This window comes from Eurosta solidaginis, chromosome 3, assembly GCF_040869045.1.
Source record: "Eurosta solidaginis isolate ZX-2024a chromosome 3, ASM4086904v1, whole genome shotgun sequence".
Lineage (NCBI taxonomy): Eukaryota > Metazoa > Arthropoda > Insecta > Diptera > Tephritidae > Eurosta > Eurosta solidaginis.
In genome coordinates, this window is record NC_090321.1 from 281,169,451 (window position 1) to 281,625,875 (window position 456,425).

Genomic DNA, 456,425 nt, shown 5'->3' on the forward strand with positions numbered 1-456,425 from the left:
ACCTCTCTGCCGAATTTTGTTACGATAGGTTTAACGATTTTTGATTTATGATTAATATTTGTAAAATTGATTCTATCACAAGTAGGCGGTGCCACGCCCATTTAATTCAAGAAAATCAAATTTCAACATTCTAGGTGTATTATTTACTAAATAATCAGGTTTTCTTGTGTTTTCCAAAATGTTATATATATAAAAAGTGGGTGTGGTTATCATCCGATTTCGCTCATTTTCAATACCAATCTATTATGGGTCCAGATAAGCTCGTGTACCAAATTTGGTGAAGATATCTCAATATTTACTCAAAATATCGTGTTAACGGACAGAAGGACGGACGGACATGGGTCAATAAAATTTTTTTTTCGATACTGATGATTTTGATATATGGAAGTCTATATCTATCTCGATTCCTTTATACCTGTACAACCAACCGTTATCCAATCAAAGTTATAATACCCTGTGTACAAGTACAGCTGGGTATAAAAATTGACGACGTGGAGTTTTCCGTTTACTTACATATTTAAAGGTAACGGTGTCACGAAAAGGAACTAACTATAATTAAACTATGTAAAAATAAACCATTAACAAAATAGTTGCTCAATCAGCCAGATCAAACATGTAGTTTTGTTTGTGCAGGCATTAGAATGACAGCCATTCAAACATGTGGTCAAAAATTTGAGTGACTGTAGTTGTCGTTTGAGTGAAAGTTCGCAGTCACTGATCGTAAAATGTGATAGGGGCCCTGATTTGAGTAATCTGTCTTTGTTTAATGATAATGCAAATGCAAACTAGCTCAATTTGATTTAAAACATACTTAATGGTAGTGCAACAACAACAACATGCAAAACGCCCATCTATGATTATTATTGGATTTTACAATTCTATTAATTTAACAATAACCTACCAATGTTTTCATTAAAGCACTGAGCTCTTTTGTGACTACGGAAAACTTAAGAAATGCTGCACCAATATCCGGCTCATCTTGGTCAATAACCTTGCCGCCTAAACGCTCCAATGCACGAACCAGAAACATTTCATTGTCTACATGCGCTGCAACGAATTAAAAATATTTGTGTATGACAATTATTGCACTGCAGAACAAATTAAATAATATGTTTGGATAAAAAAATGTGAGGCGTCGCGGGACGCCTGGCAGATGTAAAACATCGACATTATTTTGTAAAAGTAATATGCAGAAAAGAACAGATTGAGATAGTTAATAAATAGGGCATAGTTATAAAACAAAACATTAAAATTGTTTCCAGAAAATTATGACTGTTTATTTAAAATCTATTTTCACTAAATACAAACATTTAAGAATTTATTTCAAATCGTGACAACTTAGAGTTCGTTTAATTAGCGACTTTGGTATAGAGGACCCGAAGTGAGTCCCTAAAATTATTACGAAATTACTCCCAAATTACCCCAGTAAGATCCGTAGGGAGTCCCCAAAATTATGCCGGAATGACCCAGAAACCGCACCGAAGTGATCCCCAAATTACCCCGCCGAAATTATCTCCAAATGACCCTAGCTGGACGATGGATCGAGTGGGCAGAGAATCGCACATTCGATTGGGCATGGCGACGCGTCGCTACACCGTACACACTACTGCATACATAAATACATACATATATATAAAAGGCCGGCGATAAAAAGTGAATAAGAGCGAAACTTATAAAAATATCCGTAGAAGTGCGCTAAAAAAATAAAACGGAGTAAAAATTGGACTAATCTTTTTTTCCCTTAAAACATGGACTGATCGTTTTTTTCATAAGAAGCACACATACCGGATCATTCAATTCGGAACAATTTTAGGATCACTTCGGGATCATTTTAGGTATCTTTTCGGAAAAACTTCAAAATAATTTCGAGACTGTTTCGGAACAATTTTGGGGCAGTTGAAGCATCCTTTCGGCTACACTTCGGGCAGTTTTTGGAATATTTCGTTACTATTTCGAGACTAATTCGGAATAAATTCAAGACAGTTACAGGATAAAAAAATAATCCCAAAACTATCTTGAAATGGTTCCCAATCGGTCCCAAAGCAGTCTCGAAATGATTCTGAAGTTATCCTGTAACTGTATTATTCAATTATATTCTCTCCGATTCGAACTCGAGTCCTCAAAAATTAATTAAAAATACCAAGGAAAGAAAAAAACAAAACCGATACAGCCCAGCCAGCATTTTTTGAAAATTTTTATCAAAAAATATTTAAATATCATACCCCAAGATGATTAACAACGTTCAAATTTAAAAGCACTTTCTGTTCGAAAATTAATGTATCGTCGGAAGAAAAATGTACTTTAAATATGATTATTCTTGAATAATCATTTATGATTCCTATTTCGAAACACTTTTTATTCATATTTGATATCATTGTAAAATTGAGCATATTCGTGAACATATTTCAATCGTTTTGGTTGAGATTTTAGAATCATTTTTGAATGCGATTATTTTACATTTATTCTTCATATCTCATTCAAAATAAGATACTACATAATAATATTATTTCGACAGGGGAAGAAAGCATGCGAAAGTGAGCTATTTGAACCACAGGTCACTCGCAAACAAACTTGACCGATATACACCTGCGACTACAACATCCAACATCAGCTATGATCGTCAATATTAAAATACGATACGGTACGGGATGTTGAAGACATATCCAGGTACATAAGTATGTCAAGAGGATTTCACTTACCTGTGGTTCAAATACATAGCTCACAACCTTTGTATCGTCCAACTGTTATGTATTTTATGGGAAGCCGAAGGTGGAGAAATGGTTTGGGGAAATCTTCGGTCACGAGCAGCATTTGCATTATATTGTCTTGAAGAATATCTTAATAATAAAATTTTTATATATGTACATATTTTTTCTGAACTTCATGATTGAAAAAAATAAGATTTTCAATTAAATGTAAAATTTTAATAAGTATAAAATTCATTATTAAGTCAACAAATATAGTCAGAAAAGATTCAGAAAGCTGAATTAAAAATGATTAAAAAATTTGTATCACCTAAAGCAGGGATCGCCACAAGCTTCTTATGGAAGCGTGACCACACCTACTTTGAAATCCAAAAATAAAAAAATGGCGACGGAGCTAGTAAAAAGTACACTGTAAAAACTTCGAAAATTCTTAAAATGATATTATTTTAGAAAGAAAATTATACATTTTGTAATCCTGATAGAAGGTAAATTCATTAGATTTTTTTATTCTTAATTTTTTATAGTTTTTTTAAATTTTTTTTATATTTTTAAGGCTTTTTATTTTGTTTTTTTTTTTTTGTTTTGTTTTTTAGAAGCAAAATAATATAAATAATAATAATTTTGTAATTCTGATAAGAGAAAACTTCATTCATTTATTTTATTTCATCTTTTATATTTTTTTGTTTTTATTTTTTGTATATTTTTTTAATTTCTTTTGTTTTGTTTTTAAATATTAACCTACTGTAAATTGTCCGCAACTAATTTTTCTATATCTATTTTGATGTTTGTGGTTGATAATTTCAGAAGCGCTTCTAAATGCTGATTTGTAACTCTATTTCTGTTATTTGTTTATATTTGCTTAAGGAATGAAAAGGAGCTTTCACAAATGTACGTACTACCAAACATTGAATAAAATTTTTAAATTTCTTGACGCAGTAAGGGATATTTCTCCTTGCTTAAAACTTTCCAAAAATCAATGCGTTTTAAATCTAGTAACTGTAGTTCAGAGTTGCATTGTAAGTCGCATAGCTCCATTTGGAGTTCTGGGCTCTGCTCAATTGCATCGCATGTCATGGGTATGAAAAAAAATAGTAGCATTTTCCTGATAACTTCAAAGTCTTGGAATCTTTTAGAAAAGTTATTTTTCAAGTCAGCGAGACAAGTTATAAAAAAAGAGAAATTGTAAGTTGAAATATTATACTCATTTAGAACCAACTTTAATGAAGGAAAGTGATAAAGTTTTTCTATGTTCAGATCAGCTAAAAGCACTCCAATTTTTTTAACAAACCCTTCAATTGAGTTCACCATTTCAAAAATCGTTTTATTAAATCCTTGCATTGAAATATTTAAATGATTTAAATATTTTGTCAAATCTGTCAAAAAAGCAAGATTTATATTAAATTCTTGTAACTTAATTTCTCTTAAAATATCATCAAAACCTTTCACTTCAGTTTCTATAAATACAGTAATTTCTTTCCTCAGTTCAAAAAATCGTTGCAGACATTTTCCCCTACTAAGCCATCTAACTTCCGTATACATTAACAAATCGCCGTATTCGTTTCCGATTTCATCCAAAAATATCTTAAATTGGCTATGTGTTAAAGAGTTGTGCCCTCCTCTGATTCTGTTAACGATTTTTACGACTACATTCATCGTATTAACATTTCCATTTTTCACACAGAGACTCCTGGTGTATTATGCAATGAAACGATGGAACCCGTATATCGTTTTTCAAGAGCTGGCCAATAAAGCCTTCTTTTTTCCAACCATTGCGGGTGCACCATCTGTACACACCGAAGAAAACTTTTCAATGTTAGCGCTTACATTTAACCTTTCGTTAACGGAATTAAAAATATCAGCTCCCCGAGTATTTTTTAATAAATGAATTAATGCGAAAATCTCCTCGGATATGCTAACATTTTCATCAACCATTCTTACTGCTAAAATGAGTTGACTTGTGTCGGAAATGTCGCAAGTTTCATCCAAGGCAATGGAAAAATAGCTACAGGAATTCAAATTTTCACCTAACGCTCCATCCAGAAAGGAATTTAAGTTTGCGATTCGGCGAGTCACAGATGAAGCGGAGAGAGAAACTTTATCTATTGTATTTGCCAACAATGCACCCTCATCTCCGAAACAATGCAGCATTTCTTGGCAAACTTTTTTTAAAAAACTCCCTCTGTGAAGGGTTTGCAATTTTTTGCACTGCTTAAGCTTGCAATATATGAAGCTCTTAAGGGAACATGTCTGTGAGTGCTTTGATACGGGGTATTTTTCGTACCCCTGGGTGGCTAGGGTCTCGAGATATAGGCCAAAACGTGGACGCGGGTACCCCTAGAATGTGTTTATAGAATATGGATAGCAAATGAAAGCTGTTGATGAGTGCTTTAGTACAGGGTAATTTTCATATCTATTTGTGACTAGGGTTTCAAGATATAGGCCAAAACGTGGACCAGGGTAACCCTAGGATGAGTTTTTACATTATTGGTATCAAATTGAAGCTGTTGATGTGTGCTTTAGTACAGAGTAATTTATACCGCTGGGTGACTAGGGTCTCGAGATATAGGGCAAAACGTAGACCCGGACACCCCTAGAATGTGTGTGTAATATGATATCAAATGAAAGCTGTTGCTGAGAGCTTTAAAGTAATTTTCATTGTGATATTCGATTTAGTCGCATCAACCCGGCAAAACTGATACATATGCATGCAAAGCCGATATAAAGACTTGAATTAATAATACCCATATACCTATTTACATACGTCCTATTCAATTTGCCTGAAATTTGGTATATACATTTGCCTATATTAGTATTTACAATACTTTTTTCCGTGAAGTAGACCAGGGAGGCCTGGGAATGGGATTAGGACTAGGACTGGGACTGAGACGCGGAGTGGTACTGGCACTGGGACTCGGAAAGGGACTGGAACAAAATACATACCACCCTCTGGGACTGGCAATAATGGATGAAGAGGAATGGAGAACTTGAACTTGAGAGATGAGAAAAGAGAGAAGGAGACTGAGAAGAGATAGAATGAGGCGAAGAATAGAGATATATGAAGCGAAAAAGACGAAGAAAGGAGTGGATAAAATGATTAGGAAACAGTGAAGAGGGGGAGAGAGTAAGACGGAAAAAGCTTATTAGAATGTATGCAGATAGACTAAATTTAGGGCAGAACAACGTCTGCCGGGTTTGCTAGTTTTTTAATAAAATTTTATTTATATTTTAAATTAAATACATTAACATTTTAAAAATTGTTTAAAATAACTGCCAATAAAATGTTCATTTTGAAATAACAAAATAATATAATATAATAAAGTAAAATAATTCAAAAATAATTTACAAAAATAAAGTAGGTATTTATATTTAACTCAAGTAGATAACCCTACAGCAATAATAAGAAAAAAATCGCCGCCAGGTGGCGCAAGGACCAAAATATTAAAAAAATGGTATATGTGTTGCCGCCAAAAAGGGCTCCTAGGCATTATCTAAGTGGGGAATTAAATAAGCCAAATCAGACAACATATACGAGTTTTTTGAATATCTCGATCGTTGCGCTACCTAGCGGGAGTTTTTTTCACAACGCGATTTCTATTCCCGTATGTAATATGTGTTCCAAATATCAGTCAAATCGGACCACAAATACGCTTTTTTAAATATTTCGATCCATGCGCCACTTATCGGGAATTTTTTTCTTATTATTGCATTGCCATCGTGTTCAGGCTTTTAGCTTATAGGGAAGTTACTTAAATTTCGATTAAAAAATTCTGTTCGCTACATAGAGTCCAGCTAAATAAAACCGTTTAAAAAAAACACGGCTACTATTTATTATATTCTATTAGATAAATGAGTGATAATCTCAAATTATCTTTTTACTTCAAATTTTTCACTAATATGTATATTCCATATTCAATTTTAAGTCAATTGAGCCGAAATAAATTTTTGTCAGTGCACTTATATTCATCATTTTGGTTTTCTAAAAAAATAGCAACAACCAATCAGTGCACGTCTATTCTTCATTTTTTTTTCTAAAAAAATAGCTACAACCATTCAGCGAGCAGAAAAGGCGCTGGCACGTATACAAACCCAGTCGGACTTGGTAGCTTTCAAAATTAACGTATTGCATTGTTGTCTAGAATGCATTTAAAAATACTTCTGCATGCGATCAATTCAAATTTAATTTAATTTAAATTTTAATTATTAAATAAATCAGACAAAGCTTCATTGTTTTCGTACAGGTGAAACAAAAATATACCCAACAAGTAAGGAAGGCTAAGTTCGGGTGTAACCGAACATTACATACTCAGTTGAGAGCTATGGAGACAAAATAAGGGAAAATCACCATGTAGGAAAATGAACCTAGGGTAACCCTGGAATGTGTTGTTTGTACGATATGAGTATCAAATGAAAGGTGTTAATGAATATTTTAAAAGGCCGTGGGCCTTAGTTCTATATGTGTACGCCTTTTCGAGATATGGTGGACCAGGGGTGACTCTAGAATTTGTTTGTACCATATGGGTATCCAAAGAAAGGTGTTAATGAGTTTTTTAAAACGGCGTTGGCCTCAGTTCTATAGGTGGACACCTTTTCGAGATATCGCCATAAAGGTGGACCAGGGGTGACTCTAGAATTTGTTTGTACGATATGAGTATCAAATGAAAGGTGTTAATGAGAATTTTAAAAGGGAGTGGGCCTTAGTTCTATAGGTGGACGCCTTTTCGAGATATCGCCATAAAGGTGGACCAGGGGTCACTCTAGAATTTGTTTGTACGATATGGGTATCAAATGAAAGGTGTTAATGAGAATTTTAAAAGGGAGTGGGCCTTAGTTCTATAGGTGGACGGCTTTTCGAGATATCGCCATAAAGGTGAACCAGGGGTGACTCTAGAATTTGTTTGTACGATATGGGTATCAAAAGAAAGACGTTAATGAGAATTTTAAAAGGGAGTGGGCCTTAGTTCTATAGGTGGACGCCTTTTCGAGATATCGCCATAAAGGTGGACCAGGGGTCACTCTAGAATTTGTTTGTACGATATGGGTATCAAATGAAAGGTGTTAATGAGTTTTTTAAAAGGGCGTTGGCCTCATTTCTATAGGTGGACGCCTTTTCGAGATATCGCCATAAAGGTGGACCAGGGGTGACTCTAGAATTTGTTTGTACGATATGGGTATCAAATAAAAGGTGTTAACGAGAATTTTAAAAGGGAGTGGGCCTTGGTTCTATAGGTGGACGCCTTTTCGAGATATCGCCATAAAGGTGGACCAGGGGTCACTCTAGAATTTGTTTGTACGATATGGGTATCAAATGAAAGGTGTTAATGAGTATTTGAAAAGGGAGTGGGCCTTAGTTCTATGGGTGGACGCCTTTTCGAGATATCGCCATAAAGGTGGACCAGGGGTGACTCTAGAATTTGTTTGTACGATATGGGTATCAAATGAAAGGTGTTAATGAGTATTTTAAAAGGGAGTGGGCCTTAGTTCTATGGGTGGACGCCTTTTCGAGATATCGCCATAAAGGTGGACCAGGGGTCACTCTAGAATTTGTTTGTACGATATAGGTATCAAATGAAAGGTGTTAATGAGAATTTTAAAAGGGAGTGGGCCTTAGTTCTATAGATGGAAGCCTTTTCGAGATATCGCTATAAAGGTGGACCAGGGGTCACTCTAGAATTTGTTTGTACGATATGGGTATCAAATGAAAGGTGTTAATGAGTATTTTAAAAGGGAGTGGGCCTTAGTTCTATAGGTGGACGCCTTTTCGAGATATCGCCATAAAGGTGGACCAGGGGTGACTCTAGAATTAGTTTGTACGATATGGGTATCAAATGAAAGGTGTTAATGAGTATTTTAAAAGGGAGTGGGCCTTAGCTCTATAGGTGGACGCCTTTTCGGGATATCGTTATAAAGGTGGACCAGGGGTGACTCTAGAATGCGTTTGTACAATATGGGTGTCAAACGAAAGGTGTTAATGATTGTTTTAAAAGGGAGTGGGCCTTAGTTCTATGGGTGGACGCCTTGTCGAAATATCGATATAAAGGTGGACCAGGGGTGACTCTAGAATTTGTTTGTACGATATGGGTATCAAATGAAAGGTGTTAATGAGTATTTTAAAAGGGAGTGGGCCTTGGTTCTATAGGTGGACGCCTTTTCGAGATATCGCCATAAAGGTGGACCAGGGGTGACTTTAGAATTTGTTTACGATATGGGTATCAAATGAAAGGTGTTAATGAGTATTTTAAAAAGGAGTGGGCCTTAGTTCTATAGGTGGACGCCTTTTCGGGATATCGTTATAATGGTGGACCAGGGTTGACTCTAGAATGCGTTTGTACATTATGGGTATCAAACGAAAGGTGATAATGAGTATTTTAAAAGGGAGTGGGCCTTAGTTCTATAGGTGGACGCCTTTTCGATATATCGCCATCAAGGTGGACCAGGGGTGACTATAATATGTTTGTACAATATAGGTGTCAATTTAAAGGTATTAATAAGAATTTTAAAAGGGAGTGGTGGTAGTTGTATATGTGAAGGCGTTTTCGAGATTTCGACCAGGGTGACCCAGAACATCATCTGTCGGGTACCGCTAATTTATTTATATATGTAATACCTCGAACAGTATTCCTGCGATGATTCCAAGGGCTTTTGATTTCGCCCTGCAGAACTTTTTCATTTACTTAATATGGTAGGTGTCACACCCATTTTACAAAGTTTTTTTCTAAAGTTATATTTTGCGTCAATAAACCAATCCAATTACCATGTTTCATCCCTTTTTTCGTATTTGGTATAGAATTATGGCATTTTTTTAATTTTTCGTAATTTTCGATATCGAAAAAGTGGGCGTGGTCATAGTGATTTCGGCCATTTTTTATACCAATACAAAGTGAGTTCAGATAATTATGTGAACTGAGTTTAGTAAAGATATATCGATTTTTGCTCAAGTTATCGTGTTAACGGTCGAGCGGAAGGACAGACGATCGACTGTGTATAAAAACTGGGCGTGGCTTCAACCGATTTCGCCCTTTTTCACAGAAAACAGTTATCGTCCTAGAATCTAAGCGCCTACCAAATTTCACAAGGATTGGTAAATTTTTGTTCGACTTATGGCATTAAATGTATCCTAGACAAATCAAATGAAAAAGGGCGGTGCCACGCTCATTTTGAAATTTTCTTTTGTTTTTGTATTTTGTTGCCCCATATCATTACTGCAGTTGAATGTTGACATAATTTACTTATATACTGTAAAGATATTAAATTTTTTGTAAAAATTTCACTTTAAAAAAATTTTTTTTTTTAAGTGGGCGTGGTCGTTCTCCGATTTTGCTAATTTTTATTAAGCATACATATAGTAATAGAAGTAACATTCCTGCCAAATTTCATCATGATATCTTCAACGACTGCCAAATTACAGCTTGCAAAACTTCCAAATTACCTTCTTTTAAAAGTGGGCGGTGCCACGCCCATTGTCCAAAATTTTACTTATTTTCTATTCGGCGTCATAAGTTCAACCCACCTCCAAGTTTCATCGCTTTATCCGTCTTTGGTAATGAATTATCGCACTTTTTCGATTTTTAGAATTTTCGATATCGAAAAAGTGGGCGTGGTTATAGTCCGATATCGTTCATTTTAAATAGCGATCTGAGATGAGTGCCCAGGAACCTACATACCAAATTTCGTCAAGATACCTCAAAATTTACTCAAGTTATCGTGTTAACGGACGGACGGACGGACATGGCTCAATCAAATTTTTTTTCGATACTGATAATTTTGATATATGGAAGTCTATATCTATCTCGATTCCTTTATACCTGTACAACTAACCGTTATCCAATCAAAGTTAATATACTCTGTGAGCTCTGCTCAACTGAGTATAAAAATATTACTTCAAAAGTAATTTTACACGAAATTATAGCAGTTTAGTTCCTAATGGGTACAGCAGAATACATTCGGTTATTGGCGAGAGGATAGAATGCGTGCGCGCGGGGATGTGTGGCGCGCTTGCCTATGCGGTGCGCTTGCCGGGGCGTTTTACAAAAACAATTGCGTGAAAGCGCCTATTGACGACCCCTGACCTAAAGTAAAAACACATTTGAATCAAATATGATTGCAAAATGTGATTGAAAAACTATATTCAGTTTTTGATCATCAAACGTAAGCATATTTGATTATTCTTTTTGTTGGTTTTTATGAAATATTAAAATTTAATCATCAAAGGACTTCAAAAATGATTTCACAAAGTGATCGAAGAATGCCTTTCAGTTTTTGATCATCGAAAGTATTCGTATTTGATTATTTCTTTTGTTCAATTATATGATAACTCATTATTTAGTCAGAAAAAGTAATCAAATTGTATTTATATGTAGGGAAATTCAAAATTTAATCATCTAAATGCTGAGTGGGAGTTTGCTTTTGTTATTGCTGTTATTTGTTAGAGAAGCATAGGTGACCATAGCCTACAAAATTTGCCATAGAGTCCAGTGCAATTTCCTCTGCAGGAATTATTTCTCGAACTGGTTTTCGAAAAGTGGCAGGCGAACTTCACATGAAATTGGCGGTGCACCATAAAAAAGAAATATGAAATTTTTTTTCGCTTATCTACGGCAAATTCACGTGCAAGAATTATTTTTGTTTTCTGAGCGTGGCACGCTAACTTCACATGAAGTTGACGTGCCACTCGATATTTTCTAAAATATAGTCCCGGGAAATATTTTTGTTTCACGGATAAATTACCGCAAATTCACGGCAATTTACCAAATAGTTAATTTTTTTTCCACGCAAAAGTTGTCTACCCAACTTCAGACAGGTAAAAATAACAACCCTTTAAGTTAAGACAATATACATTTAGCTTACATACCAATATGCTTAATTGCAGGGAACCTTATGATCTCAGTAACCAGGTACCCTAACCAAAAATGGTTTATAAATTTATTTGTAAACTATGATAATAAACTTATTATATGCGAAAAAAAATACTTTCTGAAACGGTCTAGTGTAGACTATACTTACTGTTTCCAGAATTATGTATCGCTTTTACGGCTTTCTTCAACTTTGTCAATCCTTCACGATCAAATTCAAGGCGCTGGAAAAAAAAATCACATACATAATTTATAACAGCAAGTAAAAAATTTATGAACAAATTTAGTGGTATGGAATGATTTCTCAAGGGTCTAACTAAGCGACATCTACAAAGTAAGTGATTTAACCTCGTGAGTTGATCGTGACCCATAATGCAATAAAAGCAGATAGGTAAATTCAGTAGTACAGCAACAAAGTGTTCACCGTCCTCATAATCCGGTCATGCATTTTATTATTCGTTCCTCATGTAACTAGGAGTGGGGTGCGGGATGGCCTAGAAGGTTTAATGTGGTCATATTAATCGTTCCCGAATGGTGCTTTGTTACCGGAACGTACCGGATCTATATCCGGCAAAGGACCATCAACATCGATAACACACCCCAAAACCTTCGGGGAGTGTCTTTATCGTTAATATAACAATAGAGTTTTCGGCATTGCAAACTCAAGATCTACTAGCTCTTGGTAAATTTTATTAAACTCATTTACAGCTCTATTAATAGGGGCAAAATAATGGTAATTAGATCTAACAGAAACCGCATGAAAAGGGTAATAAAAACGAAGCATTCTATTAGGGACATGAAAGCGTATTCGCTTAGCAAAACTGGACAGTCAATTTAACCATTTATATTGTCAGAGATGGACATTAGAGACTGAATTGTAGGCGAGAGATTTCAAATTTATGAGAAAACATCGGGCATCAAAGGGTGGAAAAGGTTCAGTAAAGTGAAGATGTAGGAGAGCAAAGCGAATGAAACTACTGCACCTGCCAGAATTGGAAGTATAAAAAGGCCAGAGATAAAGGAAGCGTATTCCAGCTTCAACCGGACAAGACAATTATAGAAAAATTCCTTTTTATGGGGGTCTTTAAAATCTTTTGCATATCGCTTTAAAAAAGCTAAATTATCGTATGTCTTAGGGATAACACAACTAAAATGATCAACAAACGTGAAGCCAGAGTCAAAAAGAACCCCTTGATCAGAGAATACCTCGCTGTAGACAATTGATTGTTAAGAATGGAGTAACTTGAACAAATTCAACTTTGAGTTTTCGACAGGGTCATATGAAAGCATTTATCAATATTGACTAACAGTTTATTTCTGATACTCCACTCAGATAGATTGGAGAGGTTATTTTGTAGACGACGAACGTCAGTCAGGCATTTAATTCTGTTAAACAATTTCAAGTCGTCGACAAAGAGCAGGACTTGAGAATGTTCAAAACATGTGCTAATATAGTTGACAAAAAAAACAAATAAGAGAGGACAAGAATGCTGCCTTGAGGCATTCCGGAAATGACGACAAATGAATAAAATTTTGTGGTTCCTATTTCTACAAACGACCTTCTATTAGTGAGATATGAGTTCGACCATGAAAGAAAAACTGAATGGAATCCTAAATGTTCAAGTTTGTGCAGTAAGATATTGTGGGAGACTATCAAAAGCTTTAGAGAAATCGGTGTTGTGTCCACTTGACACCCACTCTTAAAAGCTGATATACAGTACACAGACAATTTTGCAAGGTTTCAATTATTTCTCTAACTGAGAAAAGTACTTTATCTTTCACAATTTTCTCGAATAGTTTTCAAAACGTGCTAAGTTTAGGGATTGGGGTAGTTTCTAACGTAATTTTTGTTACCAGATTTGTGAATAGGCGCAATTTGACCCAAGGTTGATTATGCAGGTTAAATGTTCTTAATTAAATGTTCTACATTTCTTAAGGAAGGAAGAGGAGAGACCATCAAGGTCAATTTTATATGACAAACTCAAAGCAGAAATACCCTTAAGCATATCTACAATTATTATAGGGTGTTATATCAAGCTCATTCATTAATTTATAAATCTCAAGTACTTTCCTATGAAAGTTTTATTTATTTTATTTATTTATATTATTGTTGTTATATATTGGTTATATTATTAGTTGTAGCAAAACGGCAAAGCTCAAAGTTAATTTAAACAAGTATGTGTCTAAGTTCGGGTGTAACCTCGAACTTGAGCTTCAATTGCACATTTCATTTCAGATAAATTACTTTTCTACATAACACGTGTCACCGCCCGTTTAAAAAAAATGTCTCCCCATTTCCTCTTACAATAAAACTTGATAAGTGAAATATCATTGATTCAAAACTATTTTTTGCTAAGTTATAGCTTATTATTCTAGTCTACGACCCTTTTAAACTTGTTTTATATCTGAGTTGCCGTGGTCTTTAACCGATCTCGTCCATTTTTACTAGAAATATTTTCTGCTATAAGGAAAATACGTGTACACAATTTCATTACGATCCGTTAATTTTTCTTCGAGTTATGGCTCCCGAAACATAGAAAATTGCTTAGTCGTAAAAGGGGCGGTGCCACACCCATTTTCTAAAATTTTAGTGTTTTCCAATTTAATGTTATATTCAATTTAGAAAGTAAAATTCTATTGATACAAAGCTCTTTTTCACTAAGATATATCTTATTATTTTCGTCTACGACCCTTTTAAAAATCTTTTATATAAATGTGGGCGTGGTCTTTAACCGATCTCGTCAATTTTTTCTAGAAATATTTCCTGCTATAGCGAAAATTTGTGTACCCAATTTTATTGCGATCCGTTAATTTTTCTTCGAGTTATGGCTTCCGAAACATAGAAAATTGCTTGGTCATAAAAGGGGCGGTGCCACGCCCATTTTTTTAAATTTGAAGTTTTTTCTATTTATTGTTGTAAATCCACCTGGGAAATGAAATACCATTGATATAAAGCTCTTTTTAGCAAAGATATAGCTTTTTTTATTCGTCCACGACCCTTTTAAAAATCTTTTATATAAAAGTGGGCGTGGTCCTTAACCGATTTCGTTAATTTTTCTTCAAAGCATTCCTGATAGTAAAGGCAACCTCTCTGCCGAATTTTGTTACGATAGGTTTAACCCTTTTTGATTTATGATTAATAATATTTGTAAAATTGATTTTATCACAAGTGGGCGGTGCCACGCCCATTTTAAACAATTTTTCCAAATTTTTATCGAGAGTCTCAATATCAGTCCACATGTCAAATTTCAACATGCTAGGTGTATTATTTACTAAATTATCCGGTTTTTTGTGTTTTCCAAAATTTTATATATATAAAAAGTGGGCGTAGTTATCATCCGAATTCGCTCATTTTCAATACCAATCTATTCTGGGTCCAGATAAGCTAGTGTACCAAATTTTGTGAAAATATCTGAATATTTTTTACTCAAGTTATCGTGTTAACGGACGGACGGTCGGACATGGCTCAATGAAATTTTTTTCGATACTGATAATTTTGATATATGGGAAGTCTATATCTATCTCGATTCCTTTATACCTGTACAATAGGGCGGGTCGATTTAAAAATCGCTCATTGCTCTGTGAAAATTGTATTCTAGGGATCAAAATAAGAAACTTTGCCGAAGGAACCATACCTCTAAAACGAATTCTGATGCCCACCCCCCCCCCCCCCCCCCCTTTGGGTCGAACTTTTGGGTAGGGGCAATTTCAATTCTACCTGCTGTGTCTTGTGGTGGCTTAAAAAAACAACAAGCAATTTTACGATCTGCAATTGTCACAGTGATACCTTCATTTTTTAAAACGGTTGAATAAAAAACCCACACAACTATGTTTACGACATGCAAATGCATCACAGTGATGCCTTGGTTTTAAAAGGGGGTTGTAAAAACGCTAATTTCTAATAATTTTTTTAATTTCTTTTCTATTACTAAGTTAAATTCATTTTTTCATTTACATATGTTCTGACTAAATAAATTTCTAAAGAGAAAAATAAACTCCAAAAAGAAAAAACATAGGCATTTCAAAGTGGGATTTTTCAAAATTTGCCCCTACGACCCAAAGGGGGGGACATCAGAATTCGTTTTAGAGGTATGGTTCCTTCGGCAAAGTTTCTTATTTTGATCCCTAGAATATGATTTTCACAGAGCAATGGACGATTTTTTGCCTCCCCACAAATCGACCCGACCTACTGTACAACCAACCGTTATCCAATCAAAATTAATATACTCTGTGTGCAAAGCACGCTGAGTATAAACATTTTTCGAAAAATGTTGGAGTTTGGCGCCTCATGTCAAGTTAACTCTGAGTTAAAAAGATAACTTGCAGTTCTGCTAGTGGGCCTTAAAAAGTTTAAAATATTTATTTTTTCTTTGAGCAGGGGTCAGAAGGAGGTTACCATTTAAAACTTCGAAAATTTCTTCAAAAATACTTCATATATTTCTGAGACATCAAGGTACTAGCCCGACCATCTCGGGAACGATATGGTATGACCAGATGAAACCTTCAAGGCCATACCGCCCTCTCATTCCCTAGATCCATCAGGAGTTCGGGGTCGCCAGAGCTTCGGCTGTTAATGAAACAGTATTCGCCACGGGTAGGTGAGGTTGACAAAAGGGTTGGAGAAGTTATATATTGCCCTGGAAACCCCTTGAGGGTTGCGCTACACAACCCCTTGAATCAATTTGGTATTTTAGTCCCCTCTTACGACAGGCATACCTACCGCGGATATATTCTAAGCCACTAACCCGCTGGGCGTCAGTCATCTTATGATATTGTTCCAGATGTTTTAACCTAAAAATTATTTATATTTATTTATAAATTTTATTATATTTATGTTTAAATAGGACAGTTCTCTCAGTCTAGGAAAAGTAGAAAATCTTTCATGTCTTCTAGACAAAATATACAACACTCAGAGAACGCAAAACTTACATACTCTAGTAATGTCCTTTCGATCTAACTATGCATCTAACGCCAAAAGTAATATGTAAAATGTGAATTTTACGAATTAAAAAAGTTTACAAAACTGCAGCGCACAAAAACTTTTGGTTTTTAAACGATTTTATTTAGCTTGACTCTGTGTAGCCAACAGAATTTTGTAAATTGAAATTTAAGTATCTTCCCGATAAGCTACAAGCTTGAAACGTGGAATATAGTTCAGAACCCGATGACAATGCAATTATAGAGAAAAAAACTCCGATAGGTGGCGCATAGATCGAAATATTTCAAAAAATCGTATTTGTGGTCCGATTTGGTTCATATTTGGAACACATAATACATAGATGAATAGAAAGCGACCTATGAAAAAAATTGCCGCTAGGTGGTGCAAGGATCGAGATATTCAGATATCTATACTATAACAAATCTCTAGAAAATCGTGTCTGTACATCCAAGATTTCTAAAAAAAAAATGAGTGTACTTGACGTTTGGAATGTCGTAGACATCATTCATGCACCATTTTTTTCTGTTTGTCTGTTTGTCGGTTTGTCTGTTTGTCTGTATGATATCGATAATCTCGGGAACTAACGAATGGATTTTTATCAGACTTTCACAGATGGATAGCCTGTAATCCAGAAGGGAATCTAGAACTTATTTCATTAAAATCGCGTGAGAAACAAAAAAGATATAGTTGTTTAAGCTATAATTAAGCTACTTTTAAGGATTTTTTTTTTTTGAAAGACGAAGGAAAATGCACCTAGTTTCCAAACAAATATCAAAGAACGCCTTTGCAAAGTTTTTTTTCAATTTCATATAAATTAAAAATCAAATTCATGAATACAGTGGCATACCAAAAAAAAATATTCCACGCTGCCATATTACGATAATCGGTTAAAATGAGGTTACCTAAAACCTCTAAATATGCGTACAATATGGGCATCAAACAATAGAGGAAGGTCACAGGTTTCATTTGAATTTTGTGGTATTTCGATAAATAAATCGATAACTGAGTTATCGGTCAAAATGTATTTGCTCCAAAATCTATAAATTTACCTACAATATGAAATACTTTTAGCTAAGATTTTAAACCTTTTACACGCGTTAATCAGGGACTCAAACCTTTTGGAGCAATTCGATGTATCTATTCGCTGACAGGTGGCGCAAAGTTCTGTTGACAAGCGTTATTACCAGTTTTCATGAAAAAAATTTCATCAAAGTAGCTGTGATTTTCTTCTTTGATTTTTTGAGGTTTTATAAATTTTAGCTGGACATAAATTTTAGTTGTTTGAAGAAGTTCAGTTGTGCAGTTGTATTTTGTGTTGTGCAGTTGTATTGTTGTAAGTGAATTTTAAACTGGTGAGTACAAATTGTTTTTCCTTTAATTTTTATTGTTAATCAATTAATGTATTCGTTTAAATAAATAAATCTGTGGCAACAAATCATAACAACTTAAGTCGAGTTAAGAAATTAGACCAATCAGAATTTCTTCTGTCGGTTTTTAGTAACAAAAAAGCTTACTTTTGTAGAACTTTTCTCGGTTTTATATTATTTTGTTTCTAGACCATTAAATCTAATACGTTTGGCTAAGTTATGAAGCAGTTTTCTTTTAAAAAATCGCTGGAGGAAATTTCAACTGGTATAATTTCTTAACTCGACTTAAGTTGTTATGATTTGTTGCCACAGAAATAAATACGAGGTTTACACTATTATACGAGCTTTTCGAGGCATATACGACTTTAAACGAATGCCTTGAATATTTTTAATTACATATTGGTAAACTCATCCTATTGCTATTTGGGAGGTACATTCGGATGATGTAGTTCAATTTTGGTAGCCTCATCTGAAGAAACGTATTTTTGACGTAATTTTACCAGTAACTAATGGCTCAATTACATAAAACTTTGGAGTTGTCATTTCCATACAAAGTTCGTGGAACGTAAAGCAACTTTGTATGAAAGTGGATCCTTCGAAGTTTTACGTGTTATGGCCGAAATACATACAATTTTGTGCAACTTTGACAGATGAGCGCTTCGTTTTTTGCTCATGGCTCAAAATTTGTCTCAACCTTACGTTCCACAAACTTTTTTTGACAGGACCGTGTGATAGCAATGGGAGCGCAACTTCTGTCAAAGTTCTCAAAGTTGTATGTAATTGGGCTCTAAGGTATTGACATTACCAGCTGGTATTCAGGCGAGTTTTCCAATGCTTTCCGACATAACAGCATTACAGTAAAATCTTATCACGCCCTGTCTCGCGAATTAGAAACCTCCCCTGAGAGAGAAATTCGTTTAAGTACGCAGCAAGTTAGGACAAATTTAAATCGCTTTTTTGAAAATGAAGAAGAACAACTTATACGACTCAGCAATGACCGAGAGCGCCACATATTGTCTCGAGGTTCTGAACCTGTTGTCGAAAGGGAGCCCAGGTTAAATGAGCAGCGCATCCATTCAGCATGTCCAAGGTTATGCCAAACAAGTAATGAAAGGGTCGATATGTTGAACGCCGATTGTGAGCATAGGACATCCGAAACGTTTTCGCATCGTGAGGAACGTTTGATAAATGATCGACATCGCTATAACATTACTAGAATGCAGGAAAGTAGCAACCAACAACGCAGCAGTATAGTTATGACTGCAGAAAATTACGAACGCCTACGTGAAGATCAAGAAAAATACAGGGCCAACGAGAGGGAAAGAATACGCGGAATATGGCAGTTGGAGGCAGAGAAAAATCGCCAAGTTAGCCTGCATGTTCCGCGTGAGACATACGCTAAATAGGGAACAAAATGACTCTGAAGAGCTTCCACCAAATATTGATGTAGGTAACGGCTTACTCTCCTGGATTACTAAGACAAAAAGTGCTTTTGCATATAACCCTTTAGTAGATTATGCTAAATATTCATTGATTGGCGAAATGAATTTGAAATGCAGATTTTGTGAAAACTTTCCACAATTTAATCGTAGTCTGATACCTATTCTGCAAAATATGCTACATGATGTAAATCCATACATTCGCGATTTTAAAAATGCCCTTGATTTCGTTCCCGAAGAGCAAGATAATAATTATAAATTTGTAATATGTGCTGATAAAAGGCCCGCAACAGAACATCCAAGAAGGTACAATCCTTCTACTACAAATGAAGTTGCAGTTTTTTAGTTGACCAAGAGTGTGAAAGGCGCGATATTGTTTTGCGCACTCATGACGATCGTCTTCATCGTATATACGAGACACATCGATCATACGATGCGCTTCAATACCCATTAAATTTTTGTCACGGGGAAGATGGATATAACTTTGAATTACATCAAATTAACCCTACTACTAGATTGCCAAACCCACATAAAAATTTGTCGTCACAACAATTTTATGCATACATGCTACAGATAAGAGCAAACAATTTTGTATACTTGCAAAGATTTCGTGGACTATTTAATCAGTTTATCGTCGATATGTATGCTAAAATTGAAACCGAGGTTTACATACGGACTAATCAAAGACGGTTGCGTGCTGAGGAGTATGTGCACTTACGTGATGCTATGCAACAAGATGGAGGTACAGAAAATTTGGGCAGATTAGTAATACTTCCGTCCAGTTTTACGGGAGGTCCACGATACATGCACGAACGTACACAGGATGCTTTTTGCTACGTTAGAAAATATGGAAAGCCCGATCTCTTTATAACGATGACAACAAATCCGAAGTGGGCTGAAATTACACAGCAACTTTTGCCTAGTCAAAATGCATACGATCGGCACGACATAATAGCTATAGTGTTGCACTTAAAACTTAAAGCTCTAATACGCCTAATTACAAAGGAGAATCTGTTTGGGTCAGCTTTGTGCTTTATGTACAGCGTTGAGTGGCAAAAACGAGATCTACCACATGCACATGTACTTCTCTGGTTGGAAGACAAAATACGCCCTAACGATATTGATAATGTGATAATGTGAATTTCCAGACAGCAACACAGATGCCACACTATTTGACATAGTAAGAACACACATGGTGCATGGTCCTTGGGGAATATTAAATAGCAACTCTCTATGCATGCAAGACGGCCGATGCTCGAAAGATTATCCACGGGCACTTATAGAACACACCATAACGGGAGAGGATGGATATCCCTCTTATCGGCGACGGTCCCAGAAAAAGGTGGGTTTACTGCCACTTTAAGATTACGTGGTGAAGATATAATTTTGGACAATATATGGGTCGTACCATATTCACCTGTACTCTCCAAAACGTTTCAGGCCCACATCAACGTGGAAGTGTGCAGTAGTGTATCATCCATTAAATATATATGCAAGTATATAAATAAGGGCAGTGACCAGGCAACGTTTGCGTTAAGGAATGAGAATGACGAAATAACTAGATTTCAATCAGGGCGTTATATAAGCTCTTCAGAGGCCGTTTGGAGAATATTAAGCTTTCCCATTCATGAGCGATATCCCCCTGTAGTGCATTTGGAGGTTCATCTAGAAGGAGGGCAAAGGTTATACCTCAATTGCGAAAACGTGACAGATCGAGCAGAAAACCCGAGGCAAACCACTTTACTGGCATACTTTCGGCTTTGCGAAAGAGACAGGTTTGCGAGGACATTAATGTATGAGGAGGTTCCCTCTTATTACACGCATGATAAGCAAAGAGGTGTTTTTAACCGCAGGAAACGGGGCAGATCTGTAGATGGAGAGTCCAGCGTTTTTAAGGAACATGTCATTGGACGTGTATATATGGTTCATCCGAACAATGCCGAGTGTTTTTACTTGCGTTTGTTCTTGCATACAGTACGAGGACCTACTTCCTTTTCGGACCTTCGCACTTTTTTGGGAGTTGAATATCCCACTTTCCGCGATGCTTGCCGAGAACGCCACTTGCTTGACGATGACAAGCATTGGGATGATGCTATATCCGAAGCAAGCGTTAGTGATAGTCCAAGCCGGTTGCGATATTTGTTTTGCGTTTTAGTGGTATTTTGTTCTCTATCGAATCCTATGGCTCTGTGGGTAAAACACAAGTATAAGCTGTCAGAAGACTATCTCAGAAGCACGTGACGCCATATTGAAGGGGAAATTAACAACGTAATGCGGGACAGAGCAGTTAATCAATGCTTAATCGAACTTCAGAATACAGTTTTGTCAATGGGGGGAACTTACTATCCCAATACGTCTTACCCGAACCATCTATAGACGGTGAACGCATGAACAGGGAATACGCAAGCGAAATTTCGTATAATCCTACAGAACTTGCGGGCACTCTACGTAATGGCATTCAACGTTTAACGGATGAGCAAAGAGGAGTATTCGAACGCGTTTGTTATAGTGTCGATAATGAAGTAGGTGAGATTTTGTTTTTAGATGCCCTTGGTGGGACAGGAAAAACTTTCCTAACTAAAATTGTTTTGGCAAAGGTGCGAGCTCAAGGCAAAATAGCTCTGGCAGTGGCTTCATCTGGTATAGCTGCAACTTTTTTAGCTGGTGGTAAAACTGCCCATTCCATGTTCAAAATCCCCATACACTTAGATATCAATGAATATCCAATGTGCAATATAACAAGAAATTGCGAAAAAGCCAGCGTTATTCGTGACTGTGTGTTGGTAATATGTGATGAATGCACCATGGCGAGCCGTGGAAGCTGTGGACAGAACGCTGAGGGATATACGCCAAAATGACCAAGTTATGGGTGGTGTTACTTTTCTCTTTTGTGGAGATTTTCGGCAGATACTACCGGTCATACCACGCGGTACAAGAGCAGATGATATACGAGCGTGTTTGAAGAGCTCATATTTATGGTGTAACATGAAAAGAGTGAATTTATAATAAATGCGCAGAACTTCTCCGAAGCTTTGCTAAAGATTGGTAATGGTACATACTCCGAAGAAGAGGGCAAAATTACACTGCCCGATAATTTGTGCCGTACCGTAAATTCTTTGCAAGAACTAAGTTCTACTGTTTATAATGATCTAGGAGTCTGTCATGATAACTTTTGGCTTTGCGAGAGGGTGTCTTGACGCCACGAAATGACCAGGTTTTGAAAATCAATTCGTATATACTCAACGATATTCAGGGAGAGGAGGTCGAATACTTTTCAATCAACAGAGTTTTGGAGCAAGATGACTCAACAAATTTCCCTGTGGAGTTTTTAAATAGCCTTAGTGCACCTGGACTTCCATCCCATAAAATTATTTTGAAAATCAGCGCACCAATTATTCTGTTGCGTAACCTAAGCCCACCAAAATTGTACAATGGAACGAGGCTGAAAGTTGTCTCTCTAAAACAAAATATAATTTAAGCAGAAATTTTGACAGGCAGTGGCAAAGGAGAGAGAGTCTTTATACCACGTATCCCCCTTATACCAAACAACTTTCCCTTTAGATTTAAACGTGTTCAATTCCCGGTGAACCTTTGCTATGCTATGACAATCAACAAAGCACAAGGCCAGACGATGAGTGTTGTGGGCGTTGATCTGACTGTGAGTTGCTTTTCTCATGGCCAGCTTTACGTGGCGCTCCCACGTGTTAATGAAGCAGACAAATTAATTGTCTATGTTCCTAACACTTCCACATCAAACGTTGTTTATAAGGAAGCATTATAAAACAATTCTTTTTTTTAAATAAGCATTAAAAATGTTAAATTTTGTATTACAAGTTAACTCTCCACACATACACATACATTCACACTGAAGAGCTTGGAATAATTTTGTTTTATGTGTGATAAGTATGAAAGCATTCACTTTTATAACAATCATAATGCTATATATGCCTATGTATGCGCATAAGTTATTCTATAACAGTTTTATATAATTCGCCTTAATGTATGCAACAATTAAAAATTAGAAAGTCGTAAAAAGCTATCAAAATGAATTGTTTTAAAATTATTCACTCAACAAAAAAGTATTATTTTTTTCAACCTAATTTGTAAAAACTAACAATTTTAAAAATGTGTACGTAGTTTTTTTGTCAAACTCAACGATTTTGCAAGCGAAATAAACATGTATGTACCCATATATAAAAAAAAACTTTCTTTTATTCTCTGGTATATCAACAGGATCTGTAAGTATTTTCTGTTTTATATTTTGAATGTGTATATATATCCATATATGTATGTAAGTTACGGCTTACAACTTTTAACCGATTGAAGCAATATTCACTGATTTTATTTCATGCTTTAGCGGTAAGCTTAGACAAAAGAACTGAAAATAAGATATGGTAATAGAAATGTGGGGGAAGAGTGAAGAAAATACCGAAAATAGGTTGAGCGCGAGATAAGAAGAATGGGATCGCCAGAAAAAGGCACAGAGTAAAGTACGTGGGATGGACCAAGCAATAAAAGGGGAGGAGGGATAATGTGGGAAAATAAATATTGTTTTATATAAACGGAGCCTGCACACGGTTTCGTGGTTTAGGTTAGCAGAAATGTTTTAAAATTTGTTAAGTTAAAGACCCAAGATATCGATATTAAAAAAAAAATAAGGGCCACTTTAATATAAATACGCATCCCGAACAACGTCGGGTACCCTGCTAGTATTAAATAAAAGCGTTGACGCGTCAAATTTCTATTTATAGTCATAAGTGAGACAAACTGAACCTTATTCAGGTTATCCTAGGCCTCACATTTTTAGAAATTTCACGCGCCCAACGCTTTTATTTAATTTACTGATCAACGCCCTAGATTGATGAGGAGTGCGATGACTAGTTCCTAGGACGTACCCATTTATTTTCTAGCTTTTAGTATTATTAAAAGCGTTGGACGCGTCAAATTTCTATTCATAGTCATAAGTAAGACCAACTGAACCTTAATCAGGTTATGCTACGCCTCACATTTTTAGAAATTTCACGCGCCCAACGCTCTTATTTAATTGTCTTATCAATGCCCTAGCTTGGTAAGGAGTGTGATGACTAGTACCTAGGGTCTACCTAATTATTTTCTAGCTTTCAGTATTATTATTACTTCATGTAAGTATGGTTTTCAATAAAACCGTTTAACTAAACAAAATTTTTTAAATTATTTTATTTGAAATAACTTTTTAACAAAAGGTGGACAAACGAAAATTTTTCCTAGGCAACCGTTTTTTTAATTACTCGCACATGTTGTTGTTGTTGTAGCAGTGCTTCGCCCCATCCAATAGGTGTGACCGATCACAAATTGTCATCAGTACTCGCACATGTAGGTGCCAACTTCACAGAGCTCTATAGAACTATGGCCTTTTAAAATAATCTTTAATACCTTACATTTGATAGCCATGTCATAAAACACATTCCATGGTTACCCTAGGTTCATTTTCCTACATGGTGATTTTCCCTTTTATTTTTTCTCTATCTTTTATTTTCGCATTTGTAAAGTCAGCTGCGTGGTTATTTATTATTGCACATTGTGATAACGCTTTAGCTTGTCTTTTGTTTTCTTATACAGCTTCGTGTTCTGCTAGTCTAGTACATAAGGTTCGTTTGGTTGTTCCTAAATATATTTTGTTGCATTTTTCTTTGTTATTACCCTTGCATGCTATTTCATATACGACGCTACTTTGTTGTTGCTGGCCAATCGCACTTTTAATTTTAGTAAAGCACGTTCCTAACGTGCAATTAGATTTGTATGCCAGACATATATTAGGGTTTTTGATAATGCCATGAACGAAGTTTTCTGAGAGCCTGGGAACGTGTGTACCTTTGGGTTGGGAATGGTTCGCGATACTATTTATTTCTGTTAATTTTTGTTTTAATATATTGTATGCTAAGTGATCAGGGCAATTATTTTTCTTTACGGTTCTTTTAACTGTTTCAATATTTGTGCCATGAACTTTTGGATGGCTTAATGTTAATAATATGTGTATAAAATTTCTAGCCGTATTTACTTTATATTTAAATGGTTGTGAGGAAAGATAATTGATTAGGCGCTCAGAAGATGTTGGTTTCGAGTACCAGTTAAGTAATAATTTATTGCAGATTCTATGTATTCTGACGTCTAAAAATGGTATGTTTTAATTTTCCTCTATTTCCATAGTAAATTTTAGCCTTTCATGGTATTTGTTGAGTGTGCCTAAGATTAGTTTCGTGTTGTTGTAGCAGGACATTAGTTTCATGTCCTTTCTTTTAATAATTGCGAATATATCGTCCACGTACTTGTATGTGTACATTGTGTGTTGTTGCAGCTCTATCAATATTTTCCTCCATTACTAAGTCCACAATAGTTGGGGAGAGGGGATTTCCCAAGAGCTCTGTGTAGTTGGCACCTACATGTGCGAGTATGTAGGCACATATCTGTGGTCAAAAACAATAATTACCTTAGTCCTAGTCTTTTGCATGGGACTTATTCGATTTATGCTTATGACTACAAATATATTAACCAGGTGAGGCTTTGTCCTTCCCAACGACCCAAAGTGGTCAAGCAACGGTAGGGTGTGCTAATACTCTAACGTAGTGGGCAGACGCACTAGTCGGAAAACTGAAGCTACGTGATCATCTAAGTCAACTCTTAAATCATAATGCCGGGAAATTACAGTTTGGACTGAGCATATAACCATTAACATCTTTCAACTTAAAATCCGTCGAATTTGATTCTAAAATATCGTGTTGGTTTAACGCAGACTATTGAAATCAATGGGCATACGTTCTAAATACTTGCTCGTTTGACGCTATTATGAGATAGCCACCTATTACTACTGTAATTATGCAGCCTTCAAAAATTGCATAGACACAAAATCAGAAATGGTTATGTTCTCCTTTATCATAAAATATGCGAATTTTGATGTTTAAAATTGATAACGGATATCTAGATTGATATGGAAGTGCTTATCTAATTTTAAAAGAACTGTTTTCTGATGTGAAACATTTCGAAATTAAAAAAAGTGAGGAAAAATTTAAATATGCTGGACGTGGATGTCATGTCCATCATTGAGCTTTGGAACACATTTAAAAAAAATTTCGTCACAATTTAGAGAAAAGAATAGAAAAATGCAGAAAAAGTTCAACCCAAAAAATGGTTGATATAAACGAGGGTCCTTTCCTTTTCATTTATACGTACGTTTTTTAAACGGATTTATTTAGCTTGACTGTGTTGTAAACGAATTTTGTAATTAAAATTTAAGAAACTTCCCGCTAAGCTACAAGCTTGAAACTTGGAAGTACAAGTTCAGAACCCGATGACAATGCAATAATAAGAAGAAAACACTCCGATAGGTGGCGCATGGATCTAAATATTTCAAAAATCGTATTTGCGATCCGCTTTGGCTCACAGTTGGAACAAATATTCCATACAGTCCGGCAGAAGTGACATCAAAATATTTTGGAGTTCGAGGAGGGATAAGCATACGTGGCGCCGAGTAGAGTAATCTTTGGAAGGATTATGTATTGAGGACCTAGATTGTAACAAATTGTCAGGAAAGAGCCCTAGATTGATGAGGAGTGTGATGATTAGTACCTAGGACCTACCTATTTATTTATTTATTGTTACGGCATTTTAAGCCGTATTACTATTTATAAGTACATTTTAATAAAAATAGGATTTCTAAAATTTGGGCTGTCGGAATACATGATATTCCGATCAGCACGGGAACTTGCGGTCCCTACGGGCGAGTCCTGGAGTCATATTATTGGGAGGTTGGAAAGAACGTGTTCTCAATCCTGCCCTACTCCAAAACTTTTTTAGTATTATTATTACTTAATGTAAGTATTGTTTTCAATAAAAACGTTTAACCTAAAAATTTTTTTTATTATTTTATTTAACCGTAAAATAATCTAAATACCACAACCAAATTCTCCTTTTAGAAATAATAGAGGTTCAAAATATATTTTAGGAGGTACTGTTTTTACAGCTTATTGCAGAAGTTTCACGGGAATGTGGGTTGAAAAAACCGATATTGATAGCCAATTTGGAGTAAAGCAATAAACACAGAAATTTATTTATAAGTGAAAACTTAAAGATTTAGAAAATTGTCCAGAACCGAGAAAAGACACTTTGTGGATATCCACGTAACAATGTAATATTTCAGCCTTAAATCAAAGTTATGGCAAAGTATATTTTACCATTGATCTTTAGTGAAAGTTGTGTTGTGCTGCTAACTCCATTCAACAAAATTTTTAGGGTACATCAAAAAACTCAATTTTTTTTAAACTACACTCAAAGTTTTAAAATGTACATAAAATTTACGGTGTTATCAATTTTTATATCACAAAAGGTGGACAAACGAAATTTTTTCCTGGAAAAACGATGAGCAAACGACGGACATAGGATTTAGCTCAATAAAGCGAAAAAAAATTTTGGGGTTTTTCGAAAAAAAAAAAAAGTTATAACTGTTAAATCTTTCCTGGACAAACAAATGACATTTGGGTTTTTGTAAGGTAGAAAATGAAAATTTTTGCTGGACAAACATGGAAAAACGATGAGGAAACGACTGACGTACGATTTATCCCAATAAAGCGAAAAAAAATTGTGGGGTTTTTTAATCGAAAAAAAAAAATTTTTGTTGTAGCTTTTTAACAAAAGCTGGACAAACGGAAATTTGTCATGGCCAAACATGGACAAACGACGAACATACGATTTAGCGCAATAAAGCGAAAAAAAATGTTGGGGTTTTTCGAAAACAAAAAAAGTTATAACTGTTAAATCTTTCCTGGACAAACAAATGACATTTGGTTTTTTGTAAGGTGGAAAATGAAAATTTTTGCTGGACAAACATGGACAAACGATGAGCAAACGACTGACGTACGATTTAGCGCAATAAAGCGAAAAAAAATGTTTGGAGTTTTTTCGAAAAAAAAAAATATGTTTGTTATAACTTTTATAACAAGCATGGACAAACGAATGACATTTGGTTTTTTAATTACTCGCAAATGTAGGTACATAGGTGCCAACTTCGCAGAGCTTTTTGCTTGGCGAAATGAAGTTTCATGTGACAGTCAGACTGTCTAGATATTTTCGCACCTAAACATAATTACATGCAGATCGAACTTCGAAATGCATTACCCCCATCGTGGCATTTGTCATGATTTCAATAATCAGTGCAAAAACTTAGATGCCAGCGACCCGATTTTCAGAATTGAAAGTACCTGCTTACTACGTTAAATATGTAAGGTGTAACCCCCTATACCTCTGTGTGTGTTTTAGACTTTTTATATGAATGATTTAATAAGTATATAGTATATTTTTGTAATTAGTACTAATTAGTACTTGTATGTATTGTGTAATTTTTATTATATAATATTATTTTATTTTGTCTTGTTGTATTTGCTTATCTTGAGACAATTTAAGTAACTGTTAGGAGGTTAAAGTAGAGTTCGCTATAGGATAATATTGTGACGAATATTAGTATCACTAAGTGATACTCACATCACTAAGTGATACTCACATCACTAAGGTTATTAAATAAAGCCACAACAACAATAAAGCAAGTTGCCACTCCTATGTACGTAAACAAATCAATCATCATTTACTCACATACATACAAGGCAACGGAGAGATACACACAAACGCATGTAATCATCAGCCGAAATCGTACTCACATATACACACGCATATGGTTACAAACTACAAGTATACCTGTATATGGCTGGTAACCAAGCATGAAGTTCGAGAAATTACTAGACCTTAGTAGATAATATGCGAATAAAGCAACGAAGAGTGTAAAATCAGCTCAAACTGAGTAGTCGGTAATCAGTTTCGATTTAAGCTCGCTATTAGTTGCGAAGTGAAGTTTAGTTGTGAAGTACTCTCAAAGTAGTCTAATAAAGACCATTTTGTAATACAGAATATTATTATTACTATTATTTATTTATTATTACGGTGTTTTAAGCCTAAAACCTAGATTATTACGAATTATAAATACATTTACGGGAACTGGTGGCCCCAACGGGCAAATCTTGGAGTCATCTCATTGGGAGGTTGGAAGGACGTGTTCTCAATCCTGCCCTACTCCAAGACGTATTGTTACACAGTTTTATTATTTATGCTGTCGGAATGCATTTGATTCCGGTCAACCCAAAAGCTAGCAGCTCAGCAGAATGAGCCACTTATCGGACGGTTGGAAAGGACGTGTTTCCAATCCTCCCTGTACCAGCTTTTATGTAAACATAATTAATTATAATCAGACCAATTCTAAATATTCTCGCGGAATTTCGTTCTCGCGGATTTTTTTATTCCCGCGGAAAAATTCCTCCAATTCTTTTCTCCTAAGGATAATTGGGGAATAGGAATTTCGAATTTTCAAAGTCAGCTGTTTTGTCAATTGAAATTTCGTTGCGCATTTCTTATTTTGTTTAAAAAATTGTAAAGTTTAATTATTGTTACCAATTTTTTTGAAATTAAGAAATAAGGTATAAACAATGCACATTATTGCATTTCATCTGGTATTCACTGAAATGAGTAATGAATTGGTGCCGCAGCAACATCAACAGCGGAGCATAAGCAGAAGAGCGGCGGGATAACACAAATCCGCCAGAGTTGCCTGCATTCATTCTGCAAAGCAATTTTCTGGCGGCCAAGTCGAGTTCAGTTCGCCTTTCGCCATATGCCAAAATCTATTTAAGCCTTCTTAAAAAATCCTTGCGCAATTTCTGGATGGCTGCATCAAATATGCGAAGAGCTCTTCCGTTGCTTATGATATATTTTTCGACTTAAAGAATATTTTGGTTGTTGTATTAACAGTGAGAATATTATGGTAGAATGTAAATAGATATTTTAGCACAAATTTGTAGAAAGAAGTGTTCTTTCTTAAAATAACCTATTTCCTTTAACTGTTTTGATGCATTCCCTTTAATTTAACTAGTGAAAAAACTCCTATGAAATGGCAGAGATATCTCCCTCTCCCTCACATTCATAATACCTACTTTTCTCCCATAACCGGTTTCCGCTTTTTCGAACATTGTTCAGAATAGGAGGAAAGGGAGAAGTGAAAAAACTCACAAGGAATTTTTATTTAGAATACGAGGAATGAGAGAAGGGAAGAAACTCGCACGGAATTTTCGTTTAGAATTGGGCTGAATATATTATTTTTGTAGGAATATACGTGATTCACATAAACACTCCAACTGTTTGTCTGGGACGATATTTTCAGGAACTCTTTCCCAATTTGATTGCAAGCGATATATGTATTTGAACTGATGCATAAGGTTCCTCTGTGTCTATTTGGATTGTCATGTACGCTCAAGGATCAGTAACATGAAATACAGATATAAAATATTTTATCTTATTGGAAGGGTTTTGCAATATTCTAATAAACTTTTTTTGAAGGTGTTTAAGTTTTCACAATTTTCAACATGATTAGGTAGTTCATTAAAACATTTCAGGCCTTTGTAAAATATATTTTGCTGTCCATTTCTGTTTTGAAAAGAGGTAATCTAAAATTATTATTTTCCCTGATTATGTAAGAGTAGGTTTCATTCACATAAACAAGTTTTTCACTTAGGTAGGCTGGTAATTTACCATGCTTGATATAAAATACAAATTTCATACTATGGTAAAATATCAACTGTTTCACTCTCAACCAGTTTGGTGCATCAATCATACTCTTTATGGAAGTGTCGTTCTTCACGTTCAATATAAATCTCATAGCTTTGTTTTGCAAAATTTGTAACCTGTCTACTTGCGTTTCATTGGCAATAAAGAATATTGTAAGACAATATAAGAAGTGCGGTTCTATGATGGATCTATAAACTTTCAACTTATATTTCTTATTAATAAGTTTACATGATCTCTTCCAAAATCAAATTTTTTTGCCCATTTTGGCAACAATATAATCAATATGATCCGTAAACCTCAGTTTATTGTCAATCAGGATCCGTAAGTACTAAAATATTTTGACATTCCCAATGGTCGTATTCATTATTTTTAGATCTAAATTGAGTGATTCTTTATTGGTCGTCCTAGATAAAACCATGAACTTAATTTTGTTAACGTTAAGCTTGAGAATATTGGAGTGTTTTATTCAACAGTTTAGCGATACGAACGTTAGCAGAAGGTTGCAAATAAGCAGGACTTCCCCTATATATGTACATAAGAATTCCAACAGCTATTCTAACAGGACATTGTAGTTTCAAAAGCCATATGTAGAAATTGGGCAAACAATCGAACAACACACGTCGTTTTTATGATCGATCAGCTGAGACGGCGGAACATATCCTCTTGGAATGCGACGCAATCTCAAGATGTAGGGCTAAGTAATTTGGCTTACCATGACCAGAGCATTCTAACATTCAATCGCTCAAGCCAAGAGAACCACTAGGCTTCATCAAGGAAGTCGGTTTGGATGAGTTCATGTGAAGGAGCTGATGGCACAATAGCAAATTGTCGCAGTGCAATCCTCAATAAATTATCTATCTATCTCTTGTTGTAGTCACAAAGACACTATCCGATATTTACATATATATTATTATAAGTATACTAGGAGGTTTGCCACGCACGCTACGATCGCCAACCGCCACCCTTTTTCGACTTCTTCACCTTTCTCACCTTTACTCTTCGCCCTTACTGCAACGCTATTTCAGCCCTTTCCCTCATATTTCCTATTTCTCATTTATTTTTCTTTCACTCTTACTCTAACTGGCACTCTTATTTTTACTGTTACTCTTACTATTTACTATCTTACTCTTTTCCTTGCTCTTACCTTTACTCTTTCTCTTACCCTTCACCTTAGCCTATTATTCTTAGTCTTAGTCTTACTCTTACACTTATTCTTACTTTTACTCTTACTTAAAAAAAAAACAGTACATACTACAGCATAAATTCGTCATTTCGGGGACGTGGGAAAAACATGAAGCCTTTCTTGAAAGTTTTTTGGCAGAGTGAATCAGTCATAATATTGAAATTGAACTAATTAGTAAATGAAAATAAAATCAGCCAAAGTGCTATAACTGCATTCCGTATAAAATAAGTGCGTCAATCTGCGAACGCTAATTTAGAATACGTCGACATTGAAATGATAAATCTTTGTTAGTACACAAGTTGAGTAGTCATGGATGTAAACCTAATTGAAGAAAAAACCTGTTTTTTGCATTAATATGGCAAAACCGTCATTTCGGAAACGCGTCATTTCGAGAACGCTCCCGGAATGATGAGCTTCATAAAACAACGATTAAAAGGATTTCAGCATCTTTTGATTTCGAGGAGTGTTATCGATGTTGTGGTCCTTTTCCGGATATAGTTCGGTACGTTCCGTTAACAAGCACCATTAAGGTGCTAGCCGTACCAACTCGGGAACGATTTAATAAGACCACATATGCATATACAGAAGCTAAAATATTAAAAAAAATCGGATTCATATTTCGAACCTGTAAACATGTGAGCAAATATTATAAAGTAATGGTATATAGATCCATTATAGAACCTCACTTCATATATTGCCCTACAATTTTATTCACATTAGCGGATTCGAATATCTCAAAACTCCAGGTGAAGCAAAATAAAGCAATGCGGTTTATCCTTAAGAAACGTTACGATACACCAATACATGAAATGCTTGAGGGCCTAAATTGGCTAAGTGTTAAACAAATCATCGTATAATATACTTTAAAATTTATACATAACATTAAAATAGGAAATCAGCCGAAAAATCTAAACGACCGACTGATATACAACAACGAGGTTCACGATTACCAAACAAGAAACAGAAACAACTCTCGCCTGCCGGCAGTACGATCGGAGTTCGACAAGAAAAATATATACTACGAAGAACTGAGAGAATACAACGATCTTCCAGTTGAAATAAAACAACGCCAAAACATCAATAAATTTAAGAAATTATTGTATAATTATTGCAAAGAACTACCTTTTAGATAATGATCTCATAGTTATACAAATAAATTAGGTCTACAAGACTGTATAAAATTAAATAAATAAAATAAAATAAACATGAAGCTTCTAGGCCATCCCCCACCCCCTTCGAAAAAAAAGCAGATACCCACATTCTTTATTAGGGCGGCAGTATGGTATATTGTTGTTTTGTTTTTGAACACTTAGATTACTTAAATTAAACTCACTTACCTCTTCTAATATGCCAATGGTCTGACGACAGTCTGGCATTCTGGATGCAAATGTTGACGTCGTTGGAGAATTATAATCATCGCGAGTCTCCTCCACAAACTCAGCAATACCAATTAATGCTGCCGGCGGCATAATTATTCAATTCAGTTACTAGTTTATTCGAAACAAAATTTACAATTTATTTTTTCGAACTGGACGTAGGCAACTTTTTTTGTTAGTGTAGAAAATAGTTCTACATTCACACTCGTCTTCTAGTAGTAAAATTAAAACAATTTAAACAAAACACCGCACACATCACATATTAAAAATTCTTTTATATCAGTGTTTCGCTATCTTTTAATTGAACTTCAATGACACTAGCACTTTCAATCGGGTTGGATCATTGGTATGAGAGGCGTTACAACGAAAACAGAAAATTTTAGCACAAGAGCGGCCTGCTAATTCATGTATAAGTAGTTAGCAGGATTTCAAAAAAGTGTCATGAGAGACACCTAAATTGGAGCGCTTACACTCCTTATGAGCTTATTTAAGAGCCGGAAATGAGTGTATTTTCCTTCTTACAATGGTTTTTTGCGCTTTAGGCATTAGTAATAGGGTAGCAAATTGGGAGGCCTTGTTGGAAAGAACTTTATTTGGAATGGAACCACTTAAAGTGGGACATTTGGGTATTTAAGTCGCCTGTTACAAGCATCCCTGCCGCGGGTATATTCTAGACCCACTAACCCGCTGGAGTGTTACTATATGATCATATTTCTGGGGTTCAATTTATCACATATTTCGGACTCCTAGAATGTTTGAGGGATTAGAAAATGCATGTATTGAAGATATGTTATTTCGGTGTCTGTCAGATATAGAATCGGTCAAATCGAAAAACTAGAACTTTGAGGTATTAACTCCAATAGTAGATGTATTTTTTATTTATTTATTTATTTATTTATCAGTCTACAAATTAAACAATTATACAGACCAAATATACCGACACTTAAATCTCAGATGTAATACACGATATAAACAACATAAGCAGTCATCAATTTTAAAGTAATATTTAAACAGTATTGAATTAAACGCTTGACAATTTCAATTAAAAACTTAGAAGTAAGCAAAAGATAAAATGTTGAAAATGTGTTAAAATGTACTCATGAAGGAGCTAGTAAATAATAATTTATGAAATTGACAATAAAGCAAATTAATAGTAGATAAAATATATACAGAATAGAATTTATACAGAGTAAATTTGATTGCATACATAAAAAAAATAATGATCACAACGCTATTTTGCAAACAAGTTTCAAGTAACTGGTACTTCAAATTTGAAACAGAGGGTTGAACAGTATATCACGGTTTAGCGTTCTTTGCTTCATTTCGAATTACAAATTTAAAGTAGTTAAAAGATATTTTTTAATACCAAGAAACGAGTCGCAGACTTCTAAATTTTTACAGTGTTTATTAAAATCACGACATAAACAGTGAAGTGGTTCGTGCATTTCATAATTCGACCTGCATGTAGCACAAAAATTGATTGAAAATGTCTAGATGGCCTAATAGGAACGTTAAACTTAATTTCACCAAGCAAAAATGGACTATTTATTGACCCTCTTATTAATTTAACAATAAATAAGACACCCAGCATCTCCCTGCGGCTCTGCAATGTAGGTAGCTGTATTAGATTTAACCGGCTGCAATAGGGGGGAAGATTTTTAGAAGGATCCCATGGTGTTTTAAAGGGAAAAGCAAAAAATGTTTCTGGACCGATTCCAGCTTGTCAGAATGAACCTGATAACGCGGATTCCAAATTATTGAAGCATATTCCAAAGTAGGTCTGACCAATGTGGTAAAAAGAGTTTTTGTAACGTATGGGTCATTAAATTCTTTAGACCAACGTTTAACGAAAGCCAAAGTACCTTTCGCGCTATTCACGCAAGATTCAATATGAAGTTTAAAATCGAGTTTTGGGTCCATTGTAACGCCTAAATCAATAAAATTAGTAACTTGCTTGATTACATAGTCGCCAATAACATAATCATGGGATTGGAAGGACTTCCTTGTAAAACACATGAACTTACATTTAGGTAGGTTTAGTGACATGGCGTTTACATTACACCAGTCACCAAGACTATTCAGATCAGCCTGAAGACATGCCCTATCCACGGGTGAGCGGATAGGCATTACAAGTTTGACATCATCAGCGTACATCAACTGCTTACAGCTCTTCAAAACACTAGGAAGGTCATTAATGAACAACAGGAACAAAACCGGACCAAGATGGCTGCCTTGGGGAACACCAGAAGTTTTCTTTCCCTCACATAAGAAGAAACCCAAGATAGAAGCAAAGGAGGAAACCCTAACCGATCAAGTTTGAATAAAAGTATAGAATGAGAAATTTTATCAAATGCCTTACTAAAATCAGTATAAATAACATCAACTTCACAATTGTCTTAAAACTTTTGGATACAAAGGTTGTAAACTCGAGCAAGTTGGACACCGTTGATTTACCCTTGCAAAAGCCGTGTTCTGAAAAGTCAATTAATGAAGATACTCTAAAAGCAATCTGTTTTGTGATAATCAATTCAAATAGCTTAGGAATAGTGTTGAGTTGGCTATTCCTCTATAATTTATAACCCACGTTCTGCTTCCATTTTTATGCAGTGGTATAATGAATGATTCTTTCCACTTCTTGGGAAATACCCCTTGCTTCAGGGACGCATTAAACAAACAGGTTAGATGTCGATATAAATATCGAGCACAAGATTTCAGCACTACCGACGGAATATGATCCGGACCACTAGATTAAGAAATTTTTAGATTTTCCAGATGAGTTAAACATCATCAGTACATATATATGGGACTGCCTGGGAATCCAGCAAGTGATTACGTTGGTTACCTGCTTGAAACAATAGGCGTCGTGGGAAAAAGATAAAGGGTTTAAATTCTAAACATTCTGTTCATCCACAGTATTTACCATTACGTTCTGTATACAGAAATACAATTTTTAATTGTCACTTTCGGAATCGTGGGCATGTGCCCAAAGGGCGTCTTTTAACACCTCTCTTAAAAGACGCATTTCGGCCTTTAAGTTTAGAATCTTAAGACGTAGGTCAAAACGCTACTTTAAAGTTCTATAGACAGATTTTAATACAAATTAGGTAGTGCACCGTCATTTAAAACATTACCCTTTTTTCATTCCAAACTTATAATACAAACACCATTCAACAATTCGAAGTTTACATAAACCACAACTCATTTAGGGCAACCGAGTACATGTGTGACTATTTTGATAACATGTATTACCATTTCTGTATTAAAACAATTAAATATGTAGCACATAAATTAATATTGATTAAAGGTAGTAGTCCAGTTTACGGTACCCACCCTAAAGTTGGGCCAAGATTTTCGAGAGAGGTATCAAAAGACGCGTATTAATCTCGAGAACAATAATTCGAAGGCGGAAAAGAAAAATTTTATCTCTGTCCGGAGATATTTGCAGTTGAAGTTGCGACTTTCATGTGGTTGTTGTTGTTTTGTTTTTACCCACAAAAAAAGTGTGCATCACCGTGGCGGTAACCACGGTTGTACCACACACCCGGACTTGGCATGGCGTAACCCAGGGTTATTTTTTATAAGCGCGGCCGAAGGCCGCCAACGTAGAAAGGTTGTCTGCGTCTGGGTCTTTTTTCGGTTTTTCGTTATTATCTTTTGAGCGGGTAAAAAAAGTTAACTTTCGCTTAACGCTTTCGGATTCTTGATCTAGACGTGGGTAATAGTCTAGTTGAGGGGTCGACTGCTAATACGCTACCAAGAATATCGAGATAGGTGTCAAACGACGCGTCTTGACATCAGTATTAATAATCCGGAGGCGAAAAATAAAAATTTTAACACGTTCAAAAGATATTAACAAAAAACCGAAAAAAGACCAGCGGGTACCTCCGAAACCGGGGGTCGATAGTATTTTTGCGCAGAACACCTTTCTGCGTTGGCAGCCTTCGGCCGCGATTATAAAAAATAACCCTGGGCTACGCCATGCCAAGTCCGGGTGTGTGGTATAACCGTGGCACAATTTTTTTGGGGGTACAAACACAACAACAACCACAACAACAACCACATGGAAATCGCCAACTTCAAATGCAAATATCTCCGGACAGAGATAAAATTTTTCTTTTCCGCCATCGGATTATTCTTCTCGAGATTAATACGCGTCGTTTGACACCTCTCTCGATATTTTTGGTAGCGTATTAGCAGTCGACCCCTCAACTAGACTATTACCTAAACGTGAATACGCGTCTTTTGATACCTCACTCGAAAATTTTGGCCCAAATTTCGGTGGGTACCGTAAACTGCACTATTACCTTTTTCACTTTTTAAAATCATCCTTTCAGCACAAATTTGCCACACATAAAATGAAGAATAGAGAAAATCGAAGAGCGCCGCAGTAGTTAACACCCATTTTCACTCGTACTCCTTTTCCCAACAATTGATATACATTTGTACTTATATATAAAATAGACGAATGTTTTGCGTTTCAGAAATGTGAAGCGAATATGTACATATAGATATATATATTTTAGAAATATGGTTAATCTGGCGTCAGCACCACTCGAACCTTCAAAATTTTAATCATTTGCACCGTACCGTTTTTGTAATTTGTTTGCTAATTGCAAACTTTTGCACTTTAATTTCCTTTTATTTATCTGCTGCATTTGTAAACGTCGACAGACAAATTCTATGCACTTTTTAGTCCGCACGACTCTTGCGATGTGATTTAGGATCCAGATACTTTACCAGTGCCTGCACTGAAGTGTTTTCCATGACTAATATTTTCAAATATTCAAATAGTTAAACTTTTTCACTGTGTATACTTATTAAAAAATTCACTGTTTTCTTGATTTTCAAATGATATTTGCATAGTTTCCCCTGTAATTTTCGAGTTATTCAACCACTAATGAACGCAATAAAGCCAAATTATCATCAAAGAGGAATCTCCAACTAAGGATGTGTTCTTCAACGTCTAGTACTAACCGATAAGAAAAGCATTATTGCCAAGCCAGTTTATTTGTAAACAGTGTTAGAAGTGTGTTCTAAACTAAAAGTTCATGCACATTATATGACGCGACATGCAGCGACACGTTCCGACAAAATGTTCTTTGCATGTATTCTTATGGAACAATGCACATCTAGAGACATTCGTACGACACGACACGACCCGACACGACCCGCACGACCGTGTCGTGTCGTGTCGTTCCACTGTCGCTTGGTGTGGATTAACTCGCGGCACTTCTACGACATGTCAAACCATTTTCAAATAGTTTACAAACATGTCACTGATGCCCAAAATGGCCTGGACTTATTGAAATGGTATAAAATACCTTATAATTTAATTAAAATATTATTTTACAAATTTATTGAAACACGTGTTTACACAAAGAAAAAAATTATTTTTGTCGGAACGTGACGCATCACTGTCGCTTAGTGTGCATTGCCAAATTTTGTCGGAACGTGTCGTGCCGGTGTCGGTACATGTCGCGTCGTATAATGTGCATGAACCTTCAAGCATCGAGCTGTAACCTTGAAATACATACGTACGTAGCCCGGAACGTAGAAATCAAAACAAATTTGTTTTTTTCCGTAAGAACGTGTCAGCTGATCGCTCTCTCACTAGACAGAGTTGCCTAGTAAACTTTTGTGCGCTAATTTTTGACCGTTTGCAGTTTTATGCAAAAACATTTAATTATGGTTTGAAAAATTTTGGAAATAATTCGAAATAGTTATGTAAAAGTGCAGATTATATATATGTAATATATTTATACTTACTTGATATTAATTCCAGCCTTTATAACATCAAAAATTAAAATAGAAAGCATGCATTCAAACAGGTCGGTGGCAACATTTTTTTCGTTGCTACTACGGGCATAAATTTCGCTCAAATGTGTGTACGTACGGCATACGTATACGTACGTTACACACGTCGGTGGGTAACTACAGCTTAAATTTTAGATGCCGATTTTTTTTAAGAAAATATTCTACCTCTAGAGTGCAATCTCTAATTGAAAATACGAAACAAAAGGGAAACATGTAAATTTGACAGCTAGTGATCTACGGCTGAATTCTGTAATTCAGTCTCATCTCAAGTCTCTAAATTCGAGATTTTCCTTTAGAGACAATTTTTGTGACTTGAGATGATTTCGGTATTCAGTAAACGAAAGTCACAAAAACAATTCACCATATCAACGAAATTCACCAAACTGACAATTTACTCATACATTGAACGAATGATATAGCATTGCATTTTGTCAACATATCGTTGGGTGGTATTCTGGCTGAGCTTGCTAAACGCCGTTCACAATTTTTATAGAAAATCCCAAAGTGTGTAGGTTCGGATCTCAGCGGCGACACATAGAGTTCGATGTTTTTTTTAGGTATTTTCTTTTTTTTTAATTTCTTCTATGCTTATTTTAATTTGAGGAATAAAACAATATATTTAAAACGTTTTTCGCAAATAATTTGCATACTTTTTCTGAAATTTTCACGTTTGTGACCTGGCCCGGCCCAGCTCACAAATTAGTGATTGCTTTTGTGGGGCTGGAGACGCGAGACAGCTTACAGAATGGCAAATTGTCTCAAAAGTGATTTTCACCCCAAATAGTATCTAATAGTGACTAGAGACGGCTTACTGAATTCAGCTGCTAGTTCCTAGGCCACAAATCACACAAAAAGATTGCGCATGTAAACATTAGATCAGCTGTTTTTTATGGGGAATTCAGACGTCATTTTTTTTTTTTGTTGTTTTTTTCTCTCTTTCTTTCATTCGTTCAAGCAGTCAACTGTGACGTAGATGCGCAGAACGAAACAATTTTGAACTCGTGAATGCAATCTGGGTAGGTGATTTGTGTTCCTAGGGATGGTATATACGCGAACAGCTAGATTATCTATTATGGATTTAAGGTTCATGCACATTATACGACGCGACCTGTAGCGACACGTTCCGACAAAATATTCGCGGCATTTTTGCCTAAAGGTGCGTGCACACTAAGCGACGCGACACATAGCGACACGTTCCACAAAATATTCGCGGCATTTTTCTAATTGCCAACTTGGTCGTGTCGTGTCGTCCGACTGTCGCTTTTCAATTTTACATTGAAATATTTTTGACAGCGTACTCTACCGCTACGTAACGGCCGCTATTTAGCGGCACCGCTTTCGAGGAAACCAAACCTTAATACTCGCTGAAACGAAGTTATTCAGAAAAAATTGCATTGCAATGTTTTCCGAAATAACAAAAGTAATAAGTGGCTATACTCGCTACGTATTGGGTTTGACAGTCTCAGTGAATACGTAGTGACTACGTAAGAGGTCAAACGCTAATAGGTAAGAAGTTATAAAATACGAATTCTGGGTGAATGTGAATGTGAGCGAATGCGACGCAAACATTCACGGTGACATACATAATACGGGCCTAAAATTGATAAACAAACTTTCACTTCCACTTATAATTTTAATTCTTATTAGTGATGGAACGATATTTCGCTTTGGTGATTGCATCGCCGCAAATGAAAAATCGTTAATAGTGATGCTATTGCAATCCAAATATATCAGTGATTGGCGATTTTCTTTCATTCGATTCTTGTGAATGACAATCACCTCTGTCAGCATTTCGCCAATAGCGATATTTAAATTTATAAAACAAAATTTTGTAAAAATATTTTGTGGTACACATACAATGAAAAACTCAAAAAATTTAAAAGAAAGTACCTACGTTATCGTCCGCAAAAATTAGTTAATGAAACATGTTCCATATATTGTATAATGCATATTTTGCGTTTATATACCTAATTCTTTATGTATATGTTCTAGGGCACGAAGATGTTGATCATCAATGGGAGAATTTGAAACAAAAGAGGAGCTGCTGCGTAAAGAGCTGCGTTACCGAGGTAAAGCAGACTCTTTACGAATTTCCTAGGGAAGAAAATGAGCGGCATAGGTGGGCTCAGGCTTGCAAAGTCAATGCTTCTTTCGATGTAATGTATATATAACAGAGACATTTTAAACAGGAATATGTTAGTAGGAAAAAAATTCTTCCTAGGGGATTCCCTTGTCTTTGTTTAGATGACGATTCAAAAGTTCGCTCTCCTTGTGATGGCTCCGTTTTGGAGTTTCCCCCAGTCGAGAAGACTTATGAAGTCGTTACATTGAAGCTCTTTCTGATGATAGCGTTGATGACTCAGATCCCGCAGTTCGCGATAAGTGATATCATCCGAGCTTTTTTGGCATGAACTCGGAGGATAATAATATAGAAGAAAAAAACGGACAACATCGAGTTGCTCATGCTACTCGAATATTAATGAAAAAAGATAGGTTGCAAGAGCAAAAAATTAATATGCTTATTAAAAAAATTAGGGACCTTAAAAAAGAAAATAAAGAATTGCGACAACGGTCAATAGTTGCTAATCGAAAAGCCAGCAAAGAGGCTATTATTTTCGTCAAAATGATAGTCAATGCAGGGAAGAAAAAATACTTTGCCAAAACTTAAACTTGTTGTCTTCTAAAACTTTTAATTTCATGCGCGAAGATTTGGGTTTCGCTTTGCCATCAACAACGTCCCTTTTAAGATGGCAACCCATAAGATATGTTGCACCGGGCTTTAATGTGAACATCTGTGATAATTTGATAAACACAGTTAAAAACTTTAATGAAGTAGAACGCCTTTGTTGTATAAATTTTGATGAAATGACAATAAAACCAAATCTTGCATATAATAGGTCGCATGATTTAGTAGATGGCTTTGAAGATCTTGGAGAAGGCAATCGTGAATTGTGAATTGCAAACAAGTGTTCCTTATTCATGATAAAAGGAATCGCTTCAAATTGGAATTATATTTTGTCATACTATGTTGCGGAACGTACCATGCCTTACGAAAACTTCAAGACAATAGTATTGGAAAATATATCCAAATTGAAAGAAATCGGCCTTAAAGTCAAAGCAATGGTTTGTGATCAGGGCTCTGTAAATAGACGTGTGTATGATGATCTTGCGATTACTGAACACAAACATGCATGAAGGGGAAACAATTTACGGACTCTGGGACTATTTCCATCTACTTGGCAGCCAGTGTACATTATTCTGACATTCAAAACTCATACGCACTGTTGCAGAATGACTTTTTTGTTTTCATGGCGTTTGATGAATATTTTCTCACTGACATAAGACTTTTACATTCAGCGCTCATTCAGCAACACAATGTACACAATAATTTACAGAATCGCATGAAAATTTAAAGTGTAAATTGTGTGTGCAAATGAGTTTTCAATGAGTGTACATTTTTCAGTTTTTCACAGTTACGGAATTGACCCCCAGCTCTGGCTCTCGATCAAATCTCATTGGAACGAATGAATACATAACAAAGTATTATTCTTGTATAGTGAGAACGTTTATAACAGTGCTTGGCGAAATTTTTTATGCGAAATAAACTTCAATTGCGAAGTCTGAAGTTCCTTTATATTTTATATTTGGTTGATTGTGGCGATGTTACTGGAATGTATAAAGCTGAGTTATTCTTACACCTATAGACGTTTTAATGGTGCGTTAACCTAAAAATCGTGAAAATTTCATAAAAAAGATGAAAACGCAAAAAATTACAAACATATTCCACAAAAAATAAGTATCTTATTCATAACGTATCCAAAACAATGAAGAAAATATAAAAAAAGGTATTAAATTCACCAACTCAAATATTTTTAGGTTATGGATATGGCGAGAAACCAAAAATCAGTTGATTGTCTATGGTGTTAGCGTTATGGTATGGCACCATTAATCGATTACATTCCTTTCCATAAGGTAGGTTCGATCAGCTGATTTATCTGGTTATGGCTTTATGGTTATAAGTCACCATTAATTCGCCCTTTACGCTTAAACTTTATATGGGCTGCTAAGCGTTAACATTTAAATACACCTCTGAAATTGCTGCGCATAAAATTAGTACTACTAAATTTCAATACGCATTATACTCAGATGTAACTGAAATATGGGCCTATGTTTCACCTCTACACTAATTCTATATATCACCTCTTAAAATGGTGCGTGTCCACAATTCATCGCAACTGATTCAGCTATATGATATACACTATGACCCTCAGAGTGTTGTGTCTCCGCTTTTCGGTACACCCTGTGCTGTAGCAAGTTATTTAACCACTGCCGCTAGATGGGTCTAAGCGAGGATAAGAGTTTTTTGACGCGCAAACGTGAACGTATACGCGTATAAAAAAACACGGGTTAAGATTACGATGAATCCATCTATTTTAAGCTGCAGACATTGGTGTTTTATCGGTAACCGTATCGGTAACCTTATAACAGCTGATTCGACCAACCTTATGAGAATCAATGCAATCGATTATTGGTGCCGTTAAGGTCGTAACCGTATCGTAGCCAACCAATTGGTTTTCGGTTGACCGTCGTAACGATAAACATCAGATTACGTTAGGGATACGACTACAGCGATACTACAAACGGCACCAATGACTACAGAATTGTGAATGTAACAAAGTGTGATATCTTATCTGTCAACTGCCTGACAGGATGTTCTATATGGCTACTTTTTAGCGTTTTGACAGCGTGTTCAATATAGCGGCGCATATCTTCAGCGGGTGATAGAAAGAGATACAGAATGAGACAGCGATAGTCAATTACAAATTAGGTTATCCAATTACTTTGGAATTTTGACGTTTATGCAGAAGATATCACACTTAGTTTCATTCACAATGGACTACTGCTTTAAAAACTTCATTGTGGCTCGGCCATTTCCGATAATAACCATACTCGAGGAACTCAACGATATTGACAGTTTCCCACCACTATATTGTGACTGTCAAGCGGCTATCTTATTTTCACAATCCTTGGAGAAAAATTTATTTTTATTGTATATTAATTTATTTATAGTTTGTAGAAAATGTCTGCGAAAAGGCAAGCAACAACAAACTTAAACCATGAGAATTGGGACCAGGAAGAAGAACCTGAAGTGCGTGGAACTTTTCGAAAAGCGTCAGAGGATGAGCTTAAGAATCGTGTTATTAAAAAAGCGCGTAGAAAAGCTGCTGACAATACTAGTGCGGATGTTACTGAAGAAGGCGCTCCAAAAAGTGTGTTCAGTGGTTTTTCCGGTAAGGATATTCTCTATTAGAAACAAAATTAAAAAAAGTTTTATTATTAAACTAGGTTTCGATAAACCGGCAAGTTCAGCGCCGACGTCCTCGCCTTTTTCATTTTTATCAAAAATATCGGCGCCAGCGGATAGCAATAATGTAACAACCCCAGCAACATTTTCCTTTAGTTCCGCCAATAAAGATCCAGTGGATAGCAACAATACAAAAAACAACGCAACATTTTCTTTTAGGGGAGCAGCTAATGCTCCGGTGGATAGTAGTAATTCAAAAAATACTGCCAGCTTTTCCCTTGGTTCTGCCGCAAAAACTCCTGTAGACAACAATACTGCAACTTTTTCTTTCGGTGCTAAGGGAAAAGCAGCTATGGATGGCAATATTACAAATAATGCGGCAACCTTTTCCTTTGGCGACGGCAATAAAGCTCCTGTGTCATCTGAAATAAAGAACGTGTCCCCCGAAAAAGAAATATCTCCAAAAGTTGGTTCATTTGTGAGCGAAGCAAAATCAACAAGCTACCAAAGCAAAATAAAAAGTTTAAACCAAGCTGTAACAGAGTGGATTAAGACGCATGTTGATAAAAATCCATTATGTATTCTCTCCCCAATTTTCAAGGACTATGAAAAATATATAACTGAAATAGAAGAGGAAGAAATGAAGATAAAAAATGTACCCAATAATAATTTTTCGTATGATAACCAAATACCTTCTTCATCAGCGACTACATTTAAACTGTGGTCATCACCTAAACTTAATACCACCAGCACAAGCGGTGCTGCTCCAACTCTTTCATTTGGTTCAAAAACATCCCCCGCTGTGTCTGCTCCTTCCAATATGTTTACTAGTGGCTCTAAGCCGTCTACCGAAACAACAAAAACTAGCACATTTAATTTTGGGATTAAATCGACCGAAAACAACAATAGAGACAAAGACCAAAAAACGTCTCAAGGATTTAGTTTTGGACTCAAAAGCGATGGTAAGACTTCTTCAAGTATGTCCACATCTTTCACATTTGGTACACCGACAGCAACCAATGGGGAGCCCGCTGAGAAGACGACACCGTTTAGTTTCGCACCGGGATCTGCACCATTTTCTTTTGGTAATATCAAGCCACCAGCTCCTTCAACTACTGATAGTGTGGATGACGAGGAGGATCAGCCACCTAAAGTAGAGTTTAAACAGGTTCTTAATCCACAATTTCTCTGTAATATATTTAATTGAATTATTTTATCATAATAGGTAGTCGAGGATGATGCCGTATATTCGAAAAAATGCAAAGTATTTGTTAAGAAAGATGGGGCCTTTGCTGAACGGGGTGTTGGTACATTGTACTTAAAGCCTGTCAAAGACTCTGAAAAGATGCAGTTGTTAGTGCGTGCCGATACAAATTTGGGTAATATTTTGGTAAACTTAATTTTAAGTGAAGGTATACCAACACAACGAATGGGTAAAAACAACGTGATGATGGTGTGTCTACCAACTCCTGATGTGGAAAAGGTTGCTTCGATGTTATTGCGTGTAAAAACTGCTGAGGAAGCTGATGAACTTTTAGCGGAATTGGAAAAACATAAGAAATGACGGAACTAGTTTCATTACTTTTACATCATTAGAAAAACATTCTTGGTCTACTTTTAATCTGGCAATGCAACGTTATAGGGATTTTACCAATAAACAGATATGAAATATAAATAAAGTAGGTTGATGATTACTATACTACAAATTGTATAATCAGCAAGGAGAGAGTAGGATGCAATTACCCAGTTCGAATTTAACAACTAAAGGTATCAGCAAAAAACCTGACAGTAAAAATCTACTTTTAAACTCGCTGAAATACTTTTGAATACTTAACACAGCAAGCAGAAAATGAAAAATCCAAATCAAAGAAGAATAAATGAGCTGCCCTCAAAAGTGGAAGTTTAATATCTACATATCCGCACACCCTTTTCACGTAGCCTCCATAGCTTCCTACGTAGACGACTGCACAATAAAAGCATGGGCCCGGACTTTTCTATAGATGAGCTGTACTTCAAAATAAATAGTTAAATTTCTTGTTTCTCCAGTTTTTGTTGTTGTTGTACCAGTGCTTCGCCCCATTCAATAGGCGCGACCACTCACATATTGTCACCAATATCCTGTAACAGGAGTCAAGGAAACTTGCGGTTTCAACAGGGGTGGGCCAGAGTGAGGGGTCGTAGAGGCGTTGGTTCCACTTTACGTTTGAAAAGATGGTTGGTGTCATGTGGGGACACGTTGCAAGCAGGACATACATTGTGTATTCTGTTGTTGCTTAGTGATAGACACTCCTCGAAAGTTTTGGGGAGTGTTATCGAGGTTGATGGTCCTTTGCTCGTTATAGATCCGGTATATTCCGGTAACAAGCACCCCACCCCTCCAGTTGCATGGAACTTTGGTCGCCAGTGCATCGGCTGCTAAAGTAACAGGGTTTACCACGGGTAGGTGAGGTTGACAATCGGACTATACCTGGCTTAAATGTTCGACGAACGTTTTTGGATATCACTGAGGACCTTTTTGTGTTTTTCTTCTACATACGGCTGTGTTCTCAGGTGCCGCATTTCCTCGTAATGCTTGTGGAAATGACCTCTTTAACCCCTGGGAGGCGGACCTCTTCAATCAGATTAGATTAGATTATTTATTTATTACGGCCAGAAGCCTAATTCGTAAATTTGAAAATATTACAGTTTTTTATCTTATAGCTAAGGTTTTACAATATTCATATAATTTTGTTTTAAATACTGTTATTTGGTTGCAACTTTTTATATCCATAGGCAGTTCATTGTAACTTTTCAGACCCTTGTAGAAAATGTTCTGTTGATCAATTTCAGTTCTAAAAAACGGCAATTTGAAATTATGTTTGCTCCTCGTATTTATGTTGTGAGTTTGCTCAACTAATGCTATATTTTTATTTAAATACTCAGGTACATTTCCATGTTTAATATTAAATATGAATTTCATGGAGTGGAAAAAAATCTTTTGTTTCACACTTAACCAGTCTAAAGTCTTCAACATGTCAGCCGTTCGTGTATCTAGGTTTCTGAAGAATAAATCTCATGCATCTATTTTGAAGCTTTTGGAGCTTGTCTACTTCTTTATCCGATATTATGAATAGAATGGACGGGCAGTACACGAAGTGCGGTTCTATAACTGATTTATATAAGATTATTTTGTACTTTTTCTGAATGAATTTCGTTGTTCTCTGCATCACTCCTATTTTATTAGCAACTTTTTTAATTGTATAATTTATAGGATCTTCAAATTTGAGTTTATTATCAATTATTATTCCTAAGTATTTTATACTGTTAACTCTATGTATGATTTCATCATTTATTTTTAGCTCGGCTATATACTCCTCATTGATATTCCTCCTTGTTATTATCATATATTTAGTTTTATTTATGTTTAGTTTCAGTCTATTACCACACAACCATTTATACAAGTTATTTATTTCATGTTGCATTTTGGCGAGTCCAGTATTAATATTATTTTCACTTATCATAATTAATGCATCATCCGCAAAATGTCTAATTTCACAACCTTCGATAGTATTGACTATGTCATTTATGTATATAAGAAATAATATAGGTGCCAATGCTGAGCCTTGAGGTAACCCTATGGGTACCTCTAATTCATCCGACGTCACAGCATTTATAACTGTTTTCTGCTTTCTCTGCTTCAAATAGTTGCGGAACCATTTAAGTTCAATATCAGTTATGCCAATCCGCTGCATTTTTTTTTATTCATATCTCTCTATCCACCGTTTCAAAAGCTCTTTTGAGGTCAAGGAAAACTGAAACCACTACTTTTTTGTTGTTTAGCTCTTCTTTCCAATCAGATATCACCAAGTTCAGCGCTGTCTCACAGGAGTGTTTTTTCCTAAATCCTGACTGTTGGTAGACTAGTATGTTATTTACTTCAGGATGATTCACCAACTGATTCTTAACAACGACTTCGAGAATTTTAGCATCACTTGGCAGGGTATTTATGGGTCTAAGTTCTTCAGGTTGCATTGTCTTTTTAACTTTTTCCACAGGTATTATTGTTGACGTTTTCCACATTTCAGGTACTACACCATCTTCTAAGCTGTTATTAATTATTTGAGCATAGAAATATCCGGTATACGATATACAATCTTTTAGTACACCTTCGGATAGCAGTTTTCTTCCACCTATTTTATATTTAAAGTCTGTTAAGATATTAATAACATCATCGGTGGTAATTTCAGCAAACTTTAATTTTGAATGGACTTGTGTATCCTCTAGTGCTACTTGACAGGTTTCGATGTTATTATTAATTTTAATCACACTGTTTACAAAAAATCTATTTAGACCATTCGCCAGATCGGTTTCGTTTTCAACCAGTATGCCATCCAGTATCACCTTTTTTATCCCTTCGTTATCTTTAGATGCCCAGGGTATGGGATTCAAAGGGTTGATAAGCGCAATACAAAGCTTTATAGCTTCAAATCTTCGGCAACCCAATTGTCTTGTTACTAATATGAATGTATCATACACATATTTAGTAGGCGAGGCTCTGTCGTCCCCAAGTTCCTCAAGGACACAGGACGTGGGGAGGGCGGTATGGCCTAGAATGTGGTCATATTAATCGTTACCGAGATGGTCGAGCTAGTACCTTTATGGTAATTGTTACCTCAAGAAGAATTTCCGAGCTCTATGCCACACATATATATTAGTAATAAAAATGCAATTGATTATACCATATATGATGTATTTATTTATTTTGTCGATATTTCGATTTCAATTAGAAATCATCTTCAGGGCTGTAAAAATACATTTTTCTATAAAAACCATAAATGCACAAACATAATCTGACACTTACACTTGTGAATGCACCTTGTCGACTAATTTAAAATTTCAATGCAGAACACAGAATATCATAAACAGAAACAAAGATGTATACAAATAATAAACAGTAATAATAAACCAAATATCTGCTAACAACAACGTATATATTAACTTATTGGACACCCTCAGCATTATTGTTGCTAACTTCTCTTCATTACCAAATGTCTGTATGCGTGAGCGATGTTGTCGGTGTCGCTCTTAAAATTCATGCGTATGTCATTAGGTGTATTGATAATATGTAGCATTTCTAGAGTGTACCGCTTGGAATATTGTTTTTCTTCTTGCAATATTGTAACATTCTCTAAGTCCGGAGAGTGTCCCGTGGTCTTGCAATGTTGCGATAAAGCCGTTCTTTTGTCGTTAGAGTGGTCGCGATTTTTGATGTTCGATTTGTGAGCGGAAATCCTTGTCTTTAGTTTTGATTTAGTAGTACCCACATATACTTTGTTGCATACGTGGGACCCGTCACCATTACATTTAGGTTTGTATATTACGTCGGATTTCTCGTATTTTTCGATTTTGCTTTTTGTATTGCTGTATATTTGTTGTAGGGTATTTTTATACTGGAACGCGATTTGGAATTTTTCTTTGTCATACATGTTTGAATGTTTTATTCGGTTAGACAAACCAGGAACAAATACGGCAGTCTTATATATTTTCTTTATGTTTTGTTCTTTGTTTTTATTCGTAGCGTAAAATTGGTGGATATAACCATTGATAAGGTGGATCGGAAACTCGTTGTTTTGAAGCATTTTTTTGATGATGCTTATATTTTTCGGGTGATATATTTTATCGCTGATAGAGAGAACTCGCCTGATAAAATTTTTGGCCGTGTTTATTATTATACTCCTATCATGTTTCGAGTTAAAATTTATTAACCTCCCGGAAGCCGTAGGCTTTTTATACCAGTCAAAGGTTAGGTGGTTGTTATTTCTTATTACTACCGTGTCCGGACTTAGAGAATGTTACAATATTGCAAGAAGAAAAACAATATTCCAAGCGGTACACTCTCGAAATGCTACATATTATCAATACACCTAATGACATACGCATGAATTTTAAGAGCGACACCGACAACATCGCTCACGCATACAGACATTTGGTAATGAAGAGAAGTTAGCAACAATAATGCTGAGGGTGTCCAATAAGTTAATATATACGTTGTTGTTAGCAGATATTTAGTTTATTATTACTGTTTATTATTTGTATACATCTTTGGTTCTGTTTATGATATTCTGTGTTCTGCATTGAAATTCTAAATTAGTCGACAAGGTGCATTCACAAGTGTAAGTTTCAGATTATGTTTGTGCATTTATGGTTTTTATAGAAAAATGTATTTTTTACAGCCCTGAAGATGATTTCTAATTGAAATCGAAATATCGACAAAATAAATAAATACAACATACATATATGGTATAATCAATTGCATTTTTATTACTAATATATATGTGTGGCCTAGAGCTCGGAAATTCTTCTTGATATAACTTTTGAAAGGCCGAAAATAAAAATAAAAACAACATCAATTATGGAACGAAGAGCACACCGTAACAACAAAAACACAGTAAACATTTACAGACGTGGTAAAGATAAATACGACATAGAAACCAACAAGTGTACAAAACGTTATCGCCAAAATACACAACAACTCACAAAGCTGTCTCAATCCATAAAGTTTTTAGTGAGATGCAGAAAAAGTTGAGAGGCTCAAAGACAAACAAACCCAATTACTTAACATACAAAATGTACCCGAGTGGTTTCACAATACCACAAATATTAGTATACCGACGGATGTACAGTGGATTCTCTCCCTGGGACCGAAATACTCCATACCAACCACCAATAAAGAATTTCCCTTATTTAAGCTTATCGCAGACGGCGAAGACTTTATACAGACGATCAAAGACAAAGAGCAACAAGAGATTGAGAGGAACAATTTGACTACATTAATACGGGACCACCTCAATAGAACAAACATTAGCGTGCGTGATAAATATATTTTAGATACCTTACAAAAGACAAAGAAATTTTTCAAACAAAATAACCATCTCTTAGTTCTCAATGCAGACAAAGGAAACGTAACAGTTGTAATGGAAAAATCCGATTACGATAGAAAATTGCAAACATTAGTCAACGATATTTCCTCATACCGTGTTTTAAAACGTGATCCCACTAATAAATTGCAAGATAGGAATAACGAGATCGTAGAAAAACTGTTTAAAAACCAAATGATAGATGAAAAAGAAAAATATAAACTAATGAAGAGAACGGCCAATGCGCCCAGATTGTATGGACTACCAAAGATCCACAAAGAAGGAACTCCACTTAGACCTATATGTTCGTCCATTAGACACGATTGAGTTCAAGAATAAGATTAAAAATACATATATTTATGATGATGAGAGTCTGGTATCGTTTGATGTTATGTCCCTGTTTCCTAGTATCCCAGTAGACCATGCCATAGAGATCATATCGTCCAAATGGGACCAAATAAAACCCCATACAACCCTTAACCAAGAGCTATTTTTAGGTGTTGTACGCTGCTGTATAAAAGATAACAAATACTTTAAGTACAACAACAAAGTTTATGAACAACGATCGGGTATGCCTATGGGATCACCAGCATCACCGGTAATAGCCGATATAGTAATGGAGGAATTACTATTGAAATTTGAGGAAGAATCACGGCACAAACCTCGTCTGCTCACAAAGTACGTTGACGATTTATTCGCTATTGTGAAAACCGATTCCGTTGAAGAAATGCTGGGCCTCTTGAACTCATTTCATAACTCAATAAAATTCACATCTGAAATGGAAAATAATGGAATGTTGCCGTTTCTGGACACGGTAGTAATAAGAAATAACAACCACCTAACCTTTGACTGGTATAAAAAGCATACGGCTTCCGGGAGGTTAGTAAATTTTAACTCGAAACATGATAGGAGTATAATAATAAACGGCCAAAAATTTTATCAGGCGAGTTCTCTCTATCAGCGATAAAATATATCACCCGAAAAATATAAGCATCATCAAAAAAATGCTTCAAAACAATGAGTTTCCGATCCACCTTATCAATGGTTATATCCACCAATTTTACGCTACGAATAAAAACAAAGAACAAAACATAAAGAAAATATATAAGACTGCCGTATTTGTACCTGGTTTGTCTAACCGAATAAAACATTTAAACATGTATGACAAAGAAAAATTCCAAATCGCGTTCCAGTATAAAAATACCCTACAACAAATATACAGCAATACAAAAAGCAAAATCGAAAAATACGAGAAATCCGACGTAATATACAAAATTAAATGTAATGGTGACGGGTCCCACGTATGCAACAAAGTATATGTGGGTGCTACTAAATCAAAACTAAAGACAAGTATTTCCGCTCACAAATCGAACATCAAAAATCGCGACCACTCTAACGACAACAGAACGGCTTTATCGCAACATTGCAAGACCACGGGACACTCTCCGGACTTAGAGAATGTTACAATATTGCAAGAAGAAAAACAATATTCCAAGCGGTACACTCTCGAAATGCTACATATTATCAATACACCTAATGACATACGCATGCATTTTAAGAGCGACACGGACAACATCGCTCACGCATACAGACATTTGGTAATGAAGAGAAGTTAGCAACAATAATGCTGAGGGTGTCCAATAAGTTAATATATACGTTGTTGTTAGCAGATATTTGGTTTATTATTACTGTTTATTATTTGTATACATCTTTGTTTCTGTTTATGATATTCTGTGTTCTGCATTGAAATTTTAAATTAGTCGACAAGGTGCATTCACAAGTGTAAGTGTCAGATTATGTTTGTGTATTTATGGTTTTTATAGAAAAATGTATTTTTTACAGCCCTGAAGATGATTTCTAATTGAAATCGAAATATCGACAAAATAAATAAATACAACATATATGGTATAATCAATTGCATTTTTATTACTAATATATATGTGTGGCCTAGAACTCGGAAATTCTTCTTGATATAACTTTTGAAAGGCCGAAAATAAAAATAAAAACAACGGTAATTGTTACCGGAACGTACCGGATCTGCATACGGCAAAGGACCATCAACATCATTAAGTGTCTTTATAGTTAATACAACAATAACAGCATGCCCAGGGTATTGAACAGAAACTGTTTGTTCAGCCCTCCCTAATTGCGAGTACCACACAGAAATCATAAAAGATTTCGCAATGCGGATGTAAACAAAAGATCAGCTGTTTTGTTGACGTCTGAATTGACCCTTTACATTTACCCGCGCTTTGATATACGTATATTTTGTGTTATTTGTGAAAGTTTTAATTAAATAATTATATTGTTGTTGTTGTTGTAGCAATGATTCGCCCACCTAACAGCCGCGACCGATCACAAATTGTCATCAATATCCTCTAACGGGAGTTCAAGGAAACTTGCCGTTTCAACAGGGGTGGACCATAAGGAAAGGGGTGTTAGAGGCGTTGGTTCCACATTACAATTAAAGAGATGGTTGGTGTCATGTGGGGACACATTGCAAGCGGGCATACCTTTTGTATGTCGGGGTTGATTCTGGATAGGTAAGAGTTTAACCTGTTAAAGTATCCAGAACGAAGTTGAGCAAGAGTGACACGCGTTTCCCTGGGGAGTATGCGTTCCTCTTCCGCGAGTTTTGGATACTTTTCTTTAAGTACTGGATTCACCGGGCAATTCCCGGCATAAAGATCCGACGCCTATTTATGGAGTTCACCAAGGACCTGCTTGTGTTTTTTCGCTTCATACGGCTGGGTTCTCAGTTGCCGTATTTCCTCAAAATGCTTACGGAGATGACTCCTTAAGCCCCTAGGTGGTGCTGGTTCATCAATCAGATGTCTTTTGGGATGCTCAGGTTTCTGGGTATTCAACAGGAACTGTTTGGTCAGCATCTCATTTCTCTCCCTGATGGGGAGTATTCTCGCCTCATTATGCAGATGGTGTTCTGGGGACATAGGAAGACAGCCCGTGGAAATTCTGAGAGCAGTATTTGGTATTTGGGTAATTTTTAGGCTTGGCGACCATATGGGTGACGCGTAGCACGTTATCGGCTGGCTAATTGCTTTGTATGTAGTCATGAGCGTTTCTTTATATTTTCCCCAGGTACTGCCAGCGAGTGATTTGAGGATTTTGTTACGGCTCTGGATTCTTGGAACAATTGCGGCTGCGTGCTCACCAAAATGTAGATCCTGATCAAACGTCCACCCAAGATTTTGGGGTGTAGGACAGTCGGTAGCGTAGTGCCATCGACGTGGATGTTCAAAATGGTCGACATTTGGGACGTCCATGTTGTAAATAAGGTCGCGGAAGATTTAGTCGGTGATAATGCCAGGTTTCGCGAGGCGAAAAAACTGGAGAGATCAGGGAGATAGCCGTTTATTTTATGGCATAGCTCATCGATCTTTGGGCCTGGGCCTGTGGCCATTATTTTGCAGTCATCGGCGTAGGAAACGATTGTGACTCCTTCCGGTGGTGAAGGTAGCTTAGATATGTAGAAATTAAACAAAAGTGGGGATAGGAAACCACCCTGTGGCACCCCTTGTTTAATTCTCCTTGGTTTTGATGTTTCGTTTCTAAATTGCACCGATGCCTGCCGACCATCCAGATAATTTGCGGTCCACCTTTTAAGACATGGGGGGAAGGGTAGACCCTTCCAGGTCTTGCAGTAACGAGCCATGGTTGACCGTATCAAAAGCTTTTGATATGTCTAGCGCTACGAGTACTGTTCATGGTGGGGGTATTGATTTAAACCGCAATTTATCTGGGTGCTAATGGCATTTAGCGCGGTGGTAGTGCTATGGAGTTTTCTGAAACCATGCTGATGAGAGGGTAGCTGCAAATTTGCTTGGAAATAAGGGAGCAAAATGGCTTCAAGCGTCTTTGCTACTGGCGATAGGAGAGATATCGGACGATACGACTCTCCTATGTTAGCTGGTTTCCCAGGCTTTAGTAGCGGGACCACCTTGCCATTTTCCATTTCTCGGGTATGCCAAAGGTGGAAAGAGTGTTAGGGTCTGCTGCTACGGTCTACGGTTACGGTTCATTTAGGAGCGTGTTCGCGCGAGCACACCTAGTGATGGGGCGAAAGTTGCGATAAAAAGTATTGAAAAACAAGGAAAAAAAACAGACCGACCATCACTAGCGAAAATTGCCATGAGTTTTCCGAAAAAAAGAAAAAGAGCAAAGGTGGAAAATTGCGTGAGCGAAATTTTGGCGACCCTACAATTATACAAACGGGATATATAACATCTAGGGGCATAACTTCAGCAGCAAAGGCGCCAAGTTCCGCTAATATACTGCTTTAGTAACTTTATTGCTCACTTCGCATCCCCAACTATACTGCTTTGGTAACCTTATTGCTCACTGCGCATCCCCAACGATACTCAACTAATCACAAAACATCCTCACCGGCTGTGCGCGTAAGCAGGTGATTGTCCAGAAACTAGGAAAGAGTCGATAGCGCAAAGCACCGAAACCGTTCTTTCCGACAAATCTCGTTTCTACGCGTCTATTTTGGGTGGTAATAAACCTTGCACCTGTTGTGTTGCGTGGTCACAAGATCCAGTTGAAGTAGGTCGGCGTTCGCAGTCACACCTAGTGAGATAAACCCCTTCCTCTACGTTTACGAAGAACCCTACCATCTGCGGGAAAGCGTCCGACACCACCTCTGCCTCCAGGGCCAGCAGTACGCTGCCGCGTAATACAATCAACGTCAAAGAGCCAAGTCATCCGGCTCGTAAAGGGTAGCACGAAGCTTTATCGCCACCCGGTTACCTCGACCCAAAGCGCCAACCACCACCAACGGCGCCTACTATTATCACGGGCACCACCGACAACAATATTAGCCGCAACCTTATCAGCTACGACCATAACGGCTACAGCAATACTAGCCGCATCCTTATCAGCTACGACTATACCGGCTATGACAATGCTAGCGCAACCTTATCAGCTACGACTATATCGGCTATAACAATGCTAGCGCAACCCCATCAGCTACGACCATCACGGCTACAACTATACTAGCCGCATCCTTATCAGCTACGACTATACCGGCTACAACAATACTAGCCGCATCCTTATCAGCTACGACTATACCGGCTATGATAGCATTGTCATAGCAACCCTATCAGCTACGACCATAACGGCTACAACAATACTAGCCGCATCCTTATCAGCTACGACTATACCGGCTATGACAATGCTAGCGCAACCCTATCAGCTACGACCATAACGGCTACAACAATACTAGCCGCATCCTTATGAGCTACGACTATACCTGTTATAACAATGCTAGCGCAACCGTATCAGCTACGACCGTACGGGCTACAACAATACCAGCTACAATAACAACCACAGGGCAGCGAACATCGGCCTCCGGTTCACTCGGTTACCTCGACCCAAAGCGCCAACCACCACCAACGGCGCCTACTATTATCACGGGCACCACCGACAACAATATTAGCCGCAACGATATCAGCTACGACCATAACGGCTACAGCAATACTAGCCGCATCCTTATCAGCTACGACTATACCGGCTATAACAATGCTAGCGCAACCCTATCAGCTACGACCATAACGGCTACAACAATACTAGCCGCATCCTTATCAGCTACGACTATACCGGCTATAACAATGCTAGCGCAACCCCATCAGCTAGGACCATAACGGCTACAACAATACCAGCCGCATCCTTATCAGCTACGACTATACCGGCTATGACAATGCTAGCGCAACCCTATCAGCTACCACCATAACGGCTACAACAATACTAGCCGCATCCTTATCAGCTACGACTATACCGGCTATAACAATGCTAGCGCAACCGTATCAGCTACGACCGTACGGGCTACAATAACAACCACAGGGAAGCGAACATCGGCCTGCGGCTATCCCAATTGCGACAACGAATATCAGCGGTTAAAGCGGTGAGTTCGTTCCAATACTGAACTAAATATACGTATTTGTAGTCTCAACCTTGGTCTTTAATTTTTTTGACTCTGCAACAACATATATTGTTAATATACAGACATATTCAAATTCAAGGCTATCACCCTAGGATAGAATCTTAACACGTAATACATATGTTCATACATGCATATACCTAAGTTAAAGAGAGCAAGCTGCATCCACTTGTAGTAAAGTTAACTTATTATACCATGCAAAAAAAAAAGTAGACGTAACGTAAAGTTAAGTAGATAGGTTTAATTAACTTAGAAGCAAGAAAAAAAAAAAAAAAACAATACCAGCACTGACTGGTAAATGCAAAACAGTTTACGTTTTACCTGAACATGTAAAACGATTTCATTAATTTTACTATAAATTTAAACGTTCACATTTTGCCTGAACAGGTAAAACGATGTCGTTAGTCTTACTAAAAATTTAAAAGTTCACGTTTTACCTGAACATGTAAAACGATTTCGTTAATTTTACCATATATTTAAAAGTTCACGTTTTACCTGAACATGTAAACGATTTCGTTAATTTTTCTATGAATTTAAAAGTACCCGTTTTGCCTGAACATGTAAAACGATTCCGTTAATTTTCCTATAAATTTAAAAGTTATGTTTTACTTGAATATGTGAAACAATTTCTTCGAGGAGTATGATTTACCCCAAATTTAATCTTAATTGCGTTTATAACAAATTTTCTTAGTACATATTACATATTAGTGTCATTATACTATGCGTTATACCGAATTGATATTTTGTTAAACTCAAAAATAAGTTCTACTACAACAACATATTAATTTTGTAAGGGGCCCCAATTATCGGAATTTGTATCCAAACTGTATAGCCCTAGAATAGGTTTGTGAATGAAACGGAAACGGGCATTTAACTAAATTTTTACTTTGCATGTAATATATACATATACTATTCATAAGCACATTTATTTACATTTTTTTTTTCACACCAAGCGCTTATAACCCTTGTCAAGAAAAAAAGGGGGTGACATAAATATAGGTATAGCTTTAAATATTTCTTTTATAGCATACATACGTTAGTAAAAATGAAATTCGAATAAACTTGTAAATAATATGGGAATGCTGGCGTCGCCATTTATTTAGAAGGCACGTAGGTTTACTAGGTAAGGGGCCACCGGAATTTTAGGTGCGATGGTGGCCATGGTTTTTGAGGGTGGGATAAGCACCGGGCGTCGCAACACCATCCGCGGCGCCCCCTATATATATTCGGCCCTCTTTGTTTATCTTTCTTCTTTTTCATTACTTTTCAGCGTTTTTTTTAATTTTGATTTTCAGCGTTGGTAACCGGCCATGTCCGGTTCGGTAAATTTTTTTGCGGTTATTTTTTTTTTGAATTTAAATTTTTGAATGTTAACGGTCTGTCCGTGACATCCGGTTCGGCCGGATGTTGTTTTATTTTGTATTGATAAGCGTTTTGAGTCGGTCTCTGCGCTTCTGTCGGCTTTTTTTGAATTTGACAGCTGTTAGTTTTGATAGGCATGATAGGAATTTTTTTCTGATTATGGCGCAGGAACAGTAAGGTTGGCAAGGACCCGCCCCAGCCGACAATGACTAGCCACTGTGCACCACCACATCATGCCGACCGCCTTCCTTACTGCTTCCACCGAAAATGCGTTTCCATAACAGATGGCGCTCAACGTGGCGCCTGAGGCGCTGTTCGCGAGGGTCAGTCGGGTCAACCTGTGAAGTTGACCATCCCACCAGTCCGAGTGAGCAGCCACAGAAGCTGCCACCTACGTTGCGGTGGGATGGTTAGACGGATCAGGTTGTCCGGGCTGGTCATCGGGGACAGTAGCTGACGGAGCCATGTGACTTAACGTCAGTCTCCGGAATTTTTTTTATTTCACCCGATGAGGCAGTGCTGCACGCACTTGATTTTTTTTTGTAGATTTTGGGGATTTTATTTGCCGGAATGTTGTCCGTAGTCGGCGTTGGTAAATTTTGTCCGCTAATTGGTTTTTTTTTTATAACGTCTAATTTTTATAACTTTTTACCTGCCGAATTTGTGTTGTCTTGTGTGAGTGAGTGGGTGAATTGTAAGGACCCCAGCTCATCCCACGTCTCAGGTGGCAACACCTAGTGCCACCTGGATTGTGACGGGTTGAGCTGGGATTCAAAGTGGCACTCCTTCCTGACCCACCAGACTGGGGGAGCGGTTCCGAAACCGCTCCACCCATTGCGGCGGAGACAGGAGGGGTGTCCAGTAAGAATGGACGGGAGGCCTCAACACCCCCAACCAGTCCCAGGGGAAAGCCCCTGGAGACTGCCCCTGCGTTGCGGCTGGGCATGTTGAGACCAACCCGTGTGTGCCTGGAGTGACCCTAGTCGCCCCAACCAGTCTCGGAGGGGGACCTTAAGACCCCCTCGCATTGCGGTTGGGAGCACTAGGGACAAGTATGAATATATTTGTGATTTTTTGTTTTTGCCTGTGGCCCAAGTGCCTTCGGGAAGGGGATACCAGCATTCCCATTGATTATATAATTAATCATTTTTTCTTGCAGCTTGACTTTTTTTTGTACGGCTATCAATCGTAGTAATTATTATTTGCGAGCTTTTTGTATTTCCTCGCGCACCTGTAGATACATATATAAAATTTTTTTTTTTATCAATCATCGTTAGGTATACTAAGTGAAGGGGGTGGACTTTAACTTTTTTTTTTCTCATTCCAATCCCTAACTGCCTTACGTGGCAAAAGTTTTTTTTAATCTACGATTTGACCTTTTTTTTTTGAATATGTCGCGCGACCAGTCTTTCGGGCAACCGGCCCGTAATACTCCGTTCGGGAGTGCGGGGTTTTCCGGGGAAACCAGAACCGGGGCGGTAATAATAGAGGGGCTTTCTCCAAGCCCAGGCGTCCCTTGGTGGTGCACACCCCAGTAGGAGGACAATACGGAGATCCCACGGTAATGAACTTGGGCTCGGACCTGAATGACCCTCGCGATAAAATGGACAGACCTGTAAGCGCCAGTAACCTTAATGCGCCCTTATTAAACACGCATGATATTTCGGGGCTAATGACCAATGTGTCGACCTATGCACCGGATGGAGCTGGTGCCTTACCATTACACCAAGGAGTTGGAAACTCTGGAGAAGCTGCAGGGGATCGGGCGAATACCCTAGGAATGCAGGACGAAGCTACTCGTGGAGGCTCGTGGGTGGACGTGCTACACCAGCTGTTCCCGGCTTCGCAGGAGGAAATGCGGAGAGAGATGGGGTCAATCAGAACCAACATGGACCAGCTCAACGTCGCTCTCGAATCCGCGCAGCAATCAATTCATCAAAACCGGAACGCAAATAGGATGGACCGTAACCCACTTCCAACAGTAGTACCACCAATGTACCCGACTCCGAGCAGCATAGTTGTGAAACCGCAGGAGTGGAAAATCTCGTTCGACGGCACTGGGAGCGTAGCCGATTTCCTTTTTAAGCTGAACACCTTGTGTCAGCGCACTCAATGCACGGACGAACAAATCATGGCTAGTTTCCACCTGTTTATTTCCGGGCGGGGCGAAGAATGGTACTGGCTGTTCACAAAACAAAACCCTAATGCGACCTATGCCTGTTTATGCTACTCATTGAAAAGAGAGTTGTGCACCTTGAAAACTGACCACGAGATCATGATGGAGATCTCCATGCGAAAGCAGAAAGCAAGTAAGTGCTATGACGTGTTCCACACGGACATAATCTCCTTGAACGCACGCTTAAGAGAACCCATGTCGGAGCTTCTACTGATTTACATAATAAAAAGAAACGTCAACAGTAGCCTTAAGCTGATGCTTTTTAACGAAGATGTAAGGACCCTTCATTTTTCAAAATACGTTTGGCTAAAGCCCATGCAGAGAGCCACCACTGTAAACGTTATAAATTACTTCGCTTCAGAAATTTTTACGGTAGTAAGCCGAGCTGACAAGTTGACTAATATTCGTGAGCAGATCCGTAGAAATTTAGATCAGGCCAAGGATAGCGGAGTAACCACCTATAACAAGCGCTCTAGGCAAGTCAACTATAAGGAAGGTCAGGAAGTTTTTCGGAGAAACTTTGCCTTAAGTAACTTCAAACAGGGCATTAACGCCAAATTCCTACCAAAATACCTGAAGTGTCGCGTGCTTCGAAAAATAGGAAATGCACTGTATGATCTCGAAGACCTAAACGGGAAATTGATAGGTCGCTTTCACGCTTCGGACATTCGTCCGCAATGAACCAGAAAGAACGTTTCTTTGCCAAATTACAATTTGACTTTTTTATATATACCTATCAATTGGACCTTTTTTTTGTCTGGGCGTTTTGGCGGTCGGAGACATCTTGCCAAGTATTCTCCCCGAGCACTGACCTCATAGGATGTTCACACGCGTACTCACCGAGGACCGTGAACCCCCTGGAAGTCCACGCTTAGGTCGGACTAGCCTTTCGGAGTTTGGACGGGTTCTCCTTTACCAAAATGTCTACCCAAATATTTTTTTTTGGCCTTCTGTGGGGGCGATAACCACTAGCCTTTCGGAGTTTGGAAGAGTTCTCCATATCAAAATGTCTACACCTTTTTTTTTTTTTTGCATTCCGGTGGGAGCGATAACCACTAGAAATCATCTTTCGGAGTTTTGACGAGTTCTCCATAACAAATGTCTAATTGCCGCAAAGCCATTTTAAACTAGGAAACATAATTAATTCCCAACTTGACTTAGTTTTTTTTTTTTGACGGACCTATGTTGCCCGGCTAGCTTCGTAGCAGGACTTTGAGACTCTTATCTCAGGGGTGAGTCGTGCCCCACGTTGCTTGTCGTCGAAGACCCTGGCAGTGGCTTTCCACAGATGATCCGGTTTCCTGTTCGCTTCATCGTCAGGTCTTCAAAGCGAAGCAGGTTTGTTAGGGTCTGCTGCTACGGTCTACGGTTACGGTCCACTTAGGAGCGTGTTAGCGCGAGCACACCTAGTGATGGGCCGAAAGTTGCGATAAAAAGTATCGAAAAACAAGGAAAAAAACAGACCGACCATCACTAGCGAAAATTGCCATGAGTTTTCCGAAAAAAGAAAAAGAGGAAACGTGGAAAATTGCGTGAGCGAAATTTTGGCGACCCTACAATTATACAAACGGGATATATAACATCTAGGGGCATAACTTCAGCAGCAAAGGTGTCAAGTTCCGCTAATATACTGCTTTAGTAACCTTATTGCTCACTTCGCATCCCCAACGATACTCAACTATACTGCTTTGGTAACCTTATTGCTCACTGCGCATCCCCAACGATACTCAACTAATCACAAAACATCCTCGCCGGCTGTGCGCGTAAGCTGGTGATTGTCCAGAAACTAGGAAAGAGTCGATAGCGCAAAGCACCGAAACCGTTCTTTCCGACAAATCTCGTTTCTACGCGTCTATTTTGGGTGGTAATAAACCTTGCACCGGCTGTGTTGCGTGGTCACAAGATCCAGTTGAAGTAGGTCGATGTTCGCAGTCACACCTAGTGAGATAAACCCCTTCCTCTACGTTTACGAAGAACCCTACCATCTGCGGAAAAGCGTCCGACACCACCTCTGCCTCCAGGGCCAGCAGTACGCTGCCGCGTAATACAATCAACGTCAAAGAGCCAAGTCATCCGGCTCGTAAAGGGTAGCACAAAGCTTTATCGCCACCCGTTTCACTCGGTTACCTCGACCCAAAGCGCCAACCACCACCAACGGCGCCTACTATTATCACGGGCACCACCGACAACAATATTAGCCACAACCTTATCAGCTACGACCATAACGGCTACAGCAATACTAGCCGCATCCTTATCAGCTACGACTATACCGGCAATAACAATGCTAGCGCAACCCTATCAGCTACGACCATAACGGCTACAACAATACTAGCCGCATCCTTATCAGCTACGACTATACCGGCTATGACAATGCTAGCGCAACCCTATCAGCTACGACCATAACGGCTACAACAATACTATCCGCATCCTTATCAGCTAGGACTATACCGGCTATAACAATGCTAGCGCAACCGTATCAGCTACGACCGTACGGGCTACAACAATACCAGCTACAATAACAATCACAGGGCAGCGAACATCGGCCTGCGGCCATCCCAATTGCGACAACGAATATCAGCGGTTAAAGCGGTGAGTTCGTTCCAATACTGAACTAAATATACGTATTTGTAGTCTCAACCTTGTTCTTTAATTTTTTTTTGACTCTGAAACAACATATATTGTTAATATACAGACATATTCAAATTCAAGGCTATCACCCTAGGATAGAATCTTAACACGTAATACATACATACATGCATATACCTAAGTTAAAGAGAGCAAGCTGCATCCACTTGTAGTAAAGTTAAATTATTATACCATGCAAAAAAAAAAAAAGTGGACGTAACGTAAAGTTAAGTAGATAGGTTTAATTAACTTAGAAGCAAGAGAAAAAAAAACAAAACAATACCAAAACAGTATGTTTTACCTGAACATGTAAAACGATTTCATTAATTTTACTATAAATTTAAAAGTTCACATTTTGCCTGAACAGGTAAAACGATGTCGTTAGTCTTACTATAAATTTAAAAGTTCACGTTTTACCTGAACATGCAAAACGATTTCGTTAATTTTACCATAAATTTAAAAGTTCACGTTTTACCTGTACATGTAAACGATTTCGTTAATTTTTCTATGAATTTAAAAGTACCCGTTTTACCTGAACATGTAAAACGATTCCGTTAATTTTCCTATAAATTTAAAAGTTATGTTTTACTTGAATATGTGAAACAATTTCTTCGAGGAGTATGATTTACCCCAAATTTAATCTTAATTGCGTTTATAACAAATTTTCTTAGTACATATTACATATTAGTGTCATTATACTATGCGTTATACCGAATTGATATTTTGTTAAACTCAAAAATAAGTTCTACTACAACAACATATTAATTTTGTAAGGGGCCCCAATTATCGGAATTTGTATCCAAACTGTATAGCCCTAGAATAGGTTTGTGAACAAAACGAAAACGGGCATTTAACCAAATTTTTACTTTGCATGTAATATATCTACTATTCATAAGCACATTTATTTAAAATTTTTTTTTCACACCAAGCGCTTATAACCCTTGTCAAGAAAAAAAGGGGGTGACATAAATATAGGTATAGCTTTAAATATTTCTTTTATAGCATACATACGTTAGTAAAAATGAAATTCGAATAAACTTGTAAATAATATGGGAATGCTGGCGTCGCCATTTATTTAGAAGGCACGTAGGTTTACTAGGTAAGGGGCCACCGGAAGAAGGCCACCGGCTTAGGCGTAGACTACGGGAGGCCCTTGGGCATGAACAGCAAGGAGCCACAAAAGATTTATAAAAGTTACGTGGACGTCGGGTTTTGGAATCAAGCCCAGAACAACCTGTCCAATGCAACCATCCCTTACACGAGACACACTGAACAGAGTACGACCGTCCCACCCACCGTTTTCACGATTTTTAGGTTAAAGCACCATTAATCGATCACATTGGAGATGGATATGGATATGGGTATGGTTACGACTATGGCGTTAGGGTTAAGGAAGTTTAATTTGGCCTTTAACCCTAACGCCATAGTCGTAACCATACCCATATCCATAACCATCTCCAATGTCATCGATTAGTGGGCGAATTAATGGTGTCTTATAATCATAAAGCCATAACCAGATAAAACAGCTGATCGAACCTGCCTTAAGAAAATCAATGTAAGCGAGTTAGCGTTATGGTATGGCACCATTAATCGATTACATTGATTTCCATAAGGCAGGTTCGATCAGCTGTTTTATCTGGTTATGGCTTTATGGTTATAAGTCACCATTAATTCGCCCTTAATTTTAAAAAATTAAGCGTAAACGGATATACGCGTGTTAAAAAACACGGCTATTATTGCGGCTGTTTAGGCCTAAAACTTAAACTACTAAGTACAATTCATTATTATATTACTTATTTCTATTGAATATGCTGTTGGAATGCCATGTGATTCCGATCAGCATATTTACTGGCGTGACAAACGGACGAGTCTTGGAGCCAGTCTTTTAAGGAAGGTTGGAAAGGACGCGTTTCCAATCCTCCAGTGCTCCCAGCTTAAGGCAACAAAATTTGGAACTTATATTTTTCAATTATATTTGTATTTTAAGCTGTCGGAATGTATTGGTCTCCCATCAACACAGCTAAACATGTCATTGGATGTTGGAAATTGAAAATAACGTGTACCCAATCACCCCTCAACTTTGTTTAGTAAAGACGCTGTCGGAATGCATGAAGATTCCGATCAGCACAGCTCAAGATATAATGGGAGGTTGAAAAGGACGTGTTTCCAATCCACCCTGCTCCAACTTTTGTTTGACCTTATTTTGGTAACACATCATATTATTTTATTGTTATATTAATGCTGTCGGAATGCGAGTAATTCCGATCAGCAACAGTAAATATAGGCTGAAAATACCGAATTCCATAAATTAGTTGTTGGAACTGTCTGGAGTTATAGGTGGCGACTGATTTTCTTTTCCTTAGGGCCGGGTGCATTGTAGTTTGCTGCTACCAATACTACCATTCCCTTTTCGCGCTCCAGTATCGGTATATCATGTAAAAAAATAAAAGAAAACAAACTTTATCTTATCGGAAGGGTTTTACAATGTCCAATAAACTTTTTTTTTAAGTATTGAAGTTATTACTACTTTTTATGTGATTAGGAAGTTCATTGAAATATTTCAGGCGCTTATAAAATATATTTTGCTTGTCCACTTCTGTTTTGAAAAGAGGTAATCTAAAATTATTGTTTTCTCTGATTACGTATGAATTAGAGGTTTACGCCGATTACTTTATCGGCGGCGGCGGCGTAGACTTGGTGAAATATCGGCGGCGCCGGCGAAGTCGGCGCACCGGCTCACGCCGTCGTACTTGGTAAATAAATTTTGATCTCCACAAGTTTTTTGAATTACTCTCTGACCTTACAGAAATTTTGAAAAATTTATGGTTCTCAAATTTATATCCAGCAAATTTCTCCCAAATGCTTAGATTTAACACTTCCTGAATTTAAAGATTAAAATGAATATATTTATTAATGACGTTTTTATTCAGATACATCTTGTAAGAACAGCTATTTTATGTCTATATTTTAGGCCACTAAAAATATACTTCCAGTGTTCATATAAAAAATACCTATTTGAAAATTTCTTTGCAAGATCCATAGTTATTGTGAATAAAAATAATTTTGTTTACGTTGTGCGGGCTGAGCTGTGACCGTTTATTTGTAATAGTAAGGCCAGTAATAGAAAAAACCCGCTCACTGGGTGTACTCGTTGCCGGAATATACAAAACTTTTTGTGCCAACTTAGATAATAGTGGCATTGCAGCAGCCTTTTCCCTGCAGACATTTAAAACATTTTGGTTTGATGACAAACTCAACAGCAAACGGCATTCTGCTGATAAATTCATATTTTTTGAATTTGTGGAATACCTCTGCGCAAGCTTCAATATTTTAGAGGAAGGTGGAGAAATATCTTTATCATTATTACCTTCGGTATTTTTTGAGTCGCCAATAAGGGATTTATACATTTTAATTAAAAAATTTACTTTCGTAACATTTCTGTCGTTGCAGTAGTCCGTGACACAATCCAGTGTGCTGAAGCGCGGATCAAGCAGCGCTGCGCACACTAATATATCATTTATTGGAAATCTATAGTCTAGTTTGCTTCTTATATTATTTTTAATTTTTTGAATTAAATGCAACTGTGAAAAGTTTGCATTATTCTCATCCAAATCAATGTCGACGTTCTCAGATAATATTGTCACTATCTCCGTCCGAATAATTAATGCAAGAGAAATAGATGGATATGAATCGCCAGACAAAATGTTCACAGCATCTTTGAATTTTTGTAAAAAGTCCTTCAACTTGTACATAAGATGTGCTTCAGCTTCTAGTAAAATGAAGTCAGTTTTATTACAGTTTTTCAGCAATTTATATATTGCGGCTCTTTGAGACCCAAGACTATCAAGCATTGACAGAACGCTGTGCCATCTTGTTGCGACCGCGTTTTTTAGAGTGACATTTCTTTTGCCCATCAAACTACCATGTAAGTCATTAGGATTGTTGATGTGCTTATACGTTTCTAACGGAACATCGTCTAGTGGACCAAATCCGTCATCCTAGTCGACCCAACACAAGTCTTCGGAAGCAAGGAGTTCCTCCAAGTTGTCAATATTTGCTAAAATTTCGTTTTGTATTGTATCATCTTGGCATCTTAAAAACATCTGTTTTAAAACGAAGGGCCCTTGCAATACTTTTGCACTTCGCAATTAAGTTGCTTACTTCAGGGACGGAATTTTAGCCATCTATAGTAAGCAAATTATGTAGCCCATGCCCAAGGCAGAAATGGTTGTTGATGCACCCCAAATCAATGGCTTTTTTAATGTTACTACCTTGATCAGTGACAACAAAATTGGTTCCCAGCTTTAATTTGAAAAAATCTGTTACTTGTTCAAGTTCTGTTAAAATGTTATTGCCAGTGTGAGACTTTGAAATGTATTTTGTTTCCAAGGTGAGATTTTCCAACAGGAATATTTTGTCGAGATAATGAAAAGTAAATGTAATATAATTTCTTCTTCGAAAATTATCAGTCCACAAATCAAATGTTAGTGCAAAATGTTCCTGGCCAGAGATTTTTTGTCGAACTGTGTTTAAAACGCATTCATAAACATCATCTAACGCTGTTGTTGAAATGGTTTTGAAATGTGGTATATCACCATCAGCTAATACAACTTTGTATTTTTTTAGGAAGTCTTTTATTCCATTATTGGAAATTGTATGGAACGGTACTAAATCTCGTGCCATCCACAATGCCAAGTCTGTTCCCAATAGCCATTTGGAATTCGTTGAAGATTTTTTAGGACATTTTTTAAAAAAGTTTGATATGTTAGAACTACTTTCAGCGTCGAAATCACGAATATTGTGTTCAGTTTTTAAGTGCCTCGTTAGATTCCCTGTAGAAACGTTTTTGCTATATGACTGGATCTTGGAACTAAAATATTTGTTACTTGTGAAATAGAAAAAGTACTAGGCTCAAAACTTACCAAGAGAAAATTATGGATGAATCCTCATTTTTCTGTTTTGTTAGACAAAGGTTGCAAAAAACTTTTTCTTTTTTAAGTTTTTCCAACTTGAGCTTCTTCTAACGTTCCGAAAAATTGCCAAACACTGCTTTTACGTCGGCTACTTGCAATTTGTAGTTTGATTATGTAATCCTTCACTGCCTTTTCCATCTGTAAGTTACAGGCCGATAAAGCGGAACGAAAATGCATAAAATTTAAGAACAAATTATTTAGCTTTTATGCATTTTAACATAATAAACGCTTTCTTACATAACATATTTTTATTATAAGTCTTCATTAATTAAAGATGTTGGTACATCAAACAAAAGCTACTTGCACTATCTACTAATAATAAAATGGCTAATTCTATACGACAGCATGGCACTGCTAATACGCGTCCAACAATCACATTTACAACAATCACATGAAAATCGCCAACTTCAACTGCAAATATCTCCGGACAGAGATAAAATTTTTGGTAGTAGTGCAGTTTACGGTACCCACCCTAAAGTTGGGCAAAGATTTTCGAGTGAGGTATCAAAAGACGCGTATTAATCTCGAGAACAATAGTCCGAAGGCGGAAAGAAAAAAGTTATCTCTGTCCGGAGATATTTGCAATTGAAATTGGCGATTTTCATGTGGTTGTTGTTGTGTTCGTACCCACAAAAAAAATTGTACATCACCGTGGCGGTAGCCACGGTTATACCACACACCCGGACTTGGCATGGCGTAGCCCAGGTTTATTTTTTTAAGCGCGGCCGAAGGCCGCCAACGCAGAAAGGTGTTCTGCGCAAAAATACTATGGATCCCACCCCCGGTTTCGGAGGGACCGCGGGTCTTTTTTCGGTTTTTCGTTAATATCTTTTGAACGGGTAAAAAAAGTAAACTTCCGCTTTCGTCTTTTGATACCTCACTCGAAAATTTTGGCCCAAATTTCGGTGGGTACCGTAAACTGCACTATTACCAAATTTTTCTTTTTCGCCTTCGGATTATTGTTCTCGAGATTAATACGCGTCTTTTGACACTTCTCTCGATATTTTTGACGCGTATTAGCAGTCGACCCCTCAACAAGTCTCTTACCGAAAACTTACTTATATTCACACAACTGAACTGAAAATTATATGCGCAAGGGATTTACACTATTTGGATTTACAACCCTACAAGAAACGCTGATAGTTTTACTAATACACTCACACTTGTAATTGAAAATGCTGATCCTGCGATGACGTAAACATTGATACTCAAATTTATGTATGTTCCTTTGATCGCTCACGCATGTCCGCATGTTCCCAACGACAGCCTATAATCATGAAAAAGGACTCAAACTGGGAAAGCTTCGGACACCTGGTACAGAACAAAAAAACATACAGCAGATACCATTATGCATGTGAGGCAGATACATAATTCTCAACGGAATTTTATGTATGCGAGAACAGTTTATCCGATTTAATCATGTTGTCACTACTGACTGTCATATGACAATCAAATGATTATCACGGTTGTTTTGTTATTTTTTAAATTCCGCCATTTTCAACCGACGAAAACCATATAAAAAATAAGTTAAAAAAATGAAAAAGAGAGCATTTCAAAGCTTCATGCTAAAAGAAAATAATATTAAAAAATACCAAAAGCTGTCTGAATGTATGGGGCGCACTAAAAAAATTGATACGCGAAAAATAATAGTGGTTAGTGGTGATTCATTTTTAAATGTGTTTCCGCATGAGGAAAGCGCTCTTCTGTTGTTTTGTTATTTTCTGAATTTAAATTGAACATTCTGAACTCGAATTCTTATAAAACTATTTATTGTAAACAAATAAGAAACACGTATTCTTTTATCATGTACAAAATTAAAAACGTAATGAAATAAAGTAAATAAAAAGCAAAAAGCATTGTTTCATTTTTGGCGGAATATAACAATGGTCATTTATGATAGTATAACAGTCAAACCTGATATCTACAGTAAACTATCATTTATGACACTTTTTGATAGTTAGAGTGTCAGCACTGATCCAGGAAAAGGAATGAGAGTGAGCAGTACGGCTATATACTTAATCAGTAGGCGATGTTGGTGTATAAGAAAGAGACAAAAACTCACACGTACACAGTTGTTTACATCACATTTGCGCAAGTCCCCTTAAAGCTGGAGACATTGGTGCTTTATCGGTAACCGTATCGGTAACCGTTTAACAGCTGATTCGACCAACCTTATGAGAATCAATGCAATCGATTATTGGTGCCGCTAAGGTCGTAACCGTATCGTAGCCAACCAATTGGGTTTTGGTTTACCGTCGTAACGATAAACAGCTGATTACGTTAGGGATACGACTACAGCGATACGACATACGTCACCAATGACTCCGGCTTAAAGCTGGAGACATTGGTGCTTTATCGGTAACCGTATCGGTAACCTTATAACAGCTGATTCGACCAACCTTATGAGAATCAATGCAATCGATTATTGGTGCCACTAAGTTCGTAACCGTATCGTAGCCAACCAATTGGGTTTTGGTTTACCGTCGTAACGATAAACACCTGATTACGTTAGCGATACGGATACAGCGATACGACATACGGCACCAATTACTTCGGCTTTAGTTTGTGATAGAAAGTTTGTATGAGGCGCTGATCGTTAGGTTGACATTGCTGACAATCAGATGATAGTCATATGATAGTCAGTATTCTAGTAGGGAAGTTAAATTATATTTGTAGGGATGTGATAGCTCTCAGATAATCGATAAATCTCACTGAAATTTATGCCCCTATTACGGTATACAACTCAACTCTCATTGGGTTCAAATTTCGCAATTTGGTGTTACAGATGATTACAACTCACCTGTCAAAAAAAATGTCGGTTGAGTTGTCTACTCTAACAACTTTTTGTGGCATTACCGTTTACTTCCTTGTGTTGGTGTAGTTGTCAAAGGCATCAAAATCTGACAACTGATTAATGATTGTCTCAGAAAATTTTGAAGTTGTTTGGAAAGAATATTATAAAAAATGGAAAGCGGGTTTTTAGGCCTTATAAAATTAATTTAAACAAATTTTATAATCAGCAGTTCTGTGCACATTTTTAGTAAACACAAAGTTTCAACGAAAGATTGCATTGAAAATCTTATTGACCTTATGGAGCAACATCCCGAAGTCGGACGAGGCCAGCCGCAATTCGGATGCAGCCAAAATAAGTGAAATTATGCGAACGTGAGTCCCATCGATACAACCAACTACTCCTGGGAATCCTGTTTTAGAGGAAAACGCGATTTTTGAACCGCTTTGCTACTCTGCAGTCATTTGGGTTTTAATCCACTTCGCACAAATATGTTCCTCAATAATATCTGATACATCTTTAATAACTTTAGATGTTGTAGGTTGTGCCAGTCCAACACTAAAATCATTTCCACAGAATTTTTGATAGCTGCCGCCAGCAAGGAATCGGAGTGTAGTGCATAACACGATTGCAGAAATGGCCATTCATTTCGTTTAGTAAGGAGCAAAATGATTCCTTACTTAACCGAAAATAACTACATTAGAAGCTCATCAATTGCCATTTAAACGTTTTCTTACTTGGTACTTGGTAATTCCAAGGGATTGGAGTGATCACGTAAATTTTTTCTTAATCGCAACATATCACCAACATTTTCGTCACAAAATAATTCTATGCTAATATCCATTTTTCTATTAATAAAAAATCACTTGCAAATGCTTACATTTCAGCCACAAATTAATCAGCTGTTCATTTATCGGCAGCGATTTAGTTTAGCACCCCCCGAGTTCGGGGTTAAATTGGTTGGTATCAAATGAAAGAGGGAGTTCTCCCGATCACAAATATATATAACTTAAAGTGCGCAGACTTATAGTTTACGAGTTATTTGAGGCAGCGATTTAGTTTAGCACCCCCCGAGTTCGGGGTTAAACTTGGTATCAAATGAAAGAGGGAGTTTTCCCGATCACAAATATATATAACTTAAAGTGCGCAGACTTATAGTTTACGAGTTATTTGATGTTAAAGTTTGCAAATTTAGCAAATTTCTATAGCACTTTCAGTTACAATTTACACATCTTTCAAAACCTGTATGCACATAACTATCTATATAAATTGGCAACGATACACTTAAATTTCATTTTAGTATATTTCACATATAATTCTTGCATTGTTTTTACTTTATTTAAATGTTTTTATTAAATAAATCACGCTTTTGTAGCAACATTCACATTTATGTATGTATATATTTTATCGATGACATTACAAAGCTGTGCTGCCACATCAACAAAGAAAAAACAAATATAAATATTAACGTGCCACCTTTCAGTTAATAAAGAAAAAGGAAAATATATATTTTTACTACTATGCGGAAGGACATCACCGTGGCGGTAGCCACGGTTATACCACGCACCCGGACTTGGCATGGCGTAACCCAGGGTTATTTTAAATAAGCGCGGCCGAAGGCCGCCTACGCGAAAAGGTGTTCTACGCAGAATTACTGTGCATGGCGCACCCGGTGTTGGATCGGATAACATAACAATAAACATAAGAGTTATAAGGTAATATGCGGAAGGACATCACCGTGGCGGTAGCCACGGTTATACCACGCACCCGGACTTGGCATGGCGTAGCCCAGGGTTATTTTAAATAAGCGCGGCCGAAGGCCGCCTACGCGGAAAGGTGTTCTACGCAGAATTACTGTGCATGGCGCAGCCGGTGTTGGATCGGATAACATAACAATAAACATAAGAGTTATAAGGTAATATGCGGAAGGACATCACCGTGGCGGTAGCCACGGTTATACCACGCACCCGGACTTGGCATGGCGTAGCCCAGGGTTATTTTAAATAAGCGCGGCCGAAGGCCGCCTACGCGTAAAGGTGTTCTACGCAGAATTACTGTGCATGGCGCAGCCGGTGTTGGATCGGCTAACATAACAATAAACATAAGAGTTATAAGGTAATATGCGGAAGGACATCACCGTGGCGGTAGCCACGGTTATACCACACACCCGGACTTGGCATGGCGTAGCCCAGGGTTATTTTAAATAAGCGCGGCCGAAGGCCGCCTACGCGGAAAGGTGTTCTACGCAGAATTACTATGCTTGGCGCAGCCGTTGTTGGATCGGCTAACATAACAATAAACATAAGAGTTATAAGGTAATATCAGCTCGTTCACGAATGCAAAAAAGAGCTTTTTCAAATTTTTGGTAAATAAAGACTAGAAAAGTTAAAGATATATATACATCAGATGAAATATATTTTTATAAGTTATTTTTCGATTCTGCACTTGTTCCGTTTTTTAGATGTGGCAGCACAGCTTTGTAATGTCATCAATAAAATATATATATACATAAATGTGAATGTTGCTACAAAAGCGCGATTGATTTAATAAAAACTTTTATATTAAGTAAAAACAATGCAAGAATTATATGTGAAATATACTAAAATGAAATTTGAGTGTATCGTTGCCAATTTATATAGATATTTATGTGCATAAAGGTTTTGAAAGATGTGTAAATTGTAACTGAAAGTGCTATAGAAATTTGCTAAATTTGCAAACTTTAACATCAAATAACTCGTAAACTATAAGTCTGCGCACTTAAAGTTATATATATTTGTGATCGGGAGAACTCCCTCTTTCATTTGATACCAAGTTTAACCCCGAACTCGGGGGGTGCTATTCTAAAATTTTCCCCCTTTATGTTCATAAATATCTATATAAATTGGCAACGATACACTTAAATTTCATTTTAGTATATTTCACATATAATTCTTGCATTGTTTTTACTTAATTTAAATGTTTTTATTAAATAAATCGCGCTTTTGTAGCAACATTCACATTTATGTATGTATATATTTTATCGATGACATTACAAAGCTGTGCTGCCACATCAACAAAGAAAAAACAAATATAAATATTAACGTGCCACCTTTCAGTTAATAAAGAAAAAGGAAAATATATATTTTTACTACTATGCGGAAGGACATCACCGTGGCGGTACCCACGGTTATACCACGCACCCGGACTTGGCATGGCGTACCCCAGGGTTATTTTTTATAATCGCTACCGAAGGCTGCCAACGCAGAAAGGTGTTCTGCGCAAAAATACTATGGATCCCACCCCCGGTTTCGGAGGGACCGCGGGTCTTTTTTCGGTTTTTCGTTAATATCTTTTGAACGCGTTATAATTTTTATTTTCCGCCATCGGATTATTAATACTGATGTCAAGACGCGTCGTTTGACACCTTTCTCGATGTTTTTGGACGCGTATTAGCAGTGTTATGCTGTCGTAAAAAATTACCAATATTTGGTAGAGAAACCCTCCCAGATGACAAAATCAAATGCTTCACCTTCCGGATGCTTCTAGTTCTTGTAAAATGAAATTTTATTTATTTGGTAATGTCTAGAACAGCGGTTTACTCCTATCTCCTGACAGAGTTGAAGTTTTTCTTTTCCACCTTCGGATTGTTGTTGACGAGTTCAAGACGCGCAGTTTGACACCCCTCCCGATATTTTCGGACGCGATTTTGCAGTCGACCGCTGTTGAATACTTTTACCTTACCTTTAACAATTTACGTAAGTACTATAATAAAAAATGTAAGAAAGTGACAAGAAATTGTTCACTTACTTTTCCACTAAATTCCACTTAAAAGAGATCTTATATTTTAAATTTTTATTCAGACCTCTGGGGTTTGAAATGCATACCTAATATATGTTGTTTTTAGAAAATAACTTTAAGCCGATCTAAACAAATTTATTTTGGTATTAGTGTTCTTAATGCTGATAGCAACACGAGTCATTTGATACCTATTTTTATAACATCGAACCCATTTTCGATGTAGATAATCAGCATTAATTAGCCTAAAAGAAGTACAATTGGTTGGCTATGATATGGTTATGGCCTTAGCGTTATGGTATGGCACCATTAATCGATTACATTGATTTCCATAAGGAGGTTCGATCAGCTGTTTTATCTGGTTATGGATAAGTCAGCATTAATTGGCCCTTTATCAGTCAACTGCCTGACAGGATGTTCAATATGGCTACTTTTTAGCGTTTTGACAGGGTGTTCAATATTGCGGCGCATAGGGCCGGCTATTTTCTGCGGGTGATAGAAAGAGATATAAAATGAGACAGCGATAGTCAATTACAAAACAGGTGATCCATTCTCTTTGTAATTTTGCCGTCTATGCAGAAGTTATCACACTTGTCTTAAGGGCTAATTAAACTTCCTTAACCGTAACGCCATAGTCGTAACCATACCCATATCTATAACCATCTCCAATGTCATCGATTAACGGTGCCGTAACCTAAAAATCGTCAAAATTTTACGAAAATGAAGAAAACGCAAAAAATTGCAAAATTTAAGTCTCTTAGTCATAACGTATCCAAAACAATGAATTAAATCTACAAAAAGTTATTAAATTCAACAACTCAAATATTTTTGGTTCTGGATATGGCGAGAAACCAAAAAAACAAATAATGGTGTTATGGCGTTAGCGTTATGGTATGGCACCATTAATCAATTACATTGATTTCCATAAGGAAGGTTCTATCAGCTATTTGATCTGGTTATGGTTTTATAGTTATAAGTCACCATTAATTGGCCTTTTATCCACAATTTTAAAAACATCCGTTTTCACAATTTTGTTTTTTATTGGAGTACTTGGTGCTGTAAAAACATTTGCTATGCACAACTATGTCGGTATAGATTATTTTGCGTGGGTGCTCTGTGTAATGAATTTGCGTATCTTTAAACATCGAAATCTCTAGTAACACATCGATTTTTCGATGTATTGCTTGCATCCTTTCTTACAGCTGATTTTGAGATATTTGTTTTTTTTTGTACCATGCACTATTGTTTGTTTTTGGCTTACAAGGTACAAGTTTTGCCGTTTTGGTAGCAAAGAACAAAAACATCAACAATTAGTTTAAAATGGATAAACGTGACGATGTACTACGCGAGGTAAAATTTAATGAATATAATAATGTTCTAAATATTATACTTCAATTTTAATTCTGTTTAGGCACTTAAAAAGAACGACGAGGAAATAAGTAGATGGAAAAGATATCAGGAAGAGAACGATACGGCAGTCGAAAATCTCGACAAGTTTAGTAAAAATCTAACAGTTGATGTAATGGTGCCAATAGGGCAGAAAGCATATATGCCAGGTAAACTTATTCACACAAATGAAGTCCTTGTTGGCCATTATCAAGGTTACTTCTCTAAATGTACGTCTTATAAGGCAAAGGATATCTGTAAACATCGTATTAAAATGGCAACGGAAACGTTGGACAAACTAAAGGCTGAGTTGGATTTATGGCAGTAAGTACTTTTCATATGGACTATATATACATACATATATCGTTAGGCTAGGCTGAGCTAGCCGGTCCGTGGGGACCTCACATGGTCTGAATTAGTCCGTAATGGTACCGGAAGTTTTTTTAACGCCCAAACTGAAAGCGCCTATAAAAATCAGGACCTATGTTATAAACAAACCACGCCCACTTTGTAAATACTAGACGCTTTCTAGGACCCATGCCACTTGTTTCTATTTCTGATAACTGTATCACTCTTAATAGCTGCAGTCTTAGCTTAGCGCAGAGCACGATCCCTCGCTTCCCAAAGCAGCCGGTTCTATGTACCTGATTTTTCCCGACCAAGGGCTGTCGTTTCAGTGTTGCGATCATCCCACAAATTTATACTTGCAACGGGACTGCGCCATATTCTCCTGCTCCGGGAAGTTATCGTACCCAATCCGGGACCTGTACCTGATCCCGGTCCAGAGGTTAAAAGTTTTGCTGGTGCTCCGAAAATAATCTTTTTAGGACGGTCACACTCTTGTCAGTATGTCACGTGTAAGGGATGGTTACAACCTCACCTATCCGCGGGCAATCCTGTTTCACTAACAGACGAGGTTCTGGCGACCCCAAGCTCCACATGGAACTTGGGGATGGGTAGGGAGGGGATGGCCTGAAGGTTTAATGTGACCACAGAAATCGTTCCCGAGATGGTCGGGCTAGCACCTTAATGGTGCTGTGGTACCGGAGCGTACCGGATCTGTATCCGGCGAAGGACCATCATATCGATAACACTCCCCAAAGCCTTCGGGGAGTGTCCATATCGTTAATGCAACAACAACAACAGTCCCTGCCACTGTCTTTCCCCCTCTTTCCGGCACTAGCACACAAGTAGGTGACGGAGACAAACTCTTAGTTCCTACCACCTTGTGCACCGTTTGCCAACACAGAATATATATGTTTGCGACATTTACCCAATGCAGCTCCCGCCTTGGACGGTACCACTTCTAGATGTTCAGCTCTTAGCGACGGCAACCCTCTGGTGGGTTTCATCGCGCCATGCTGCCAAGCCGCAGACCCAACTACACCGGGTAGTCCAATGCTTGCCCAAGGGCGTCCAGTCCCAGGCCACAACATCACTTGCATCTTGGCCTCCCTCAACTCAGGCGTAGTCACCCGTCACCAACCCCCAGAGTACCGACATCTTCCCCGTTGTACTTCAGTTAAACTGTAATGGGTTAACTGCGAACATAACGGATATACCCGATTATATGAAGTGGGACAACATTCGCATTGTTGCGATCCAAAACACTAACCTCACTGCAATATCTGCTTTGCAGACCTGCTCTGGGAATAATGTCCACAGAAAGCAGTATTTGATCCCGAAATTGGCCGTAGGGACAGTGTCCTGGAACGTCAAGGCATATCTGTCCGATCAGGCGATGCTAATTTAGAAATCAACATCTACATCCCTCCTGTCACCTGTTGCCCCAGTGGATATTGCTCTGACATCAGCACAATACTCACTGGTGAAAATCGCATAATCCTAGGCGATTTCGTCACCCACCACGATCTATGGCATTGTTATTTACAGGCGGACAGCAGGGACGAGATGTTGGCGGACCAAATAGAAAAAAACGACGTTCTGCACGATAAACCAGGACGCCCCACACGTATGGTAGAAAGCTGTCACAGCTCGCTAGACATTTCCATCGTGAGTGCAGACTTGTTAACTGCATCAACTGGTAGCCGATGGTAACATTGGCATTCGACCACCTACCCATACTTCTTTACAAAAATCCGCGTAGGTTAGTTTCATTCCCGCCGGAAGAATCCATACTTCTTTATAAAAATCCGCGTCTGTTAGTTTCATACCCGGAAATCCGGCCATATTTGCCAGCGGAGGTAGCAGCTCCCCTGAAAAAATCCACTGGAGTACTCAATGGATTACTCTGATGTAATGCTGAGCTGGAGTATATGGTCCAGTCCTAGGACATCGCAATGTTAATTGGACTATATTTTTTGCATGAACTGTGGTTAATTTTGGAGCTTGTTCCATAGCAAGTACTCCATACATGCATGCATGGAGTACTCGCGATTTTTGCAGGGTCTAGCAAGAGAGCGTGACCTTATAAGATAGCACGACCACGGCGACCCAAAAAAGGGATATAAACCAACACATCAGATTGCTTGTGGATGAACCCAAGAGGGCGAAATGGGAGGACTACTTAAAGAATTGTAACCTCTCTTCGTCCAAGTCTTTATCAAACACCGACTAAGCACAATGACAAAATATTCATCGCCTTCGGCGTTAAAATGCTATCAGATGCGAAAAAATGTGTTAGCGCTTTCTGCCGACAATATGTAATGCATTCTACGGTTAACAAAGCTAGCTGGCGGGCCAACAGACGCGCACACAAGCATAAACACAGCGCGTCCCCAATTACCATCACCGCCAGAGAGGTTGAAGATGCCATCGTTCATAGATAGATAGATAGATGTTGTGAGGTTAAGCACTGCGACCTATTTGTCTATTGTGCCCTCATTCTCTTTACAACACTTCATCTAAGCCGAGTTCTCTGAGAAAATCCAGAATGGTTCTCGGCTTCAGAGAGTGTATGTGACTATTTTCTAATTTGGATGATCCTAGGATCCTAAGTCTTCGTCTCGCGACTGCATCACATTTCTTCAGGATGTGTTCTGCAGACTCATCTTCGACATCACAGAATGTTGTTGTTGTTGTTGTTGTTGTAGCGATAAGGTTGCTCCCCGAAGGCTTTGGGGAGTGTTAACGATGTGATGTCCTTTGCCGGATACAGATTCGGTACGCTCCGGTACCACAGCATCATTAAGGTGCTAGCGCTTCCCAAGGCAGTCGGTTCTATGTACCGGAGCGACTCGGGATTTTTCCCGACCAAGGACTGTCATTTCAGTGTGACCCCATCTAATTTGTTTCGTCCCTCCCACAGATTGTCATCCTCCCAGCAGCTCCTTGCAGCAGGACTGCTCCATATTCTCTTACTCCGGGAAGGCATCGAATCCAATCGGGGTCCATCTCCTGACCCCGGTCCTGAGAAATGGTTTTGCTGCATCTGCCGGAAAAGAATCTTTTTAGGACGGTCATACTCACGTAACTTTTATAAATCTTTTGTGGCTCCTTGCTGTTCACGCCCAAGGGCGTCCCGTAGTCTACGTCTAAGCGCCTCCCCCTCCCTAACTGGGAAGATTACGGAGATAGTCGATTTCATGAAGCGGCACAACATACGCATTGCTGCGATTCAAGAGACTAAACTCACAGCAAGATCTGCATTGCAGACCTGCTCTGGGTATAACGTCCACAGGAAAGACCGCGAGAGCGGAAATGGAGGCGGTCTCGCGTTTATCATACACCACTCTGTGCAATATTATATATTTGATCCTGGCATCGACCGCAGGGACAATGTCTTAGAACGTCAAGGCCTATCTGTCCGGTCAGGCGATGCAAACCTAGAAATCATCAACATCTACATTCCTCCTCAGTCATCGACTAAATCGCGTTGTGTACAGACGTCTAACAAAGTGCTTAGTTTAGTTATTGTACTATAACAGTAACGTGTTTACTATTTTTTCTTTTGCTCTACCGTTCGCATATATATCATTCGAATATTTCCACCAATCACAAGCGTAGGAAATTAAACAACAAAATGCCGCCTGATCCTCCGGACAGAGGCGCAAACAGATTTTCTATTCTAAGTGATCAAAGTGACTCCTTTGACTACACCACTTCCTTTCCCGACCTTACCCATAAGAAAACATCCCTTATCCATCCTAAATACCTAATCCTTTCCGCACCTGATAACAGTTTTTCAAAACTCAGCCCATTTATAATAAAAAAATGTATTGACGCAATATCAACACAAGTCGACAGCATCAAGCAACTGAGAGATGGTTCCCTGCTCGTCCTAGCCAGAAACGAAAGAGTCGCCGATAAATTCCTAAAAACCAAAACCTTAACTAACTCCTGTCCAGTTACAGTTAAACTGCATGAAACCCTCAACACCGTAAAAGGCACTGTGTATGCACCCTGCCTAATCAACGTGAAAGAAGAAGAGATCGTACAAGAACTCAAAAGCCAAGGAGTATCAAAAGTTTATAAATTCACCACCACACAAGATGGTAAAATTACACCCACGGGCAAAATGGTTCTCTCTTTTGACCTCTATCATCTCCCAAAAACCCTCGATGTCGTCTGGTACAAAGTCAAGATCAGACCATACTTCCCCAACCCAATGCGCTGTCGCAACTGTCAACGCTTAGGACACACAAAAACCCGCTGTTCCTTCGCCGCAACCTGCGATGGTTGCAACCTACCTCCACACCAACCGAGCAATTGCACTCGACATCTATGCGCCAACTGCGGAGAGGCTCACCCATCATCCGACAAAAACTGCCCGAGATACAAGCAAATGAAAGAAGTGCTACAAATTAAAACTATCCACAAATGCACACTAGGAGAAGCTTTCAAAAAATACAACCTAAATAATCCGTCCAATGACACATCCAAACGCTCATATGCAACTACAACAAAAGATTCCGAAAGAACAACCAACAACACCATGCAAAAAACAACAACGCCAATCAACGCTAACAAGGCAGCAACCGCCGCTGATCATCTAAAACGCCCAGCTTCGCCCTCTAAATCCAACTCAGACAAAATGGCAAAAACAACTACAATCAACAACTTTCAATCCTTCTCCAACAACAAAACTAATCACAGCACCGAAAACCTAAACAAAAACACAAATAAAACAAACCCAATCACATCCCCATTAACCAAAAGCACACAACATCTAATCTCAAATAACAGTTACTACATCCCAACAGCGGATAACAACTCAATGCATACAGAATCAGATAACTAGCTTATATTCCTAAACGCCAAGTTACGAATAATTAAGCTAATACAAAAAATACTTATTCTAAGTAAATTCAATATTTTGCAGTGGAACATGAACGGTTTCACTAACAACAGTATTGACCTTGAGCTTCTCAGAAACGAACATCAACCACAACTAATATCAATCCAAGAAACTCACTGCCGCACTGGCTTCACCCCTATACCTCCAAAGAACTACACAGCCTACTTCACCAACCACAACACAAACACTTATGCCAAGCAAGGAGTTGGGGTGCTAATTAAAAGCAACATTCCACACACACAAATCATCAACAAAACATATGTATAGAAATCCAACTAAACTTAAAATTCACAATAATATCAAAATATATACCGCCGGATCAAACATTCACCACCCAAGACATTGATGACTTATTCCAAAATATACACAGTCCGGCTATATTAGTTGGGGATGTAAACAGTTGGAACACTTTGTGGGGCTAACGAACGAATAACGCCAGAGGTCTCACCTTCGAAGCTGGAATATCAAGGCACAACCTATGTATACTCAATGACATGCAACCAACACATCTCTCCACACACGGATCGCTTACCCACGTCGACATTGCCTGCTGCTCCACAGCACTCCTCCCAATAACATCAAGCCTGACCCTAGACGATCTACACCATAGCGACCACTTCCCTATTAAAACCACATTAACACTCTGCAGTCAACATCAAGAAAAACCATTCATAGCTAAATTTAAACTACAGGAAGACGACTGGGAAAACTTCGCAAAAACCACAGAAGAAGAGCTTGGGAAAAGAACATTTACCACCCAAACAAATAGAGACGCTGCTTCGCTTATTAAATCTATCCGCATTGGTGCAAACAAACATATCCCCCAAACCTACCCTTATTGGGCAAAAAATCCATATTCTGGTGGAACACCCATCTTGCCGCGCTGCGTCTGGAGAAGGTGTCAAATTGGAAAGCATACAAACGAACCCCCACAACCGAAAACCTTATTCGTTTCAAAATATCTAACGCCAGATTCCGGAGGGATCTAAAGCTAAAGCCCAAAGCTTCCAACAATTTTCCAGCACGATCAACCGCGAAACCCCCATCGGCAAAATATGGAGCCAGATAAAAATCATTTACAACAGAAACACAGACACTTCAATCACTGCAATAAAAAATAACAATATAACCTTAATCGAGCCAAATAACATCGCAAACCACTTCGCCACACATTGGACAGAATTCTCCTCCGACAACAATTTTTCTTCAGCCTTCAAAGCAGCTAAGCACCGGGCAAGCCATACACCAGCAACAAATCCAGCAAATTTACAAGCAAAGATGCTAGAGACAGCTATCACCTTATCGGAACTCAAACAAGCAATCAACAGTGCAAAAGGGAACACTCCCGGGGCGGACCGTATTTCGTACAAAATGATAAAGTTTACTTCAGTTTTGACGCAACACAAAATACTCAACTTATACAACAATATATTTAGCACCGGAGTAATCCCACACCAATGGAAAACAGCAATCGTAGTTCCTATACTTAAACAATCCAACGACCCAACAAAAACCTCCAGTTATCGGCCTATTTCCTTACTACCGTGCCTTGCCAAAATTTTAGAAAAATTATCGCCAAAAGACTTTCATGGTTCCTAGAAACAAAAAAACTAATAGCACCAAACCAAGTCGCCTACAAAGCCAGGAGTGGGTGCACCGACGCACTTCTCCACATCGACATTTACGCTTACAAAGCTCTATCATCTAGGAATCACGTTTCCATTCTTTCAATCGACTTTGAAAAAGGATTCGATCGAATAGGTGCGCATGTCGTCATCGACACTCTAAAATCCTGGGGGATAGGGGGCAAAATATTAACATACATTACATCCTTTTTAACGAACCGTCGGTTCAAAGTCAAAGTCAACAACACATACTCTGATACCCAACCACTACACAATGGCATCCCTCAAGGCTCTCCACTATCCGTAACACTTTTCCAAATAGCCTTCAATCGCATTAGCACCATTATTCATAACTACAAGCTCTTAGATCACTGCATATACGCAGATGACTTATACATACTAGCAAAAAGAAATAATAACAGTGACAACAACACATTATTCAGCAACGTGGTAAATGAAATATGCAACTGGGCAAACACAGCGGGCGCAAACATCAACTTTTCCAAATGCGGAATTCTACACATCTGCCGAAAACACAACTGCCACCCAGCCGATGTGACAATTAACTCTCATTGCATACCATACGTCGAAAAACTAAAAATTCTTGGCATAATGTTTAGCAAAAACTACAAATGGATCAACCACTGCATATACCTAAAAAAGTCGCTCACAACTAAAATCAACCTAATTCGGTATCTAGCAGGTAGAAGCTTTACTCACATCAACACCCTAATATACTTAGTCAAAACACTCGTTTTGAGCAAAATAGACTACGGGCTATTCCTATACGGAAACAGCCCAAAAACTACCCTAAACATCATTAAACCACTATACCACCAAGCGGTTAGGAGCAGCATATACGCCTTCGTCACCACCCCTGTAAACAACATGCTAACCGAATCAGGGCTCCCATCACTAGAGGAAAGAAAAGCGGAAAACAGGCTCAGACTTCTCTCAAAAATACTTTTCGAACAACAATCTATACTTGACAGCGATACAAAAAAGCCATTGCATGTATAAACATCCCAAAAGTCCCATCGGCAATACTCAACATAATTCACGAAAATCAAAACATCATAAATCACACCTACAAACAGTATATCAAAAAGCATCCACCATGGCTTTTTAACACAAAGTCATGCAACACAGATCTTACAAAACATAAAAAAGAGAACACCAACACCGTATATGTACAACTATTCAAAGAAAAACTATCCCAATTTGAAACCCAACAATACGAAATTTTCTTCACAGATGCCTCAAAAGGAGAATACGAAATCGCCTACGCCATAGTAAACTCGAAAGTCCAACGATATCATACCACATAATGCAACCCACCGCATCGATATTTACGGCCGAGGCCGCTGGGATTCTCGAAGCCCTTGAAATGGCTCAAAACTACAAGAAAAAAGCCGTAATATTCAGCGATAGTCTTTCAGTCATAGAAGCTGTAAAAAACAACACCAACACCAACTGGAACACAATAAACGCCATCCGAGACATTCTGCACCAGTCTCCCCAAACCAAGCTCTTCTGGATACCAGGATACGTAGGCATAATTGGGAACGAAAAAGCAGACATCGCAGCGAGGTCTGCCTGCAAAACCCCAACAATTACAAGCACCATCGTGGAGAGATTGGACTTCTTGAGATTCAGTCTTAAACAACACCAAGCCAAACTTAACGAACAGAGGGCACTCATTCAACATTATCATTATTTTACCATAAACCCTAATAAAACACCAGCAATATATCCCACTAAATTAGAAAAGAATAAAATCGTCACATTTTCACGCCTACGCCTCGGCCACACAAACGCAACACACTCACACCTGCTTAACACACAAAGCAGCGGCAACTGTCTACACTGCAACACTCGCCTCACTGTCAGCCACCTACTACTGGAATGTCCAACCTACCAAAACCACCGATCTTCCTAAATAATCAAAACCCCATCAACCTAGAAATCTCCAACTACGGAAAACATCAACACTGTCTACAGCTACATCCGGGCCATCAACACAAAAATATAACCCTTTTTTACTTTACCGATACAGCCAATAGCCGTGGCAGCTAGCGCTTTAACTCAATTAAATTTTATAATTTATTATAAATTTAATTTAAAAAAATAAAATAAATAAATACATTCCTCCTGCCACCTGTTGCCCCAGTGGATACCGCCCTAATATCAGGGCCTTACTCACTGGCAACAATCGCATTATCGTAGGCGATTTCAATGCCCATCATGATCTATGGCATTCAAACCTGCGGGCGGACAGTAGGGGTGAGATGTTGGCGGATCAAATAGAAGAAACGACGTTCTGCACAATAAACAGAGACGCCCCCACACGTATGATAGGAAGCTGTCACAGCTCGCCAGATATCTCAATCGTGAGCGCAGAACTCGTAAACTGCGTCAACTGGCAGCCGATGGTAACATTGGCATCCGACCACCTGCCCATACTTATTTCGCTTGAGCGTAACGCCGACTTCATCGTCACTGAAAAACGCACTTTCATAAACTTCAAAAAAGGAAAGTGGGAAGAATATAAATCCTTTACAGACAGCCGCCTAGCTGCCCTCCCTATCCCGACTTATGCCCGCCAAGGGGAGCGTGCCTTCCGTAAGGTCATTAAATCCGCCTCGGCACATTTCATTCCCGCCGGGAGAATTCCCGAAATTCGGCCCCACTTCCCGGCGGAGGCCGCAAACTTAGCGAGAGAACGTGACCTTATAAGACAGCTTGATCCAGGCGACCCCCAAATAAGGGATATAAACCAACGCATCAGATTGCTTGTGGATGAACACAAGCGGGCGAAATGGGAGGAGCACCTAAGAGGTTGTAACCTCTCTACCGGTGTGGGTAAACTTTGGTCCACCGTAAAGTCCCTATCGAATCCGACTAAGCACAAAGACAAAGTTTCCATCGCCTTTGGCGACAAAGTTTCCATCGCCTTTGGCGACAAAGTGCTGTCGGACGCGAAAAAATGCGCGAGCGCTTTCTGCCGACAATATATAATGCATCCTACGGTCGACAAAGATAGACGGAGAGCCAAAAGACGCGCACATAAACACAAATTCAGCGCGTCACCAATCACCATCACCGCTAAAGAGGTTGAGGACGCCATTGGTCGTGCTAAACCATCCAAAGCAGTGTACCCAGACGGCATAGCCATGCCGATGCTTAAAAACCTAGGGAAAGAGGGGTTCAAATATTTAGCGCATGTCTTCAATCTGTCTCTTTCCACCTTTGTCATACCTGAGAAATGGAAAATGGCCAAGGTGGTCCCGCTACTTAAGCCTGGGAAACCAGCTAACATAGGTGAGTCGTATCGTCCGATATCTCTCCTATCGCCAGTGGCAAAGACGCTTGAAGCCATTTTGCTCCCTTATTTTCAAGAAAATTTGCAGCTAGCCCCCCATCAGCATGGCTTCAGAAAACTCCATAGTACTTCCACCGCGCTAAATGCCATTAGCACCCAGATAAATTGCGGTTTAAATCAATACCCCCACCATAGAACAGTAGTCGTAGCGCTAGACCTATCAAAAGCTTTTGATACGGTCAACCATGGCTCGTTACTGCAGGACCTGGAAGGGTCTACCCTTCACCCTTGTCTTAAAAGGTGGACCGCAAATTATCTGGGTGGTCGGCAGGCATCGGTGCAATTTAGAAACGAAACATCAAAACCAAGGAGAATTAAACAGGGGTGCCACAGGGTGGTGTCCTATCCCCACTTTTGTTTAATGTCTACATATCTAAGCTACCTTCACCACCGGAAGGAGTCACAATCGTTTCCTACGCCGATGACTGCACAATAATGGCCACAGGCCCAGGCCCAAAGATCGATGCGCTATGCAATAAAATAAACGCCTACCTCCCTGATCTCTCCAGTTTTTTCGCCTCGCGAAACCTGGCGTTATCACCGACTAAATCTTCCGTGACCTTATTTACAACATGGACGCCCCAAATGTGGACCATTTTGAACATCCACGTCGATGGCACTACGCTACCGACTGTCCTACACCCCAAAATCTTGGGTGTGACGTTTGATCAGGATCTACATTTTGGTGAGCACGCAGCCGCAATTGTTCCGAGAATTCAGAGCCGTAACAAAATCCTCAAATCCCTCGCTGGCAGTACTTGGGGAAAAGATAAATTAACGCTCATGACTACATACAAAGCAATTAGCCAGCCGATTACGTGCTACGCGTCACCCATATGGTCGCCAAGCCTAAAAATCACCCACTGGAAGAAACTACAGGCCTGCCAAAATACTGCTCTCAGAATCGCCACGGGCTGTCTTCTTATGTCCCCAGAACACCATCTGCATAATGAGGCGAGAATACTTCCCATCAGGGAGAGAAATGAGATGCTGACCAAACAGTTCCTGTTGAATACCCAGAAACCTGGGCATCCCAACAGACATCTGATTGATGAACCAGCACCGCCTAGGGGCTTAAGGAGTCATCTCCGTAAGCATTTTGAGGAAATACGGCACCTGAGAACCCAGCCGTATGAAGTGAAAAAACACAAGCAGGTCCTTGGTGAACTCCATAAACAGGCGTCGGACCTTTATGCCGGGAATTGCCCGGTGAATCCAGTACTTAACGAAAATTATCCAAAACTTGCGGAAGAGGAACGCATACTCCCCAGGGAAATCCGTGTCACTCTTGCTCAACTTCGTTCTGGATACTGTAACAGGTTAAACTCTTACCTATCCAGAATCAACCCCGACATACAAAATGTATGCCCCGCTTGCAATGTGTCCCCACATGACACCAACCATCTCTTCAATTGTAATGTGGAACCAACGCCTCTAACACCCCTTTCCTTATGGTACAACGAAAAGTTTCCTTGGACTCCCGTTAGAGGATATTGATGACAATTTGTGATCGGTCGCGGCTATTAGGTGGGGCGATCATTGCTACAACAACAACAACAACAACAACAAGGTGCTAGCCCGACCATCTCGGGAACGATTTATGTGGCCACATTAAACCTTCAGGCCATCCCCTCCCCACCCCCAAGTTCCATGAGGAGCTTGGGGTCGCCAGAGCCTCGTCTGTTAGTGAAATAGTATTCGCTGCGGATAGGTGAGGTTGACAATTGGGTTTGGAGAAGCTATATATTGGGCTGGCAACCTGAAGGGTTGCGCCACACACCCCTTGAATCTGGTATTTTAGTCGCCTGTTACGACAGGCATACCTACCGCGGGTATATTCTGACCCCCTTACCCGCTGGGGGCACATCACAGAATCGACCGAGGCTGCTAGCCGATATGCCCAATTTATGCATATGGCTCTTTAGCCTACAGTGACCTGTGAGTATACATGTTAAAATCCTAAGGCTACTTTTTGGGAGGTTTATCATAGCCTTGTATCGCTTTGAGTTGTACCCTCCTATTAGTGCCTTTGCCTGCCGAAGTCCTGGACTTTCGCGCCAGTGCTGTTCTCTGCAGCACGCCTCCTTTTGTCTAAATTCCTCCCTTATTGTATGTGACCCTATTGGGACCATATGCTCGGGTCCTATTGGCTTTCCGGCCGCTGCCAACCTGGCAAGCTCGTCCGCTCGCTCGTTACCATCTACTCTTCTGTGTCCAGGTACCCATGCTAGACGGATGGTGTTATTAACTCCTAGACTGTTTAACCTCTCTACGCACTCAAGTACTGTTGATGATTTAATCTCAACTGAAGTTAATGCCTTGAGTGCAGCTTGACTGTTGCTGAGTATAGCGATTTTCTCGTTGGTATATCCCCGCTGTAAATTTATCTCTGCACTCCGGCTTATGGATACAACTTCGGCTTGGAAGATGCTCGGATCTTTTCCGAGAGGTAGGGATATTTTGGTTCGGGGCCGAAGATCCCCGCTCCTATGCCCCCGGTGTCTTGGAGCCATCGGTGTACCATATTATAGTATGTTCCTGGTGAAGCTCTTCAATCCTGGAGGTGTCCCACGTACATTTGTCCACAGCTCTATTTTGAAGCGCTTTTCAAACTTAATTATCTTCCTCGTATCATCTCTGGGAAGTTGGATAAGTGGAATCTGCTCCTGCAGCTTCGCCATGCTCCGTGACTGTATCACTTTTCCTCTTCCACATCCCTGTTTAGCTATGTTTACTGAAGTACTCCTGGCTGCCTGCTCAATTATTATATGTAGAGGCGTTAGCTCAAGCAGCACCTCTATTGCTGCCGTCGGGCATGTTCGCATGGCTCCCGTTATGCAGACACACGCTAAACGTTGAAGATTCGTGAGTGATTTTTGTACGGTCACCATGGTTGTCCTTGATGCCCACGCAACTGCTCCGTACACTATCATAAGTCTCACTATCATAGTGTACATCCATCTTAGGATCTTTGGGATGCATCCCCAGGATCTTCCTGCAATACGTCTGCACACCATTATTGCTCGTGTGGCCTTTGATATGGTATTGTCGACGTGTTTCTTCCATAAGAGCTTAGAGTCAAACGTGACTCCCAAGTATTTAACCTCAGTCGTGTACTCCATCTGTACTCCATCCATTGTGATTTGCCTAATCCCTTCCAGTTTTCTTTTCCTGGTGAAGGGCACAATGGATGTCTTGTTAGTGTTGATACTTAACCCAACCTCAGTACACCATTCTTTCGTTAACCTCAATGCCCTTTGCATTATGTCGCAAAGGGTGCTCTCAAATTTGCCCCTTACATTGATAACAATATCATCCGCGTACCCTTGATATCGGATTCCGTTTTCTGAGATCCTCTGTAGAAGTTCATCTGCAACCAGGCTCCACAGCAGGGGTGACAGGACGCCCCCTTGTGGACATCCTTTCGTTGTTTTGATCTCTACTGTACCGTCCCCAAATGAAATTTCGGCAATCCTCGTACGTAATAAGGCGTTTATCCACATACGGATTGGACGTTGTATCTCTCTTCTCTCGAGTGCCCGATTCACACTTTCGTGTGTCGTGTTGTCGAAAGCCCCCTCTATGTCCAAAAATGCGCATAGCATTATCTCCCCGCACTCGAACGCACTTTGGATTTCTGTGGACAGTTGATACAATGCAGTTTCTGTCGACCTGCCTGTCCTATATGCATGCTGATCTCAATGTAGTGGCATTCTGTCGATAGCCTTTGATCTAATCTCGTGGTCTACAATTTTCTCCATTGCTTTCAGAACAAAGGATGTCAGGCTTATGGACCTAAAGGACTTTGGACCAGAGTAGTCATTTTCAGCCACTTTAGGTATAAAGACCACTTTTGCTCTTCTCCACACTTTTGGGATGTATGCCAGTTCGAGGCTATCCCTCATAATCCTGGCCAGGTGTGGGATCAATTCCCTGCTGGAGAAAGACTGGATATATGCCATCCACTCCCGGAGATTTGTAGCTCTGGAAAGATCTTACTGCCCACTTAACTGCGCTGTCGCTGAAGAGTCCTTTGGCGAGGTTCCAATCTGCGGGTGTCGGTCTTACCTCGCGGACCTCCTCCGGCGAGGTTTCCGAGGATGAGTCCGGGAAGTGCGCTGCGAGCAGGGCATGTGCTCTTTCCTCCTCTGTCCTTGTGTAGGTTCCATCAGGGAGTTTCATCAATAATCGCGTCTCCCTTTGGTCCTTGGCTAGGGCTTTGTGAAGCCTCGGTGCCTCTGGAACTTCTGTTATAGCCTCGCAAAGTTTCCTGAAGCTCTCTCTTTTGGCTTTCCTAATCTCTTTGTTATATGTTGTTAGACTAGCCGTGTACTGCTCCCAGTCTCCCGTGCGTCTCGCTTGGTTGACGAGTTTGCGCACGGTTTTCCTCATTTCCGAGAGCTTCCCCGACCACCAGGGGGTTTTATTCCCTGGGCCCTTTGATTCACGACAGCTAGAGTTATACGCTTCAATAATCACACTGTTGAAGTTATTAACCCAGGTCTCTAATTCCATATAACTTGTTCCTCTGTTCCTACTCTCTATAGTAGCAAGATTTTCCTGTATTGTATTTCTGAACATATCCCAGTTTGTGTTCCTGGGATTTCGCTTTGGTGGTCCTTCTAGAGGTATAGCTCCGATGACAAACTGGATAATAAGATGGTCCGACATGGAGAGTTCAGAGGAAACCCCCATCCAGAGACTAGTTCATCAGCCAGATCGTTACCCAGGGTTATATCCAGGACTTCCTCTCTAGACCTAGTTGTATATACTTAGGGCATTACTAATAATAAATTCAAGAACGGACTCACCCCTTGAATTGGTGTCTGTGCTGTTCCATACCTCGTGGTGCGCATTGGCGTCGCATCCCATGATTAACGGTAATTTTGCCCGTCTGCAATATTCCGTCAGTTTCTTCACACCCTCTGGAGGGGCCTCGTGGTTATCTCCCGCAAAATAGGCCGCTGCGAAGACGATGTTCCTTGACTCCCCCTGTATTTTCATCATCGCCTGAACTGCAACGAGATCTTGACTCATAAACTCTGAAATGCAAAAGTAGTTCATGGAATTGTTAAGCACTACACACGCTCTTGGTCTTTCCTGAGAAAGATCCCAAATTACCTTATTATTTCTCTCTTTTAAGCCTCTCACCTGACCCTTATACACCCAAGGTTCTTGGATGGGTGCTATGCCCAGATCTTCCGAGGCGAACCTGCGTGCTATTACTGCCGAAGCAGCTTTAGCATGGTGCAGGTTGATCTATGCAACCTTTGTGTGTGGGTCGGTGAGAGCTGAAACCTTAACGGCTCGTACTCACAGGACACCCGCAGAGTTTCCTCTCCTTTGTCCTCCAACCCTAGGTTTTCTAAATTCAGCGCTTCCAGTAGCTCCTATGTTGACGGAGCTTGCGTAGGCTCCTGACCGGTGATTAACCCGGATGTTGCGCCTGTGGCTGAGGGGACGCTGGCTGGGCACTGGGTGGATGTTGTTGCTGTCTCTGCGATTTGCTCCCCAGTGCTCTGCTCTTGTGAGTGGGTTTGTTCCACACTAGCTGGGAATTTTTGTTTCCAGGGTCTGACCGGGACAAAGCTAAACCCGTAGTTCACCTTGAAACCAGCTTCCTTTATTTTGATAAACGATGCCTCGTCGATTGCTACGTTTACCCGTAAGCCTCCCTCCTCGGCACTACTGGTGATTATACGCCATAACGCGACATTTAAGAATGTGTTGTGTGCCTTCAGCAATTTAAGTGCGAATTCCTGGTCATTGCTCCTGGGGAGATACATAGTGACGGTATGCGTCGGCGGTATATTATCCCCTTTCCTCGTAATAAGGGCAGGGCCATCCCAACCGTGTAGAGTTGGTGTGATATTGGTCAGCCATTCCGCTGTTTGACCATCCTTGCAGTCTACAAGGAGTAATCCTGGTCTAAAATATACACCACAGAAGGCTAGAGATTGCTTTCCCCAACCCTTCGATACCTCAATCATTATGGTATCCTGCAGCCGCGTCAGCTCTTCCTGGCTAAGGACCTCCACCGGATATTGCCTTGGAAGCACCGCCATTCGTATGCCCTTTAAGGCATCCGAGTAGCCTTGCATTCTTGGCCTCACTTGCGAAGTTGATGCACCAGGTGCTGGCGGCGGGGCATTCGCCCTCCTCGAGGTAGAAGCTGTGGGGTAAGCTCTGTCCCCTGTCCTCCCGTCTTGCTTGACCTCCTCTCAGGTTGTCAGCGGGAGCGCTCTGTTTCCTGTTACGACTTTGTTGGTGCCCGCGGTTATGTGATCCGCGGTGATGCGATGCATGCTCGCCCCTCGCCGTTTCTCGCTCGCCACGCCGTGATTTCCAGGCGGATGGATTTTTCTTGCTCGGCCTCATGTGCTGTAGTGCCTTCTCGCGTGCACTGTCCGGAGTCCTTCCCTGCTTTAGGATAATAGAAGATACCACTTTTTACCTGCTCCGCTTAGTCCGATTCTTCTAGGGTCGTCAAAGCCACCTGGCTCTCCCAGTTGGGGCCAGCTTGCACCATGATGCTGCTCTGTGCCAGATTCCTCGAACGACGATGACCTTGTTCTGGCATTTGAATTCATTCGGCGATCGTCTTTCATGTCACGTGTGTAACCTCTTCCTTCCTCTGTCTCGCTCGGCCTTGTCGTCCCTTGGATTGGATCGTCTTCGTTCTCCTGGGTACTCGCGGTCATATTCTTCACCCAGATGTCTTTTGGCCGCTGATTCTCTGCTGCTGTGTCGATGCCTCTCTCTTGAGGGTGAGCGTTTGCGACTCTCCCGCCGCTCTTCCATATCCCCTCGGGGTCTCCTTTGCCGGTTTTCGCAATGGCTGTAGCTGAGTGCGCTTTTTTCTTGGGTGGCTTTTCTTAACCTCTGCTCGGCTTGACCCACTGGTGGTGATTAACCCACCATGGTGTGGTTTGGCGCTGCTCTCTGGTTTCGTGGTGCTATGCCCACTGTGCTGTTGACTTTTGCTAGCCATATCATTCTTCACGGTGGTGGTTGACCCACCGTGGTATTTTTTGTCCTCGCTGACCTCTGCCCACTCTGGCGCTGGAATCTGGCTGCCGTGTCCTTCTTTACCTTTTTAACCGTCTCGCTCCCGGACGTTTGGTCATCGTCGTTCCTGGCATGCTCCTCGAAAAGGGCGAGTTCTTCCGCCGTCAGGTTTAGATGACTCAGGGAGTACATTGTCTCGCCCTGTTTCTCTCTTCGGCGTTTGTTGTTACCGCCGCTCTTAGCATTTAACCTCATTTCTTTCCCTTCAATCTGTTTTTGTTGTTGGCTTTTGTTGTTTGTGTTTGTATTCATCATCTTGTTCGTACGATCACATGCTTGACTTGGCAAGCGTAGTGATTTATTTTAATATATAGGGGAACTCGGTTCGTCCACCGCGGCAGAGCCCCTTGACGCGGTAAGGCCATAGTTACTCCCTAAGGCGACCCGGTGTCAGGGAGGCGCCGTTAAAATACAGCCGGTGTTGTAAGCCTCCTGGCTGCAAACCAGTCCAATGGGCACGGTGTTGCATAACACCCTGGATTAGGAGGTGACAGTTCCTGGTTACCGCTCGCATGCGCGACGAATCAGCCGGATGTTAGTAGCCAGGCTTCTCCTATCCGGCCGGCTCGCAACAACTTACGATCGGCGTAAGCCCCTGCACCACTACAAGGTGCCTGTTCTCGCAGGGGTCGTTCATGCTAAACCATCTAAAGCAGTAGGCCCAAACGGCATATCCATGCCGGTGCTTAGAAAACTTGGCAAAGAGGTTTTCTCCCGGGAGTGGGAGTCGAACTCGCACTCCTACGATAGTTGAAATGGTTACAAACGCATTCAGCTACGTCATGCCTTAGTTGTTGTAAAGTTTTTCCCAATTGCCTTCTTTCGCATATATTATCTTTCACACATCACATAATTCGTATGTAGTTATGTGTTGAGGTTATGCATGTTTGTAAGGCGGTTTCATAGAAACTTGGTATTTTGCTGTTTTTGTTCTGTTTATAGAACTACAACGAATTAACCAAATGTTGTCTCTTTATATAAATTAATCGGGGATTGCCCGCATTGCTTTAAATGTATGAACATTTATTTCAAGCAATTTTATAATTTATTTAATAATTTGGGAAAAATTTAAACAACGTGACATCAGGACGAACAAGGCGACAGCTGTTTCGATTATACCTTGTAAATCTCTTCAAAGCCTTTTCTCCCGGGAGTGGGGGTCAAACCCGCACTCCTACGATAGTTGAAATGGTTACAAACGCATTCAGCTACATCATGCCTTAGTTGTTGTCCCACTCCCGGGAGAAAAGGCTTTGAAGAGATTTACAAGGTATAATCGAAACAGCTGTCGCCTTGTCCGTCCTGATGTCACGTTGTTTAAATTTTTCCCAAAATATTAAATAAATTATAAAATTAAAAATTGCTTGAAATAAATGTTCATACATTTAAAGCAATACGGGCAATCCCCGATTAATTCATACAAAATTGGGAAAGAGGCTTGATGATTCAAACTTTTTGACTCCTGTTACTCAGCATGATTTCATTGGTTCGCTTATGGAATTGCCGCTAGTTCAGATTAATAACGTGGTGAACTCTAAAAATAAGTTGTTAGATTTAGTTTTTGGTGATAGTTCAATAGGTACTGGTCTCAGTCGAATCCCTGCCTTATCCCTGCCTGAAGATCCCTTGCACCCTACACTTGTGGTTACACTGGACAATCTACTGCCTACGATTAATTTCATGGAAGTGTTATGTCGTTCTCGTTCGAGATGTTTTAAAAAGGCTAACTTTGATTTGCTTAATCAACTGTTAGCTTCCCACGATTGGTCTGACCTTTATGCTTGTACTGATGTTGAGACTGCCACGTCTATTTTTTATAGTTACCTTAGTGACTTTATTAATCGTTGCGTTCCGGTTCATTTTGTTAAGGCTAAGAGTAGTAAACCACCTTGGTTCTCGAGGCAACTTGCTAACCTGAACTATATTAAATCGAGGCTCTATAAGCGTTTTAAAAGATCTGGTTCTTCTGAAGATTTTTCTAAATATTTAGTTGCCCGTTCCAATTTCCAACGCCTGAATCAAAACTGCTACAAGTCGTATTTAACAAGATGCAAAACTGAGTTTTTTAAAAATCCTAAAAAATTTTACGGGTTTGTTAATTCAAAGCGCAGATCTTCGGGATTTCCATCATCTTTGTCTTTGGGTGGCGAGAATGCTAGCCTTGACCATGATATTGCCGACTTATTCGCAGACTTTTTCAAATCGACCTATTCGTCAACCTGTACCCAAACCGGTAGTTATCCGTTCGAGATAGTTAGTTCTAACTGTATTCTCAATCCAGTCATTGATAGTGCCACTGTACTTCAGAGTTTTTTAGCTCTGAAACCGATTTTTTCTCCAGGGCCCGATGGTATTCCTGGCTGTATGCTTAAGTTCTGTGCTGTGAACTTAACAGAACCGATCGTAAAATTGTTCAATTTATCTTTGCAATCAGCGTCATTTCCATCAATTTGGAAACAGTCGTTTATCATACCTCTGCACAAGAAGGGTAGTAGATCTAATATTGAGAATTATAGGGGAATTGCTAAGCTTTCAGCTATTCCTAAAACCTTTGAACAAATAATTACCTGTCAGCTTCAACATTCGTGTACTTCCATATTGTCACCCTTTCAGCATGGGTTTGTGAGATGTAGGTCAACCACCACAAACCTACTTGAGTTTACCTCTTTAGTTCGGGATGGTTTTTTGGCTTGCAAGCAAACTGATGTGATTTATACGGATTTTAGTAAAGCTTTTGATTCAGTGAATCACGAACTTCTGATTCTGAAGCTTGATTTACTGGGCTTTCCGAAGAGTCTGACTTCATGGCTCTCAAGCTATCTTTCTAATAGAACCCAAAAGGTGCTTTATAAAAATATTATTTCAAAATCAATTCATGTTACCTCTGGTGTACCTCAGGGCAGTCATTTAGGCCCATTGCTTTTTACTCTTTTTATAAATGATCTGCCACAGATTTTGAATCATTCACGAGCTCTAATGTATGCCGATGATGTAAAAATTTGCTATACATGCTTGCCTTCGGAGTTAACTCGCTCAAATCTACTTCAGGTTGATTTGGACTCATTTCAACGCTGGTGTACAATTAATGCATTAGTTCTAAACTGTTCCAAATGTAAGTTCATGACATTTCATCGCGTGAAGCCTGTCCTGTCGTCTTATGCACTTTATGGCACTCTTATGGAGCGTATATCTTCGATTAACGATTTAGGGGTTCTGTTTGACTCGAAACTGAGCTTCAACTCACATATTTCAGCTATTACTAATAAAGCAATGGGTACCCTTGGTTTTGTGAAACGCTGGGCTAAGGAGTTCAAGGATCCGTATCTGACCAAAGTCCTCTACACTTCGCTGGTCCGCCCAATACTTGAGTATTGCTCGTGTGTTTGGTGTCCATTATATATTTCTCATATAAAGCGTATTGAGTCTGTGCAGAAACAATTTTTAATTTTTGCTCTACGGGCCTTTAACTGGGACTCAAATCTTCATCTTCCGTCTTATAGAAGTAGACTTCTTCTCATTAATTTGCCAACTCTGGAAAATCGTAGAATATTACTCGGGGTAATGTTCCTGCATAAGCTAATTCTAGGTGAGGTTGACTCCTCTGAGCTGCTAAGTCGATTGAGTTTTGCAGTTCCTGCTAGGACGTCCAGACACTACGTGCCCTTCCATTTACCCCTGTGTTGTAGAAATTTTGACAAAAATGATCCTATACGTGTTTGGTGCTCGTACTATAACGACTTGTATAATTGCATTAGTATCGAATGTTCGTTTGTTGCCTTACGCAATGGTATACTTTTCAGTCTCAACTGATATCTTAAAGTTTATTTGTTTAATTTGTAATGATAGTTTAATTTTAGTTCTTGTTCAATGTTAAAATAAATTGTAAATTTTTAATTTATTCCATTTTTAATTCTATACTTGTATATATTTTTACGCTATCTTTTTTTTATGTTACTTTCCTTTGTATTTTGTTAGTCGACCACTCTTGTTAGTTGACTTTAAATAATTAAATAAATAAAGAAAAATAAATAAAATATATCTAGCGCATGTCTTCAACCTGTCCCTATCCACCTTCGTCATCCCCGAAAAATGGAAAATGGCCAGTGTGATTCCGCTATTAAAGCTGATATCTCTCCTATCGCCAGTAACCAAGACACTTGAAGCCATTCTGCTTCCCTATTTCACTGCACATTTGCGTCTTGCCAATCATCAGCATGGCTTTCGGAAACTACATAGCACTACCACCACGCTAAATGCCATTAACATGTGGATTACATCAAAAACCCTACCCCAGAGCAGTATCGTTGCGGTAGACCTATCAAAAGGTTTTGTTCAGTCACCAACGGCAAGTTACTGCACGGCTTGGAAGGTTCTTTCTTGATACAGTCAATCACGGCACGTTACTGCGAGACTTGGAGAGTCCTCCCTTCCTCTCAAAAGATGGACGGCAAATTATCTGTCTGGTCGGCAAGCATCGCTGCAATTCAGGAACATAACATAAACCCAGCAGGATTAAACAAGGGTGGTGTCCTATCCCCGCTTTTGTTTAACTTCTACATATTGAAGCTACCTTAAATCATCGGCGACCTTATTTACAACATGGACACGGCAAATGGCGACCATATTGGACATCCACGTCAATGGCATTACGCTACGAATTGTCTTACACCCAAAAATATTAGGTGTGACGGCCGATCAGGATCTACATTTGGGCGGGCATGTAACCGCAATTGTAACTAAAATCCAGAGCCGTAATAAAATCCCCAAATCCCTTGCCAGCAGCACTTGGGGTAAAGGCAAAGAAACGCTCATTACCATTTACAAAGCAGTTGGCCAGCCGATTTTATGCTACGCGTCCTCGATTTAGTCTCTTAACGTAAAGGTTACTTACTGGAAGAAAATACAGGCCTGCCAAAACACTTCCCTCAGAACCGCTACCCCAGAACACCACCTACAAAATGAGGTGAGAGTATTCCCCATTAGGGAGGGAAATGAAATGCTGAACAAACAGTTTCTGTTGAATGCCCAGAAACCTGGACATCTGAACAGACATCTGCCATACCTTCTAAGGGGTTAAGAGATCATCTCTGTAAGCAATCTGAGGAAATACGACACCTGAAAATACAGCCGTATGAAGCCAAAAAAAAAAAACACAAACAGGTACTCAGTGATATCCACAAACAGGCGTCGGTCCTCTATGCCGGGAATTGCCCGGCGAATTCAGTTCTTAAAGAAAAATACCCAGAACTCGCAGAAGATGAACGCGCTTCGATCTCGGTACTGTAACACTTTAAACTAATATACTCCCCACATGACAGCAACCATCTCTTGCAATATGGAACCAATGCCTCTACGACCCCTCTCACTATGAACACTGTTGAAACTCCCAGTTTCCTTGTACTCCAGTTAGAGGATATTGATGACAAATTGTGATCGGTCGCGCCTATTGAATGGGCGAAGCACTGCTACAATAAAAATAACAAAAAAGTGTACTCGATCGTTTCCTCGTCCAACCCAAACTTCCTGTATCTGCTATCACTAACTAGGTCTAATTTGAAAGCATACGACGAGAACCAGTTTTCGACATGAGCCCACAATCCACTCTTTATAATGATAGTAGTAACAGTTAGTCTAAGGTTGTAAGACCTACATATTGTAACGAATTTACTGAAATTCCGCTTATTTGCAACCTTATACTAACGTTCGTATCGCTAAACTGTTGAATAAATAACTTCAATATTCAATAATGCAAAATAGTCTTTATTAGATTACTTTGAAAATACTTCACAATAACACTTATACTTCGCAACTGATAGCGTACTTAAATCAAACTGATCGCTCATGCCTCAGCTTGTGCTGCTTTTATACTCTTCGTTCGCATACTTCTAGGCGTTTCTTCTTCTAGAATTTACTACTTAGTTACAAGCTATAAAATTACCATCTATAAACTACAGATGCACGTTTATAGCTTCTCGCATAGCAATCCGCGCGTGTATATGTGAGTAATACTTCCACCGATGACTGCATACTTTTGTGAGTATCTCAGACATATGCATGTGTAAGTGGGAGAACTACTTTGTTGAGGATTGCATGCTTTTGTGAGTATCTCTCCGCTGCTGTATGTACATATGTGTAGACATAATGATTGATTTGTTTATGTAGATACAAGTGACTGCTTAGTATCGGCTTAGAGATGATAGTATCCCATAGTGTTGCTAATATTCGTCACACTACCCTCCACCTAAGTCTGGTCGTCCCGATCAGACACGTTCCCTGGTCTAAACGCCGCCAGCCTTTCCAGATGAACCACTTTCATTTTGGTTCGTGGTTTACCAATGGTTTGTATGCGGTACACTACATCGTTGATCCGTTTTACAACTTTGTATGGGCCTTCCCAGTTACACTGCAATTTCGGGGACAAACCTTTTTTCATATTTATTCATATTTAATATTTATTTATTTAAGTCTATGATTACAAAAATCTTACAGACTAGATTCCATATGGATATATGTATGTGTACATATGTATATGGATAGTACTAAACTATTTAGCTTAAAACAGAAAATAACATATTTTTAAAGCAAGTTCTAGATATAGAAAAGTCAATGCAATGATTGGAATTAATATATGTAGTTGATTACACTTAGAGCGCGTGTGATTGGAGCATTCATCGCATAATTAGATCTTAACTTTTCAATAGTAAACACATTATGTTGGCGTAAGTTACGTGGTGGCACATGAAAGTTCAATAATGCAAGAATTATTGGACAATCGATAATGCCATTAACGATATCATAAATGAATATAATAGAAGAAATTACCCTTCTACTCTCTAATGTATGCAGATAAATTAACTTACATCTGGATGTATATGAAGAGATCGGCAGGTCAAAATTTATGTCAGATAAGCAATATTTCATAAATACTTTTTGAACACGTTTAATCCTTTTACTGTGAACCTCATAATATGGACACCAGATTATAGAAGCATATTCCAGCCTTGATCTTACAAACGCATTAAACAATAACTTTTTAGTTATGGGTCTCTAAACTCTGAGCCATTTCTTTTTATAAATGCCAATAAAGAATACGCTTTAGGGATTATAAAATTTAAGTGTTCAATGAACATAAATGGTGAATCAAATACGATACTTAAGTCTCGAATTTTATAGACCCTTACCAAAGGTATATCAGAAACGTAATAAGTTGAAATCAAATTCTTATTTAATTTAGAATACGTAACACTGTAACATTTACTGACATTGAGAGCAAGCCTATTCCTGTTGCCCCAATCATTAAAAGCAACTAATTGTGTTTGAAGTGCAAGAACATCAGACTCATTTTTTATTTTGAAAAAGATTTTCAAGTCATCAGCGTAAATAAGATGGCCGCACTTTTTAAAGCAAGCACTGACATCATTAAAAAACATTATAAAGAAGAGCGGACCAAGGATGCTTCCTTGAGGCACACCCGAAGTAGCCACATATGACGCTGACTTTACATTATCGATAACAACAAAATTGATTCTATTGGATAAATATGAACTTATCCATTGTAAGAAGGTAGAATAAAACCCTCAATGCTGTAGCTTAGCCAATAATACTCGATGAGATACTCTATCAAAAGCTTTGGATAAGTCAGTATATATGCAGTCGACTTGGCAACCATCTGTGAACGCTGAAATGCAGTAATTGGAAAATACTGAGAGATTAGAAATTGTTGAACGTCCTGGAACAAATCCATGCTGATTTGGGGAGATATGCCGCTGAACTAACGACATTAACTTTCCCATAACCACTTTCTGAAACAGTTTCGATATAACGGGCAATTTAGAAATTGGTCGATAATTTGAAACATCACTCTTATTACCATTCTTGTGAACTGTTATATAATATATATAAGTAAATATAAAAATATAAGTAATTTTCCAATCATCCAAAAAATACCTGACTTTAGGGACAAATTAAAAATATACAACAAGGGTTCCGCAACCGAAACCATACATTTCTTTAGAAAAAAAGATGAAAATTGTTGATAGTCGCACTGCTTTGAGCTCTTGATAGTCTTAATACTTATAATAATATCATCTATTTCAAGAACTAGTGTTGGGAAGTTAAGACAAGACGATATGTTATTTAGCATACCACTATTGCCATTCGGAGCGTCACTAAAGTCGAAATTCGCTTTGAAAAACTCTGCGAACAAATTTTCCTAGTCATAAGATGATATTGAATTAATACCTTGGTAAGACACAGACCGCGGAATAGCTGAAGATGATCGCTTAGAACGAATAAAATTCCAAAACGACTTTGGATTGTATTTGATGTTATTCTCGAAGTTATTAATATCTGATTGTATAAGAATTTATCAAGGCAATTGAACTCCTTAACGTACTTTAAGTGTTCTTGCTTGTGTTGAAGGGAATCCGATTCCTTAAAAAGCTTATACTATTAATTACGTTGGTTTTTAAGTTTCTTTAGGTTCTTTGCATACCACGGTAACTTATAAACCCTTGTTGGAAGACGAGGAATATTATTTTCCACAAGACTGCGGTGATGAAAAAGAAGTTGCCAGTCAACATTGGAAATTAAATTATTTTAAAATCACACCGACTATAATTGAAACCACTCTCATTATTAAGTGCAACATTTGCATACTCATAAAACTCAAGCTCTAATATTAATGGTATATGATGCTTGTCAGTATTCGATAACGGAAAGCATATAACAGCACCAAATCTCCTTCCTGAAAACCTTCCGAATTAATTGCTTTATCGTATCTGGCTTTCATCTTGTCACTCATAATCTTTGTTCGTTGCCTTATCAGATCGTGTATTTCTCTCAGCTCTTCTTCCAAAACACCAGTGGATTTCTTAACATTTCTCTCCGCATCGGCATCTATCCCAAACTTCAAATCAGCTGACAGTCGAAGGTCATTGCCAAAAATTACTGCTGCCCCTATACAGGCTGCCCCTATCCGGCCGGCTCGCAACAACTTACGATCGGCGTAAGCCCCTGCACCACTACAAGGTGTCTGTCCTCGCAGGGGTCGTTCATGCTAAACCATCTAAAGCAGTAGGTCCAGACGGCATAGCAATGCCGGTGCTTAGAAAACTTGGCAAAGAGGTTTTATATATCTAGCGCACGTCTTCAACCTGTCCCTATCCACCTTCGTCATTCCCGAAAAATGGAAAATGGCCAGTGTGGTTCCGCTTTTAAAGCCGATATCTTTTTTTTTTTTTTTTTTTGCGGGGAGGCTGAAAAATGCCTAATGCACCATAATTGCTGCCGTCGCAGCAACCGTGTGTCCGTAGACTAAAAAAACAGCCCCGTTCTGGAACCGTCGCCCACCCCGGCACCACTTTCGCATTACTTCAGGGTGGCGTTCCATATTTCTCATTTTTTAAGAGCCTACTGTTGTCCCTGCGTCCAGGTTCCCGCTATTTGCTCTGAGTGTCCATTTAATCGCCACTGCTTCGCATGCGCATTTCTCTGCGCTCCCTGCATCCATCAGGCGTGTCATTACTATAAATGCCATTTTGCTCACTGCAGTCCAGCATTATTTCCTGCTGCACATATGTGAAACTAAATTTCTCGTGGTAGGTTCCTCCCCAAAGACTCCATGCAAGGTGAGTCTTTCTTCGTGGAAACGGGGGCAGTAGAACATGACGTGTTCTGCGTTTTCTAACTCTGTGGTACACATTGGGCAATGAGGATCTTCCTCTATCCTACGCTTCCATAAATACTCTTTGAAACCGCCATGTCCACTCATTATCTGCGTGAGATGGTAGTTCAGTTCGCCGTGCTTCCGCTCATTCCATTGAGCTACGTTCCAAACTAGTGTGAAAGTTCAACGCCCTTTACTCGAGGCCTCCCACCGTTCTTGCCACTTAGCTATTGTTTGTGTCCTTGCTCTTTTCTTGTCTTCTTCAGATGGTCGCTCGGTATTAGTGTTATACAGATCGGCCATTTCGCTTGCCAGTAAGTCCACTGGGATTTTCCGGGTTAGAACCAGGATCGGGTCGTCGGAAACCGTCCGATAAGTACTTGCTATTCTTAAAGAAGCAAGTCGGTACGCTGCTAATATATATTTTTGATGGGTCTGTTTAGATCCATACCACACTGGTGCTGCGTATAGTATTATTGAGCTGGTTACTGTGGACAATAGCTGACGTATAGCTTCGCTCGGACCACCAATGTTAGGCATTATTCGCATAAGTGATCCATTAACTTTGGTAATTTTCTCCCCCACCGCTCTGAAGTGCTCTTTGAAAGTTAACTTAGAGTCAATGTGCACTCCTAAGTATTTTAAGGAATCCTTTGAGGTGATTTGATGATCCACGACAGTTAAGACTAACTCGTCCGCCGACCGTTTGGAGCTTACTAATACCACTTCCGTCTTTTGGCTAGCCAACTCCAGTCCTGTATTGGTCAGCCATTCCTTTATTCTTGCTACGGCGTCATTACATAATGCTTGAAGCAGGTCCAGTTTCTTGGCCACTACTACCACTGCAATATCATCAGCATATCCCACAATTTGCGTGTTTTCTGGTAGATCAATCTTTAGCACCCCGTCATACATTACATTCCAAAGCGTTGGACCGAGAACAGATCCCTGTGGGACGCCTCCTGTGATTTTGTACTCTTTAGCTCCTTGATCCATGTCAAAAAGAAGTACTCTGTCTTTAAGATAGCTACCTATAATTCTGCGTAAGTAAGCTGGAGAGCCGAAGCTTTGCAGCGCTGCCATTATCTGCATCCAGTTCGCAGTGTTAAAAGCATTCTTGATATCCAACATAATCAGTGCACAGAACTTCCTTTTATTTTGGCCTTCAGAGATAGCTTCTCTAGCTATGTTGACGACTGTTTGTATTGCATCTACGGTGGATCTTGATTTGCGAAATCCATATTGACTATTCGATAAGCCACCTGGTCTTTCTAGAGTCAGCTGTAGGCGCTCACTAATTATACGCTCGAAAATCTTCCCTAGGGAATCCAGCATACAAAGTGGCCTATATGAGGATGGGGTGTCCGGCTGTTTACCACGTTTCAGCAATAGGACAAGTCTTTGTCGTTTCCACGGGCGAGGGAACACGCCTTCTTGCATACAGGCATTAAAAAGATCAGTAAATAATGTAGCCCTAGTTGTAATCGCGGCTTTAAGGGCTATGTTTGGTACTTCGTCGGGTCCTGGGGATTTGTTATCAGCAACTCTTTTTGCAGCGTCCATCACCTCTTGCTCTGTAATTTGCGGAATTTCCGTACTTTCTAGATCCTCGCTTGGATAAGTCCAGCGATCTTGCGCCGGGAAAAGTGTTTCAACAATAATATTCATCAGTATCGGGCACGTAGGTTGCTGTGATATCGGTCCTTTAACTTTGGCCATCACAGTTCTGTAGGCTGATCCCCAAGGATCTAGGTCGACATTATCCAGCAGTTCCCTAAAGCATAACTTCTTGCTCTTTTTTATGGCATTTTTAAGTGCCTTTCTTTGTGCGACATAGGTGCTGTGTAGCTCTGCATATCGTGGTGATGAGCGTGCCCTCTGCGCTATTCTTCGTGCTTTGTGGCATTTTCTACGCTCTTCCGCAATTTCGTCATTCCACCAATATACCGGAGTGCGCTGTGCTTTTCCGCGACTTCTGGGCATGGCAGCATCACATGCCATACATAGCAACTTAGTGATTTGAACCGACTGGTCTTCCGCATGCGATTCTCGTACTATGGCGTCCTTCCAGATAATGTCAAATATTTGTGGGTCCAAAAGGTGCTGTTTCCATTTCCTACTTTGTCGATGTCTTGCTGCTACCGTTCGTGGAGTTTCGAGCAGCTCTACGCTAATAGCTTTATGGTCGCTGTGTGTGTAGACGTTGCTTATGGACCATTTTGCTCGTCTTGCTATTTCGCTGCTAGCGAAGGTGAGATCTATAATCGATGGCCTGTATCGAAGGTATATATCCCTGGTTCATTTAGGAGTTCTAACCTCAAAGAAGTAAGACTTTCGAGGAGAACTCTCCCTCTTTCGTTGGTTCGTCTACTTCCCCACACAGATGACCATGCATTGAAGTCTCCACACACTAAAAGCGGGTGTTTACCTCGTGCTTCAATGGTGATCCCGTATATCATGTCTTCGAACTCGGCGATGGTCATGCTCGGAGGGGCATAGCAACTGAAGACGTATATACCGTTGATTTTTGCCCACGTGAATCCTGCTACCGTTGGCGTCATAATTTCTTGTGGGAGAAATTTCCCTGGTGCCCAAATTGAGGCTTTCCCTGCTGAATCTGAGAGCCAACCCTGCTCCTGGCGATTTTTATATTGTTCAGAGAGTACCACTATGTCATATCCTCCTTCATAGACTGTTTGGGATAATAGCTCTTGGGCTGCCTCGCAATGGTTTAAATTGAGCTGCAATACCCTCATGAGACAGTCATTTTGCTGCCCTCTCGTTGTGGGCATTTAAAACTGCCTGCTGAATGTTGTCCCCCACATAGCGCGCATTTCGGTGCATTTTCGCAACTTGCAGCCTTATGACCTTCCTGGCCGCATTTCCTGCATAGGCTAGACCTATCTACAGTCTCCTTACATTTCTGAGCTATATGCCCGTAGCCCCAGCACCTATAACAGCGTTTTTCTTGCTTGAGCTCTCTAATTCGGCAGGAAACCCATCCTACCCGGATTCTTTGCGTATTAAGAACCGCCTTGGCATCATCCGCTGTAAGGCTTATAAGTGCCGACTTCGTGCCACTGTACCCTGTGCGTATGCTTTTTATGGCAGCCATATCTGGAAGTTTGATGTTGCATTGCTGGTGGAGGGCGTTGCAAATCTCCTCGGGCGTAGTAATCTCATCGAGATCTCTGCACTGTAGCGTGACCATTTGGGACTTTGTTATAACTTTAGCCGAGTCCTTTAGTACCGCTTCAATTTCTGCTTGGTACGCGCTTGTTTTCCCATCTTGCGATTTGTTCAGCTCTAGTTACAGCTCTCCTTTCGTCGTTCTTCTAATCGTTTTGACGTCATCACCCAGGGATTTTAATTCGTCGCATCTTCTCACTTTACGCAATATGTCGGCGTACGTCGCATCCCCCGCCTTGGAAATGATGATTGCATCCGGCCTAGCCTTAAGTGATTTTTTCTTGCTCTTCTTTTTGGCTAACTGCCACTCTCCCGTCTTTTGGGCTGCAGTTTCCTCTTTCCGCTCCGTCTTCTCTTGCGTTTCTTGCCGTCGTTTGTGACCACCCACGTGCCCTGGTAAGACATCTTTTAGAGTAGTAGTGGGTTTTACCACGTTGTTCTCCTTGGTCGAGTACGAATTATTCCTCGGTCGCTTTCCTGGGGATGATGGACTTCTATCCTTGGCGCATTCGCTTGCACGCAATTTATGTTCTAAATTCTTTACCTCTAGGGCCGACTCGATGTACAGCACTTTTATTACGGAGGCGAAGCGCTTGATTTCCGCGTGTATATTATTACGCCCTATGAAGAACTGCATCAAGTCCTCAATCGCCTTGCCTAGCTTGGTCATCTTTTTTTCTCCAGGGGGGTTTTGCTGATTTAACGCAGCTGACGCCTGCTTAATTAGCTTACTTAATAATGGTGTGCCCGTTTGAGCCTTGCTGTCGGAGTTCTTTTTGCAAAGCTTCGGTGTAGCACCCGGCGACAACGCTCCTTGCTTGCTTTCGGCCTCCGCTCCTTTGGGTTTCGTTACCACTTGCGACGAAATGTTAAGGCCCCCAGCCAATGGGCCACGCCCTTATGGAGAGCGAGCTAGCTTCCTTCCTACAAATGGATTGAACGCCATTTCATTCTCCTGTGTTTGGTTTTTTATTTTAGTATTGTTGTTGCTCATCATTTATTTAATTGGGTCCCCACTTGAGGCTGCTATCTTGGTCCGAGTGTGCAGTTACCTATATAGATCCCGTGGTTGTCTATGCGAAAGCAGGGAGGCCACGTGAAGGTTGACGCAGTCCCTCATGAAGACTGCGTTCAGAGCCAGATCAGTATTAATCGGGAGGATCTCAACCGAACCTGCACCACCAACTTAATGATGACGGACTTTGAACGTACCCCAAGGCCTGCCAAGGTTTTAACGGGACGGAGACGAATGGAACATTAACCGGAAAGTCATTTCGACGGTGTGTCAAGCCGTGTACTGAGATTTCCGAATGCCACATTCGCCAGCCCTTAACAAACATATCCGAGTCGTTGATTCCAGTATACCTTAATTAAGACCTTACTGGGCTCAGTCTTAATGTGACAATCACCTTAAATTTACAAATAATTTACCTCTTTACCTTCCTGAGTGTGTATCCCACGTCGTATAGTTGCCTCCCTATCTTGGGTAGGTATTCCCTCGAAGCAACCCCGCACTAGGCTGTGGATGCTTAATTCAGGGCGGCATCTACTCGCCCTGTCACTGGAGGTTCTCAGGGTGCTTTAGGCCTTTTAAGCCAAACCCTCCTCACCAGCCGCTCTTGGTCGAGGGCTGCTTATTTGATATTCGCAGCTAACCTAATTAATAGGCCGTTCACTGTCCGCCAGCAGTGACCCCCTTGGCCTGAGCTCTCTGCTATCGCCAGTAGCCAATACACTTGAAGCCATTCTGCTTCCCTATTATTCGCTAACATCACTTTCATTCGATGAGTCACTTGTGGAATAGTCATGAGCATCAGCAACACTACTGTGAAAGCTTGAAACAACTGGGGTATTTTTTGACTCCTCAACATTATCGGGGGACAGTAAATTTAAGACTTCTGAAGTCAGACATTTAAATTTTTTCTTAGGTATCTCCCAAAAAATGTTAACTAAAAGATCCGATATTATAAGCAACATATTCATAAGATCTCTATTCGTGGCTTCACACGACTGCTTTTGTGTGTTACTGAATCGTCTCAAATCTTTGTTACGGGCTTCCTCAGAAAGTTGACCAATAGGTAAAATTGCTGATTTTATAATATCAGTACTATGCACTAAGATTTTATGAACTGTAACAGGCATATTAAACCATGGATAGAGATCTATATATAGTTTTTTAGTCTCGACCGCAAATTTTTCAAATCTTTGGATATTTATATTGTACGCAGATGCTAATGCGCGAAGGAGAGTGTCGAATCTTTTGATGAGCGTTACATCCAATCCCGCATTCTCAGCACTAGCCTCAGAATTTTCGAACACCCTACGAGCAGTGTTGCCGTCATCGGTATTGCCGAAACCTGGTTTTGGTTTATCTACTATCAATCCAAGTACACTTTTAAATTTATTCTGGATTTCGTTGGAACGTAGCTTTACACTCTCTTTATCTGCCTCATTCCTAAGCTGCCATTTTTTTACGTCGAGGCGATAACTTATGTGAAGCAAGCATTCAAAACATCTTATCCATGCATGGAGAGTAGAAAAACCAAAACCAAGATTATCTAGGTTAGGCGTAAAGTCCCGTAACTCATTCATATCTTTTGAAGTGGCACCACAAATATAACACTTTTGTGCCGAAGAAGTTTCAGTCAAAGCATTGCAAACTTTTCTGTCAATCATTGTAAGAAGCATATTGTGATTTACGGAAACTTTGTATTCTTCGAGCATGTACTTTGTTGGCAACAACGCACTTATCTCCTCTAAAACTTTGTTCGTTTCAAAAAGAATAAAATCTTTTGTTTCTTTAGAAAAAATAAATTTAATTTGTAGAAGAAGGTCGAGGATTCTGCCAAACAATTTTACCTTTTTCATCCTGTAATTGAAGAGGAACGAAAGAAAATATAAACAAAAACTCACCAGTGTCAGAACTGCATGTAAACTTTTGCTTATATGTGCTATGGCCAGAGCTTCCATCGCAACCCCACTTGCTGATTAAAGTATACGTCAAGTTTGTAGGTAATAAACTAACAAAAACTTCTTGATTTGCTAAAACTAAACGCTCAACAGTTTTATCTAATACGGACTGGACTTTAATTTCCGCACGTGTTTCACCCACATCAATTTCATTTGGATAGCATTCTGCCTTAGCTTTTCTTAGACTATAAAATGATGGATAAACCTTTTGGCCTGCCTTGATGCTCAACTTTCAAGTCGTTTTGTACCCATGAGTCGTCGACTTGCTATCTACGTAGTATGCTAAAGCTTCTACATTGCTCAATTATCTTTTTGCCGGATATTTGGGTGGTTTACTGTGATTTTTTTTATAATGTTAGCAACATTTCTGTTGCCGGACATACGCGTTGATACTTCTGCCGTATAAAGTAACTCACCAGGGCTTCTAGATTGCAAGAGGCCATCCACTCGACGCCGTTTGGTTTTTTCACTGCAGCTAACAAAGTCCTTCTTTCGTTTTCCGGGGTCGGGGTTACCTGAAGAAGTGGTTGGTTGGTCTGCTGGCAAATTTGAATCCACCGTTATTGTAAATGTGAAGTCTGGACTCGAAAGCCACTCCGAGTTTTTATTCAAAAATCGCCCCTTATGTCTTCCAGAAGTGTTCCACTTTTGATCCAGCTTCGACGAATATGCCGATAGTTGTAAGCTTAAACTTTTTATCGAATACTCGGCTGCTTAGCTTAAATCGTACTTAAGTACAACAAAACTCAATAATTCTTTATATCTGGTTTCCTTCGAATGTTGAACCAAATGTCAAAAACTCCGTTCTTGGTACGGTTATAACTAAACTGCTTTGTGTTGTTGGTTTTCCGTCAGGGTGAATAGCTGATGATTGTTGTGCTGCCATCTTAAGTGTCGTTGATCGTTCTGATTTGTTATCAGTTGTGCAGTATTTATATTACATTCAGGTATTGGCGTAGATGCTACCAAATTGGGTTGTTTTGTGTAGCGTTCCTGTGTGGTTATACCTGCATTAGGATTGTTTTGTATGTACCTGTTTTTATGCCTTGGTGACTGGTGCCGTAGGTTGTGGCAGGTTGAAGTCAGTGATCTTCGCCTTTTTGCTTTTGGTGTGCTCTGGTTGACCTTGCGCGTTTATTTTTGTGTGTTTTATGGCTACGTGTTTGTTCCCTGTACCTGTGAATTGGTTTTGCCGTTTGTAGATCAGCTTTAAAGGTTCAAATATCTCGTCGGAGCTCGTACGTACATACATCCTATTTTATATGTGGAGATAACAAAATCTACAAAAACAAAAAAATTAAAAATAGATGTGCTAAGAATTCGCAATGGTTTTTTCTTTCTACTATTAGAGAATACTTCCGACTACAAAATATGTAAAATTTAGCCCGGATGTCCGCGGATGTATGTAACTTTTTTGTCCCTAAAGTTAAAAATATATAGAAAAAAAACCTTTTCTTATTAATAACGGAATGTTAAATATATTGAAAATACTCTAATTGCGAAAGAATTACTATTAAACAATTTTACTTACCTTCGGGCTTAGAATGCATCAAAAAAATTATATAAAAGTGTTCACTTAAAAGAAATATGAAGCTTAATATTCCACAAGAATTTTGCAAATTAATCAATGCATTTTACGGTCACTCCTGCCTTCTTACTTCAATTACTCAATATATATGAGCAAAAATATCAAAAAAAAAAAGCAGAAATCCCGTTATTTTGTTTGTTTTCTTTCATTTCTCATTACACTTTTCTTGGAATAAGAACTTTGTTTTTGTCCTTCAGCTGTAGAACAAGCACACGAAACACTGTGCGATGATTGCATACTTTTGTGAGTATCTCAGATATATGCATGTGTAAGTGGGAGAACTACTTTGTTGGTGGTTGCATGCTTTTGTGAGTATCTCTCCACTGCTGTATGTACATATGTGTAGACATAATGATTGATTTGTTTATGTAGATACAAGTGACTGCTTAGTATCGGCTTAGAGATGATAGTATCCCATAGTGTCACACTACCCTACACCTAAGTCTGATCGTCCGGATCAGACAAGTTTCCTGATCTAAACGCCGCCAGCCTTTCCAGATGAACCACTTTCATTTTGGTTCATGGTTTACCACTGGTTTGTATGCGGTACACTACATCGTTTTATGGGCCTTCCCAGTTACACTGCAATTTCGGGGACAACTCTTTTTTCCGTTGTGGGTTGTATAACAGCACGAAATTTCCTTCCTGAAACCCTTCCGAATTAATGCTTTATCGTATCTGGCTTTTATCTTGTCACTCATAATCTTTGTTCGTTGCCTTATCAGATCGTGTATTTCTCTCAGCTCTTCTTCCAAAACACCAGTGGATTTCTTGACATTTCTCTCCGCATCGGCATCTATCCCAAACTTCAAATCAGCTGACAGTCGAATATCATTGCCAAAAATTACTTTTGCAGAGGTTTGGCCCGATGTCTCATGCACTGCTGATCGGTAAGCCATCAAGAATAATGGTATACGGGTATCCCACTCTTTATGGAACTTGTCCACTACTTTCCTTAAGTGCTCCTCCACTGTTCTATTGAATCGTTCCACCATACCATCGGACTGAGGATGCAATGCAGTTGTCCGTGTTTTTCGAATGCCCAATGATTTACACATTTCCTGGAACATGGCTGATTCGAAATTCCTGCCTCGGTCAGAATGTAGCTCCATTGGTATACTATACCTTGCAACCCAATTGTTTATAAACACTTCTGTTACTGTTTCCGCTTCTTGATTTGGGATTGGGTATACCTCTGGCCATTTGCTGAAATAATCCATAACCACCAGTACATATTTGTTTCCGTAGTTGCTAGTAGGAAATGGACCTGCGAAATCCATAGCGATCCTTTCAAATGCGGCACCTGAGTATATTGCTTCATCTGGCCATGACTTCGGGTTTTCGGCCCTTTCACTCTGCTGAAAACCTCGCAGTTCGCAATCCACTCAGTGACCGACTGACGGCAACCAACCCAATAGAATCTCTGTTTAATCTTCTCGAGCGTCTTCGTGATTCCCAGATGACCTCCGCTTGGACCATTATGCAGCTCGCGGAGCACCTCAGGAATCATTTTCCTGGGAACGACTATCAGTTTCTTCTTCCATTGACCATCCTCACTCTCCCATACTCTATGCAAGCAACCGGTTAGCAATTCTAAACTGTTCCACTGTGCCCAGTATGACTTCGCAATGAATCTCTGCTGACATCTCCTCTCTGTTTGGCCTTTCGTCTCGTTCGAGCCCTTGCATAACATGTGACAGATCTGTATCTTCTAGCTGACACTTCCTTAGTTGTTCCTTGCCCCATTCATCCGTACACGTTATAGTCATTAGCCGGACATCTATAATGTCTTCTTTAGCCTCGGCCTTTGAGCAGTGCTTGCATTCCAAACTACATGGTCTTCGTGACATTGCATCGGCATTCCCATGGCATCGGCATTCAAATCGCCAGTAATATGCACAGCCCAAGGAAACTTCTTAATTCATGCATATTCTTTGGTCTTAGCAATCCTTCACTGCTTCTACCTTTTCATTCGCAGTGCAGATTCCCTCCGTTGTTACTTTATGACCCAAGTAACTAACTTGCTTCTTGAACAGATAACACTCTTTTGAAAACCTCCTCCAAGTTCCTCAGATGATCTTCGAAGTTCTTTCTCAATACGATGATGTCGTCTAGGTACACTAAGCATGTTTTCCAATGTAGTCCTTTCAGTACCTGATCCATAAGTCTTTCAAAAGTAGCTGGTGCATTACATAGTCCAAAAGGCATCACTGTAAATTGCCAAAGACCATCACCGACACTGAAGGCTGTTTTCTCTTTGTCTTCCTCCTTCACTTCCACTTGCCAGTAGCCGCTTTTCAAGTCAAGTGTGGAAAACCATTTCGTACCAGATAGCGAGTCCAGAGTGTCGTCAATTCTTGGCAATGGGTAGCTATCCTTTTTCGTAACGTCATTAAACTTCCGGTAGTCCACACAAAACCTCATTTTTCCATCCTTCTTCTTTACAAGTACTACCGGTGAGCTCCATGGAGTAGCTGATGGTTCGATGACACCGCTGTCGCTCATTTCCTGTATGATTTGATTTACAACTTCCCGCTTCGCCAGTGGAACCCTACGTGGAGCTTGACGGATCGACCTCGCATCTCCAGTGTAAATTTGATGTTTCACAACGTTGGTGCGGCCTGGTTTGGAGCCATCTTGGTCAAATATGTTCGCGTACTTTAGGAGCAGTTGTTTTGCTTTACTCTGATAGTCTTCCTCTAGCCCCTCCGTCCATGCCGTGATGTCATTTGAATACAGAGTTCAGTATTACTAGTTGAAACGTGTTCCTGGAGCTGTTCACAGTTAATAACTACTTCAGCCTCTTGGCATCTTCCCAATATAGCTCCTTTGGTCGTTTGAGTGGTGATTTGAAGTCATTGAGTACTCTTACCGGAATACGTCCATCTTGCTTTGTCATAGCCAGGGTTTTTCCTACAAGTATGTCCGGTGCTGATTTGTTTGCTGCTTCGACAACCCACAATTTGTTTGTCCCACAATCTCCATCAACCTTTGCCCAGATGACTGCTTCTGATTTTGGTGGTATTTGCTGACTCTCTTCCACCAGCACTCGTTTACTGCTGTAGCCTCTCTCGTAGCCGAAATTAAGTGGCACATCCATGTTCTTATATCGCATCGTCTTGCTTTGCATGTCGATCTTGATGCCTGGTCGATTAAGAAATCCACTCCAATTATGCCACTATAAAATTGTGTACTACCGTGATGTTCCCAATTGCGGCTTCACATGCTACTTCTCCTAGAACCATGGTGTCTTCTCTAGTGGCTGTACGCAATCTTGCTCCATACAATGGTCTTATCTTCTTGTTGACTAAATCCGCTCGAATGATGGAATGAGATGCACCCGTATCTACAGCCAGTAAACATTCCTTTCCATCCACATGTCCTCCGACAGTAAGATTGTTTGACCTTCTTCCAATTTGTGAAATAGAGATTATGGGGCATTCAATTGAGGGAGCCAGCTGTCACCCCTTGCGGCTGACTCGCTTTAGTTTAACGATTGATTGATCTTGGATATTATTTGCTCATCTCCTTCAGATCTGCGTTTACGACCACCCACATTGTTGGAACTGTTAGGGTTGGTGTTGCAATAATGCGCAATGTGCCCTGGCTTTCCACACTTAAGGCATTTGACTGCATCATTATTCTTCTGCTGCGTACCCTTCAATGCTTCCAATGCCACTCTGGTCTTTCTACTTCCACACGATGAGCCTTATATGCTGGTTTACTCAATAGGGAGGCAGTTTCCTGAGTCAATGCATGTGATACCGTTTCTGCGAATGTGGGTTTTGGGTTTGCATATGTCGCTCGCTTCGTTTCCACGTCCCGTATGCCATTTATAAAACTCTGGATTTTTACCCTCTCGGTGTATTCCATGGGTGCGTCCGCATTTGCCAAATGAGCCAACCTTTCAACATCCGAAGCAAACTCTTGCAAAGTCTCATTAGCTTTTTCGTAACGGTTTTGCAACTCAATTTGGTATATCTGCTTCCTGTGTTCGCTTCCCTATCGCCTCTCTAGAGCGCTCATCAAAGTTTCGTAGTTGTTCTTCTCAGCAGCAGATCCTTTCAATACCACGAATAGTGCAGCAACTTTATCTTCAGTATTCCGGTTGTTTACTGTTGCGGTCTTATCAAACTGGAGCTTAAATACCTGGAAAGGAACAGAGCCGTCAAAAGATGGAGTTTTTACCTTCGTATTGCTTGCTGAAACAACTGGGCGATTTAGTTGCAGCTCCTGTATACGACCTTTTAAAACATCTACCTCAGCCTCGATTTTGTTCTCAAACTGTATTATTTTTTCGTCCATACGGGCTTCTAGTTGTGCAGAGATGTGCGATGATACCTGTGCTGAAATTTGTCCCGACATTTCGGATATACGTGCCTCCTGTGCTTCAATCCTAGATGCTATTTGTGACGACATTTCAGATATGCGTGCCTCCTGTGTTTCAATCCTGGATGTTATTTGTGACGACATTTCGAATATACGTGTCTCCTGTGATTCCATTTGGGATACCATATATGTCTTCTGTTCTGCCAGTTGAGATTCCATCTTTGTTGTTATACGGTTCTCCTGGGATTCCAGTTGAGATGCCATTGTCGATGTTTATGCAGATATTACAGCCAAAATCATGCTCAAGTCTGCGTTCGCCATAGTCTGCGGTGTTTCATTTTTCTCCTCCAATTTTGTTGTCTCATCGCCATCAAGACATACTCTTCTGCGTTAGTTCCTTCTCACTCCGTAGCGTCTCGTAGCCGTTCTTGAAGTTCGATCTTATTGCCGGTTGTATTCAATCTACGGGCTTCCAACTCCTTTTTCAGTTGCTGGATCCTTAATTCACTTAACTTCGCCATGTCCTTGTTGTGCGTGCTTAACCGTCCTCTTCATGAATAATTTTTCTTCTTAGTTGCATGGCTGGGTACACGGGTACCACAAGGCAGTTCATACGTGAGAACTATTGCAACGGCATGCATTATTGGCTAAATATTTTTGAAAATCGCTGGATTACAGATAAAACTAATTCAACCAATAGCGTAATGGATAACTACCCACCAATATAGGACAAATTGAGTACATTTTGGATTGAATTTGTGTGTTTGTTTTCCATATTTTCCGAAAGATTATTTTTACTTCTTTTGGGTAAATATTTGGGTATTTACCCATTTTTACCATATATAACCAATTTACCATTTGTATTTACCCCTTTCCCATCTCTAGCCATTTGTTACAATGACAATAGAATCCAAACACCTAGCAAAACCGTCTAGATTTTTCACTCACTGGCCATTCAATAAAGTAATATGAGATAATTAAGAATTAGATTATTGTTTGGAATATTGAGTTCAATAAGGGCTGTAGAAAACCTGACTAATTATTTCATTAAGTCTCTGTCTGAAATAGGCATACAAGTTTCAAACCGTTTGACAAAGCAGCTATAATACTCAAAATCAAATATTTGGCGCGATTTACCTCCGTGGAGATCTAGGCGGAGCTTCTCTTCAAATTTTCCTCGTGTTCCTTTTAATTCTCTCTACAAATTTTCGGGACGTGACCTACATGTTTTAAGCCGACTCCGAACGGCATCTGCAGATGAGGTTTCGCTGAGAAGTTATTCACGGTAGAAATACACTCGGAGTGTTTGCCCAATCACTGCCGAGGGGAGGTTAGTCAATTTTAATTCTGACTTTATTCTAAATTTTGATGTTACTTTAGGAGTCGAACCCAGGACCCTCGGTGTGGTAAGCGGAGCACACTACTACGGCGGCTGCAATACTATGTGGGGATAAAAATGTGGCACTGTCGCTAGTCCCTCCTGCGGTTCATTGTATTATTAATACTCCTGGTACCACTTTCACATTACTTCAGGGTGGCGTTCCACATTTCTCACTTTAAAGCCTACTGCTGCCCCTGCGTCCCGGTTCCCGCTATTTGCTCTGAGTGTCGATTTAAGCGCCACTTCTTCGCCTGCGTATTTCTCTGAGCTTCCTCTCAGCATGCATCCAGCGTGTCATGACTATAAATGTCATTGTGCTCACTGCAGTCCAACATTCCTTTCTGTTGCACATTTGTGATACTAAATTTCTCGTGGTAGGTTCCTCCCAAAAAACTCTATGCAAGGCGAGTCTTTCCTCGTGAAAAGGGGGCAGTGGAACATGACGTGTTCTGCGTTTTCTAACTACGTGGTACACCTTGGACAAAGAGGATCTTCCTCTACCCTACGCTTCCATAAATACTCTTTGAAATCACCATGTCCACTCAGTATCTGCGTGAGATAGTAGTTCAGTTCGCCGTGCTTCGGCTCATTCCATTGAGCTACGTCCCAAACTAACGTAAAGATCCAACGCCCTTTACTCGAGGCCTCACACCGTTCTTGCCACTTAGCTATTGTTTGTATACTTGCGCCTGCTTCGCGGCTTCAGATGGCCGTTCGATATTAGTGTTATAGATCGGCCATTTCGCTTGCCAGTAAGTACACTGGGATTTTCCGGGTTAGGACCAGGATAGCCGTCCGACAAGAACTTGCTATTCTTATAGCTGCAAGTCGGTATGCTGCTAATATATCTTTTTGATTGATCCTTTTGGATCCGTACCACACTGGTGCTGCGTACAGTATTATCGAGCTAGTTACTAGTTACAATAGCTGACGGGTAGCAACGCTCGGGACACCAATGTTAGGCATTACTCGCATAAGTGCTCCATTAACTTTGGTAATTTTCTCTCCCACCGCTCTGAAGTGCTCTTTGAAAGTTAAATTAGAGTCAACGTGCACTCCTAAGTATTTTAGAGAATCCTTTGAGGTGATTTGATGATCCCCAACAGTTAAGACTAACTCGTTCGCCGACCGTTTGAAGCTTACTAATACCACTTCTGTCTTTTGGCTAGCCAGATGCAGTCCAGTATTGGTCAGCCATTCGTTTATTTTTCCTACGGGTCGTTACATAATGCTTGAAGCAGGTCCATTTTCTTGGCCACTACTACCACTGCAATATGATCAGCATATCCCACAATTTGCGTGTTTTCTGGTAGATCAATCTGTAGCACCCCGTCATACATTGCATTCCAAAGTTTTGGACCGAGAACAGATCCCTGTGGGACGCCTCCAGTGATGTTGTACTCTTTTGCTTTTTGATCCGCGTCAAAAAGAAGTACTCTGTCTTTAAAATAGCTACATAATCTTCTGAGTAAGTAAGCTGGTGTGCCAAAGCTTCGCAGCGCTGCCATTATCTGCATCCAGTTTGCAGTGTTAAAAGCATTCTTGATATCCAGCGTAATCAGTGTACAAAACTTCCTTTTATTTTGGCCTCCAGAGATAGCTTCTCTACATACATTGACGACTGTTTGTATTGCATCTACGGTGGATATTGTTTTGCGAAATCCATCTTGATTATTAGACAAGCCACCTGCACTTTCTAGAGTCAGCTGTAGGCGCTCACTAATTATAAGCTCGAAAATCTTTCCCAGGGAATCCAGCATACAAAGTGTCCTGTATGAGGATGGTTGCTCCGGCTGTTTACCAGGTTTCAGCAAGAGCACAAGTCTTAATCGTTTCCACGGGCGAGGGAACACGCCTTCTTGCATGCAGGCATTAAAAAGATCAGTAAATAATGTGGTCCTAGTTCTTATCGCGGCTTTAAGGACTATGTTTGGTACTCCATTGGGTCCTGGGGTTTTGCTATCAGCACCTCTATTTGCAGCATCCAGCACCACTTGCTCTGTAATTTGCGAAATTTTCGTACTTTCGAGATCCTCGCTTTGATAAGTCCAGCAATCTTGCGCCGGGAAAAGTGTTTCAACAGTATTATTCAATGATTGGTGATGAGCGTGCCCTCTGCGCTAATCTTCGTGCTTTATGACATTTTCTACGCTCTTTCGAAATGTCGTCGTTCCACCAATATACCGGAGTTCCCTGGGCTTTTTCGCGACTTCTCGGCATGGCAGCATCCCATGCCAAACATATCGACTTAGTTAATTGAATCGACTGGTCTTCCGCATGCGATCCTCGTATTATGGCATCCTTCCAGATAATATCAAATATTTATGGATCGAAAAGGTTCTGTTTCCATTTCCTACTTTATAGGTGTATTGCTGCTACCGTTCGTGGAGTTTCGAGCAGCTCTAGGCTAATAGCTTTATAGTCGCTGTGAGCGTAGACGTTCTTTATGGACCATTTTGCTCGTCTTGCTATTCCACTGCTAGCGAAGGTGAGATCTATAATGGATCATCTGGTACCTGTATCGAAGGTATATATCCCTGATTCATTTAGGATTTCTAGCCTGAAAAAAGTAAGGACTCTCCCCCTTTCGTTGGCTCGTCTACTTCCCCACACAGATGACCACGCATTGAAGTCTCCACACACTAAAAGCGGGAGTTTACCTGGTGCTCCCATGGGGATCCCGTACATTATGTCTTCAAACTCGGCGGTGGTCATGCTCGGAGGGGCATAGCAACTTAAGACGTGTATACCGTTGATTTTTGCCCACGTAAATCCTGCTACCGTTGGCGTCATATTTTCCTGTGGAAGAAATTTCCCTGGTGCCCTAATTGAGGCTTTCCCTGCCGAGTCTGAGTTGCTTAATGTTGGTGCCTTGTATGCATATGTGCCGGGGTGTCCCAATTCGTTTGGGAGAAATTAAAAGAAGACAAAAGTTGCGTATGATCCATCAAGCAGAAGAAAGCGCAAGGCTGTTAGATTTCTAAGATCATGTACAAGTCCTATGACGTTAGACTCACAAAGTTGTTCATATCTCGAAAAAAATAACAAGACTTAAGGCTTACGATGGGCATACTTACTGGATACTGTGCCTTGTGGCGTCACATGCTCATAAGCTAAGCCTCGTCAGTAATAGCAGATGTAGGAAGTGCGAGCTACCGGAAGAAACGGTTGAGCACGTTCTGTGTTCGCGGGATCAAGGCTCCAGCTATTAGGTGTGGCAGAGTTGCCATATCTCGAGGTAGCAATTAAGCTGGGACCCATAAAACTTCTAGTATTTGCCAAGAGGACGGAATTATTTATTCTACAGCATACGCTCTGGTTCCTAATTGGCATTTTTCCGTTTGGTCGTCAAGCAAATTCTGGTAAAACTATAGACTAAGGCATCCTGAGATTTTCGGAACATCCAGAGACAGTTATCTTTGAATTTTGGTTAAAAAATATTTATGTAAAGTATACAAATATGAATAGTTTGACAAAAAACGTTTATTAGAAATACATATTGTATCGAATTTTGGGAAAATTCCGCTTAGTTGAAATCTTCTGGTAACGTTCGAATCGCTAAACTGTTGAATAAATTACTCCAATATTCTGTATTGCAAAATGGTCTTTATTAGACGACTTTGGAAGTAGTACAATTAGACTTCACAATTATACTTCACTTCGCAACTGATAGCGTGTTTAAATCAAACTGACTACTCAGCCTGCGCTGCTTTTATATTCTCCGTTGCTTCATTCGCATATTTCTACTAAAGTCTAGACATTTCGCCTTCTAGAATCTCTTGCTTGGTTACCAGCGATATACATGTAAACTTGTAGTTTATGCGTTTCTCATAGTCATATGCGTCTGTATGTGTGAGCACTATTTCGGCTGATGACCACAAGTGTGTGCGCGTAATATCTCTTCGTTGCCTTGTATGTACGTGTGTAAATGGATTATATTCATGTGTCCATGTACGAGTGTAATAGTGGCAGCTTGCTTTATTGTTGTTGTACCTTTATTCACTAACATATTAGTGATGCTAAAATTCGCCACAATATGTCTGTTTCCTTTGAAAACGGGCATTGAAATTTGTAAAGTCTAAAGAAGGCTGTACTTTAAATGGAAAAGAAGGTTTCTTGTCGTTTGAAATTGCAGCTTAAAAACCAATTAAAGACAAACCAATTAATGATATTAAAATTTGCAAATTCCTAATGAAATCCCGAAAATCCAGGATCTTTTTTAGATGTAATCCCGTGATGTCGAAATGGCTCCGGACTCCCGGGACTCGAAGCCCATTCGGTCTATGTGAGGTCTTTATTGACCGGTCAGTTCAACCTAACCTAATTTATTGCGTTCTTGTATGGAACTCCTCATTTCAGAAACGGGTTAATGTATTTAAAGCTTCTTGCATTTGCCTTTTTCTAAAATGCAGTTGGAAAAGGTGTAGTCTGTAATAATATATTTTTAAACTAAGAAACTATACCAAACTATAATTTAATAAATTCAATGGAATATGTATGTACATATTTATTTAAAGAAATAAATTGGAGAAACCATACACAGAAGGTGTTTTTCCAAGCATGCAAAATCATGAAATAATTGAAGATTATGACGAAGCCAAAGAAAGGATATGGAGGGAAAAACATAAACTTCTTGTTAAAAAAGCAAAATTGCGTGAAAAATCTGAAAGAGAACAAGATTTGAAATATGCAGATAGAACTAAACTTGAAACAAAAAATGAGTTTGAAATATTTCAGATGTTAGAAGAAGCGGAGCTAATGGAAGAATTAGAGAATGAATTGGAGAACTTACAGATTGATGAAGTTAGTAATGAAATGATTAGAAAATTAATGGGTGGTGAAATGAAATTACCGCCAAGTAAACCACGTGAAGCGGCCACTAAAATAAATTTTGATGGACCCCACAAATGGTATATTGAACAAAATGCTGACAAAGTATCAAATACGGATGGTTTGGGCATACAGGGTATTGTTAAAAAGTCTGATTTAGCTGTGAACGCTTTGAGAACGAATAACAATAACTTTCTGAATCCTGAGTTTCTACTAGCGAATAATAATATTGATGAAAGAAACGATTTTATTGAAGAATTACCTCAAGAAATAGAAATAATTAAGGAACAAGCTAAATATTTATCCGCATTGGATCAGATGGATTTTTACGAATTTCAAATAAAAATTATGCGCCAAAAACTGCTCACATTGCCTCTTAAGACGCAAGAGGACCTAAACCAAAAAGTGCATATCTTAAAAATATTAGAAACTTTGGAAGAGTTGTTAGAAATGGCTGAAGATTCTGCTGAAGCGCAGGAAGAAGAAGATAACATAAAAGAACATGAAATAATGCCGGCTGACGTAGAGAAGAATGAAATTAGCGTAAACCAGGGCCCCAAAAAAGAAAAACAACAGAAACGTCGTATCTCTTTTGCTTTGCAGGATGAAGCAATAGAGTTTCGCAGAAATGAGACTGTCTCGGAAATGTTACCAAAACCACAGCCACAAAAACTTGAAAAAGATATTATTAAGCTCGACGAAGAAGCGATAAGCCCACATCGAAACAAAACTCCTATCAAAGCCGTAGATCGAAAACAAAATATACTGAATAAAGTAGAGCAGAACTTGAAGTTCATTGAAGAAACTCAAAGCACTAGAGATTTCAAACTAGTAGATACAATTTTAGAACCGAATGTGGGTATATGTCATACGCTACATATACATTTCCAACATTCTGATGCGCCCGGAATGGAAGAGTCAAGAATGAATGAAAACTTTAAAAGTGACCATGTTCCTGGTTCACCAGCTGATTTCAATCAGTTGTATTTGAAAAGCATTAATAATCAAGCGGCCAAAAAGTACAATTCTATTGCAGACCAAGTAATTTATACAAATTCCTATGTTGGAGAGGATAAGGTTAAAGTACCGCTACTAAAGGAAACTGATCGATTAAAAGCGTATGAGGATAGACGCTTGGAGGTAATTGTTGACGGTTTCTTCTTTAGCACTCACTGTTATGATTTTCATAGTATTAAATATTAAATCACTTCTTTCAGTTTTGTAAGTCTCTTACAGAAACCAAATCTATTCTACGAAATAAGTCTTCACTCGAACGTGAGCAACATAATTTGGAACGGAAAAACATACCGGCAAGTGAGAAGAAATCAACGAAAAAGAATAATACGGTACAATTCAAAGAGGAGGATTACATGAGCGCTTATTACAAGGTAATTATTTATTCGTATCGCAAATCGGTATATTAATTTCCATATTTTGTTAATTTTTTTAATATTTATTTTTTTAACTGTTATTCTCCGTATGAAATTTTTTCTATCCTTCGTTCAATAGGCCTCGGAAACTTTGCCGATGGGTGTGCATGTGAGCATATTTACAGCACTCTACCAATGTCAATAGCTCTCTCTGGGTTATTATTATTAATAGGCCTGGAAGCACTGCGACCTTTGTGTAGATCTATTGTGCATGACCTGTCAGCATAATTTTGTATGTGAAGGCTTTTAATGTATCTAAGTACCTCTTCAGGCTTTTTAAGCCATATCACATGGGGATTAAGAGTCACACCACCTAGATGGGAGAGTATCTGCCTTGCCAGAGCGGCGCATTCGCAGAGAATGTGAACCGGCGTTTCATCCTCCAGCTCACAGAAACGACAAATTTGAGTATCGGAGAGATTTAACTTAACTAGGTGATATCGTTGACCACAGTGTCCCTGTTGTCGTTGTTGAGGCAGTGCTTCGCCCCATCCAATAGGTGCGACCGATCACAAATTGTCATCAATGTCCTCTAACAGGAGTACAAGGAAACTCGCTGTTTCAACAGGGGGAACCATAGAAGAGAGGGGTGTTAGACATTACAATTGAAGAGATGCTTGGTGTCATGTCATGTAAGGACAAATTGCAAGCATGACATACATTTTGTATGTCGGGGTTGATTCTGGATAGGTAAGAGTTTAACCTGTTACAGTACCCAGATCGAAGTTAAGCTAGAGTGACGCGCATTTCCTTTTCCGCTAGTTCTGGGTATTTTTCTTTAAGTACTGGATTCGCCGGACAATTCCTTGCATTCCTGTTTGTGGATATCACTGAGGACCTGCTTGTGATTTTTTCTTCATACGGCTGTGTTTTCAGGTGCCGTATTTCCTCATAGTGCTTACGGAGATGACCCCTTAAGCCCCTGGGAGGTGTAGCATCATCAATCAGTTGTCTGTTGGGATGCCCAGGTTTCTAGGTATTCAACAGAAACTGTTTGTTCAGCATTTCTTTTCTCTCCCTAATGGGAGAGTGACCCATATGTTACCCAGTGGGAGTTCGTAGGTCCTCCCTGCTTAGATTAATGAGTTTGTCTGATACTTTCGTTGCCGGAAGTATAAACAGTTTGGCATGACTTTGCCCTGGGCAGTCAAACCAGTGACGCCTGAATTGTTTTGTATCCCAGTTACTTATGGTTTTCCTAGTGTGTGCTTTTGTGAGTCCACAGAAGGGCTCTGGACCCTGCTTGGCTGGGTAATCTGCATGTTCATTACCTTCATGTCCCTAATGTCCAGGGACCCAGCCCATTTACATATGTCATAGAAGGTAGATGTACGAAAAGCAGCAGAACCTATGTAAATAGCGGAGCGTGTAACAACAGCGAAGACACTGAAATAGTATTTTTTTTTGCGAACTAAGACGGAAGCGATGGGAAAAAGCTATGGGGTTTTATTAAGAAATTCATCTCGCCTTTCAGAAAATAATTTTAAGAAAATTGATTTTATCAGCTGTCCGTCAGATCTGAGTATTAACAAACGTGCTCGGTTGTATCCAAGAGCTGTTTCCATTCTAATTGCACCGAGTCCTTCAAGTTGGGCAAAATTAAACAAAATACCATATATGCTTCCGATTTGGAAACTCAAACAGAAAGCCCTCTCGAAACCAGTTTTTGAAAGGAGAAAATATATAATATGGAGGTAAGGCTCGATAAGGGAAGCTCACTTGGACAACATGAAGGTCCGTTGTGATACCACATACAATAAAATAACGGTGACGTAGATATAACTACTTAGAGAATCGTTGGGTAGCAACACTAAAGTTCCGAATGATACCGATCTCAACATTGGATAAATCCTCGGGAGATCCAAGTGAGTCGCGACCGAAGTACTTTCGCATAGTTCTGGAAAAAGCTGGGCAATCAAGCATAAAGTGATTTGGTGATTCCACCTCATTATCCTCCATACAGCTGCAGAAGGATGGAGTTTGCAGTATATTGAGACATACCGCATGGATACCCATGGGACAGTGCCCTGCCAAAGCCCCAATGACCATTGATAGGTGAGCCTTAATGAACCCAATTAGTTCGGCAGACCTTCTGCCATCAACTTTCGGCCAGAAAGATCTTGCTACCCTGCAAGAGGTGGTGACCACCCAACGTTTTCTGAGCTGACTCGAGGCCCAGCTATGGAGTATGCCGGCTAAGAGATCCGCTTGACAGTTACCCGGGATATCACCATGGCCCTGAACCCAGATAATCTTAATTGTAAAGTAGTTAAATGCAATCGCAAGCGAGGTCAGGCACTCCCAGACCACCCTCGATCGCACTGTAGTTGAACTCAAGGCCTTGATAGCCGCTTGGCTATCAGAGTAGATGTTAAATTCCCTAACCGTAGTAGCACTGGATAGCATTTCATCCACCGCATCCTTAATCGCAGCAACTTCCGCTTGTGCAGTGATCAGCCAACCAGCTGGTTAGGGGGTTAGAATATACCTGCGGTAGGTATACCTGTCGTAAGAGGCGACTAAAATACCAGATTCAAAGGGTTTGTGTACCGCAACCTTTTCAGGTTGCCAGCGCAATATATAGCTTCTCAAAACCCAATTGTCAACCTCACCTTCGAGCGGCGAATGCCGTTTCACTAACAGACGAGGCTCTGGCGATCCCAAGCTCTTCATGGAACTTGGGAGTGGGGAGGGAGGGATGGCCTGAAGGTTTAATGTGGCCATATAAATCGCTCCCGAGATGGTCGGGCTAGCACCTTAATGGAGCTGTTACCGGCGTACCGGATCTGTATCCGGCAAAGGACCATCTCATCGATAACACTCCCCAAAGCCTTCGGGGAGCAACCTTATCGCTACAACAACAACAACATCAGCCAACTTAAACTTGCGGCTTACATTTAGCTCTTGACCGAAAGCCCCCCCCCCCCCCCCCCCCCCTCCAACCTTTTTGTCCAACGTCGACCCATCCGAGAACAAGTTAACCGGTCCCCTGCCCAAGGTTATTCCTTTTCCCCACTCCTCTCTCGGGGGAATGACTAGAGTGAAAGTTGTATAGGGAGCAGTTATCGGCATACAATAATACGTCCTGTTCGGGATAAAGTCGAAATTGGTAAGAAGGCTACAGTGTCCTATGTCGGAAAGCCCATAGCCCATATCACGAAGCCTGACTAACGACCGGGCCGGGATCATCTTTCCCGCAATATCTACTGGATGTATTTTCAGCATGACATTCATATAGATAATTATATTCAACTCACAATCATACTTTGTTAAATCCACTCTGGGCATGACCATGACGCAATAAAAACCCCACTAATTTCTCTCAAACCATCACCCATCAACATCCCTTTTACTCTCACTATCCCTCTTCCTCTTGGTCTCTTTACTCTTCCAACTTCCCCTATTTTTTCTTCCTATTGTCTCTGTTTTCTCATCACTTTTCTTTCATGCTCCCGTCTCCAATGTGTGAGATGTATCGAGTTTGACTCTTTTCCCCACATTACATTGCTAAAGTACTAAAAAAATACCAAAAGAGTACCAAAAGTTTTCCCTTCCTACTGTTTTAGAATTCATGACCGACGCATGTGTTTGGCGTAGTGTAAACCCGTGTGCTTAAAATCTAGCTAAGCGGCGAAATAATTAGAAATTTTATGCGAGATTTGAAATTTCGGGATTGTTTTTTTAAAGAAGCTTCCCGACGAGCTAGAGCACTTGCAATTCAACATGTGTGACAAAAAGTTGCAATTCTTTACTTTAGCTCACAACTGCTAAAACTCGTCTAAAAATATTGGGAGAGTTGTCAAAAGACGCGTTTTGGACCCAGGACGACGAATTCGAACGCGGAAATTAAAAATTTTTTTTCTGTCAAAGATATTTCCAAAAAACTGAGAAATGGCCCCGGAGCGCTCCGAAACCGTGGGTGGAATCCATAGTATTTTTGCGCAGAACACCTTTCTTCATTGGCGGCCTTCGTCCGCGATTATAAAAAATTACCCTGGGTGAGTCAAATACCGGTTTGGAGATCAAAACTAAACCTGCGTAAAACACTTTTACCCACAGTTTTTTTTTTATGGGTACAACAAAATAATCAAAACTACAACCACATGAATATTTTAAATTTTTGCAAATATCTTTGGAGGGAAATAAAATTTTCAATTTCCGCTTTCGGATTCGTGATCCTGCGTCCAAAGCGCGTCGCTGGACACCTACCTCGATAGTCTTAGTAGTTGTGAGTTAAAGTAGGGAAATACCGCAGAAAAATTCCGATAAGAGGCACTCTGTGCGAAATATTGGTACCTAACTTGGAATTTAGTGATCAAGTTTTAAGTAACTTCTCATTGAGCTACAAAATTGCAACCTCACACATATATAGTTCTAGGACCAAGACAATGCAACAAGAGGAGAAACTAAAGAGAAGATAAACAAATTTCAAGTACTTCAACAACCTGTTTGTTGAAGCTTTTTTTTAATAAAGATATGCTATTAAAAGCCGTCGCGGTATAAATATAGTGTGAGACCAAAGGTCTCAGTTTAAAGTCCCAAGACAAGTAACATCATAAATACTTTATTTTTGATAACCCGGACCTGTCCCTCTCCAACGGCTGGCAAGCCCTTTAGTGTTTCTCTCTGCCAACTGGCGCCAATTGGTCACACCAAGGCAGTTTCAATCGTTTTCCACCTGGTCCTTCCAGCGGAGTGGGGGCCGCCCTCTTCCTCTGCTTCCATAGGCGCGTTCCGATAGAAACACTTTCTTAGCCGAAGCGTCATCTTTCATTCGCATAACATGCCATAGCCAGTGCAGTCGTTGCGTTTTAATTCGCTGGGCTATGTTGATGTCTGCGTAAAGCTCGTAGAGCTCACAGTTAAATCTTCAGTACTCGCCATCGCCCACGCGTAGAGGTGCATAAATCTTCCGAAGAACTTTTCTCTCGAACACTGCCAGAGCGGCTTCGTCTGACGGTCATGGTCCGGCCTTATTCTGCTCACAGGTAATCGCGCCAAATTATAATATATTATTATATTATATATAATAGAGTTTAAACTGCAAATGTTAAGAACGCTTTATCTTGTGTGTAGGCTTGCATGGCACTAAAATAAAAATAAAAATTTACATGAATAAAAATTGAATAATATAGTGAAACGTTTTGTTGATTAATTTTTATGCAGTGGTGTGGTGGTAGCGTTCTCCGCCTATCACACCAAAGGTCCACGGCTCGAGTCCCTGGCAAAGCAACATACAAAATTTTGATAAACCTTTTTCGATTAGAAGAAAGTTTTTTAAAACTAGCACGATGCAAAATGAAACAGATACACGGCCAAATATCCTAAGTATTTATTTAAATTTAGTCTTAATTTATTGCAAATCAACAAATGTTTTAATACTTTAAATAGATTACTCGATCTCATATTTATTAGTGACGATGTTAATTGTGAAATCAGTAAATGTTCAAATGCAATCACTTACAAGGACAGGCATCACCTACCCTTGGTCCCTTGGTCATTAATTTTAGTTTTACAGCATACTTCTAAAAGCAGATTTACTTTTAATTTTAATTCGTTTGATTTTCCCAGTTATAATGGTTTTTTATCTGAAATAGACTGGGAAGTGATAGTTGAGGGACTTGATACTTCTAATAGTTTCCTAACTTTCAAATCTATTCTATTAAATCGCTGTCTGCATTAAATTCCTATGAGTAGAATAAGGCTTTACAAACTTCCGTGGTATACGAAAGAGTCGAAAAAATTTAAGAATCTCAGAAAGAAATATTTGCGTAAGTTTAAACATACGAAGAACCATTCACAGAGGAAATGAAATGTCGTAGAATGAGAGAGGATCCCACAGATGAATACCAAAAACAAATCAAAGTTGCAATAAAACATGCAACAAATATAGTAGATTCTAACATGGTACATAGATTGGTCCAAATAAACCTTTCGGCTCCTCCACTGATTGCGCTACCAACAATCCACTAGCCGGACACGCCAATGAGACTCATCATTAATTTTACATCGGCACCATGTTACAAACTGTCCACATATTTAAAAACGATATTGAAAGATACTCTAGAGCTAAGGAACGAATATGCAATAGCTAACACAACAGAACTAATAGGGAGACTTGAGACCGTAGAGCTAACAAAGAATAGCAAATTGGTATCTTTTGACATACAAGATCTATACCCATCAATACCACTATCGGAAATTTTGGACATAGTTAGCTCAACAATAGTTCATAATACAAAAAACAAAGTGAAAAGTATGCAAATCACAAATACGCTAGGAACCACTTTACGTCAAAACTATTCTCAATCCAACAATAAAATATATAAACAAACAAACGGTCTTGGAATGGGAAGCCCCACATCAGCAATTCTTATGGAAGTGTTCATGCAAAATCTGGAAGAAAAGTACATACAGGAGCTGAAGTCCAAATTAGGCGTGTAATTTTATGCTAGATACGTGGATAATATAATATGCGTTTTAACTACTAATAACGAAGAGCTTGTGCTGGAGTACCTCAACAAGCAGCACGGAAATATAAAACTTACAATGGAAACCGAAGAAGACGGAGGATTAGGCACTTGGTACATAGACTTGAAAGAACACCTCTTACACAAGAGGAATATAAGAGAGAACTTGAGGTCATATATAATATCGCTGCAAACAACGGATGTAAAAAAGCACTAGTAGATAAGCTCAGAAGGACAAATGGAGAACCAAAAAGAAATAATGAAAAGGGAAATAATAGCTGGACGACTATGACATATACTGGAAAAGCAACATATGAATTGGCAAACTTCTTTATAAAATACAACATTAACACAGCATTCAAAACATCGAAAAATCTAGGGCGAAAACTAAGAACTAACACTAACTCAGAGGATCCGTTTAGCAGCCACGGCGTATACAAGCTTACCTGCGGATGCCAGCATAGTTACATTGGATAAACAGGACGGCAAATAAGAACGAGGTTCAGAGAACATATTAGAGGTTACAACATAAAAATACGGAATCCAAACATTATACCTGAGTCTAACTTCGCGAATCCCAGCAAACATCAATGAAACAGTGAGGGTTCTTCACATACAAGCAAAAGGCCGACGTCTTAACGTACTCGAAAACATGGAAATCTACAAACAGAAAACATTCAACGGTAGAATAATAAACGAACAGATTAACACAATTTCTGACACAATATTCGAGCCTTTAATACTTGTTTATAAGAAACAAAGTAATCACACAGGTACAACAGACAAACACACAACAACAAACAAACACAAAACAATTAACACACCAAAAAAACAAACCCACAAAGAAGGTCAAGCGGCTAAAATTACGGATTATTACCTACCCCATTTAGCCACACAAAACGATTAGTAAATCACCCTCGGTTCTGAATGCACACAGCACATACACATAACTAAATATACACAAGCATACATTTTGACAATACCTGCTCATGTACCTACGAACTATAAATACAGGACAAACGACAACAACAGATCAGAACGAAAATCGACACTGATGATAGCACAACGCCGAAACCGGTTTGTCTCAAAACCTAATTTGACAAGGGATGACGGAAAATCGTTCCAATATACATCATTTATCCACCCTGTCGGAAAATCAACAAAACAAAATACGAAGAAACATTTGTTCTTCACTAAATACAAAGCAATATTTGAAGAAATTTAACAATTTGGATAAGCTTCTGCATACCAACAATATTCATACAATCGAGTCTAATATAAATTAAATCCGAAAATATTTTGAAGCTATATCAAGTCCAAAAAAGGTTGCTCCAGTATACCGTCTGGAGTCTTCCTTGATGGCCACTCAGCGCGAACACCATGTGATACAGCCAACTTATTTGTGGAGTTTTTTTAAGTCAAATTTTTCTGCCGACGCTCTAAACTTTGGTACCCTCTGTCTCTCTTCTTATGATATTAGTAATGCTATTCTCAAACTTAAATCTTCGTCTCAAAGAGACGTTGATGGGCTTTCTCCAGTCCTGTTATAAACTGCCCGACTCCAGTTTTTCCTTTAAGAATAATTTTTAATAAATATCTATCTTTCGGCACGTTCATTGACGAGTGGAAGCTCACCTCTATTACCCCCGTCTTTAAAAGTGTTAACAAAAATGATGTGCGTAATTACAGACCTATATCAAAGCTTTCTACCATTTCCAAAATTTTTGAGCATGCTGTTAATGCTAAGTTGAGTTTTGCGGTTAAGTCTTTAATATCTCCCTTCCAGCATGGCTTTGTCGCTGGTAGATCAACAGTTTCTAATCTTGCTGTTTTTAGTGAATATTGTGTTGAATCTTTTTCCGCAGGTTTTCAGGTTGATTGCATTTATACTGACTTTTCAAGAGCTTTTGATGGAATCCATCATAGTGTTTTAATTAAAAAATTAGGTTGCCTTGGTTTCCACTCTTCGTTTCTTTTATGAATAAAGTCTTATTTAAGTAACAGGCAGTGTGTTGTTTCCATAGATGAACATTCGTCTAGTCCGTTTGTAGCCACTTCTGGGGTTCCCCAAGGGAGTATATTAGGTCCACTTTTATTTATCTTATTTATTAATGACGTTAATAGTTGCTTTTCATTCGCGAAGTGTTTGCTATACGCCGATGACGTAAAGCTAGTTTCTGCCATTAAGACGCCAGATGATGTCTTAATGTTGCAAAATGATATTATTAAGTGGCACCAATGGTGCCTGAACTCTCGTATCTCTTTGAATCCGTCCAAATGCTTTCAAATGACCTACTCGGAGGCAATTAATCTTCTAACTACAAATTATATAGTATTTCTAATTGTGCGCTTCAATTTGTTAATGAGATTAAGGACCTTGGTGTTGTCTTTGACAATAAGTTTTCTTTTAGTAAGCACATAAATTTCATAACCTCTAAATCATAGTCTATGCTTTGCTTTGTGAAGCGCAATGCTGCCAAATTCTCTGATCCCTACACCTTTAAGCTACTTTACACGTCTTTTGTTAGGTCTCATCTGGAATATGGCGTATTTATTTGGAGACCAAGTAGTCACACTGCTATTCCCAGAATTGAAAGAATACAAAAATTTTTTCTCAAATTTGCCCTTCGTCCCTTAAACTTCTCAGACCCTACACCCGCCTACTCTGTGCGACTTCTGCTTTTAAGCCTTAAGTCTTTAGAAAATCGGAGATCAATACTCTGCTTGCCATTTACGTATGATATTGTAACGAATTTCAGGGAACTCCGCTTATTTGCAAACTTCTGCTTACGTTCGTATCGCTTAAGTGTTGAATAAAACACTCCAATATTCTGTATTACAAAATGGTCTTTTTTAGACTGCTTTGAAAGTACTTCACAATTAAACTTCACTTCGCAACTGATAGCGTGCCAAAAATTTGCTTACTCAGCTTTTGCTCCTTTTATACTCTCTGCTGTGTCGTTCGCATACTTCTAGGCGTTTCTTCTTCTAGAATTTAGTGGTGAGGTGCTTACAAGAGAGGGCAATAATTTGTGCAAGTATTACTCACGCGCATATGAGTAGCTATAAACGTAGTTGTGGCTGGTGATTTTGTAGCTGATAACTAACTAGTAAGTTCTGGAATGGAAAAGCCTAGAAGTATGCAACGAGGAAACCAGACAGTATAAAAGGTGACAACAGTAGAGGCGCGAGAATCAGTTTTGATTAAGCACGCATCTGTCGAGCAATAGAAGTGTTATTTTGAAAGTAGTCTAATAAAGACCATTTTGCATTATCGAATATTGAAGTTATTTATTCAACAGTTTAGTGATTCGAACCTTAGTAGAAGATTTGAAATAAGCGGAATTGCAGTAAATTCGTTACAATTGGTGTCAGAAGAGGAATGGTTGAATAAATTCCGAAGACTTCGAATACAACTTGGACATGGCAAAGTGGAGTGAATTGAAGATCCAGCAGCTGAAGAAGGAGTTGGAGAGCCGTGGATTGAATACAAGCGGCATTAAAATCGAACTTCAAGCACGACTACGAGAGGCAATGGAAGCAGAAGGAATTAACGTGGAAGAGTATGTCTTTCCTCTTGATGGCGAAGATACAACAAAAATTTGAGAGAAAAATGAAACATCGCAGATAGTTACGAGCACAGACTTGAACATGATATTGGCTGCAATATCTGCACAAACATCGACAGTGACATCAATGTCGTCGCAAATTGCATCTCAACTGGAATCGCAGGAGACACGCATAACGTCCAAGATGGAAGAACAGAAGACATATATGGCATCCAAGATGGAATCACAGGAGACACGTATTGCAGAAATGTCATCTGAAATAATAGCGAAGATTGAAGCACAAGAAGCACGAATATCCGAAATGTCGGCGCAAATTTCAGCACAGATATCATCGCAGATCTCTGCTCAACTGGAAGGGCAAGGACGTATTTCCTCTAAGTTGGAGGCGAAAGATACAAAAATTTTACAGTTTGAAGAAAAAATCGAGGCCGAGGTGGATGCCTTGAGAGGACGTATCGAGCAGTTGCAACTAAATCGCCCAGCAGTTTCAACGAGTAATCCAAAGGTAAAAAAAAACATCTTTTGACGGCTCTGTTCCTTTCCAGGTCTTTAAGCTACAGTTTGAAAAGACCGCAGCAGTAAACAACTGGAATGCCGAAGATAAAGTTGCTGCACTGTTCGTGGCATTCACCCTTATTGTCATTGTCGTCGTCGACATCGTCGTCGTATTTCAGTCGACGTCACATCGTATCGACGTCGTCGTCACTTCGACACCAAATCGGTATTGGCTAAGCTTGTTGAGACGACGACGACAATTTATCGATAAAACGAAAGGAAAATATACCATCTCTGCCATTTCTGGATCAGCTGTTAGATTTTTTTTTACTATTTCTGTATCTTTTTTCGCGATTTGAGATTTGTTTAAATATTTCATTTCAAGATTTTACAAAATTGTTTTATTATGAGCTCTAGTGACGAAAATAATAAAGAGGAGCTTAGACTGAATAGAAAAAAAAATCAGAAATAACTCCGATTTTTTCTAGCCCAGCTACAAGAACCTCGAATTATTGCGCCCTCGTTATTTTCATTTTGAATATCTAAAAAAAAACCATGCATATTACATATTTGTATATTTAATTAATTAAAAAAGAAATGTTTTACTTACAAATTTTCCTTCTGTCGTCTGTCAAAACAGCGTCGTTCAGTGACGACGACGACAATGACAATAAGGGTGAGTATAAAAGGTGGCAACAGTAGAGGCGCGAGAATCAGTTTTGATTAAGCACGCTATCTTTCGAGCAATAGAAGTGTTATTTTGAAAGTAGTCTAATAAAGAACATTTTGCATTATTCGAACCTTGGTAGAACATTTGAAATAAGCGGAATTGCAGTAAATTCGTTACAATAGCTTCTCGCATAGCAATATGCGCGATGGTTGCATACTTTTGTGAGTATCTCTCCGTTGCTGTATGTACATATGTGTAGACATAATGATTGATTTGTTTATGTAGATACAAGTGACTGCTTAGTATCGGCTTAGAGATGATAGTATGCCTTAGTGTTGCTAATATTGATCACAATATTATTAATGGGTCCGTTGACTGTCCATATTTATTGGATAGGATTCGATTTAATATTCCTCGGAGGTATCTTCGTAGCTTTTTTTTATTGTGACAATTTTAAAACCCACTATTCCAGCAATGCTCCCATTGCTCGTGCTCTCCGTGGGCTTAACCCTATCAGTACTGTTGTAACTCTGGACTTTTCTCCAAAAGCGAAACTGTTAAATATTTTAAAATCTGCTATCTAAGTACCATGTATTATTTTTCAAATAATTATCTTTTAATTTTAGTTTGTATCATAGTATGTAAGGATTGAAGTCCATTGACTTATTAAAATAAATAAAAAATTTTTGATAAATTTTTAGGTGATGAATGAAGTTGTCGAAAAGCCCTTATGCGAACCAGAACCTCTTCCAGATTGCAAATATATCGATGCCCACACTCCTAAAAAGCGTATCAGTCGATTTAAACAAGTTCGTGGTGGAACGGAAAATAAATAAATAAATAAATAAAAAAAAGTAATGCAACTCTGTCTTAATGTTTATTCTTTTAAAATTGCTTTCAATTTAGTTAGTAACATTTCATACTTACTTATGTATATATACGAATGCGCACATAGATTTTAAAAATCAGAAGCTTTTTAAGCGTACTGACTAAACATGTGCAAAAGTAGTATCAAATAAAAAACGCCTCAGGATTCATCAAGTGGGAAACTTGAAATAAATTATACTTAAATTTCACAAAATTTACACACACCAAAACTATAAACTAATCATCAAGCCCAAGAAATTCGCGTTCCAGCGCGGCACCCATCATATTCCATTCACCATCATCTTCACTGTCCTCATTACCACGGCTACCGTCTTCCGAATCGGAACCCATTTCTAAATCAGATGGTAATTTCTCACCTAAGGTAACCAAACATTTATTTCTATTTTATTGATTTATCGAAATAATAATAAAAGTTCATACCTCGTCGAAATTTTGTGCTTGGTGTTTCATCATCATCATCATCATCATTTTCTTCACCATCTGTACTCCTATCAACATCCTCGTTACTTGCTGTGCCCATAATTATATCTGATGCGCGCGTAAAAAATTCGCGTGTTCTATCTTGTTCCTTTTCTTCACGTCTTCGTTTACGTAATGTCTTGTCTACAGGCGGATTCTCTGCAAACAGGAAGATAAATATGCTAAGCGTTTATTTCGTTTTTTTTATTTCAATAATTTGTTACCAATATTTATGTGTTCATCCTCACTAGATGAATCGGATTCAAAAAACTGATCGAACTCTTTATTCATATCGGCCAAATCTGCATTTGAAAACGATAGCAGGGGATTAATTGTGTCGATGAACTTTTCGGGTGCTTTGGCTTGTTGTTGTTGTGCGCTGCTAGATGGTGATATCTCAGATTTGTCACTATAATTTACAACATGCTCTGGACTATGGCAATGCGCAGGTGGCTTTCGTTGTCTACTTTTCGTTTTGCGATCCAAAGGAAATAACCGCTCATCAACATGTTCCCAACGTTCAGCACATGTCCATAACCAATTTACGTTAACAACTTTAATTTTCGAATTCTTTTTGGCAGCATTCACTTTGAATGTACCAGAGTTTACGGCGACAAGATGTGTCGTTTCTAAAAATTAGAACAAAAAGAAAAATTAATACGATATTACCGTATCCCGGTGTTAGTAATACCCCCCTATGTTATACAAATAATATGAAGATATGTGAATTCAAGTAGGGCTGTGAACTGCACCCGGATTTTTCAACTATCCGGATAAACCGGATATTCGAATAACCGGATAGTTAGCAAAAAATTCGGCTATCCGGATATCCGGATTCATAAATGGGAAATCTGGATATTGTGATGTGTGCTATGTTTGAATCCTATGCAGGTTTAATAATTTTTACCTCCACTGTACATAAAAGGCATTCCTGTCATATAATTAGTTATATGTCATGGAAGGCGAACACATTTAGAGCATTACAGCAAAATAAGAACGAATTGCATACAATTTTAAAAGTGACGCCTGATTAACGTTTGCTTAGACTCGTCCATTTTGTTCGAAGTCGTGCCAAAGAACACATCTCAGTGTAAGAAGTTTCAATGAATAATATATTCTAAAGTGGAAAGTTTTTAAAGTGCACAAGTAAAATTTTTTTAAATTGTTTGCAAGCAAACAAACGCTATATATATTCCAAAAAGGAAGTACAAATAAGTTGGCGTTAAGTAATTTTCAGCCGAATATGGCCAACTCCCTTATGAGGGTGGTTCGCTGAAGAAGGTGCTCCAATTCAGCCAAATTTAGTGGCTTCACCTACCATATATGTACTTTTTCCTCACAATAACTCGTGTATTGTACAATACCTTCTTGGTACGTATATCTATATATTACTATATAAGGAACTCCCTGTGCAAAGTTCTAAATTGCGACCTATTTTCTCTATAGGATTATCTACAAGTTACCTCAGCTGAATACTTAGCTTTACAACTATACACATCTGCATCAGTTTAAACCATAGCAATACCTAACTTACAATACGGATTTCCAAAATTATTCACGTATTTATTTACAGCTATATTGACTACCAATTTACAACCAGACATACAACATAAATCTCCGGCATTTCATCATACTTATATTTCTATATTTCTTCATTTTTATAAAATTACGTACATAGTATCAACGTAGATACATATATGTACATGTATCTATTTCTGTAAGAATTAATCTTTCTAAAATAATTTTTTTTATGTTCGTAATGTAAAAACGCCTTTGCGTAATTTTTTTTGGAATAAGCTCAAACAAATTTCGAGTTCGGCTCTTTAGTCTTTTTTTTTTTTTTTTTTTTTTTTTTTTTATTTTAAATTCTTGAATATTTTTGCCTAAAAAGTACATAAGTATATTCACAATTGTCATGGTGTAAAGCGGGAATATAGCGTATACATAACAAAATTCCACCAAATTTCCAGTGAGGACCTGCTGTTTGCGCAAACAACGTGGGATCATCAAGGGTTAATAAAGGTACGTACATAAGGGTTATAAGACTGGTTGTGGTGTATGTGTGTTTTGCAAAATACAAAATCTCTTTGCTGAGTTTTCATTGCCTCTGTCGTATCGCTGTATATTTGGCGTGTTTGTTTTTGTTGTCGTTTGTTCCTTTTGGTAAGTGAACTGATTGATTTTGCACATCCATACATATACTTCAATAAAATTGTTCGAAAGTGTTATAAACGGTTTTATTCTCGCTTGCTCTTCGGTAATTTTCCTGTATTTAATTTGCATGTGTAAACTCGTTTACACATATGTGTTCGAGTTCGTTAAATGTTTGAATTCGTTTTGCTTAAGTGTTAGTGCATTGAGAGAGAATATTAAACGATTCCTCTCACTGCAAACAATATACTTTGTTATGTAACGATAATGAATTTTAATTAAAATGAATAAAGTGTAAGTGGTATAAAACTATGTGATCTCAGGCGCTGATTCTTATATTAGGTTGGGACGGGAGAGATGGTGTACTCTCGTAGAATGGTTGGGAAGGGAGAGAGCGGAGACTGAATAACATCTGAGTCTCCATGATGCAGTTCCATTCTTGTCGTTCTGTTGTCGTCTTGTTTCGCTACAATTTACGTTCCCCGTAGGAAACAATTTTCCATGCGTCCGTCCGCTTATCTGGTATTTTGTGTTGTCTGGGATTATTGTCCGATGTGTAATTTGCTGTTGTTTATATTAGGATTTTATATTAAAAGAAAATCAAGTGCATGAAAATTATGTTTATGTATGTATGCAGTGTGAATAGTTTATACAAGTATCCACCCCAGCCGAAGAGCTTAGACCAGGTCCAACTAGCATGCACGCCCGTATAACATTGCACTGCCGCTGTAACATCTGGCGATCCGACATGGTACATTACATAAAAATGGCGCCCAACTAGGGGCCCTCGCTTTCGCGGGTACCCGAATAAAATTTTATCTGTTTATCAGTGTCAGGGGTGACAGAGTGTTGGAATTAGGTTAAAATGCGGAGGCCGTTTTCTTAACCACATTCAGTCATATTTTGACGAACAATTTCTCACTGGGGTGATTGACCTCATTTGCTTTTCTTTTGGAATAGAGTTAAAGTAATATGTTTGTTACACTCTACCATTGAATTGCTTCTGAATTTCAATCTCCTCAAACTGTTATACTTTTGTAAACATATGGTCGGCTTTGGATAAGTTGAGTGTTTGCAAATAATAGCAGTTAGCAAAGATCTGGCACACAATTGTTTTATTTTCATTCGCGAAGCAGACGAGAAGAAGGGAACACGGCGGCCACTGGAAGTCAGCGTGGGATCACATAGAAATTACCGAGATTTTTTTATTTGGATTAAATTTTTGCTGAAAGAATTCATATTTAGCAGTAAAAGCACTTATATATAATTTTAACTACAAATTTTAACAAATACTTTATAAATCGAAAATAATAAAGATATTCATAATTTAATCGGATTGTAGTAACAATAATACTTCAAAGATTTAACAAGGAAATAATTTTCGGTGAATGTGAGCTTTGTCGAAGAATCTTCGGTATTTTTTTTTTATCTTTAGTTTGATTAACAATTTTTTTTGCGATTGTAACAAAATGCCTGTTCATCGCAGTGATGAAAATTTAGAAGTAGAGGATGCACAAGATTCATTGTGTACCATTTGCAATGAAACTTTGGTGGATTCTGACATGGTAATTACTCCTTGTCAGCACAGATTTCATGGAGAATGTATAGCAAGGTGGGTATATAGTAGCAATTCTTGTCCACTTTGTCGCAGACAAATTGATAGTAATTTTATGACCAATCACGGTGGACAAAATATATCTCTAGAACCCATATCAGAACCCATTTCTATGGGGGGACGAATCACTCATAGACGTTTAGCAGTGTCAGACACGGCTTCACTAGAACATGGTGAAGTAAATAACACAGGGGATTCGAGCATATCGCGTCGACAAAATCGTAATTCTCGCATTAACCGATTGAACCAAAATAGACTGACCCAACAGAATGATCTTGACCGTATAGAAGAAGTAGTAGAAACTGTAGTGCGTCGACAACAAGAATTAGTAACACGCGATATTCAAAATACCATTGAAAGGTTATTAACAAATTCTTTAGAAGGTAATTTTTCAGCGATGAACCTAAATCAGTCACGACCTCGCGATGATTTACCCAGTCAGGGCAGGACAGCTGTTAATTTACAAAATAGTAGGGTAGGACAATCTTCCGCTGATCCGACACCTTACTACACAGAAGCTACGCGTACGCGTTCTGCTCGATCGCAAAGCGCAGAAACGTTTTTATCAGCAGGTGGAATCGCTAAGATAATTTCAAATTGGAAATTAGTTTTTGATGGTTCTTCTCAGGGCATATCTGTTAGCGAATTTATTTATAGGGTGAACGCATTAACAACGTCATCATTACGTGGCGACTTTGATGCCCTTTGCCAAAACGCACATATTTTGTTTGAGGGTAAGGCCAAAAATTGGTTTTGGCGATACCATCGCGCTAATGGAGTATTTGAATGGTTTTCATTCTGTGATGCTCTGAAAAGAAACTTTAGGGATATTCGTACAGATTTTGACATTAAAGAAACTATTCGCAACAGGAAACAAAAACCGAATGAGCCTTTTGAAAAATTTCTAGAAGGTGTATTATGTCTGTGTGATTCACTAAGCACTCCGTTGTCTGAAAGAGAGCTCGTGGAAACTTTAATACAAAATCTCAAACCTGATGTGCGATTAGAATTATTACATTTCGACATTACATCTCTCAACGATTTACGTCGTGCTTGCCTAAGACGCGAAAATTTCTTTGACACTGTGCAAGGTGCACAAAAAGTTCCTTTTAAGCAATTTCGAGTTCCAGGCAGACAAATTTCGGAAGTCAAACACGTGGATATTAATGAGGAAGTTAACAACGCTTCCGATGAAATATCAGCAGTATCAGATTTAGCCAATAGGAAGTGTTGGAATTGTGACGAGGCGGGACACAATTACAAACAATGCATTAAGCCGCGGCGTGTGTTTTGTTATGGGTGCGGGTTAATAGCATTCTTTTTACCAACTTGTCCAAATTGCAACAAGTCGGGAAACGCGCTACGGGATGTTTGCAACGACAACCGCAAACATCCGAAACCTCTGCAAGCGCAGAGCCAGAATTAGTACAAGTTTTAAGACCACCAAATGTGACAAAGGATTTATTGGATTTACCACGAGTACATCCTATCAAACCTTTTCATGAACGTCTTAAGGAATATAAAACTAGGCGCGAACATATTTTTAAGCATACGCGTTCAGCACTTAGAGCTAAAGAATTTTGGAAAGAGATAGGTGTTAAACGTAACCAATTATTATCGAGCATCATTTGTAAGCCAGGAGATGTTAGACCATATGCAGCTATTCGTATTATGAACTTCGACATGCTTGGGTTATTAGACTCGGGGGCTTCAATAAGTTGTATAGGGGGAAAATTAGCTGAGGAAATAATAAATAAGAAATATGAATTGGCATTTAAACCACTGAAAACTTTTGCACGAACCGCAGACGGTACAAGGCAAAATGTAGAAGGTGTTGTTGAGTTAATGACTACTTACAAGCAAGATACAAAACCCGTAGAATTCTATATCATATCCAGTTTGTCACAAGACGTATACTTAGGAGTAAATTTTTGGCAAACGTTCCAGCTAGCTCCTCATATAATAAGCGAAACTTTATTACCAACTGTTAATGAAAACCATCACGATCTGACAGTTGAACAACAACGTAAACTCAATGCGGCCATTAGTTGCTTTCCATCCTACGAGGAGAATGGTTTAGGTAAGACTACATTGCTTGAACATGAGATAGACGTAGGAACTGCTAAGCCAATCAAGCAAAGACATTTTCCTGTCTCACCAGCCATTGAAAAATTGATGGGAGTAGAAATTGAGCGCATGTTAAAACTAGGAGTAATTGAAGAGTCAAGCAGTGCTTGGTCATCGCCGGTAGTGCTTGTGAGAAAACCAGGAAAGGTTAGATTATGCTTGGACAGTCGTAAAGTTAACGAAATAACACGTAAAGACGCGTATCCATTACCTCATATAGACGGTATTTTGAGCCGGTTACCTCGTGCGGAATTTATTACTAGCTTGGATCTAAAAGACGCATTCTGGCAGATTCCACTAGAGGCCAAGTCGCGCGAAATGACAGCTTTTACAGTTCCCAATCGTCCTCTTTATCAATTTAAAGTGATGCCGTTTGGGTTGTGCAACGCTCCTCAAACGATGTGTCGCTTGATGGATAAGGTAATTCCATACAACCTGAAAGAACGGGTATTTGTGTATTTGGACGATCTTCTAATAGTCTCAGAAGATTTTGCATCGCATGTTGAGTTACTACAAGAAGTTGCATTATTGATACGTAAGGCAGGGCTTACTATAAATGTCGGCAAGAGTAAATTTTGTTTAAAAGAAGTAAAATATCTGGGATACCTTGTGGGTAATGGAACACTTAAAGTAGACCCATCAAAAGTTTCGGCTATAGTAGATTTTCCACAACCTCAATCAGTGCGACAGCTACGCCGCTTCTTAGGAATGGCAGGCTGGTATCGACGCTTTATAGCAAACTTTGCAGACGTGACTCAACCGCTGACTGAACTGCTCAAAAAGAATAAATCCTTTGATTGGACCGTACAAGCACAAGAATCTTTTGACATACTGAAACAGCGACTAACGTCAGCACCGTTTCTAGCTAACCCTGATTTTACAAAACCGTTTATTATACAGTGCGACGCAAGCCAAAACGGAGTAGGAGCAGTACTCGCACAGTTAAATGAGAATGAAGACGAAGTTCCCATCGCTTATATGTCTCAAAAATTGAACAAGGCCCAGCGGAACTATTCTGTCACTGAGCAAGAATGTTTGGCAGCAGTTTTAGCTGTGAAGAAATTTCGGTCTTACGTGGAAGGACAAGAGTTCAAAATAATAACAGATCATGCGAGTTTACGATGGCTGATGAATCAATCAGATCTAAGCGGTCGTTTAGCACGATGGGCTCTCAAGCTGCAAGCGTTCAAGTTTAGGATTGAACACCGTAAAGGTACTAACAATGTAGTACCAGATGCTCTTTCGCGAGCGTTCGAAGTCAACATAGCCGATTTAAATGCAGACTATGTACCTATCATTGACCTTTCTTCCACAGCTTTTAGTGAGTCGAACTACGCAGATCTTCGGAACAAGATCTTGGTAAATAAAGATAAGTACCCTGATTTTGAAGTTCGGGAAAACTTCATATATCACCGTACGGAATACTACACAGGAGATGTAGAACAGCAAGAGTCGTCTTGGAAGCTCGTTGTACCTGAAAGCTTGAGAGATGATATTTTACGAGGTGCACACGACCACCCCACGAGCTCACATGGTGGCATAGCGAAGACCGTTGAGCGTGTTAGACGATTTTTCTTTTGGCCAGGGCTTTTGCGCTCTGTGCGTGATTACGTAGGAAAATGTGTCACGTGTAAGACTACAAAGCATCCGACAAAAACACTGAGACCTCTGATGGGAAAATTTGTATCGACGGAACGCATTTTCCAAAGACTTTTTATAGATTTGATCGGCCCTTTTCCGAGGTCCAAGAACGGAAATATAGGGATTTTGATAGTTCTTGACCAATTATCCAAATTTACTTTCCTTTGCCCCTTGAAAAAGTTCACAACGACACCTATTGTCAACTTTCTTAAGGAACATGTGTTTGACGTATTTGGCGTACCGGAAGTTCTGGTAAGCGATAATGGCAGCCAGTTCAAATCTGGTGAATTTGAAACCTTTTTGACAAAATGTGGCATTAAGCATGTGTGTACCGCTGCGTACTCTCCGCAAAGTAACAGTTCGAAGCGCGTCAATCGCTCCATAAATGCAGCACTTCGCGCCTACATCAAAGGTGATCAGCGTGAATGGGACCAGCACTTGAGTAGCATCAACTGCTCTTTGCGGAATTCCATTCATCAGTCGACATTAACAAACCCATATTTTGCTGTCTTTGGTCAACACATGATGACACACGGTAACAATTATGAGTTACTTCGTAATCTTGGTATGTTGGAAGAAGGCCGCGTACAAAGTATTGAACGAAGACATAATACCCTTTCATTAATTCGGGATACCGTGCGTACCAATATACAAAAATCTTACAAGACAAACGAGAGAATTTACAATTTACGGGCAAGACCAATTTCTTTCAAGGAGGGTCAGATGGTTTTGCGTAGAAACTTCTCACAGAGTAACCAAAGCAAGAACTTCAATAGCAAGTTAGCTCCTACGTTTCTCAAGGCGCGGGTTCGAAGTAAACAAGGTACGGCGTACTATGTATTGGAAGGCGAAGACGGAAAGTTACTCGGAACATTTCACTGTAAAGATATACAACCACTGTGAAACCACAGAATAAATCTTAACCTAGAAGTTCGTTGGGTTAGTTCGTACTATTACAGTTTTTTTTACATATATAGCACTCATATTTTCAAATTCCAAACGGTAGACAAGCTTTTGGTTAGAATTTGTGTTTGTGATGTGTGCTATGTTTGAATCCTATGCAGGTTTAATAATTTTTACCTCCACTGTACATAAAAGGCATTCCTGTCATATAATTAGTTATATGTCATGGAAGGCGAACACATTTAGAGCATTACAGCAAAATAAGAACGAATTGCATACAATTTTAAAAGTGACGCCTGATTAACGTTTGCTTAGACTCGTCCATTTTGTTCGAAGTCGTGCCAAAGAACACATCTCAGTGTAAGAAGTTTCAATGAATAATATATTCTAAAGTGGAAAGTTTTTAAAGTGCACAAGTAAAATTTTTTTAAATTGTTTGCAAGCAAACAAACGCTATATATATTCCAAAAAGGAAGTACAAATAAGTTGGCGTTAAGTAATTTTCAGCCGAATATGGCCAACTCCCTTATGAGGGTGGTTCGCTGAAGAAGGTGCTCCAATTCAGCCAAATTTAGTGGCTTCACCTACCATATATGTACTTTTTCCTCACAATAACTCGTGTATTGTACAATACCTTCTTGGTACGTATATCTATATATTACTATATAAGGAACTCCCTGTGCAAAGTTCTAAATTGCGACCTATTTTCTCTATAGGATTATCTACAAGTTACCTCAGCTGAATACTTAGCTTTACAACTATACACATCTGCATCAGTTTAAACCATAGCAATACCTAACTTACAATACGGATTTCCAAAATTATTCACGTATTTATTTACAGCTATATTGACTACCAATTTACAACCAGACATACAACATAAATCTCCGGCATTTCATCATACTTATATTTCTATATTTCTTCATTTTTATAAAATTACGTACATAGTATCAACGTAGATACATATATGTACATGTATCTATTTCTGTAAGAATTAATCTTTCTAAAATAATTTTTTTTATGTTCGTAATGTAAAAACGCCTTTGCGTAATTTTTTTTGGAATAAGCTCAAACAAATTTCGAGTTCGGCTCTTTAGTCTTTTTTTTTTTTTTTTTTTTTTTTTTTTATTTTAAATTCTTGAATATTTTTGCCTAAAAAGTACATAAGTATATTCACAATTGTCATGGTGTAAAGCGGGAATATAGCGTATACATAACAAAATTCCACCAAATTTCCAGTGAGGACCTGCTGTTTGCGCAAACAACGTGGGATCATCAAGGGTTAATAAAGGTACGTACATAAGGGTTATAAGACTGGTTGTGGTGTATGTGTGTTTTGCAAAATACAAAATCTCTTTGCTGAGTTTTCATTGCCTCTGTCGTATCGCTGTATATTTGGCGTGTTTGTTTTTGTTGTCGTTTGTTCCTTTTGGTAAGTGAACTGATTGATTTTGCACATCCATACATATACTTCAATAAAATTGTTCGAAAGTGTTATAAACGGTTTTATTCTCGCTTGCTCTTCGGTAATTTTCCTGTATTTAATTTGCATGTGTAAACTCGTTTACACATATGTGTTCGAGTTCGTTAAATGTTTGAATTCGTTTTGCTTAAGTGTTAGTGCATTGAGAGAGAATATTAAACGATTCCTCTCACTGCAAACAATATACTTTGTTATGTAACGATAATGAATTTTAATTAAAATGAATAAAGTGTAAGTGGTATAAAACTATGTGATCTCAGGCGCTGATTCTTATATTAGGTTGGGACGGGAGAGATGGTGTACTCTCGTAGAATGGTTGGGAAGGGAGAGAGCGGAGACTGAATAACATCTGAGTCTCCATGATGCAGTTCCATTCTTGTCGTTCTGTTGTCGTCTTGTTTCGCTACAATTTACGTTCCCCGTAGGAAACAATTTTCCATGCGTCCGTCCGCTTATCTGGTATTTTGTGTTGTCTGGGATTATTGTCCGATGTGTAATTTGCTGTTGTTTATATTAGGATTTTATATTAAAAGAAAATCAAGTGCATGAAAATTATGTTTATGTATGTATGCAGTGTGAATAGTTTATACAAGTATCCACCCCAGCCGAAGAGCTTAGACCAGGTCCAACTAGCATGCACGCCCGTATAACATTGCACTGCCGCTGTAACATCTGGCGATCCGACATGGTACATTACAATATCCGCTGTTCGGCTATCCGGATACGTAAACGGAAAATCCGGATATCCGTATGTCCGGATACTGGAATATAAAAGTTGAATATCTGCCTATCAGAATTGAACGAAGTAAACATCGAAAAATTATTTACAAAATATGTTTGTAGATTATTAAATTAACGTCAAAAATTAAAAAGCTACAATTTTACAAACAAGTGAAAATAAGAACAGTAGGGCTGATCACATTCAACACGGCGTCTACAGACCACAACCACAATAAAGCAAAGCTTGACGACAACCGTAGCCAAGCATTGACTTCTTGATTACTTTGAATGAAAAATTTAGAAAAAAATATTAGTTATGTTTAAAAAATGCGCAAAATGATGATTTTAGCTTTTATTATCTGTTATTTACTTCTATTTTAGTTTTTATTGACAAAATAAAAAGGACGCCACTCACTGTCGCTTCCCAAAAATAGAATTAGGTTTAATCTGGCTACAACAGCTTTCGTGATTGATTGTCGTGCTGCTCTGTCGCGCTGAAAATAACGACGCTAATAAGAATATGTGTAAAAATAATATGACAGATGTGGCGGCTACACCGCCGTCGTGAATGTGATCAGCCCTAGTGCCATTTGTTTATATTGTGAAAAAACGCTGTTAATTGATTTAAATGCCCCACGAATTTGTTGTTATTAATGTTAAATAAACATATATGGTATATCAATTTTTTGCTTTCACTGTATATCCAAAAATACGGTTATTAACCGGATCTTCATAAATCCGGATATCCGGATAGTTTCACAAACGAATATTAACCGGATATCCATGCCGTCCGGATTTTATCCGTGTCAACGGATATCCGTATATTCGAATATGCGCATAGTCCCAGCCCTAAATTCAAGTCAAAAAACCTTGAAAGTGCCAAATTGATTTTCTTAATGAAAGGATGAATATATTCAATTACTTTATCTATAACCTCTCAACTTTTCGAAATTTTTGGCAGTATTGTTGCTTGAAGGAGTCAAAGGTAGGATTGAGCAAGGGCCACAGAAGATTTAAAGACATGGTGGGGTCGATATGTATTGCCAGCTATCCCAGAACACCCCGTTCGATGCAGTTATCCTTGGCACGAAAAGCACCAGCAAGCGAGTGACCGTCTTAAACATATGTGTGTGTTCGAGCCACAGTTTTCACTGCAGTGTTGTGTTGTTGTTGAAGCACTGCTTCATCCACTTTGAATGCATTACTCCAAAATTCCCATCAGTATCCTCTAACGGGAGTCAAAGGAAAGTTGCAGTTTCAACATGGTTCGACCCAAGAGATATGGGTGTAAGAGGCGTTGGTTCCAATTGAAAGATGGTTGGTTTCGTATCGCGACACATGCAGGACATACATTGGGTGTGTGGGGGTTGATTCTGGAAAAGTAAGAGTTTAACCTATTAAAGTAGCCAGATCGAAGTTGTGCCGGAGTTGCACCCGTCTCCGTGGGAAGATTGTTTTCTTCAACTGAACTTTTGAAACTGGGAAGAAGGCTATACCCTTTAAGGTCTTGCAGTAAAGTGCTATGATTGATTTTGAGAAAAGCTTTTGATAAGTTTGGCGGTACGAGTACTGTTCTATGGTAAGATTCTAGGTTCAGTCCGCAATTTATTTGTGTTGATGGTATATAGGGCGGTGGCGGTGCTGTGTACTTTCCGAAAGCAGAGCAACAGGATTACAGTTTGTGAAAAGAACGCGACAAGTTTTTTTTTTTCAATTGGAAAAGTTTTTCTAAGTGGGGTCGCCTATCGGTAGTGATTTGGCCAACACTCCAAGTGTATTTCTGCCACGAAAAGCTTCTCAGTGAAAACCCATTTGCCTAGCAGATACCGTTCGGAGTCGGCATTAAACTCTCGTCCCACCAATTTTTAGGAAAAATTAAAAGCAGCACGACACAATGGGGAGAGAGCGCGCTTCCCTTCGCAAATGTATCACGCCTTGTATTTTTTTCTTTTACAATGTTGTTAGTCCGAAAAACCGAGTCACTTGGATGCCTATTGCTCTGTGATATAGTACTTACCAGCTAACTGAACTTGGGAAACAAATTTCGCTTCCAATATTCGTTGGAAAGGTTGTTGTTGTAGCGATAAGGACACTCCCCGAAGGCTTGGGGTAGTGTTATGGATATTGAAGGTCCTTTGCCGGATGCAGATCCGGCACGTTCCGGTACCAAGCCCGACCATCTCGGGAACGATTTGTTATGACCACAAGCGACCTTCTAAGCCATATCGCCCTCCCACTCCCGAGATCAATGAGGAGTTCGGGGTCGCCAGAGCCTCGGCTGTTAATGAAACAGGATTAGTGGGATAGGTGAGTTTGACTATGCGGTGGGAGAAGCTATATATCGCTTCCCAAGGCAGCCGGTTCTATGTACCGGAGCGACTCGAGATTTTTCCCGACCAAGGGCTGTAATTTCAGTGTAACCCCATTTAATTTGTTGTGTCCCTCCTACAAATTGTCATCCTCCCAGCTCCTGGCAGCAGGACTGCGCCATTCTCTCCTGCTCCGGGAAGATATCGAACCCAATCCGGGTTCCTCTCCTGACCCCGGTCCTGAGAAATAGTTTTGCTGCGTCTGCCGGAAAAGAATCTTTTTAGAACGGCCATACTCTTGTCAGTGCGACGCGTGCAAGGGATTGTTGCATCGGACAGGCTGTTCTGGGCTAGATCTCAAAACCCGACGTCCTCGTAACTTTTATAAATCTTTTGTGGCTCCTTGCTGTCCACGCCCAAGGGCGTCGCGTAGTCTACGCATCAGCGCCCCCCCCCCCCCCCCCCCCTACCTTCGGCAAGCCACAACAAGTACCCGCCGCAACCGCGCCCTCCGGTGCCACCAGCATACGACTGCTCCCACTCATTACTACAATCTCCGTAGTAAAGTCGGTAGCAAAGCCGAGCATCAGCCCCGCCCCCGCCTTTTTCTCCCCTATTTTCCGGCAGCAATCGTGTAGGGCAGACTCTCGGTCGCTACCACCTTTTGCACCGTTTGCCAGCACAGAATATATATGTTTGCGTCATCCGCCCAATGCAGCTCCTGCCTTGCGTCCTGGCCTCCCACAACTCAGACGTAGTCACCCGTCACTTACTCCTAGAGTGACGACGTCTCCCCCGTTGCACTGCAGTTAAACTGTAATGGATTAACTGGGAAGATCACGGAGATAGTCGATTTTAAGAAGCGCCACAACATCCGCATCGCTGCGATTCAAGAGACTATACTCACAGCAAGATCTGCTCTGCAGACCTGTTCTGGGTATAATGTCCACAGAAAAGATCGCGAGAGCGGGAATGGAGGCGGTCTACACCACTCAGTGCATTATTATATATTAGATGCCGACATCGGCCGCAGGGACAGTGCCTTAGAACGTCACGGCTTATCTGTCCGGTCAAGCGATGTAAACCTAGAAATCATCAACATCTACACTCCTGCCACCTGTTGTCCCAATGGATACCGCCCTAATATCAGAGCGCTACTCATGGGCGATAATCGCATTATCTTAGGCGATTTCAATGCGGACAGCAGGGGCGGCGACAGCAGGGTGAGATGTTGGCGGATCAAATAGAAGAAAGGACGTTCTGCACAATAAACGGAGACGAAGGAAGAAGCTACAGGCCTGCCAATATACTGTCCTCAGAACCGCCCCGGGTTGTCTTATGTCCCCAGAACACCATCTACATAATGAGGCGAGAATACTCCCCATTAGGGAGGTAAATGACCAGAAACCTGGGCATTCCAACAGACATCTGATTGATGAGCCAACACCGCCCAGGGGTTCAGGAGTTGTTGTTGTTGTTCAGGAGTCATCTCTGTAAGCATTATGAGGAAACACGGCACCTGAGAACTCAGCCGTATGAAGCCAAAAAACACAAGCAGGTCCTCAGTGAACTCCACAAACAGGCGTCGGACCTCTATGCCAGGAATTTCCCGGTCAATCCTGTACTCAAAGAACAATACCCAAAACTTGCAGAAGAGGAACGCACACTCCCTAGAGAAACGCGAGTCCTCAACTTCGATCTGGATACTGTAACAGGTTAAACTCTTACCTATCCAGAATCAACCCCGACAACCAAAACATATGTCCTGTTTGTAACGTGTCCCCATATGACACCAACCATCTCTTTAACTGTATTGTGGAATCAACGCGTCTTAATACCCCTCTCATTATGATGCACCCCTGTTGAAACAGCAAGTTTCCTTGGACTCCCGTTAGAGGATATTGATGACAATTTGTGATCGGGTAGGCATACCTACCACGGATATATTCTAACCCCCTAACCCGCTGTGGGATGTTGGAAAGGTTCGTATGTCATGCTTACCTGATCCAATACTTTGTGAGACATTAGCTCCCAAACTTTTTGCTATAAAATATGCACGACTCTGCTCTAATTGCATATTAGTTGGTACTAGTCCCGAAAACACTAAGGTCTTTCCACGTAACACCTCTGAACGTATTTTCGGTACAATTATTTTCAAATCGGGTATATCCTGCGTTTCATCGTAAATAGCATAAAATCGTGAATGTATGTTTCTTAAAATTTCTTCTAAATACAATAAATAATCATCAGGATCGTCGATTTCAATCTGTTGTTGGGGATCTGTAGGTAATTTTATTTTCGGCACTTGCTCACTTTCATTAAGCATTTGTAAATCATTTTCATCAGATTTATGCTCGTCAGAAGTATAAATGTTTTCTTCGTTTGAACCGGGTCTTTGCTCATTACTACTCTCTTTTAGATTGATTTCTAAATCATCCTTTGCTTTATTTAAAGACGCCTCCTCATCTGTCTCTTTAAGAATTTCCATATTTAATTTACAATCGTGTTTAACAACATCGATAATCGTTTCATCCCTTTTACATTCTGTGTCTGTTTCTGAACGCTCGGAAATACCATCGGATGACTCGGACTCGGCATTTTTTTCCTTGCTATCTCCCTCTATATTATCTAACGTGATCGTATCCGTTGTCAGGCTTTTCAAATCTGAATTTGTTGAAATTACTAGATATGGTTATAAATGGATTCAAGAATTTATCATACCTTTAAAGTCAAGCCCCTCTCCGTCCAGTTCATGTTTGGATAAACCTGGCGGTGCATTTATGTCGCCTGTGTGTTGAAAGAAATGATATGGTTTCACTTGAATCAAATTCGATGCCATATTCCATACATCTTCGCGGTCATCGATAATGCAAACCATAGAATCGCCATTGGGGAAAAGAGCTCTTCAAATAATAATACCAAACAGATTTTTAAACAATATAAACAGCATAAATAATTGTATAGCAATGCAACTTACTTCAAATTATCCGTTTTACTTGTAGCATTGAAACATTCATCGCGCGAAAGTATACGATGCGAAAAGTATTTTCCCTCCGGATCGAGTAATTGTGCAATCATATGTGCGTAATTACGCGCTCCAAAAGTGCATATATGCAGCTCATAGAATTTTGACATATGCTCAAGGAAAAGTGAAGTACCAGGACGTAAACGGGTGTGATACCATGGTGAGTGTTGCCCATATAATTGAAAGTGGTAAATACCCTTAATATTGTTCGGTACATTATCGTTGGTAGTGTGTATGACAGTTTGATCTAAATCGACTAGAAGTACAAGTTTTCGGTCATGAAGCAAACGACGTGTATCATCGTGACCCAATTTTTGTGCAAGCTTTTGAGTTACTTTCAGATCAGGAACGGAGTGTACCATTGGTACAGATGCTTCAGAGGTATTACCCTTTAATAAAAAATAAAGATATTAAGGCCCGGTTTTTCAGTACAAGCTCAAAGCAGTTTGTTAGTTAAACTACGCTTAAACTTGTTCTGCGGTTTTTCAGTCTATTTTAAGCGGCCGATCTGACATGGTTAAACTCTAGTTAACCTATCAGTTATTTGCGTTTGTTGGCAATGACGTCGAATATACCCAACACGCATTTGGGCTTAAGTACCACTACATCTCATGTTGATAACAAGACAAAAGTTTTTTCGAAACAGGACTGAACTTGAGAATCATAACGTTCTGAGCAAAAACGGAATTTTTTTATAAAGCAAAAATGCTATTACTTAAGTTAAAAAAAATATAGTTCCCAACTTGTATTTATGTGTGGTTCTCTCACTGGACTCAAATGTAAGATTACAGTGCTACAGTATTTTCAAGAAAATAAAATATGTATAACTTATTTTTAATTAATTTATAGATTCCAGAAGGAAAACAAATGGATTCCCAACGAACTTGGAATATGATGGCGCTATCTCTGACAATACTGTCCACTCATGCGACTTGTTTGCAAAATTTTTTCAGAAAGTTTATGAGAATCATAACATTCCTATATCGCCTACATATCATTCCACACTTGTACCTCCTATAACCTCCTTTTCAATCGCCGAAGAGGATGTACTATCCGCTATTTCATCGCTAAAGTCCGGTTCCAAACATGACTCCGAGGGATTTGCTGCTATACTTTAGCTAATCCCATATCCCAGCTTTTCCAGGATTGTATGAATAAGGGTACTTTTCTTGAACAGTGGAAGTTATGTCACATTGTTCCGGTCTTTAAGTCTGGTGATGGTTATGATGTTTGTAATTATAGGCCTATCGTTATACAAGGGACGCTGCCAAAATTGTTCGATTATATAATCCAGTCAAAGTTATTTGATCATGTTCGGGATTTGATCTCTAAACATCAACACGACTTCTTTCCTGGAGGATCATCCAGTTCGAACTTGACCCTATTAACGAATAGAATAGTGGGTGCATTCGGAAAGCAGGCACAACTTGATGTGATTTACACAGACTTTTCCAAAGCCTTCGATAAGGTCTGTCATACCATACTTTTGCAAAAGTTACGAAGTTACGGAGTTAGTGGTTATTAATTTCTTCGCTAGTTTTCTGTCAAACAGGAAACTATTTATTAAGTTAGGGAATACAACCTCAAGACTATATATCGACGCGTGGTCAGTTATACCTCAGGGTATTCACTGCGGACCACTGCTATTTCTTTTATTTATTAACGACCTACCGAATCGCTTTAAATTCGCAAAGTGCCTAATGTTCGCGGATGACGTCAAACGTTTTTGTACCGTTCGTGATGCAAGTGATAGTCATAAGTTACAAGTTGATCTCAATTCACTTAATCATTGGTGCACTTTGAATTGTCTCAAACTGAACATCAATAAATGCTGTGTTGTCACCTTCTCTAACAACATAATATTTAGTTACAATATAGACAATTGTGCTCTAACTAGAAATACCGAAATGAAAGATTTGGGTGTTATTTTCGACTCAAAGCTAACATTTTCTCAACACATTCACTTCATAGTATCAAAACTTTTTCTATGATAGGGTTCATAAGAAGAAATTCAATGGATCTTTACATATCTCTTGTTCGAAGCAGACTAGAGTATTGTTCTCTAATATGGTGCCCATACTATGAAACCCACTCAAACAAAGTCGAAAGAGTTCAAAAAGTTTTCACCAAATTTGCTCTAAGAAAGTTACCGTGGCAAGGTAATCTTCCTTCTTACATTGGTAGACGGAAACTAATGGGCTTACAGTCCCTATATGATAGAAGAATATACTTCTCAATACTTTTTATTTATAATGTCATTAATAATAACATACACTGTGAGGACTTATCTAATTTGGTCAATTTATATGACCCGCCTCGTAACTTAAGAAATAATCGCTTATTGGTAGACACATTCCACTCTACTAATTACGCCATGAACGAGCCGATTGCTAGGCGCGTTAGATTATGCAAGGCATCGCATGCACTACAATTTTTCAATTTCATATGTGACTCACTATTCTTGCTAGAAGCTGACGAAACAGCGCAGGCACTACATTTCTTTTTCTATTTCATATTGATTCACACATTTTGCTACGGATAATAAAACAACGCAGGCACTACCGTTTTCCAATTCTTGCGTGGTTCACTTATTTGGCTACAAGTTGGTAAAAGCATTTTGCAAAAGCTGCGCAAGGGTGACCGTACGCCTAAGATATTTTCGAGGATCACTTAAATAATTTTAATCGGCAACCTGGACCTGCGAACCGATTTTGATAAGAATTCGTACATTATATTGAGGCATTAGACCTATCAAGCTTCGTCCCCGTCGCGCCATGCCTGAAACCCAGACGCCCTAAATCTATACATCGCCAGGAAACAGTAGGTGTCAATTGGGATCTGGGGCGTAGAACCAACCCTCCCGTTCACTATCAAAATCAACGCGACGCAATCATTTTTGATAACGCACATACTTGCCATAACCACCAGCAACCACAACCATTTCAACGCGCCAACCACCACCAACCGCGCCCATTATTACCACGAGCATCACCATCGTCAGGACAACCACAACCATTTCAGCGCGCCAACCACCACCAACCGCGCCCATTATTACCACGAGCATCACCATCGTCAGGACAACCACAACCACCACCAACAGCGCCCATTATTACCACGAGCATCACCCTCGGTAGTACCTCCCCCAACCCCTTCAATAGCGCCAACCACGAGCGCGACAACCACCAGACGTACCACCACCACCAGCTGCAACGCACGTAGCAGGGCCGCTGAACATAGGCCTACGGCCACTAATGTTAACAGCAACAACAGGCGGTACCACCGACAACAATACTAGCCGCAACCATATCAACTACGACCATACCGGCTACAACAATACTAGCCGCAACCCTATCAGCTACGACCATACCGGCTACAACAATACTAGCCGCAACCATATCAGCTACGACCATACCGGCTACAACAATACTAGCCGCAACCATATCAGCAACGATCACATCGGCTACAACAATACTAGCCGCAACCATATCAGCTACGATCATACCGACTACAACAATCCCAGCGTAACAATACCAGCTACAACAACAACCGCAAGGCCGCGAGCATAGGCCTGCGGCCAACCCGATTACGACAACGAATATCTGCGGTTAAAGCGGTGAGTTCGTTCCGATACTGACTAAATATACGTATTTGTACTCTCAACCTTGTTCTTTCATTTTTTGACTCTGCAACAACGTATAGTATTAATATACAAACATATTCAAATTTAAGGCTACAACCCTAGTATAAAATCTTAACACGTAATACATACATACATATACCTAAGTTAAAGAGAGCAAGCAGCATCCACTTGTTGAAAAGTTAAAAATGTAGACGTAACGTAAAGTTAAGTTAAAGAAGTTTAATTAATTTAGAAGCAAGAAAAAAAAAAAACAATACCAGCACTGACTGTTAAATGCAAAACGATTTCGTTAATGAGTATGATTTACTATAAATTTAAAAGTTTACGTTTTACCTGAATATGTAAAACGATTTCGTTAATGAGTAGGATTTACTATAAATTTAAAAGTTTACGTTTTACTTGAATATGTAAAACGGTTTCGTTAATGAGTAGGATTTACTATAAATTTAAAAGTTTACGTTTTACTTGAATATGTAAAACGATTTCCTTAATGAGTATGATTTACTATACATTTAAAAGTTTACGTTTTACCTGAATAGGTAAAACAATTTCTTCAAGGAGTATGATTTACCACAAATTTAAAAGTTTAAGTTTTAATTGAATATATATTTACTAGGAATACACTAAAAGAAAATTGCAAAAAAAAAAAGAATTTATTTTCAAACTATACATTATGTGCGTTATAAACGTTAACTTGGTTATTAAGTTATCTAGAAAACCGCATAAGTAGGTCTACGCGATTGACGCACTGCCTACTACCTAGATAAGCATACATAGCTATTAGTCTAAATCACGGATGAATTGGTACTCTAGAGAAGAATGAATTTATAGGTGCATACAGGTTCTTACCGTTGCGAAATTTTGCTAAGTTAACATAAAAGCTTTTTTTGGATGAAAATATAAATTATTGAGAAGGAAATGTTTATAGCTGGGAAAAGGGAAAAAGGAGGGGGAAAATATGTTCAAATGAAAGTAATGGTAAAATCAAACAAAAATTAATATTAAATCAGGATAAAGTTACCTAACCTAAAACAAAGTAATTGAAGTAAAAGACTAAAGGAAATAACCTAACATAAATAAAATAAAGAAAAGAAATAAAACTCAAATAAAACAGAATAAAATAAAATAAACTACCGCAAAACAAACTAAAATAAAATACCACAATTTTTTTAGGTACCCCTCCCTTTCTTACTGGTTACATCTAGGGCCTTCCTCTAACCTAGCAACCAATAATTTTTTTTTACGGAGTAGGTATTTCGGCCAGGGCCTAGATAAGTGCAAAGGTCGAAAGCACCTACAGTGCGGTGCAGAACAATAGCAACACAGACATACAATGTAATAGTGATAAGTAAATTTGTATAGTAGGTGAGGAAATTATGAGTAGTCGGCCAATTGATGCAACTTTGATCAATGTTCTAGAAAGTTTTTTTTTGCTCCAACCAGTTAGCAACAAACTTCCCAAATCACATTGGCAGTAACCTTTAAACGCTTTTACACCAAGTTCAAAGGAAAAGGGAACCAAAGGAAGAATTGAGTTGATTTTGAAGTTGACCAATGTAGACCAATCGGGCTGCGATCGAAGCGACAGGATCCGGTGTTTCGACTTCAAGTCAACTGTTTTCAGACTATTATTTTAAAAACAAGGTTTCAAACTAACATGATCACAGTTGTATCAAGATGACCTCAGCTCTCGCTCTATCAACCTGAAATGTGAAATTGATGTATGCAACGTCTGAGTACCTAATTCTTTGAATTTATGTATCTAGGTTTTATGTCAGAACGTTTGCAAGGAATATTATCTTACAAAATCAACATCTAAACAGACTCAGTTTTCTTCTATTATCCTCATTAACAATCAAAACCAAATTCACTTTCGATGATAAGCAAGCCTACGTCACTTTTGATCGTGATTTTGGAAGATTTAACATTAGTTAGCCGTAATCTCTCGGATTTTGCCTAATATTAATTCAGTTTTCTTTTGGTCATATAATGAATTGTCAATAAAAACCTTGTGGTAATGGGAATGCTGGCGTTCTTTTCCTTTTAGAAGGCACGTAGGGTTTACAGGTAAGGGGCCACCGAAAACTAGGTGCGTCGGTGGCCATGGATTTGAGGGTGGGATAAGCACCGGGCGGCCCAACAACACCCGCGGCGCCCCCAAGATATATTCGCCCTTTTATTTGTATTTTTATTTTTCAGCCGTTTTTTTTCTGATTTTGATTTTGAACTTGTGGTAACCGGTCATTTCCGGTTCGGTAATTTTTTTTTAAATTTAAATTTTGAATGTTTTAACGGTCTGTCCGTGACATCCGGTTCGACCGGATGTTGTTTTAGGCCATTTGAGCGTTTTGAATTAGTTCTGCGCCTCTGTTAGGGTTTTTGATTTTGACAGCTTTCAGTTTTGATAGGCATGATAGGAACTTTTTTCTGATTATGGCGCAGGAACAGTAAGGTTGGCAAGGACCCGTCCCAGCCGACAATGACTAGCCAATGTGCACCACCACATCATGCCGACCGCCTTCCTTACTTCCATCGTAAATGCGAAACCATAACAACATTTTTGAGTAGGGTTGCCATTTCGGGTTCCCACCTATTCGAAATAAAAAAAAAATTGCTTGAGATATGCCGATATGGGTATCAAACGGAAGGGGTTGGTATCGAAATTCTGTATGTACAAAATTCTAAAAACAAAATTCTGCTTTTTAAAATTCTGTTTTTTTTTTTAATTCTGCTTTCAAAATTCTGTATTAAAATATAATGCTAACAATGTTAAAGAGGTCATGTAATTATTTTGAAAAAGTGCGCCATGCACAGTAATTCTGCGTAGAATACCTTTCTGCATAGGCGGCCTTCGGCCGCGCTTATAAAAAATAACCCTGGGCTACGCCATGCCAAGTCCGGGTGTGTGGTATAACCGTGGATACCGCCACGGTGATGTCCTTCTGCGTAGGCGGCCTTCTGCCGCACTTTATAAAAGTAACCCTTAGCCGATCCAACACCGGCTACGCTATGCCATGATTCCGGACTTTTGACTTCCAGAATTAAACATGCAGAATTTTGAAAAAGCAGAATTTTAGAAAGCAGAACTTAAAAAAAAGCTGAATTTTGTTCAAGCAGAATTTTTTTGCAATTTACAGAGTTTTGTAATACAGAATAATGACACGCTCCCAAACGGAAGGTATTTCACTCCGCATTACAATAGGGGAATTTTTGAGTAGGGTTGCTATTTAGGGTTGGGGTAGTTAGACGAAATAGTACTCTACTTACCCATATTCTATTAAAGCTTTAAAGGAGAACATTAAAGTTAAAACTCTTCGTAAAAAAATCTTACGCATGATTCGACTTAATTTTCTTAATTTCACACACACCGTGGCAAATTCTAGCAAAATATATTTAAATGCATATTTTTTGCAAATATGATATGAATAATTGCAATTTCTCACAGATTGCTATTAGAAATACTTCTCACCATTGCAAAAAGATATCTCACCATGGTAATTTGCTACCGCTGAACACTAGAGGCATATGTTCAATTTGAAAACGACATCCAACCATTTAACTACTTACCAACAGATGGTGTTTAGGGAAGTAAGTTTACATTTAATTAAACTAACTGATAGTTATCATAACTGATAGTTGTCATCCGTGAAATTTACAAGTTTTTGGAATGTAATAAAATTGTGAGACTTTCATAGTGTATAACTAAAATATGTTTGAAATTAATAATTCGGCGCATGAAGATACTCGACCTAAATACCTTAGTTCTCGATTTCACTAATTGTCATAACAATCCCTTATACTATAGGCTGGAATTACCCATTTCAAATTTTTCATTCCAGTTCATTTTGCGGTTAGTGTTTGATATGTTTTTGAAATCTATTTTTAAGTAAATCAAATATTGGTAAGTAAAAATATATAATATATGTACATATAAAAAAGTAGAGTTTGATTAATGATGACATGTAGAACAAAGTATGTTATGCGGCATACTCGAAGGGTCGCCCAGGTACTAAATAAATTAATTAATAGCGCTTCTTTGCTGCTATCAGCCAGGTGTTTATTTCTCACAATAAACAGCTGTTGGCTTTGGTGGTACCACCTCAGATTTTTTTCCAACCCACCTCAACTCGATATCCAAAGTAGGATATAAACTGGAGAAATGTATTGGATATGCATTTGAAAGCTGTGCATTTCACAAAATCTCAAAGGTTTGTTGGGTAAACAAAATCCAGCTGTTGCCGTATCTACAAATTATCCAGATAACAAAATAAAAGAGGGTTGCCATACAAAAACTACCCCCAAACGCGGCCTTAAACTGTGACTAAAAAACTGCTCAGTAGTTTAACTGGAGCTTAAATTTGACTAGAGTTTAAGCAAACTTAGTTTAAGCTTAGCTTAACCAACTACGGAAAAATCGGGCCTAAAAGTTGTTTTACATATGAAGCTGTGTATGGGTAAATGTTAAAACCCTTTCGTTATATGGAGCATTCCACGGTTGCTAATGCATAAATCGTAGGCATTTTAACAGCTTTCGCCGTTAAATAAACACAAGCCATACCCTTAGCCAAAGTATTTAATTCTTTACACAGTGCTACAAAAAAAAAAAAAAGTAAATACACTCATCAAGTGACCTAGCTAAGATTGTTTATCTAGTCAAGTGTAGCACGAAACGGTATTTGAAAAATCCGCTATACCCTCAAATTTTTTTTTATTGTTAAAAAGCCGTTATTCCATGCTTGTCGGCACATAAAAGTTCCTAGAGGGGCTATTTTGAACCGATTTCAATTTTTCCAACGGTTTCGGAAAGATAAATAATGGTATTCTTAATATATAAACAGCAGCTTGTTAGTTTATAAGGTATAAGAAGAAATTTTTCCACTTAAATCTGAAATTTTCGAGTTTGACGCCATTTTTTTGGTACAATTCGAAAACATGCTTTAATTACAACAAATATTATTGTTCTACTATTAATTCTGAGTAAAACTAGACCTTATTTATTGAAAAATGTTAAAAATTGACGAAGTTACAACGCTTTTTCGAAAACAAGAATTTCAACCTTTTTACCACCCACTGCATAGCAACGTATGGTTGACATGCTTGGTCAACCGGTCGACCGGCCAGCGGTAAAACTGCATGATATCACCTCATTATATTATTTTTATTGATTCCATTGTTCTTTGTATACAGAAACATTTAACTTTTTCAAAATAGATTCCAGTTAGAAATGTTTGCTTGATCTTTTTCGTTTAAGTGACGAATCATGTTGTTGTTGTTGTAGCGATTAGGTTACTCCCCGAAGGCTTTGGGGAGTGTTATCGATGTGATGGTCCTTTGTCGGATACAGATCCGATACGCTCCGGTAACACAGCACCATTAAGGTGCTGGCCCGACCATCTCGGGAACGATTTATATGGCCACATTAAACCTTCAGGCCATCCCTCCCTCCCCACCCCAAGTTCCATGAGGAGCTTGGGGTCGCCAGAGCCTCGTCTGTTAGTGAAACGGGATTCGCCGCTCGAAGGTAAGGTTGACAATTGGGTTGGAGAAGCTATATATTGCGCTACACAACCCCTTGAATCCCATGACGAATCATCAGTTTCACGTATAAGTGACCAGCAGTAATTAGCTAACTTCCTCAAACCGTTTTTCAATCGTCAATATCTCTTGATGAAAACGTTCTCCTTGTTCGTCGCTAAATTTACCTAGATTGTCTGGAAAAAATTCCAAATGGGAGTGCAAAAAATGAATTTTTATAGACATGTTGCATCCCATTTCTCCATACGCTTCCAAAAATTCATGGACCACCTCAACATAGTTAGCACTTCTTACGTTTCCAAGAAAGTTTTTACATAAAAAAATAAAAATAAGCCATGCTCTTTTCTCCACTTGACAAATTGTTTCGTATAGCCCAGTTTCAAATACAGTGGCGGTAAAATGATGTCGTCAGCCTTTACTAATGGAACGTTGAGAACGTTTTTCCTGCCTAGTTGGAAAAACTGTCTCGATGGCCAATCTTTACACATATAATGATTTTTGGCACGACTGTCCCATTCACAAAAGTAACATGGATTTTTGGTGTAGCCTCCTTGCATTCAGAATAGAATTGTCAGGACTTTAAGATCCGAAACAATCTGCCAGTGATACTTATTTTAATTAATTAATCGAAGAATCTTCTCCATTGTTTGGTATGTTTCTTTCATATCAGTGGCGTATGTTACGTGAACAGATGGTAGCTGATTGTTGTTGTGCAACAATACTGCTTTCAAGCCTATGATATTAGTGAATTGGGAATTAATTTTCGAATGATACTTGGATTTTGTTCTCTCACATACGCAAAATAATAGATACTCACTTTTGCAAGAACCGTCAAGAAACAATCGCCAATCTTGCGGGCAATGCTCGTGATCGAGCGCGGCGAACACCAGATTATTGTCGGTATCATCAGTATCGAAAACTCATTAGGTCTTTATCCCGGCCAAGTGTAACTTTGAAGTCATTTTCCACCAAATTCCACTGCTTCAATCGAGAGGCCAACTTCTCTGTTTGCCTTGTAGACAATTCCAAATCCCGCACAAGATCACAAAAGTCCTGATAGGTCACAAAATGACATTCCGTTCCTCTTGTCCCAGTTGGAATATACGGTTGGTCAATTCGGTCGTTGGAAAATTGAGGGCTGGATTCAGAAACACTTTCTGGTTTTCTGTTCCCAGTCGCCTCATCCGCTTTTTCTCTCAGGATTGGTTTTGAAACAGACAGTACATCAGCATATTTTATGCAGTGACGAGATTTATAGCGGTAACCATCGATATATGTTTGGCAGATGTAGCAATCATTGGGCTTGTGATATGTTTGGTAATAGGAGCCATGGGAGCCACAAATGGTAAACCCAGGTCATTATGTTTACCGGATTTCCATTTTTTGAGGTGCATAGAGCACGTCAAACATACAACCAAGCACTTTCCACGTAGGAGCATTTGAAAAAAAGGTTGAACGCTTCAATCACCCTTATTTTTTCTCAGCTCTAGGAGATGTTGTCTATCGACAAATAAACCGTAAGCATAACAAAAGTTGTTGCGTTTATCACACATCTTACCTTATTATGTAATGACTTATATTCAAACCTAGAACGTATTACACTTTACTAGATAAACAATGTCTGCTAGGTCGCTTGATACCTTACCTTTACACAAGTTAAGCTAGTCGTGTTGCTTATTAAGTATTACTTAAGTGAAACACTTAACTCTTTATTTTACTTAAAAACTTAATTTTTTTAAACTTTAAACTTAAGAATTGACTTTGTATCTGCTTAACATCCGAAAAAGAAGTAACCTTTAAAGTTCCGTTTAGGGCAATGATACCTTTGGCATCAATGGAATCACTTGTTGCTGTTGTTGTGCTAAAAATGTCGCTATCATGAGGTGATATCATGCAGTTTTACCGCTGGCCGGTCGACCAAGCATGTCAACCATACGTTGCTATGCAGTGGGTGGTAAAAAGGTTGAAATTCTTGTTTTCGAAAAAGCGTTGTAACTTCGTCAATTTTTAACATTTTTCAATAAATAAGGTCTAGTTTTACTCAGAATTAATAGTAGAATATTATTTGTTGTAATTAAAGCATGAATTGTACCAAAAGAATGGCGTCAAACTCGAAAAAACGAAAACATTTTACGAAAATTTCAGATTTAAGTGGAAAAATTTCTTCTTATACCTTATAAACTAACAAACTGCTGTTTATATATTAAGAATACCATTATTTAACTTTCCGAAACCGTTGGAAAAATTGAAATCGGTTCAAAATAGCCCCTCTAGGAACTTTTATGTGCCGACAAGCATGGAATAACGGTTTTTCAACAATAAAAAAAATTTGAGGGTATAGCTACATTTCTTATTGAAAATGGAAACTTGCTTTTGAATTATTTGTATATGTGTCTGAATAATCCAAATTAAGCGTGCATTCCGTACAAGGGAACATAAAAAGTTCACTGGAGTTATGTGATGCATTCTATAGTTGAAAATTATAGGCATTGAAAAAAGCGCGTCCCCTATGACCATCGACGCTTGCCTAACCATCCAAGGCAGTAGTCCCGGACTGGGCTTCCATGCCGATGCTTAAAACTTTTGTCTTCAACCTGTCTCTGTGGTGGTACAGCTACTAAAGCCTGGCAAGTCAGCTAACGTAGGAGCCTGATATCGTCTAATATCTTTTCTATCACCAGTAGCCAGGACACTTGAAGCCGTCCTGCTTACTTATTTCAACCCAAACCTGCGGATCATCAGCATGGCTTCACATAGCACCCCTAAAGGGACACAACACACTGATAATTTGTGGACTGAATCAAAAATCCCACCATAGAACAGTACTCGAGCGTTAGACTTATCAAAAGCCTTGATACAGTCACTCACAGCACATTACTGCAAGACTTGGAATGGTCTACCTTTACTCCCAGTCAAAAAATGTGGACTGCAAATTATCTGTTTGGTCGGCAGGCATCGATGCAGTTCAGGAACTAACATCAAAACTCAAAAGAATTAAACAGCTGGTGCCACAGGATGGAGTCCTACTTTTATGTCCACTTTTGTGTAGCTTTTACATATCGAAGCCTAGTAAGGATGCGATTAAGGGAATAATCTCATACAGTACTTTATCAAGAAGTGTTCTGGAATGCAAAGAAGCATTGGAAAAACTTCGCTCATTTTTACCGTGTTCCCGGTCATAAAGGGATAGAAGGTAACGAAAAGGCCGATGAGTTGGCAAAGGAGGGTGCAACACTTGCTGAGTCGACGATAGACGTCTCCGTTTGGGAGAAATCAAAAGGAGACGGATCATATGCAACTCCTGTCAAGAAGGAAAGGCGTGAACAAAAGCGCGGGGCTGCAAAATTCTAAGATCATGTGCAAAGAGAGAAGACTTAAGGCTCACGATGAGCATACTGACTGGACACAGCCTTCTGGCGTCACATGCTTATAAGTTAGTCCTCGTCAATAACAGCAAGTGTAGGAAGTGTGAGCTGCAGGGAGAATCGGTTGAGCATGTTCTGTGTTCGTGTCCTGCCCTCGCCAGGTCAAGGCTACAGCTATTAGGGGCGGTAGAGTTGCAGGATCTCAAGGCAACAATTAAGCTGCGTCCTGTAAAACTGCTAGTATTTGCCAATAGGACGGAGTTATTCTATAATATATGTCCTGGCACCAGATTAGGGTTCTTCCGTTTGGTCGACAAACAAATTCTGGTAACACTATGGACACATTCAGTCTATGTGAGGTCTTTATTTACCGGCCAGTTCAACCTAACCTAACCTAACATATGGAAGCCTCCTTCCCCACCAGAGGAAGCTTCCATTTCGTCCTTACGCTACCAAAAATACTGAGTGTGACTTTCGATGAGGATCTACATTGTATGCTACGTGTCCCCAATATGGTCGCATAAAAAAATACTGGACGAAACTGCAGGCCTGTCAAAACACCGCGCTTAGAACCGTCACGGGATGCCTTTTTATGTATCCAGAACATCATCTACACGGTGAGGCGAGAATACTTCCATAAAGGGGAGAAATGAAATGCTGAACAAAGAATTTCTGCTGAATACTCCGAAACCTGGGGATACCAACAGACATCTCATTGAAGAGGTCCCGCTTCCCAGGAACTTAGCGGGATGGCCAAGAAGGTCACATGTGCTCATAACAAATCGTTCCCGATATGGTCGGGCCTTCAGGGAGTGTCCTTATCGCTACAACAACATCCATTAAAAGGCGTCGGACTATTATGCCAAATATTGCTAGGTAAACACTTAAGACAAATAACCTAAACTCATATTTGAGAAAAGCAACGCGCGTCAGTCTAGTTCAAATTCGATCTGGATACTGTAATAGGGTAAAATCTTACTTTTCCAGAATCAACCCAAATACCCAAAGTATGTATGTCCCGCTTGAAATGTATTCCCACATGACACCAATAATCTTTTCAGTTGCAATGTGAAACTAACGCCTCTAACACCCTCACCACTCTGGTCCAACCCCTATGAAACTGCAAGTTTTCTCAAACTTCCGTTAGAGGATATTGGTGACAATTAGTGAGTGGTCGTACCTATTGGCTGGGGCGAAGCACTGCTATAAGAACAACAATTGGTTGTCAAGATACCGTGGGTTGAAAACTTAGTATTTCTCCCATACCTTTATATTGATCGATTTTTGCTTAAGTGTTTTCTGTAGCATTTTTTGGTAGTTTTCAATAAATTTCCCAGCCAACATTCGGAGTCAAAAAAGTGCCATAAAAGATGACTAAATCAGAGCGTTTATGCTCATTATGTGCTCGTTCAAGAGCCTGAAATGAGTGTATTTCCCTTCTTGCAATGGTCGTCCGATATGAGCCTTATTCTATATATGTGGTTAAATAGGAAATAGATCAGAACTCCAATTACGCTCACAAATAGCTCATAACTTGCTTGTTATATGACCCTTTTCGGAGTTATTTGTGTGCTTTATATTACGATTGGCCAAATCAGGACGAATATTGGACGCATTGCGTTAAAAATGGGGAAGAATATGCTTCATATTAGTTGGCAACCAGGAGTTTTGGATGAAATCCATGAAAGAAGGGCATATCGATGTCAGCTCCAATGAAAGACATGGGCTTACCAGTTTGTGGGTACAATGACAAAAGCCCAAAATACTTACATTGTTAAAATGCGAAGACGAATAGAGAGAAGCGGTCATGCCAATTTATGTAAATCGGAAACAGCAAGGCACATTTAAAACAATGATTTAATTTAAATTTATTATGAAAGAAATTTTTTTTTATAATAAAATATGAATATTTGTTCCAAAGTTCTTTTAATGAATCACTCTTGGCATATACATAGCTCATAATTTTCCTGTATGATCATATTTTTGAGGCTCATAGTTTTCGGAAAAAAAATTTTTTCATGGCGAAATTTCAAATGTAAAGTATTTTAAATAAACATCCCAATCAGAAAAAGTATCTTTTAAATATGCACGTAAGTATTCATTAAAAACTCTATGATTACGTTCAATCGTACCAACAGTTTCGTGATGGTATGCAGTTGAAAAATTATGTTCAATATTTAGAAGTTTAGTTAATTCTTCAAATAATTCATTTTTAAATTCAGTACCTAAATCTGATTTTATGGCATTCATTTTGCCGTAAGTTAAAATGAATCCTTCAAAAATTGCTGAAGCGATTGTTTTTGCCGATTTGTCTGGCACAGCGACTGTTACCAGGTATTTAGTCATGTCGCAAATCATGGTAAGTGCGAACTTGTTACCATATTTAACCTTGTTTAAAAGACAATCTTTACAATTTTTGATATATTTGGATATATCGCGGATCATATCTTTCCAATAAAACTTTGTTCGTAGTTTTGCGTAAAGTGTTTTCATTCTGCAATGTCCACCAGAAATTGGATCAGTATGGTAAATTTTCATTAGTTTTAATTTTGTATCTTCATCTGTTACTGTCTCCACTGGATCTGTTAAAATAATTTCTAATGATTTTAAAATTTTATTTCCAATATTTTTGAAATTTGTAATAGTATAATGTTCGAACAAAATATCATTTTTAGGCCATTCAATTTGCTTAATTTTGCGTTTGCCGGCTTCTGATTCAAGCCTCGAAAGTAATTTCTCTAAAGTCATTATTTCGTTAACAAGCTCAAAACTAAGTAACTCGAGTTTCTTATGTCGCCTCCCAAGGCAGTCGGTTCTATGTACCGGAGCGACTCGGGATTTTTCCCGACCAAGGACTGTCATTTCAGTGTGACCCCATTTAATTTGTTTCGTCTCTCCCACAAATTGTCATCCTCCCAGCAGCTCCTTGCAGCAGGACTGCTACATATTCTCTTACTCCGGGAAGGTATCGAACCCAATCCGGGTCCGTCTCCTGACCCCGGTCCTGAGAAATGGTTTTGCTGCATTTGCCAGAAAAGAATCTTTTTAGGACGGTCATACTCTGTTCAGTGTGTCTCGTGCAAGGGATGGTTGCATCGGACAGGTTGTTCTGGGCTTGATCCCAAAACCCGACGTCCACGTAACTTTTATAAATCTTTTGTGGCTCCTTGCTGCTCACGCCCAAGGGCGTCCCGTAGTCTACGCCTAAGCGCCCCCCCCCCCCCCCCCCACTACCTTCCAGCAGCCTCGCTGCTCAGCAAGCCACAACAAGTACCCGCTGCTGCTCGCGCCCCACGGCGCCAACAACTCAAACAGCTGATACCACTCATAACTACTACCTTCGTAGTAGAGCTGGTAGCAATGCTGAGCATCAGCCCTGCCCCCGTCTTCTTCTCCCCCCTCTTTTCTAGCAGCAATCGTGCAGGTCAGGGAAACAGACTCTTAGTCCCTACCTCTGTTTGCACCGTCTGCCAGCACAGAATATATAGGTTTGCGACATCCGCTCAATGCACCTCCTGCCTTGGGTGGTGCCACTTTCCTAGATGTTCTGGTCTCCGCGACGGCAACCCCTCGACGGGTTTCATCGCGCCATGTTGCCAGGCCGCAAACCCAAATCATCCGGGTACCCCAATGCTTGCCCAAGGGCGCAATTGCGTCCTGGCCTTCCACAACCTAGGCGTAGTCACCCGTCACTTACCCCTAGAGTGGCGGCGTCACCCCTCATGCACTTCAGAATTCTGCAGTTAAACTGTAATGGACTAACTGGGAGGATTACGGAGATAGTCGATTTCATGAAGCGGCACAACATCCGCATTGCTGCGATTCAAGAGACTAAACTCACAGCAAGATCTGCATTGCAGACCTGCTCTGGGTATAATGTCCACAGGAAAGACCGCGAGAGCGGAAATGGAGGCGGCCTCGCGTTTATTATACACCACTCTGTGCAATATTATATATTTGATCCTGGCATCGACCGCAGGGACAATGCCTTAGAACGTCAAGGCCTATCTGTTCGGTCAGGCGATGCAAATCTAGAAATCATCAACATCTACATCCCTCCTGTCACCTGTTGCCGCAGTGGATACCGCCCTAATATCGAGGCCTTACTCACTAGCAACAATCGCATTATCTTAGGCGATTACAATGCCCATCACGACCTATGGCATTCAAACTTGCGGGCGGACAGTAGGGGTGATATGTTGGCGGATCAAATAGAAGAAACGACGTTCTGCACAATAAACGGAGACGCCCCCACACGTATGGTAGGAAGCTGTCATAGCTCGCCAGATATCTCAATCGTGAGCGCAGAACTCGTTAACTGCGTCAACTGGCAGCCGATGGTAACATTGGCATCCGACCACCTGCCCATACTTATTTCGTTCGAGCGTACCGCCGACTTCATCGTCACCGAAAAATGCACTTTCATAAACTTCAAAAAAGGAAAGTGGGAAGAATATAAATCTGCAACAGACATCAGCTTTGCTGCCCTCCCTATCCCGACTGATGCCCGCCAAGGGGAGCGTGCCTTCCGTAAGGTCATTGAATCCGCCTCGGCACATTTCATTCCCGCCGGGAGAATTCCCGAAATCCGGCCCCACTTCCCGGCGGAGGCTGCGAGCTTAGCGAGGGAACGCGACCTTATAAGACAGCTTGATCCAGGCGACCCCCAAATAATTGATATAAACCAACGGATCAGATTGCTTGTGGACGAACACAAGCGGGCGAAATGGGAAGAGCACCTAAGAGGTTGTAACCTCTCTACCGGTGTAGGTAAACTTGGTCCACCGTAAAGTCCCTATCGAATCCGACTAAGCACAAAGACAAAGTTTCCATCGCCTTTGGCGATAAGGTGCTGTCGGATGCGAAAAAATGCGCGAGCGCTTTCTGCCGACAATATATAATGCATCCTACGGTTGACAAAGATAGACGGAGAGCCAATAGACACGCACATAAACACAAATTCAGCGCGTCACCAATCACCATCACCGCTAGAGAGGTTGAGGACGCCATTGGTCGCGCTAAACCATCCAAAGCAGTGGGCCTAGACGGCATAGCCATGCCGATGCTTAAAAACCTAGGGAAAGAGGGTTTCAAATATTTAGCGCATGTCTTCAACCTGTCTCTTTCCACCTTTGTCATACCCGAGAAATGGAAAATGGCCAAGGTGGTCCCGCTACTAAAACCTGGGAAACCAGCTAACATAAGTGAGTCATATCGTCCGATATCTCTCCTATCGCCAGTGGCAAAGACGCTTGAAGCCATTTTGCTCCCTTATTTCCAAGCACATTTGCAGCTAGCCCCTCATCAGCATGGCTTCAGAAAACTCCATAGCACTACCTCCGCGCTAAATGTCATTGGCACCCAGATAAATTGCGGTTTGAATCAATACCCCCACCATAGAACAGTACTCGTAGCGCTAGACCTATCAAAACCTTTGACACGGTCAACCATGGCTCGTTACTGCAAGACCTGGAAGGGTCTACCCTTCCCCCATGTCTTAAAAGGTGGACCGCAAATTATCTGGGTGGTCGGCAGGCATCGGTGCAATTCAGAAACGAAACATCAAAACCAAGGAGAATTAAACAAGGGGTGCCACAGGGTGGTGGCCTATCCCCACTTTTGTTTAATTTCTACATATCTAAGCTACCTTCACCACCGGAAGGAGTCACAATCGTTTCCTACGCCGATGACTGCACAATAATGGCCACAGGCTCAGGCCCAGAGATCGTGAGCTATGCAATAAAATAAACGGCTATATCCCTGATCTCTCCAGTTTTTTCGCCTCGCGAAACCTGGCATTGTCACCGACTAAATCTTCCGCGACCTTATTTACAACATGGACGCCCCAAATGTCGACCATATTGAACATCCACGTCGATGGCACTACGCTACCGACTGTCCTACACCCCAAAATCTTGGGTGTGACGTTTGATCAGGATCTACATTTTGGTGCGCACGCAACCGCAATTGTTCCGAGAATTCAGAGCCGTAATAAAATCCTCAAATCCCTTGCTGGCAGTACCTGGGGAAAAGATAAAGAAACGCTCATGACCACATACAAAGCAATTAGCCAGCCGATTACGTGCTACGCGTCACCCATATGGTCGCCAAGCCTAAAAACGACCCACTGGAAGAAACTACAGGCCTGCCAAAATACTGCTCTTAGAATCGCCACGGGCTGTTTTCTTATGTCCCCAGAACACCATCTGCATAATGAGGCGAGAATACTCCCCATCAGGGAGAGAAATGAGATGCTGACCAAACAGTTTCTGTTGAATACCCAGAAACCTGGGCATCCCAACAGACATCTGATTGACGAACCAGCACCGCCTAGGGGCCTAAGGAGTCATCTCCGTAAGCATTTTGAGGAAATACGGCACCTGAGAACCCAGCCGTATGAAGCGAAAAAACACAAGCAGGTCCTTGGTGAACTCCATAGACAGGCGTCGGACCTTTATGTCGGGAATTGCCCGGTGAATCCAGTACTTGAATAAAAATATCCAGAACTCGCGGAAGAGGAACGCATACTCCCCGGGGAAACGCGTGTCACTCTTGCTCAACTTCGTTCTGGATACTGTAACAGGTTAAACTCTTACCTATCCAGAATCAACCCCGACATACAAAATGTATGCCCCGCTTGCAATGTGTCCCCACATGACACCAACCATCTTTTTAATTGTAATGTGGAACCAACGCCTCTAACACCCCTTTCCTTATGGTCCACCCCAGTTGAAACGGCAAGTTTCCTTGGACTCCCGTTAGAGGATATTGATGACAATTTGTGATCGGTCGCGGCTATTAGGTGGGGCGAGCATTGCTACAACAACAACAACAACAGTTTCTTATGTTTAATATGCGCAAAAACTCTTAAATTTGTTGTTTTATTATTTTTATCGTACGTAATTGCAGATCTTATCCGTGGAACTTTTTTCCAAAAATTAAATGAAAATTTGTCGTAGACATGTACAGCAAGTTGTTTTTCGTCGTTTTTGTCTGTTTTTCTAGGAAGGTTGTTGTCGTTTTGTCATTGATCTTGTCTGAACTGCTAAAATTTGTTTGTTCGATTCCTTAATCTCATCGATTGTAATGCGCGATAGTGCATCTGCACTAACGTTTGATTTTCCCTTTATATATACAATAGTAAAGTTATATTCAGATAGTTCCAGTCTTATTCTTGAAAGTTTTTAAGATGGGTCTTTCATATTGAATAAGTATACTAGAGGTCTATGATCTGACTTTACAATAAAATGGGTGCCATAAACGTATGGTCGAAATTGCTTGATTGCTAAGTAAATAGCTAAAAGTTCTAATTCTATAATTGTTTTTTTCTGCTCTGCTTTATTAAATGCTTTAAAAGCGAAACAAATTGGTAAATCACTACCTTGCTGTTCTTGACTTAAAATAGCGCCACATCCAGTTGTGGAAGCATCAACAGTAATAATGAACTGTTTAGTAAAATCTGGATATTGAAGTAATTTTGGTGAAAGTAACGCTGCTTTCAAAGATAAAAATGCTCTTTCGCACTCAACATCCCATACGAATTCAACTCTTTTTCTGCTTAATCGATTTAGAGGCGCTGCCAGAGACGCAAAATTTGGTATAAACCGTCTGTAATAGTTTGCAAACGCGACTCGTCGTACCGCGTCTTTATCAGTCGGTTTTGTATACTTTTTAATTGGCTGAACATTTGTGACCTAAAAATGTAACTTCTGGTCGTAAAAAGTTGCATTTATTTGGGTTAAGTTTGAGATTGAAAGACCTACAAGTATTGAAAACTTTTGAAAGATTTTTAATGTGGTGTGCTTCACTACAACCTATGACGATAATATCGTCGACGTACAAAAATGCGACATTGGGTGGTATACCCGAAAAAGCTATTGTCATCATTCGTGAGAAGGAATTAGGTGCTATATTTAAACCGAATGGAAGCACTTTCCATCTAAATGCACCTCGGTCAGTGCTGAAAGACGTAATGTCACGTGAGTCAGGATGCAAGGGGATTTGATGAAAACCCGAGAAAAGATCTAATTTGGAAAAATACTTTGCTCTACCGAGATTATCTAACATATCGTCAACTCTAGCTAGTGGAAATTTATCAGCAATGAGTTTTTTGTTTACTGAGCGAAAATCATACGATAAGCTTTTTGACCATTAGTATCCTTCTTTGGGGCTACAATCAAAGATCTATTGTAATTCGAATAACTGGGTTCAATCAAATCGTTGTCTAACAATTTATTTACTTGGCGATTTATTTCTTCGCGTTGAGAGTATAGCAATCGATAGTTTTTAACATATACCGGCTCGTTGTCTGTCAATCTTAATTTTTGCTCGTAGAAGTTGTTTAAAGTCATTTTGTCCGTGTCAAGAGCGAAAATGTCGGCATAATCTATGCAAAGGTCAATTAATTTACTATGAACATGTTGAGGTATTTGATTTTTTAAAATTGAAATCAGTTTTTTCGTACGTTTGTCTTCTGTTTCTGTCTTGTTAATTGTATAAACATTGTAGTTTGAAAGTTTTTCTGTCCGAATACTTTTTCTTTTCACATACTTGACATCATCCGTGGTGTTAATGACTTTAATTATTGGGTTACTGGAATTAACAATGCATCTAGCTGTGAAAACACCTATTTCTATTTCCTGCGAGTCCACTAAAAGTGGCTCGGATGAATCTCCTAAATCAAAAAGTCTGAATATTTCACATCTGGGAGGAATGATACAACTGTCGCTTTCTGTTCCGTGCAGGATTGGTATCGCAACTTTTTCATTACCTACCCAAAAGGAAATACTATTTCTTTCATAATTAATAATGCATTTGTTAATTTTCAGAAAATCTTTAGCCAGTATGCATCGGATGGAATATTAAAGTCTTCATTTACTACATGTAAAGTATATTTAATAGAAAAGTTTGAAAAATTTAAATTTGCGGTAATTTTACCTAAAGTAGAAACTGAATTAGAAGTGACACCGGTAATGTTAATAATGTCGTTTGTATTTAAGGAAATGTTACTGTCTATACATGATATTTTTATTAAAGAAATGTCTGCTTCAGTGTCTACTAAGAAAGAACAAAATTTGTGTGACTCGCTAAGTTGTAATTCTATGAAATCTGAATAATTTAGGTTTAAACAATAGATGCCTATTGGTGAGGGAAATTCGCTTACTCGGTTAGTTCGTCCTCCCCCAGTGTTCGCTCCTGAGGGGCACTCGCGTTTAAAGCGCGAACGTTTGCGTTTCTACCTCTACCATTGGCTGATCTCGCATTGTTACCTCTATTGATACTATTGTTTGAATTAGGATTTGTATTTGAACGCGTATTATTATTGTTATTATTCTGGTATCTATTTCCGTTATAATTCCTATATCTTTGATTATTGTTGCCGTTATAGTTACTTTTGAATGAAAATGAACTATTATTATTTCTATAACCAGTATAGCCGCGGTTTGGGTAAAAACCTCGATAACTACCACGTGAATTTCTGAATGTACTGTTACCACGTGATCGAAAAGCTAGAACCTGACGTTCAGTTACTTCGTTGTTTTGTTCTACAATTAATTTCGCTACTACGTCTTTCGGATCAGTAAATGCCGTTGAGGCTAAAATGGTTTTGACTAAATTGGATTTTGCGTTTAAACGACACACGTTAATAGTTTGTTCGACTGCCATTTCATGAGCTTTCGCTTGAGTGATCCCTTCAATAATAAGAGACCGCTCAAGTGAATCAGCCAAATCTTCAACTTTTTGGGCAAAATCTGTATAATTGTTATTGTTAACGTGCAACGCTGCAATTCTCCCTGCTACAACTTTCGATTTGTCCGGTTTGATCCTACTACGTAGAGCTGTTTTAATTTCATTAACTGAATTTACTTGTCTTGGTATTGCTTCACGGGCTTTACCCTCTAGTTTTGATTTTAAAAACGCTGTAAAGGTATTAGTTAAATCTGCAGTAGCGAATTGTTCTAGTAATGCAATTTTGTCTATAAAAGAATCAAGTGCTAGGGGATCACCACTGTAGTTTTCTCTAATAGAATTAGCACATGTGTTAATGAAAATTCTCTTTTCCTCAGGTGTTGCCATGATTTGATCGTTAAGATCTGGAGCTTAATTAGCAGAAGGTGAGACTACGTTTGTACTATTTGGATCGTTAAGATCTGATTTTAAAGTAAAAGAAGTTGAAGTTAGTTTTGCACTATTTGAATCGTTAAGATTTGAATCTAAATTAGAAGTTGAATTTTTAATGGAAGAATTTTCGAAGCCTGGAAAATCTTTTTTCAAAGAAAATCTATTTTCCTGGTTTGTGACTTCTTCGGTCGAAGATGAAGCTAAACTTTCGTAGCTTGAGGCTGAATTATCGGAATGGCATTCTGAGTATGCATTTTTTTGAAGCTGAAATGTTGAGGAAAAAAAAGGAAATTTTGTATAAGAGAACTGATTCACTAAAGGAGTATTTAACAATTTATTTGAAGAATTAATGAAAATTGCATTATACTTGTATAGAAAAATCTTTAAGTAATTGAATTTAAACTTTGCACCGAAGTATATAGGTATTAATTGGTAAAAATTTCAAAATTGTTGTAACTTGTTCAAAAAATCCATTGTCTACTGAAGAAGGCATTGTAAATTGTCGGCAAAAGGCGCTCGCGCGTTTCTTCGAATTCGATACAGTTATGTCGCCGAAGGCTATGGATACTGTATCATTGTGTTTTGTTAGATTGGACAAGGATGTTACGGTTGATCACAATTTACTGACACCCGCAGAGAGGTTTCAGTTCTCATCCCGTTCGGCACGTTTGTATTCATTTACCAGCCGCATAATATCCAAGTTGAGACTCCTAATATGGGAGTCTCTAAGGTCGAGTTGTCCCGCCAGGTAACGTTCTCTTGCTAAGTTTGCAGCTTCAGCCGGGAAATGCAGTATGATATCAGGTATTCTACCGGCCGAAATAAAGCGCGCTGTGACAATTACCTGCAATTCTGGTTGGGGCATCGCCGTTTATAGTGCAGAGAGTCGTATTGTCTATTGCCTCTGCTGTCGATTGGCAAGCTGGAATGCCAGAGGTTATGGTGAGCGTTGAAATCGCCAAGAATAAGGCGGTTTTCGCCATATACTAGCGTACTGATATCAGGGCGATAGCCACATGAACAGCAGGTGGCAGGAAGGATATAGATGTTAATTATTTCTAGGTTAACATCGGCTGACGGGATGGTTTTATCTCTGCGACAGACGCACCGCTTTGTAAAAAAATTCGTATATTTTCACGGACGCACCGCTTTATATAAAAAAAATCTCACTTGGCTGTTCACGGGACCACCGTTTATATCAAAAAAATTTTAATTGGTTTTTAACGGAACCACCGCATGTATCAAAAAAAAAAAATTTAATTGGTTTTTAACGGAACCATTGCATATATCAAAAATCCAAAACTTACACGTTACAAACTGCTTATCAAGTTCAACAGTCTTATATGGTGAAAATTAATATTATGTTGGAAAATGGGCGTATCTATAAAAAAAAAAATTTTCCTTTTACCTGTAGTAAATAAAAATCTGAAAAATGGAAAATCCGAAATGTGAAATTTTAAATAGGTTTGTGAAACGAATTGCAAATTTGAAGAATGGAAGCTTGAAAATTTGTGAATTTGTACAATAAATTTAGAAATTTTTAAATTAAAAATTTGAAAATATGAAAAATTTGAAGAAAATGTAAATTTAAATGTAGATCTGGAAATATTTGAATTTATAAAATTTTAAAATTGTTGAAAATTGAGGTAGTTAAATTTAGAACGCACCACTTTATCATTTTAGTAAAAAAAATCCAAAATGTATATATATTGTAACGCACCGCATAAAAGAAATTTTCTGTTTTCTATACATACATATGCGTTATAAAAAATACCGTAGGCAAAAATTTGTTAAATACATATATATATATATTATACTTATGACTGCTGCTGCTCCAACCGTAAATGCTGCCGCTATCGTCGCCAATGCTGCTGATGCCGGAGTTGTTTCTGCTGGTCTTCGATGTTAATGCTGGTGGTGGTGGTGGTTAAAAAAAATGGCGATGAGATACCGTTGGCTAGTGGCATGGGTTTATATCCCGTTATTAATGGCATATCATACGACAATTTTATTTTGTTATTTAAAGTTTTTTTTTTTTTTTTTTGGATTATTTCTGTATAATTTAGTTGTAGTTTTTAAACAATTTTTATTATTTAGCGCTTTCTTTACTTTGGTTTAGTTCCTCCATTTAACGTAGGATTAGTTCTGTTGCATTAAAAAATTTCTTTTATTTCAATTTAAAATTGTGTGTTTTCACTGCCACTACCACTTAGAACTGCCTTTGAAAAAAAATTAACACCACCACCTACCTTCGTCACGGTCGCCATGTAAGGTTCCATTTTGGAACCTCCGAAGAGATTGTCCTTGTGCGCATATCCTAGTCGCACGCACACTCTACTCAAATTACAAACACGTATTATTTAAGTTTTAAGTCTTTAATTATGTTGGTTTTTATTTGTAGCACAATAAATGTGTGTGAAACTCGTTATTACAATATTTTAGTTTTATCTTTAGTTTGTGTAATTAAATTATTTTAGTTTTGCACACGCACTTTCTTCGTTTAGTCCAAAATTAATAATTTTCTTTTTCTGCCGAGCCGAATTGCTCTGTTTCCAAGTTGTTCCAACACCTGTTCTTCGTTCAAAGTAGACAATGGGTGTTGCAGCAATTTGGAAACAGGGTGACATTTTTATTATTTGTCAAGGCTGCTGTTACAAGGGTAATGGGTGGCACGTCGTGTTTGTGTTTATGTGCCCGTCTGTTTGCACGACGTCTGGCCTTGTCTAGTGAAGAATGCATTGTAAACTGTCGGCAAAAGGCGCTCGCGCGTTTCTTCGAATTCGATAAAGTTATGTCGCCGAAGGCTATGGATACTGTATCATTGTGTTTTGTTAGATTGGACAGGGATTTTACGGTTGATCACAATTTACTGACACCCGCAGAGAGGTTTCAGTTCTTTAGATGCTCATCCCGTTCGGCACGTTTGTATTCATTTACCAGCCGCATAATATCCAGGTTGAGACTCCTAATATAGGAGTCTCTAAGGTCGAGTTGTCCCGCCAGGTTACGTTCTCTTGCTAAGTTTACAGCTTCAGCCGGGAAATGCAGTATGATTTCAGGTATTCTACCGGCCGAAATAAAGCGCGATGTGACAATTACCTGCAATTCTGGTGGGGACATCGCCGTTTATAGTGCAGAGAGTCGTATTGTCTATTGCCTCTGCTGTCGATTGGCAAGCTGGAACGCCAGAGTATGGTGAGCGTTGAAATCGCCAAGAATAAGGCGGTTTTCGCCATATACTAGCGTACTGATATCAGAGCGATAGCGACATGAACAGCAGGTGGCAGGAGGGATGTAGATGTTAATTATTTCTAGGTTAACATCGGCTGACGGGATGGTTTTATCTTTGCGGCTGATGTTGGGTTTAAATAAACTGTATTACACGTTGTGATGGGTGATAAAGGCAAGGCCACAACCATTGCCCCTTGTGCAATCTTTCCTATGGATGTTGTAACCATCGAAAGCTCGGAGGTTGTTGCTGTTGTAGCAGTGCTTCGCCCCATCCAATAGGTGCGACCGATCACAAATTGTATTCAATGTCCTCTAACGGGAGTCCAAGGAAACTTGCCGTTTCAACAGGGGTGGACCATAAGGAAAGATGTGTTAGAGGCGTTGGTTCCACATTACAATTAAAGAGATGGTTGGTGTCATGTGGGGACACATTGCAAGCGGGGCATACATTTTGTATGTCGGGGTTGATTCTGGATAGGTAATAGTTTAACCTGTTACAGTATCCAGAACGAAGTTGAGCAAGACTGACACGCGTTTCCCTGGGGAGTATGCGTTCCTCTTCCGCGAGTTGTGGATACTTTTCTTTAAGTACTGGATTCACCGGGCAATTCCCGGCATAAAGGTCCGACGCCTGTATATGGAGTTCACCAAGGACCTGCTTGTGTTTTTTACTTCATACGGCTGGGTTCTTAGGTGCCGTATTTCCTCACAATGCTTACGGAGATGACTCCTTTGGCCCCTATGCGGTGCTGGTTCATCAATCAGATGCTCAGGTTTCTGGGTATTCAACAGGAACTGTTTGGTCAGCATCTCATTTCTCTCCCTGATGGGGAGTATGTATTTATTTATTTCTGAGAGCAGTATTTTGGCAGGCCTGTAGTTCTTCCAGTGGGTACTTTTTAGGCTTGGCGACCATATGGGTGACGCGTAGCACGTAATCGGCTGGCTAATTGCTTTGTATGTAGTCATGAGCGTTTCTTTATCTTTTCCCCAGGTACTGCCAGCGAGGGATTGAGGATTTTTTTACGGCTCTGAATTCTCGGAACAATTGCGGCTGCGTGCTCACCAAAATGTAGATCCTGATCAAACGTCACAACCAAGATTTTGGGATGTAGGACAGTCGGTAGCGTAGTGCCATCGACGTGGATGTTCAAAGTGGTCGACATTTGGGATGTCCATGTTGTAAATAAGTTCGCGGAAGATTTAGTCGGTGATAATGCCAGGTTTCGCGAGGCGAAAAAACTGGAGAGATCAGGGAGGTAGCCGTTTTATTGCATAGCGCATCGATCTTTGGGCCTGGGTCTGTGGCCATTATTGTGCAGTCATCGGCGTAGGAAACGATTGTGACTCCTTCCGGTGGTGAAGGTAGCTTAGATATGTAGAAATTAAACAAAAGTGGGGATAGGACACCACCCTGTGGCACCCCTTGTTTAATTCTCCTTGGTTTTGATGTTTCGTTTCTAAATTGCACCGATGCCTGCCGACCACCCAGATAATTTGCGGTCCACCTTTTAAGACATGGGGGAAGGGTAGACCCTTCCAGGTCTTGCAGTAACGAGCCATGGTTGACCGTATCAAAAGCTTTTGATAGGTCTAGTGCTACGAGTACTGTTCTATGGTGGGGGTATTGATTTAAACCGCAATTTATGTGGGTGCTAATGGCATTTAGCGCGGCGGTTGTGCTATGGAGTTTTCTGAAGCCATGCTGATGAGAGGGTAGCTGCAAATTTTCTTGAAATAAGGGAGCAAAATTGCTTCAAGCGTCTTTGCTACTGGCGATAGGAGAGATATCGGACGATACGACTCACCTATGTTAGCTGGTTTCCCAGGCATTAGTAGCGGGACCACCTTGGCCATTTTCCATTTCTCGGGTATGACAAAGGTGGAAAGAGACAGGTTGAAGACATGCGCTAAATATTTGAAACCCTCTTTCCCTAGGCTTTTAAGCATCGGCATGGCTATGCCGTCTGGGCCTGAGGGATAGAGCAGTACAGTTGGAAGCAGCTGCTCCGAAGATGACTATTTGTGGGAGGGATGGAACCAATTAAATGGAGTTATACTGTAATAACAGCGCTTCATCGGGAAAAAAATCTCGAGTCGCTCCGGTACATAGAACCGGCTTCCGTGGAAAGCGTGCGAAGTTATTACCAGACAAAAAATTATTCTCAATTTGAACCTAAGGTGCTCCTGTTTTTGAATAATGTTTTTAATACCTTTATATTAAGTCCTTTTCATGTTTGTCCCTTCATTTCCATACGAATTTTTGACCCATGGAAAAGTATTTTTCGGTAACTTCCCGTTAAGCTAGACACTTGATACTTAGAACATAATTCAGATCTAGGGGATTGTATTGTATTGTAACAAGTGAAAAACCCGATAGGTGGCGCACGGATCGAGATATACAGAAAATTAATTTTAAAACTGAAATTTTGCGATCGACTTTTAACTAACTTCTCGGTGATCCAGAGACTTGAAACTTAGCACATAGTTTGCGAGTCGATGGCACTACAATTCGTGGAAAACAAAATACCGCCAGGTGGCAGACGAATCGAGATAAACGAAAATCTCTGAAAAAAAGCAGGGAATCTTGCGATCGATCAGAATATACCCGCAGTAGGTATGCCTGTCGTAAGAGGCGACTAAAATACCAGATTCAAGGGGCTGTGTAGCGCAACCTTTCAGGTTGCCAGCGCAATATATAGCTTCTCCAAACCCAATTGTCAACCTCACCTATCCGCGGCGAATCCTGTTTCACTAACAGACGAGGCTCTGGCGACCCCAAGCTCCTCATGGAACTTGGGGGTAGGGAGGGAGGGAATGGCCTGAAGGTTTAATGTGGCCACATAAATCGTTCACGAGATGGTCGGGCTAGCACCTTAATGGTGCTATGATACCGGAGCGTACCAGATTTGTATCCGGCAAAGGACCATCACATCATTAACACTCCCCAAAGCCTTCGGGGAGCAACCTTATCGCTACAACAACAACAACAACATCGATTTTTAAGTAACTTCCCGGTCAGCTAGAGACTTGACACTGGGGCCGTGAGTCAGAATCCCGTGATAATGCAATATTTGATCAAAAAAATTTCGCTAGGTGGCGCATGGATCGAGATATTAAGAAAATTAATTTTGATTTGGAAATCTTTCCATCCATTTTTAACTAACTTCCCGGTGACCTAGAGACTTGAAACTTGGCACACAGTTCGAGGCTTGGTGACAATACAATTTACAGTAGACAAAATTCCGCTAGGTAGCGCGCTAATTGAGATAACTACAAATCCTTGAAAAACGAGGGGAATCTTGCAATCGATTTTTGAGTAACTTCCCGATGAGCTAGAGGTATGAAACTTGAGCCGTAAGTCAGAACCCGGTGGCAATGCAATATTTTATCAAAAAAATTCCGCTAGGCGCATGGATCGAGATATTAGGAAAATTAATTTTAATTTGGGAATCTTTCAATCCATTTTTAACTAACTTCCCGGTTACCTAGAGACTTGAAACTTAGCACATATGTAGTTCGAGACCCGGTGACAATACAATTTACAGAAACCAAATTCCGCTAGGTGGTGCGCTAAGTTAGATAACTACAAATCCTTAAAAAACGAGGGGAATCTTGCAATCGATTTTTGAGTAACTTCCCGATGAGCTAGACATGAAACTTCGGCCGTAAGTCAGAACCCGGTGACAATGCAATATTTTAACAAAAAAAAAAAATTCCGCTAGGTGGCGCATGGATCGAGATATTGTGAAAACTATTTTTAAATTGAGAATCTTGCAATCGATTTTTAACTAACTTCCTGGATATCTAGATACTTGAAACCTGAATATAGTTTAAAACTCGGTGACAGTGCAATGTTTGATCAAAAAATTTTAGCTACGTAACGCACAAGTCGAACTTTTTAGAAGATTAGGCCATACCTTCATGGCTAGCCTCCTGAGTGTTGCAGGCGTTGTGGAATTCCACCTCGTTGAAGGCCCAACTCAATGCACGTCCTTGCACACTTTTAGGCGTACGCGAATTTCACCTTTCTTTTAGACTTTCAGGCGTATGCGAATTTCACCATGATTTTCAACTGTGCAAATTAAGTACTTGACAAACGAGGTGGAATTCTGTTGTTTTCGCCAGTGTTGTCAGCGAAAATTCCACTAATTCTCTTAAATCTTGCAATTTTGAACAAATAAATAAAGATAAGAATTTTTACTTAGGAATTACTTAAATTACTAATCAAAGTTGCAATTGCCTTTTTGTAGGCAGTATTAAAAAATTTTAAATAAAAAGATGACAAAAAAATTTTAAGGACTACCTTTTTATAAATGGACCAAAAAATAGAAGGCAATTTTTCTTTTAATACAGACATATTCTTGTAGAATTTTGACTAAAAAACTTTAACAATAGCTCTTGTAAAACAATTTTGGGATTTAAAATTATAAAGGTAGATCGCGTGTTTAAATTAAAAATAGTCAATTAGTTAATCCCAATAAAACGATATTACAAAAAAGCAGTTAAAATAAAAAAGAAAACATTTATGGAAAACAAAATCTCAAGAAATACTAATAACCAAAAGTTAATGTGGAAATGTCTAAAATACGCCATAAATCTGAGTAGTGAGGTAGCACAAATTGAAAAAATTTCTGTAAATGGTGCTCTTATTGAAGATGATTATGAAATAGCAACTGAATTAAACCGTTACTTTAATGAGAGCATAATCAGAATCAGAGATAGCATTGCAATCGTCGAAGCAGGTGGAAATCAAATGGAGATAAACAGAAGCTTGTTTAAACTGAAGGAAATAGATGTTGAAGAACTTATGAGAGTTACAACGAAATTAAAAAACAAGTACGGAGGAAAAAAATTACGGAAGGTGTATTAAGACAGCATGCAGTACTTAGGCTATACCTACACATGTGTAATTAATGAAAGTTTCCAATTTGGTGTATTTCCAGACTGCTGGAAGACCTCAGTAATTGTACCTGTGGAAAAAGTAAAGGGAATAATTAAACCAGAGAAGATACGACCCATAAATACCTTAACTAGCGATGAGAAAATAATAGAAAATGTAGTTAAGAACTAATTGCTGGATTACTTAAATAAATACTAAATTATTATAAATGAGCAGTCAGGGTTTCGATCAAAACACTCGTGTGAAACTGCACTTGACCTGGTAATTGCAGAATGGAAAGAAAGTAGAACGAAGAAACAATTTACAATTTCAGTTTTCCTCGACATAAAAAGAGCACTCGAAACAGTAGACAGAGATATTCTTATAAAAATACTGAATAATATTGGCATTAGAAACTTAGCGTTTAACTGGTTCGAAAGTTACCTTAGTGGAAGAAAACAGAAAACTGTAATAAGCAAGATTTCCCCCGAAGTGGACATTGAAATAGGATTGCCACAGGGATCTGTGCTTACAGCAATTCTTTTTATAATTCACATAAATATTTTTGTTGTTTACGGCCTTTGAATTATAACTTTTTAATTATAGACGAGCTCTAGGCCAAGTACGGTGTTTATTAAGAATATACAAATATTTGGCCTAGAGCTCGTTTATAACTAAAAAGTTATAATTCATATAATGATATTAAAACTGTATCAAATACTGCAAAATAAGATTATTCGGTGATGATGCACTTTTGACTATAAGCTGTAACACGATTGATGAGGCAGCCTCAAAAATACAGTCGGACATACAGGCAATATATAAGTGGTTGTGCCAAAATATGCTTAAAATAAACATAGAAAAGACAAAATGGATGATAATGGGGTCTAGAGTGACTCAAGATGATAATGTGTCGCCAAAAATAGCAAATACCACTATAGAAAGAGTAAACCGAATAAAATACCTGGGAATAATTATAGATGACAAATTAAAATTTGATGAACATCTAAAATACATTGAAGGGAAAATTTCCAAAAAAAATAGGGTTCATGTTTCGATCATGCAAGCATATTAGTATGCAATACAAAATACTGGTCTATAGATCCATTATCGAGCCGCATTTCATTTACTGCCCTACAATCCTATTCGCATTAGTTGATTCGCAAATATCCAAGCTACAAATTAAGCAAAACAAAATTATGCGTTTCATATTAAGAAAACGGTATGATACCCCAATTAAAGATTTACTAGACAGCTTAAACTAGCTTAGTGTAAAACAGAACATGACTTACTACACATTGAAGTTTATACACAACATAAAGTTGGGAAACCTGCCGAATTACCTAAGTGAACGTGTCAGACTAAATAGCGAGGTCCATAGATATCAAACAAGACACAATAACAACTTCTACTTGCCGGTAGTGAGATCCGAATTCGATAAAAAAAAGTATATACTACGAAGGAATTAGAGAATATAATGATCTGCCAATTGATATTAAAAACTGTAATAATACCAAAAAATTTAAAAAATTATTATTCAGCTGCTGTAAAGCGCTACCTATCAAGTAGTTAAACATTTTTTAGTAAATAAATTATAGATTATTATATAATTGAAGTCAAAGAAATTCAATGAATTGAAACAAATATGTAAACATTAAAAATACTTTGTATCTTGTTAAATTATATAGATCTTCAAGATCGTAATAAATAAATAAATTAAATTAAGTACATGGTTTGCCTTAAATTGAAAGATTGCGCTCCACCTTTATAGTTTTAAATCCCAAATTTCTTTTACAAGAGCTATTGGTAAAATTTGTTAGTCAAAATTCAACAAGACTATGTTTCATTGCAGGCCTTGATGTGGCATGAAGGTATCACTTTTCTACATACATATATAGCTGCTTATTTAGCATTGTTAAATTTTTTGGATACGTATATCTATGTATATATATTATAGCTTTATAAATTTATATAGGCCGAGACATATGTTCAGAGGGCTGAAAACATAAATGCGTTTTTGTTGTTGCATCACCAGTGCTTCGCTTCCCACAGTAGCTGGTGACTTGCCCTTTTCCCGACTAAGGGCCGTCATTGCATATAAAAAACTCATATCCTTTCTTTATTTGTAGCAAACTAACCCCCCTTCCTGACTTGTTTATTATACCAAATAAATGAATGCAAATGTGTATAATTGTTTACTTACATTTTCGTTTTGGCGCAAATCTGCACCGCAATCGGCACACATGTCTTTTATCACTGTCGTGTGGGCGCACTCAGCCAGCTCCAAAATTGTAGCACTACAGAAGAGAATACATAATTATTGGACAATTTTATTACATCATTAAAAAAATATGTACATTGTAATGATTTAGGTATGTACAACTTATATTGCAGGTATAACTATATGGACCTGCGTAAACCTACCCTTTTGGCACCAATTGTCCCTCCTTGAACAGACGCTTTTTCACCACGCCTATTCGATTTGCTTTTAACTTGTGTAAAGTTTTATCTACTGTTATTACTGATGCCGCGGCTATTGTTTCTGTAGATGTTCCTTCTGGACCATTACCGATACTTGTGATTTCATACAATAATATTACTTGGGACGATGTAATTGGAAAACCTTCACGAACCCGCCATTTATTGATCCGAATTGGATGCTCCAATGGTGATGTTATTGTAATGCTGCCGGCACCGCCAATGCTACTTTCGGTGTTCAATTCACTGCTACCTTCCGCCATTATATTCATTGTTGCCTTTATTGCTATAGTTTTCAATTAAAAATTTTTTTTCCAGCGCATCGACCAACTATTTTCCTCCTTTTTCGTTCTTTCCTGTTTTTGTCCACTTCTATCGCTTTTCGCGTCTGTTGCTATCAGTGGTTACGCTATATTATCGTTATACTCCTTTTCACTTGTTTGTTATTTTGATTAGTGTTGGGAACTATCGATTGAAAACTATCGATTTATTCGGTAGTTAAATCATTTTCATTCATTCGATAGTCATTTGAAATTCGTCCATTACCAGCCCATCTAAATATCCCTCGGAATTTTGTTCTCCCGAATTTTTTTTATTCCCGCGGAAAAATTTCTCCAATTCTTTTCTCCTAGGGAGAACAATAATTGGGTCATAGGAATTTCGATGCTCATTTCTTTATTTGTTTAAAAAATAGAAAAGTTTAATTATTGTTGCGAATTTGTTTGAAATAAAGAAATAAAATATAAACAATGCACAGTTTTGCATTTCATATGGAATTCACTGAAATGAGTAATGAATTGGTGCCACAGCAACATCAACAAAAGGAGCATAGGAAGAAGAAAACGCGGAATAATAATGATTCCATTCAGCAAAGCAATTTTCTGGCGGCCAAGTCGAGTTGAGTTGTTGTTGTTGTTGAGTTCACCTTTCGTCATATGCCAAAATCTATTTAAGTCTTCTTAAAAAATTCTTGCGCAATTTCTGGATGGCTGCATCAAATATACCATGAGATCTTCCATTGGTTATGATATACTTTTCGACTTAAAATAAAGAATATTGTGGTTGTTGTTGTTGTTGTATTAACAGTGAGAATATTGTGGTAGAATGTACATACATATTTTAGAAAAAATTTGTACAAATAAGTGTTCTTTCTTAAAAAAAACCAATTTCCTTTAACTATTTTGATGCATTTCCTTTAATGTAACAAGTGAAAAAACTCCTATGAAATGGCGGAGAAATCTTCCTCGCATTCATAGATATCACATTCATAGATATATCTATATATAATTTCATTTCGCGCTTATAGTATTAAGGAGGTAGGTGATTTGTGGTGGAAGCGAGTCAAATTGAACATAATACTACCTAGTATTCCTTCAACTTTGCAAAAATTTTAAATTTTAACACATTTTTACGAACCTTATTTTTGTTCGTCAAGTCAAAGAACTACCACACTGTGTATACATGAATAAATTCATCGATAGTTCTTCCATTTCCATTCATAAAAAACAGCTGATCTAATGTGTACATGCGTATTCTTCGTGTGATTTGTGCAGCTCCATTTCGTGGCAGATAAACGCGGAACAAATAATTTTATAGTGTCAGAAATTGCTATTATATTGCTATAAAAGTAAACAATCACTTCGTTTTCTGACGTCGTCGCGTCAAGTTCGGTTTTCCCCACAACTCAACCGCGTGCTATCAAGGGGCTTTACTCACGCGGTTTGAGAATAAAATGGCGGATAGTGCGGGAGTCGAAAAGACAATATTAATTAAAAATACTTACAAATTGTGCGCTGTATTGTAAAAATATGCAAATTGTGCATATAAATAACAAATGAAATTGATAACCTGGCGTGGGCCACATAATACCAACTCGATTTACGTAAAACTGTCGTAACGGGAAAATCATTGAAGACACTTGGCAACAAGCCACTGAAAATTAATGTTTTTACATACATACAAATGGAAATAAAATTCTCGGAAATAAACGGGACAATTTAACGGAGTAACTAAAATGTACAGTCATGTACACATAACCTGAATAAATATAAAATATAATAACGGAAAAGACGAAAATTACCAAAATTGGACAAAAACAACAATGGAATGGACTGGGGAATCTGTATATATTAAATTAAAACTTACAAAATACACAAATTAAATAAACGAAAAATAATTACCAAAATTGGACAAAAACAACAATGGAATGGACTGGTGGAATCGAGATAAAACTTACCGGATTAGACAAATTGGATTTGAATCATACAACCAAAAAGTGATATTTAAACAAAGAAAGTGGACAAAAATACCAACTCAAACTGAAAATTAACAAAAATTGAAACTATTGTGATATGAAGATTTGGAAAATATCAACAAATTAAAGACCTTTACCAAATTAAATTGGACATAAACACAAATTTTATAAATAATCAAACATACATATAACTATAATTTGAAAATAACCTGGCGTGGTGCCATGAAAAAACCAGTTAACAAAGCACATAATTAAATACAAATAGCAAGCTACTACACATGGTTCTGGCCAGTTGGTATTACCATTGTGTATTAGTGGAGCCTAAATTACTTACATACTATGGAAAGTTAATCCAGAAATTAATCATTTTATGCATTGGACAATAACCTGGAACTGGGACTTTCAAATATAAGAAGGTCCTCCTCCATGCAATCAAATCCCAAAAAAAAAAAAAAAAAAAAAAGTAAACAACTAAAAAATGTCCGATAAGGATGATTGCGACCACGTTGATCCCAAAGATGACTTTGAAAGCGAAATTAATAAAAAGGAGGGTAGGAAAAGGTCTGCCTCGAATGACCATGAAGATTATGAGTCAGCGAATCCTTTAGAGGGCAATTATCAAAGCACAAATGTACCGAGTGTTCTAAACGAACGTGACACGGTACAAAACAACAATGAGGATGATGACTGGATTGGCCCTATGCCTGGAGAGCAATCGGCTGCATCTAAACCTAAAAAGCGGAGAGTGTTACCTTACGAAAAAGTATTTTTAGAAAATTTGCCAAATGCTGAAAGCTATGAAAGAAGTTACATGCATCGCGACATAATAACGCACGTAGTAAGCACTAAAACTGAATTCATAGTAACAGGAAGCTGTGATGGCCACATCAAGTTCTGGAAAAAAATGGAAGAGGGCATTGAATTCGTGAAACATTTTCGAAGTCATTTGAGTATGTACATATTTACGATATTGGAATTTAGAGAAAGTATTTTTATTTAAATCTGCCATCATTCATATTCGTACATTATTTTCTTGCAGTGCCGATTCATTCTTTAACTACAAACACAAACGGATCACTACTCTGTTCAGCCTCTGCAGATAAGTGTGCCAAAATATTTGATGTAGTCAATTTTGATATGATCAACATTATTAAATTGGGCTTTACACCGCTTTGTACTGAATGGATACATTCACCTGGCGATGCTGTTCATAGCTTGGCTGTGTAAGTCTTAAGATATAAAAATATGGGTTTTTCGAGGAATGAACCCGACTACTTACAATGTTTAAAATGTTCGGGTTTAAGTTTTGCAAACAAATGTGTTCAGTGATCAAATCCCCTAAATAGTTCTACAAAATATATGCAGCGCATATATACTATGATTCAAACAGCAAACCCAAACTAACCGCAGCGGGTTAGGGGGCTTAGAATATACCTGCGGCAGGCATGCCTGTCGTAAGAGGCTACTAAAATACCAAAATTATTCAGGGGGTTGTGTAGCGCAGCCATTTCAAGGGGTTGCCAGCGCCATTTATAACAAATTGTCAACCACACCTACCCGGGGCTCTGGGGACCCCAAGTTCCATGGAACTACGGGGTGGGAAAAGGAATAACCTAGAAGTTTCAATGTGGTCATATTAAATCGCTCCCGAGATGGTCGGGCTTTTACCTTAATGGTGCTTGCTACCGGAACTTACCGGATCAGAATCGATAAAATTCCCCAAAACCTTCGGGGGTTGTCTTTATCGCTACAACAACAGCATGTGTTTGTAATTTATACCGACCGCTAAAACACTTCCAAACACTTCTTTGAAAAAATTACATATTGGTAAATACGGAGTTTAGGCTTGCTGAAAACGTAGTACATGTTAAACTCCTAGGTTAAAGTTATGGGAGTCAATGAAGAGGCTAGCTTGGACCATCAAGTAGTTTGAGGCCAGCGAAAGAAAGTCGGTTTACGTATCATCGACGTTTCGTAAGACTATTTAAATCTTTCTACCCCTGCGTAGTGGGAGCCGCCCTGTTCATCTGCTTTCATTGGCGGTTCTGATATATATACTTTCATAGGCGGAGCATTATGTTTCATTCACATAATATAGCCTAGCCAGTGTACCCACTTTTATTTAATTCGCTGAACTATGTTGATGTGTGCGTCACATCAATCTAATGTAGTTAATGCCTTGGCCGATGCTACCTCCATAGACGTTCCGGGCTTAGCAATGACAACCGTCACATTGGTGCATTCGTTGCACCGTGCTGCCAAACACAAGTATCCGCCCAACAACACCAAATACTCCAGCAGCAGTCGGACAGCACACTCAACAAAGCATAAATACTTCAAGGCGTGTCCACCTATATTTAACCCCCAGAGTGACGACCACCCCACCACTCGCAGCACTTCCGTATTCTATATTTAAATAGTAACAGGTTAATCGGAAAGATCGCGGATATCTCTTTGAATGAATAAAAATAATATCCGTGAGTCAAGGTGATGTGTGTCCAGTTTTTTTTAGCATACTTAGTGAAAATCTTGCGTATAACAAAAATCTGGTGGACGGTAGATTTACTACGTCTGAAGCCGCACTGATAAGGTCCAATCAGCAGATTAACGGTGGGCCTCAATCTTTCACACAATACGCTTGACAGGATCTTATGTTCGATATTAAGAAGGCTGATTCCGTGATAGTTGGTCCAGTTTGCAGGATTCCCCTTCTTGTGGACTGGGCAAACTCTTACACTCCAATCGTCAGTCATGCACTCGTCCGACCATATTTTGCAAAAAAGCTGATGCCTTGCCAACTTCTCTCCGCCAGACTTAAATAGCTTCGTAAGGGGAAGGGGACAATAATTCCATCATCATGGATTGGGTTCATTACCCCTGGGCGGTGTTCCCTACATAATCTAAGTACTATCTGGACATCGGTTACAAGGTCGCCGTTTTCGTTCTTATGGCAGTTTGCCATAGACTTAAAACCTTCCGTCCGTCGCCGAATTTTTTGGTAAAATTTGCGGATGTTGTTTCTGGTGGCTAGCAGCTCAAGCTCCTCGCACTTACGCCTTTCTGTCTCTGCTTTTTTCTTCCAGTAAAGGCGTCTCGCTTCCCTTTTTTCCTCGGCGGCGGTACGAAGTGCTTTAGAGATATGCTTAAACTTCTCATGCATTCCATGTTGTTGTTGTTGTTGTTGTAGCAATGCTCGCCCCACCTAATAGCCGCGACCGATCACAAATTGTCATCAATATCCTCTAACGGGAGTTCATTACAATTAAAGAGATGGTTGGTGTCATGTGGGGACACATTGCAAGCGGGGCATACATTTTGTATGTCGGGGTTGATTCTGGATAGGTAAGAGTTTAACCTGTTACAGTATCCAGAACGAAGTTGAGCAAGAGTGATACGCGTTTCCCTGGGGAGTATGCGTTCCTCTTCCGCGAGTTCTGGATATTTTTCTTCAAGTACTGGATTCACCGGGCAATTCCCGACATAAAGGTCCGACGCCTGTCTATGGAGTTCACCAAGGACCTGCTTGTGTTTTTTCGCTTCATACGGCTGGGTTCTCAGGTGCCGTATTTCCTCAAAATGCTTACGGAGATGACTCCTTAGGCCCCTAGGCGGTGCTGGTTCGTCAATCAGATGTCTGTTGGGATGCCCAGGTTTCTGGGTATTCAACAGAAACTGTTTGGTCAGCATCTCATTTCTCTCCCTGATGGGGAGTATTCTCGCCTCATTATGCAGATGGTGTTCTGTGGACATAAGAAGACAGCCCGTGGCGATTCTGAGAGCAGTATTTTGGCAGGCCTGTAGTTTCTTCCAGTGGGTAGTTTTTAGGCTTGGCGACCATATGGGTGACGCGTAGCACGTAATCGTCTGGCTAATTGCTTTGTATGTGGTCATGAGCGTTTCTTTATCTTTTCCCCAGGTACTGCCAGCAAGGGATTTGGGGATTTTATTACGGCTCTGAATTCTCGGAACAATTGCGGTTGCGTGCGCACCAAAATGTAGATCCTGATCAAACGTCACACCCAAGATTTTGGGGTGTAGGACAGTCGGTAGCGTAGTGCCATCGACGTGGATGTTCAATATGGTCGACATTTGTGGCGTCCATGTTGTAAATAAGGTCGCGCAAGATTTAGTCGGTGACAATGCCAGGTTTCGCGAGGCGAAAAAACTGGAGAGATCAGGGAGATAGCCGTTTATTTTATTGCATAGCTCATCGATCTCTGGGCCTGGTCCTGTGGCCATTATTGTGCAGTCATCGGCGTAGGAAACGATTGTGACTCCTTCCGGTGGTGAAGGTAGCTTAGATATGTAGAAATTAAACAAAAGTGGGGATAGGACACCACCCTGTGGCACCCCTTGTTTAATTCTCCTTGGTTTTGATGTTTCGTTTCTGAATTGCACCGATGCCTGCCGACCACCCAGATAATTTTCGGTCCACCTTTTAAGACATGGGGGAAGGGTAAACCCTTCCAGGTCTTGCAGTAATGAGCCATGGTTGACCGTATCAAAGGCTTTTGATAGGTCTAGCGCTACGAGTACTGTTCTATGGTGGGGGTATTGATTCAAACCGCAATTTATCTGGGTGCTAATGACATTTAGCGCGGAGGTAGTGCTATAGAGTTTTCTGAAGCCATGCTGATGAGGGGCTAGCTGCAAATGTGCTTGGAAATAAGGGAGCAAAATGGCTTCAAGCGTCTTTGCCACTGGCGATAGGAGAGATATCGGACGATATGACTCACCTACGTTAGTTGGTATCCCAGGCTTTAGTAGCGGGACCACCTTGGCCATTTTCCATTTCTCGGGTATGGCAAAGGTGGAGAGAGACAGGTTGAAGACATGCGCTAAATATTTGAAGCCCTCTTTCCCTTTTTTAAGCATCGGCATGGCTATGCCGTCTGGGCCCACTGCTTTGGATGGTTTAGCGCGACCAATGGCGTCCTCAACCTCTCTAGCGGTGATGGTGATTGGTGACGCGCTGAATTTGTGTTTATGTGCGTGTCTATTGGCTCTCCGTCTATCTTTGTCGACCGTAGGATGCATTATATATTGTCGGCAGAAAGCGCTCGCGCATTTTTCCGCATCCGACAGCACCTTATCGCCAAAGGCGATGGAAACTTTGTCTTTGTGCTTAGGCGGATTCGATAGGGACTTTACGGTGGACCAAAGTTTACCTACACCGGTAGAGAGGTTACAACCTCTTAGGTGCTCTTCCCATTTCGCCCGCTTGTGTTCGTCCACAAGCAATCTGATGCGTTGGTTTATATCCCTTATTTGGGGGTCGCCTGGATCAAGCTGTCTTATAAGGTCGCGTTCCCTCGCTAAGCTCGCGGCCTCCGCCGGGAAGTGGGGCCGGATTTCGGGAATTCTCCCGGCGGGAATGAAATGTGCCGAGGCGGATTCAATGACCTTACGGAAGGCACGCTCCCCTTGGCGGGCATCAGTCGGGATAGGGAGGGCAGCAAAGCTGCTGTCTGTTGCAGATTTATATTCTTCCCACTTTCCTTTTTTGAAGTTTATGAAAGTGCGTTTTTCGGTGACGATGAAGTCGGCGGTACGCTCGAACGAAATAAGTATGGGCAGGTGGTCGGATGCCAATGTTACCATCGGCTGCCAGTTGACGCAGTTTACGAGCTCTGCGCTCACGATTGAGATATCTGGCGAGCTATGACAGCTTCCTACCATACGTGTGGGGGCGTCTCCGTTTATTGTGCAGAACGTCGTTTCTTCTATTTGATCCGCCAACATCTCACCCCTACTGTCCGCCCGCAAGTTTGAATGCCATAGGTCGTGATGGGCATTGAAATCGCGTAAGATAATGCGATTGTTGCCAGTGAGTAAGGCCTCGATTTTAGGGCGGTATCCATTGGGGCAACAGGTGACAGGAGGGATGTAGATGTTGATGATTTCTAGATTTGCATCGCCTGACCGGACAGATAGGCCTTGACGTTCTAAGACATTGTCCCTGCGGTCGATGCCAGGATCAAATATATGATATTGCACAGAGTGGTGTATAATAAACGCGAGGCCGCCTCCATTTCCGCTCTCGCGGTCCTACCTGTGGACATTATACCCAGAGCAGGTCTGCAATGCAGATCTTGCTGTGAGTTTAGTCTCTTGAATCGCAGCAATGCGGATTTTGTGCCGCTTCATGAAATCTACTATCTCCGTAATCTTCCCAGTTAGTCCATTACAGTTTAACTGCAGAATTCTGAAGTGCATGAGGGGTGACGCCGCCACTCTAGGGGTAAGTGACGGGTGACTACGCCTAGGTTGTGGAAGGCCGCAATTGCTGTTGTGACCTTGGGACTGGGCGCCCTTGGGCAAGCATTGGAGTACCCGGATGATTTGGGTTTGCGACCTGGCAACATGGCGCGATGAAACCCGTCGAGGGGTTGCCGTCGCGGAGACCAGAACATCTAGGAAAGTGGCACCACCCAAGGCAGGAGCTGCATTGAGCGGATGTCGCAAACCTATATATTCTGTGCTGGCAGACGGTGCAAACGGAGGTAGGGACTAAGAGTCTGTTTCCCTGACCTGCACGATTGCTGCCAGAAAAGAGGGGGGGGGGGGGGGGAGAAGAAGACGGGGGCAGGGGCTGATGCTCAGCATTGCTACCAGCTTACTACGAAGGTAGTAGTTATGAGTGGTATCAGCTGTTTGAGTTGTTGGCGCCGAGGGGCGCGAGCAGCAGCGGGTACTTGTTGTGGCTTGCTGAGCAGCAAGGCTGTTGGAAGGTAGTGGAGGGGCGCTTAGGCGTAGACTACGGGACGCCCTTGGGCGTGAGCAGCAAGGAGCCACAAAAGATTTATAAAAGTTACGTGGACGTCGGGTTTTGGGATCAAGCCCAGAACAACCTGTCCGATGCAACCATCCCTTGCACGAGACACACTGAACAGAGTATGACCGTCCTAAAAAGATTCTTTTCTGGCAAATGCAGCAAAACCATTTCTCAGGACCGGGGTCAGGAGACGGACCCGGATTGGGTTCGATACCTTCCCGGAGTAAGAGAATATGTAGCAGTCCTGCTGCAAGGAGCTGCTGGGAGGATGACAATTTGTGGGAGGGACGAAACAAATTAAATGGGGTCACACTGAGATGACAGTCCTTGGTCGGGAAAAATCCCGAGTCGCTCCGGTACATAAAACCGACTGCCTTGGGAAGCGTCATGCATTCCATCGGGTTGACTTGTACGCTCATAGAGCAGGTTTGAGAGTCTAGTTGAGAAATCTGTGTTGAAAAACTTGAGTTAAAGTGCCACCTCAACTGAAGGAACAGCAGTAAAATAAAATGTGAGATGCACGCCAGTACGGTCATAACTATACTTTACTATATCCATTGACTCCTTAAATCAATCGGTAGATGTTTTTACAAAATTGATACCGGTTTCTGCGTCTGAAACTGGCTCGATTTCAAATCAAAATATGGGATTTGGTTTTTCTGCTGCCCTAAACGTTAATAGTTCCGGTCCATTCCTTTTCTTTTGCCTAGTCTTACAAAGCAATATTTTTTGAAGCTCTGACAAGGATACCAACAAGATTTATATCTATGATGGTCAAGGCAACGGTGATGTATTACGCATCTTGGATAAATTACACTCAGCTCCAGTCGTAGCAATGTGCTACAGTTTAGCAATGGAAACTGTTATTTCAGTTGATAAAAATGGTATATTAGAGTATTGGCAAAACTCTAAACACGATTACAAGTTTCCACAAAAACTAGTGACGTTCGAATCAAAATTGGATACTAGTAAGTAAATTAATGCTTGGTTATAATTGTATGAAAATTTCAAAATTAATACCAATTTTTGTTTTAAATTTAGAGCTGTTTGAGTTCGTGAAGAACAAAACGCTAGTTACCAGTCTCGCCGTGTCGCCCGATGGTCGCCGATTTGCTGCTATATCGCATGACCGCAAAGTGCGAGTATTTCAGTTTAACACGGGCAAATTAACTCGAGTGTTTGATGAAGCTCTAACAACATATACACAAATGCAACATACTCCCCATGCTTTGCCAAATATGGAGTTTGGTAGAAGGTGAGACAAAACGTAATTCTTTTTCTCATTATTTGGCTGTACTGAAAGCAAAAAAAAGAAAATTTATCTTGACGTTAAATTTGAATATATTTGTGCAGATCGCGGGTACGAATCGATTTCAACTCAGGGCCTAACAATAATTTTTGTATCATTATTATTGTCGGAGCTGCTCAACCCCTATACACTTATAGCACTTTTGTTTTGCCCTGAATCATAGGCACAGATATAAATTTACACTTCAAATATAACAAAAAAGCACCCCTGTATATCCCCACATATAAATAAAATTCATACGAAATTTTTTATTTTCATATGTATGTAAGTGCAAAGCCAAAGCACTGCCATATGATGAACAAGCACTTCGGTATAATTGATTCATTAAGAAAGTTAAAATTACGCCAGCCATTCAAGGGTTCGACCTCGGAATTTGAGATAAGACTTGGAAACATGCATACGCCTTTATTTTGAAATTATGTTTATGGTATTTAAAGTCATGATAAGTCGCATGTGTGCGTCTAGCGATGATCTATACCGGGTAGAGGTTTACGCCAATCACTATATCGGCGGCGGCGGCGTGGGCGGCGCGCCGGTGTTCTTGCTTTAAAAAGCTTTTTTCTATTATAAAATAATATTTAGGAAAGGTTTTGTTTGTATGTATTTAAGGGAATCAACGTATTGGCGAGTTCGGAAAGATCCGGGGTTTTTGCCTCAAAGTCTCGCGGATCGTTCAAAAAATTTCAAGAGGAGCTCCTTGCGGAGGGACTGTTGTCCTTCATTCACTTACTCCAGGAGGCTTCGAACCTAGCCCCGGGCTAAGGGACTGGTACTGCTGCGTCTGTCGAAAAAATTTACTTAAAATGGTAACACTTTTGTCTATGTCTCGTACAAAGCGAAGTTTCACCGAAGGAGATGGTCTGGTCTCGTCTAACTTCTAATACTCGTTATCGACACGATTTATTTACATTACTTGTGACCCCTTGCTGGTCACGCACAAAGGCGACTTACGGTTGCTATTAATGATCTTTTAATACTCATGGCTCTCAAGGCACAGTTTTAACGATGAGCACCAACGCTGGCCTGTTGTTAGTCGCGCCAAAGGGGGCATCTAGTTTTTTCGGCTGTTTTAAGAGCTATAATTCCCGAAGTGCGAACAGTAGCAATCCTGTCCAAAACCAGTCGCTACCACGCCTCCTGACCCTCATACAACATGCCAGCACATAAGCTATAGGTCTGCGACTTTGAACTAATACCTTCGTGAACGTCACTAGAAGCTCTAGGTATAGCTCCGAAGACTTTCTAACGGATTTTTTTTGTTGCGCTATGCTGCCGAGCACTACCAGAGAAACACCTTGAAACGTTAGGGAGTAACTATTCGACCAAGGATGCCGCCCTCGAAATCATAAGCAGTGCAAGTGGATATTATTGCGTAACTCATGGGTGAAAATAGTATAATCCTCATAATTTAAATTTTACAAGGACCCTGGATAATTTTTTTTTAATGTAGAGCAAAATTTGCAGACGTTGATACCCCTTTCGACCATATCCGTCCAATTTTCGACATGAACAATAAATGGCCTAGACAGTCTTAAATGAGTAGAAGATATAGTACCGCGGCGGCGTGCAAAAAACGACGAAAATCGGCGCCTGCGGCGGCATTTATCGGCGGCGTATATCTCTAATACCGGGGGTCGCAAAACTTAGTATTTCCCAAATGTCTTGCTCGTTTTTCGCGCCCAGTTCGAAATTGAACATCACGAAATTCTCCACGTGATTTTAACCATTTCTGAGCTAATTCTCGAGCAGTTGCTGAATATTTGCTTCGACCTAGTTTACATATTAATGAAGCGAACTCGCTCAATTGTATTTGGACAATTATCTGGGTCGCTAGCAACATCGATTCAAAATTAAAAAAAGTGGGCGTGGCTCCGCCTTTTAAAGACTCATTTGGGTCGCCAGCAACATCGATAGGTCGGGTAATAACTCACGTATCGTGGAGATGATCTGAATGATATATTAATGACCGAGTGAAGTTGTTGTCCTAGATTTTTAGAGTTGAGTTTAATTGTTTTTGAGTATCGTGATGATAAGACGGCATTTTGTGCATTTTGAACATTCAAAAATTATGTTTGTATTTTTTAAATACGAAAAAAAAAGTGTCTATACAATTTTGTACATGTATTGTGGTTTGCACTTCAATTTAAGAGAAATATCCCACTCAGCATTTAGGTGATTCAATTTTGAATTTCCCTACATATCAATACAATTTGATTACTCTTTCTGACTAAATAATGTTATCATACAGTTGAACAAAAGAAATAATCAAATATGAATACTTTTGATGATGAAAAACTAAAAAGAATTTTTCGATCACTTTTTGGAATCATTTTTGAAGTCCTTTAATGAATAATTTTTAATATTTCACAAAAGCCAACAAAAAGAATAATCAAATATGCTTACCTTTATCATCAAAAACTGAATATAGTTTTTCAATCACATTTTGGAATCATATTTGAATCAAATGTGTTTACTTTAGGTGATCAAAAATTTATAATCATTTTTCATTCAGCTTTCTGAACCTTTTATGAATATATTTGTTGACTGAATAATGAATTTTATACTTGTTGAAATTTTACTTTTCATTAAAAATCTTATTTTTTTCACATACACATATATTTTCAATCATGAAGCTAAGAAAAAATATATAAAAATTTTATTATTATGCAAAAGATATTCTTCAAAACAAAAATAATGTAATGTTGCTCGTGAACGAAGATTTCCCCAACCATTTCTCCCCTTCAGCTTCCCAGAAAATACATAATGATTGGACAATACATAGGTTGTGAGCTATTTGAACCCCAGGTAAGTGAAACTATCTTGACATACCTGGATACGGCTTCAACATCTCGTATCGTATCCGTATTTTAAGATGCAGACGATAATGCTGATGTTGGATGTTGTAGTCGCAGGTGTATATCGGTCAAGTTTGTTTGCGAGTTAGCTGTGGTTCGAATAGCTCATTTTCGCATGCTTTCTTCCCCTGATGAAATAAGATAATTATGTAGTATCATATTTTGAATGAGATATGAAGAATAAATGCATTATAATGGCATTCAAAAATGATTCAAAAATCTCAACCAAAACGATTGAAATATATTCACGAATATGATCAGAAAATGACTGTGAAAAGCAGTCAAATATTACTCTAAAACTATTAAAGCTCAATTCTACAATGATATCAAATATGAATAAAAATCGTTTCGAAATAGGAATCATAAATGATTATTCAAGAATAATGACATGGTACATTTTTCTCCCGACGATACGTTAATTTTCGAACGGAAAATGGTTTTAAATTTGAACGTTTTTAATCATCTTGGGGTATGATATTTTTTGATCAAAATTTTAAAAAAATGCTGGCTGGGATAATATATGTATATATAAGAAAAAATTCATCATAACAATAATAATGATACAAAATTTATTATAAGCCTTGAGCTCGATTCGAACCCGCGATCTTACAGTAGGCCGATAAAACAACAAAAATTGTCATATTTGTGCAGGGCCCGTTAGACGATCCGTGATAAAAATCAATATTTTAACTCGTAATACCTCTATTCCGAAATCAGATTAAGGAAATATGTGAAACAGGGGCAAAATAGTTCCATAACTTATTTTAATTTTTAGGAATAGTTTAACAGATTCGTGTTTATAGTTTGAGTGTAATTGCTTTTCGATACGTGATCGTATAACATGATACACGGCAAAGGTTAAACAAATTTCTGAAAAATTAAACAATAATGGCCCTCTTGCCACTTTGGAGTATTTCGTTGTTTAAAAGCAAGTGGTCTATTGCTTACACAGTGTAATTGTTAAATAACAATTTCTCTTTTTATATATTCCTTTAAAACAAAAACGAAGAATGGCTGTGGAACGTGATTTGGATAAATCTGAATACAATACGTGCAACAATATACTTTTTGATGCGAGCGGGCATTTTATTATGTATCCAACCATGTTGGGTATTAAAGTAATTAATGTTGAAACAAATAGATGTGTTTCGATATTGGGTAAAACGGATAATATACGACCGCTACATATAGCTTTATTTCAGGTAATTTACATACATTAATTCATAGACAAAACTATAATTGAGTCGATACATATCAAAACTGCTCTCTAAGTTCATAGATGACATTTTTACCCAAATAATCTCAATAAGGTCGAAAAAGCAAATTTGATATTTGGGTTTTTTATTTTCAAAATTGACTAATCCCTCCTGTAATGTGTGCAGATCAAAATTGCTTCCCACAAACACCGTCGATAAATTTATGGTTCTGAAGTGACTATCCAACATCATTACCCAACCTTTGATACATTTTGAGAAATATGTAGCTTTAAAATCAATATCCAAAATATCTACATATGTACATATTTTTTTATTTTTTATTTATTTGGATTAAAGTCGACACAGACACAAAGCGGTCGACTACTAAGATAATATAAACATAAATTAATGTTACAATTAAAAATAATTAAATACAAATGTATATATTAAATTCAACCATACATATGAGAGAAAGTACAAAATATCAGGCCAGCCGTGAGAGTATTGAATTATGCAACGCGGTAAACGAACATTCAAAGCTGATGCAGTTATACAAGTTGTTGTAGTGCGAACACCAGTTACGCAGTGGATTAGTGCCTGGATGTTCTACCACGAACAGCAAAATTTAGTCGACTAACAAGATCATCTCGCCCGTAATGAGCTTATGAATGAACATTACCCCTAGTAAAGTTCCTCGATTTTCTAAAGTTGGCAGATAATAAGGAGAAGCCTATTTCTACATGGTGGCAAATGCACACTTGAATCCCAGTTAAGACCACGTAGTGCAAATATAATGAATTGCTTCTGTACCGACTCAATACTCTTTATAAAGTTTTGATACCCTGGGCACCAGACACACGAACAATACTCTAAGATTGGTCGTACCAACGATGTGTAGAGCATCTTAGTCAGATACGGATCATTAAACTCCTTAGCCCATCGCTTCACGAAACCGAGTATACCCGTTTCTTTGCTTACCATTAATGAAACATGCGTACTAAAATCAGTTTTGGATCAAAAAGAACGCCCAGATCACTTACAACAGATATACGTTCCAAAGGCGTGCTGTTTAACATATACGACGTCAAACTTGGCTTCACTCGGTGAAATGTCATTAGTTTGCACTTCGAGCAGTTCAAAACTAGTAAATTTACAATACAGCAGCATTGAAATGAGTCCAAGTCTGCCTGAAGAAACTCCACGCGGGAAGACTCCGAAGACAAGTATGACTAGCAAAGTTTAACATTATCCGCATACATAAGAGTTCGGGAATGTATACGAGTTTGTGGTAAGTCATTTATAAACAAGGTAAAAAGTAAAGGACCAAATGACTACCCTGAGGCACACCAGACGTTACATCAAACAACCTTGAAAGACTGTTTTTAGACAAAACTTGTTGAGTCCGATTCGCGAGGTAGCTTTCGACCCATACAATTAAATGCTTCGGAAAACCAAGTAAATCAAGTTTGTAAACTAAAAGATCATGATTGACAGAGTCAAACGGTTTACTGAAGTCGGTATATATCACATCCGTTTATCTATTGTTTAAAAATCCATCCATTACAAAAGAAGTGAACTCTAGGAAGTTGGTAGTGGTTGATCTACGCGGCACAAAACCATGCTGGCAGGGCGATAATATAGAGCTACACATGTGTTGAAGTGGACATGTAATTATTTGCTCAAATGTTTTGGGAATAGCTGAAAGCTTACCTATACCTATATAGTTCTCGATATTAGACCTACTACCTTTTTTGTGCAAAGGTATAACAAATGATTTCTTCCAAATCAAAGGAAAAGTGGCAGATTGCATAGATAACACAGGCATACAAGGTTTTTTTGTTACATATCAGGAAGTCATTTCTGACGTATTCCTGCGTGCTGAGTCCGAATCCGTCCTCAAATTTGGTCCAGCACGTCAGGTTTTTGAGATACTCTAACCTAAATGTGTGAAAAACGCTGTTTTTAGCATTTTTTGAGTGTATTTTAATAATAGGAAATTTTTTTGTGCAAATCTGCTTACAGTATCTTTGTGAACAACTCTTGCCCCACAAAACTCATTTTCGAACGCCTCGACTCGATTTTTTTTTTTCCCGAGATATGATCATTTCAAGTTGGGGTCTGTTGTCGAAGTCACATATCATTAGGTGGCCGTTGGTCGTTGCTACAGCTTCTGCTACTATTGATATAAGTGCTACTAAAAAAAACAAATCTTGGCGTTAGAAAATGGATTTTGTGGGGAAAGAGTTGTTCTAAAAGATACTGTAAGCAGATTTGCACAAAAAAATTTCCTATTATTAAAATATAAACTCAAAAAATTCTAAAAACAGCGTTTTTCGCACATTTAGGTTAGGATATCTCAAAATCCTGACGTGCTGGGACAAATATGTGGATGGATTCGGATTCAGCGCGCAAAAATACGTCGGAAATGACTTCCTGATCCAAAAAAAAAAAAAACAATTTTTGCAGGCCTGTGTAATCGGAATAATTTATATGTCGGCTCAGATAAATTAACTGCACAGTATTTGCGCAGACAACTAGGAACACCATCTGGGCCCGGAAAAAAAAATTGGTTTCAAACCTAGAAGGCTCTGAAGAACAGTATTCTTATCAATTACTGGATTAGGAATACAATTGAAACTTTCCAAGTTGTGCGAGTATTGACCGGGTTAAAAACTTAAGTACAACTTATAACATTGTTGGTTTAGACAATGAAAGTTAGAACGAGCAACTGAATATTTAGAAAAATCGGCAGAAGATCCTGATCTGTTGAAACGTTTATAAAGCCTAGATTTTATGTTATTGAGTCTTATAAGTTGTCTTGTGAACCAAGGTGGTTTACTTGTTCCAACACTAACACATCGAAGGTGAACACAGCTTTCAAAGAAGCCACCAAGAATATCGTAGAATAATGAAGTCGCTGAGTGGACGTCGTTACACGAGTAAAGATCCGACCAGTCATGAGTAGCAATCAATTCGTTGATAATCCACTTGAAAATAGAAATGTTGTCCAAGGTGGCACCTCAAATGCCAACAGCTGTTTATTGTGCAAAAATAGAGAATTGGTTATCAGCATTGACGATAATAATAAGCGAGTGGAGAGCACTAGTCATTGGGAACCTCCGAAACATAAAAAACCGATTAGATTGGCTCTCTTTTGTTCAAAAATCTGGGTCTCAAGGCAGCGTATTATCTTACCAAATGTCAATTATACATAGGAAAACTAATTTGAAACCGCTAATTATCAAACGGCTGGTCAATGTTATATTCGATCAAATGTCGATCATGCAGATATCTCTCCGAATTCGGCCCATTATTCGAACAGCTACGCACATTCACAAATCAATAGCTTTGGCAATGTTTATCCAAGTGATTATCGCCGAACATCAGCGATTTCTACAAAGCCGCTGGAAAATATTACAACTCCTCGCTGGTAACACTTGGCAAGAGTAAAGGAGCTACTAAAGCAGCCTATAAGGCATTCAATTAGCAAGCTTCAAGTCTGCCAACACTGTCCCCCCAACTTATTCCCTTAGACATATTTGGGTGCCGTCTGATATGCCTCCGAAGTTAAATATTAAGACTTGCTTGTAGGAAAAATTAAAAGGAGCACGACGCAAAGCTCGACCAAAAATTTCTTCGAAGATTATTGCGCCTTGCATTTATTTATTTATTTATTTCCTTATATTCTCTTTTTTATCTTTTACGATCTCTTTTTACCATAAGAATCTCCTAAACAAAGTACTGAACCTACTTTATGCTTCTAGTATAAACATTTTGTAAAAAAAATACCCAATTATAACTCTAAAATTACCCTCTCATGAAACACTTCAATCATGATTCAATCACAAGACAATTGCAGCCATTTTGCTCCCAAATCGAATTGACATCCGTTAACTGTGTTGTTTCTTTACAATTTTTCGAAAAATATTAGTTGTAGAAATAGGAAGCAATCATTTAGAAAAACCCGATAAGTACTGAACTGCATAATTCCTTAAAAATTTTTTTTTAATTTTATGATGAATTTGGTAACTATGCCATGATCTATTAGTGTAGCTGAACATAGGTAATTTTATGAAAAGTACGCACACCAAGGAATCGTGCACTTTCGTAAACCTAGGAACATACGAAACCTAAACCAATTCGAAATTCATCGCTCAACGTCCAAAACTCGACTAGTAAACCGATTCACGTAAAAATGTCATTAGTAAATAATGGGGATGCCATAACGAAATGTACTCATTGAGCATGTTAACTTAGTCATTCCGTATGTTCGGAACATTCATCTCCATTTAAGAATTCGTGGAATCGGTTTATTTTTGGAACATTATGTATATACTTATTTGATATATTCGGACCTCGTGAGGTAGTGTCAAACGAACGTGCTTCGAATATTCTAAATTAAAAAAATTCTGAACGGAAACGAGCTTTCCGAAATTTCAGAATAAAAAGGTGAATACCCCCTGTGTAGCAGGACCGCAGAAAAGCTTAACTTAAGGCCCGGGTTTTCAGTACGATTTCAGCTCAGTTTGTCAGTTAAACTACGCTTAAACTTATTCTGCAGTTTTTCAGTATATTTTAACTGAAGTTTAAGCTGAGCTTAAGCTGCCGATTTGGCTGCGTTAAACTCTAGTTAACCTAGCGGTGATTTCCGTTCATTCGAAACGGCGTCGAATATACCCAATAAGCTTTTGGACTTGAGTACCATTAGAGCTCATGTTGATAACTAGGCATACTTATAAAATCTCAAGATTTGTTTCGAAACAGTGGCTCAACGCGAGAATCATAGCGTACTCAGCAAAAGAGGGAATTTTTTATATAGCAATAAATGCTATTACTTAAGTTGAACAAATTTAATTAACAATTATTTAACTGGACTCAAATGTTACTACAGTTTTTTCACGAAAATGAAATGAAATATATATAATTTAAAAAATAAATAAATGTGTCACGCTAACCTCCGAAGAGATTTTAGGCAGAGCTTCTCTTCCAATTTGCGTCATGCTCCTTTCAATTTTTCGTACAAATTGGGCGGACGGGACCTACACAGAAAGAAATGGTGCTAGTAAAATCAACAAATCGGTTCTGTTGTTCTTGACTTAACGGAGATTTGGTGAAATTGATCGAATTATGGTTAATTCGACCGAGTTCTTTGTAAAGCGAACAAATTGGTGTAGTCATTTCAACAGAAGAGAAATTGTCGCTCTTAAGTTAACAAAATTCTGTAAAATTGACAGATTCCTAATCAATCTAACTGATTTTTTTGTTAACACAACTGGTCTCACTGGTCATTTCAACAACGATCAACAGTCAATACATGAGCAAGGTTAGGTTAGGTTGAACTGGCCGGTCTATGAGGACCTCACATAGACTGATTGAGTCCGTAGTGTTACCAAAATGTTACTGAAAAATCCTATCAAAAACCAGGACCTATGTTATAAAATAACTCCGTCCTCTTGGCAAATACTAGAAGCTTCCTAGGACTTAAGCCACTTGCTGCTTCTAGATCTGACAGCTGCATCACTCCTGATAGCTGGAGTCTTAGCCTGGCAAGTGCAGGGCACGAGCACAGAACGTGCTCGATCGTTTCCTCCTCCAACCCGCACTTCCTACATCTGCTATCACTGACCAAGCCTAATTTAAAGGCATGTGACGCCAGAAGGCTGTGCCCAGTCAGTATACCCGCCATGAGTCCTCTCTTTTTAATGATAGAAGCAACTTTGTTAGTCTAAGGTTGTACGACCTATACATAATCTTCGACACTTTACAGCCCCGCGCTTGAACCCACGCCTTTCCCGCTTGGTCGATCATGTGCACCTCTCGCCTTCGCTTAATCTCGCCCAATCTAATTGGGACGTCTACGGAGCAAGCTTCAAGGGATGCACCCTTTTTAGCTAGTTCGTCCGCTTTTTCATTCCCATCTATTCCCATATGCCCTGGGACCCAATATAGATATATGCTTCTCCCTGTCCCGATTCTCTCCAGAGACTGCTTACACTCTAACACGCATTTATGTAGATGTTGTGCTATGCGAGATTATTGCCTTAATTGCTGCTTGACTGTCAATATAAAAGTTAACACGGATGCATCTTAAGCTATTCTCTTCCAGGGTTTCTACTGCTTTGGTTCCGGCTAATATTTCCGCTTGAAAAACGCTACAGTAACCGGCAGCCTGTAGGATCTGCTTATTTCAGAATCAGCACAGTATACCGCAGACCCTACTCCTTCCACTACTTTGGAACCATCTGTGTACACATGTATCGCCTCGTTCGCCATTTGCGCACCTTTGCGCCAACCGTCCACCTCTATTGTGGCCTTAAGATCTCCCTCGAAGCGCAGATAGGGAATCAGGTAGTCTGTTCGTCTTGTGATTGATGACGCTATACTACTATGGCCATATGGTCGGCGCTCAAGCTGCCCCGAAGCACCGAGGCTGGTTGCAGTTGTTAATGCTATGTTCTTTGCTACCAGGTCTACAGGTGGAATGTGCAGAATGGCATGTTCATATGGCAGTGCAGCCGTCGGGGTTGTTTTCAGGGATCCCGTAATGCTAAGCATCGATAGTCTGCATACCCTCTCAAATCTTTTGAGGTATGTTGTTTTTTGTGTGGCTTTCCACCAAACAAGAACTCCGTAGTATAGAATAGGGCTTACATCGCTGTAAAAACCCAATGAGAAAGAGAGGGCGACAAGCCCCACGTACACCCCAGCATTTTTTTACATGCATAGAGTGCCGTTGAGACCTTCTTCACCCTCCCCTCCACGTTGAGCTTCCATGACAGCTTACTGTCTAGGATGATTCCTAGATATTTTGTGCAAGGTATCGCCTGTAAGGTCACCCCTCCTAATCCTGGTCCAATTTGTGACCTTGTACCTCTTTGTAAACAAGACCATATCCGTCTTTTCCGCATTGACTTTCAACCCGAAATTAGATGCCCAGGTATGAATATCCCGAGGCGCCCGATCTATTAAAGAACTAATCGTTGGACGGCACTTTCCACTTATGACAATTGCAACGCCATCTGCGTAAGCCGTAAGTTTTACGTGTCCCTCATCGAATCGCCTGAGCAGTTGGTTGATGACCAGCGTCCACAGCAGAGGCGATAGCATCCCTTCCTGCGGCGTGCCCCTGTCCACTGATTTCGTGGCCTCGTACAATCCCCATTGTGATGTGATCCTCTTGCAATTTAACATGCAGCCGATCCATCTGATTAAGGCGGGATGTACTTTAATGTAATTAAGACCATCCATAATCGCCCATTTAGAAACATTATTGAAAGCCCCGGCAATGTTCAAGAAGACTCCTAGAGCATACTCCTTTTATTCCAGGGATTTCTCTATGCTAATTACCACCCTATGCAATGCGGTGTCTACTGACTTGCCTTTGGTGTACGCATGCTGTGTTGTGGAGAGCAGCTTTTCATCCCCGTTGGACTTTATGTACACATCTATCAGCCTCTCAAAGGTTTTGAAGAGAAATGATGTTAAGCTAATGGGTCTATAGTCTTTGGGATACACGTGACCGATCTTCCCCGCCTTTGGTAGGAAAGCTACACGAGCAGTTCTCCAAGAGTGCGGTACATGATTCAGCCTTATGCACCCATCGAATATTATTTTAAGCCATTCCACGACCGCCATACTTGAAACTTGTAGCATGGCCGGGAATATACCGTCTGGGCCCGGCGATTTAAACTTAGAAAACGTTTTCACTGCCCATTCGATCTTGGTATCGGTCACCAAGCCCGGCACTACCCGCTCCGTGATCGAAGTGTGAGTGATGTCTGCTGGCTCTTCTGAACTGTCTCCCGATGGGAAATGTGTGTCGAGAAGCACCTCAAGGGATTCCTTACTATTACGTGACCATTCCCCGTTCTCTTTCTTTATTAGTCCCTGGACTATGTTTCCCCTTTTTTCATCCGTGCTGTTTCGATGGAGCACTCTATGTCTTCGCCCTGGAAATTTCACGCTTGTAGGTCCTCAGTAGATCCCTGTACTCGTCCCGACACGATTCGCTTTGCACGGTCTTTGCGAGCTTAAACATTTATTTTACCTGTCTTCTTAGAAGACTCAGCTCATTGCTCCACCATGGCGGCTTTGTTTTTCCTAATACATGAGCAAATTTCAAAGAGAATTTTACGCTCACTGCGCTCTCTACTTTGTACTTATGTATGCTGTGTACTATAGCTGTGTTTTTTTTTGATTCTTCTATATACTGTCACGGATATTAGCATCACTAAGCTATACCATCACTAAGGCGATGCTAAGGCCATGCCAAGCAGTATTTACGTCAATAATCAAATCATGTATACACATATATAAGGCAGCCGAAAGAGATGTCACACACAGATGCATTTACTTATACGCCTATGTGTGTGCGAGAGACTGTAAACTACAAACTCACATACATCTGAGAGACGCTGAAAAGTAGAAAATTGTAAACAAGTAGAAACTATATGAGAACTATAAACACTCGAAATAGTTGGTAAGTTCTGGAAATAGAAGAGCCTAGATGTATGCAGCGTAAACTATAAAAGCGGCACAAGCGAGTAAAAAGAATTCAGTTTGATTTGAGTTGTCAAGCAGTTTGATTAAGACGATATCTAGCGAGCAATAGCAGTGTTATTTTGAATATTAGAGTTTCATTGAGCTATCAATCAGTGTGGTTATTAAGCAAGCTATTCGTTGCACAGTTTGTTATTGTGAAGTACTTTAATAAAGGCCATTTTGCATTATTACAAATTGGAGCTATTTATTCAACAGTTTAGTGATTCGAACTTAGCAGAGGATTGCAAATAAGAGGATTTGCAGCAAATTCGTTACAATTGGTGTCAGAAGAGGAATTGTTGAATAAATTCCGAAGATTGGGAATACAACTTGGACATGGCAAAGTTCAGTGAATTGAAGATCCAGCAACTGAAAAAGAAGTTGGAGAACCGTGGATTAAATACAACCGACAATAAGATCGAACTTCAAGCACGGCTACGAGAGGTAATGGAGTCGCAAGGAATTGATGTGGACGAGTTTGTCTTTTATCCTGATGGGGACGAAACAACAACAAAAATTGAAGAGAAAAACGAAACATCGCAGACAGTTACGAGCACAGACTTGAACATGATATTGGCTGCAATAACCGCTCAAACATCGACAGTGGCATCTCAATTGGACACGAATAACATCGAAGATTGAAGCACAGGAAACACAAATTTCTACACAACTGGAAGAACAGAAAACATATATGTCATCACAGCTGGAATCGCAGGAGAACCGTATAACAGCGAAGATTGAAGCACAAGAGGCACGTATAACAGAAATGTCATCACAAATATCCACAAATATGTCATCACAGCTGGAAGAATAAAAGACATATATGGCAACCCAACTGAAAGAACAAGAGGCACGCATAACAGTACAACTAGAAGCACAAGAGGCGCGTATATCATCAAAACTCGAAGCGCGCATGGACGAAAAAATAATGCAGTTTGAAGAAAAATTCGAGGCAGAGGTGGATGCGTTGAGAGGTCGTATACAGGAATTGCAACTTAATCGGCCGGCTGCTTCAGCGAGTAATACGAAGGTAAAAACCCCATCTTTTGACGGTTCTGTTCCTTTCCAGGTCTTCAAGCTACAGTTTGAGAAGACCGCAGCAGTGAACAACTGGAATGCGGAAGATAAAGTTGCTGCATTGTTCGTAGCTTTAAAAGGACCAGCTGCGGAAATCTTACAGACCATCCCAGAGTACGAGCGGAACAACTACGAAACATTGATGAACGCTTTAGAGAGACGTTACGGAAGCGAGCATAGGAAACAGATATTCCAAATTGAGTTGCAAAACCGCTACCAAAAAGCAAATGAGACATTGCAGGAGTTTGCTTCAGATATTGAAAGTTTGGCTCATCTTGCAAATGCGGACGCACCCGTGGAATACACTGAAAGGGTAAAAATCCAGAGTTTCATAAATGGCATACGGGACGTGGAAACGAAGCGAGCTACATACGCAAACCCAAAGCTGACATTTGCTGAAACGGTATCACATGCATTGACTCAGGAAACGGCCTCACTATTGAGTAAACCAGCATACAAAGCTCATCGTGTGGAAGTAGAAAGGCCAGAGTGGGTAGATACAATTTTGGAAGCTCTGAAGAGATCACAACAGAAAAATGCCGGAGTTATTAAATGTTTCAAGTGCGGCAACCCAGGTCACATTGCACGTCATTGCGATCTTGGTCCTAATAGTTCCAACAATGTGGGTAGCCGTAAACGCAAAGCTGGCGTGTCGGATGTAAAGAACGAAAACTTGCCCCGGCTATTGAATGTCCTGTGATATCTGTGTCGCAGATTGGAAGGAAATCAAGCAGTCTTACCATCAGAGGGAATGTGAATGGTAAAGAGCGTGTACTGACTGTAGATACGGGGGCATCTCATTCTTTGATTCGATCTGATTTGGTCTACAGGAGAGTAAAGTCATTACCTGGAGCAAGATTGCGTACGATTACTGGCGAGTATAACCAAGTCCAGGGAGAAGTGGTATGTGAGGTCTTAATTGGGGAGGTCATGGTTCTACACAAATTCGTTGTGGCAGAAATCGTTGATGAAGTCATATTGGGAGTGGATTCCTAGTTGACTATGACATCAGGATCGACATGCAGAAAAGAATTATGCGCTATAAGAACCAGGACATACCACTTAACTTTAGTTTGGAAAAAGGGGTTCAGCAGTAATCGGGTACTGGTGGAAAAGACTCGACAAAGACCACGAAAGTCAAAGGCAAAAGTTGATAGATCGAATGGGCCAAATAAATCAAAATCAAAAGTACCTGCGAGAGAAACACTGGCATTGATAAAACCTAAAAGACGCAGGAAAACGAAGCAACGAATTTCCGAGAAAGAATGCGAGGGTAGTTTCAAGCCGGAGCACACTACTGTAGTGAAATGTGGGAACGATACCGATTATGCAAAGCAAATCCGTCCAGCGCAAGCTCTACGAAGTGGTTCATTGACCAAACAACAGAGTGTGAAGGAACGGCCCAGGGTAATGAGTAGTAAGATGAAACACTGGCATGACAAGAACTTTAATTCGGAAGGTTTCTTGGCGGGAGATTTGGTACTGTTAAACAACCCTCACCGGCGGAAAGGTGTTCCAGCCAAATTTCGGTGCAGTTGGGAAGGCCCGTACAAAGTTGTGAAGAAGATCAGTGATACCATCTACCGCATACAAACCACTGGGAAACCACGGATTAGAAGAGTGGTACATTTGGAGATGCTAGCGGCATTTAGATCGGGAGATTTGTCTGATCGGGACGATCAGACTTAGGTGGAGGGCATTGTCACGGATATTAGCATCACTAAGCTATACCATCACTAAGGCGATGCTAAGGCCATGCCAAGCAGTATTTACGTCAATAATCAAATCATGTATACACATATATAATGCAGCCGAAAGAGATGTCACACACAGATGCATTTACTTATACGACTATGTGTGTGCGAGAGACTGTAAACTACAAACTCACATACATCTGAGAGACGCTGAAAAGTAGAAAATTGTAAACAAGTAGAAACTATATGAGAACTATAAACACTCGAAATAGTTGGTAAGTTCTGGAAATAGAAGAGCCTAGATGTATGCAGCGTAAACTATAAAAGCGGCACAAGCGAGTAAAAAGAATTCAGTTTGATTTGAGTTGTCAAGCAGTTTGATTAAGACGATATCTAGCGAGCAATAGCAGTGTTATTTTGAATAGTAGAGTTTCATTGAGCTATCAATCAGTGTGGTTATTAAGCAAGCTATTTGTTGCACAGTTTGTTATTGTGAAGTACTTTAATAAAGGCCATTTTGCATTATTACAAATTGGAGCTATTTATTCAACAGTTTAGTGATTCGAACTTAGCAGAGGATTGCAAATAAGAGGATTTGCAGCAAATTCGTTACAATTGGTGTCAGAAGAGGAATTGTTGAATAAATTCCGAAGATTGGGAATACAACTTGGACATGGCAAAGTTCAGTGAATTGAAGATCCAGCAACTGAAAAAGGAGTTGGAGAACCGTGGATTAAATACAACCGACAATAAGATCGAACTTCAAGCACGGCTACGAGAGGTAATGGAGTCGCAAGGAATTGATGTGGACGAGTTTGTCTTTTATCCTGATGGGGACGAAACAACAAAAAAAATTGAAGAGAAAAACGAAACTGCGCAGACAGTTACGAGCACAGACTTGAACATGATATTGGGTGCAATAACTGCTCAAACATCGACAGTGGCATCTCAATTGGAATCGCAGGAAACACGCATAACATCGAAGATTGAAGCACAGGAAACACAAATTTCTACACAACTGGAAGAACAGAAAACATATATGTCATCACAGCTGGAATCGCAGGAGAACCGTATAACAGCGAAGATTGAATCACAAGAGGCACGTATAACAGAAATGTCATCACAAATATGTCATCACAGCTGGAAGAACAAAAGACATATATGGCAACCCAACTGAAAGAACAAGAGACACGCATAACAGTACAACTAGAAGCACAAGAGGCGCGTATATCATCAAAACTCGAAGCGCGCATGGACGAAAAAATAATGCAGTTTGAAGAAAAATTCGAGGCAGAGGTGGATGCGTTGAGAGGTCGTATACAGGAATTGCAACTTAATCGGCCGGCTGCTTCAGCGAGTAATACGAAGGTAAAAACCCCATCTTTTGGCGTTCTGTTCCTTTCCAGGTCTTCAAGCTACAGTTTGAGAAGACCGCAGCAGTGAACAACTGGAATACGGAAGATAAAGTTGCTGCATTGTTCGTAGCTTTAAAAGGACCAGCTGCGGAAATCTTACAGACAATCCCAGAGTACGAGCGGAACAACTACGAAACATTAATGAACGCTTTAGAGAGACGTTACGGAAGCGAGCATAGGAAACAGATATTCCAAATTGAGTTGCAAAACCGCTACGAAAAAACAAATGAGACATTGCAGGTGTTTGCTTCAGATATTGAAAGATTGGCTCATCTTGCAAATGCGGACGCACCCGTGTAATTCACTGAAAGGGTAAAAATCCAGAGTTTCATAAATGGCATACGGGACGTGGAAACGAAGCGAGCTACATACGCAAACCCAAAGCTGACATTTGCTGAAACGGTATCACATGCATTGACTCAGGAAACGGCCTCACTATTGAGTAAACCAGCATACAAAGCTCATCGTGTGGAAGTAGAAAGGCCAGAGTGGGTAGATACAATTTTGGAAGCTCTGAAGGGATCACAACAGAAAAATGCCGGAGTTATTAAATGTTTCAAGTGCGGCAACCCAGGTCACATTGCACGTCATTGCGATCTTGGTCCTAATAGTTCCAACAATGTGGGTAGCCGTAAACGCAAAGCTGGCGGAAATGAGCAAGAGCGTGTCGGATGTAAAGAACGAAAACTTGCCCCGGCTATTGAATGTCCTGTGATATCTGTGTCGCAGATTGGAAGGAAATCAAGCAGTCTTACCATCAGAGGGAATGTGAATGGTAAAGAGCGTGTACTGACTATAGATACGGGGGCATCTCATTCCTTGATTCGATCTGATTTGGTCTACAGGAGAGTAAAGTCATTACCTGGAGCAAGATTGCGTACGATTACTGGCGAGTATAACCAAGTCCAGGGAGAAGTGGTATGTGAGGTCTTAATTGGGGAGGTCATGGTTCTACACAAATTAGTTGTGGCAGAAATCGTTCATGAAGTCATATTGGGAGGGGATTCCTAGTTGACTATGACATCAGGATCGACATGCAGAAAAGAATTATGCGCTATAAGAACCAGGACATACCACTTAACTTTAGTTTGGAAAAAGGAGTTCAGCAGTAATCGGGTACTGGTGGAAAAGACTCGACAAAGACCACGAAAGTCAAAGGCAGAAGTTGATAGATCGAATGGGCCAAATAAATCAAAATCAAAAGTACCTGCGAGAGAAACACTGGCATTGACAAAACCTAAAAGACGCAGGAAAACGAAGCAACGAATTTCCGAGAAAGAATGCGAGGGTAGTTTCAAGCCGGAGCACACTACTGTTGTGAAATGTGGGAACGATACCGATTATGCAAAGCAAATCCGTCCAGCGCAAGCTCTACGAATTGGTTCATTGACCAAACAACAGAGTGTGAAGGAACGGCCCAGGGTAATGAGTAGTAAGATGAAACACTGGCATGACAAGAACTTTAATTCGGAAGGTTTCTTGGCGGGAGATTTGGTACTGTTAAACAACCCTCACCGGCGGAAAGGTGTTCCAGCCAAATTTCGGTGCAGTTGGGAAGGCCCGTACAAAGTTGTGAAGAAGATCAGTGATACCATCTACCGCATACAAACCACTGGGAAACCACGGATTAGAAGAGTGGTACATTTGGAGATGCTAGCGGCAGTTAGATCGGGAGATTTGTCTGATCGGGACGATCAGACTTAGGTGGAGGGCAGTGTCACGGATATTAGCATCACTAAGCTATACCATCACTAAGGCGATGCTAAGGCCATGCCAAGCAGTATTTACGTCAATAATCAAATCATGTATACACATATATAAGGCAGCCGAAAGAGATGTCACACACAGATGCATTTACTTATACGACTATGTGTGTGCGAGAGACTGTAAACTACAAACATCTGAGAGACGCTGAAAAGTAGAAAATTGTAAACAAGTAGAAACTATATGAGAACTATAAACACTCGAAATAGTTGGTAAGTTCTGGAAATAGAAGAGCCTAGATGTATGCAGCGTAAACTATAAAAGCGGCACAAGCGAGTAAAAAGAATTCAGTTTGATTTGAGTTGTCAAGCAGTTTGATTAAGACGATATCTAGCGAGCAATAGCAGTGTTATTTTGAATAGTAGAGTTTCATTGAGCTATCAATCAGTGTGGTTAATAAGCAAGCTATTCGTTGCACAGTTTGTTATTGTGAAGTACTTTAATAAAGGCCATTTTGCATTATTACAAATTGGAGCTATTTATTCAACAGTTTAGTGATTCGAGGCGGCCACCGTGGTGTGATGGTAGCGTGCTCCGCCTACCACACCGTATGCCCTGGGTTCGCACCCCGGGCAAAGCAACATCAAAATTTTAAAAATAAGGTTTTTAAATTAGAAGAAAATTTTTCTAAGCGGGGTCGCCCCTCGGCAGTGTTTGGCAAGCGCTCCGGGTGTATTTCTGCCATGAAAAGCTCTCAGTGAAAACTCATCTGCATTGCAGATGCCGTTCGGAGTCGGCATAAAACATGTAGGTCCGGTCCGGCCAATTTGTAGGGAAAATCAAGAGGAGCACGACGCAAATTAGAAGAGAAGCTCGGCCTTAGATCTCTTCGGAGGTTATCGCGCCTTACATTTATTTTTTTTTTTAGTGATTCGAACTTAGCAGAGGATTGCAAATAAGAGGATTTGCAGCAAATACGTTACAATACGTTTACGCTTAAACGTTATATGGACTGCTAAGCGACAAACTTTAAATACACCTCTGAAATTGCTGCGCATAAAATTTGTCCTACTAAATTTCAATACGCATTATACTCAGATGTAACTGAAATATGTGTCTCTGTTTCACCCTCTACACTAATTCTATGTATTCTATGCGTGTCACAATTCATCGCAATTGATTCAGCTATATGTTATACCCTATGGCCATCAGAGGGTTGTGTATCCGCTTTTCGGTACACCCTGTGATGTAGCTGGAGTTATTTAATCACTGCCGCTAGATGGGTCTCCTAAGCATGATCTAAGCGAGGATACGCGTTTTTTTTCACTCGCAAACGAAACGTATACGCGTGTAAAAAAACACGGCTTATATGTATGCACATATTTACGTATGTATATGGCGGCCGCTGTGGTGCGATGGTAGCGTGCTCCGCCTACCACACCGAAGACGCTGTGTTCACACCTCGGGCAAAGCAACATACAAATTTTAGAAATAAGGTTTTTCAATTAGAAGAAAATTTTCCTAAGCGGGGTCGACCCTCGGCACTGTTCAGCAAGCACTCCGAGTGTATTTCTGCCATGAAAAGATCTCAGTGAAAACTCATCTGCCTTGCAAATGCCGCAACATAGCTACTTTCGTACAAAGCTGTCGCAACAACTTTTTTTGTTCATTTGACTACTAAAACGGTCAATTACGAATCAACGATTTGTGCGCAGTTGATTCAACATCTTGTTGCGATGGATAAAAATTTACAGAAATTTCGGTTGAATTGACCCGTATTTCGGTTGATTTTACGAGTCTTTTTCTTTCAGTGTACTTGTTTTATGCCGACTCCGAACGGCATCTACAAGGCAGACGAGTTTTCACTGATAGCTTTTCATGGCAGAAATACAAACGCAATGCTTGCGAAACACTGCCGAGAGGCAGTCCCACGGCCACCTATATATTTTATTTTTGATTACTTACGTCTCATTACTGCTATCAATTAGGTGTTAATTTCTCACAATAAATAGCTATTTGCTTTGATGGTACCACCTTGGAGATTTTTTTTTCAACTTCACCTCAACTCTTTCTCAAATGAATATTCAACAAGTTTCTCCAGTTGATAATCCAACTCCAGTTGATAATCCAACATTTCTCAAGATCTCTCGAAATTAGGATTTTAATTGGAAAATATTAATGACGTTGGACATCAAGTCGAAAACTTTTAATTTTGGTTTATATGGTTTAAGAATTGTTAGATTTGTTTGAGCTAAAAGGCTTCACAGATGAATAAAGCTTATTATTTTTTTGTTTATATTCATTTATAATTTATTTGGTCGATATTTCGACTTCAATCTGAAGTCATCATCAGGGACATATGGCTATGTATGATCGACTCTTTTATTAAAAATGGTTTAAGAATAATTAAATAATGATGTTGGATATACTTCCGGAACTATATATATATAATTTCGCTGGAGAATTGTTTTTTCAGGTTTGTTGGGTAAACAAAATCCAGCTGTTGCCGTATCTACAAATTATCTAGATAATAAAAAAACCAATGTCAAGCGATTGCAAAATCTGTTGGTAACTGTATAACTTCAGAATGGAGAGAAGAGCGAGAGTGGGATGGGAAGGTATACAAAATGCCATATGGTAAAAATAATAAATGGGAAAAGAGATAGGAGTGGGAACTAGTGACGGAGAGAAATAGAATGGTGAAAAGAACCTAGAGAAAGGAGGGAGATGAGGAAAAATAGAAGAAGATTGAGAGAGAGGGATTAAGTGTGAGTAGAAAAATCGAGAAAGCGAAAGCAGTGTTGCCACTTCCAAAAGCAGATTATGTGTACCGATTTTTCCAACGTATTTTTTCTGTGTGATTTCCAATATAAACTCTTAGGCCCGGTTTTTCAGTAGTTTGTTAAGCTAAGCTTAAACTAAGTTTGCTTAGACTCTAGTCAAATTTAAACTCCAGTTAAACTACTGAGCAATTTTTCAGTCACAGTTTAAGGCCGCCTTTGGGGTAGGCTTTTTGTACGGCAACATTGGTTTTTATTATCTAGATATTTTGTAGATACGGCAACAGCTGGATTTTGTTTACCCAACAAACATGAAAAAAAATTTCTCCAGTGAAATATATCTAGTTTCGGAGGTGATATCCAACATCATTATTTAACTATTCTTAAATCATAGAGTTCTCTAGTTGATATCCAACTTCATTCTCCAATCACTATCCAACCTTTGAGAAATTTTGTAAAATGTATAGTCCTCGAATCTCCAACCTCGAAACTTTCCTTAAGACGTCATTCCTAATAAAATACTGTGGTTTGGAATCTTATATTCGAGTCCAGTTAGAGAACCACAAGTTGGGAATTTAATTTTTTCAACTTAAGTAATAGCATTTTTTGTTTTATAAAAAAATCCCTCTTTTGCTGAGTACGCTATGATTCTCGATTTGAGACACTGTTTCTAAACAACTCGTGAGATTTTAGAAGTAGGCCTTTTTATCAACATGAACTCTAATGGTACTCAAGCCCAAATCCTTGTTGGGTATATTCGACGCCATTTCGAACGAACGCAATTAACTGATACCCTTCAAAAACGCGAGTACTCCATAAATAATGTAAGGAATACTCCTTTGGGAGTATAGGAGTGTTCCAAAACTAATCTGTATTCATACAAAATATGTACTCCAATTAACATTGCGATGTCCTAGGAAATATGTTGGCAAATAAAATTGCGGTAGATCTACCATAATTGCGGTAAAGTTTGTATGCATGTGTGTACATACGAGTGGCTGCTTAGTATCGGCTTAGTGATGATAATATTCGTCACAGTACATTGTATATATGTTTACGTTTTTCAGGGTAAATCGAGAAAATCCAAGGCTGCTATCACACTTGAACAGGAAGCTAGCGACAATCCTAATTTGCAGTCCATGGTCAATGATCCGACCGTTTTTTGTGCTGCTTACAAGTAAATGATCAATTTCTCTCAATCCTTTTAAATTTATATTAATTTTGGCTTATTTTGGTTTTTAGAAAACCTAGATTTTATCTATATAGTCGTCGTCTTCCGTCTGATTTACAAGATGTTGATCGAGATGTATTTAACGAAAAACCATCAAAGGAAGATATTATTGCCGTACCGGAAGGACAAGGTAATATTTTTAAATATTTGTTTACTTATAGGATGACTAGAGAAGAACTAAGAACTATTGTTAAACAAAAAAGTCCTTGAAAATTTTTGGTGACTTTTATATTCATAACTTTATGCAGTGGTGGATCCACGGGGGGAAACTGGAAAAAAAAGTAAAAAATATTGAAAAATCAAATAATTCTCAGAAATTTCTTTGTGACAATTTTTTATTCCTTGATATTATTATTATTCATAATTAGCTTAAAAAAATTCAGAATATTTTCTTTTCTGTAAATAGACTATTGCCAATTTACACAGGGGCTTAATGAAATAATTAGTCAAGTTTTCTACATTAAAGCGCTAATTGAACTGAATCTTCCATACAAAATACAAATTCTTATTTATGTCGTTATTGCTTTATTGAATGCCTAACAAGCCAACCTAATAAAATCGCACTGCGTTTTTTTAGCGCACGCAAACAACCGGCGTTTTTTACCCTAACCCACCGATGGTTAAAACGGCTCGTATGAGCTTTTTGCTCATACGGGCACGCTTTGCACATTTAAGTGCTAGGTGAGGGACGATCAAGTGCAGGTATGTGTCGCGAAGAACACAGGAAGAGAATAATATACAAACACACATAAGATTGATAAAGAGAGAGTATTTGGCCTTATACATATGTGGAAAATAGAGCTGCCACCGCTCTTATTATGTTCAAATTATTAAGCGTTTTAGGATAAACTAGCCCTTATTTACCGGCGGCTTCGCTCGCACTAAAGGCCACAAATATGTAATGTCGCTTTTGTGTTTCACAACTCGAACTGAATTTTCAGTTGTAATTTCAAATTCAAATCATAAACAAAGCAAGTTTTAAAAATAGAAAAATGGTGGCCGTAAATTAAACACACATGCAACACATGCTCCAAGAATTTTTGCAGTGTGGCTTTAACGATATATGTATGTGAGCTGAAGGAATTTGAAAATTCCTCCATAATTTGAAATTTATAAATGAAAGCAGTTATGTTTATAATAAAACTGGTAAAATTAGTCGTTGTTTATGCGATTGGTACCTTTTTTTATTTGTAAACTGATACATTTCTTTCTAGGCTCACGGCAACACTGCCAACAAGTCTGAAAAGGGTTTCGTTTTCCCGCGATTGTATACGAAACGTGCATTAGTACGTTGTTCTACTACTACTTCCTCTAATGCAACTACTTTAAAAATACTTTTTTAAATACTTTTATGTATATATTGCAAAATGAATCGGCTTGCATATAATTAAATGTATGTGAAGGCGAAATGAATGTCAATAATGCGCTGCTTAACATAAAGTCGACTTCAGTCTATGGTTATTCCGTTATTCGTATTTCTTGCCAAAAAATGTATGTTTTTGTTTTCGTACAATTGCAACACAGTTTGAGAATTGGTTTTCGAGGTTGAGAGAGAATATTTTCATATCAATTTTTTAGTATTTCCGCAACCTTCGTGCCATAGATGAATGGATTTGCAACTCTTTGTTTCGAGAGAGCGCTGTCAAAATGCACATTTTTTATAACATTTATCAATGACGCCACTCCAAACAAAAATGTATAGATCTGAAAATGGGGATTTTTGACATACATTTCGGCGATTATAGTTTCAATCACTTAATAAAATGATAGTCGTAAAAAATTTATTTCCTTAAAGTTATTTTACAATAATACGACTAGTTAGAGTTAAATATAAACAAATCTAAGTAAAATTTACATTTCGATTAAATTAATTAGTCAAATATTGTAACGCATTTAACTCGCAATGAAAACCATATATTCTTTTGAAATTTCAGTAAATCGGACCTATGATATAATAGTTAACATTATTTAATGGATAGGGCTTATCCTGCATGTCTGGCGTTCCAGGTTCTGTGATCAGAATGGGCTGGTTGCATCGGGAGTTCATATTTACAAAACTTATTTTTAGCGATAACTATTGAATGGGAAATAATATTTACCCTACGCCTTCGAACTAATAATACTTACACTAAAACAAGTATTTTTATCCTTTTTCCCATAATTTTTGAACGCTATTCTACAGTTGTAGGTCAAACTAAAGTTTACCAAAATTTTTGGCACGTTTTTCGTTTTGGCTGGCACATTTTTTGTTCTGGCACCCGCTTCAGCTGCCGCGAGGGATTTATCTGTGATTGTTGCCAGCAACAACTAGAAGATAAATCCCTCGTGAGAGCGAAAATATGAGAGCGTAAGCAAAAGATTCGTATCAATCTAATCTATGCTTCGTGCGATGAATATCGTTTGAAGCGAAGCGTATGATATTTCCAATGTATTTTTTTACTCCCCTAACACCCCAAAACACACAAACGTCTCACCTAGCACTCGCTGGCACTGAAACTGATTTAGGAGCCGAAAATAGGCCCATCCGTGCCCCAACCCAAATAAGCATACGTTGGGACAATCTAAGAGCCTCCTGCGATTTACAACCAGATTGACTGAATTTTTGTATGTGTGCGTGTCGGGTATTTGACGCTTGCCCCGCGACTAACAAATAAAAAGCCATCAATCAACATTTGCATTGAGAAACCGTAGCGATCTGTCGTGAATAAGTCGTCTTCGGATAATGACCCTTTTTAATAAAAGCTTTACATTCCATAAAGCTGGTAAACATTGATAATTTTCAATAAATTTTAATATGAATTGCTGTTCTTCCGCGCACTTGTTCATTTTGAATGTCGACACAAAATAAATACAACACTGCTGTTTTGTCAATCACACCCCGCGACTATCAAATAAGCTAGCGTCAAATGAAAAAATCAAAAGTTTTTGATTTTCATCAACGTGTAGCCGACAACAAATGCGTGTGTCACGAAGCCACCCGACTGCACTAACACACACAAAATTCAGTCAATCTGGTTTTAAATCGCAGGAGGCTCTAAAGCTGGAGTCATTGGTGCCGTATGTCGTATCGCTGTATCCGTATCCCTAACGTAATCAGCTGTTTATCGTTACGATGGTAAACCATCGCTTTAAGCTGGAGACATTGGTGCTTTATCGGTAACCGTATCGGTAACCTTTTAACAGCTGATTCGACCAACCTTATGAGAATCAATGCAATCGATTATTGGTGCCGCTAAGGTCGTAACCGTATCGTAGCCAACCAATTGGGTTTTGGTTTACCGTCGTAACGATAAACAGCTGATTACGTTAGGGAAACGGATACAGCGATACGACATACGGCACCAATGACTCCAGCTTAAAGCATGTGTGCAAACGTCAAATCTAAATGTCACGCAGAACAAAAATTGGAAATCGAGTTAGGTTTTCACGCAGCAAATTAAATTTGGGTTGCTCTCATACAAGTTGTATGTGCATGAGACATTTTTGACAGAAAATGACTTGCGTGCGCTTATATTAGGTTGACTTGTAATCGAGTGAAAAATCCAGTCGGTTTTGCTTGTTTCTTCGAATTTTATTGTCAATGTAACAATTGACAATCAACAATAAATTATTTTCAATAATTTACGAAAAATAGAAAAACACGAAAAAATTAAAAATGTTATTTTCGCTTCATTTTCTGCAAAAGATAATATGGCTTTTTCGAAAAAAGGCAAATATTTGGTTAGGTGCAAATTTATGGGTAGTTGCGCATGCGTTTTATTTTGATTGTATTTATAATTAAGAAAGAAACGGCTGCTTTCCATTTTACCTATATGCATAATGAAGTAAAAGGCCCTGTATGAAAAGGGAAACTTAATTATTTCATTAAATAGAATTGTGGTTCGATTAAGTTTCTGTGTGAAAACGGTATAAGCCTGTATATGGAATATGTATGTGCATATAAGTAAACTGGAGTAAATTTTTTCAGAAGAGAATTTAGGACTAGCTTTTCTTCCAATTAACGTCGTGCTCTTTTTAATTTTCCCGACAATTGGCGGGACCTACATATTTGTGTGTGTTTACATTGTGTGTGTGTTTGTGCCTGTACAATAAATGATGGAAAATTCAATAACTTGATGAAAATTTGCTATTGTTTTTTGCAAATATCGCTAGAGAGAAGTAAAATGTTTATATTCCTATAATTTTCAAATTTGTGAGCAATATAATTAATAGTATGTTATTCTTTAATTAAAGGCTTGTTTTTCATTGTTGTTGTTGTTGTTGTTGCAGTGCTTCGCCCCATCCAATAGGTGCAACTACTCAAAAATTGTCATCAATATTCAATCCTCTAACGGGAGTCCAAGGAAACTTGCACTTTCAACAGGGGTGCACCAGAGAGAAAGGGCGTGTTAGAGGCGTTGGTTCTACATTGCAAGTGAAAAGATTTTTGGTGTCATGTGGGGTCTGGGGAAGTTGCTTTCCTCTACGGCTAGTTTAGGGTATTTGACTTTAAGATTTCCCCGGAAACCTTTTGTGTTCTTTTTCTTCATACGGCTGAGTTCTTAGGTGCCGTATTTCCTCATAATTCCTGCGGAGATGGCTTCTTAAGTCCCCGGGAGGCTAGGCTTTTTCAATCAGACGCCTGTTGGGATGCCCAGGATTCAGGGTATACAGCAGAATCTGTTTGTTCAGCATTTCATTTCTCCCCTTATGGGGAGTACTCTCACCTCACTGTGGAAATTGTGTTCTGAAGACATAACAAGACAGCCCGTAGTAGTTCTGAGAGCGGTGTTTTGACAGGTCTGTAGTTTCTTCTTTTATTTTTCTATTTTAGCTAAGCTTCTTTCGTTTCAATTGTGCGAGCTTTTGCTTTAGCACTTAGGCCATGGCGATCATTGGTATCCGGCTGCTGCTTGACATTTGTAGTGGTTTCATTTTTAAGTTGATTTTAGCCCTGTAGTAAGCGTTGTTGTTTTTGTTGTTGTAGTGATAAGGACACTACCCGAAGGCCTTGGGGAGTGTTATCGATGTTGATGGTCCTTTGCCAGATGCAGATCCGGTACGTTCCGGTACCATAAAGGTACTAGCCCGACAATCTCGGGAACGATTTGGTATAACCACATGAATCCTTCTAAGCCATACCACCCTCCCATCCCCTAGATCCATCAGGAGTTCGGTACAAAAAGCTTCAGAGATATGCTCCCACTGCTCCTGCATTCCGTCGAGTTGTCTTGTGCTCTCAGTCAGGCCGTCTGTTGCGATTACAACTTTTCGACGTCTAGATTTCCTTGTGTTTTAACACGCTTATATTAGCTTCACCGATTATGACGAAGTTAGAATAGCAATAACCAGATTGAAAAACAACAAGGCCGTGGGCGCTGATGAATTGCCTGCGGAGCTATTCAAGTACGGCGGCGAGGAGTTGGTAAGGCGCATGCAGCAGCTTCTTAGCAAAATATGGGCGGACGGGTGCATGCCCGACGGTTGGAATCTAAGTGTTCTTTGCCCAGTCCACAAGAAGGGGGATACTGCAAAATGCACCAACTATTGTGGAATCAGCCTTCTTAATATCGCATATAAGGTCCTTTCAAGTGTATTGTGCGAAAGATTGAAGCCCACCGTGAACCGGCTGATTGGACCTTATCAGTGCGGCTTCAGACCTGGTAAATCTACCATCGACCAGATTTTCACAATGCGCCAAATCTTGGAAAAAACCCGTGAAAAGAGAATCGACACATCACCTCTTCGTCGACTTTAAAGCCGCCTTCGACAGCACGAAAAGGAGCTGCCTATATGCCGCTATGTCTGAATTTGGCTTCCCCGCAAAACTTATACGGCTGTGCAAAATGACGATGAGCAACACCATCAGCTCAGTCAGAATTGGGAAGGACCTCTCCGAGCCGTTCGAAACTAAACGAGGTTTCAGACAGGGTGACCCCCTATCGTGCGATTTCTTTAATTTGATGCTGGAGAAAATTATACTAGCTGCAGAACTTAACCGCACTGGAACAATATACTATAAAAGCGTGCAATTACTGGCATATGCTGATGACATTGATATCATCGGCCTAAACACCCGCGCTGTTAGTTCTGCTTACTCCAAACTGGAAAAAGAAGCGGTAAAGATGGGTTTGATGGTGAATGAGGACAAAACGAAGTACCTGCTGTCATCCAGCAAAGAGCGCATACGCGCCTTGGCAACCACGCTACTGTTGGCAGCCATAATTTCGAAATAGTAAAAGACTTCGTTTATTTGGGAACCAGCATCAACACTAGCAACAACATCAGCACTGAAATCCAGCGAAGAATCAATCTTGCCAATAAATGCTACTTTGGACTAGGTAGGCAATTGAAAAGTAAAGTCCTCTCTCGGCGAACGAAAATCATACTCTACAAGTCACTTATCGTACCCGTCCTGCTATATGGGGCAGAAGCATGGACCATGACAACAGCAGATGAAGCGGCTTTGGGAGTGTTCGAGAGAAAAGTTCTTCGAAAGATTTATGGACCTCTACGCGTTGGCGATGGCGAGTACCGAAGAAGATTTAATGATGAGCTGTACGAGGTATACGCAGACATCAACATAGTGCAGCGAATAAAAACGCAGCGGCTGCGCTGGCTAGGCCATGTTATGCGAATGAATGATGATGCTCCGGCCAAGAAAGTGTTTCTATCGGAACCCGCCTATGGAAGCAGAGGTAGAGGGTGGTCCCCACTCCGTTGGAAGGACCAGGTGGAAAACGATTTAAACTCCCTTGGTGTGACCAATTGGCGCCGGTTGGCGGAGCGAAGGAGCGACTGGCCCGCCTTGTTGGACGGCCATAACCGTTTAGACGGTTAAGCGCCAATTAAGTAAGTAATATTAGCTTCACTTGTATGTATGTATGTTTGTAACTCTCTAGGCTAGGCACGCAAAGGAGAGTTACAAACAAATAAATATAGTTCAGAAGAACAAAAAGCACGGTTTTAAATAATATCGAACTAAAAAGTTTAACATAATTTGTATCTCCACTCCAACTGCAACAGAAAGCGCTTTCGAAACCAGTTTCCGAAAGTAAAAAATTTTAAACATAGAAGTGGATATGTATGTATATAAACTTAACAAGTAAGGAAGGCTAAGTTCGGGTGTAACCAAACATTACATACTCAGCTGCCAATTTACAGCTTGCAAAACTTTTAAATTACCTTCTTTTAAAACTGGGCGGTGCCACGCCCATTGTCCGAAATTTTACTAATTTTCTATTCTGCGTCAAGGTCAACCCACCTACCAAGTTTCATCGCTTTATCCGTCTTTGGTAATGAATTATCGCACTTTTTCCGTTTTTCGAAATTTTCGATATCGAAGAAGTGGGTGTGGTTATAGTCCGATTTCGTTCATTTTAAGTAGCGATCTGCAATGAGTGCCCAGGAACTTACATACCAAATTTCATTAAGATACCTCAAAATTTACTCAAGTTATCTTTACGGACAGACGGACGGACATGGCTAAATGAATTTCTTCTTTCGCCCAGATCATTTTGATATATAGAAGTCTATATCTATCTCGATTAGTTTATGTCGTTACGGGGTACCGTTGTGCGAACAAAATTAATATAATCTGTGAGCTCTGCTTAGCTGAGTATAAAAATCCTAACAAAAAGTAGCATTAGAAATTGTCAAACTGGCGGCACATTACCTTTTTGATGATTAGCAAAAAACGCGTTGTTTTCGTTGAGATTTCACAAAAAAGTATTTGAAAACGTTAGAAAAAAGTAGTTAAATTGTGGTTATAGTTTCAAAATAATGTTTTTCTAGCCTTGGAATTGAGGAATTTTATGCCACATTTCTCCAATGGTGAATTACTAATCCGCGATTTGATGGTTTTCTAATTCCCACTATTCGTTTTTTTGGCTGTTCTCTATTGTTACATGTTCTCTGTGTCAATCACACTTTGTTAAATTCGTTTTGCTTTTCTTTGTTACGGCGTTCCTACGATCCTTACAGCTATTTAACGAAACTTATTAGGTCTTGCATTGAAAATTGATAATTCCTTAGCTCATTGGGTGATATTTTAAGACGAGAAAGTGAGTAAGGCCCCGTTTTTCAGTACAAGTTCAACTCAGTTTGTCAGTTAAACTACGCTTAACCTTATTCTGCAGTTTTTCAGTATATTTTAACTGAAGTTTAAGCTGAGCTTAAGCGGCCGATCTGGCAGGGTTAAACTCTAGTTAACCTATCAGTTATTTGCGTTCATACGAAATGGCGTCGAATATACCCAACAAGCATTTTGGCTTGAGTACCATTAGAGCTCATGTTGATAACTGGCATACTTCTAAAATCTCAAGAGTTGTTTCGAAAAAGTGGCTCAACTCGAGAATCATAACGTACTCAGCAAAAGAGGGAACTTTTTATAAAGCGAAATATGCTATTACTTAAGTTGAAAAAATGTAATTAACAACTTTCGGTTCTCTAACTGGACTCAAATGTATGATTCAATGATGGTGATGTAGGATCTACGGTGTGGCAGGCCGAGCACGCTACCATCACACCACGGCGGCCGCCTATATAATTTATTCTTGATTAATTACGCTTCATTACTGCTATCAACCAGGTGTTTATTTCTCACAATAATATTTAATTAGCGAGCTTTGCTCATATATGCTTTATACAATGGTTTTTGTAATTGAATTAGAGAAAAATTGTAAGTTTTACAAACGGCGATGGTTACTAGGACATGTTTCTGAATTTCTCTTCTTCATCAGCTGCAACTCTTAGATACCAATTGTACAGCGAACAACGGGACATTCATATGGCTTAGCAGCTAAAGGCTTGCACTGATATGAATGTTGGAGATTCGAGTTCAACGCTCAGCTCCGGAAAAGCTAGCTTATGAAGAAGTGAAATTCAGAAACATGTCCTAGTAACCATCGCCGTTTGTAAAACTTACAATTTTTCTCTAATATCAATTAGATAATTTGTAGATACGGCAACAGCTGGATTTTGTTTTCCCAACAAACATGGAAAAAATATTTCTCCAGCGAAATATATATCTAATTCCGGAGGTGATATCCAACATCATTATTTAATTATCCAACCAGATAATTCTCGACTGGATCTCCAACGTTATTATCGTTATCAAATTATTATCCAACCTTTGAGAGATTTTGGGAAATGTACAGTTCTTAAATGAATATCCAACACATTTCTCCAGTTGATATCCTACATGGGATATCGAGTTGAGGTGGAGTTGAAAAAAAATCTCCAAGGTGGTACCACCAAAACCAGCAGCTGTTTATTATAAGAAATAAATACCTGGTTGATAGCAGTAATGAACCGTAATTAATCAAAAATAAATTATATATATTTTATTTATTTTCGTGAAAACACTGTAGTATGGAATCTTACATTTCAGTCCAGTTAGAGAACCACAAATTGGGAATTAAATTTATTCAACTTAAGTAATAGCATTTTTGGCTTTATAAAAAATTCCCTATTTTGCTGAGTACGCTATGATTCTCGAGTTGAGACACTGTTTCGAAACAACTCTTGAGATTTTAGAAGTATGTCTAGTTATCAACATGAGCTCTAATGGTACTCTAGCCCAAATGCTTATTGGGTATATTCGACGCCATTTCGAACGAACGGAAATAACTGATAGGTTAACTAGAGTTTAACCCTGCCAGATCGGCCGCTTAAGCTCAGCTTAAACTTCAGTTAAAATATACTGAAAAACTGCAGTATAAGGTTAAGCGTAGGTTAACTGACAAACTGAGTTGAACTTGTACTGAAAAACCGGGCCTAAACCAGAGAACTACAAAAAAACAAGTAAGGAAGGCTAAGTTCGGGTGCAACCGAACATTACATACTCAGTTGAAAGCTGTGGAGACAAAGTAAGGGAAAATCACCATGTTGTAAACAGAACCTAGGGTAACCCTGGAATGTGTTTGTATGACAGGTGTATCAAATGGAAGGTATTAAAGAGTATTTTAAGAGGAAGTGGGCCATAGTTCTATAGATGGACGCCATTAAGGGATATCGCCATAAAGGTGGACCAGGCCTGACTCTAGAATTTGTTTGTACAATATGGATATCAAATGAAATGTGTTAATAATAATTTTAAAAGGGAGTGGGCCTAAGTTCTATAGGTGGACGCCTTTTCGAGATATCGCCATAAAGGTGGACCAGGGGTGACTCTAGAATTGGTTTGACGATATGAGTATCAAGTGAAAGGTGTTAATGAGTATATATGGACACCTTTTCTAAGTTCTATATGTGGACACCTTTTCCAGATATCGCCATAAAGGTGCACCAGAGGTGACTCTAGAATTTGTTTGTACTATATGGGTATCAAATGAAACGTGTTAATGAGTATTTTAAAAGGGAGTGGGCCTTAGTTCTATAGGTGGACGCATTTTCGGAATATCGTTATAAAAGTGGACCAGGGTTGACTCTAGAATGCGCTTGTACAATATGGGTATCAAATGAAAGGTGTTAATAAGTGTTTTAAAAGGGACTGGGCCTTAGTTCTATGGGTGGACGCCTTTTCGGGATATCGCCATAAACGTGGACCAGGGGCGACTCTAGAATGCGTTTGTACAATATGGGTATCAAATGAAAGGTGGTAATGAGTATTTTAAAAGGGCTTGGGCCTTAGTTCTATAGGTGGACGCCCTTTCGAGATATCGCCATAAAGGTGGACCAGGGGTGACTCTAGAATTTGTTTGTACGATATGGGTATCAAGTGAAAGGTGTTATAGAGTATTTTAAAAGGGCGTGGGCCTTAGTTCTATAGGTGGACGCCTTTTCGAGATATCGCCATAAAGGTGGACCAGGGGTGACTCTAGAATTTGTTTGTACGATATGGGTATCAGATGAAAGGTGTTAATGAGTATTTTAAAAGGGAGTGGGCCTTAGTTCTATAGGTGGATGCCTTTTCGAGATATCGCCATAGAGGTGGGCCAGGGGTGACTCTAGAATTTTTTGTACGATATGGGTATCAAATGAAAGCTGTTAATGAGTATTTTAAAAGGGAGTGGGCCTTAGTTCTATATGTGGACGCCTTTTCGAGATATCACCATAAACGTGGACCAGGAGTGACTCTAGAATGTGTTTGTACGATATGGGTATCAAATTAAAGGTATTAATAAGGGTTTTAAAAGGGAGTGGCCCTTAGTTGTATATGCGAAGGCGTTTTCGAGATATCGACCAAAATGTGGACCAGGGTGATCCAGACCGTCATCGGTCGGGTACCGCTAATTTATTTATATATGTAATACCACGAACAGTATTCCTTCCAAGATTCCAAGGGCTTTTGATTTCGCCCTGCAAAACTTTTTCATTTTCTTCTACTTAATATGGTAGGTGTCACACTCATTTTACCAAGTTTTTTTCTAAAGTTATATTTTGCGTCAATAGACCAATACAATTACCATGTTTCATCCCTTTTTTCGTAGTTGGTATATAATTATGGAATTTTTTTCATTTTTCGTAATTTTCGATATCGAAAAAGTGGGCGTGGTCATAGTCGGATTTCGGCCATTTTTTACACCAATACAAAGTGAGTTGAGATAAGTACGTGAACTGAGTTTAGTAAAGATATGTATATTGATTTTTGCTCAAGTTTTCGTGTTAACGGCCGGGCGGAAGGACAAACGGTCGACTGTGTATAAAAACTGGGCGTGGCTTCAACCGATTTCGCCCTTTTTCACAGAAAACAGTTATCGTCCTAGAATCTAAGCCTCTACGAAATTTCACAAGGATTGGTAAATGTTTGTTCGACTTATGGCATTAAAAAGTATCCTAGACAAATTAAATGAAAAAGGGCGGAGCCACGCCCATTTTTAAATTTTCTTTTATTTTTGTATTTTGTTGCACCATGTCATTACTGGAGTTGAATGTTGCCATAATTTACTTACATACGGTAAAGATATTAACTTTTCTTTTAAAATTTGAATTAAAAAAATTTTTTTTAAAAAGTGGGCGTGGTCGTTCTCCGATTTTGCTAATTTTTATTAAGCAGACATATAGTAATAAGAGTAACGTTCCTGCCAAATTTCATCATGATATCTTCAACGACTGCCAAATTACAGCTTGCAAAACTTCTAAATTACCTTCTTTTAAAAGTGGGCGGTGCCACGCCCATTCTCCAGAATTTTACTAGTTTTCTATTCTGCGTCTTAAGTTCAACTCACCTACGAAGTTTCATCGCTTAAAACGTATTTGGTAATGAATTATCGCACTTTTTCGATTTTTCGAAATTTTTGATATCGAAAAAGTGGGCGTGGTTATTGTCCGATATCGTTCATTTTAAATAGCGATCTGAGATGAGTGCCCAGGAACCTACGTACGAAATTTCATCAAGATACCTCAAAATTTACTCAAGTTATCGTGTTAACGGACAGACGGACGGACGGACGGACGGACATGGCTCAATCGAATTTTTTTTCGATACTGATGATTTTGATATATGGAAGTCTATATCTATCTCGATTCCTTTATACCTGTACAACCAACCGTTATCCAATCAAAGTTAATATACTCTGTGAGCTCTGCTCAACTGAGTATAAAAACATGGAATACGTGTGTTTGTTTGTATGTATGTCACCCTGCCGCCATGCTGTCATTTGCTTATTTTCGTTTTTCACATTGAATGTACATTAGACTGACCCGATTTTGCATCATATCTTTATATTTTTGATGCTGAATGCTAAAAACTAAAGACATTTCCCAGAGTTTGGAGGCGAATCTCGAAAATTTACCCGATGCGAGTGTCCGTTTTTTACGACTCCATTTTCCTTGCAGAGAAGGAGGGGATAGTTGATGATAAAAATTGATTCGATAATAGGCTAACTATATGGTTTTGAGGTCGCTGAACACGCTGGTATTAGTTTTTCTCTACAACCAATATATCTCGTAAAAAACACGAAAAATGTACAAAAATAGGAAATTATCACTTTGAATGTCAAAATAAAATAGAACTGTTTTTTGTCCAATATATAATATTGCATAATGTAGGAAATTTGAAGAGCTTTGAGATGCAAAAAAGCCGGCTCAATTTTATTCAACTCGCTTCAAGATATAATACGAAAAATAGTAATATTACGTGTAATCGGATCAATGTCTTTGGGAATGGACTCTTGAGGTTAATTCTAAGTTTTTAAACTTTTAATTCGTTAATAATTCCGATTTATAAACGTCGAACATTCTAAAATCAAATAATCGAATTATTCGAATATTTCTACGAGCCCTAATAAATATCTTTTTAATTGTACGTATAATATGTATACTCTTACTAATACGGTTTTTTTTTTTTTCAAATTTCACGCTTAACTCTTGATGTTTCATATATGCAGACGAAGGTTCAATTTGATACTGTCTTTTTTCAATTGAATTTATTTAGCTCTAACCGTAAAAGGACTCAAGCAAAACCCTGTTTAATTTCCTGCTCTTAGCACAGAAAATACATCCTTTACCCCAACATCTAAAATATAACTTAACGGTGTTGTTCTTCTTTTCATAGAAAAATACTTCCCTAACAGTTTTGGAGTGTGCGGTTAGAAATTTGTAATAAGATTCATAAATCTTATAAGGAATGGGTTCTGGCGTTATTTTTTTTTAATGCATTGATAAATATATAAATAAATATATCTTATCAATGGACCCTCCTTAAGTGCAATGGGAAGCCTAAGTCAGGCGCTATTCTAACAAGGTGATGGGCGAATTCACCAGCGTCAATGTGCTTTTCTACCATACCGAAGATCCCATGTTCAAATCCTGGTACAGGTGACTAAAACAAAAAGAGATCGCCCTCGGCAATAGTTATTAAGCCCCAGGAGTGTACTTTTGGCTTAGCAAATGCATTTCGTGGTCGGCAGCAGCAGAGAAACTCGGCCTTCATCTCACAAAATTGTATAGTTGTTACTATGTGATGCGAAATCAGGGGAGCTACAAGAATAAAATAGTATTTCCATATATCGTTGAAAACATTTAGGAATATGTAGGGAAAAATTATTTATAACAGGCTGGTTATTGTAGAAAAGGAGACCTGGTGAAATTGAGTGATCCCCATCATCATCATTAGTTGGGCTTAACCGCCTTACAGATTTTGGCCGTCTCGTAAAAGTCATGCCAGCTATGCCTGCTTCGCGATAACAGACGCCAATTGAGAGCACCAAAGGAGGTCAAGTCTTCCTCCACCTGCCTATCTTAACCCAGGTCCTCTGTTTCCAAACTGCGTTGTCAACTGAAATACTTTCTCGGCCGGAGCGTATTTGTCCATTCGCTTAACATGCGCCGATCTTTTCCGCCTTTTGTAGGGTAAGCTGAACTAGCAGTTCTCCCATAGTGCGGTACATGATTCCGTCTTATGAACCGATCGAATATTATTTTAAACCACCCACGACTGCTCTACTTGAAATGTATAGCATGGCTGGGAATATACCATCTGGGCCCAGCGATTCAAACTTAGAGAAAGTGTTCACCGCCCATTCGATCCTGGTATTGGTCACCAAGCCCGGCACCACCCGTTGTGTGTAAGTTCTATCTGCTGGCTCTTCTGAATCATCTCCCAATGGGAAATGTGTTTAGAAAAGCACCACAAGGGACTCCTCACTATTACGTGACCATTCCCCGTTCTCTTTCTTTATTAGTCCCTTGACTGTGTTTCCCCTTGCTAGGACTTTCCTCAACCGTGCTGTTTCGCTGGAGCACTCGATGTCCGCACAGAAATTGTTCTATGAGACCCTCTTCGCATTAGAAATTTAAAGCTTGTAGATCCTCAACAGATCCCTATACTAGTCCCGGCACCCTTCGCTTTCCGCGGCTTTTGCCAGCTTAAGCATTTCTTTTACCTGTCTTCTAAGAAGATTGTGCTCATTGGCTTTGCTTTTCTTTGGGTTTCCTTACAGGGCAAGCTCTGTTATAAGCAGTCATAAGCGTCTTTGTTAGGACGTCGTTGGACTCTTCCAGTTCCTCCACATTGGCAACCTCTTTGCGTTGTCACAGTTTTGTTTGTACATGTTTCTAGAATTTCGTCCAGTTCGTTGACCTAGTTCTAAACCTTGATAAATCATGTTCAGAGCACAATGTAATATCAAGAACATTGATGAATGTTGGATCAACATGTAGGGACACTTCCCCTGTTGGCTATTTGCAAATTGGTTTGCAGGATTTGACAAAATAAAGATTCGCCTCTCTCATATACCCTCCTCCCCATGCACTGTAGTGCGAATTTGCATCCACGCCTTTTGCGCCCTTTCTCCTGTGCGAGGATAAATATCTGCTTAATCTTCTGCCCCATGACCACCACTGTGAGCTCCTCAGTAGTTTACTTAGGCAGCATATATGAACGCAGCTGTTTCCTTACCATGACTACATCTCGGACCCCTTCTTCCGTTTGCGCGTAGTAAACGCCAAATCCGCGTGGGCTGCTCAAGGGTTAGGGGGAGCTCACTCGATGCCACTTTAATGTGTTGGACGTTTATCTGTAAGACTCGCAACACCATTGCGCTGTTTGCCCTTCTTTTACACCTTAGTGGTGACGTCCGCGTCCTCCACCTGCCCCTTTGCGAAGGCTTTCGAGATCCTTTCGACTTGTTGTTGTAGCAGTGCTTCGCCCCACCTAACAGCCGCGACCGATCACAAATTGTCATCAATATCCTCTAACGGGAGTCCAAGGGAACTTGCTGTTTCAACAGGGGTGGACCATTATGAAGGGGTGTTAGAGGCGTTGGTTTCACATTGCAAGTAAAGAGATGTTTGGTGTCATGTGGGGACACATTGCAAGCGGGGCATACATTTTGTATGTCGGGGTTGATTCTGGATAGGTAAGAGTTCAACCTGTTACAGTATCCAGAACGAAGTTGAGCAAGAGTGACACGCGTTTCCCTGGGGAGTATGCGTTCCTCTTCCACAAGTTTTGGGTACTTTTCTTTGAGTACTGGATTCACCGGGCAATTCCTGACATAAAGGTCCGACGCCTGTTTGTGGAGTTCACCAAGGACCTGCTTGTGTTTTTTTGCTTCATACGGCTGGGTTCTCAGGTGCCGTATTTCCTCAAAATGCTTACGGAGATGACTCCTTAAGCCCTTAGGCGGTGTTGGCTCATCAATCAGATGTCTGTTTGGATGCCCAGGTTTCTAGGTATTTAACAGGAACTGTTTGGTTAGCATCACATTTCTCTACCTGATGGGGAGTATTCTCGCCTCATTATGTATATGGTGTTCTGGGGACATAAGAAGACAGCCCGTGGGGATTCTGAGAGCAGTATTTTGGCAGGCCTGTAGCTTCTTCCAGTGGGTAATTTTTAGGCTTGGCGACCATATGGGTGACGCGTAGCACGTAAACGGCTGGCCAATTGCTTTGTATGTAGTAATGAGCGTTTCTTTATATTTTCCCCAGGTACTGCCAGCAAGGGATTTGAGGATTTTATTACGGCTCTGGATTTTCGGAACAATTGCGGCTGCGTGCTCACCAAAATATAGATCCTGATCAAACGTCACACCCAAGATTTTGGGGTGTATGACAGTCGGTAGCGTAGTGACATCGACGTGGATGTTCAAAATGGTCGACATTTGGGACGTCCATGCTGTAAATAAGGTCGCGGAAGATTTAGTCGGTGATAATGCCAGGTTTCGTGAGGCGACTTCGCACACTTCTGTGTTAGGATTTTTATCGTTGGGACTTCTTTTCCTGAGTCGAATATACATTTTTCCTGTACACAAGTACATTTTACCAAGATGTGTGTACAATATATCCTCCTCCTGCTTGTTTATTTGGAAGATGTAGAACTGACCCTCCTCCGTAGGCCGAGATACGTAAGTACCTTACAATCCTGTGTCGGTATATTCGGATACTGACTCTGCAGAACTCGCAGCGTATCCTTTGACTTCATCACGCATGGTATCCATACTTTAACTTTTGGTACCGCGGGGATCTGCGCTATATCCACCACCTCAAACCGCGCGTTCATGTCTTGCCTTTGGAAGATTGGAACCACTTCCTCCAGCCATCGCAATCTCGATATGTTGTCGCACGCTATCATCTTCACACCATTGGACCAACTCGGGAACAGCCGGAACAGCTTTCCGAGGTTGTCGCTTTCGATGTAGCTACAGCTTTAGGCCTACTTGTCTCGTCTATGTGGCTGTCCTGCTGTCAATGCCCTGGAACTGAATCGTTTCTGCCTTTTGAAAGCATGGCTGTCGTCTTCCGCCGAACTTTGTTTCTTAATTATGCCACTCGAAGCTTCTTCCTCCTACAATCGATTGCAGTACCGAGGGTTTCTCGTATCAAACTTCTTGATCTCTCTTCGACTTTCTTCTACCTGGTCACGGGCCCATTGATAGCGCTCATTCTCAAGTTTTTTCGGGTCGACAACTGCTCCCAAACCCCTTACTGTGGTATGGCTATAAATACTTCCCGAGGGGGCTAGGTATGTGGAATGCTCCGTAATATATACAGAAATACAGCCGAATATATCGCCTGGCTGCAAATCGTCCTTTGCCTATTGGTCAGCCTAACTCCTTAGATTAGGGGGCCGCCCTCCAATGAGGCGACATGGCGTAGATGCCAGCAACTTAATATACAACGGCAATAATTGGACGTGGGTATCATATTGCTGTAGCTACATATAATAACAAAATATATGCGTTAAAAACATGATAGCAGGCGATTAAGTCGAAAACAAGCAAATCGCAGCCAAGAACTGTCTTACAAAGCTGTGGCGATATGCTTCAGAAAAGAAACAGATGGTACTCAAATTCGAGTGCGGTCAAATAACATTAAGCTAGTCTTAAGTGCGATTGAAAAGCCACCAAAGGTGCAGGCCTTTTTATCTATTATTCAGCTCTGTTATGCTTTGCGCAGCTCCATTTAAGCAGCAAGAACAATGGAGATAGCATCTGAGCAAAAAAAAAAAAAAAAAACGCGCTCCATTCAAATATAGCTCCATTACATGTTACCGAAGGAAAAGTTAAACTCACTGATCCGAAAGTAATATTTTTAGCAATCGCAGTTCTGAATATCGTTTTGGGCCGTCACGGATAAACACTGTGTGGCATTTTGACCAAAAATGTCTCTCTTTAATGCTTGAGGCCTTTTACGGGTTAGGTGTCGCTATGTATGTACTTTAATTATTAATAAACAATTAACAATTCCTACAAATTTTTAAAGGTACACAACGCGTTTATGAAAATGCTGTCCTTCATACGACAATGGGCGATATACATATGAAACTTTTCTTTAAGGAATGCCCCAAGACAGTTGAGAATTTTTGTGTTCATTCCAAAAATGGGTAAACTATTCTAAGGCCCGGTTTTTCAGAACAAGTTCAACTCAGTTTGTCAGTTAAACTACGCTTAAACGTATCCTGCACTTTTTCAGTCTACTTTACCTGAAGTTTAAGCTAAGTTTAAGCGGCCGATCTGCCAGGGTTAAACTCTAGTTAACCTATCAGTTATTTGCGTTCGTTCGAAATGGCGTCGAATATACCCAACCAGCATTTGGGCTTGAGTACCATTAGAGCTCATGTCTATAACTAGGCATACTTCTAAAATCACAAAAGTTGTTTCGAAACAGTGGCTCAACTTGAGAATCATAACGTACTCAGCAAAAGAGGGAACTTTTTATAAAGCAAAATATGCTATTACTTAAGTTGAAAAAAGGTAATTAACAACTTGTGGTTCTCTAACTGGACTCAAATGTATGATTCAATGATGTTGATGTAGGATCTTCGGTGTGGCAGGCCGAGCACGCTATCACACCACGCCAGTGTGACTAATTACACTTCATTACTGCTATCAACCAGGTGTTTATTTCTCACAATAAACAGCTGTTGGTTTTGGTGGTACCACCATGGAGATTTTTTTCAACTCCACCTCAACTCGATATGCAATGTACGATTACAACTGGAGAAATGTGTTGAATGTTCATTTGAGAACTGTACATTTCTCAAGATCTCTCGAAATTAGGATAATAATAGGAAAATATTAATGACGTTGGAGATCAACTGGAAAACTTTTAATTTTACAAAATTTCTCAAAGGTTGGATAGTGACTGGAGAATGAAATTGGCTATCAACTCGAGAACTCTCTGGTTTAAGAATAATTAAATAATAATGTTGGATATCACTTCCAGAACGAGATATATATTTCGCCGGAGAATTTTTTTCCATGTTTGTTGGGTAAACAAAATCCAGCTGTTGCCGTATCTATAAATTATCTAGATAATAAAAAAAAAAACAATGTTACCGCACAAAACAGCATACCCCAAAGGCGGCCTTAAACTGTGACTTAAAAACTGCTCAGTAGTTTAAATTTGACTAGAGTTTAAGCAAGCTTAGTTTAAGCTTAGCTTAACCAACCACTGATAAACCGGGCCTAAAGCTGCTAAATTTCATAGAGGAATTGCGTTTAAAAAAACATTCATTTTTTGTTTGCAGATATTACAATGGTCATATTTTTCATCGTGTCATAAAAGGGTTCATGATACAATCCGGTGATCCTACAGGAACTGGTACAGGTGGTAAATCAATTTGGGGACATGACTTTAAAGATGAGTTTGTGCCCAGTTTGAAGCATGATCGCCCATATACGATTAGCATGGCAAATGCTGGACCCAACACAAATGGCAGTCAGTTCTTCATTACAGTGCTACCCACGGTAATTGATTCAATCTATGTATGTATACAAACTTTCTGAGCGTAATTAATATTGCTTTTTCGTTTATTCTAGCCTTGGTTGGATAATAAGCATACAGTTTTTGGGCGTGTATTTCGTGGCATGGAGGTTGTACAAAATATATGCAATGCAAAAGCGAATCCTAAAACTGATAAACCTTATGATGATATAAAAATTATATCAATACGTTTAAGTAATTAAGTTAAGACAAAAAATGTATGATTAGTTGATTGTCTCACATTGTAAGCCTGCTAAATTGTTAAATACAAATTAAAAATTTTCATGAACCAAGTTTTCGATTAAAGCTACTCAGACCGAATCAAGGACAGGACTGTTCTATTTCTGTTGATTCATCACCCCATGAAGCGCGCATTGATCAACCAACTCTAACCATGAGATATATGGAAAGCCTCAATCCAAGAGAACACTTCCTGTCTTTCATCCCAAATTGTGGGCACACGGGTGAAAACATCGCAGATTCTTTACTTATGTTATTACAAAAACTAAGCTGCGATATCCATGACTGTCGTGGATTCAAGGGGTTGATAAGCGCAATTGACAACCACACCTTAGCGAGGCGAATCCTGATACGAACATAAATTTATCGTGCGCATATTTAGCAGGCGAGGCTCTGGCACCGCCAAGTATTTTCATGGAATTAGGGAGGGGAATTGGTGTCAAACACACAAGGCATCTAACTTCGTAGAACAGCGGCACAACGAAGGCTCCATGTACACGTTGTAACAGTGCTTCGACCCATCCAATAGGCGGAAACACTCACAAATTGTCATCAATATCCTCTAACGGGAGTCCGAGGAAACTTGCAGCTTTAACAGGGGTGGACCAGAGTGAGAGGGGTGTTAGGGGCGTTGGTTCCACATTACAATTGAAGAGATGGTTGGTGTCGTGTGGGGGGCACATTGAAAGCAGGACATACATTATGCATGTCGGGGTTGATTCTGTATCGATAAGAGTTTACCATGTTGTAAAGTATCCAGATCGAAGTTGAGCCAGAGTAACGCGCGTCTCCCTATGGAGAGTGCGTTCCTCTTCTGCGTGTTCAGGGCATTTATCTTTAAGAACTGCGTTCGCTTACATCTAAACCCAGAATAATTAAACAAGGGGTGCCACCCTGTTTATATGCCGTACGACGCAGAGGAACCTCCTCCGCAAAAGACGGTAAAGGATCTGGTGGCCGACTAAAGCAAAGACCATCTGCTAATCGGACAGACGCAAACGCCCACCACGTGCAGTTGGATAGTTCCGACATAAACACTCGTGGTGAGTCACTTTTTGATTACCTTTTAACAACTAACCTGGTAGTTTGCAATGTAGGTAATGAACCAACTTTTATTACTAAAAACCGTGAAGAGGTTATTGACCTCACTGTTTGTAGCGAAAGCGTTTTTGGGTGGGTTAAAAAGTGGCGTGTTCTTGAGGAACATTTCTTCTCAGACCACCGGTATATTGAAGTAATGTTAGAGTTCTTCGTCGATCAGCCCATTGCGAGACGTAACCCACGTAATACAAACTGGGAACTACATAATGAGCTGTTAGCAAGAGAACTACCAGCACTGCCCCCTCAAAGCCCCTCATCAACGGAGGAGCTAGAGGGTCTGGTAAAAACCTTCACATCGGCATTCTCAAATGCCTTAGAACAGGCTTGTCCAATGTCAAAACCACGCGGTAAGCGTAAACCTCACTGGTGGTCCCATGATCTGGACCTACTTCGTAAATCCTGTAGAGAACAGTTTAACAAAGCCAAATTCCTTGATAACGGGTCACAATGGCTAGAATACAAGGACAAACTAAGGACATACAAAAAAGTCCTGAGACAAGCGAAGTGAACTTCATGGAGAAATTTCTGCACTGGAGTCGAAAGTGTCGTTGACACATCAAGGCTACGGTGCGTGCTTTGTAAGACGCCAACAGCTATTGGCTTTCTGCGGAGACCGAATGGTACCTGGACCAGCACAGAAGGGCAAACCCTAGAGCTGCTCGTGGACACACATTTCCTGGGAAATATGACCAGCGCACCGGAAGTACCTGCAGCAAACCAAGCTGTGAATATACCCTTCACTGAGGAGAGGGTGAGGTGGGCAGTTAAAAGTTTTAAACCTTTTAAGGCTGCTGGACCAGACGGGATTATCCCCGATCAACTTATCTACTCTTTGGAGTTATCAGCCAACTGGCTGCGGCACATATATACAGCTTGTTTGGCTCTGAACTATATTCCGTGGGCATGAAGGAGCGCCACGGTCATATTCATTCCTAAGGCAGGCAAAGCCTCATTACGAGCCGAAGGACTACAGACCTATCAGTCTTTCATCCTTCGTAGTCAAGACCCTAGAGAGAAGAGTTAGCGATTTTCTCACTACAAACATTGATAGGAACCTCATTGATAGGAACCTCAACACGCGTACACCAAAGGTAAATCTGCGGAGACTGCGCTACACAGCCTAGTCTATACTATATAAACGTCCTTGTTCGAAAAGGATTATTGTCTTGTGGCTTTCCTAGACATTGAAGGAGCATTCAACAATATAAGTTCAGACGCCGTTAACAATGCTCTAACTGGTCTGGACGTAAATAGACCCCTAGTGGGACTGATTGATCAACTGCTCAGGGGAAGGAAAGTGCTTTCCTCACTGGGGAAGGTTAATATAACACGATTTGTCGCAAGGGGCATGCCCCAGGGTGGTGTCCTTTCGCCTCAACTATGGAACCTAACGGTAAACTCGCTATTAAGAGATACTAGTTGGGGGGAGCGGGAAGGTTGTGGCATATGCTGATGACCTAGCGATTGTCTACAGAGGCAAGTTCCCTTTATGCGACTTGATGCAGGTAGCATTGCGGGAGGTTTCCCTGTGGGCTTCCCGATGTGCTCAGCGTCAATTCCGATAAAGTTGAGCTTGTCTTATATACCAAACGATACAAAATACTATAGTTAAACCTACCAGAACTAAATGGGGTGCGCCTAAGCCTGGTAGATAAAGCCACATTTCTAGGCGTAGTTTTAGACGAAAAGCTGAACTGGAAGGACAACGTTATTCAGCGACAAAAGAAAGCGTACATTGCATTATATACGTGTAAACGAGCCATTGGCAAAAAATGGGGACTCACCCCCAACATATGCAGATTGATTTATACCGAGATTATCCGACCCATACTCCTGTATGGGGTAGTCGTATGGTGGCCAGCCTTGAGCAAGGCGTCAAACCTAAACTTGTTGGGTAAAGTCCACAGATCCAGCATGATAAGCATAAGCGGGGCTCTAAGAACAACGCCTAGCGAAGCTCTTCAGGCCATTCTTGACATCCTTCCATTGGATCTAGCTGGTCCTCGAGCAGCGGCAACGTCAGCCCTGCATCTAAGGGAGTTGTCGTGTTGGAACAACAAGACCACAGGACACTCAAGTATACTAAACAAATACAGTTTTCTCCCTCCTAGCACGGATCGCTTTGCGACCGCAACAGTTGCGGAAACCAACTTTATGATAAACATACCCAGCAGGGATGCCTGGACGGAGTCGGATAAGTGCCTTGCTATGGGCAGCAGCATTTCCATATACACGGACGGCTCCAAGCTAAACGGTAGAGTTGGAGGTGGAGTATACTCAAGGGACCTTGACCTCCAGCTCTCATTCAGACTACCCGACCACTGCAGTGTATTACAGGCAGAAGTTGCAGCTATATTGGAAGCCGCAGCTAGGATAGGGACATACAATGGCGGAAAAGAAATTTTTATCTTCAGCGACAGTAAGCTGCCATAAAATCTCTTCAGGAGATGGCTCAACAGAACCGTGCACACCTCACATGGGTCCCTGGACATAGGGATATCGAGGGAAACTGCATTGCAGATGAACTCGCTAGGCAGGGTACAACCAGGCAGGTTCTTCCTGGAGAAGAACGCTTAGGTATGCCTCTGTCCACATGCAAGCTAATGCTAAAAGAGCACATCTACCGTCAAGCCGACGAAAGATGGCTACAAACACCGGGGTGTCGAACATCGAAAGAAACCTGGCCTTAAAGGATCCTAAAAGATCCCCTCACGTGTACACCCTAAGAAGGGATACAATTTCCACACTTGTGGGGGCACTAACGGGTCATTGCCTCATAGGTAGGCATGCAGAAAGGTTAGGAGCGCCTTATCGTCGTTGCTGTAGGAGTTGTAAAGAGGATGAGGAGGAGGAAACGGTGGTTCACCTCATTTGTAACTAGCAACCAGCACTAAGCGGAGCACGGCAGCGCTTTCTAGGAGCTCCACTTCTTGATGATCTGATCCAGGTTGTGGAGCATGACGTCAAGGACCTGGTAGCTTCCATCAGCTCCTCAAAATGGTTCGAAGAGGAAAGGTAACGGTGTTTTTCGTGGTATCACAAAGGGCCTAATACTACTGGCTTAAGTGTGCCCTCGGGCAGCCACCCTAAACTAACCTAACCTACCATAGCGTGGTGTCCTAACCCCGCTTTTGTTTAACTTCTGTATATCGAATCTACCTTCGCAACCAGAAGGAGTCACCATTGAATCCTACGCCGATGACTGCACAATAATAGCCACAGGTCCAGGCCCACACATCTATAAGCTATGTAATAAAATAAACAGCTATCTCCCTGATCTTTCCAGTTGTTTCTCCACGCGAAGCCTGACACTGTCACCGACCAAATCATCGTTGACCTTATTTACAACATGGACACTGCAAATTTCGACCATATTGGACATACGGCAGCACTTGGGGTAAAGACAAGGAAGCGCTCATTACCACTTACAAAATAATTGGCCGGCCAATTGCATGCTACGCGTCCCCGATATGCACGTCAAGCCTAAAGGTTACTCATTGGAAGAAAAGTTCGCATAACGATACCCCGTAACGGCATAAAATAATCGAGATAGATATAGACTTCTATATAAAAAAAATGATCTGGGCGATAAAAATAAATTCATTTAGCTATGTCCGTCCGTCCGTCCGTCTGTCCGTAAACACGATAACTTGAGTAAATTTTGAGGTATTTTAATAAAATTTGGTATGTAAATTCCTGGGCACTCATCTCAGATCGCTTTTTAAAATGAACGAAATCGAAATATAACCATGCCCACTTTTTCGATATCGAACATTTCGAAAAACCGAAAAAGTGCAATAATTCATTACCAAAGACGGATAAAGCGATGAAACTTGGTAGGTGGGTTGACCTTATGACGCAGAATAATAAATTAATAAAATTTTTGACAATGGGCGTGGCACCGCCCACATTTAAAAGAAGGTAATTTAAAAGTTTTGCAAGCTGTAATTTGGCAGCTGAGTATGTAACGTTCGGTTATACCAGAACTTAACCTTCCTTACTTGTTTTCTTATATTTTGAATCATGGCTCAACTATATGGTTGGCTCATTTCTACAGCAACAACATACATTTGTCAAAGATTTTTATACTCAGCTGAACAGAGCTCACAGAGTATATTAACTTTGTTCGCATAACGGTAATCCGTAACGGGATAAACTAATGGGGATAGATATAGACTTATATATATCAAAATGATCTGGGCGAAAAAAGAAATTCATTTAGCCATGTCCGTCCGTCCGTAAACACGGATAACTTTAGCAAATTTTGAGGTATCTTGATGAAATTTGGTATGCAGGTTCGTGGGCGCTCATCTCAGATCGCTATTTAAAATGAACGAAATCGGACACAACCCCGCCCACTTTTTCGATATCGAAAATTTCGAAAAACCGAAAAGATGTGATGAAATTTGGCAGGCACGTTACTCCTATTACTATATGTGTGATAAATAAAAATTAGCGAAATCGGATGACAAACACGCCCACTTTTAAAAAAAAAATTTTTTTTTAAGTCAAATTTTAACAAAAAATTTAATATCTTTACAGTATAAAAGTAAATTATGTTAACATTCGACTCCAGTAATGATATGGTGCAACAAAATACAAAGATAAAAGAAAATTTCAAAATGGGCGTAACTTCGCCCTTTTTCATTTAATTCGTCTAGAATACTTTTAATGCCATAAGTCGAACAAAAATTGACCAATCCTTGTGAAATTTGGTAGGGGTATAGATTCTATGACGATAACTGTTTTCTGTGAAAATGGGCGAAATCGGTCGAAGCCACGTCCAGTTTTTATACACAGTCGACCGTCGGTCCTTCCGCTCGGCCGTTAGCACGATAACTTCAGCAAAAATCGATATATCATTACTAAACTTAGTTCACGTACTTATCTGAACTCTATTTATCTTGGTATAAAAAATGGCCGAAATCCGACTATGACCACGCCCACTTTTCCGATATCGCAAATTACGAAGCATGAAAAAAATTCCATAATTCTATACCAAATATGAAAAAAGAGATGAAACATGGTAATTGGATTGGTTTATTGACCCAAAATATAACTTTAGAAAAAACTTTGTAAAATGGGTGTGACACCTACCGTATTAAGTAGAAGAAAATGAAAAAGTTCTGCACGGCGAAATCAGAAGCCATTGGAATCTTGGCCGGAATACTGTTCGTGGTGTTACATATATAAATAAATTAGCGGTACCCGACAAATGATGTTCTGGGGCACCCTGGTCCACATTTTCATCGATATCTCGAAAACGCCTTCACATATACAACTAAGGGCCACTCCCTTTTAAAACCCTCATTAATACCTTTAATTTGATACCGATACCGTCCAGAGTCACCCCTGGTCCACCCTTATGACGATATCTCGAAAAGGCGTCCACCTAAAGAGCTAAAGCCCACTCGCTTTTAAAATACCCATTAACACCTTTCATTTGATACCCATATCGTACAAACACATTCTAGAGTAACCTCTGGTCCACCTATATGGCGATATCCCGAAATGGCGTCCACCTATAGAACTATGGCCCACTCTCTTTTAAAATACTCTTGAATACCTTCCATTTGAAATCCATGTCATACAAACACATTCCAGGGTTACCCTAGGTTCATTTTGCTAAATGGTGATTTTCCCTTATTTTGTCTCCAAAGCTCTCAGTTGAGTATGTAATGTTCGGTTACACCCGAACTTAGCCTTCCTTACTTGTTGAACATAAAGATGTTGCATGCGCGAACTTTTGTGTTTTGGTAAGGTTGCTTCACACTATTTTTCGCGCATGCAACATCTTTACAAAGATTTTTGAACATAAAGCAGAGACAATTTTAAACTAGAGATGTTGCATGCGCGAAAAATAGTGTGAAGCAACCTTCAACTCTAGTAGGTCACATTCACCACTCACCACAGCAGAATGTGTTAAACTACCACTGTCTGTATTTGTTATTTAACAATCATTTGTACATTTTTTATTCAGCTAATCTGTTCAGAATTTTAATTTTTACTCTCTAAAACTCCAATTTTATTTTGTGTGCTTAAATTATGTAAAAAAATTTTGTTAAAGTGTGTGTGTGGTGGAAGTGACCTACTAGAATTTTGTGAAGCTCCGCTGCTATCCACTGAAGTTCGCGCAAGCAACATCTTTATGCTCAAAAATCTTTGCTTTTAATTTAAGAAAAAATTTATCATAACAACAGTGATAATGATAAAATAATTATTGTTAGGCCTTGAGCTCGATTCGAACCAGCGATCTTACAAATCAGTACGGCGATATAACAACAAGAACTGTTACGTTTTTGGTAGTTTCGGTAGTATTGTCAGTTACTACAGCAACTCGAGAACTTTCATTTTCGACCTTGAAAAAAATCAAGAATTATTTGAGAAATAGGATAGGGCAAGGACGTCACAATGGTCTAGCTTCTTTTAATATCCATAACCATATTGATTTGACTGTAGACGAAATCCTTTCATGAATTTTTCCAAAAGCCTCGAAAATTTAAAAGCCATTAAGTATGGGATGAATGGTTTTTGGAACACAATTTAAATTGATCCGAGTTGAAAACCATTTTTTGGCCGCGACTTCAAAACGTTTGAAAACCACTGCTCCAGGTTATATAAACAAAAATAATTCTCCATAAAAAACTGGTATTTTAATTTGTATAAGCAAATGATATTTATTAGTGCTATTTAGTAGAATATATCAGTATATTGTGTATAAACTTAAATGTGCATAAGTACACAAACATATGTATATAGTACATATTAATAAATAGATATTTACATTACATTGTAATCTTACTGTTCTATATATAATTTTTTTTTAAGACAATAATTAAAATATATTTTTTTTACTGAATGCTGAAGCATTTTGTCCATATGTACATATGTATATTCATTTGAGTATAATATATATCGTGTTAGCTGCATTCATACAAAATTTATAATAAATATCGCAAAAAGCCAAGACCACTCCAATTTTGTTTACTAAAGTCGATTCGAATTTTTCCACATACTTTTCTACAGTGTTTCCTCTTCAAATAATATATTTTTTATATTATCACATTTTTTCTTATACAAACAATATTGCCAATTTTCCAACATTGGAATTTTTTATTTGTTCTAAGATTTATTAAAAATGTCTTTTATATGAAATTATAAAAAATTAAATTAAATACATGGTTTTATTATACTTTGAGCATTCAAGAATTTCTGAAGCCTTAAAGCCGAACGAAACTTGTTTTTTTCTCATATACGTAATACTCCTTTATTGCTAATAGAAAATGCTCGCAATGAGTTTTGAATTCGAAATCAAAACAAGATAGATGTGATTTTAGCAGCATAAGTGTGGAAAAAAAATTAAATTTAGGTACCTATGTATGTACCATGATTCAGTCACAAGAGGTTTGCTCGACGGACAAATTTTTTTAAATTGCAGCCATTTTGCTCCCAAATCGAATTGACATCCGTTAACTGTGTTGTTTCTTTGCAATTTTTCGAAAAATATTAGTTGTAGAAATAGGAAGCAATCAGTTTAGAAAAACCCGATAAGTACTGAACTGCATAATTCCTTAGAACATTTTTTTTTAATTTTATGATGAATTTGGAACTATGCCATGATTAGTGTAGCTGAACATAGGTCATTTTATGAAAAGTACACACACCAAGGAATCGTACACTTTCGTAAACCTATAAACATACGAAACCTAAACCAATTCAAAATTCATTGTTCAACGTCAAAAACTCGACAAGTAAATCGATTCACGTAAAATTGTTATTAGTAAATAATAGAGATGCCGAATGACTCCTTGAGCATGTTAACTTATTCATTCCGTATGTTCGGAACAGTTGTCTCCATTTAGGAATTTGTGGAATCGGTTTATTTTTGGAACATTATGTATATACTTATTTGTTATATTCGGACCTCTTGAGGTAGTATCAAAGGGACGTGTTCCATATATTCTAAATTAATGGTTTATCCGGAACCCTTCCATGAATACTTAACGGAAACGATATTTCAGAATATAATAAAGAGGTGAATACTCCCTGTGTAGCAGGACCGCACAAAAGCTTAACTCTTCTGTCAAAGTCAAGGCCGGCATATAAAGTTCTAAGGGCCGGCTTTTCAGTGCGAGTTTGAACTTCAGTTAAAGTTGAGTAGAGTTTAACCCTGCCACTTCGGCCGCTTAAGCTGAGATGAGCAGCAAAATTTGTTGTTATCCAACCAAAGTGGCAAGGTTAAACTCTAGTCAACTTTAACTGAAGTTTAAACTCACACTGAAAAGCCCAGCCTAAGACAATAAGCAATTTTCTTTTTTTTTTTGTCAGTTCACTGCGGTTGCTGAGTAGAGTATCACCCCATGTCGGCTGCCTGTTCAAAATCGTCTTATCTCAAAATATTTTTCCAAAATTTCCCATTTCAGGATTTGTCACAAAAACGCCCTAATTAGAATTAGATTGAAGAACGTCTTATCTCAGAATGCTTTTCATTAACTCCCTCTTATGTCAAAATACATTGAACTTGTGCTCATATAGGGAGTTTTTGAAATAAATTTTGAGATAGTGTATTTTTGAATGAAATTCTAACGTACGGCATTCTTCAAACAAATTCTGAAAGAATGACCAAGCTAACATAACTATTTATAAATTCACGAAATATTTAATAGAAAATGAATTATATCCCCTAAAACCTGTTGGTATTTACCATTTTATAATCACTTCTAATATACTACTAAAAGTACTTTTCTACTACAATTTTTGCTGAAGGGGATTAAATTATTCCCCGTTTTCCTTACATCGTAAAAGCAACCCGTCCAGATTTTTCAACTTGGGAGTGTCAAAGCTCTGTCATCATTGGAGAAGAAACCTCTAGTAATTGAATCATGCCTATGTACATTCGATTATTTAATACAAAAACAAAAACATTTAAACAGCAATATATCGGCACTCTGATGTTTGTGAGTTCACTTAGGCTGTAGCAGTAATATAGGAGTATTACATACATACATATACAATGTTTTTTCTAAAATTCTTTAAGTGTGTTATGCAATTGTGGAATAATGGTATAAGTCGAGTTACACCGTTTTTTCATAAAGAGCACGATTACATACATATACCAATATGATAACAGTGATATTTAAACAAAGATATTAGCTTCATTTATGGAAAAACGGTATAACTCTCTAATAAAATTTTGCAGTAGTGAAGCATCGAAATGGTATGAAAATATATTCAATGTCGTAGACCAGAAAGAACTGAAAAATAAAAGAATTGAAGTGGTTTCAAAAACGACTAAGCAGACAGAGAACTCCATTGTTAAAAATAGAAAAAAGGTTAACAATGATAAAAGTAGTAAAAAAAGATTTTTTTTTTTTTTTAAATAACAAAAGGAAATAACAAATAGTTATAAGCATTTCTCAATAATAGAATATAATGTATTTAGCAATGGTTATTAATGTATCTTATTTTGTTTAATAAAGTATCTCAATCAAAATATTTGATATTCGATCTATGGAATAACGGTATAACTCAAAAAAAAAAAAGAAATCATCCATTTTCTAATAAAATTATGTATATTTAAAATTTATTACTTTTTCTTATCAAAGAATCATACTATCTACAATCTTACCAAGTAGGATTATTAAAAATTTATTTTGACCTGTATTGTTAAGCTTTTTTCACTTTTCTCAAAAGGTTGATTTTTGAGTTATACCGTTATTCCACACAGCCCCTCAATTGTATTTTGTAATTTACAAAAATTTGTAAAAATGTATCGACTTATTAAAACAATTAATTTCCACATTATGCACCAATGGCGGCCACCGTGGTGTGATGGTAGCGTGCTCCGCCTACCACACCTTATGCCCTGGGTTCACACCCCGGGCAAAACATCAACACTTTAGAAATAAGGTTTTTCAATTAGAAGAAAATTTTTCTAAGCGGGGTCGCCCCTCGGCAGTGTTTGGCAAGCGCTCCGGGTGTAGTTCTGCAATGAAAAGCTGTCAGTGAAAACTCGTCTGCCTTGCAGATGCCGTTCGGAGTCGGCATAAAACATGTAGGTCCCGTCCGGCCAATTTGTAGGGGAAATCTAGAGGAGCACGACGCAAATTGGAAGAGAAGCTCGGCCTTATATCTCTTCGGAGGTTATCGCGCCTTACATTTATTTTTTTATTTTTTATGCACCAAACACAGCGTACATTTTGGTTACGCAGCGTTTTTTTTTAAACAAGTCCATACAACTTTTCAAAATTGGAATGCATAGTTTTAGTTGTTACATAATTCATTCAAATATTCGAAGTAACCGAATTAAATAAGAGAAGAAAAGAAATGAGGAATTCCAAAACAAAAAGGCAATAAGTGACTCAAAACAAGTTCCTATGAGGAAAAAGTGCCCAGTCTTAAATGGATGAATGTTTTCAAATTATTCTTATGTTAAACCACTTATGAAAAAACACACATATAACCAAACGACCACATTTATCAGGCAACTAGATTTGAAGTTAAGACACACATTTGAGCACATTGGTGTGAATAGTACTAACTACTTATAGAATAAAAGGTCTCTTGTCATTATATTAGCGATCCTAGAAAAAACTGTCGGATGATGTGTACCAATTTTGTCATATTAGTACTTCAATACAAAGTACATGACCCAGCTCCAGCTCTACTTGTGAGTAGTCCATTAATAATTTTCGGGTTTATTTTTTTTTTTTTTTGGAAAGTTCTCGCCCTTAGGTGTTACATAGAGTACTCTGAAGGATTCATCCGAGCAGAAACGAGTATACCAAGCTGAGGTAGGTGGCCCTGGCCTAAGACATCGCAATGGAAATTGGATAAAATTTTGAATACGTATGAGGATCAGTTGCGTCGTACTCGTATACTTCTTAAATACACCTAAAGTACTCCTTATATCATCCGTACCGACTACACCAGTACTTCAGAACCTATCCACATTCATATTAACACAAAACATTTTCAACTCAAAAAAAAATCAAAATTGTATGAAATTATTGCGTTTAGCTATGAAACGTATTTTTTGAAATGTTCCAGAATGGCGAAATTTACTGGTTCTTATTTCCCATAAAGATTATGACATAGGTTTTAGAAGGTGAAGTTAAATCCCCTTCAAAGAAAATTAGGGGTGCAATTATTGCGTTTTGGTTTGGAACTCCTCAAATGATAAAATTTGCTATTATATTTATTAAAGAGTTCTAATGATTAATAAAAGAAAAAATATATTCGCTTACCAAATTTCATACGGATATCCCAAACAAACCTTGTTGTTGTTGTTGCTGTGTTAACAGCGCTTCGAAACCTTGTTGTTGTTGTTGCTGGGTTAGCAGCGCTTCGCCCATTCAATAGGTGCGATCATACATACAGCACACACATTACGTATGTCGAGGTCGATTCTGGACAAGTAAAAGTTTAACCTGTTACAGTATCCAGAACAAAGTTGGGCCAGAGTGACTCGTGTCTCACTTGGAAGTCTGCTTTCTTCTTCTGCAAGGGTTGGATGGTGTATATTGATAACGGGGTTCACCGGGCGCGACCTAGCGATTATATGAGGAGTAGGCTTTGGCCTTCCTTATGCCTATCTGAATAACACGGCTGAGTGGGCAGGTGCCGTATCTTATCAAGCTTAGTGAGATGTTTCCTTATCCCTCTTGGAAGCGGGTTATAGTTTCTCTAACCCAATTTTCAACCTTATCTACCCGTTGCGAATGCTGTTTCTTTAGCATCCGAGGCTTTGACGACCCCAAATTTCATGGAACAAGGGGGTGGGCGGGATGCCCTAGAATGTTCATTGTAGTCATATTAAATCGTTCCCGAGGTGATCGGGATTTCACCTTTATGGTGCTTGTTACCGGAGCGTACCGGATCTGTATCCGGTGAAGGAACATCAACATCGATAACACGCCACAAAACTTTCGGGGAGTATCTTTATCGCTACAACAACAACAGCAACAACTGGAGAGATTTATTATTCATTTTAGAAATTAATTCGTGTACTGAAGGACCAGGTTCTCTGTGTTCATAAATGGAGAGAGCAATGAAACGCCGAGGGAAGATTATTGCCCCGAGCCCGCAATTGATGATGATGACGAAATCAGAATAGCAATAACCAGATTAAAAAAAACAACGAGGCATCGAGCGCTGATAGATTGCCTGTGGAGCTATGCAAATATGGTGGCGAGGAGTTGGTAAGGCGCGTGCATCAACTTCTATGCAAAATATACATAAGAATCGGACTATAATGTCAAAAAGAAAACAATCTTAACCCTTTCAGACAAATTTTCAAAGCTTTTGAATTTAAAATTAGTGAATAAGAACAGTAGGGCACATTTACACTTATAATATTTCGTAGCTTGCTAGCCCATGTTGTTGTTGTTTTTTTAGTGATAAAGACACTCCCCGAAGGTTTTGGGCTGTGTTATCGATGTTTATGGTCCTTTTCCGAACATAGATCCAGTACGGTCAAGTAACAAACACCATTAAGGTACAAGCCCGACCACTCGGAACGATTTAATATGACCGCATTGGAATTTCTAGGCAATTCCGCCACCCCCCGCTAGTTCAATGAGGAACTTGAGGTCACATTCATATTTGTAATAAGGGCGGAATTCTTGTTCTATGAAACGATGAAGTGAAAAAAATTCTTACATTTGAATAAATTTCTGTTTGAACAGGACAAGAATCCCACCCCAGTATTCCCCTCGAGTAGGTGAGGTTAACAATTTTCAAACACCAGCTTTCGAACAAGGACGGAAGCGATGGGAAGAATCTATGGAGCTGCGTTAAGAAATTTATATCGGCTTTCCGAAAATAATTTTGAGGAATCTGATTTTATCAGCTGTCTGCTAGATCTCAGTATGTACAAACGGGCTAGGTTGTATCCATGAGCTGTTCTCATTACAATTGAGTCGAGTCCTTCAATTTGGGCACAATTAAACAAAATACGATATATGTTTCCGATTTGGAAACTCAAACAGAAAGCCCTTTGAGACCAGTTTTCGAAAGGAGAAAATATGAAACATGAAAGTAAGCTCAAGGAGGCTAGCTGTAAACTTAAAAATCGTAACAAAAATTAGTTCTGGAAGTGCAAAGATAATAAATGCGGAAAAGCCTAAATCTTGGGCAATTAAATACAAAAAAATGGCTTAAAGGGTTTGAAAGAGATAAGTTTTATTTTTAACGAAATACTCTTTTAATATAATGTCATATAATCACATGTAACTTGAGTGTTTAGGTTTATTGAAATAAGTATACGGTCGGCTTTTGAAGTTCTCATATTATTTTCTAATAAGGCTGTCACACAACGTCACCTGGTTAAATGATTGTTGTATGTGAAAATTGGGCCAAACTGAGCTAATAATGCAGTTATACTAATCTTACCTAGATCTTTCTAATGCATTTATCAGTTTTTTAAAATCTCCTTTGGTTTTCGAGATATTCGGTAAAATTTTGTCGTATATGCCAGGTCACAAGCGCTTTAGTAGCATTTTGTCGTATAATTTTAAAGTTTCCGCACATGCGACAATTTTTCATAGAAATTGAATGAATATAATTCTTAATAAAAATTGTTGTATGCGCGAAGTCAGCTAACACATGCAACAAAGTTTGAATCTTGCTTAGTAAAAATATGTCGTATGTATTATTGAAAATGCATTGAGCGTAATAGTGTTAGTGTTAATCGCGATGTCGAGGCGTGCGGATGAATCTCCTGCACCTTATGTGCCGCAAGAAATTTACGAGTATTTCGTTTGAAATTAATAGTACCTATTAATTAAAAAAAAAATCAATCTAGCCTGGAAAACGAAATTCTTGGATCTTGCGATGGGACTGACTTTTCTTCATATGATTTAGAGAGTTCCAGAGTTATGTTCCAGAAAATAAATCCTCGTTAAAAAATTACTATGAAACGGCATGTAGCACATTTCTTTCTTCGCCCGAAAAAAATGGAAGTATGTTACGTAAGTTGCCATCGGATTATAGCAGCGGTTGTAAGTAATTTTGCGTTTAATTTTAGTTCCCGTTCTAAAGTTCTTACTTTTAAATTTCCAATTAAATACTTTCAACTAATTCCGCATCTCCTTTGCCTCGAAAAAGAAAACGAAATACTGAATTGTGGAAGCAAAATATACGAAAGAGCCTTCACGATCGTGGATTGCCTTTTGTTAACAGTAAAGGATTGGAAAGGCCAGGAAGACCCATTGGTTCCGGATGCGCTAAATCGTGCTTTTACATGTGTACAACTAAAATATCCTCAGATGAAAGGAAGAGTATTAATTCCCGTTTCTGGAGCTTAAACTCATCAGAGAAGCAAATATTTTATGGTAATTTTGTAAAGAAGACATCAGTTAAGCGCAGAAGAGCAAACTCCAAGAATCAGGATGAACCAAGAAAAAAAGTAGATTTCATTTTTATTTTAAACCAAACAACAAAACCGTGCAAGTGTGCAAAAAGTATTTCTTAAATACTCTAGGAATTTCTGATCGAGTTATTTATTATTTTTTTGCGAAGCATTATGAAGTTAATACTGTAGTCGCAATCGAAACTTAAAAATTGTGGAAAAAAACCTACAGAGGAAAGTCGAATTATAGGGGTGAAAAATCACATTTCAAGCTTCCCGACGGTCGACTCCCATTACTGCAGATCAAATACTTCAAGAAAATATTTGGAAGCCCATTTGAGCTTACAAAAAATGTATGACTTTTATAAAATCTCTATTAGTAACCCAGTTAGTATAGATGTCTATAGGAAAGTATTTAATACCAGCTTTAATTTATCTTTCTACGCCCCAAGAAAGGATATTTGTGATAAGTGTCACATTTTTAAAGTAAATGCGGGTAAAGTATCTGAAGCCGACATTCAACTACATCAAAATCATTTGGACGAAAAAATATTTACCACGCGATACCGATCTTCAAAATATTGATAAAAATTCCCCATTATTAATATATGATTTAGAAAATGTATTTACCCTTCCGAAAATGTTTGCGTCTAGTTTTTATTATAAACGTAAACTGTCCGTATACAATCTTACAGTGGAAATGATATTGCCAGTGCCTTAATTAAAATATTAAAAAAGGTTGTCGCTGACCATCCTAATTTGAACAGCATTACACTTTGGAGTGATTCATGCGTTCCACAAAATAGAAATCGTGTAACTTCAACTGCATTACTTCAATTTATTCATGACAATCCAGAGATAGAAGAAGTTAAGCAAAAATTTAGTGAGCCAGGGCATTCAAGCTTACAGGAAGTTGACTGCGTTCATAATGCCATTGAGAAGTATTTGCGGAACCTGGAAATTCCAAGCCAAATTTCTTTAATAAGACTGCTTAAGAACATGACTTTCCCAAATATAAAATTAAGCATATTACAAATGTCTGAATTAGACTTCAAATGTTATTCCATTAAATCAGAAAATTTGAATTTCAAAGACGTTAAATTTTTCAAATGCAAACCTTTGAGCTACTCAAAGTCTGACTTGTTTAAAATTGGTGTTAAGACCGTATTTAAGCAAGTAAACTATAGTACCGTAGATCTAAGAAAAAATAAAACTAGATACTCAAATATATTGAGTATGTGGAGCCAAGAACATAAGCGTGTTCCCAAAAAAGAACTTGATTTGAATAAAATTAAGGACTTAAAAAGTTGCATTCCATTTTTGGAAAGAGAAGAAGACAAATCTTTTTATAGAACCATATTAAAAATGTAATTAAAATGCGATCTCATCTATATGTACCTACTTTATATTATTTTTAACGTTAATTTGTTAAGTTTTTTTTTATACTGAAGCTAAATTGAATTCCTTTGTTTACTCGAATTGGATAAACTATTTTTTTATGTTTACTTTAATGTTGTTGTTATACGTATAAAATGTATTTTGATTTTAAATAAAGCTAAATAAAACGTCTTCATTCACGTAATTCTTACAAATGCTGGCAATAATTTGTCGCATGTGCATGGAACGACCACAACCATGTTGTGAAACGTAACATACGACAAAATGTGACTAAACAAAACCTGCAATAAATTTTTCATTGTTTGTGTAAAATTGGTTTCTGTTTTAAATTTTGGTATTTCCTTAAGCTAGAAATAACATATACAATTTTCAAGAAAATCTACCGTAGCGTTTTCGAGAAAACGCGTTTTAAACTTCAATCACGTTTTCCCAAAAGTCGTCAAATGTAACATACAACAATCATTTAACCAGGCGACGACAAGGTAAAGTGCAAAAAAAAAAAAAACAGAAGTGATATAATGCCACAAGCAGCACATAGGGTTAATGTTTTGTTTACATTTGTTTGACATAATAGTCCCTTACGAGAGAATTAAACTCAAATGTCAATCACACTTTGTTTTTTACGCGTGGCGGAACCAGGAATTAGGTTATGCCATGCTTTTACGTAAACTCATTTACAGCTCCCTCTCACTTTTGCTCATGTTAGTATAAAAATTTAAAGGCTTGTCCATAGCGTCAATCAGTTCAACCGAATAGGATAAACTTTACGAAAACTCTGAGCAACGTACGATAAAATTGGTAATGTGTATGGTAGAAACTGCGGCTAATTAACAATATATAAATTGATATATACATATATGTATATCAAAAAATGTTAACAAAAATATTTGATATCAACAAAAGGAAGCATTTTGATCTTTTTTTGCTTTTGACAAGGCGAATTCACTACCAGGTGTTGCTATCCCAACAAGGCGAATCTATGCCAGATGGTGGCAAAGCGAATTTAACCAATTCGCCGTGCAGAAGAATGTCAAGTCAAAAGAAAATTTTCATAGATTTCGATTAACTGATATATTATTGTACAAGGTATGGAAAATTATCAAGAAGAAGCAATGAGCTGTTGGGATAACAACACCTGGTACTGAATTCGCCTTGCTATCCCAAAAGATGATTTCTTCTTGATTATTTTTCGTACAATGCCTTGCACAACAATACGCCAGCTAATCGAAATCATTGAAATTTTTCTTTTTACTTGACATTCTTCTGCTCGGCAAATTGGTTAAATTCGCTTTGCCACCACCTGGTATAGATTCGCCTTGGCATTATAACAAAACAATAAACGATTGTCTATTCACGTCACCACGATTATCAATTTATTTGTTTCAAAAATATGTCTGTTCGTTGTTTTTGTTATATAATAAAAATTACCAGCACGTAGGCAGATGAACTGAAAACACGCCTACGTGAATACCTCAATTTTTTTTTTTTTAATAAATGAATTAAATTAACGGTATTGCACTTCCATGAATTAAACATAAGAAAAATCTCCGTTACACTACAATAAAACAATAATAATAATAAAAAAAGAATGTTAGAATGATTTTTGCATGACTCAACTACATATATGGTTGGCTCATCTCAACAGTTGAATTTATTTTTTTTTATTTCACTGTAGTTGGGAATGTCAAAACGTAAAATGCAGCCAACACATTTACAATTAATTCTTACAACACACAAGAATTGTAAGGTTTTATGTTTTCATTCCTCTCCGATCGCCTCACACCAACACGCAGATTTTGACAAACTGAGCAAAGGTATGTCGTTGCTGTAGAGATGAGCCAACCACCATATAGTTGAACCATGGATTTTGGTGAAAGTTCCTCGTATGCATGTACATAAGTACAGCAGCGTATATAATAATAGCAGTGTCTGTGAAGTCACTTCCTTTTGTAAAATAAAAAAAATCCTATATTTGTTAGAATTTAAATTGATAAAAATCATCCTATTCCGCTGAAGTATTTATTGAATCCGTGCATAAAATCACATCAAATTTTTTTGAAGCATTAGGCTTATGGCTATGCTAGGCGTGAAGCGATATTTGTCTTCATATATTTTACAAGCTTCAAACGTTGCTGGCACTCAGACTTTTAAATTTTTTCATAAAAAGTAATACAAATAGTTTTTCATATTTATTCTAATTTATGGTGCAGAGATTCTCGCTTTCACTCCGTCCTCAGCCTTAGGGAGGTAATTTTTTAAATGTAGATGTACACTGACGAAAGATATGGAAGTGTAAGGGAAGATGCACATGAGGCGCAGTTTGCTTCATGCGCGCATATTAGAGACAGCATACGAAACACTGAATTCAATGATGACATGATATGAAACTTCTCGCTCTCTGAGAGCGCGTGAAAATGTGCATTTTTTATAACATTGACCATAGATGCCATCATCCTCAAAATCAAATTTGGGCATTTCGGAATAACTTTGGGGTATTTTACATGGTAAAGGTTTAATTTATGATTTTCACCGAAAACTTACTCAAGATTGTCAAATGGGATATCAAAAAACTCGAATTTTTTCAGGATCACAAATACAAAAAAAAGCTTATTTTACCCGTTAAAAATTTTTCCGTGACAACACGTGAAATTTAATTTTTTGATAGCTAAGATAAAATGTACTTATCTCTTTTCGTGCGTTAATATAACATCTCATTTAATTTTGTTATTTCTTGTACCTTTTTTACAAATTTTTGATCCGCTTATGTAGTTGAATACACTTGAAATGAAAAATAATGAAAACGCACCGATTTTCTTGGATTTTTTTTTGCGCGGTTTACGCAACTCTGATCTTCAAGACCCATTCTTGGAAACGAATGAAGTTTGTTTACAATCGAATGAACCAATGTTTACAATTGAATGAACTTTAAGACCCATTCCTGGAAACGAATTGAGACAGAATGAATGTTTCGTATCATGTCATCATTGACTGAATTCCTGATATTTTTGATGACATGCTATGACACTTCTTGCTCTCTGAGATCGCGCGAAAAAGGTTCATTTTTATAGCATTGATCATAGATGCCATTATCCTTTGAAATCAAGTTTGGCCATTTTGAAATAATTTTGGGCGTTTTTACATGCTAATAATTAAATTTATGATTTTCACCGAAATTTACTAAAAGTGGTCAAATAGGGTATCAATAAACGCGAATTGATGTCAGGGTTACACATACGAACAAAAAAATAACTCTTTTCACCCGTTAAAAATGTATCCGTGACAACACGTTTCATCGATAGGCCGCAATCAAAACGGGTTTTGGTAGTAATTTTCGAATGGTGAAAAAATTGAATTTTTAATCGTTTTAATATGAGTGTTTCATTAACAGCTTTTTGCGGACGACAACGCAGATACTTGACCAAGTTTTATCTTTTTGCGTTCGTTAAAATAACAGTGGGTCTAATTTGTTAATTTCTTGAAAATTTGTTTCCTTTTTTATTACAAGCAGATATACATAAACGTAATGGTTGCTTCAAAGCGAAGAAAGCGGCTAGTTGTTTCATTGTTATCTTATGTCGGTGTCAAAGCTTCAAAGCAAAGCAATGCGATCGAAATATTTGGACCATTCAAAAGAGTGTTATATTACAGTAAAATTTTGATATTTTAGTTCTTTCTACGGTTTCCACTATGAAATTTTTTAATAATAATAATAAAAATAATACCCAACGGATTAATACCCTCCAAAGCCCGCCAAACCGACGCGAGGGGCCCATCGGCATGACGCGCGGATTTGTTTTTGCTTTTGCCGAGTTGTTGATAGGCGGAGGTTTGTTAAGCGTTGAGATTTAAAACTGCTCACCTACAGAATAAAAATCATCAGCTGAGTATTAGGGGGATTCATGATAGCATATAAACTTATAAGGAGTAAAATTATATCCATTTACACACGCGGTTATATGAACGCAACTAGTAATACTCTTGATAAACTTGATTGTTTTTCAGCTGTATTATTTCCAAAAAAATTTTTTTGATTGTTATACAAATTAAAAAATACCAAGATTAAGTGAAAAATCAAAACTAAAACGCCTTTACTTGCTGATGTTGGAGATTTTTGATGAAAATGCCGTCTGTAATGTCTGCAAGGTTGCATTCCTTTGAGTTTACCGCGTTTACACAATGAAATGTGCGCGTAAATTTATACAAATTGTGTAAATGATTTTTCATACAAAATTTGACAGCTGGTGCGTAAACTAGATAAATTTATACGTTTACACACTTTATAAGGCATTTATACGGTTACATGAGTCCCCCTATTATAAATAACAGTTAGAAATTATGCATATACTACATTGTTAAGTAAGTGAACTTTTTAGTACGTAAAATTTTTATTTTTTTTATTTATTTTTGTTACGAGTTAAGATAGTATAGGACAGTTTTCTTTATGGTAAAAAGTGAATCCGTTATATCAAATAAAACTAGAATGAGTGTTGAAATCAAGACACAAAACCTGAAAAGGTTCATTTAATTCGAAATTAGTTCTACACTGCCTCAAAAGAAGAGATTTGTAATGTCTTGACACTCGTGATGGGACGTTAAAGTTTACTTCGTTTAAGAGAATTGGGCTAGAAATCAATCCATTCAGTAGTTTAGCCATAAATATTACGCCTAGCATTTCTCTACGACTTGCAAGAGTTGGAAGATTGATAAGCTGCAACCGACTAGTATAAGGGACGCAGAGTCCCACTGAAAATTTCTTAAAGAGAAAAGTAGAAGTTGCTTTTGTACTGATTCAAGTCTATCTGCATGAACTCGATATTTAGGATTCCAGACTATTGATCCGTATTCTAATATTGGTCTAACTAAAGTGGTGAAAAGTGCTTTAGTTACATAAGGGTCACTAAATTCTTTGGACCACCGTTACACGAATGAAAGAACACCTCTAGCCTTATTGACAGTACCATTAATATGAAGGTTGAAACTAAGTTTAGTATCTATCGTGACAAGTCCACAAAATAGTTTACTGATAGAAGACAAAAATTATTAATTACATAAGACGCTGTTGGCAAAGATCTACGAGAGGGACATGAATTTACATTTATTGACGTTAAGGGGCATTGAATTCACGTTGCACAAGGTAACTAGGCAGTTTAAATCCGCTTGAAGCAAGGGACGTTCTTCGATAGACGCATAAGACCTAAAAAGTTTTACCATCATCGGCATACATTAGGATTTTGGAATATTTTATTGTGGTACAAATATCATTAATAAATAGCAAGGACAGAATTGGACCTAGATGACTGCCCTGTGGGACGCCAGAGGGAACATGAATGACATTACAAAGAGTATTTTTAAAAATAACTTTTTGCCTTTTTGATAGGTCTAATTTTATGCTTTGGTGATTATTTAGGGATTGATTTTTTTCTTCCGAGATTAAGAAAGAAATGCTATTTATAAAAGAAAATATTTTGGTAGCTCCAAAAAGCTTTCTAAACAACCTTTGAAATCTGCAAACGAAGGTGATCATACCAAGATACGGGAACTAAAATGGCATCATCGAGCGTTCGATATCGACTTGAAGCATCGAATCAACGAGTGTCGACTATCGAATTACGGAAGCCACCCCTAGTTAACAGAAATTTTAGGTTACGACCTTTCTATTAGGATACTACGTAGACAAACATGGTGCCAAAGCTGTGTTAATATGCTTTCATCAAAGCTAACCCTTAAAGGACACTGCTATTAATGTGAACACTGCGGTATCTTTGTAAATACATACACACATATATTCGCCGAACGCAATCAATCAGTTTAATAATTTATCTTTATGTGAATTAAAAAAAAATATACATTATAACGGTCTAAGTATCCACGCTATTTACACTACATTGTGAGCTCATATCAAAATCGGATACGCTATCTGAACCATAACCAGTAATACCGCAACCATTTGCTGTCGCACCATGATTATGCGTTGTTGTTGTTGTTGTAGATACAGTAGCACGCGGTCGTAGAACATCTGGTACATAAATTGGTACTGGACCAGCCATCTCTACAACGCTTGGACGTGGTAACGCTGCACAACGTTTTATTGGTGACATAAATGTAAATAATGTTAATGTTAAAACTAATGTTATGAGCAAGATAATAGAACGTGCATTGCCTCTTTCACGTAATACAGAAATCATTGCCATTACCAATAACAAAATAATAATTGATGCCTTTGTCATTGTAACAGCCGTTGAATGAATTTTTCCACCATTTCTCGATATCATATTTGATGGTCCATATGCAAAATATAAATTATGACGATCAACAAAATGCTTAAAACAAATATAAATCATTGCAAATGGCATTATAAGAGGACAGGAAACACTGTAAACAATTGATATAGTAAATACCAATACGGTCCATGCATAATGTATGCCAAATGGAAATTCTATCAGTATAGATTTGCGTATAAATGGTGTTTCTGCTTTTGATTTTGCCGTGCACAACATCCATATATATACAATTAGCTCTGGGAAACGTAACAACTCTAATGCTGTACCAATGAAAGCGGCTGTAATTACATAATTAACATAAAACGAACTACGATCGGGCATAAAAACGCAATGCCAACGTATAGTGTCATTACTAACTGACCATTCGATTAATTTTTGTGCTGACGTTAAACCCAATGACGGCAGTATGAGTATCATTAACAATAAATAACCAAAACATTTAATCATTATCGAATAGTTTTGTAATGAACGCGTATAATGTGCTAACCATTTGTCAGAGAAAGCAACAATTACAGGCATTAAAGCAGCAAGTGTCCACAAGAGCAATGTTGGTAAGAATTCTGATACCAATGGTGATATTGTATATATATTGCCTTTAGCTAATGCATAGGTATTCAGAAAATTTAATACAATAGCCGGTGTGGTTAGAAAAAATAATGTCAAAAAAAGGAAAAAATTAACAGCACCCCATTTGAGATACCAATTACTTTTGCTGACATTCAAATTCTCCCAAAATAAATCGTCTGGTGATGGCGCGAATGTTAAATTCCATTTCCTGTATGTGCCAGGTGTAAAATGGCTAACAATATTTTGTGCTTCATTTACAGTTGAAACAGTTATGAATGCAATTCCCAGTGGCTCATTGAGCGCCGCAGCTCGCAAACGTGCAACATCGCCGGCAAGCTTTTGTTCTTCACGTTGATAATAGACGAATGCATTTTCTTTGGCGCAGGAACACAAATTTGGTTGTACCTGTAAAGGAAAGCCATTTTAACATTAATTAAACAAACAAAAATATATAGAATAGCTAATAGGGATATTCCCTCTGTCCAGAAACCATAGAAAACGTAGAAAGAACCATAGGAAGCGTAGTAAACGTAGAAAATATTCCACGTTTGCTAAACCAAATATACAACACCCAGAGAACGCAACACTTACATAAGCAGCCAAATTCTAAATATTCCCTTGGAATTTTGTTCTCGTTGATTTTTTTATTCCCGCGAAAAAAATCCTCCAATTCTTTTCTCCTAGGGAGAACAATAATTGGGGAATAGGAATTTCGAATTTTCGAAGTTAGCTGTTTTGTCAATGGAAATTTCATTGCGCATTTGTTATTTTGTTCAAAAAATAGAAAAGTTTAATTATTGTTGCGAATTTGTTTGAAATTAAGAAATAAAATATGCACAGTATTGCATTTCATGTGGTATTCACTGAAATGAGTAATGAATTGGTGCCACAGCAACATCAACAGAGGAGCATAATAAGAAGAAAACGGCGGGATAACACAAATCCGCGGGAGTTGCCTGCTTCCATTCAGCAAAGCAATTTTCTGGCGGCCCAGTCGAGTTGAATTCGTCATACGCCAAAATCTATTTAAGCCTTCTTAAAAATCCTTGCGCAATTTCTGGATGGCCGCATCAAATATACCAAAAGCTCTTCCTCTTTTTAACACAAATTTGTACAAATAAGTGTTCTTTCTTAAAAGAACCAATTTCCTTTAACTATTTTGATGCATTCCCTTTAAAGTGAAAAAAACTCCTAAGAAATGGCAGAGAAATCTCCCTCTCACTCCATTCATAATACCTACTTTTTTCCCATAACTGGTTTCCGCTTTTTCGAACATTGTTCACAATAAGAGGCAACAACAACAACACCAATAAGAAAGAGAGAAGTGAAAAAACTCACAAGGAATTTTTATTTAGAATACGAGGAATGAGAGTAGGGAAAAAACTCACACGGAATTTTTTGTTTAGAATTGGGCTGAAGAAATATCCTTTGAGGATCAGCGTTTAGCGTCAAAAGATAAATTTAAAATACACTCATAAAAAAATATTATATGAATTTTTAAAGTTTAGAAAACAGCCACGTACAGACTTTTTTATTGTTTTAATTGAAAATTCAGTCGACATTTAGCCCAAACTTCAAGTCGCTGGCAGTCAAAGGTCATTGCCAAAAACTACCTTTGCAAGAGTTTGGCCCGTTTTCTCGTGTACTGCCGATCGCTAAGCCATTAAGAATCAGGAAATGGAACTTGTCCACTACTTTCCTTAAGAGCTCCTCCAAGGATCTATGGAATCGTTCCACCATACCATCGGACTGAGAATTCAAAGCAGTTGTCCGAGTTTTTCGAATGCCCAATGTCTTACACATTTCTTGGAACACATCTGATTCAAAGTTCCTGCCTTGATCAGAATGTAACTCCATTGGTATAACATACCTTGCGACCCAATTGTTTGTAAACACTTCTGCTTATTTTTGCGCTTTCTGATTTGGAATTGGGTATGTCTATGGCCATTTGCTGAAATAATCCATAACCACCAGTACGTATTTGTTTCCGCGTTTGCTAATAGGAAATGGAACTGTGATATCCATGCGATCCTCTCAAATGGTGCACCTGAAATATATTGCTTCATCTGGCCATGATTTCGTATTTTGGGCCCTTTCGCTCTGCTGCAGACCTCGTAGTTGGCAATCCACTCGGTGACCGACTGACGGCAACAAACCCAATAGAAACTCTGCTTAATTTTCTCGAGCGTCTTCGTGAATGACCTCCACGTGGGCCGTTATGTGGCTCACTGAGAACGTCAGGAATCCTTTTCCTTGGAACAACTATCAGTTTCCGCTTACATTGACCATCCTCACTCTCCCATATTCGATGCAGGCAACCGGATATCAATTGCAGACTGTTCCACTGTGCCCAATATCACTTCACAATAGGACTATCTGCTGACATCTCTCTATTTGGTCTTTCGTTTCCTCGAGCCCTTGCATAACATGTGACAGATCTGTGTTTTCGAGCTGACACCTCCTTAGTTGTTCCACGTTCCATTCATCCGTACATGTTATAGTCATAAGCTGAACATCTATGATGTCTTCCTTAGCCTCAGTTTACGAACAGTGCTTGCATTCCAAATTACATTGTCTTCGTAACATCAGCATGCAGAATTCAGCCCTTTGTAGAAGAAAGTCACAAAAATGGCGTCGGACCCCTATGCCAGAAGTTGCCCGGCGAACGCCGTTCATAAACTAAATACCCTGAACTCGCACTGCTACAACAACAAGCATTTTGAACCACATTTTGGCATATATGTCTGAAACGGATTAAGATATCTCAAAAATTTAAATATCAGCAGCCTTCATTTGATATCCGTTTTGTACAAATAAATAACCCGTGACACTAGAGATCTAGGGTTTTGAGATGTATCCTAAAATTTAAGTTATCCCTTGACTGATGCAACAGTGAAAGTTGCACTCAATTCTATGCAGTGGTTTCTGAGTGATGCACGTATAAACATACAGACAGACAGACGGACAGACAAAAATTGTAAAAACTGCTGATTTTCATACACTGCTGCCCAATAGGGACCCCTCGTATAAACTTTTCTGAAATATCTTCAACGTACAGACATTATCTGATATTATATCCGCCCGAACTTGGACTTCCCTACTTGTTCTTTCTTTGCCGTCTAGAATCTTCATAATAATATATTAATATACTAACCTGAATAGTATCTCGATCTCGATGTTGTTCACAATATACTCGAGCTTCTAATATTTTCTCGTATTCTGCACTTCTCACCGTCAATTTGGAGATATTGTAAGCAATTTGAACATCCTCAATATTTACGTCGGGAAATAATTCTTGTATATAGTGACGTATAACGGTTTTATTACGATCACTTGCCGAAATATTTGTTATCATAATTGTGCGTGTTGATGCCGTTTTGAATGCGTTGCGACCGGACGAGCGTCGCATTATTAAAACAATCAATGGCGCATAAATAATCGTAACAATAACGTGAACCCATTGCCACGCCGATTCATAAGGCACATTTTCCATAGTCGTATGACCGAATGCGTTAAGATCTGTTCTACCCTCGTATCCGGCACTAAATAAATTTACCGGTAAAATGACAATGAGAGAAACAAACGTAACTATTGACATTACTATCATGAGATGCTGTTGAAAGGATAGATAATGTACTGCATCCGGTCCTGTATGCAATAAGATTTGCTCTTTACGTAATTTCCATGTTATTTTAATCCATGCAAAAAATCCTTGATCGTAATCAATAGGTGATAGTGGTATTTCGTTCGAATTCGATGTAAGACTGCCACGTCCTTCTTCTACGCTATTTCGTGTTCGGTTAGTTGATGTTTGAGGATGTGCTATATCAGTAAAGCGAGTTGCTCGGCAATAAAAGACTTCCGTCCAACGTTTTTTACTGCCATTATTATTGACAAGCGCCAAGCGACCATAATCTCCAGCTTGATGCCTTAATACTGTAAATAATCCTATAAGCAATAGCCAAGAGATAACGTTCAGTACCAATGTTTCCGGAATACCGTTGAAATCAGTGGTAAAAATTGTAGTCTTATTTGAGACTGGTTCACATTTATCACTCCAGCCGCGTTCAGCAAACATATTGTTAAAAGCATCCATAGTCCCTTATACCTATTTTGAAGTAGTTGAAAGATATTTAATTAGATAGTGCGAAAACAGCATAGATAACAACAATGATAGAACAATTTAATTACAACAATACTAGCGATACCGATTGTTTCCCTTTTTGCAGATAGTTCTCGCTAATTTATGAATAAAACTCACAAAAAAAAATGTTTAATGCCCCACTGCTATTCAAAGTTAAAGCTATGCAGGGATGTATGCGAACCGTGCCTAAAAGATAATTTGCAGTCAGGTGGGTATATTCAGCTGTACTTCAACGGAGCCTTCCCGATACCGGGCCGCCTCGAGAACTAACGGTGGTCTTAGCACAATAAGGACCGCTGCTGTGGTAGGCCGTTTAGCTCATTTTCTAGGGAAAGCGATCAAGATTACTCAAAATATCGTCGGACTCGGGGAGCGAAAGAAGTGGAGAGTCAGCGAAATCTGTGATGGACCAGCAGGTGAGTCCGAACGTAGAAGTACAGTGGAGAACGGTACGAAGCAGGGAGAGAAAGAGTGTCCTCTTACATTAGCGTGCATTACTAAGAATTGTTCAACTCTTAGGAGCTGTGGCCGGCTTAACAGACCTGCAGAATGAAGGCATTTCAAGAGTTCTGCTGTGAAAACCCCAGGAACGCAGACGTTATGACCAAAGTTTTGTGGAGGACTAAAAGCCAAATGTTGCTGCGTATCTTACGTATGAACCTCCAACACAGCATATGAACCTCCGAAATAAAAATCAAGGACAACAATCCTAAAACACTAGAAGCGGGCGAGATTGGAAGAGGACATGTACTTGTTTAGAAGCAATTTATTTCCATTTTACAAGCAAACTTTTCATTTGACAAGCAAAAGTTTTCTTTCATAAAATTAACACACAAACATTACTAACGTCCATATTACGTAAATCTTTAAGAAAATTCAAGTTTAATTTTTAAATAGACATACGGCTGAATTCTGTAATTCAGTCTCATCTCAAGTCTTAAAGTTGAGATTTTCCTTTAGAGACAATTTTTGTGACTTGAGATGATTTCGGTATTCAGTAAACGAAAGTCACAAAAACAATTCTCCATATAGCTGCCGGGCAACGCACAAATTTGCTTGATGGTTACCATAGCAGGGGGTAGTTGTGTGCGATTCGGGCGATGTCGTGCTTATCGTATTTGTTGTCGGCTTCGCGTTGATGAAAATCAAAATTTTTAGATTTTTTCGCTTGACAGCTGGTCTATTTGATCGTGGCCGACGTGGTTGACAAGCATTAATGTTAGTTTTGTGAGAACGTGCAATCATTGTACAGGTCTACAAGTAGGATATGTAGCAGCACGCACATACACAGCCACGCTCACCTGATAAAATGCTTGTTCTTGTTCGTTTTTTTTGTGGATGCTATTTGGCACTGTTGTACTTCTTAGGACCAAACAAAGTTTAGTAGCTGCTATCGAAAACTGCTTTAATTTTTTTTTCTTATATTACAAAGAAATATACTAATTTACTTTCAAACGAGCACTTAATTACATCTCTCTTTAATAACCATATATTTTGGACAATTTTAATTAACAAATTGTGATACTATTTTACGGGGACGATTGCTAAAACACGCCCAAAACCGTCGGGGGAGGTATTAATAGACGCGTTTTTGCCTCGCTTCCAATAATTCGAATACTTTTTCTCTTCGGACTATTGACAACAGGACAAAACGCGTCTATTCATTTTTCTTTCCGCTTTTTTGGACGGGTTATTGCAGTCGACCTCGGTTTCAAACTGTTTTTCGCGGAGAACTTTTGAACGGGTAGAAAAACTTAACTCCCGTGTTTGTATTCTTAATACCGAAATAACTACGCGTCCTCAGATACCCCAATTGAAGACTTTTTTATAATTTTCTGAAGGACCCACATGGGTGCACTTAAAATTTCCTACTAAATTCGTTAAAAGAAATTTACCATCACAGCAACCCATATCTGATATTCCGATCCCTTTTTTGCTTCCCTGTGTCGCTTTCGACGAAGCAACCCCGGTAATTTTGACACTTCGTTCAGTGTCAAAACTCATGTTCCACGCAGGTTCCAGTGGGTTCCACGCTAGTTTGACACTGACCGAAGTGTCAAACTGCCGTGTGTTAGAAAGGGAAAGAAATTGTTTCCCTCTCATATATATCATACTTGTAAACCTGTACAATGCGTGCAATGAGCAACTTCGCGGAAGAAAAATATTTTACGTTGCGGTTTATTGAAACCTACGAATGCAAAGGTCGGATGGAAAAAAATCAGGTAATTTTCTTAGTGGCTTAAGATTAGCATCTTATTATATTAAAATTGAATAAGCTACAAAACTGCATACTCGAAAAAATTCTTAGAAGAAAGTTTAAAAATGTTTATGAAAATTCGCAAAATTTACAAGCAATAAAAAATCGTCATCCGATGACATGCTTACGTCTTCACGCTACGAACCATTGTAAATTTTACCAAGTAGCGCAACTAACAGGCGATCGGTGAAAATTCGCACATTCACACGCACAGTTCTCGACTCAGTTTCAAAAAAAACTTTAGATTATTTAATTCAAATTTTAAAGTGAGATAATCCTTATAAATTTATGTATACAGAATATATATGGCGTTTTTGTTGTTATTAAAACAGTAGTTTTATTTATATTAAAGCTTTTATCATTTTTTTTTTAACTTTGAAAAAACTCCGAACACCATTCCTTCATTATATGACGTTCGATTGCCTAGTCCACTGCCTTCCACTCTATTCGCAACATAACCTCTACTTAAGCTGCCAAACTATATAGTAAACAATGCTACGAACATAGTGTACAAGTACAAGTGTGTTGACTTATTTCTGACAGGCACTCGCTTAAGTGAGCATAACGGGAAAATCTGGGCTGCCATTGTTGTTTCGGTTAGGGTTCTGTGCAGAGACGTAAAAGATTGAAACAGGGTTTATGTAGCCACAAAAGTGTTGCTCCTGTTCCACAGCATTTTAATTTTATATCATGGCGAAAAGTGTTCAGTTCAGAGTTATTGATTTTCATTAAAAGTTTAATTTATTACGGAGGGTTACTCCGTTAACTATAAAAAGCAGAGAAAACGTAGAGTTTTCCAAATTATTGTGAAAAACTTTTTAATTTGAATTTCTGTACCCAAGTTCACTATATTTGTGTAACGCAAGAATCTGGAGGTCAATTCCTTAGCTATGAAAAACTGAAAAATGTACATTTATTGAAAACTCACTTGCACACACAATTTACACTTTGAATTTAGTTGTGTTTTATGCACAAAATATTGAATCTTAAAACAAAATTTTCATTTGTCACAAAAAATAAAGAAAAAGCGGCCTAATGTCAAAAACCCTATCGAAATACAAACTGGCTTGTTTATTTTTAATGAACTACGTTGTATTTTTCTTGTATTGCGTTAGTTTTTTTAAATATACATAGTTCACACACTTACACCAGTACTGAAACCTTATTGGCTCCCTCGACAAAAAATATAAGAGAAAATACAAGAAAAATACATAGAAAATAAAGTAGTGTCATATAGGAGTTTGATTTGTTTGCACTTACAGCACCATTTTATTTGCAGGGGACTTTCACAGCTACAAAAATTAAGGCGGATTTACGCAGACGCTTTGGTTGTGTTGCATTCATTAATTCATCTAACGGGCGAAGTATCGAAAAATTTACATAAATGCTTTGGTTGCGTGCCTACGCTTTGATAATGCCATACGAAAAACAATGAAACGCCGTACGTAATATTTTTAAGAAAGTGTCAGCTAGAAGATACAGATCTATCACAGAGAAGAGATGTTAGCAGAGAGTCCCGTTGCGAAGCCATATTGGGCACAGTGGAATAGTTTAGAATTGATATCCGGTTGCCTTCATCGAGTATGGGAGAGTGAGGATGGTCAATCAAGAAGAAACTGATAGTTGTTCCCAGAAAGAGGATTACTGACGTGCTCAGCGAGCTGCATAATGGTCCAAGTGGAGGTCATCTTGGAATCACAAAGACGCTCGAGAAAATTAAGGAGAGATTCTATTGGGTTGGTTGCCGTCAGTCGGTCACCGAGTGGATTGCCAACTGCGAGGTATGCAACAGAGCGAAAGGGCCCAAAACACGAAGTCATGGCCAGATGAAGCAGTATATTTCAGGTGCACCCTTTGAAATGATCGCTATGGATGTCGCAGGTCCATTTCCTACTAGCAACCGCGGAAACAAATACGTACTGGTGGTTATGGGTTATTTCAGTAAATGGCCAGAGGTATACCCAATCCCAAACCAAGAAGCAGAAACAGTAGCAGAAGTGGTTAAAAACGAATGGGTTGCAAGGTATGGTGTACCAATGGAGTTACATTCTGACCAAGGCAGGAATTTTGAATCAGCTGTGTTCCAAGAAATGTGTAAATCATTGGGCATTCGAAAAACAGGGACAACTGCATTGCATCCTCAGTCCGATGGTATGGTGGAACGTTTCAATAGAACCTTGGAGGAGCATTTAAGGAAAGTAGTAGACAAGTACCATAAGGAGTGGGATACCAGCATACCATTATTCTTGATGGCTTACCGATCAGCAGTGCATGAGACAACGGGCCAAACCCCTGCAAAAGTAATTTTTGGCAATGACCTTCGACTGCCAGCTGATTTGAAGTATGGGATAGGTGCCGATGCGGAGGGGAATGTCAAGAAATCCACTGGTGTCTTGGAAGAAGAGCTGAGAGAAATACACGATCTTGTAAGGCAACGAGCAAAGATTATGAGTGACAAGATGAAAGCGAGGTACGATAAAGCAATTAATTCGGAAGGGTTTCAGGAAGGAGATTTGGTGCTGCTATACAACCCACAACGAAAAAAAGGTTTGTCCCCGAAATTGCAGTGTAACTGAGAAGGCCCATACAAAGTTGTAAAACGGATCAACGATGTAGTGTAACCGCATACAAACCATTGGCAAACCACGAACCAAAATGAAAGTGGTCCATTTGGAAATGCTGACAACGTTTAGATCGGGAGATTTGTCTAATCGGGACGATCAGACTTAGGTGGAGGGCAGTGATACGAATATTAGCAAAACTAAGGAGTGCTGCCATCTCTAAGCCGATGCTAAGCAGTGACGTGAATTCACATCCATAGATCAATCATTATGTATCTACATAAACGAAACAATAATTGCGTCTACACATATGTACCATGTACGTATACGAGCAGCGGAGAGTCAATGCACAAACACATGCATATATCTGAGATACTCCTATAAGTATGCAATGAGAAAAACTATAAAATTGTGCAATTGTAGTTACAGCTGAGAAGTTTGAGAGCTGCTAGACTAGTAGATTCTGGAAGCGCCTAGAAGATGCGAAGGTTGAAATCAAAGAGTATAAAAGGCGGAAATTGTAGAGGCGCTGGAATTCAGTTTGATTTGAGTTGTCAAGCAGTTTCGACTAAGACGCTATCTAGCAAGAGCAGTATTATTTTGAATAGTAGAGTTTCATTTGAGCTATCAATCAGTTTGGTTATTAAGCAAGCTATTCGTTGCACAGTTTGAGTGTTATTGTGAAGTACTTTAATAACGGCCATTTTGTGTTATTACAAATTGGAGTTATTTATTCAACAGTTTAGTGATTCGAACTTAGCAGAGGATTGCAAATAAGAGGATTTGCAAGTAAATTCGTTACAATATATTTATTTTCAAAGTTCCCCAAAAACTTCTTGGCAACTTTTGTCATCATAAAATGCTTAAAGTTCTTCTGTAAGTAGAGTAAAGGTTTGGTGAATTTGCCCATATGACCTGCTGTCTTCGGACATATTATGTTAGTTAGAAATGCCCCGACTGAATAGCGTCAAGCGCATACTAAGCGACAATAAGTGCCAAGTAGAGTTACTAAGAGGCATCAAGTTATCCTTAAAAAAATGTTTTACTTCACTTGTTTTTGAAAACTCAGTGGGAGGTGGGGCGCTCCTTTTTTTCCTTTGCTACCAAAAACTAAAACTAAAACACCACACTACGACGTATCTAATGATGTAAGCTTCATAAATATAATTCAGTTCATATAATTTTCTAATTGTTTGGTTTTATAAATTACTTATATTCGATTTTTTTCTTTCTATACAGAAACTTATACCAAAGGTATGTAAAAAACTCCGCATATGTGAACATATAACGTTATGTAGATAAGAATGTAGCTAATAAACATAATGTTTTACGGAAGTTTGGTTTAAAATTGCTCCGTTCTTATACGCATGCCAGCTTCCCAAAGGGTAGACTTTAACGATATGAACGCATGCCGAAAAATTAATCAAACTGCTGAAAAAGGAGTCCGTGTATCTATTATCTCAACATTATTTCAACTCGTCATAAAATTTGGCATATAGGTTCTACAACACTAAAAAATAATTGATCTTTGCCCGACGGTCTGAGGTAATATTGTTTGGTTATTAAAAAAAAATAATAATTAAACAAACCTTATAGAAATAATTATGCAAGTGTTTTTATTGACCACTAACGCCCCGATTCTAGTGTGGTAACAACATTCTTCACCACGGTAACGAAATCATGTGGCAACTTTTACACCCTTTTGGTATTCTACCCGCGAAAGTAGCCGGATAATTTTTTACCCACAAAAGTAGGTGGTTACATCGAAATAACCACAAAACAGCTGTTGTTTAGAAAAAAGCAAAACTGAAAAATAAAGAATTGTAAGCGCAGACAAGTAAAGATAATATTAAAAAAATGTTGCCTCTTGCTATACATATTTGTTTACATTATGTACTTTCACAGAATAAATTACCTATGTACCTATGTAGAAACTTTTAATGCATAATATGCATATATAATTCGTCCCGTTTATTCGTTATCCACTTATCTACAAGTGAGACATTTTCGGTAAAGCGAACACGGTTGCCACACCATGTTTTCATTTGGAATCAAAATTCATCGAAAAAAGGACCAAATTTTTGTTTTAGTTTATTAGTATAAAATAAAAAATTTTATGATGTGTCCATATAAAATTTTACTAAACATAGTGAAGACTTTCTTTTAATTCAAGCTGAACAAAAAAATATATGTGTATGCAACCAAAAATGGTACTATATTTTGACATAGGACCAAACGTTGTGAACCTCGTTTTTGTCACAAAGCTCTTGCTTCTAGCATTATGTTGTTGATTGCAATGAAGAAAAATGTATAGTGCAGTTAGGTTTTAGTAAGCAGCGGTTCAAAATTTGCGTTCTGGTGTTGCCGAACTATGTATGTGGAAAACTCAGTAAATCATAAATGAAACTAGGCAATTTTGTTAGTGCTATTTTTATAGATGCTTACTTCTTCCCTTAACGTTTAAACTTCATATCAGAGCCTAGATTCAGTAAGTGTGAGTTTTGATCCCAGGCCTCAGGGGTTCTGCTAGCACCTACGGGAATATTTTTATACCAATCAAATCTCTTTAGCATTTGCTTCCTTCTGTCTTAGAGTTAAAATATTTCTTGTGCCATGATACTTAGTTTTAAATTACCTTGCGTGGCTTAACACCACAATAGTCCTGGAATTCCTTGAACTCATTGATCTGGGTGAGAAGGATTTAAATATCAACGTGCCAAATTTCATTGTATAAGTTTTGAAAGTGTTAGGCTCACGGCAGAGTGCTCGCTATAAGCTACGCTAGGCGAGAAGCAATTTTCATATATTTTACATAGTGTTGTATAACCGATCGAAATATGTAGCCGTTATTAATATTATTATAAAATAAGAGTTTTTTTTTTTTGATTAGTCGGTTATTTCATCAACAATTAACGACAATGTGTTTGCCAACACTTTCCTTTCTTATGCCTGGCATAAACTATATGCTAGGTGAAATATTATTGTTCTGGTACATTTTATTGATTAAGCAATTTTTTATGGTGAGATTTCCATTGAAATAAATTCAGAATTATATGGGGGCTAACGAAAGTGTGGCAAATTTTGGCAATATTGTGAAAAAGAAAGAAAAGTACCAATCGTGGCTACTGCCTAAAAAGGACCAAAATTGAAGAAAAGGGACCAGCGAACCAAGACCATTTTTGGTCCAAATGGACCAAAGTGGCAACCGTGAAAGCGAAGAAAACTACCCATCAAATTTCTCCACAGAAACTGGTGAGTTTTTCGGTGATGACAGCGTTACCACTTGGGCCAGAATCGCGGATAAAAGAACTGGTAACGATATTCGGTTACATAATTTTCTGGGTACTATTTTACCGGTAACGCTCAGAATCGGGGCGTAAAAGAAAAAGAACAAAAAAATTCACTTCGGCTTGTATAGAAACCGTTTAGAGAACACCAGAAAACGAGCAAAAGTTTGAGCCATGGTTCAACTATATACAGGTTGGCTCATCTGTAAAGCAACAAAATATGTCTGTTCAAATTGTCAAAATCTGTGTATTGGTGTTGGTGCGAATGGTATGGAATGGAAACATAAAACTTAGCAGTTTTTGTATGTGTAAGTAAAATGTTGCCAATGTGTTGGTTTCATTTTGAGTTTGCCATCTCCTTTTGACAATCCCTTCGACCATGCAATGACATAAATAAAATCAGCTGATGAGATGAGCCAACCTGTACATAATTGAACCATGGTTTGAGCATTAATCTCAAACTTTTTTTACTACACAAATGACCGGTGAAAAAAAAAATTGCGTTTAACTTGGTTTCAATTTTAAAGCAGATTATGCCCGAAAAATCACTCCAAAAATCACAAAAAAATCGGATCAAGTCGATGTTCTCTGGGTCAGAGTCCTGCGCTCTATGCGCTGGGCTATCACATCTATATAACAATACATACATATATATCATACTATATTATTATTAATACACCGCTTTGTTGGTATTGAATTAACAGAGATTCAGTAAATAGGTGACGCTACTGTTAATTAAACTGAATTTTTCGTCAAGATAATTTCAACAGAAAAAAAAATGTTGATCTGAAGTGAACAATAATCTGAAAACACGACAAATCCTCAACCAATCTAACTATTTTTCTGTTAGAAGAACTGGCCCCTGAAAACTATTTTCACTCAAGCGCTAACTATGCAACTGTCTAACGAATTCTAAAAACTAAAATAAGTTATGATCACCGGCCTAACAAAGTTGGTATCAATGGGCTAAAGTTGGGTTTTCAAGTCAACCAGCCTTGGAAAGGTCGGGGCCTATCTATACCTCGCTGTTCGATTTCTATGTAAATGACAATTGCAGTTGCTCCTCAACTCCACCGCGATTTAAGATGCATTGTTGTTGCTTCGATACTGTGTTTTTTTTTTTAATCTATAGACGTTTACGCTTAAACTTTATATGGACTGCTAAGCGTCAAACTTTATCTACTCTTCTGAAATTGCCGCGCATAAAATTAGTACTACTAAATTTCAATACGCATTATACTCAGATTCAACTGAAATACATATGTGTCTATGTTTCACCTCTGCACTAATTCTATATATCACCTCTTAAAATGGTGCGTGCCCACAATTCATCGAAACTGATTCAGCTATATGTTATACACTATGACCATCAGAGGGTTGTGTCTCCCTGTGCTGTAGCTAGTTATTTAACCGCTAGATGGCTCTCCTAAGAATTATCTAAGCGAGGATACGCCTTGCTAGACAGAGCTGACGGGAACTCCAACACATTAGCAGAATTTTTGACATCATAATACACTTGCATAAATTTTTCATTTTATTCGTATGGAAAACCGTGGTATGTATGTGTATGCATACACGTATACAGAATGTTTACATCAGGTTTGTCATGTCGCCTCTAACAACCTGATCGAAACTTTGCTTTACGCCCTGATGTAAATTTCCATCAGCCATATCTGTCAATTGATGCCTCAAATGACTGACAGCTGTCTAGCAGGGCGCGCTTTTTTACGGGCAAACGTAAACGTATACGCATGTAAAAAAAATACGGCTAATGCAACAAATTGTTTCGAAAATGAATGTATGACTTGTAACACTTTTCACAAAGGAAGTTTCTAGATTTTACTCAATATATTTAAACTCTTGGGTTTTGTTATTAAACCAGAAATGTACACCTCTTTTCATTTTTATTTTTAGATTTTTTAACATTTTTGTTTGGTTGCACAATTTTGAGATTTTGGACGTATTGTTGTTCAATTAAGTTTAAAATGTAAATTCAATAAAATTATATAAATAAATAAATGTAAGGCGCGATAACCTCCGAAGAGATTTTAGGCCGAGCTTCTCGTCCAATTTGCGTCGTGCTCCTTTAAATTTTTCCTACAAAATGGCGGGACGGGACCTACTTGTTTAATGCCGACTCTGAACGGCATCTGCAAGGTAGATGAGTTTTCACGTACAAGCTTTTCATGGCCGATATCCACTCGTATTGCTCGCCAAACACATAACAGAGTAGTTGAGATGTTTTGAATTTAGTAGGAAAACGTTTGAAAAATTGCTTAAAACGTTGAATGTTTTAAAATTCAAGCTCAATCCTTAAACCGTGCACCTCATTACTGACTCACATTCTTTCAAGACTTTGATGGAGCTGTTCTATCTGGGAAACCGGCAAAATCAACATAAACAGCTTAGAAATCAAACGAAGAATAGATCCTGCCAACAAACACTACGTTGAACCGAGTAGGCAATTGAAAAGTTAAGTTCTCTCACGAAACAAAAATCACGTTTAGTCGCTCAACATACCTGTCCTGATGTATGGCTCAGAATCATGGACGGAGCGGCAAGAAAATGCGATGACCCTTGGAGTCTTATTGAGATATGAAGAATAAAAGCCCTAAGGCTTCACTGGCTAGGTCATGTGTCCACACCCGTATTTGGATGGGGGAGACATCCACTCCAAAATATCTTAGGCCTTTATGCGCCAATTAATGATGATGATGATTAAATAATTGTGCAATGCCTGTCTTCAATAATATTTGCACGTCGCCCCTTTCAATAGATGCCTCTAGCAGTAGCCTCGGCTGTGAATGTAACAAGATTCGCCACGGGTAGGTGAGGTTGACAATTGGGTTGCGCTACACAACCCCTTGAAACAATTTGGTATTTTAATCGCCTCTTACGACAGACATACCTAACGCGGATATATTCTAAGCCCCTAACTCTGCTGGTCGGAGTCACTTGGCATATTCAATAGAATTATGTTATTAATTGTAATAACGAATTGTACTAATAATAAATTAATTAATTTAAATAATATATATTTACCGGGGCTAGATCAAACAGTTCTTTGCTATTATGTGCCGGCTTGGACAATTCACCAAAAACTGTCTGTACATTATTTATTTATTTATTTATAAACAAGTAAGGAAGGCTAACATACTCAGCTGAGAGCTTTGGAGACAAAATAAGGGAAAATCACCATTTAGGAAAATGAACCTAGGGTAACCCTGGAATGTGTTTGTATGGCATGGGTATCAAATGGAAGGTATTAATGAGGGTTTTACAAGGGAGTGGCCCTCAGTTGTATATGTGAAGGCGTTTTCGAGATATCGACCAAAATGTGGACCAGGGTGACCCAGAACACCATCTGTCGGGTATCGCTAATTTATTTATATATGTAATACCACGAACAGTATTCCTGCCATGATTACAGGGGCTTTTGATTTCGCCCTGCAGAACTTTTTCATTTTCTTCTACTTAATATGGTAGGTGTCACACCCATTTTACAAAGTTTTTTCTAAGGTTATATTTTGCATCAAAAACACAATCCAATTACCATGTTTCATCCCTTTTCTCGTATTTGGTATAAAATTATGGCATTTTTTTAATTTTTCGAAATTTTCGATATCGACAAAATGGGCGTGGTCATAGTCGGATTTCTTACTTACTTAATAGGCGCTTAACCGTCTAAACGGTTATGGCCGCTACATCTGCTGTTTTCATGGTCCATGCTTCTGCCCCATATAGCAGGAGGGGTACGATAAATGACTTGTAGAGTATGATTTTCGTTCGCCGAGAGAGCACTTTACTTTTCAATTGCCTACCTAGTCCAACGTAGCATTTATTGGCAAGATTGATTATTCGCTGGATTTCAGTGCTGATGTTGTTGCTAATGTTGATGCTGGTTCCCAAATAAACGAAGTCTTTTACTATTTCGAATTTATGGCTGCCAACAGTAGCGTGGTTGCCAAGGCGCGTATGCGCTGACTCTTTGCTCGATGGCAGCAGGTACTTCGTTTTGTCCTCATTAACCATCAAACACATCTTTACCGCTTCTTTTTCCAGTTTGGAGTAAGCAGAACTAACAGCGCGGGTGTTTAAGCCGATGATATCAATGTCATAAGCTTATGCCAGTAATTGCACGCTTTTATAGTATATTGTTCCAGTGCGGTTAAGTTCTGCAGCTAGTATAATTTTCTCCAGCATCAAATTAAAGAAATCGCACGATAGGAGGTCACCCTGTCTGAAACCTCGTTCAGTTTCGAACGGCTCGGAGAGGTCCTTCCCAATTCTGACTGAGCTGATGGTGTTGCTCAACGTCATTTTGCACAGCCGTATAAGTTTTGCGGGGAAACCAAATTCAGACATAGCGGCATATAGGCAGCTCCTTTTCGTGCTGTCGAAGGCGACTTTAAAGTCGACAAAAAGGTGATGTGTGTCGATTCTCTTTTCACGGGTTTTTTCCAAGATTTGGCTCATTGTGAAAATTTGGTCGATGGTAGATTTACCAGGTCTGAAGCCGCACTGATAAGGTCCAATCGTCCGGTTCACGGTGGGCTTCAATCTTTCGCACAATACACTTGAAATGACCTTATATGCGATATTAAGAAGGCTTATTCCACGATAGTTGGTGCATTTTGCAGTATCCCCCTTCATGTGGACTGGACAAAGAACCCTTAGATTCAAACCGTCGGGCATGCACTCTTCCGCCCATATTTTGCTAAGAAGCTGCTGCATGCGCCGTACCAACTCCTCGCCGCCGTACTTGAATAGCTCCGCAGGCAATCCATCAGCGCCCACGGCCTTGTTGTTTTTCAATCTGGTTATTGCTATTCTAACTTCGTCATAATCGGGCGGGGGGCATATATTCCATCATCATCGATTGCGGGATTGGGTTCTTCATCTCTGCGCGGTGAATTGCTGCCTTCATTTAGGAGAACAGAGAAGTGTTCCCTCCATAATCTAAGCACTCTCTGGACATCAGTTACAAGGTCGCGGTTTTCGTTCCTACAGGAGTCGTCGGATTTCGCCCATACCCCATAATACCAAGATAAAGTCAGTTCAGATAAGCACATGAACTAAGTTTAGTAAAGATATATCCATTTTTGCTCAAGTTATCGTGTTAACGGCCGAGTGGAAGGACAGACGGTCGACTGTTTATAAAAATTGGGCGTGGCTTCATCCGATTTCGGCCATTTTCACAGAAAACAGTTATCGTCCTAGAAGCTATGCCCTTACCAAATTTCACAAGGATTGGTAAATTTTTGTTCGACTTATGGCATTAAAAGTGTTATAGACAAATTAAATGAAAAAGGGCGGAACCACGCCCATTTTGAAATTTTCTTTTATTTTTGCATTTTGTTCCACCTTATCATTACTGGCGTTGAATGTTGACATAATTTACTTATATACTGTAAAGATATTCAGACTCTCTTAACATATTTTGAACACGTTCGGTATGACTTTTGTTCAATACTGCCCTCATACCTTTATTACAATTTTTTTTGCAACTTGTTTACTTGCCATCATCAATAGTATTGTATAACAATACTTTATATGAGGCACCAAAATCATTTTAAATAATGTAGTTTTTCCTGCTTTTGAAATATTTTTTCCCAATCTACGCAGGAAGTTGACTTTCTTTGCTATTTTGCCATTTATATATTCAACGTGTTCTTTGAAACTCAAACTATTATCTATAATTACTCCTAGATAAATGTATCTTTGGACCCATTCCAGCTGTGACCCTGAAAGTAAAACTGATCTCATTTCAGCTTCCTCCCTAAATCTAGGCTTTCCTAATACCATACATTTTGTTTTCTGCATATTAACACACAATTGGTTCATACACAACCATTCGTATACAGTAAGTAAACCTTCATTAATCTTTCCAAGCCCAACTTGCACATCATTTTCCCTTAAATAAATCAGTATGTGTATTTTGTAATACTCCTGGCAAATCATTAATATACATAATAACGCACCACTTAGAAGTCAACTTGATGAATAAATTCCTCCAAAAGTTAACAGAAAAAGCAAGCCTGCAAATGCTGCTACAGTGTACTAAAATGTATTTGCCTAAATATTAATAGCATAGTTTCGAATAAAAGTGAATTGGAAGTAATGGCACAATCATATTATGCTCTGAAACGTGTACAACAAAATATATTGAAGATAATGAACTAGAAATAGCAACTTTTAACATGATGTGATTCCCACAGTAGGCATACTGGCGGAGTACTGATATATGTACATTAGAGAAATAAATTTCAATATAATATATAATGGTAGTGTAAACATAAACTTGTGGGGCATCGTAATAAAATTGAAAAAACTTTGTAAAAAGTGGCAAATCGGGGTGCTCTATCACTCGCCCAGCACAAGAGATGCAGCTTTCTTAGACTATTTAAATGAAATATTAATTGATAAATATGAAAAGAGTAACCACAATACTCTAGTTGGTGACTTTAATAATAACATGAATCACATATCAACATACATATAGTACAAAACTGAATGAAATATTCTCTGTAATGGGTATGATTCAAAAAGTACATTTTAATACACGAATAACGGATACAACCTAATCTAAAATTGATATCATATATTCAAATTTAGAAGAAATAAAGTGCAAATCTCTGCATGCATATAAAATTTCCAATCATGAAACAATAATGTTTAATCTTCAAACATCTAAATCATATAAGATGAGAGTGCCTAAGAAAATAATTGCTTGGGATAAATATAGTAATGACAATTTATTAAACCTACTTAGGTCTTCTAATTTTAATTTCGATGAAAATATATCAATCGATGATAAAGTTGAACTGGTGAATCACATTTTAACGCAAGCGATGGAAAACTTAACCTATGGAAAAGAAGTACATATAAAACTAATGAATAAGTGGTACGATAGAGAACTTGCACAAATAAATAAACATAAATTTTCTTTGTATACATGTGCTATTTAGACAGGTCAGTGGGATGAATACAAAAATATTAATAAAATGTATAAAAACATAGTAAAAGTAAAGAAAATTAATCATAATGAACGAAGATGATGCCAAAGAAATGTGGATGTACCTTAAGTCTACAGTTTGCTTAGCGCGGGATAACGATGGTATTAATAAAGCGGTAATCGATGGTATTTTGATAGAAGATGAACTTGCCTTGGCAAATGGTCTTAACAAATATTTTATAAATAGTATGATAGAAATAAATAACAATATACAATACTTCGATATAACATTCAGTGGTAGTCATTCCAATTACGAATTTAAGTTTGCTAAAATAACGACCGATGAAGTTATAAAAATCCTACAAGATTTTAAATACAAAATAGGTGGCAGGAAAATTCTGTCCGACGGCGTAATAAAAGACTCTATTGTGTATACAGGGTATTTCTACGCCCGAATAATTAATAGCAGTTTGGAAGAAGGTATTGTACCAGAAAAGTGGAAAATGTCAACGGAGGTTCCAGTTGAAAAAATTAAAAAGACAATACAGCCAGAAGAGCTAAGACCTATAAATACCATACCAAGTGATGCTAAAATTCTTGAAGTTTATGTTAAGAATCAATTGGTATCAAGAAACTTCAACATATTGGTATTAAAAACATAGAACTTGAATGGTTCCGCAGTTATTTAAAACATATAAAACAGCGGCCAATTATAAAAACAGCGATATCTGATGAACTGGAAGTGCCCATAGGCTTACCACAAGGCTCGGTTCTAGCACCAATATTGTTTCTAATATATATAAATGATATAGTAAATGCAATACAAGACTGTGAGATCAAGCTATAATGCATTACTTATGATCAGTGATAATAATATTACTACTGCGGTATCAAAAATGCAAAATGATCTTAATAATTTGTACACTTGGCTATGCGTGAACAGGCTTAAGTTAAATATAAACAAAACGAAATATATGGTCATAATAAGAAAAAATATTAATGATGAGGACTTAAGTGGGCTAAAAATAAATAGTGAAAGCATACAAAAAGTTAATAGCATAAAATATAAACTACACAGTTGAGAAAGTCGCGAAAAATATTGGTGTTGTGCAGAGAATTGCCAAGTATATATAAGAAAAATATAAAATAATCATTTATAAATCTATTATCGAACCACACTTTGTGTATTGTCCATCAATATTATTCATAATAGCAGACAAAAAAATTGATAAAAAACTACAAAAGCTTCAAAGTAGATGTATGAGGTTTATTCTTTAGAAACGTAGATAGTAGCTGTCAACTTATCTAAGCCGATCCTTACATTATTTACACTATCTCTTGAATCTTCTGTATTCCCTTCAATTTTGAAGCAATCATTTATTATTCCCTTACATAAGAAAGGTAGTAGGTCCAATATCTAGAACTACAGGGGCATAGCTAAACTTTCGACTATTCCTAAAATGTTTGAAAAGATCATCACCTGCCAAATTCAATATATATGTACTTCTTTATTATCACCCAGCCAACATGGTTTTGTGCGTAGAAGATCAACCACAACCAACTTGTTTGAGTTCACCTCTCTAGTCATGTATGGATTTTTATCCAATAAGCAAACCGATGTTATTTATACCGACTTCAGCAAAGCATTTGATTCTGTTAATCATGAGCTTTTAACTCATAAACTTGACTTACTGGGTTTTCCGAAGAATTTATTACTTTGGTTTCGCAGCTATCTCTTAAATAGAACTCAGCGAGTTATGTTCAAAGGGATTCAAGGGGTTGTGTAGCGCAATATATAGCTTCTCCAACCCAATTGTCAACCTCACCTCGAGCGGGGAATCCCGTTTCACTAACAGACGAGGCTCTGGCGACCCCAAGCTCCTCATGGAACTTGCGGGTGGGGAGGGAGGGATGGCCTGAAGGTTTAATGTGGCCATATAAATCGTTCCCGAGATGGTCGGGCCAGCACCTTAATGGTGCTGTGTTACCGGAGCGTATCGGATCTGTATCCGACAAAGGACCGATGAGCCATGTAATAAAATAAACAGCTATCTCCCCGATCTCCCCATTTTTTTTTTGCCTCGTGAAACCTGATATTCTCATCGACCATTTGACGAACGCAGTTGTACCTTAAATCCAGAGCCCTAATAAATTCCTCAAATCTATTGCCGGCAGCACTTGGGGTAACGACAAGAGATGCTCAACATGTCCTTAGTGATATCCGCAAAAAGGCGTCAGACCTCTTAGATAAATACCCTGGGCTCTCAAAAGAGAAAACATTCTCCCAAGGGAGAGGCACGTCACACTAGCTCAACTTCGATCTGGATACTGTAACGGATTAAACTCTTACCTTTCCAGAACAACAATTTTAGATTACCTCTTTTCAAAACAGAAGTGGGCAAACAAAATATATTTTACAAAGGCCTGAAATATTTCAATGAACTTCCTTATCACATAAAAAGTAGTAATAACTTAAACATGTTTAAAAAGTTTACTGGAGCACTGTAAACCTCTTCAATAAGATAAACTTTTTTTCTTTTTATTTTGCATGACTTATCCATACGGGAGCGGGAAAAGGGAATGGTAATAGCGGAAGCATCAAAAAATACCATGCATCCGGTCCTAAGGAAAAGAAAATCGGCCGCCAACTGTATCCCCCAGACCGTTCCAACAACTAATATCGCTGGAATTCCGTACTTTCAGCCCATATATAATAAAATCAATAAAATTATATGATGTGTAACGAAAATAAGGCCAAACAAAAGTTGGAACAGGGGGGATTGGAAAACGGATACACGTTATTTCCAACATCCAAATACATGTTTAACTGTTGATCGGATACTAATACATTCCGACAGCTTAAAATGCCAATTTAAACAAAAAATATATGTTCCGAATTTTATTGCCTTATGCTGGGAGCACTGGAGGATTGGAAATGCGTCCTTTCCAATCTTCCTTAAAAGAGTGGCTCCGAGACTAGTCCGTTTGTCATGCTAGTAAATATGCTGATCGGAATCACATGGCATTCCGACAGCATATTCGATAGAACTAAGTGACTGTAATAATGAACTGCATTTAGTAGATTAAACTTTAGGCCTACAGCCGTAATAATAAATAAATTAAATTATTTTAAATCTCTTTAATTGCCATGTGGAACCAACGCCTCAAACACCCCTCTCACTCTGGTCCGCTCCTGTTTAAACTGCAAGTTTCCTTGGAATCCCTTGTAGGGATATTGATAACAATTTGTGAGTGGTCGCACTCTAATATCTTTGGGTGACTGACATTCAGTAGAGTGATACAATCGACGTGAATCCTCATATGTGAGTAATCTGATCCTTCCATGCCGTAAACAAAGTGACAAGTGATTTGGGTGTTAAAAGCACCAGGTCACCCGACGTGAGGAAACGCGTTAGAGGATATTGATGACAATTTGTGATCGGTCGGACCTATTAGGTGGGGCGAAGCACTGCTACAACAACAACAACGTGAGGAAACCAGAAAGTATGGGGAGATCTTTCTTTGTATAAATCGTTAAAATTTCAAATTCAAATTTCCCCCCAGCGTATTAGGGGGCTTAGAATATACCCGCGGCATATATGCCTGTCGTATGATGCGACTAAAATACCCAATTGATTCAAGGGCTGCCAGCGCAATTTATAGCTTCTCCAACCCAATTGTCAACCTCATAATTAATCGTTCCCAAGATTGTCTGGCTTGTACCTTAATGGTGTTTCTTACCGGAACGTATCGGATCTACATATATCCGGCAAAGGAACATCAAAATAGATAACACTCCCCAAAACCTACACAACAACTGGGGACATAGCTGTTTATTCCAGAAACTACTTCATAGATTCAGATGCCGGGGGTCTAGTGCCTAAAAGAGCTGGTACTTGAACGAAACGGCAATAATTCAATACAGGAAGGTCAAGGAAGTTTTTAAATTCTAGAAAAAATAACTAGCTACTTTTATTAAAACTACAAGTTCTGGCAGATGGTACCACCTACTTTTCAATTCAAAGGAATTTCACCTTTCCTTTTCAATTTCATCCCCTAAATGAGGCCAAATAATTCAAAGTAAATCTAAAACAACGCCAGCACTACAAAAGTTTAACATTAGAAAACTATTGCGAAGAGCAAACCGTCTAAAATGAATCATCTTTCTCATAAAATAAAAACAACTATTATCTTCTTATTTGCAAATCCTCTTACAATGAATGGCTTTTGAAAAATCAAGTACTAAAAAGATAGAACAGACATTCTAAAATGCATTGAACCATGCGATCAAATTGTACTCAGAAAGCAAACGCAACCATAGTGTACAAGTAGGTACACTATGAACGCAACCTGTAACCAAGATTACTGAGCTAGATAAACCCCAGATACCCAATCAACACTTAAAAGCCATATCCATATAAATAGGTACATGTGTATGTATATAGGAATAAAAAAATACATAATACGCATAAACTGCTTCCACTGACTTACTTGAACGTAAATCCTTAGATTTAACACAATCTCAAATGGTAAAACAATTCATTACTAATATATCGCTACAGTTTTCTTTAATTTAAAGTTTTTCGTCAATTACTTTATTGCCACGAATAAAGAGTAAAAATCTATTCCGCCTGGACAAAAAACAATAACATATGTGAGGCAATAGAAAGAAAAACAAGGTACGATATTTTGGCAGCCCGAAATTAGCCGTGGTTGACTAAAATTGTGTTTATTATATAAAACTAAAGGCAAGAAAACGTGTTTTGGGCCATCTAGGATAACTGTGGGTTGAGAAAAGAACATTTCGAAAGAAAATATGTAGAGATAGCACGGTTGTCAGTGCTGCCAGTATGAAGGGCTAATTAAACTTCCTTAACCCTAACGCCATAGTTGTTGCCATACCCATATCCATAATTATCTCCAATGTGATTGATTAATGGTGCCTTAACCTAAAAATCGTGAAAATTTCATAAAAATGAAGAAAACGCAAAAAATTACAAACATATTCCACAAAACATAAGTCTCTTGGTCATAACGTATCCAAAACAATGAATAAAATCTACAAAAAGTTATTAAATTCACCAACTTAAATGTTTTTAGGTTATGGATATGGCAAGAAACCAAAAAAGATTTGGTTGGCTATGATAGGGTTATGGCGTTAGCGTTATGGTATGGAACCATTAAACGATTGCATTGATTTCCATAAGGCAGGTCCGATCAGCTGTTTTGTCGGGTTATGGTTTTATGGTTATAAGCTGTGTTCGAACGCTAAAGGGCCAATTAAACTTCCTTCACCCTAACGCCATAGTCGTAACCATATCCCTAACCATCTCCTATGTTATCGATTAATGGTGCCCTAACCTAAAAATCGTGAAAAGTTCATAAACATGAAGAACGCGCAAAAATTACAAACATATTCCACAAAAAATAAGTCTCTTAGTTATAACGTATCCAAAACAATGAATAAAACCTACAAAAAGTTTTTATATTCACCAACTTAAATATTTTTAGGTTATGGATATGGCAAGAAACCAAAAAAGAATTGGTTTGCTCCCTGCAAAAATCGCGAGTACTCCATGCATGCATGTATGGAGTACTCGCTATGGACCAACCGAGTGCTCCAAAATTACAAAAAATATGGTCCAATATGGTCCAATTAACATTGCGATGTCCTAGGACGGGACCATATACTCCAGCTCTGCATTACATCAGAGTAATCCATGGAGTACCCACAGTCCAATAAACATCGTGTAGTCATTACAATCGTTAAAAACGAGCAGTGTTCGGCATACAATATGTTCGTGTAGAAATATGAGTTGGTCCATTGCTGCATTACAGTGGAGTATAATGGTAAGTACTCCAGTGGACCACATGATCCAACGATTTTTGCAGGGCTATGATAGGGATATGGCGTTAGCGTTATGGTATGGCACCATTAATCGATTACATTGATTTCCATAAGGCAGGTCCGATCAAGTGTTTTGTCAGATAATGGTTTTATGATTATGTCATCTTTAATTGGCCCTTAAATTTTCAAAACATCCAGTGCCAGATTTACATACTTCGCGTTCCAATGAACAGTGATCTAGATACCGACAAAGAAAGCCGTCACTCGATACTTTGGCAACAACAAAGCAACCAATTCATGCCCATTGTTTTTGGCCACGGACCAAAGAGGATAGATATATCTATGCTCTTTGCGCGGACCCTCTCGGGGTAATTTTCAGGATTTTTGGAAATTTTTCGACAGTAATACAATTGGTAGTTTGTTAGTGTATCGTCTTGTGAAATGCACGAACGTCTTCGTTGTCTGTGTACTGTGTGTTGTCTGCTGACTACCTTAAATACGCAATGATTTGTGCGGGTGGTTTGGAATCACGTCCTTTCCAGCCTCCCACACATCGCAGCCCAACTTGTCATGCGTCAAATATACATCAGCTGCTGGAAATCACGTGTTATCACCAGCTGCAGTAGCTTTGGGCGGGTGGCTTGGAATCACGTCCTTTCTAACATCCCACACATCGCAGCCCTGCTTATTGTTTTTCAAATATACATCGGCTGCTCGAAATCACGTCGTATCACCAGCTGCAGTAGCTTTGGGCGGATGGCTTGGAATCACGTCCTTTCTAACCTCCCACACATCGCAGCCCTGCTTATTGTTTGTCAAATATACATCAGCTGCTCGAAATCACGCCCATTTCGACAGCACTAATTATCAATTCCCGTTGCTCGGCATCACAGTCCATCCCGACAACTGATTTAATGATATATATACATATTTTATAATATAATTTTATTCAATTTGTATGCTTCTGTAATTCATCTGTAATCCGTAACTATCTTTAGTCTGATTTTTTGTTAAACTTGTAGACCAATAAATAAATAAATAAAATGTTGCTAAGGATATTTCTAAATCCGGCCTCAGTGTGCTGTCAATGCGTTGATAAGCAACGCGAACTGAGTGTTTGTTAAGCTGGAGTCATTGGTGCCGTATGTCGTATCGCTGTATCCGTATCCCTAACGTAATCAGCTGTTTATCGTTACGACGGTAAACCAAAAACCAATTGGTTGGCTACGATACGGTTACGACCTTAGCGGCACCAATAATCGATTGCATTGATTCTCATAAGGTTGGTCGAATCAAGACATTGGTGCTTTATCGGTAACCGTATCGGTAACCTTTTAACAGCTGATTCGACCAACCTTATGAGAATCAATGCAATCGATTATTGGTGCCGCTAAGGTCGTAACCGTATCGTAGCCAACCAACTGGGTTTTGGTTTACCGTCGTAACGATAAACAGCTGATTACGTTAGGGAACGGATACAGCGATACGACATACGGCACCAATGACTCCGGCTTTAATCCGCCTTTGCTCGCTCTACGGCATGGCGGAACGATACAAGGTGGCAACATGATGACATACCTACAAACATAAATATAAGTTCTATGTACTTTGTTTTTGTAAATTCGATGGACAAAAGGACTCCTGCGATTTACAACGAGATTGACTGAATTTTTGTATGTGTGCGTGTCGGGTATTTGACGCTTGCCCCACGACTATCAAATAAAAAGCCAACACTCAACATTTGCATTGAGAAATCGTAGCGTTCGGACGTGAATATGTCGTCATCGGATGATGATTTTTTTTTACTTGCAACTACAGCAGTTTTATTAAATAATAAAAAATTTTATTAAATAATAATAAAAGCTTTACATTCCATATAGCTGGTAAACATTGATAATTTTCAATAAATTTTAATATGAATTGCTGTTCTTCCGCGCACTTGTTCATTTTGAATGTAGACATAAACTAAATACAACACTGCTGTTTTGTCAATCATACCCCGCGACTATTAAATAAGCAACCGTCAAATGAAAAAATCAAAAATTTTTCATTTTCATCGACGTGTAGCCGACAACAAATACGTGTATCACGAAGCCACCCGACTGCATTAACACACACAAAATTCCGCCAATCTCGTTGTAAATCGCAGGAGGCCTAAATGTCAAAATCGTACTGCGCCGGAAGTTGATGTATCAAATCAAATAAAAAAGTTTAGTCAGCTGTTCCATGCTGCACCTTCTATCGTTCCGTCATGCTTCTAAGGGTTAATTGGTAGCACTGGTCCAATTTGTATTTATCGTGTTTTTATCTTGCTTATTTCCTTGGCGGAGTTGGTGAATTAGCTAATTTACAAAAAATAAAAAACATGGCACAAAAAGGGGTTAGTCCAGTTAGCATACTTAAAAGTATTTATCATAACGAATTTCAATGGTAAGACGACAAATATGGTGTAGTTACATTTGTTATAAATGACGTAACCTCAACTTCGAACAAATTTTTATGCGAGTTTTTCTACAATTTTCAGGTCGGTGTTGAAGAGTTTTGGTATTTTCCTCCTTGGAATTCGAATGGCTAAAGAATTCACGGGTGTCGAAATTATGCCAGCTATAGCGCAACAATAGTGTTATTGTGTTTTTTTGTTTTTAATATAGTATAAATGAATTAAAGCAAGTTACGTGTATTTGACAGACTAAATACCATAATTTTTATTAAAACGATCTTAATGATTATGTTTGAATTACGTGAATATGCAATGTATTCATATGTAAACATATTGATTGAATCATGGGCACATAGATATAAACGTTTTTGACCTTATCAGTGTTGTTTTTACGTCTGGGCATTTAATAAACTTTTACTGATATCTTTGATTATATCATTATTCATATCGATCTCATGAAGTAAGCTTTGTGCAAGGATTTGTGGAGTCATTTCTCGTTTTAAGAAATTAGTAACCAATTGTTTAGAGGGCATTCCGCCACCGTGCGCCAAGATTTCACGTCGATATTTTTCACCTGATTCACGATTGAACGGATTTTCTTTAAAACATGTTTGCCATATCCACGATGCAATAGTTTTCGATATTAAATAGGAATAGTATTTTGCACCATATCCAACTAAGTGTGAAAATCGCAACTGCCATGCTGTATCTTCTACATATGGTAAACTATAATATTGCGACTGTACGTCTATTAAAATGTCCGTTGTAGTCTTTTTTGGATTCACTGGGCCGCTGTGGTAGACTTGATCAAGGGCCGAATAAAAAACCTTAATGAATTAAAGACGATAAGTATGAATTAGGGGAAAACCACATAAATATTTTACCTGGAGCTGGGTTTCACTAGCAGAGAAAAGTTTTTTCGAAGCACACAATCTTTGAAGCATATCTTCTGACATAGATTGTTGAGTTTGGAAGTGACGTGCAAATGTACGCAAAACTCGTGGATCGCTAGCGAAATATTCCATCAATACTGAAGGTACCTCTGCAAAATCCGTACTACACCGAGTGCCCGTTACATGCTGATATTCCGTACGGGCCAACATAGAGTGCATGGCATGACCCATTTCGTGAAATAGGTTGTCCACTCGGGACGGCGATAATAGTACTGGTCCAGTCCAATGGGGCTGAGAGAGGTTTAACATTACAACGACAATGGGTAGTTGATAACTACCATCCGGAAGTCTTTTTCCACCTTGTATAGTAAAGTGACAATCTTGATTAGGTTTACCATTACGTTCGAAAAAGTCACAATAAATGTAGCCAAGTAAGCCCTCCGATTCGTGCACAACAGAAATTTTATATATGTCATTATTCCAAGATTCTCCCGGCTCCATCTCGGTATTTTTCAACGATATTCCATACAAGGATCGCATTATATTATCAAGTCCCTCCATACAACCACCCAAACTGAAATATGGCAGGAACTCGCTGGTATTTGCATTTAAAGATTTTCGTTCCATTAATGAGGTGAAATAAGGCGGATCCCACGAAGCGAGTTGTGCTTGAGCTATACCACTGTCTTGTCGCTGAAATATTCAGTTGAAGAAAAATGAAGGAACAATTTGAAAATACAAAATATTTCACTATTATCCGTTATATTTAATTTGATTAATCTAATTTATTATTATTATAAATGTTCAATTTTTATAGCTTATGCTATTCATGACTAACACTGTTAAATAATTTGTCAAAATTGTTGTGCTAGGAACAAATTTTCAAATAAATATATACATACATACATACAAGAACTGTCCTAGGCAAATCTTACCTTCATTTTTTCCATAATTCTGAAATCAGCATCGGCACGAGGGCGTAGGCCATGACTTAATTCGTCCAGAAATTCTTTTACCATCTGCGGATGTTCAACAGTACTGGCATTTAGTGCTCGGTGTGCATATGTTTCAAAGCTGCAAGTATGTGCCAATTCGTGACGGCATAAAAGCAAATCTGTCAGAAAGTCATCTTGCTGCGGAGATGGCTTTAAAAATAAACGGTAAGCTGTTTCGCGTGCTTCAGCATTAGAAGAATTGGTATATAGACCAGAGACAAGTACATTGTCACCCTCCGAAGGAAAGCTTGTTATTAATATAACAAATTATAGTAACTTAGTTATTTTCTAGTTAGTTTTGGATTTTAACTTACTAGTCACGAACTGAAGATGGTACATCTATACGACGTACGACAGTTGGTTGTACAGCGCCATTCATAAATTTCTGACCTAACTGCAATATATAGTCGTTTAACCGAACAACTTTTTCACGTTCTTTATCTGGTAAATGAATTCCTGACTGTTCAAAATCAAAGAGAAATAGTTTAGATACATGTTTATCTACTTCCGTTGTTGGTATTGAGTCGCCATTCGCAACTACATTGCTTAACGCTTCATATAAGGGCTTGTGTGTATTAAGATTTTCCACTATTCCACTAATTGTAATACAAGCATCTTCTGCTGCTTGGGTGTATTTATTCTTCGGATGTGCAATTCGTATGAATTCTGCTAAATCAGCGACCTTGCATAAGGAGTCTGAGAGTTCATCAAATATTTCTACCTACATAGTATATAAATATTTCAATTGCTTTACTTTAAGTTATAAGAAAGTCATTGTATTTCGAATGTTTACCATTTTTCGCTGGCGATTGCTCGATATAGCTTCATTTATTAAGTCATTTGTTTTATTTACCACATTGTCACGCAATAGGTAGAATCCTTCGTGCGAACGTAGTTCGGGTAGACAAAATAGGCCCTAAAACCAATGGGCCATTGTTTTTTTTTTTGTTTTAAAGAAAATTATGATGAATGTACTCACTGACTCATTTCGTGTGAAGTTAATTTTTTTATACGGCGGAGAATTGAATGCTGTAGCCAATGGAGTAGACCAAGTAGAAACATTTTGCCGCAGGTGATTAAAGAGGGATTTGGATACTCTTTTTCTACTAGTTCTTAACATTTTCCGGCTCACCTGACTTGCCTATGGCTCCCAATGTGAAGTTTCCCTTGCCGAGGATTACTCAAAATATGGAGATTACCCTAATCCAAAAAGATATCCAGGAAATGGGGAAAAGCTAACGTTAAGACGAGGCGAATAAATCCTAAGCTGAATTCGCCATGTGTCAAGATGGTCAACTAGAGATGATCAAAACACGATATTTGCGGCGAATATTATCGAGTATAGCTGGAGACATTGGTGCTTTATCGGTAACCGTTTCGGTAACCTTTTAACAGCTGATTCGACCAACCTTATGAGAATCAATGCAATCGATTATTGGTGCCGCTAAGGTCGTAACCGTATCGTAGCCAACCAATTGGTTTTTGGTTTACCGTCGCAGCGATAAATTCTCATAAGGTTGGTAGAATCAGCTGTTAAAAGGTTACCGATACGGTTACCGATAAAGCACCAATGTCTCCAGCTTTAGGGATACGACATACGGCACCAATGACTCCCGCTTATCACGCATCAGCCGGCGATCACAAATCACACAAGAAGATTGCGATGACATTAGATCAGCTGTTTTTTATGGGCAATTCATACGTAATTTTCCTTTAGCTCTTGTTTTTTCCTCTCTTTCTTTTATTCGCTCAAGCAGTCAACTGTGACGTAGATGCGCAGAACGAAGCAATTTTGCACTCGTGAATGCGCAATCTAGGGAGGTGATTTGTGGTCGGCGATTACAATTACCACACCATCATAGATTCATTGTGAAGTCATACCCGTGACGAATGTTTGAAAAAGCGTTCACAGTAGTAAACAGCCTGTTCAATAGTGCATTGTGAATGATAACTAAGTGTGATATCTTCTGCATAGACGTCAAAAATCCAAAGTGATTGGATCACCTGATTTGTATTTGACTATCGCTGTCTCATTCTGTATGATAGGCGCCGCCATATTGAACACCCTGTCAAAACGCTAAAAAGTAGCCATATTGAACATCCTGTCAGGCATTTGACAGATAAGATATCACAGTTATCATTCACAATGCAATAGTGTTTTTCAAAAATTGTGGACGACTGTTATTTTGCATTTAGACCACGTTCACGCATGCACTAATCGTCGCCTCAGAAAACGAAAAGCGTATGTTACAAAACACAGTTTCGGGAAAAGCGACTTTGAAGTTTAAATAGGAATTATACAAACTATACGGTACATTTTCATGATTTTTTCACGAGTTGTAGAGAGTATGACTGATATCGACTTCCGATTTTCAAAAATTCAATATCTTCAAAATATTAAGAAATAAAAGACTTCATTTGGTATGCATATGTCGCATGTGATGTTTGCTCACCAATATGTTTTCGTCATAGCAAAGAGGATAGATACATCTATCCTCTTTGCAATAACATAAAGAGATCTCATAGATGTAATTTAAGAAATTAAGTCTACAAGACCAGATAAATAAATGATCTATTCTTTGTTGCTCCTCATTGAATTGCCATTAATGAGCAACAAACCTTCTGAGTTTAAACACAGTCTAAAGATGCGGTAAATGCAACATTGTCCCTTGACAGCTACACATCTTGCATATTTCGCTTCCCATTTTGTTTTTGTGCTGCTGTGCTACAACAATGGCCGACTTTGTATTTGTATTATTATTAATTGCAATATTTCCATTACAAAATGCCAAAGGTATATTTAAGAAACTGTAGTTTCGTTGAGAAAAGTTGTATAATCAATTATGAATGAGTGAAACTATTATGAAGCAATGTTAACTGATAGAAACAATTGGTTTAAAAGTTGGCTATTTTGGTCCTCGAACTCCCAAACAACTCGCGATTATGCAGTCTTAATTTATATTTAAATATTTTTAATATTTTAGCGGGTGCCGAAATAAGCGGACGCTTATTGGATGACAATCAAGAAAATTTTGATTTGGAAATGTCGCGTGCAAATGAGAAGGAACACTCATCAGTTCCGAGAAATTCCATACAAACGCATCCCAGGTAATGATAAATAATTAAATGTCAAAATTTTACGTTCGTAAGTTGTTTGGGTAATAATTTACAATGGGAGTAGACTGCTTATACAAGTCCAAATATGTCTGGAGAAGTGTTAAAAGAGCCGTCTTGCTCTCTGTAAAACAATTCTAATGCGGAAAACGAATCAAGAAAATTTGTATTTTATTTATTTTCGGGTTTGGAGTAATTTTTTCGAAGCGCAGACGAACGTTGCCAATGCAGAAAGGTGCTCCACAGCAAACACAGTTTCAAACGTAAGATAATTTGTATTTACTTTAGAATTCTAACGAAGTTCCCTAATGGGTCTTTAATTGAAAGCTAGTTTAGAGAACTAGGTTGGCAAATGATTAGAGAACGATTTGAGAAACGCTAGAAATGCGATGTTGTCGCAGTTATGTTGTTGTTGTAGCGATAACGGTTTTAGGGAGTGTTATCGATGTTGATCGGATACGTTGTGGTACCAAGTACCTTTAAAGTACAAGCCCAACCACATCGAGAACGATTTCATATGACCACATTGAACCTTATAGGCCATCCCGTGCCCAACTCATATTTCCATAAGGAACTTGGAGTTGCCAGAGCCTCGGCTGCTAAAGAACTAGCATTCGCCTCGAGTAGGTAAGGTTGCCAATTGGGTTGGGAAAGGTATAAATTACGCTGGTAACCCCTTGAAAGGATTGCGTTGCACAACCACTTGAGTCAATTGGGTATTTTGGGCTTCCTGCCGCGGGTATATGCCAAACGTAACCCGCTAGGGTTTGCCACAGTAATCCTTAGTGTTAAATATAAGTATTTGCTAAATCAGTTTTTCATTTGTAATTATTAAAATTATTACGTGAAAATTAATTCAAAAAGTTAAAGAGGGAATTATAAATTAACTATAAGTCTAATTTAACTGACTTTTTTTTTTTAAATATTTTCTATCAAAGGGTTGAACACTAAACTAACGGTTACTTTTCTCAAGAGTCATGATACTTATTATGACGTTCTTGTGTTTACTGAGACATGGTTGAAGCCAACTGTTTTTAACGAAATATTATCCGAATCGTTTGAGATTTTTAGAAAAGACAGAATTGGTGGTGGCGTGCTGACTGCCGTTCACACCAGTTTTTCTGCAGAGGAAGTGCATTTTGCTGACTAATGATATCGAGTTTCTTTGCGTGTGTGTGAAATTTTCCACAACGTTTAAATGTATTCTTGCCACCTATATACCACCCCAATCGGATATTTCCATTTATTTGATACATCAATTGTTTGTGAAATCAATTGTTTCAATGGCTAGTTCCTCTAATTCTGTCATATTGCTTGGCGACTTTAATCTACCTTGCATGTGTTGGAGTCTAGTAGATGGGTTAATGGTCATTGCCTCTTCCCGGGATATATTCTTTCTTAATGAGCTTGTGGATGCAGGACTCTATCAATTAAACAATGTTCGTAACAAATACGGAAAATTTCTAGATTTAATATTCACAGACGAGCCCTTGAATTGTTCCATCATAGATGTGATCCATTTGTATTGCCTGAAGATGTTTATCATCCAGCTCTTGCTCTTTATTCGGAGTCGTATAGTCTTCCTTGCCAAAGTCAGAAGGTCGTGAGAGACACATCTCTCCGGTTTCTGTTCAAGAAAGCTAATTGGTCTGCGCTAATCAGTGAATCGTCAAAAATAACCTGGCCCGATTACACCGGTGATATTGGTGAGAGTACATCGCTTGCCAAGGCAGTCGGTTCTATGTACCGGAGCGACTCGGGATTTTTTCCGACCAAGGACTGTAATTTCAGTGTAACCCCATTTAATTTGTTGCGTCCCATTTAATTTGTGAGAGTATATTTCACTTTAACAATGTACTCTACGCCTTATTTCATAATTGCATACCGCTAGCGAATACCTCTCCAGCTACTTCGTCAATTGCATGGAGCACTAAAGAGCTCAAACGTCTTAAAAATCGTAGGACGCTCGCGTTCAAGCGATATAAACTCTCAGGAACCAGGACTGCCTATGCTACTTATACTGTTTCACGTCGTAAGTACTGCTCGTTAAACAGCAGTTGCTATAAAGTGTATATTGATAGGATTAAAAATCAAATTTTTTGCAAACCTAAGTAATTTTCCAGCTTCGTTAACTCAAAAAGAAATATTAAAGGATTTCCTTCTACAATGAAGTTTAACGATCTTATTTCTAACAACAATTCCGTTATTGCTAATATTTTTGCTGATTTCTTCCAATCGAACTACTCTAATACATTTAATTCGGTGCCTTCGGATTACCCATTCAGACTGTGTCCGCTGAATTTAGTGTCAGTCCCTAGTATTTGCGCGGAAGATGTTTTATGTCATCTAGAAAATCTAAAGGTTTCCTACACTGCCAGACCTAACCAAATTCCCTCAATTGTGCTTAAACCATGTGCTCTATACCTTTATCAACGTTTAGCTTCTCTGTTTAACGCTTCCCTAAAACAAGGGATGTTTCCCAGGCAGTGGAAGGAGTCCTTTATAATTCCTCTCTATATAAGTGGTGGCAGATCCTGTGTCACAAATTATAGGGGAATCGCCAAACTGAGTGTTGTACCAAAGCTTTTCGAGTCAATAATCACTAAGCAACTAGCGCATAGTGTATAGTCGGTGATTGACTTTTCACAACATGGCTTTTATAAGGAGAGATCGACTGTGTCTAATTTGCTCGAGTTCACAACCATTGTATCCCACAGCTTCAGGTTTAATTTTGCATCTTATGTTATTTACACTGATTTTCGCAAGGCTTTTGATAAAGTCGCTCATTGCTTACTCTTGTACAAACTTGATCAACTGGGCTTTCCACCTTTGTTTCTTTCTTGGATCTCTTCTTATTTATATGGAAGAAAGCAAACCGTTATATTTAAAAATAGTTGGTCTTAGTTTGTTAATGTCACTTCTAGTGTTCCGCAACGTAGCCAACTTGGTCCAGTGTTATTCCTACTTTTCATTAACGACCTACCAAGTGTTTTGAAGCACTGCAAGCCGTTGATGTATGCGGATGACGTCAAACTTATTATGCCTATCAGGTCACCAGATTGTAGAGTACTTCTTCAGTCGGATCTCAACAACCTAGTAGAGTGATGTAATGCGAACATCATGTCATTATCCATATGTTACTAAAATTCTCTTTACATCATTGGTGAGACCCATATTGGAGTATGCTTCGATAATCTGGAACCCGCGTTATCAGGTTCATTGTGATAAACTGGAATCGGTCCAAAAACAATTTTTGATTTTAGCTTTGAAACATTTACCTTGGGATACATCACGGAATCTTCCGACATACAGCAGCCAATTGTTGTTGCCTACGTTACAGAGCCGTAGAGAGATGCTTGGTGTCATATTAATAGTAAAACTTATAAGAGGGATGATTTCTAGCCCATTCTTGCTCGGCGAAATTAAGTTCAATGTTCCAGCCAGACCATCTAGACATTTTCAACTACTGTACATAATTTTTTGTAGACCAAACTTTGAAATGCATGAACCGGGTCGTAGCCTATTGCAGTGTTTCAATAAACACTGTAAAAACTTTGACTCTTGCGACTCGATATTCGGTATTAAAAAATATCTGCTTACCACCTTAAACACGTAAGTCAAATCGAATGGATTCCGACCCCCTCTTACTCTGTAATAAATATCTTTTTAACTTCTGTATACTTCATGAAATTGAGGTTTCTATTTTATTTTGACTTTGACTATGCGCCTATTTGCTAGTTTGCTTTTTGGTCTGTATAATTGTTTAATTCTTTGATTCGTTGACCGGTAAATAAATAAATGTTTGTATATAATGCGCTGCATCTGTTATATTGAATTATATATTTTGTGTTCTTGTAAATATATAATTTTATTGTAATTGCTTTGTTATTTTTAATTTTTACTGTTATTCTAAATGGTTACCTATCTGTAAGGACTGTGTCCTGTAGATAAAATAAATAAATAAAAGTTTGCAACGAAGAAAACGGGCCCTCATCCATACATAAAATGAAGGCAGAGCTAGATACAGAAGGACCAGGTGGCAGGAAAATTCCGTTTTAAGGAAGGTTTTGATTTATTATAAGAAGCCTTTGATTACATCCAAGTATATGTATAAGTTTATAAACTATTAAAAGTATTTGATATAATAAAGCAATGAAAATTGCACTGATTTAAAATAATTGAATTTGATTTCCCTTCAGCTTTAAATTCACATAAGAAATTAGAATTGACGTTATAGTTCGGTTTGAATTCAACTCATTTCTCTATATGGAGAAAAAAAGTCACCTTTTTTGTCGAGAATGCTTTGTATTGTATTTGTATTTATTAAGTTTTTCCCTAGCAAAACAATTGGCAAAATTATTTTATAGCGCTAGTCAGAACATCATAAGGGAACAAACGCAAAAGTTGAATAACATTTCAATAGAGTAATTAATAAACAATAGATAATTTGTAAATTAAGACATTTTGGTTACAATATATATTTATAGAGCTTAACCTAGGGACGCATAACAGAAATAAGAATAAAGGAGACTTTGCAATGAGAGTACGTTAATAATTTTTAGGTTCTATCCTTAGAGAAGATAGAAAGGTGGCATAGGAAATCAGTAAAGGCAGTAAGTTGAGGAAGGAGAGGTGAGTCAGTTATAAAAAATATTAAATCCTTTAAAAGGCTGCCAAAGGAAATGTCAAGCAAGTTTAAGCTTCTTTTTACTCACAGCGTCACAGTTAGAAAAAATCTCACAACCGTGTATGTAGCGGAAATACTGAAATAATGGGCAACCACAGTGTAACATAAATGTTTGTTGGGCCTGGGCAAAAATACTACGGATACCACCCCCGGTCTTGGAACGTCTCGGCGTACCATTTTAGACTAATCTTTGACACCTCTCCCGACATTTTTCAACATGTTTTAGCAGCCGACATTTGTTGTAAATTATTACTTTAGCTTGATTAGTTAAGTATGTTTCAGTATTTGAAGTATTTAATTTTAATATAAATCCTCGTTCCGCTAACCAAAGGAGGCACACAAAATCTAAGCGTCGCATGAGAAGAAGGTAAATACTAAGCAATAGTGAGTGAATTTAATTGCATTAATTACGTGCATAAATATTAAAATTTTGTTTTTAATTGCGAATTCGATTATTCTTTTTTAATTTAGTTTAAATATCTTGAGTTAAAAATTTTTGTGTGCGCCTTTTGCTTATACATATCTTGTATTTATAGTTAATAGCCTTTTTTTCTAAGCGAACAAAAACAATTAAGAAGCGATAGAAAATAAATGCCATATGAAGTGTGCACAGTAGTTTATTATAAAATATAATAATAAATACGTTGTAATTTATTATAATAATATAGGTTCAAGTGTTACGCATGCGAAGCGCCTTGCAAAAATGCCACACAACACGCTCATATGTGCCAAAATGCCATACAGGTAATTGAAGTTGCTAACATGGTATTATTTTTATATCTAATAAACTTTACAAATAATTCGTATAAGTGCTGGAAATCGCGCACCCGGAGCGCATATGGTGAGGAGAAAGTATCACGAGGATGTACAACTTCCGCAGACCAACTTCCATTAATTTGCAAACAAAATACCTTAGGACCACGTAAACGCGCCGTAATGCATGTCAACATAATCTGTTGTTCTGGAGATTATTGTAATGATGGGGATTTTCCTGAGCTACCGCCGATAGTAAACGGTATATAGAAACAAATAAAAACAGATCTGTGGTCATATACGACATGCGGTATAGCATAAGTGTGATGGAAAAGTTTTGTTATTTCCTGTGGCCGCCAGATATTTCCATAATGTTTTATACTGTAATCATACATACAGTTACTGTAGTTATTTATTTTGCAGACGAAGTAACACGACTGAGCGCCGATTTAAGTAATACTTTCAAAATGACTTTGGCGATATTAGGACCCGTATTCGTGATTGGATTAATGGCTACATTGGTTTATTATTTCATGATAAGACATCATCGAAAAAGTGTAATGGCATCGCGCATCAAAAATGATCCTGATGTTTATTTGGTAAATGACGAGCTGCTGCGTGCAACAAGTGCGGGTGATAGTACTTTACGTGTAAGTTTATTACATAAACAAGACAATTTCGAACGCACAAAAATATAAAAAAATATTCTTTTGCAGGAATACCTTCAACATCCAATGACATCGGGTTCTGGCAGTGGCTTGCCGTTATTGGTTCAACGTACACTTGCTAAGCAAGTGACTCTAGTAGAATGCATTGGGCGTGGTAAATATGGAGAAGTGTGGAGAGGGCAGTGGCATGGTGAAAATATTGCTGTAAAAATTTTCCTTACCAGAGATGAAAAATCGTGGAAGAGAGAAACAGAAATATATAGGTAAAATATACACGTAAATATAATGTACTTGCATGTATGTATGTTTGTATAGTTGGTATACCCACGTAGAAGGTCAAATAGTAAGTTGAATTAGTTTCAAACGAATAATGTCCCCTTGTACGGCGCAATATGGGGTAAATTATTTATTCATTTATTTGTTTAATTAAATTTATAATAAATTATAAGATTTAATTGGGTTACAGCGCTAGCTACCAGGGCTATTGGCTGTGTCGGTAAAGTAAAATAATGAGTTATATTTTTGTGTTGACTTGGATGTAGCTGTAGACAGTATTGATGTTTTCCATAGTTGGAAATTTCAGTAGGTTGATGGTGTTTTAACTATTTAGATAATGTTGATTGAGTGCCCTTTGTTGTTGTTGTTGTTATAGCGATAAGGACACTAACCGAAGGTCTTGGGGAGCACAGGTAGGTGAGGTGTACAATTGGGTTGGAGTAGCTATACATTGCGCTGGCAACCCCTTGAATCAATTTGGTATTTTAGTCGCCTCTTACGACAGGCATACCTACCGCGGGTATATTCTAAGCCCCAAACCCGCTGGGGTTAAGTTTGGCTTGGTGTTGTTTAAGACTGAATCTGGAGAAATCCAATCTCTCCACGACGGTGCTTGTGATTGTTGGGGTCTTGCAGGCAGACCTCGCTGCTACGTCTGCTTTTTCGTTCCCAGTTATGCCTGCGTGTCCTGGTACCCAGAAGTAGAGCTGGATTTCGATTCGATTCTTAATCGATTTTTTTAGAAATGTAGAATCGATTAAAAAAAAAATCGTTCGATTTTTTAGGCATCGAAGTTTTCATCACTATATACTTTACGGATACTTGAGGAAATACATATTCTGTAATTTTTGTTTTTATAAATTTAGCTTTATTGTGTTGGTGGCTTCGATAGAAAGGAGAAAGATGAAGAATTTTCTTCGCACTTCTGGCAAGCAATATATTGAACATGTGTTTATCTATATTGTGGTATGATATTGTGTTCAGTATTAAATTAATACCAGTTTTAGATTCTAGTAAGCCAATTGAAAGTGACCCTGAAGGAGAATTCAATTTTATAAGTAATCCAAAGATTCGCAAATCTGTTGTCTGGAAGGACTGTAGTCAAGTGCAGGGCGATTCTGCGAAATGCAATTCGTGCGGAAAAAATATAAAACAGGTGGAAATATAACCAATTTGTTAAATAACTTGAAGCGGTCGCATCCAACGTTGATGGAAATGTCTTCATCAACAGCTCCTATAGAATCCTTTTTTGAACCTAATAACAACAACATAAGGAAGTCGATGAGCGAAAAAACAACAGGATTGTGCTTTGATTAGAATGATTGCCACAGATATGCAACCCTTTAGGATTGTCGAAGATAACGGATTCAGATCTTTTACACAATGCTAGGATCCTGTACGTTTTGCCTTCACACTTTTAACAAATATATAAAATCAATACTTTTTATGACATAGACAGCAGCAAACACGAAAACAGAAGTGGCAATTTTTATGAAATTTCGCCAATTAAATTCCTTATTCCTTTTTATTTTCAATAGGCTAAGAAAATACTTCCATAAAGTTTTTAACTGAAACTACGCAAACCATGACACAAATTGACGTATGTTGTCAATTGAAAGCTCCGTATACCTCATTGATTAAAAAGCTGCAAAACGTATACTGAGAACATATTACCTTACGTATGTAATAGATATTTCCTTTTTATATGACGCTGAACATAGATCAATTCTAATGCCGTAATCGAAGTGAGAACATTATACATCTATCTATAAATCTTATAAAATAAATTCGGTAAATGCCATGTATGCACATAACTTCACACAGAATGCTCCGATTTTAAAACGGTTTTTTGCTTATGAAAGCTTAGCTACGTGAGATGGTACAGTTAATATAATTTGAAGGTATATTATTATAGGTGCGTGGCAAATTGCCAAAATGTAGTAAAAATCATAAAATTTTTGTTTACACTGCTATAACTCATAAACGGATGGATGGATTTAAAAAATTCTACTTTTCAGTAAAACTTTGAAATATTTACCTTCGATCTGCACCAAAAAAATACTTGATTCCTTTCTTATATCAGCCAAATTGTTTAAACAAAAGTAACATTTTTATCAAAAAATGCGTATGTGTGTTTGTTCGCTGTGAACTGTCCGCTCTAATTGCTTTTGAGTGAGGCTTGATGCGACACATACATACGTACATATATAGCATTCGCTGCGTTATTTAACTTCGGGCGTAGGTTTATAGGTATATATGGATGTACATCACTACATAGTATAAAACAAAGTCGCAAAGGATTTTGATGCGCTTTTTTTTTTAATAGATAAAGAGTGATTGAAGAGGAAGGAACGGATCAACATATTTGGCTGAAAATTGGTGGAGGGGTAGCTTAGAACCAGGAGACAGACATAGGATAATTTTTATCCCGTTCTGGCTAGGGTCTTGAGATCAAAACGTGAACCTGGGTAATCCTGGGATATGTTTGTACAATATGTGTATCAAATCGAAGCTGTTTATGAGTACTTTTATATGGGTATTTTTCGTACCCGCGGGTAACTAGGGTCTCGAGATATAAGCGAAAACGTGGACGCGTGTACCCCTAGAATGTGTTTATAGAATATGGATAATAAATGAAAGCTGTTGATGAGTGCTTTAGTACAGGGTAGTTTTCATACCTATTTGTGAAGGGTCTCGAGATATAGGCCAAAACGTGGATCACGGTAACACTAGGATGTGTTTTTACATTATGGTTATCAAATTAAAGCTGTTGATGAGTGCTTTAGTACAGTGTAATTTTTATACCGCTGGGTGACTAGGGTCTCAAAATATAGGACAAACCTGGACCCGGATACCCCTAGAATGTGTGTGTAATAGGGATATGAAATGGAAGCTGTTGCTGAGAGCTTTAAAGTAATTTTCATTGTGATATTCGATTTAGTCGCATCAACCTGGCAAAACTGATAAATATGCATGCGAAGCCGAAATAAAAACATGAATTAATAATACCCACATACCCATTTACATACTTTCTATTCGATTTGCCTGGCAATAAGGGATGAAGAAGAAAAGGAAAAACTTGAGAGAAGAGAAAAGATGGAAGGAGAAGGAGGCTGAGAAAGAGATAGAGTGAGACGAAGATAGAGATAGATGAAGCGAAAATACGGAGGGAGGAGTGAATAAAAGGATTAAGAAAAAGTGGGGGGGGGGGGGGCAGAGTTAGACGAAAAATGCTTATTAAAATGTATGTAGATAGACCAAATTTAGGGCAGAACAACGTCTGACGGGTCTGCTAGTAAATATTATGAAATAAAGTCGCTAAATGACATGTATGCACATAACTTCACACAGAATGCTCCGATTTTAAAACGGTTTTTTGCATTTGAAAGCTTAGCTACGTGAGATGGTACAGTTAATATAATTTGAAGGTATATAGTATAGGGGCGTGGCAAATTGCCAAAATGTAGTGAAAAATCATAAAATTTTTGTTTACACAGCTATAACTCATAAACGGATGGATGGAATTAAAAAATTCTACTTTTCAGTAAAACTTTGAAATATTTACCTTCGATCTGCATCAAAAAAAAAAAAAATACTTGATTCCTTTATTATATCAGCCAAATTGTTTAAACAAAAGTAACATTTTAATCAAAAAATGCGTATGTGTGTTTGTTCGCTGTGAACTGTCCGCGCTAATTGCTTTTGAGTGAGGCTTGATGCGACACATCCATACGTACATATATAGCATTCGCTGCGTTATTTAACTTCGGGCGTAAGTTTATAGGTATATATGGATGTACATCACTACATAGTATAAAACAAAGTCGCTTTTTCTGTCCCTATGTCCCTTTGAATGCTTAAACCTTGAAAAATATGCAATGGATTTTGATGCGCTTTTTTTTAATAGATAAAGAGTGATTGAAGAGGAAGTAACGGATGAACATATTTGGCTGAAAATTGGTGGAGGGGTAGCTTAGAACCAGGAGACAGACATAGGCTAATTTTTATCCCGTTCTGGATAGGGTATTGAGATCAAAACGTGGACCTGGGCAATCCTGGGATATGTTTGTACAATATGGGTATCGAATGAAAGCTGTTTATGAGTACTTTGATACGGGGTATTTTTCGTACCCGCGTGTAACTAGGGTCTCGAGATATAAGCGAAAACGTGGACGCGGGTACCCCTAGAATGTGTTTATAGAATATGGATAACGAATGAATAATCGAAAACAGCTGTCGCCTTGTCCGTCCTGATGTCACGTTGTTTAAATTTTTCCCAAATTATTAAAAAAATTATCAGACCAATTCTAAATATTCTCGCGGAATTTTGTTCTCCCGGATTTTTGTATTCCCGCGGAAAAATTCCTCCAATTTTCTCCTAGGGAGAAGAAAAATTGGGGAATAGGAATTTCGAATTTTCGAAGTCAGCTGTTTTGTCAATTGAAATTTCGTTGCGCATTTCTTATTTTGTTTAAAAAATTGAAAAGTTTAATTATTGTTGCGAATTTGTTTGCATTTAAGAAATAAGGTATTAACAATGCACATTATTGCATTTCATGTGGTATACACTGAAATGAGTAATGAATTGGTGCCACAGCAACATCAACAGAGGAGCATAAGAAGAACACGGCGGGTTAACACAAATCCGCCGGAGTTGCCCGCTTTCATTCTGCAAAGCAATTTTCTGGCGGCCACGTCGAGTTGAGTTCGCCTTTCGCCATATGCCAAAATCTAATTAAGCCTTCTTAAAAAATCCTTGCGCAATTTCTGAATGGCTGCATCAAATATACAAAGAGCTCTTCCGTTGCTTATGATATACTTTTCGACTTAAAATAAAGAATATTGTGGTTGCTGTTGTTGTTGTATTAACAGTGAGAATATTGTGGTAGAATGTAAATACATATTTTAGCGCAAATTTGTACAAATAAGTGTTCTTTCTTAAAAGAACCAATTTCCTTTAAATATTTTGATGCATTTCCTTTAATTTAACTAGTGAAAAAACCCCTATGAAATGGCAAAGAAATCTCCCTCTCCCTCACATTCATAATACCTACTTTTCTCCCATAACCAGTGTAGTAATTGAAACCACGTATTATTTTTTAACAAAACTTTAAATTATATTTTTTAAACGCCTAAAAGTATGCGTCAAATTCTTTCTTTATTTTTCACAACAATGAAAATTTTTGAAAATTGAAAATCAATATTGAAACTTAAAATATTGATAATACATTTAAAAAATTACAAAGTTCAAAGTTACCAAAAAAAGAAAGTTAAATAAAAATAATAAGAACACTACATTACTCCCCCTTCAAGAAAATTTATCATTAAACAAATTGAATGTAACTCTCTTTTTATGTAAATTCTTGGTGTTGTTTGTGTCTGTTGTCTCAATTATTGTCGGTTTTAATCTATCAATAGGAATAGTTTTAATATTATTATATATTTCAAGTTTAAAACATTTTTGGTCTTTTTCCACAATTTTGTAAGGTCCTTCATATGGTTGTTGTAATGAATGTTTATTAATGACTCGAACGAATGCAAATTTACAAGTTTGAAGATCTTTTGGAACATAAATTCCAGTATCAGCATCTTTATGATGACTTAAATTTGATCTAACATTTCGAAAATGTTCACGTAAATTACTGATGGCATAACAAGTTCCCCTGGCAAAAGTAAATTCTGACCGAAAACCGTTTCCGCTGGTGTAGCCGAAATATCTTCCTTGTAAATAGATCACAAACCAAGTAATATGACAGGTAACTCGTCATACCAATTATTTGTGTCCTCTCTAGCTATTATAGTAGTCTTTAATTGTCTATGAAACCTTTCAACCATACCATTTCCTTGAGGGTGATATGCGGATGTTGTAATTTGGTGACTACCAAGTAATTTGGTTAACTCTGAAAACAATTTCGATGTAAATTGGCTACCTTGATCAGTTGTTATCTTTAACGGAACTCCAAACCGAGAAATATATTCTCTAAAAAACTTATTTGCAATTGTAGATGCTGAAATATCTTTTAATGCATATGCCTCAGGCCAACGGGTAAATCTTTCAATAATCGTTAAAATATAGCGATGTCCTTTTGAAATAGGTAATGGTCCAACTATATCTAAATGAATGTGTTCAAATCTCTTCTTTGGAATTTGAATTTTGACAATAGGGGATTTTGTATGACGATAAACTTTAGACCAGACATCGGCGTTTCATACATCTTAAGATGGTGAGCAACTCACACAGATAGCCTGCGCTCTTTGTTTAGTGAATGGTTCAGTCTGCAATGAGCAATTGGCGTATCAACATCGAGTGTTGGTATCGCTAGTTGTGCAGCGAAAAATATATGCAAGTATTTACGTAAATACATTTTATTAATATGAATTAATTTAACTAATTTAATACGAAAAAATGCAACAGGATCCAATAGAGAAACTGTAAATTTTATTTGAAAATAATACTAAAAATTCGGTGGATTTTCATCAAAATTCTTAATTTTTTAGTGTATATGGGGTATTCCATGGGATGGATATAGTTTTGTTGCCCATTTATTTCTAGTACAATCAGGTGTCACTCTTAAATTTGTAAATATTAATAGTAATAGTAAAAAACGTATGTATTTATTAGGAAAATTATAGGGATCTATTTGTATATGCAAGTGGAATTTAAAGTAGTAAGTAAAAGATAATAAAAAACATTTTAAGGACTACCTTTATAAAAATTGATCAAAAAGCAGGTCTTTTTGAAATTCCTATCAAGCAGCATCCTGTATCTGTAGATTTGATCCGGGCATTGAATTTGCCCAAAGGCGTTGTTCAACATAAAATATTCGCTTGCCATTGTGCGCATCAATAACTTATTATTTATTGCGTGTTTAGCCGTTGCAGTTTAACAAGAGAATGATCAGTGAATTAATTGATTCGTGCGATCAAAGCGCTCTCACTAATACATCCACACAACATTTTTGCCGACACTTGCTTTAGACTTTTGACAATTAAGACACTCTTTTGACCAAATATTACTATCCTTATTCATATTGGGCCAATAATATGTTTTAACTATAAGCCGTCGTGTAGCTCTTGTACCCGGATGTGCTATTCCATGTAAAATATCAAATACTGTCTTTCGCAAATTACTCGGTACAAATGGTCTAGGAGTTTCTCCTGAAATTTCACACCAAATATTAAAATTTAAAATGGGAATACTAATTAGTTTTAAATTTAGATATTGAGAATCAGATAAAAGTTGAATTAAGTCATCATGTTTTTGTTGTTCAGTTTGTAAAATTTTAAAATTCAGTTCTGTATTATATATTGCATTAACCTCAAAAGCTCTAGATAGCGTATCTGCTACAACATTGGATTCTCCTTTAATCTATTGTATGTCATCAGTAAATTGTGTGTGTATCGTTTGTCTAGGACTTCGTTCTGTTTTTGAATTTAAAGCAGTAGTCAAAGGTTTATGGTCCGTATAAACTGTAAATTGTCGTCCTTCCAAAAGATATCTAAAATGTTTTATATTTAAATAAATCGCCAATAATTCCCTATCAAAAGCACTATACTTAATTTCAGTTGGAGAGAGTTTTTTAGAAAAAAATGCAATGGGCTCAATTTTATTATTGTAATTTTGTTGTATAACGCCCCCAATCGCTGTGTTAAATGCATCTACTGTTAAAGATAATTTAGCATCTTTGTTAAAATGATTTAACAATATCGTAGATGCAAATTTATCTTTAATGCATTTAAAAGCTTCATTCGAATTCTCGTCCCATACCAAAGTTTTGTCACGTTTCTTATTTACTTTGTTAATTAGATCATAAATTTTGTTTGTAAATTCTGCTAGTTTTGGAATGTATCTATGATAATAATTTACCATACCAATAAATTTCTGTGCCTGCTTAACTGATTTTGGACGTTCGAAATTACGAATAACTGATACCTTTTCATCGGACGGTCGAATACCTGTTCCAGAAATGTTATGTCCTAAAAAATCTATATTTGTTACACCAAAAGTACATTTACTTGGTTTAATGTTTAAACCGTACTCTGTAAGGCGTTGAAAAAGGATACGTAAATCTTTTAAATGTTGTTCTTCGTCTTTACTTGCAATAAGTAAGTCGTCGATGTAAGCATATACAAAATCTAAGTCACCTAATACCTCATTTATGAATCTTTGAAAGGTTTGAGCAGAATTTCTAAGTCCGAAAGGCATTCTCATGAATTCAAACATACCGAAAGGAGTTGTGATAGCAGTTTTATAAATATCTTCTTCAGCAATAGGAATTTGGTGATATGCTCTAACTAAATCTAATTTTGAAAATATATTTTTATTACGAAGGTTCATATTAAAATCTTGAATTTGAGGTAAGGGATAACGATCGGGAACAGTCACAATATTCAATCTTCTAAAATCACCACATGGACGCCAATCATTCAACTCTTTTTTAGGTACAAGGTGAAGTGGTGATGCTACTGAAGAATTTGAAGGCCGACAAATGCCTGTTTTAACTAAGAAATCAAACTCCGTTTTCGCGACTTTGTATTTTACCGGATCTAAGCGCCTGGGCTTAGAAAATGGAAGACTACCTTCTGTTACAAGTCGATGTACTGTTGTATGTTTAACAGGTTTAGTATAATCTGGCTCTGAAATAAGTAACGGAAACTCTTTTAATAATTTTGTAAATTTATTGTCGACCACAAATAATTTAGGTAATGGAATATCACAAAAGTAGGATACTCTATTAACTGAGAGATTGGTTAATGGATCTACTAAACGTTTATGTTTAATGTCTATAAGAAGACCATATTTACAAAGAAAATCAGCGCCAATTATTGGCTAGGGAAATTCACGTCTTAAACCTAAATTTACGTTTAAAAGCCTTTTCCCGTAAGTGGCCTTTGTTGAGCCATTAGCTGCAGTGAGAATTATGTCTGAACGTTTCGTATGAGGAAATTTAGACGCGGGTAATACCGAAATTTCTGCTCCACTATCAATTAAAAAATTTTGTTTGTTTTCTCTATCAAAAATAAATAAGCGACGCGTCGAAAATTCTAAATTTCCGTTGTTCGTCGCTGCAACAACGGAAGAATTTAGTTTGTTGAATCTTTGTTTTTGTTATAAGAACAAGGTTGTTCACAACTTCTGGCATTATTTCCAAATTTGTAGTGAAATCTACACAACCAATTTGGATTATTACGCGAGTTAGAACGATGCCTAAAAGAATTTCTAAAATTATTCCTAGAATTAGAACGCGACCTAGATTTATTCCTATACACTTCTGTTTTAATTTCTGCTAACTCCAAAGAAAGTTTCTGAAAACTTTCACACATTAAAGAAGTGGTTTTAACTAGATTTTCAATAACTGAATTTTGAGCTTTTGTATCTGATATTGTATTTACTGAGAAAACTTCTTTTTTATTCATAACTTCAAAAATGTTATCCGCTAATTTTACAAATTCATTAATATTATTAGAACTTGAGCTAGCCAAAATTGCATTTAAATTTTTGGGAAGTTTTCTCAACCAAATTCTCTTTAAAATATTTTCACTAAAATTTGAACTAGCTAACAACATTAATGACCGATAAAATTCAGAGGGCTTGCGATCACCCATTTCAGAATCATTTAAGATTTTATCAAGCTTTCAATTTACACTAAGAGAATGTCGTTCTATTAAAACTTTGTTGAGTTCACTAAACTTGTTAGTGAGGGGAGGGTTTTGGATAAAATCTAAAATTGTTACTATTACGTCTTGTGGAAGTGCTGTTATAATATGTTCGTATTTGGTATTCTCTTGAGTTATATTTTTGGTGCTAAATTGTGTTTCAGCGTGTATAAACCACGCTTCTGGACAACTAGTCCAAAATTGTGGAAGTTTTACTGATGTTGCTGAAATTTCGTTTTGATTGTAATTATCATACTGATTTGTAATATTTTGTTGTAAAATGTCATTTGGTGTATTTATAAATGAATCATTTAGATTATTAGAAAGTGTAGATGTTTGTGTATTATGTTGTGGTGAACGAAATATTATTGAATTAAATGAAAAGAGAGTTCACTAACAAAACAGTAAAATTAATTAGTAATTCTATGAAAAGAGAGTTTACAATAATAATAATAAAAATATATCTATATTTTAGTATACATACATAAAAGGTGATATTTTTATTCAAATACTTGCGAATATTTAGTTTGTTGACGTAACTGAGACTTATGCAATGGATTTTGGTTGTCCTATACTATTGAATAATGCATTGGCATTTGATTCTTCTGTGGAGGAGCGTAAGAAGATTAAGCAGCTGATGATGATTTTTGTGCTTCAACTTGCTGCTCGTTGCTAGCGCTTATATTTAATTAGTCGTCTGGATCTTGATCAATATCGGTGTTAATATTATTGGACGGGGGGTAATCTTGATCGTAATGGCGTTTACGAATACTGCGTGTGGCACCTATTACGTTCGACGAAGCGACTTTTATTTGTAGCACTAGTGGAGTTTTATATTGATTTTTGATATACAATTACTGTTGCAGTTAGCTTGATTTAATGTTGTTCGCATGTGTTTCATAAATTTTAGAAGAAAGAACATATCAAACTTCAGAACTACGGTTAAAATACACCAAAAGTTAGATATTTTATGCGCTTATTATTTCTTTGCTTCCAGTCCTCAGATAGGTTCGTGAATGTTCTTTTAAATTTTCTCAACTCAATGTTGAATATTTCAATTGTACTTCACTTTTAGGTTAAAACACTAAACCAGTATGACGAGAAACTAGCTCAAATTCTGCAACTTCATTTGATGAAAAACGATTGTAAAATTTTACGCGATTACGCGTTATTAACGTTCGTGAGCTATTTATTGGCAGGATCGCCAATGTAGTAATTGAAACCACGTATTATTTTTTAACAAAACTTTAAATTATATTTTTTAAACACGCCTAAAAGTATGCGTCAAATTCTTTCTTTATTTTTCACAATGAAATTTTTGAAAATTGAAAATCAATATTGAAACTTAAAATATTGATAATACATTTAAAAAATTACAAAGTTCAAAGTAACTAAAATACAAAGTTAAATAAAAATAATAAGAACCCTACAACAAGTTTCCGCTTTTTCGAACATTGTTCAGAACAGAGCTGTAAAATGATTCAATCAATACAGTTATAAATCAAGATTGATTCATTTTACAAATATGATTGGGTGATTTCAAATATATAAGCCAAGTTTGAATGCGATTTCATTTTTTCCATTCAAAAATTCCGTTAGTGATTGCATGACTGTAAAAAAGCATTCAGCTTGATTGTGAATGCATCGAGAGCACTCCCACTCACGAGTGATTGCAAAATTTGTTGACTGCAATCACTTTTCATCCAGTTCCAGTGAAATATCCGTTTTCAGGGTTGATGCTTTCGTACTTTTAATGGCTAACATACCTGTGATTGGTTTGAAGGTATCAAACTAGTTATAAATAACCGGGCTGCCATATTTCATTTAAAACATTATGTTTGATTCTAAAAAGTTTTATTCGGGGAATTTTGCCCCAAATGAATGAAATTCAATTTTGCATGCTTCAATTCCGATTGAAATAAATAAGAAGCACGTATAAATGAGTTAGTTATTCATAAAACATAATTGGAATAAAATATTATTTCCAATAAAATAATTTCCAATCATAAATCCCAAATGTGGTTCTCGCATTCAATAGCGACGGTAACTCTGACTCAATGTTTTGACATTTTATATTGTAAAACTGTATTTTGGTATTTTCTACAAAAATAAGCATTATTTTTTTTAAAACTTAAGAAGAAATTAATTGCCACATAAATAAGGAATATAATGAAGTGCTTTTTGTGGGTTATAGTGCAGTGAAGGTGGAGAAAAATGCATTTAAAAACCTGAAACGGTAGACGTCAAATAGTTGTGCACAGTGTTCCTCTTTATATAAAAAACACATAAAATGTGATTGTATTATTCAAAGGCCCGGCATTTTTGATCTCCAAATATATATTCTCAGACCGCGAGACTATCACACTTGCAGATATAAGCTTGCATTTGCAATATATTTATTTCAACATTTCTTGATATGGTTAACTTTGCTAATCAGTGACTTTACATTTTATAATTTTAAACCTCTGTCTATTTCACCATGCATAAGTAACTTGAATATGTAAAAGATATGCACTCTGTAAATTCGCGTAATAAAAATTATTTTAATCTGGCGGCTTATAAAACTGAAGCAGACAAATGTGATCTGTATTATAAAGGTCTTAAATCCTATAATGAACTACCAAATGATATTAAATCATGTCATTCCAAGAAATTTAAACAAGAATTGTACAATTATTGCAGAACACTACCAATTTAGTGCTGGACAGGCGGGCTTCCATAACATCGATAGAAGTGCAGCGAAACTATTCTGCTATGTAGCGCCAAGACTTCCAAGCTCTTGTACGCATACAAAAAAGGTTGCCGAAGCACATACTGAAACGCATCACTCGGATTAACTCAGTGCATGGCCGTGCAGATGTTGCCTTCGCGCTTTACTAACATGCGTAAAATGCCTACATACTACACTAGCATAACACTTTGTTCGCATGATCTCATGATCTCCCATCCATAGTACTCTACGGTAGGACACAGATGTAACTATTCTAGATTGCATAGCCCAGAATACAATTATAAACATTGTAAAATAGATGTAAGTTATGTTTAAGAAAGCCGTAATAAAAAAAATAATAATAATAATTCTGTGATTACAAAAAGATACTCTGAAACTTAAAAAAGCCATGTTTCCGATTTACAAAGTCTTTGGCATTGTGTGCGTAACATAAAATAAACCAAGATGTGATAGTTAATTTCCACTAGATCTGGGCGTGTGATATCTCTGTGCATTGACTAAGCTTCCCGTTGCGTTTGGTACAAATAAATGCATAAGCGGGATCAAAACCAAAGAGAAAGGGGGATTTTGTACAGATTATAATTTATAAAAACGATTTTTTTTTTTGTTTTCTCGGAGCCCCTGCATCACTTTTGAAAGTTTAGAAAGTTTTGGCAGCTAATGGTATCAAAATTGGCCAGTTTTTTTAATGAAAAATATGACCTGTATCGTTTTGAAGGCTTTTTGAAAATTTGTTTATATAAAAAGATAAAATTCGCATGACAACAACATGATTTTTTATTAATAGCGTAACTATATTGTACTTTTAATCACGTTAGCTGGCTATAGGCTTTTTTATTTATATTTAATGAAAATGCTACACTGTGTCTGGAAGGCGATTTTTTTTCTATTGTAATAAACAAAAAAATATATAAAAATAAAAAAATTGTATTAATAACATAAGCACAATATGACTACCTACCCAATTGGAAACTTTATTGCTCATATAATATATATCGCCGTGTCTTTTCCAAAAATATGGTAGTAAGAAAATTTTGGATTTCGCGCAAATAAATAAGTTAATAATAATAATTAGTTTTTCTCTTGCAAATGAAGATGTACAAATTTTTTTATCCTATGCGTGAAGCGAAGAAAGGTCTCTTTTACAATCAGATTTGGACACATTGCTCAGTTGATGCACCATCAACTATATGCCACTTAAACTTAAAAATGCAGATTTATGTAGATTACTCCAGCCAGCTTCCTACACTCTTTACCAGTTATAATCAACACAGAAGAGGTATACAGTTTTATAGACCTTTATACGTATAGTAAACTTAACTTCAACCTTCATATTACTGCAACTGTTAATAATGCTAGACGTGTTCTGGCGTTTGTAAAGCGATGGTATAAAGAATTCAGCGACCCGTACGTTACTAAAGCTCTTTTTACACCATTATTCAGGCCGATATTAGAATACGGTGGAATAATTTGGAACCCGAGCTACCAGGTTCATATTGATCGACTAGAATCAGTCCAAAGACAATTCTTACTTTTATCCTTAAGAGATTTCCTTGCTAGTCGTAGGGAAATGCTTGGAATTGTATTTATGACGGTTAACAAACCATTGCCTTCCAACGACTCGGCATGAACAGGATTAGCCTGGTTTCGTTGGACGATTTGAGGGCAGTGCGCTGTCACAACGTTCATAAAAAAAAATGTTAAAAAAACTTTCCGTTTTGAACACTTTTTGTTCAAAAGAGAATTTTCTAAAATGCTCAATTTGCTTGATGGGATCATTTAAAAAGAAAGTAATAAAAACTTAAATCCTTTAAGTCCTTTAATTGGTGGTGCCAAAACGTACACTAACAATCATAATTTTCTACTTTGGTTTATATCATTAAAACAACTTCTTAGTACTGAGAATAAGTACGAATATTTTTCTGAAAAAAAAAAAAAAACAATGTTGGGGAAACGGTTAAACAGAATTAATGTGTCAGTATGCAAAAAAAAATTGTTATAGTAATACTGCGGAAGTGCTTAAGGGCCCATTACTGATACTTAGCATATACTTGACTTGATTTGGCCTAAACTTGGCAACTTAGCCACGATTATACTCCACTTATTGACTTAAATGTCAATTTGTATGACAAAATGTCAAAATGAAATGGAATCAAACAAATGGCATCTCAAAATGCAAACGTCACTTAGAACTTACATAGAAAATCAAAATCCAACAGACTTCTAAGTCAAGTTAAGTGTTGCTAAGTTTTGAGTAATAAGTAATATGCAATGTTCATTTAACAGGACAGTTTTCAAGTCAAGTCAAGTCTATGCTAAGTATGAGTAATGGGCCCTTTAGACTTCAATTGTTCAATTTAAGGGTAAAGTTTATAAAACCAACTTGTAAAACCCTTTCCCTACTCTTGGACATGTTTGTGTTCTTTTCTGGAATAAATAATACATGATTTTCGCAGCTCTCCCGCAAGTTTGCGTCCTCATTTAATAAAATATTGTCCGAAAAATCATCATTTTGTGTACAAATTTAGTTATCTTTACATTATTAAGTAGTAACAATAAGAAATAAAGGAAATTCCCACTAAATAGGCTTGGAGAAACTTTGCCACACATGCGCTCATTTCCTACTGTTTCGCTTGGTGTGTAAAACTTTTTGAATACATTTTTAATTTTTAATTGACAATTGCCCAAACATGCATGCTAACGATGTAAATTCAGAGAGTTCACCTTTAAGACAAATTCTAGCATTTTCGGGACTCCAAATTTCTTAAGAAACATGAAGTGCCGCCAGAAAATCGCGTTTTAAAGCTTACCTAATTCAATATTAATTTAGTATGCGCACATACATATACATACATACATACAAGCTTATAGTAGTAGTACTTTTTTGAATCGAGGAATACTTTTTGAAGTTTTTGAATGTTGCTTAGTATTAAAAGCAGAACATACACATAAGTAGGATATTATGAAATTTCTTTGACTTATCTGATCACAATAGATTAAATGGTTTTCAAGAAATTATGGTCTTATTATACAATGTATATTACTTTTTTTTCAAAATATGTGATTGTTTGAATTGAAAATATTATGCAGCGAAGTTTGAAACCTATTTATTTCTGAATTAATTTTAACCCTTATGATTTGATGCAGAAGAGGTTATCCCAAATAATATTGTGCACTTTCGTAGGTTAACTTTGTGAAATCAAAAGAATATCTAAATCCCGGTATTAATTACAATACAAGATCCCGAAAATCCCGGGGTTCCTAAATTATAAAATATTGACATCCCTAATATACGGTGAAGTTTTAGAATTTGTTGGCATATTCATTAACCCATTTGGCGGCACATGTTGCTATTATTTGGAAACTAGAAAAAATTATCTAAAACTATAGTTTTCGAGACCACAGAAACCTGTACGGTAAGTACCTATATATATATTTTTGCTAATAACATAAAAAACATTAAAAGTGCAAGAAACTGTTTTTATGAAAAAAGAGCACGAAAAAAAACAACGTAAATAAAGAATACCAAGATCAGTAAGATCCATGGTTCTTAGCGAGTAGATACAGTTTAGAAATTTTGCAGTAAAATAAATAGTTTACACCCAAAGCGCACTTAAATAGATTGCTCGATATCACGCCGATTTTCACAGGTTTTTATACAAAAGTGCCATTGTTGTTGTATGGTGTGCAAATGATGTGAAATTTTGGATATATCTATTTTACTTTATTCTACCCAAGATAATAAGTTTATTGGTTTCATCTGTCACTCTGCATCGTAATGGCATAAACTAATCGAGATAAATAAAGACTTTCATGTATCAAAATGATCACGGGGAAAAAAGAAATTTATTGAAACCGATGATGCAAACTTTACAGGTGGGTAGAAAACTTACTGTAGACAAATTTTTCTTTTCCAATTTTTACCATGAAAATGTAAGTAATCATTAGTCTGTTATATAGTTTTGGAATTCACAAAAGGGTTATGCTGTTTCTGTGATACTTACAGCCACACTTTTTACATTTATCTGTGTGGGAGTTAAAAATAAATGTATCTGAACCAAAAAAAGTTAGGATTAGACATTTTTAAGCTTCGATTTATTCAGTCTGCGTGTTAAAGGCAATTACAATTGTGAACATATGTATGTGTCGATGTCTGTTTTATATGTTTGGCTGTGTGTTATTGAAATTATGAATATAACCATTTAAACAATTAGCATAATTAAAAAATCTACAAAGAGTTAACCTTTATTAATAGTAGTTTTTCAAAATTCTCGTCGGATAACGAGCCCCGTCGAGGCGAATTTAATATTGTTGCCGAAGAAAATAATCTTTCAACCGCTGCTGATGAGGGCAAAGGAGTGTTGTACGTAATAAAACATTTTTTTATGAGTGGGTATTTGTTCAGCATTTCGGTGCCAGTGCTTGGGTCAGCAATATAATTACTATATTCTATGTCCACTGGAGTCAATGCTCTATCAGTTGGTTGCACATTTTCACCTAGAATATTGAATTTATTTAGATAATATAGTTAACTTATCTAAACAATATCGTTTCAACTACAGTTATTTACTTTTTCGTCCAAAGTCAAAAAATTTAAAACTTTCAGGCGTGTTAGAGGTGCTAAAACTTGCATCAACTGGATAATCATTTGATATGATATTTCTAACCATTTCGCTCAGCTCCGTTACTTTAGCGTCACCGTATATGGGATTAAGGGCATGCACCCATTGAAATTTTATTTCCGTGCATAATGCGGATGCAATAATGGCATCATTGAAGTCCTCTTGCAATTCAAAATGGCTTCTAAAGCGTTCCTTCAAAGCATCAACTATAAAGCTCGGTGTTTCGTTAAAATGTAACAAATTGTTGCCTTGCACAATATTTTTATATTTGGTAACAATAGTTGCAAGGGTGGGCAAAAGGTAGCCATAAATCATTTTTTTGTCGCCTTGTAAAAAGTCAATAGCATCGGCGAGTGGGTTTAGTATCCGGATATACTCTTCCAAATAATCGAGATCCGTTTCGTAAAATTTATTTACGCCTAGTGCTTGACATAAATCATTAATTTTTTCTTTGTGTGAGTACAAACATGTAACCGCTTCATATAACGAATTCCACCTAGTAACGACAGGGTATTTTAACTGAGATCCGATTATAGAAATTATTTGCTCGGAACTGTTCGGACGGTTTAATTTGCTCCACAAGGCGGAGAACTTTGAAATTATCTTTTGAAATGAACAATTTATTATTAAAACTGCTCAAATTTAAGTATGCATATTTCTATCAAAACTTACAATAGTATGTTTGTCATAGTTTGAGGGACTTCTTTTTAAATATCGAGCTATGTCATTCGGTACAATCAAATTAAGTGTGTGGGTAGCGCATTTAATGTGTTTCGGTAAACAATTTGAATAGTTTGAAAACTCGCCTATCTCTAAAACCTCTTCAGCTTCGGTATTCTCATCGCATTGTATTTGGCTTATGCCAAACTCCTTAAATGCCTTTACAAAATTTGATCCATTGTCGGTAACCGTAGCTCTAACATTTGCATTATGAAGGCCAAAACAACTGTTGATGCTCATTATAAAATCATTAATTTTTTCGAAGGAATGTGTTCCATTAAAGCGGCGGCAAGCCAATGCTACCGACTTTCTTTCAAAAGAGCTCGTTAGCCAATGACATGTATAGCCAAAAAAGCTGCGATGCTTGGTAGACCACACATCAGCAGTTGTACAAAAATACTGGTAAGCTTGCAGTTCGTTTTTAACATAACTCTTGAGTAGTATTCGTCTATTTTTTTACTGTTGTTTAACTACTCATGAGCCTTGCTTGCGGATTTAAAAATGATACAAATTGTTTAAAAACTGTATTTTCTACTAATGATATCGGCAGCATGTTTTCGGCAATGAGTTTTACTGTGAGGTCCTGAAAAGCGCTTTCCCGAGTTTTCGATTTGCTACCCTCTGACAATTTAATTTTTTCGTATTCTGTATATTGTTTTTCGTGTTTTATTCGCAAATGACGGATGAAATTTGACGAAACTCGTAATGAACCCTTCAGTTTCGTTTTACATATTCGGCACTGCGCTATAATATTTCCATGCTCCTTTACATTCTCATTTGAATCTAGCTATATATTCAGAAAGGGATTACTCAACTTGTCTGAATTATGGTATAATTTCATAAATTTAAAACTTTTTAACGATTTTTTAAATATTTTTTTTTTGTTTTGTTTTATTTTATTTTATTTCATTTTGCATTTTGATAAGAATTAATAGCCTTTATATTAAATAATATATTGTTAAATTTTTGAGCTGAAGGCCAATTTAAATAAACATATTTATATGATCCCGAAGATGGTTTTAGAATAAAGCCGAAATATCGACAAGAATAAATTATACAACTATAATACAAAAACCGATCTCATCATCTACGAAAGTACCTTGCTATAGGTTAGCTAAACATACCGGTGCCATACTGAAAAACTTAATATCTGATGATTACAATGTAAAAAATGCGTTCCAATTAAAAGATTGAAAAATATTAATATTGACGATGACGAAATACTTATATCATTTGACGTAATTTCACTTTTTACAAACATTCCCACACACATAGCAATACATACGATAATGAAACAATGGACGCAGTTGGAAAGACATACAAATATTTCAAAGAAACAATTCCAACCCATACTAGAATTTTGCCTGCGAGAAAACAATTATTTCATGTACAATTCAAAATTGTATCAACAAACCTACGGGATGCCAATGGGAAATCCACTATCGCGAATATAGTACTAGACAAAATTCTTGACGACAGCATAGCTGAATTGAAGAAAAAGGACATATACATCAAATACATCAACAAGTATGTAGATGATGTATATCAAATACATCAACAAGTATGTAGATGATGTATTCGCAATAATCAAATCTAAGGACGCGGAAGAAATATTAAACACATTAAATTCTCAACTCACGAGTATAAAATTCACAATTGAAACGGAAAAAGACAACAAATTAGCCTTCCTAGATGTAGAAGTGAGTAGAAAAAATAAAAATTTACTAATGAATTGGTGCGCAAAATCCATTGCCTCGGGACGATTAATAAATTACCACTCAAACCATCCATGGAAACAAAAAATCAACACAACAACAAATTTAATAAGAAAAGTAATATTACTTAGCAATGAAGATTTCTTGACGGATAACATTAAAAAGATAAAGAAAATTATATTCAAAAATAGCTATCCAAGTTCTCTTACGGATAGACTCGTCCAAAATACGGTGAACAGAGTTCACCAAAAAGATAACAACACACAACAAGATAATACGAACAAGAAATATATCGGCTTAAATTACATTTCCGGGCCTTACAGAAAATTAAATATTACATAAAACTATAAATAACAAACACATTAATTACGCGCATAAACCAAATAACACGCTCAAAAAAATTTTCACTAGAACAAAAGACCCAATTACAAAAGAAGAACAAACAGATGTTGTTTACAAAATAACTTGCAATGTTAACGAAAACGAAAAATGTAACAAATGTTACATCGGTACAACAAAACGGCAACTAGGTATAAGAATTAATGAACATAAGAAAGATGCAGAAAACAAAAAAAAACGTCGACCGGTCTAGCACAACACCTTACAAAGAGCAAACACGTAGCGGATTTCTCAAATGTTAAAATTTTAGACATTGAACGGAGAGAGAAAACGAGAATGACGCTGGAAAGTATACGCATTCAACAACAACTACAAAACGCGATGAACTTCAAAGAAGATTTTGACAACACAAGCAGCGCCTACTCAGCTGTTATACAGAGATGCAAGAGAATGTAAAAAAATAAAGAAATGTCATTTTAATGTACCTATGTTAATAATGTTGTGCAAAAATTATACTAGTACCTGAAATAAATAATTATTAATGTGAATATTAATGTAAGTAGCTAAATAAGTGTTAAGTGATGTGTCAGTTTTATGTTTATTGTTAGATAGCCTAAAATAAAGTTTAATGTATTTAATTTTATATACTTAACATTAAACAGATCCCCAAAGAAGAAGACGTAAGGTAACGTCGAAACGCGTCTGGAATAACAAATATACCCTGTTTTAATTTATGGCCACAAACGCTCATTTTAGCAAACCAAAACATGATACAAAAAGTTGTGTTTTTATTTAAATTGGCCTTAAGCTCAAAAATTTTACAATATATTATTTCATTTTGTTTTGTTTTATTGTATTTTCATTAATCCAGTTTTATTTTAATCTATTTTTACTTATTATTTTCCTCAAAGTTTTCTGAAAAAAATTTTCTTTTTACTTTACTCATTCTTTTCCCACTTAGTTTCAGGCTTGGTGAGAAAGGAAATGAAAAATATGAAAAAATGTTTCGGGAAACGAACAACGAATCGGCCCCTTAGCACAAACCTTGTTAACTATATCGAAGAAATATGTATATAAAATCTGACTTTGTGTTGATGTTTTACAATTCCCTTTCGATGTGCTTGCAATAGGCCGTAATGTCGCAGGAATATCCGCAAGAAACCATGTCTGGTGTATAAGACAAATTTTCCGATGTGCTTGCAAAAGCTGGTGTGTACTCTTGAGTGTCCAAAATAGATATTACGTCCTCTGCCTCTTTTACATGTTGGATATCCTGAGATGGATTTGGTGATTCAATAAAACACATCGCTTCGCCGGAAATTATCTCCGCCAAAATTATATTTTCTGAATAATATTCCTCACACATTTTTGATTTGTAATTATATTGAAGAAAGTATACGATGGAATTTCGGTAGACTTGTTTTAAATATTTATTAGCTACAAGTTTTAATGTACAACAGTTTCCTTGATTCAAAAAGCGGGAATCCTAGATTTGAAACTACCATAATTTCAAGAAACCTTTGACAAAATACTGAAACACTTATAATACCACAGCGGCAATCACCAAAGTCTCTGAAATTCCTGTATCTTTTAGCTCAGCGCGAAACATCTATACATAAATATAAGCAAATCAATATAATATATGAATACTTGGCTAGGAAAACGTTTTAGACTCAAATTTCTGCATGTCTGCCTCTAGCTAATTACAGAAAAAATTTACCTTCTTCATTGCTCAAATTAAAATAAAAAGTTTCCTCGTATTACATACTAACGGTTCTTTTTATAATTTTTGATGGCACGTACATCCTTATTATCATTGATTCGTATATTTGCTGCTTTTCAGTTTCCTATAATAACTACAGTAATACATTAATTTAATAACAATTAGCTCAAACCATATATAGCTCATGCAACTTTACAAATATGCAAAAATTAATATACGATTAAATATCAAAAATGAAATTTTGGGTAGCCTGCAATTTTTTATAATCCTTGTCTAAATTTCTTTCGAAAGAGTCATCTTAAAAAGCGAAATAGTTTCAAAAATATTCATAATATGTACTTGAAGGGTTAAGTTTAATACGCCGAATTTTCAAAATCACCACATCTGCCACACCAATGAAGAAGTTGAAATGAAAGACAGGGCTGTTCAACGACCCGTTATCATACTTTTTTTTCATTATTCTGAAATTTTCTAATTTATTACACGTCAATAAGACACTTGAACTTATTTCATGAAGCAGATTGTCATAAAAAATGTTCTAACAAATTTTTAAAACTCTACTTTCACAAAAAATACTCAAAATGTTTTCATACCATTTTTGGGAGTATTTTAGCATTTTTGTAGTGTGTGATTAGTACTGAATGCATGACTTCACACAACAAAAATGTGAAATCACAAAGAGTGCACTCATTGATTTCAGTATTTTCATTTCTGCAGTCTGATTTAGCATTCTCTACAATTGCATGCGATGCTGAATGAAATCCTTCTTTCTCCGCATGACTGCAGAATTAAAAAAATGAAAGCATAATTCTCGTATGAAGAAAAAATTGTGAAATACTGATTGTAGAAAAGCTCTAATTTCAAAAAGCAAATGATTTCATTCTTCACCAGCTCTGGTTTAGAATAGGAGGAAAGGGAGAAGTGAAAAAACTCACAAGGAATTTTTATTTAGAATACGATGAATGGGAGAAGGGAAAAAACTGGCACGGAATTTTCGTTTAGAATTGGGCTGATTATTATATTAGGGTGTTGATATGGTCTGCTAGATACCGAATTAGCTTGATTCTAGTTGTGAGCGACTTTTTCAGGTATGTGCAGTAGTTGTTCCATTTGTTCTTTTTGCTAAACGTTATGCTAATAGTTTTAGGCGTATGGTATGCGATGAGAGTTGATAATCACATCGAATGGGGTGCAGATGTTCGGCAGATGTTTAGAATGCCGCATTTGGTAAAGTTAATGTTTGCGCCCGCTGTGTTTGCCCAGTTGCAAATTTCATTTACCACGTTGCTGAATATTGTGTTGTTGTCACTATTCTTATTTCTTTTTGCTAGTCTTCTGCGTATATGTAGTGATATAATAGCTTGTATTTGCAAATAGTAGTGCTAATACGATTGAAGGCCATTTGGAAGAGTGTTACGGACAGTGGAGAGCCTTGAGGGATGCAATTGTGCAGTAGTTGGGTTAAAAAGGATGTAATTTACGTTAGTAATATTACTCCCAATCCCCCAGGATTTTAGAGTGTCGATGACGACATGTGCACCTATTTGAACGAATGCTTTTTCAAAGCCGATTGAAAGAATGAAGACGTGATTCCTAGATTATAGAGCTTTGGAAGAGTAAAAGTCGATGTGGAGAAGTACGTCGGTACACCCCATATTACAATATCGACCTACATACGTTGTGTTAACCCCAACACAACGGGAGTTCAACATCACATACAATTGCCGACAGCAAGACCTATATCCGATTACATTTAACTAGCGCATTGGCCAATTTGTTAATAGCGTGACCGAACGCCAATGACAGTTTGTCAATGTGCCTGCCAAAATATCTACTCAATAACAAATATCTAAAATTAGGTCAAATAATATGCTGACACAAAATATATGTATCAAGAATGTAGATACCTTTAGCTTGTAAGTATTAATGTAATTATGTATGTGCAAAATAGAAAATTCTGTATAAATAGTAAAGCATTTCTACAATAAAGTCAATCACTTTTTAACGCTACACTTCGGCGTTCTTCATTATTTATTTTAAAGATTACAGCCTAGAGCTCGAAAATTCTTTTTAATATAACTTTTGAAACGCCGAAAATAAAAACAAAAATAAAACAATTATGACGATCACGCTTTTACTGTATGTTAATATGTATGCACATTTGTGTTTTAATGGATACAATTAATCATTTCTTAATATTTTTCAGTACAATCTTACTGCGTCATGAAAATATTCTTGGTTATATTGGTTCTGACATGACATCGCGTAACTTTTGTACGCAATTGTGGTTACTAACTCACTATTACCCGAATGGCTCACTTTTTGATCATCTAAATCGGAATGCGCTAAGTCACAATGATATGGTATTAATTTGTTTATCTATTGCAAATGGGCTTGTTCATTTACATACCGAAATTTTGGGTACAGAGGTAAGTATGTATGTATGTATGATACAAAGGTCTATATTGATATCGTATATACATATATTGCACTCCTAGATCTAAAGGATGTTAACTCAAAACTACGAATTTCGAAGGCATACGCATGCACATACTAACGGGTTTCTTAAACTTGTTAAATCGATATACTTATATATACTGTTATACTTTGTACTTCCTTTTACTAGGTCGCCGTTTTATATGCCCGCCATCTTATTGATAGTATACATAAATGTGAAAATTGGGATGTTGCAAAAGTCCGCCCTTAAATTTGAAGCTTAGTTGAGGAGATCTTGGAAATTTTTTTTTTTATCGTTGGAAATACAGCCGAAATTGTTCTTTTGTTGTAACTTCGTTATTTGACATCCCATTTTTAAAATTGATATGTCAAAATTTTTGTGATAAGAATCGCTATAATTCTTTTGAGCTCTGCAGTTGTTTTCACGTTCGTTTTTTATAGTTTCGTGAAAGGGAAATCGTATCTTAAGGGACTACAACAGGTTTAGAAGAAATAACTAAAAGAAAACGACTTCGGGGCTCAAAAGGACGTTAGAAGGAATTATAGAGATTCTCAAGACAAAATCAAATCCAAAAATCGATATAAAACAAAGTTACAGCAAAAAACCATTTTCGGCTGTAGTTGCCAAAATAATTTTTTTTTTTAAATTTTCGAGACCCTGGCAATGTAAGCATCAAATTTAAAATCTCCCTCCAGGAAACCTTCCGAATTTTCCTCCTTTCAATATCTGTTCAAGTTGCAACGCATGAGCTTGGTGCGCTGTCTGCTGTTGGGCCAAAAGAATACTTCGGATGGCTTGTCGGATCGGCCTTGCATGATCAGTTCGATTTGATGCTTTACAGCAGTATAACGTTCTGTATTGGAGTGTTTTTCTCCCATACATTCCATCAATATTTGCCTGTTTACTGTCTCCGGTATTAGTGGTATCTGTCGACTATCCTTCACCAGCACTCGTTTGGTGCTGAACCCTTATCATAGCCGAAGGTGTGTGGCACATCCTTGTTCTTATACCCCACAATGTTGACCTTGATGCCATGTGTTTTGAACTTCCATTGTCAGTCCTAAAAATATGGCTCACTTTGCAAAACATAAAATTTTATAGGAAATATCCTGGACGTAATCATAAGGAATTAAAAAAAAGGTTCCACCTAATGTACATGGACATATGTTAATAAATGTTAACTGGGATATAACAACCTTTGATTAGACAACTGATAATGATGATGAATGACAACTTAGAGGATTGCTCCAGTTGGAAGTGAAGCTATCAACCTAAGTAGATTTACTCATACATATTGTTTTATCGTAAAACAATAAGCACTCCCCCGCAAGGTATTCGCCGGATACATTTATAGACCCGATAATTTGTAGGTGGGTATGTATGTACAAAACAATCAGTGCATAGCCATAACGCAATCAAAAATAGTGAATATATTTATTTTGGATATAACAAAATTGGCTAGACTTAAGGATGAAACCATAAAGAACCGTTGCTTAATGAAAGCTTTTGGACACCAACCTATGAATCCAACATTCTTTTACATATTGTCTGGGCAATTAGACAAATCGGCGTTTTCGATCCCACGTTATTTTATATAATGAGTGTTACTTATACTTACCGGAGAATATGTTTAGATCAGGGGTCCCAAAAATCAAAACTGTGGCTGTGTGAGTAAAACGAAAATCATCTTATTGGTATTGTTTTAGTTGCTGATGAAAAATCAATGAGGTAGGACATATGCACGCATGTTTGTTAACACACAAAAAGTAATTCGTAAATATGCCATTTAAAAACTACTCTATTGCTTGAGTCTAAGGAAAAATTTAAACAAAATAAATTAAACCATGAAAACATTCTGCGCATGAGCATTTGTTTGCAAAATATCTTTTCGCAAATAAACAATATAGCTACATATAGCCTCACCCGATGTTGCTACTCTGCTTGTTCAGCGACATCTAAAGCGAATAACGACGGAGGAGAATAATAATACGTGTAAAGTGGCGCCAATAATTATTAAGCTAAATGAGGACCGCTGGTTTAGATCAACGCTCATATACCATTGGCCCTATATGTTGCAAGTATCTATACGCCTAGATAAGTGCTTACGATTTAATATTGCATCCTAAAATATACTTGTATGTAGAAATTATCCCGTGCATGCAACAAACTAGAATTTTTCTTTCAACAGAGCTGAAAAAAAAATCAAAAATAATCGAAATGCCTTTTTTGATTACTTTTGATCATTATTTTTATTTTTTTCAATAATCGGAAAAAATCATGATTTTTTTTTTTGTTTCAAATGGTAATCAATTAGTGTTTGCTTTTTTCGGAAAACAATTGAAATAATCGTTGGCCATTAAAATAGGCATCTAATTAATTTATTAATAATCCTAATTCAAATTTAATAGGTCTGCTTTGGACCATATCTCTATCTCTTTTCCGCAGTCTACATATAACAATAATTTTTATGATAAGCTGAGCAGAGCTCTCAGAGTATTTTAACTTTGGTCGCATAACGGTACCCCGTAACGGCATAAACTAATCGAGATAGATATAGACTTCTATATATCAAAATGATCTGGGCGAAAAAAGAAATTCATTTAGCCATGTCCGTCGGTCCGTCCGTCTGTCCGTAAACACGATAACTTGAGTAAATTTTGAGGTATCTTAATGAGATTTGGTATTTAGGTTCCTCGGCAATTATCTCAGATCGCTATTTAAAATGAACGAAATCGAACTATAACCACACCCACTTTTACGATATCGAAAATGTCGAAAAACCGAAAAAGTGCGATAATTCATTACCAAAGACGGATAAGGCGATGAAACTTGGTAGGTGGGTTGACCTTATGAGCAGAATAGAAAATTAGTAAAATTTTGGACAATAGGCGTGGCACCGCCCACTTTTAAAAGAAGGTAATTTAAAAGTTTTGCAAGCTGTAATTTGGCAGTCGTTGAGGATATTGTGATGAAATTTGGCAGGAAGGTTACTGCTATTACTATATGTGCGCTAAATGAAAATTTGCAAAATCGGATGACGAACACGCCCACTTAAAAAAAAAATGTTTAAAAGTCAAATTTTAACAAAAAATTGAGTATCTTTACAGTATATGAGTAAAATATGTAAACATTCAACTCCAGTAAAATAAAAGAAAATTTCAAAATGGGCGTGGCTCTGCCCTTTTTCATTTAATTTGTCTATAATACTTTTAATGCCATAAGTCGAACAAAAATTTACCAATCCTTGTGAAATTTGGTAAGGGACGACAACTGTTTTCTGTGAAAATGAGCGAAATCGGTTGAAGGCACGCCCAGTTTTTATACACAGTCGACCTTCTGTCCTTCCGCTCGGCCGTTAACCCGATAACTTGAGCAAAAATCGATATATCTTTACTAAGCTTAGTTCACTTACTTATCTGAACTCACTTTATCTTAGTAATGAGCGAAATCCGACTATGACCACGCCCACTTTTTCGATATCGAAAATGAAAAAAATGCCATAATTTTATACCAAATACGAAAAAAGGGATGAAAAATGGTGATTGGATTGTTTTTTTTGACGCAAAATATAACTTTAGAAAAACTTTGTAAAATACCATATTAAGAAGAAGAAAATGAAAAAGTTCTGCAGGGCGAAAGCAAAAGCTCTTGGAGTCATGGCAGGAATACTATTCGAGGTATTACATATATAAATAAATTAGCCGTACCCGATAGATGATGTTCTGCGTCACCCTGGTCCACATTTTGTTCGATATCTCGAAAAGGCGTCGACCTATACAACTAAGGCCCACTCCCTTTTAAAACCGTACCTTTAATTTGGTCCACCTTTATGGCGATATCTCGAAAAAGGCTTCCTTCCACCTATAGAACTGAGGCCCACTGCCTTTTAAAATACTCATTAACACCTGTCATTTGATACCCATATCGTACAAACAAATTCTAGAGTCACCCCTGGTCCATCTTTATGGCGATATCTCGAAAAGGCCACCTATGTAACTAAGGCCCACTCCCTTTTAAAATACTCATTAAAACCTTTGATTTGATACCCATATCCTGCAAACGCATTCTAGAGTCACCCCTGGCCCACCTTTATGGCGATATCTCGAAAAGGCGTCCACCTATAGAACTAAGGCCCACTGCCTTTTAAAATACACATTAACACCTTTCATTTGATACCCATATCGTACAAACAAATTCTAGAGTCACCCCTGGTCCACCTTTATGGCGATATCTTGAAAACGCGTCCACCTATAGAACTAAGGCCCACTCCCTTTTAAAATACTCTTTCATACGTTCCATTTGATACCCATGTCATACAAACACATTCCAGGGTTACCCTAGGTTCATTTTCCTACATGGTGATTTTCCCTTTTTTGTTCTCCAAAGCTCTCAGCTGAGTATGTAATGTTCGATTACACCCGAACTTAGCCTTCCTTACTTGTTGTGTTTTTAATTTTTTTTATAATTGAAAAATTATTTTTTAATTTGGATTAGAAGATAGGAAATTTTTCAGACACCTGCCATGGCAGCGAAGATAGATCCATTTCGAAGGTTGCTAAGCTTTTATCATCAGTACGCTTTGGGGACACTGCGCTAACCATTTAGCTACGTAGCGCTGGTTTATTTTGACTGAAAAATCAACTTCTATTCCTCTACAATTATATTTTACCAGCGTTGCGCCATCTGTTGCAAATCACTGATATGTTTGGATTTTTGTGAACCCAGGATCTTCGATGAAGTAGCCGGAGCACGCTACCACCACACCACGGCGGCTTCTAATGAATTCTTTTTTTAACTATCTTTACATTTTGATATTTCAGCAATAGCGGCCTACATATGTTGGGTTGAATTAAGGGTCCTTGACATACCATCCTTCTTATGCCATGCATCCATCAGCTTCATCATCCCTTGGCACAATTTTTAGAAATGTATATCATGAAGGCTGGAGCAGCCTAAAAAAGCTACCACCGTAGAGGAGTTGGAGAAGTGCAACAACTTCTTATCAAAGGCACTAACAACTGCGTACAACAGAGCTTGTCCTCTGAGAATATTCAAGGGGAAAGCAAAGCCACCAGAGTGGAGTAACGAGTTGAGTCTTCTTAGAGGGCAGGTAAAAGAGATTCTTAAGCTGGCAAAAGTTGTGGAAAGCGAGGAGTCCTGGGACGAATATATGGATCTTTTGAGGATCTATAAACGCGAAATCAACAGGTCAAAGGGGGCTTCATGGAAAAATGTATGTGCGGACATCGAATGCTCTAGCGAAACGGCGAGACTGAGGAAAGTCTTATCAAAGAGAGATGCAGTCCAGGGACTGCTAAAAAAGGACGACGGCGAATGGTCACACAGCAGCGAAGAGTCCCTTGAGCCACTACTTAACACACACTTTTCATTAGGAATTGATGCGCAAGAGTTATGTAAAAACGTCTACAATCCTAATACGGAGCAAGAGGTACCATGTTTGGTGGCAAATACCAAAATTAAATGAGTAATGAAAACTTTTGCCAAGTTCAAATCGCCGAGTCCAGATGAGATATACCCTGCTATGCTGCAGATGGCAGATGGAACGATTATATAAAGGGTTAGAGCATAAAACCGAACCACGTTCCGCAATCTTAGAGAACGGCTCGGAACTCCGGGAAAATGCACCTCAAAGACTACAGGCCTATTCGTTTGAAAGGAGGAATTACACCAAATGCAAGTCAGTCGATACTGCATTGCATAGAGTGAGCATGAATGTAGAGAAATCCCTGGAACATCAGGAATATGCCCTAGGTGTTTTTCTTGACATTGCCGGAGCTTTCAACCATTCCTCGAAACGAGCATTTCTCGATTGAAGTTCATGCAGAATTAATAAATTTTATCGGCTCTATGTTAAGCTGCAGAATGGTCACGTCGCAATGGGGTCTATGCGAGGCAACAAAATCTTCAAACTTTGAAATGCCACGGGGTGGGGTTTTATCGCCAATGCTGTGCACGCTTGTTATCAATCAATTGCTTAGGCGATTCGACGGAGGACGTTTTTGTCATAAGCGGCAGATGCCTAACAACAATCAGCTCTCTGATGGATCAGGCACGAATGTACATGCCTGGGCATCTGGAGTCGGGTTAACCGCCAACGCGAAAAATCCCACACTTCACTATGGGGTCCTTGTTTGGTGTACAGGCAAATAAAAAATTACACATTATCAATGATTTGCATAACGGGAGCCCTAAAACTAACCCGACAGCAGCATTGCATGCCATTATACATATCTCGCCTGCAGACCTAATGTCCAAAAATATCGCGTTAGCAATTGCAACAAGCCTTAACTGTATAGCGCTATTTTATATCGGGCAAACGGAATATATGGTCCCATACCTGAGTTGCGAAAGAGATATTGGAGCCACCTTCGCCGTAGGGTTTGTGCCAAGGTGCAGAAATAGCAGTACTATACACGTGTATACCGTTGTTTTTAAATTAACGGAAGGGGTCGATTCTGCTCTTTACTGTGTCGATCCAGTAATAAGTAGATGCTGCCAGAATACTGCAGCGACTTTAAGGCGAAAATTATATCCGTGAAGAAAGCAGCAGGAATTCTGGAGGAAGCGTGCTTAAAAGTCAGGCTGCGATTAAGGCAATATTCTCACACAGTACTTCATTAAGTGTCCTGGAATGCGAAGAAGCATTGGAAAAACTTCGCTTAGGCCAGATCGCACATATATACTGAGAAAAGGCCGATGAATTCGCTGAATCGACGGCAGATGTCCCAATATGTTTGGAAGAAATCATGTCTCCTTTTGATTTGAATTGCATATGATCCATCAACCAGGAAAGGTGTTGACAGAAACGCGGGACTGAAAAATTATATGAAGGGACTGAAAAATTTCTAAGATCATGTGCAAATACTATGATATTACACTCACAAATTAGCTCATATCGCGGAAGAGAGAAGACTTAATACTCACGATGGGCACACGAACTGCACACTGCCTTCTGGTGTCACATGCTTATATGTTAGGCCTATGTGAGAAATGCGAGCTGCAGGAAGAAACGGTTCAGCACGTTCACCAGGAAGAAACGTCGTGAGAGTTGCCAGATCTCGAGGCAGCAATTAAGCTAGGCTCTATAAAACTTCTAGTATTTGCCAAGAGGACGGAGTTATTCTATAAGATAAGTCCTGGCACCTCATTGGTGTTCCTCCGTTTGGTCTTAAAACAAATTCTTGTAACACTATGTACTAGGGTGGTTTCGTTGAATAGGGGTGAATTTTTTCTGTTGAAAACGGGAGGGGGGGGGGGGGGGCTCACTTTCGGAAATGTGCCGTTTGGGTCAAATATGCAATTGGAAAAGTTTTAGCTCAATCATATTTCGCAGAAAAGCAAAATTTTATTGGTGTTAACTTCCGATTGGTTATATGCTATGCAATAAGTGAAACGAAATTTTGTTGCCATTAAAGTACATTGTAATATAATTTATTTCTATAAGTAATGCTTGGGATATATTTAAAATTTAATGGGCCAACTTCCTGTCAAGTGACCATTTACTACGCTGTTCCTTACAGTTTGGAACGATGTTTTTTTATAATTTTGAAAAAACTTACCTTCTCCGTAATAAACGAATTAATTGAATTTATTTATTATTGAAAAGACTAGAAGTTGATTAATTGTTTTGTTATCTATGTATTTTCAATATTTAACATTAATGAGTATAACATTGAACAAAAAGATGAGACGATTGCTACAATTCTATTTCAAAGCGAACACATCGAAAGGAAAATTCATACCAAAAATAAAAGTTATAAAAATTAGTAAATTAAAAAAATTTCTAATATTAATTATCAGAAAAGGGAAGAGAAGGGGTCCGTTTGGAAGCATCAGGATAAAGGCGACGACAATCCGCTACCACCTGAAGTAGAAATTGTTTTTGCTCCTCGTCTTTTGTTAGGGAGTTGTTAAAGTCTTGAATTAACTTAACCCCTCTCTCTGCCGTTTCGTTTACTACCTTCAACCCTCTAACAAAACTTCGAAGTTTCAAAAAGTCTTCATATTCGGACCAGCTCTTTGGGTCGTCACTCAAAAAATCTATTTTGACCTTGAAATAATCAAAAAACAGTAGGCCTTGATAGGAAACAAATTCCTGAAGAGACGCATTTTGAAATAAATTAATAGCTTCATTTTTAGAAACTTGCAATCTCATTATCCTTAAGGACCGTTTATCTACTTTTAAATCCTTACATGATAAAATCTTTTTTGCTATATCCTCTTTTATTTTATATGATTATTGTCTAATAAACTAAAACAAATCAGTTCCGGGTTAAGATACCACATGTGCAGCAAATATTTTTGTAATACCTTTTCAGATACACCCTGATCAATGTCTTTGTACTTTATGACGTCTTCAACAAATTTCAGATCATTATAAGGTGCACTAATTGCGTTTGAAGATTGACATTACATTTTCACATACAAATTGACAATAAACAAATGGTTCTTATTGAACTTAACTATTCTTCGGACATGGAAAACTGTTCCCTAAACATGAAAATTTTCAAAGAGTAAATGGCTTTAGCCATCCAACGAGCGTGATGATAAGCACCACGAGTGCGAAACGAAGCATCGCGAGAAGGGAGTTTTCCTAAAAATATCAAACATAATTTTATAAATTCTAAGTAATCACCCCTCGGATGTTTTTCAGTTAACTGAAGTAGAAGAAATTTCGCTTCTTTCACTGACTTTTTTATCATGTACCCCTTCCAAATATGAGGACCGATATATGTAAGGTCAGTGCAACTGAAATCTTTTAAACATGTCAGTTTGGGGAGCAGTCGTTGGTCCCATCTTGTACTCAAATACTGACCGTAAAACGACTTCTAAAATGTGATGACGACACGCAAAATACAACAAATGTTTACCTAGCTGTTTTTCTAACAAGGTGCATGTGCCATTAATTCGCCCAGTATTGGAAGCCGTCGTATCAAAGCACATACATACCAACAATTTCATCTCTAATATCCCATTCGTTTAGGCAACCACTTACAGCTTCTGCCTGGCTGACACCTGTGCTATTCTCCAATTCAGGGACTGCCAGTAGTTGTCCATCATTTCCTTTGCTCACCAAAATTGCTATTCGTTCACCACAGTCTTTCTGAAAAAGTTTCGGTAAAAGTTTCCCATTCCAATGAACAACAGAAGCCTCTAAATCTAAATTTTTAAACTTCGTCATGATTTTCAGAGCACTTTCCTTTCGAAATGATATTCTCCGCTTTCTTAAAGTACTTCTACTGAAGGCCAATTCCTTTACATTAGAGTCCAGAATTTCAGCTGTTGCGACAATTATTCGCACAGCATTTCTATCAGAAATATTGCACCTATCTATTAAAACTGCTAATTTTTCCGTCATTACTTCTTTATATTCACGGCTCTATTTCCTTTTTTTACTAGCTGTGTGTGCTTTGTCGGTTTTCTCACCGTCGATATAATCCTCGTCTGAGGTCACTTCTTCCACTTCTGATTCAGAAGACAATGAGGTGTCTCGTATATTTTCCGCTGCAATGAAAAATCAGGTACAATTTGTGCATATCGGTAGAAAAATACTGTTAAAATCAGCAACAACTAATAAAAATAAATAATGGCTTATTAAAGTGTATTTGAATTCAAGTTATTAACTGCTTATAATTGCAAAAATTATAACATACACTCACAAGCACCTTCTAGTGACATATTTCGTGATCGCCGTTTTTCTTTTGCTACACCTACCATGTGAGCAAGACGTCATTTCTTTCTCTGACTTATCAAAAATGTAATATCTTCCTTATTAGACATTTTGGAAATGGCATCTTCCACTGCTTCATCAAAGAGATCAGACAATTTGGATGTAAATGCAAGATTTTTATCCTCTTGGCGTTTTGATTTCAATGCTGAACTTTTCTGAAGTGATCTCCATTCATTGTACTGTTTCTCGACTTTGCGAACAGCGTTTTTTTGCAACAGACAAGGTATTCTTGCTTTTTCCCAAAACACAAGAACTTCCTTTAGAGTGAGGTTAGCAGCATCGCAGAAATTTAATCCCACTTAAAGCATGTTGTAAAACAATGACTTTAACACTTGATGATTGGATGGCAGTTTACTCCCGATTATTTGATGCAACGAATGGCCAATTAAATATATTCGAGTTTTTGCTGGGGCACGGACATTAGACGAGGTGGAAGCCATTTTAATTTTATTATGTGGAACGTGAATTATTTCACTTTCTACGTTTGAACTGTTCCCTCAGCACTAGAGTTGGGTCATTTCGTTCTGAACTTGTTCAATTGACCGGGTCTCTCAACTGAACAAGTGAACTAGATCTTCGATTTCTGTTCTTTTTGTTCTTTTAGTTCATTTGTTCTTTTAGTTCGTTTTATCTAATGTTATTCTTTCTCTCTTCTCGTTCGCGAACATTGTAAATTCATACATACATACGCAGAAATTCACAGTGAGCACGAATGTCGATGATGACACTTACACTAAAGATATGTGTGGTCATCTTTGTGTGACACTGCTACAAAAATATATGTATGGACTATTTATGAAAAACATGTTTTATAAGAAACTAATCATTACATTTATTAAACTTGAATATATACATATATTACCTTATTTATTCATTACTCATTTAAATATACCTACACAAAGCATTGCTGCATACACACCCCCATCTATACTTGTTGGCTTTTTTCGCGGGTGCGAGCAGCATTGATCAAATTTGCTTGAAAAAAAAAGAACAGATGAACAAAAAGAACAACTTGTTCGTTCATCAGAAAAAGAACGAAAGATTCGAATCTCTGAAATGAACGAAAAAGCACAACTCTACTCAGCACAACAAACATTAAATGAACATTTCTCTTTAAGCATTCTGATTGGAGCGACGTCAAAATCAAATAGGGGATTCCCCATTTTTTACTTACAGCTTGAATATGTATGTAGCGTAGTATGTGTCATTCCGCGACACTTAAATTATGTTGCAAAATCAAAGGCAAATTTCAAATATAAAGATTTAACCTCCACAAGGGGTTAAAAATAATCGTAATAGAAGGACTTAAACATATAAACTTCGAAAACTATTATGCAATTCGTAATAATCCATGTCTTTCAAAAAATACACTTCACCCATTAAATTTTTAATATCTTGTACGGTTTATTTTTGGAGAAAATATGTTATAACGTAATTTAAAGCCCCTAGAATTTTCCTTAACTGGTTAATAAATTTATTCCATAGCATACGGTTGAGGATGTTATACTTATAACCAGGCATGCTTAACCAACGAAACGATATCATTTCGTTACGATAATCAACGTTAATAAACGAAACGAAATGACTTCGTTTCGTTTTCTGCCATATCAAAACGAAATCAAATCGTTTATGTTGATTATTAATTTCAAACTATGCTGGCAAAGCTGATTGATGGCGGAGTCATTAAAGGTGAAAGCATTATCCAAGCTGATTGCAACTTTTCTCATGAATTTTGACAGTACGAACATTTCTCAGAGTATTTTTGAATTACCACCAACGAATTACACAAACAAATTACATAGTTTGTGTGTGTATGTGCGCTCGTTGTTGCCACCTTACGGCTTCACCATGGCTATAGCATTGCCAGCACAATTCAAACATAAAGTTTCGGTTAAAAACGAGATACAATTTATCTTGATAATTTCTTTATCGATAATATTTCGAAGTGTTTCAACGGAAACGGTGGAAATTTTTTGATAAACGATTAGCTTAACGTTAAGGTGCATCCCTGCTTATAACAAAAATGTTCAAAAAGAAAAATGATGGGGGGCGGGGGGATTTACTTTCAAAAGGCGTAATTAAAGATTCGGTATCGTACATGGGTTTCTTCTATGCAAACGCTATAAACAAATCCATGACTACTGGAATGGTGCCAGACATGTGGAAAATTTCGACAATAGTACCAATTAGGAAAGTAAAAGATTCAATAATGGCAGAAGAACTAAGACCAATAAATACATTGCCAAACATAGAAAAAATTCTGGAAATTGTAATAAAAAATCAACTGGTTAACAATCCGGTTTCCGAGAAAGGCACTCTTGCGAGACGGCGTTAAATTACGTCATATCTAGCTGGAGAGAAGAACTGAGTCTAAAAACACATATAGTGGCAGTTTTGACCTGAAAAGAGCGTTCGAAACAATTGATAGGAATATAATGCTCGATAAACTACTAAAAATTGGTATTAGGGAAAATGAATTGCATTGGTTTAGAAGCTTCTTATCAGACCGGAAACAAAGAACAACCATCGAGTCAGTAGTCTCATCCGAGGCACAAGTGGACATAGGTTTACCACAAGGGTCGGTATTAGCACAAATCCTGTTCAACATTTATATAAACGATATATCATCAGCACTGAAATATAGTAAAATCAGGTTGTTTGCAGATGATGAGCTACTTGAAGTAAATGAAACGGACATTTCGATAGCAAGGAGCAAAATGCAAGAAGATTTGGATTCATTGTATCGATAGCTTTGCATTAATAAACTCAAGCTTAACGTTAACAAAACTAAGTTCATGGTTTTATCTAGGACGACCAATAAAGAATCACTTAATTTAGATCTAAAAATAATTAATACGAGCATTGAGGATGTCAAAATATTTAAGTAGGTACTTAGGGATCCTGATTGACAATAAACTGATGTTTACGGATCATATTGATTATATTGCTGCCAAAATGGGGAAAAAATTGGATTTTGGAAGAAATCATGTAAACTTATTAGTAAGAAATATAAGTTGAAAGTTTATAGATCCATCATAGAACCGCACTTCTTATATTGCCCTACAATATTCTTGATTGCCAATGAAACACAAGTAGACAGGTTACAAGTTATGCAAAACAGAGCTATGAGATTTATATTGAAAGTGAGGTACGACACTTCCATAAAGAGTATGATCGATGTACTAAACTAGTTGAGTGTGATATTTTACCATAGTATGAAATTTGTATTTAATATCAAGCACGGTAAATTACCAGTCTACCTAAGTGAAAAACTTGTGTATGCGAATGAAACCCACTCTTACATAATCAGGGAAAATAAAAATTTTAGATTACCTCTTTTCAAAACAGAAATGGACAAGCAAAATATATTTTACAAAGGCCTGAAATGTTTTAATGAACTTCCCAATCATGTTAAAAATTGTGAAAACTTAAACACTTTCAAAAAGAGTTTATTAGGATATTGCAAATCCTTCCAATCCAATAAGATAAAATATTTTGTATCTGTATTTCATGTTGCTGATCCTTGAGCGTACATGGGCAATGCAAACAAACACAGACGAACCTTATGCATCAGGTCAAATATATCGCTCGCAATCAAAGTGGGGAAGAGTTCCCAAAAACATCGCCTCAGACAAACAGTTGGAGGGTTCATGAGAGTCACGTCTATTCCAACAAAAATAATAAAACAATAATATATTATGATTAATTGTTTATATAACAGCTGGTGCAGGGAGGATTGGAAACACGTCCTTTCCAACCATCCGATAAAAGTGGCTCATTCTGCTGAGCTGCTAGCTTTTGTGTTGATCGGAATCAAATGCATTCCGACAGCATAAATAACAAAACTGTGTAATCTTAAGTTTTGGAACAAGACAGGGTTGGAAATACGTTCTTTCCAACCTCCCAATAAAAGTGCCTTATGACTCTGAGATCCGAGTCATATGTGTTGATCGGAATCTATTGCATTCCGACAACATAAATAATTAAACTATGTATTCATAAGTCTTGGAGTAGGGCAGGATTGCGAACACGTTCTTTCCAACCTCCCAATAAGATGGCTCCAGGACTCGCCAGTTCCCGTGCTGATCGGAATCGCATGCATTCCGACAGCCCAAATTTTAGGAATCCTTTTACTATTAAAATGTACTTACAAATTGTAATAATCTAAGTTTTAGGCTTAAAACGCCGTAATAATAAATAATAATAATAATATATTCAATCGCAAGATATCGCATAAAAATTTCGCTTTTCTGCGACAAATGGCTATTTATAACATTTTAAGGCTCTTTCGGCACGGGAAAGGAAAGTCCGATTGAGCTCAAACTTTAATGTCACATTTCTAGACCTGAGCACCTACAAAAATCCGAAATTATTTTTTTAAAACCACCCTACTATGTACACATTCAGTCTATGTGAGGTCTTTATTGACCGGCCAGTTCAACCCAATACTGAAATAAACGTATGATACATTCGGTATCTTCGCGAAAGAGTAACAAAGAAAGTTACCAGAGTGTTATGTGCCTAAAAGTTAACCGACGTCAAAATTAGCACCCTTGATAACACGAAATTGATATTATTGCAAAGTTTCTCTACGTTCCCTATTATTTTTGTGCTTAAGCTGTTCCCTAGTTTATGTATATCTCCTATTTAGTAATTTGATTTTGTAGGAATTTTATGAAATGAAAATCGCAATTGCCTGCTATTACCTGCTATTACTACATCCCTGCTCGTATGTGTTTTGGTAAAATCTGAAAATTTCTTTAGTGTGTTTTCGCATTTCCTTAACAACGTAATATTTTGCGTTGTCCGATGTTTTTAAGATCTAGGTGTGCTCCAATATTTAATGCATTTCAATGTATGTATGTAAATTCTTTAGGGTAAACCTGCGATGGCTCATAGAGATTTAAAATCAAAGAACATACTTGTAAAATCAGACGGCACATGTGTAATAGCCGATTTCGGTTTAGCTGTAACACACTCTCATATAACGGGCAAGCTGGATTTAGGAAATAACCCTAAAGTGGGCACCAAACGTTACATGTCTCCAGAAGTTTTAGATGAAAGGTAAACTATTTAAAGTGATGCTAGAAATAATTTGTATATATAACTACACATTTTCTGTTTTAGTATAAATTTGCAATGTTTTGAGGCTTTACGTCGAACTGATATATATGCACTCGGTCTGGTACTGTGGGAAGTATGTCGCCGGACTATTTCAGGTGGCATTGCTGAGGAGTACAAAGTGCCTTTCTATGATGTTGTGCCATCTGATCCCAGTTTCGAGGATATGCGCAAAGTTGTGTGCGTTGACAACTATCGACCTGCATTTCCCAATCGTTGGGCATCTGATTCGGTATGTTGTTAAAATTTAATACATAATTATTATATTCATGACAACATATATATTTAAAAAAAACACCTACCTTTTAGTCGTTTAAATTCTTTTTTATTACAATACATATGTATGTTTCCACAAGTACGTGTTGTCATCATCAGTTGTAGTTTTCATTTAACCATTGTCATGGGAGATAATCAAACTAAGCCTTACACCAATTTGACACAGAAACTTAACCGAATCAGCCCCAAGAAAATATTACGCTTTTACAAAAAAAAATAAATAAATAAAATGGATAGTATTCGTCATGATGGAATTATAGAAGGTGGCGGATGTATGGTATTCGTTTCCTCCTTGACTATAAAGACCAGTGCTGCTCAAAATATTTTGTATTGAAGTGCAAATCACAAAACACGTACAAAATTGTATGTACACTGCACTTTGTATATAAAACAATAAAAAATTATATGTTAAACGTTTAAAAAGTTTTGTTTTCAAGCGACAAAATGTCGTTTGAAATTTGGCCATTAAATTTAATTATCATACATTGACCTCTGGCTACAGTTTATATCAGAACGTACTTTATATAAAATTGAAATATAAAGATCGGGATCTGTATTTATAGTGGAAGTAGTGGTAGACTAACATACTTTACAGACGTAGATACTTATTCATATTCTATCCAACTAAACAAGTTCACTCAAGGCCGGTTTATAATTTACTTCAATTGTTACGAAGCTACGAAAGCAACCAAAATTATGTACTTTAGTAATTTACTATCCAATTTAAAATAAGGTATCTTATTTATTAAGCAGCTAACCAAGTGAAGGATGCGTCACCATTTCTGCGATATATCAAACTTTGTCATAAGTCAAAAAAAATAAAATAAATAAAAATAAAAACATCCACTCCATAACAAAGGCTCTTTTGCTTCCTGAAAAACTTTGATTGGCGCGTATTTCGCGATTTCCTTCAATATCTTAATAGCCAGTCAGGAGAGTACATATTGTAACGAATTTTTGGGGACTTCGATTATTTTACATCTTCTGTTTATGTTCGAGTCGCTGAAGTGTCGAATAAATAACTCCAATATTCAGTATGGCAAAATGGTCTTTATTAAGACGACGAGTACTTTGGGGGTAGTACAATTACAATAATCGCGTACTTCACTAAACCGTGTTAAAATCAAACCGATTAGTTATTCCTCAGCTTGCTTTGCTTTTATACCCTCTGTTGCCTCGTTCGCATATTTCTCCTAAGGTCTAGACTTTTCACGAACATGGAACAGTTGTATCTCATACTTGGTTATTTAGCTATATGCGTGTGCATGTGTGAGTAATAACTTCTTCTCTTAGCTTATGACTACTTATATGTATGTGAAATAATCTGCTTTAAGTTGCTGGTTATGTGTATGGAATATTCTTTGTTGCCTTGTAGATAAGTGTGGCTGCTTGCTGTTTTTGTTGTTGTGATTATTTACTAACAGCATAGTGATGCTAACATTCGCCACAATATGTTAGACTACAATTACTTCCACTATTTGCACACGATAAACTTTAACAAAAATTTAGTTTTAAAAAGTCAAATTTTAATCTCATCAACCTCGTTTTCAATGTACAATAAGTGTTTTAATTCATTGAATGCCATTTAGTATATTTCCGCGAAGGATGAATTCAAATTGTGTCTTAAAATACCGTCTGAATTTAATAAAATTATCTATAAATAAGTAATAGGCGTGTTACTTAAAGGAACCCCCCTCACTTTGGGTAGCAAATATTCTCATAATTACCGAAATTAATGCCCCTAATTTAAATTTAATATCACGGGAAATAATTAGCTACTTTCATTTGCAGATATAGTTTTCTTTGAATTTTTTGGTCACATACATATGTATGTATGTATGTGCTTATTCTCTTTCTGATATATGTATTGGTTCCGCGGTCAAGTATCGTTTCTAAGGTCTGCGATTGAGAAAATTGTCACCTTTATTTAATAAAATAACTCTTCCAAATTTATGTATTATTATTTTTTTTTGCGGCATTCTTTGTTATAAATGTCAAAAATATTTTGTATTTTTATATATTTATATTTTCTCTAAACATTAAAAATGGCAAGCGAATTGGAAGTACGTAAACAAATTGTGCAAGTTTATCAAGACCATCCTCAGTGGAGTTTCAAAAACATTGCGAGGAATGTTAAAGTGTGCCCAAAAACTGTGTCAAGGGCCTTAAAAAGCTTCAAGGGGGAGTTGGCTGTCACTCGAAATCCTGGTTCTGACAGAAAAAAGGTATCAGTTACCAAAAGAATAAAATTATAACCAGTATTTCCGGCAGAAGATTGGCGCAGAAACTGGAATGTTCCGAGTTTTTGGTTCGCAAAGCTAAAAAGGAACAATGAAGAACAATGAAGCAAAACAACATGCCAAAAAATTAAAAATTTTTTTTTTTCAAAAGTTCAGTTGCTGTATTATGGAAGACGAAACTTATGTTTTTCGAAGTCTCAGGCCAAGAATTTTACACTGCAGACTCGCGGGGTAATGTGGACGAAAAGTTCAAAACAAAAAGACAGTCGAAAATTTCTGGTTTACTCAAAAAATAATGTGATTTTAAAGCCTAGAGAAAGATACTGGGCTTTGGTAAAAACGGAAATCAAGGCGACCAACAAAGTGGCCCGGAACGCTGAAGATTTTCGGGAGAAATGGCGTTCTGCAACGCAAAAAGTAAGAAATAGTAAATTAAAATTGTTAATGGAAGGGTTACCCGAAAAATTAATAAATTTTACAAAATAAAAATAAATGAAAAAGTTTAAACATATAATAAAAATTGTAACTGAATAAACATGTAAATATGGCATTTACTTTTAAAATCGGACTACTGGTTTAGAAAGTTTTTCTTATTTAGTGATGGACAATTTTTTCAAACGCAGTCCTTAATTGTCTTTATGAATCAATTTTGATTTCAAATTTTATTCAGTGCCATAATATTTTTGAATAATTTTTATTGTAAATTTGCTATTCATAGCCAAGCAAAGACTATTGCAAAACTATTAATTTTGGACTTTTAATATATTTGGATCAAGTTAAAAATTATTTTCGGATTTTTTTTTTTTTTTTGAGTCCGATAGAACTAGTTAAACTCGGACTTTTAAAAATAAAAGTCCGGAAATAAAACTTAAATCCGGACTTTTATTTTTTAAGGCCAAAATAAAAGTCCCGCTTGATAACAAAGAAACAAACAATTTTTTTTAATTCCGGTCATGATTCGACATGATATTGCTATAGGGATACCTGGGAACTCAAACATTATAATTATAGGATAATTTTTTGACCAGGACTTTTTCGACTCCGAAAAAAAAGTAATTATTATTTTCCGTCCCTGTTTATTTGTTAAGAGCCGTCACTCGATACTTTGACAAATTACTCGATGTTTCTATAGGTAGTCGCTTGGTTTTTTTTTTTTTTTTGGTCATATATATTTATAAAAATTCCTTCTATGCATTTTCGTGGCGTATATCTTTAATAATAATGAATTTGATTATTGCTTGGAAGATTGAGTTCAATAGGGACTTTAATGTAGTAAACTTGAGCTCCCTTACAAATAAAATAGACACATGACTGCATTTGCTACGTCTTTGCAAATACGCAACCTCAAAAACCGTAATTTATTTTTTCAATATAGAATAACAAACCAGCAATTGTCAACAAAAAAAAGTAAAAAAAAAAAAATTTATTTGAAAAAAGTTGCTCACGGTCCGTAGCTTATAATTAGAACAAAAATTGGAAATCGAGTTAGGTTTGCACGCAGCAAATTCAATTTCGGTTGCTCTCATACAAGTTGTATGTGCGGGAGACATTTTTGACAGAAAATGACTTGCGTGCGTTTTTATTAGGTTGGCATGCTAGTAATTGTTTTTTTTGTATATCTCATTACATTTTATTTGAATTGAATTTACATTGTATCAGCTTTTAATTCATTAGAAGCAATTTAGAACATAAAGCTTTTAATGTTAGATTTTGTTAGGCTTATTTTGATTATCTCAATTGACAATGGCTAGTTGAAAACTACAACAACATCACGCGCGTGTCGAAACATATGTATTGTAATAAAAATATTTTATTTACTAAAATGTGTTTTTTTATTTATATGTTGTGATATAAAAGGCGTTTGGCACTCAGAATAAATACTTAAATATAATATTGATATACAATTTTCAGTTACTTGCTGGGATGTCAAAATTAATGAAGGAATGTTGGCATCAAAATCCCAATGTGCGATTACCTGCCCTGAGAATACGAAAAACAATACAAAAGCTGGCTTCCGCTGATGAAAAAATTCGTCTTAATTATGATGAAGTTTGTGTTTAGTTGCTTTGTATGATTATACATATGTACATGGTATGTATTTGTTTAAGTAAGTCTCGTAATTACGTAAGTTGGGGTAATAAGCCATTAGCGTTAACAACTTAGTTATTTAAGGGCAAATTTATAATTGATACTAAAAAATATATATAGTTTTAATCATTAGCTTTAACTTGTAAGTATTACGCTATATTTAGGGATTGACGCAAATATTTAAAATTGTTTTTAACTATGACTGAGTGATTGTTTAATACGCGAAGTGATGCATGTTTCCGGTATGTTGGGATCATATACATACATAAAACTATAATATGACTATTTAGAAAAATTAGTACATAATGCTTTGTTGTAGAAATAACAAAGAACAAGTTGTGCATTACATTATCATATATGCATGATTCAAGTACTAGAGGTGTGTTCTACAATGATGACAGAGCTTTGACACTCCCAAATTGAAAAATCTAGACGCGTTGCTTTTACGAAGTAAGAAAAACGGGTAATAATTCAATCCGCTTTATCGAAAATTGTAGTAGTAAATACCAACAGATGTTTGAGGAAATAATTAATTTTCGACTAAATATTTCGTGAATTGATAAAAGGCTATGTCGCTTAATGAAGAACATTCTGAAATAAGGCGGTATTCAACCTAATTCCGATATAGGGCGTGTTTGTGACAAATCCTGCAATGTGACATTTTTGAAAAATATTTTGAGAGAGGACGATTTCGAACTGACAGCCGACATGGGGTGATACTCTACTCAGCAGCTGCAATGAACTGACACAAACAAATAAAAGAAAATGGCTTATTTTCTTAGAACTTTATATTCCGGCCTTGACTTTGACGAGAACAGTTAAGCTTTTGTGCGGTCCCGCTACACAGGGAGTATTCACCCTTTTATTCTGAAATTTCGGAAAGCTTTTTACGTTAAGTATTCATGGAAGTGTTCCGGATAAACCGTTAATTTAGAATATTCGGAACAGGTTCGTTTGATACTACCTCACGATTTCCGATAATACATACTATTCCAATATAAACCGATTCCCCAAATTCTTAAATGAAGATGACTTTTCCGAACATACGGAATGAATATGTTACATGCTCAATGTACTCATATTTTGTTATGTCATCTCCATTATTTACTAATTACATTTTTACGTGAATCGATTTACTAGTCGAGTTTTTGACGTTGAACGTTGAATTTTGAATTGGTTTAGGTTTCGTATGTTCGTAGGTTTACGAAAGTGCACGATTCCTTGGTGTCCGTACTTTTCATAAAATTACCTTTGTTCAGCCACACTAATAGATCATGCCATAGTGAATAAATTCGTCATAAAATCAAATTAAATGTTCTAAGGAATTATGCAGTTTAGTACTAATCAGTTTCCAAAATGGCTGCAATTCTCAAAAATGTGTCAGTCGAGCAAACCTCTTGCGATTGAATCATGTCATATATGTATGTAAATTTACCATAGCATTTTTAAAACACAATGCGTGGAATTTAAACATTGTATACAAAAACGTATACCAAATGGAAAACACACTAAGATTATAATTATTGTTAAATTTTTATTTTAATCTTTATGTGCCTTGAACCATATTAAGATGCCTTGTTTACAAAAAAAAAAACCTTATAGCGGTTTCACACAGAAACAATGGAAGCGCAATTTTGTTTAATGAAATAATTAATTTTTGCTTTTGAAACAGGGTCTTTCGCTTCATTAATGAACATCTGTCAGCTGCCCCAAGAAAATAAGTTTTTTACAAAAAATAGTTGATAGCAGCCCCTTCTGTAACTATTCATAGATGTTGCACCTAACCCAATATTGGCCTGCTTTTAAAAGGCCATTTTATTATTTGCTGCAAAAATAAAAATTTGAATTTTTTTTAATAATTTTCTATTTTTCGTAAGTTATTGAAACGAATTTAATTTTGATTGTAATTTGTTGCAATGACAATAGAATCCGAAACACCTAGCAAACCCGTCTAGATTTTCACTCATTAGGCATTCAATAAAGCAATCATGATATAATTATGAAATTGATTATGCTTGGCAGATTGAGTTCAATAAGGGCTGTGGAAAACCTGACTAATTATTTCATTAAGTCTCTGTCTGAAATAGGCATACGCTAATCTGAAGTTTCATCAATTATTTATATCATTTATATTTTATTTATTCCATTTCCCCTCATGCTCGTGCCATCTTGTGTAATATACTAAAGTAAAACTAATGTATTTTAATGGCTATCTGAAACTACTTTTTAATGCTAAGAGCATGATGGTTGAATAACTGAGTTAACAAACCAATCATGACTAAACATTAGAATAAGCATTTTATTAGTTTTATATATAGATTGTATACATATAAGTTATAATGATTTATTGGTGCCTTTTTATAGAAATTCAAGTGTATATATTTATTGCTCTTGCGCTTTTCACAAAAAACACCTATCGGAAAAGTTTGGGCCCGTATCGCGTTATACGGTCCGTGGTCGAAATTATTTTTGTAAATCGCAATAGCTCTGAAATGGGCAATTGGATTAGGAAAATGTGTGAAATGATGGCCACCAGTACTCATTAGATCCATAACTTGTAATCATTTTTACAAATCTTTTGATAGTGTCTGATTTATCCTTTGAGTGAAATTGTTATTCGATACGTCATCGTATAACACGACGATACGGGCCTTTGTTTATTAATACATTCATTTCGTCAACATGCCCTCTATTTATTAAAGAGAAGTTTCGAATTAGGGTATAAGATTACATTTAAGTATATAAGGCGATTTGCGTACTAATCGCACGTTTTATTATATAAACATGCAATACACAAATCGAATCTCTTTATTTTCGTTTGATTATTATGCCATTATATTACATTCACATTGCGCCATAAACTGGAGTTTATGGGGTATTTTCGTGTTAACATTGAACACCACATGTGAAAACTGAGTTTTCCAGTTCATGGCGGAACCATACAGTTGGCAGACGCAAATCAGTTGATTGGTACTTTTTTAACATAAGTTGATACTTAGTTTTCACAAGTGGTCATAGATTAATAGATTTGCGGCTCTTTGTTTGGAGAGAGCGCTGTCAAAATGCACATTTTTGTCAATGATGCCACTCCTAACAAAAATGAATAGATCTAAATATGGGGATTTTTGACATACATTTCGGCGATTTTATAGTTTCAATCAATTAATAAAACGATAGTCGAAAAATATAATTTCTTTAAACTTATTTTACAATAATACGACTAGTTAAAGTTAAATATAAACAAATCTAAGTATAATTTACATTTTGATTAAATTAATTAGTCAAATATTCTAACGCATTTAACTCACATTGAAAACCAAATATTCTTTTGAAATTTGAGTAAATCGGACTTAGGATATAATAGTTAACATCGTTTAGTGGATAGGGCTTATCTTGCATGTCTGATGTTCCAGGTTCTGTGATCAAAATGGACTGGTTGCATATTTACAAAACCCGTTTTTAGTGATAACTTTTGAATGGGAAATAATATTTACCCTCCGCCTTCGAACTAATAATATCTACACTAAAACAAGTATTTTTATCTTTTTTCCGATAATTTTTGAACACATTTCTACAGTTGTAGGTCAAACTAAAGTTCACCGAAATTTTTGGCCTGTTTTTCGTTTAAGCTGGTACATTTTTTGTTCTGGCACCCACTTCAGCTGGCGCGTGGGATTTATCTGTGATTGTTGCCAGCACAAATTAGAGATAAATCCCTCGTGAGAGCCAACAATGAGAGCGCAAACAAACGTTTCGTATCAAGTCATCTTTGCAAGTGGTGTTCAATAGCTATCATCCGGTGGCAAAATCCTGAGCCAGATAAATAATTTTGCATGTAAATTCAACAACAGCGATTTGAGCCAGATAAATCCAGATAGAAGTCTGGTTCAATTTGTGAGCCAGATAATTTGTTAATTACTTCTTTTTAGGTTGGCAACGCGGCCTTTAATATACCTACTTTTTCAAAAATAGATGTCGCTGCTTAGCCTTTCGCCGTATGAGTTAAATGAAAAACAGCGGCGACATCTGCCTATCACATTTCACGTGTGCGAAAATTTCACGACATCTGCTTATCAAGTCTCCAGTGATCCAGAGCATTCCCGTGAGAATTGAACGTGAGCCGGAGCTGTAAAACTCACTGAAAGACGGCAAATGTTAAACACGAAAATACCCCATAAACTCCAGTTTATGGCGCAATGTGAAAGGAATATTGTAAAGGAATTCGATTTGCTTGATTTTTTTTTTTATAGTAGCTCTGTTCCGATTTCCACTTTACAAAAAATGTCTCGTATTGAATTTCCAGAGAATTTTTCATGAATAAATTAGACTATCTGAACATAGTAAAGAATAATTGAGTAAAATTGAGTTTGGATCAATCATGTGTGTTCTAGCAGGACAATGATCCCGAACACACTGCGAAAGTTGTCAAAGAACGGATGCTCTGTCGCGACCCAAGCAGTTAGATCATCCTTCGCAGTCACTGCACCTCAACTCATTGACCATCTATGGAATAAACTAGACAGAAAAATCCTAAAAAGGATCATTAGTAGTAAGATATGTTCAAAGCCGCTATTTTGATGTAATGGCAGAAAATTGTACTGGTGGTGACCGCAATGCTTGATAGTTCCATGACACAGTCAACCAACACACGCTAATTACACTGGGATCACAAATTCCAAGTTTTTTTCTGCACCAGAGACGCCATTATGAAATTCCTATGTAAAATCACCCCCTGATTTCGAAAATCAAGGATACTTTTTATTCTATAGTAACGTTTTTGAGATATTTACGAATAACGGTTTTTTTTTTCAAAAAAAAAAAAAAAATTGGGTCCACTTAGTCATATATATCTCAAGAACGAATTTAGCGATTCCAAAACAGTTTGAAGCTTTTAAAAGGTAATACAATTTTCTATAAACTGTGCGCTTTTTGCTAGGCCCTGCAGATTCAAAGATAACGAACAATCATTACGGATTTTTTCCATTTTTTTTGTGAAAATATAAAAAAATTTGTACATTGGGAGGAAAATCTGAAAAGTTTTTATTTTTTGCAGATTTGTTTTTTTCTCTCTAAGCTCTGTTTTATTATAAAAAAAATAAGCTTTCATTCAACCAAATCGATGAACTAATACAAAAGTTATAAGCATTCAAGTAAATATATCCATTTAATACTTAAGTACCCTACTGGTACATATGTGTTAATATTCGCTAACTAACTGAAATACGAATACTAACACATATGTACCAGTAGGGTACTTAAGTATTAAATGGATATATTTACGTGAATGCTTATAACTTTTGTATTAGTCCATCGGTTTTGTTGAATGCAAGCTTATTTTTTTGTAATAAAACAGAGCTTAGAGAGAAAACACAAAAAATTTGCAAAAACTAACTAACTGATATACGAATACTCACACATATGTACCAGTAGGGTACTTAAGTATTAAATGGGAATATTTACATGAATGCTTATAACTTTTGTATTAGTCCATCGATTTTGTTGAATGAAAGCTTATTTTTTTGTAATAAAACAGAGCTTAGAGGAAAAAAAAACAAATCTGCAAAAAAATAAAAAGTTTTCGAGATCCTTCCTCGCAAAGTACATTTTTTTTTTATATTTTTACAAAAGAAATGGAAAAATCCTTAATGATTGTTCGTTCAGTTTATAGAAAATTGTATTACCTTTTAAAAGCTTCAAACCGTTTTGGAATTGCTCAATTCGTTCTTGAGATATAAATGATTAAGTGGACCCCATTTTTTTTTTTTTTTTTGAAAAAACCGTTATTCGTAAATATCTCAAAAACGTTACCATAGAATTAAAGATAACCTTGATTTTCGAAATCAGGGGGTGATTTTAAATAGGAATTTCATAATGGCGTCTCTGGTGAATTTTGGCTGTAAACCAGTGTTTCCACGGGGTGGTATACTATCCCACTTCTGTTTAATTTCTATTTACTACCATTTCCTACGCCGGCGATTGCACGATAATGGCAACGGGACTTGGCCCTTCAATAGATGAATTAGTTTCCCATTTCAAGTTCCTTGACCTCGCGCGACCTGGCATTACACCGACCAAATCCACGGCTACTCTGTTTACGACTGGGAAAGAACAGTTGACGCAAATAAGGGGAAAAGGGGAGAAGACAAAAAACATTGCAAACTACGTACAAAGCAATTTACCGGCCGGTCATGTGCTACGCATCACCAGTTTGGTCACCTGGTGTCAAAAATACATACTAGAAAAGGCTGCAGGCCTGATAAAATGCTGCACACAGAACTGCCACGGTGTGTCTCCGTATGACGCCTGAACATCCCCTACATAGCAAGGCCAAAGAGCTCAACATTTAAAAGCACAACGAAATGCTCAACAGAGTTTTTGCTTAATTGTCACAACCAGGACAACCTAGCAAACAACTGCTTGATGTAGCTCCGCCCCAAGAGCGCTAATGGGACATATGGTTGTTGTTGTAGCAGTGCTTCAATCCATTCAATAGGTGCATAGAGGTCCGACGCCACTGATGACCTTTTTGTGTTCTTCTACATACGGCTGAGTTCTCGGGTGCCGTATTTCCTCATAAAGCTTGCGGAGATGACTTCTTAAGTGGGAGGCGGGGTCTCTTCAATCAGATGTCGGTTGGGATGCACAGGTTTCTGGGTATTCAACAGAAACTGTTTGTTCAGCATTTTATTTATTTCCCTAATAGGGAGCACTCACGCCTCACTGTGTAGATGGTGTTCTGGGGACACAAGAAGACAGTCCGTAGCCGTTCTGAGAGCGGTTTTCGACAGGCCCGTAGTTTCCTCTAGGGAGTAACCTTAAGTTTCGGCGACCATATCGGGGACGCGTAGCATGCAAGCGACCGGTCACTTGCTTTGTAAGTAGTAATGAGCGTCTCTTTATCTTTACCCCAAGTGCTGACGACAAGAGATATGAAGACTTTATTACGGCTCTGGATTTCAAGTAAAATGCGGATGCATGCTCGCCAAAATGGGAATCCTGATCGAACGTCACACCCAGGATTTTTGGCTGTAACACAGTCGATAGCGTTATGCCATCGACGTGGATGTCCAATATTGTTGACATCTCCATAAGTCCTAGGTCAAATCGTCACGGTAAACGCTTTTGCCAGGACGTGCCCTGTGGATCCCATTATCAATATATACTATTCACTCTTGCAGAAGAAAAAGGCTCACTACCAAGGGAGACACGAGTCACCCTGACCCAACTTGTCCAGAATTAACCCCGACATACGTAATGTATCTCCTGCAGGCGATTTGTCCCCACATGCAAAGATGGTTGTTCAATTTTAATGTGAAACCTACGCCTCGTAACACCAACTTTCCTATGGTTCACCCCTGTTTAAAATCCTAGTTTCCCTGGACTCCCGTTAGAGGATATTGATGACATTAATCTGTCGCGTTAGATGGGGTGAAGCACTGCTACAACAACAACAACAGTCAAATGCCTTATTTTGTTTTGTTGATATTCCGACAGGGTGGATAAATGATGTATATTGGAACGATTTTCCGTCATCCCTTGTCAAATTTCGTTTTGAGACAAACCGGTTTCGGCGTTGTGTCATCATCAGTGTCGATTTTCGTTCTGATCTTTTGTTGTAGTTTGTCCTGTATTTATAGTGCGTAGGTACATGCGCAGGTATTGTCAGAATTGATGCTTGTGTATATTAGTTATGTGTATGTGCTGTATGTATTCAGAACTGAGGGTGGTTTCTACTAATCGATTTGTGCGGCTGACTGAGGCAGGTAAAAATCCGTACTTTTAGTCGTTTAACCTTCTTTGTGAGTTTGTTGTTTTGGTGCGTTAATTGTTTCGGGTTTATTGGTTGTTGTGTGTTTGTCTGTTGTACCTATGTGATTATTTTGTTTCTTGTAAACAAGTTTTAAAGGCTAGAAATTGTGTTTATCTGTTCTGTTCAAATGCCACGCCCTTAACAATACGTAATAAAAGCAAATGGAAAGCACACAAAGTACCGGAAATTAACAACCTGTTGTTTTGTACACTTTCTTTTGACACATTAAGAGTTTTTTTTATACCTTTCATGAACATGAAATGGTATATTAACTTTGGTCCGATGTTTGTAACGTTGAGAAATATAGAAGATAGACTCACCATTAAGTATACCTAATTGATCAGGGCGACGAACTGAGTTGATATAGCCATGTCCGTCCGTCTATCTGTTTGAACGCAAACTAGTCCCTCAAATTTTGAGACATCTCAATGAAATGTGGCACAAGGATGTATTTTTGTATTATATTAGACATTTGTCCGATCCGGTCATTCCTGCCGCAATTTAGAAAGTATAAACGTGAAACTCGGTGATATATATTCTAATATATCAGAGAAGATATCCTGAAAAAATCACTTTGATCGGAGCTATATATAGTTATATCCCATACAACCGATCGTTCAGATAGAAAGATTTTTGGCCATTTCTCCCTTAATTTAGAAAGTATAAACGTGAAACTTGGTGATATATATTTTAATATATCATAGACGATTTTCTAAAAAAATCACTTTGTTCGGAGCTATATATACAGCCAAATTCAAAACGAAAATTCCGTGCGAGTTTTCTCCCTTCTCCCATTCCTCGTATTCTAAATAAAAATTCCTTGTGAGTTTTTTCACTTCTCCCTTTCCTCCTATTCTGAACAATGTTCGAAAAAGCGGAAACCGGTTATGGGAGAAAAGTAGGTATTATGAATGTGAGGGAGAGGGAGATTTCTCTGCCATTTCATAGGAGTTTTTTCACTTGTTAAATTAAAGGGAATGCATCAAAATAGTTAAAGGAAATTGGTTATTTTAAGAAAGAACACTTATTTGTACAAATTTGTGCTAAAAGATGTATTTATATTCTACCACAATATTCTCACTGTTAATACAACAACAACTACAACCACAATATTCTTTATTTTAAGTCGAAAAGTATATCATAAGCAACGGTAGAGCTCTTGGTATACAAATTTGATGCAGCCATCCAGAAATTGCGCAAGGATTTTTTAATAAGGCTTAAATAGATTTTGGCATATGATGAAGGACGAATTCAACTCAACTTGGCCGCCAGAAAATTGCTTTGCTGAATGAAAGCAGGCAACTCCGGCAGATTTGTGTTATGCGGCCGTCTTCTTCTTATGTTGCGCTGTTGATGTTGCTGTGGCGCCAATTCATTACTCATTTCAGTGAATAGCACATGAAATGCAATAAATACTGTATAATTTTTATATTTTATTTCTTAATTTCCAACAAATTTGCAACAATAATTAAACTTTTCAATTTTTTAAACAAAATAAGAAATGTGCAACGAAATTTCAATTGACAAAACAGCTGACTTCGAAAATTCGAAATTTCCTATTCCCCAATTATTGTTCTCCCTAGGAGAGGAATTTTTCCGCGGGAATAAAAAAATCCGCGAGAACAAAATTCCGCGAGAATATTTAGAATAGGTCTGATAATATATATCCCATACAACCGATCGTTCAGATAAGGGGGTTTTTTGCCATTTTTTATTTTATATTTATCTTAAAAATCGTTTAGGTATGTACATCTGTTCACTATATATTTCTTATCTTATACATCCGACTATTTGGAGATTACGAATGGGATAAGATTATTGTTCAGCCCCATTCATGAAAGGTATGAAGTCTTCGGCACAGCCGAAGACAGTCCCTTCCTTACTTGTTTTTCATTAAATAAGACAGTACTATACTAGTAGAAGTCTGGTTCAATTTGTGAGCCAAATAATTTGTTAATTTCTTGTCTTTAGTTTGGCAACGTTGCCTTTAATAAACCTACCTTTTCCAAAAAAAATGTCGCTGCTTGGCCTTTCGCCGTATGAGTTAAATGAAAAACAGCGGCGACATCTGCCTATCACATTTCACGTGATAATTTCACGATACCTGCTTCTCAAGCCTCTCAATGATCCAGAGCATTCCCGTTAGAATTGAGCGTGAGCCGCTCACTGGATGACGGCAATTGTTACTTTCCACGTAAACACTTTCTTTCGGCACTGACTGTATGTTATAAAACCAGAGATGCTCAACAAATTATAGAAATCTAACTTATGAAAATTATTTCGTTTGGTGTCAGAACATGATTAAAGAAACGAAACTGAATCGTTAACGTTAAAAACGAGATAAAGCCATGTTTTAACGATTTAAACGATTGATTGTCTTGGTAAATGTTGAAATTAACATTATAAAGCATTCTTGAATAAAACGCGCGATATGTATGTATGTATTAGGTGTATGAATTCTATAAGGTTATGTTATTTTTAGTTACTGGTTTGTTGAAAGTATTGCCTTTCGTCAAATATGGAATAGTCTTAAGCAACACAAATTATATTTACCACAATAAAAATACATTTTAGTAGAAACAAAGTTGTATATACAAATTATATTAGCTATCATCCAGTTAGTTTTCTAGCTTCGATCAATTCTCACGGAATGCTCTGATCATTAGCCATCATACCGTCGCAAAGATCTTGAGCCAGATAAATAATTTTGCATGTAAATTTAACAACAACGATTTGAGCCATGATAAATCCAGATAGAAGTCTGGTTCAAGTTAGTTCAGACTACCTGATTCCCTATCAGCGCTTCGAGGGCGATCTTAAGGCCACAATAGAGGTGGACGGTTGGCGCAAAGATGCTCAAATGGCGGACGAGGCGATACATGTGTACACAAATGGTTCCAAAGTAGTGGAAGGAGTAGGGTCTGCGGTATACTGTGCTGATCCGGAAATAAACAGATCCAACAGGCTGCCGGACTACTGTAGCGTTTTCCAAGCGGAAATAGTAGCCGTAATCAAAGCAGTAGAAACCCTGGAAGAAAATAGCCCAAGATGCAATCGTATTAACTTTTATATTGACAGTCAAGCAGCAATTAAAGCAATAATCTCGCATAGCACAGCATCTAAATGCGTGTTAGAGTGTAAGCAGTCCCTGGAGAGAATCGGGACAGGGAAAAGCATACATCTATATTGGGTCCCAGGGCATATGGGAATAGATGGGAATGAAAAAGCGGATGAACTAGCTAAAAAGGGCGCATCCCTTGAAGACTGCTCCGTAGACGTCCCAATTAGACTGGGAGAAATTAAGCGAAGGCGAGAGGTGCACATGATCGACTAAGCAGGAAAAGCGTGGCGTCACATGCCTTTAAATTAGGCTTGGTCAGTGATAGCAGATGTAGGAAGTGCGGGCTGGAGGAGGAAACGATCCAGCACGTTCTGTGCTCTTGCCCTGCGCTTGCCAGGCTAAAACTCCAGCTATTACGAGGGATACAGCTGTCAGATCTAGAAGCAGCAAGTGGCTTAAATGCTAGGAAGCTTCTAGTATTTGGCAAGAGGACGGAGTTAATTTATAACATAGGTCCTGGTTTTTGATAGGGTTTTTCAGTTTGGTCATTGAAACAAACTTCTGGTAACACTACGGACTTATTCAGTCTATGTGAGGTCCCCATGGACCGGCCAGTTCAACCTAACCTAACCTGGTTCAATTTGTGAGCCAGAAAATTTGTTAATTTCTTGTCTTTAGTTTGGCAACGCTGCGTTCGATAAACATACTTTTTAAAAAATAGATATCGTAAATGAAACAAAACGGCGACATCGGTCTATAATATCACGACCCCTGCTTCCCAAGTCTCCCAATGATCCATAGCATTCCCGTGAGAATTGAGCGTGATAAGGAGCGCATATGGCGAAAGGCCAAGCAGCGACATTTTTTTTTTTGGAAAAAGTAGGTTTATTAAAGGTAAAATTGCCAAACTAAAGACAAGAAATTAACAAATTATTTGACTCACAAATTGAACCAGACTTCTATCTTGATTTATCAGGCTCAAACCGTTGTTACATGCAAAATTATTTGTCTGGCTCAGGATTTTTGCGACCGGATTATGCCTATTATAGTTTATTCAACTACAACCGAATGTCTGTAGTTGTGAAACAGTTAGAGCTCTTTAAAATACATTTTTCTCAACATGCCTTGAGAAATATCCACTGTAGAGGCATGATAATAGCGCCATGCTAGAACAACAGGATTTTTTCTTCTTTTTTATACCATGGTTCAAATGCAGGAAAATTCATTTTCATTTTATCATTTCACAGAACATGAATTGTGCCCCCTGCACTGCTATTTTTCTTCGTTTGAAATCCTTCTTACTTGCCACTGCTATTATTTCGAGCACAGTTGTATGTCTTGTGTGTGTATTTTCAGAGTATTTCTCGATAATTTGGGGATAAGTACGGAATAATTTTGGGACTTTTCGGTATTACATAGTAAGGTGTTGCATTAAGGACCATTAAATACCAGACATGTTCGATACTATCTACGATTTTTGCTTCGATATTACCCCAAACAGTTTTAAAACTATTTCGAAAAAGTTCAGTTCCGCCAATCCTTAAATATTCCTAGAAATATTCCTGAGCATGACGCAAGAAAACCAGGCAGGTGAAGTCAGTAGTACAACAAAAAAATTTGACGGGCCTCATAACCCGGTCATGAATATTAAAGTAGTATGGAGAGAAAATTGTTGGTACTATTTTGCTACTTAGTAATGTAATGTGCGGAAAAAAGCCAAACTCGATATATCTCCACATTGGAAACGGGGACATGAAAGAAAAGAGAAGAGAAAACAAAGGAAATGAGAAGAAAAAGGGGAGGAAGTTGGGTGGAAGACGGAAAAGTCAGGAGAACAAAAGGAATATGGAGAGTGAGAGCAAAAGTAAGAATAATGGTCATAGGATTAAGGATAAGATTAAGAGTAAAAATGTGAGTTAGACTTGGATAAGAACAAGAACAGGAAAAGTAAGAGGAAAAACGGGAAGATTTACGTAGGGATGAAAGGGATGGAAAGTTGAATGGGCCCATTAAGGTAAACAAGAAAATGCAGAGGGGAGAGAGGAAGAAAATGGTTAGCCAGAGGAGAGGCAGGTGGATAGATAGATAAAGTCGGAACCATGTCTGTCAGTTTCCAGGGTCAGCCAGAGCTGATTAAAATGAAGTTGTGATAAGCCGCATATTTCTCTTTTTCCCTCAAGAATTTCTATAAACTCGGGTTTTTTGAAGCATCGTTACTGTAAAATCTCTGCCGCTTTATATTTTTACGCCAGCCACCTTTTTATGCTCAATGAGCCTTCCTCTTAACGCTTCGTGTACCGCCAATCCCGAGTTTTCGTATTACAAGCATTCCGTGTACTCATCCGCCACTTCATGAGATTATTTCAGGTCGTCTCATTGACGTCAAAATTCTGTTTCCATGTTCCTTAGTTAGGATATAACACCCTCCCACAAAAGGAAATACAGACCACAGGCGTTGTTTTCCTGCACGTTTCTTCATATGTCATCAATGCTGCAGGTAAGTCAAGAAGCAACACTTAAATTTATAAGGGCGAGTATTGTCAAATGCGGCTCCATTTTGTAATAATTATTTCAACTGTCAGGTTAATTGCCGGGCACTTCAGTGCATCAGTCATGTATGCAGCGTTACAACAGCAGTATTTTGTTCGAGAGAACATAATTGCAACCGCATATGTATATCTTGTGATCAAAAAAGCCTTAAACGCTACAAGTGGGAAGAAATAAGTCTTAAGGTTATACCGATTTCAAACAGTAATGGAATCACAACATTATGCTCTTTAGAAAAAATATTTAAAAATGGATAGCAGCCCCTACCTTTTTAACTTTTAAAGACAATCAAAATAAAATGCATGCGCAATTATTAATAGATGTTGCACCTAATCCAATATGTGCCTATTTTAAACAAGTAAGGAAGGCTAAGTTCGGGTGTAACCGAACATTACATACTCAGTTGAGAGCTATGGAGCCAAAATAAGGAAAATCACCATGTAGGAAAATGAACCTAGGGTAACCCTGGAATGTGGTTGTATGACATGTGTATCAAATGGAAGGTATTAAAGAGTATTTTAAGAGAGAGTAGGCCATAGTTCTATGGATGGACGCCATTTAGGGATATCGCCATAAAGGTGGACCAGAGCTGACTCTAGAATTTGTTTGTACGATATGGGTATCAAATGAAAGGTGTTACTGAGCATTTTAAGAGGGAGTGGGCCTTAGGTCTATCGGTGGACGCCTTTTCGAGATATCGCCATTGAGGTGGACCAGGGGTGACTCTAGAATGTGTTTGTACGATATGGGTATCAAATGAAAGGTGGTAATGAGTATTTTAAAAGGGAATGAGCTTTAGTTCTATAGTTGAACGCCTTTTCGAGAAATCGCCATAAAGGTGGACCAGGGGTGACTCTAGAATATGTTTGTACGATATGGGTGACAAATGAAAGCTGTTAATGAGTATTTTGAAAAGGAGTGATCCTTAGTTCCATAGGTGGACGCCGTTTCGAGATATCGCCATAAAGGTGGACCAGGGGTGACTCTAGAATGTTTGTACGATATGGGTATCAAACGAAAAGTGTTACTGAGCCTTTTAAGAGGGAGTGGGCATTAGGTCTATAGGTGGACGCCTTTTCGAGATATCGCCATTAGGGTGGGACAGGGGTGAGTCTGTTGTTGTTGTAGCAATGCTCGCCCCACCTAATAGCCGCGACCGATCACAAATTGTCATCAATATCCTCTAACGGGAGTCCAAGGAAACTTGCCGTTTCAACAGGGGTGGACCATAAGGAAAGGGGTGTTAGAGGCGTTGGTTCCACATTACAATTAAAGAGATGGTTGGTGTCATGTGGGGACACATTGCAAGCGGGGCATACATTTTGTATGTCGGGGTTGATTCTGGATAGGTAAGAGTTTAACCTGTTACAGTATCCAGAACGAAGTTGAGCAAGAGTGACACGCGTTTCCCTGGGGAGTATGCGTTCCTCTTCCGCGAGTTCTGGATATTTTTCTTCAAGTACTGGATTCACCGGGCAATTCCCGACATAAAGGTCCGACGCCTGTCTATGGAGTTCACCAAGGACCTGCTTGTATTCTTCGCTTCATACGGCTGGGTTCTCAGGTGCCGTATTTCCTCAAAATGCTTACGGAGATGACTCCTTAGGCCCCTAGGCGGTGCTGGTTCGTCAATCAGATGTCTGTTGGGATGCCCAGGTTTCTGGGTATTCAACAGAAACTGTTTGGTCAGCATCTCATTTCTCTCCCTGATGGGGAGTATTCTCGCCTCATTATGCAGATGGTGTTCTGGGGACATAAGAAGACAGCCCGTGGCGATTCTGAGAGCAGTATTTTGGCAGGCCTGTAGTTTCTTCCAGTGGGTAGTTTTTAGGCTTGGCGACGATATGGGTGACGCGTAGCACGTAATCGGCTGGCTAATTGCTTTGTATGTGGTCATGAGCGTTTCTTTATCTTTTCCCCAGGTACTGCCAGCAAGGGATTTGAGGATTTTATTACGGCTCTGAATTCTCGGAACAAAGTAGAAATTAAACAAAAGTGGGGATAGGACACCACCCTGTGGCACCCCTTGTTTAATTCTCCTTGGTTTTGATGTTTCGTTTCTGAATTGCACCGATGCCTGCCGACCACCCAGATAATTTGCGGTCCACCTTTTAAGACATGGGGGAAGGGTAGACCCTTCCAGGTCTTGCAGTAATGAGCCATGGTTGACCGTATCAAAGGCTTTTGATAGGTCTAGCGCTACGAGTACTGTTCTATTTTGGGGGTATTGATTCAAACCGCAATTTATCTGGGTGCTAATGACATTTAGCGCGGAGGTAGTGCTATAAAGTTTTCTGAAGCCATGCTGATGAGGGGCTAGCTGCAAATGTGCTTGGAAATAAGGGAGCAAAATGGCTTCAAGCGTCTTTGCCACTGGCGATAGGAGAGATATCGGACGATATGACTCACCTACGTTAGCTGGTTTCCCAGGCTTTAGTAGCGGGACCACCTTGGCCATTTTCCATTTCTCGGGTATGGCAAAGGTGGAGAGAGACAGGTTGAAGACATGCGCTATATATTTGAAACCCTCTTTCCCTAGGTTTTTAAGCATCGGCGTGGCTATGCCGTCTGGGCCCACTGCTTTGGATGGTTTAGCGCGACCAATGGCGTCCTCAACCTCTCTAGCGGTGATGGTGATTGGTGACGCGCTGAATTTGTGTTTATGTGCGTGTCTATTGGCTCTCCGTCTATCTTTGTCGACCGTAGGATGCATTATATATTGTCGGCAGAAAGCGCTCGCGCATTTTTCCGCACCCGACAGCACCTTATCGCCAAAGGCGATGGAAACTTTGTCTTTGTGCTTAGTCGGATTCGATAGGGACTTTACGGTGGACCAAAGTTTACCTACACCGGTAGAGAGGTTACAACCTCTTAGGTGCTCTTCCCATTTCGCCCGCTTGTGTTCGTCCACAAGCAATCTGATGCGTTGGTTTATATCCCTTATTTGGGGGTCGCCTGGATCAAGCTGTCTTATAAGGTCGCGTTCCCTCGCTAAGCTCGCGGCCTCCGCCGGGAAGTGGGGCCGGATTTCGGGAATTCTCCCGACGGGAATGAAATGTGCCGAGGCGGATTCAATGACCTTACGGAAGGCACGCTCCCCTTGGCGGGCATCAGTCGGGATAGGGAGGGCAGCAAAGCTGCTGTCTGTTGCAGATTTATATTCTTCCCACTTTCCTTTTTTGAAGTTTATGAAAGTGCGTTTTTCGGTGACGATGAAGTCGGCGGTACGCTCGAACGAAATAAGTATGGGCAGGTGGTCGGATGCCAATGTTACCATCGGCTGCCAGTTGACGCAGTTTACGAGTTCTGCGCTCACGATTGAGATATCTGGCGAGCTATGACAGCTTCCTACCATACGTGTGGGGGCGTCTCCGTTTATTGTGCAGAACGTCGTTTCTTCTATTTGATCCGCCAACATCTCACCCCTACTGTCCGCCCGCAAGTTTGAATGTCATAGGTCGTGATGGGCATTGAAATCGCCTAAGATAATGCGATTGTTGCCAGTGAGTAAGGCCTCGATTTAAGGGCGGTATCCACTGGGGCAACAGGTGACAGGAGGGATGTAGATGTTGATGATTTCTAGAATGTGTTTGTACGATATGGGTATCAAACGAAAGGTGTTACTGAGCATTTTAAGAGGGAGTAATCCTTAGTTCTATAGGTGGACGCCTTTTCGAGATATCGCCATTAGGGTGGGCCAGGGGTGACTCTAGAATGTTTGTACGATATGGGTATCAAACGAAAAGTGTTACTGAGCATTTTAAGAGGGAGTGGGCATTAGGTCTAGAGGTGGACGCCTTTTCGAAATGTAGCCATTAGGGTGGGCCAGGGGTGACTCTAGAATGTGTTTGTATGATATGGGTATCAAATGAAAGATAGTAATGAGTATTTTAATAGGGAGTAATCCTTAGTTCTATATGTGGACGCCTTTTCGAGATATCGCCATAAAGGTGGACCAAGGGTGACTCTAGAATGTTTGTGCGATATGGGTATAAAAACCTAAGGTGTTACTGAGCATTTTAAGAGGGAGTGGGCATGAGGTCTATAGGTGGACGCCTTTTCGAGATATCGTCATTAGGGTGGGCCAGGGGTGACTCTAGAATGTGTTTGTACGATATGGGTATCAAACGAAAGGTGTTACTGGGCATTTTAAGAGGGAGTGGGCATTAGGTCTATAGGTGGACGCCTTTTCGAGATATCGCCATAAAGGTGGACCAAGGGTGACTTTAGAATGTTTGTACGATATGGGTATCAAACGAAAGGTGTTACTGAGAATTTTAAGAGGGAGTGGGCATTAGGTCTATAGGTGGACGCCTTTTCGAGATATCGCCATTAGGGTGGGCCAGGGTGACTCTAGAATGTGTTTGTACGATATGGGTATCAAATGAAAGGCGGTAATGAGTATTTTAAAAGGGAGTAATCCTTAGTTCTATAGGTGGACGCCTTTTAGAGATATCGCCATAAAGGTGGACCAAGGGTGACTCTAGAATGTTTGTACGATATGGGTATCAAACGAAAGGTGTTACTGAGCATTTTAAGAGGGAGTGGGCATTAGGTCTATAGGTGGATGCCTTTTCGAGATATCGCCATTAGGGTGGGCCAGGGGTGACTCTAGAATGTGTTTGTACGATATGGGTATCAAATGAAAGGTGGTAATGAGTATTTTTAAAGGGGAGTAATCCTTAGTTCCATAGGTGGACGCCTTTTCGAGATATCGCCATAAAGGTGGACCAAGGGTGACTCTAGAATGTTTGTACGATATGGGTATCAAACGAAAGGTGTTACTGAGCATTTTAAGAGGGAATGGGCATTAGGTCTATAGGTGGACGCCTTTTCGAGATATCGCCATTAGGGTGGGCCAGGGTGACTCTAGAATGTGTTTGTACGATATGGGTATCAAATGAAAGGCGGTAATGAGTATTTTAAAAGGGAGTAATCCTTAGTTCTATAGGTGGACGCCTTTTAGAGATATCGCCATAAAGGTGGACCAAGGGTGACTCTAGAATGTTTGTACGATATGGGTATCAAACGAAAGGTGTTACTGAGCATTTTAAGAGGGAGTGGGCATTAGGTCTATAGGTGGACGCCTTTTCGAGATATCGTCATTAGGGTGGGCCAGGGGTGACTCTAGAATGTTTGTACGATATGGGTATCAAACGAAAGGTGTTACTGAGCATTTTAAGAGGGAGTGGGCAATAGGTCTATAGGTGGACGCCTTTTCGAGATATCGCCATTAGGGTGGGCCAGGGGTGACTCTAGAATGTTTGTACGATATGGGTATCAAACGAAAGGTGTTACTGAGCATTTTAAGAGGGAGTGGACATTAGGTCTATAGGTGGACGCCTTTTCGAGATATCGCCATTAGGGTGGGCCAGGGGTGAGTCTAGAATGTGTTTGTACGATATGGATATCAAATTAAAGGTATTAATGAGGGTTTTAAAAGCGAGTGGCCCTTAGATCTATATGTGAGGGCGTTCTCGCGATATCGACCAAAATGTGGACCAGGTGATCCAGAAAATAATCTGTCGGGTACTGCTAATTTATTTATATATGCAATACCACTAACAGTATTCCTGCCAAGATTCCAAGGGCTGTTGATTTCGCCTTGTAGAACTTTTTCATTTTCTTCTACTTAATATGGTAGGTCTCACACCCATTTTACAAAGTTTTTTCCAAAGTTACATTTTGTGTCAATAAACCAATCCAGTTACCATGTTTCATCCCTTTTTTCGTATTTGGTATAGAATTATGGCATTTTTTCATTTTTCGTAATTTTCGATATCGATAAAGTGGGCGTGGTTATGGTCGGATTTCGGCCATTTTTTATACCAAGATAAAGTGAGTTCAGATAAGTACGTGGGCTAAGTTTAGTAAAGATATATCGGTTTTGGCTCAAGTTATTGTGTTAACGGCCGAGCGGAAGGACAGACGGTGGACTGTGTATAAAAACTGGGCGTGGCTTCCACCGATTTCGCCCATTTTCACAGAGAACAGTTACCGTCATAGAATCTATGCCCCTACCAAATTTGAGAAGGATTGGTAAATTTTTGTTCGACTTATGGCATTAAAAGTATTCTAGACAAACTAAATGAAAATGGGCGGAGCCACGCCCATTTTGAAATTTTCTTTTATTTTTGTATTTTGTTGCATCATATCATTACTGGAGTTAAATTTTGACTTAATTTACTTATATACAGTAAAGATATTAAATTTTTTGTTAAAATTTGAATTAAAAAAATTTTTTTTTTAAAAAGTGGGCGTGTTCTTCATCCAATTTTGCTAATTTTTATTTGGCACATATATAGTAATAGTAGTAACGTTCCTGCCAAATTTCATCATGATATCTTTAACGACTGTCAAATTACAGCTTGCAAAACTTTTAAATTACCTTCTTGTAAAAGTGGGCGGTGCCACGCCCATTGTCCAAAATCTTACTAATTTTCTATTCTGCGTCATAACGCCAACCCATCTACCAAGTTTCATCGCTTTAACCGCCTTTGGCAATGAATTATCGCATTTTTTCGGTTTTTCGAAATTTTCGATATCGAAAAAGTGGGCGTGGTTATAGTCCGATATCTTTCATTTTAAATAGCGACCTGAGATGAGTGTCCAGGAATCTACGTACCAAATTTCATCAAGATACCTCAAAATTTACTCAAGTTATCGTGTTAACGGACGGACGGACGGACGGACATGGCTCAATCAAATTTTTTTTCGATACTGATGATTTTGATATATCGAAGTCTATATCTATCTCGATTCCTTTATACCTGTACAACCAACCGTTATCCAATCAAAGTTAATATACTCTGTGAGGTCTGCTCAACTGAGTATAAAAAAAAGCCATTTTATCTTTTGCTGCAAAAATATAAATTTGCATTTTTTTTATAATGTTCTGTTTTTCGTAAATTATTGAAAATAATTTATTTTTGATTGCCATCATGGTGGAATAACCAGGTGAAGTAAGCCGTCAATTGTCTCGCTCTAATTCTTCTTTGTTCTGTCATTCGGCTATCTGAGAATTTTTCACCAATGTTGTCCCCGAAAAGTGTTGCATTTTGCATTTTTCAGGAGTAAAATATGCCCCTTTTAGTACTTTTTTCACATAAACTCTTCGTTTGGCCGTCCTAAACTAATATGTCCGTATTTTTGATGTTTTCATTATATATGTTTAACTTGTTCCCAAAAAAATCGAATCGATCTTTGTTGAAACAAACTATTTGCATTCACGTCGTATTCAACCAATGATCTTCCCCTGTACAGTGCCAGTGAAGACTTTCAAAGAATGTTTTTCTCGTTCCTTCAAGAACACCAAAATTGTCGTATTATACCTTATTTTGAAAATGCTTCGCTAAAACAATATTATTCAAAATATAAAAAAAATTGTAACTCACTGTTGCTGGTTTGCTCTAAACCTCAGACCACTAAGATGAGAGGAATGTTACACTTAAGGATTGTAATTTAGAATATATGAATCTAGCTCGCTTCTGATCAGCATCTTCTGATCCTGGGATTCAAGGGGTTGATAAGCGCAATACAAAGCTTTATAGCTACAAAGCTTCCGCAACCCATTTGTCAACCTCACCTGCGCGAGACAATATGAATGTATCATACACATATTTAGCAGGCGAAGCCATGAGGACGCCAAGTTCCTAATGGTCGGTGGGGAGGCGGGATGGTCTAGAAGGTTGGTCATATTAATAGTTCCCGAGATGGCGGGCTATTACCTTAATGGTACATTGCTACCGGAACTTGCCGGGTATATATCCGACGAAGGACCATCAACTTCGATAACACTCCCCAAAACCTTCGGGGAGAGTCTTTATCGTTAATGCACCAACAACAACAACATATTCTGTTTCTAGGCGGACTGCCGCTGGGCTAGTATATGCCCTGACATATTTTGGTAAATAATAACTTGGTAACATAAGTAATACATCATGAATTCAACTGTCAAGAAATTTTGGGGCATCTTCTGATTAAGTTTTTTATTTTTATTTGGAAGAGCATATGTTTTACTCCCGACTCTCAACCACAAATCAACAAAGCAGATGAACATGTCAATGGATTTTAAGGGATGGGAACACATTTAAGAGTATCACGAACACTTCCAAGTGTGACTGTAAAACTTTTCATCAAAAAAGGCAGAAAAGTTCAACTAAATAACCGACATATATACCTGCAATATATGACTAACACATGTTTCTTTTATGTCCGGTTTTTCAATGAAAGTTTCAACTGCAATTGAAGTTGAGGTCAGTTTACTTTTGCGGCATCCATCGGATTTTACTGCTCATCACAGCTAAAGTGGCCAAATTTAATTCTTTATTTTTATTCGATCCTAAAAGTAATGTAAACTCGCACTGGTCCTTTGTATTCAATTTTACATTTGCGGTAGGTGGCACGGATATGTTGAAAAAAGCAGTTTCTGTAATGGCTTTCGTAGCAAGGTATTTATTTTTCTACACCTATTTTTTCATCTTCCGTCTTTTTTTATTTACTTCACCTGGTGATTCCACCATGGATTGCCATTTGTAGAGTTGGGATTCTACCGGGTATTTACCATTTTTATGGGTAAATACCCGGAATATTCGTTTTTTGTATCTTTTGGGTATCTAAAAATCATTTGAATCGAGGCTGCTTAGAATTACAATTCAGCAATTTAATTTATACGTGATTTGAAATCAAAAAATTTTCGTTTTGATTTTAAACAAACAACCCAGCAAACACTCGGAGTCAACAATTAGTCTGAAAGGAGTCCAAACTTTGGATCGTTTGCACTCGTTATGAACTCATTTAGGAGCCTGAAGCGAATACTATATGCTCTTAATTGCCTCTAACATAAGTCTTATACAGGCATCCTTCCGATATCATATTCAAGGCTTTTAGGAAGAATTTTTGACATATATCCGAAGCGGAAAACAGGGGAGAAAATTGTTGTGATAAAGCTCCCATTAGGATAAGATAAAGATGAAATAAGTATTAGTTGAATTAATTATTTGTTTAGAATAAATTGTCGCAGAAAAATTTTTGAGTTTTTATTCCGGAGCTGCCTTGTTTACTGATTTTTATATTTTTCGTTTCTTCATAATTTCATCAAATTGGAGTCATAAACGGTTCTAAGGTGATAGTATTTATGAAGCTGTTATTTTTCGGATCCATATTGAACTACAGAACTGTAAGAGAATGTTTATAGGGTACACATATTTACGCAAACAAAGCTACCCCATAAGAATCCGAAACGAGTCCAAAATAAGTGGGCAATGTAGGAATCAGAAAAGCGTCGAAACGCGTAGGAGGGTAAAAGAAAATGTATATTTTTCATTTTATTTAACGGCCTAAAAGCTCCTAACCTAGCATGCAAAAATTACCATTTACCCACTATTTATGTTCGTCACAGCGAGTTTGGAACAAATTTTGAAACTCTGTTACGACAATTTTTCATTTTAATACAAAATGAGTTACATTTGTACATTATCAAAGAGTATACAGTTAATATATACTCTTTGACACTATTGTTACACTTGCTATTCTTTTTTTGTATAAGCATCGACGTTTTTGCGCTCATGGACGCTTCTCGACATTTTTCATGTGACCGCAAAGCTGCCACGCTCTGTTCAGGTGTGTCGAACTATATGACCCCAATAAGCGCTGACGATGCCTAATAAATAGTCCATATAGGTGGCAGATAATCAGAGTTTATTAGAGTTAAAAATTACGCCCGAGAGCTCCAGTAGAGTATAATATGAGCTGTTTAAATGCCTTTTAAAACTTATGTCGGACTCTTATTTAGGCTCAAATGAACGAAATCGGACCATAACCACGCCCACTTTTTCGATATCGAAAATTTCGAAAAAGGGAAAAAGTGCGATAATTCATTACCAAAGACGGCTAAAGCGATGAAACTTGGTATGGGGTTGACCTTATGACACAGAATAGAAAATTAGTAAAATTTTGGACAATGGGCGTGGCACCGCCCACTTATAAAAGAAGGTAATTTTAAAGTTTTGCAAGCTGTAATTTGGCAGTCGTTGAAGATATCATGGTGAAATTTGGCAGGAACGTTATTCCTATTACTATATATGTGCTAAGTAAAAATTAGCAACATCGGAATGCGAACACGCCCACTTTTTAAAAAAAAAAATTTTAAGTGAAATTTTAACAAAAAATTTAATATCTTTACAGTATATAAGTAAATTATGTCAACATTCAACTACAGTAATGATATTGTGCAACAAAATACAAAAATAAAAGAAAATTTCAAAATGGTCGTGGCTCCGCCCTTTTTCATTTAATTTGTCTAGAATACTTTTAATGCCATAAGTCGAACAAAAATTTACCAATACTTGTGAAATTTGGTAGGGGCATAGATTCTATGACGATAACTTTTCTCCGTGAAAATGGGCGAAATCGGTGGAAGCCACGCGCAGTTTTTATACACAGTCGACCGCCTGTCCTTCCGGTCGGCCTTTAACACGATAACGTGAGCAAAAATCGATATATCTCTACTAAACTTAGTTCACGTACTTATCTGAACTCATCTTATCTTGGTATAAAAAATGGCCCAAATCCCAATATGACCACTATTTCGATATCGAAAATTACGAAAAATTAAAAAAATGCCATAATTCTATACCAAATACGAAAAAAGAGATGAAACATGGTAATTGGATTAGTTTATTGATGCAAAACATAACTTTGGGAAAAATTTTGTAAAATGGATGTCTCACCTAACATATTAAGTAGAAGAAAATGAAAAAGTTCTGCAGGGCGAAATCAAAAGCCCTTGGAATCTTGGCAGGAACAGTATCGCGGTATTGCATATATAAATAAATTAGCGGTACCCGACAGATGATGTTCTTGTATAAATATACTTGTTATATTTTAAAATTTATTATTATCAGATTGCTTATTTTTATTTATCAAAAAAAACGAAAATATTTTTTGGAGTTCAACAAATATAACTTTTGAAATAAAGTATAATTATTTTTTAAAAAATATATAGTTTAATTTAAACTATAGTTCTGGGTCACCCTGGACCACATTTTGTCGATATCTCGAAAAAGCCTTCAAATATACAACTAAGGGTCATTCCCTTTTAAAACCCTCATTAGTACCTTTAATATGATACCCATATCGTACAAACACGTTATAGAGTCACCCGTGGTCCACTCTTATGGCGATATCTCGAAAAGGCGTCCACCTATAGAACTAAGGATCACTCCCTTTTAAAATACTCATTAACACCTTTCATCTGATACCCATATCGTACAAACAAATTCTAGAGTCACCCCTGGTCCACCTTTATGGCGATATCTCGAAAAGGCGTCCACCTATAGAACTAAGGCCCACTCCCTTTTAAAATACTCATTAACACCTTTCATTTGATACCCACATCGTACAAATGCATTCTAGAGTAAAATCTGGTCCACCTTTATGGCGATATCTCGAAAAGGCGTCCACCTATAGAACTAAGGATCACTCTCTTTTAAAATACTCATTACCACCTTTCATCTGATACCCATATCGTACAAACACATTCTAGAGTCACCCCTGGTGCACCTTTATGGCGACATCCCGAAATGGCGTCCACCTATAGAACTATGGCACACTCCCTTTTATGTGAATTGCGTGCGAACGGACGTGTATTTGGAGCTCGTAAATAGAGTAAACATTATTAAGTCTGTGTGCTTTGATAAGCACTAAAAATTGGTGAAACTAGCAAAGTAGTGACAGGTGATGTACCAGCATTAATAAAGTGCCTTTCTTGTGAGATTCAATTATATTTAATTTAAATAAAAAGGTGAAAATATATTTTGCTTGTGCAGTTTTGTGTAACTGTTAAGCTTGAAACACAATGCCCTGACGCCGCGAAATAAACGCGACGAACATCGCCGTGTCAAAAATAGAATCCCTCAAGTTTTTAAGTATAAAAAAAGAAAACATAATATCCAAAAACAATTTTTTTTTTTTGCATATAATTTTTAATTTAATTTCTTAACATATGTTTTATTTTGTTAATTTATTAACATTTTGGGCGTGTTTCAGCAGTCAAGTGCTAAAGCAGAGAATCAAAAAAGTTTTAATTGTTTTCATCTTTATTTCTAAATAATGGCCACTCTGAAAATCAGCGTCAATTTCGCCCGGCATTGTGTTTTAATTAGACGAAATGTCTCGGCGTAATTTGAAAAATGTCATCGCCCGACGCGGCGTATATCGTCGTCGCTCGGCATTGTGTTTCAAGCATTAAGCAGAAAATGGAAGAGTACGGGAAATGTTGCAAAAAAATAAGAGGGGAAACAGGTGTAAGATGTGAGGGTGTGTGTGGTAAGGTTTACAATAAAAACATTGCATGTGCATCTATCGATGATGATGGCCTTAATTGTTTGTAAGGTTGTAAACTTTTAAGATTTATTTGTGATGATTGCATGACTTATGTTTCCAATGTTGATGAGGCTTTAAGGGAAATCTTGGCTATTTCAGAGGTAAACAAAGTAAATTTGAAAGAGCGAAAAAGCGAAATTGAAAAAATGTTGAGTGAGCATAAAAGTGAAATAAGCGCTTCCCACAACGAAAAAGAGATGAAAATAATAGTAGAAAAAATCTATAAGGTGAACTCAGAAAAACTAGAGTTAATGAAAAAAATAGAATGCTTGTGCTTAGAAAATAAGGATAAAGTAAGTTAGTATACCGAATGAGGCGTTCACTAAGCAAAAGGATGAAATCATTAATGAAGTTAAAAAGGTTGCTAATATCCCTAATGAAGCATTTAATAAACAGAAAGAGGAAATTATAAAAGAGTTAAGAAGGCTGCAAATCAGAATAAAGGTTTTGATGGTGGACATGTTTCTACATATGCCACTGTTACAAAAGGCATCCCTCCAATTGTTATTAAGCCCAAAGTGAAACAAGCCATTGAGAAAACAAAAACGGATTTAAGCAAAATAGATCCATCCCATTTAAATATAGGAAGGGTACAAAACAAAAATAATGGCACGATAATTATAAGCGCTAATACAGCAGGCGACAAGGACAAAATTAGAGATACGCTAACAGAAAAGTTGGATAAAAATGTGTATAACATAGCTGAGCCAAAAGTGTATTTTCCTAGAGTTTTCGTAGCTAATATTAGTGCAGAGCATACCGAGAGCGAAATAGTTAGCCGGATCTTTGCGCAGAATGATACACTGAGGGAAGCTAAAATGAAATGTATTACAATTAAACGCACTAAAAAAGAAAATAGAGGACAATATATTAATGCAGTTATAGAAATAGAGCATAAATATTATGAGGCCATCCTGAGACATAAGAAAATTAATGTTGGATGGGATCGCTACCCAGTTTATGACAGTAAAACTGTAAAAAGGTGCTACAAATGTTTAGGGTTTAACCACATAGCTGCCAATTGCACTCTGAAACAGAGATGTAGTAGATGTCTGGGAGAACATGGGACAGAAAACTGCAAGAAGAGCATGCCCATTAATAAATGTGGTAACTGCGTAGATCCCAATAATCAGTTAGGTTTTAAGCTCAATATAGACCATAACATAATGAGCCATGACTGCCCAGTTTATCAAAGGAAGGTTAAACTGGAAAAACAACGAGTTGGTTCTTAGCAACCAAGACGTACAAGCCCAGTAATAAATGTTTTTGATTTGAAATGTGTCTACTTGAATATTTGTAGTTTGGTAGCAAATAAAGCAGAGCTCGAAAAAATGATAGAAGAAGTGGATCCGGACATTGTTTTATGCTCAGAAACACGTATAACTTCAGATATTTTTGATTCCGAAATGAATATTGCACCGTATACATTAATTCGCTGCGACTCTCATAGTAGACATACGGGAGGGGTCGTTTTATTACAGAAAAAGGAAATCAAGTACTAAGTGAGGATTAATCGATCAATTGATAGAAATGTATGGTGTGCTATAGTAAAAGTAGGTACAAAGTGAGGATTAATCGATAAATTGATAGAAATGTATGGTGTGCTATAGTAAAATTAAAACAAGTGGACATTAAGTGGCAAATAGGTGTGTTATACCATTCCCAAGTTCTAGTGACAGTGAATTTTTAAATCACGTAGAGTGTATTTTATCAGAAGTATTAGAATCAGGTACGAATTCCCTTCTAGTTGGAGATTTCAATATAAACTTAAATATTAACTCTTGGAGTAGCTACAAACTGAATTAAATTTGTGCACGTAGAGCAATGAAACAAAAAATAAATTTCAATACAAGAGTCGCGGAAACTTCTCAAACAAAAATAGATTTATTATATGCAAACGCTGATATACTGTCTTGTGTAAATTTTGAAGACCACAGAATATCCTATCAAGAAACTATTTCATTGGCTATAAAAGTAACTAATTCAAACCCATTACGAAGAGTCATTTCATCAACATCCTGGGAGAATTATTCTGCCGATAACTTGACGACTCTACTGAGGATTTGCGATCTCAGTTTAATAAGAAGCATGTGTAAACGCACCATTATTGTAACATTGTCGGGAACGTGCTATTATGTACAGATTAAGAAAAGCAGAATACAACTCTGATCTATGTTTAAATATAAGGAAAATGCAACTATGTACGAATAAGAATATGTACAATAAATCGAAACTAGAAAGATGATAATTTACAAGGATGACATTATTATAGCGACTCAGGATTTTGAAGAGCACAAGGCCCTTCTTAAGTTAGTATTAGAACGGCTTACCCTGCGGGCGCTGAAACTCAATCTCGGGAAATGTAAGTTCGGATATGACGAGATAGATTATTTAGGATACATCGTATCAAGATCAGGAATACTGCCAAATGGTTCTCATATTAAAAGTATCCAGAATTTCCCTGTTCCGACAAATGCTAAACAGTTACAGTCCTGTATCGGACTTTTCTCTTACTTCCGCCGTTTTGTGTCGTCCTTCTCCTAAATAGCCAAGCCTTTACAGAATCTACTCCGTAGAAACTCTCCTTTTGACTTTGATATAAAATGCCTAGACGCCTTTAATGAACTTAAATCCAGATTAACCAAAAGCCCTGTATTGTCTAGATTTAATCCGACGAAGGAAACCGAACTTCACTGCGACGCTAGTAGCACAGGATTTGGTGCAGTATTACTGCAACGTCAAGACGATAAGAGATTGCATCCAGTTTTGTACTTCTCCAAAACGGCTACTCCAGCCGAATCAAAGTATCACAGCTTTGAGCTTGAGACTTTGTCCATCATATACGCGCTTAGAAGGTTTAGGATCTATTTAGAGGGTATACTTTTTATAATCATTTTTGATTGTAACTCTCTCACAATGACGCTTGAGAGAAAACAACTCAACCCTCGAATAGCCCTCGAGCTCGAAAATTACAACTACAAAATAAAACATACAAGAGGGATAGCCATGCCACATGTTGACGCCCTTAGTAGAAGGCAAATAGCCCTAGTTGTGAACACCGATTATGTTGAGTTCCAGATACAGGTGGCCCAGGAACGAGATAAAGAAATAAGTTCCATCCGGGGCCAGTTAGAACTTTCAGAGAGCGAAGAATATAGCTTAGTAGATGGGGTTGTGTATAGGAAGGGTCGAGACAAAAGGATTGCTCTATACGTGCCGCAGGAAATGGAAGATAACGTAATACGGTCGATACACGAAAAATTAGGGCATCTATCTGTGGAGAAGACGGTAGACAAGCTGTAGTTGTACTACTGGTTTGCCTGAAGTGCATAATGTATGCGACTCCACCGCGGATTAAAGAAAGGGCTTTGCATCCTATCCCCAAAGTCTCACTACCATTCGACACTATTCATATAGACCACTGCCGTCACTTAGGTCCAAAAGAAAGCATATCTTAGTCGTCATCGACGCGTTTACCAAATACGTTAAACTATATCCAACCAATTCGACTAGCACCTGGGAGGTCACCGCTGCCCTTGATAAGTATTTCAATTATTATAGTAGGCCGTGTAGTGGCCGTGGCGTCTCCCCAAGCGAATGGACAGGTGGAAAGGGTAAACAGAGTACTAAAGAGCATGTTAGGAAAGTTGAATGATCCTATTATCCACGACGATTGGGTTAAGAAATGACTAGAGGCCGAGTATGCTATTAACAATTCCATGCAGTGCACCTGACGAGATACCCCGAGCAGACTCTTGTTCGGAGTTGAGCAACGAGGGGTCATTATTGACGAATTCACGGAATATTTTCAAGACAAGGTAAATCCCGATGCAGGGAGTGATTTAGGTCGCATCCGCATGGATCCCTCTGCCTCAATTGCCGCCAGACAGGAGTACGACTCCGCGAGGTTCGCTAAAAATGGTATCCAAAGTAAGACGTATAATGTGGGGGACTTTGTTGTAATAAGAAATGTTGACAATACTGCCGGAAGTAACAAAAAATTCGTGCCCCCATATAAGGGACCTTATGTAGTACACAAAGTGTTAGGGAATGACAGGTACGTCGTACGCGATATTGACAATTGCCAGCATACTCAACTACCCTATGACGGAGTTATTGAAGCTTATAGAATGAAAAAGTGGTGTCAACCACCGCTGGTGTGCGAACAGAACAGGATCCACTAGAAATTTGTTAGGACTGCCTTTCAGTAATTTCATCGAGGCCGATCATGTGTCAGATTTGGCCGAGTTGTAAACGCACTATTATTGTAACATTGTGTCGGGAACGTGCTATTATTTACAGATTAAGAAAAGCAGAATACGACTCTGTTCTATGTTTAAATATAAGGAAAATGCAACTATGTACGAATAAGAAAGAAAAGAAATAAAGAAGAAGAAGGCGAACTTCCGGTTAGCCATTATTATTCGACTCGGTGAAAAACTAAAACCATGTTTTATTAATCGGCTTGAATCCATTAACATAGAAAGTTAGTTTATTCAAATTTACACATGAATGTCAACGACATGGTCAACTATATAAATACTTATTTACTAGATTGTATGGGAGTACTAACGTTTGAAAAAAACAGTACGGTAAAGTTAAGAAATAAATGGTATGACCAAGAATTGACAGAATTGAATAAACTAAAATACCGGTTGCACTCACAAGCTAGAGCAACGGGTGACTATACCGAATATAACATGGTCGCGAAGTACTACAAAAAACTAATCAAATTTAAAAAGATTAAATACATGGAGAATAATATTGATATCAATAGTTCAGATAGCAAGCTAATGTGGAAGCATCTTAGCATGCTGTAAACTTAACGGGCCACAAGAAAAGATCTTGGATCGTAAAAGGTGTGACATATGATACACCTCGCGATATTGCTGAAGCATTGAACTCCTTCTTTATAGATAGCATTGTTGATATAAACAGGGAAATCGAAGTTGTTCAGAGTCAGAACGACTTCCAATTTACAGCTAGGTCATGTTTAAAATTCGAAGAAATTATGGTTGAGGATGTTATATTTATAGCAAAAAGGTTCAAAAGTAAAACTGTGGGAAAAATTTACTTTCAGAAGGCGTAATTAAAGATACGTTATCGTACATGGGTTTCTTCTATGCAACCGCTATAAACAAATCCATGACTACTGGAATAGTGCCAGACATGTGGAAAATTTCGACAATAGTACCAATTAGGAAAGTAAAAGGTTCAATAATGGCAGAAGAACTAAGGCCGATAAATACATTGCCGAACATAGAAAAAATTCTGGAAATTGTAATAAAAAATCAACTGCTTAATAACTTAGAAAATAATAAAATCCTTATAAAGGAACAATCTGGTTTCCGAGAAAGACACTCTTGCGAGACGGCGTTAAATTACGTCATATCTAGCTGGAAGGAAGAGCTGAGCGTAAAAAAACATATAGTAGCAGTTTTCATTGACCTGAAAAGAGCGTTCGAAACAATTGATAGGAATATAATGCTCGATAAACTACTAAAAATTGGTATTAGGGAAAATGAATTGCAGTGATTTAGAAGCTTCTTATCAGACCGGAAACAAAGAACAACCATCGAGTCAGTAGTTTCATCCGAGGCACAAGTGGACATAGGTTTACCACAAGGGTCGGTATTAGCACCAATCCTGTTCAACATTTACATAAACGATATATCATCAGCAATGAAATATAGTAAAATCAGGTTGTTTGCAGATGATGCGCTACTTGAAGTTAATGAAACGGACATTTCGATAGCAAGGAGCAAAATGCAAGAAGATTTGGACTCATTGTATCGATGGCTTTGCATTAATAAACTCAAGCTTAACGTTAACAAAACTAAGTTCATGGTTTTATCTAGGACGACCAATAAAGAATCACTTAATTTAGATCTAAAAATAATGAATACGAGCATTGAGGATGTCAAAATATTTAAGTAGGTACTTAGGGATCCTGATTGACAATAAACTGATGTTTACGGATCATATTGATTATATTGTTGTCAAAATGGCAAAAAATTGGATTTTGGAAGAGATCATGTAAACTTATTAGTAAGAAATATAAGTTGAAAGTTTATAGATCCATCATAGAACCGCACTTCTTATATTGCCCTACAATATTCTTTATTGCCAATGAAGCACAAGTAGACAGGTTACAAATTATGCAAAACAAAGCTATGAGATTTATATTGAAAGTGAGGTACGACACTTCCATAAAAAGTATGATTGATGCACTAAACTGGTTGAGTGTGAAACAGTTGATATTTTACCATAGTATGAAATTTGTATTTTATATCAAGCATGGTAAATTACCAGCCTACCTAAGTGAAAAACCTGTTTATGTGAATGAAACCCATTCTTACATAATCAGGGAACATAATAATTTTAGATTAGCTCTTCTCAAAACAGAAATGGACAAGCAAAATGTATTTTACAAAGGCCTGAAATGTTTTAATGAACTACCTTATCATGTTAAAAATTGTGAAAACTTAAACACCTTCAAAAAAAGGTTACTAGAATATTGCAAAACCCTTCCAATAAGACAAAATATTTTGTATCTGTATTTCATGTTACTGATCTTTGAGCGTACATGGCAATCCAAATAGACACAGAGGAACCTTATGCATCAGATCAAATACATATATCGCTCGCAATCAAATTGGGGAAGAATTCCTGAAAATATCGTCCCAGACAAACAGTTGGAGTGTTCATGTGGATCACGTATATTCCTGCAACAATGATATATTATAATTAATTATGTTTACATTAAAGCTGGTACAGGGAGGATTGGAAACACATACTTTCCAACCGTCCGATAAGAGTGGCTCATTCTGCTGAGCTGCTAGCTTTTGGGTTGACCGGAATCAAATGCATTCCGAAAGCATAAATAATAAATCTGTGTAATCATACGTCTTGGAGTAGGGCAGGATTGATAACACGTTCTTCCAACATCCTAGATGATCCCAAGACTCGCCCGTTGGGACCACCAGTTCAGGTGCTGATCGGAATCTCATGTATTCCGACACCCCAAACGCTAGAAATCCTATTATTATTAACCCTCTCCTTCCCAAATTAAGAAGCAGCGTTAAAAAGAATTAAACTATGGTTTCTTTTTAATAGAAATAGTATTCGAAATGACAATGTATTACAATTTTTTTGGTAAATTTGGCTCAGTGGGTGGTATAGATTGGTAGCCATATGGCTACATTGGGATTTAATGCATAAAAATTCCAATATATTTGGTAGCATGAAGTTAGTTATTCACTTAAACTTATTTGCATTATTTGTTATGGAACATTTCAAAACATTTTTTTTGATGTTATACACAAAGCAACATTACATTTCTTACATTTCATTCTAGAAAAAGAAGTCCTGTTATTGCAATGTTTGCACCTTATTTTCGATTGGTATTGGCCAATGCCCAACACCGTCATACTGTATATCTGGAATGGGTCTTTTAGAATTGGCTTTTCTCTGTCTTTTTTGGAACTGGACTATTGCTGTTTTGATCAGACGGTCTTCCCCTCTTTCTATTAGTGGTAATAAGACCAGCGTGTATCATCCCATCGGCAATTTCCGCTTTAAATTCTAGCAACGATTTTTTTGCCGGACCTTGGTTTTGAATACAATGCCTCTTGTACAATAACCAGGCATTGACAACACAAACGTCTAAAAGGTGATAAAATATGCGTAGATAGTACTTTTTTGTTCCTATTTTTGATCTATAGAGCGCAACCAACATATCGCTCAGGTCCACCTCACCCATAAAGTGCACATATTGGGAGACAATATTTGGCCGTGAAACTTCCACGTGTTTTTTTTTTATCTTTAGACGACCACCTCGAAACATTTTCTACTGGTTCGATTCCATAAATTGATGATCCAAAATAAATTGGTTTATTGTCTAACCATTTGACAGCATATATGTTTTCACGCCTTTCGGTTCTGAAGTCGAACGATCCTCTACCTTGGCGTTTCAGAGTTTTATCGCACGCCAACTGGCATTTTGGAAGTCTATTGTGTCTCACCGTTCCTGTAAAGAACATGCCATTTTCCTTCGACGCACTTATAAGTTTATATGATGTAAACGAATTATCTGTAAACACTTTGAAGTTCTGGTTTTTCGGCAGACTTTCACACAATTTTAAAACAACATCTCCGCTTATACCTAACTCCGTCTTATTATGAACTGTGCTCTTCCCAGTATAAACCTCAAAATCATACATAATTCCACTTGCACCATTTCGTGCAAATATTTTTATTCCCCATTTATGCGGTTTGCTGCTTATATATTGTTTTAAACTATTTTTGCACTTCGTTGGGATTAGAACCTCATCAATGGAGTTCATCTCCTCAGGTTCAACCTTTAAAAAGTTTTCCCTTACGGCGGTAAAAAATGGACGTATCTTGAAAAGACGATCATATTGCGGATCAGATCTTTATTTCATTTTGTTGTTATCATTTATATGAAAATTCTTTTTTATGATATCAAATCGATTTCTGGGCATAACATCAGCAATAGGTGCAAATCTAGTGGATTCAGCCCAGTATAATCGATACTGCGGCATATGTACTATGCTAGATAATAAATTTATTATTTTTATACGCCAATTCAATTGCTGACCAAATGACTCTGAAATATTTTCTGCATCTTGCTGAAGCTCTTCTGATGTCAATTCAATGTTATATTCCTCTAAATGAGCCGATGTTAATGGAGTAAATTAGGATTAATTTAAAAGTTACCTAACGCCGTTACTATAGCTGACTCTTCCGTATGAATTTCTTCTATGTTGCCCAATGTAAAGGTTTTTTCTAAAATATCGTACTCTTCACCATTTTGTTCGCCGTATTCCTCTTCTGATTCATATCCCTCCAGTATTTTCAAAATCTCTCTTTCATTTCCAAAAAGATTCCTTCTAGAACGCGACATATGTGACGGACTTATTCCTGCTGAGGTGTGCCCAGTCCGTCCATATATTTGATGGGAGAACCTATTCCGATGAAAAAAAATAGACAAAGGAGTTCTGAAAAACGTTATAAAGTTTATTCAAAAAATTCAATGCCCTTAAGAGCTACTCCTATTCTTTGCCCCTGTCTAAATAAGAGTAGCTGAGGTAGAACCCCTCTGCTAGCTCTCCGTCAGTTGGAGTAGAAACCTCCTACTGAATATAAAATAATTCACGAAATGAAGTAGAAACCTTCAGGTCGTGTTGGTCAGTGGTAGAAGCCCACTGACTCGTATGCCTATCTCCTAGCTTCTGATCTTACAAGCTAATTTGCCGCCCTTATATACGATTCTGTACGCCGGTGGACAGTTATTTCCTAAAAACAATTCATTGTAATAATTCCTCAGTTATAAAATTATGTAGGACTGCCCGCAGGCAGTCAGCAATTTTACAATAACAATTATAAAAGTGGGAAATGCAAAAATCGAATTCTAGTTTAACCCTACTTTCGCTGTATTCTATTGGTACATACATACGCTTACATGCTAACATGCGTTTTCCCTCTTTCCATTATCGTACATATGGTGGTACATCGGTATATATACATATATGCATATTTTCGATCATGTATGACGATCCGCTATCCCGGCATTTCATATGGCGCCCGAGCAGGCTTATAAATAAAAACACATATGGCACCCAAGCAGACTTAAGGAAGATCAAGGAAATCAACAAGGCTTTACATAAAGGATGTTCAAAGGAAGGTAACAGCGACATACGGAAATCAAGTCAAAACAACGATATACGATGCAACAACCAGGCACATACGCAACCACTATGGATCGGGTAAGAAAATGGGGCTTGAAATACGACGGGGGCAAGGATCCTCTAGGGTTCATAGAACGCGTGGAAGAACTGGCAGAAGGATACGAAATAAACGTCAACTCGATACCAAGAGCATTGCCGGAGCTACTCAAAGACAAAGCGTTGGTTTGGTACCGAAATAACAACCGGAGTTGGAAAGAGTGGGACTCATTCAAGAAAGACTTCCTAAAATTTTTCCTCAGCTCCAGATATTTTGAACAGGTGGACGACGAGATACGAGCACGCATGCAAAGACCAGGAGAGAAGTTCAAGGATTATGTGCTAGCACTACAAGGGCTGATGCGACATGCCAACTACACCGAAGACAAAAAGCTAAACCGCATATACAGGAACTCCTGCAGAGAAATCCAGCTGTATGTTAAAAGAGGCGAGATCAGCAGCCTGGAAGAATTGGTAAGTTTGGTAGAAGATTATGAAAATATTACCCCTGCCAGAGATCCGATGCGACCAATGGCAAGACCATTTGTACCAAGGCGCCCAGAAGAACGTTACCAATATATACAGGCAGAGGAGCGGGAACAGCAGACAGAGAAACAACCATGCCAGAAATCAGACCCGGCACCAAGATACATCGATACAAACACGGCGTGCAGACGATGCGGAGGAGGCGGCCATGTCGCATACGGTTGCCGTAGCGCTCGCATCGAATTCTGCTGGACATGCGGAAAAGTAGGCACACTCACACGAAATTGTTGTAGACGAACGCAGGGAAACGGCCAGAGACCTCATTGGCACCGAGGAGTGGGGTCTCCCCAAACGCAACCTCGGGAAAACTAAACACGTTAAGACATACAAAGGGCCGGATCTTGGCGAATATTACGGTGAATGGCGAAGAGGTAGTAGCAGCAATCGACACAGGGGCGACGCGAAGCTTTGTGAGTGGGACATTGGCAAGAAGGCTGAAGACAGGTATATTCAAGGCGATAGAAACACGAGTGATACTGGGAGATGGCAAACCGAAGACGATCATAGAAGCGGTAGATGTTGAAGTGGGAATGAGTAACCAAGTGCTGCAAAATGAAATGCTAATCCTACCAGGACTAGTCGACGAAGTGGTGCTTGGAACGGATTACCTAGCGAAGGTGAAAATGGAGATGAGATGCGGAGAACAAACGCTAACCTTGAACACAAACAATCAGGAGGAGGATGCGGTCACTTGTACAACAATGGTCGGAAGTAGAAATGAAAGTAGTCACAAAGATAACAGCCTAAAAGTTGCGAACACAGACAAGTCGGTGAGTAAATTTCTCAACAAAGAATTACAGATGTTCCAAGAGATGTCAGGTGTATCCAACATGGCCACGCACAAGATAGTGATGAGAGACGACCGCCCCATAAAACAAAGATATTACCCGAAGAATCCCAAGATGCAAGAGATTATTAATAAGGAAATCGATGAGCTTATCGAGAAAGGTTGCATCGAACCTTCTAGAAGCCCGCACAGCGCACCAATAGTTTTGGCAAGGAAGAAAAATGGTAAGTGGAGACTGTGCGTAGATTACCGCCAACTAAACGCAAGGTCAGTACCAGACGCATACCCGTTACCCCGTATCCAACACATCCTGGACAGATTGAGAAGTGCTCGGTTTATCAACAGCCTCGATTTAAAAAACGGATATTGGCAAATCCCCATGGAAGAAAACAGCAAACAATACACCGCATTCACTGTACCCGGACGTGGGCTATATCAATGGAAAGTAATGCCGTTCGGTCTACACTCAGCCCCAGCAACTTTCCAGAGAGCACTCGATCACGTTATAGGACCAGAGTTGGAGCCTTACGCATTCGCATATCTAGATGACATCATCATTACGAGCAAAACATTGGAAGAACACATAAGACACCTGGCGGAAGTATTTCAACGGCTGCGAGGAGCAAACCTTAAGATAAACCCGGAAAAATGTGAGTTTTTTAAGAAAAGTTTAAAGTATCTAGGTCATGTCGTTAGCGAGGAAGGCATTCACACGGACCCGGACAAGATAGCAGCCATCAAAGAGTTGACACCGCCAAACAATTTACTCGAACTACGAAGATTCCTAGGAGTGGTATCGTGGTACAGGAGATTCGTCTCAGACTTTTCACAAGTTTCACACCCGTTGACGTCAATGCTAAAGAAAGGAAGGAAGTGGAAGTGGTCGGAAGAGCAGCAGTCGGCATTCGAAGCATTAAAAGCCACACTCACCCAAGCACCTGTACTAGCTTGCCCAGATTTTTCGAAGAAGTTTTGCCTACAGACGGATGCAAGCGATTTTGGCGTCGGAGCAGTGCTCACCCAAGGATCAGACAGCGAAGAACGAGTGATTGCTTATGCGAGTCGCCGACTTAACAAGGCAGAAACAAATTATTCCCCGACAGAGAAAGAATGTTTGGCAATAGTGTGGGCGATAAGGAAGATGAGACCCTACCTAGAGGGATACACGTTCACGGTAATCACAGACCACCTAGCTCTAAAATGGTTAAACGCAATAGACAGTCCGACGGGACGGATTGCTAGATGGGCACTAGAACTACATTAATACTCATTCGACGTACAGTACCGGAAAGGAAAGCTAAACGTGGTGGCAGATGCACTTTCGAGACAGCCGATGGACGAGCAACTAACTACGTTGACAGTAGAGCAAGGCAAAGTCGAGTGCAAGTGGCTAAAAGCGAAGATTACAGAGGTAAGAAAGGCTCCGGGGAAATTCCCAGACTATGTGATCGAGGACGGAAAGCTCTACAGGAGAATAGAGAGTCAAGTTGATGGTGAAGACGCAGTACCGTGGAAGCTATGTGTACCGACCCCACAGAGACGCAGAGTGCTGGCGGAAATTCATGACACACCAAGCGCAGGACACATGGGCGTTCGAAAATCTATTGCACGAGCGAGGACACGATATTACTGGCCCGGAATGTTCAGAGACGTAAGGAAGTGCGTACAACAATGTCATGGATGTCAGGAAAAGGCCGCGGGTAAGATGTTAACTAAAATTCCAGAAGAACCGTCGGCAACAGTGTGTGCAGACTTTGTTGGTCCAATGCAACGCTCAAAACATGGTAATACAATGGCATTAGTTTTCGTTGACAGATTTTCAAAATGGGTGGAGATAATGGCAATTAGAAAGGCAACAACAGAAAGCGTAGTACGAGGATTTAGAGAGAGAATTTTGGCACGATTTGGCATTCCAAAGGTATTAATCACAGACAACGGAGCGCAGTTCGTGAGCAAACGTTTTAAGAAGTATTTGGAGGAGCTTGGCGTAAAACACCAGCTGACAACACCATACACACCGCAGGAGAATCCGACAGAAAGAGCGAACCGCAACATCAAGAGGTTGATAGCACAGTTTTCAGGGAATGAGCAGAGAAAATGGGACGAGCTGATACCAGAGATAACACTCGCATTAAACACAAGCGTATGCGAATCGACAGGGTACAGTCCAGAATATGTAGTACAAGGCAGAGAACCAAGGATTCCCAATAGCCCTTACGACGAGCACACATTCGGTTCAGGTGAGAGAGTAGCTAATCCAGCGCAGAAATCGATGAAGATGAGGGAGATATTCGAGATGGTACGACGGAAGCAAGAGCGAGCATCAGCAGAGCAAGCAAAGCATTATAATTTAAGAAGAAGGCAATGGCGACCGGCTATAGGCGACCTAGTGCTGGTAAAGGAGCATCAGCTGTCAAAAGCGGTGGATAACTTTGCAGCCAAACTAGCGCCCAGGTACAGTGGACCCCACCGGGTAACGAACTTTGTATCACCAGTGATCGTAGAGCTAGACAAAGTTTTCAGAGGAAGGAGGAGGACAGCCCACTTAAGTGAGCTGAAAGCATACCACGCAACCGACGCCGCCGACAACAATGAATCCAGAAAGCAAAGGCATGAACAGAAGAGCGCTAGTGAAGATCAAATCCCGTCAACATCGTCCAATCGAACAACAAACAATATCTCCGAGGTACAACAACAGAGAGAGAACAGCGAGGTAGCCATCTGTGGTACGCTCACACGAGTCAGCGAAGAGACCGAGAGACAAAATGAGGAGGACCAAAGTATAAGCCAACAACTGATAGCATACAGAGACGCTCAAGTGCAAAACAATACGGAGAATCAGTTACGAACATTTTCAGAAAATCAGGTACAGGTCGCTCGAGGAACCCAGGTACAGATCGTGAGAGGATCGATACCTGGAGCAAGATTACACCTAGGAAGACAGTTTGCTATAGCAGCCCTAAATGAACACACACCCAGAGACAACTCCGGAATAACGGACTATAACGTGATATCTACTGCAACTCGAAACAAATCGGTAGTAACGTACACGCCCAACCGCAACAGTATCAAATCATACACGAAGAAACTTCATTCCAAGAAGTACCCGGACTTCGAATCAACCACTAAAGCCCGGTAAACTCTAACCACAATTACATAATCACATAAATGTACTCCTTAACTAGGCTCAAGATATACCACGTTTTTACAAAAAAAAAAAAAAAAAAAATTTCCACCCTAAGGAAAATCCACCAGTTTTTCATTTACAGTATAGACTGGAATCACACACCACCGATGGGAAAGGAAGCAAAATGCCAACAATGAACGACGACAGCGAAATATTAAACCGTATGGCCAGCGAGGTCAACGACAGTCTCAACGACAACAACAGCGACATATTGAGCCTGATGGCCAGCGAGGCCAGTGGTAGCATCAACAGCAGCAACGACAACCATGACGACAGCGACGACGAAGGCAGTGTGAGCGAACACTACTTCCGAGTACGGATCACACGCACCGGCACGGTGACCGTAAGCTTCGCTGCGGTAGGTGAGGGGGGAGTGTGAGGACCCCAAAACCGAGGGTTTTGTACCCTCACAACATATACCTATTTTTCAATTTTTCTTACATACATGTTATACAAGAATTGAATCTAACTCTGAATTTAACATTTATACATTTCTATGACATGAATTATATCTTTATGAATTACACGTCAAAACACATACATGCGGTTGCATATTGAATTATTATTTACTAAATTGAAGGATAAACCAGACTTGCGTACTTTTGCACGCAAGCAAAATATTTACATTTTTCGCCCACATAAGGTTCAAATATAGGTCACCCTAACATACACTAAAACATTTGGAAGGGAAATGGAAACGCACAAAACTTAAAATTATGCCGGTCAACCAACCCTTTGCGCATCCAATGCACTCAGCCACAAATACACATACCATAGATGAATGGATTTGCAACTCTTTGTTTCGAGAGAGCGCTGTCAAAATGCACATTTTTTATAACATTTATCAATGATGCCACTCCAAACAAAAATTAATAGATCTGAAAATGGGGATTTTTGACATACATTTCGGCGATTATAGTTTCAATCATTTAATAAATTGATAGTCGTCAAATATTAATTTCTTTGAACTTATTTTACAATAATACGACTAGTTAGAGTTAAATATAAACAAATCTAAGTAAAACTAACATTTCGATTAAATTAATTAGTCAAATATTGTAACTGCATTTAACTCGCAGTGAAAACCATATATCCTTTTGAAATTTCAGTAAATCGGAACTATGATATAATAATTAACATTATTTAATGGATAGGGCTTATCCTACATGTCTGGCGTTCCAGGTTCTGTGATCAAGATGGACTGGTTGCATCGGGAGTTCATATTTACAAAACCTGCTTTTAGTGATAACTTTTGAATGGTAAATAATATTTACCCTCCGCCTTCGAACTAATAATACTTACACTAAAACAAGTATTTTTATCCTTTTTCCCATAATTTTTGAACGCTATTCTACAGTTATAGGTCAAACTAAAGTTTACCAAAATTTTTTCACGTTTTTCGTTTTGGCTGGCACATTTTTTGTTCTGGCACCCGCTTCAGCTGGCGCGAGGGATTTATCTGTGATTGTTGCCAGCAACAACTAGAAGATAAATCCCTCGTGAGAGCGAAAATATGAGAGCATAAACAAAAGATTCGTATCAATCTGATCTATGACACATACATAATAATTTGGATAAACAAAGATCAGCAGTAAAAGTCGCCAAACTAAGCGCTGCTACTAATTGGGACTTTTCTCTACATACATACTTACGTACAAGCATACGGCACACCAACGCACGTCCTAAGCAGAAGCCGAAAGCATCAAACGAGGCCAACATACGCATAAACACAAATGATCGAATTCGATAGGTAAAGCAAAGACTGGAAAACACGGCAGGCATACAACAAGCGTACGTACGAGATTTGGCACATTGTTCGCTATGTATATTAGGGCTCCCTAAAATTGGGATATGAAATGCCGGGATAGCGGATCGTCATACATGATCGAAAATATGCATATATGTATATATACCGATGTACCACCATATGTATGATAATGGAAAGAGGGAAAACGCATGTTAGCATGTAAGCGTATGTATGTACCAATAGAATACAGCGAAAGTAGCGTTAAACTAGAATTCGATTTTTGCATTTCCAACTTTTATAATTGTTATTGTAAAATTACTGACTGCCTGCGTCCAGTCCTACATAATTTTATAACTGAGGAATTATTACAATGAATTGTTTTTAGGAAATAACTGTCCACCGGCGTACAAAATCGTATATAAGGGCGGCAAATTAGCTTGTAAGATCAGAAGCTAGAAGATAGGCATACGAGTCAGTGGGCTTCTACCACTGACCAACACGACCTGAAGATTTCTACTTCATTTCGTGAATTATTTTATATTCAGTAGGAGGTTTCTACTCCAACTGACGGAGAGCTAGCAGAGGGGTTCTACCTCAGCTACTCTTATTTAGACAGGGACAAAGAATAGGAGTAGCTCTTAAGGGCATTGAATTTTTTAAATAAACTTTATAACAATTTTTGTTGTTATATCGGCCTACTGATTTTAAGATCGCGGGTTCGAATCGAGCTCAAGGCCTAACAATAATTTTTTATCATTATTATTGTTATGATAAATTTTTTCTTAATTGAAAAAATTTTTAAATTAGAATAGAAGAAAGAAAAAATTTAAGACAACTGCCAAAGCTCGTTGTATAGATCCATTTCGGGAACTGCTAAATTCCTTCATCGGCAACGTTTAGGCGCCGCTGCTATAACCATTCAGCCACCACAGCGGTTTTTTGTTTGTCTTCATTAATCCTACTTCTATTCTGGTTCGTGCCAATTGATATTCACAACACTGCGACATCTGTTGCAGAATAGCTGTGAAAATTGGACTTGTTTGTTGGCAATGCTGCCATAGTGTCATATTTTATTGACACTTTTTTCCCCGTGCTCTGGGATGTATTAACAATTTTTGTTGTTATATCGGCCTACTGATTTTAAGATCGCGGGTTCGAATCGAGCTCAAGGCCTAACAATAATTTTTTATCATTATTATTGTTATGATAAATTTTTTCTTAATTGAAAAAATTTTTAAATTAGAATAGAAGAAAGAAAAAATTTAAGACAACTGCCAAAGCTCGTTGTATAGATCCATTTCGGGAACTGCTAAATTCCTTCATCGGCAACTTTATAACGTTTTTCAGAACTCATTTGTCTATTTGTTTTCATCGGAATAGGTTCTCCCATCAAATATAGGAACCCTGGACGGACTGGGCATACCTCAGCAGTGGGCTTCTACCACTGATCAGCTCGACCTGAAGGTTTCTACTTCATTTCGTGATTAATTTTATATTCAGTAGGAGGTTTCTACTCCAACTGACGGAGAGCTTAGCAGAGGGGTTCTACCTCAGCTACTCTTATCTAGACAGCGACTGAGAGTAGGAGTAGCCATTGAGGACATCGATTTTTTTGAATAAATCTTATAACGTTTTCGAAACTCCTTTGCTTATTTATTTCAAGCGGAATAGGTTCTCCCACCAAACATAGGAACCCTGGACGGACTGGGTATACCTCAGCAGAAATAAGTCCGTCACATTCTATGAAAATATTATAAAACAATTAGCTACCGAAACGCTCGTGAAAATTAAGGGGCACTGCAAAATTATCCAAATTAACAACCATTTTATCCCAATGTAGCCATGTGGCTACCAATGAATTATATAACATATTTTCACAATTACAAGCATCTTTCACTTTTTAATTACTGCAATACGTTTATCAAGAATTAACTTACACGAAAAAAATTTGTTTATTCCAAGGATTAAAAGAATGGTATATATTTTATTTATACGAAATTAATAAAGTCGAATGATATAAAGCACGCGTGGGTCGCCAAACATCTGTCAAAATTTTTCAATGTTTCCAATGGAAAGTTAGAGATATTAGGGGCGAAATCAGTGAATCAGTGTTGCCTTTCAACATTCGTTTTTATCATAATGAAGAAATTCTCCAACTAGACCTACATATCTGTGCTTTTAGTTTGGTAGCCATATGGCTACCATGGAAAGGAAAGGGTTAAAATGTATTGTCACGGATATTAGCATCACTAAATTATCCCATCACTAAGGCGATGCTAAGGCCATGCCAAGCAGTATTTACGTCAATAATTAAATCAAGTATACACATATATAAGGCAGCCCAGAGAGATGTCACACACAGATGCATTTACTTATATGCCTATGTGCGCAAACTACAAACATTCACATCAATAATTCAATCTTTATGTATCTATGTACATAAACGAATAAATAATTGCGTCTACACATATGTACGTATACGAGCAGCGGAGCGGCAATGCACAAACACGTGCATATATCTTATCTGAGTTGTCACCAGAGAGAGCAATAATTGGTGCACGTAGTTGTGGCTGGCGATTTTGTAGCCGAAACAACTAGTAAGTTCTGGAAATCGAAGAGCCTAGAAGTATGCAGCGTAAACTATAAAAGCGGGGCAAGCGAGTAAGAAGTAATCCAGTTTGATTTGAGTTGTCACGCAGTTTGATTTAAACACGATAACAGTTGTGAAGTATAAGTGTTATTCAAAGTAGTCTAATAAAGACCGTTTTGCATTATTAAATATTCGATTTATTTATTCGACAATTTAGCGATGCGAACGTAAGAAGCAAGTTGAAAATAAGCGGACATGGCAAAGTTAAGTGAATTAAGGATCCATCAACTGAAAAAGGAGTTGGAGAACCGTGGATTGAATACAACCGGCAATAAGGTCGAACTTCAAGCACGGCTACGAGAGGTAATGGAGTCGGAGGGAATTAATGTGGACGATGATGTCTTTCATTCTGGTGGCGACGAGACAACAACAAAAATTGAGGAGAAAAATTAATCACCGCAGACAATGGCGAACACAGACTTGAATATGATATTGGCTACAATATCGGCACAAATGTCCGAAATGTCATCACAAATATCCACCAACATGTCATCACAACTGGAAGAACAAAAGACAAATATAACATCCCAACTGGAATCACGTATAGCATCCCAACTGGAGTCGCAAGAGATACGTATAACATCTAAGATGGAAGCACAAGAGGAGCGCTTATCATTGCAGGTGGCGCAAATGTCTTCGCAGTTGAAAGCACAGGAAGCAAGGGTGACATCAAAGCTGGGAGCACAGGATACAAAAATTGTGCAGCTCGAGAACCTAATTGATGCTGAGATAGAAGCTTTGAGAGGTCGTATACAGGAGTTGCAATTAAATCGCCCAACAGTTTCAGCGAGTAATCCAAAGGTAAAGACACCATCCTTTGACGGTTCTGTTCCTTTTCAGGTCTTTAAGCTACAGTTTGAGAAGACCGCAGCAGTGAACAACTGGAATGTGGAAGATAAAGTTGACGCGCTCTTCGTAGCATTGAAAGGACCAGCTGCCGAAATCTTACAGACTATTCCAGAGTACGAACGGAACAGTTATGACGCATTGATGGCTGCTGTAGAACGACGTTATGGAAGCGAGCATAGAAAACAGATATTCCAAATTGAGTTGCAAAACCGCTACCAAAAAGCAAATGAGACATTGCAGGAGTTTGCTTCAGATGTTGAAAGGTTGGCTCATCTCGCAAATGCGGACGCACCCGTGGAATACACCGAGAGGGTAAAAATCCAGAGTTTTATAAATGGCATACGAGACGTGGAAACGAAGCGAGCTACATACGCGAGCCCAAAACTGACATTTGCTGAAACGGTATCACATGCATTGACTCAGGAAACTGCCTCCCTATTAAGTAAGCCAGCATATTAGGCTCATCGTGTAGAAGTAGAAAGGCCAGAATGGGTAGACACAATTTTGGAAGCACTGAAGGGATCACAACAGAAAAATGCCGGAGTTAATAAATGTTTCAAGTGCGGCAACCCAGGTCATATTGCACGACATTGCAGCACCGGTCCCAATAGCTCCAACAATGTGGGTGGCCGTAAACGCAGAGCTGAAGGAGATGAGCAAATCTCCAAGTCCACTCAATCGTTAAACTAAAGCGAGTCAGCCGCAAGGGGCGACAGCTGGCTCCCTCAATTGAATGCCCCATAATCTCTATCTCACAAATTGGAAGAAGGTCAAACAATCTTACTATCGCAGGACATGTGGATGGAAAGGAACGTTTACTGACTGTAGATACGGGTGCATCTCATTCCATCATTCGAGCGGATTTAGTCAACAAGAAGATAACACCATTGCATGGAGCAAGATTGTGTACAGCCACTGGAGAAGACAGCACGGTTCTAGGAGAAGTATCATGTGAAGTCGCAATTGGGAACGTCGCGGTAGTACACAATTTTATAGTGGCAGAGATTGTTGATGAAATCATAATTGGAGTGGACTTCTTAATCGACCAGGGCATCAAGATCGACATGCAAAGCAAGACGATGCGATATAAGAACATGGATGTACCACTTAATTTCGGTTACGAGAGAGGCTACAGCAGTAAACGAGTGCTGGTGGAAGAGAGTCAGCGAATACCACCAAAATCCGAAGCAGTCATCTGGGCACAGGTTGATGGAGATTGTGGGACAAACAAATTGTGGGTTGTCGAAGCAGCAAACAAATCAGCACTGAACATACTTGTAGGAAAAACCCTGGCTATGACAAAACAAGATGGACGTGTTCCAGTAAGAGTACTCAATGAGTTCAATTCACCACTCAAACTGACTAAAGGAGCTATTTTGGGAAGATGCCAAGAGGCTGAAGTAGTTATTAACTGTGAACAGCTCCAGGAACACGTTTCAGCTAGTAATACTAATCTTTCAAATGACATCACGGCATGGACGCAGGGGCTAGAGGAAGCATATCAGAGTAAGGCAAAACAACTGCTCCTAAAGTACGCGAACATATTTGACCAGGATGGTTCTAAACCAGGCCGCACCAACGTTGTGAAACATCAAATTGACACTGGAGATGCGAGGCCGATCCGTCAAGCTCCACGTAGTGTTCCACTGGCGAAGCGGCAAGTTGTGAGTCAAATTATACAAGAAATGAGCGACAGCGGCGTCATCGAACCATCAGCTAGTCCCTGGAGCTCACCGGTAGTACTTGTAAAGAAGAAGGATGGAAAAATGAGGTTTTGCGTGGACTACCGGAAGTTGAATGACGTTACGAAAAAGGATAGCTACCCATTGCCAAGAATTGACGACACTCTGGACTCGCTCTCTGGTACGAAATGGTTTTCCACACTGGACTTGAAAAGCGGCTACTGGCAAGTGGAGGTAAAGGGGGAAGACAAAGAGAAAACAGCCTTCAGCGTCGGAGATGGTCTTTGGCAATTTACAGTAATGCCCTTTGGACTATGTAATGCACCAGCTACTTTCGAGAGACTCATGGATCAGGTATTGAAAGGACTACATTGGAAAACATGCTTGGTGTACCTGGACGACATCATCGTATTGGGCAAGAATTTCGATGAACATCTTAAGAACTTGGAGGAAGTTTTCCAAAGAATAGCTGGCGCTGGTCTGAAGTTAAGTCCCAAAAAGTGTGCGCTGTTTAAAAAGGAAGTAAATTATTTGGGTCACAAGGTAACGACAGAGGGCATCTGCACTGCGAACGAAAAGATAGAGGCTGTAAAGGATTGGCCAAGACCACAGAACCTACATGAATTAAGAAGTTTCCTTGGGCTGTGCACATATTACCGCCGATTTGTACCACATTTTTCCAGCGTAGCCCATAGCCTCCATGAGCTTACAAGAAAAAATAGATCTTTTGAATGGAAGAAGGAGCAAGAAGTGGCTTTCCAAACATTGAAGGAGCGTTTGTGCACTGCCCCAATGTTAGCATATCCGATTCCAGGAGCAACATTTATTCTAGATACAGATGCGAGTGGATATGCTATAGGAGGCGTTTTATCACAACTGGTCGATGGACAGGAGAAGGTAGTTGCATATTACAGCCGTTCGATTGGAAAACCAGAGAGGAACTACTGCGTTACGCGGAGAGAGCTGTTGGCATTGGTAGAGTGCGTTAAACATTTTCACAAATACCTCTACGGCCAGCGATTCCGTGTCAGGACAGATCACGCAGCTTTAAAATGGCTACTGCAGTTCCGTAATCCGGAAGGACAATTGGCACGGTGGATCGAGCGACTACAAAGCTATGACTTTTCCATTGAGCATCGAAAAGGTAGTACCCATGGAAATGCCGATGCAATGTCACGAAGACCATGTAGTTTGGAATGCAAGCACTGTTCAAAAGCCGAGGCTAAAGAAGACATTACAGATGTCCGGCTAATGACTATAACATGTACAGATGAATGGGACAAGGAACAGCTAAGAAAGTGCCAGCTAGAAGATGCAGATCTGTCACGTGTTATGCAAAGGCTCGAACGAAATGAAAGACCAAACAGAGAAGAGATGTCAGCAGAGAGTCCCATTGCGAAGTCATATTGGGCACAGTGGAACAGTTTGGAATTGGTATCCGGTTGCCTTCATCGAGTATGGGAGAGTGAGGATGGTAAATACAAGAATAAACTGATAGTTGTTCCCAGAAAGAGGATTCCTGATGTGCTCAGCGAGCTGCATAATGGTCCAAGCGGAGGTCATCTTGGAATCACGAAGACGCTCGAGAAGATTAAACAGAGATTCTATTGGGTTGGTTGCCGTCAGTCGGTCACTGAGTGGATTGCGAACTGCGAGGTTTGCAGCAGAGCGAAAGGGCCCAGAACACGAAGTCATGGCCAGATGAAGCAATATAACTCAGGTGCGCCATTTGAAAGGATCGCTATGGATGTCGCCGGTCCATTTCCTACTAGCAACGGCGGAAACAAATATGTACTGGTAGTTATGGATTATTTCAGCAAATGGCCAGAGCTATACCCAATCCCAAATCAAGAAGCGGAAACGGTAGCAGACGTTTTTATAAACAATTGGGTTGCAAGGTATGGTGTACCAATGGAGTTACATTCTGACCAAGGCAGGAATTTCGAATCAGCTGTGTTCCAGGAAATGTGTAAGTCATTGGGCATTCGAAAAACACGGACAACTGCATTGCATCCTCAATCCGATGTTATGGTAGAACGATTCAATAGAACATTGGAGGAGCACTTAAGGAAAGTAGTGGACAAGTACCATAAAGAATGGGATACCCGCATACCATTATTCTTGATGGCTTACCGATCAGCAGTGCATGAGACAACGGGCCAAACCCCTGCAAAAGTAATTTTTGGCAATGACCTTAGACTGCCAGCTGATTTGAAGTTTGGGATAGATGCCAATGCGGAGAGAAATGTCAGGAAATCCACTAGTGATTTGGAAGAAGAGCTAAGAGAAATACATGATCTAATAAGGCAACGAACAAAGATTATGAGTAACAAGATGAAAGCCATATATGATAAAGCAATTAATTCAGAAGGTTTTCAGGAAGGAGATTTGGTGCTGTTATACAACCCACAACGTAAAAAAGGTTTGTCCCCGAAATTGCAGTGTAATTGGGAAGGCCCACACAAAGTTGTAAAACGGATCAACGATGTAGTGTACCGCATACAAACCATCGGTAAACCACGAACCAAAATGAAGGTGGTCCATTTGGAAAGGCTAGCAACGTTTAGATCGAGAGATTTGTCTGATCGGGACGATCAGATTTAGGTGGAGGGCAGTGTCACGGATATTAGCATCACTAAATTATTCCATCACTAAGGCGATGCTAAGGCCATGCCAAGCAGTATTTACGTTAATAATTAAATCAAGTATACACATATATAAGACAGCCCAGAGAGATGTCACACACAGATGCATTTACTTATATGCCTATGTGCGCAAACTACAAACATTCAAATCAATAATTCAATCTTTATGTATCTACATAAACGAATAAATAATTGCGTCTACACATATGTACGTATACGAGCAGCGGAGCGGCAATGCACAAACACGTGCATATATCTTATCTGAGTTGTCACAAGAGAGAGCAATAATTGGTGCACGTAGTTGTGGCTGGCGATTTTGTAGCCGAAACAACTAGTAAGTTCTGGAAATCGAAGAGCCTAGAAGTATGCAGCGTAAACTATAAAAGCGGGGCAAGCGAGTAAGAAGTAATCCAGTTTGATTTGAGTTGTCACGCAGTTTGATTTAAACACGATAACAGTTGTGAAGTATAAGTGTTATTCAAACTAGTCTAATAAATACCGTTTTGCATTATTAAATATTCGATTTATTTATTCGACAATTTAGCGATACGAACGTAAGAAGCAAGTTGAAAATAAGCGGAGTTACAGTAAATTCGTTACAGTATTTATAATTTGTAATAATCTAAGTTTTAGGCTTAAAACGCCTTAATAAAAAATAAATATATAATAGGGGGACTCATGTAACCGTATAAATGCCTTATAAAGTGTGTAAACGTATAAATTTATCTAGTTTACGCACGAGCTGTCAAATTTTGTATGAAAAATCATTTACACAATAGGGGGACTCATGATAGCATATAAACTTATAAGATGTAAAATTATATCCATTTACACACGCGGTTATATGAACGCACCTAGTAATACTCTTGATAAACTTGATTGTTTTTCAGCTGTATTATTTCCAAAAAATTTTTTTGATTGTTATACAAATTAAAAAATACCAAGATTAAGTGTAAAATCAAAACTAAAACGCCTTTACTTGCTGATGTTGGAGATTTTTGATGAAAATGCCGTCTGTAATGTCTGCAAGGTTGCATTCCTTTGAGTTTACCGCGTTTACACAATGAAATGTGCGCGTAAATTTATACAAATCGTGGAAATGATTTTTCATACAAAATTTGACAGCTCCTGCGTAAACTAGATAAATTTATACGTTTACACACTTTATAAGGCATTTATACGGTTACATGAGTCCCCCTAATTTGTATAAATTTACGCGCACATTTCATTGTGTAAACGCGGTAAACTCAAAGGAATGCAACCTTGCAGACATTACAGACCGCATTTTCATCAAAAATATCCAACATCAGCAAGCAAAGGCGTTTTAGTTTTTATTTTTCACTTAATCTTGGTATTTTTTAATTTGTATAACAATCAAAAAAATTTTTTTTGGAAATAATACAGCTGAAAAACAATCAAGTTTATCAAGAGTATTACTAGGTGCGTTCATATAACCGCGTGTGTAAATGGATATAATTTTACACCTTATAAGTTTATATGCTATCATGAGTCCCCCTAATAAATATATAAAAATACTCTTTAATACCTTCCATTTGATACCCATGTCATACAAACACATTCCAGGGTTACCCTAGGTTCATTTTCCTACATGGTGATTTTCTCTTATTTTGTCTGCTCTCAGCTGAGTATGTAATGTTCGGTTACACCCGAACTTAGCCTTTCTTACTTGTTTGACTTAAAATGTTTAATGGGTAAACTTAAATTTTTGCAACGGCATGCATTATTGGCTAAATATTTTTGAAAATCGCTGGATTACAGATTAAAACTAATTCAACCGATAGCATAATGGATAACTACCCACCAATATAGGACAAATTGGGTACATTTTGGATTGAATTTGTGTGTTTGTTTTCCATATTTTCCGAAAAATTATTTTTACCTTCTTTTGGGTAAATATTTGGGTATTTACCCATTTTTACCATATATAACCAATTTACCACTTGTATTTACCCCTTTCCCATCTCTAGCCATTTGTTACAATGACAATAGTATCCAAAGACCTAGCAAAACCGTCTAGATTTTTCACTCACTAACCATTCAATGAAGTAATATGAGATAATTAAGAATTAGATTATTGTTTGGAAGATTGAGTTCAATAAGGGCTGTAGAAAACCTGACTAATTATTTCATTAAGTCTCTGTCTGAAATAGGCATACAAGTTTCAAACCGTTTGACAAAGCAGCTACAATACTCAAAATCAAATATTTGGCGCGAATTACCTCCGTGGAGATCTAGGCGGAGCTTCTCTTCAAATTTGCCTCGTGCTCCTTTTAATTCTCCTTACAAATTTTCGCGACGTGACCTACATGTTTTAAGCCGACTCCGAACGGCATCTGCAGATGAGTTTTCGCTGAGAAGTTATTCACGGTAGAAATACACTCGGAGTGTTTGCCCAATCACTGCCGAGGGGCGGTTAGTCAATTTTAATTCTGACTTCATTCTAAATTTTGATGTTACTTTGCGAGTCGAACCCAGGACCCTCGGTATGGTAAGCGGAGCACACTACTACGGCGGCTGCAATACTATGTGGGGATAAAAATAATGTTGCACTGTCGCTAGTCCCTCCTGCGGTTCATTGTATTATTAATACTCCTATGGCAACATCCCCAGAAGGCGATACAAATTTGTTTAAATTTAAAGAAATTGCATGTAACTCTCTCTTCGATGTATTCTGTATGAGATGTGTTACCATTGTGAATGATAACTCAGTGTGGTATCTTATCTGTCAAATGCCTGACAGGATGTTCAATATGGCTACTTTTTAGCGTTTTGACAGGGTGTTCAATATGGCGGCGCCTATCTTCAGCGGGTGATAGAAAGAGATACAGAATGAGACAGCGATAGTCAAATAAAAATAAGGTGATCCAATCACTTTGGAATTTTGACGTCTATGCAGAAGATATCACACTTAGTTATCATTCACAATGATGTGTTACATTACATGCAATTTCAGCTCCCTTAAATGCTACATTTGTTTTGACAGGGTGTTCAATATGGCGGCGCCTATCTTCAGCGGGTGATAGAAAGAGATACAGAATGAGACAGCGATAGTCAAATACAAATCAGGTGATCCAATCACTTTGGAATTTTGACGTCTATGCAGAAGATGTCACACTTAGTTATCATTCACAATGATGTGTTACATTACATGCAATTTCAGCTCCCTTAAATGCTACATTTTTAGACCTTCGATATAAAAACCTACTTAGGAAGACAGGCGTTTAATTATGTTAGAAGTCGTTTAGAAGTATTTTCAGCTCTTTTTTTTTGGTGCAAATTTAAATTACAGCTGGTCTTGTGTCTTAAATAGATTCATATATGGCCCATTACGGCGCAAAACACCCAAAAGCTGTTGAAAATTTTCCAAAAATGTAGTGAAACATTATGGCACATTAACGGCCGGAAATCAGCGGATATTAATACTTTTTTAAAAAATTTTGACACTCAACTACCCGCGCAATGCAATTTTGACATTAGTCCATCTTGTTAAAAAAAAAGAGTATATGGTATTTTTATATACATATCTCATTTGCTGCAACGTCGTCATATCTCAAAAAACACAATTTTCCAGGAGAGCCATTCAAAGATTTTAACTGCCATATGTTGCGCATATAAAGGCATATTTTCATTTTTATACCACGTGCTAAATTTTTAACTGATAACGAATATTTTTTTATACAACATAGATCATGATATTGGGTACGTTTATAAGTTATTAACTCAAAAGTCATGTTTTTTGAGTTATGACGACGTTGCAGCAAATGAGCGATATGTTTGAATGTATGTCGCCGTACTGCCTCCTTGCATGGTTTCGGCATGTGAAAATTAACCTTTTGGAGTGCTCTCAGAGAGCGATACTTTTATATCTATCATGGCGGAACCATACAGGGGCAGCACGATGACATACCTACAAACATACATAAAAGTTCCATGTACATACTTATTTCATAAAATATGTTAGGCTTAATAGGAGTTCAATCAGACTCCTAAATATGAGTCCGATCAGATTCCTTTTACGCTCATAAACAGCTCATAATTCGTATATGACTCTTTCCAGTCATTTGTATGCATTACGCATTTTATAAGGATTCATGGCGGATTTTGACGCTAGGCATTAAAAATAGGGTATCATAACGCGAAACCTTGTTAGAAAGTGCGATTTGGAATGAAAACCGTTAAGGGTGGGACATACCGTTGGCAGCGCTATTCGTAGACATAATAAGGTACGTCACACCAACTACGGTATAACGCGGAAGAAATTTGTTGATACAATTAAATAAGTCCAAAATACTTACATCCATTGTTAATATGCAGATAATTAAGAAGCATTAGCCGAATCGTCCAAACAGGAAAAGCGCTTATACCAAATTACAAAAGGAACAGCAAATTTAATTTGAATGAAAATTTTTGCAAAATAAAATTTCAATATCTGACCTGAAGTTGCTTTGTTTACTGAGCACTTTTGGCGTTAAGGCCAAACTTTTCATCATATCGTAGTCATAATAGACTTATATTTGATCAAATTTCTGAGACTCATATTTTTCACATACATATTTCGAACTCATATCGGATTCCCAAGTTATGAGCGCTCCAAGAATGTTTGAGGGGTAATCATTTATTTCAAATATATATAAACATTGATGTGATTGTAAGCTTTATTACTATCTTTGAGTATATTAAAAAATTGAATAAATTTTCAGATTTTAGGGCATGAAGTTAGCGATGCCACAATAGTATTAGTACTTGTAATAACTATATTTAAAATACATAACGTAGTACGAAATTGCAATCTTAGGATTATCTTTAATGATGCTGGAAATCGATATGCGTTTTTTTGGCTGAACATTTAACATTTTTTCGCAAAGCCTACCCCATTCAACTCCATAGTAAGTACTTATCGGGCCAATATTATGTCCATATTGAACACTCCTCTGTATCATGTATTTGAGATGAGGTAAATTCTGAGCGTGACTGAAGGGATTAGTGCCTATGCACATTTCATACAATATACATCCCAGCGACCAAATATCCGATTTAAATTCATACTTTTCTCCTCGCATTACTTCTGGTGCCATATAAAGATATGTACCGATAAGGCCGTGTAGTGGTTTATCCGTAGTGTGTATAGTTGAAATGCCAAAATCTGCTATCTTAATCCGGTTTGCACTGTCTAAAAGAATATTTTCAGGTTTAAGATCTCTGTGAATTACATGCCGTATATGTAAATACTCTAGTCCTAATAGAATACCATACATCAGAGAAATAAATATCTTTCTTGGTATGCAAGGACGATGATTATTGTGTGTGCTTATTACATCACGTATTGTTCCGTTTGCAGCAAACTCCATCACTATATTCAAACTGTTAAGGTATACGAAGGATCGAATGAATCTTACAATATTCGGATGCTTCAGTTGAGATATTATATAAATCTCCTGCATCAGCATTTTCATTTCAGCATTAGGCTGTCGAATTCTTATACTTTTCACGCAAACATAATGCTGGTTGCTAGGATCATTTGTTTTGCAAAGGTAAGCACGACCGAATCCACCTTCTCCAAGTACTCTAATAAGTTGTAAACTAGAATCGCCAAGATTCATAGTTGCTTAGCTGACAAAGATGACGAAGTAACGTATTTTCAGAAAAATAGAAATCCTATACTCGAGAATAACTTCTTACTTAAGTAACACTCTTGTTTATAGCTATTTGCTATCTTGGACTTACTTAGTCATTGTTGTTGTGCAGAAGTTTTTTATGATACAAATAAAGCGGGCTATTTACTAGTAGCCAGGGATCGCAACAGTTACAAGAGTTGTTATAAAAATCGTATTAAACGGCATTTTTCTAAGCGTAACTGGGATAATTCTATACGAAAGCATGACACTCTTAATACAGGTCCAAAATAATCAAGAGGGGTATCAAAATACGCGTTTTGGATCCAGGATCGTGAATCCGAAAACGGTAATCAAAAAAGCCGTTCAAAAGATATTCACTAAGAACCGAAAAATCGAAACCTGGATTGGAATCCGTTGTATTTTTGCGCAGAACACTTTTCTGCATTGGCGGCCTTCGGCCGCGCTTATAAAAACTTACACTGGGAGGGTCCAACACCGGTTTGGAGACCAAAACTATATCCACGCAAAACATTTGTGTTCACATTTTTTTTTACATATGTACATATATGTATGTTTAATATGTTTTCGGAAAAACATTAAAATATATATATTTAATATGGACAACGCTTATATATCGTATAATACAGCATGTTTACTTTAAGTTACTTTTAAAAACATTTAAAGAAATGCCTGTTGAGATGTGTATGTATCCATGTTTTTTTGTTCCATGTGTATAGCACCTTATGTTTCTTTGTTGTTACTCGTGTGTTAAAAAAGCCGCAAAGCACCACACATTAGAGCTGGATTCGATTCTAGAAAAAAATCGATTTAATCGATTAAATCGAACCGAGCAAAGTTTTTTTAAATTTTGCTTCTTCTTTGTAATACTGTACTTACTTACGTACTTAACCATTAACTCGATTTTTCGCGACAAATAAAGCTGGCCAGTTTCTCTCTCGTTTCGTTGCCTGCCGACAAAATTGAAAGCATTGAGGAATACCACATAGGTCTTCACTTGATCCTTTCATCGGAGTGGAAATTTGTGTCATGGTTTGCGTAGTTTCAGTTAAAAACTTTATGGAAGTATTTTCATAACTTATTGAAAATAAAACGGAATAAGGAATTTCATTGACGAAATTTCATAAAAATTTACACTTCTGTTTTCGTGTTTGCTGCTGTCTATGTCATAAAAACAAAATTGCAAAAAAGTATTGCCTTTACAAAAAAATATATATATATCTAAACCTTTTCTTGCATATATCCTTTATAGCTATGACAACATATTCATTTAAATATTATTAATTATTAATCAAATAATTTATTTTGTAGATTCATAGTCCGTATAAGGTTTGGTTGCATATATGCAAAGAACACCATGAATTAGACGCACTAATGCTGCAAATTGAGAAAGAATTTAATTCCTTCTTTTTATTAAACTTTTTAAAGAATCTAAAATATATTCCAGACGTTTTTACACATCACTTGATCCTGAAGAATTTGCTATACCAAGCGTATGTATTTGTCCTGGTCAAGTATTACGTGTATGATCGTACCACAAAATAGATAAACACATGTTCAATATATTGCTTACCAGAAGTGCGCGGAAATTTCTTCATCTTTCTCCCCTCCCTGGAAGCCATCAAAACAATAAAGCTAAATTTATAAAAACAAAAACTACAGAATATGTATTTCCTCAAGCGTCCGTAAAGTAGATAACGATGAAAATTTCGATGCCTAAAGAATCGAACAATTTTTTTTTTTTAATTGATTCTACATTTCTAAAAAAAAAAAGATCGATTAAGAATCGAATCGAAATCCAGCTCTACCACACATGGCAATTGTTGTATTTATGTAGATTATTAACATTAAACCGGAGTCATTGGTGCCGTATGTCGTATCGCTGTATCCGTATCCCTAACGTAATCAGCTGTTTATCGTTACGACGGTAAACCAAAACCCAATTGGTTGGCTACGATATGTTTACGACCTTAGCGGCACCAATAATCGATTGCTTTGATTCTCATAAGGTTGGTCGAATCAGCTGTTAAAAGGTTACCGATACGGTTACCGATAAAGCACCAATGTCTCCAGCTTTAGCCGTGTTTTTTTATACACGCGAATACGTTTACGTTTGCGCGTAAAAAACGCCTATCCTCGCTTAGATAATGCTTAGGAGACCCATCTATCGGCAGTGGTTAAACAAATAACTACAGCACAGGGTGTGCCGAAAAGCGGAGACAGAACCCTCTGTTGTATGTCTGTGTATACAAAGATTTTAAAAACTATAAGATGGTACATTGTAGACTTGTAAAACTTTGTGGGATTTGTAGGACGGCTGCGCGAGGAATTCATTATACTTTTTGCTATGCTGTCCGCCTCAACATAGCTGATTTTTTAAGGCTGCTTAACTCTGTAATCTTTGCTGTAATTTATTTTGCTTTTGGAAAAATTACCAATTTGAAATAAGCTGGCTGAAAAATATTGGCATAACAGCTTAAGTTAAATCAACAATGGAAAATCGTCGAAAATTTGAGCAGATGTGGCAATTTCGCGCGTTCGTTGAACCAAATATTGACAATCTATTGATCATCGCTAGGAAATTAGCGACATTCCATCAACTAAGCAGCACTTTAGCAATACTACTGTTATTATTTGGCTGCTCAATCACACCCTTATTAATTGTGCATTAAATCTAAAATATAAAACTCAAAAATGACTCTGCTTGTTATGTCCGCAACATTTATTTAGTTCAAAGTCACAGCCAATAATAGCCAAAGCCATAATAATTTACACGGGTCATCAATTCTTTCTCTGATTCAAAAGCTGAACTACCAGCGCTACCTTCATGAGCTCAGTATCATCATTGCCAGTAGCGCCAATAACACCAAACTCGTGCCTAACACACAAAAGTCGTTTCACTTAATAGCGCAAGTGAAATGTACTACGCACTCACTACTAAGTAGCGACAAAAATTCGCTTGGAGTCATTGCGTCAATGAGCTACCATTGAGCTGGCACCGCATTGGCGCTGGCGCCATGCAATTTACATCACTAAAATTGCGCGAATGCCCAGGCTCATGACTTTTTTAATCCAGATGGTGAAAACGAAGCAGGAGCAAAACGTATGGTGTATTCCTAGTGCAGCCACCCCCTTTGTGGAGAATGAACGACTCTACAATGCTCCCTCTTATTAATCTACTCTCTTTGGTGGCACAAATTCATTACTCATTTCAGTGAATACCACATGAAATGCAATACTGCGCATTGTTTATATTTTATTTCTTAATTTCAAACAAATTTGCAACAATAGGTAAACTTCTCAATTTTTTAAACAAAATAAGAAATGGGCAACGAAATTTCAATTGACAAAACAGCTGACTTCGAAAATTCGACATTCCTATTCCCCAATTATTGTTCTCCCTAGGAGCAGGGGCTGAAACTGTTATTCCTTTTATAATATAAGTTCTTGCAAAACTATTAATTTTGGACTTCAAATATATTTGGATCAAGATAAAAATTATTTTCGGATTTTTATTTTCTAAGTCCGATAGAACTAGTTAAACTCGGACTTTTAAAAATAAAAGTCCCGAAATAAAAGTTAAATCAAGACTTTTATTTTTTAAGGCCGAAATAAAAGTCCCGCTTGATAACAAAGAAACGGCTGATCCGAATTAAAAAAATTGGTACCAATCGATTCTCCTCGATTCCTAAAATTTAAAACCTTATGGACTTTTGAAAATTTCTGTTAATAATACTAGAAATGTATCATAAATAAACTAGATCGAAAATCTCGTAGTATAAATGGTGAACTTTTTACAATAAATTTCGTTATTATACAACTATTAGAGTGAAAATTGATAAACCGCATTCTGCTATGATAGGGAAGCTTTCCAAAAAAAGAAATGGTCGTAATCGGTCAGTAGCCACGCCTCTTTCTGTATATAGAAATTTCCGCACAGAACATGCGATATTTGAGTATCTAACGAAGCCACTTATTTAAATTTGGCACGTAAATTACTGACATTGCATGTAGTTGATCCACATAATTTTTTTGGACAATGGGCGTGACACCAACTATTTTCCAAATAAGATTTTTTGGACTTTCAAGTGCGATAACTCGTACATACTTTGAGCAATATTTTTGCAAATTGGTAAGCGAACTTCATATTTGTATTTGTACATGCCGACGGAAAAAGTTTTAAAATCGAATTAAAGTCACACCCACTTGTATATAAAAATATCAAAACTGGCTACTTGAATTTATTGCTAAGTACGTGAATATGTCGGAGTTATTTCGGGACTATTGCGGGATCATTTGGGGATCCTTCCGGTATCATTCCTGGATGACTTTCGGGATCCCGTCAGGGTCATTTCGGGACTGTTTCGGGATCATTTGGGGATCCTTCCGGCATTATTTCTGGATAGTTTTCGGGATCAGTCCGGGATTCCGTGAGGATTATTTTGGGACTTTTTCGGGAGTATTCCGGGATCATTTATGGATGGTTTTCGGGATCGCTTCGGGTTTTTTTCGGTATCATTTGGGGACTATTCCGGTATAATTTCTGGATGGTTTTCGGGATCCCGCTAGGGTAATTTCGGGACTTTTCCGGGACTATTTCGGGATGATTTTGGGGACCTTCCGGCATAATTTCTGGATAGTTTTCGGGATTTGTACGGGATCCCGTCGGGATCATTGCGGGACTATATTGATATCATTTTGGGACCCTTCCGGAATCATTTAAGGACTCTTCGAAACCGGTAGTTCAGCACACACGATTTTTTAAATTATGAGCTTTTATGGCCATGGATTTGAGAAAAGAATTGGAGGAATTTTTCCGCGGGAATAAAAAATCCGCTGGAACAAAATTCCGAGGGAATATTTAGAATTGGGCTGAATATAAAATGCGGTCATTTAATCATATAAATAAAAAATACTAAAATCTGAAATTCTTGAAAAAATGTTTATAAATACATACTTAAAAATGTTTGGTTAATTTTTTGAAAAATTATAACTAGGCATACATATAAATATTATAATCTCTGCCAAAGATTATATATTTGTTAAGAGGCGTCACTCGATACTTTTGTTGTTGCCAAAGCAGTCCGGTCATGTCGAATGTGATTCTCAAGGAAGTTTTGAGTTGATGATGACAAGTATACCACTAATGATGGTATCGACAGTGTTTGCTTTTAAGTATGTTTTGTTTAAAATTGTTTTTATTTATAAATGGGAGGCAATTCAAAAATGTCCCAGCGATTTACTCGCCACTTGTAGCATACTGGTGGCTCTTATTATATTTATCCTCTTTGCCTGTACCAAGTGAATTTTTGAAAGAGAATTAATTAATTAAATACGGTCGGAAAAATAAACACAAATACCCCACGAAAATGTATAGAAGACATTTGATGCCCATCTCGTTCAAAAAAAAAAAAAAAGAAAACAGCGAAAACATCGAGCGAATGGCTACAAGTAACGAGTGAAGTCTCTTATTATGTTGTTGTTGTTGTAGCGATAAGGTTGCTCGCCGAAGGCTTTGGGGAGTGTTATCGATGTGATGGTCCTTTGCCGGGTACAAATCCGGTACGCTCCGGTACCATATCACCATTAAGCTGCTAGCCCGACCATCTCTGGAACGATTTATGTGGCCACATTAAACCTTCAAGCCATTCCCTCCCTCCCTACCCCCCAAGTTCCATGAGGAGCTTGGGGTCGCCAGAGCCTCGTCTGTTAGTGAAACAGGATTCGCCGCGGATAGGTGAGGTTGACAATTGGGTTTGGAGAAGCTATATATTGCGCTGGGAACCTGAAAGGTTGCGCTACACAGCCCGTTGAATCTGGTATTTTAGTCGCCTCTTACGACAGGCATTTATGTATATTTATGCTCTTTGTCTGTACTATGCGCTTGGTCTTAAAAACACAGACTGGAAAAGGTTGCAGACTTGTCAAAATCATTGTAAATCTTAAACAATGGTCAAAATGCTGCAATCAGAACTGCCACGGGATGTTTTATGACTCCCGGGTAATAGTCTAGAACAGGGGTCGACTGCTAATACGGGTCCAAAAATATCGAGAGGTGTCAAAAGACGCGTATTGACCTCGACAACAATAATCCGAAGGCGGAAAATAAAAATTTTAATTCGGTCAAAAGGTATTACCATCTTCACAATGAGGCGAGGGTACTCCCCATTAGGGAGAGATATGCAATGCTAACCAAGCAGTTTCTGTTGAATACCCTGAAACATGGGCATCCCAACAGATATCTGAAAAGCAAAATGGGTGGAATCAAAATTAAATGCGTGCAAAATCCCTTTGTACACAAAATTTCTTTCAGTGAACAGCAACCACATGAAAATTGTCCACTTCAACTGCAAATATCTCCGGACAGAGATACAATTTTTATTTTCCACCTTCGGTACAGAAGTGGAATTAGGTTAGGAGATGGGGTGGTAGAAGACGACACGCGCCACCATTGTTTGGTATCATAAGAATTGTCCAACATATTTTTTACATCTGGTACTTTTATTTATGAATATAATTTCGAATCTTACATCATGAATAATACTCCCACAAGCTGGTTTGCGGTACCATAGAGCGAATCTTCTGTACTATAAGCTTGTATTTAACGAACCGACATCTGAAAGGTTGAAAATACTTTTCTAAATATTTGTTTTAGTGCTGCTTTAATATACAAAGTAATAAACCTGAATTGCGATATACTAACCTTATATTTTACTTCGTTAGTTGATGCCTCACGATCAAGAATGGTAGGGCCAAACCAGATCCAAAGAAAAGCGCAAAGTAAGCAGTCAGCTTGTATCGATTATTAATACTGAAAGGCAAGTTCTTTAAATAAAATTGAGAAGGTTAGAACTTTCATTTTCTTTAGGACTTATGTAACATGGGAATTATTGTTGGCTGCACATCGTTTGCAACTTACTTCTCCGGGAATTCCGCCATTGCTGTGATACCTCACCAAAGTCTGAGTTATATTGCGAGCCAAAAGACTTGTGCGACCCAACATTTTTAGTTGAATTTGTAAATATAATAACTTAGTTTACAGAGAAATAAATTAGCTTAATACCTTTGTATCGAAAGCTGCAATAAAAGTGGTATATCAATTATTAAAAATGACAGCAAGCTGCAGAGTTGCGTTTTATGGGCCCAGCTAATACCGTGTCTCCACTTACGAGATTTGGTGAAAGTCTAGAACAGCGGTCGACCACTAATTTGGTACTATTTCGTCTAACTACCCCAACCCTAACTGGCAACCCTTCTCAAAAATGACCCTATTGTACTGCGGAGTGAAATACCTTTCGTTTGATACCCATATCGGCATATCTCATGCAATTTTTTTAATTTCGAATAGGTGGCAACCCTAAATGGCAACCCTACTCTAAAATTTCCCTATTGTAATGGGGAGTGAAATACGTTTCGTTTGATACCCATATCGGTATATCTCATGCAATTTTTTTTAATTTCGAATAGGTGGCAACCCTAAATGGCAACCCTACTCAAAAATGTCCCTACTGTAATGAGGAGTGAAATACTTTTCGTTTGATACCCATGTCGGCATATCTCATGCAATTTTTTTAATTTCGAATAGGTGGCAACCCTAAATGGCAACCCTACTCAAAAATTTCCCTATTTTAATGGGGAGTGAAATACCTTTCGTTTGATACCCATATCGGTATATCTCATGCAATTTATTTTAATTTCGAATAGGTGGCAACCCTAAATGGCTACACTACTCAAAAATGTCCCTATTGTAATGCGGAGTGAAATACCCTTCGTTTGATACCCATATCGGCATATCTCTTGCAATTTTTTTTAAATTCGAATAGGTGGCAACCTTGTGAAACATTCTGAGTGGCAACGCCTAAGTAGAAAGTCTTAGAAGGTGATACGTTGGCCCCTATTATGAGAATTTTTCGATCTTCGATCTTCGCTGGCTATCGAACATCGAAAATCGAATTTGAAATTGGTATTATGACATCTAATCTCTGTCGAAATTTTCGTTGTGTATCTAATTTTGAAGCGAATAGAAATTTGTTGTCGACGCTGTATCGAATTAGAAGAAAATTGTTTCAAAGGTTAGTTTTTTGTGTTTATTTTCTACTTTTTTGCTACCTAATAGTAATTTTAAACTATTTGTATTAATCGTATATATTGTAGGATTCTTTATTTTTAATAAAATTAATATCTACACAAAAATTATTTAAAAGAAAATGTTATATTTTCATGATGCAAAATTTAATAATAATTAAAATTTTGGAAATAGAAAAACCAATATTGAAAATTTAAATATTATAAAACATATTAAAATTATAAAGTTCAAAGTAACATAATTACAAAGTTAGATAAGAATAATTGAGTCAATATAATTTAAGACCCCTTCATATAGATTCAAGGTCGTGAATACAAAACAACTGCTTAAAGACTGGTTTCAAAAATTGGACAAAATCCGTTTATAACAAAAGGAACTTGCAGAAAGGATTAAGTGGAAAAAACTCCAAGTGTATTCTCGTGCCCGATGCTCAGTTGAGACAATTCCTAGCACAAAATCTGAGAATTGTTGCCAATTTCAAAAAGGTTGGAATAGACTTGGCTCTTGTGCATTGTTGCAGACATTCCTCTTTTCTGGATAGCAAGGCCATGAACGCTTCTATGGTCATTATGAAGTTTAGTTTTTAACACATGTAACAACATGTTTAGAAAGTTATAATGTTTAGAAAGCTACAATTACGCGTTGAAATTCATTTCAGCGTTTTATACTTCTAGCTAGTTGCAGTACTTAAGCTTTTTCTTCATAACAAATAATTTTGCTTTTATTTTATTTGACAGATGATGGGAATGTACTTTTCTGAACGGTTCAATTTATCGAATTATCGAACAATGACACCAGTCTTGATCGAATGAGTGTCATAATACCGAATGAAAATTCGTTCGATCAGCTCTTTCGACCACAGTCGAAGATCGAATTTGTCTCATAATACCTATATGACACTACTTTATTTTCGTGTATTTTATCTTTAATTTTTTTTCGCACTCCCTCCTAATACGGCTTCAGTACTGGTGTAAGTGTGTGAACTATATTTCAAAAAACTAACGAAATACAAGGAAAATACAATCTAGGTCATTAAAAACAAACGAGCCAGTTTGTATTTCGATTGGTTTTTTTGACATTCGGCCGTTTTTTCATTATGTTTTCTGACATATGAAGGTTTTGTTTTTAGTTTGAAAATTTGGTGCATAAAAACACAATTAAAATCAACTTTCTTGTGAAAAATGTGAACCATTAGAGACCGAAATAATTTTCGCGTGTTATTTGCATTGTTTTTATTGTTAAAAGTGTTAATGTAAAAATAAAATGTAAAACATAATTAAAAACATGTCAAACTCACTAATTTTGGGGGAATAGTGGTCTCGCTTTTCCATGATAGAAATTGTTTTTGTGTTTTGAAGTCCCGATAAAGTTTCGTCAGTTTTTTTAGCTTGGAATCCAAGCAAAAATAAAGTAGTGTCATATGTGCTTAATAGGGGTCATTATCTCCCCTGCAAAAACGCTCACGCCATTCCACGTCATTTGACTAGTCATTTTACGGTCATAGATTATATTCATAGTCACATTTGCATGGCGTGATTAGGTTTTGTGACCAAATTTTTTTCATTTAAATCGGTTGAACCGTTCCCGAGATCGTTCTATACAAACAAACTAGAATTGGTTGTTTAAAGCAGGCATGCTTAACCAACGAACCGATATCATTTCGTTACGATAATTAACGTTAATAAACGAAATAAAGTCATTTCGGTTCGTTTATTAACGTTAAGAACGTCAAATTAACGAAATGATTTTGTTTCATTTTCTGCCATATCAAAACGAAATCAAATCGTTTATGTTGATTATTAATTTCAAACTATGCTGGCAAAGCTGATTGATGGCGGAGTCATTAAAGGTGAAAGCATTAGCCAAGCTGATTGCAACTTTTCTCATGAATTTTGACAGTACGAATATTTCTCAGAGTATTTTTGATATTACCACCAACGAATTACACAAACAAATTACATGGAGCTTGTGTGTGTATGTCCGCTCATTGCTACCACCTTACGGCTTCTCCATGGCTATAGCATTGCCAGCACAGTTAAAACATAAAGTATCACGTTTTTGTTAACGTTTTTAACGATCACGAAAGCTTTTCGTTTCGGTTAAAAACGAGATACAATTTATCTTGATAATTTCTTTATCGATAATATTTCGAACTGTTTCAACGGAAACGGTGGAAATTTCTTTATAAACGATTAGCTTGATGTTAAGGTGCATCCCTGGTTTAAAGTTATAAGATACTTTTATATTTGGAGCAGATTTTGTAGGGGCCGAAAGGAAGCATGTTTCTAGAGTCAAGTGAGTGAATAAACGAATACTCATAGCTCTGTCAATTTTCGATCTGGTAGCACTATTATCGAAATCGAAAATATAAGCAGCGGTAGTAATCGAAGAAAAATAAAGACAAAAGTTTGCCATTCAGTTTACGGCACATTAATAAAAGCTAATAAGTATTTTTAGTGTGTCATAAATTTGGTTTCAAGGATAACAAATGTTTTGTTAAATGTGTTAGATTATAAATTTGCCAAGCACGTTGTCGGTACCACGGCAATAAGGCATCCAGCTGAAGTAGCACCACCACGATCAATTTGCGAACGTCATAGAAGTAGTAGAAGCATAAAGGTAGTCAAAGTCAAATTGCCAATGCGAAGCAGCAGAATTGAAATTTTCGTGAACTAGGCAATTTTTCAGTAATTAATCTTGGAGCAACTTCAAAGTTTGCATAAAGAATTTCTTTTCACAATTATATTTGGTATATATATTTGTAAATAATCAATGTACATTACAGGGTGCTTCTAATACGACTGCTTAAGTTTCCGTAATAAGTTAACATCGTATACTTCTAAATTACTTTTATTTTTGTTGGAATAATAGTGCCTATTAGAATCGCTAAACCGCCGTAACCATTAGCGCCGCTGGTGCATTGCGGAACGCGAACTATGAGCGCCGCTAAAAAATATAAGCCTATGGACACAAGTGACCAATTGCAAGATACTGAGAATTACTCAAATAACCGTTTAAAGAAACAAGGTGACAACCATTTTCATAGTCCCTCCACATCAGCACGTTGTGCTTTGGGACAGAATCAAACATCAACTCAATCCCAACTACCGTTTAGCATGAATAATAGTAATAGCAGTTTGTGTACTGGCAACAATACCAACGGTGAAAGGCGTGCCAATTTTTCAATGCTTGATGGTGCACACATGAATGACCATCGTTCAGCTACGACTACCTCAGCGTTCTTCAATAAGTTGGGCGCAAATAATGCGTCAAAGCCGGGAGACGTAAAGAAAATCGTAATAAAGAATTTTAAGGGTAAGTTGAATGATGTAACTTAAAGAATATATAAGACAATCATCTCCCTTGCTTATTTTGTATTAAAAAAAAGTCAAACCTTCACTGCCGGACAATTATTCGGAACATACATGCGAAAAACTAAAAGAAGCTGTAGTGGCTATTCAATTGTCTAAACCGATTAGGTACTCATTTGAAGAATTGTATCAAGCTGTGGAGAATATGTGCAGCCACAGGATGGACGCGCAGTTATATGCAAAACTTAAAGAACTTACCGAAGCTCATGTAAAACGTAATGTGGAGTCCTTTATAGGAGGAAGTATGGATAAACTGGTAATTATAAAGATCTTGTTATTATTGATTATATCTAATGTAATCTCGCCAGCGGGGATAGATAGAGGGCTTAGAATATTACCGCGTTATAGCTCCTCCAACCCATTCGTCAACCTTACCTACCCGTGGCGAATAATGTATCTTTAGCGTTATGGCGTAGACTGTTTTATGTGATGATACTAAAACGTTCCCGATATGGTTGTTGTTGTTGTGGCAGTGCTTTCGATATGGTCGGTAATGGTGCTTGTCACCGGAACGTGCCAGTAAAAAAAAAAACAGAAAAAAAAACGACCATCAACATCGATAACATTCCCTAAAACCTTCGGCTCCTTATCGCTATAAACACAACAACATCCGAAAATTTTCATGTTAAAAAAATTCCGAGCAAATTATTTTTTTCTTATTATTGGGGCAGATTTCTTATAATTTTCTTGTGTTTTTTATTTACGTTATTGCTGGATTTGTTGTTGTACCGACAAGGTTGCTCCCCGAAGGCTTTTTGGGACTGTTATCGATGTGATGGTCCTTTGCCGGATACAGATCCGGTTCGCTTCGGTAACACAGCACAATTAAAGTGCTGGGCCGACCATCTCGGGAACGATTTATATGGCCGCATTCAGGCCATACCTCCCTCCCCACCCTCAAAGTCCATGAGGAGCTTGATTGAATTGAAAATAATTGAATAATTGAAAAAACTTGATACTAAAATTTTTTGATATTGCTTTGTCCGGGGCGTGAACCTAGGATCTTCGGTGTGGTAGGCGGAGCACGCACTACGGCGGCCGCCATGTCATTTATAGCCTTGATAATAAATATTTTGCTACCAACACTAGCAATAGGAATTCGTACTTATTTCAAATTTTCTTCAATAGGTTTTCCTGAAAAAGATAAACGGTTGGTGGTTGTCCTTTTGCCAGCAAATGATAATGATGCGTAGTATTTTTTTGTATTTGGATCGAACATATGTTTTGCAGAATCCTTTGGTACACTCTATATGGTAAGTAGCCGCCTAAAAAAGAAATTGGTGAAACCTAAATATTAAGTTTACATTAAATTACTGTTTATTCACTCTACCTAATAGGGATATGGGATTGGATCTCTTTCGTACTCATATAGCCATGAATGACCAAGTTCAAAAACGTACAGTGGAAGGAATCTTAATGTTAATTGAAAAAGAGCGCACTGGAGATGCGATTGATAGGGGTTTGCTTAAAAGCCTCGCGCGAATGTTATGTGATTTGCAAATTTACGTTAGTGCATTCGAGGATAAATTCCTTATGGCGACAAGACAACTATATCAAGCCGAAGGGCAACGTAAAATGCAAGAACTTGATGTACCAGTGTATTTAAGGCATGTCGACAAAAGATTGGCTGAGGAGAACGAACGCCTATTACACTATTTAGACTCTAGTACTAAGTAATAAACTCACTTTAATTAATTAAAGTAAAATCTAAAAATATAAACTTGTTATATTTGTAGGTATCCTTTGATTTATACTGTTGAAAAGGAGTTACTCGCTGAACACCTTACACAGATTCTGCAAAAGGGTTTGGACCCACTCTTGGAAGAGAATAGACTGAGTGATCTTACGTTATTATATAGTCTTCTGAGTCGAGTCAAAAACGGCACTGCTGAGCTGTGCGGTAACTTTAATGGTTATATTAAGGTATGTATACATTTATAACTGCTCTCTTACGTCGTTTTATTTTGCCAGCGGCAATACTTTCGGAGGCGAGCAAATATTGAGGTACAAGCTTGTTGTTGTTGTTGTTGTTGTAGCAATGTTTCGCCCCGCCTAATAGCTGCGACCGATCACAAATTGTCATCAATATCCTCTAACGGGAGTCCAAGAACTTTGTTTCGACAGGGGTGGACCATCAGGAAATGGGTATTAGAGGCGTTGGTTCCACATTACAATTAAAGAGATGGTTGGTGTCATGTGGGGACACATTGCAAGCGGGGCATACTTTTGTATGTCGGGGTTGATTCTAGATATGTTAGAGTTTAACCTGTTACAGTATCCAGAACGAAGTTGAGCCAGAGTGACTCGCGTTCCCCTGGGGAGTATGCGTTCCTCTTCCGCTAGTTTTGGGTACTGTTCCCTGAGTACTAGATTCACCGGGCAATTCCCGGCATAGAAGTCCGACGCCTGATTGTGGAGTTCACCAAGGACCTGCTTGTGTTTTTTTGCCTCACACGGCTGAGTTCTCAGGTGCCGTATTTCCTCAAAATGCATACGGAGATGACTCCTTAAGTCCCTAGGCGGTGTTGGCTCATCAATCAGATGTATGTTGGGATGCCCAGGTTTCTGGGTATTCAACAGGAACTGTTTGGTTAGCATCTCATTTCTCTCCCTGATGGGGAGTATTCTCGCCTCATTATGTAGATGGCGTTTTGGGGACTCTAAGAAGACAGCCCGTGGCGGTTCTGAGCGCAGTATTTTGGCAGGCCTGTAGCTTCTTCCAGTGGGTAGTTTTTAGGCTTGGCAACCATATAGGGGACGCGTAGCACGTAAACGGCTGGCCAATTGCTTTGTATGTGGTAATGAGCGTTTCTTTGTCTTTTCCCCAAGTACTGCCAGCAAGGGATTTGAGGATTTTATTACGGCTCTGGATTTTCGGAACAATTGCGGCTGCGTGCTCACCAAAATGTAGATCCTGATCAAACGTCACACCCAAGATTGTGGGGTTTAGGACAGTCGGTAGCGTAGTGCCATCGACGTGGATGTTCAAAATGGTCGACATTTGGGACGTCCAAGTTGTAAATAAGGTCGCGGATGATTTAGTCGGTGATAAGGCCAGGTTTCGCGAGGCGAAAAAACTGGAGAGATCAGGGAGGTAGCCGTTTATTCTGTTGCAAAGCTCATCGATCTGTGGGCCCGGGCCTGTGGCCACTATTGTGCAGTCATCGGCGTAAGAAACGATAGTAACTCCTTCCGGTGGCGAAGGTAGTTTTGATATGCAAAAATTAAACAAAAGTGTGGATAGGACACCACCCTGTGGCACCCCTGGTTTAATTCTTCTCGGCTTTGATGTTTCGTTTCTGAATTGCATCGATGCCTGCCGACTTTTATGGATGTGTTATTATGGATATTCAGGATATGTTATTATGGATATTCAACTCATCTGGATATTCAGGATATGTTATTATGGAATATTCAACTCATCTGGTATCTATAATTGTTCAATAAATTTATTCGTTCAATATTCACGATACATTTTAATTATATATTCGTTTAATGATAAATTCAAAAGTAAAGTAAAGTAATATGAAAATTTTCACATCAAATATAACATGAAATATAAAAATTTGAAACTCGATTTTTAAAGAAAAATTAAAGTTTTAACAATAACAAGTATTTCATAACAACGTGTTAATTCCCTACACTACTCCCCTCTTCCAAATTGTTCCATATTTAACAAATTAAATGTAACTCTTTTTGTTTTATTCAAACAATTATATTTACTCGCATCCAAATATGCAGGTTTAATTCTGTCTATAGAAATATTCATGAATTTATTATAATAATTAATTTTGAACCACTTTGGTGTTTTCTCTATTACCTCAAATGGTCCTTCATATGGCTCTTGTAATCCAGTTCTCTTTCTATCAACTCTAACTAATACAAACTTGCAATCATATAAATCTTTTGGAACATAAACTAGTGAATTTTTATGATGAGATATGTTTGATGCACAATTCTTTAAATTTTGTTTTAATTTGAACAGAACATCAGATGAGTCAAAGTTATTTTCAGATCGAACTACCATTTGTGAAGGAAGTCTTAGATTTTCCCCATATACCATTTCTGCAGCTGTAGATTGAATGTCTTCTTTATAGGATGATCGCAAACCTAACAACACTATAGGTAACTCCTCGTACCATTCAGCTGCACTTCCACTTGCCATAATTGAAGCTTTAAGTTGCATATGAAAGCGTTCAACTATTCCATTAGCTTGCGGATGATAAGCAGTGGTTATGATTTTATGACTTCCTAATAGTTTTGCGCTCCCTGATCAGTTGTAATTGTCAACGGAACTCCAAATCGTGATATATACTCACGAAAGAAAGTTTCTGCCACATTTTTCGCGGAAATATTTTGAAGAGGATATGCTTCTGGCCAACGAGAATTCCTATCTATTAAAGTTAATATATACCTAAAATCATGTGATGGAGGAAGAGGTCCAACGATATCTAAATGTACATGTTCAAAACGCCCTTTTGGAATTGGTATTTTCGAAACTTGCGATTTTGTATGTCTATAAATTTTACTTTTTTGACAATTAATGCACTCTTTCGCCCACTGGTTTACATCTTTATTCATTCCTGGCCAAAAATATCTATTAGTGATTAACCGGCGTGTTGCTTTAATACCAACGTGGGCTATACCATGTAATTTCTCAAACACTAATTTTCTTAACACTTGAGGTATATATGGCCTTGTTAAATTAAGTGATGTCTCACACAAAATTTGAATATTTAAAAATGGAACTGATATTAGTTCTAATTTATGTCTACAATTCAGATTTTCTACTAATGATTTTATTTCACCATCTTTTCCTTGTTCAATAAATAACTCTTTTAAATTTATATCAATGGTTTCTAACGTTAAAACTTCGGGTATCCTTGACAACGCATCTGCAACACAGTTTAATTTCCCTTTTATGTATTTAATGTCACTAGTAAATTGGGATATGAACTCCAAATGTCTTGTCTGTCTTGGACTTCGATCCACCTTTGAATTCAATGCAAATGTAAGTGGCTTGTGATCCGTATAAACCGTAAAAGATCTACCTTCCAACCAATGTTTAAAGTGTTTAATAGTTAAATAAATAGCGAGTAACTCTCTATCAAAAGTACTATATTTACATTCAGACGGACTAAGTTTCTTAGAGAAGAAAGCTAACGGTTCTTTAGTATTGTTGATTTCCTGTTGAAGAACTCCTCCAATAGCCCTATTTGATGCGTCTACAGCAACAGAAAGAATTGCTTCACTGTTGAAATGTGTTAACAATGTTTTCTTAGCAAAACTCTCTTTTACTTTCTCAAATGCCTGCAATGTTTCATCAGACCAATCAAGTACTTTATCTTTGCTCTTCGATGCTTTCGTTATCATGCTGTATATTGGGTCTAGCATTCCAACAAGCTTTGGTATATACCTATGATAAAAATTAACCATTCCCACAAACGTTTGCATTTGTTTGATTGACATTGGTCGTCCAAAATCAAGAATTGATTGAATTTTCTCTGCTGATGGTTGAATACCTTCAGACGATATGTTGTAACCTAGGAAATTAATTTTACCTACTCCAAAAACGCATTTAGATGGCTTGATGTTCAATCCGTACTTATCTAAACGTTGAAATAGTATATTAAGATGTTGTAAATGTTCTGATTCATCTTTACTAGCTATCAGTATGTCGTCCAAATAAACAAATATTAAATCTAAATCGTGCAACACTTCATTTATAAACCTTTGGAATGTTTGAGCTGAATTTCGTAATCCAAAAGGCATTCTGACGAATTCGAACATTCCAAAAGGTGTAGTTATGGCAGTCTTATGAATGTCTTCTTCCGCAACAGGTATCTGATGGTAAGCCCTAACCAAATCTATCTTTGAAAATATTGTTTTATTTTTGAATTCGATATGTAAATCATGTATGTGTGGCAAAGGGTATCGATCAGGTACAGTGATTAAATTAATCCTACGATAATCTCCGCAAGGACGCCAGTCATTTGCGTCTTTCTTAGGTACTAAATGTAATGGCGATGTTCCATGTGATTTAGATGGACGGCATATTCCTGATTTTAATAAAAAATCGAATTCAGTCTTTGCTATTTTAAATTTAACAGGATCTAAACGTCTTGGCCTACAAAAAGGTAATATTCCATTCGTTATAATATGATGAACTGTTGAATGATTAAACCTTTTTATTATAATCTGGCTCAGAAGTTAAAGAAGGAAAATTTTTTAAAAGTTTTGTATATTGATTTTCAACTGAAAATAATTTAGGCAATGAAATATTGCAAAACCCGGATATAGCATCTACAGATAAACTAGTTAGAGGATCTATTAATTTCTTATTCTTTATATCTATTAAAAGTCCATATTTTTCTAAAAAATCTGCACCTATGATCGGTTTTGAAATATCTGCAATAAGAAATACAAACGGAAATTCTCGACGGAGTCCCAAATTAAGTTTTAATAATTTTTTTCCATAAGTCGAAATCATGCTGCCATTAGCAGCCGTTAAAATAATATCTGAAGATTTTTTGTAAATTTTGAATTTAGATGAAGGAAGAACTGAAATCTCAGCACCACTATCTATTAAGAATTTTAGCTTGCTTTCTTTATCTAATACAAACAAGCGACGTGTTGAAAAATTCAAAATGCTGTTGTTAGTCGCTGCAACAACAGCGCTGTCTAGTTTGTTTGACTAGGACCATTTTTCTGGAAAGCACACGGTTCTTCACATTTACGAGCTTTACTGCCGAAACGATAATGATACTTACATAACCAGTTTTGAGACTTTGATCTACCTCGCGACTGAGAATTCCTGCGAAAACTAAAATTCCGCCTTTTTGGACGTGACTGTCTGTCATTAATTTGTGTTTTAATCTCGTTAATATCTAATTGTAAATGATTAAAACTTTCACATATTTTTGTTGTGACCTTCGCTAAATTCTCTACAATTTTTCCAAATTCATCAATATTAATAGAAGATGTAACAACTCTATTTCTAACTGCACAAATTTCATTCCTATCGTAAGGATTGCGTATATTTTCTGACGAAAACTTACATGGATCCTCTATATCTATAAGAGACCTGTTTTGTCTATCTCCCGCGCCCGTTTCACGCGGAGAATGAAACATTTTGAAAAAGGTTCACAAAATATAAAAAAAAAAAAAAAATAAATAACAATCCTATAGACTTCTATAAATATATTATAAAATTAAAATCGAATTATATAATAATAAATATTTAATAGTTGATGTGGATATGTTGTAACGTTACAGCTGAATGACTGCACAGTAAATGCACACGAAACGTAGTGACCGAAATCACTACCACACACTTTAGCGACGCTCTGATCCACGTATTAACGTAATTCGATGACGAAAGTAGAACAAGTAGACATTGTAATATACATAATTATTTATCAAATGTAAAGGTAACTCATAAACGCCGTCGTTTGCTGTTGCAGTGATGAATTACTTTATAGATAACTGCGCTGTTGGTGACTAACTGAGAGCAAAAATGTATAGAACTTTCTAAGTGATTCAAGATGCAGTGAGTATAATTGAGGATACGTATGTGCGTATGTATTGAGCAATTTGACTGCTGACTCAGATGTACTTTTGAGTTTGTGTTATACTCCTTCAACAAATAAGTCGTAACGTAGTTGACGATTTCCGCTTTGTACCGTTGATAGCATTCGTCCTCAAAACGTTCACATGAACAAAAATACAAAAGATACTTACACTGCTGTAAAAATTTAACTAATGGTATACAAATTAGTTGGGAAGAACTATATCTTTTGGTGTTGCTGGAGTAATTTGTTAATATCAAGCAGTTGAAGAGAGTGAAGATGCATTAGCGCAGTCGGTAAAATGTTTGTTGTGCTGCTTGAATATTTTGGCTTCTGCCAAAAACTTTACGATTTTATGTGATGATCTGAAGATAGAGTAACACCAAGAAACCTTCCAGAAATATTGATTGTATGGATTGCTGGCCGTTTGTTGTATATATCTAATATTCCGCTTTGAGTAAAATTTCAGCTTGAATTCGCAAGGATTACGTCTAGAAATACGTTTGTTGTATATATCTAATATTCCGCTTATATCTAATATTCCGCTTTGAATAAAATTTCCAGCTTAAATTCGCAAGGATTACGCTCTTCGGTTCTTGGCGGGGTCGCCAAATTTTATGGATGTGTTATTATGGATATTCAGGATATGTTATTATGGATATTCAACTCATCTGGATATTCAGGATATGTTATTATGGAATATTCAACTCATCTGGTATCTATAATTGTTCAATAAATTTATTCGTTCAATATTCACGATACATTTTAATTATATTATATTCGTTTAATGATAAATTCAAAAGTAAAGTAAAGTAATATGAAAATTTTCACATCAAATATAACATGAAATATAAAAATTTGAAACTCGATTTTTAAAGAAAAATTAAAGTTTTAACAATAACAAGTATTTCATAACAACGTGTAGTAAATCCCTACACCGACCACCCAGATAATTTGCGGTCCACCTTTTAAGACATGGGGGAAGGGTAGACCCTTCCAAGTCTTGCAGTAACGTGCCATGGTTGTTCGTATCAAAAGCTGACTTATCTTGTTTGGTTGATTTTCCGACAGGGTTGATAAAGTATATTGGAACGATTTTCTGTCATCCCTTGTCAAATTTGGTTTTGAGACAAACCGGTTTCGGCGTTGTGCCATCATCAGTGTCGATTTTCGTTCTGATCTGTTGTTGTCATTTGTCCTGTATTTATAGTTCGTAGGTATATGAGCAGGTATTGTCAAATTGATGCTTGTGTATATTTAGTTATGTGTATGTGCTGTGTGTTCGTTCAGAACCGAGGGTGGTATACTAATCGATTTGTGTGGCTGACTGGGGTAGGTAGAAATCTGTGATTTTAGTCGTTTGACCTTCTTTGTCGGTTTTTTGTTTTGGTGTGTTAATTGTTTTGTGTTTATTTGTTGTTGTGTGTTTGTCTGTTGTACCTGTGTGATTAAGTTGTTTCCTGTAAACAAGTTTTAAAGGCTCGAATATTGTGTCAGAAATTGTGTTTATCTGTTCGTTTATTATTCTACCGTCGAATGTTTTCTGTTTGTAGATTTCCATGTTTTCGAGTACGTTGAGACGTCGGCCCTTTTCTTGTATGTGAAGAACCCTAACTTTATTGATGTTTGCTGGGGAACATTCATTCTCGACCATGTGATTCGCGAAGTTAGACTCGGGTATAATGTTTGGATTCCGTATTTTTTTGTTGTAATCTCTAATATGTTCTCTGAACCTCGTTATTATTTGCCGTCCTGTTTGTCCTGTGTAACTATGCTGGCATCCGCAGGTAAGCTTGTATATGCCGTGGCTGCTAAACGGATCCTCTGAGTTAATGTTAGTTCTTAGTTTTCACCCTAGATTGTTCGATGTTTTGAATGCTGTGTTAATGTTGTATTTTTTAAAGAAGTTTGCCAATTTATATGTTGCTTTTCCAGTATATGTCATAGTCGTCCAGCTATTATTTTCCTTTTCATTATTTCTTTTTGGTTCTCCATTTGTTCTTCTGAGCTTATCTACTAGTGCTTTTTTATATCCGTTGTTTGCAGCGATATTATATATGACCTCAAGTTCTCTCTTATATGCCTCTTGTGTAAGAGGTGTTCTTTCAAGTCTATGTACCAAGTGCCTTAATGCTGCATTTTTATGATGTTGAGGGTGATTTGAGGTATTGTGTATTATTGTGTCGGTGGCCGTTGACTTTCTATATATGTCATAGTTAAATCTTTTGGCTTCTTTATCAATATTTATCGTGAGGTCTAGATAGTTGATTCCTCCGTCTTTTTCGGTTTCCATTGTAAATTTTATATTGCCGTGCTGTTTGTTGAGGTACTCCAGTACGAGCTCTTTGTTATTAGTAGTTAAAACGCATATTATGTCATCCACGTATCTAGCATAAAATGACACGCCTAATTTGGACTTCAGCTCCTGTATGTACTTTTCTTCCAGATTTTGCATGAACACTTCCATAAGAATTGCTGATGTGGGGCTTCCCATTCCAAGACCATTTGTTTGTCTATATATTTTATTGTTGAATTTAAAATAGTTTTGACGTAAAGTGGTTATTAGCGTATTTGTGATTTGCATACTTTTCACTTTGTTTTTTGTGTTATGAACTATTGTTGAGCTAACTATGTCCAAAGTCTCCGATAGTGTTATAGATGGGTATAAATTTTTTTTGTCAAAAGATACCAATTTGCTGTTTCTTGTTAGCTCTACGGTCTCGAGTCTCTCTATTAGTTCTGTTGTGTTAGCTATTGCATATTCGTTCCTTAGCTCCAGAGTATCTATCAATATCGTTTTTAAATATTTGGACAGTTTGTAACATGGTGCCGATTCAAAATTAATGATGGGCCTCATTGGCGTGTCCGGCTTGTGGATTTTTGGTAGCGCAACCAGTGCAGGAGCCGAAGGGTTCATTTGGACCAATCTATGTGCCATGTTAGAATCTACTATATTTGTTGCATTTTTTATAGCAACTTTGATTTGTTTTTGGTATTCATCTGTGGGATCCTCTCTCATTCTACGACATTTCATTTCCTCTATGAGATCCTCGGTTTTGGATATATATTGCTCTTTTTCGATTAGCACAGTGGTGTTTCCTTTGTCCGCTTTCGTTGTGACAATATTGTTTTTCCTTAGTTTATGCCGTAGATTCTTTATTGTTTTCTCCTCTGTATTCGGTTTTTGTCCTTCCTGTGCTTTCACCTCCTTTTTTATGATTTCCCTGCACATGTGTCTTGCGTGCTCCTGTTCTTCCTGTGGTATCAATGATATTGCGATCTCCGCATCTACAATCGCTTGCTCCGTTTTTATACTCAGTTGAGCAGAGCTCACAGAGTATATTAACTTTGATTGGATAACGGTTGGTTGTACAGGTATAAAGGAATCGAGATAGATATAGACTTCCATATATCAAAATCATCAGTATCGAAAAAAAATTCGATTGAGCCATGTCCGTCCGTCCGTCCGTCTGTCCGTTAACACGATAACTTGAGTAAATTTTGAGGTATCTTGATGAAATTTGGTACGTAGGTTCCTGGGCACTCATCTCAGATCGCTATTTAAAATGAACGATATCGGACAATAACCACGCCCACTTTTTCGATATCGAAAATTTCGAAAAATCGAAAAAGTGCGATAATTCATTACCAAATACGGATTAAGCGATGAAACTTCGTAGGTGAGTTGAACTTATGACGCAGAATAGAAAACTAGTAAAATTTTGGACAATGGGCGTGGCACCGCCCACTTTTAAAAGAAGGTAATTTAGAAGTTTTGCAAGCTGTAATTTGGCAGTGATGAAATTTGGCAGGAACGTTACTCTTATTACTATATGTCTGCTTAATAAAAATAAGCAAAATCGGAGAACGACCACGCCCACTTTTTAAAAAAAAAATTTTTAATTCAAATTTTAAAAGAAAAGTTAATATCTTTACCGTATGTAAGTAAATTATGGCAACATTCAACTCCAGTAATGACATGGTGCAACAAAATACAAAAATAAAAGAAAATTTAAAAATGGGCGTGGCTCCGCCCTTTTTCATTTAATTTGTCTAGGATACTTTTAATGCCATAAGTCGAACAAACATTTACCAATCCTTGTGAAATTTCGTAGAGGCTTAGATTCTAGGACGATAACTGTTTTCTGTGAAAAAGGGCGAAATCGGTTGAAGCCACGCCCAGTTTTTATACACAGTCGACCGTCTGTCCTTCCGCCCGGCCGTTAACACGAAAACTTGAGCAAAAATCAATATATCTTTACTAAACTCAGTTCACGTACTTATCTGAACTCACTTTGTATTGGTGTAAAAAATGGCCGATATCCGACTATGACCACGCCCACTTTTTCGATATCGAAAATTACGAAAAATGAAAAAAATGCCATAATTATATACCAACTACGAAAAAAGGGATGAAACATGGTAATTGTATTGGTCTATTGACGCAAAATATAACTTTAGAAAAAAACTTGGTAAAATGAGTGTGACACCTACCATATTAAGTAGAAGAAAATGAAAAGTTTTGCAGGGCGAAATCAAAAGCCCTTGGAATCTTGGAAGGAATACTGTTCGTGGTATTACATATATAAATAAATTAGCGGTACCCGACCGATGACGGTCTGGATCACCCTGGTCCACATTTTGGTCGATATCTCGAAAACGCCTTCACATATACAACTAAGGGCCACTCCCTTTTAAAACCCTTATTAATACCTTTAATTTGATACCCATATCGTACAAACACATTCTAGAGTCACCCCTGGTCCACGTTTATGGTGATATCTCGAAAAGGCGTCCACATATAGAACTAAGGCCCACTCCCTTTTAAAATACTCATTAACACCTTTCATTTGATACCCATATCGTACAAAAAATTCTAGAGTCACCCCTGGCCCACCTCTATGGCGATATCTCGAAAAGGCATCCACCTATAGAACTAAGGCCCACTCCCTTTTAAAATACTCACTAACACCTTTCATTTGATACCCATATCGTACAAACAAATTCTAGAGTCACTCCTGGTCCACCTTTATGGCGATATCTCGAAAAGGCGTCCACCTATAGAACTTAGGCCCACTCCCTTTTAAAATTATTATTAACACATTTCATTTGATACCCATATTGTACAAACAAATTCTAGAGTCAGGCCTGGTCCACCTTTATGGCGATATCCCTTAATGGCGTCCATCTATAGAACTATGGCCCACTTCCTCTTAAAATACTCTTTAATACCTTCCATTTGATACACATGTCATACAAACACATTCCAGGGTTACCCTAGGTTCTGTTTACAACATGGTGATTTTCCCTTACTTTGTCTCCACAGCTCTCAACTGAGTATGTAATGTTAGGTTGCACCCGAACTTAGCCTTCCTTACTTGTTCTTACTGTATTCTGGTCCATGATATTGTGCTTCAGGCCCTTTTCGAGAAGTTGTGCCTCTTCCTTGGTAATGGCCACTGTTGTGAGGTTAACGAACTTGTCATGAAACTGGTGAGTGTTTTGGTTTTGGTTACCCTCTCGTTGTCCTCCAGCTTGTCCAATTTTCGGTTCAGCGACCTGTATTTTTGTTGTAGTTCCTGATCGACCTCTGTCTTAATGCGGTCGAAACATTCCATTAATGCAGTCGTAGGTAGTTGTTCTGCCAATCTTAAATGGATAGATAATAACTCGGCATTTATCTCATCCTTCTTCGAGTATAAGCTTTCCAACTCATATTTTAAAAAATCCTTTTCCGCTTTTCTAACTGTTTTCCTGCTAGATTTAGTATTTGCCTTTATTGTTATTTTTGCGAATTTCGGAGTAACATTCAATTCCAGGCATTGTTTGTTGAACCAAATGCTCGCCTTTGCTTTATATATTTACAGTAGGCGTCGCTTGTAAATTGTTAGTAGTCCGTTCGCGTTCAAGTTAAAAGCCTGACAAGCAATAACTGACTTATCTTGTTTGGTTGATTTTCCGACAGGGTGGATAAATGATGTATATTGGAACGATTTTCCGTCATCCCTTGTCAAATTTGGTTTTGAGACAAACCGGTTTCGGCGTTGTGCCATCATCAGTGTCGAAAAAGAACGAAAATCGTACGAGCCGTACGAGTATCTTTAGGTTTTTTAAGAATAAATCTCATACATCTGTTTTCATCTTTTGAAGTTTATCTATTTCTTTGTCTGACACAATGAATAGAATAGATGGGCAGTATACAAAGTGCGGTTATCTGGGTGCTAATGGCATTTAGCGCGGTGGTGGTGCTATGGAGTTTTCTGATGCCGTGCTGACCACAGGCTAGCTGCAAATTTGCTTTGAAGTAGGGGAGCAAAATGGCTTCAAGCGTCTTGGCTACTGGCGATAGGAGAGATATCGGGCGATATGACTCCTATGTTAGCTGGTTTCCCAGGCTTTAGTAGCGGGACCACCTTGGCCATTTTCCATTTTTCGGGTATGACAAAGGTGGAAAGAGACAGGTTGAAGACATGTGCTAAATATTTGAAGCCCTCTTTCCGTAGGCTTTTAAGCATCGGCATGGCTATGCCGTCTGGGCCCACTGCTTTGGATGGTTTAGCATGACCGATGGCATCCTCAACCTCTTTGGCGGTGATGGTAATTGGTGACGCGCTGAACTTATGTTTATGTGCGTGTCTGTTGGCCCTCCGTCTATTTTTGTCGACCGTAGAATGCATTATATATTGTCGGCAGAAAGCACTCGCGCATTTTTTCGCATCCGACAGCACTTTGTCGCCAAAGGCGATGGAAACTTTGTCATTGTGCCTAGACGGATTCGATAGGGACTTTACAGTGCACCAAAGTTTACCTACACCGGCAGAGAGGTTACAACCGCTTAGGTGCTCCTCCCATTTCGCCCGCTTGTGTTCATCCACAAGCAATCTGATTTGGTTTATATCCCTTATTTGGGGGTCGCCGGGATCAAGCTGTCTTATAAGGTCACGTTCTCTCGCTAAACTTGCGGCCTCTGCCGGGAAGAAGGGCCGAATTTCGGGGATTCTACCGGCGGGAATGACACGAGCCGAGGCGGATTCAATGACCTTGCGGAAAGCACACTCCCCTTGGCGGGCATCAGTTGGGATAGGGAGGGCAACAAAGCGGTTGTCTGTAAAGGATTTGTATTCGTCCCACTTTCCTTTTTTAAAGTTAATGAAAGTGCGTTTTTCTGCGAAGATGAAGTCGGCGGAACGCTCAAGCGAAATAAGTATAGGCAGGTGGTCGGATGCCAATGTTACCATCGGCTGCCAGTTGTCGCATTTTACGAGTTCTGCGCTCACAATTGAAATATCCGGCGAACTGTGACAGCTTTCTACCATGCGTCTCCGTTTATTGTGCAGAACATCGTTTCCACCCGCAAGTTTGAATGCCATAGATCGTGATGGGCATTGAAATCGCCTTAGATAATGCGATTGTTTCCAGTGAGTACGCCGCTGATATCAGGGCGGTATCCACTGGGGCAACAGGTGACAAGAGGGATGTAGATGCTGATGATTTCCAGGTTTCCATCGCCCGACCGGACAGATAATCCTTGACATTCTAAGACACTGTCCCTGCGGTCGATGTCGGGATCAAATTTATGATATTGCACAGTGTGGTGTTTGATAAACGCGAGGCCGCCTCCATTTCTGCTCTCGCGATCTTTTCTGTGGACGTTATACCCGGAACAGGTCTGCAATGCAGATCATGCTGTGAGTTTAGTCTCTTGAATCGCAGCAATGCGGATGTTGTGCCGCTTCATGAAGTCGACTATCTCCGTGATCTTCCCAGTTAATCCATTACATTTTAACTGCAGAATTCTGAAGTGCATAGGGAGTAAGTGACGGGTGACTACGCCTGGGTTGTGGAAGGCCAGAACGCGATTGCAGTTGTGGCCCTGGGACCACACGTCCTTGGGTAAGCATTGGGGTACCCGGTGTATTTGGGCATGCGGCCTGGCAACATGGCGCAATGAAACCCGTCGGGGGTTGCCGTCGCGGAGACCAGAAAAACTAGGAAAGTGGCACCGTCCATGGCAAGATCTGCATTGGGCGAATGTCGCAAACGTATATATTCTGTGCTGTCCACGGTGCAAAGGGAGGTAGGGACTAAGAGTCTGTTTCCCTGACCTACACAATTGCTGCCGGAAAAGAGGGGGAAGAAGACTGGGACAGGGGCTGATGCTCGGCATTGCTCCCGACTCTACTACGGATATTGTAGGTATGAGTGGGAGCAGCCGTGTGAGTTGGTGGCGCCGTGGGGCGCGAGCAACAGCGGGTACTTGTTGCGGCTTGATGAGCAGCGGGCCTGCTGGAAGGTAGCGGGGGGGGGGGGGGGGGGGGGTGGCTAAGGCGCAGACTACAAGACGTCCTGGGGCGTGAACAGCAAGGAGCCACAAAATATTTATAGAAGTTACGTGGGCGTCTGGTTTTGGAGTCTAGCCCGGAACAACCTGTCCGATGCTTACACGAGACACACTGACAAGAGTATGACCGTCCTAAAAAGATTCTTTTCCGGCAGATGCAGCAAAACCAATTCTTAGGACCGGGGTCAGGAGACGGACCCGGTTTGTGTTCGATACCTTCCCGGAGCAAGAGAATATGGAGCAGTCCCGCTGCAAGGAGCTGCTGGGAGGATGACAATTTGTGGGAGGGACGCAACAAATTAAATGGGGTTACACTGAAATGGCAGTACTTGGTCGGAAAAAATCCCGAGTCGCTCTGGTACATAGAACCGACGGCCTTGGGAAGCGGGTACAAGCTTGTAGCACCCATTGTTTTATTCCTACATTCTGCTTGAGCAGTCATCAGGAAAAAATTAAGTTTTATCTAGGAAAAAAACAATCATTCCGCCAGCACTTCCCAAAACTATCATGGAGTGTTACTGCTGTTATAGAAACAGTCGCTTAACTTTATAAAAACTATTTGGCCTCTAGAATTCTCATCCTTCGGTTGTTGTTGCTGTAGCGATAAAGATACTCCCCGAAGGTTTTGGAGAGTGCTATCAATGTTGATGGTTGATGGATATAGATCCGGTACGTTCCGCTAGCATGTATCGTTAAGGTACAAGCCTGACAATCTCGGGAACGATTTGATATGATCACATTGAACCTGATACGCCATCCCGTCCACGGCCCCAGTTCCATGAGGAGCCAGAGCTTCTCTTGCTAAAGAAATAGGATTGGATACGTGTAGGTGAGGTTGACAATTGGGTCGGAGAGGCTATAACCTACACAACCCTTTGAATAATTCGCCTTTTATAACTTCAGCTGTGGAACCAGAACAAAAAGTAATTGAATATTACTTGAATTTCATAAAATATGGCAGATATTAGACAAAATTAGGACATATTAAAAGCCCTTACTGGTGCCCTGGTGGAATTTTCATCCTCTGTCACAATGGGACAGCTTTGCTGAAGTGCATGAAATTGTAACGAACTCTGCTGCTGCCGCCACCGCCGCTGAAAATGCCGATACTGCCGGGGGTTAAATCTTGACACTGCTGGTGCTGAAAATGCCAATACTGGCGCTGTTGTAAATAGTGACGTTGCCGCGCTTCCCACGGCAGCCGGTTATATGTTCCGGAGCGAAACTGGATTTGCTTTCCCGACCAAGGCAGTCGGTTCTATGTACCGGAGCGACTCGGGATTTTTCCCGACCAAGGACTGTCATTTCAGTGTGACCCCATTTAATTTGTTTCGTCCCTCCCACAAATTGTCATCCTCCCAGCAGCTCCTTGCAGCAGGACTGCTACATATTCTCTTACTCCGGGAAGGTATCGAACCCAATCCGGGTCCGTCTCCTGACCCCGGTCATGAGAAATGGTTTTGCTGCATTTGCCAGAAAAGAATCTTTTTAGGACGGTCATACTCTGTTCAGTGTGTCTCGTGCAAGGGATGGTTGCATCGGACAGGTTGTTCTGGGCTTGATCCCAAAACCCGACGTCCACGTAACTTTTATAAATCTTTTGTGGCTCCTTGCTGCTCACGCCCAAGGGCGTCCCGTAGTCTACGCCTAAGCGTATCCCCACTACCTTCCAGCAGCTTCGCTGCTCAGCAAGCCACAACAAGTACCCGCTGCTGCTCGCGCCCCACGGCGCCAACAACTCAAACAGCTGATACCACTCATAACTACTACCTTCGTAGTAGAGCTGGTAGCAATGCTGAGCATCAGCCCCTGCCCCCGTCTTCTTCTCCCCCCCCTCTTTTCTGGCAGCAATCGTGCAGGTCAGGGAAACATACTCTTAGTCCCTGCCTCCGTTTGCACCGTCTGCCAGCACAGAATATATAGGTTTGCGACATCCGCTCAATGCAGCTCCTGCCTTGGGTGGTGCCACTTTCCTAGATGTTCTGGTCTCCGCGACGGCAACCCCCCGACGGGTTTCATCGCGCCATGTTGCCAGGTCGCAAACCCAAATCATCCGGGTACCCCAATGCTTGTCCAAGAGCGCCCAGTCCCAAGGCCACAACAGCAATTGCGTCCTGGCCTTCCACAACCTAGGCGTAGTCACCCCTCACTTACCCCTAGAGTGGCGGCGTCACCCCTCATGCACTTCAGAATTCTGCAGTTCAACTGTAATGGACTTTCATGAAGCGGCACAACATCCGCATTGCAGCGATTCAAGAGACTAAACTCACAGCAAGATCTGCATTGCAGACCTGCTCTGGTTATAATGTCCACAGGAAAGACCGCGAGAGCGGAAATGGAGGCGGCCTCGCGTTTATTATACACCACTCTGTGCAATATCATATATTTGATCCTGGCATCGACCGCAGTGACAATGTCTTAGAACGTCAAGGCCTATCTGTCCGGTCAGGCGATGCAAATCTAGAAATCATCAACATCTACATCCCTCCTATCACCTGTTGCCCCAGTGGATACCGCCCTAATATCGAGGCCTTACTCACTGGCAACAATCGCATTATCTTAGGCGATTTCAATGCCCATCACGACCTATGGCATTCAAACTTGCGGGCGGACAGTAGGGGTGAGATGTTGGCGGATCAAATAGACGAAACGACGTTCTGCACAATAAACGGAGACGCCCCCATAGAAGCTGTCATAGCTCGGCAGATATCTCAATCGTGAGCGCAGAACTCGTAAACTGCATCAACTGGCAGCCGATGGTAACATTGGCATCCGACCACCTGCCCATACTTATTTCGTTCGAGCGTACTGCCGACTTCATCGTCACCGAAAAACGCACTTTCATAAACTTCAAAAAAGGAAAGTGGGAAGAATATAAATCTGCAACAGACAGCAGCTTTGCTGCCCTCCCTATCCCGACTGATGCCCGCCAAGGGGAGCGTGCCTTCCGTAAGGTCATTGAATCCGCCTCGGCACATTTCATTCCCGCCGGGAGAATTCCCGATATCCGGCCCCACTTCCCGGCGGAGGCCGCGAGCTTAGCGAGGGAACGCGACCTTATAAGACAGCTTGAACCAGGCGACCCCCAAATAAGGGATATAAACCAACGCATCAGATTGCTTGTGGACGAACACAAGCGGGCGAAATGGGAAGAGCACCTAAGAGGTTGTAACCTCTCTACCGGTGTAGGTAAACTTTGGTCCACCGTAAAGTCCCTATCGAATCCGACTAAGCACAAAGACAAAGTTTCCATCGCCTTTGGCGATAAGGTGCTGTCGGATGCGAAAAAATGCGCGAGCGCTTTCTGCCGACAATATATAATGCATCCTACGGTCGACAGAGATAGACGGAGAGCCAATAGACACGCACATAAACACAAACTCAGCGCGTCACCAATTACCATCACCGCTAGAGAGGTTGAGGACGCCATTGGTCGCGCTAAACCATCCAAAGCAGTGGGCCCAGACGGCATAGCCATGCCGATGCTTAAAAACCTAGGGAAAGAGGGTTTCAAATACTTAGCGCATGTCTTCAACCTGTCTCTTTCCACCTTTGTCATACCCGAGAAATAGAAAATGGCCAAGGTGGTCCCGCTACTAAAGCCTGGGAAACCAGCTAACGTAGGTGAGTCATATCGTCCGATATCTCTCCTATCGCCAGTGGCAAAGACGCTTGAAGCCATTTTGCTCCCTTATTTCCAAGCACATTTGCAGCTAGCCCCTCATCAGCATGGCTTCAGAAAACTCCATAGCACTACCTCCGCGCTAAATGTCATTAGCACCCAGATAAATTGCGGTTTGAATCAATATCCCCACCATAGAACAGTACTCGTAGCGTTAGACCTATCAAAAGCTTTTGATACGGTCAACCATGGCTCGTTACTGCAAGACCTGGAAGGGTCCACCCTTCCCCCATGTCTTAAAAGGTGGACCGCAAATTATTTGGGTGGTCGGCAGGCATCGGTGCAATTCAGAAACGAAACATCAAAACAAAGGAGAATTAAACAAGGGGTGCCACAGGGTGGTGTCCTATCCCCGCTTTTGTTTAATTTCTACATATCTAAGCTACCTTCACCACCGGAAGGAGTCACAATCGTTTCCTACGCCGATGACTGCACAATAATGGCCACAGGCCCAGGCCCAAAGGTCGATGAGCTATGCAATAAAATAAACGGCTATCTCCCTGATCTCTCCAGTTTTTTCGCCTCGCGAAACCTGGCATTGTCACCGACTAAATCTTCCGCGACCTTATTTACAACATGGACGCCCCAAATGTCGACCATATTGAACATCCACGTCGATGGCACTACGCTACCGACTGTCCTACACCCCAAAATCTTGGGTGTGACGTTTGATCAGGATCTACATTTTGGTGCGCACGCAACCGCAATTGTTCCAAGAATTCAGAGCCGTAATAAAATCCTCAAATCCCTTGCTGGCAGTACCTGGGGAAAAGATAAAGAAACGCTCTTGACCACATACAAAGCAATTAGCCAGCCGATTACGTGCTACGCGTCACCCATATGGTCGCCAAGCCTAAAAACCACCCACTGGAAGAAACTACAGGCCTGCCAAAATACTGCTCTCAGAATCGCCACGGGCTGTCTTCTTATGTCCCCAGAACACCATCTGCATAATGAGGCGAGAATACTCCCCATCAGGGAGAGAAATGAGATGCTGACCAAACAGTTTCTGTTGAATACCCAGAAACCTGGGCATCCCAACAGACATCTGATTGACGAACCAGCACCGCCTAGGGGCCTAAGGAGTCATCTCCGTAAGCATTTTGAGGAAATACGGCACCTGAGAACCCAGCCGTATGAAGCGGAAAAACACAAGCAGGTCCTTGGTGAATTCCATAGACAGGCGTCGGACCTTTATGTCGGGAATTGCCCGGTGAATCCAGTACTTGAAGAAAAATATCCAGAACTCGCAGAAGAGGAACGCATACTCCCCAGGGAAACGCGTGTCACTCTTGCTCAACTTCGTTCTGGATACTGTAACAGGTTAAACTCTTACCTATCCAGAATTAACCCCGACATACAAAATGTATGCCCTGCTTGCAATGTGTCCCCATATGACACCAACCATCTCTTTAATTGTAATGTGGAACCAACGCCTCTAACACCCCTTTCCTTATGGTCCACCCCTGTTGAAACGGCAAGTTTCCTTGGACTCCCGTTAGAGGATATTGATGACAATTTGTGATCGGTCGCGCCTATTGGGTGGGGCGAGCATTGCTACAACAACAACAACATTTCAGTGTAACTCCATCCAATTTGTTGCTAGCAGCAGCGCTGCCCAGAAGGCCACCGTGCGCTCTTGCTCGCGTCAAACGATGCCTCCAGCTAACTCGGCCGTTCTAACCCATCACTACAATCGACGTAGCATGTACAGTGTCAATGCGCTTTTATCCCGGCCGTCTGTCACCTCCTAGTTCAAAAGGTTGGCCACATCCTTTAATTGTGGTAATCTAATGAATTATAATCACCATCCCACCCCTTCTTTTCCGACACATGCGCGTAAGAAGGAGTCATCAACTCGTGAGTCCCCACACCATCTGCTCCATATGCCATCTTCATAGATGCTCCGGGCTTAGAAATGTCAACCTTCGGACAGGCACATTCGTTGCACCGTGCTGCCAAAACACAAGTAGCCACCCATTGACATCAGGTACTCCAGCAGCAGACGAACAGCACACTCGACAAAGCCTATATCCTTCAAGGCGTATCCACCCATCTCTAACTCCCAGAGTGACGACTGCGGAAAGATCGCGGAGATAGTTGACTACATGAATAAAAATAATATCCGTGTAGCCGCAGTTCAAGACAAAAAGCTAACTGCCAGATCGGACCTCCAATCTTGCGATGGCTACAATATCCACACGAAAGATATCACAATGGTGGTGGATAGGGCAATGGTGGCGTCCTTGCCCCTATCACCCATCACACGGTGTAATATAGTCTATTTCTACCCAACATCAGCCGCAGCAACAAAACCTTAGAAAGTCAAGGCATACCCATCCGGTCAGGTAATGTTGGCCTAGAAATAATTAACATCTATATTGCTCTGTGGAGTAAACCGTCTTTTTCTAGGTGATTTCACCGCTCAGTCGACAGCAGAGGCAGGCAGCTATCAGAGCAAAAAGACAATACGACTTTCTACACGATAAACGGCTAGAATTGCAGGTAACTGTCACAGCTCGCCAGACATTTCCATGTTGTTGTTGTAGCGATTAGGTTACTCCCCGAAGGCTTTGGGGAGTGTTATCGATGTGATGGTCCTTTGTCGGATACAGATCCGATACGCTCCGATAACACAGTACCATTAAGGTGCTGGCCCGACCATCTCGGGAACGATTTATATGGCCACATTGAACCTTCAGGCCATCCCTCCCTCCCTACCACCAAGTTCCCTGAGGAGCTTGGGGTCGCCAGAGCCTCGTCTGTTAGTGAAACGGAATTCGCCGCTCGAAGGTGAGGTTGACAATTGGGTTGGATAAGCTATATATTGCGCTACACAACCCCTTGAAGCCCCCAGACATTTCCATCGTCAGCGTAGGTATCATAAACTGACTAGCTGCCCTTGCTCCTTTCAATACAGCGAACTTCATATTTTAGCATCTCTGAACAGCATACTTTTATTAATTTCAAAAAAGCTAACTGGGAAAGCTACACAACCTTCACAAATCAATCTTTTGCTGCTCCCCCATTCCGACTGATATCCGGCAAGGCGAGCGTGTGTTCAGCAAGGTCATCGCATCTGCACGCTTTATTCCAGCCGGTAGAATACCAGAAATCATACCGCATTTCCCGACTGAAGCTGCAAACTTAGCAAGGGATCGTGGCCTAGCGAGACTGGACCATAGAGACCCCCATGTTGGAGTCTGAACTTGGATATTATGCGGATTGTAAATGAGCACAAACGTGCCATATTTGAGGAGCATCTAAAGAACTGCAAACTCTCTGCGGGTGTTGGTAAGCTGTGGTCAACTGCGGTTCAGGATTTCAGGTGCAGTTGTGGGTGCATGCCAATATTTAGATCCTGATCGAGCGTCACACCCAGTAATTTTGTAAGACAGTCGGTAGCGTAATTCCATCGACGTGGATGCCGATGAATGATTTGTGCCTGTTGTAAGCAAAGTCGCCGATGACTTGCCGCAAGGTTACAATGAAGTAGGGAAGCAGAATGGCTTCGAGTGTCTTGGCTACTGGCGATAGGAGAGATATCGGACGATTCTTCTACGTTAGCTGGTTTCCCTGGCTTTAATAGCGGTATCCTCCTGACCATTTTTCGGGGTTGACGAAGATGGACAAAGACAGGTGCTAGATATTTCGACCCCTCATTGCCAAGGTTTTTAAGCATCGGTATGGCTATACCATCTGGGCTCGTTCTTTGGATGGCTTAGCATGTTCGATATCTTCTGCAACCTCTTTGGCGATGATGGTAATGGAGGGCGCGCTGTGTTTATGCTTGTGATGTGTGATGTCGAATTCGCGTCTGTTGGCCCCCCGTCTAGATTTGTCAACCGTGGAATGCGTTACATATTACCCACAAAAAGCGCTCGCGCATTTTTTTGCATTCGACAGTCAAAGGCGATGAATATTTTGCAGTTGTGCTTAGTCAGGTTTGAAAGGAACATTACGGTAGGGCCAAGAATTAGAAACAAATTTTTTCAATTAGAAAAAAGTTTTTCTAACCGGGGTCGCTCCTAAAAAGCGATTTGGCAAATGCTCCGAGTGTATTTCTGCCATGAAAAAGCTTCTAAGTGCAAATTCATCTGCCTCGCAGATGTCGTTCGGAGTCGGCATAGAACATGTAGATCTCGTCCTGCCAATTTGTAGGGAATATTAAAACAAGCACGACGCAAATCGGAAAATAGGCTCCGCCTAAATCTCCTCGATGGTAAATCGCGACAAGTATTAAAAGGCTCTCAGCCTGATCCACGATCCTATGTCGATAAATGCCTGACGAACCCAGTTCTCAGAGACCAATATCCGTAAGGAAAGCATACTCCTAGGGGAAGCGCTTCACTCTGGCACATTTCGATCTGAATACTGCAATAGGTTAAACTCTTAATTATCCAGAATCAACCCCAACGTACACCATGCATGTAACGTGTTTCCACTTGACACCAACCATGCTTTCAATTGCAATTGTGGAACCAATGCCATGTCTCCTTGGTCCAACCCTTTTGTAAGATCCCAATACTGCAGAATTTGCATTAAAATATTTTATATTTATAACGCTTCATTAATTATTTCTGCACAATAAACATTTGTTTTTGTAGTGGTGCCAACTTTAAGAATATTTTTGTTTTCAACTTCACCTCAACTCGATGTCCAATGTGGGATTATTTTTGCATGATATTCGATACTGGAGCGCAAGGCTAGAACAGTAATCGCAGAATCAGCAAAGTACAATACATCCGGTCCCAGGGAAAGGAAAAAGAAAATCGGTCACCAGCTGTCCTTAATAGGGGTGGATAGGAAATTAGCTAGAATTCGGTATTTTCAGTCGATATTTGCTATGCTGATCGGAGTCATTTGCATTGCACAGCATTGAAATAATGTGGTGTCAAATTCGATTGGAACAGGAATCTCATATATGTAGAGTAGTTTTGATCGGAAAACGAATTGTTAACCCAAGATTTGATATAAGTGGCGATTGGAAGCACGTTCTTTCCAATATCCTAATACATGGTAAAATGTTGCAAATTTTGTGGCTTCAAACTAGAAGCAATGATGGATTGGAAACGCGTCCTTTCCGACCTCCATTATACGAGTGGCTCCCAGACTCGTTCTTTATGCAAGTCAATATGATGATTGAAATCAATTGGCATTTCAACAGCATAATGAATTATATTTAACTTCTTGTTCGCTTCTCCGTTTTGACGCGAGCTGCTGTTGAAAAGGTTAAAACGTAAAAGAAAAGACACGCTGATGAGGAGCGTTAGAATTATATTGACTTTAATAAAGAAATGCCTTTCTTTTTATACAAAATTTCTTATTCTAGATATACATAGTTCCATTAATATTTTCAAACCAAAAGTATCTACATTCATAATACCCCTTCAAAAAACGCCAGTACTCCATAAATAGTGTAAGGAATACTCCTTTAGGAGTATAGGAGTGTTCCAAAACTAATCTGTATTCATACAAAAAATGTGCCCCAATTAACATTGCAATGTCCTAGGAGACACCAACCATCTCTTTAATTGTAATGTGGAACCAACGCCTCTAACACCCCTCTCATTATGGTCCACCCCTGTTGAAACAGTTTCCTTGGACTCCCGTTAGAGTATATTGATGACAATTTGTGATCTCGCTTTGTTTGTGAGTATTCCATAGAGTACATACGTGAGAGTACTTTCCAAAGTACTTTAACTGTAGTACTCCATGGAGCACCCACAGATGATCATATGCCAAAGTACTAAAGAGGAATTGTGTCGGAAAGAATTATCGGAGTGAATTTAATTTAAAATGAAAGTAAATGAGGAGGGGCAATACAACTTTTATATTTTATACTACGAATATTCTTATGTTATTTAGCATTTGCGTGAATAAAGAAACTAATATTTCTCTATAATATAGTATGTATACATCAGGGTTGGGAAATGACATTTCATGAATTGTACTAAATCCACTCAAAAATCGTACTTTTTTCGTTCAAATTGTACTGATTTTTTTGCGTATGGATTTACATATGTTGCACTATTACTCATTCACTTTTTTTTTTACTTTTTAGTACCAAAATAAAAATACGTGCTTGACCGTCCTGTTCATAAATAATTTTTCTTCTTAGTTCGCATGGCTGGGTACACGGGTACCACAAGGCAGTTCATACGTGACAACTACTAGTGGTACGTGGGTATCCCAGCCATGACAACTAGTAATAAAAAACTAATTTTAGTAATAAAAACTAATTTTAGTAATAAAAAACTAATTTTAGTAATAAAAAACTTATTTATTAAAAAACCATCTTTATGAAAGTATATTTGAAAAAATTGTCTCTCCTTTTTGTAGACAACTTATTCCTATAGCATGCCACAAAATTTTGACTCGTTTCTATTTGTAGATTATGTAAAAATGGTTTTTGAATATGCAAAAGGTACCCGGGTAGCCATCTATGAACAGGACGGTTTATGTATGTATTCATTTGAAATTAATTTTTCTTTTTATTTAGAAGGAAACATTTTTTTTAGTTCAATAAGAGTTTTTGACGGCCACCGTGGTGTGATGGTAGCGTGCTCCGCCTATCACACCGTATGCCCTGGGTTCAACTCCCGGGCAAAACAACATCAAAATTTTAGAAATAAGGTTTTTCAATTAGAAGAAAATTTTTCTAAGCGGGGTCGCCCCTAGGCAGTGACTGGCAAGCGCTCCGGGTGTATTTCTGCCATGAAAAGCTCTCAGTGAAAACTCATTTGCCTTGCAGATGCCGTTCGGAGTCGGCATAAAATATGTAGGTCCCGTCCGGCCAATTTGTAGGGAAAATCAAGAGGAGCACGACGCAAATTGGAAGAGAAGCTCGGCCTTAGATCTCTTCGGAGGCTATCGCGCCTTACATTTTTTATTTACAAGAGTTTTTGAAAAACATAATATTCTTTTCTCATACATAAAACATACTATTATTACATATGTAGGTATATTTTAAATATTTGCATATATGTATGTATGTTTGTTAATCAAAAAACTTTTCATCCTCGTCAACGATTAAACTTTGTTCACAACTAACTCCCTTATCAATTTGAATATTATAATAACATTGCCCCTGGTCTTAATAAAATCCTTTGTTTTTATCAAAGAAGAAACTCATTCAACAAGTAAACGATTTCTACACCTGGTTTTAATTATATTCTGTATCGAAAATATTCTTTAAACATTCGCTGAAGAATGTGAAATTGATAAAACCCCCTGTGCAATTCTGTATATATTTGCAAAAAACGGCTCGTTCAGTTCATTTTTCAATAATCGCACCTTTGCCCAAAACTCAGAAATGGAATGATTTTTAAGAGCACGCAATTCTCCGTGTTCTGACAGGGCTCGATCTTCCGTATTAATTTCCTCGATTTTATCAATTTCACATGTACGAAATAATTTAGCAACCAGTGGAACAATGCTAGTTACTTCTCCTGATAAAACAGTTTCAGGAGCAAGCTTTGTGACCGAATTCAAAATTTCATTAACAAAGTCAATTTTCGTCTGTAGGTTTTTACAAAACTCCATGTAAAATAGTTTGACGTTTAGTTTAAAATTTTGAATATCTTGTTTTTCCAATAAATTTTTACAAATGAATAGATCTACTTCAGCGCTGCAATATATACTATCATTATCCATATGATTTTTGTTTACATGTATTTTAGAAATATAAATATTCTTTTTGATTTCAGTGAAAACAGGTGGGTTTCATACATATGTATGTAGGTACATATTAGCTATCATCCGGTGGCAAAATCCTGAGCCAGATAAATAATTTTGCATATAAATGCAACAACAACGATTTGAGCCAGATAAATCCAGATTGAAGTCTGGTTCAATTTGTGAGCCAGATAATTTGATAATTACTTCTTTTTAGTTTGGCAACGCGGCCTTTAATATACCTACTTTTTAAAAAAAAAATGTCGCTGCTTAGCCTTTCGCCGTATGAGTTAAATGAAAAACAGCGGCGACATCTGCCTATCACATTTCACGTGTGCGAAAATTTCACGACATCTGCTTCTCAAGTCTCTTAATGATCCAGAGCATTCCCGTGAGAATTGAGCGTGAGCCGGAGCTGTAAAACTCACTGAAAGACGGCAATTATTTCAAACTTAATTATTGCTTGAAAAATCGTATGTGATAAAGACAGTGCTAATCGAACTGCTAGTGCAAGTACGCAGATGAAAGGAACGTTGTCGTTTGTTCCAAAGACGGTTGCCATAGCGTCCAAATACATTACCTAAATTAGAATATTACTTGTAGGCAAAATTGTACCAAAAATGGCAGCGTAGTACTTTAGTACTTTCTTGAGTGAAATTGTATCAAAAAAGTACAATTGTATCGAAAAACCCAACGCTGGTATACATAAAACCAGTGCCGGTTGGATTTTATCAGAGTTGCCATAGTAAAATTTTATTATCTGTTATTTCTATGCAATATTTTACTTTTGGCAACTCTGTTCGATCGTCATCATGTCGTGATCACGGTCGTTAAAAAACGAGCAATGGTCGGCTGATGGTGGTCCGCAAACGCATTGCAAAGGAGTATTGTTAGAGTACTCCAACATGAAGAAAATGCCAAGTCAGCATATTGTTACTTTGACCTTATTATAGATATTGGTTATTGTGTACATAATAATATTTTGGCAGTCGCATTGACAAACTGTTAATGACAAGGGTTTGTCGATGTAAGCTGATACGGGTCTTGCTGTCGGTATTTACATATGATGTTGAACTCCCGCTGGGTTCAAAATAATTTATGTAGGTCGCTATATTTATATGTGCATTTGTATATGCATGAAAATGCATTGTATGTAAAGCGTATTCTGGTAATGCTACACTGTGAACCAAGTCAACCTAAAAGATAATCACGTGTTACTATATTCGATTTTGTCCCAATGGGTTGCAAATGATATATGTGTGAGGGGTAAACCAAGTGGCTAATAGCTTTCCATATGGTTGGCATGTTCGGGTGAAAGTCGGGAAGGTGTTCATTATTGGTAACGTCATAAGATGATTCACTAGGTCTGCAGCTGCACTGTTAAGGTTCAATAAAACAAAATAAAAACTCTTTGCCCTCCCATGCATTGAAAATATTGGTGTTTATACATTTCGATGCATGGAATAACGAAATACGTCGATGTATTTTACCATTGGCTATGTTTCAAGTGTCTAACTCAGCATAACGTACTTAAAAGTTGAACAAACTTTTTACTGAAATTAGATCACAAAGAAAAAAAGCTACTTAACTAATATTGTTCATTTAAACAATTGCATGTTTTATAGAAAAAAGGACGCACCATCGTTATTGATCCAGAGAAGGACAAAAGTATGGTACAGGACTTGTTGGATTTCAAAGATAAAATGGATGTGATCGTACGAAATTGTTTCGAGCATAATGAAAAGTTTACGAACTCCTTACGAGAGGCATTCGAATTTTTCATAAATCAACGGGCAAATAAGCCGGCCGAATTAATTGGTAAATAATTGAATCATGCTTTAGATTTATTTTTATTATAAAGTTATTAAAAAACAATACAGCCAAGTATGTGGATATGAAATTACGCGCTGGTAATAAGGAAGCCACAGAAGAAGAGTTAGAGCAGATACTTGATAAGATCATGGTGCTGTTTCGTTTTATTCATGGTAAAGATGTCTTTGAGGCATTTTATAAGAAGGTAAATGAATATTAGTAAAATTTTTTGTATATTATATGGCTTCCTTGAAAGTGCGAAATTATGCATAAGACTTTTGCCTCACTGGCATTTTTTTTTTGAAACCATCATTTGCATCTCAGAGAAACCGGCCATAAAAATTTTTTATTTATTAATACCACTATTGAAAGAATATTCATAAGAAGGCGTGAATGCCAACTATGCAAGATTTCTTCCTGCACGTTACTAAACTAAATCTCACTGGAAATAAAAGTTTTGTCCTTTGTCCGCAGCTACGCCGGACCTGACCGGTATGGTTAGTCAAATACTTTGAGAGAGTGTTGATAAATTCCAATGTGCTAGCATATGGTGTGTAGGTTGGAAAAAATTATAGTAATCTCGCCACGAATTAGAATCGAGCCAAAATAAACGCGTAATTGACTACATGGACGTCATAAATATAATAATTGGGATAATTAAAAGATATTTTTTAATATTTAAAATTTACGTCGTTTATTTATTTAATTCCAAAAAAGTATATCGTTAGCTTAGATTTTGTTATGGTACATTAAAATACATATAGAGCGAGAACCAATAACAACGGAGTTAGGACACTTTAGAAAGCCACTTGTGCGTTCTTTTAAATTTTAAATTTGTTGGTTACGGCGTTTGTAAGTTAAACTAACGATATATATTTTAATTTTGACTTTATAATTTCAAAAGTGGTTGTTGTTGCAGCGATAAGGACACTCCGCGAAAGCCTTGGGGAGTGTTATCCTTGTTGATGGTCCTTTGCCGGATGCAGATCCGGTACGTTTCGGTACCAAGCCCGACCATCTCGGGAACGATTTGTTATGACCACATGCGACCTTCTTGGCCATACCGCCCTCCCACCCCTAGATCCATGCGCACCTCGGGGTTGCCAGAGCCTCGGCTGTTAATGAAGCAGGATTCGCCACGGATAGGTTAGATTGACAATTGGGTTTGGAAAAGCTATATATTGCGCTGGCAAACCCGTGAAAGGATTGCGCTACACAACCCCTTGAATCTATTTGGTATTTTGGGCCCCTCTTACGACAGGCATACCTACCGCGGGTATATTCTAACCCCTAACCCCCTGGGGGTTCAAAAGTGGTCTTAAACGCTTATACAATTATTTTAAAATAAGACACAAAAAATATATAAAGTATAACCCCACATTTACTCACCCTACAGTGAAAAGTAAAATTTATTATTTTTAATGTTGATTTACAGTGAATATTGATTACTATTAAACATTTTGTGTTGTAGTTTAAAAGGCGTGTCTATTTTGTTTTGCATCTTTATGTAACTTTTTTTTATATAGAATCAGAAGTGCTTTTACGAATAGATGTGTATGTATGTTCAAAGCTTACATATCTTGATATCGATATAAGTACCCAATCTGTTGACGATTCGATGTATTTAACAGTTTTGAGTTGTAATTGTTGCAGTTTTTTGGTGTATATTCATATTAGAGGTTTACGCCGGTCACTTAATCAGCGGCGGCGGCTTGTCCGGCGCGCCGACAAAGTGATCGGCGTAAACCTCTAAATTGAATGGCTGGACTTCAGAGTAACACATTGTCCACAACTAATGAACATGGAAACATACTGCTGCCGTCAATGCTATGTTTGAAGATCTGGAACAACATCATTAACTTGCGGATGAGTATCTGGTATGCTTGTAAAGCGAAAATTTAAAAAAATAATATTTGAAAAGGTTTTGTTTATATGTATTTAAAGAAATCGACGTTTCGGCCATTTCGGAAAGATCCGCGGTTTTTGCATCTCGCGGATCGTTCAGAAAATTTTCTTGCAGAGAGAGGGAGAAATACTTAAAATGGTAACACTTTTGTAGCGTAGTTTCACTGAAGGAGATGCTCTGGGCTAACTATAATACCCGTCGTCGGCACGATTTCTTTAAATCATTTGTGGCTCCTAGTTGGTTACGCACAAAGGCGACTTACGGTTGCTATTGATGGTCTATTAAAAGTCATGACTCACGTGGCACAGTTTTAACGATTAGCATCAATGCTGGCTTATTGTTGATCGCACCAAAGGGCGCCTTCAGTTTTTTCGGCTGTTTCTAGGAGCTACAATTCCCGACGTGCGAACAGTAGCAATCCCGACCACCAGTCGCTACCAGGCATCCTGGCCCTTATACAATATGCCAGAACAGAAGCTATAGGACTGCGACTTCAAACTCATATCTTCGTCGACGTCACTTTCCTAGAAGCTCTAGATGTAGCTCCGAAGACTTTCTGACGGATGTTTTTGCCGTGCTATGCTTCGGAGCTACACCAAAAAAACACCTTGAAACATTAGGAATTAACTATTGTGCCAAGGATGCCGCCCTCGACATCATAAGCAGTCTAAGTGGATATCATTGCGTAACTCATGGGTGAAAATCGTATAATCCTTGGCGCATCTACATAATTTAAACTTGCAAGGACTTTGGGTAAAAGTTTTAAACTGTAGACCAAAATTTGCATACGTTTGTGTTCGATAAATTTACTTCAATAGTCTTCATTTTCGGCTTTACAATATAGCGAAGCATAGAGGGAAGCAGAATACTCGGTCATCTGTTCGACTGTCTTGAGAAAGCTTTTGCTTCACCACTTTGACTGTTCTTGCGAAGGACAACGCCTAACCTGGTTAAAAAATGTGCCTACGTATTCACATTTGTAACTGGAGCCGTCATGTGTAGGTCGTATTTAAGCACGTTTGATAGGCTATATCCAATGTGATTTACTCCAAGGGACTAGGAAATGTCAAACCGGGATACTTGGGTGTTGAATGATGATGTATGAAAATCAAAATTAAGATTTCAGACGCTATTTTATAGTTAAGCAAATACAGTGATTTTTCCAACCCTTCTCATAGATGTTGAGGATATGGATATGCAACTTAAGTATGAGCTGAAAATCTTTTCAAAGGAGAATTTAAACCACTGGAGCATACTAAAGGATTTTGTATCACTGATTTCCCTTATTCTTTCAGCCACTCGGGATATAAAATTCGGCATCTTTTTCGGGTATCTTGCTTTTTTAACAACTTGAGGACATTTTGAAAATGTGTTCTACATTTTGGGACATTTTATTTAAATTCAATGTTCTTTATTAATTTTTTTGGAAAAATTATGCGAAGTGAGCCTTTCATTTTGTATATATGTATAACTTTTCTTTAAGTGTTTTGTTTTAATAACTTGGTGAATTCGCTAATACGAAATCCGGCATTGAAAGCGCCTGTTTTCTCAAATAACTTTTGAACGGTTAGAAAGTGTTAAATTTCGCAATAGGATTTTTATAACTGGCAGTGGTGCGCATCCCCTGATACCCCTTTGGACCATATCGGACCAATTTTCGAGACGAACAATAAATGGCCTAGACAGTCTGAAAAGAGTAGAAAATATAGTAAGGCGCCGGATGTCAAAAAAATCGGCGCGGCGGCGGCGGCGGCGGCGTGCGAAAAACCACGGTAATCGGCGGCGGCGGCGTTTATCAGCGGCGTATATCTCTAATTCATATTAAGTCGTTGCTGCTACGGTATGTTCTTGATGCTAAAAAATCTCTTCATAGCTTTTCGTAAAATATTGTTATTTGTATTGAGGCGTTGAAGAACTTTGGATGAGGTTGAATGATGGAACTGCCGTCCATAGCAAAAAGGCAGTAAAGTTCACTTACGCGATTTTAGAAATTTCGAAGCCAATATATTTCTGCGACACCATTATACTCAATATCTAAATTAATTAAAAAATTCAAATTTAAAGATAAAACAATATTTAAAATTTGTTTTATATTTCGAATATCGTAAATCTCCCAACAAAAAAGTATAAACAAATTTTCTAAGGCAAGAGTGCAGTATAAAATAAATATTGCTGCTCTTATTCTCTGAAAGATGGTTATACATAGAAAGGTTATATTTTAACATTAAAATAACATAATAAAATTTTACTTCAAGAATTATCAATGTAAGTTAAACTATTCTTTGAAAAAAAAAAAGAATAAAAAAGCAGTCGATTTCATTTTACTGCTTTTAGATTAACATGGCATCAATGCAGCTCGCGTCTATTTTCGGGCTCCGAAAAGAATTATCATAAAGTCATTTAACAGGTCATATTCATAATGTTTGTTGCGTAGCAAATAAAACTTTTTATACGGTTTTATTTAGCTTGACTGTGTAGCGAACAGAATTTTTATTTTGTAATTTAACTTCCCGATAAGCTACAAGCTTGAAACTTGGAATATAGTTCAGAACCCGATGCATTGCCATTAATTAGAAAAAACAAGTAAAGGTGTCTAAGTTCGGGTGTAACCGAACATTATATACTCAGCGTGAGCTTCAATTGATTTCATTTCAGATAAATTACTTTTCTACATAACACGTGGCACCGTCCGGTTAAAAGAAAAATTTCACCCCATTTCCACTTACAGTAAAACTTGATAAGTGAAATATCATTGATTCAAAACTATCTTTTGCTAAGTTGTAGCTTATTATTCTAGTCTACGACCCTTTTAAACCTTTTAAACTTGTTTTATGTCTAAGTTGCCGTGGTCTTTAACTGATCCCGTCCATTTTTTCTAGAAATATTTCCTGCTATAGGGAAAATTTGTGTACCAAATTTTATTACGATCGGTTGAGTTCGAGTTATGGCTCTCGAAAAATAGAAAATTGCTTAGTCATAAGAAGGGCGGTGCCACTCCCATTTTTTAAAATTTGAAGTTTTTCCTATTTATTGTTACAAATACACTTGGGAAATGAAATACCATTGATATAAAGCTCTTTTTTGCAAAGATATAGTTTATTTTATTCGTCCACGACCCTTTTAAAAATCTTTTATATGAAAGTGGGCGTGGTCCTTAACCGATTTCGTTAATATTTCTTCAAAACATTCCTTATATAATTTTGTTACGATAGGTTTAACGATTTTTGATTTATGATTAATAATATTTGTAAAATTTATTTTATCACAAGTGGGCGGGGCCACGCCCATTTTAAAAATTGTTTTCAAATTTTTATCAAGAGTCGCAATTACCGTCCGCACGTCAAATTTCAACATTCTTATTTACTAAATAATCAGGGTTTTTGTGTTTTCCAAATTGTTATATATATAAAAAGTGGGCGTGGTTATCATCCGATTTCGCTCATTTTCAATACCAATCTATTCTGGGTCCAGATAAGCTCGTGTAACAAATTTGGTGAAGATATCTCAATATTTACTCAAGTTATCGTGCTAACGGGCGGACGGACGGACATGGCTCAATCAAATTTTTTTTCGATACTGATAATTTTGATATATGGAAATCTATATCTATCTCGATTCCTTTATACCTGTACAACCAACCGTTACCCAATCAAAGTTAATATACTTTGTGTGCAGAGCAGTCTGAGTATAAAAACTTCGTTAGGTGGCGCATGGATCGAAATACATATTTAAAAAAATCGTATGTGTGGTCCGATTTGGCTCATATTTGGAACACATAATACTTACATGAATAGAAAGCGACTTATAAAAAAACATCGCCGCTAGGTGGCGCAAGGATCGATATATTCAAAAAAATCGTATTTGTGCTCCGATTAGGCTCATATTTGGAACACATATTGCATACATGAATAGAAAGCGGCATATGAGTAAACGCCGCCAGATGGCGCAAGGATCGAGATAGTAAAAAAATCGTATTTGTGGTCCGATTTGGCTCACATTTGGAACACATATTACCTACATACCTACCCGCTAGGTGCGGCAAGGATCGAGATATTAAAAATACTCGTATTTGTCGTCCGAATTGGTTCATATTTGGAACAAATATTACATATAGTCCTAGAAGTGACATCAAAATACTTTGGAGTTCGAGGAGGGACAAGCATACGTGGCGCAGAGTCGAGTAAAGTCTTTGGAAGGATTATGTATTCAGGACTTAGATTGTAACAAATTGTCCAAAGAATTCTTGTAATAATGAGTCACTAAATGAATTAAATAGAATGAGAAATAATAGGCAATTAAATAAAGACTAAAAACTTGAAAATTAAATAATTAAAAAAAAAAAATTAGTTAAACGGTTTTATTGAAAACAATATTTACATGAGGTAATAATAATACGAAAAGCTAGAAAATAATTAGGTAGGTCCTAGGTACTAGTCATCGCACTCCTCATCATTCTAGGGCGTTGATCAGGCAATTAAATAAAAGCGTTGGGCGCGTGAAATTTCTTAAAATGTGAGGCGTAGTATAACCCGATTAAGGTTCAGTTGGTCTTACTTATGACTATCAATAGAAAATTGATTATTATTGCTTTATGTAAGTTTTGTTTTCAATAAAACCGTTTAACTAAATTTTTTTTTTTTTTTTAATTATTTTATCTTAAGTTAAAACAAACCTAAAACTCGCATTTCGCATGGTAGATGACAACTTCACGTTTCAATTAACTTCGATGTATTTCTTTGGTTCGAAAGTATTTGGATTTCCCATTTAGCGTTATACCAAAAATAAAAATTTATATCTATAAAAAATTCATGTTGCATACAATTGCCTTATAACTCATCTTTGAATTTTAGAGCAGAATAATAAGGGCATACAACGGTCATAGGATCATTTGCATAAACTAGGTTAGGTTGGACTGGGCTGGCCCGTGATAGACTGAATGATTCCGTAGTTTGCCAGATGCTGACCTTGCCAACAAACTGTGATTCACCCAAATGTAATATTTATTATCTTTTTGGAGATTTTTCGAGTTTTATGCTATTTCGCGCTTTCAATAAAGCTACAAAACATATGTTTCAATATTTTTCTAAAACTAAATGATGCCTAGGATCTGGCAAAACGTTTGCTGGTTGGAAAATCTGCATCGGTGGACGCAGAGAAAAGTATGTTGTCAAAGTTAAAACAAGAATGTGGAGGCGGTTTTACGTCAAAATTGGAGGGTATGTTCAAGGATATGGAATTGAGTCGTGATATCAATATCGCTTTTAAGCAATTTGTCTCAAACATGGATCGTGAAATAACCAGTATGGATTTAACCGTTAGCATACTTACGATGGGTTACTGGCCCACATATCCATTAACGGAAGTAACAATGCCGCCGCAGCTCGTTAAACCACAACAAGTCTTTAACAAATTTTACTTAGCTAAACATAGCGGGCGAAAATTGCAGTGGCAACCCACATTAGGAAATTGTGTTTTAAAAGCACAATTTGATGGTGTATGTAGTGGCAATTTTTCATTGATCCTATGTTGTTGTTTTAGTAGATATACCTGATATTATTCTATCATTCATAGGGACCAAAAGAGTTGATGGTTTCATTGTTTCAAGCGCTCGTGCTTTTACTGTTCAACGACAAAAATGCACTGAGTTTCGAAGAAATTGTAGCGGCGACAAATATTGAAGTAAATGATTAATATAATAAACTATAAAATATTAATTAATAGTTATATGATTATAATAAATATAGGATGGAGAATTGCGTAGAACATTACAGTCTTTGGCTTGTGGTCGTGCGCGTGTTATTACGAAAACACCAAAAGGTCGTGAAGTGGAGACTAAAGATTTGTTCCAGTATAATAATGAATTCACTAATAAATTATTTCGCATCAAAATAAATCAAATTCAAATGAAGGAAACGGTAATATTTCTTATTGATATTTTTCTTATTCTAAAATAATATTTTTTCTATTTTCTTATAATTCTAGACGGAAGAACAAAAAGCCACAGAAGAACGTGTTTTCCAAGATCGACAGTATCAAATTGATGCAGCGATTGTGAGAATAATGAAAATGCGTAAAACGCTTAGTCATAATTTACTCATTGGTGAACTTTTCAATCAACTTACATTTCCCGTTAAGGTAAGAATTTTTCCATTTCCCTACATAACAGAGGAAAACTGTTCAAAAATAAGTAGATCTATTGAACCGATTGCGCTACGTTGTGACGCTGAATATATGAAAGTAGGGAGACCAGTTATTTTATTTCTCACAAGAGCGATTATTTTGCATGCGGTTCAAGCAGCTCACTGTTTCCGGTCGCTTGCGGCCCAGTATCCTCTGGGTAGCCTCTGAACATCCGTTTAGTGGTGAGCTAATGTGAGAAGGCGACAACCTGGCTAGGTCACCCTGACATACTCGGTTTAAGGGCCAAATACCAAATTGATTCAAGGGGTTGTATAGCGCAACCCTCTCAAGGGGTTGTCAGCGCAATATATAGCTTCTCCAACCCAATTGTCAACCTCACCTACCCGTGGCGAATCCTATTTTTTAACAGCCGAGACTCTGGCGACCCAAAGTTCCTTAAGGATCTAGGGGGTGGGAGGGCGGTATGGCCTAGAAGGTTTCATGTGGTCATACCAAATCGTTCCCGAGATGGTCGGGCTAGTACCCTAATGGTGATAGATATCGGAACGTACCGGATCTGTATCCGGTAAAGGACCAACAACATCGATAACATTCCCCAAGACCTCCGGGGAGTGTCCTTATCGCTAGAATAACAATAACATAACATAGGATTTCATGGCACCAAAGCAATTTTTCTGTCGTTTTCAAATCAATTGTCTCCAATCTTTTTTTTTAGAAAATTCACACAACGTCGTTGTTGTTATATCGATAACGACACTCCCCGAAGGCCTTGGGGGTGGTACCGATGTTGACAGAGATAGCAACATACAAATTCTGACTATACATTTTCTTGCTTTCTTTTCAGCCCGCTGATTTAAAAAAACGCATCGAGTCACTTATAGATCGCGACTACATGGAACGCGACAAAGATAATCAAAATCAATATAACTACGTTGCCTAATATCTTAATTTGTATTTGGTTAGTTATAGTAATTGGAATCGCATAGCCATTTCCCCTTACTCCCATCTTACATTTAAACAATATTTCATTTATCTGGAAGAAAAAATGAAAATGAAAAAAAAACAACAATATGATTATTCATATCATCATATCTTTTTGCTTTACCAAAGTATAACCGTTTAAATGTCGTCGAATGAAAATGCATGTCCAACCGAACCCAAACTCGAAAGATCTAATTATATTTAATTTTTCCAATGCTCTGTATCGTTTCTAAATTGTTTTGGGCGTTTTATCGAATGAAGTACAGGAATTGCGTTATACATCACTGGACGTAGAGGAAACGCGATGAGATCCCAAGAAGCTATGGCCGTCTGTTTATGACGAAATTTAAAAACGTATACATAAGTAGTTTACTGTTATAATTTAATTTTATTTTAAAGCTTTTTCTTTAAGAAGCAATTGTATTTAATACACGTAACATTTAAATTGAAATAACTTCTTATGTACCCAGATAGGCTTATACTGTGTTCTCCAATTGCTATTTTGTTCCTTTTTAAATCGAGCTTTGGCTTAAATGGCATAGTGGTTACTGTGCAGAAAAATTGAGGTTTGATAAACGACATGGAAGCAAATCTGGGGACTTTTCGCTTTTGGAATTTTGAAGCCTAGCGAAATCAGCGTATGTATGTAGATGCTTCTGTACGTATGTATGCGTCTTTAGTCTTTAACTCGGCAGGCATAACAGCAACAGTTTGTTCTCTTTTGATAAATTAAATCGTAGTGTATTACGTATAAAACTAAAACTAAAAAAGGAAACAAAAAATAAAAATAAATATATACCTTTAACTGTAATTTTATTCATAAAAACCTTTCAACACATAGAATGGATATCAGCAGTATTTGCATGTGAGGCTCCGCGAGAGAAGACCCCTAGCTCGAAGAAATCATTTTTTAACGATTTATTACAAATGAAAATTCGTTTTAGGAACTGGTAAAAACTTGAGATCGATATCGTTATTACTTTTTTAGTTATGAGCATTTGATGTTGTTCTTTTAGCAGTGCTTCGCCCCATCCAATAGGTGCGACCAATCACAAATTGTCATCAATGTCCTCTAACCGGAGTCCAAGGAGACTTGCTGTTTCAACAGGGAAGGAATATAATGAGAGGGGTGTTAGAGGCGTTGGTTCCACAATATAGTTGAAGAGATGGTTGGTGTCATGTGGGGCACATGTGCAGTCAAAGTGGACAGTAATGGTGCCGTATACGGACCATCATGCGAAAGCTAGCGCATATGACACACTGCTTGCCGTGTAAAATCAAAGGCATTCGCGTTAAGGGCCTTTTCTTGAGTGGCTTCACATATAAACTTTAGTTCGGACAAGTCCACGACGAATGCTCATCTGGATGCATATATATTAAAGACATACGATAGGACCACCACAGAACAAGTCTCGTAGCGCTAGACTTACCAAAAGCTTTTGATACAGTCAACCACGGCATTTTACTCAAAGTCTCCAAAGGTGGACCTCAAATTGCCTTGGTGGTAAGCATCGGTGCAATTCAGGAACGTAACACCAAACCCATAAGAATTAAACAAGGAGTACCACGTCTCATCCCCGCTTTTGTTTAACTTCTACAAATCGAAGCTACCTTCGCCACCAGAAGGAGTTACTATCGTTTCCTACGCCGATGACTGCACAATAATGGCAACAGGCCCAGGCCCACAGATCGATGAGCTTTGCAAAAGAATAAACGGCTACCTCACTGATCTCTCCAGTTTTTTCGCCTCGCGAAACCTGGCCTTATCACCGTCTAAATCATCCGCGACCTTATTTACAACTTGGACGTCCCAAATGTCGACCATTTTGAACATCCACGTCGATGGCACTACGCTACCGACTGTCCTACACCCCAAAATCTTGGGTGTGACGTTTGATCAGGATCTACATTTTGGTGAGTATGCAGCCGCAATAAAATCCCCAAATCTCTTGCTGGCAGTATTTGGGGAAAAGACAAAGAAACGCTCATTACCACATACAAAGCAATTGGCCCGCCGATTGCATGCTACTCGTCCCCGATATGGTCACCAAGTCTAAAGGTTACTCACTGGAAGGAAAATACAGGCCTGCCAAAAATAGTGCCCTCAGAACCGCTACAGGCTGTCTTCTTATGTCCCCAGAACACCATCTACATAATGAGGCGAGAGTACTTCCCATTAGGGAGAGAAATGAAATGGTGAACAAACCATGATACAAATATTTTTATCATGGAACAAACAGTTTCTGTTGAATACCCATTCATCGACAACGAATTTTGAGTATTTCAGTTGCTATCTTGAAGATATTGGAAAGGAGAACATGAATTTTTCAAAATCCAAAAAAATTTGTATGTGTACTATTTGTGTTTTGATATAGAACTCCTGATATGCTCTAATATATAGGGATATTTTTTAAAATAATGAAGTGTATTGAATTTGCTGAACTTTCTTATTGTAACGAATTTTGGGTAATTCCTGAAATTTATACATCTTCTGCTAACGTTCGAATCACACTGTCGATGTCGAATAAATAACTCCAATATTCAGAATTGCAAAATGTTTTTTATTAAACTACTTTGGGAGTAGTACTTGACAATTTTATCACGTACTTCACAAAAGCGCGTTTAAATCAAAATGATTACTGATTCCTCCTTCAGCTTGCCACGATCAGACAAATTTTCCGATCTAAACCCTGCCAACCTTTCCAAATGAACCACTTTCATTTTGTTTCGTGGTTTGCCAATGGTTTGTATGCGGTAAACTACATCGTTGATCCGTTTTACAACTTTGTATGGACCTTCCCAATTACACCGCAATTTCGGGGACAAACCTTTTTATCGTTGCGGGTTGTATAACCAAGCACCAAATCTCCTTCCCGAAAACCTTCCGAATTATTCACTAGTCCGCGGTAGTGGAAATTTGCTCTTCATAATATTTAAATGAAAGGGGATGCACACAACTTTTCCTAATTAATACCTTTTTGTTTCGGGGACGAATATAGCCTGAATAAATTAATTTTTTGTAATACATGTTTTGTTTTTGTAGCGAAGCCTAGCGGAATCTAGCTAGATTAAATATATTGTACGCGTCTATGACGATATTGTCTTATTTGGCCTGCAATAATTTTTTATTACTCTTATATTAAGTCTCTTTCATGTTTGTCCCCTCATTTCCATACGAATTTTTCACCCACGGAAGTCTTTCGGTAACTTCCCGTTGAGCTAGATACTGATACTTAGAACATTGATACTTAGAACATAGTTCAGATCTGGGAGACATTACAAGTGAAAAAATCCGCTAGATGGCGCACGGATCGATATATACAGAAAATTAATTTTAAAATGGAAATTTTGCGATCGACTTTTAACTAACTTCTCGGTGATCCAGAGACTTGAAACTTGGCACATAGTTTGCGAGTCGATGGCACTGCAATTCGTGGAAAGCAAAATGCCGCCAGGCGGCAGACGAATCGAGATAAACGAAAATCCCTGAAAAAACGCAGGGAATCTTGTGATCGATTTTTAAGTAACTTCCCGGTGAGCTAGAGACATGAATCTTGGGCCGTGAGTCAGAACCCGGTGACAATGCAATATTTGATCAAAAAAACCGCTAGGTAGCACGCCGGATCGAAATAGTAAGAAAACAAATTTTAATTTGGGAATCTTTCAATCCATTTTTAACTAACTTCCCGGTTACCTAGAGACTTGAAACTTGGCACTTAGTTAGAGGCCTGGTGACAATACAACTTATAGAAAACAAAGTTCCGCTAGGTGGCGCGCTAGTGAAGATAACTGCAATAACTTCCCGATGAGCTAGGGACATGAAACTTGGGCCGTAAGTCAGAACCCGGTGACAATGCAGCATTTTATCAAAAAAATTCCGCTAGGTGGCGCATGTACTAAGGAATTACTTAAATTACTAATCAAAGTAGGCAGTACTAAAATATTGAAAATAAAAAGATGATAAACAAATTTTAAGGACTACCTTTATATAAATGGACCAAAATATAGAAGGCAAATTTTCCTTTAATACAGACATAGTCTTGTTGAATTTTGACTAAAAAACTTTAACAATAGCTTTTGTAAAAGAATTTTGGGATTTAAAATTTAATTATCTGTTTGAGACGAAGATTTAGGTTTGAGAATAGCATTACTAATATCATCATAAGAGAGACAGAAAGAACAAAAGTTATATATAAGGCATTAATAGGCCCATCGAAAGATAACCTAAGAATCCTAACAGTTATTCTTACAGGACATTGTAGACTGAACAGCCACATGCAGAAGCTGGGCATACAATCGAACAACACATGCGGATACGGCGAATCATATCCTCCTGGAATGTGACGCATTCTCAAGACGCAGGGCTAAGTTTATGGGCTCACCATGGCCAGAGAATTTTCACATTAAATCCCTCAAGCCAATGGTCGCAGTGCGATCCTCAATTAACTATCTATCTTATTAAATTACTAGTTAACTGTGGAAAATACGTAAAAATCTGCTGCTGGATAATTTATGTGGTAGCTTTATAAGAATTCAGCTACGTGTGATCCATAGTATTTTTATATATAAAAAAATCCTGGGCGGTCCACCAATGTGATCAAAATTAAATTCATGCAAAATCCCTTTCTGTGTTCGGATTCTCGAATCTGAGTCAAACACGCGTCTTTTGACACTCCTCCCGATATTTTTGGTTCTGCATTAAGAGTGTCATGCTGTCGTATAGAATTACCATAATTTATAAAGTCCTTTTAATTAAAGTTTAACGAGTTTTACTGACAGTTTGCTTAACCTGTGTAGTTCATAAAACCAAATTTCTATCCCTCAACTAAGGCATCGAATACCGAAGATCATTTGCAAAACCGGAACTTCGGGATTTGAAACTGACAACCCCGGAATTTTTCGGGTTAATCAGAGACTGTTACTTTTCAATTGGTTCAAAAACGTGAATGCATACGAGTAGAGAAGTTAAACATACATATTGATTCAAAAATAATTCAATACAAATTTTATAAAAAAATAAAAAGCTTTATACAAAAATTAATAGTTTGTGTTGTACACTTTAACAAGTGAAAGTTCAGCCAATTCAAAACACTCCTCATCATATTAAGGCAAGTAAAGTTTCATCTTAAAGACCAGATTTTAACTTGTTTCGCATGTAACCGAGAGTTGAGAAAAATCTTTCAGCCTCCATATTAGTAGGGGAAGTTGTGGAAAGCATATTATATATAAGTTCTTAATTTATACCACGAGATCCACCGGAAGGAAACATTTGTATCGCCTTTGAAATCAGATTATTGTGTTTTGTAACGTTTAAAGAAGGCTGCAGCTTACCCGAAAATGATTGATTTCCTTTCATTTAAAATTTGTTCTAGCAAAAATAAAAAAGTAGGGATTAGAGGTTTACGCCGATCACTTTATCGGCGGCGGCGGCGTGGGCGGCGCCGGCTTACGCCGGTGTTCTTACTTTAAAAAGCTTGATTTTTCTATTTAAAAAAATTATATTTAGGAAAGGTTTTGTTTGTATGTATTTAAGAAAATCAACATGTTGGCCATTTCGGAAAGATCCGGGGTTTTTGCCTCAAGATCTCGCAGACCGTGGGGCTTCGAACCTAACACCGGTCTTTGGAATTGGTACTGCTGCGGCGGCTGAAAAGAAATAGAGATACATAAAATAGTCACACTTTTGTCTGTATATCTCGTGCAATGAGTAATTTCACCTAGGGTTAACTCCCAATAATCGTCGCGAACATAATTCCTTTAAATTATTTGTGGCTCCTTGGCGTGGACAAAGGCGACTTACGGTTGCTATTAATGGTCTTTTAATACTCATGACTCTCGTGGTACAGGGCGCCTCCAGTTGTTTCGGCTGTTTTTAAGAGCTATTCCCGATGTTCGAACAGTAGCAATCCCGACACCAGTCTCTACCACGCCTCCTGACCCTCACACCATATACCAGCACAGAAGCTATAGGACTGCGATTTCGAACTCATACCTTGGTTGACGTCACTTTCCTAGAAGCTCTAGGTGTAGCTCCAAAGACTTTCCAACGGATGCTTTTGTTGCGCTATGCTGCCGAGCTACACCAGAGAAACACCTTGAAACGTTAGGGAGTGACTATTCGGCCAAAGATGCCGCCCTCGAAATCATAAGCAGTCTAAGTGGATGTCATTGCGTAATGGGTGAAAATCGTATAATCTTCGGCGCATCTACATAATTAAAATTTTACAAGGACCCTGGATAAAATTTTTAAAATGTAGACCAAAGTTTGCAAACGTTTGTGTTCACAACATTGATTTCAATAGTCTTCGTTAAATCAAAACGATATTTTAGAATGAAAGTCGACCGATTTTAAGTTGAAAGATGTTAACTTCTGTTTTCCGGCCTTATGATATAAGAACTCATTATGGATGACCGCGTGGCTTCAGTTTTCAGACTAGGTCGACTGTTCACTACGTTAGGGTAGTAGAACACACGGTCCTTACTTCGACTGTCTTGGGAAAGCTTTTCCTTCACCACTTTGAGTGTTCTTGCGAAGGACAAAGCCTCACCTGGTAAATATATGTGTCTACATATTCACATTTGTAAAAGGAGCCGTAGCGTGTAGGTGATATTTAAGCCTGGTTGATAGGCTATAATCAATGTTAATCACTCCAAGGGACTAGTTTTGGATAGGGCCGCCAACTTTAGAAAATCTCAAGCCGGGAGACTTGGGTGTTGAAGGAATAAGTGAGAAAATCAAAATTAACATTTCAGACCCTATTGTATAGTTTCGCAAATAGACAACAGATGTTTGAATGTAAGCCCAAGTGATTTTTCAAACCCTTATACGTATATACATACATATATCCTCAACTTAAGTATGAGGTAAGAATAATTTCAAAGGAGTGTGTATGCCCCTAGAACCTACTAAAGGATTTTGCGTCACTGATTTCGATTATTCTTTCAGCCTATCGCAATATAATTTTTTTTAAATCGGCACCTTTTTTGGTTAATTTGCTTTTTTTAGCAACTTGAGGACAATTTGGTTATTGCGGAATGGAAAGAGGATATAACTGATAAGAAAGTTGTGATCTCAGTCTTTTTAGACTTAAAACGTGCTTTTGAAACTGTGGATAGAGAGGAACTGCTGAATGTTATGTTTAATAATGGGATAAGAGGAAAATCCTTGGAATGGTTCACAAGCTATTTGAGTAATAGAAAACAGAAGACGATAATTGGAAGTGCAGTTTCACCGGTTGCTGATGTACATATTGGGCTACCGCAAGGTTCAGTATTGGCACCGCTATTGTTTACAATATATATTAACGATATTAAAGAATGCTTGAAATATTGCAATATTCGACTATTTGCGGATGATGCATTGATAACCATTAGTGAAAGAAGTGCGGGCTTTGCGGTATCGAAAATGCAAGAAGACTTAGACTCCATCTACAAATGGCTATGCCATAGAAAGTTGAAAGTGAACGTGGATAAAACCAAAAGTATGATATTTTGCAAAAATCAAAGCATTATGGGTGCCAATAACCTTAGCAATATTACTCTGAAGATAAGAAATGTTGAAATTCAGCAAGTAGACAAGATCAAATACCTAGGAGTCTGGATCGACAAAAACCTTAGATTTGGAGAACACATAAGTTATTTAGAAAACAAAATTGCAAAAAAAAATTGGTTTTATGTACAGAACTTGTAAATATATTAGTCAACGACACAAATTATTAGTGTATCGATCAATTATTGAACCGCACTTTATCTATTGTCCAACAATCCTGCTATTAGCAAATGACACACAAATAAAA

The 456,425-nt window shown here is 38.2% G+C and overlaps 12 protein-coding genes and 1 long non-coding RNA gene across 37 annotated transcripts in view; 6 read left to right on the top strand and 7 right to left on the bottom strand.

Moving 5' to 3' along the window:
- The window catches only part of Asap (ArfGAP domain of ASAP), a 109,890-nt gene extending 71,455 nt beyond the window's left edge, over positions 1-38,435 (bottom strand). For 2 of the 14 annotated variants that reach the window (XM_067776709.1, XM_067776697.1), the window contains exons 1-4: positions 38,083-38,435; positions 33,457-33,707; positions 11,706-11,778; positions 902-1,047 (exon numbers count right to left, since the gene is read on the bottom strand). In XM_067776709.1, coding sequence (XP_067632810.1) covers positions 902-1,047; positions 11,706-11,778; positions 33,457-33,588 — 351 coding nt within the window. In that variant the 5' untranslated portion in view covers positions 33,589-33,707; positions 38,083-38,435. The other 12 variants (XM_067776705.1, XM_067776704.1, XM_067776701.1 and 9 more) reach the window with 12 other exon arrangements.
- The window catches only part of Nup50 (nuclear pore complex protein Nup50), a 142,415-nt gene extending 96,095 nt beyond the window's left edge, over positions 1-46,320 (top strand). The window contains exons 1-4 of one of the 3 annotated variants that reach the window (XM_067776716.1): positions 44,285-44,600; positions 44,656-45,576; positions 45,628-45,782; positions 45,840-46,320. In XM_067776716.1, coding sequence (XP_067632817.1) covers positions 44,390-44,600; positions 44,656-45,576; positions 45,628-45,782; positions 45,840-46,178 — 1,626 coding nt within the window. In that variant the 5' untranslated portion in view covers positions 44,285-44,389 and the 3' untranslated portion in view covers positions 46,179-46,320. Of the gene's footprint in view, positions 1-44,284; positions 44,601-44,655; positions 45,783-45,839 lie in introns of those variants that run through there. The other 2 variants (XM_067776715.1, XM_067776714.1) reach the window with 2 other exon arrangements.
- A 30,058-nt stretch (positions 46,321-76,378) lies between these two features.
- uri (unconventional prefoldin RPB5 interactor) lies at positions 76,379-135,547 on the top strand. The gene is made up of 5 exons (XM_067776728.1): positions 76,379-76,520; positions 76,582-76,880; positions 121,530-122,982; positions 123,060-123,230; positions 135,178-135,547. Exons 1-5 carry the CDS (start codon positions 76,491-76,493, stop codon positions 135,310-135,312), a joined length of 2,088 nt encoding a protein of 695 aa, XP_067632829.1. The 5' UTR covers positions 76,379-76,490; the 3' UTR covers positions 135,313-135,547.
- On the bottom strand, positions 135,335-185,460 carry Fcp1 (RNA polymerase II subunit A C-terminal domain phosphatase Fcp1). Of its 2 annotated transcripts, XM_067776725.1 has the most exons (8): positions 184,997-185,460; positions 184,776-184,869; positions 151,750-152,186; positions 151,494-151,675; positions 150,774-151,436; positions 136,048-136,452; positions 135,785-135,982; positions 135,335-135,720 (listed from the first exon to the last, which is right to left on the bottom strand). In XM_067776725.1, the coding sequence occupies exons 1-8, from the start codon at positions 185,320-185,322 to the stop codon at positions 135,581-135,583; spliced, it is 2,445 nt and encodes an 814-aa protein (XP_067632826.1). In that variant the 5' UTR covers positions 185,323-185,460; the 3' UTR covers positions 135,335-135,580. The 2 variants fall into 2 exon arrangements, with proteins under 2 accessions (XP_067632826.1, XP_067632827.1); XM_067776726.1 differs by lacking the exons at positions 184,776-184,869; positions 184,997-185,460 and adding an exon at positions 176,277-176,945.
- A 1,217-nt stretch (positions 185,461-186,677) lies between these two features.
- Positions 186,678-237,806, top strand: LOC137245680 (peptidylprolyl isomerase domain and WD repeat-containing protein 1). Its single transcript, XM_067776730.1, has 10 exons — positions 186,678-188,254; positions 188,344-188,527; positions 194,815-195,047; positions 195,121-195,334; positions 199,253-199,445; positions 217,718-217,827; positions 217,893-218,011; positions 236,011-236,131; positions 237,278-237,497; positions 237,570-237,806. The coding sequence occupies exons 1-10, from the start codon at positions 187,783-187,785 to the stop codon at positions 237,714-237,716; spliced, it is 2,013 nt and encodes a 670-aa protein (XP_067632831.1). The 5' UTR covers positions 186,678-187,782; the 3' UTR covers positions 237,717-237,806.
- A 7,699-nt stretch (positions 237,807-245,505) lies between these two features.
- On the bottom strand, positions 245,506-285,307 carry Tmem63 (transmembrane protein 63). Of its 2 annotated transcripts, XR_010951384.1 has the most exons (4): positions 285,146-285,307; positions 264,605-265,558; positions 247,127-261,855; positions 245,506-247,024 (listed from the first exon to the last, which is right to left on the bottom strand). XR_010951384.1 is itself a non-coding variant. In XM_067776727.1 (3 exons), exons 2-3 carry the CDS (start codon positions 265,544-265,546, stop codon positions 260,461-260,463), a joined length of 2,337 nt encoding a protein of 778 aa, XP_067632828.1. In that variant the 5' UTR covers positions 265,547-265,558; positions 285,146-285,307; the 3' UTR covers positions 245,506-260,460. The 2 variants fall into 2 exon arrangements, 1 of the variants encoding a protein (XP_067632828.1); XM_067776727.1 differs by having other exon boundaries at positions 245,506-261,855.
- A 3,452-nt stretch (positions 285,308-288,759) lies between these two features.
- On the top strand, positions 288,760-289,248 carry LOC137245682 (uncharacterized). Its single transcript, XM_067776733.1, has 2 exons — positions 288,760-288,932; positions 289,027-289,248. The coding sequence occupies exons 1-2, from the start codon at positions 288,868-288,870 to the stop codon at positions 289,121-289,123; spliced, it is 162 nt and encodes a 53-aa protein (XP_067632834.1). The 5' UTR covers positions 288,760-288,867; the 3' UTR covers positions 289,124-289,248.
- LOC137245681 (mitochondrial intermediate peptidase) lies at positions 289,126-292,112 on the bottom strand. Of its 2 annotated transcripts, XM_067776732.1 has the most exons (7): positions 291,963-292,101; positions 291,810-291,859; positions 291,624-291,746; positions 291,145-291,551; positions 290,771-291,077; positions 289,827-290,528; positions 289,126-289,769 (listed from the first exon to the last, which is right to left on the bottom strand). In XM_067776732.1, the coding sequence occupies exons 3-7, from the start codon at positions 291,624-291,626 to the stop codon at positions 289,332-289,334; spliced, it is 1,857 nt and encodes a 618-aa protein (XP_067632833.1). In that variant the 5' UTR covers positions 291,627-291,746; positions 291,810-291,859; positions 291,963-292,101; the 3' UTR covers positions 289,126-289,331. The 2 variants fall into 2 exon arrangements, with proteins under 2 accessions (XP_067632833.1, XP_067632832.1); XM_067776731.1 differs by having other exon boundaries at positions 291,810-292,112.
- A 1,431-nt stretch (positions 292,113-293,543) lies between these two features.
- Positions 293,544-348,902, top strand: sax (saxophone). Its single transcript, XM_067776740.1, has 10 exons — positions 293,544-293,624; positions 293,815-293,938; positions 299,300-299,375; positions 299,442-299,646; positions 299,808-300,034; positions 300,101-300,315; positions 324,042-324,264; positions 338,921-339,108; positions 339,172-339,397; positions 343,593-348,902. The coding sequence occupies exons 1-10, from the start codon at positions 293,564-293,566 to the stop codon at positions 343,740-343,742; spliced, it is 1,695 nt and encodes a 564-aa protein (XP_067632841.1). The 5' UTR covers positions 293,544-293,563; the 3' UTR covers positions 343,743-348,902.
- Positions 348,903-378,156: 29,254 nt separating this feature from the next.
- Positions 378,157-397,863, bottom strand: LOC137245686 (uncharacterized). Its single transcript, XR_010951386.1, has 3 exons — positions 397,727-397,863; positions 378,311-378,558; positions 378,157-378,260 (listed from the first exon to the last, which is right to left on the bottom strand). It is a non-coding gene; the product is annotated as an uncharacterized lncRNA (long non-coding RNA).
- Positions 397,864-398,072: 209 nt separating this feature from the next.
- Positions 398,073-399,149, bottom strand: png (pan gu). The gene has a single exon (XM_067776741.1). The coding sequence runs from the start codon at positions 399,029-399,031 to the stop codon at positions 398,168-398,170; it is 864 nt and encodes a 287-aa protein (XP_067632842.1). The 5' UTR covers positions 399,032-399,149; the 3' UTR covers positions 398,073-398,167.
- A 6,397-nt stretch (positions 399,150-405,546) lies between these two features.
- On the bottom strand, positions 405,547-406,201 carry LOC137247211 (cytochrome c oxidase subunit 7C, mitochondrial-like). 3 transcript variants are annotated; one of them, XM_067778319.1, is made up of 3 exons: positions 405,984-406,201; positions 405,768-405,889; positions 405,547-405,697 (listed from the first exon to the last, which is right to left on the bottom strand). In XM_067778319.1, exons 1-2 carry the CDS (start codon positions 406,065-406,067, stop codon positions 405,776-405,778), a joined length of 198 nt encoding a protein of 65 aa, XP_067634420.1. In that variant the 5' UTR covers positions 406,068-406,201; the 3' UTR covers positions 405,547-405,697; positions 405,768-405,775. The 3 variants fall into 3 exon arrangements, with proteins under 3 accessions (XP_067634420.1, XP_067634418.1, XP_067634417.1); XM_067778317.1 differs by having other exon boundaries at positions 405,547-405,702; positions 405,984-406,199; XM_067778316.1 differs by having other exon boundaries at positions 405,547-405,680; positions 405,984-406,174.
- Positions 406,202-409,513: 3,312 nt separating this feature from the next.
- Positions 409,514-449,434, top strand: Cul4 (cullin 4). Of its 5 annotated transcripts, none has more exons than XM_067776739.1 (13): positions 409,514-409,863; positions 409,936-410,465; positions 410,539-410,777; positions 411,650-411,774; positions 411,859-412,194; positions 412,258-412,444; positions 439,415-439,607; positions 439,670-439,806; positions 446,612-447,001; positions 447,079-447,186; positions 447,252-447,422; positions 447,490-447,642; positions 448,493-449,434. In XM_067776739.1, the coding sequence occupies exons 2-13, from the start codon at positions 410,087-410,089 to the stop codon at positions 448,586-448,588; spliced, it is 2,514 nt and encodes an 837-aa protein (XP_067632840.1). In that variant the 5' UTR covers positions 409,514-409,863; positions 409,936-410,086; the 3' UTR covers positions 448,589-449,434. The 5 variants fall into 5 exon arrangements, with proteins under 5 accessions (XP_067632840.1, XP_067632838.1, XP_067632835.1 ...); XM_067776737.1 differs by having other exon boundaries at positions 409,514-409,837; XM_067776734.1 differs by having other exon boundaries at positions 409,514-409,769.
- Positions 449,435-456,425: the final 6,991 nt, after the last annotated feature.

Bases quoted from the DNA above. Each gene is read 5' to 3' on its own strand.
- uri (XM_067776728.1), top strand. From the start codon at position 76,491: ATGGATAAACGTGACGATGTACTACGCGAG. The intron at 76,881-121,529 runs GTAAGTACTTTT...ATTTATTTAAAG, and splicing joins GCTGAGTTGGATTTATGGCA to AAATAAATTGGAGAAACCAT. The intron at 123,231-135,177 runs GTAATTATTTAT...ATAAATTTTTAG, and splicing joins ACATGAGCGCTTATTACAAG to GTGATGAATGAAGTTGTCGA.
- LOC137245681 (XM_067776731.1), bottom strand. From the start codon at position 291,950: ATGTTAAGAACTAGTAGAAAAAGAGTATCCAAATCCCTCTTTAATCAC. The intron at 291,747-291,809 runs GTGAGTACATTC...CATTGGTTTTAG, and splicing joins ACTTCACACGAAATGAGTCA to GGCCTATTTTGTCTACCCGA. The intron at 290,529-290,770 runs GTAAGATTTGCC...TGAATATTTCAG, and splicing joins GAATTATGGAAAAAATGAAG to CGACAAGACAGTGGTATAGC.
- Tmem63 (XM_067776727.1), bottom strand. From the start codon at position 265,546: ATGGATGCTTTTAACAATATGTTTGCTGAACGCGGCTGGAGTGATAAA. The intron at 261,856-264,604 runs GTTAGTATATTA...TTTCCTTTACAG, and splicing joins GAGATCGAGATACTATTCAG to GTACAACCAAATTTGTGTTC.
- LOC137245682 (XM_067776733.1), top strand. From the start codon at position 288,868: ATGGCACAAAAAGGGGTTAGTCCAGTTAGCATACTTAAAAGTATTTAT. The intron at 288,933-289,026 runs GTAAGACGACAA...TACAATTTTCAG, and splicing joins TATCATAACGAATTTCAATG to GTCGGTGTTGAAGAGTTTTG.
- LOC137247211 (XM_067778319.1), bottom strand. From the start codon at position 406,067: ATGTTGGGTCGCACAAGTCTTTTGGCTCGCAATATAACTCAGACTTTG. The intron at 405,890-405,983 runs GTAAGTTGCAAA...TTTTATTTAAAG, and splicing joins ATGGCGGAATTCCCGGAGAA to AACTTGCCTTTCAGTATTAA.
- png (XM_067776741.1), bottom strand. From the start codon at position 399,031: ATGAATCTTGGCGATTCTAGTTTACAACTTATTAGAGTACTTGGAGAA.
- Fcp1 (XM_067776725.1), bottom strand. From the start codon at position 185,322: ATGAATATAATGGCGGAAGGTAGCAGTGAATTGAACACCGAAAGTAGC. The intron at 151,676-151,749 runs GTAAGTTGCATT...TATTATTTGAAG, and splicing joins AGTAAAACGGATAATTTGAA to AGCTCTTTTCCCCAATGGCG. The intron at 135,983-136,047 runs GTAACAAATTAT...TCCTGTTTGCAG, and splicing joins GGATGAACACATAAATATTG to AGAATCCGCCTGTAGACAAG.
- sax (XM_067776740.1), top strand. From the start codon at position 293,564: ATGGCCGACTTTGTATTTGTATTATTATTAATTGCAATATTTCCATTA. The intron at 299,647-299,807 runs GTATATAGAAAC...TTTATTTTGCAG, and splicing joins GCTACCGCCGATAGTAAACG to ACGAAGTAACACGACTGAGC. The intron at 339,398-343,592 runs GTATGTTGTTAA...TACAATTTTCAG, and splicing joins ATCGTTGGGCATCTGATTCG to TTACTTGCTGGGATGTCAAA.
- LOC137245680 (XM_067776730.1), top strand. From the start codon at position 187,783: ATGTCCGATAAGGATGATTGCGACCACGTTGATCCCAAAGATGACTTT. The intron at 218,012-236,010 runs GTAATATTTTTA...AAATTTTTAAAG, and splicing joins TGCCGTACCGGAAGGACAAG to GTACACAACGCGTTTATGAA. The intron at 236,132-237,277 runs GTAAACTATTCT...TTTTGTTTGCAG, and splicing joins TGTGTTCATTCCAAAAATGG to ATATTACAATGGTCATATTT.
- Cul4 (XM_067776739.1), top strand. From the start codon at position 410,087: ATGAGCGCCGCTAAAAAATATAAGCCTATGGACACAAGTGACCAATTG. The intron at 410,778-411,649 runs GTAATTATAAAG...TTTCTTCAATAG, and splicing joins GAGGAAGTATGGATAAACTG to GTTTTCCTGAAAAAGATAAA. The intron at 447,643-448,492 runs GTAAGAATTTTT...CTTTCTTTTCAG, and splicing joins AACTTACATTTCCCGTTAAG to CCCGCTGATTTAAAAAAACG.